The sequence below is a fragment of the Candoia aspera genome, chromosome 13 (genome assembly GCF_035149785.1).
Source record: "Candoia aspera isolate rCanAsp1 chromosome 13, rCanAsp1.hap2, whole genome shotgun sequence".
NCBI lineage: Eukaryota > Metazoa > Chordata > Lepidosauria > Squamata > Boidae > Candoia > Candoia aspera.
In genome coordinates, this window is record NC_086165.1 from 13,533,024 (window position 1) to 14,109,739 (window position 576,716).

Genomic DNA, 576,716 nt, shown 5'->3' on the forward strand with positions numbered 1-576,716 from the left:
CAGCATATTTGTACACTGCTTTTACACCCCTGACCCCACAAGTTAGTGCACATTAAAGGATTTTACAACTGCACTGTAAGGACAAGGCATAAGCTAACTGGAAGGAAGTTCCAAAGATATGAGGATTGCCTCTAAGAAAGCCCTCTTTTCTCAAGAATAAATTGAAAATCTTGCAGCTGCATTTATCACCATCAACAATCAGTATCCACACTAGCTTGCTGGGACTAAACAAAGAACCTGAGGATTAATTGAAGTTGCTACATTTTATCAGCCACCAGGGCTATCAGTGGAAGGATTCTGTGGGCACTAAATGGCTCTTAAGCCCTACTTTCCAAGGCTAGCTGGTGGCTCTCAATAGCCCTCTTCCCATGCCACAAAAAACTTAGTTATCTCCTCTCACAGCTAATTTTGTGTGCCAGCACCACACAATCACAATGTTATCTGGAGACCATATTTTTTCCTCCCAGATGTTCCAAAGGAGGCTGGGAAGGTATCATTCCCCTTTCTACTTTCTGCCTTTATTTTCTTTTTTCCCTCCAGAGAACGAGACAAGCATTGTAGCTCATACAGCATCTCTCTACACAGAAAATCCTAGAGTGTAAGCTCTTAACTCAGTTGACATATATATTGATCTTGAAACTGCAGTACCTCAAAGAGCATAGGAAGAGCCCTTACCCAACTTAGAACCATTCAGGTTATTACAGTTTATGTCAGTTATTCTCAATTTTGGCCACTTTCAGTTCACTGAATGTCACCTCCCACAGTTCTCAGCAATGGTCATGCTGGTTGGGAAATTCTGGAGGTTGATGTCCACCTGTCTGGAAGCAGTTGAGTTTGGAAAATACTGGCCTGTACTAATTGGCAGCTGCTTGCCAGGTTTCAGGCTCAAATCTTTTCCACCTCTACCCAGAGATGCCAAGAATTAAACCTGGGTCTTGGCGATGCGTGGCAGTTGCTCTGATACTAAGTTCCATCCCCTTTCCATGTTGATCATTATAGGTGGGAAACCTGGATATTATAATCCAAAAAGATCTGAAGGTCACCTGGTTGGAAAAAGCTGGTCTCACTGTTCAGCTGAGTAGCTCTCCAATCTTTCAGTCCATGGTCTTTGCAAAACCTACTTTTCCAAAAGTTGGTGAAAAGGGAACATTGAATCTTCAGCAGACAAGCCATGTGCTATGTAACTGATATCCTCAAATAATTAGTCCCCCTGCCCTATATAAGCAGGACATGTTTTAAAGATCTTCTATGGAAATCCTTCACCTTATTCAACATATTCAACATTTTGTGAACTGTGAGTTACTAAATAAATTAATAACAAACGTTACTTGTTTGTTGCCCTTGCTGTACAATTAGCTCTTTAAGAATCTATCTTTTTGCTGCTGAAATTGGGCACCGAGAGATGTTGCTGTGGATGAACTGAAGTCACTTTCAGTTCTAGCTGGTTATAATTGTTACTGTGGATTTTAATGACTTTTAATTTATGCATAAGCTACTTGGAATGGACTTTAAGCAATACAGCTAGATAAAAAAATGTATAACAGTAGTGTCGTGGTAATATACTATAAAAACCTAATATGCTTGGATCTTCTGGCTCAGAGCACAGGCTCCATCCCATTTTGTACTCTCTATTAAGATTTAGGCAGCAGTTCCTAATTATATGCTAAAAGAACTGAACCAAGTCACAATTTACCTCCTGGAGGCATGGAGGTGATACTTCTGGTTACGAGAACTGCAACACAAGGACTTGGAGTGACACAAAGTGAAGCAACAGAGACACTTTCCTCCACTTTTAGAAAGGGGGTGTGGTGTCAATGCCACTTCACAGAAGAAAGGATACTTCACTGAAACATCATATAAGCAAAACCACCCCTTCCGAAGCTTTGCAGAGCTTATTTCCAGGTTACCCTTCCCCAATCTGATGCTTCCTGGACTTCTCTTCCCATAATATCCAGCCAATGTAGCCAAAAGTTATTTCCCCAGGTATTATGGAAGTCTGGAATGAAGGCATCAAACAGAGTAAATCTGTACTAGAGGATATGTCCAATTGAATTTAATGGGACTTTCATCTAAATAAAGGCTTCCACTGTTAAAATAACTCATCTCCATCGATCCTATGTACATGAATTTGGTTCTTTTTGACCTCACCAATGCCCTTGAATCCAGACTTCCCACAAATACTTTCAGGTTCTCCAAATTCCTCTCAAAACCTTTCATAACCCCCCCATCTGGACACTGTTTCAAGGCTAAAATGCATCTTCTCTTAATTATTGATTTGTTTATTGCAGACACATTGGCAGAATGAGAATAGCCTCTTGCCTGCCAGATTCTTGCCTGCAACCATAGAAGGGGTTGGCGAGGTCTCAGGTTTTGGCACTGAAGCAGGGGTGAACAGCTACAAGGTCCCACCACAGCCCTTTGGCTCATGCACGTCAGTGACCAGGAAAGCCCACAGATGAATTTGCTCTATCTCTTCCTTTTGTCATCTGCAGAAAGCTAAAGATGACCCCATATGCCACGGGGAGGAGTTCTCTGGAACTGAAAGGGGCTTCTCTCTTCCCATACTGGCCATTTCTCTTTAACAATATCACTTCTTAATGCGTCAAGCAGAGGCTTTGGGAACTTGGCACGCCTGATCAAAACACAATTATGCGATCAAATGCTGAAGCTGCTGTCATTCTCGCACAGGGAGAGATTAGATCCTACACATTAGTGTGATGGTTAATGATTTTAAAAAGCTGCTGTTGGGGAAAAGCACAGACACACAAATGCACTTGCCTGTGCGCACGTGTGCACGTGCGTGCACACACACACACACAAATGACTTGGGGAGCTCCCCTTATTGTTTCTGGGGGTGATAATAAACTTGTAACTTTATCTTCTCAATTTTGGACTTTACAAAATTCATAGGTAGTGTGTATATATACATACACATATAAATATTTTATATTTATTATCTTATTTATGTTTTTAAACTGTGACTGAGGCTTAGATGTTTTTACTATCCTTTTTATTGTAAACTGCCCAGAGTCCCCCATTGCGGGAGAGGGGCGGTAATATAAATCTAATAAATAAATAAAATAAAAATAAATATCAACAGAGCAGTAATAATTCATTCTGCCCATGGTGCTTTGTTTCACACCTTTGGTTTTTCATTTGTTTGTTTGTTTTATGTAGTAGAGCAAATCCACTCTACCATGGCAAATCATGACATTTTCTACAGTGGTGGCAGTCACCTCTTCTGATTCTTCTCTGCATTATTAAGTTACCATACATGTGGTAATACCAGCTGTAGGTGGGCTGAGTCCTCGGCCTTTTGACTTCTCTGTCCTGGAATAAATGGACAGCTGTGGATCAGGACCCACAGCAGTAATATATTTTCAAAACACATGGGCAGTATATTTACTAGATGAGGCTGAACTGGGCCATCCAGACTGGCTAACCAAGCCTTTCCCAACCTGACATTTTCCAGATATGTTGACTGACTTTCAACCCCATCACCCCCAGTTTACAAGGCCTGGGACCAACCATTCAATCCGAGCAATCTTTTGCTTTTGAAACTTGTTGGTGAGACTGAGTGCCTATTCACCACCCGCTCTACTACCCTTTGACCCATATGCTCATTAGCTGCTGATTTGGTAACCTGACCTTTTGGCCTGTTTTAGTGTTTGTCACTCGCTCCTGGCTGCTGGCTTGCTTCCTTCTGGCCTCCAGACTCAGGAGATACCCTCTTGACCTCTGGACTTAGTTTCTATTAGAACTTTGTGGGAAAGAACTATGGCTAAAGGGGAAAACTCATGGATGGCATGAAAAAATGTTCCAGGGGCAGTCCCTGGCATGGGTAGTTCGAACTATCAGGTCAGATACTTTGCTGGGAACAATCCCACTGGATTGTTTCCCTCAGACAGAAATCCCTCAGATTTCTATGCCTGAAATCTGGTATTGTACCACCAAGCAGTTTGGACAACACTGGGCAAACAGACTGGGATCATACATTGCACTAAGCCATGGTTTCCTTCTTTCTATTTTATTCAGTGCACATCACAAGTCCCTTGATTCATCCAGCGTGTGAAGCCAAAACAAAGTGAACCACGTTACAGTTTAATGCAATGACTGAAATGAACAAAAACCTAACCTGCTAAAATGTAGTTTCCTATATGCTAATCCTCAGTAGACTGAATATCCTTTCTCCATAATCAACACACCCTTAACTTTTCCCTCCATCTTTGGTCTCTGCCATCTTTTAAAGAAACAGGCATCAAATTGCCATTAGAGCTTATGCAAGGAACCTTGACAGAAGTGCTTTTTATTACACAAGCACAAGAAGAAAACCAGGCTTGAAGAACACCAGAAACCCAGCAACTCAGCTCTGGGCTACTTATATTCTTCACTATTTCACAGATCTGAAATAGAAGATCTGTTCTTATGGTTTATTGAATGCTAAGGCAAATCCATTAATGTGTGGGTCAAGACATCTTATTAAGTCAAAAACAAACAAACCACATGATGTCTTTGCGTCTAGTGTGAATCAAGCCCTCATATTATACTGATCATTCCAACCCAGAATGAAACCAGTAGAGAATTCTTTCTGCTCTGCCAAGAGAAATGGAGCTTATTCTTCTCCACTCCTCATTAATGAATGTCATGCCCTGGAAGTATAGATGATATATAAAGACATTATTTACACCCCACCCTTACTAGCCCTACAAAAGCAATGAAAATTAGTTTCTCAAGATCATTCAGGAAAACTTATTATGCTTTAATGCGGGGGATGGACAACCTGCAGCCCTAGGGCCATATGCAGCCATTGGCCTAATTTTAAAAATGACTGCAACTGATCAATTCAGACCTTTGGCAAGAGTGATATTTTTCCTTTCTTAGTAGCACATTGGGTAGGAAAAGGGAGCAGCAGAAGGAAAAGAGAGAGAACAGGGTAAAGGAGAGACAGGAAGAGGGAAGGGAAGGAAATCCAGTGCAGGCATGTTCCTGTCTATTCACATAAACAACCAATTCAGGGTGAAAGATGTGAATGTATGAATACAAGCTCTGTTTTCACTCCTGGCTGCTTTAAAAGCTTTTTGCATGCTTGATGTGAAGGTCTGGAAGAGGGTGATAAGAGTATTTAGCTAGACACACCACAATTTGCTTAACCTGGCTACTGAATTAACCAAAAGTTAGGAGTTCAAAAAATACATAAATACATCTTTGGTCCTCCCAGCATGTTAAGCAACAGCAACAGCCTCAACAACAACAATTAACAAGGGTTAACATTAACCAAGCTTAGCAAGCTGTACAAATCTGTTAGGGTTTCTTTCTTCTGATCTGGTTCAGTACATTGTCTGAGTACAGCCAGTCTGTGATCAAAGATCTTGCCCAAATACATTTTTAAAAAGAGAAGAGATAATGTGTGTTCCCCCACCTGAATTTTACTTTGTATGAGCTGAAAAATACTGCACAGGGAAAAAAAAAGACAAGAGATTCTATTCCTCTGGTTCTAGTCTCACTTACTACTGGTTCTGGTCCTACCACCCTTTGGCAAATTGTCCTGGCATTCTTCCTCAGCCTTCCCGAGTGATTGCAACTTCTGTCCATTCAAGCACCAAGTTTTGTGTGACACTCCACATGAAATGGATAGGGCCAAGGTACAATTTGGAAGATAGCTTCAGGAGTTCTAAGAGATTAAATGAGTGCTTAATATATCTTCGAGGAAGTATCTTCCTAATTCTTCAATGCTTGTTTTCATGTAGAATTCTCCCCCTCTTTTTCTATTTCTCTTCCTGAGGGTAGGGTACCTCTAGATCAACAAAGTTTCATGTGAATCAAACTTCAATCTTTTGTCTTTGCAAAACATGGCTTCACAAGTAAAGAACAGTTGTGCCGACTTCACCATGGACAGCAACAATTCTAAGATAAAACAGGATGACCCTAAAGGCAAGGGAAGCAAATCTAAATTTATTAGTACTTCACTGTGTGATTTGCAGTAGATCAGCAAGTTTTCTCTCTCACTTTCTCTGGGAAGATCTGCACTTTCTGCTTGACCCATTGCCAGTGTGCCACCTATTGCTTCCTGAGCACAGGAAAGGATGATGCCCTGGGCACCTTTGCTCATGGTTTCCAGCTTCAATTCAAAATAGGTGGTTTCTGACTGAAACCATTTTAAATCTTTGGGGGTATGTGGTCTTCAGTACTTAGTTCCCTAGTGGCATTTCCAGCTCCAGCTAACTGCACTGTCTAGCATGTGCCCTCCCTTCCAGGGGCTGATTGCTGTCCAGCCATTTCATCCTGTACTCATTAGCTCCTATGTTCTCTGCTGGTCAGTAGCTGCCATGTTTTTAAAATAATAATCTTGCAATTGATCAGTGACAGCCCATTATGTCCATGGATGAACCTCAGTCTTAGAATCTTATAGTCTAGTCAAACCTTACATTTCCATTTTTCAAGTGGATGACCTTCCAGTTTTGTCGGAGGAAAGAAATTGCAGTGTTCTCATGAAAGAGGTTCAGGATTCTTGCTTTTACCATAGATGGATCTTTGGTTGTCCATTCATTTCTCAGCAGATTGCAGCCTTTTTGGGTTCCTACACTTCAAAGTAAATAAATAAATAATCAAATAAATAAATACCCCAGGACAAACAAAAAATCATCAGACTGGTTTTCCAAGGAGGCTTTTAAAGATTAGGATGTGAAAGCAGCCAAGGAGGTTACAGAATGATAGGGAGAAGTATGATATAAAGAAAGAAATGAGTGCAGACACCTGTCTTAGCCACCTTACAGTAATACAGTAAATTTTAAAATGCCACCAAAAATAGTCCAACAAGTTCTAAAGTATCCTGAGAATTAAGAAGAAAAATGGAAGTCCTATTCATTGCAAAGTAATGTTTACATGGAATTGGGAAGCAGATTTTAGTGGACCTGACTGAATATTTTTGGTCACACTATATACTTAGATCAGTTGAAGTGGTGACATTAGTGCAATCTACTAATTTGGACATTATTAACGTTGGTTAGTTGTTTTGTGTGTGTGTGTATGTTACTGTGTTACGGTGTTATGCAAACCTATCCTATAGTGCAACAAATAGTGCAAACATAGATAATGGATTAATTTGTTATCTGTGTTGTTAAACGTTAATTGTGTTGTTTGACTGCAGCCATTCTTTGTGAATAAACCAACAGGCTACAGGGTAGAACTGTAAGAAAGAAGAGGGACAAAGATGAGATATGTCAGAAAGCTGATGAAAGGCCCAGTAGGGAACAACATCAAGAGATCACCTTCAGCTCCAGGTATTCCTTGCTACCTGGGAGATGACTGAAAACTACATTTCACTTTCCAGAAGTAAACCTCATTGAAGGATATATGCACAGTACACTTTTCACACCACTTATCAATGCTTCCTCAAAATTGCAGAAAATCCTAGGCCCACTAACAGAAATAGATAGTTCTGGGGAAACAACTGTTAAATCTGTTTAAGACACACTGTCTTTTGACTTTTTCTTGCTGGCAAAGAAAGCAATAACCAGTTCACTTTTACTACTGCTGTGTTGAAGTCTGTCTTTGACTTTCTAAGGGGTATGCTCCCACACCATGAAAGAGGCTTTATTTAATTCTCAGGTGGTTTAAGTATTTCTTTTGATTTTTTTTAAAAATTACTTTCTTCTTGGAGGTGGCAGAATGCGCTATTGCTGGTTTGTGAAAAAGCTCAACAGGAGTTCCCTTTTGAGTTCTCTTGAGATTTAATTGAAACCTGGGAAGACAGGGAAGCCCTGGATTTATGGAGAGAGGATTGTGCAATGAAAGACAGGATATCCACACATGTCACTTGGCCATCATATCACTGAAGAAATGCAAGAATTCTGTCCTTGGAATCTCTCTGAAATTCTCCTCTCTTTTGAAAGATATTTCAAAGCAAATTCTCTTTTATCAGATGGAATGAAAATGGCTGGAAAACAAAACAGGGCAATTTTTTCAGCACGGAACTGATTTCTCCCACTCTTGCATTGCCCTATCTGCTAAAGTCACACTGAGCATCTGTTGGGAACTGATTGAAAGCCAGGAACAGCTTCTTCTGTTTTCCTGCCTTCTCCTGCTGCTTTCAAATTAACCCTCCATAGCCCACGCATCATATTTGTCACCACAGCTTCTTAGGATGAGGGACATGTCTGAATCTTTTTCTCCCTCTCTTTTTGATGGTCCACACTTTTCTTAAACTCTTGGGCAAGGGATGCTTTGCCTGCAAAAGGTAATCACATTGCTATACATGGCATCTTCTCCTGAAGCACTTGAAGAGGAAAATGCAGACACCACATCAATAGCTTCCTGTGAGCTATTCCCAGGGCTTTCAAGAAGGGGGTGGGGGTGGAGAGAAAATGGGATCTGGAGCTTTGCTTTCAATCCCTTTCTTTTTTATGCTTGGCCAAGAGCAAGGGAATGAGACTCTTGTGGAGAGAAATATAATTGCTTTGATTCTCCTTAGTTGCTGAGGCTTCCATGCTCAGAATTGCAGTTGGTCATAGTGTGGAAGCAAGGAACCCATGGACTTTCTGGTATTTCTAATCAATGACTCCCAACATCAATCATCCTTGGCTATGGTGACTGAGGATCCTGGAAGTCTTGATTCACCAATTGATTCACTTGATTTATGCCCTTGCATAAATGATTCCATTAAGTTTTCATTTGGAGTCAGTGGTGGGATTAGCATAACAAGCTTTGCTTTGCTAACTACAGATCATTGAACAAGCCACAATTGGCGCTAAGTCATAATTCATTCTTTTTTAAAAATAAAACCCACAATGGCTGGGTTTGAACAACAGGCTAAGCTACAACTAAGCAAACCATGTCAGATATGGTTTCTCATATTGCTCTTAGGCAGCAAGAGTAGGGCCATCATACCTGGCTGAAAAAATCCAGACAACTGATAGAGAGAAGGAAAGGGTTAGAAATATCCATATTTCTTTGCTGCCATCTAGTGGTGGCCCAGATTTTTGAAGCCCAGAGCTGGTAGCCCTAAGCCAAAACACATGCGGTGCCATTTTCTCACTCTACTTGCTAGGATTCACTCTTGAATTCAGACTTTATTCAGACAAAGTACTTAACCAGACCAGTTCATGTCATGGCAGATGCACTAAGATAATGTGTTGAGCTAGATTAATTTTAAATGGAATTTGTTCTTTTATGGTTTTGTGGTATTTGGCAAGTCCAGCTTTCTTAGTTAAAGGTTCAGTATACTGTGTGAACCTAGCAAGTTAATGAATGAATTAGTTAATGAACTTAAAATGAACTTGTACTGTATGAACTTAAAATGCCACTTTATACTGTATATGTTATTGGTTAACGATAGTCAAGATGGCGTTTTGAATTTGTACAACATGGCAGCTGTGTTTATAAACAAATCATCTCATTTTAGCTAGCATGTTTTGCAAACTCAGCACCTATGGTTAGATTGTATGTAACATGAAACTAGACATTTTGATAATTGAAAGAACATACTGAAGCTATATTCACATTGCATGTGTAACCATGCATGTGTGCCATATTTCAGAGGAAGAAAAACCTGACATCTGATGTCAGTCATCATTTCTAACTTGGTGACCTCACACCTGTGTTCTGATGATTGGATTGTTATGGGTCCTGCTGAGGTGGTGGAATATGAATGCCTATGTATTAAACTGGGTAACAAGAACAAACTAGGGAACCTGCTGGTATACCAGCCACCCTGCTGTCCAGTAGGGTCCATGCCTGACCTGCTTGACATGGTTGCCAGGCAGGTTTTGGAGTCCCTTCCCCTGCTGGTATTAGGTGACTTCAATCTCCATCCTTTGGGTTCAGAAGGGATCAATGTTTCAAGGTCTTCATGGCCACCACAGGCCTGTACCAGGTAATCTGAAGCCAAATACATGTTAGGTGGGCATTCTTTGGACATTCCCTCTGCCTCAGAGCAGCTGTGCAGTGATCTGGATACTGACTGATTATCCAGTATTTCTTAAAAGTTCTGGCATGCATAGGACTCTTGCAACAAGAGATAGATTGATGGCTAGGAATGTAGTAGATATCCCCTTGACTTCCTAAATGAGCAATGCAGCAATATTTTTTTCAGGATACTACTGATGTAGTAGTGAGTTTTCACTGGTCATAGAATTCATGGAGACTGGATCTGCATTGGCTTCCCTGATAAAGGGAAAGTTATGAGGATCCAGTTGAAGAGCATATATGTAGCTCAGGGTTGAACTGTGGAATTCTTGGGCTTGGCTGCCTGCTTGCAGAAATTCCATTATCCAACTAGGTAATATCATCAGTGTGAGTGAGGGTGGGGTTTGTTGCCTGATTATATATGGTAGTTTGCCCTGCCAGTTTTGGTGGTTCCTTGATTGGAGTATTGTTTTCTGCCTGATTATTTGTCTGATGTTGATCCCTGCTTATCTGAGTCTTGGCTGCTGGAGTGGCTGTGTTCTAGTCTTTTTGTTTCCTCCCTAGGTTTTTCATTGTCTCTTTGGAATGGTATGTAAATGTGGTTGTGCGTAGCAGAGACCAGCAGAGCGCAGCCCCAAACACCAACTAGCAGTCAGAAGACACGACAAAAACTCTTTACTCTCACAACACATGGACCATCTCAACCACACTTTCAACTGGGAAATGATAAGCATTTTAGTTCAAGCCAAAAACAAAAATGCTGGGGAATTCCTGGAAGCCTGGCATATAGAAAATCAACCATCAATAGACACATAGAGATAAACCACTTTTAGCATTATGCATTTAGACCTATAGCCAGGCTTTCTTACATAAAGAACAGGGCTGTCAGACCTGGACTACAAAAAATCTAGATGACCAGGAAGGTGGTAGCAGAGACACAGCTCTGTCTCTTTGCTGCCATCTAGTGGTTACCTGGATTTTTGTAGCTCTACTTAATAGGTGAAATCTTTTTTGTTCAAGTGTGCAAATAGCACCCTGGTTTATATAGCACACTAAACCATAACATACTAAGCCATACTGTAGTTGTTTGTTTTTGTGAACTTAGTCGTTCATAGCATCAACTGTGGTAAGTGTGCTATGCTATCTCATCCTATTTTTTAATCAATACATGATGGCTAAGTAAACTATACTTTGCAATAGTATGCAAATTTAGCCACACCACAGAAACACAAACTGGGTTTATTTGTTATTCTAAGCCACCAGTTCTTAAATTCGGGTAATTACCCCAAGGGGGCAATTTGGGCATATCCTGGAGGTAAGGGAGCAATTTGTAATTGCTTGTTTGTGAGTTGAGGATCCAGTTTGGGACTGCTGCTGTGCTTGTGTAAGACACTTGTGTAAAACCACAGAGTCTGTTTTTTTGGTGAAGACAATGGCATTATTCAAAACTGGGAAAAAGGGTAATTTGGTCAAACAGTTTAAGAACCATTTCTCTAAGCCGTGGTTTGCCATGGCTTGCTCAGGCATGGTTTGCTGACTAAATCACAACTGTCAGGATCCTTACAACTTTCTAAAGCATAAAACATGGTTTATAAACCAAAGTGGCTGGTATCAGATAACCTGCTCAGTAAAAACCAAACAACCCCTGGTTAACATGAGACATTCAAGATCAGAGACTACATCTGTCACTTTGGGCTTAGTAAACAGGTTAACACTGGCTCTCCTCTCTAACCTTACCGACTTTTGACACAAGCTACAAATAGAATTACTGCTCTGGTAAGAAATGTAGAGACTCAAATTAATCATAAGGCTTAGCAGCCAGAAATAGTCTTATTGAAGCTCTTTGGTTTTCTAAGGTTTTCTAGGAAAGGAGTCTGAATTAAACTCCTCACCTGCTTCCCTAAAAGTGTTTATTTCTTTATAGGTCCTCAAGTGACCATTCACAAGGCTATTTAAAAAACTGCAAATGGACACAACGCTTACTACCATATAATAGCAACCAACACTAGCAGCTAATAAATCAGTTAAGGGCCCCTTCCAAAATCTTCACACCTTCCCCAAACATTGGTAAGCCTCTGTGTGTAAAAGTTCCAAACCAGATGGATTCATGTAATGTTCCAAGCCAGGGTGCAGTAAGAAAACCATAGTTGCTTGAGTTTTTGCTACAGAGTTATAAACTCTGTTTATAACATTTTAATATTTTGTGTAAACCTCATTAATTGAGTTTATTCAATATATCATGGTTAAACAACCAACATGTTGGCACAGAAAGGGATTCCTAGGCTAGATGCAGCCTTTGTTACAAGTTGCCACCCCTTGATGTCTACTAAATCTTGCTAAGGCATAAAAATAGTCCAGGGCATCTTTTCTGAGTAATTGGCAATCTTATTAAAGACAAAATTGGAATGCAGTCTTCCAAAGCTTAGAGATGTAGTGATGGCAAAGTTTTACTTGTTAAACATCAATTCCCATCACTGTTATTTATGCAAGAGGAGTGTAGGTATTTCAAAAGGTGGCCTTCAAAACACACATCCTATTAATATGTGAAATAAATAAAATATAGAAGGACATTTTAATACAAAGGTGGGTGTGAATGACATTTTAGGTTGTTGTCACAAAACAACTTGCTGACAAAATATCAAAAATTGGGAATCTTAGGAGTACAGTGCATGTTAACAAAGCCATTGGACTGAGATTGTCAAAAGGGAAGCATTCACATGCTACCCAAATTACACTGGTGGTGGAAGAGGGAAGTTATCAGAGAAGAGTGGGATTTCTCCCCCCAGCCCCATCCACCACTAATGACTTTTTGGTAGATGGAAAGATCAAGGTTAGCACTTCTGAGCTCTGTGAGTTGATGTATATTTAGTTACTTGGGAGTAAACCCCATTGACATCAATGGCTGAGTTTGAATTGATACAACTCTCCAACTTTCTAGATTTTCATGACACAGTGAAACACAGACTCAGAATATTGCCTGGTTTCAACAACTAGTTGTTTTGTGTTTCAGTATGTCCAGCTGATGCTGCCAATGTTGCTTACTTCTGAGTCTTCTTACAATATCATGGTAAGATGAAATAAAGAAAATTCTATATCAGAAAGCTTCAGTCCCTTATGAATAATCTTCTGGGGGGTGAGCTGGGGGGGAAAGTTATATATACACTCCTTCCATATACACATGTAGCTCTCAACATTCCTTGCATTCACAAATAAACAGGGTTTGGACATGATGCTAGACCGTAATTTGTTTATTTGGTTTTAGCTTAGCAGATGCAATTTCAGGCAATTGTGCCTTTTGCAATAAATCAAGTTCATACTAACCATGGAGCAGGAAACCTTTTGTGGGAAACATACAGATTTTGGGGGAATAAGAGGGGTGTAGTAGATGGGAGAATGAAACAAAATGGAAGGAACAGAGGTTTTCATTCTTTCCTGTATTTTGGAGTAAAAACATGCTTTTAAGCTCAATGGGACGCATAAAAATGCATTTTAGTGTATAAACTATTGTTTTCATGTTTCCTTCTTTAAATGATAGGAAACAATATTACCGACTTTCAGCAATACTGGTCAGAGATGAGCTTAAGACCTTGAGTTGCCCAATGCTGGCTTAACTTCATGTGTGAATCAGGTCAATTAAAAAGAAGAATCTCCTGTCCATAAGAGCTTAAGTATCATTCCTGTTAGGAAGAATTGCTTAGTTCCATTTGGGTTGATGACAGTTTGGTGCCAAGCAAAAACCTCTTCTCTAAAGTATTAACCTGTATTGTCTCCAGTGCTTTTGTTTTTTTAATTATTATTATTATTATTTGTTTTGAAACTAGTTGCTTTGTATCAGTTAGCAGCAAATTGATTGACTGATTATGTGCCATCAAGTTGCTGTTAATGCACAGTGACCAGACAGACAGATCTTTTTCAGGATGATCTGTCCCCAACCTGGCCCTTCAAATCTTCCAACAGAGCACCCATCACTGTTGTAATTGAGTCCATCCATTTTATTATTGGTCATCCTCTTCTTCTCTTTCCTTTCACCTTTCTGAGCATCATGGACTTCTCAAGGGAACTGGGTCTTTGCATAATTGTCCAAAATATGGTAATTTGAGCCTGGTCATTTGTGCCTTGAGTGGGAAATCAAACAATCCAGTGGGAACTGGACTGTTTGATTTCATGGTTATCCATGGTATTCTTGGGAGTCTTTTCCAACACCATAGTTAAAAAGCACCAATACTTTTTATCTTGCTTCTTCAACTCCAGCTTTGTCACAGAGAAAACTTGTGGAATGTTTTCTTCCTTGCCTGCACAGTTCTGATCTTTGTAGGTATAGACACATCATGGTATCGGAATATCTTTTCCAAGACCTTCACTGCTACGCTACCAAGTGCTAGCCTATGGTATATTTCTTGACTCCTGGTTCCTTTATTGTGGACAGTCAATCCTAAAAGGCAGAAGCTATCCATCATTTCATGAGCTTCATTGTCAATTCTAAGGCTGGTTTCTGTACTTCTTGTCATTAGTTTGGTCTTTTTAACATTTAATTTTAGTCCCATTTTTTTCACCCTGCTCCTTGATTTTTGTTACTGGAGCTTCCAGATCATTTGTATTTTCAGCTCTCCGAGTAGTGTTATCAGCATAGTGCAGGTTATTGATATTTCTTCCTCCAGTTTTAAAACTATGTTCATCTTCTTCCAATCAAGACTCTCTCAATATATATTCAGTATATTAGGTTGAATAAATAAGGATAACATATACATCCTTGTCTCACTCCTTTGCTGACCTGTTTTGCCATATTCTTTCTGGATTGTAGCTTTCTGTTCTGTGATTTTGCATGAGGACAATGAGATGTTCCAGGATTCCCATTTTCCTAAGGACATTTCACTGCTTGACATGGTTGACAAAATCAAAGGCTCTTCAATAATAATAGGGATGAGGAGGAGGAGGAGGAGGAGGAGGAAGAGGAGGAGGAGGAGGAGGAGGAGGAGGAGGAGGAGGAGGAGGAGGAGGAGGAGGAGGCAGCTTTCTCAAGTATCCAGCATGCATCATGTCTCAGCCTTTCTAAAACCAGCTTGAACATCAGGCATCTCCCTTTCCATGTAGGTTTCTAATTTGCACTGGATGCTCCTAAGCATTATTTTGCTCATATAGTACATGAAATTAAAGATATTGTACAATAGTTTGCATAGTGTGTAAGTCTTCTTTCTTTGGTATTGGTATGTAGATTGATCTCTTCCAATCTATTGGCCATGATGTTATTCTTCAGATTTGATGGCATAGTTTGGTTAGCACTTTTACTGATTCTTCTTCTGCTGATTGCCATATCTCTGTAGACATTCCATCAATTCCTGTAGCCTTCTGGCTTGGTTATGACTAGAGTGCTGATCTAACTATCTTCTAGTTTTTGTAAATGGGGAATATTTTCTCAGGTATCTTGGATATTGACAGTTCTACTATACAGAATGTCAGTATACTTTCATTTTTTCCCCATCTTCTTGTAATCAGTTACTATTAATCCATTGGCATCTTTAGCAAACAATTTGAGGTTGGAACCTCCTTCTGAGTTTGGAAACCTTTGTCCAGGCTTACCTTGTTTTTCTGTGTCTGTTTCCATCTTCAATGTCTTTACAGATGTTGTAATACTGCTTCTTGTGTTTTGTAAAATAATCTCTGGAATTCTTTTTGAGTTCCTTCCTGAGATCTTTGTCTTTCTTGGCTTGGGCTTCTCTTGTCTTCTTGGAACTTTCCACAGCTTGTTCTGACATCCAGTTTTCTTTCTTCTGTTTCTTGGTCTTTGGCAGTCTCTTTTCACTTTTGTCCTTAATAACTTCTTTGATTTCACTACACAGTTCCTCTGTGTAATGACCTTATCAGTGAGGTTCAGGACTGCAAAGCACTTCCTGATCATATTCTGGAAACTGAATGGCTTTGTTCTTCTGCTTTAGCTTGACTTGGACCTTGTACATGAGCAGTATATGAGCTGTCCCACAGTTAGCTGCTGGTTATGTCTTTGCTGTTATAATTGAGTTCTTCCACCTCCTTGTATGAATAATATAGTCAGCTTGATTTCAGTGTACTCTCTCTAGTGCTGTCAATGTATACAAGTGTTGTTTTGGTTGTCTGGAGAACGGTTAGCAATGAAGAAATCATTGGATTGGCTGAAACTGATAAGTCATTCTCCTGTTTCATTTCTGTTTCCCTGGCCATACAGTCCAACTACATTTTCTTCCGTACTATTTCCAACTTTGGTATTCCAGTCTCCAATCACAAGCAGCACATCTTTTGTCTGGATGTTCTGCCAATTTCAGATTGAACTTGACTATAAAACTCATCAGCCTCCTCTTCTTCTGCATCAGTGGTTGGAGCATAAACTTGGATAATTGTCCTATTAAAGGGCTGTCTGCAAAGTCTAATTGATATTATTCAGTCATTGACTGCATTGTACCTAAGTACTGTCTTTGCTAGATCATTCCTGACTATGAAATCAACACTATTTCTTCTGTTTTTTTGTGTCCTGATTAATAAACAATATGATATTCTGACTGAAAGTGCCCAATCCAATCTATTTCAATTTGCTGATGCCTAAGATGTCAATGTGTAGTCAATTCATTCCACTTTTACTGTATTGAGCTCAATATAGTAGAAGCAAAATTTTTCCTCTTACGCTTTTGACTTAGCTCTATACAGCATTTGATCATAGGTTGTATGAGAAGAATGGATATGAACTCCCATAATACATGCATGCTCTTATCATTTTGAATCGGAAGGGTCTGGAAGGAAGTGTAGAAATAAATGAATTTTCATTTTATTAACAGTAATAAAATAGGCAGCACTAGTATTTAATAATTAAGAGGTAATTGAGTGCTACTCCTCATGTTACCTAACTGATCTCAGCCATTCATAATTTGAGAAAGCCCCAAGATTTCCAAAAGTGGATATAGATATAATATAAATATTGATATAGGTATAGATACAGATATATATAAACTTAGTTTGCAAACTAGGCCATAATCCTACAGGATATAATACAGAGCAAATGAACACTGTGCCAAAATCTGCTTTGCAGGTTCTCAGAATTTTTATTTCCTGGCCCTCCTCATATAGTTGGATACAACTTCCATCATCCCACACCATTGGCCAGGCTGTTGTCTAAAGCAGATGGGAAACTATACAGTTTTTTTCTTCCTAGCATTTTCCTGTGGGTGCAGTGTCCACTTTTTGGATCAACCAAATGCTGGTCCATTGCAACAGGAATTGACCGACTGCCTGAACCTGATGTTGTGGGCTGAGAGAGGGACTGGCTCTAAGTCACCCAGCAGCTTTCATGCCTAAGGTAGGACTAGAACTCTCAGTCTCCTGGTTTCTAGCCTGAAGCCTTAACCACTAGACCAACAGTGCTTGTTTAATACTGAAAGCCTCTGTAGGCTTTCAATAGCCATCATAATTAACCCTATTATTTAATGTGTATCCCTCTTCCCGCTGAAGTGAACATTTGCAATAGTGAGTAAAACTGAACAATACAACACAAAAGAATGAAAACATAAAATGAATTTGAAAGACAATTAACAATTAAAAGCCATCCATCATGCATTTATCTAATCCACCCTCCTACCCCCCCTTCCAAAGCCAAGTAAGCAAGGCTGTTTATGTGACCATTACAGTAGACACCAGCTAGCAAAAGCTTTTATGGGATGGCAATATTAAGGATGATCACCCACTAATGCCTGCCAATCAAGCTGCTGTTAAAGACCCAGCTGACAGAGGCCACTTGGAAAGCTGGCCTCCATCTGCAGCAACTGGTCCTCAGACTCTGAGGGACCCAAATGAAGATGAAAGCCAAAATCACCCTTCTGTCTTTGTAAGTGTTTTAACCATTACTCAAGAATTTTTCTCCATTTCAGTTAATTATTATGGCTGCAACTCACCAGTTATGCTTGCTTTTGCTCTTTATAATGTCATTACAATTTCTCCAGCAGAAAATAATGCTCTAGTCTACATGGAATGCTGGATTCCATCTCTCGGAGTCTAGACTGGATGCACTCCTAGTAAATCACCAAGTGACAATCCAGCTGTGTTTATCACTCCATTCCGTGCTATTTTCCCACCCCAACCATTTCCTATACCAGGCAACGCCAATCTGGTGCCTCCTAAGTACTATGGGATGACAGCTACCAGAATTCCTAGTTAGCAATTCTAGCTAGGAATTCTGGGAGTGGCACTCCTATTCTATCCAGGGTGCACCATGTTGAGGAAGGAGTAGGTAAAGGTAAAGGTTTCCCTTGACGTAAAGTCCAGTCGTGTCCGACTCTAGGGGGCAGTGCTCATCTCCGTTTCAAAGCCTTGGAGCCGGCGTTGTCATAGACACTTCCGGGTCATGTGGCCAGCATGACGACTCGGAACGCCGTTACCTTCCCGCCGAAGCGGTACCAATTAATCTACTCACATTTGCATGTTTTCGAACTGCTTGGTGTGCAGGAGCTGGGACGAGCAACGGGAGCTCACCCCGCCGCGCGGTTTCGAACCGCCGACCTTCCGATCGACAGCTCAGCGGTTTTATCCTTCTGCTATAATCACCAGTGAAATCAACAGAGATAGCCATGTCAATTTCTCCAACTTAGCTTTTTGCTGAAATTGGTCTCATCATGCCCCACACTGGTGCCTTCCAGATATATTTAATTTCAAAACCTATAATTCCTATCAAGTGGGGTTATCTGGCTAAGGATTATGGGCTAAGGATTTGAAGTTCCTCACATCCAGAGGCCATTTTATTTTCTCTTCTTTTATTTATTTTCTATCCTGCCTTTGTATTTTTTTTTTTAATAAATAACTCGAGGCAGCAAACATACCTAATACTCCTTTCTCCCCCTATTCTCCCCACAACAGCCCTGTGAGGTGGGTTGGACTGAGAGAGAGAGACTGGCCCAAGGTTGCCCAGCCAGCTTTCATGCCCAAGGCGGGACTAGAACTCACAGTCTCCTGGTTTCTAGCCCATTGCCTTAATAAGAATAGTAAGAATAATAACCAAACATCAAGGGTTTCCATAGAGGGAGAAAATGTAGAAGCAGTGAAAGACTTTGTATTCCTAGGTGCGAAGATTACTGCAGATGCTGACTGCAGTCAGGAAATCAGAAGACGCTTAATCCTTGGGAGAAGAGCAATGACAAATCTCGATAAAATAGTTAAGACCAGAGACATCACACTGACAATGAAGGTCCGCATCGTTAAAGCAATGGTGTTCCCCGTAGTAACATATGGCTGCGAGAGCTGGACCATAAGGAAGGCTGAGAGAAGGAAGATCGATGCTTTTGAACTGTGGTGTTGGAGGAAAATTCTGAGAGTGCCTTGGACTGCAAGAAGATCAAACCAGTCCATCCTCCAGGAAATAAAGCCAGACTGCTCACTTGAGGGAATGGTATTAAAGGCAAAACTGAAATACTTTGACCACATAATGAGAAGACAGGACACCCTGGAGAAGATGCTGATGCTAGGAAGAGTGGAGGGCAAAAGGAAGAGGGGCCGACCAAGGGCAAGGTGGACGGATGATATTCTAGAGGTGACGGACTCGTCCCTGGGGGAGCTGGGGATGTTGACGACCGACAGGAAGCTCTGGCGTGGGCTGGTCCATGAAGTCACGAAGAGTTGGAAGCGACTAAACGAATAAACAACAACAAGGGTTTCCTCTGTGTTTCACATTTCTTTGGTTTCCTTGATTTTATATCAACTGTGACTGTCAAGTAGTTGGTGCTTTGCACACGTGGCAGATAGATTGCAAGCTTCCTAGGCCAAATCCATCCACTGCAGTATTATTAGTCTCACAGGACTTCTGGCAGGGATCCTTCTTAGCCATACTTGGAAGTGAAAGAATCCTATGTGGAAGATTTTACAGAAAAGCATATTGTCTGGAGAGATTACAGTGAGCAACCATGTGGTTATTTGGTTAGTTTAGTGGGTGAACTGACATTTCATAACCATAGTATATATGGCTAACTGTTTTGAATGAGCCATTCAATTATTCAGTTCAAAGATGCAATTCTAAGGCAATTTAATTGAACCCCCAAGTCAGATTTATGAATTGTATTGGCAAGGCAGATTGATTTGCCTCCAAACTGATTCAGATCATTTCTGCGGATGTCATAATTTCTTTTTAATTGATCTGGAAGTTCAGATCAATTCAACCGTTGGACTTGGCTACCTGAATCAAAGAGGATCCGTTTTCTGACTTAAAATGGAAGCTTCAGTCAAATCACAGATCTGATCCAAATATGATTTCTCCAGATTGGCACACTCCCATGCCAACCTGGCCAATAGTGGTGTATTAATCATGCTATAGGTCAACAACCATAGCTTTATTGGATGTGTGAACTCAGCCATCTTTACTTAAGGGTGTCCATCTTCTGAAAGACCACTGGTAAAAGAATTGTAAAGTATGGATTTCCTTGCAAAGCAGACCTTTCCTCAACTTAATTTTATAAAACTATTTTTCTGATGTAAGAATGAAATATGCTGCTGGTTATAATTTAGGGGGAGGGTTGTAGAAACCCTATCAAAAGAGTGGTTTTTAGCTATGCTTCCCAATGCAGTTCCACCTCCCCACCCCCACCCCCTGCCTTTCCCCTCTGAGGATGTAGGAATTCTTTTCCAGGGCTGCCAAAAATCAGAAATCTTTAGGAGAGAGAGGATACACCTGTAAAGTCCCTTGTCCTGCAGCTGAAGAGTACAGATCGGGTGGTTGGTCAGTCTTGTGTCTGTGTGCAAAGGAGCAGAAAGAAGAGACTATTAAAAGAGATGGAGGAGGAGGAGGAGTGGAGAAAGAAGCAGGATGGAACACACACACACACACACCATAGAGAGGCAAAGCAAATTAAACGGGGCTCTGATCTGCCTGGGTTTTTGCCTGCCCCCCAAAATGCACCCTGAATCTTAATTCACTCCAGTGTTCGGCACACACCACACACACATACACCCATCTCCCGATCTCTCTCCGAGATCAGCCCTTTTCAGTGCACACTCACTCCGTGATTTCCTCCTTTTTCATACCCCCTCTCGGTTTTTACACCCAATCGTTACTTGCAAAAAGCTGCCGTTAAAAGATACAAGGAGCGATTCTCCCCATCTCGCAATCTGCTTCCACCCGGGTTTTTATTTCTCAGCCTCTCCCCGGCACTACTGTTCTCCCCCCTCCCCTCAATACTTCTTCCCTCGCTGTTTTCTGACGATTCATTTCTTCTGTTCCGAAGCTGGACGATCTTGGTAAAAATAATACCCACTGCTGTTTTTTGTTTTTGTTTTTTTTTAAATCAGGGGCGAATACACTCCCGACTTTTTTTTCCCTGTTTGTCAGTTCTTCCTTATATACCAGGGATTGTTTTCTCTGATTGCAGAAATAAAAAAAAAGAAAAGAAAAGGGGAAAAGGGGGGGGGGCTACGAGGAAGGGGACGTCTGGTTAAAGGCATTAGGTCTAGCAACAGACGTGCATTCTTTCTCTCGTCGGTGGCCATCCCGACTGGGATTTTTTTTTCCCCATGTGCACCTGGCCGATCCTTTATGACATTTACTCGGAAGTAAATCCAGCTGAACCCAACGAGCTTGGCTGCTCCCACGTCAAGGCAATGTCCCTTTCGGGTTCCAGCTGTTCTATAGGCAGGGATATCAGCCCCCCCCCCCCCCCACGCGTCCGTAGCCCACGCGTGTTTCTGCGGAAGAGGAGGACGCGCCCGGTTTCGCGGATCGCTGCCTTCACTCGGAGTTTGCGTGTGTGACACAGAGAGTCCGCCTGTCTAGGATTGGCCTGAGAATCCTACTGAACTTCAGAAATAGCGACCAGAGGAGGAACTCTTCTAATCTCCGCGGCGCGAGGTCGGGAGCGAAATCCTAGGTGCCACAGCGCTGCAAAACGCGCAGACCAGAAGACGTGTCCTCGGAGTCACGAGTGCAAACGGCGAGCACGGCGACTGTATTAATCACAAACAGTCGTAAGCTCGTTGGTTCTGTGCCCCTTCACTTCTGCAGCACTGCTGGGCGTGGGAAGCCAGGACGGAACGGCGAGCAGGCCGTCTTCGCGACCCTCTCTCCCTCTGCCCGGCGGTTTTTCTGCAGGTGTTTCAGTTTTCATTCTGCCCAGTAGGTGGGACTTGGGGACTTGAAGCACCAATATATTCCACCCCCCACTCCGCACCGCGCGCCCTTGCTTCCTCCTCCTCCTCCTCCTCTTCCTCCGCTGTGCTGCTGCGAATCTTCTGTTGCAATCTTCACAAAGCGAGCGAGCCTACCGTGGATCAACAAGGCACCGGGACACGCGCTCACCCCCCCCCCCCACACCGCACACGCGCGCGCATCTCTCCACCAGCCGCTATGCCTCGCGCACCGCTCTTGTAAGAGGGAATTACAGCCTCTCCGCTTTGCTCAACGACGGGAGGATTTTTTCTTGCTCTGGTCGCTTGAGGGTGGTTTGATTTTTTTTGTTGAGGTTTCCCCCCCTCTCTCCCCCTCCCTTAAAACCTCTCTTTCCCCCCTCCTTCTACGTTGCTTCCTCCCCCCCTTCTTCTTTCCCCATTTCCCTTCACAATCTTTCCTCCTTTTTCTCCTCTTTTTTTTTTTTTTCAAATAAAGCCACACCAATCGAAGATGGATGTCTCGTTTTGTCCGACCAAATGTAGTTTTTGGAAGGTTTTCTGGCTCTGGAGCATTTGGGGGGACTACTTGGTTTCTGTCTTGGGTTGCCCTGCCAACTGCCTTTGCAACAAAACCGAGATCAATTGCAAAAAACCGGATGATGGCAACCTTTTCCCTCTGCTAGAGGGGCAAGATTCGGGCACCAGCAATGGAAATGCCAGTATCAACATTACGGATATCTCTAGGAATATCACTTCGATGTAAGTCCCTCTCTTCTCCTTCTGCTCGGTTCTTTCTCTCCCCCCACCCCCGTCCTCTCCTCTTCGTGTGTTCAGATATGAATGTGTGATGACTGTAAAGGAGAATGCAGGGGTGGGGTGGGGAAAAGAGAAGTGAAGATCTTGATTCTGGCTGGTGATGTATCAGACGCTCCTTCGCCACAGCTTATATCCTGTTACTCTATGTTGGTGAAGAAGGGTAGAATGGGATCTCTGCATTTCACTGAATGCAGATTTAGCATCCCTCCCCCTCCCCTCAAATTCTGGGACCCTCCCTCCCCGAAAAAAGCAACAGTTTGGGAAAAAAGCTTGAAAGGGCCGTAAAGTCGGGAAGGGGGTTGCGAGCAACCTTGGGGGCAATTGGAGGAGGGACACTCTGTGTGTGTATGTGTGTGTACGCGTGTGTGTGACAGAAAGGTTGTGGATCTGGCCAACAGATCTTTCAGTTGCCTTCAATCTCTAGCTTGCTTTAATTGTGTGTAAAGAAGAATATATGAGATATATATGCGCTCTCTCTCTCTCTCTCTCTCTCTCTCTCTCTGGGAGACTTGCCATGATAACAGGATGGAGTTTTTTTTCTTTTTCTTCCCCCCACCCCCTTCCCTTTATACTGAAGTCTCCCTGTCCTTGTTTGTGCTTTTAAAAAACAACCCTATTATCACTGCAGATATATAGGCACACACAGACAGACAGACACAAATTCATGTCTGTGTGTGCCTAAAATGACCTTTTGGAAATAGTTGCCCTACATAAAATCATCCCGACTCAAATTGTTATACACACACACACACACACTTAATTGCAACCCCGTCTGCTGTGCCAACTGGCTTCCACAGCCTGTCTTTCTCTCATAGTCTCTCTCTTTTTCCTTTAGCTGTGCATATTTTTATTTCGGAGTATCTGGGGTGAGGTGGGGGCTGTTGGAGGCAGAGATATTTTTAGTGGAATGCTTTGCTTGTTTATCTGGAAAATCAACTCCAAGTCCCTTCTTTTTCCTTGTTAGGAAATCCCAGTGGATAAAACACCATGTAAAATCTCATCCACAGTGGTGGTGATGGGGGTAGGAGGGGGAAGAACAATAATTCCCCTCCCTCCTTTTGCAAGTTTCATCAACCTAGATTAAAATTATGAATCATGCAAAACACCCCTCCACTTAGCTTTCTGCATTGGGCTAATACAGACACTCTTGTGTATAGACTTTTCTGAGGAGTGGATGGGCAAAAACTGCTTCATTCATTTACACAGACTGAAGTGGGGTTATGGGGGCTGGGAGGGGGGAGAGAACTGCATGATGCTCCTGTGTAAGTTACCCATGGGACTCCAACAGGAATGGGGTATGCAGGATGAGGAATGTGATTATTATTATTATTAGGCAGTCAAATGCAGGAAAGATAGGGATGACTAATGGGAAAGGGGGTGGTGGTTATACTTATTAATTAAATATCCCAGTGGCACAAGATACTTCATAGAAGGAGTCGGGGAGGGGGACAAAAGATGGATGACTTTAGGATGCTGTTCCTTTCCTTTTCTTTCCATCCTTCTAAGAGGATGTGCTTTTTAGTCCTAACTGAGCTTGGAAATAATTGCCCAAATGTGTGTGTGATATTTTTATGCTTGTTTCATGGAGAGAGCTTTATGGTGCACAGAAGTTGAGAAGGTGGCTTTTTAAAATACTGTAAGATGGGCTCTATATGTTTCTCCTGGGCTGATTTGATCCTAAAGTCATAAATTCACAAAAGTTACTAGACCCTAGAGAGGTGGATGGCATGGGGAAGAGAGAGAGAGAGAGAGAGAGAGGAATATTTCTCTGTTTCCAAATATTTTTCTGTATGACTGGCTGGAGACAATACTAACTTGCTAGAGATGATTGGGTGAGTGGTTGCTTTTAAGCCCATCCTGCCCCTAGTAACTTTCTTTTTATGGCTATTTTTCTTCCCACAAATCTTTTCCTCATGGCCCCAAGGAATCAGAGAAGCCAACTTTGGAAATAGTACTGCATTCAGTTCCCAGATGTATCCCTATTTTTATAGTGCAGGAAGGTTTCTAGATAACATCAGGAAAAGTAAAGAAAAGTGTGTGGATGTTCTCAGCCTGGTGATTCTGGCCTCTTCATCTTTCAGAGGCATCTTCTGAAAATTGAAGGGGAAAACCAATTTTCTCTTCTCCCATCTTGTTCTCCTGCAATTCACCACAATCTATAAATGAAGCAATGTCTTCCTAGTATTTTGTGTGTCTATATCATAATCTGAACTGCTGGGGGAGATATGATTATGTGAATCTTTTGTATCCAGGAAATAACTTGATTGCTTTGAAAACGCTGATCAAGCTGTTAGTCAAATAGGTGGAGGACCTTCTCAAAACTCAAAAATAAGCAAAGATGTTTTATATCTGCTTCAAAAGAACATATTTTAATTAATGTTTCTCCAGGAAAAGATTAGAGGTGGTTAGGTTTGCTGGAGATCTGAATCTGCTCATGATCCCACCTTGGGCTTTTGAAATAGCTAAGAAAAAGATACAGCAGATATTTCTTTGACTAGTATGATGCTGCAAAAATACACTTTTGCATTTTGGGGCTAAGACTCAAAGCAGAAAAGGAGCTGACTTTTCTTTAAAAGAGATTGGCCAATTATGTTAGAACCTATGAAAGGATAGATAGAACCTCTGGGGCTATCCACTATGGCAGCTAAATTGAGCTTCCATCTTCAAGGGCAGTATTCCATCAACTGCCAAATCCTCTGTCTTTGTTTCTGCCTTACATTTTCAGGAGGCATTTGTCTATTTGCCATTGGAAGCAGGGTGCTGGCTAAATGATCCTTTGCTTGAACAGCAGGGCTCTTTCAATAGCAAGTGTAAGCATGGAATGGAATAAATTTCTGTCCTATCCTGAATTGTGTAACATTGTTAATGGGTCTGCTACAAAAGGCTACAAGAGGCTCCAAAAGGGAAACCATGTGTCAACACCCCCCGCAAACAACCCCCCCTGACCCTGATGTTCTGCTGGATCATGTCAAATCAATGGGCTCCTAGCAGGCTTGTATAAAGCTCTGATGGAGTGATTTAGTCAAATTCCCCCACTGAAGCAGATCTACGAAGTGGAATCGCCTTTTACTCTCTGGATTGGAGTAACCACACCACTTCATTTCGGCTGCTTCTCTAGCCTTCGAGCCATCTGCTTGTGTGCAGCGGCCATTCACCTCACTGAGCGTAGTAATGCCATGACCAAATCTGCCTTGCCTTTTCTCATTGTCTTTCCTTGTGAAAAAGATTCCTGTTTTTCTATTCTATTCTCAGGGTGCTTGAAGATTTCCTTGGAATTTCTCTTGATGATGTTTTGAGCTGACTATCCTGATGTGTTTTCTGTGACATATTGTTTCATCCCTCTGTAGCATCCCTGGTTGTCCACATTCTCTGATTTAAAAAAAAAAGATCCATGAGAGGAATTCCTTCTGGGTGTCTTCCCTTGGGATTTAACTGAAAGATGGGAAGCCAGGTTGGCTGTAGGCTGCTGGAGAGATGATTGGACAAAAATAGACAGAACATTCTCTCTCTCATACTTAGGCCACATACAACAGCACATTCCACCCATGAGTATTTCATCGGAAGTTTTTCTCCTTTGGTAGAAATGTCTGAAGCCAATCCTCTTTTGCCAAATTGAACTGGTAGAACACAATTGTTATACAAAAAAAAAAAAACTTAACTAGTTGATAGGCAGAAGATCAGAGAGTGCCCTTTTCATGAGTTCTATATTGAAGCCCCTTGATTTGCACAGTGAATTGATACAGTCCAGAGGCTGAAAGTAGCCAGTAGTCAGTAGCTTCCCCACTGAAATGGAGTAACAAGCCTACCTTGTCAGATAAAGATGGCAGTTACACTAACTGGCTTATTGTGACACAACAGAGTATCTGTTTAAGCACCACCATGGCTTTTAATTTCATTAACTCTGTCCCTTTGAAGCAATCAGCCTCCTCTGAGAAGAAAGCTCTGAGGTCTTAGATGTATTCAAACAAGAAAAGAAAAAGGGAAAAAAATGATACTACCGCTGCTCTAAAGCATCTATCTGGACTCTGATGCATTATTATTATTATTTTATCTTATTTTGGAAGAATCTAAAGACGGAGGTTGAGCTTTGTCATCCCAAGCAGGGTAGTTTCCAAAGTTTCATTGTGAAGACTCAGTAAATAAGAAACAAATTGTTGTCTCACATCAGTCTACCAAAGATAGTCCACAGACAATTGCTCAGTGATGGATAATATTTAAGATGATAAAGATCCCTTGGTCCAGTGGTAAACCATATGCAGAAGCTAGGAAACCATTCTGCCAGATAGTGGTGACCAGGAATAGAATACAGCATCCACAGATAGCAGTTGGCTTCCCCACTTCGGAAAATATGATTTTTAAAAAATGTCAAAATCCTGCAGAGAAATATAGAAATCTCCTAAGATCCTCACATGATATTTCTTGTGAGAGTTTTGCAATTTCAGGGACCAAGGGGCAGGAGAAAAACAATATAAAACAAAGCAAAAAGGTGCCAATCTCTGATTTGGCCAATTCCAGCCTTGGAATATCCAGGATTGTAAGATTGAGTCTGTGATGCTCATTATTCTAGTGAATGCAAAGGCCAAGGTTCATCCTTTAAATGTGGGTCTGCACTATGTGCGTGTTGCTGTTGTTCTGAAATTTGGGGCCGGATTTTTAAAATGTACTTGAAGTAACAGATTGCAAATGGAATGGCTATACAAATGAAGACGTGTGAACGGGAATAGATGGAGAATAGATTGGGAATTGATTAATACCTATTTATGTTCAGTCTATGTAGTGTTTGTGTATAATGAATAATATATGGGTTTAGTTACATTATAAGGCACCTTTCTGTAGTCATTAATTTGGGTCATAACCCTGGCTAGTTTTGTCTTTTCCACTTCATCTTCCCAGAAATGAGGGAAAAAAATACATTTTGTATCATTCTTCTACCACCCTTCAACCTTGCTGTCTGTGAATTCTGGGAATTTTGTCCACCACTTCTGGAAGTAACCATGTCAGGAAGGATGACTTACTTTGACTTACAGCTGCTCTCTGAAGTTTGCCCCAAACCAACATTTTAAAATAAATAAACTGTTCAACCGATGGTGCCAGGAATTGAATCTTAGGCCATTTACATGCAACACCCTGTCCTTTTGACACTGAGTGATAGATTAAGGTTTTCCAAGCAAAGGGTTTATAGTGACTGATGGTGCTGCATCAGCACACTAGATGTAATAAAGGCATTTAATTTATATAGCTATTTAGAGGAGATCAAGTAGCAAACCAAATGTTATCGCGTAATCCTTACAAGAATCTCTATTACAGAAATGGAAGGAATGGGCACCTAGGACTAGAAAAATTGCAGCCCACCTCAAGCTACTTAAAGAGTTAATGGCAAAAGTGAAAGTTGAACAAACATTTTCCAGGCTGTCTCCTTTCTGTAATTTTTGGGGCATAGTGGGTAGATGCTGTGCTAGATCTCCACTCATCCATGAAGTTCTTTTAGGTGATATTCATCTTATATTTCCTCAGCTTCAGCAACTTTCCAGGACTGTTCTGAGGATGCATGCCATTTTGATCTCCCTGGAGAAAAGCTGAGCATTTGCTAACAAATGCAGGAGCCCTTTTGTACTGGTGCTGCAAAGCCTCCCCATTCAAAGAACATTTTGGAAGGGGTTTCTAGAGTAGGACTGGGCACTCTGCAACTCCAGGGCTGCACAAGGGTCCATGACTTCTTTTGTGGCCTTAGGGAAGCCCTCTGATTGTAATTGCTAGGAGAAAAATGCTACTTTCTATTCCTTTGAAACAGAAACTCATGAAAACGATGTTTTAAGTCCTGAAACAGGCATGTCACAATTTGAAATGCACACCCCCAAATATCTCCAAACTCTGCTTTACTTTCATGAGTGATGTGGCTCCATCCATGTTGTGGCCTCCAGTACCGCAACAATATTAAATGAGGCCTTGACAACCACTTTTCTAGAGTTTCCTGTGAGAGACAATGAGCAGTAAGTTGCCTCCAAAAATTCAGAAAAAGCTTAGGTCATATCTCCCTCCCACTCCATTTTCTCACATTGGGGGAAAAAAAATCTCTTAATCATACAGATGTGGTGGTTCAACCACTGTCCAGACTTCGTACATGACTGAATGTCACCTTCAGAACCAGGACTCTTTGTTAGCAGGGGATTACTCATGATTAAGGCCCTGATGAATGAAAACTCTGGAAGAATTGCTGTAATGGCCTAAAATTCAGAGTTAGAGAGGGCATTGAAATCTTAAGCCTAACAAACTAAGCTCTTACTGCCTAATTGCTGGAACACCTCACAGGGTGGTTGTGGGGAAAATAGGAGGAAGGAGTATTAGGTATGTTCCCCACCTTGAGTTATTTATAAAAATAATAAAGGTGGGATAAAAAAATCTAAAAAAACCCAAACCAATATCTGCCAGCTTGCACTCTGTTGGCTATACTTAACCAGCTGCCTCTTATGATGTTGGACTTGTACTTGACCTTGGACTTCATTGGGCTTCATTTCTGCCAACAAGGTACAGCTTTATGACCAGCATGAGAATCCTCCTCTTTTTATAACCTGCTGATTCCTCTTTTGTTGACGGAAGCAACATTTCTGTGCTGAAGACCATTGCTCGCTCGGACAGTGGAAAAAGATGACGAAACAGAAGAAGCTTCTGAAAACTGTAGATAACATGAACCAATGGACCCAATGAAAGAATGTCAAGTGATAAATGAGAGGAATTGCATTCCAGTAAGCAGTTCTTCCTTCTGGCTTGGTCTATGCTGACTGGCAGTGGTTTGACTTCAATTTTCAGTCCAAGAGTCTTTCCTTGGCTTATCTGAGGGTGCTGAAGAACTGATCCTGGGACATTTTGCACAGAAACCATGTGCTGTACCACTGACCCGTAGCTGTAATACTTCCAGCTTAGCATACTAGGTGAGCGACAGAACCATGTAATTTTTTTCCAATGGTCCCTGTTCCCCATGCTAGCAACATTTCTCTTACCCAGAGATCAGAGGCTCTTGAGAGTCCATTGGAGTTGAGTGGCTAATAAATTCAAATAAATAATAAGTAATAATAATAATACCCAGTTTCAGGCTACTACAGGGACCTTATTCAATCTTCATAGCTATTTCTCTGCCTATCATATGGCTGGTTATTAGTCAAACTTTGGGGCTTCAGATGGCCCTACTATCCTAGTGGGTTTGGAGCATCTTCTTTCATCTCCCCATCTCTGATAGGGCAATTGACAAATCTTTATAGACTTGTGCATCTGGATACTGTGCTGTTTTGGCTGGCAGCAGCTGCTGCAGAGCTGCTGATACGGTAGCAAAATCTAGATACTGCCTCATGAAGCAAATAACTTCTGAATGTTGGGCTGCCTTGCACCAAACTGCTGTGTCAGTGCGACTTCAGACTTCTTGTAACCCAATGCACTTCTTAAATGCCTGTTGAGGAATTGAACAAAAGCCTCAATTAATTAATGTTCTGATTTGGGTGGCTTTTTCCCTCTCTCCTTCCTTTCTGCATGCTCCTACTGGTTGTAGCAACGCAGTCAAAGCAGTCATTTTGCGGCTGTTATTTGTTTGCTTGTTTTTGTAGGGGAAAACCAATGCTGCTGGCTGCTTTGAATTTGACCCCCCCCCCAAATGGTTGGAAGAACTTGAGTCAGTGGGAGAAGATGTAGGTTGGAAGAATATTACTTAGTGCTGACCCAGCAGCTTTTAGGAGTGAGTGGCTTAGGCTGAACTAAGATAGTGAAGGTGCACTAATAAATGGGTAGTTTTCTGTGTTTTCTGTTTTGTGTTTTATGGAGAATAGACAACAATGCCAATTTCTAGGCATTACATGGATGGTTATTTCAAAATATCTGGGCATTATGAGATATACTGTACTTTTTTTTTTAATCCACTCAATCGTGTCCAATTTTCGGAGACTGCCTGGACAAGTCCCTGCACTTTTCTTGGCAGGTTTTTCAGAAGTGGTTGCCATTGCCTCCTTCCTAGGGCTGAGAGAGAGTTACTGACCCAAGGTTACCCAGTTGGCTTCATGCCTAAGATGGGACTAGAACTCACAGTCTCCTAGTTTCTAGACTGGTGCCTTAACTTCTACACCAAAATGGCTCTCTGTGAGATATACTAATGCACAATATAAAAAATTAAAACTTCCATGAGTCCAAAACATGCACCCAAGGGTGATGCTTGCTCACCATCTGATTGTATGTTTATTTGGTCTAGCTTTATGTGGTTATTTCCCACATGCATGGAGGTAGGTGGGTGACCCCTTATTCGAATACACCCTTAGCCTAAATCTTGGAGAACCCTTTGGTCCAGTACACCTTCTTTCAGCCTTTTCTATCACTTGAAGCTGTTTGTAGAAGGGATGGCATAAACAAGTCCTTGTTGCAGTAATAGCATAATCCTGATATGTATTTTCTCTAGCATTGTATTTTCTCTAGCATCGGACTCTGTAACAGTCTGAGCATTGATACTTCTCCTGTATTCCTTTAGAATATATGATTGCTTGACTCAGTCACTCCCAACCCAGCAAAGCAATCATACTCAGATGTAGCTCTGTATGAGTTGCTGGGCCATGCTCCTTTCTAGAAAAGAGAGACTCTGGCAAAGCATAAGGATAATTTTTTTCTTTGGGTAGGAGATTTGATTTGTTAATTGAACATTATTGCTTTACTGTCTTTTTTCCTCCTTATTTGTTTATTTGGTGATTTCAGTGTTGACTCCTGGCAACTGTCTGGACAAGTCAGTGGTTTTCTTGGCAATATTTCAGAAGTGGTTTGCCATTGCCTGCTTCCTAGGGCTGAGAGAGAGTGACTGGCCCAAGGTCACCCAGCTGGCTTCGTGCCCAAGGCGGGACTAGAATTCATAGTCTCCTGGTTTCTAGCCCAGGGCCTTAACCGCTACACCAAACTGGCTCTCTCCTTAATGTTTTTAGAAGTAGTTAATGTAACAGTTACTTTGTAATTCCTATTTTTTTTTCACTACTTTAATATCACTGGATAGTCTGTTTATTTTATGGGTGGGTTTACTTGTTTGTTTTGGGGGGACTTCCTTACGTAATTAACCACTCAGAACCTTCGGGGATGGGCTGCATACAAGTTAATTAATGAATTAAACGTTGGAAGATTCCGAAGTTCTACTTTTTTTGCTACCTAAAACCAAATGATTTGGGCCCTGGAATGTCCTTTCAGTTCTTGAAGGGATTTTACCCCTTTCCCCAGGAAGTCTGGATAGATCCCTTTTGAAATGTTAGCTGTATTTCTTTGGAAAAAAACAGCCAGAGATTCCTTACTATGGGTGGAATAAGAGGAGGTTAAGCAGCTGCTTGGCGGGTCTCTAGGCCTGCTATTCTGCTGAGTGTCTAGAGATGTTAGTCTATTCCCAAAATGCTGCAAACACATCTGCTTTTATGTCTCAAGGGATGAGGTCCTGACCAGGAGCCATTAAGCTTTGTTTGCTTTGCTCTTTCCCCCTTTGGGAATCTCCAGAGCAGAGCCATTATCTGTTATCGTGTAGTTAGGCACCATCCCTGTCTGAACAGCTGCTTGAAGGAATAGCATACTACTGAGCACCAGCTAACTAAATTCTTGCAGGGATTTGTTGTGTCCTCTTTCTCTCACTCTTCCCCCCATCACCTTGTAAAAAAACTTGGTAAAGCTTCTAAAAAGTCCTAGACTTTTCCAGTATCACCATACCGAGTTGTTACTGGGTATCTGTTGATCACTGCATTGTGAATCACAGCCACAAATTACAGCTCCATTTCTTTGCAGTTCTCGTTTATTGAGTGAGATACAAAGACTGTTTTAATCTGACTAGTCTGATGCACTTAAGACAGAAGCTTTCAAGCTATATGTCATGACCCTTTCAAATGACTCCTTGTTGTAGGACAAGAAGATAGCCCAGGATGAGCCTGCCAGGTGTAGACACTGAAGTTGGATGCCATGGATCTGAGCCATTTTCAGCAGTGAGCCTCACAATAGACTTAAATCAAGAGATTAAGGCACCACTGAATCCTAGAAAGCATTGATGCATGTGTGTGTGCAAGTCCCAGAGGATGGCATGTATGCTTAAAGCAAAGGGCGTCTTGTGAATATGGGCTGCTTGAGAATGTTCTTGCCATCTGATGAAGTTACATGGAATCAATCCCAAGAGGTTTATGTAATAATCCTTTCATTCCAATTATTCTGTACTTGAAACAACTTTTCTTATTTGTTTGTTTGTTGATTGATTGATTGATTTATCAAACTTATATGGCCGCCCAACTCACACAAGGTGACTCTGGGCAGTGTACAATAACACCAACTATAAAAGCCAATTAAAGCATTTAAATAATTAACATAAGTAAAATCAAGATTGTGAGAGGGTTAATGAAGATGTCATAAGTAGTGCAACCAACAAGCAGGCTCTCTGCTGCCAGGGGATCCATAGGCCTGATGAACAAACCATGTTTTGAGGGCTTTCTGAAAGGCCGTGAGGTTTGGGGCTAACCTCACCTCAGGGAGGATGATGTTGCAGAAGGCAGGTGCCACAGCAGAAAAGGCTTGACTCCTGGGTCCCATCAGATGGAACTCCTTAGCAGATGGGACCTGCAACATGCATCTCTTCCTGGACCTGATGGGATGTGTAGAAGTAATTGGGGAGAGGCAGTCTCTCAGATAACCTGGCCTCATGACATGTAGGGATTTAAAGGCCAAAATCAGCACCTTGAATTGTACTTGGAAGCAAACTGTCAACCAATACAGCTCACAGAACAGAGGTGTAACGTCTGTCCTTCTAGGAACACCCATTACTCCCCATGCTGCTGCATTTTACACCAGCTGAAGCTTCCAGATACTGTTCATGTAGAGTGAGTTACAGTAGTCTATTCAGGAGATGACCAGGGTGTGAGTAACTGTGAGTAGAACCTCACGACACAGGAATGCGTGCAACTGGTGCACAACACAAAGTTGCGCAAAGGTCCTCCTGGCCACAACTGCCACCTGCTCCTTAAGCAGCAGTCATGAGTGCAGAAGGAGTCCCAGATTGCACACAGAGTCTGTTTGATGCAGTGCAATCCCATCCAGTACCAAAGATGGTGAAGTCCCAGAATTAGAAGGCCCTAAAACTTAAAGACACTCAGGCTTTCCAGGGTTCAGTTGAAGCCTGTTGTTCCCCATCTAGACCCTCACAGCCTCCAGGCACTGAGACAGGACTTCAACAGCATCACTTAGTTCTCCAGGGGCAGAGAGGTACAGTTGAGTATCATCACCATACTGATGATACCTCACACCATGGCAATAGTTGATCTCCTCCGGTGGTTTCATGTAGATGTTAAACAGGAGTGGAGAGGGCACTGAACCCTGTGGCACCACCCACACAGTAGGGGCCAAGGGTGGGATCTCTTACTCCCGATCAACACTGACTGGTATCGGCCCTGTAGGAAGGAAGTGAACCAGCAGAATACAGTGCTACCCACTCCCAATCCTCAAAGCCAGTCCAGAAGGATACCATGGTTGATGGTATTGAAAGCCACTGAGAGGTCAAGTAGAGTTAGGATGGATGCACTACTCCCATCCTGCTCTCTCCAGAGATCATCCAAAAGCATGACCAAAGCTGTTTTCTGTCCCTTGTCCAGGCCTGAATCCTGACTGAAAGGGGTCCAACTATTCCAATTCATCCAGGATCCATTGAAGCTGCAGTGCAACCACTTTCTCCACAACCTTCCTTAAAAAAAGGAGGGTGGACACTTGTTGAAAGTTGTCCAGTATGGTGGGATCCAGCAATGGCTTCTTGAGGAGGGAGTGGACCAAAGCCTTCTTAAGAGGCAAAAAGGGACAACCCCTTCTCTTAAGGATGAACCCACTACCACTAGAACCCACCTGTCACCCCCTGGGCAGCCTTGGCCAACAGGAGGGTCATGGGTCTAAAAAGCAGGTGGCTGAGCTCACAGTCATACGGGCTCTGTCCATTTCCTCAGGCCCAACAGGTTCAAATTGTTCCCAGGTAACAAGACAAGACTGCTCCAGGCGTCTCCACAGGACCAAGTCTAGAGTCTAAATGGGAATGAATTTGAACAATTTTGTCTGACAGATGCTCTGAAAATTCCTCTGTGCAGCTGCATAGGTAGATCTCTGGGTCCCCCAGCCCAAAAGGGCTTGGGTCACCTGAAACAAGGCCACTGAGTGGCAATCTGTGGATGTAATAAGGGCAGAGAAGTATTGATGCTTTGCTGTCCTTACTGCCACAACATAGGCCTTAATAGAGGATCTTATGTGTGTTCAGTCAAGTTCATCCTCTGTTGACCCCCAGCAGTGCTCTAGATGGTCTCTTCTCCCTTTTAATCTCCCTCAGCTCCTCCGTTAACCATGGAGAGTGACGGGATCCATGGAGAGGAGAGGTTGTATGTTACTGTCTTTCTGCAGGTCAGGAGTTAGAAGCACAGTATGTGTGGACACCAGGGAATACATCACCCACAAAAAGAACATCTGCACACTTCTAAATTAATATTTTGTAATTCAAAATGGCCCAAATCTCCAATGGTTGCCAGATATCATGAGATTTTAAAAATCTCATGTGGAACTTCACAAGGTGTTTAGCATTTTCACATGAGATTTCAGGATGACATTTTAGAATGGGAGAACCAGAGACCTGAAAAAGTTGCCACTCCCTATTGTATATCTTGGTTCCCTGTGCTCAGATTTATTGTTTTGACCATTGGATAGATCTTGGACTCTACTGTCATAAACTCACTCCAGGCTGTTTCTTAATTCTTGGCTTAGATTACTGGACTGATCTTGGGCTCTACCTTGCATTGCTTTCTGATTATATGTGAATGGATATGGAATTCTATAATAACCAAGTTATGACTCTGACCCTGATCTCTGGTTGTTCCTACAATATACAGAAGGCTCTATATCTGTGGGAACCTAGGGTTCCTTTCCAGAAATGGCCTATAAATGTTGGATGTGTTCCTTGAAAGACAGCTGCTTTCACAGCAAATCTTCTGCACCTTTGCCAACATATTTTGAGAAAAGCCATATTACTGTGTACTCCAAAATCATACAGATCAATGGAGCAAAATCATGAATACCACAGGTATAGATTCCTGGGCTGAATTTAGTTGGACTTGGAAAACCATAGAGAGCTGTTACCCATTAATTGGAAGCCAAAACACTTTTGGAATATCTCCAAGAAAGGTGTTACCCATTAATTGAAACCTGGCGGAAATCAGGTCTATATACCCATAGTGAATGTGAACAGACTTCCTCAGTAGCACAATATATGGTTACAGGAATCCCCAGGCTTAATTCCTAGAATATTCAAAGAGGGCTGGAAAAAATTCTAGTCTGAAATTCTGAAGGGCTATCTGGACAATCTGAGCTAGTATGACTTGCTCTTCTCCTTGATATATTAGCTTTCAAAATGCATAGCATCTTCAAGCATGATGTCCCTGGAATGAAACAGAGTAATAGGAGAAGAATCACAGTGTTGTTTACTGAGGATGCTTCCCATAGGCTGCTTTCTCTGCTGATCATGACTGGGACGCTGACTTTTTTCCTCCTTTACAAAGGCACCCTGCAAGTTAAAATGGGCAATTTACGTTTTCTTCTGCTTTTCCTTCCCATCCCAAATTAAGCAGGTGGTGACTGTCCAGAGGGCCCTTTCAGCAGTGGCATTTTAACTCTGGCATCTGCTTGCTACATGGGAAAACTCTTACTTGTTAATCTGTTCTTTTTTTTTAAAAAAAAGTAGCAAAACTTAGTTTCCCCCATGTCTAAGCAATAGTTAAAAAAAAAAGACAGGCAAGTAAAATTCACAAATATCATCAATTTTAGTAGACTTCTAGGAAAGAGTTGCAGAAGTTATGGAGAAATCCTGTTAATAGCCTTTCTTCACATGTGCCTTAATGGAATTAATCAGTTTAATTCAAATTGGGTGTGATTTGAAGATTCAGCTTAAATAAGTTTGGATATCCTAATTGTATCATTTTCCAAATCAGTTCTAATCCAGTCAGACTTGAACTGATTCCTAAAATCAAACACCCCAATCAAATTGGACCCATCTGACACTTCCTTTTTTTGTTAGGTTTTCCTTATAAATGTTGGAAAGCATTTCTTCTTACTTGCAGCAAGCTTTAAAGAATTGATAGAGCTGGTTAGTTTTACTGGCTTATTCTGATGCTGTAGGGACAGCTAATTTGCGGAATCTGTTTTCCTACTGCTGCCAGTGGATGCATGGATGGCTGTGCAACAGGGTCTAGAGAAAACTTTTGTCCCAGAGTTATGTCACAGGTGAATGACCTGTGGGCTACATGTGGCCCCAGCACCCCATTAGTGGTGTCCCATTTCATTCCTTAAATCTCCAACTGCCCAAACAACCAACTCCCAATTTAATGCATTAAATTCATTGAAAAAGAATGGCCACAGCATCACATTACCATAATATAACATTTATTTTTGATATCTGATGGCCTTGTGTATTTGCTTAAAATATCATGGTCTTCAGTGCCCATTTATTGGTTTTGAGAACTGAGTAACAAACTTGCCTTTGGATGGGTACCCTTTTAAGGTATTTGCGTTTGCTGGTGTAGTTTTAAAGGGCAAAATTGCGGAAAATAGGACACATCTTTTACTGACATGTCAGGATCACTAACATCTGATGGGACATATGCTGAGATCTTTTTTTTTTTTTTGTCAGGGGGAGGATGAATACATGATATTCACCTCCTAAATTGAGGGAATAAGGATTTACCTTTTAGGTGAAATAATCAATCTAGTACCTTATCAATTTACTAAAGACCCTCCTCATCATTTTTACTATTGTGTGATTTTTGGGTTTGAGGCTGGACTATACCGATTGATACGACTGAAAATTTCTGGGTTGGAGTTCATATTGGTGGATACAAGGGCTTAGTGTCTTGCCATTGATGCCTCATCTACTGTATGTGATTTGTTTTTGCATAATAGAACCCATCAGTTAACTCTATGAGACAGTTCATGACTAATTTGGATGTTGAACCTGGCTTCCCCCAATTTGTATGACTCTTTTGTCCTGACCTGTCTGGGGGAGGGGGGAACGATTGCTTATCTTCCACCTCTAGATGTCTTGGATTACACTTACTATTACCCCTACTCTTTGACTGAGCTCATTTCCATTGGTGATACAGACTGACTCATCTGGAGGGTATGAGAACAGACCAATGGTGGTAAGTTCCAGAAAAAAGAAGCCAGAGTGAAGAAAAGATGTGCAACAGAGAACAATAATAGTAAGACCATCATCCACCTCCAGCAAGAAAGTAAATGACCTCTGCCATCAATAAGCAAAGTTTGAAAGGTATTCTCATGCATTTTGAGTGAAAAAACTGGAGAGGAGGAACACTTTTGAGATGTTGCATGGCAGATTTCAGCACAGCAGCAATATGTAAATACCAGCAAATTAATCATATAATGAATAAGTGTCATGAGTAAGGATGGCGAGTCGAATTTCTTGGTTTTCTGTAGACAGTTCCAAATGTCTCTCCTTAAATTCTTGTTCCTCCCTCTTTCGATGGGAGTAAAAGTTTGTTAGGATTGATGTCCTAGCGGCCAGGAACCATGCTGAGACAAGGAACAGGTCTCTAGTGTTTTATTGCTGCTACATAACAGGAAAATCCTAACAAACTGAAGAAGCGTGGGAAAAACCCAGACAGATAAACCCCAAAGGTTAAGGCGGTCCCGATCTGTGTCTCTTGGAATGGCTACCTAATTCCTCAGTGCTACGCATGAGCTTTACAGCCTGGATGGGAGCCCCCTGCTCGCCATCCTTACTCATGACAATAAGTTTACTTTCCCTGCCCACTAAGAAGAATACTCTGGGCTGATTACAGTTACCAGATTTTAAAAAAAGAACTTTAAAAAAATGTAATGTATCAAATTTAAATTTAAAGTGAAATGTGTTCCGCAGGAACAGCTGCTTTGGCAGTGAATAAGATCTCCTTGGGTTGGAGATGATAAGGGAGAAGTTAGAAGCAGCACCTAAAGCTTGTCTTTAGATTAGCATCCAACTCAGGGATGAGGAAGGTGTAGTACTCCAGATTTTGACTACCAATCCCAGCAACTCCTGCCATCATGGCCAATGGTGAGCATTGCTGGGAGTTGTTCAGCAGTAACTTGGAAGAGAGAATGCAACTCACCTTTCCATGGTGAATGTAACTCAGTCAATGGCTGAGATAATGCTGACCATGAAGGTTTGGAAGAGTTCTGATATTCAGCTCATCTTCTCACTCCCACTGAAAACAACAACCAATGGGAGTGTAGTAGATGAGGTGCTTAAAGTGAAAAGTGACAGAGCTTCTGTGGCTCTTTGAGTTAGAAACTATAATCGAAGAGTCCTTTGCTTGCATTTCAGTTGCTTTGGTTAAAAAAAATGGGTTTTGGACTTCCTTTAATACCAAAAATATTTGTGAACTGGTTCTGGAGTTCAGCCTCCATCCAGCAGTCATGCTATTCTCCCTCTCCTTTGAGAAAAGGAAAGAGGTTGCTTGCATTGCTGCTGTGGTAACATTTGGCATAATTAGGGCAAATCACACATTCTTTGACCTCTGTCTAATGCCACAGCAGAGTATGTGGGGGAGAGTAAGCATGTATAGAGATGAGCCATCTGCTCATCTCCCGTTCTCAGCTTTTACTCTCAAACAAGTGTCAAGAATTTGATGAATGTCACTGTGTGTCATCTGTGGCAAATGCTTGCATGAGCACACTGCTGCCTATGCTTTTTGACATATGCCATCCATCTGACATATCACCAGGGTTGGCAAGATGTTCTCTAGGGGACCCCACATACACTCCTAAGCACTTTATTCAAAATTCACTCCATTCTCCCCTCCTTAGAATTTCCCTTTTTCTCCACCTCCTTCCCCAGCAGTGGATTCTCTGTTCTTTCTCTTCTTACCACCTTAACTAGTACTGGCATATTTTCATCCGTGACATTGTAACTTCTAAGACAACAGCTGCCATTGTGCCCAGCATTTTGTGTCTCTCTGGAGGATTGAAAGGACAGCAGAATCAGGTTTCTGCTGATTTTTTTTTTTTTTTAAATTGTGCGATGCTGAATTTAGTAGCTCTGTAAATTGAAGTCCCTAGGACCTCTGCCTAGTTGTCTGACCCTAGCAATATTGCAAGATTAGGAAAGCACCAGGCTTTTCTTAGCATGGTAAGAGTTTCACTCCAAAAATAGGTGTTGCTAGGACCCATTTAGGGAGGGCTTAAGGAGGAAAAAAAACTTAAGCCTCTGGAGGGCTTAAGGCATATCATTGGTCTGTTATCCTCATCCCACAGTGAAAAGAAATGCAAAGAAACATCAGCATTGTTGACCTACCCTCTGGAGAGGCTGTGGCAGGCCTCAGAAGGTTTCTGGACATAAAATATGTAATCCCTGGGCTGGACTTTTTGCATGCTTAGACTAGATGAAGGGCCAATGTTCTACACCCTGAGCATCTTATTCGTTCCATTTGTAAACAATTCCCAATTCCCTTAAACCCAACTCATGATTCTCCCATTTTGCACTCCTATCCATGCATCCCTGGACCATAAGGAAGGCTGAGCGAAGGAAGATCGATGCTTTTGAACTGTGGTGTTGGAGGAAAATTCTGAGAGTGCCTTGGACTGCAAGAAGATCCAACCAGTCCATCCTCCAGGAAATAAAGCCAGACTGCTCACTTGAGGGAATGGTATTAAAGGCAAAACTGAAATACTTTGGCCACATAATGAGAAGACAGGACACCCTGGAGAAGATGCTGATGCTAGGGAGAGTGGAGGGCAAAAGGAAGAGGGGCCGACCAAGTGCAAGGTGGATGGATGATATTCTAGAGGTGACGGACCCGTCCCTGGGGGAGCTGGGGGTGTTGACAGCCGACAGGAAGCTCTGGCGTGGGCTGGTCCGTGAAGTCACGAAGAGTCGGAAGCGACTAAACGAATAAACAACAAAATCCATGCATCCAAAATACATGTGGCAGGATGGTGAGCTTGTAGGGATTGCATTCACCTAATCATTGCTTGGCTCAAACTAACCAATAGCTGAACTGTAAGAACGCCAGCCGGTCAACACTCACTCTGTCTGTTTCCACTTGCTGGTTTCTAATAGCTATCCCTAATCTGATGCCCTTTAGATATAGCTGTAACATTTCTAGCAATAAGGCCAAAAGAAAAGAATCTCCACTTTTTGAAGGACTGGGCAGTCCTTTCAAGGAAAACAAGTTTCTGTCCAAGCTACACAAGAGCACAGTTTAGTATGACTGAATATTGGCATGATGAATAGGAAGTGATTTGCGGGGATGGGGTGCGGGAAGAGTATCTGTTATTTCCTCCTGGCTTTTGAATCCATTCCTGTTTTCTGGAAAGTTTCCCCATGAGCCCAGTGATGTTCTGAAGGACTGTCAGATCCCCAGCGCCTCACAAAACCAGTAGAAGAAACTTCTGGTTTTCCAGTCCTACTTTATTCATTTTCTTAGGATTCCAATATTCACCAGCTAGAATCTCGTACAAAAGGGAATAGACTTGGATTTCAAAAAGCAGCAAGGTTCTGAGCATGGAAATCTGTCTTAAGTCTGAAAACTGTATTGAGATCCAAATCCATTGATACTAAAATCCTCTTCTGGGTTTCACAAAATTCACCCTTCCTTTCAGTATATTAATGTCAAGGGGAAGAAGTGCTTATGGCATGAAGTAATTGGGAGTCAGAAATTCTTGTCAACCCATTTCAAATTGTCCAGAGGTTTGCATGAAGATTTCAACCTACCATTTGCCTGCTCCCAGGAATAAAGTTGGGTCCAATAAACAGTGAAATTCTTTGCTTTATGACATCTCTTTGTAAAAAGCTGGCTTTAAGAAAAACTAGAGGAGTCAGATCTAATTTTAGAAGAGGGGAGGATAATGGTGGAGAGAATGGAAGGCTCTTAGTGAACCATAACTGAAGGTTGCTTCTCTCTCTGCATCTTAAGTAACAAGGACATTCCCGCCAACTCTCTTTCCTGTATCTAAAAATAAAACTTGCAAGTGAAGGTTTATGTAAATAACTCTACTTCCAAGAAAGGAGTGTGTGCCAAGAATTTAGGAACAGCTGAGAGGTACCTGATTCTCTTTTACAAATGACCCATGCGTAAACTCCTTTTCAGAGATACAAGAGAGAGTTAGATGAGCAGTTTCATCAGAGCTGCCTATGGGTATCCTGGGACTTTGGAAAGGTTGAAAGGTATTGTTCAGGGCGATGGGATGGCTGTGCACTGGAAAGTACTTCTGGAGGTGAGCTCAGTAGATTCAGAGGCTAACCCAATAACGAGAGCTATAATTCAATCACTTTGTATGCTGAAGGCCCTGGGTTCAATTCTTGCCTTTTCCAAAAGAGTCTCATTGTCAAACATGATGGAAAAGTTTTCCCTGAAATTCCAGAGAGCTACTAAAGTACTGGCTTGGATGTTGTCTCTGCTAGAAGAAAAGAGTTTCCTGTGTTTTTCACAAAAACATGGATTGTCCAAAGTTGAGGTGGCAATTTAGAAATTGACAAAAATAAATAAAATAAAATAAAATCAAGGCTGGTATAAAATTTCACATACATCTGAATCTCTAGAAAGGCTAGGGGTAGGTCATCTCAGTGTCTGCTCAGTTTGCCCTCCAGCTCTCCTTTGTAATCAGCAATTTCAAAACTGCTCTCACACTTTCTTCATAGTTCTTTGAAAGGTGGAAGGTCCCCTGTGCAAGCACCGAGTCATGTCTGACCCTTTGGGGGGACGCCGCTTTCACAACATTTTCCTGGCAAACTATAGAGCGGGGTGGTTTGCCATTGCCTTCCCCAGTCATCCCCTTCCCCAGCAAGCTGGTACTCATTTTACTGACCTCGGAAGGATGGAAGGCTGAGTCGACCTGAGCCGGCTACCTGAGAATCCAGCTTCTGCTGGGATCGAACTCAGGTCGCGGGGAGAGTTTTTGGCTGCAATACTGCCGCCTACCACTCTGCGCCACGCGAGGCTCTTCATAGTTCTTTAGTTTTAAACAAAATTTGGATGGGCCAGCCTTTTGAACAGAGGATACCAGGAACTGGTAGCCTTTCAGATTTTGCTGAATAACAGCTCCAAACATCTCAAAGGCCAAGGAGTTTTAGTCTGTAATATGGAGAATGTCTTTAAATTGGCATCAGAAAGATAACTTCTCTTGTTTTTTTTGGCCAGAGGTTGTTTCTTTTAATCTATGAATTTGCTTTTGGAATTTGTTTTTAACAGAGAATTTTGATGAAGCTCTTGCAAGTGGAGTGTGGTGTTTTTGCACTTACATTGTTATGGAGTGGCTGAGCGTCTTGCCTTTTATGAGACAATTATCTCTCTAGCTGGATTCCCACACTTCAATTCAATCCCAGGGGAAAGAACTCCACTCAGGCCTCTTTTTAAATAGTGGTCACTGCTAAGAAAGAGTCCTGCCCTGGAGAAAATATTTGAGAATTTGTCTTTCCTCTGAAGAAGTGTGTTTGTTTGTTTGTTTGTTTATGTATTTGTTTATTTTCTATCCTGCCTTTATTTTTTTATAAATAACTCAGGCAGTGAACATACCTAATACCCCTACAGTATTTTCCCCACAACAACAACCCTGTGAGGTGAGTTGGGCCGAGAGAGAAGGACTGGCCCAAGCCAGCTTTCATGCCTAAGGAGGGAGTAGAACTCACAGTCTCTCGGTTTCTAGCCCATTGCCTTAACCACTAGACCAAACAGAAGAATTGTCTCCAAGCCTCTTCTGGCTGATGCTATTCTGTTTCCCAGCAAATCCTGATGATTAAGAATATGATACGGTGATGTTATTTCAGCCTGTGCTAGGTAAGATTGTTTGGGGAGAAAATAGAAGCTACTGATCTTGTAAAGCAGGGTAACACTGATGGAAGGAACCTCTCTTTCCCATCAAGCCATTGTAAATTCAAGTCAAAATTTCTCAGTGGAGTACTTTAGACCTGACTTGGATATAACTTAGAGTTATGGAAGTGAAAGGGACAGCTCCTTCTGGGGGGCAAGACAGGAGACATAGTAGTGTTGCAGAATGCTTAAGGCAATGGGAGGAGGGAGCCTATGCTCAGCAGGAGCAGATCATTTGTACAATAAGCTTGAGTACAACATGGTTGTGTAGTTTGTGGCTCAGTGTGTTTTCTGAACCTAGTTTATATTTTATTGGCTTGTGCAATCCTAGCCAAGTGTGCTGATTTGGTAAACCACAACTAGGTAACTGTGAGTTAGTGTTGTATGTAAACATATCCAACACTGCTGGGCTGGCGGGCATGCTCGGGATGCTGAGGACAGTCATAAAATGGCTGCTATGCTGGAAGTTATGAGATTTTTCTCTGCTATTCCCCTTAGACTTCAAGAATGTTCATTACTAACTCCCTACTTTGTTTCTTTGCCCTCTGGGCCAATAGGCACACTTCTAAACAAAGCCCTCTCTGTAGCTCCTTGCCATGTTAATCTTCCAAGCATGCTCATGTGGGACCCAAAAGCATTTCTGTAATTAAAGATGATGCTGAAGGCTAGTGCTTAGCTTTCTAGTGTACTGTTTTTTAAAATTAAAAGTATCTAAAAATAATTAAGGTAAAGAGTATGATAGGTGCCAAGAGAGGTATCCATGGACACATTGCACTAGAGAGTGGGCTAATCAAATCATTGTGGCAGCAGAGTCCTGGAGAGAAGTGGGCTTACACTCCTACCAATCTTGGCATGCTCCTAAAGTTCTTTTCTACTATTGGCTACTAGGCATAAGAGTTGTTGCAGCATGCACTCCTCCAAACCTCCTGCTGTTGGCAGTGCTAGCTCATGTAGGAAAAGGTCTTACGTGATATTCCCATCTCCCATTATCTGCTCACACTGTGGAAATTGGAGTGATTTTAGCAGCAATATGGCTTGGGTTGGCCTTTTGACTCTTTATAGCAGCAGAAAGTGGCTCAATCTATCATTAGCCTGGATTTATGAGAATGGTGCAAGGTGAGGAGAGAACAAGTGATTGAAAGAAAGGCACAGGGATCTCTGAAATTTCGATGTGGTGACCTGCACAAATCTGAAGATGAGCTGTGCAAGATTTATGGGAAACCAAACATTTTCCCCCCTGAACTGTAGCCTTGCAGAGAGATCACACACCACCATCCATGGGCAGTCTTATTCCAGACTTGCAATGTGTGAGAACCATGGGGCTGCTTGGTGGTCTGTAGATATGATTTACCAGTTACAGTAGAATATAATATATCTTGCTGACTGGAACTTAACCTTCAACACTGCTAGGTTGCTCATTTGGGACGTTCCAGGTCTGATTCTTTGGAGATTTTAGATACAAAGAACCCAAACTGAAATCTGGGAAAGACTTCAGTTTTGGAAATACCTTCCTGGGGAACCAATTTCATCCAATTGGGCTTGAACTGAGTGTTGACTTTTGAAGACTGAAGAATTCCAAGCAATGATTTGTATCATTGCCACCATTCAGTTCAGTTGGCCTTGCTTTTGTTGCTTTCCACCGCAACCTTGCATGGGGCATTTGTTTGGCATCTGAAAAATATATAGGTATCCTCCTGGGTTGGGGAAAATTGATATGAAAAAGCTGGCAGTGGAAATGCTGCTTCTTAATTTTCTCTCTCTGTCTCTGCCTCTCTCTGACCACCAGATGTCAGGCAGGATTTCAGTGAAGCTTATAGCTAGTACATGGGGAAAATGAAATTAGGGTTCAGAAGAAGAAGAAGAAAGTAGAATCCGGGAAGGTGTGAATTGGATCTTGCCCTTCCTGGAAATAGGAACTGCTGGAAAATATCAATGCTGCGTTCTTAAAATTAGTGTCCTGGAGACCTCCAAGTGCCCGAATCTCACGGCAATAAGTTGTCTGTACTCTATATAATACCTCTAGTTAATGAAATGAGACAGCAGAGACACATAGCACATTAACCTGATTACTGAATTAACCTATTTTCCAGCTTTACTTCATATATTGAATTGTAAACAGTCTAAAAAGGCTGGCTTTGTCAAGTGTGCATTCTAAACAAGCAAACAAGCCACACTTAAAATCAAGCAACCTTTGTACATCAGGTTAAAGCAGTTACTAGGTCTTTAGCTGCCCTGGTTAAGCATGTTATGCAAACACAACTAATATAAAGGTGAGAAGAGGTAGATTTGGACTTACCATGTGATTAAGAGGATTAAAAAGGAGCCAGTGTAATGAACTGGTTAAGTGTTGGGCTGCCACTCAGGAGACCCAGGTTCAAATCTACCTTCAACCACTAAAGCTTACTGGATGACTTTCGGTCAGGTACTTTCAGCCCAACCTCTCACAGGGTTGTTGTGGGGAAAAATGGGAGAAGTGATGCTATGTATGATGCCATATTTCCTGAAGGAAAGGTAGGACATCAGTCTATCAAAGAAATGATAAGTTGTATGAATATTGCATATTGAAAAGCTAGCACATTTTAGAAAGTGTAAGCTTCTGGAGAAATACCAGTCTTGGCTTATAAGGGAATCTCCAACATCAGAAAGCTCTTGGAGCCTAGGACCATAAGCCTGGGAAACTACTGGTAAAATATTTAACATTTCACGGTGAGCATATGCCTGATCAAGTATCTATGTTTTTGTCAATGTAGGTAATCAGCGTAAGAATATTTTGCAAGTATTTACAACATGTGATAGTTCAGGTGATGATTCTGTTGTAGAATATATTAGCTGGAGTGTTACTGCTTGGAAATTGAAGATTAGAGTAGGAAAAACATTGTTTTCAATCTTTCATTGAAGTTGACATAGGATTTATTTTTCCAGCCTATGGAGCAGGTAGGTTCTACAAAGAAGGTAACTTTCTAGAAGACAAAATTGCTTAGGAAAGAGGGCTTTCCATTTTAAGAAATACAAACAGAAGAAGAAATGGTCAGTGGATCCTTCATTAGGCACAGATGTAATTGTTTATTTACCTCATTCTGTACAGTGTTGGAGGAATTGACTGATTGTTGTCCTGGTGCTCTCTGAGCTTGGCTGTTTGCTTGCAGATGTTTCATTGCCCACCTAGGCAACATCTTCAGTGCTAGAGGGGAGTGTGGTTTGCTCCCTGTTATATACAGTAGCTTGTTATGTACAGAATTGACTGATTATGTGCCGTCAAGTTGTTTTTGACTCCAGCCACCACATAGATAGAGGAATAGAAGATGCTAAACAACTGACTACTTGCTAGATGTCCACCAAGGAACCTCAATATATTCTTTTATTAAGTCAGAGGGATGCAGCTTCATACTGAACAGGGAATGAAGGGAAGGCCTACCTCTTTCTCTTTGATGGAGAAAGGAGGAGGTGGTGGGGTTTTTTGGGCAAAGTGCAGTTTCAACCACACGAGGGCAGCACAGTGCACAAGAAGTACACATATTGGGAAGAAAGATTGGATGAATCACCCAGAACCATCTGGAGAATGAAGTATGGGGGAAGAGAGATAAAGTATTGGGACACTGAAGCAAAAAGGGGATGCATCTTTCTCTCTGCAGGTGGAGCAGTGGCTGAGGAAGGGACTGGATTTTGGCACAGAAAAGCTTTCCACTTAAGAGTGAAGAGTGGAGGCTTCAGGCGCCCCCTTTCTCTAAACAGCTGTGATGAATTGGAGCTTCCATGCTTGTGTGTACCTCATGTGTAGGGAAAATAGTTATCTGTAGGCTTGTATAGGTGGGCACGCAATTTGCTAGTGAGGAAGGAAAAAAATCAGCATGGAACAACTCACTGAGTGTGATGAATTCACTCATGCTAGATACGTAGCAGCTTCTTGTCACAGGAATAAACAAAAAAATGGACATCTGCTGGAAAGCCTGAAGTCTTGCCTTGCCAGTTTATGCCCATTTGAATGAATGCAATGCCTGACCATCATTTTAACTAAACAAGGGCAACTCTATTCTATTTAACATTTTTTTTGTTCATAAAACAAAGATTTTTCTCCTTTTTCTAGAAAGGGTAGCTGAACAGAAGAGAGCCAGTTTGATCTAGTGGTTAAGGCAATGGGCTAGAAACCAGGAGACTGAGAGTTCTAGTCCTGCCTTAGGCATGAAAGCCGGCTGGGTGACCTTGGGCCAGTCCCTCTCTCTCAGTCTAACTCACTCCACAGGGTTGTTGTTGTGGGGAAAATAGGAGGAGGAAGGAGTATTAGGTATGTTCCTTGCCTTGAGTTATTTATAAAAGTAATAAAGGCAGGATAACAAACAAACAAACATTATTACTGAAGGTGTCATGAGTACAGATGGTGAGCAGGAGGGGGCCCCTGTCCAGGCGGGAAAATGCATGAGTAGTTTAGAGGCTTTGAACTGTCCTTCAAAGAAACTCAGAGCAGACCTGCCTTGAGTTTTGGGGTTTATCTGTCTGGGTTTCCCATGCTCCTTCAGTTTGGTAGGATTTTCTGTCTATTAGAGCAGTTAATAAACACTAGAGACTAATTTCTTGTCTCAGCATGGTTTTTTGCTTAAGTCAGAACAGAAGAGAATATATATTATCATATATGAAGATTTCCCTATCGAAGTTGTTTCAACCTAGCCATCATTGCTCTTTCCTATACCTCTTTAAAGATCCAGTTTGGTTTAATGGTTTAAGGCACTGGGCTAGAAATGGGAAGACTGTGAGTTCTAATTATGCCTCGGGCACAAAGCCACCTGGGTGACCTTGGGCCAGTCCCTCTCTCTCAGCCCTAGGAAGGAAGCAAGGGCAAGCCACTTCCAAAAATCTTGCCAAGAAAACTCAGTGAATTTGGCCAGGCAGTTGCTAGGAGTTGAGACTAATTTGAAGGCACAACAAACATTTTTCAGCTCTGTTGTATATATTTCTAGGTCTGTACAGTATTCCAAGGATAGAAATCACACTATATGTTACCACCCAATAGAAATATTATATTTTTAGAATATAACCACAGTGATTAATCTTCATCAACTACTATAATCGCAAGGCCTTTTCTTAGCAAATCACTGCTGTCTTTGAACTTATCTTTTCCCCAGCGAATGCGGGGGGGGGGGGGGGTCTGTATCTTTTTAGTATTTATTTAAAATATTTTTCAAATATTTCAGTAGTATTCAGCAAACAAATCTCTTCCTTTGCATGCAAAATGTCAGTTGCTTCTCCTCTTCACACCCACCCTTGCTTGCTGTTCAGAAGATGCAAATTTGAGGTCATAAGGAATGTGCAGCTGTGACTAAGAAGCTTGTTAAGTGCAAAAACTGACTCACCCGTGCCCCCTTTATTTCTGAGTGATTCAACTAGGGAAGTGACTCAGCTGTTCTGAGTGGAGCTTTGATGTGAAGAGTGGAAGTTGGTTTGTAGTTCACTAGATAGGTAGACTGAGAGACAAACTCCAAGTAATAATGATAGTAGGTTCCAGATTTTTTCCAGTCATGCAGAAAATGTATGTGCTAGTAGAAGAAAGGGCCAGTCTTGAATATGGATTAAATAACATGGACGTAAAGATCTACTTTTTAAAAGGTGGCCTCATTGATGGCCTCATTTCCAAAGACTGTTGTCAAGACCCACAGGCCTGAAAGACAATTCATGAGCTTTTCTCATTGTATGCTTCCTAGTCTAGTTGTTCTGAATTTAAAGATTTTTGCTCATACAGTTGCTAAAGTAGTAGTAGTAATAATGGTGACAACATTCCTGAAAGCTAGATTCAACAGTATTAGTGTAATTTTTAGTCACAAGGATTATTCCACTATGTTTTTTTTTTTTTTAAAGATGGAAAGAAAGGTGATATTATAATGATCCAGAATCAGGATGATTATGACAGTATAATATTGTGACATTTATTGGATAGATCTGACTCAAGCGATAACATTCCTCCAAGAATAACATGTCTAACATTGGGGCTCATGGAATCTACAAAATGTCATGACATTTGAATTTAGAATTATAAATACCTCCTAGTTTTACCTGCCCCCCCCCATCCTTTTAGGTTCAAAAAGGAATCTTGCCAATAATTGGGCCCCTGTTGTTTCTGACAGTAGGTCAGTGAAAGAACTACTGTCCTGATTTGTAGACTATTTTTTTTAAACAAAAGCATGATTCCAATATGTATTTGATATAACACAAGTGTACATGAAACTATGAAATGCTGATTATGATGAACATTTTACATCTGCGTACTAACATTCATCAACACAATGTGTTTATTACAGAAGATCTGGCTTTTTTTAACAAGAATTTTCTTCTGTCAACTGAAGTGGCCTCCCAGAGGGTGAAGGAGTTAACTAACAGGGGTGTTACAATCACTAGATCTAATTCAAAATTTCAAAATTTTAAATTGAATTGGAAAATGAATTTGTCTGGAACTTTCAAATTGCCTTGGAAAAAAGTGTGTTTGTGTATGTGCAAAAGGCTGTTGAATCACTGAATTGGCTCCTTATCACTTTGAATTATTGAACCTACACACAATCCTAGTTCCTAATCTTTTTATAGGTACAATTTTTTTAAAAAAGCAATTCAATTATTCAATGGAAAGTGTGAATGCATGGTGGCAATGTATAGATATGTTCATTTCTGTGGAAAAGGATCATGTAAGATTTTTTTTTTTAATGTCTATACTGGAAATCTAAATCTGATAGAAATGTGCATCAGGTTGCTTTTCTCAGTTTTACAGTTTGTAAAAAATAGGTATTTTTCCCACAAGAGATCCACTGATAAGAACACAAACTTCAAATACAACAATTCACATTCAATATCCTTAAATTGAAATATACCCTACAGGCAGTTTTTATGAATATGATGTGCTAATGCTAGTTCTCAACAGAAATGGGTAAAAACTCATATCATAGGGAGGCTGATGAACAAAGCAGACAGAGGTATCTGCCAAATGTTCTTTTGTTATATAAAGAGTTGTGAACATCACAGTAAACCATACTCTTATATTCAATCATGAATCTAATGCTTTGCATAATAGTGTTTAGAGGCATTGGTTTCTCCTCTAAGTATCCCGATTTGTCAGGCTGAGTCTTTCATTTCTTTTAAACAGTTTGAAATATAAATGAGATGCTGGGCAGAAATGATTTGAGAGTTAAATATGGCTTTTGGCAGGGAAGCATTTAGGACTGTTTGCCCCTAAAGGTCTTCAACCATGTGGGTAGAGCATGGATTGTAAAAATACGCATAAGGTGGTCTTGTTCTTGTTAATCTACCAGATGGAAATATGTGTCTTGGTGCTACCACAGGCTGTGAAATGTGTCAATGTAATCCATGTCATTCTGGTGTCTATGTAAGAAATATATGTGAGAGAACAAGAATAGGAAGGATATGTCCCTGTTAGTGCAACGCTGCAGATGTGAGATATTTGGAGCATGAAACAGAGGCACAGGGAATACATAAACAGTGCCAGTGACTAAAAAAAAATCACTTGGAGTTTTTAACATGGAAAGTAAAGTCCAGGAGGGTTGAATTAGATTATTTTCACACTTTTTGCTTTATTACGATTGTCACCCCCCTCCCCTTGTGAAAATAAAATTTAGAGGAAGCTGTTGATGAAGAAAAGCAGGTTGGCTTCTAGCTTTTTCAGATGATGCCTATAAAGGGTTTTCAGAGGTATATAAGGTTTCTGATCAATAAAAATGTAGAGAGTGAAGTTTGGAGTTTGCTAATGTGTCTTCCTTTTAAACCATACATGGTAGATAAAACTTCGTTGGCTTAAACATTTTAGATAGTGACATCCTATTTAAAAAAATCGGGCATAATACCCATACATTTATATTGTAGAGCATTTATTTAGTGTTGTACATGCTGATAATCTTGTATTGTTATTTAGTTACCTTGGCCTGCTTGTATAGGTTGTAATTCTAGCCAACTCACTAGAGTTAGTTCTTCTGGAAGTTTCAGTAAAATAAGCAGCAGAGAAACCTACTCTTGAATCCAGTGTTGTTTGTTTGATCAGTAGAAAAAACACAACTGGAGCAATGAAGATGGGGTAATAATTATCCCCACAAACAGAAAACTGTGTCTGATAGAACTGGAGACCATGGAGCAACTATTTGTTGTACATATACTTTGAGGGTAGGTGCATCTGGTGGTAACTCTGGAATTACTCTGAATCACCAGCCTCATAGATTGCAATTCTGTATTTCTGCTCTCTTTAATCAGTATGCCAGCTACAAATGTCATCTGGAGCAATCTCTACAGTGTAAGAAAGCGGTCCAGTTCTTTTTGACTATTCCAGTTGTCCAGCTACACTCCCCTCTATAGTATCTTGTTAGTACAGTTGTCCAATGGAGAAGGGATTTGGTGTCCTTTTGAATATTGTATCTGTGCCCTCCAAGGAACAAAGCCCCAGTGCTGTATTCAAGCAACTTCTGTAGAATCTTTTTTTGGAGAGTGAAGATTGACAGCAGTAGCTGATGTGAAGGTAAAGTCCCATGTAAGTATAGGTTGAAGCATTTAACTCTTCAAACCAAGTCCATCACTACTCTATTTATGCATAACTCACAACTGCAGCTATGACTGAGCATGAGGCAGGAGTTTCAGGGCAGTCTCCTGCCCTTTTCATGACATGTAATATAACCAAGCCAATCAATTGCCCCTTGGAACAGGATCCCCTTTGCAACAATATTTTTATTTATTTATTATTCAAATTTAATTACCACCCATCTCCCCCAAAAGAGGGACTCTGGGCAGTTTACAATAAAATCAAACTACAGCCATAAACATTAAAATCAAACACATTACAATGATAAAATGCAATAAATAAATATAAAATCCAAGAGGCTATAAAATTCCAAGCTGGTGGGAGGGGCTCTAGGATGCGAGCCGCCCCCCAAAATGGTTACCCACTTTCCTGCCCCAAGCAAGAACAATATCACCTCAGAGAGCTACATGGGCTCCCACCTTGCTGTAAAAGTGCTATTACCAATTATTTGTATTTATGGTGACAAACACCTTGGAACCTTCATTCATTCCCATCTGTAAATAAGTCTCTGCTAGGTCTGTTCTGCTGAAATGTTGTCCACCAACAAAGTTAGCAAAATGTCCTTAAATCTAGAGTATTGCTTGACCTAGTGAGTTAATGATAACTTTAAAATCACCATATATTCTGGCAGTTCCATTCTTTATAGCTACTGGAACTGCAGAGGTACCCCAATCAACTTTTGAAAGAATTCCCTTAGCTTTCATCCAAATCAGTTCAGTTTCTATATTGTTCCATAGAAAATGGAGCTGGATGTGCTTCGTGAAACATGGGTATGGCTTTTTTGTGTAACCATATTTTACCTTTGACATGCCTGACTGTGCCAATGCCATCTTTGAACACAGGTACATTATCCAGTATCTCTTTTAGCTTATTCTCAGTGGTTTCCATGAAAGGAAATATAGTGTGCAGGCTGTTGATGGAACTCTAATCCAACAGCAGCTTCCTTAACCAGTAAAAACCCAGAGTGCTGGTCCATCTGATTCCCAACATATAAGTCCAATATACCTTGCTAGTTACAGTATTTTATATTACAGATATTACTCCAATGGGAATGACCTTCTCTGTGTTATAGGTTTTCTAACTGCATTTTTACTTTAGTTTAGCATCTCTTAAATGCTGCTTTGATTCACAGTGAAAAAACTCACGATAGCAGAAGCACTATCCAACTGAATTAATACAGCTTTGCCATTCATTTCAGGTATGAGCTGTATTGCTGGTCTCATTTGTTCCTGTAAGCTACCATGTTTTATGTGAACCTCTGCCAGAATAAGATATCCAAATACCATATCTTCTTCAAAGTTGGCACCTCTCCTCATGGACTGCTATATCTGATAGTTTGGAGTTAGGGAACAGTTGCAAGTTTGGTATGTGGGAGGTGTGATTTCTGAACTAGCCTATTTTTTTCTTCCCCCCTCCCTTTTATCCCTTTTCTCTTTCCTTCTCCCAATTGCACAGCCCCTCCCTCCCTCTTAGGGATATCTGTTTGGAAATGAAGACTTGGCTTTTGTATTGATTCCTGCACAGATGGATGCCAAGCTGCCTCTGTAGGGAGTTCTAAAGACATACTTGGCACAGTGGAGTTACTTTCCATCTTCCTTTGTGTCCTCCTCCCAACTTGCCACTTTTGCCTCTCAGAGGAGAATTTCCTAAATGGAGGTCTTCTCCAGTTCCCTTATATTGGCAGAGTCTGACATACTGTATCTCTCTGTCTTTAGAAGGAAAGTGTGTTGGATCTAAAACAAAGCTCATCATACTTTGGAAAATTACAAATGTCCCAGTTTTGAATGACTCATTCTGAGTTTTAATGGCATCACTAATTCTGATGAGTTTCAAACCAGAAACTTGGCATCTGTAACAAAGGAGGTAGGGGACCAGCAGTCTTCCAGATGTTGCTTGAGCTATAACTTCCTAGTCACTCTGATAGATGGGGAGGGATGTTGAGAACTATAGTGCAGAAACATCAGGAGGGTTGCAAATTCCCATCTCTGTTCCACACAGGTTATATAATCATCTGTAGACTTGGCCTAATTTGTACAAAATACAAAGTCATAATGTGATTTCTTTGGGTTTGACTTACCATGCACATTCAGCCATTGTAGTTTGCAAACTATGACTTGTGGCTCACTCTACTGAGTCCAGCCAACTATAGCATATTCAATAAATAATTGTAAATTAAAACATGGCTTCCTGCAATCTGTGAACCACATCTTAGAGTAAGACTGAAGATGATCTAAATTCCTTTCTGCAAACTCTGGCTAGTAATTTTAATTCTAGAAGAGGCCAGGAAATGAGATGAACGGTTGGCTCATTCACAGTGAAAACAGAAAGAATTTCTTTCCCTTAAAACGTTTTGAATGTTTTTCAGTGTCTTCATTCTCATTGTCTGGGCTTATGTATTCCATTAAGAAGTTCTACTGTGTCTTTATTTTGTCTTTTGTTTAAAAATGGTAGGTGACTGGAGACAGCTATAAAACTGTGCTATACATTGTTGAATCCAAAAACGTGCTTCATGATATAGGATAGACTTAGACTATCAAGAAAGCACATCCTGATGCTCACTCCTATCAGAATAAACCATGATATTATAAAGCCAGAAGCAACCATCTGAACAGAACTCTAGAGGCCCAACACTGGCGAAGTGTCTTCCATCTGTCCCAAGTCGCTGGCCAATGCCAATGGCCCTTAAAAGAAGTTTGGTTTTGAAAGAGCATTTGGTAGAATAAATGTGTTTCTGCAAAGATTGAATTAATACCTTAAAATATTAATAGACAGCAAACAACCTCTAGTGGTTTACAAATAACACTTTTTTCCTTTCTTCTGGAATGTGCTTTAAAATAACAACAGCAACAACTAGTTCAAAACAATAGGTCACTGTCAAGACTAAATGGTGGCTGAAAAAAAATGTCCTGTTGCTGTTTGAATGATTAAAATACTGGCCCACAACCTGTGCCACAGCCCAATTCTTTGCCCCAAGCTGTATTGTCTATACTCTTTATGTGATCTTTCTAAAGAATAAGCTGAAATTGGTTCTCCTTGTGCTGGATAAAAGGATGAACTAGCTTAACTTCTCAGACATCTGAAGTAACTATCTTATTTCACTTCATGATAGCCTAGCCATTGCCCAGGCCATTTGGGCTGCAGTAAATCCACACCCAGAGAATGTATTTTGCTATTCACATACAGGAAACTGTTGGTTTTATGATTCAGCTGATGCAAAACTTGAAGAAAAAAGGAACATATACCTTCTTAAGAATTACAGTTTTGTTTTAGGTGACCCAGATGTTGTTGGGAAGAGCTTTTTGCTTCAACCACACTGAAGGTTGGGAAGAGATTCTTGAGATTGTTCTTAATACTTCCATCCTGGTCACTGATACCCAATGTTATTTATTCAAGCTTTAATTCAAGAAGGAAATAGTCTAAGGGAGTTGGTTGGTCTTTCTCATTTTCTGAAATAGATTCCCTTTGCCCCATTAATTTAGTGAACTTAATGGGCTTTTCCCTTTCTCAGTCTTATAGCGACAAAGAAGCAAGTGACCAACACCAAAGGATGGCTGAGCTTTAGTGAAATTTTGGATGAAGCTTGCTGGAACTTGTAAAAATGAAGTGTATCCCACAATTACTCAGTTTCACTGTTTTGATTAGTATTGATTCCATTCCTTTCTAGTAATCAGTATGTTATTCTTGGGAAGAAAATGAGGAAAAAAGGAGAACAGGTTTCCTTCAATATGGCATTGAGCTCTCAAACATTCTGTGTAGGGATCGTTAAGCACTGACTGGGTCAGTGGGATTATGGCACTGTCCCCCAGTCTGGGTCAATGCTTGGCTGTATATTCTGAGCTTTGTAATCCCAGGATCTCTGGAAAATTCCAAGTTGGGGAAAGTAGCACTTCAGTCTTGCTCTTTTTGCAGCTGGGTCTTTTATGTCATGAAAATTCGAAATCCTCTATTCTTAGGGTGAGAATGGAGGAAGGTAAATATTGGGATTAGTGCAAAACTCTTAAAAAGTTGTGCTTATTTTCATTCCAGTACTTTGAAATAACTAGGCCTTCTCTACCAATTGTGTTGGGGACAGCAGGCATGGGGAAGGGAAAGAGAGGGAAGGTACACATCGATGACTGATATAGTACAATTCAACCCATCTTGGTGTTACATATATTGTTCCCTATTTTTCAGAAGTACAAAAGTTTATATCCAGCATTAGTGTCCTTGAAAACAGGTCACTTACATATTTATAGCATTTAAGTGAGATGTTTATATGTGTGTACCCACATGCGCACAGGCTGAGTATAATTGAGTGTTGTAAGGAAACTGATTGTTCCATAAGATTCCCTGTAGCAAAGCCAATTTAATTCTTTCCAAGTTAATTGTTTGCTCCCTACTTAGTTTTAGTTCCTGAACAAACAACCCCCCCCCCTTTGCTCCCAAACCTCACGTAATGTCCTTGATTATTGGAAGAAAAGAAGATGAATCATCTCTGCCCATCCTTTTTCTACCTTCTTGGGACACTAAAATGCAATTGCAAGCATCAACTGCTCTTTTCTCAAGCCTTAAGACAAATTGCTGTACTGTAGGTCATCCAAACAGGTGGAAGGGATTCTGTACAACCACCCTATCCAGTTCCAAAGACATATTGAAAATTAACAGGGCTTCTGTGGTTTTATGTGTTATGCTTCTTCAAACTCAGGGCTGACCTGGTGCCTCTATTCCACATCTGAGAATTTAGCCTTAATTGCAGCAACTGCAGCTGGGTCATGTGTCACCTCTGTGCTGGGACTAGTGATGGATGATGTTTCCTCCCATGTTTCTCATAATAGTAACTATTGCAGATTAGGGTGTTAACTTGGGATGTCTCACAATCTTGCTGCACTCAATAGCTGTTATCCTTTCCTACTGATCAAGGGGAAGGAGGGAGGGAGGGAGGGAGGGAGGGAAGGAAGGAAGGAAGGCCTCTGCCTTGTCCAGGCAGTTAAGATGGCATCTTTAACTCACTCTGCTCATTCCAGATCTTTCTCTCTTACTGAATTCAGCCTTTCTTCTTTTTACTGTCTGCCTATGACCAACAGACAGCAATGTTGCTACGCCAGTCTGAAGGTGGACATTAATTGCATCACTAAGAAAAGTGGACCAAGGACAGCACAGTTCCACTAGAGTTTCACATGTGCAAATGTGTATCTCCAGAGGCAATTTTAAATGGAATTGTGTTAATCTGTATAGTAATGTGATGCAGTTCACCAAAACAGAGGTGACTGGGAGCAGGTGACACATAGTATGCTGATTCATTCTGCTGTCCAAGTGCCAGGTGTTGATAAGACACTTAAAAATCCCTGCTCTGCTTTTTAAAATTTTATCTTTAAATTGGATTTCGACTAGGTAGTCCTTTCAAGGAAGGAATGGACCACCTCTGGCTCTAGCATTATGATTGTGTTCCTGTCTTGGTGCCAGAACTAAACAAAGCCTGTTTGTACATGGTCTTTCACCTCTGACAATAGCAGGACACTGTTTTCTCTCACAGACATGGAAAATCATCTCATCACAGCAGAGATGATTCAAAGAGAAAGTAGGAAAGACCTGCTGCTATCTGAATTTTACATAGCATTGTAATCACCCAACTATAAATGTATTGAGTGGAAGTTGTATTTAAAGTTTCATGGGTGCTTTACAAGCAATGTCTGGAGGAAACATCACCCTGAAACAAAATCTTGGACATTTAGTTTGCATATTGCAATACAGTGCATGCAAAAATAAATAAATAATCAATCCCACAATGATATTCTTGGCCTATCGTTTACCTTGAAGACTTGACCTTCTCAGTTTGAGAAGTGTTCAGGACAAACACTCCAAACAAGTTGAGCAATCTTCTAAAGCTGAAGTAGCTTTTTTTTAAAATGCAACCTTTATTTTACTCATTAGAAAAAAAGAAGAGGAAAAGAAAAGAAAAAGATAGTAGCAGTAGATACACATCCAGTCACCAGTATCACTGAACGTGCTATGCCTGTTTGTGGTGATAGATGTTAACCCATGCTCATAAGAAAGCCACAACAGCACCTGGTTTTGTAAATATAACTAGACAACCCGTGATCTGTTGGGTCATTGTTTCAGAGATAGTTCCTTACCTAAACACTAAAACAAAATGGGAGCGGGAGTGACTTCTGTCTTCCTGCTGGCTTCCCCATTGAGTTTCCTTGTCAGAAATCTCCCTCCCTCTTCCTTCTGCACCTGCACACCCTCCACCAGTCCCTCTGCACTCATGCTGTGCCACCCACTCACGCACCCCTGAACGCTCTCCCCAACTTGCTCTGTACCCTTGCTGACCTGCACCATGCCTCTCGTGCAACTCTGTGCACCATCCCCAACCCTCACTGCGCCTCTTGTGCACCTTCTTGTCCCCTCCCCCACCTCGCAGCAGCAGTCCCTTATCTGACTGCTGGCCTTGGACTTGCAACTTGCCAGCTTCCCCACTGACTTTGCTTCTGGGAACTGGCAGGGAGCATCAGCAATCAGAATCAAGTTTAGACTTCCTACTGGCTTCCCCATTGACTTGTGGGAAGCTGTCAGGGAATGTTGGAAATGATGATCATGTGACCATGGCTGACCATGGTGGTGTTGAAGCGATGGTAGCTTTGCCAAATTTCAGGATGGGATTTTGGACACATTCTGTAAATGCAGCCCATTTGAGGCACCTTGGTTGAAAACTTGTTTCCCTGTGATGCACCGTTTGCCCAATTGAAGGTTACAAACAGACAAACAGACATGAGAGTTTTACTAGTATATACATGCAGATTTGTATCTTGGCAAAAACCATCTAGTGGGATAAGTTGTTATTGGTATTAGCTGATTAAGCAGGCCTGATTTTGCACTGTTGTTTGTATATCTTGTAATTCTGGCAGACTCAGTGGAGTTATTCCGCCCAGAAGTTTAAATGAAGCAAGCGACAGAAAAATGTGCTTCTGAATCCAGTGTTGTTTGCTGATCAGTAGAAAAGACACAACATATATGACTTAGGATGAAGCTTGACTCCAGCTACTCACTGATTGTACACATTTGTTTGCTTGTTTTGGGGTTCTTCTACTTGAAATTATTCAGCAGTGCCATCTTCTAGCCAAACAAAATGGGTAAACTGAGACACTGTATTGACTGTTGTGCTTATATATTAGGATTTCCTGCTTTGTAAAGCCACCAATTCTACATTTCTGTTCAGAGGAGAAAAGAAGAAATTAGGTCTGCTAGCAAGATGTTTTTTTAAAAGTCCCAATTGCTTTTTCTTTGGCTTCCTTGATCCTCTGGTGCTTTATTCTTTGTTGTGTTACGGAATCAGAAATATTTGCTCTACTTTATTTTTGCTTCTAATATAAGTCTCAGTTCTTTTACCCTCTCCTTCTCTTCCTTAGCCTTTGGTCTATCTACATGGCATACTTAAGTTGGTTTCATCTCATTTCCATTTCCTCATCAGTCTGAGAGTTTTGCTTAAAAATCTTACATTGACATTGTTTTTACAATTACAGCATCTCTGGGTATACAGATTTCCAATGTCTGTCTCTCTCACACACTTTCTCTCTCACTTGGGGGATCGGAGAATTGCAGTACAAATGATAGAATTGCAATACAATTTTTTTTTAAAAAATATTTTTTTAAACGTAGTTAGTATTCCCTCTTATATTTGAAAATCTTCCAGAAGGAACTTGCCTCAAGCTACTGTTTCTGGAAAGATTGAACTATAGTACCTTTTGTCCTAAACAGGAACTTCTCTGTGGTAACTCTGGGGGTTTGGAATGCTCCTAGCAATCTTATAAGCAAGCTACAAATGTCATTATCCTGCAGAAATGTTTGCTATGGGTTCTGTAGGCTGGCAGTGGAAGAATAGCTAATTTCTTCTTTTTTAATTTTTTTAATAGTGTGCATTGAGTAGGGGGGTTATTCCTCCTGTGTTAGCTTGTATGCTGAATGCAAAAAACAAGATGGAATGCTCCATTGCAACACTAGCCTTGCTCAATCACCCACATTTAATGCCTAGTCACCTATGATGATTTCTTTTTAATCCGTTCAATCATGTCCGATTCTTGGAGACTGCCTGGGCAAGTTCCTGCAGTCTTCTTGGCAAGGTTTTCTGGAAATGGTTTGCCCTTCCTAGGGCTGAAAGAAAGTGACTGGCCCAAGGTCCCCCAGCTGTCTTTGTGCCTAAGACAGGACTAGAACTCATGGTTTCCCAGTGTCTAGCTTGATGCCTTAACCACTACACCAAATCCTTAAATACAAGAATTACAAGAAACTGGTAACAATTTTTCTCTGAAGAACTTTCAGTGATGAAAGCTTTTTTTGTTTATTTTAATTCAAATATTGGGCATTAGTTTTAATGGAACTTCTTTTATGTTTGTGTTATGAATTGTTTATGAATTGTCTTATGAACCTAGACTATAAAACATTCTGAATACATATTTTAAGGGGGAAATTGATAATGGGAACTCTGTTTTCTTGACTGCTCATGCTTGTATGAACTTGCACATGCCTGGGTTGGTTATTGGAGATCCTGTTCTCTGATTTGCCTTTTTATGTTTGATGAGATTGATAGACTACATTCGTTATAGGTTTGTATGTCTAATTTAATGTTTTAACTTTATGCTATTCTGATGCAACTTAACATATACTTTTAGCTTGAAAATATTTGTGTAGTAAATCAAATATACAGTTTCAAGTGCTGGAACCCAAAGTTGCTTAAAAATATAGAACTGCATGACATTATATATTTGGTTAAATAAATATTGCATTTAGTTTTCTCTTGTAAGTGGGCAAAATATGTGACAAAAACAATATAGTAAAATATATATTTAGATTAAAATAGTTAACCATAGTTAAATGGGTGACAGTGAAGTGAGAAATTCACTCTTGGTTTAAAAACAACAAATGGAAACGAGAAGCTAAATTAAAATGAGTCTTATGATCAAGGTTGTACCTTTGTGTTAATCTGGAAATGGAGTTCTATGTGTGCTTAAATTTTTCCTTAAATCTGAGCACTTCATACATTTCTGGGTACAGGGCACCAAATGTTAACTGCGTGTTCTCTAAAATGAATTCCGCTATCTTGTTCCAATAATTCATGCTGCTTGTTTCCTGAGGCTGATATTCTTCAGGTTATCAGTAGCTGCCACATTTGCAGATTTTTCCTAGGATCCAATTATATTCATACCTTAACTTATACTTGTGTTGTTTATTCGTTTAGTCGCTTCTGACTCTTCGTGACTTCATGGACCAGCCCACGCCAGAGCTTCCTGTCGGTCGTCGACACCCCCAGCTCCCCCAGGGACGAGTCCGTCACCTCTAGAATATCATCCATCCACCTTGCCCTTGGTCGACCCCTCTTCCTTTTGCCCTCCACTCTCCCCAGCATCAGCATCTTCTCCAGGGTGTCCTGTCTTCTCATGATGTGGCCAAAGTATTTCAGTTTGGTCTTTAATATCGTTCCCTCAAGTGAGCAGTCTGGCTTAATTTCCTGGAGGATGGACTGGTTTGATCTTCTTGCAGTCCAAGGCACTCTCAGAATTCTCCTCCAACACCACAGTTCAAAAGCATCTATTTTCCTTCTCTCAGTCTTCCTTATGGTCCAGCTCTCGTAGCCATATGTTACTACGGGGAACACCATTGCTTTAACTATGCGGGCCTTTGTTGTCAGTGTGATGTCTCTGCTCTTAACTATTTTATCGAGATTTGTCATTGCTCTTCTCCCAAGGATTAAGCGTCTTCTGATTTCCTGACTGCAGTCAGCATCTGCAGTAATCTTTGCACGTAGAAATACAAAGTCTTTCACTGCTTCTACATTTTCTCCCTCTATTTCTCCCTATCAATCAAGCTGGTTGCCATAATCTTGGTTTTTTTGAGGTTTAGCTGCAAGCCAGCTTTTGCACTTTCCTCTTTCACCTTCGTCATAAGGCTCCTCAGTTCCTCTTCGCTTTCAGCCATCAAAGTGGTATCATCTGCATATCTGAGATTGTTAATGTTTCTTCCAGCGATTTTAACTCCAGCCTTGGATTCCTCAAGCCCAGCATGTCGCATGATGTGTTCTGCATACAAGTTGAATAGGTAGGGTGAGAGTATACAGCCCTGCCGTACTCCTTTCCCAATCTTAAACCAGTCCGTTGTTCCGTGGTCTGTTCTTACTGTCGCTACCTGGTTGTTATACAGATTCTTCAGGAGGCAGACAAGATGACTTGGTATCCCCATACCACTAAGAACTTGCCACAATTTGTTATGGTCCACACAGTCAAAGGCTTTAGAATAGTCAATAAAACAGAAATAGATGTTTTTCTGAAACTCCCTGGCTTTTTCCATTATCCAGCGGATATTGGCAATTTGGTCTCTAGTTCCTCTGCCTTTTCTAAACCCAGCTTGTACATCTGGCAATTCTCGCTCCATGAATTGCTGAAGTCTACCTTGCAGGATCTTGAGCATTACCTTACTGGCATGTGAAATGAGTGCCACTGTTTGATAGTTTGAACATTCTTTAGTGTTCCCCTTTTTTGGTATGGGGATATAAGTTGATTTTTTCCAATCTGATGGCCATTCTTGTGTTTTCCAAATTTCCTGGCATATAGCATGCATTACCTTGACAGCATCATCTTGCAAGATTTTGAACAGTTCAGCTGGGATGCCGTCATCTCCTGCTGCCTTGTTATTAGCAATGCTTCTTAAGGCCCACTCAACCTCACTCTTCAGGATGTCTGGCTCTAGCTCACTGACCACACCATCAAAGCTATCCCTGATATTGTTATCCTTCCTATAAAGGTCTTCTGTATATTCTTGCCACCTTTTCTTGATCTCTTCTTCTTCTGTTAGGTCCTTGCCATCTTTGTTTTTGATCATACCCATTTTGGCCTGGAATTTACCTCCAATGTTTCTAATTTTCTGGAAGAGGTCTCTTGTCCTTCCTATTCTATTGTCTTCTTCCACTTCCGCGCATTGCTTGTTTAAAAATAATTCCTTATCTCTTCTGGCTAACCTCTGGAATTTTGCATTTAATTGGGCATATCTCCCCCTATCACTGTTGCCTTTTGCTTTCCTTCTTTCTTGGGCTACTTCTAGTGTCTCAGCAGACAGCCATTTTGCCTTCTTGGTTTTCTCTTTCTTTGGGATGTATTTTGTTGCCGCCTCCTGAACAATGCTGCCAACTTCTGTCCAGAGTTCTTCCGGGACCCTATCTACTAAGTACAGTCCCTTAAATCTATTCTTCACCTCCACTGCATATTCCTTAGGAATATTAGTGAGCTCATATCTAGCTGATCTGTGGGTCTTCCCTAATCTCTTTAGTCTGATCCTAAATTGTGCAAGAAGAAGTTTGTGATCGGAACTACAGTCAGCTCCAGGTCTTGTTTTTGCCGACTGTACAGATGTCCGCCACCTTTGGCTGCAAAGGATGTAGTCAATCTGATTTCGGTGTTGTCCATCTGGTGAAGTCCATGTATAAAGCCGTCTCTTAGGTTGTTGGAAGAGAGTGTTTGTTATGCAGGGTGAATTGTCTTGGCAAAATTCTATCAGCCTATGTCCTGCTTCGTTTTGTTCTCCCAGGCCATACTTACCTGTAATTCCAGGTGTCATTTGACTGCCCACCTTAACATTCCAGTCTCCTGTGATGAAAATAACATCTCTTTTAGGCGTGTTGTCCAGTAGGTGCTGCAGATCCTCATAGAACTGCTCTACTTCAGCTTCTTCAGCATTTGTGGTTGGGGCGTATATTTGGATCACTGTGATGTTAGATGGCTTGCCCTGAATTCGAATTGAGATCATTCTGTCATTTTTTGGATTGTATCCAAGCACTGCTTTCGCCGCTTTACTATTAATTATGAAGGCTACTCCATTTCTTCTGTGGTCCTCTTGTCCACAGTAGTAGATCTGGTGGTCATTTGATGTGAAGTGGCCCATTCCAGTCCATTTCAGTTCACTGACGCCCAAAATGTCTATCTTTAATCTTGACATCTCACCAATAACCACATCCAATTTGCCCTGGCTCATAGATCTTACATTCCAGGTTCCAATGGTGTGTTGATCCTTAGAACATCGGATTCGCCGTTCACCACCAGCACCGTCGGCTGCTAGCCGTCCTTTTGGCTTTGAGCTAGCTGCGTCATCATGTCTGGGGCTAGTTGAACTCATCCTCTGTTCCTCCCCAGTAGCATTTTGACCATCTTCTGACCTGGGGGTCTCATCTTCTGATGGTATACCGACATATCTCTAGTTGTACTGATCCATTTAGTTTTCACGGCAAGAATACTGGGGTGGGTTGCCATTACCTTCCCCAGGGATCGCATTTAGTCTGACCTCTCTGTCATGACCTTCCCGTCTTGGGTGGCCCTTCACGGTTTAGCTCATGGCATCATTGAGGTGCTCAAGCTCCAGCACCACGACAAGGTAACAATCCTTTGCTGAAATAACTTATACTAGGTAAAGGTAAAGGTTTCCCTTGACGTAAAGTCCAGTCGAATCCGACTCTAGGGGGCGGTGCTCATCTCCGTTTCTAAGCCTTGGAGCCGGCGTTGTCATAGACACTTCCGGGTCATGTGGCCAGCATGACGACTCGGAACGCCGTTACCTTCCCGCCGAAGCGGTACCTATTGATCTACTCACATTTGCATGTTTTCGAACTGCTAGGTGAGCAGGAGCTGGGATTAACAACGGGAGCTCACCCCGCCGCGCGGTTTCGAACCGCCGACCTTCCGATCGACAGCTCAGCGGTTTAACCCGCAGCGCCACCGCGTCCCCTTAACTTATACTAGGGATGTATAAATTGTCATATATTTGTTCTGTGTCAATTTGTCATGTATTCAATCATAGTTCTGTTCTATCCAATTATTGTATCATTATGGAAACTTTTATTTAATAAATTAAAAAAAAATCACACTTTATATGTGGCTGTATAAGAGCTTCAGAATTTGGAGAAATACATACATTGGAGGCTATGTTCCACTTTGTATATTAATCCAGAAAGTATGAATTGCATCAATTCACATTGAATTGTGGACCAAATGCATTTAATCAACTCACCACTATCACTGGTGGGAAAGTTTGGGTGTAAATTGAATTTTACAAGGGTACATAGGTTGTTTGTATGGTTAAGTGTGGCAAATATGTTAGGAATACCTGATAAGTTGCCTTTACTGTTACAGGCCAGTTTGATTGCTAACACTCTCTTTTTGTCACTTGTGGGAAAGCTAGGTAGGAACATTGAATTGAGCTTGGCTTATTTTGCAAAGCTAAACAAGATTGGACCTGGTTAGTTCTTGCTCCTTTTTTGGAAGGCTTTAAAGATGTGGTTTTGTCAATGGCCTGGGGACTCCAGGCCGCTTCAGAGCCAATCAAGTGGCTGATATGAATGGGTTTGCTGCTGCCAAGGGGGTGTCTATTGTGTTTTTATGGTTTTTAATTCTGTAAGCTGCCTGGAGTCAAATTAAACTTGTTTAATTTATTAAATTTGTAAATAAATAAGTAAGTAAGTAAATAAATGGGAGATTTTCGTTGACAATGACCACAATGAACATGGCAACGATACTCTTCATTCTTGTGCTCATGGCTGTGGTTAAAGAAACCAGGATAGTCCAACTATCAGGATGGTTTGGTGCAATGGGCAGATCAGTTACTCAGGTTTACTTCTCTAAGAAGCCAGAATCATAAATAAGAAGGAATCATACTGTATGACTCTGTCTCACTAGGAGAGGAGCAGTTATAATGTGTAGCTGTCTAGCTTTGTTAAACATACCTGTTGGCAGGAAAAGCCAAAAAGGAGTGATAAAATAATGTGCAACAACATGCTGCTTGTTTCCAAATAAAGCAGAGTTCATTACAATCCTGGATAAATGCAGGTCATTCCTCCCCCCAAATCCCTTTATTTATTATCATTATGGAACAGATCACATCTCAAAATACTAATCCTTTTCAAGATGGCTCCCAACTAAAATAAAAATAGCATAAACAAAATCATAACGTACAATTGTCACATATCTCCTTTAGATCATTCTACAAAACATTGATGTTGACTAATAATGTGTGGGAGAAGAAAGTTCAGCAGGAACAGATATGTAATACCTTTGTTTTTCATTTATTTTATTCACTTACCGACACTATCACCCTCCTTGACCAGGGTGACATAAAAAAGCTTGTGCTAAAAGTTTTGGTTTGCACACAAACCATCCTTGGCGTAACCTTCGGCAATAATCTCCTGCAGGAATGGTTAAGGGGTCCAAAGAGGTTTCCTTAGGAATAAAAGAGACTGTGTAACTGTGTTCCTTAATAGTTTGATTCTCTAAAGTGCTATTTGTAGTTGAAGCCACAATGAGACTTTAGGCTAAAAAAAACTTTTCTTGCTGATTGCTGATACAACATCTGAAACAAGTTCCCAGACTTGCAGTGTCTTGTCCCTATAACTCTTCCCAAGTCCCCTCTGGGAACTTGCTTCCTCAGCCATGCTTATATCACTGCTGATTCCTAAACCTCAATCTCTATTCAATTCTCTTCCCCATTTATGGCTTTCCTGAATTCATTCAAGGTCCTGGATTTTTCTGAAACTTGTCTATGAGCTACTAAGCAAAGTCCTTTCAACTCAGCAAGAACATAATAAGCTACAGCTCCAAGCAAAAAAGGGAAGGCAGAGTTATAAACTTATAGAATTGCAGAGGGAGGGATTATGTGCTTGCCCTCATAACCTCCCCCACACTTAATGTATAGCATTTTTTAAGTTGGAAAGCTGCACATTTTGGAATCTTCTGCTAAGAACTGCAGGTGGACAGGGGAAGTTGGAGGACTGGCATGGCCAGCATAAAACCCCATCTGTCCCCAGTCCCCAAATTGATGTTGCCTTCTTTCCATTGGTAAGTTGATTTCCCCATCTCCCTTCTCCAGCTTATCAAGTCTTAAAGCCATTAAGCTTAACCTTAAATTACTGTCTGAAAATCAGTTGCGGCTGAGGATGGAGCTGCACAGAAAACTGGGTTGAGGGCATTGCAGATTGCATACCCATGTGATAGCTGTATATTTATGAACAACAGAGGACCTGCAAAGGGCTGCAGTCTCATCTATTACCCTCCATGCTGGTCTCTCTAATGGTGGCTGCTGGTACATGGACTGTAATTACTATTCCTTGTGCTTCAATGACTATCAGACCATCCTAGGAATTGCTACCTGCTCAGGTCATTTTTCTGTTCCAATTTATACTGAAGGAGATAATGCAAGGGTCCCTAACCTTTGGTGTAATCAGCTGTTGAGATAATCTGGCACTGGGCACAGTTCTTGTGTTTCCTGCTGTTCATTTCCCTTGTCATGGAACTGCAAGCCATGTTTCTCAGATAGTATGGACTAGAACAAATCAGTATCAGAGATCCCAATACAGTATCTATTGCCCATCTTATGTTATTTCCAGCTTGACTGTATTTTGTCAACACCTGATAGCAATATACAACTTCAGGGCAAGCAAACATATAGGCAATATTATTTGGAAACAATAGTACAATTTTTTTTTGCAACTGAATGCATCAGATAAGTGGAAGTGGGGTATGCCATTTTTATACGTATAAAAGTCCAGGCAATAAAAGAAATGTTATCATGGATTGAAAAAAGGACATCCTGGCATTTTCTACTTCAAATTTAGAACTTATCAGGTAATTCATGACTGAACAAGGCTGCCATGAGTTTTGATCAGGATTGCAATGAAAGTATGGCATTTTGCAGTTGAGGAAGTCTCTGCAAGCTCCTTTCACTACCTTCTTCTGCTTCCTTGTATTTTCACCTAATTTCTAAGATTGATTCCCCCATTTTACAGATGCTGCTTCTCTCTGGGTATGGGGGAGAAATTTGGATAAAAAGTGTATTGCCATTTTGCAGGTGGTTGATTTGATTCTCTCTGCTCTGTATGCTGGCTGGTTTCATACAGTATATCACTTTAAGCTGCAAAGTCCTTTATGGCTTGAGTTGTTGGAAGCCAGCCATTTTTGTAAACCATAGTTTATGGTTATGTGAACCAGGCCTCTGTAACTTTAAATAAACCATGGTTAAAGCAAGCTATGGCTTAATATGATGCATCAATCCTCTCACTATAATTGACAGTTTTTATATCTGCCCATAGCAGGTGGCAACTTTCATCTAGTTTCAGTATTCACAGGAAGCTTTAGATGGGCATCTGCCTCCAAATTTAGTGCAGATGTTTCTATTCTATCAAAGAAAAGGTTACCATCTTGTCTCCCACAGTGGCCAGCAGAATATCTTTTGGGAAGTCCCAATACAGATCAAATGTGCTGTTATACGCCTTCTGCTCATGCTTCCCAGCAATCAGTTTTCAAAGGGACAATTCCTCAGAGAGGTAGTGTAGAGTGGAACTGTGCAGAACTTTGAAGAGGTACTTTGCTTTATTGGAACTTCAACTGAAACCTCCTATTTGAAGAAAAGTAGCTCCGTGCTTCTAAACATCACTAAGAAAAGCAGCCACCTTGCTTTGATCCATGGGATACCCAGAAACGCCTATCACTGAATCAAAGTGATAGGCTGAATAGAATCAGCTCCACCTTATCTATGCAAGGTGAAGTGCCATGTTGAGGTAGAGAGATTCATCTCCACAAAGCACCATGCTAAGGGATATTGCAGCCAATTTACCTGCATAGCCCCAAATGAAGAGTCATCCTACCTAGTAGCCATTTACTTTCTGTGAATTTGTCTAAGGGCACCCAAGTTAGGTGCCACTGCTATATTTTGAATAAATGAATTGCATAGTTTAGCTCCTCAGTTGTGTGGAAAAATACTTCCATAATTCTCCCTGCATCATCCAGTATTATAAAAAAGAATGAAATCATCAATGTCATTTATTTGTTTCCATCTTTCTCCAACTGGATAACCGGATAATCTTGTGCAAATCAAATACACTGGATAAACTGACATCAATGTGAAAAAAAGTTGTTACAAAGGGATTGTAATGGTATATTCAGTACCTGAGAGATATTTCTCTTATGGGTCCTGGACCTTTCTCTCTTATCAGTCAAAAGAATGACCACTTTGCCCATTTGCTCCTTTCCCTTTCAATAAATTTGGTTAAAGAAGCCTCTGTAAGAATCCTGCTTTTAAGTGTAATGAGCTATCAAGAGTTGCTGTTTTGTTTTTTGTTTTGTTTTGTTTTCCCAGTTGTTAATCTGATTTTTCAGCAGCTTCACTGGTTATCCTCACTTCTGATATGAGAAAAGGGAGAGATATCCCTTTAGTGGATATACAGTATCTCATGTATCTTAATTACTTAAGTGCTATTGAATTGTGTTTGCCTCCTGGTAAATGTATGGATAAATCTTGACTTGTCTTTAGTAATAACTCATAGGACTTTCAACAATGTGCGAGGAATCTCTTTAATCCTATCCACCACCTTGTAATCTTGCCCTTTTCTACTTTTTTGAACCTTATCAAGGGTAATCAGATTCTTATAGTCCATCATCCACTTACATCACATGTCTGAAGAACACTTCCAGGGAACAGTTACTGTTTGTTTGGTACAGGTCTGATTAATTGGTTCTTCTTCGTATTTCTTCATCCAAATATCTCTTAGTAACCAACTCCAAATCCATAATTCAAAGGGGTGAATTTCCTGTTCCTTGCTTTTTCACAACCAACTACTAGAAAGATCATTACTTTTAACTATTCTGATCTTTGTTGTCACAGAAATTTTTTTATCCTTGATGTTTTTATCTGAGTTTATGATTGCCTTCCTCCCTCAGATTAATCTCCTCTTTAGTTCTCTAGCAAACTGTCCATATTTACATGATGTTTTAGTTTAGGATTAATTAAGTGTTAGGAAGCTATAGATGTGACAAGCTCCTGGACATAATGAAAATACATTAGTTCTCCTGTTGGGTATCTCATATCTTGATGCCATTTTATATTTTATATTTCATATTTATATTTATATTTTATATACCATATCTTGTTTTTATTGTATTTTAATCCTTTTTTAGCTTTATTGTAAACCGCCCAGAGTCCCTCTTTGGGGGAGATGGGCAGTGACGAAATTTGATAGGTAGGTAGGTAGGTAGGTAGGTAGGTAGATAGATAGATAGATAGATAGATAAGAAAAGCACAAACACTCCCTGGCTCACAATTCCATCTGTGGGGATTGTGCTGGTGTTTTCTCTCCCTTCAGACAGACTCCAAAACATAGCTCCCTTCCATAATCTGCCTAAAAAGTCAGCTGAATTGGGTTAAGACAAGAGCCATTCATTACCACTGCAGGACTTATTTGTCTTTCACCCTCCCTCCCACCTTTTGCAAAGAGACAGGACATGCTTTGTAGCTGATTAAAATGTCCTCAAAATGCACCTCCCCCCCAATACCATTGCACAAAAGCCTCCATATGGCAAGTTTCCTAGATTTTTATCATAGCAATAGAGCTACCAAAAATTACTGATTTACGGAACTCCCTGGCTTCTGGTTTTGTAATCGAATCCATATTTAACACACTGTTTAAGAAGACATTTGGCAGATGTGCAAAATGGCTGAATTTTATATTAGCAAGCATCACAGGTCCTGTTGTGTTTCTATAACAGCACTATATGCCTCTGAGCACTCTGCCCAGATTGGGGCTTTGGTGTTGGCCCTTAAAAGTCATATTGAGGTCTGGGCCTTTTATAGGCCTAATAGAATCCAGAAAACATGGAGAACTCTAGACCAGATGTTGCCATCCTGAGGCCAGCCCCCCATCGTGTGCTTTGGCCATCCCAAAAAATGTTAAATGTGGACCCCAATCAAAAAGTTTTTGTTCCTAGAGAGCCCTTGATGGCTTCTCGGTTGATCTCTATTTGAAATGTTTGGGCTTCGACCTTGGAATGGAACTAAAAAAGAGAAAAAATGTCCACGTATCAGATTTGGTGTGTAGGAATGTCCATGTACAGTGTGACTGGCTATACTTACCTTGCTCTGTCACTAATAGCGTGCAGTCCAGGAATGGGGTGTTTGCCTTTACTGATTGAATATAATGGAATAGCAACAAAGATGTAGGGTCTAATGTCAAAAGTTCTATTTTATATTTCAACCACATATGGAAGATTTTTTTTTTAAAAAATACCCACTTTTTAAGATCCTCTCCATGGGAACAATTTTCTGATAATACTGTGACTACCAGCACTTGGTCTGTGTAGCACATCACTTTGATGAGTCATTAAGCAAGGTCAGTCACTCAGTTTCATATTCAGGACTTAATTGGCTGGAGGACAGAGTTTTACCTTTATGTTTTGATTCAAAGGATGATCCCTAGTAGAACTTCTATCTTTCAAACCTTGAACAAACCTCAGAATGAATGCTTTGGAGATGTCCTTTGAATAGAAAGTTCCTCCAATGATGGGAAAGTGGACTATGATAGGCAAAATTGCTTTACCAGGTATAAAGGTTCAGTTGGCTTTGGTGTTGCTGAGTCAACAATCTGTTATCTTCATAGAAGAGAAACTTAGCTAGCAAAACAGACTTGAATCTACCCAAAGTCCTATTTCCTGTGGCTCTACTTAAGATTATGTAGATATCTTCAAGGGGACTTTGCTTTGTTAGAAGTTCAAGTGGAGCACCTCATCAGTATCAACCAGTGAAGGAAAATGGCACTCCTTCTATCAGTGTTATTTTGCTTAATACAAATGCTTCTATATACTGTAAGCCATTGTGAAATGGAGATAGATTCATCCTGCTTTGGCAAACATAAAAAACACCTCATCAAGGAGATAATTTGCAATCCATGCATCCCTGCTTACTTTACCAGAGTTATCTGCTCTGTTTTGTCTGTTTTATCTATTGCTCCCTTTACCTTGAGGTCCTTTTTCTGACTCCTATTTCTGACATCTCCTGCAAAGCTCAGTAATAGGACCAATATATCCCACAGGTAAGATCATCCTTGCTATATGATGTCCTTAAACCTTTTATCATGTTCTATAACATTGAAGGTAGTTATGCTTCCCACTTGTTCTAGTAGAAGATTTATTTGGCTTATTTAAAATTGATTACAGTATTACATGTTTAGAAAGGGTGTAATGCCCCTACTGGGAGCAACTGTGACTAAATCCCCAGTGGAAACAGGCCATAGCTTATTGAAAGAGGGCATGTTTTGGATATAAAGAATCCCAGGTTCAATCCTAGTAACTCTAATTTGATATGCCTAGCAGTACAGTCACATTTTTCTAAGTTTTTCTGTTTGTAATATAGTTTTCCGGGTCTTTTTGATTTGTTTTTTGTGAGTGAGGGTAAATCAAAATGTAGAAATCTAGTCCCCCTTCAGATAATTTGAATGATAGTTTGCAGGATCCCTGACAGTTGGCAGTTCAAACTATCTAGTGGACAACAAGCTGTCTACATTTGGTGTAAATGATGCTGAGTTAAATGGTTCACTGACCTGATTCAGTGACTGGATTTATAGTTTGGGGTAAGCTATGAAAACCACAGCACACTTGTGCATGCCATGCACCAAACCAAAACTAGCAAACAATATTATGGTTTACATATGAGATTATAACCAGTATGCAATGTCATAGATCTTAAGGGGAAAGGTTTTTTATCAATATGTACTAGGAAAACTTCAACAGCTTGAGCAAAGCACTCCCAAAGCTATTTTGTGAAACAATACATGCATCTTGCTTCTAACCATATCCCTCACCCATATCCCATGACCATATCCCTCACAGCTTCTCTAGCATCACTCACCCCAAGCTTTGGTTGGTGCTGTAGAAAACACAGAGCTCATCTCCTCCAGCACTGCTTGCCTCCATAGAAACCACTCACCAAAAAATTGGCAAGCACTGCAGTGAAGTAGGATAAGCCATGCCAAAGAGCCTCTCCTACTTCTCATACATGTTCTCATCAAAGCCCAAAGAGGTTTCTGCCCATGGAAAATAGGCATGGGGCTTTGGGGCTTTGGCAGATGATAGATACAATATAGAGATGATGGTTCAAGGTCATTTGAAGCATTTGGATGAAACAAACCACATTATTTCCACAGGGCTGTTTTCCTCATCAAGATTAATCTAAGCCAATTTGCACAGGACTGCTTTGCATTATATGATGTTTTCTACTACCTTAGTCTTTATTGTAGGAATTCTTGCAAGTTCAACAGGCTGCTAAATCTTTTTTTTTTTTCCTCTGCCTCTGAATTATTGTTCCTCTCTCAGAAATAATAACAAGAAAGATAAATATTCTGGTAGATATGATACAATCTAATGACCTTTATTTCTTCTTGCTGTGTTACTCATTAGCTATCTTTCTGTTAACGCAGTCAGTGCTATGCTAGAACAAGTTTTTGCTCATTTGAGGATAAAAAAATGCAGGTGAGCAATACAGTGGGACAGGGAAGTCAAAATGTAATTCAGATGTGACAAAAGCAGCTATCTACATGACTTGTTTTTAACTTATACCGCCTTTGCTTTTTTATGTTGGAGACAGCAAATAATCTTGACATCTTTATAGACCTAGAATTTCTGAAGCTGACTCCCACATTTATAATATTTCTATGAGTAGCAAAAGAACAAAAACGATGAAATGTAGAACTAAGTTTGCTTCAGATTCCCCTGTACAGTAGATGCATATATCACTGTATGTATGTGTGCATTTATTTATTTAATTTTTTATCCTGCTTTTATTATTTTTATAAATATGGTACAATTATACACTGCTACTGTTATTTTAAAATCCTCTTGCTTGCCACCTTTCTTAAGTACAAGAAATTGGGTCATCCCTTTCACTGAAGCACTTCTGAGGTGTGGGAATTACATTTCTGAATTTTGGAAAACTAGGTCATCCATACCTTAGGACTAGGACAGCTTGTCCATAGGAACCTGCCTTAGAATCAAATAAATTGACTTTCCTGGGCAGTGCAACTCCCCCAATCCTGCATGGAAATTTTTTTAACCTATAAATTGGAGACACTTTAGAATTAGCATGACAACTTTTATCTGAAAATCATGTAGTTTTTCACTGAGCGATGTCATTTCCTCAAAAAGATACAGCCCTCTTCTGCACAAATGACACCCCCTTTGCTGGAATCCAAATCCTTTAATAGCAAAAGATGAGGTTAATTGTTTATGCAGGTCTATTACCTTAATAGAGCCAGTGTGGTGTAGTGGTTAAGGCTTCAGGCTAGAGTCCAGGAGACTGTGAGTTCTAATCCTGCCTTGGCCACAAAGCCGGCTGGGTGACCTTGGGCCAGTCATTCTCTCTCAGCTCTAGGAAGCAGGCAATGGCAATCCACTTCTGAAATCTTGCCAAGAAAACTGCAGGCAGTTGCCAAGAATCAGACACAATTGAACGGAGAAAAAAAATTACCATAATAAAGATTTGATTGATGTTAACTGGGAATGGCATGAGAGTTCATCGAAACCAGGTCTAGAATGAATCTCAAGGAATGCATTTGTAATGGGCAGAAAGAATAATCTTGAGGAACAGGAGGAAGAGCCGCAACCAAGACAATAATCAGATAAAAGATAAAGAGAGGGAGGAAGTGATTTCAGTGTTGCAAGATTCTCTTACTGTAAACTTATACAGTAATAAAAGTAGAATTAGCATGTATAACTTTGGTTTCCTAGTCTGATCTAATGTACCTTGAAGCACTGACAGAGTTTGAGGACTTGGGTTCAACTCATTTCCTAAAATTCTTTTCCATTCCTAAGTTCTCAACATCTGGAGGTTCAGAGAGTAAGCTCTTCCCACTTCCATAATTCCTTTCCTCCCCTCCCAAGAGCAAGTAAGCCTAGCTTCAATGAAGCAGTGATGATCTTTCAGGCTGAGTGGCTGAGGTCTAGTTTTCTTTTGTTTTGATGTTTTGCCAGCAGTTGTGGCTGCCATCTTTGTGGTGTACTTCTTGGCAACTGAACTGGGCTGACTGGGCTCTTGTATGTGAAGCCTAGCTTCCTTCACCTTCTTCATGAAAGTGGCAAAAGTAGAACAAGATGCTAAAATGTATTTTTTTTCTGCCCTCTTCCTCTCTTTTCTCCATCATCCAATACTAGAAATACTGGGAATAAGACAGGAATGAGCAATCTGTGACCTATGACTTATGTACATTGTTGATGTACATTTTTAGTACTGGATCTTTGTTATATCATTTCCCTCACATTATCTCCTGGTCTTGTCATTGAATTTTGGCATGATACTATATCTGGCCATATAATATAATATATATGGTTGCAATCCCCATACCCTCTCTCAAACTTCAAATCCTGGATTTATCCCAGGTTTAATTCTGTCTTTTTGCATCATCACCCCCCAACCTTGGTTCCCCCAACAACATATATGGCCGTAGGTCACCAAACGTTTGCTCAATCTTGGTTTAAGCTCTTGAGCAGTATTCAGAGTCTTTAAGCCATTCCTCAAGCCACCTGTCAGTTTGCATTATGTTCCTAGTCAATCACAAGTAGACATGATTACAAGAAAGATGTCTAGATATTTTTTTAAAATGCTATTCTAATGATTCAGGGATAACATTAGATAATTTGTTATTTATGTTGCATTTCCCCAGAAATATTGTGGGGATGTATGTTGGAATTATTTATTTATTTTTGCTTATCATCATAGGAAGCAACTGTAAGAGGAAAGAAGTAAAGGCTAATTGTTACTGGAGGAGTATGGAACGCCTGGAATTTTTTTTGAAGAGCACCACTATTTGCAGTTCTTTAAGTTCTCTCCATTTAAACTTTGGAGTTCAATCTAATTTATGGAGAACCAAGATCAGAGAAATGGGTTTCTTTACCAAGCTTTCAGGGCAACTGAGGTATATACTAAATTTCAAATTATCACAAGGGAATAATTTGGCCTTTGCGTGGATGTGTGTGTGTGGGGAAACAATCTGAAAAGTAGTGGGTACAAGGGCAAAAATTAAATTTGGAATCAATTTATTTTAATTTTAATTTAATTACAATTAAATTTAACTTGATGCTGTCCCATTATATATTAATACATTCCCTTCTATCATCTTAAAATGTGTCTAATTTGGTGATTACTTCTGAAGAACTCTAGAGGCTTCATTGAAGAGCTACTGGGAATCTCTCATATGATTCTGGAGTCTCAAGTTATGTACCTCCAGACTACACATTAGATCTGGCTAGAGATTTCAATATTTCTTCAAACGTTGTGAGGCCATTTTTGCTTGCTCTGAGAGTTGGGTAGGTACACTATAATAGCCCTGTTATGAATCCTGGGATCTTTTTTTTTGGACAGGGGGTGTCCTTTGAGTCAGCAATGAGTCTTGACAACTGCCTGGACTAGTCTCTGCAGTTTTCTTGGCATGGTTTCAAAAGAGGCTTACTATTGCCTTCATCCTAGGGCTGAGAGAGAGTGACTGGCCCAAGGTCACCCACCTGGCTTTGTATCTAAGGCAGGATTAGAACTCACATCATCCTGGTTTCTAGCCTGGTGCCTTAACCACTACACCAAAAGCCCATTTATGGGCTTTCCATAAATAGTGGGATATAAAACAGAAAACCTTGAAGCCTATCAGGCTGCAATGCTCTGTTCACATTGCCATGACTGCTGTCTGTTTGCTTACTGCCCCCTCCCAATGATCATCACAGCGAAAGCTGTGTTGTACAAATAAGTGTGAAGGACAGGAGTGGAAGAAAAGGTCAGGATATTGATGGAGTCAAAATACTGGTGTAGTATAAGCAAGTATTTTTAGATGCTATAATTGCAGCAAAGTAGTGTCATTTTTTTCTTGTCGGAGTTTGCGTATCGAATACATTTTGGCTTGTGATAATGATAACGATTGCTACACTTTAATATTTATAGAAACTGATGCTTCCTCCTTGAGACTGGCAAGTGTGTCAAGCTCTGTCTCACCTTCACAGATCAAACCCATGGCAAATTGTCATGTGTCACTCTTTATTTGAAAAAGTTTAAACCATTGCGATTGTACATTTTGGCTGGTGACTTCAGGAAAAAAAGTTTTTGTCCCTGGGGGGTTGGTTTTGAGATCTTGCAGAAACTTCCCGGTATCTCAGTTGATTCTTTGTGATCCATTAGCTTTCGTCAGTTTGAAAATTCCAAACCTGGGAGGCAAATATGATGATCCTCCTTAGACCAGTGATCATTTGATGTTTACCCAGAAGATCTGATGTGAAAGTACAGTTGTGTCTGAACACAGTTCCAATATTGCATGTGATCAGCAACTCTAATAGGGAAAGTTCAAAATGTTACGATGGTCTGAATCACAATGTATTTCCATTACTGACCTTCACACGGCATTTGCGGTTTGGCAGAGGAGATTGCAATGTCTAACCCTTTTGTCCTCCAGGCTTCCAACCTCTGAAAACTTGCAGAGTGTTTTGTGTCTTAATACACAGGGGCACACATTGACCTAGTAAGGAAAAACCTCTCTGCAGTGGAGAAAAGACAAAGGATACAAATTCATATACATTGTCATTACTTAAGCTTTAGTAAACACCTATTCTGACTTAAATAGTCAAGACACCCCAGCAGAGCAGTGAAGATTAGGAGCAGGTGCCCTATGTGCTTGCTCCCCAGGCTAACAGCTGATGGAGATAGTTTTAGCATATATAGCTTTTAACATCTGGGATTCTTCTTGTGATCTATATAGGAAAAGAAGTGGTTCTGGGGATTTGGAAGTATTTTCCAAATTTCATAGCAGCTCTAAGGTGGGTGGATGGCTGCATTTCTGCTTTGTACTTAGCTGAAGCATCTATGTGTCCATACACTTTGCATGAATAGCTCTGGGCATGTCAACACAATCAATGAATCTCTAATATGCTCTGTCTCCAAGGGTTCTTAGTGTGGGGTGGTGAAGTGTAAAGTTTCTTGCTGTCTTTCGGGCCTTACTGCCTTATGTCAGAAGATGTCATCCCATGCTAGATATTAGGGAGTCTGCCTCATTCAGTTTTCTCTTTCTTCTCCGTGTCACATAAGCTGTATTGATAGATTAATCTTATATTGTTGTGATTAACAGCCCTGCAATTTTTTCTACTGTTCAGTCTAATCTGTCTTGACAGCTGTATCATTAGTTTATATTCGTTGCAATCCCATTCACTATATTGGCTTTATGGAGTTCTTACGTGGGTATTTTTATGCTACCACAGCATCTCTGCACAAGCTCTGAGCCCATCCCAACAAGCAATTCTCTGTAACAATTCTCTGGCTTTGCTTCTGGGGTGCATGAAACGCTGAACAGTAGTACTGACATTAAGGAGAGATGGCGTGTAAGTAGAGAGTCATAATGAGAGTGGGAATAAAGCCCTTTGTGTGAGAACTCTGCTGAATTTTTATGGATAATTTTTGGGGAAGTTGGGGTTTGTGGAAAGGGGGACAAACGTATTCCAAAAAACCTCCTCAAGTTGGTATTCTTATGTATGTGAACCGTTTTATAATCTGTTGCTCTGCTTAGTATTGCTTTGGCATATTTTTATAAAACTTAGAAAGGCTTACAACGATCTTATACCTCAGGTTTATGCAGACTGGTGTTCTCCAGAGCTATTGGGTCTATAATTCCCAGAATCCCTAATTAACGTATCTGGAAGACACCAGATTGGAGAATGTTAATGTAACTGTTGGGTTGAAGATTTCTAATGCTAACAGAATATGTCTTTTGGAACTTGACAATTGAATCAACACCTTATCCCACACTATACAGTGATTTTACAGATATTCCTCTAAGTAGGTTGATAGCTTCCCTTCTTATATATTTCACTGGCCAACCAGATGACTTCTACGACCAGTACTTTTGTTCATCAGGGCTCAAATGTTAAGTCTGATGTAGCCAAATTTTCCATGATAGCTTGAGAATTTGCCTACGATTAACAGCCTGCAAATTTCTTTTTGACTATTTTAGCTGTCAGTCTTACTGCTTAACCGGAGTACAGCAGTATATGTTAGGAATGTTAATTGGGTTAATGTCTATTTTTTAAAAAGTTTTTTTAATGGGTACTTTTTTTGACTGTGCACACTGATCTGTTTTATTTATTGCTTGTATTTTATCTGTGCAATTGATCAGTGTCCTTATGAAGAACTGAACTATTTATATAGTGATTTTATATAGAATATTCAGAATACGGTCAGTGTTTTCATCCATGTTCTGATTATGATGGGCCTAAAAATAGAGGAACCTGAAAATAGAGATTTTTCTAACTCAATTGAATTAAAGTTCTGTCTGATCGATTACATTGATCTGGACCTTTGCCCATGGATTAGATATTTTCAATGTTTTAATGTGTCACCAACTGTGAATTATTTTAGTTATTATGTCGGGGAAGGAAGTCACTTGCTTCCTTGCAAACGTAATGTGCAGCAGCCCTGTTTTTAGACCAGAAAACATGTTTGTAAGTTTGGAGAAGATTCAGCATTAGATTAAAGGTAGATAAGAGATCTGAAGTACAGTGCAGGTGGTGAGACTAGGTGTTTATTGCAAAACCGTACAAATTCTTTGAAAGAATTGTTTCACAATACTGTATATAAGAGTGCATATAAAATACCTCTTTTTGAATTATTAAAGCAACCATGTCTCTTTCCAGGCTTGTACATCTGGAGCCAGTTTGGTGTAGTGGTTAAAGGCACCAGGTTGGAGACTGTGAGACAGTGAGTTCCACCTTAGGCACAAATCCAGCTGGGTGACCTTGGGCCAGTCCTTCTCTCTCAGCCCTGGAAAACCTTTACAATGGCCATTTCTTATTTCTCTGTTTAGCTTGATAATGATTCCAAAGGGTTTCCAGGGTCTTCACATCAACCGGTCTTTTTGTCTGGCAGCATTAAGGGTTGAACCTGAAGCATTTGTCATGTGAAACATCTGCTTTAGGCCCTGAGCAATTGTTCCTCCCTGTGAAAAAAGGTGTTCAAAGTGCTTCTACCTATTTAGAAAGTCTGCCTGACTTTACCCTCAAGAAATAGTCATGCTTTGCAGCACCTGTCCTAGTTTTCTGGGAGCTGATTCATCCCAGGATTAAGATTTTTACCCACGGTCCTTCCTGCCCTTTGCAATGTTGTATTGCCCCATGGTCTGAGAGGGCAACATATATTTACTTACAGAACCAGAAGGGGTTAATCTGTCCAAGAAATGGCCAGCAGCTGCAACCCTATTCCCAAAATGGAATAAAAAACATGGTTGGCCTTCTGTCTGGGATATGAATCCATATTCATTTTACTACAGTTTTCAATATTTATGTCAAATAGATGCTTAAACATTGCCCCAGAATGGGGGGAGACTTCAATAAATCAGTCTAAATATATGGATGCAAATTTAGAAATAATTATGGCATTTTATGGAATTCATCTCATCATAGAGAAGATATGAACTGTGGGCTTGCTGAAATTTTTCTTTTCACGAAGGCCTTGAAAGTTGGAATGGGAATAAGGGGCATTTCTTGAAATACATGAATTCTTTCAGTTAAAAACCAGCAGGTGATGGGACATATTAGCTATTTCTAAGCAGCATGCTCTTTAGCAGTTCAAGTGTTGATATGACGGTGGTGTGCATAATGTTCTTGTCTGAACTTAGTCCCTCAAAATGCCTTCTAGCATGAGGCATATAAATTCCTAATTTATGTACCTGTGCTTTCTGCTGTCCCTGTCGCTATGAATGTCGCTATGGCATGTTGTTGAGGTTCTCAGGGTTTGTGCAAAGGTGACTGAAATAGTTGCCACAAATGCAGATAATTAGAATGATGAATTGGAGGGTGGGTGGAAGGTAGAGCTTAATTTCTAAACCACATGCAGGAGCTGCTAAAATCTACTAGGAAATTGGACTATTGAGTGACTTCCTTCACATATTTCAGATAGATTTTGGCAGGAGGAACTATCTGTATTGGCTTGGCAGCTACTCTTTGACTCAAATTGAGTCAGTGGTATGAACAAGCATTATGGATAGAACGTCATTGTGGGGATGATGGGAGACATAGCTTAGCAGTAGAGCACCTGTTGCACTGAGCTGCCAGTCAATATAGATATTACTAGGCTGGATAGAGCAATTTCCCTGCTCAGTATAAACAGCTTTCTTTGCTCCTGTGAATACCCAGTTTCAAGGAGTGATGTTGGATGGTAGAGAACCTGTTTTTTTAACAAAAGATCCCAGTTCAAAGTATCAGTGTAGCAGGCAATGGCAAACAGCAGAAAACGGCTGCTGGTCAAAGCAAACAGCCCTGGGCTAGAAGGACAATTCATGTGATTTGGTATTAAGTGGCTGTTCTCATCTATCAGACTATTCCGCTCTATGAGCTTCACAAAATTGATGCACTTTTGCATTTGGTCTGCTGTATGATGGAGCAAATGACAGTAATTTGCAGGAGAGGTAGATGGGATACTTTGCCAGAGCCAAATCCAGTGTCCTTCTTCATTCCTCTCCTGTCATGGCACACTTAATATCTCACTTGTGACACCTCTGATGAAGTCTGATTTTCCATGAAAGAAGGCTTGGTCTATGTATACAACTGACTATGCCATTGTGTTTTGGGGAGCTCTTTGTACAGCAAGTGGCAGCATCTAATAGACCTTGGCTCTCAAAAAAAGGCTGAGCAGGATCGGACCGGGTTATATTTGAATGGAAATGCCAGGGTTGTAGCTAGAATGGGAAGACATCCCAGAAGAAGGCAATGACAAGCCATTTATTTACTGTTGCCAGGAAAACTAGCTCAACCCAAGTCAGTTTTGACTTTAACCTCTGTATTTTAACCAACATTTTTGGATGAATGATAAACTGGATGTTTCTGTGGCATACTGGGGGCACACATAAAAAATAGATGGGTCTGAGGCAAAAATGAAGTGTAATTTAATGTTGATGTAGTTAAAAAGGAGGGGCTCTGAAGGGCACTGATTTTCACCCCCTTCTTTTAAAACTTCAAGCTTTTCTCCTAGTGTCCTAATTTTCTGCCAATTTATTCTGCCGGGCATATAAACTTAGTCTTAGCTGATTTTTTTTAAGATGGTTCCCAGCTGTAAGAATTCATAAGTGCTTGATATTATCCTTTGGGAACATCTAATTTAAAGAAGGTACCATTACTGCTCACCTTTAGACAGAGCAGTCTTCCTAAGGAGATGGTGGATTGTATTATTTGTTTGGAGGTATTGAGGTAAAGTCTGGGAGGCCTATCTCTGAAGGATATGTTAAGTTCCTCCATTGAGCAGGAGGCTGAAATAGATGACTTCCAAGTTTCCTTTTAAACCCTGTAATACTGTTGATTTTGGCCTACTGTTGCTATTTTGACAGTGATTGTTTTTATTTTAAGATAATAAAGGAGAATCTCTCTCTCTCTCTCAAATCCATTTGTATTATATTTTATACAAAGGCAGGATAGGATAACTGGAAGAATTTGTTTCTCAGCCTGTGTGCATGCAAAAGTAAAAAAAAGAAATCGTATCCCCAGAATTTATGCTGAGTGAAGATTTATCTATTAATTCCTGTTAGGCCCTCTGTGTCATAAACAGTGTACTGAGAAGGATAAATGACTAGGAGAATGCAACAGGGAAGGAATAATGTCTTCAGGGATAGAGAAGTGATCTTCAACTTTAGGAGTTCAAATTTTATTGCAGTGTGGTTTTTATGAGCCTGGATGATTTGCCAAACTGCTTGGGAGTCATTAGAACTGTTGTTTATTCACACCTGGAAACCCAAGTTTGGTAACAAATTAGTTAGAATGTTATACAGTATTTAAATTGTGAGAATTTCAGGTTCATGTCTTTAGGCTTAGGTCTTTAGTACCCAGGAAGTTTATTGGTTCCAATGAGGTGGGACATTCATTGGATTAATCTAACTTAATCAAAAAGCCGAAGTAAGGAGAAAGGAGGTATGTGGATAACCTGGACTTGGGTAGTTTGTCTTTCAAAGCATTGTAGAAGCCTGTTGTGTGAACCAGTCATCATATTATATGAATATAGTAATTGTGTTATGTCAACCTGCTTTATACGGTAATTCTGTTGTATAAAGCTAACTACAAAGGTTTTAGATGGGTGGGAGAAAAAGTGCAATAAATATGAATACCTATGCATGTTGCTTGTGAGCTTCCTGGTTCTGGGGCCATCTAAATAGTTATGGTTGAAATGACAGGCCATCCTGGAAAGATCCAGATGCCTGATCCAGCTGGAATCTTTTTGTATTCTCATTGTTGTAGTCATATTGATAAACGGAAATTTTGAAATAGGAGTTTGAAACAAGGGATTGCTGGTTTTGCTATCAAGGCCTGTGGGAGAGGTATAATCCCCACCCCCACCCCCACCCCCACTATCCAGCTATGTACTATTATGAAGGCTTAATAAATAAGAGCTGCTGGAACAATGGAACATATTTTGGGCCCAAGATATTGCAGAATGTTTTTGCGTGGCATGAACTAAATGCTGCAGCTTGTTTTGAGACAAATACATCCATCATCCTGGCACTCCATGATAGCTCAGGGGCACCAGAATCCATTGTATATAGAAGAGGCATGCTGCTGCCTAAAAGCAGAGGTCATCAGTGGCACTACCTGAATTGCAGTGGGAATCTTGAACAGGGCATACAGTCTGGCTTCCCATTTTCCCCTGAGGATATTCTTCCCCATCAGCATGCAGAAGATACAGCCAGTAACAAAGGCTGCAGATGTTTATTGCTGCTACAGAAAAGAGATTTGGCTCAGTGGTAAAGTAAACACTTTGCATACAAAAAAATCCCAGATTCAGACCTAGTATCTCCAGGTACGGAAGGAAAGATCAGCCTCTAAAACTGTTGAAAGCTATGGTTTGCAAGTGCAGACTTCCCATGGGGAAACTGTGCCATCCATAACCATTTCTGGTATTGTTGATTTCTGACAACCTGGCAAGGACTGATCCAAGCTGAGGTCCAACAGCACCTATTGGTCCCTCAACTCTGACAACAATGCTAAATTCTCACATCAATGGTCTGACACTGTATGCCAACTTTCTATGTCATATGTTGAAGAGCTGATACATGAGACTGGGAGGAGAAGCTTTCAGATAACTTCCCTTGGGAATTAATGGAAGTGTGGGAAATCAAGAAAGCTATATAATGCTGGAGAGAAGATGGTGCAGCAAATGATAGGTCAGCCACACAACCCCTTCAACCACCTTGTAACTAATCAATGCAAGAACACCATATTCCACCCATCAGATTTCACCAAAATTCTGTTTTCTTTTAGAAAGCATTTTGAAAGCAAATTTTCTTTCAAGAACATTAATGAGGACTGTAGAAGAAATGTTCAGATGCCAGCCCTTCAAGGTAGATCAGACTAGGAATCCAATGTCATGTAGGTCAGTACTATTTTAATTGTAAAGCTATAGTAACAGAATCTTGCAAGTCTGAATGTGCTTCCCCCCTCCCTCCCTTTATCTTTGTGAGAACTAGGGAGGGTTTTGTCTGAGACATTTACTCAGGTTACAGTTCTGGCCCAGACTCAGATTTCTTTTATCTGACTGTTGTATTGGTAGCGGCTCTTCCGCCTGTCCCTCAAGTCCATTCCCTCTTCCTCCTATATCAGGATATTATAGCTGTGTGTCACTAATTAGAAATACTGATTAATTCCATTCAGTTACAGTATCCTATGGCCAGTTTATGACATATTGGAATAAAACTTCCTGGAAACTGCCTAATGTGGGCAGGAGATTAGGAGCAATATGACTTGACCACTCAGGAGATTGCAAAGATGGACAACTGTGGCCCTAGACCAGATTGCTAAAAGCCCTCTGCAATGATACCCTTTCCCAGCTGGGTGCCTTCTGAGTGTGTTGGGACCACAACTCCCAGAACTCCTTACCTGGTAGGACCATTGGAGATGCAGTCCCATCTCCATCATCTGGAGATCATCAGATAGGTGAAGTCTGGTCTATACAAGAATATTTGTACTTTGTCCATGGAGGCAGGGAAAAGGGAGGAGCAAGAAGGGTATAAGAGAGGCATGGGAGAGAAAGAGGAAAAGGATGGCTTTTGGTGCTTCCCACTTCTGGATTACGTTTCCTTACCCAAAAAAAAAAAAAATTAACAACAAAAGAAGGTTTCCTCATCACCAAGATGGGGGTTTCTTTCTTTTCTTTTGGACCTTTCTGGAGCTTTGCTTCTTAGTACTGCAGCTGGTGATGTAATGTGCACATTCTGCAGGTGGAACAGGTTCTGGATTTTTTTAAAATAAAGAGAATCCAGGTACTCCATGTTTATTCCCCAAAGTGGATTGAAGGATTAAAAATCCCAAAGAATTCTTTCTTTGTGTAGCTTTGCACAGCAGTTGAACACAGCTGGTAGGTTGGATTAAAATGATGGCTAGACTCCCACCAATCCATGGAGGGCCTGAGCTTGGAAATGCTGCTGCTCTGTATTAACAGAAATTACTGATAAATGCTTGACCTGATCTTGCACATGGGGAGCAAGATTGGCTCCTGGCAACTGCAAGCAGCTGAGCAAGCTGCCCTTTGGGCCCCAGAGAACATGAACCCTCTTAGTGAGGTGTGAAACAGCATCGTCTTTCATTAGTGAAATGAGCTTCCTTATTTTTTTTTCCCTTCTGATTTTTTGAATTCCTCAGGCAGTTCCCAATCTCTGTTCAGTCCTCCTAAAATAACAGACTTTGCAAGTTTGGCATTTCAGTGAAATGTGGGGGAGGGTTGGGTAGGAGCTTTAGAATTGGCTAGTCTTTTCTTCTCTGCCTTGGCTGTGTTTCTTGTGGTGCCTGCTGTTGCCACGACAACTCTGGATGTGTCCTTTAGTTCAGTGATATCATCAGGCATCCCAACAACTGAGGGACTGTGCTCTAAGGCAACATCAGCTATTGTGTGGGTCTCACAGCTCCTGTTCTTCTCCCTTGGTTGCTCTTGCCCCGCTCTCATTTTTGGCTTGCAGTTTCTACTGCTTTCTCTCTGACCTCACAACTTCCCTGCCAAGCATACATGCAACTTCAGAAAGCCCTGAGCAGAAATGCCATGTCAAGGGAAGGCAAAGGTCAGATTGGGCATAGCTGAATCCCAGCTGTAGGAAGTACTTTTCAAGGCCAGTGGAGTTGGAAAGTGGAGTTTTGAAGAGCAGAAGTGGCAGTCATATCAGCAAGTGCAGCATGTGACCAACCTTGAACAGGGAATGGAGGCTTTGTCAAGTCCCTAATAATTCCTTTAAATCAGGGGGGACTTGTCAGCCCTACAAGGCAGACCAGACCAAGAAACCATTGCCATGTAGTTCAGTACTAATTTTATTGCAACAGCTGTAGAAGCAGAATCTTGCAAGACTGAATGTGCTTCCCCCTTCCTCCCTTTATCTTTGTGTGAACTAGGGAGGGCCTTGTCTCAGATATTTCCTCAAATTACTTTCTTGGCCTGGCTCAGCCCCTTTTTATTCTGACCATTGCCTTGGTAGCGGCTCTTCCTCCTGTCCCTCAAGGCCATTCCCTTTGCCCTCTAGAGGGCTTGGAACAGGGGCAAGGGGGATTTGTTACTGCAATTTCTGTCAGGTATTGGAAGATCTTAGTTGCTTCAGACATCACCCAAAATCTGTTGCAAAGGGACGGAAAAACACCTTCCTTCTCCCCATGACTTACGTTGCAGGGAAAGAGACAAAATTGGTTCCACAGGCCAACCCAAATTTATGGATCTCTAGTTTTGCAGAAGAGAAACAGTTTGATGTGGTTAAAGGTGCTGGGCTAGAAACCAGGAGACTATGAGTCTAATCCTCTTTTACTGTAGGTACAAAGCCAGCTGGATGACTTTAGGCCAGTCACTCTTCTTCAGCCCTAAGAAGAAAACAATGGTAAACCACTTCTGAAAAATGTTGCCAAGAAAACTGCAGGGACCTGTCCATGTAACTGCCAGGAGTCAAGACTGACTGAAAAGTGTGCATGCAGCTTGGCCAAACCAGGTGCCTGCTCTCATAGCTAACCTAATTACAGCTTTTGACTTGTTTGCAAGTTGGGAGGGTGAGGTTATGTAAGATTTGTGATATCATTGCATTGGAACCAAATTATCATCATGGATAAAGTTAGGCACATTTTGTTGGAATATACAACAGTTCCATGAATCTTGGCTGGTCTTCCTTCCTTGCTTTTCTTTCTTTCTTTCTTTCTTTCTTTCTCTCTTTCTTTCTTTCTTTCTTTCTTTCTTTCTTTCTTTCTTTCTTTCTTTCTTTCTTTCTTTCTTTCTTTCTTTCTTTCTTTCTTTCTTTCTTTCTTTCTTTCTTTCTTTCTTTCTTTCTTTCTTTCTTTCTTTCTTTCTTTCTTTCTTTCTTTCTTTCTTTCTTTCTTTCTTTCTTTCTTTCTTTCTTTCTTTCTTTCTTTCTTTCTTTCTTGCAATTAATTCATTCTGTGCATGCCACCAAAAGCAAACTGTGTCTTAGGAACCACATGTTGTTTTTATCTACTCATACAGAAATAAAACACTTGGTTCCTCGCAATAACCTCTGAATTCCTCAACTGCTCAAGGCTATATTTTTTGCACTAGTCAGCATTAGGGTTTCTTAGAGGAAAATTCAAAATGCTTGCTTTTCTCCAAGAAATTGAGATGGGGAAAGCTCTTGGAGGGTAAAGCACCATGGGTGTGTGGTGGAAATTGAAACTGAACAGTGATTAGTGAGGTTTTATAACTATAACAGATAAGAGATTCATTATAGTGATAAGCAAGTCAGCATCTAGCAACTATTTCCTATCAAGTCAAAGATAATGTGCTTTGCGTGAGCATGCCTGGGAAGGAAATGACTTCAGATTAGCAATCTTATACAAAACAAGGCAGAATGATAGACAAAGAGAGGACACAGAGTAAATCCTTAACTCTTTATCTAAAATCTACTTTCCCTTTATGACTAATAGGTAATGAGATATGAAGAGTCAGTGCCATTAGATTTGGACCTTCAACAGTCCACTCCTGATATAACTATGTATCATCTTAACCACCAGCATACTTCAGATCTTAGGAATGACATCATTGGTTGAGAGAACTTTGTGACTGCAGCCTAAATTCTCAAGTTAAGGGCAGTATCTTTTTAAAAAACTGACCGACTATGTGTCCTCAAGTCAGTGCTGACTCTTTATGATCTCGTGGATAGATTTTTTTCCAGGGTAATCTGTCCCCAACTTTCAGGTCTTCCAATAGTGCACCCATTGCTGCTGTAACTGAGTCCATCCACCTTGCTGCTAGTTGTCCTTTTCTTCTCTCTCCTACCACCTTTCCCAGCATTATAGACTTCTCCAGAGAGCTAGGTCTTCACATAGTGTCCAAAGTATGATGATTTAAGCCTGGTCATTTGTGTCTCAAGTGAAAACTCTGGGTTGATTTATTTGTTGATCCATTTGTTTGTTCCTTTTCTATCCATGGTATTCTCAGGAGTTTTCTTCAATACTAAAGTTCATAAGCACCAATACTCTTTCAATCTTGCTTCTTCAAAGTCAAATTTCCATGGTGTCACAGAAAAAACCATTGCCTGAATAATACTGATTTTTCTTATTTAAAAATAGGATATGTAAAATGAAATCCAGTTTGTGTAGATATGGGGTTCATTTTCCAAGAACAACGTAGCTTTTATGTTTCTGATGAAAAATAGAATGGTATTTTTTGTAGGCATGCCTACATTTTGTGTATAATCTCACCCACTATTCAAGAAGCTCAAGTAAGCATGTTTTTCCATCCTTGCAGTGTCATTGGGGGAGGGGGGAGGGCTAAGTTAAACCTTTTGTTGTTTATTCGTTTAGTCGCTTCTGACTCTTCGTGACTTCATGGACCAGCCCACGCCAGAGCTTCCTGTCGGTCGTCAACACCCCCAGCTCCCCCAGGGATGAGTCCGTCACCTCTAGAATATCATCCATCCATCTTGCCCTTGGTCGGCCCCTCTTCCTTTTGCCTTCCACTCTCCCTAGCATCAGCATCTTCCCCAGGGTGTCCTGTCTTCTCATTATGTGGCCAAAGTATTTCAGTTTGGCTTTAATATCATTCCCTCAAGTGAGCAGTCTGGCTTTATTTCTTGGAGGATGGACTGGTTTGATCTTCTTGCAGTCCAAGGCACTCTCAGAATTTTCCTCCAACACCACAGTTCAAAAGCATCGATCTTCCTTCTCTCAGCCTTCCTTATGGTCCAGCTCTCGCAGCCATATGTTACTACGGGGAACACCATTGCTTTAACTATGCGGGCCTTTGTTGTCAGTGTGATGTCTCTGCTCTTAACTATTTTATCGAGATTTGTCATTGCTCTTCTCCCAAGGATTAAGCGTCTTCTGATTTCCTGACTGCAGTCAGCATCTGCAGTAATCTTTGCACCTAGGAATACAAAGTCTTTCACTGCTTCTACATTTTCTCCCTCTATTTGCCAGTTATCAATCAAGCTGGTTGCCATAATCTTGGTTTTTTTGAGGTTTAGCTGCAAGCCAGCTTTTGCACTTTCCTCTTTCACCTTCATCATAAGGCTCCTCAGTTCCTCTTCACTTTCAGCCATCAAAGTGGTATCATCTGCATATCTGAGATTGAAGTTAAACCTAATAATTGTTATTTGTCTAAACCAACATGGTGAGTTTTCTGGCTAAATGGAGATTTGAATCTAACTTTTTTTCTATTTCCTATCCAAAATTCAATTCCCTAAATTGCAAGGGTGCACAAGATGCTAAGCTGATAACCAGTACCATGCTTGAGTGAAGCTGGAAAAATGCCAAGATATGATCAAAGTTCAAAAAAGTACTTTAATTTCTTGTGTTTCAGTTGGAATACTTAGCAGGCCCTTTCTACTTTGGGAAAGAAACAGCAAAGTATCTGTGCTATATTTAGGATGCATATTTAATAGGAATGTTTATGAGTGAAAATGGCAAAATGCTTTGAAGAGAGATGCTTAGCAAGGAGAACAACTACAAGGCTGATAGATGCCAAGGGCGTTGCTGGAATTCCTATCACAGAGGAATTGCTTGCTGGCAGTTCTATTTATTTCCCCCCCCCTGGAATGTTAGAAGATAATTATTAATTATCTTATACAACATTTAGTACGTATGAGACATTGGTCATCAATTAAATACCATAATAATGGAATCCTTGGAAATAAATCTACCTGGCTGCACCCATGCTAATAATTTTAGGATTAAACTATAGAAAGAGAGAGGGGAAAAAAAAAACTAGATTTCATAAAGCATTATTTCTTATTACTTACTGTAGATGAAATTTTCATTTTTTTCAGGTGACCAGGCTGCATTTATTTGGCAGTACAAAGCCTAATTAGAGTGGTCTTAATAAAGACAAGCCTCTTTTTGGTACTGAAGTTTCCAAGGCAACATTAGCAAATGGTAGGAATCCAAATGTCATCTCTTTGAGTTGCTGTTAGCATCACGAGTTGTAACTGACAGTCCTCTGGATTTGCATATCTACCTCTGGCACTTAACAGATAACAAGTATGTTTGTTCCCAGATCAAGCAGACAGATGGTTTGCAGTGAAGGTGATGAGCATGCCCTCTTTCTGCAGGTCTGCTTAAAGATTCATAAAATAATAACTACCAGCATAAACACTGCATTGCAATGGAAGAATTCCAGGATTTGTTTTTGTTTGTTTGTTGGTGGCGTTTAGATAGATCTGAATATGTAACTAGGTGATGCATTAAAATAAAGTATTTGATCATTAGATGCCACCAAGAACTTCTAAGGAAGTTTAATCAGCCATATCTTTCTCTGCCTCCTTTAAGAAAAACAAAAAGAACACAACATCCCAGGAAGTTATATCTGCTAAAGAGCTAGGAATTTAAAAGATTTTATGCCCCACTACCATATATTTGAGATGATAAAGAGAAGAAGTGCATCTACCAATATAGCATGGCTGGAGTCTATGCTGTAGTACTGAGATGCCAAGCTGGTCTGAAACCGTATCACGAAAAAAGACTGAATGCCAAGGAGAATCCAGAAAGGGAAACGTCAGATAGTTTGGACCAGCATTCCACAAGAAATAGCTAGCATTGTCAGTATAGTCCAGATACTACAATGATTACCCATGTTCTATCTTATCTAGCATTCTGATGAAGTAAAATAGCTTCTTCTCTGTTGTGCCTCTGAATCAGCTGCACTGAAACACTATGTACACTACTTGGCTCCCAATAACTCTGGGCAGCTCAGAACAATCAAACAAAGAAATTAAAATAGAATCAATAAAAGATAAAAGTTGGCAAGTGCAACAGACCAGTACAATATGTATTAAACCTGTATTAAATAGCCTGGGTACGACTATCCTTCATCACCTTGCTTTCTCAAGCTATCTAAAACCAGGCTGTCATGTTCGCCGTTTCAATGTCTTTGATGCATCGTAACGTTTCGCATGTCATTAATTGGATGCGTGTTTCATCTTTCTGGGGAGGATGGGAACGGTTATCTTTTGGCTTTGCTTTGGAATGTATTTGTATTATCTACTGCGCTCAAGGTTACTTTCCCAGGCTAGCAACTCTGACGTTTGCTAGCACCTGTGCCGGGCGGGGCTGTTACGAGGGAGGCGGGATACGTTTGCACCAAGGGTTTAAGTTTGTATTTGGCGCGCTTTTGCTCATTCTCAGCTTTCTCTGTATTTGTCTTTAGTACTCTAATAAATCAGATTTCATTTAGCAGCCTCTTGTGAGTCTGAGTATTTGGGGCTAGGGCAATCATTACATAAAGCTGAGAATCTAAGTTCCTAACTCCGCTGGCCCCCGTCCAGGAAAGACAAGCGTCTAACCCTGTGAGGGAGAGAGCCCGCGATGACTGAACCCGACATCATGATGATGGAGGAAGGGGAACCGGACTCGACCGTGAGGCAGTCCGGCCGACCGTCCCAAGGTGGGGAGCTGTCAGCCATCCGAGAGGAGGCGAGCTCCGAGTCGGAGAGCGAAGCCGGGGGGCTGAAAACGGCCCCAGAGACCACCGTAAATTCTCCGGGCGAGCTGCTCACCTGGGATGAGACCCAAGGAGATGCCACGGCAGCGGGGGGTCCCTCCTGGAGGCAGAGATACCCATTATCCCCCAACGTGGTGCAGGTGCAGCCAACGGAGGGCTCACCCACTCCGGATCGGATCCGAGTGTTGGAGTCCAAAATGGATTCGTTGGAGGCTATATTGAAACAGCTGAGCTTGGATGTGACCTCGTTGCGAGAGGTCCGGGAAGAATCAAGCCAAAGGCATTCAACCCCCTCTTCCCAGGGGCTGTCCCCGGAACGGCGACGGGTGGTGCGGAGGCGCGAAGGGGACCAGTCGGTCCAGATGGAAATCGCAGCATCGCCAGGGCGATCGCCCCGGGGCCCCGTGCCGCCCCGAGCCAGGGAAACACAAGCCGCGGCAGCACCGGTGGTGGGGCGCAGCGCGGCGGGAGGCGGCATGCGAGACTTCCCTGTCAAGTTTGATGGGGACCCGACCAAACTCTCATTCTTCCTGACGAACGCGAAAGCCTATATGGAAGAATGGGGGGCGTTTTTCCAATCGGAAAAGGCAAGGATCATCACCATTGCCACCAAACTGAAGGGGAGGGCGGCAGACTGGTATGTCCAGATGTGCCAGTCGGAGGCGCCTGAACTGGAAAGTCTCGAGGAGTTCCTCGGGGCGTTGAAGCAACACTTCGAGGACCCCTTAGCAAAGGAGAGAGCAAAGCGAGCCCTGAAGGAACTCAAGCAGGGGTTCAGATCAGTGGCCGATTATGCTTTGGAGTTTAAAGCGCTAGCTGGGAAGGTGGATGACTGGTCCCAAGCAACCATTATCGAGCTCTTCAAGGATGGCTTGAATACAGAAGTGCTACGCTGGTCCCTGGGGAGGGACGACCCATACACGCTGTATGAGTGGATCCTGCTGGCGGGGAGGGCTGAACATGCCCAGGAGATCTTTGCCCAGCGGAAGACCGCCAAGTCGGGGCGGGAGGTGAAGCCCAGCCGCCCATCGACCACCGGGGGGAAACCGGGACAACGACCCTGGGACGAGGAGCGGGAGAAGCGATACGCAAAAGGCTTGTGTCTGAGATGTGGTAAGGAGGGGCATCGAGTGGCAGCATGCCCGAAGGCGAAGGTAGAGGAACGGCCCGGAAAACCGCCAGCAAAGTCCCCTGCATTGCCGAGGAAACAGAAAGCTGCGGTGGCTGAAACCGAGGGAGACGATGTGATGTTCTTCGAAATTGAGGGGGAGACCGAAATCCCGCAGCCGGCGGGAAACGCCAGCCACCTGCTCTAAAGGGCGCCGCTGGGCAGGTGGTAGAGGACGGGCGCAAGCCTCCATCGGTGAGTGGCACTTACCGCATACTCATGGTGAAATTGAAATTGGGCTCCCAATCCAAGACTGTGGAAGTATGGGCCATGATTGATTCGGGGTGTTCCCGGTGTCTTATGCACCCCGACGTGGTGGCGGCTTTGGAGCTCCCCACGTTCCCTTTACAGCGACCCATCGCTTTTACTCAATTGGATGGGTCCGTGGCAGGGGGCAAACCGGTCACCCATTTTACAGGGCGTGTAGCCTTGCAACTGGGCAGTCACCAGGAAGGGTTGTCTTTTGTCGTGGCTCCTGTTGGGGGACCATTGGTGGTGTTGGGGGTACCCTGGTTGGTGCAGCAAAACCCCCAAATAAACTGGGTCTACCGAACTATCACGTTTAGGGATGGGTTTTATCAAGCGGCAGAGGGGAAGGGTGCCCCAGAGGAGATGGTGGGGGTTGCGGCAGCTGCGACTCCGCCTTACCCGGCCTCTCCTCTGGAAGGCTTGCCGGCCGAGTACTGGATGTTTGCTGATGTATTCGGTGAAAAGGAAGCCGATCAGTTGCCCCCCCATCGAAAGACGGACTGTGCCATAGAACTGTTGCCCAACACCCAATTGCCTAAACCAAAAATTTATTCCATGACGCAGAAGGAACTGACTCTGTTGAGGGAATTTGTGGACAAAAATCTGGCGCGCGGATTTATTGAGCCGGCGAATTCACCCGTGGGGGCGCCGGTTCTTTTTCGCCCAAAAAAGGACGGGACATTGAGACTTTGTACGGATTTCCGCGGATTAAATGCCGTCTCAATTTCCAACAAATATCCCTTGCCATTGATAAAGGACATGTTGTCACATCTGGCCAAGGGCAAGATCTTCTCTAAGCTTGATTTAAGAGAAGCCTACTATCGTGTACGAATCAAGGAGGGGGATGAGTGGAAAACTGCATTCAATTGCCCGTTGGGAGCTTTCCAGTATAAGGTGTTGCCGTTTGGGTTGGCTGGGGCCCCTGGGGTATTTATGCAATTAATCAATGAAGTTTTGCATGAACATCTGTTCAAAGGTGTACTAGTGTATTTGGATGATGTGTTGATTTATACTGAAACCATGAAAGAGCATGTAGCTCTGGTAAAGCAAGTATTGTGTAAACTCAGATCTGCTGAATTGTATGCCAAGCTGTCGAAATGTGCCTTTCATCAAACCCAAATTGACTACTTGGGGTATAGAATTTCAGCTAAAGGCATAGAAATGGACCCTGCCAAGGTGCAGGCTATCATGGACTGGGAGAGTCCCCGCACCCGCAGGCAACTTCAAAGTTTCCTGGGGTTCAGCAACTACTACAGATTGTTCATAAGGGGGTTCGCTGAGATTGCCTTGCCCCTAACTGAGCTGCTGCGAACCAAAGGGGTGGGAGATACTAGGAGAGTCAAGAATCCCGGAGCGCTGTTGAGGTGGACGCCTGCTTGTCAGACGGCGTTTGAGCAGCTGAAAGCAGCTTTCGTCAAGGAGCCCATTTTACAGCATCCTGATCCCTCAAAGCCGTTTGTTGTACAGGCAGATGCCTCCGATTATTCTATTGGGGCATTGTTGATGCAAAAGGACGAGGCAGGATGCCTCAAGCCCTGTGCCTACTTATCCCGCAAATTTTCCGAGACTGAGAGGCGTTGGCATGTTTGGGAGAAGGAGGCATTTGCCGTAAAAGCTGCATTGGAAGCTTGGCGGCATCTGTTGGAAGGGGCAAATCATCCCTTTGAAGTATGGACTGACCATAAAAACTTGGAGGCTCTTAGTACCCCTCGAAAACTGAGCCCCAAACAGGTTCGTTGGGCTCAATTTTTCAATCGATTCAATTTTCAGTTCAAATTTATTCCAGGGAAAAAGAACTTCTTGGCTGATGCCTTGTCAAGGCAACCTCAGGACTCTGGGGCAGCGCCAGATGTGGTAAGCACCCTATGGACGGCGCCCCAATTGGGCATGCAGGCTGTGACGCGAAGCCAAACGCGCGCGCAGCAGCCGCCCACCACAAGCGCTGTTCAGCCAAGTGCTTTGTCAATTCCCTCCCAGTTGCAACAAAAGTTTCTCAAAGAACTAAAAACGGATACTTGGTTGCTTGCGAATAAAGACAATGTTACTTTTGACAGAGGCTTCGCTTGGAAATCCGACCGCCTCTACGTTCCTGAAAGCCTCAGAAAAGATGTGTTACTACGTTCACACGATGACAAACTCGCAGGTCATTTCGGGTTTGTAAAAACCTTGCACCTCGTTCGGAGGCAATTCTGGTGGCCCACATTACGTAAAGATGTTAAAGACTACATTGCCTCCTGCACTGTTTGTGCAATGTCCAAGCGCAAGGCGGGCAAGCCCCAAGGACTGCTGCAACCAGTGGCAGCCCCTTCTTCCCCTTGGGAGGAAATCTCCATGGACTTTATTGTCGAGCTACCGCCCAGCCAACGCAAAACGGTCATTTGGGTGGTCAAAGACTATTTCTCCAAACAGGCTCACTTCATTCCTTGCGTGTCCATTCCGTCGGCACGTCAATTGGCTCGCTTATTCCTTGTACACGTGTACAGGTTACACGGATGTCCCTCCCGCTTGATTTCGGACAGAGGTACACAATTTACCTCGCAATTTTGGCGGGCGTTTCTCAAGCTGTTAGGCACGAAGCAAGCCCTGTCCACGGCTTGGCATCCTCAGACGGACGGGGCCACTGAGGCGGTTAACTCTACTTTAGAACAGTACCTTCGAGCTTTTGTGAATTGTCAGCAGGACAATTGGGTAGACCTCCTACCGTTTGCTGAAGTGGCTTACAACAATGCAGTGCATCAAAGCACTGGCCAAACCCCATTTCGGGTAGCTCAGGGTAAAGACTTTGTACCTATCTCTGATCTACCGCAACCTCCAACAGCTGCAGTCACTCCAGATGATTGGACAACACAACTGGCTGACTCCTGGCCAATGATTCAAAAGGCATTGGCTGATGCTCAAGCGGATTATAAATTGTATGCTGATCGGAAGCGGGCTCCCCAACCTGCATTCCAAGTTGGGGACTCGGTGTACCTTTCTACCAAGTTTATCAAGTCATCACAGCCTTCAAAGAAACTTGCGCCTAAGTTTGTGGGTCCTTTCCCGATTATCGCTCAGATTAACCCTGTGACTTTTAAACTTGACTTGCCTCATAACCTTAAACGCTTACACCCTGTTTTTCATTGCAGCTTACTCAAACCGACTATTCCTTCTGACCGCTGGCATCGTCAACCTCCACCTCCCACCCCCATCATGATTGATGGTCAGCAACACTTCGAAGTTAAAGAAATTCTGGACTCTAGACGCCTTCGCAATACTTTGCAATATTTAGTTCGTTGGAAACATTTCCCTCATCCAGAGTGGGTCGCTGCACCAGATGTAGCTTCCCCTGTTTTGGTGGCCCGCTTCCACTCTGCTTATCCCACAAAACCGGGTCCCTAAGTGTATTGTTAGGGAGGCGGTATGTCATGTTCGCCGTTTCAATGTCTTTGATGCATCGTAACGTTTCGCATGTCATTAATTGGATGCGTGTTTCATCTTTCTGGGGAGGATGGGAACGGTTATCTTTTGGCTTTGCTTTGGAATGTATTTGTATTATCTACTGCGCTCAAGGTTACTTTCCCAGGCTAGCAACTCTGACGTTTGCTAGCACCTGTGCCGGGCGGGGCTGTTACGAGGGAGGCGGGATACGTTTGCACCAAGGGTTTAAGTTTGTATTTGGCGCGCTTTTGCTCATTCTCAGCTTTCTCTGTATTTGTCTTTAGTACTCTAATAAATCAGATTTCATTTAGCAGCCTCTTGTGAGTCTGAGTATTTGGGGCTAGGGCAATCATTACACAGGCTTTTCATTACATTTTGTGGCAATATATCCTTAAGTCAGCTTTAACTGGATTCTTTTAAGATGTGTTAATTTCTGCTTGTCCATCATTTTTATTACTATCAATCCATTTTTTTTTAAAAAAGTCTCATTTGAATTGTGTCTGATTTCTGGTGATTGCTGGACACATACGGAGAATTTTTTGGGGTGGTGGTGGTGGTATTATGAAAGTATTTGCCATTGCCTTGCTTCACCCACTTTTTTCCCCAAATCCCCAGGCTAGAATACAGTCTTTGGATTTCCTGATGGTTTCTCATCCAAATGCTAACCAGATCCAAGTCTGCTTAACTTGAAATCAATCAAGGTCAGCTAGGTTCTGCCCCACAGCCAAGAATCAATGTAATTGGAAGCCACAATTTCTAATGTCATACTGGAAGAGCAAGAAAGTGCTCGAAATGACAGCTTTTAGTTCAATTTCTCTCTTTTTATCATAATATTATATATTCTTTAAACTTAAATGACCAAGATCCAGCTTGAATTGAAAAGCAGATGCAATTCCAGGTTACCTGAGGGACCATCTCACCCCATTACATTGACCCATACCACCCAGTCAGGCACGGAAGACACGTTGTGGACCCCGTCCATGAGAGAGTGTCGATTGGTGGGCCCCAGGAAGAGAAGCTTCTCTGCCATGGCCCCTGCCCTATGGAACACTCTTCCCCCAGAGGTGAGGCAGGTCCCCTCTCTCCTGGCCTTCCAGAAAGGGCTGAAGACCTGGCTCTGCCATCTTGCGTGGGGTGTGAAGAGGGGTTACCTGTTGGTATTTGTTTTGTTTCTGCCTGGAGTAAGACTCACCATGGTAACAAATCACTTTGGCAGAGTCAGAAGGTCAGACTTAATTGTCTTCGGGTTGGGGTGTGGAAAAGGATGACCAAATATTGAAAAGCTGCTGTTTGAGGAACTTGCCTGGGGGGAACTTGCCTGGACTTGCTACCAGAAGGTTTCAGTTTCTGTTTTGCAGCTCTCTTCCAGTCCAGCTCAGCACGTGTGCTTGAGCTGGTAAATATGTAAGATGTTTTTGTGTCTATCCAGGGCTCTGGATATGGAAACTGTTTATGTTTTATGCTTTCTTTAAATACACTTATTTTTATATAAATGCCTGGTGTGTTTTTTCTGATCTCTAGGGCCAAATGCTTACCAGCACTCTGCAACATTACCAACTCTGGGGGTGGTTAGCACCCTGAAGATGCTCCTGTAAATTAAGAACATTTTAACACCTCTCTCTTGGATTATATTTTTGTTGAAGAATATTGTTTTATTGTATTTTAGTGATTATTTATTCTCTAAATAAATAAAGACCCTAAAGAGGCCCCTGTGTATTTATGAATTTAAATTAAGAACTTTTAATATCACCATCCTGGATTTTATATTATTTTATATTTTATATTTTATACTGAGGTACTGTTTTTATTGTATTTTAATCTGTATTTATTTTAGTTTTATTGTAAACTGCCCAGAGTCCCTCTTTTGAGGGAGATGGGTGGTGATGAGATTTGAAATACAAATAACATAAATAAATTCAAGCTCTTTCAAACTGAGGATGGCCCTGAAATATTAGGGACTTGTTGGCTGATTTCTTTCTCTTGTTCATGGCTTCTGTATTTACCCCCAACTCCAGAAACCCTAGAACGATGTCATATTTCAGGGCACTGTGTGCCAATAAAAAACTGCCAAGAAAGTAAAAAGAATAAGCATCAAATCCACAAACTCTTTAAAGTATTCTTCCCTCAAAGTGACTAATTAGCTCATCTGTAGAACGAGGTCTTCATTCTTTTCTTTTTCATCACTCCTTTGTATTTATATGTTTCCTCTACATTGTGCAAAATGCAATTAATCTATCACATTCTTTGTTCATTATTCTATATGCTACTGTGAACTTCTTTTCTTGCTGTAGCTGTTTAGATGCCAAAGGGGTATCATTGTTGCACAAAAAGGAGATGACAGCACACTTTCAGTTTCCAGCTAAAGTCTTTTTAAAATGAAACTCAAAAAGGGGTGACACCCCCACCGGAAAGGAAGAAAGAAAAAAGAATAATAGCTGCAGGAGTGGCCTAACACAATTGCCTGAGAGGTAGAACAGAATGGAAAATTGGAGTGGGGTAAGGAATACCTTACTAAAGGGCATGGTTGAATCTGGAACTCTCTATATGAGAAGTTTACTCCGCCACATGTTTTACCAGGTGCCACATGTCTTTTCTCTTCATTAAAAAAAAATCCACCAAAGCCATTTACTTTTTCTCACGGGGAAAGTGCTCCAATTGCTTGATTGTATTAATGTTGTGCTGTGTTGAAGAGACGTTTGGAATTTAAGGCCACAATTTCAACCGGGGATTAAGGGCCGAAGGCTCTTTCTTATCCTCCCAGCTCGTCTCACCAGCCCAGATTATAGTGTCCCCTGTGCATCCTGCTGACTAAGAACAAACTGTCTTTGTTTGGGTTGGGTTGTTTGGGTTAATGGCATGTTTTGGCATCTCATTCTGGCACCCACCTTGGGAATGTTGGCTCATTTTATCTGCAGATGGATTTCAACCCAAATCAGAGCAGGGTCAGATTGTTGGCACTCAGAAGTCTACTCAGCGTGACCATCAGATGCATTCTTAGCAGCTCTTTGCCTTACAGGAAGTCTTGGATAGGACTGAGTGCAGGAACAGAGGGGAGGACTACCATCTCTCCATTGACAGGAGTTAAACAGAGCCAGGAAGGATTTGGAAATCCTTGGGATCTGCTCAGACCCTCTACCCCACAAATGGTTGCTGGAGGGAAGTTGTTATACCTTACTGATGCTGGCATGAGTACAATGTTGGGCTTGCGTACATTTGTAGTGGGGGCATGGGAGTCAACTGAGGCTGACCTAACTCTACATTGGAAGAGAGACAAGGAAACACAAGAAGATGAAATGCTGAATTTGCAATGAGGGCATTGAATCTGTTTTTTTCATTTATTTATTTTTTTAAAATCCTGCCTTTATTATTTTTTTAAATAACTCAAGGTGGCAAACATACCTAATACTCCTTTCTCCTCCTATTTTCCCCACAACAACAACCCTTGGAGGTGGGTTGGGCTGAGAGAGAGGGACTGGCCCAAGGTCACCCAGCCAGCTTTCATGCCCAAGGTGGGACGAACTCACTGTCCCCTGGTCTCTGGCCTGTTGCCTTAACCACTAGACAAAACTAGCTTTCTTTTTCTTTTTCACTTATTATTCTTTTCTCCCCCCCCCTTTTTTTAAGAGAAAGAGCATGTAAATGCGAGTTTTGAAGGCTGATTTCCTTCATAGTTTTTATATATAGGTCAGAGGAAAAGAAGGAGGTGGGAGAGAAAATAGGGGGAACATAGATAACTTTGAAGCCTGTTTGGTATCCCATGCATAGTCTGTTCCATGTGTATCTGCTTTGCAGAGGCTGTGAATTTTAAAGACCTAATTCTACTCAAAGATTTGGGATTTACAGCAGAAACGCTGCTAGAGATGAGATTGAAACTGAGCAAAATCTAAATTCCTATCTTTTGTGGTACTAAAGGAGGGAGGGAAGGAATAGTACTACCCATTTAGTGTTTTTGCACAATGATTGCAGGTGCATAATGCAGGATTTAGGGAATTTGCAGATGGCCTTATTCTTGCTTTGACTACATGGGGTCCTTTTCTTCAATTTCCAGAGTTACCCCTGAAAGGGACAGGATAGGTTAGAATTACCTTTTCCTTTCTGAGTGCATGATAGTCTGTTCTGAATTATCCTGAACTGCAGATTGGATTTGGAGCACTCTCTTAGCAACTCCCTTTTTGGGAAATGCCTATAGCTCAGGGATTAAGCTATCCTGAATGGGGTTTCTGGGAATCGATCACAACTCTCACTCCAGGTTGGAAAAGGTGAATGTACATTCATCTTTAGTGTCATAGCCTGATGAAGGATGCTGATGCTCCTCCCTGCCATTTCACCAAAACTATTTCATCTCTTGGGCAACCCAGGAACACAGAATCCACAACACACAAGTTTCAGAGTTCATGTTAAATGGGTTTATGACTATTGTCTCTAGTCCAGAATGAAGCACGGTTGAGAAAGTTCTTGCCACTAACAGACTGCAAGAGATACTTTGACCATCGAGCTAAGTATAGATCAATCCCTCTTTTTTTCCTTGTAGTTTTGCATTTCTTTGGTGGAAATCATGGGGATCTTCAGAAGCTGGGTCTCTGTGATCTTCTCCCATCTCATGCTCCATGTCCTCAAATCCTTGTCTTATCTCCTTCTGAAATAAAATCTCCAAATCTGGAAACAGGCAGTGATTTGCAAGTACAGAGTGAACTGTGTCATGAATGTTATGTTTTGCTGTATGATCATTACCCTGACGAATCACAATTACACCTATGGTTATGCTGATAATTATCAAGCTGGTTCATAGGGGGCGGGGGGGAAATGTGGATTTTTTTAAAAGAAAACCAGTGACCTTAAATTATCCTTTAAGTAAATAAACTTCCTCAAATTAAAAATATGATTTATTTTCTCTTTCTGTGGAGTCCTTGGGGCTCTCTGAGCTTGGTTGTTGGCTTGCAGATGTTTCATTACCCAACTGGGTAACATCATCAGTGTGAGGGAGTGTGGGGTTTGCTCCCCATTGATATACAGTAGCTTCTCCTGCCAGTTTTGGTGGGGTCTGGTTTTCTCCTTGGTAGTTCCTTGATCAGGGCATTGTTTTCTGCTTGATTGTTTGCCTGGTTTTTGTTTCCTTCTTAGCTTTTTTATTGTCTCTTTTGAATGGTGTGCACATATGGTTTATTTTTATGTGTATATTGATGGCTGATGTGTCTGAATGCCAGGCTTCCAGGAATTCCCTAGCAATTTTGGATTTGGCTTGGTCTAGGATGCTCACAGTTTCCCAGTTGAAGCTATGGTTGAGTCTGTCCATGTGTTGTGAGATTAAGCAGTTTTCATCATGTCTTCTGACTGTTAGTTTGTGTTTGTGGATGTGCCCTGCTAGTCTTCTGCCTGTCTGTCCTACATAGTGGCTGTTAGAGTCCTTACCCTGTATGTTATAGATGGCTCCTGTTTTTTCTGCTTGGGCTACTGGGTCTTTTGGTCTACATAAGATGTTTTGGAGGGTTTTAGTTGGTTTGTGTGCTACGGTGATGCCATGCGGTTGTAACAGGCAGAACTAGAACTCTCAGTCTCCTGGTTTCTAGCCCAGCACCTTAACCACTAGACCAAAGACAAGTGAGCCCAGAATTAGGATTTTATGTGAAATAGAATATATTCCACTGTGGTACCTTAGTTTTTCCACCTCTGTTCTATCTTCTAACTTCTCTTCAAATCAGAAAAGCCCATATTGGAAGATATAGTTGCCCCTAAATATAGACACTACTTTCTGCAAGACTGGATGTTTCCTCTCTGCAACCTTGAAAAATGAGGGGAAAGGGGCAATGGTGAAAGCTCATACTGGGCATCTCAGGGGTGAAACAAATAGACTTCCAGAAAGGTTTGGATTGCATTCATGCCAAGTTAGAAATGGGAGAGCAGTATGAGTGGGGAGTTAGGATTATTTGTCCCAATATGGACTGCTCTTAATTTACTATTTGTTCCCTGTGGGTGTTGTCATGTTCACCATTTCAATGTGCTTAGTACATCGTAACGTTTCGCATGTCATTAACCTGATGCGTGTTTCATCTGTGAAGGGAGGACAGTTCCTGCTAGGAGAATGCTTATCTCTTGGCTGCGGGCTCGGAATGTATTTGGGTTATCTCATGTGTTCAAGGTTGCTTTCCCAGGCTAGAAGGGATGACGGTTAACAGCACCTGGGATGGGTGGTGGTGATGCTGCTGGTAGGGAGGTGGGGTTACATTTGCAGCGAGGGTTTTTAGTTTGTATTTGGTGCACTTTCTGTCATTCTCAGCTTTCTCTGTATTTGTCTCAAGTATCCTAATAAATCAGATTTCATTTAGCCACTTCTTGTGAGTCTGAGTATTTGGACTAGGCAACCATTACATAAAGCTGAGAATCTCAAAATTCGAAATTCCGCTGGCCCCTTTCCAAGAAAAGACAAGTTTGTCCGACCCTGTGAGGGAGAGTGCTGGCGATGAACGATCCTGACATACTGCTAGTGGAAAGTGAGGAGTCGAGTGAAGGGGAACCGGACTCTACCGTGATGCGCCCCGACCGGCCTCCCCAACTGGGTGAGCTCTCAGCAATTTGAGAGGAGGCGAGTTCAGGGTCGGAAGGCGAAGCAGTGGGCATGAAAACCGCGCCGGAGACCACCGTAACCACCCTGGGCGAATTGGTCACCTGGGATGAAACCCGGGGCGACGTTTTGGTGGTGGTGGGCCCATCCTGGAGGCAGAGGTACCCGCTATCCCCTACAGTAATCCAAGTGCTGCCAAAAGGGGACTCCCCCACTCCGTACCGTATCCGAGTGCTGGAGTCGAAAATGGACTCGTTAGAACTTATCCTGAAACAGATGAGTCTGGACCTGAGTTCGCTGAAGGAAACACGGGAGGGGTCAAGCCAGCGGCATTCAACCCCTTCATCCCATGGGCAGTCCCCTGAGCAGAGAAGGACAGCCTGTCCAAGAGAAAGGGACCAGGCTGTCCGAGTGGAATTAGCGTCGCCGCCTGTAGTGTCACCGCCTGTCCCTGAGCGGCGGCAGGCAAGAGATGTCGGACCCACCGAAAGCTCAGTGGGGGGGCGCAGCCCATTGGCGGGCGGAATGAGGGACTTCCCTGTCAAGTTCGATGGGGACCCGACAAAACTCTCGTTCTTCCTAACAAATGCCAAGGCATACATGGAGGAGTGGGGGTCACTCTTTCATTCAGAAAAAGCGAAAATTATCACCATTGCTACCAAACTTAAAGGGAGGGCGGCAGACTGGTATGTACAGATGTGCCAGTCGGAAGTGCCCGAACTGGAAAAATTCAACGAGTTCCTCTGGGCTCTACGGCAGCACTTCGAGGATCCCTTAGCGAAAGAGCGGGCGAAGCGTGCCCTGAGAGAACTCAAGCAGGGTTCAAGATCAGTGGCTGATTATGCGCTGGAGTTTAAGGCGCTGGCGGGGAAGGGGGACGACTGGTCTCAAGCAACCATCATCGAGCTGTTCAAGGATGGCCTGAATACAGAAGTGCTATGTTGGTCCTTAGGAAGGGATGACCCGTACAGTTTGTACGAATGGATCCAGCTCGCTGGGAGGGCTGAACATGCACATGAGGTGTTCGCCCAGAGGAGAACCGCGAAGTCGGGGCGAGATGGGAAACCTAGTCGCCCGCTGGGCGCCGGGGGAAGAACCGGTCAAAGATCCTGGGAAGAGGAGAAGGAGAGGCGTTATGCGAAGGGGCAGTGCCTGCGATGCGGTAAAGAGGGACATCATGCGGCGGCGTGCCCGAGGGCGAAGGGTGATGAACAACCGGGGAAGTCGACGGCGAAGTCTCCTTCCCTGCCGAGGAAAATGAAAGCAGCGGTGGCCGAGAGTGCGGTGGACAGTGTACCGTTCTATGAAGTCGAGGGGGAACCGGAATTCTTGCAGCCGGCGGGAAACACCAGCCACCTGCTTTAAAGGGCGCCGCAGGGCAGGTGGTGGAAGAAGGGCGCGAACCTACGTCGGTGAGTGGCAGTTATCGCATTCTCACGGTGAAGTTAAAGTTGGGCTCCCGATCTAAGACAATAGAAGTGTGGGCCATGATTGACTCGGGGTGTTCACAGTGTTTGATGCACCCCGATGTGGTAGCAGCCCTGGAGCTACCCACCTTTCTGTTGCAGCGACCCATTGCTTTTACGCAATTGGATGGGTCCATGGCTGGTGGCAAACCAGTCACGCATTTCATTGGGCCTTACAAATGGGTAGCCATCGGGAAGGGTTGTCGTTTGTGGTGGCTCCGGTGGGAGGTCCCCTAGTGGTTTTGGGAGTACCCTGGTTGGTCCAGCAAAATCCTCAAATAAACTGGGTTTATCGAACTGTCACCTTTAAGAACGGATTTTATCAAGCACCGGAGGGAAGGGAATCCCCAGAGGAGGTGGTGGGGGTAGCGGCAGCTGTGACTCTGCATTGCCTGGCCCCTCCTCTGGAGGGCCTGCCAGTGGACTACCAGATGTTTGCTGATGTGTTTGGAGAGAAAGAAGTGGATCAACTGCCCCCTCATCGGAAAACGGACTGTGCCATTGAATTGGTGCCTAACACCCAATTACCTAAGCCAAAAATCTACTCAATGACGCAAAAGGAATTAATTTTGCTTCGAGAATTTGTGGACAAAAACTTGGCTCGTGGGTTCATCGAACCAGCCAACTCTCCGGTGGGAGCACCGGTCCTCTTCCACCCAAAGAAGGATGGGACATTAAGACTCTACTGATTTCCGGGGGCTAAATGCAGTCTCAATATCCAATAAATATCCCTTGCCTTTGATAAAAGATATGTTGTCAAATCTGGCCAAAGGGAAAATCTTCTCCAAACTTGATTTGAGAGAAGCCTACTATCATGTAAGGATCAAAGAGGGGGATGAGTGGAAAACGGCATTCAATTGCCCATTGGGAGTGTTTCAGTATAAGGTTTTGCCTTTTGGTTTGGCTGGGCCCCCTGGGGTGTTTATGCAATTGATCCATGAGGTACTCCATGAACATCTATTTAAAGGGGTACTGGTGTATCTGGATGATGTATTGATTTATACTGAAACTATGGAAGAACATGTATCTTTGATTAAACAGGTGCTTCGCAAGCTCAGAAAAGCTGAGTTGTATGCCAAACTGCCTAAATGTGCCTTCCACCAAACACAAATTGATTATTTGGGGTATAGGATCTCAGATAAGGGTATTGAAATGGATCCTGCCAAGATCCAGGTTATCGTAGACTGGGAACAACCCCGCACCCGCAGGCAACTTCAAAGTTTCCTGGGGTTCAGCAATTACTACAGATTGTTCATAAGGGGGTTCACTGAGATTGCCTTGCCACTAACTGAATTACTTCGAACAAAAGGACTGGGGGATACTCGGAGAGTAAAAAATCCAGGTGCGCTGCTGCGGTGGACGCCGGCTTGCCAGGCGGCGTTCGATCGGTTAAAGGCGTCCTTTACCCAGGAGCCAATCTTGCAACACCCTGACCCCTCCAAACCTTTTGTGGTTCAGGCTGATGCCTCTGATTATTCCATTGGCACATTGTTGATGCAAGCTGATGGGGCAGGGTGCTTAAAACCATGTGCCTACCTGTCCCGTAAATTCTCTGAGACTGAAAGACGTTGGCATGTATGGGAGAAGGAGGCGTTCGCAGTGAAAGCGGCTTTAGAATCTTGGCGACACTTACTGGAGGGGGCTAATCACCCGTTCGAGGTGTGGACGGACCATAAGAACCTAGAAGCCCTCAGCACCCCCCGCAAGCTGAGCCCGAAACAAGTCTGTTGGGCTTAGTTCTTCAATTGATTTAATTTTCAATTGAAGTTTATCCCGGGGAAAAAGAATTTCTTGGCGGACGCCTTGTCCCGGCAACCTCAGGACTCCTGTGCAGCTCCAGAAGTGGTCAGCACTCTGTGGACAACGCCACAACTGGGAATGCAGGCTGTGACGCACAGCCAAACCCGTGCACAGCAGCCAGCCGCCGGGAATTCGGGGCCGCCAAGCACTTTGTCAATTCCCTCTCAGTTGCAACAAAAGTTTCTAAAAGAACTAAAGACTGATACTTGGTTGCTGGCCAATAGAGACAATGTTACCTTTGACTGGGGTTTCGCTTGGAAATCTAACCGTCTCTATATCCCTGAGAATTTGCGAAAAGACGTTTTGCTCCGTTCACATGATGACAAGGTTGCGGGACATTTTGGTTTTGTAAAAACCTTGCACCTCGTCCGGCGGCAGTTTTGGTGGCCCACCTTGCGCAAAGATGTAAAGGAATATGTCACCTCTTGTCCTGTGTGTGCTATGTCAAAGCGTAAAGTTGGCAAACCTCAGGGACTCTTGCAACCAGTGGCTAGTCCAACTTGTCCTTGGGATGAGGTTTCTATGGATTTTATTGTGGAGTTACCTCCTAGCCAGCGCAAAACAGTGATTTGGGTTGTAAAAGACTATTTTTCTAAACAAGCCCATTTTATTCCATGCGTATCAATTCCTTCCGCTCGCCAGTTGGCCCGCCTCTTCCTTGTACACGTGTACAGGCTACATGGATGTCCCTCTCGCTTGATTTCGGACAGGGGCACACAGTTCACCTCTCAATTCTGGCGGGCGTTCCTCAAACTGTTAGGGACTAAGCAAGCCCTGTCCACGGCGTGGCATCCGCAGACGGACGGAGCCACGGAGGCGCTCAACTCCACGTTGGAGCAATACCTGCAGGCTTTTGTGAATTATCAACAAGACAACTGGGTTGACCTCCTCCCTTTTGCTGAGGTGGCCTACAACAATGCAGTTCATCAAAGCACCGGCCAAACCCCTTTTCGTATTGTCCATGGCAGGGACTTTGTCCCCATCCCTGATCTGCCACAGCCCTCCGTCGGACCGGCCTTGCCGGCCGATTGGTCAACGCAACTAGCGGAATCCTGGCCGGTCATCCAGAAGGCATTAGCTGATGCACAGTCGGATTACAAACACTATGCTGACCAGAAGCGTGCACCTCACCCTGCCTTTCAAGTGGGGGACATGGTATATCTGTCTACTAAGTTTATCAAGTCTTCTCAACCTTCAAAGAAATTGGCACCTAAGTTCGTGGGTCCTTTCCCCATTATCGCTCAGATCAACCCTGTGACTTTTAAACTTGATTTGCCGCATAACCTGAAACGCTTACATCCTGTTTTTCATTGCAGTTTGCTCAAACCAGTTACCCGTTCTGACAGATGGCATGATCAACCTCCGATTCCGCCCCCCATCATGATTGACAGACAACAACACTTGAAGTTAAAGAAATTTTAGATTCTAGACGCATTCGCAATACACTACAATATTTAGTTCGCTGGAAGCATTTCCCTCATCCTGAGTGGGTAGCTGCCCATGACGTGGCTTCTCCTATCCTTGTTACACGATTCCATTCCGCATACCCATCGAAACCGGGTCCCTAATTTTTTTGGGGGGGCGGTATGTCATGTTCACCATTTCAATGCGCTTAGTACATCGTAATGTTTCGCATGTCATTAACCTGATGCGTGTTTCATCTGTGAAGGGAGGACAGTTCCTGCTAGGAGAATGCTTATCTCTTGGCTGTGGGCTCGGAATGTATTTGGGTTATCTCATGTGTTCAAGGTTGCTTTCCCAGGCTAGAAGGGATGACGGTTAACAGCACCTGGGATGGATGGTGGTGATGCTGCTGGTAGGGAGGCATGGTTACATTTGCAGCGAGGGTTTTTAGTTTGTATTTGGCGTGCTTTCTGTCATTCTCAGCTTTCTCTGTATTTGTCTCAAGTATCCTAATAAATCAGATTTCATTTAGCCACTTCTTGTGAGTCTGAGTATTTGGACTAGGCAACCATTACAGGTGTGCAGAACAGCCCTCCTTGGCATTTCACACTGAGGAAATGTTTGGAAAGGGATTGCTAGTTTGGAGCATCAGATTGGAATAAGTGGCCTGTTGCCATCCTGATCTGATAGTATTTGCCAAGTGCTGCTCATTGGTTCTTTGTCACAGCCTTTACCTTTGATTCCTGGTCCCTAGGCTACATAAACCTCTGGTTTTTTTTTAACTTTCACCAAGAAAAATGCATCAGAAAAGAGAAAGGGAAGCCAGCTCAGCAGAAACAGTAACATATGGGCCACATTAACCTGTGTAAAACAAGCATTTCAGCTGTCAGGTTTATAACACAAGGAGGAAATCTGGTATAAACAAGTTGTTATAGCAGGGGAAAAAGGTGTCTGGCTTGGTGTCTTTTCTTTTGATCCTCTGATGCCGAAGTTGTTAGAAAGAAGTAACAACTGCAGCAAGGTTGTCTTAGATGAGGCATATAATTAAATGACTCTTTAGCTACAATTTCATCTTGTGAGCACAGATGTTACAAGTTTCAGTAAGGAAGAGCTTGGAGTTTGTCCTTGTTGTGTTAATTAAAAATGTGTGTGAGCTCTGGGGATAGGGTTACCATACCTGTGGGGTTTAAATGGTGTGGGAGAGGCTGCGGATGATGTGTACAGCATTCAGTCTCTGTGTTGCAACCCTTTGACAATATAGTTGTTTTATGTTGGCATTAAAAATAAACAGCTATGCATTGCCTATCCAGTATGCAATTCTATCACTGGTTTATTGACTCCTTCGGTACTGTGGCTGGGAAGTTGTGGAGACAGAATTTTACCAGCATCCTTCTTATAAGGAATGTATGTGTTTAGCTAACTGTGTAAGCTGTAATTGTCAAGGAAAATAATAGCTTCCTTGTCTCAAGAGCTTCAGGGTTCTCCTGGGGGATAAGGATGCCTAAGGATAAGTTGGAATATGAGGGAGGCTGACAAGTACATGATAGATATAAGTTGGGAGATGGCACGAATGGAAGATAAGGGAAGGAAATACAAACCAGAACCAGCAGAAACCAGTAGAAGATAATACAAGAATGCAAGCATGTGCACATGGGGGATATCTTGTCCGAAAGTAACCGGACAGGTAATTGTACTGTTAAAATCTCCTCCCATAATTAGATCATTCTACTCGCAAAGGAGGGGCCAAGGTGGAATTGTACACCTGAAGGAGGGGAGAAATCCCTAAATGGTGATGGGTGTAGATGTAGTGTATAATTAACATAGATAACACAAATGTATGCATGCCTATGTACCCTGTGAAAGAAATTGCCCAATAATCATTTTATGCTTGTAACTGTATCTTATGGATAATGGTATAAAAGATGCTGTCTACTAACACAAAGGGCTCTCCTTTTCAGAGGAGAGACCCCCTTGTTACTTGAGCGCTCAAATAAAAGGGTTATCCTATTTCTCACTTGGTGTGTTTATTGGGACCCATACCAGGTTTAAAGGACTCGGGTCCTAAGCCATGATTTGCGGCCCTTCAAAGGCTTAAAAAAAGCAGAAGAGAAGTGCATTCTTGATTTCATCATTGGCAGAAAAAACAGAACTTAAAGTTGGGGCAGGCTTCTTCTGGACAAGTCGGGGCTGGGAATTTCACCTCTGGCTTTATAAATAGAACAGTGTACATGCATTCTCATCAGCTTTACCAACATGTTTAGTTTGTTGTGGTTTGAACAAAAACTCACTTTTTTAGGTTTGGACTGTGGTATAGTGTCTGTCTGTCTGTCTGTCTGTCTCAGTTCATATACATCCAAAGGAAAATCCCACGGGCTTGGCAACCACCCTATCCCAGGGCCTGGGAGAAAGGCTCTGTGGTTTTCCTGATTTCCATTCTTTTGTTTCTCCATGAATTTGTTCTTCTGGAACTTCTGTCCCTAAATTTCAATTTAATGAAAGCCTCCTAACATCAACTTTGTTTTGCTTCCTGCTTAGCTGTTAGTTCTTTCAATTTATTTGCCCCCGACCCTTAAATTACTCTTTAAAGTTCCCAGATATTGGGAATTCTAGTTGAATAACTACTGAAATGCAAGAACTATTCAGCTTTCAAATGGAAGATACTTTCAGATAGAGAACCAATCCTTTTTACTGTGACTACTTTGGAAAGCCAAGGGAAGAGAAATGGGGGTATAATCTCTCTCTCTCTCTCCTTCTCTCTTTTGGGGGGGTGGTTATTTCTGTGTGGGTTAATATTTTCATTTCAAAAAGCAAAAATGAGGGACAAGGTTGTAAAAGAAATTTGTGCACACAGGATTGAGGCATTTCTCTTGTAAGGGCCACCAGCATAATTATTATGGTATTTTGGATGGAGATTTGAGGCACTGAGCCTGAGAGGGGAGGGTTTCAAAAACCCTCTCCAATGAATTCCTGGCTGAGACATCTGTCAACCTCCTCTCTGTGAAGGCAGAAACAATTGAAACAAATACTTGAAACAATTACATAGGTACACAGGATTCCAGGAATTTCTGATACGTACAATTTACTGTAGAAAAGCAAAGAAGCCATTATGAAAGAATTCCAGTAACTTGCTTAGCATCAAATGTGAGTTCTATTTATAATAGTCAATTAAATTTATTGTAGATTCTCCCCCCCCCCCCAATGTACATAGACACATCTTCCTCTTTTGGGTTAGAGAGTTTCCAGCTGTTCCTTGTTTTTGTAACAGCCTGATGTAGTATCAGGTTGTGTATTTTTGACCACATATAAACTAACTTTCACAACCCCCTGAGTCACTGAATGGCATCACCTTTCCATTGGATTCTCCATTTGTTTAAATGTTATTTGTTCCATTTTTAAAAAAAAATCTGACGCTACTTTAAAACCTAGTGCAAATGAAGCCAACTAATACATATATAGGATATATATAGTAACCATGGGGAAAATATATACAACTCATGTGACTTAAGGACACAGGATCCAAGTTGACACAATTCTGATTATTTTCTTTTTAACAAAAAGAAATCAGCAGGCAAAACATCTTTGTGGAGAAAAAGTGCAGTGCAGAATCAGCTTGTCCACAAATAATGGGAGAATGGATTTATATGGCGGGGTGGGTGGGTGAGTGAGAGACTTTTCTGTCCCCAGTACAGTCTTGTTACATTTTAGTGACTAATACATTTATTATGGTCATAACTTTAGTCCATGAAACTTCATGCCATTAGAAATAAGTTAATACTTAAGAAGCAGGTATCTCTTTGTGCCTTTTTATCGGTATGTGCATGTCTATGAATTAAAGGCTTCTCAACAATAGTTTAATTGCAAAGGCAGGAGTTAAATTAATACCTAGGGATCTCTCTCTCTCTCTTTCATGATGTTGTTTGTAAAAGAAATTGCTTGTGAACACCACACAAGGTGTGTTATCAATTATTAGCTCAGTCAGTTGGAAAGCTTCACATCCCCCCATAATATCTTGTATGGGTGGCTTGGTTTGCCCCTTTAAATGCTGCCTGACAATTTGGGAGCTGCTCTCTTAGCTGCTCCTGCATTTCTGTTGGCTGCAGTTTCTTGAAGCATCATGCAGGAGGTGCAACACAGCTGAAGTGGGCTTCAAAGGAAAGCCATTGAGCTAATCAGCTTCCTAAGCACCAAGCTGCCTAAGTTCCTATGAGTTCTTTTCGTCTGACAATTGCTGGAAGTAATGGGGAGAGGCAAAGAGATGGGTCCTTTGTGGCAGATATTTTGAGAAATAGGCTCCTGTCTGCATCCCTCTTCCTTTTGTTCCCTTCCTTTGAATTCATTTATTCATCTTTTTTTTTTTTAAATCAACATGCTAAACATACTGAATCATTGAAGGCAAGTGCTTTTGATTGGATCACTAGGTGTAATATGCCTGGGTAACAAATCAATTTTCTTGTTACCCTGCAAGATAATAGTGCCTGGCACACTGCTCATCTTTCAATTATGTTGTGTTTGCATGCCACTTAAGAGTTGGAATTCAGCATGCCTGAAACCCAAATGCAGCAAGGATACTTGAGTAAAAGAAATATATTCTCCTCTGCAGGATGCCTAGCCAAGGAAGATGGAAAATGCAATTATTATGAATTCCAGTACATTTTGTAGCCTCCTTTAATATGTTGATTCCTCAAACTTGAGGGCTTTGGCAACCAATCACAAGTACCTAATCTTTTATGACCAGGAGAGACCCATTCCTTCACTGGGCACTCCTGAGGCTATTGGCTAAAAAGAGGTACGGGTAATCCTCACTTAACAATCACAATTGGGACTGGCAACTCCATTGCTAAGCGATGTGGTCATTAAGTGAGACATCATGTGACCATGACTTACGATTTTACTGCTGGTTTCTCCATTTATTCTACTTGTCGGAAGCTGGCTGTGAAGCATGGAAATGGCAATCACATGACCGCAGGATGCTGTGACAGTCATAAGTGCAAGGCCCCACCGTAAAGTTACTTTTTCAGCACTATCGTAACTTTGAACAGTTGCTAAATGGGACAATCGTTAAGCGAGGACTACTTGTATTACACTTTTCTGACTGAAAGAGGGTCAGATGACACAAGCATCCAATTCAGTGTCACGTGTTTCTATTAGATTCTCCCAGACTAATTTGTGGTTTATCTCTTGGATAACGTGTTCAAGTTATCCATTATCCAGTAGAGTAGAAAATATATGTAGCTCAGGGTTGAACTGTTGGTTTCGTGTGTTCTGTGAACTTGGTTGTTTACCTGTAGATGTTCCATTATCATTCCAACAGCCAGCAAACTCCATTCTCCCATGTACTGATGATGTTTCCTATCATATGCAGGAAAACAACCAAGTTCAGAGTACCCAGTACTATCTAGTATTTAAGTTGATACTGCAACTTCCTCTCACTTTTCATAAAATTCCTCATAGGACCCCAGTGTTTTGTTGAAAGTGTTGCTGAAAATATGTATTAGATTATCTGGATGCATGGGTTCCCATGGCATTCCTCTGAATGTGAAAAATGGACATCTCTCTTATTTTCAGTTGAACTCTGATGAGTATATCTGTGTTTGGTTATATTATTTGCACACAGTTATGTACCACAAGTTCAGGGTTCTAGGTCTAACATCTCTGATTGTATAGAAAATTATTTTCTGATAATATACTGTATGAGATTGTTTTAATAGTAGCCCTGACTCCTGGGCTTCTCTGATCATTCACTAAGTGCTCTTGCCTATGGGCAGAGTTCCTTGTCAATGGAAAATATATTTTTTTATGTTGTTCCTTTTTAAAAAACTTTACGAATGGAAATAGAATCCTGGCATTCCCATCTTTTGCTCGTTGTAATAGAGGAGGAAGGAAAAAAAATTAGAGTTAACCTCATTCACATTTTATGAACAAATATTTGGATCAGATCGTTGGTGTCAGATAGCACGTATCTCCACATCTTGTAACAGACTTCCTAGTTCAAAAATAATATGCTTATGCCTATTAGAACAAAGTTGCAATTAAAATATAATGCATTACCAAAAGCTGTGCACAGAAGGAAAATGGATTTTCATGGCGTTTATCTTAAATGTCACACTGGAGCAGAGTTGTGACTCTATGTGCTGTACAGACACAAATGATAGGGACAGGTTTGTCCATTACTACATATACTGCCTCTGAATGTACTGTTTGTGAAAGAGGTTCAGCTTAGGACGGCATTACACAATCTCATTTGTAGCATTCATGCCCATTTAATTGATAGAAAAACTGAATGAGAGCTGACATGACAAAATCTGGGTAATATTTGCCATTTGGATGTTTTTTTGTTTAAACACATCCTTAGCTTACGTTTTAGGATAGTCAGCCCTTGAGTGTGTGGAAATGAAATGATGCCCATACGGGGAGAGCTCTTTTTGTAGAAATTTTGCTTGCATGGCTTTTCCTCGTTGTATTGTTAAACATAACACTGCAGTCTCTCTGCAGATGCCAGCCCAGCTTTAATATCTACTCATAGGTTGCACTGAAATGACAGATGTGTTTCAGCTGTCCTTCTTTTATGGCATGTCTGTGAGAGTACCCTGGGCTCAAGGAGGCTGATATAATCAAGACACATTTAAAATAATAGTTGTCATTACATGAACATTCCAAGAAGACACCTTCACTCTTAGCATAATCGAACAGACAAATTGGATGTTTAAATACGTTATTGCTGAATGTCTCCTATAGAAGTACTTTTCCACTTTGTGAAAAGAGGTGGGGAAGTGGGGCTGCAAAAATGTGACTGACAGTGAGGCAGTCTTGTGCGTATGGATGCACAATAAACCTGCAATATTTTTAATCACACTGAATTCCAACAGTGAATCCATATGTGAAGTTGACGCACAGGTAGGCATCTTGCATACAAAGTATGTGTACAACCATATACATCTGGGAAAGTTGTGTAAAGAGATTAAGATACTGGGGTTAATTAAGCTTTATTAGCCAAAGTTACGTTGTGAAATGGTATGTCCAAAATCCAGATTTATTTTCTCTCTCTCTCTCTCTCTCTCTCTCTCTCTCTCTTTCTTTTTTTCTTTCTAGTAAATTTTATTAAGTCTCAAGAGAAGAATAGAAACTACAGAAAAACAAAAAAACTACAAAGAAAGAAAAAAAACTAAAAAGGTGTGGAAACCCAAGAGATTTTTTTTTTTTTCAGATTTACAAAAAGATGTGGCTTCTGACCTTTAGCAGCAAGGATATACAAAAATTTCCATAATCAATCTCTTACTCTATATTAAACCAAAACACCACATTATTTCTATAAATCATTCCACTTTAACTCATAATAAAAATTACTAAGTACAGTTACTTCTCCCCTTATATTAAAATAAAGAAAGTTCATATAAACCTCCTAAACATCTTTCTCCCCTCCAAAAGATAGCACCTATTTAATTATTCCCTTCCTACCACTATTCTATACACTTCTGTCTACTATAAGAATCGAATTAAACAGCATGTAAGTTGTCTGCTATTATACTTAATAATACAACAATTTTAATAATCCCAATCTAAATAAATGCAAAAAACAAAGACAATTCAAAACAGTAAATCCAACTCTCTAAAAGCAAATAGCATCAATCAAATCCTTAAAGCTAACCAGATAAACATTCTTGAAACCTTATCCGACTTCAAAATAAACCAGAGTAGTTACATATCCCCACAATGTGCACAGAGCTTTTCTCTTGAAAAAATCAAACAGCCCAACTGCCCCCCTCAAAGATTCCAGGTTCTTTTCATGGCATTCCACCAGGAGATCAATTTTACTTATGTCTTGCAGATCACTCTCTCCCTTAGATTTCTCCAGCTTCACTATCCAATCTTCATTCAGCATCTTGATAAAAATCCCAATCTCACTCTTAAAAAAGACCTTTCTATTGCTCTTAAATTCCTCAATTTCATCCACCACATCCCCAACCTGATGGCACATTTTAGATCTCATATTTTCCACAATGTCCTGGATATCTTGCATAAAAGCTTGATAGAAGTCAGAAGAAATCTGTTTAAAATCTTGGTGGAAGTCAGAAAGAATCTGTTTGAAATCCTCCAAGTCTCATACACTAGATTATGGCGCCCCCTAGGAGCTTAACCAGTGAAAGTTGAAAATGTGGAAGAGTTCTGAAGTGTTTACATAAAGTGAAACTGAGATAGACAGTTCTCAAGGGAAAGTGAAAACAGAAAGGTGAAGGTTTAAATCAGCTGATTCATCATGTAGGAAAATGCTAATATCTTCAAATTTAATACAAAAATAATAACAGGGAGACAATTGTTTACTCTCAATCCTCCAAAACATTAAAAAAAAATTAAAAAGTAATCCCAAAAATAACATTAAGCACCAAGGGAACCAGCTTCTCCTCACTGTAGAAAGCCTTTCTTGGAGTACATATACTTAAAAAAAATACAAATTGGTGATTTAGAGATGGGGTGGCCAGTCTTAGTGTTCCTTTAAGGCTACACGTGGCTTGGAAAGTGATGAAATCCCTGCCTCCTGGCTGCTCTTACCAGTTGAGCGCAAAACACTTTGCAATCTGGCTGAAAACAGCCATCTGGAGGAGATGGGATGATTTCAGTTATTCTCCTTGACCTGGAAAACATTTCTGGGCTTCAGGAAAACCTGTCTGTTACTGCATTGTCAGCTCCACCCACTGAACCTGCGCGGACAGCTGTTCAGTCCACCATTCTCACTGGAAGCCCAAAATCCAGATTTTCTTAACCATTAGTTTTGTAAAAAAATCACTAAGAAATGGAGGGCAGAGTACAGTAATTAGTGAGTACACACAACAGTGACATGGATTTGGGAAATAATTATTCAAACAGTCTTGACCTAGAACATGAATGTTTCAGTTAACACAAATGAGGCTTCAGTTAGAACACTAACCAAGCTGTCTGACAATTCTCCAAACCCACAAAGCCATCATTTAAAAAAAAAAAAAAAACTAAAGTGAGTGAGATGGAGGGAGGGAGAGGTGACTGAGACTTATGAAGCCGTAGGGGATAGAGAGCCTAGATCAGAAAGAATGCAATCTATCTCTCTCACAGCACAAAATTTGCACATGAACACTGAACCTGATTGATGCATGATTTAGAAAAGACAAAATGACAGTGTAATCAAGAACACAAACTTGGTTGTATTCCAAAGGGAGTTGGCAGATCCTTGGGGCATGAAGCCATCAAAGGTTACCATCCCTAAAGGTTGTTCAGCCATCATCTCTCTGACAAATGACATTTTTTGGTGAATAGTATCATGTCCTTAAACTCATCTGACTAAGGACTCTGGAAATGGATCCTAAGGCTTATGTATACTTTTAGAGCTGAAAATATTTCTTGTGGCTATCATGCTTTAACCCAACTGCATCACAAATAGCTTTCTACAACTTTATGCCTTCCATGCACTTGTACTTTCAACCCCCCACATTCTTAGGTTCAGGAAGAAATTCTCTGGTTGAGGGAAGCTGCTACAAAGAATTGCTGATTTCATGGACTATGGACCTGTCTAGGAGATAACACAACTTGTGGGGCACTTTTCTGAGTACCCTACCTTTCAGAGCAAAAGAAAATAGCCTTCTTTGTGACAAGAGATAACCCTTGTTCTCAGCCTTTTTATTTGGCCTATGAGAGTTGTAAGGTCTGAAAATGATGCCACCTGAGGAACAGGAATAGGTTCCTTCTGGCTTCATTGGAGGAGTGTTCTGTTTGGCAGGTGGAGCTGTCTGAAAATTTCACACACTTACTTTAAAAGGTCTTCATTTAAAGAAGTAAGCAAAGAAGTCATGTCATGGTAAACCAGTGATTTGGCACTGATTTTTAGCAGCAGCAGAATCTTGAAGGGAGGCTTCTCTGGAGAAGGTGAAAGGGAAAAGAAAATAAGAAAAAGAAAGAAAAAAGGCCTGCAGGTTAGACAGCAATAGAAGACGGGGCTTTTCTAGGGTCTCAAAGGCACCCTCTTCTCTGAGATTTTTGCCTAAGAAAGTTTTAGGTGCCTAGTCAAGTGAAAGGTGAAAGGTCCCCTGTGCAAGCACCGAGTCATGTCTGACCCTTTGGGGGGACGCTGCTTTCATGACATTTTCCTGGCAGACTATAGAGCGGGGTGGTTTGCCATTGCCTTCCCCAGTCGTCACCTTCCCCAGCAAGCTGGGTGCTCATTTTCCTGACCTCAGAAGGATGTAAGGTTGAGTCGACCTGAGCCGGCTACCCGAGAATCCAGCTTCCGCTGGGATCGAACTCAGGTTGTGGGGAGAGTTTTGGTTGCAATACTGCCGTCTACCACTCTGTGCCATGTGAGGCTCTAGTCAAGGCATTTGAAATGTTTCCTGATTGTGAAGACTAATGCTAGATATTTTACTGCTATGCTGAAATTGTATGTCTAAATTATCCAAGACATTATTTACTGGGTTTAGTGTTAGAGTTTTTCATTTTAGTTTGCTCCTCCTGTTATTCTAGTCTATTGTGACTTTGTTTTACATTAATTTGTTGTGGCAGGTCTGTATTTTTATACTGTGTGCCTTTAATTGGAAACTGCCTTGGGCAATATTTTTAAAAAAACATGGTACAAATACCTTAAATGTATTCAATAAAAAAGAACAACCATAATTTAAGTACCCCAGAAAGCCAATGCCACTGAAGTAGTGTGCCCACTGAAATGCAGAGCTTCCAAAACAACCAGTCCCAGATTCAAATAGGCCCCAAGCTATCATATAGCAGTCCTGATTGGCTGTTCAGCTCCTTGGAAGGTACAGTGCTGATCTGAGTAGAGTCTGTCTTCATTTTCTTCTGGGCAGCACCTTTTTTTAATTAAAAGAAGGTTTTACAAGGATTAAAAAAAAAACTACAGAAACATAGAAGAAGAAATAGAAAAAGAAAGATTATAAAAGGGTAAAAGAAAAAGTGAAGAATAACAAAAAAGCAAGAAAAACAAAGTTATCTAAAGAAGCGACTTCGAATCTTCTTTGCAGCAGTTACTAACAGAGTACTTACTATCTCCCCCCTCCCATATTGCATATCATAGTTCCCTTCTTCCCAATAAACAAATCTTTTTAATAAATCCTGAAATCAGCAGTTCTTTTTCATCCATTTTCAACAAGAAGTCCATAAATGTTCCCAGTCTTTCATAAAAGTAGTTGTAGCTCTCTCCTTAATCAAACAAGTCAGTTTAGCCATTTCTGCAGACTCAGCCACCTTCACAATCTATTCCTCCATTATTGCTATTTCTGTAGTCTTCCGTCTTTGTGCATATAATAGCCTTGCTGTGGTTACCATATATAAAACCAATCGTCAATGAGCCTTTTCTAGTAAGTGTCCATTAAGTCCTAATAAGAAAAGTTCTGGTTTCATCTGAATGTTAATTTTTAAAACTCTCTGCATCACCATATGTATTTTGTCCAGTATGCTTTTTCCTAAGTCTACCATGCATGACAAAATGTCCCTTCACAGTTTTAGAAATTAGGAAACATGACATTTATTGGGATATCTGTAGAGGAAATCAAAGATATTAAAAGCAGGATGGGTGAATTAAGGAGTTGAAAAGCTAGCTTAGGTTTCCCTTTTCCTAAGAATGAATATGAACAATATGGGAGGGCTTTTGCTAAAAAAAAAAAAAAGCCAAAATAATTTCTATTTTTTTCCTGTATAAATTTTATTAAAAGTTTTAAAAAGAAAATAAAAACTAATACAAAGTAAAGAAAGAAAGGAAAAAAGAAAGATACAAAATTACAAAAAAAAAGATAAAAAGAAATAAAAAGAAGCTTCCAATTTCCTTTGCAGCAAATAGGTATGATTACAAAATTATCTCTCACTCTATTGTTATTAAAAAAACACACACACACTCTTTTTTCTATTATCCAATATTTTCTAATCATCAAAGCCACAAATCAAAAGTTCATTTTTTTCTGTTTCATGGAAAGTCAATTTAGCCACCTCTACAAGATCCACCATCTTTACCAGCTATTCATTGTGGGTAGTGTTGAATCTTTCCACTTTTTTGGATATAATAATCTTGCTGCAGTTGTCATATATAAAAACATGATGAATTCTATACATCCTTAGGTAGTATCCTCTTTCCAAGTCTCTGGCATCTTTTCTCCCTGTAAAATAGAATTCATCACGTTTTGTAAGGGTTCTAAAAGTTTGTCCTTAAAGCACTTATAATACAAGCTCGATAATCCATCTGGCCCAGGCACCTTTCCTGGTTTACTCTTTTTGTTAGCTTCTGAAACTTCCCTTATTGTTCTAGGTCCATTCATAATTTGTCTTTGTTCTTTTGTAATCCTCAGTAAGTTTTGTTTTCCAAGATATTCATCTACTTTCTCCAAAGGACACAAAATTACAAAAGCCAAAATATTTTCCATCAATCAATACCTCAATCAATATTTTCCATCAATCAAGCATACCTCAGTTGATTTGGGAGCTGTGAAGGTTAGCTGAATAGGAAGAAAGAGGAAAATAAGTTTTCTGTTGTAAACTGGAGAAGGGAAGGAGGCTAAAAAATAAACGTATTTATTTTGTATTATACTTTTTGTATACCACTACAATAACTAGGATTCTGACTGGGGTAGAATACAAAAAAAAAAAAAATACTGTAAAGTAAAATTACCATCTTCTAAGGACACTTTTTTGTCTTTTTTCTGTCAGTAGGTTAGCTTGGGCAATAAGGACTCTTGATTAATTAATAACAACTAAATTGATTTACTAGCCAGGTTTTAGTTTACTGAATTTGTTAAGCATAAATAAGGAAAGAAAGAAGAGCCTTTGGTTTTTAAAAAGAACTATGCATAGGGAAGGAAACAGTATTTTTGAAGAAACAAAAATATTCTTGTTTTTAGATGGTTATCTACTTCAGATAGGAGGCCTTCACGTGGAAGAGGCATCCTCTCTCCTCTCTCTGCCTCTTAAAGATACTGCAGGAGGTAACCGAAACAATACATCTGCTGAATATAGCAGTGAATCAAAGGCACTTCCACTAAGTTTTGCTCTGTTACTCTAACCAATTAATAAACTACGCATTGAATCCTACCTGTACTTAGCTTATGTGCAAAGCAATGTTGAATGGTTTAAAATGGCATCTATTTAGCATGATCAATAAAAGTAATAGTTTGGGTAACTTTCCTTCTTGGGAATTCTTTCTTCTATCATTACTCTTCTATCAAGGTTTGCTTGCTGTGTTGGTGAATCCTTCTCAGCTTGCCAGATCCAGGCATCATAAAGTTAATGCAGAGCCGGTTGGGATCATAACAAAAGCCACCAACTATAGCGGTTGTTCATGCTTTTTCCATCACTGGCTCCACCACATGGTCAATTGTTTCTCCGAAAGCTAATGCATTGTATTTCTGTGCTAAAGTCATCTTCTTTCCTCCCCACCCCATTCTCTCCCTATAGATACATAGAGCATTGGAGGAATTTGCAGACTTTGCATGCTGTAGACATGGAGCTGTATACAGGACTCCAGAGACTGTGAGTATTGTGTATTGTTTGATGAGTATCTTTGTCTCAGTTTGAGAGAACAAGCAAACCAGGTCAGTTCCTCTACACTATCTTCAGAAATCATAGGTAAAGTATGTTTCTGGTATGAATATTTTTACCAACTAACGGGTAAGACCAAATGTTCTCTTCTGAGTTTGTGGTTCCATCTGCAGGGATAAACTTGGAGTTTGGGGGGGGGGGTTCTCTGAATTGCAAAATGTGCATTCACCCTTTGGTCTCCTTCTGCCATTTTCTGAAATAAAATGGCACCATGGGCTTCATGAAGAAAGAGCTGAGCCTTTGCTGAGGTGGCATCTTCTCACACCAAACAACCCAACATTAATAGGAGAGCCATCATATTTGGTTCTGGAACTGCAGATCCATAGCGGCTCTCCAAAGATGAAACCTACAGGTTACCGGGCCTAACTGAAGCTGGGATTAGGTGACCAAAGACATCCATAGGATCCCAGTCCATTTCATGTAGCTGGTAATTCTGATAACTCATTCTGTGGAGAACTTGTAGCTTTGGTTATAGGCTTCAGTGCTTGGGCTGCTCTTCTTGCAAACCAGCTTGCTTTGTTGTTTTACAGTGGACCATTGGCCTGCCAAACTAGCTTCAAATCACCTGCCCTATAATGCACATGGAACTTTATAAATCACCCTAAAACATAGGTGGGGAATACATGGTCCATACTGAGCAGGCTGCTGAGGCTCATCCTGTTGTGAATTTCTGGTTTAGCAATTTCAAATCCCTACCCTGAGAGCTTCCATTCTAAATGCTTCTCAGGTATTTAAAGCTGTAAAATGCCTTCTGTCAAGGAAACAAAACCTAGAGTAACTCAGTTGCATCTGATCACAAGTCAGCACAAAGGCAATTTTGCTAAGTTGTTGTGAAACTTAGCTCTGAGAACCAAATGTTCTCTGTAGAAATTACTCATGTAAGCATCTTAAATTGCTTCTTCAAAATTTGTCTAAATTTAGTGTTGGAATTGTGTTTGTGTGTGCATTTCTGCTAGCAAAGGATTTTTAAAACAAAATCACAGGAAAAAGGTACAGACGTATTCCCTTACAGGAGGAGAAGATAAAACTTATTATCCAATCCTCTTACAAAGTATATCCATCGTGTCAGGAACAACCAGGAGCACATTATGGCTTATTAGGCATTCTGGCAGACAGTTTTACTTGAAAATGGCAACTAGGAGAATGGACTTGCTTGATAGGGCACAAGACCATTGAAAAAGGTGAGCGTGGTGCAAAACCCAATGTTTAAATTTGGACTTTTAGCTGGATGTTTTTTACCTGCTAAAGCTAATAACTGTGTCAATCTTATTTGATTTGTGACTTTTTAATTTGATTGTTGCTGCTCTGGTTACTTTTCCTTTTTTTTAATTATCATTATTATTGTCCACATTGAAGAATTATAAAGAGAGCGGACAGATCAAGTTCCCTGTTCATTGACAGAAAGATGAAGCAGAAATCCAGTGGAAAAATGAAACAGCAACATTTAAATAAGCATGTACTTTAAAAAAAAAGAAAAGAAAAGAAGGGAACATACTGTATTTTTTTTTTTCTTATTACTGCCCCTGTTGAAATTAGTCTTCAAGGATTTTAGGCTTGCAGAGTAAAATACATAAATACTGTATATAAAGTAATGTATGTATTTTCATTTATAAATCAAGTTATGAGTTACTATAAGCTTTAAGAAACTGATGGAGAGATGGAGTGTAGCGCTTGAATGCTGGGCACGGAATGCTATTCATTTTCCATCAAGATGTTCAGTCACTGCATGCAATGTGTGGCTGCTTGGGAACTGGCTGTTGCTCAATGGCAGAGTGTTTCCTTTGCCTAGAGAAGTCCTGCTAGAGACATGCAAGTCAGGTAAAAAAACAGTCTGAATCATGGATTTCATTTAGATCTGTAACCTGATTCAGACCTCCAAACTGATTCAGAAAATTTGTTCAATTTGGACTCCAGTGTGAATCATCCTGTTGATTCAATTTGATTCTGACTTCCAAACTGATTAAGGGAAAAAGATTCCAAATGGTTCAAATGGATTTAGATGTCTTTGGCTTGAGTCAACAGTTCAAATCAACTTGCTGCATTCAGTTCAGAAACCTGATTTAATTTAGAGAATCAGTGTTGTTTCCATTTTCACACCCATCTTTTCCCTGGGTTTAATCCTTAACAGCTCCTGTTATGGCACAGATGGCTAGTCTGCTATCTGGTGTAGACTAGAGATAGTCACTTGATGGAATGGCAAATGCCACTGTTCTAGAAACTCCTAGAATCCATACAAGGGCAAATGGCAAATGGCAAGGGATGCTGTAGGGCAAATGGCAAGGGATGCTGGGAGTCACAATTGAGCAACATCTGGAATGTCCCAGGTTAGCAACTCAAGGTGTAGACCACTCTGAGGGTTAATGAACTAATGATCTGACTTTGGTATATGCTTCATTTGCTTGAGACTAAGGCTGACAGAAAGCATTGAACTAATACCTTAGGCAGATTAAGTGTTTCATTTTGTCTTAGAAATCTTTAAACAGCTATGCGAAGTTAGATATTTTACCCCCCACATTTGGAATTGTGGAAAATGATACATACTGAGGCTAAATTAATCATGGGGCAGCCTTCTGCTTCATCTTACCCTCCTCCTCCTCCTCCTCCTCCTCCTCATATACATATACATATATCAATTGAAGTGAATATTTGTAGCTCAGGGTTGACCTGTGGAGTCCCTGGTGCTCTCTGAGCCTTGTTGTTTTCTTGCAGAGATTTCATTGCCCAGTCTGGCAATGAAACGTCTGCAAGGAAACAACAAGGCTCAGAGAGCACCAAGGACTCCACATATATATGTATGTATGTATGTATGTATGTATAGTGTGAAAGTGGTAGAATTGTTTTGTAAATATATACATTCATGAAAGCATATTACATTAAGGAAAATGACTAAAAAAAACTGAGTATCTTAGGCAGAATTGCCAAAAAAACAAAAACAAAAACAAATAAAACAAAACAAAACACCAACAGTAGGCATGTTTGCAGAAATGTGCACTAAATGCTTATGAATTTTAGTGGAAAAGTCATTCAAAAAAGAAACTCAAGTTCAATGAATTGTAGTTGACATTTCTGCTTCCTCCCACCCAAAGAAGGTACTGAGAAAAAAATGGTCTTGACAGATTCACTCCCCAATGAAGGGGGATATTTTAAAGGTCTCTAGATTCAGGCTGGCAGTACAGTGTTCCAATTATCTCTTCTGATTCAATGTTATGTGAGATATCTGAATGCCTGACTTTCACTGATGCTTTCTTTATTGGTTGCTTTTACTGTCATTTACATCTCTTTGCAGGACAATCACGAACTCAGGGCTCCGGAGCATCCAGCTGCGAGCATTTGATAAGAATCCTCACTTACATTACATGTAAGTAGATTGGTTCCTCCTCCACCCCACCCCCTCACGTCCCACAGTTACTTTTTGGAAAAGTTTTCAGTTGCTTGAGACAGAGAGTTGAAATATGGAAAAGCAGGGTGAAATGACAAAGCAGCGAAAGGAAAAGCGAAAGGGCATTATGGCAACTGAGAGCATTACATGGCACTTTTCCTGCTGGGCAGATGGTGCATGGAGGTATCTAATAATCACAGCTACTTTGGGCAGATGGCAGATGTAAGTATCTAATAATCAAAGCTACTTTGATTGCAGTGTCAATGGGCGGTTCCTCATTACCACACTTTAGGAGGCTGGTGTGAAGTTTCTCTATCAGCTTGGGGTTTAAGAGAATGTTGGGGAGGGAGGCAGAAGGTACAGCCTTGCCCCACACTCTGAAACAGTTCTGCTCATCCATGCATAATGCATGGGGAGATACAAGGCAGATTTTTTCCGGATTATAGCCTCTCCTTTGCACCTCAGATCTGTGGGTAACAGCTGGGCCTCTGAGTTATTGACTCATTAAAAAGGGAAGTGCGAGAGAGGCCAAGGTACAATATGTTTATTTGTCTGGTAGCTTCTTGGTGGATGTTATTGACAAAGTAAGATCAAGCTGGAAGGTGGATGAGTAATGGGCAGACCGGGGACTCTAAAGCTTTACAAAGAATCTGAAGTTTCAGCTCTTTCAGCCTAGGAGTCTGATGCCCAAGGGAACCATTTAAAAAAGACATTTAGCTGGGCAGAATGATTACCATTTCAAATATCACTTGGTTGAGATTTTCAGTGAAGGTACTCCCTGGGGGGGTAAAAATGTTGGTCGGTATATTCAGACTTGGGTATTGCTGCTTCCTCCTAGCTGCTCTGTCTTCCTTCTCCCTGTGTAAATCACATGAGTGACCAGCCAGTGAGGGAGAGTAATGATGGGAATCTGGCTGAGGTGAGGATTCATTAAAGTCTACTGGGGACCCTTGAGAAAAAAATCCATGTAAAGGAACAGAATTGTTTTCTTGAGGATCACTGAAAATTTGGGGGTGTTTTTGACACTCCACTGCCCAAAATGTGGGGGGGGGCAGTTAAAAATCATTGCCTCAGATCTACCCTACATCAGTGTTCAGCTTATATAATTCATGTGTTTGCAGATACATCCTTTTGCCAGGAATACTTTTAGATGCCTAGTTAGAAAAAATCTGGACAGTTTGTTACTGTTTTGAAAGTAGTCAGATACTTAAATTTGTTGTAATCCCTCTAGTTCACAACATAGATAGAGTGGCTTAGAATAATTTTTTAAAACAAAAAATATTTTTATGTATTTATTTATTACTCAAATTTAGTCACTGCCCCTCTCCCCCAAAAGAAGGACTCTGGGCGGTTATATTATACTTATTATTATACTTATTATACTTATACTTATTCCTCCACAGAGAACTTAAAAAAAAAAAAACCCTGCCAATTGCACTACCTAATCAATGGACTATAGGATAACATCTTTATCTTCCATATCTTCCATATGTGATCCCCCTTGTGTCGATGAATAATTATTCATTTCACTACCAATTTAAACCTCAGTTGCCTTTGTACCTTTCCTTGTTCTGCCTCTGTCCAGAAAGACAGAAAATATCCTTGCTTAATCATATTTAAGCCATTTCCAGTCCAAAGTGGCCAATCAGAGGCATCTGAGGACCTTTCAGTATTATTATGAAGGCATAAGCTCTTCTCTGTTGTTTCCCTTAAGCCACTGGTCTTTATGAGGATCAGAGCTCCATTGAACCTATCTGATGGTTTGCATTTTCTTCATAGCATTGTCCACCTGCCTATAACTGGTTGATCTTTCAGGTCACTGTTCCTATCCACCTTGTTTTCTCTTCCTTAAGGCCTTGGTTTCCCTCCTAGCAATATTAAATAAAATGAAGGGAGTAATTGAAAGGAAATATCAGAGCATTGAATTTCAGCACATGACAACTCCAGCTTTTGCAGTCTGTCACAACTTTTTTCCCCTAGTTCCTTGTTGACAAGTGGTTACACTTCCCAGATGGTGCACCAAACCACATCTCCCACTGCTGGGCAGAAACAAATGATTTAGCTATGGAAGGGGCAGGACTTTAAGTTTGCATAATATCCTTAGTTTTGCACAAACAGAAACAATCTATACACAACTGTAAAATAATAAGTAATGTATTGAATATCTGAGATAAAGACTCAGTCTAGATCTCTCCCCTCTCATATTATTATAAAATGTTTATTTTTATGAAGAGGAAGGTACCAAGAAATTTGATCATTTAACTCCTAACAATTAATTCAGATTACAGGACTACAATTATTAATAATACAAGAAAAATCCTTTGAAACTGTTACTCCACAATGGTCCAGTTTATCTGATTGGTATCAGTATCTTCAAATACATATCATAGTCTCAAAAGAATTGCAGAAATAAGGTGGGATACTGAGAGATTTGACTGAATTTAAAAATCTTATAATACATAACTCAGACCATTTGCTGGGCCATATTTATAGACTGCTGGTGAAATGTCACTCAGAATTAAAACAGGTCAAAGACTGTAATGGGGTGTGGGGATGACCTTGGGAGACAGGAGGGAGAGCTGCAGATAGGGCAACTGACATGTAAAAGATGTCTCAGCCCACAGAAGGGAGTGGGGTGGGAAAAGTTTCAGAAGGGACCCTCCCTAGCGTTCTGGAGAGTAAAAGGAAAAGAGGGGATTTCAGTTTTGCAAGATGCTGTTAATGTAACCTTACAAAAAAGATAGTACTAGTACTCCTGGTTGTGCTTCTGGGCTACCTTGTGGGTTTAACAAAGACTGTATGATTAAATGGATGCAGAATGTGAATGCAGAAGTAATAGAGATACAACAATGAGAGTTTCAATAGAAGAACATTATACCAAGAGAAAATTGGTATAAGATGTTTTATTGCTGGTATATTACACAAATTTTTGATTGTTTAAATTGGAGATTTCATTTTTTTAAAAAATGGCTGGAAATGTAGTGACCAGGTGGGATCATCTTTTTCGTATTTGTGGCAATGCTGTAAAACTGTACAGTAGAGGAGCATGGCACAGTATGTAGAGGCTGTTTGCAGAACATGAGCTCAGACCATTAGCAAAACATGCTCTCAATCCAGGAAAACAAAAAAGCGTGAGAAAGAAACTTAAAGTAACTCTCTTTGGTATAAGAGGGAGGGAAGGCAAAAGTCTGTTAGGCTTTCAAGATTCTGTTATGACAGAATCATAATATGACAGATATAATATATTTAAGTAACGACAACTAATTAATGATATTTTAGAAAGCTATAACCTTCATGACATCTTAAAATCCCTGATTCATTTATCTGTATTATATTCTTTTTTTTTTCTTGTTCTCTTTTGTACTTGTTTATATATTTTCTTCAAAGTGTCCAATTAAAAAAGAAGAAAGGGGAAAGAGGTGATTTATCCTGTGCTGAAATCTGCCTTGAGATTCCTCTAAAGTGTTCCTTTTGGTGAAATCAGCTCTGTTTTTCTACTTTATTCTCAGGTTACTTGAATGTTTCTTTAGAATTTATCTTGGTGGTGTTTGTTTTTGGGTAGATGCTTCTGCTGGTAGTGTTGAAAAAGGAATGATGGGAAGTGTCCTCTCCTGATGTCTCCCCTTTGGACTGAATGGTAGCATGGGAAGTTAGAGTCTGCAGATCACTGGAGAGGATTGTTCAGCTAAGTAAAGACGTGGGTGTAACGAATAACAAAGCTTTTGGGTACAGTGCAAGGATACCACGCTCCTCTCATGCAAATTTCACCCCAAATCTTTCTCCTTTCAAAACAAATGAGAATGCAAATTTTCTTTCACTAGATAGATTGAGAACTCATAGGAAAATATGCAGGTGAAGCTTTCAGCATAGCAGTAGGGGGAAAAAAAAGAGAACTAGTGAAGCAGGAGATTTACTGGTTTGTGGTCCCACTTGCCCCAGGCAACCAAAAATAAGGCTACTATGTCTGGGCTGCAAAACACCAGATAGCCACTTCATTTTCCCCTCTTTTATTACCTCTGCTGATGAATGTTTTCCATTAAACTTAGTTGGTCCTCTGCTGCAAAAAACAGTCATAAGCAGTCTACAGGATTGGTCTGCAGGGCTGCCAACTTTGCTTTCTCCCACAATGCCTTTGCAATGATGCTATGAGTTAACATATAGGCATCTTATGAAATTCTTATGCATTTATGATATCCTTAAACAACACTTTGGTAAGGAGGAGCTTTATGAGCCAAATGAAGTCACGGGGTCCAGACAGAGGCTCCCTGTTGGCCATTTACATTCTAGGATGTTACAAGAATCAGCTGTAGCTGTAAATGGGATTGAAAACAGGGGAGTTCCTGCCATAAAGCAGAAGCCGGATTATGAAGGGATGAATTACGTAGTTTTGTATTAACAAAAATCAGACATGAGGTTCAAATGACAGCAGGTTAACACACTTCACATAAAACATGTTTTTTTTTTATTTTTTGCAAAAGTCAAACGGTTAAAAAAAAAGTACAGGCAGGCATTGCAAGAGAGGAAAATGCCTCCCACCCAACCAATAGATACACATAGTTGTTCTCTGCAGGAAGCTTGTTCATGACGCACTAACCTTCATGGGGGCTCATCTGAACATATTTTCTCTACTGTTCTTAAATACAGTTTGGATTACTGCAGTTCTCCAAGTGCGGGTTGCCAACCCCAGGGGGTTGTGAGCAAACTGGGGAGGGGGAGTTCAGTTGATTGGGTTTGTGCAAGCAACGTGGGTAAGAAAGCTTCAAGTCTGTTTCCAGGGATGACTAAATCCGTGGGTCTAGCCATCTGTCAAAACCATCTGCCAGTCACAAGAGCACTGTGTGGTAGTGTAGCGGCAGTCTTTTGAATATCTGTAGAAAGTAATTTTATCCATTAATTTAAATATCTAGCCTTTCCAGATAGGGGGGAAAAGAGATGGTGAGAGATAAATTAAAGAGAGAACTTAAAGATAATCAAGCCATTGATAGCACTGATCAAAGTAAGCCTTAGCCAAGAGAATATGATGAAAGTTATTTTATGTTTTAATAAGTGGTGTATTTATGTCTTGCCCAAACCTAACCCAATGGAATCATTAGTTTTATTCAGGAAGGGGAGGGGGTTTGCCCAAATTCTTTTATCATTTTAGGCAGTTTTGGTATGGCAAAGTTAGAGGTGCCCTGGACTATTGTATTCTCCAAGTGTTTTCCTCCAAGTAAGTGGAGACTTCAGTTGAGCAAGTTGCTGTAATGTGCGCTCCTTGAAATATCAGGGTGAACAGTTTTTTGGTTTGGTTGTCTTTTAAACAGAAACACATTGACCAGTGAGTTGTACCTCTCCTTTGTACACAGGAAGGTAGCACCTTTGCTGAATATGCAGCTTTCACAAGTAACTCTGATGGGGATCAAAGACAAACTTACGTACAGCACATTCTGTCCAACTGCTCTCTTGAAACAATTTTATTTGTCCAAGCATGTTGGTTCATTTTTTAAAGGTCATGTTATTGTTTTCAGTGGCTAATGGCTTGTTGTTTTATCCTTTTCATTTTTATAAAATTGGTGTTTTATTGTAGGAACGGCTGTAAATTTAATAATGATGCACCACCCTAGAATCCTGTGGGTGGAGGGTGATGTATATATAAAACGATTAAATAACTAAATAAGTAACAGTCAAAGCCAAAACCCTTTATAATCTGATATTAGTTGGCTATTGTTGGTTATTATTCTTCCTCTGAAACTGTATGTGTGGACACACAAACAATAATGTAACATTCCAGCTTAAGACAATGAAAACACTTCCCCATTAAATGCTAGTCCAAACAACAGATATCTGTTTGGTATCATTTAAAGACAGAGACAGTGGGAAAAACTTTATGACAGTAGTCTTACAAGAAAGAAAGTTATGTCCATATTCTATAAGGTAACAACCATAGATTTTCTGTCCAGTTTTTATTTAAATTATTAACCAAGGAATTAGACAGAATAGAATAATCTCTAAGTAGATCTAGCATGACATTGACTGGATTTATACTGATCCATGCATCCTGAGCAGATTGCATGGGTCATTGTGTTAACCTGTGAATCACTGTTTTGATCATGTCTTAATTAAAGAGTTTTCTCTCCTTCTTCCCTTTTCCTTCTAAATGTTATCCATTATGCAATCTGGCAATCTCATTGTTCAGTCAGAGGATTGACACTGTGGACATCTGGAAGCTCACATGGGATCATACATGGAAAACCAGAAGGGAGACTTTGTGGCACTAGGCAGCTCTTGTTCTTCTCTCCTCCATCCTAGCCAGATGCTCTCCAGCATAGACCTCAGCTTGCCTGAGGGCCTGACATTTCCATAGCTGCCACTCATAGGAAGTGAGGAAAAAAGAATAGCAGAGAAGTAGTTTGCTTGCTATTTTCTGGGTTTGATTTTTGGAGGTCTTTCTCTAGATAGGTTGGCTTCCCTCATACCTGCAAAGCCCCATCTGCCTTCACCACCATTGTAGATTAACGTTAGCTTCACTATTTGACTTTCAACCGTACCAGCAAAATGATAATACAGAAAGATAAAGATGGAGAATGTGCTGGAGAAGTAAGGAGGAGATAAACCCAATGATAAATATTGGCGAGATTATGAAGGATAAGGATATTTGTATGACAACAAAAATAATTATTGGGTCTCCCAGTAATGTGGTATGACTGTGAAACTTGGGCTTTAGGAAAGAATGACAGAGACATTATTGATACTTCATAATTATAGAATTGATCATGTTTAGGGTACCATGGACTGCTAGTACAATTAGTTCTAGATGACTGCTGCCTCCAGACAAAGATGAGCAAGCAGAAACTCACACTTTAGGTAAGATGTGAGTGGGCTAGGAAAAAATAGGGTTGGCAAGGTTAAGAGAAGTGTAGAAGAGAAAGACAATGGCTAAATGGATGGATAGGATCAGAGGGCTTACTGATGTGTCCTTTGAAGAACTATGGATGTTGCCAAGGGCAGATTGAGAGCACAGGCATGTGTCCATACAGTGATGATGGGTCATACCCACTTCAGTGGCACTTAATTAAAGGAACTGATTTCTTCCATAGCCAGGTCTTGCTTTTCATTCTAAAATGAGAGAATTCTATGATGGCAACAATATTTCTCTTGTAAATCCACATTTTCCCTGTTTGGGTGAGAATAAAATATTTGCCAGGTTGGGTGAAAATAAAATAAAAGCTGAAATTAAATTCAGGAGGTTACCTTAAAGTTTTGGGATTCTAAGAGTTTGAGGTAGAGAGACGTGAGAAAGATTCATAGCATTCTTGAAGGTCCCACTAATCCTTTGAGAGTACAAGTGTGAATTAATGCGATCTTGTAACTGTTCTGCTGCTAGTTTTTTCCAGTCCATTGATAATATTGAAACACGATAAATGGAGGACCTAAAGGATATGGAACCTAAAGCATATGGGAGTGAGGATTCAACCTAAAGCATGTGGGAGTGAGGATGCTACCATCCATCTATAATGGAAACTTAACTGGAGAGAAAGTTAAGTTTGTATTAACAAACTAGATTTGATTAGATTATTCTGGGTGATCCCCCTCCACAAATACACAGAAGCTTCTGAGCCACATTTGGTTGTTGTATGTGAAATTCCTACTCAATTCAGACAGTCAGTTTAGCTAATGAGGTTTGCAAGAGCCCGTTTTCAAACAGAATTCTGTTTCTGTTTCTCCCCACCCCCTTTTTGTCTTCCCTCCAGCACACCCATTCTCTCTTACTCTCTGCCATCTCTATTTCTGTCCCTTTCTCCTTGCACTTTCCAAGCTTGTGGCCTCCAGCTGTGCCTTCGCAAGCTCATCATTGACTCCAATTTCATGATCCTAGTTGTGAATAGGTGGTTATTTAACTTCACCTTCTTTTTTTATCCAAGAAAGGAAGGTCTCCAGCCACTGAGGAGATACACAGCATTTAAGTTGCTTTGAATGCTTAAATGCCCCAGAAATACTTAAGAGCTGATGCAAACATTATGCAAAATGAGATGGTAATATTGTTCTTGTTACAGAGCTTTAGCCTTTTATTATCTGATCTTCTATAGTAAGCAAAAAGTGGTTTTGAGGTCATATGGTAGCAAAACATTATGATGTACTATCTGAACAAACCCAGTAGCCCTCCTTAATAGTGTAAAAATACTTGACTTTATGATCAAATTAATGGGGCTAACAGAATGAAGCTTTGTACGAGAGCAGTATGCTGTAATATGCTCTACTGGACATATTTATCTGTTGATTTTATTTATACCTGCCTTTTAACTTGAGCAAAAAACTTGATACAGCTTGGTGTTTAGACTGCTCTATCATGGAACAAATGTTACTGTGCTGTACAAGAAGATGCCACTCTACGCTATAGCACAACTTGGGATGCCTGGGAAATACATGTGGAAGCACAACACTGGGGCTTTCTGAAGGTACCTGATTGAGATTGGGAAAGGTTGCCATAGCCAGACCCATAAAAAGTTCCATATTCTCTCCAGGTAGATTTTCCACATGGGATATCTGGAGGTTGGTCACCTAAGAAATGAGACTCTATCTACGCACACTTGTGTTAGACCATCAGACTGGTCTATCTCTTTTGTTTTTAAGTGGGCCATCAGGTTATGGAATGTTGTTCTACATTCAAAAGTCCATATGGAGAAGGAAAACATCCAGCAGAGTGGGCAAAGCACTATGCTTGAACATTTCTTCCAAATGATCTGGTTTTCTACCACTTCCATCACATGTAGGCAGCTTCCTATATTCTACAATGTTCTCCACATGATGCTGAATTACATTTTTCAGCATATATCATCATTGCCTTATGAATTAAAGTTGCTGGAAATGGTGATGCAGCAGTTCCTGGAGAGTTGCAGCTTTCCTGTAGCTGCTCTGTTCTTACAGTATCAACCTTCACATGGTTAACTTCCCTACAAGGGAAGCCACTTAGAGTCTGCCATGACTGAAGCAGCATATAAACCTAAAAAAGCAAGCAAGTAAATAAACAAACAGCCAGCCCACCAGCTCTTTGAAGTCTCTGTGAAATAATGCAAGGTATCATGACAGCTGCCCAGAAATAATGCAGTGTGCTTTAATTTTCAGCTAAACAAAAGGCTTCTGAAGCTGCTTTCATATTTGGATGACAAAATTGTGTCTTCTCCAGCATATATTTTCTCATGAGCAGACATTTCTGGGATACCCATAAACTGGAGCAGAAAAAGAACCTCCAACTCATGGTCCCCAGTGGCTATATCACCTCTATTCTTGGGTAAAACATATATCCAGCCTATTTAGCAACCCCCCTTGAGTCCTGCTATGTGAGTGGGTGAATGGAATGTTCCTGGTAGGGATAAGCAAACAACTCCAGGAGTGTACACCAGGAATATATACACCCAGGAGGGTCACCCAAGGTAATTCCAGCTGCTCAGCTAAAGTGTGCAGGCACTTATATTGGGCAACAGCAATATAGCAAGATGCTGGATGCAGGCTATCACTTTAGTGACAATGGCAAAGGCATTGTTTCATATTGGACAATAGAAGAAAATGGTAAACCATTTGGTATAGATTATGCAAGTTTATACTCCAATCACTGGAGCAGAAGAGGAGTTTGACACGTTTTATGGTCAAGTTCGATCTGAAATTGACAGAAAATGGAAGCAAAAAGTGCTGCTTGTGGTGGAGACTCAAATGCCAAATTTGGAAATAGGAAGGAGGAGAAATGTAGTTGGACTGTATGGCCTGGGAAACAGAAATGAAGCAGAATAATGACTTTCTAGTTTTTGCCAATCCAGTTATTTCTTCATTGCTAGCATTGTCTTAAAACAAACAAAATGGCATCTATATACATGGACATCACCAGGTGGAATACACAGAAATTAAATTAACTATATTACTGGTCAAAGGAGTTGGAAGAGCTCAGTTGTAACAGCAAATACATGACCAGGGGCTGACTATGAAACAGATCATGAATTGCTCATGTGCAAATTCCAAATCAAGCTAAAGTGGTAAAGCAAAGCTAACTAGTTTCCACTACTTGATCTTGATCACATATCCACCATATTCAAAGAAAACATCAGGAATTGCTTTTAAATCCTGGACCTCATTGGTAGACAATCAGTGGAACTATAGAATGAAATCAAATAACTTGATAAGGACTGATATGAAAAGAGATTGCCAATGACCAAGAAACAGAGGAAAATAAACTGGATATCAAAACAGTGGAAATTTCAAAGAAGAGAAGAAAAGCCAAGCCAAGCCAAGAAAGACAAAGATCTCAGGAAAGAACTTAAGAAAGAACTCCAGATATCTTTTAGAAGAGACAAGAAGCAGTATTACAACATCTGTAAAGGCACTGAAGATGGAAACAGACAAGGAAAAACAAGGAAAAGATCCAAAAGATCTCTGAATTTCAGAGGGAAATTCTGATTTCAAATTGATATGCTAAAAGACAACTATGGACAGATAGTAACTGATTCAAAGAAGATCCAACAAAGATGGAAGCAGTCTACTGAAATTCTGTACAGCAGAGATGTCAAAATCCAAGATACCAAAGAAGATATTATGTATTTATAGGAACCTCTAATGGTGGAAGATGAAGTTAGATCAGCACTTGAATCATTACCAAGTTGGAAGGCCACAGGAATTGATGGAATATCTACAAAAATATGGCAAGCAACAGATGAATCAGTAAAGGTTCTAACCAAAGTATGCTGAAAAGTCTGGAGAAAACACACTGGCCAGCAGACAGGAAGATGTCAGACTACATACCAATATCAAAGAAAGGAGCCTGACAAAGTGTGCAAACTATCTGTGAGATTTTTATTTTAAGGCCTAATTTCAGAAACTCACAGCACAAGCCACGATGGGCATGCAAAGTTCTTTATTAGGTCTTTACCTCAGACTGTCAAAGCCACAACTGGGTCCCCTTCCTCTCACCTGCCTCTTTTGTCTTCCTGCCTTTTCTTTGTCCCACCCCTTCCTCTGCGTTGACAGCTTGCATGATGGTGGCCTCTCAGTCTCTCAGTTGTGAATGGGGTTGCTGCCATCTGCTCTCTTCTTATCCCTTGCCCCTTCATTGCTTGTAGTCTCTCCTCTATCCTTCCTTCCCTTTGATGTGTAAGGTTAGAGCACCCAGGTGCAATTAACCATTGCTCCTGGGTTCTCCCTTCAGCAAAGGATCGTTACCTTGTCGTGGTGCTGGAGCTTGAGCACCTCAATGATGCCATGAGCTAAACCGTGAAGGGCCACCCAAGACGGGAAGGTCATGACAGAGAGGTCAGACTAAATGCGATCCCTGGGGAAGGTAATGGCAACCCACCTCAGTATTCTTGCCGTGAAAACTAAATGGATCAGTACAACCAGAGATATGTCGGTATACCATCGGAAGATGAGACCCCCAGGTCGGAAGATGGTCAAAATGCTACTGGGGAGGAACAGAGGATGAGCTCAACTAGCCCCAGACGTGATGACGCAGCTAGCTCAAAGCCGAAAGGACGGCTAGCGGCCGACGGTGCTGGTGGTGAACGGCGAATCCAATGTTCTAAGGATCAACACACCATCGGAACCTGGAATGTAAGATCTATGAGCCAGGGCAAATTGGATGTGGTTATTGGTGAGATGTCAAGATTAAAGATAGACATTCTGGGCGTCAGTGAACTGAAATGGACTGGAATGGGCCACTTCACATCAAATGACCACCAGATCTACTACTGCGGACAAGAGGACCACAGAAGAAATGGAGTAGCCTTCATAATTAATAGTAAAGTGGCTAAAGCAGTGCTTGGATACAACCCAAAAAACGACAGAATGATCTCAATTCGAATTCAGGGCAAGCCATCTAACATCACAGTGATCCAAATATACGCCCCAACCACAAATGCTGAAGAAGCTGAAGTAGAGCAGTTCTATGAGGATCTGCAGCACCTACTGGACAACACGCCTAAAAGAGATGTTATTTTCATCACGGGAGACTGGAATGCTAAGGTGGGCAGTCAAATGACACCTCGAATTACAGGTAAGTATGGCCTGGGAGAACAAAACGAAGCAGGACACAGGCTGATAGAATTTTGCCAAGACAATTCACTCTGCATAACAAACACTCTGTTCCAACAACCTAAGAGACGGCTTTATACATGGACTTCACCAGATGGACAACACCGAAATCAGATTGATTACATCCTTTGCAGCCAAAGGTGGCGGACATCTGTACAGTCGGTAAAAACAAGGCCTGGAGCTGACTGTAGTTCAGATCACGAACTTCTTCTTGCACAATTTAGGATCAGACTAAAGAGATTAGGGAAGACCCACAGATCAGCTAGATATGAGCTCACTAATATTCCTAAGGAATATGCAGTGGAGGTGAAGAATAGATTTAAGGGACTGGACTTAGTAGATAGGGTCCCGGAAGAACTCTGGACAGAAGTTTGCAGCATTGTTCAGGAGGCGGCAACAAAATACATCCCAAAGAAAGAGAAAACCAAGAAGGCAAAATGGCTGTCTGCTGAGACACTAGAAATAGCCCAAGAAAGAAGGAAAGCAAAAGGCAACAGTGATAGGGGGAGATATGCCCAATTAAATGCAAAATTCCAGAGGTTAGCCAGAAGAGATAAGGAATTATTTTTAAACAAGCAATGCGTGGAAGTGGAAGAAGACAATAGAATAGGAAGGACAAGAGACCTCTTCCAGAAAATTAGAAACATTGGAGGTAAATTCCAGGCAAAAATGGGTATGATCAAAAACAAAGATGGCAAGGACCTAACGGAAGAAGAAGAGATCAAGAAAAGGTGGCAAGAATATACAGAAAACCTGTATAGGAAGGATAACAATATCGGGGATAGCTTTGACAGTGTGGTCGGTGAGCTAGAGCCAGACATCCTGAAGAGTGAGGTTGAGTGGGCCTTAAGAAGCATTGCTAATAACAAGGCAACAGGAGACGACGGCATCCCAGCTGAACTGTTCAAAATCTTGCAAGATGATGCTGTCAAGGTAATGCATGCTATATGCCAGCAAATTTGGAAAACACAAGAATGGCCATCAGACTGGAAAAAATCAACTTATATCCCCATACCAAAAAAGGGAAACACTAAAGAATGTTCAAACTATCGAACAGTGGCACTCATTTCACATGCCAGTAAGGTAGTGCTCAAGATCCTGCAAGGTAGGCTTCAGCAGTTCATGGAGCGAGAATTGCCAGATGTACAAGCTGGCTTTAGAAAAGGCAGAGGAACTAGAGACCAAATTGCCAATATCTGCTGGATAATGGAAAAAGCCAGGGAGTTTCAGAAAAACATCTATTTCTGTTTTATTGACTATTCTAAAGCCTTTGACTGTGTGGACCATAACAAATTGTGGCGAGTTCTTAGTGGTATGGGGATACCAAGTCATCTTGTATGCCTCCTGAAGAATCTGTATAACGACCAAGTAGCAACAGTAAGAACAGACCACGGAACAACAGACTGGTTTAAGATTGGGAAAGGAGTACGGCAGGGCTGTATACTCTCACCCTACCTATTCAACTTGTATGCAGAACACATCATGCGACAAGCTGGCCTTGAGGAATCCAAGGCTGGAGTTAAAATCTCTGGAAGAAACATTAACAATCTCAGATATGCAGATGATACCACTTTGATGGCTGAAAGTGAAGAGGAACTGAGGAGCCTTATGATGAAGGTGAAAGAAGAAAGTGCAAAAGCTGGTTTGCAGCTAAACCTCAAAAAAACCAAGATTATGGCAACCAGCTTGATTGATAACTGGCACATAGAGGGAGAAAATGTAGAAGCAGTGAAAGACTTTGTATTCCTAGGCGCAAAGATTACTGCAGATGCTGACTGCAGTCAGGAAATCAGAAGACGCTTAATCCTTGGAAGAAGAGCAATGACAAATCTCGATAAAATAGTTAAGAGCAGAGACATCACACTGACAACAAAGGCCCGCATAGTTAAAGCAATGGTGTTCCCTGTAGTAACATATGGCTGCGAGAGCTGGACCATAAGGAAGGCTGAGCGAAGGAAGATCGATGCTTTTGAACTGTGGTGTTGGAGGAAAATTCTGAGAGTGCCTTGGACTGCAAGAAGATCCAACCAGTCCATCCTCCAGGAAATAAAGCCAGACTGCTCACTTGAGGGAATGATATTAAAGGCAAAACTGAAATACTTTGGCCACATCATGAGAAGACAGGACACCCTGGAGAAGATGCTGATGCTAGGGAGAGTGGAAGGCAAAAGGAAGAGGGGCCGACCAAGGGCAAGATGGATGGATGATATTCTAGAGGTGACGGACTCGTCCCTGGGGGAGCTGGGGGTGTTGACGACCGACAGGAAGCTCTGGCGTGGGCTGGTCCATGAAGTCACGAAGAGTCGGAAGCGACTAAACGAATAAACAACAACAACCTGGGTTCTCCATCCTTACATGCCACCTCCCTGTGGAAAGATGGCCTCCCCCCTGTTTTGTCCCCTGGATACAGAGACACCTGGCCAAAAAAAAAAAAAAAGCTAATTAGGAGGTACATATGACAAAGCATTATGTTTAAGCTATGTAGGTTTATTGGGATATTGCTTATGGAATGCCCTGACTAGGTGGGGCGCTCGGACATGGTGGCTCTCCACCCACTCATTTTCTGTGTCTGGTAGGTGTTTCCAGCATACTAAGTATTGTAAGCCCCCCCGACATAGTTTGGAGTCTAGAATTTCTTGTATCTCGAAGTGCTGTTCACCATCAATCAGTGTGGGGGTGGTTTAGGGTGCCATCACGTTGATGTTCGTACTGGTTTAAGAAGACAGCAATGGAAGACTGGGTGAATATTGTGCAATGTTTTTGGAAATTGGAGTTGCACTGTGACATTGTTTATAAGTCACGTGATTGGAAACGGGCCGACATTCTTTGGGCCGAGTTTCTTCGACGGCTGATTCGATTTCAAGTATTTAGTAGAAAGATAAACCATGTCTCCCACTTTTAGGAGCCACTTGGTGGACCTCTTTCTATCAGCGTATTTTTTGTAATCGGCCTTGGCATCGTCAAGCGCCTTGACAATTATAGGCCAGCTGTCCCTGAGTTGTGCAATCCAATCATCCAAGGAGAGTATTTAGGTGTGGAGTTGTGGGAGTTCCGGGATGGGCATGAAGTCTTGTCCGGTGGCAACCTGAAATGGCATAAATCCCATGCTCTCATGTACTGCATTATTATATGCTACCTTGGTGAACGGGAGTAAATTGACCCAATTGTCTTGCAGGTGGCTGACGTAGCAGTGCAAGTATTGTTCGAGGATTTGATTCCTCTGTTCACTCGTCCCATCAGTTTCTGGGTGGTGAGCGGAGCTTAGGCCTTGGTCGACACCAATTAACTTGAGAAATTGCTTCCAGAACCTGGAAGGAAATTGAGTTTTTTAGATCTCTTATGATATATTCGGGAGTACCGTGAAGGTGATAGATGTGGTGAATAAACATCCTGGCCAATTGACTGGCTGTGGGAAGTGTGGCACATGGGACAAAGTGAGACTGTTTTGTAAAAAGGTCACCACCCATATGACTATCTTCCATTTGCTCTCAGGGAGTTCAACAATGAAATCCATGATGATTTGTTTCTGTGGGCAGCTTGGACTCACCACATTTTGTAAAAGGCCTCTAGGCTTGCCTCCGATATCTTTAGCTATGGCACAGATGGGGCAAGCTGCTGTGTATTCCTCCACATCTTTCCTCAAGGTCGGCCACCAAAATTGTCATCTAACTAAATGAAGGGTTTTCACAAATCCAAAATGTCCTGCCACTTTGGCATCATGGCAACACTCCAGGTTGTTCCTTCATAGGATCTCTGGGATGTACAATTTCTCACCCTTCCACCACAGTCCCATCCTTTCCATGAGGAAAGTTTTATTGGAAGTCAGCCAGCTTTATTGGAAGTCAGCTTGTTGAGAGTCGAGTTGGATCTTGGCTCTCAAGTCTTTGTCCACCTTTGCTGCTGCTGTTTGGCTCTGTGTAGTAACTGCCAGCCCAAATTGGGTATTTGGGATGATGGAGTCAACTACCTCCTTCCATAAGCTGTTGTGTTGGGGTAAGCAAGAGAGGGCATCCGCCAAGAAGTTCCTGCCTCATGGTAAGTATTTCAGTGTGAAGTTAAAGCATTGGAAAAATTGTGCCCATCGTATCTGCTTGGGGTTCAATTTCCGCAGAGATTTTAGAGCTTCTAGGTTCTTGTGGTCTGTCCAAACCTCGAATGGGTGAGAAGCCCCTTCTAATAGGTGCTGCCATGTCACCAGTGCCCACCGGACTGCGAATGCCTTTGAGTTCCCTCGTTCCTTTGTTTTCAGGAGGTTGGTCAGTGGTAAAGCCACCTGTGCAAACTGTGGGATGAATTGTCAGTAAAAGTTTGTGAATCCCAAGAAGCTCTGTAGTTGTCTCCTGGTTCGAGGAGGTTCCCAGGTGATAATGTCTCTGACTTTAGCCGGGGCCATCCCAACTCCATTGCGGGAGATTCTGTATCCCAAGTAATTCAACTGCTTCTTATGAAATTCACACTTCCATAACTTGACATATAAGTAGTTATTTAGCAGTCGTGTTAAGACTTCATTGACAAGTGCCACATGCCCTCCATTGTTTCAGAATAGATGACGATGTCATCCAAATAAACGAGGACACCCCAGTATAAAAAGTCATGTAGAATCTCGTTTATGAGATGCATGAAGACGCCTGACACCCCCTGTAGTCCAAACAGCATCACAAGATATTCAAATTATCCTAGCTGTCAGTTGAAGGTGGTCTTCCACTCAGCACCCTCTCTTATACGCACAGGGTAATATGCCTCCCATAGGTCAAGTTTGGTGAAAATCTTGCCCTTTGAAAGGTGGGTCAACATATCCATCATCAGGGGAAGAGGGTATTTGTTCAAAGTGCAGACTGCGTTTAAGCCTCGATAGTCTGTGCAGAGCCATAAGGACCTGTCCTTTTTAGTCCTGAATGAAGCCCCATTGTAAGTTTTTATTGATGAACTTGCGAAGGACTTCAAGCTCTTTGGTGGTCATGGGGTATAGTTTTGCCTTGGGTAGTTCTGCCCACGGGATAAGTTCTATGGTGCAATCTGATTTTCGGTGGGGTGGTAGCTGGTCTGACTCAGTTTTGCCAAAGTCATCCTTCAAGTGACTGTATTGTCTGAGAACACGGGGTCCCTCATTTGCAGTTTCCTTCTTAACTGATTCCTCAAATGCTCCTGTGAGCTCAGATTGTGTGTTCAGTGGCCCTACAGATAATTGGTTATGGCCCCCATTGGCAAAATAGATTTGTCCTGACCTCCAGTCTATTCTCGGATTGCGTTCTCAGAGCCAGGCAAGCCCTAGGATCATGGGGTGGTGGGAGATTGGGGTTGTAAGGAATCTCATTCTTTATGCTTCCCCACCTGCATAAGTATTGGCTCGGTACAATATTTGACAGGGCCCCCTTTCATATCCCCCCATCCAGCTGGGTGAAGATTACAGGGTTGTCTAACTTATCCACCCGTAGCTTTAGTCTGGCTACCATCGTAGGGTGTAGTAAGTTGCACGTGCACCCCGAGTGTAGTAGTCTGGCTATTGGGATGGGGTCCCCACCAATTAGTGTTTTCAAACATGCATGCACCAGCACTACTGGGTACTTCCCACTTATCATGGGGTCCTTGCACCCATCTTTCCATGCCTGCCCTTTGACGCTGTTTAGAGCATGCTCACATTGTTTCCTGACGGGGAGTTCATCTTTGGTAGAGGCTTCGGAGTCCTCATATGACTCATGCCATCCCCTCTCAGAAGCTGCCACTGCCAGTGTCCTGAGTTTCTTATCTGGGGCCTTCGGGTTGCTTGCATTGATTTGTTCCCTTGTCTTATGGTTTGCATGCTGGCTCTGGCTCTGGCTCTGATTGTAGTCAGTGGGTCCTCAAAACCTTCAGTGCCTTCATGAAATTCTGAAGGCTTTGGAGTTCAGGAGCTGCTGCCTCATGTAGTCCCTCCAGCCATTCAGCTGCCTCTGCCCTGAGGCACCCCGATACATAGTGCCCTTTGGCATCCTCTGAGCAAAATGTTCCTTCAAATTCACTCATAAACCCTTTGACATGTGTTAGAAAACATGCAAGTTGCTTGGGGTCTCCAGTGAATTTGATGTTGAGGCCTCTGTCCCCAAAAAACTCCTCCCTCATTCTTGGGCTGCTCAGCCCCCCCCCCCCCCATGATTGGTGGTTCTAATTGCCAAGTACCTGGGGTGACTCCTCCCCAGTCTGTGGGCCTCCTTGCTGTGTCTGGCCTTATTCTGTTTTCTCCTGTAGAGGGCTCCTATCTCCCTTGTAGCTCAGGGTCAGCTGTTGCTGTTCCATTTTGAATGTCTGGTGTTCTGACTGCAGCCGGCACACTCTCTTCACATGCTTCATGTGCCTCCCTTGGGGTCGGGTTCACTGCTTCTTCAGGGCCTTGGGCCATCTCCCCCCAGATGGGTAATCCTCCTTTTCTAAGCGTCTCTACTCTAGATGCCTGGCTGGGTCGCACCCCTCTCCCTATTGCTGCCATGCCATTCGCTTCAGCTCCATTCCTTAATTCAAATCTCCTGCCTTCGGTTAGCTCCGCCCTCTCCTGCATTTCCTTTGCTCACACATTCCCTTGCCCAAAGAATGGGGCCCTCAACTCTTGTGTACTCTGCCATCCAGGGCTCGAGGTCCATGGGTCCCAGGGGTTTGTTGCCAACCCTCTCTCTAGCCACGGGCCCCCACATCTTGCCTGCAATTGCTCCTTGTGCCACTCCCTCTCCCATTGCTACTGGATTCCACATTCTGGCCTCAAACTTCTGGATCAGGCATTCTACTGCCCCACATAGGGCCGCCATATCTTCTTCCAGCCTCATCACTCTGCTCTCCGATCCCACTGGTAAGCCTCTCATTTTGGGGTTGGGGTTTTCTGCTCTTCCTTCCTCTATGCTCACCCGCAATGTAGTTTCTGGGGTATGCAGGTTGCTTGGGAACCATGTTTCACTCAGTGGGGTGTGTGGAGCTTCTAATCATCTCAGGGTTTCCTCTGGGTAGGCCTCTGCAGTTCTGTAGTTTGGCCTCCTCCGTTCTGCCCCTGTTTGAGGTGATGGGCCTTCCGGGGTATCTGCAGTATCTCCCCATGTTGTTGCCTCATGTGGGTCAGCGCTGAGGCATTCCCTTCTCTCCAGTAAGGCCTCCATGCTGTCAGTTGTGGCTTTCTGTGAGGTTTTTATTTTAAGGCCTAATTTCAAGCCACGATGGATATGCGAAGTTCTTTGTTAGGTCTTTACCTCAGACTGTCAAAGCCACAACTGGCTCCCCTTCCTCCCGCCTGCCTCCTTTGTCTTCCCACCTTTTCTTTGTCCCACCCCTTCCTCTGCGTTGACAGCTTGCATGATGGTGGCCTCTCAATCTCTCAGTTGTGAATGGGGTTGCTGCCATCTGTTCTCTTCTTATCCCTTGCCCCTTCATTGCTTGTAGTCTCTCCTCTATCCTTCCTTCCCTTTGATGTGTAAGGTTAGAGCACCCAGGTGCAATTAACCATTGCCCCTGGGTTCTCCATCCTTACACTATCATACAATATCCTTAATTTCACATGCTAGTAAAATAATGTTTAAGATCATCCAGTGTAGTTCCTACATGGAAAAGGACATGCCAGATGTTCAAGCTGGTTTTAGGAAAGGCTGAGGAACAAGAGACATTATACCTTATGCACTCTGGATAATTGAAAAAGCCAACAAGTACCAAAACGAAGTCAATATGTTCTTCACTGATTATAGAAAGGCCTTTAATTGTGTTGACCATGTCAAGCTTTGGAATATACTTAGGAAAATGGAAACCCTAGAACATCTCAATGTTCTCATGTGAAACCTCTATACAGTTAGTAGTAGTACTAAGCCCTGGAAAAAATACTCAGATGGTGTGTGTACATGGATAGCCAAGAGAATGAGCAAATGAATAATATAACTCATCAGAATTTTCACTCAAGGCACAAATGACCAAGCTCTAATTATTATATTTTGGACCCATCTCTCTTGAGGCATCTATAATGCTGGTAAATGTGAAAGGGAAGAGAAGATGATGACCAGCAGCAAGGTGGATGGACTCAATTATAATGGTGATAAGTATACCATTGGAAGACTTGAAGGGCCGTGCTGGGAACAGATCATTCTGGAGAAAATCTGTCTAAGTGGTTGCTAAGAGTCAGCACCAACTTGATGGCACATAATCAATCCCTCAATTAGCAACCTCTGAATCCTGCCTACTCCTTTCCCTTCTGGCACTTTTTTAGAATTTTAGAACTAGTGCCCCTTGTCACTGTCATGACAGATTATCAAGTAATAGAACTATGATTGCTTCTAAAAGCTGTGCTGGACTGGCCTTGTGTTTGGTGTATGACTGTACTTGGCTGAGGATATTCTTGTGCACCTTTTATTTATGGTATGTTCATGAAAACAAATTAAGGCCTTGTAATTATGTACTGAGGCACATGCTTAGAAAAGAAAGCTCTAGCAGTCAGGACTCCATTTAAAATATTAATAATGGCTTTATCAATCTACCTTTGGAGATTTCATATTGTGCTATGTGAGGTTTATTTGTTGTTGTTGCTGGGTTGGGGATTTTAAATGTAATTGTCTACCAAAGATTTGTGAGTGTCTGACGGGACACGTGAATCATGTACTTCAGCTGATGCATTACTGTAGGTATGAAAAAAGCCTGTAGCTCAAAGCAAAACAAGGCACCGTTGAGACTAGTCTTCATCTGTTGCATCTACTTTGTTGCAGAATGGCAGCACAGAATAGTTTACAAAGCAACAAAAGAGTTGGGGTGGTTTGTTCATGTCTTGACCATGAACATGGAGGGAGTAAGACATGTAGGAGAGAGGCAGCTCATTGAGGAAAGATGAAACGTTTCTCAGCCTGCTTACTAGAAGTCTGCACTCAAACACTCTTTGAGATTGGGAAAATACTATCTGCCGACTGAACAGCAACATGATGTTCTGTTTTGAGCATCTGTACATTTTGAGATCTTAACCTTGGCTTCTCCACTCAGACCTTCTTAATCAAAATACTTAGAGAGCTGCTGCTTTTTAAGCTAAAAGTAAGTGGTCAAGAGACAGTAACTAAAGAAGCAAATGAAATAATCCAATTTTCATGACATTCCAAGGGGAAAAGACAGTAAACAGTCACAAGATCAAACTGGGCTTATTGCCCAACATGTCTGAGAACTGTTTCTTCATCAGGGACAATGTTTGCTGCTTAGGGTTTGTTTGTTTGCTTGTTGCTGTTGTTTTAAATGATGACTTCTTGATGTTCACCTTTGCCAGAGCAGTTAAATTAGATTATTGTGATCTACATCATGGTAGGCATTTCTTTGGCAGCCTTTAATGGTATATTAAAAAAAAAAAAAGTGGTCCAGGGCTACAGAAGATTGGGAAATTATATGAGATCCCTGAAGTAGACTTCTCATGTTGGCTAGCTGAAGAGGGATTTGTTGGGAGTGTAGATGTTAATCCTAAAAGTATAAATATGGAATTTTGCCTTCCTATGTAAAGCATTCAAGGAATTTGGCTGCTGTTTGGGGAAGTGACAAAATTATTTTAATTATTTTCTCTCTTTTTTTGCTGTGGAACTTACGTTTTAATTCCCTCTCTGGCATCTATCAATTTCAGATGAACATTTCTCTTTCTTTTGGGGGCAGTGACTTAAAACTGCAACCCCATAAGTCCTGTGATTCTGGGTAATGCTGCCTTGACATGCATTTGTGCTTGTTTTTAACCAAAGGAGTCACTGAATCATAAAGTTGAAGGGTCTAGTCAGTCTAATCCTCTGCTCAGTTCAGAAATCCAGATTAAACCATCCCTGCCAGATGTCTATCCAAACTCTGTTTGAATACATCCAGCTGAGTATATCTCTTGGTCATTGGTTCCAGTGTCAAACTGTTCTTACAGTTAAGATTTTTTTTCCTTAACATTCATCTAGAATCTGCTTTCTTGTAACTGGACATCATTATTGTATGACTGACATTCTGAGATAATGTATAGTAAGTTATGGCATTCTTTTCTGTGGATAATTTGAAGGTTCAGTTCACACAACAAAGTCAATATGGTTCTTGAATTAACCCAGTTTGGACTCTGCAGAATATACTGAATTAAAAACTAACAACATAGGCTTTGCACAATATGTATATTAAGCTACAAAAAAGCATGACCAAGAACTAATTTAATTTAGCCTGTTGTACAAATGCAGCTGCTAGGTCTTTTACTAGCCTAGTTAAGTTAAAGAGTGTTATATAGCATATCCTCCTTCAAATATAGAGTGGGGAAAATAGCCCCAAATAGCTTACATTTCCTATTACTATTTTAAAACCAGCCTCTTTACTTCCATGCTGAACATACTGGCACTCACACTGCATCGCTAAATTAATATATGTGCTGTTTATTCAAAAACACACACTCTCTTTCTTCACTTGCAAATGCCAAGAGAGGTTTATTTTTGCAACATCATTAAACCAATAGTGTGTAGTACACACACACACACGTGTGTGTGTGTGTGTGTGTGTGCAGTTTCTAATGTATATTTTGCCTGCAGGCACCTTGTAGAATTTGGCTTTTTAATTATGGCTTTATTTTATTTTTAAACTTGCCCTGAATTAGAGTGGCTGCTGACAAACATCAGTTCATTGTTTCCAATATTTTGTAAGTGCTGGAGCAGTTTGAAATGTTGATGTTCTCTGACTGCTGGGAATCAGGTGACCCATAATTCCCTTGACCTGTGTGGGCATTTGAGGACAATTGGTGTGAAGAAAGTTGTTCCACTTAACAAGGCTTTCATAATGGCACCCGCCTCTCAGCAGTGCTTTCTCAGTTTGACTCTCTAAATGGCTTTGAGAATTGCAGCTCTTGTCCAGGAAGAATTGGGAGGTGTTTATATCTGGCCCATATTCAGCAAAATTTATGTGGTGGCTGATACCATGTGGGGCTGAACTGTGGAGGGCTTGGAACAAAGCATAAATTGAATCTTGAGAAACACAATTCAGTTTGTTTGGAGTTGGTGGCTCCTGGGGTACCATCACAGGCCTCTTTCCAACAGAGCTAATAGTAATATCTGTCTAACAGTGAAAGAGTTGAATATCTGGTTTCTCTCTGGTGTCGTCTCTTATCTCTCATGGATGATGCACTCTACACGGGGCTGCCCTTGAAGAGTATCTGGAGATTTCAGCTGGCACAGAATGCGGCAGCATGGGCAGTTATGTGTGTTTCTTGTACAACACATGTTACACTTCTGCTTCACGAGCTGCATTGGTTACCAGTCTGTTTCTGGGTCCAATTCAAGGTGCTGGTGTTGACCTTTAAAGCCATTCATGGCATGGGACTGGGTTATATAAGGGACCACCTCTTCCATTTTCATCTGCCCATCCCACTAGATCCAGCAGAGTAGGTATGTTATGGGTTCTGTTGTCTAGAGAGCTACATTTGGCAGGCCCTAGGCAGCAGGCCTTTTCTGCTATGGCGCCCACGTTGTGGAACCTTCTCCCCCAGAGATGAGGTCACTCATCACTCTTGAGCTTTTGAAGGTCCCTCAAGACCTGGCTATGCCAGCAGGCCTGAGGACCCCAGGGGACAGGTGATCTAGTGAGGTGGCTCCATAATTAACATCCCTTTGTCTATAATTTTCTTTTTCTGCCTTAGTTCTGTTTTTATAGTTTTTAATGTTTTTAAATTATTATTATATAATGATTTTTTATATATCTACTGTTTTACTGAATTTTTGTACACCACCCAGAGTCACTTGTGTGAGATGGGTGGCCATATACATTTGATTGATTGATAGATAAACAAACAAACAGACAAACAAACATGAAGCTAATTAATAGAAGAAACAACTGTATATGTACAACAGTATTAATGTAAGTTCACGCTGTCCATGAGCTAAGATCAAGCTGAAATGCTTCTTAAATCATGAGTCCTATTCATTCAAAAAGAGTTAAATGTAGCCTTTCCATCTGCTGTGCTAGAAGACAGATTTACTAGAACCTCTTAGCAAGACTGTAGCTGCTCAGGGCAATTGGATATGTTCTGCTATATTGCTAATTTTATTGGGATTTATGAAGTAAGCATACTCTTCCCCTTTTATCAAACTTTTCAAGTCTCTGAGATAAATTATTCCTCAGGGAGTTACTTGTTGACCAGCAGCCTCCTGCTATTTATAGCATAGCAAATGTTTGCATGGGAGCATATAGAGAGCAGCAAAACATAATGAGGGGCTGCCCGCTAAATTGGTAAGCTATCTCCCTTTCCAGTTGTATTCCATAATCTCCTTTTGCTTTCATGATACTGCTTGTTTTATTATATATTGCACTAAGGTGTAGATATTCTGTTCTTGTGGGCTATTTTAAGTTTCTGGCCTTTGGCTGTAATAAAGAATGCATTTAGTGTAAGATCAACATTTATAATTTAAAAAAAATACCAGTTATAAAAGTTGCATGATTACTGTTGTTTGAATACATGCTATCCTTTCTTGTTCTAAGGAAGTAATTAATAATCTATGGCCACTGAGTCTCTGCACTTCACTTCTGACCTGCATTGCTGAAAACTGAGAAGTTCCCTATCACTTTGAGTTGGGAAATATATGAAGCTTCAAAATAAGTAGAACGTAATTAAACATATACACACACACTCCATCTGCCTTCTCGCTTCATCTCTCTCAAAATAGCCTCACCCCAAACCCAACCCTGTGTACGTAAGTGATGTGGCTCCACCAGCTTTACAGTTCTGGACCTCTGCTTCCAAATGTTATGTGTAGCCTTTGACCTTCCAAGGACAAGGGCCCTAACTTGAGCCCTGTGGACACCAATGTGCCTACAGACACTTCCTTGGGTCCCACTAGTTTCTCGCAGCCCTTTATTTTATTTTATTTTTTTCAGATTCTTTTAATTTGAAAGAGAGAAAAGCCACTGCTACAAAACAAAATGCCATTCTTAAGTCATAAAAGAGAATTGGAAATGGTAAAAAGGGTCTTGGGAAACTAGAGGGAGTGATGGAGAACAACCTCATCTATTTGCCTTCTGATATATGGACTAACCCATCATGGCAGTACTTTTATGCAAGTGGTCATAACTGGCTCTCGAAGTTCAAAATGTGCCAACTCTCCCCAAGAAATTGGGAACACCACTTCTAAGGTCAACTTTGAAAGAACATATAATGAAACAAGGAAGGAGGCACCGAAAGTAAGCATTATACTTTTTTTCTGAAATTAGAAGCCTCCCAAGGTGACATCAAAGCACAAAATAGCCTTCTCCCAACTGATATACTCCAGAAAAAAGAGTCTGCAACTCCCATGATGTCCCAGCAAGACCACTGATAAAAGTAGCATGGGACCAACTGTCCAACACATCTAGAGGACACTAGATTGAGGAAGGCTACATGGAAATTTGACAGTGTGCATGACAGGAACATTAATTTGTATCTTGTACAGGCCTAGGCAGGATTTTAATATACTATATCTGTTATGCAACTGTTTTTATTACATGTCTAACATTTTAGTAGGAAACTGTAAGGATTATCTGCCCATTATTAAACACACACACACCACATTTGTGTCTCCATGTGTGTATCTGTGTATGTGTGTGATGTTAAAAGCTAAATCAGAGAATAATGCAGCACAACACAGGTCAGGTGGGAATACTGAGAATCACATTAACACCTCTCCACATCAAAGGCTCTGTTATTGCAGGAATAAAATGTGCCTCCTGCATTGTCATTCTGGCTGTGTCAGCAGCATGGTCTGTGAACAGGATCTGTCAGCAGTGATGTCAGGGGAAGGTAAGATGCTAGACCAGAACAGCTCATTTCTACAGTGTGCTGGTGCATAAAGATACAAAGGCAGGGACCAGGATCTATGGACAGAATACACCATTAGGAGACCGTGAAGCTTCACCATGGTGACTTCACTCAAAAGTGATTTGATCTAATTGCTTTTTCAGATCAGGTGACTTGAATTATTTCAAAGAGTTCTGAGATTCAGAAGACTTTCTATAGTTACAGAATCTCAAATATTGAGACTTTCCTTCTATATAAGCAGAGAACTGAGGTGCATATAGTTTAGTGGTGTGATGAGTTTTCTGATATGACATGAGTAGTTGGTCAATGAATTGGACTACTCCCACAAAGCCTGCTTGTCAGAGAACTTGGAGAAGAACTGCTCTGCTCTCTTGTGTCACACTTTTCTGTTAGATTTTGTTTAAGTAGGTTTCCTTAGAGAAGAAGAAAGAAACTCAGCTTTATTTTACTGCTTGTGTATTTTATCTTTTAATCTTTTATCCTTACCCTTCTGTAACCCTCGGTTAATTTATCTGACCCTGTTGGTATCTATCTTCAGTCTAGCTACAGATCTTCAGCCCTTTCAATCTCCTCTTTCATTTCTTTTTTGTTCCTCTTTCATTCTCTGCACTTCTCCCCCAGAAAAAATAAATCTCACAAAATCCAATTTTTTTCCCCCTGCTGCTTGTTGTCTCTGTCTTGTCTTGTATTGAGAAAGTGAGTTGTTTTTATTGTAAGACTGGGTCTGAGATAGTATGTTTCAGTTATTTGTTATATTTCTCCCCTGTTTCCCTCCCCCTTGACCAGCCCACAATGGGTAACAACAGGAAGCCAAACAGCATCAATAAAATCACAATAATAAAATATACTGAAACACCAGAGCACATTATATCATCCATTTTTTAAAAATCCATTCAATCGTGTCTGATTCTCAGAGACCACCTGGACAAGTCCCTGCAGTTTCCTTGGCAAGGTTTTTCAGAAGTGGTTTGCCCTTGCCTCCTTCCTAGGGCTGAGAGAGTGTGACTGGCCCAAGGTCACCCAGGTGGCTTTGTGCCTAAGGTGGGACTAGAACTCATGGTCTCCCAGTTTCTTGCCTGATGCCTTAACCATTACACCAAGCTGGCTCTGTATATCATCCATAAATAGCAGTAATACACAGGCCATAAAAATCCCTTAATTCTCATCATTAAAAAAATCCAGGCAGTGATCTTAAACATACAGAGCCTAAATTGGAGAAAATTTGAATGTAAAAAGTAACTTTTCAGCTGCTTCTTTAAAACTAAAGAGGCATCAGTCTGAATTTCCTTCAGGGTAGAGCATATTACATTGAGAGAGAATCTGCCTATGGAGCCTCCTTTAGTTTCTTTGTGAAAAGTGGCATATAAATCAAAGGTAGAAGGTAGATCGATCAATCGATCAATTGATAGATAGGTAGATAGATAATGATGGACAGATTAGATCTCTCAAAGAAAAATTGGTTTGAATCAAATCTTGTCATATTCAACCCTTGGATCTCTTATTTGAAGCAAAGCTAACCATCTTTGAATACTGACATTGAATCAGAACTTGGCTGATTCACAAAACCCTAGATACCATCCACAGGAGAAACATAAAGAGATTGGCAATCACTACATTTTCCCCCATGGTGCAGTGGTTTTAGTGGCCATTCTTGTGCACAGTGCCATCCTGAACATTCCCTCTGCGTTTCCCCCCCCAACATTCTGTTTGGGGCGAAATAAATTATTTCTGTTTTTTTTTTTTTAATTTTCAAAGGAGAAGGATTTTTTGTTGAAATCATGGTTTGAACACAAAATTTTTCTTGTGTTTTTCTTAATTAAGAGGTAGCTAGGCAGGCTCCTGTCACATATGCCTTCATTATCTCACCAGGAGTCTGCAGTATCCTGGGTCTCTCATGCTTCAATTACATCCCAAATGAACTCTTCTATATTATTTTCTTTTTCCCCCAGATCAGGAGCTAGCTGGTATTTCCTCTAGTTACCTAGCTGGCCATGATGTACTGCCGCAATAAATGAATGAATGAATGAATGAATGAATGAATGAATGAATAGGTTTTGTATGAGTGAGAAAAAGTTTGAATCCAGGAAACAGGCATCATCTGAATGACCTATGTCAGGGTGTTCTGCTGACTAATTTGGGGAATTGTCCCATCAAACCCTTCTGAAAGGGCATGCATAGGATCAATCTAGAGAAGAAATCCTCCTTTTTATAAGCAAAACTGGCAGAATGTGGAAGAAGAAGAAATAAAATGAGAGAAACAATAACCAGAGAGCAAAGATTGAGACAGTTGAAGTATAAGGATTAAAAGTAAAAAGTTAGCTTAATGTTTAAAGACATAATTCTCAACAGGGAGAAGCATGGGAAGAATGCAAAGCTAAATATGCTCCCTCCGTATGAGGGAGATGGGCGGTGACAAAAATATGACAGATAAATAAATAAATACATAAATAAATAGGGCCTGCAAAGAGCTGAAAGGCTGAACATAGAGGCATGGGATATAATTAATTGGCATTTTCCCCAAGTCCCCTCCTTTCCTCCCCCTGACATTGGATCAGATGTGATATTGAAATGTTCCCAATTATTTTGCTTGGATGAGTTTTGTGACCCTGATGGTATTAATTATTCTTAAAGGTCAACAGCCCACATGTGAATCCCCCGTCTGTTCTCTGGTGTAATCAGTTAATTAATTTAAAATTATTTGGCAAGGCCCAGTAGATGAGTTTTGCTAAGAGTTTGTTCAGTGGCTCACACACCCCCACCCCACCCCATCGGTTTCATTCTTGCCACCTCTCTAACACTGCAGTGAGGTCTTCATGACAATCTAGCTGGGTTCTACTGTAGATCTTAAAGGATGTTTCAGTGTAGACTAGCATGTGACACAAAGAAGCTTAATCTAGGCAGCCTTCCTTTGAAAATACAAGTTTAACAAAGAACATTGGTACAAAAGTGGCCTAAGGTCACCCAACTGGTTTTGTGCCTAAGAAAGGACTAGAACTCATGGTCTCCCTGTTTCTAGCCTGGTGCCTTAACCACTGCACCAAGCTGGCTCTCATCCTCAGTTCTTAGAGATGGTATATAAACCAACTAAAACATATTTTAAAAAGATAAAGCAATATAAAAACTGAAATAAAAACAACACTATAATACCTGATCAGCAACAAAAATAGCAAGAAATACAGCACGATAATAAAATACAGGTAGTCCTTGATTAATGACCAGAATTGGGACTGGAATTTTGGTTGCTAAGCAGTGTAGTCATTAAGCAAATCTGGACCTGATTTTACAAACTTTTTTTCAGCATTTAAGCAAATCATATGGTTATTAAGCGAATCACGTGGTTCCTCAGTGATTTTGCTTGCTGGAAGCCAGCTGGGAAGGTCAAAAATGGTGATCAAGGAACCATGGGGATGCTGTGATGGTCATAAATGCGAACCAGTTGCCAAGTGCCTGAATTGCAATCACATGACCGCGAAGAGACTGCGGAGGTCATAAGTGTGTGGACTGGTCACAAGCCAGTTTTTTCAGCACTGCTGTAAGTCCAAACCATCACTAAACAAATGGTTAAGTGAGGACTATCTGTAAACAATGAAAGGATGGCATTATAAACAGTGTTTTTTTAATAGAATAAAATAATCCTTGAGAGAATAAAAAAGTTTTAACTTGGTTCTGAAAGTTACATAATATAGACTCCAGGGGAGTGTCTCAGAAAAGGCATGTCCAATGTGAGTGCCTTAACCAAAACCAGCTTTCTCATGGCAACCAGCCTGGTCACTTTGGTGGGTTCATGTAATGAAAGACAGATTCATGGGAGGGAAATGTATAGCTTTCTAGATATCGCTGAACTAGAATTACCAGTAACCTCAGCTAATTACAGTTGTATAGCCAAAGATGATAATGCTGGGAACAGCATCTGGAATGCTGAAGGTACTTAATCTCTGCTTAAGTAAATGTGGTTGGGGCTGCTTCTCTAAATAGTCTGGCATCTACAGCCTTATAGGTTAATACCAGCCTTTTAAATTAGAAACGCCATCCAATGTAGATGCAGGAAAAGCCCCTTTCTCTCAAAATAGAGTTGGATAGATGGATTCAGTGTCCCACAGCAAGGTCCATGGGCTCTTCCATATTCCTTGCAAGTATCTCACAAATGCTGTCGTTTATGTTATAGAGTGCTTATTAGGTACTTTCTCTCTGAGACCTGAAGTGGTGCCCCCTTTTTTTTGTGAAGACATTTGCTCCCCCAAGTAGTAACTTCCCATATTAACTATCTATCGGGGAGAAAAAACGTAATCATTTGTGAGAATTGTGGATGATATAAATTCTTTTTCACTTGCTTATACCCTTAAACCCTGCCTTTCTGTGAGATTTTGTCATGTAAAATAAACATCTACAATAATGCAAAAAATCTACAAACAAATCAACAGCAGAACAATGAAACAATGACCACAAACATGCATCAAGATGGCAAAATACATCTTCAAAGGCCTTAAGCAAAGCAAAGCAAAACAAACCCAAATTTCGATTGGAATAAGATGGTCCTAAAAACCCACTTAGAATCAGGGAAGGAATCAGTGTTTCAGAAGAGCAAGAAAGATTAGGATGTTACTGAAAGATGTTCTCATCTCAAAACAGTTATTTTTATGTATGTGTGGGAGGAATTATTCGGGTGGAGGGGTTACTGAGGAGTACTGAAAAAAAAGGAGGGGGAATACTGGCCTTTCCCATGTGCAGAATGTGCCATCTTCCATATTAATTCTTGCCTTTCCCAAAAGGAGAAAAAAAAATGTTGAGTTTGGTTCCCAGCCACCAAAAGTCTGCCTTCCTTGAGGACCAATTATAACTAGATAATAGAACATGTGCTTTGAATGCAGAAAACCCCAAATTTGGCTTTTAGTGGTCCCTAGGAACATCTGGCAAATATTTCTGCTGTATCTAGGAGACCTATTGCCAGTCAACATAGACAACGCCAAACTAGACAAAATAAATTTTTTGGTTCTACCTTGACTTTCTACATTCCTCTACAACTGACTTTTCCCAGAAGCTGTTTCCAGCTGGTTGGACATCAACATAAGTCTATTGGATATTAAAAAGTACCCCCCCCCATTTTTTGGGTGTGTGTGTGCATGTGTGTGTGTGTCACATAGATGGTCAGGACTCCTATCAGCTCAGATGACAAAGTGTAAAATAAGGGTCTTAAGTTACAAGGGGAAAATTCTAGCTGAACGTTAGGGAAAAAGTCTTAATGATAAGAGCAGTGGAATGTAATTACCCAGAGAGATGGATGGACATCAATTCAAGGATGCTTTAATTTGCACTGAAAAAGGGGAACTTGATGGCCCCTTCCAACTCTAGAATTTAATGATTCTTACTTCCCTAAGAGGCCAGAGGATTATGGCTGTTAAAGTCCACCACATCTAGGTTGTCAAACTCTATTCTGGAAACATTTAGCAAGCATATCTGTGACAGCCCATGGAATTGCTACTGCTCCCTCTCTTCTCTTCCTTAAAACTTTTGTGTCTCATGGGAGAATCTGGAATGATGAGAATTGTTTGTGTTACAACCTCCCATCTCCTTCAAGCCCAAGGAAATAGGCAATTGAAAAAAGCAAAGCAAGCCCATTAAACTTCACTCCTCTTGCTGGCATTAGAAGCTGGCACCTTCTGGCCCCTATCAGCACAAATCTCCCATACAATTGCTGTGCACTGGAACAGGAAAAAGGCATATAGTTGTATTCCAGAACTGATAGATCTAAATTTATCATGGCATAGGTGGAGGAGGCTGGGAGGGAGAGGCTCATATGAAAATCTCTGTGCAGGCAGCCCGTCTGTCCAGGCACAGAGCTACTGAATCAAGCATCTTCTGGAGCTTGCTTGATGGATTTGACCACTATGTTACATTTTTGAACAGTGGTTGGCTCATCCTTGAACATAAATCACTTAATCGTTTCCAGTGGCAGGTGTGCATTCCATGTACTCGAAAGAATCTTTACAAAGCACCATTTCCTTGTCCCTCCTTTATAGAGCATGTAAAACAACAAGTTTAGCTGACATGCACAAGTTTTAACAGTGAGGGTCACACTTGCCCTTTGAGTGGTATGCTGAGATTATGCTTCAGAAGAGTGTGCAAGGCCAAGATGAAGTAAAATAAATACAAATAATAGAATTTCTCTCCATTGATTTAATATATTCCCCTGCCTTCCCCACCCCCTGCTTGCCACTTTATTATTTTTTATAACAAGATTACAAAAAATAAAGAATACAAAAACACAAAAATAAACAATGAAAGAAGCAATGAAATACTAAAAGACAATAAGTGACCCCAAAACAAAAATGAAGCACCAGAAACAATAAATAGAAGAGAAAAACAACAACACATAACCCTAAATTTAAAAGAAAAAAAACCCAGAAAAATTCAAAAGTACAATACTAAATATCTATCTAGCTATCTAGCTATCTATCAACATATAATACCAAATATTTAACACACACACACACACACATGTAGAAATCACTAGTTTACTGTCAGGGCCAGCCCAAGAACAACAATGAGTCAGTGTATTCCAAACTCCAGTTCTTTATTTGCTCTCACTGTATAGACAGAATCTTGCCAGACTAAAGCTACACTAACTAACCTAAAGGGAAATAACTGGGGAGACTCTAGGTTGGGGCCACCCTGAACTTTTTTACTTTCCCACCAACGCTATCTAGACTGTGAGTCCTCTTATCTCCTTGGAATGCACTTCCTCCTTCCTGACAATCAGCAGCAGCGCTAAAATCTACCACACCTACAAAAGATACCTTATAATACTAATAAGGCAGGGGAAATGAGTATTTCTACTAACTTCCCCTGCCGCCTCCTCCTCCTCCTCCTCCTCCTCCTCCTCTTCCTCCTTATTTTAAATAATGATTTGGATGGGATGCAACCAAAGCTTTAAGAAGACACAGACAGTACCAGAGTTTCAGGTTGCATACTGCACATTAACTTGAATTTATTTCTTTAAATTTGTAAGAAAGCCAACTCCATTGTGACTCTGGGCAGTATGCAATATACACAATTTAAAATATAACAATCCACACCATACCAAAAAAAAAAAAGGTCTAGAGAAATCCACCACCTTCTCATACATAAAACAACTCTCAAGGGGCCTACCACCCAGTCTAGTCCAAGGCCAGGGAAAAGAGCCAGGTCTTAACAGCTCATCTAAATAAGATTATGGTGAAGGCTGTCCAAAGGAACAATTATGTATTAATTGCTGGAATGGAAAAGGTGAAAGGGCAGATGAGTACCAAATGTTCCAGAACTGTAGAGAAAAACAAATGAATTATAGTGTGCTAAGCCTTTGAATAGATTATTGCATCAACTCCCAGAAAAATAAATAAGAAGCAATCCCCAAAACTGGAGAACATCCCCAAAACTTAATCCCACTCATTTATGTAATACCATGGTATTATCAGGCACTGTAATGGAATGTGAGAATTACCTTGGAAGATGGGTGGTGGGGGGAGAGATGCTGCCTGGGGAATGATTTGATAAAAGAGGGGGGAGTACACAACTGAGCAACAAGCAGAGAAAGAAATTTAGGAAGGACCCGCCCTAACTGGGTTGGTGGGAGGATTGTACATTTGGACTTTCAAGATTCTGTTAATGTAGCCTAACAATAAAGTAGAAGTAGCTTATCTGGTCATGTTTCCTGTCTGGCTTACCTGGGAGAGCTGACAGTCACCCTCTGTGCCTCCCTCACCTGGCTGCCAAAAATAATACTTCTAAATGCAGAAAGATTGCTTACTTTGACTTAAGAAATTCAATTGTGAAGTTATAGTTTAACTAGTGAAAGAAAAGGTGAAAGGTCCCCTGTGCAAGCACCGAGTCATGTCTACCATGCAGAAAAATTACCCCGCATTTTGTCTGTAAGTTTTCATTTAATTTGATGGAAGAGGAGGTTAGCCTCATTGAATGATGTGTGAATGTATGGTCTTTCATTATAAACTACTTTCTCTGGCAATCTGCAGGTTTCCTGGCCTCCATGAAATCCAAGCACTTGTAATAAATAATAAGACAACATGAAGAAACTTCTCCTTTCAGACTGGAACATCTGAGCAGAACATGTGAGCTTCAGAGGAATAGAAAACAACAGCAGTAGCAACCAGTAATAATCCCGTAACCTCCTAAACACAGAAATTTGAAAGAAATTCTCAACCATCCAATGCATAATTTTGAAAACCAGACGCCTTTTTAGTCAGGAGAAAATGTTTGAGAAATTACAGGGCAGATTTCCGTACAGCATTAGCAGAATTCTGGAGGGAGCCTATATTTAGGATTTTATTTATTTATTTTCCAAATTTATATAGCCACCCGTCTCACAAACAAGTAACTCTGGGCAGCATACATAGAGCTAAAAACAACCAATGCATACATTAAAAGATATTTAAAAACAACTAAAACAAGGAATAAAAGATGAAGGGATGTTAAAAATAAGGGAGCCACCTCACTATTTCTCCATATATTTACCAGCATAAATCAGCATCTCAGACTGGGTTAAGAAGCCAATGGAAAATCAGTGGAGAAATTGGCATACGTTTCCAGCTTACTTTAAAATGCCAGTCCATCTTTACCCTTCTCTGACCTCTTCCAAACATAAATGAGCTTGCTTTCTCTTGGGAATGCAGTGCAATTGTGATTTCTATAAATATAGCTACTTATTACGCATTCTCTCCATTATTTCTTTATACAGAACAAACTTAAAAGCAAAAGTAAAGCAGTATTAAGGAACAGGTCATGCTTATACAGTAATAATTAATTTATTACTTCAGGTTGTGCACCAGTTACGCCCTTTCCTGGATCGAGATGCCCTCTGGGCAGTCACTCATGCCCCGGTCATCTCCCATATAGACTACTGCAATGCGCTCTACATAGGGCTACCCTTGAAGAGTATCTGGAAGCTTCAGTTGGTCCAAATTGCGGCTGCGCAAACAATGATGAGTGCTCCTAGATCAGCACAGCTACTGCGTGAGCTGCATTGGGTTCCAGTTTGCTTCTGGGTCCAATTCAAGGTGTTGGTTATCACCTTTAAAGCCCTACATGGCATGGGGCCAGGCTATCTGAGGGACCGTCTCATCCCTATAACATCAACCTGTCCCACGCGATCATGCAGACAGGGCATGTTGCGGACCCCATCAGTAAGAGAATTCCATCTGGCGGGGTCCAGGAGGCGGGCCTTCTCTGCAGTGGCGCCTGCCCTGTGGAACATTCTACCCCCCAAGGTGAGGCAGGCCCCTTCGCTCCCGACCTTCCGGAAGGGCTTGAAGACCTGGTTCTGCCACCTCGCCTGGGATGGGAAGGGCAATAGCTCTTCCTTGGGGTGGCTGGTGATGTAGAGTTCTCCCTACAGAATGGAAATCTCCCACCTGGATTCTGTATTTATATTTTTATTATTTTAATATTGTAACTGTTGACCTGGTGATTTTATGATGTGAGGTTTTAAGGTGAATTTTATTGTAAACCGCCCAGAGTCCCCCTTTCAGGGGGAGATGGGGGGTGATAGAAATGTGAATAATAAATAAATAAATAATTTAAGTCCTTCTTGTGTACATCCTATCATAACTTTTAATTATTGCTATCAATGTGTCTCTGTGCCCTGTTTTGTTTACAGTACAAATTCAGTAGAAACATCTAAGCTGGAGTGTTTTATCAAACCCAGGATGTAGTGGTGCAGGCCAGGTCATGCAACTATTGGCTGATCTGCTATGGTGTCATGAAACAGTGAGGAGGAGTTAAACTGTGTGATAAATGACCACAAAATACACACAGATATTCCAGCTTCTCAGTCAAATTTGCAAAGCCACATTGACTTAGAAAAATTCCCAAAAAGATTTTAGCAATTGGAAAACATAAGTGTGTAGGATAAAGGCTGAAAATGGAAATTGGAATTTGGTAGGAAAAGAATCTTGAAAATAGAGAAAATAAGGGACCTTTTTACACTGTATAAATGAAATATGAAACATGATTACACAGGGTTTACACAGAGGATTGGATCCCCCCAACTATCTTTTTCTTTGACAAACTAATTGCAGCCCCCTATTAATTTATATTGGGTGATCCTTCCTTCCTTTAAGGTATCTGGACCACATTTCCTAAAGGGTCCAGGGTGGAGGTGTATAACTTTACCTTTTAATGAGTTAGAATTCTATCTATCTATCTATCTATCTATCTATCTATCTATCTATCTATCTATCTATCTATCTATCAAATTTATTCCCCGCCCATCTCACTCAGAGAGCAACTGAGAATGCCCCTCCCCTGCTCTTATTTCACAAAACACATCTTCTCCATAATTTGTCTATTCATACTTATGAGACTATGCAATGGCTTCAGTGCTGTTACTCAAACCTATTTTAAGAGCCTTTTCTCTGCCCACTCAGCCCTTGTTTCAAGAACATCTAAAAACTGACATAACTTGTTCCCAGGGAAGATCAAACTGCTTCTGTGCATCATTGCCCCCACTTCATAGCATCTAAAAAAAAATTGGACTCTGTGGGCCTGAAGACAATTTGAAAAAGAAAAGGGGGAAAAATTCAAAGGAAGAATGGATGGTGGTGGCAGAGATTCAGTTCACAAAGCAGATGAAAGTAAGTGAGAAGAAAGTATAGCTCTGGGATCACACAAAATACTTAACGCTAACCAATGGTTTATATGCTACAATGGCTGGATTCACACAGCCCAATAATCTAGAACCAAGCTGTTTTATGCTTTTGTTTGTTCTGAAAGCCCAGCATGGACTTATTCATGTGACATTCTCAATCAAAAATCAGTCAACCACATATTAGCGTGGTATATTAGAGAGTAAGGAAGATGACCTTGATGGAGACCTTGATGGAGATATGCATGAACTGTTACCTAGGCAAGAGGGGCTGAAATATTTTTAATATCCAAAACAATGAGAAAACATTTGGAAGTGGCTCAGGCAGACACCTCCCAAATTCACTGGGGTATAAGGAGGAGGAGGAGGTACAGCACAATCAGACCTGCAAGATTTTGTTATATCCAATTTCAGTAAAAGTAATGTTATATCCATTAGTCTTCATGTGGAGTTGCTTTCCTAGTTGTGGTCTGCCTTTTGGGGCTGACAGCTGTGCAGACCCAGTCATTGCCGTTAGTTCAGTGCGGTTTACTATTTGTTGTTTATTCGTTTAGTCGCTTCCGACTCTTCGTGACTTCATGGACCAGCCCACGCCAGAGCTTCCTGTCAGTCGTCAACACCCCCAGCTCCCCCAGGGGCAAGTCCGTCACCTCTAGAATATCATCCATCCACCTTGCCCTTGATCGGCCCCTCTTCCTTTTGCCTTCCACTCTCCCTAGCACCAGCATCTTCTCCAGGCTGTCCTGTCTTCTCATTATGTGGCCAAAGTATTTCAGTTTGGCTTTTAATATCGTTCCCTCAAGTGAGCAGTCTGGTTTAATTTCCTGGAGGATGGACTGGTTTGATCTTCTTGCAGAACGAAAATATGGGCAAGTGACCTTGTGCAAACATAGCCTTGGCATTAGGAGAGGAGGAAGTCAATGGGGTCTTAAGGCAGGAGGGACTTAAGTTGGCAATAGGAAGGGAAAAAGAAGGCCACTAGGTCTGTGAGCAGGAACTAGGAAGAAAGAATATCAAGTGCAGTATGCGTGGTATCTCACAAATGGGGAAAAATAGTACAGGTGAACAAAAGAGCCAAAACTCCATAGCTCATTTAAACCCAATGGCTTTAAAATATGCTTTTGGGGAAAATGTGATATGATTTGATGTTGTCAGAATGAACATCTGGCATTCTCAGGCAGCTGTTAGGCTAAGTGCCCACCTGTCCACCCATGCCCACAACTTCAGCTAGATAGTGTTGAGAATGACAGTTGGGAAGGTATCCAACTATTTTGATTTTCCCAAAATGTTCCTGACTGTCCTATGCAGCATCTCTCGAGGGCTATGTAGGGAAACTAACACTGTAAATAGTTTTCCAAACCCATCTGTTGCTGCTAAGGAAGGTAGTGGGTGGCTGAGGAAGTAACAAATTGTATTCTCAATGATACACAGGAGGGATCTCCACTCCTGAGCACCCTTCCATGATCACTTTCTAGCCTACTCCCAGGTTAGATCTTGATTATTCTAGAGTATACTATTAAATGATGCAGTGAAAGTTTAATGAAAGAACAAACTGGGCACCTTAATTCTTACAGAGTTTCCTTTTTTCCCCTTTTCTTTATGTTTATTAAGAGCTTTTCCATACAGTAAAAGACAATTTGAAAAAAAGAAAAAGAAAGAAAAAGAGAAACAACCCCCCCCCCCCCAAAGTGCAAGAAACGAAAAGAGGAAAGTAAAGAACTAAAGTTAAGAAATATAATGACTTCCGGCCTTCTTTTCAACAGATAGTTTGTTGTTTATTCGTTTAGTCGCTTCCGACTCTTCGTGACTTCATGGACCAGCCCACGCCAGAGCTTCCTGTCGGTCGTCAACACCCCCAGCTTCCTCAGGGACGAGTCCATCACCTCTAGAATATCATCCATCCATCTTGCCCTTGGTCGGCCCCTCTTCCTTTTGCCTTCCACTCTCCCTAGCATCAGCATCTTCTCCAGGGTGTCCTGTCTTCTCATTATGTGGCCAAAGTATTTCAGTTTGGCCTTTAATATCATTCCCTCAAGTGAGCAGTCTGGCTTTATTTCCTGGAGGATGGACTGGTTTGATCTTCTTGCAGTCCAAGGCACTCTCAGAATTTTCCTCCAACACCACAGTTCAAAAGCATCGATCTTCCTTCGCTCAGCCTTCCTTATGGTCCAGCTCTCGCAACCATATGTTACTACGGGGAACACCATTGCTTTAACTATGCGGACCTTTGTTGTCAGTGTGATGTCTCTGCTCTTAACTATTTTATCGAGATTTGTCATTGCTCTTCTTCCAAGGATTAAGCGTCTTCTGATTTCCTGACTGCAGTCAGCATCTGCAGTAATCTTCGCACCTAGGAATACAAAGTCTTTCACTGCTTCTACATTTTCTCCCTCTATTTGCCAGTTATCAATCAAGCTGGTTGCCATAATCTTGGTTTTTTTGAGGTTTAGCTGCAAACCAGCTTTTGCACTTTCTTCTTTCACCTTCATCATAAGGCTCCTCAGTTCCTCTTTGCTTTCAGCCATCAAAGTGGTATCATCTGCATATCTGAGATTGTTAATGTTTCTTCCAGAGATTTTAACTCCAGCCTTGGATTCCTCAAGGCCAGCTTGTCGCATGATGTGTTCTGCGTACAAGTTGAATAGGTAGGGTGAGAGGATACAGCCCTGCCGTACTCCTTTCCCAATCTTAAACCAGTCTGTTGTTCCGTGGTCTGTTCTTACTGTTGCTACTTGGTCGTTATACAGATTCTTCAGGAGGCATACAAGATGACTTGGTATCCCCATACCACTAAGAACTTGCCACAATTTGTTATGGTCCACACAGTCAAAGGCTTTAGAATAGTCAATAAAACAGAAATAGATGTTTTTCTGAAACTCCCTGGCTTTTTCCATTATCCAGCGGATATTGGCAATTTGGTCTCTAGTTCCTCTGCCTTTTCTAAACCCAGCTTGTACATCTGGCAATTCTCGCTCCATGAACTGCTGAAGTCTACCTTGCAGGATCTTGAGCATTACCTTACTGGCATGTGAAATGAGTGCCACTGTTCGATAGTTTGAACATTCTTTAGTGTTTCCCTTTTTTGGTATGGGGATATAAGTTGATTTTTTCCAGTCTGATGGCCATTCTTGTGTTTTCCAAATTTGCTGGCATATAGCATGCATTACCTTGACAGCATCATCTTGCAAGATTTTGAATAATTCAGCTGGGATGCCGTCGTCTCCTGTTGCCTTGTTATTAGCAATGCTTCTTAAGGCCCACTCAACCTCACTCTTCAGGATGTCTGGCTCTAGCTCACTGACCACCCCGTCAAAGCTATCCCCGATATTGTTATCCTTCCTATACAGGTCTTCTGTATATTCTTGCCACCTTTTCTTGATCTCTTCTTCTTCTGTTAGGTCCTTGCCATCTTTGTTTTTGATCATACCCATTTTGGCCTGGAATTTACCTCCAATGTTTCTAATTTTCTGGAAGAGGTCTCTTGTCCTTCCTATTCTATTGTCTTCTTCCACTTCCGCGCATTGCTTGTTTAAAAATAATTCCTTATCTCTTCTGGCTAACCTCTGGAATTTTGCATTTAATTGGGCATATCTCCCCCTATCACTGTTGCCTTTTGCTTTCCTTCTTTCTTGGGCTACTTCTAGTGTCTCAGCAGACAGCCATTTTGCCTTCTTGGTTTTCTCTTTCTTTGGGATGTATTTTGTTGCCGCCTCCTGAACAATGCTGCCAACTTCTGTCCAGAGTTCTTCCGGGACCCTATCTACTAAGTCCAGTCCCTTAAATCTATTCTTCACCTCCACTGCATATTCCTTAGGAATATTAGTGAGCTCATATCTAGCTGATCTGTGGGTCTTCCGTAATCTCTTTAGTCTGATCCTAAATTGTGCAAGAAGAAGTTCGTGATCTGAACTACAGTCAGCTCCAGGCCTTGTTTTTACTGACTGTACAGATGTCCGCCACCTTTGGCTACAAAGGATGTAATCAATCTGATTTCGGTGTTGTCCATCTGGTGAAGTCCATGTATAAAGCCGTCTCTTAGGTTGTTGGAAGAGAGTGTTTGTTATGCAGAGTGAGTTGTCTTGGCAAAATTCTATCAGCCTATGTCCTGCTTCATTTTGTTCTCCCAGGCCATACTTACCTGTAATTCGAGGTGTCATTTGACTGCCCACCTTAGCATTCCAGTCTCCTGTGATGAAAATAACATCTCTTTTAGGCGTGTTGTCCAGTAGGTGCTGCAGATCCTCATAGAACTGCTCTACTTCAGCTTCTTCAGCATTTGTGGTTGGGGCGTATATTTGGATCACTGTGATGTTAGATGGCTTGCCCTGAATTCGAATTGATATCATTCTGTCGTTTTTTGGGTTGTATCCAAGCACTGCTTTAGCCACTTTACTATTAATTATGAAGGCTACTCCATTTCTTCTGTGGTCCTCTTGTCCACAGTAGTAGATCTGGTGGTCATTTGATGTGAAGTGGCCCATTCCAGTCCATTTCAGTTCACTGACGCCCAGAATGTCTATCTTTAATCTTGACATCTCACCAATAACCACATCCAATTTGCCCTGGCTCATAGATCTTACATTCCAGGTTCCAATGGTGTGTTGATCCTTAGAACATCGGATTCGCCGTTCACCACCAGCACCGTCGGCCGCTAGCCGTCCTTTCGGCTTTGAGCTAGCTGCGTCATCACGTCTGGGGCTAGTTGAGCTCATCCTCTGTTCCTCCCCAGTAGCATTTTGACCATCTTCCGACCTGGGGGTCTCACCTTCCGATGGTATACCGACATATCTCTGGTTGTACTGATCCATTTAGTTTTCACGGCAAGAATACTGGGGTGGGTTGCCATTACCTTCCCCAGGGATCGCATTTAGTCTGACCTCTCTGTCATGACCTTCCCGTCTTGGGTGGCCCTTCACGGTTTAGCTCATGGCATCATTGAGGTGCTCAAGCTCCAGCACCACGACAAGGTAACGATCCTTTGCTGAAGCAACAGATAGTTACAATTGTATAATTTCTCCTCCCTCTTACATATGATATAAATCCCTTCAGCCCCTCATTTAGTCCAAGTCTAGCTTAATCTTCAAATGCATAAATCAACATTTCTTTCAAGGCCATATAAGGTTTCCAGTCTTTCAAAACAGTTTTTGTTGTTGTTTCTTTTTTCTCTCTGACCAAACAGGTCAGTTTTGCCATTTCTGCAAATTCTAACATTTTCACAGTCCGTTCCTCCACTGTGGGGATTTTCTTGTTCTTCCATTGTTGTGCATACAACAATCTTGCTGCAGTTACCATATATATCCATCTAATTCTTACAGAGTTTTCAAGGACCCATGTACCTTTAAAATCACGAACACCTTCCCCATGAGGGGAGCCCATTGGGCAGTCAGCCCTAGGCATGTTATGCAAAGCCTGATGCAACCTTTTAGCCAACAAAAATGGTCACTCCTTTTTATGCCATTGTAGTTTCTCCAGAACCTGATTCTGTGGATCCACATCTCAAGCAAAAATGGCTTACAAATGTCATAAGTTTACTTTTTCTTTCTCTTCCGCTTATTTCCATATTTACAGAACAGGATAATCTATACCTTCTGACACTCGGAGAATCCCAGGCAGGATCTTTGTGAGGAAATGAGAGGGAGGGAGAGAGGGTGCCTCTCAGCCATGAAACACCACTTGTTCCATCAGTTTAATAATGAATCTGGTTCTGCTAATCATTCACTTTTTCCTGTTTGTGAATGTGGGGAGCATAGAAGCCCTAACAGGCTTTGCTCGCCAAAGCCTTTCTGCAGGCATTGTCTTGGCTGAAGCCTGCAGAGTCCTTGTGCTGATTTCTCCAAGTTTTCACTTTAGGCTAGTTTTTGCAGAGACTAATCCACAGCAAGGGCTGATGTGCTTCTGCCACTGCTGCTTCTGAGATGTCTTGGTATAATGTTCAGCATTGGTCATGGGAAAGAAGGCAACACAGTCTGTCTAAATGAGGGAAGTCACCCATCAAACAAGACATGGCAGGTCATGGTGGGGAGAGGGGCATTAGATTGAGTATGTGAAGTCAATTTTGCCTTTCCAGATGGAGTTGAGGGTACCATAACCTTGGAGAACCATTGAGGTTTGCCTTTTGTGGGAAAGGCCAGGCAGCTGTTGCTGGCATATAAAGTAGAAAAGGATGATTTTAGTATTTTTGGCAATTTGTCTCAAATATTAAAAAGCTTTTGCCTAAATTTATTTCATTAAGCCCTCATCAAACCCTCTCGTTTGGGGGAAGCATTTGGTCCAGTGGTGCAGTTTCTATGCCCCCACTGCTGAGTGGAGATGTTTTCTCTTGCAGGACTAGGTTATCTTGGGAATCAACTTGCTGAGAGCTGCATGAAGGATGGGGCTGAAACAAAAAGTAGTTATGGATAGTAGATGTCTTTCTGATACCCCTCCAAGCATCTTTCTGCAGGAAAGGGATGGATAGCTGTTACCAGAAGCTTAATGCGATCTCTGGCAAAATGGTTTTGAAATTAGGCTAACAGCCACATGAGAGGCTACAGGTTGCCCATCTATGCCATACTGTATTGAAGATTAAACTGAAATAAAAGTAGATACACTTTTTGATAAACCCTGCATCACTTTCTCTTCCCTCTCTTTCCCCTGTGTCAAATTTTAGTTTGTAACTCTTTGGGAGCATGGACCTCTCATATCCACACACTCTACAGCCTTATGTAGATTGGTACTGCTTTACAGATAAATACATCCCTAGCTAATCTGTCTTTACAACAGCTAGGCTAGAATTTTATTTTCTATGGGGTAGACAGATGTGAGAAATCGGCAACCTGCTAACTGATATCTTGCTAACAATGACATGCATGCAAAATAAGTTAGTAAGCTCTTGGGGGATGGGGCTTGATATACGGCAGTTTGTTAAAGAATTTCTGTAGATTACATGGACAAAGGATGGACAAATTGTCACATTTTTAGAAACCTTTAATGAGCATCTGTAGGAGTAGCTCAGATCCCTGGAAAAATCAAGGAAGTGCTTTCCTGCACCAGAATCCTGCTGGATGGACACATTCTGTACTCTTAGCTGTACTCTCCCTGGTTCATTGAATGGATGGGGAAGTGTACAGAAGGAATCTCTGTATAACTGAGGATCAAAATATATAAGTGGTTGGAAATGCATTCATGTTTTTAGTCTGAGAAGCTGTCATGATGGGTTCAGAGTTACAGCCCTGAGAAACCAGGTGTTCAACCTTTCTTCCATGATGTTTTTTCTGATTGGAATCCATCCCCCAATGTTTCAGTTAGTGCCCCTATCAAAACACCCCTGGGAAGTAATTTCACTCAGCAAAACAGCACAAGGGAAGACGAGTTCACCCCACTTCCTTGGCACTACGGCTCTATTCCATCCCATTCCCATCTAAAGCTGTTTTTAAATAAGGTATTTGGTATTCTGATCAGAGGTTTTCTGTACCCCTTGGTTTTGCCTGGAACATGTGGACCTCTGAGGATGTAAGGTGAAATATACAAGGTACCTGTGACTTACATGGAGTTGGTTGCTTTACAAGTTAAATCACTCCATAGTGAGAGAGTTAATCTCTAAGCTGATCTGAATTTTGTCAGATGGGATTCACTTGACTTGTGGCTATGCGTGGCACACCCCAAGTAAGCTAGGAAGCATGATGCTGACCTGTAAATATACAGTAAATATACACTCGGGGGACCCTGGGCGGTTCACAATAAAACAGTATAAAATTCAATAAGATCAGAATATGTGAAGTATGCGAAGAAGGTTCTGCGTGCTTTCCCAAATTGTTAGGGTGCTTTTCAAGCAACTGCATGTGTGTTTGTGGCTTGTATATGCCAGAATAGGCACAGTTATACCTCATGTCACACATGGGGGAGCATTGAAAATATGGTTCAGTATTTGAAATAATGAGCTGGAGCAATGCTTTTCATTGAGGGCAAAATAATAGTCAGTTAAAATCTAATTCTAAGAGTTACATCCATTAATTAAGCCCTTGGCTTCAGTGGATAAGATGGAATGAAAGAAAAACAAACTACGCTGAGATAGTATGTGGTTTTCTCAATTCTCTCAGGGACTTTAAAAAAGCCCTGTAGATTTTTGTAAGGGAAGAGATGGGATGAAACATATACTATATGTCACGAGGACTGCTTGCAATTTCCAATAGAAAACAGCACATCTTAACACTTTCCCTAACATCTCTATCCCAGTGAAGGAAAAGCCATCTGTGTCCTTTTTCCTCAGGTCAAGTGATGTCACCCTTTATTTAGTAATAAGCTCTGTGTGGCACAGAACAAGCCAACTCCCCCCACCCACCATCAACTCTGCAATGGGCTACCAGGAGGCAGTTGAAGAAGTTCATGTTATACTTCTAGTTTATTCCAAGCGTATTCTCTATCATTGGCAGCTCTGATTTCCAGATGAACATTTTTTTAAAAGCTGGCAACATGTTATTAAAATGCACCAAAAGCCTTGCCTGTGCAGAAACAAACAAACAAAAAGTGTCAACTCTGAAATGAAAGGGAACCATGGATGAGAAGGCACGTTTGAAGAGGGTGGGGAAGGATTTTTGTAGTTACTGTTCAAACAAACCCACCATCTCTAGGAGGAGTGGATGCAAAGGGTCCCTTTCTAGCAGGCACGTCCTACTGCCATGGCCTTGGACTGATCACAATAATATAGTTTGCGGCTTAATTACAGAGGCTCTTGTTGGTAAGTGTCATTAATGAGGCATCTGGCTTAATTTAGCTGAATAAAAATGCCTCTTAATAGTAGAGCCTTTTTTGCCGGGGCTTAATTGAGGGAAAAACAAACATGCCATTTCCCTTCACATTAGATTCCAATGGCTCTGGATTTCTGAGGAGGAGAAAACTCCTTTGGAAAATCTCAGAAGCTTTAAATAAAATACAAACATACATTCCCATGAGCTGGAGCAGAGAGCGTGTTCCAGCATGCCAGCTTGGCCAGTGGCTCCTGTTTGTTTTCTACAGAAGTAAATTATGATATGGTCTGGTAGATGGTTTTGTTTAGTTTGTTTTCTAAAAACAGAATGACGCTTCATTCTTCCAGCTCTGTCTCTGTCTGCCTAGCTAGCTGCACACACATGCATGTATAGTATGTGTTTGTGTGTGTGTATGTATGTATATATTTACACACATATATACATGTATGTATGTGTGTGTATATACACACACGCACACACACATATATATATGCACATGCACACACATACAAACATATACAGGGATCTACTACAATAGGCAGGATCTGAGGTGCAGAGAGGCCTCAGAGTCAGTCCAACACATAGTGGCAGGGTATAAGATGCAGCAAGGAACAGCATACACTGAATGGCACAACCAAGTAGCTGGCATTGTGTACAGGAACATCTGCACAGTGTATGGGCTAGACCTTCCCAAGTCCAGATGGGAGGTTGTGGAGAATAACAGGGCTAAGATCCTGTGGGACTTCCAGATCCAGACAAACAGGCAAGTACTGGCCAATCAACCAGACATTGTGGGAGTAGATAAGGACCAGAAGACAGCAGTGGTGATAGATGTAGTGGTGCCAAGTGTCGACAACATCAGGAAGAAGGAGTATGAGAAGCTGGAGAAGTACCAGGGCCTGAAAGAGGAACTAGAGAGGATGTGGAAAGTGAAGGCCAAAGTAGTCCCAGTAGTGGTGGGAGCACTTGTGGCTGTGACTCCTAAGCTGAGAGAGGGGCTCCAACAGATCCCAGAAGCAACATCAGAGCATTCTGTCCAGAAGACTGCAATGCCAGGAACAGCTAAGATACTGTGCAGAACCCTCAAACTCTCAGGCCTTTGGTAGAGGACCTGAGGTTGGGGACCCACAGGAGTGAGAAGGGAATTTTTTTAATATATGTTGTAAATGGGAAATGTGAAGCTTAAGTCCACAAAATTTGGATCCCTTGGGAGTCATTCAGAAGTATAAATGTGCCCTTAGACACCCCCATTGGTGTCTCCATGCCACACCTGATCTTTCACTTTTATAAAAGAATGAAGGAGAGAGCTGGCATACTTCAAAGCAAAGCATCAGCTCTTTGTTTTCCATATATCTCTAGGTCCCGCTAAGCTTTTTTTAAACAAAGAAACAAACAAGATGGGCAGCCCATTGATTTGTTTGGAAGTGTGCCCACCTGCTCAGTAAAAGGACAAAGGTAACTACGAATAGTACAGTGCTTTTTTAATGGTGGGGGTTTGGGAGGAATGATAAATAACATTAGGTTCAAATGGTGCACTGTAACTGTTATGATCCCAGGCAGTCATTCTACAAATGGGCAAGCCCCTTTCAGCCATTTTGGGACAGCAAATGAGTGCTTCACTCCAACTTTACCTGGAAGCAGCGAATAGGAAGATTCTTTGAACAGCCATAGTTCATCTGTGCTGCCTCGGATGCTGAAATTGCCCAGGATCACCCCTGGGATCCTGGGCAACTGAACTTCTCAGAAGCACTCTACATAAGGAATATTATTGAATCTTCCCTCCATCAATGGTAGGGTATTGAACCTTGCTAGCATGAATGCTGCTCTGTATGATACAGAAGTAATCCTGTGGAGGTATTTATGAGTCTCAAAAAGGCTATAAAAGAGATTCTTGAGGCAGTAGAGGAGTTTCAGCTCTGTCATTCTGGACATCTAAATCAAGGGCTCTTTGACTTCTTGCAAGTGCTGTCAGGGCCAAGTAATGTTAGGAATGGAGTGAGAGGTGACAGAAGAAGGTATCTTGGCATATATTCCAAGAGGAAGTAAACTTAACTGTGAAAATAGGTTGAGTTAGCAGCTCGCCCCCAATGCTTTGACTTACTAATCAGTATTTCAGGCAGCCCCTTCTGAAACAAACTGTTACAGAAGGTGAAGAAAGGCACTTGAGGCACAACACGGCACTCACTAAAATTCTGGTAAATTTTCATTGGATGACTTCGAAGTGCAGAGTATTAGGGGAAGTACAGGACTGAGTGCCAAACAGCAAAAAGCTTACCACTTTAGCAACCAGTGATACAATGGTAGCTGGAACTAAAAAGTTTCTGTTGCAGCTAGTATATCTAATTATTGCTTTAGTGGACTTTTGAGCCTGGGCTATAAGTTCAGGGATTTGACACATGCAGGAAGTGGAGGACTGGAAGTAGACATCTAGATATTTAAAGATCTTGACCTGCTTGATTGGAAAGCCATTGATATTCCATTGATATTGATAGTATCTCTTTGTTAAAAGCAGCATCTTTGTTTTGGAATAGTTTATTTCCAACCCCATGATGTGGCCACATTTATCTAATACCAGGAGGCTGCAACAAAAGCCTACTTGTGAGAAAGAGGAGATAGCAGTATCATCCATCAGCATGTTTGCTCAGGGGCTGCTATTGAATCAGTTGCTCATGTTTTACTCCACTGCCAATGCCCAACTCTCAGACTCTTCAGTTAAGATCTCCAGTAATGTGGCAAAAGTTCTGTTCAATCTCTATCAGCATTAGGCCATTCTTGGATTAACCCATGCACTTGTGGTGGCCATTTGTCTACTTTAAACAGTTTCAGATTACCATCACCAAGCTCCCATTGTTGTTTGCTTTTATTGTGGATTGTATTGCTGTCCCCTTTGGTCGTTGACTGTAAACCAATGAAGTATTAGTACTGAACTTCCCAGGCTATCTATCTAGGCATCCTGGAGAGTACAAGTCTCAGAGCATCTTACCTTAGGGATGCTGATATGAGCTTTCCAAGCATAAAAGTTCTGACTGCTCTAGTTTCAGTGTTCTCCAGGCTGACTGGGAATATTGGGCACATCTGAAGAGCACCAGGTAAGGAAAGCTGGTTCATAAAGTGTCTGAGTTCACAAATGCTCTAGAAGGTGCATGTTTCATGAAATATACCTACAGAGTAATTCAGTTTATGTTCTGATCTAGTGGATGATCCAGAGACATGGAACTTGATTATTAATGTAATTGAGAGCAGAGTATTTTTTTGGCTTACTTAGTAATCCCTTATTTACTATTTTCCCCTAATGTTTTCTAACTGGGTAATGTAAAACTAATGTAGATACATATTTATAATGATATAGGTGTGCATTATGACCTGCAAAAGTTTATATAAAAGTCTCTTAAATTTTGTGTAAAAACATATTCAAACACATACATATACATGCTTCTAAATTTTAATCTAAGAATGCCCAGTCTCCAGATCATATTTGACAAACTGAAGAGCTAAAAACTTGCTTTGTAGTTCTTGTAAATGTTGCATCAAATAGATTAATTTGTTTCTAGGTAATTTCTATAACAGTATTAATTTTTTGCATTTCCTAGATGGCTTTAACAGAAGATAACGTTCAGTATTTGTTGTCTTACTCATAATATGGGTGTAGAATTTTAAATATCCAGGACAATGTACTTTTTTGGTATTCCCCATCTATTTTGGAATTTAGCACTAAAATTTCCTTGTTATTAGACATCAATTTGGAGGGCTGATGGAAACTGAAATTCAACATGTGGAAGGCACCAGCTTGCCTATTTGAGGCCTCAAGATGTTGATATTCAGGAAATGAGTTGCAACCCAACTTAAGTTGGATTGGGCTTCCAGCATCATTTCTTTTACTTATAAGGTTGCAAAACCCAGATACCTGATTTTGCACCCATCCTGGGAATCAGCTCTTAGTTTTGTTCTATCCTCTTCAATCCATTACCGTGCTTCTGATGTAGATAACTTGCCAATGGCAAACCAATAAGTTTATGTACATTTCCTTTGTTTGTGGCTCCAATGAAGGGAGAAAACTTTGAAAAAAGCCAAGATTAAAAGCAGAGGTGTCAATTTAGTTAGGCAGAAGAACCTATTCTTAGCTCCTACTGTATTCTAGTTTAAACTATAGAAACAGGCTCATGCTATTTTTGAGTCTGTTGTTACCATCTCAGGGTTTTTGTTTCTTTCTCCTTTTCTGGAGTCCCATTTTTCTCTTGACATTTCTGCTGAATGTAGAAAATCATGACCTTTATGAGAGCCAGTTTGGTCTAGTGGTTAAGGTGCTGGGCTAGAAAGCAGGAGGCTGTGAGTTCTAGTCCTGCCTTAGGCATGAAAGCCGGCTGGGTGACCTTGGGCCAGTCACTCTCTCTCAGCCCAACCCACCTCACAGGGTTGCTGTTGTGGGGAAAATAGGAGGAGGAAGGAGTATTTGGTATGTTTGCCACCTTGAGTTATTTATAAAAATAATAAAGGCGGGATAAAAAAATTAAATCAATCAATCAATAAAGGATACTTTCAGTGAGATGAATATTCACTCCCATTCCACCTTTCTGACTTGGATTTGCCCTTCTTTTGTTTTTCTATCATCTGCTTTCTCACTCTTCTATGTAGAGAGAGGGTGCAGGGATTTTACACTCAGTCCTCTCCTTCCTCCATCCAAGCCAAAATATAACTTGCATTCTGGCTTACTTCTACCCCTTTTAGGTGGGACTCAACTCTCAGAAATTGGATGAGTTTTGTACTCATGTCAGGAGGAGGAAGTTTGCATTTTTTCCACTACTGATACTTTAAGGAATGAAAACTTCTTTGAAAAGCAGAAAGAAATTGGTGAAAGGCTCATGAGTGCAGTATAATTCAGTTCTTGCCCTGAATTATTGATAAGGTGGTCAAGGTCTTGCTCATTATATATAACTGACTCTTCAGCCTTCCTTGCTTTCCACTATCCTTTTCAGTTTCAAGGGAGAGACTCCCAAGAGGAATCCAAGGAAGGACTCTTCCCATGGGACTTTTTCAATAATAGTGCTAATGTCCCCATTAAAGGAGGACTCCTGCATTTGCAAAATTGTTGGACAATTTCTCCTTCACTTGGAGAAATGGTTCATCCTCTTTCTCTGGTGAAGACTTCTGAAATGGCATTTGTGCCCAACCCTACACTGTACCCAGAGAATAGCTTCAGTTCTCTTTGGTGAACATTGTCTTTGCATAGCGCACTTGGCAGAGTAGCCTAAGCAGACCTCAGACTACGTAGCACCCATTCCCTGAATGGTTTGAAATCTATATCAGCCTCCCTCAACCTAATGTGGGCAATAATTTCCAGCCTTGTTCATCTGTTGGAAATATGGATGTTATAAGGCTCTACTCAGAGTGCTCACCTCCCTCCAAAGTAAGATAGCTGGCTGTGAGGCTTCAGCTATCTAAAGGTGGCTGATCAGAGAATCCTTTTTCCAGATGCATTGGAATATACCTCAGACTTTCCCTCCCATCAGAAAAAAAGAAAAAGAGAGAAATTACAGTAGAGTGGAGTGGGGTATAGTTAGGAAATATTTCAAACTTTTTGGATTCATACTGAACTCAGTTATGTTTAATCAGGGTTTGATTAAGCCACAGTTTGGTGAATTTACACATGCATTATACATTGGATTGACTTTGCAGACCACAATGGTAGCACCTTAAACTAAGCACACCACCTGATGACTTAGTGTGCTATGGGAACCTAATCTAAAAGTGAATGCTTGGGAAAATGGGACAGAGACAGTCAGGTGGACCTGCTTGACCCATCTTCCCGTAGTAACTTCCATGGCAGGTTCACTCGTTAGTTTGAAGAGACAGGGGCTGTTTCTGCTTCCCATCCTCTCAGCCTTGCACTCAGATCTGTGCAAGCTGAGATTGAGATGTAGCTTCCTCCATGATGCATCTACTAGATGTTCTCCCAAATTCTGAATATGAAGGGTATTTGACTACCAAAGGCTTCAGCCCCCTCTGGGTCTCCTAAGTATATACAGTATCGACAGCCTTGAGCTGGGCCAGCTGCCTGCAGCTGGTGGCTTTGTGTGTGGAACATGTGCAGAGAATTAAATGGTGACCTTGTTGTGGGCTGTGATGGCCTTGGCTTCCCAGAGCTTGCTTCGTGACTATCTTTCTCCTAGCTCCCAGCATTTCCTTTAGCAGACTGTGCACTTAATGAGCCTCTGGCCTTGTTGCTCACGATTCATGCACCTTGCCATTTGTGGCAGCAAACAAGGTCACAACAAGAGGGCTTTATACTGTGCAGAGAAGCTTGGGAAAGAGTGGTGCTCAGGTGGAAGGAAGGGGAAGAATCCTGTGGCTAGTGTACTCTCAGGAAGCATGTGTGAGAGACACAAAGAGAGTGAGTGAATAGTGGAAATATGGATGGTTTCAGGAGAAATGGAGTGTGTTATAAAATGGCAGTGCAATACTAATAAAGGGTTTAGGTTGTGAAGCTGTCCATGTATATGTAAGAGAAAGGAAGCGGATTCAAGCAGCATAGTAAGCCATCGTTTGTTGAATAAACCACCGTTGGCTTCAGATAATGTGCTAAGTTGCTGATCATGGTTTACCAACCATTGTGGTTGGGTTCACATACTGTAGTATGTTTCCCTAAAGCACATTATGATTTCACATTCTTACCTTATGCCAGAAACACTACAGATGAATCATATAAAGTATGCTCAACAGAGCTACATTATAATTTTGCACAGTATGTGTGCCAAATAAATTTTTTGCTATTCTTTTGAATTTTATTTAAATCATGATACAGAAGCACTCTTTCACTGAAGTATTACTGCTTTGGAGGGGTAAAACAACTTTGGGTGAAGGATATAATATAAAGGAAAATTTCAAGGGTAAGCATGGGCGTGAATGTGAGATTCAGCCAAATATTGAATGGAGTCCATTAGGGTTTACTTTTCTCTGGTTAACAACAATAATTTTGTGACAGACCCATTGGAAAAAAACTGTATGCCATGGAACCTTGCACATTGGAAGAAATAACAGTAGAAGGACCTGGTAAATGCATGCTAAAAATATCTACATGGGAGAGATATGAACATTTGTTTTACAAAAAAAAGTTTTCTCCATGAGTTTGTATCAGATCATAGCAGAATTAACATGTTGCAGAAATTTGTGAATGAAAATGGGTGGGGTTTCCTTTGAGGATATTTCTAAAGAAATCTATAAAAAAGGCTAGCTGCTTAGAGTACTGTCCCCCATTTTTTAAATATTGTCTAGCATCCATCCTTACACCACATACTTGTAGCCTTAAAATAATTATACGATGGAGTCTTTATACAGTGGTCAACAAAACTAAAGGTGTTTAAACTGACCGCACTGTGCAAATGAAACATTCTTTATTGCAATTTTTCCCTTTCTTTCCTCTTCTCTTTTTTTTGTTTTTTTTGTTTTAACAATGTTCCTTATTTTCTCCTGAGTCCCAAAATGCCTTGGAAAAAGAGTGAAGGGGTGGGGCAGTTGCGGATGCTGGCCTGTAAATGCTTCCTGGAGTAAATAGATTTCACACTTTAGGGGAGGGGGGTGTGCCTTTCCCAGCTGGAGAGGGGACTTTATGAAGTTGATCTCAGGTTGCCATGGCAACAGTCTCTTTCAGTGTGAATAACACAAAGATGCAAGAAACAAATTTAGGCCTCCCTTTCTCTTTTGTTCTCTTGGTTTTAAAATTCCCTACTCTGCTTTCATAAAGTTGGCCTTGCTAGTATCTTCCTAGCTTTTGATTTATAACCTACCACCTATATCATTATGACCTCCTCTCGTCTTAAGTTACTAAGGCTTGCCTTGGACTACACACACTGAAGAGTGAGAATCAGAAAGCCAAAGATCCTACTAATATGTTAGGGTTATATAAAGACAGCCAACACACTTGGTTACGTTGTATGCTTTTTTCTACCATTGTATGTCTTTAATTCCTGATTGTTAAATTGGAGAGTACATTGTTGTGGTAATGTACATAATTTGCATCATGTTATGCTATTTTCATAATGATGTCACTGTAATTGATGCAAAATATGTCATTCAAATGTCAAAATTATGTCATTAGGCAAATGACATAAAAACCTGCATGCAAAGTCCATTGTATTGAAGTGTCTGGTAAACTGGTCTGGTTTCACTATGTATTACATTTATATTATATTATATTATTAATTTATTACATTAGTTTTCCTCATGGCATTGCAGTTCCTGGTTGGATTCACAAATTTTGTTAAGCCATGACTTGGTTAACCATGATTTGTCAATCACAATTGACTAGAATCACATATTGCCCTAAGCCATAATTGAGCCATTTGACACCTAATGCTAACACACAAGCATATTACATAGTGACTTAATCACTGACCTGCACTATGATGTAGGAACTTAATTATATTTGAATTGTTGCAACAACCTTGAAGAATGTTTTAGTATTATTGTCTCCTTATAAAAGTTGAAAGAACAAGGGATAAGAGAGAGAGGCTTCTTTAAAATCGTAATTTCTCAGATTACATCCAGATATTTTATATACGTCAGGCATTTAGCCATTGACATAACTAAATATTATTGATAATAGTAATAATCAGTCAACTATTATTACTATATATTGCTCAACTAGTCAACTATTATTACTATATATTGCTCACATATTTACACTGAATTAGGAACAATGAAACTTACATGAATTGCCCACATTATTTGGAGTAATAAAAACTTTGGAATGAAATAGGTAAAAAAAAGGCATAAAGTAATACATAGTTGCTAATCTGGATAATTTCTACAGGTTGCTGAATTCTCATGTATGTATAAGCAGAATTTGGATTATTCTAGACATAGAACTTTCCTTTAAGAATGGCTGGAATACATGCTATTTTGATTAATATTTGCTTACTTATTGGTTCTACTTTCCTTTAAAATTAGATTTTAATTAATCCTGGAAACAGCAGCCACATATTCTTCCTAATTTAATAAGAATCACTATCCATGCTCAGAGTTTTACATTCTGTCAGTTTTCCCTCAACTTTCTTGTTCTGATTTTGGGTTCTGAATGGAGAGGGAATTCTGGTTTAATTCCAAACTTGTAACATCTTCAGTTCTAACAATGTTGTTTTTTGTTTCAACCTGCAATACCTGCTGGCAGAGGGGAATGAAGTTGCAAAGTAGAGGGGATGATTGATTGACTGTAAATTCTTTCTCTTTTTGTCCTCAGAAATCTCTCAGGTAACCGGCTGACCACTCTATCGTGGTTACTCTTCAAGACACTGAGGCTTACCGAACTGTAAGTTTCCATTCAGGAGGAGCTACCTGCAAGGGAGAGAGGAGAATCAGAAGTAATGGCAGCTGAGAGGGCTGCATATGATGTTAAAAAAGGGGCTGCTATGAAATATGCTGGTGACATGTCACCGCCTTTTCTGGAATATCTCTTAAAGTTTGCCTATTTGCAACAATAGCTAATCCTGCACATGCAAATACATTATAGAGCAGCATTTCCCAACTTTGGCAACTTCTAGGTGGACTTCAACTCTTAGAATTCTCATAAATGGCCAGGCTGGCTTTGGACTTCTGGCATTTGAAGTCCACCCACCTGGAAATTGCCATGGTTGGGAAATGCTCCTGTAGAGTAATATCAGGGGATATGGGATATCAGGATGAGCCTGAGTTCCCAGGGACACAGGTGTACCCCTCCAAAGCTTTAAGTTGCCAAGAGACCCTCCCTGCTGAATTGTACTAATTTTCAAGATGACAACAGGAGTGGGTTATTCAATGGGACGCCCATGGAATTATCTGACACTCAGTTCAGGACAGCTCATCAGTCTGAACCAATTTGGAGCTCTTTCTCTACACATGAATTTTGGTAACCTAAAGCAGATCAAATTGGGTTTGCATTGGAGATTTGGACATCTGAATCCATTTAAAAGTTCATATCAGATTGATTCAACTGGAGCAACTGAATTAAATCAGACCTGATTCACATACCTCTGTTAAGTACATAGGGAGTAATCATATTAACTGTATGAAACAGAGAACCCGTGCAGTATAGTGGTTAAAATGCTGGCCTGGGACTGGGAAGACCTGGGCTGAAGGCTGCCTTCAGCAATGGAAGCTGGCTAGCTGACTTTGGAGCAATCCTTCTGTCAGCCCAATCTACTCTGCAGGACTATATATTTCTCAAGCACCTGCAAGAAAGATGGGAAATCAATATATTAAACTGCAACGTTAAATTAAAATGCAGAATTAAATTTTGTTGTGGTCCTGGCTACTTTCACTTGTTTCAATGGTCATGCCTTTGCTCTGGCCACACTCATTTTTTGGAATATGGTTCCCATATTCCGAATATATATATAATTTTTATTAAAACTTTTTAAAAAGGAGATAAAAACTAATACAAACTAATATAAAGTAAAGAAGAAAAGAGAAAAATAAAACAAGCAAAGAGAAAGCAAAAAGTGCAAGAAAAGAAAAAAAAGTTAAAGAAAAATAGAAAGAAAAAAGATACAAAGCAGTGGCTTCCGATATTCTTCACAGCAGTTATAACTATATTTTAACCTCTGCCTCTAAAGTTACATCATAATATTCTTCTTTCTATGATCTATCCTGTCTAATCATCAAAACCATAAATCACAAGTTCATTTTATTCATTTTTACACAAAAAGTCCATACGAGGATTCCAGTCACCAATTAACGTACAGTCGTGTCTTTTTTCTAATCCAAGAAGTTAGTTTATCCCTCTCAGCAAGATTTGTCAATTTCACTAATCATTCCTCCGAAGCGGGTAGTGTTGAATTTTTCCATCTCTGTGCATATACAGTAATAATCTTGACTCAGTAATCATATATTGGAATAATGTTACATGACTTTTTTCTAACTGTGTATCCATTAGTTCTAAAAGGAAGGGTTCTGGCTTCAACTGAATATTAATCTTTAAAATCCTCTGTATCAAAGTATGTATTTGAATCCAATTTTTTAAAGCTTTTTTACATGTCCACCAAGCATGATAATATGTCCCCTCATGTTGCTTACATTTCCAACATACATTTGAAGTGCTGTTATACATTCTAGATAATTTTTCTGGCATCATATAACAACAATACATCATTTTATAAAAATTCTCCTTGAGATCATAACACAATGTAAATTTCAACCCTTTTAACCACCTATTTTCCCATTGATCCTATCTGATTTATAGCCAACATTCTTATCCCACCTTAACATACATTCTTTAACCTGTTCTTCCTCTGTTTCAAATTTCAAAAAAAAGTTTATACATTTTAGCAATTGCATGTTCATCATCACTGCACAATTGTACTTCAAATTCTGTCTTACTTTGTTCCATACCATAAGTATTTTTGCCCATTTTGAATCTTTCTGATAACTGTAAACGGGAAAACCATTGACAGCTATATCCTTCTGCTATTAATTGCTCTTCTGATTTAATTTTAAATTCCTCTTGATGGTTTTACAATAGTATGTCAACCATTTCTCTTTGTCTGCTATTTCTATTCTATGATATGTTTCTTGAGCTGAGATCCATAAAGGTCTTTTCAGGCACAACCTGGGTTTATATCTATTCCATATTATCAATATGGTACATCTAATAAAATGATTTTTGAAATTCACATTAATTTTATTGTACCATAAATATCCATGACATCCAAACCTCAGGTCATGACCTTCTAGCTCTAAAAATCTCGTTTCTCAGCAACATCCATTCTTTCATCCAGACCAAACAATAAGCAGCAAAATAAATTTCAAATCCAGTAAACCCATCCTCTTCTTTCTTTTGCATCTTGTAACACTTTATATTTAACTTGTGTTTTTCCCTTGCCATATCAATTTAGATGTATCTTTCTGCCATTGTTTAAATGGTACATCAGTTGTCACAACAGATATTATCTGAAACAAAAACATAATTTTTGGCAAAACATTCATTTTTATCACAGAGATTCCACCCAACAGTGACATTTTTAATTTCTCCCATCTTAACATACCCTTAATTTTGTTCCATGTCTTAATATGATTGTTTTAAAATAGCATACAATTCATATTTGTCATAGATAAATAGGCATCCTCTTGTGAACTTAAAATACAGGATTTTCATATTCAACAGCTTCTGGATGCTTAATATTTCATGTCACCCTACCCAATGTCAGTCTTTAAGAGTGGAGAAAGAAATGCTATGTCACAGGAGAGATTTGTGGCCAGTAGATGTGTTGGAATAGGACTGTAACTTACTAATTATACAAATGAATATCTAATAAATTGTATACTAGGAAAACCTTGACAGGTTTTTGTGTAAGTTACATAGTTCCTCCTTCAGATCCCATGTATATGAATCTGAGAAGGATTTACAGGATGTCACACATTCCTGGCTGTACCCTAGAAAATTTTGTTTTTCTTTGTTGTCAAACAGCCAAAGAAAGATGCATTGACTACAGATCCATTACAGGTTCAAGTTATAATATTGATATTAACCTATGAGACTGTAAATGGTGCAGTGTCATTCATAGCTTTGTTCAGTCTTTGTGATTATTCTCAAAAACTTTCTTGGAGATTCTCAGTCTTGGTTGGTTAAAATGTCTGTGCATCATGAATATGAGTTAGAGGTTGAGTTCAGACTTTGCAAGTCATGGGTTGCTTAATATTGGTTTGCTGAAGAAATAATAGTTGGCTGGATTTGCAGAACATTATGGTTTAGAAAGTACTTGTTCTAAGTATTCACAAATAAGTGAACCACATGATAGCTTAGTGCAATATTTGAATCCAGTCTTATTATCAACCAGGAAAAAGGCCTTGTCTGTTATGGTGGCTTGATCTAGGTGAAAAATGGAATGTTTCAGAACATCCGATTCCTGAAACAGTAGGCTTTGCAGATATCATGGCTGATTAAATGAATCCCTAATATTTGTATATGTGATCACTATGTGTTTTCAATGGATGCTGAATTAGTCAATCAGCCTTTGTTGATTAATTGATGGTATCATAATTGGTTACTGAAATCGATACAAAAGCAGATATCGACAAACCTGTTGTCTTTTAAAACAAAACCTCTTCTGTTGGAATTTTACTAAATTACCACTTACAAAAATATACGTTGGCACATTTTGTTGTATTAATACAAAGCTAAATGTTTAGTTTGATAGGTTTGCAAAAAATGGGATGAATCATCAATTTATATTATGTGGCCCACACAATAGCTTGGGTCATGCATAAATCTCAGCCATAATGAGTTTTCTTTTGTTTTGGTGACTTATGTGATATGCAAACCCATCCATGACATTTTGGTGTCATGGTCTTACCTAATATTTTAGGTTGTGTTTCAGGTTTATAGTAGGTGGGGTGCAAATTGGAAGGGGAGAGGATTTTAAAGATATTTTTCCCCATGGGATTTGGAGTAAGTTTGGAGATTTTGAAAAAAAATGTTAAGTATATTTTGGGGCTTACTCTACAGGTTGGGGCTTACTCTACTTTTTTTTAAAGAAAGGAAACTCTCACCTCAGAATAGCAGAAACCATACACTCAGCTTTTAGCATCTGTGGACAAACATGGTCAGACAACACTGGTTGCTACTTCCATTTGAATATTATGTATGAACTAAATCACTGCACTTGGTTTGCAAACTGGTTATAAGAAACCCTAGTCTAACATTATAGATACAGTTAGGTAATATATGACCCAGTCTTCCTCTTCACCAAGAAAAAAAATAAATATTGCAGGCAAAATATTTTTTTTTTGGCAAAACATAATTTTGGCAAAACATATTTGCCAACAAACATATTGTTGGCAAAACAACAAACATATTGTTGGCAAAACATAATTTTGTTTTTATTTATTTATTTATCGCATTTTTATCACCACCCATCTCCCCCCAGACGGGGAGATGGGCGGTGATAATGCCTTTTATAAATGCCTTTTACTACTCAGGCCACAGCAATGTTGTAGTTGGTTTGCTGGAAACTTAAACTCAGAGCACTGAATGTTGGGAAGGCATTGAGTGGAATCTTATAATACGAGATACCAAAATTCTGCACTTTGTGCCATAACCTTGGCTTTGTTTCTGACACAAGCCAGACAAAACAGATTTTTTTGGCCTTCTTTGCTGCAACAACTGAAACAGTATTCCTACCATTGTCGAGTGATAGTTTAGCATCTCCTTCAGGACCTAGGAAGTCCTCCAGGGCCTAGCAAGTTCGTAGCCTTCTGAATTATAGATAAAGCATTCAGCCCTGCTCAAGAAGAATAAGTGGACATGAAATCAATGGAGTGCTGCCCTGGTAACCTGTTTGGTGAGTTTTAGCAATAGTTGTGCATCAGAAATAAAAGCATATATGTTATGTAGGATTCATCCCAGAAGATCATGGGAATATCCCATTCATCCTTACCTGAGATCAATAAAACTGTAAGTGAGAAATGACTTATAGAAGAAAAAAGAGTAATCCCCAAGGAAAGTCAGCATGTAATCTTCAATGTAACCTCAGCATATTTTATTAGTATTTTTCCCTGCTGTCAAATTGTTAAATGAAGAAATGAGCAATAGCCACATTGCACAAATAAAGCAACACCCATTCTCAGGGAGGGAATCCGGCTAAAATGCTGACTTTGGAATTGATCCTTTGTGCTAATGGTACCATGAACATTTTCTTGTCCTACTTCAGTTAATAGTTTGAAAGAGACAATTGGTTTGTGGCATTGGATGGCTCTGCCATTTCAGATTGGAGTTTAGGTGGACCCAGGGCTTACTGAACATAGATATTAGGCCTGTGTGAGAGGGTGCCAAAGCACAGCACATGCACAGAAGCCCTGTCCAGCTACTGGAATTGTCAGAGCAGCTGATGGGAAAATAAAATAGTATGTCAGCTTTGCTTTGCTTTTTAGAAGCAAGGTCTATATTAGTTTGGAAAGCAGCCTTGAGAGGATGCTTTGAAGCTTTGACAACCATAATATACCTCTTCCTTTGTATAGGTTCTCTCTAATCATCACCCAAAATTTCTGGCTTACTAAGGCTTGTATTAAATGTTCTTCCATTGCATAAGAAGGTTTGTTTTTCTACCTTATTCTGAAGGTGCTTTAATTTTGTTTGTTTGTTTGTTTTAGAAATTGGTGATTTCTGGTGTACTGTAATTACCTTGGTTTTGCCCGCATATCCCCCATAGGCAGTTTAGACACTCCAAAGTACCTTATAGAAAATATGTCTACCATTGGAGACATGACTTCTACTGTATGTCCATCTTTTTCACTGTGGTATGAAAATGATTCAAACTTGCAAGCGTGGGTAAAGCCAAGAAAAAGCCAAGATAGATATATCTGCCCCATTATACTACCCTGCTGCGGGTTAAACCGCTGAGCTGTCAATCGGAAGGTCGGCGGTTCGAAACCGCGCGGCGGGGTGAGCTCCCGTTGCTCGTCCCAGCTCCTGCACACCAAGCAGTTCGAAAACATGCAAATGTGAGTAGATTAATTGGTACCGCTTCGGCGGGAAGGTAACGGCGTTCCGTGAGTCATGCTGGCCACATGACCCGGAAGTGTCCTATGGACAACGCCGGCTCCAAGGCTTAGAAACGGAGATGAGCACCGCCCCCTAGAGTCGGACACGACTGGACTTTACGTCAAGGGAAACCTTTACCTTTACCTTTAAGGTTAGTCCACTTAATTGGAGGGGTGAAAATATATATTCCATGGTGAAGTAATACCCAATGTTCTGCCGAAACATCTGCTTTGTAATTTCTCATATATTTTCTTAAGATTGTCTACTTTACTGTCAAAAGTGCCTTCTTGCTGGAGATATTAAGAGTGCAATTGTTTTCTGTTGCACATCTTTCCATCACTCTGAACACTTGCTCACCACTCACACTTCCCAATCGGAGTAAGACCCATGAGTTCTTCACTGTAGTCTTCCCCTTGGTGGAAGCTGGGGAAGGCAGGAATAATTGGAGAGAGGTTTCTACAATGAAAGATAAGACATTCAGAGAAAGCTTTTGGCTACCTCATCTTTAAATAAGTGAAGGAACATCCAGCCAATAATAAACAAATAATAAAAGCAAATATACTTTTACCAGACTGAAAAAGTGGTGAAAATATCAGGAGTAGTGATCTTTTAAACCTTTATTCAACCAATGCCATGCTCAAACAAAAAGTCATGGAACTTTGTTTTTATGCATGACAATTGTGAGATTATTATATGCTCAAAAGTGGAAAGGGTTGACACTACTCACAATGGAGGAATGGTTGGTGAAGATTCTTGCAGAGTGCTGGAAAGCATTTGGCCCAGAGAGATCAGAAAAATCACACACCAGGCATTTCTATAAAGATAAATTTACATAAAGCACAAAAACATATTTACAGGCTTGAGCATTCACACATGCTCTCAGAGAGGAGCGAGCTGCTTACTCGGCTGCAAGGCTAAAACCTAAACAAAAGTCCTGCAAGCTGCCTTCCCCTCAGGCAATGCAACTATTAACACCTAAACTGAGGACAATTAAATTCGACCTCTTCACCTGGCCAATGCTTAAGGAAGTACTTAATTACCATGGTAGCCAAGAGCAGAAAAAAAATGCCAACAAAGATGATGGAACTTGATGAGATAGCCAAATTGGCATCTTTGATCAGAAAAAAGACATCATCTATGTTGATTGTTGACTGGAAACCCCTTATAGACTTCTTGCATGAAACAGAAAAAAAATGTACTTACGATATATGTTTTGATGATTAAAAAAAAAACTAGATAATAGAAAAAAGTGAGCTTTTCTTTTTATAACCATAGAGTAAGAGAGAACGTTGCAGTTATACTTGTATTTGTTGTAAATAAAATCAGAAGCTTCTTCTTTCTATTTCTTTTTATCTTTTTTCTTGCACCTTTGTCCTTGCCTTGGTCTTCTTTTCCCTTTTTTCTTTCTTTTCTCTAGATTAGTTTTTGTTAATTTTCCTCTTCTATTGAAAGCTTTTAATAAAATTTATATTAAAAAATGCCATGCTCCAACAAAGTAAATACTCTGCCCATGTTCTGGTAAGACCAAATCATAGCCCTATGGTCTCTTGGAAGTCTTTAACCCACCTTGGAACCACATTGTAAAACAAGTCTCTCCCCTCCAAGCTTGTCCCATCTCCATGCTTATTCTTCACTACTCTCATTTTGTCCTTCTGTTTTCCTTCCATCCTGCCTACTTCTGGGGAATCTTGTAGGAATCTCACATGATGCTGGCAACATTTTCAACCTGAATGTACAAATTAAAATGCCATCTTAAACTCACTTGCCCTTTCCAGGAATAAACTGTGCTGAATCACATCTCCTCAGGAGGAAATTTCCAGTCTGGGTCCAGCTCCAGCTTCCATGGCTCTTAAGCAGATGGCCACAACCAAAAGAAATTAACTTTGAAAGGGTGCTAAGAATAGAACTAAATTGCATCCTCCTACATGGAAACTCTTTTGAAGATGTAGCTTTTGTAGTTTCTTCTTTATTACTTTAGTCAAACTAGTGCTGAGCAAAGAAATTCTGCCTCCTCCTCCTCCTCACGTATCAGGTCTCATTCAATTTGATGAAGAAGAATTTGTTTTTGGACTTCTTTCTAATTTTTTAGCAACTTTGGTAGAATTCACACAGTTGAAGTACAATGTTCTTTATCCCACTTACTGGGGGTGTGCAGAGCTTGAAAGTATGGTGATGCAAGGAAAGAAGCCATGCCTCAAAGTAAAATAATCCTAAATAGTGGAATGGCCTAGCCACCTTCCTTTGCTTCATCCATAGAAAGTAACTGCTGTGTATGTTGAACGTTTGTCTCCTGAGAAGAGGCTGCCAGTAGAGGTGGTCAGCCTTTTCTCAATGCTTTGTGAAGTACAGAATGTCATCTCTACAGCACAAATGAAATGCTGAGGTGAAGAAGATCATTCCTGCTATACCAACTGCAGTGCTAAGCCAAGCACATCCACTTTGCACTCTTTTTATTTACTCATGAGGTGGCCAAGGGATATGTGTTTAAAAACAAACAAACTCAACACTAGTCAAGTCCCAAAGGAACAGAACACTAGTACACTATTAACATGTGATATGTCCAGTAAAATGCTGGGAGTTAATTTGCACAAAAGCCCCCTTAAGTATTGCCATTAGGCTGCATTGTACTATCAATACTGCTAGGCCAAACCAGTGAAAAAGTTCCTCTTCTCCAGAATACAGCTTTTACATTATTCATAGGGGAGTCTCATGCATTAAGAATGATCTGGAAGGCTGTCTTTTATTACTCACAGTTCTGCTCCTGAAGGGCTGCAACAGTAGCTCTCACTAGCAGCCCAGTTTCAGGGAAACATATTTATAACAGCTTTATTTTTCACTTTGGAATTGTCTGTGGTGCTAAGCCAATGCATATATTCATGGAGGTAGGAAGAAGGGAAGTGAACTCTTGCAAGGATGATTGCTCCAGGACAGAACATATACTTTGCAAGCAAAGGATCTAGCCTCCAGATGCTGGAATTCCTCCATTTAGACCAGTATTTCTCAAACTTGGCAACTTTAAGATGTGTGGACTTCAGCTCCCAGAATTCCCCAGCCAGCCATGTTGAGTTGACGTCCACACATCTTAAAGTTGCCAAGTTTGAGAAAACTGATTTAGACTAAGATATTTTCTTGCCTTACTGCTACAGCTTCCTCATTCTCCTTCATATTACATTTAATTCCACCTTTCTTGAACTCAAAGGGGTATACAAAGTGGCTCTCCCACATTCTAATCCCACAACAATCCTCTAAGATAGATTGGAGTAAAGAATAGTAGGTTGCCCAAGTCAGCCAATGAGATTTGTGGAAAAATAGGGACCGGATCCTGGTCTCCCTAGTCCCAGTTCAACACCTCGGCTACTATACTGCACTGGCCGTAATAAAATAACAGTCTTCTGGATTCAAGAGCTGAAAATACCAGGGCCTTGTTTACTGCCACTTTCAGGTGAGAAACAGCAAAATAGTAAGGTAAGGTCTAAAATAGTGTAATGTAATTAAATAGAAAATGCCTTAATACACCCAAAAAACAGAAAGTTCAGCCTCTTCTTGCCTCCACTATAAAGCTCAGTATATGGTTCCCAACCACCAATAATATACTTACCTTGTCTTTCATCTTGGCATAATAACCATCCATGGTCCAGTTGGTCCAGCTGTATTTCATAGCAAAGAAAGGGAAACGTGGAAGGTGTTAACAAGCTGATAAAGCAAATGAGCCCCCATGGCCTTTTTTTTTTTTTTGGCTTACTGTTTTAATAGTCTTCTCAATATCATTTTTAATTTTATTTCTGCTTCTATTTCAAAAATTCACCAATATCCAAATACTTTGATTTGGCTTCAATATGCCCACAATAGATCTATCAGCTTTATCATTTTGTATGGAAACTGGAAGCACTTGAGGGAAAGTAAACATACTTGCAGGCACAAAGCAATACTGCTAGGTGTTGAAAAAAAAACAATAATAAAAATTATCAGCATATAAAATGTGTCTTTTAAACAGAGTACATTAAAAATCAGCATCCCCAGCTGGGTCAATGAGGTTGAACGGTACACAAAGCTAGCTGCTTCATTCAATTAAATTGCATGATGGGTTGTAAGTTGCCTCATCTCCCCGAGCAGCAGGAGCTCATAGTCAATGCATTAAGACAGGGGTATTATGGATAGAGCCTTGAATTTATTGAGCATGTCTGGGCAAGGAGAAGAGGAGACAAGCTAAATGAAAACTCATGATCCCTGCATGACCTTATGAATGTCAAGGTGTCCAGAACAAGAAATGGAAGATACATATCCAAAGAAAAAAGCTGTTACTTTAATTTAGTAACAGTACTTTAGTAATCATGATCTCTTTTTTCTCTTCCCCAATGCTGCTTTGTTATCTCCACACTAAGCTAGTAATGGCTGTGGGGTTTTCCACATAATTCAATATATTAATTAACTGAAATTTAGTTGATTAATCTATGGAGAGTTTTAGCACTGTCCTATCCATATCTGTCATATGGTGAGGTTTCTTCTCTTTTAGGTTGGTGCTAAATGAATCAGTTTTTTACATTATCACCATCATGATTATGTCTGGACTGGGATACAGATCTACTTTCTGCCCATCTCCCAATTTGGGTACTTTGCCTTCTTTTCACTTTTCCTTTCTCACAGTTTCAACATTCTCTTTCTACACAGGGAGTTGGAAAATAATATTTTTAACTGCAGCTGTGATATCCGTTGGATCCAGCTGTGGCAGGAGAAAGGGGAAGCCAATTTGCAGAAGCAGGACTTGTACTGCATGAGCATGGAGACCAGCCACATATCAATACAGGAGCTGAATATCAGCCAGTGCGGTAAGGAAGGGTATATAATTGGGCACCTGTTGATCATTGAGCATTGTTAACCTTCCTTCTACTTCTGATGTTCAGGCTTTGAGTCATTGCTCATGTAGACCAAATAGCACCATTACCAATGCATGGAGGATCAGCAGGCTCAAAAGAACTTCATAGCTGCAGGCGTATCTCCTGTGTGCACGTGCACAGTTGTAATTACTGTGGCTGGGAATTAAAAAAAACAACAACAACCTGTAGCATGTGAGTTTGCTGAGGCTCATGCAATACTGATTATGTCTGGTGAACTGGGGAGAATGGCAAACAAGAGTGGGATGCAGTGATTTGATCTCGCTGTTGAATACAAGCCTGCCAAACACCACTACTACTACTATTACTTGCTAATTACTATTAAGTGGTATGAATCAGTGAACCAGAGAATTAGAAAATTTGTGTGCATAGAGAATTATTAATTTTTCAAAAGGCTGGAAAAAAATCTGCCCTGGAATAGTTAGAGAAATCCTTTCCCCATGTATCTAATTGATTATTGTATACATCAACCAACTTTTGATCCATTTTTCATTTCACAAACATTCACCCCTAATTGGGTCCAGTTCTATTTAATTTTTTATGTTCTTTGAATCTATCAACCTCACATAAATATGATTTTTTTTAATACAGATTTTATAATACCTTTTATTATTTTTTATTTTTGAGCTAAGAACTTCACTGGGCTATTTGGACAGTGTCAGAGCAGGTTCATAAGTGAATTTGGAACTGCACATTTCTCTAGGAAGTATGGTTCAGATCAATTTCTTCACAAAGATCAAATTTCTCATAACTTTCTGTCTAACGTGCACATGTGCACACAGATGCACTGATACACATTGTTGCCACCTTTCATTTTTTAGTAGCTGTTGCAGCTTTTCTCTGGACCTCTGATCACTGTTTTTTTGTTTGTTTGTTTTATCACCTTGTGTGTCAGCGAAACCTGTTTATTAGGAAACTTTTGAGATTTTAAACAGCTGCATCTTCATGGCTCTCTTCTGTGCATTCCATAATTGGATATGGGTTTGTTTCTTTTTTTAAAAAAAATAGAACAGATGGAAAAGATAAGAGCCAGAGCATCAGTGAGATGCATGGCTACCAGTTTCATTTATGTGCCTCTGAGTAAAAGTCCTCAGCCACATAGCTCTTGAATAACGTACAGTATAAGGAGAAGTGCATCTGGAATTATTCCCATCCAGATTTGTCCCCAGATCTTGGAATTCTAAATTTCCTGGTCTTGCTTTCAAAGTGGAACTAATGTACCATGGATCCACCCATGCCCAGATGTTTTTCAAATATCCAAATACTGTATCTCTTGCCTCAGTTTATACACTTATGCACAAAAAAAAAAAAAAAAACCTGAGTAAGATACCCATAAATATTATTCCTTCCTTCTTATAAAGGTTCAGACTACATTTTGGCACTCATGTCTCTCTTTGTGTGTTTAATTAATATTAATCCTGGGGAGATTTTTATCAGGATCTCAGCATACCAAGGAAAGTTTTAACTCTTCTGACTCCAAGCAGAATACTCATGAAATTATGACTGAACTATGTACTTTTGTGTTATAGATGAAAGGATATACATATTAGGTGCTAAATGCTTGAGAACATGCACATGTGTGCATTTATATGACTGTGAAGGCTGGAGCTAGCAAGAAAGGAAACAAGGACCTGGGGATCCCACATGATCATTATGTGAACCCAGGACATGTGCCATCCACAGTCCAGCATGGAAAGCAAGTTACAAGCAGTCTGTTACAAGGAAAGGATGAAGAAATTAGCAAGGCTTCAATTTTTGTATCAAGGGCCATTTCAAAGAAGATAGACTACCTAGAATAGATTGGGGTTGACTGCAGGGGTAACAATTTATTATGAATATGTCCTACTGTTTTCTCTCTATTGGTTTTATAGTTTTTTGATATGGTAGACTAGTAAATAAAGTTGTTGTTGTTAACTCAGTATTTAAACTTGACCCATACAAATGTATATGGCTACATTCTTAGACTCTATAGAAGCTGATCTTTGTTACTAGGAATATTTAGTATCAGCAGTAAAAACAACTTATCTACTCAAGCCAAGCCCTTGACTTTCCCATGGGAGCTGTTGAGTGAAGTTTGAGTTCCTAAAAAGAGAAACTTATTGCAGTAGCCTTAGTGTTACCCTTGACAATGATGAAGTTCCAAGCAAGTGTAGGTCTGACAGGACCAGGTTAATTCTCATCATTGCACATGGAAGACAGAGAACAGCATACTGAATGAAACTGCATAGGTTCAAGTCAAATGAAATGAGTTTTCATTTGTTTTATTTTGTTTTGCCTTGATTTTGTGGGGAACAAAGCAATCCCATCTGAGAGGGATTGTTTGCAAGAATAGGCATTCTCAAAGCATAAAAATAGGTGATGATAGTAAAGAAGCCTCTGTTGCCAAGGAAACTGTTTCAATTCAAGCATCTGAATTCCAGGGATACCCTCTTTTCTTCCTGTATCAATTTAAATCAAGAGAAAAACATATCTCCATGCTATCTTATACTCACATCTATTTGGCTTTATATCGCTGACCAGAATTCCAGTACAGTTTCCCCACCAGAGAGCCATTTAATTGGATTTATGAGAATTTGCTTTCACATGTTCTTTCAAAGAAGATAATTTTGGGGAAAAAATTCTCATAAAGCCTTAGAATTGGGAGGGGCCATTTAGGCCATGGAGTCCAACTCTTTATTCAGTGCAGGAATCCAAATCAACATAATCTCAACAGAAGGCTATCAAGTCTTTGTTTGAACACATCCAGTAAAAGGGGCTCACCACTTACTTATGAGAAACCAGGGTGGTTGCACACAGCTTGGAGAGTTGTGGAGTGAAAGACAGAATACTCATGTACACCTTATGCCACTTAAGGTAAGTACAAGAATCATGCAATCCATCAATAACAATATGACCAAAACTTTTTTTTATTTTGAAAATAACCCACAAAGTCAAGTAATTTCTTTTGTATCAGACCAAAGGGAAATGATTAAAAATATGCAAAAGAATATTTCACCATAGGACTAATCAAGTGTAGTTATGGATTCTTCACATCCATTATAGATTAGGAGAACCCACTGATTTTCTTTTGACCACCCAAATCCTGAAGATGGAATAATTCGTATGATACATAATTCACACAGCTGAGAAGGGCAGATCAAAGTCAGTAATAGGAACAAGTATATTTCTTAATCTTCTCCGTCCCCAAAATAAATGTCTAGAAATCATATAGGTTTAAACACCATCCCACGTTGTTACTAAACAGTCATGCATGCTCCCTGCCAACCGCACAATGCCTTTTTACTGAATTCTGGAAGACAACTGAAATAGCTGTAAACTCCAGAGAATTGTAAGACAGCTGGAAATTCCTCAGCACACTACAGGAATAATCTTCAAGGGTTAGAACATTTTTAGAGAGCAAGAGTAAGCTGGGAAAACATTGTTTGCCATGACCTGGTCTGGATTTATGAACATTAATTTCCTGAGCAAGGTAATAAATTCCCTTCCTGCCTGCCCCTGCGGTTCTCCTCAAGGCAACAGGAAGACAAGTTCTCCTTGCTTAGATACTTCCACCCTAACTGGAGTTCTTCTTGCTTGTTTGAGTAATCCAGTGTGAAATGGATTCCCAGCATTTTCCACCCAAGCTTTTGTCTTCATGATTGGGTGGAGGCTGGCTTACTCAACTATTCTCTCTACTGCTCATAGTCAAGCTGTGATGGATGCTGTTTATGTAGTCAAAATGGCACCACCCACATGGAAGAAGGGAGGTGTCAGTTGATTTGGGGACTTCAAAGGCTTTTAGGAAAAAATAACAGCTATTTAGGAAGGAAACAGGTAAAAGGGGGATGGAGGTGATTCTAAAACAGTTTAATAGGAACTGAGCATGTCAAGTCACTATGGAAACTTGATTGATTTTGGGCTTGTGTGTGTGTGTGTGAAAACTGAAAAGATATTCAGGACAGAAAGTGGACTGGTGTGCTAGACTCTTGAATGGGTTGCACGCTTTCTAAAATACATTGTTGAAGTTCCTCTCTGTGTGTATATGTGTCTGCCTATCTATTAGGAAAGTGTGGGGCTTCAAAGGTAAGTTTCATTTGGATGAAGTTGGAAATAAAATGTCTCCTCAAGCAAAACTGCTTAGGGGAACAGCTCCCTGCTTGTAAGTAGTGGGGTGAAGAGGCTGTGGTGTTTTGCTTTGGCCATGTAAAGTGGGGAATCTATGTACCTTACAAAGAATGGAAACAGTGTTAACAGGTGGAATTTGTATTTCCCTAGATGGAGAATTTACAGAAACCCACTTCTCTTTTCCAGAAAGCTTCAGGAAAGCCCTTGGTGCAGCCCACCACCACATAGTCCCTGAGAAAACCCAATTTACATTCACTCTATCAAGAATTTAATCTAGTACAGATGTGACTCTAAGATGAGCCACATGTTTTGCTGCTTCTTTGCCCTCTTTTTTTTTTCCAGGCCTCTAATCATTTTGTCTGATGAAGAGTTATTGGTAATTCAAAAGCTTGCACATTTTGTAATAGTTCCCAGAAGACTAGCCTAGTTGGTTTGCTTTAGTTAATATTGATTTATTTATCTATTCAAATTTATTATACAACAAAGCATTTTGTGTACCTTAAAGACGAATAAGTAATACTTCATTTAGCCAAATGCCATTTAAGTTTTGCATCTATGGATATTTATATATATATATATATATATATATATATATATATATATATATATATATATATATTTATTTATCAAGGCCAATGTTGCTATTATTGCTTTCTGTGGAAGATTCTGTATCATTCTAACTATCAGCTTCTTGTTCTTATTAGTCCTTATATGCAAAAAGTTTTTATCCCAACATTTGGACAGATCTGTCCAGATGAACTCCAGCTGTGCATTTTACTTGAAAAGCAAAGCCCAATAGCATCCATTCTCATTCCAAAATAATAGTTAAGAGGGAAGGCAACATTAGTACATTTCATTGTACATGCAAACATAGTGTGCTGCAATATGCCCGGCATATCTTACATAAACAAGGATTTCCAGTACAAGGGCAGTACAAAAATAAATCTTCTCCCTGAGACAAGTTGATGCTGTAGAAGTACAGGAAGTACAGAATACTCTATCTCCCCCCAGGGTCTCAATTTTCAACATTCTAAGTCAGATTAGGTTTCATCCAGTTTAGGAAAAAGAGGCTTGTAGTTTATGATGATCTGCTTTGGTTGAACATTCCTTAACATAACCATATTGATGTTGGTTGGGTTCCTCCAGATTTGCCTGAAATCAGTGTCAACCATGTGAATCTGACTGTCTGTGAAGGTGAAAATGCTGTTATCACATGCAATGGGTCTGGTTCTCCTTTGCCAGATGTTGACTGGATTGTAGTCAACCTGCGCTCTATCAACACTCATCAGGTAAGAAGCTAAAGTTGAATGCTTCTCCTGGTTTTTTTTTTTTTTCAAAAATAGTTCAAAACAATTATTCTGCATACCTGGAGCATCAGATCACAGATTTTTCTTCAATCATTTAATTTCAGGCAGCTTTTGGTATTGATAAAAAGTTTAATGTTGTGCTTTAGGGCAGCTTTCTGCAGTCTGGGTGCTCCTCAGATATGTGAATTTCAGCTCCCAAATTCCTGGCTAGCATGGCCATGATTGAGAATTTGGGGAGTTGAATCTCATCTATTTGCACAAGGCTATTCTGGGACATTAAGTTGATGTGGGATAAATTGTTTTTGTGTTGCATTAATTATCTTTCTGGTGGTGATTTTCAGACCAATGCCAACTGGACCAATGTTCATTCAATCAACCTAACCCTGGTGAATGTAACCAGTGAAGACAATGGGTTCCTGCTCACATGCATAGCTGAGAATGTGGTAGGAATGTCTAATGCCAGCGTACTTCTCACTGTATACTGTAAGTCAATGGGGAGAAGAAGAGATGGGTTCAAGGATGGGAAATCCAGTTGATGGGAGGCTTTTGTGCACTTTTCCTGAGTAAGAACTTAGCAGGAGAAATCTTCCTTGAAAATAAATAAATAAATAAATAAATAAATAAATATATATATATATATATATATATATATATATAGACTTCTGTGATGTGACTTGGGACCTTTCTTCCAAGCATTTGAGATTTTTTCAGGATTTATTAGGATGAAAAAATGGAAGAGTAATACTAGTATTTAGTATGGCCTCTGCTTCTACCTATGGGGACGCGTTGGCGCTGCGGGTTAAACCGCTGAGCTGTCGATCGGAAGGTCGGCGGTTCGAAACCGCGCGGCGGGGTGAGCTCCCGTTGCTCGTCCCAGCTCCTGCACACCAAGCAGTTCGAAAACATGCAAATGTGAGTAGATTAATTGGTACCGCTTCGGCGGGAAGGTAACGGCGTTCCGTGTCGTCATGCTGGCCACATGACCCGGAAGTGTCCTATGGACAACGCCGGCTCCAAGGCTTTGAAACGGAGATGAGCACCGCCCCCTAGAGTCGGACACGACTGGACTTTACGTCAAGGGAAACCTTTACCTTTTACCTGCTTCTACCAGCAAAGAGCATAGACTGTGGTGGATAATCAGTGGCCCTTAGATGTTGTGGAGCTACACAATTCCCAGCATCATCAATCAGCATCCAACATTATTGATTCTGCCAGTTGGGACTTCTCGGAGTTGTAGTTAAGCAACATCTGGAGGACCTCAGATTCTTCACCCCAACTTAGACCCAATACAACTTCACTTGGCATGTCAACCAAATTCCCAATGCAGCTGTCAGCCTGAAAAAAGAGTTGCTCACTTCTAATAGTAATGTCCTGCTGATTTTTGGCAGCAAGTAAAAATTAAAAAGATGCATTAAGTTGCCAATAGACTTCAAACGCACAAACGGTTTCACTTTTCTTTCTTTAAGCTTCTCTTGTGGCATACTAACTAGTCCACTGTGGCTCTCAGTCTGAGTATTTGACAGTCAGGAGATTTATATTCTGGTGAATGCTCTGACATTTGAATGAGATGACTCATATCCTTGGAAATCTTTGCTAATATGCATGTACTTGCTTGCCCTTCTGGATCACTTGAGTGGCAGAAAATGGCTTGCCTCTACAGCATACCCATGGATTCATGTACAGTCTGTTTGTATACACAGCAGTATAGAAACAGATTCCTACCCATGTGTGAGAGCCAGTTTGGTGTAGTGGTTAAGGCACCCAGGCTAGAAACGGGGAGACTGTGAGTTCTAGTCCCACCTTAGGCACAAAGCCAGCTGGGTGACCTTGGGCCAGTCCCTCTCAGTCCTAGGAAGAAGGCAATAGCAAGCCACTTCTGAAACTCTGGCCAAGACAATTGCAGTGACTTGTCCAGGCAGTCTCCAAGAATCGGACATGATTGAATGGATTAAAACAAAAACAAAACCCATATGTAAAAAGATAGCAATAATGAAATATTGAGAAATGTCTGAATGGTCCCACAGTATTGATAGTTCTATCAAATGACTTAAAGTTGCATCACATATCCTCACTTGGCTGCATACACCAAGCTCTACTGGAATATTTCAGGGATGGGCATCCTTGGTGTGAGGCCACTGTTTGCTTACATCTTTTTTTAGGCTGCAAGAGCTGCTAGAAACAGGGCAGTGTTAGCAGTTTTCCCATGCTTTAAAAATGCAGTAATTTTTGTACTTATTTCTGCACAAATCCTGCAAAAGAGAGAGAGAGAGAGAGGAATCTCTGTGTTTTGCCATTTAATGTAACCCAATACTGAGGCGGAGGAGGAAATATACCATATAGGCCATGGCTTGTCCACCTTTGGAGTGTATTGGCATGTTATAATTTAAAGAGTTTGGAGCCTTTGACTCCAGGTTTATTTTCTTTATTTCCTGTTCCTTTCCTCATGAGAAATGGAAGGTACTATGCATAGACAGTATACAGTACGACTATATACTTTAAGTACGTTAACTTCATGAGTCACCAAAATGGGAAAAGCTCTCCATGATGTTCATGTAAAGTTTATAATGTCCCAGATCAGCAGGTACTATGGCATTTTATAGGACCCTGAATCCATTTAATCCAAAATAATAGATACAGTATGTCTTCATATTCATATATATTTTTGTATTCCCTATAGTTTATTTTTAACAATGTGCAGGCTCTTCTGCTAAGGCATTGCAATTGTACACCATGAAAGATTAAATGAAGTAGCTTTTATTTTTTTGAAAGATGAAATTTGTCTAATATATTTTGCAAAATTTCTTCTAATTTTAGGCCACTGAGCAGTAACACACTCCACAGAGCATTGACTTTTCAGCTTTTACCCCTGAGTATTTGAAATATTACTCAGGTTCCTCAGAAGACTTTGAAGAACCTGGTAAATGTTTCCAGTACTCTGAGATGAAGGCTGAAAAGTGCATGTAGTAATACTTTCAAGGACATTCAAGGACAAGCAAGGACTAGAAGCTTGCTTTCAGCAAAGTAACTTGTTATGCTTATTTCTTTGCCAGTAGTTCTTTAAGTCTACACAATAGATTGTGCTAAATATTCTTCTTCAGTCACAAGAATATGTGGAAAGCTGTACAAGGATGGGGAATTCTCCCTTACCATTTTGCTTCTTAGGTTATTAAGCATAGTTTGAAGCTAGTTTTCTTCATCCTTGGTCATGTAGAGAGTTTGGGCAATAACTCTCATCAGCTATAATGCTCAGAGGCCAATGATCATAGCTGATGTGAGTTGAGATCCACAACATCATGTTGGGGAAAACTAGTTTCAGAGGATATTAGGTAGTGTTGTCCCACTTTATTGTGTCATCAAATTTCATTGCAGGATAGGGAACAATGGCATGCAGCCAGAAAGAGTTCTGTTTCATAATATATGAAGGCCACAGTTTTCTCAGCCTATATTATAAGAAGATGAACTGTTTGCCAGTCAGGGAAGTTTAGACTCAAAGCCCCCCTAACTTTGTGTCCAAAATGCTCTTCCTTCCTTCTTGGCTTCATTTCCATATTGAAAAAGTAAGGAAAATCTATATTTTAATATTTTGGGGATGAGACTTTACATGATTTTAAAATGCAGACTGAATGTTTGAGTCTTTGAGAGGTGAACCCACTTCTGCTTCCATCAGAGTTTAGAGAAAGCTTGGTCCATCTGTGATTTTTCCCCCTAAAGTTTGTGGGTGACCATTAATGTTTGTTTACATGTCTCTTCTGCTATTTAGCTCCTCCCCGTATCCTCAGCCTACTGGAACCCATCCGGCATATGGAACATTGCATCGAGTTTTCAGTGCATGGGAACCCTCCACCCCAAATTCATTGGCTGTACAATGGCCAGTTTCTTAGGCAGACTGCCTTCATCCACATGGAAGTCTACCAGGGTGGGGATGTCACAGATGGCTGTTTGCTGTTCAACCATCCAACTCATTACAATAATGGCAACTACACCATCGTGGCTACCAACTACCTGGGAACAGCCAACCAGACTGTCAGAGGACATTTTCTGGAGAAACCATTTCCAAGTGAGAGATTGACAGTTTATAGCAGGGGTGGGAAAGCTTTCTGTAGCCTTTTTTCCCCCCTTCTAAAAGGGGGGGGAGTCCATGTGCTTTTTTTAAAAATGCAAACTTTTAACTATGACATCTGCATACCCAAAAGTCAGCATGGTACAGTGGGGAAACCAAGGTTCAAGTCCAGCCTCAGCCATGGAAGCTCAACTGGGAACTCGGGACTATCATTGTCCAAAGCCCAACCCATCACAGATGGTTCTTCAAATGGGGATAAACATATGGAGGGAATGCAGTGCACACCAGTCTGAACTCTTGTTGAAAAGTTGGGGTATGAATCTAACAAATGGATTAATTTGGGGCTATTCTCTCTCCTTCATTACAAGGGTAATGGTGAGAATAAAAGGGGTGAGTGCTTGTATGTCATACCTTGCCTGAGACATAAATGCAAAAATAAAGGAGGTATAATAATATGAGGATCCAATTAGACAATATACAATATTCATATTGTGCTGCTCCACTTGTTTTTTTTTTAAATTTACCATATTTGTATAACTCTAGGTGCACATCAAATTTATTTTACAGTACATAATAAATAAATTTTGTTTACATAACTCTAGGTGCTTCATCCAAACCACTACATGCAATGTGGAGATGCCTCATTTCTTCTCTATGGGATGGACATTTTTTTTTTCCTAAACAGGAAGACTGAGCTCAACATGTGGTAGTTTGAGAGGGACTGAGTGTTGACTCTAGGCCAGTTATTGTCTCTCAGCCTAACCCACCTCTCTGAATGATGGCTGCTGTGAAGATAAAATTCAGCTCCTAGAAGAAAGGTGGGACATACATCTAACAAAATAATAAATAATATTGGGAGAACAACAGAAGTGGAACAGTACAATGTGAATATTTCATTTAATTCCGTTTAGCCTTAAGTGCACTTCATAGTAAATAATTTACCATATTTCCGTTATTGTGGACGATTTTCTCAGCTTTTCTCCAAGTTGTGGGTGGGGGGGGTTCCTCTTTGTTTGAATGGTGATGGTGCTTCCAATGTTCCTTCTTTCCCTAATAAACCTCATGAACACATGAGTCAGCTACAGTTAGGGCTTCACATGCTTCAAACAGTTGTTCTTGGTTTCCAAACCTCTTGGAGAAGCCCCCACTTGCAAACTAGATGTAAACAGCATATCCCAAACCCAAACCTGTCCCCCTGCCTCAAAACAAAAACTTAAATTACTGGATCAGATCTGCTTTGAATGGAACCACTTCAGATACTAATAGGTGCACGTACAAAAGATATCCAGGATATTTGATTTGATCTGACAATTCTAACTGAACCACTGCTTTGATTCAGAAAGTTGATTAAGAGTTTGATTGGATCACGTGAGAGCTAAATTTCCAAAATGAAACTCCGCATACGCTTGATTAACTGATAGAATTCATCACCGTAACCTGAGACAAAGGCTCTCCTTGTAGTTGACCTTTAAAAAGAGTTTTGGTAATGAATGGAAGACAGACCTAGCAGAGCTATTTGATATAGTAATTAAATGGAATTTCCATATTCAGAAGGGTAATATTTTTGAGTAGTGGATCCTCGGGATACATAAACAGGAAAAGTTATCAGAGATAACTCAGTTTTTCAGAGATGATCTGGCTGGCTGTTGTGGAAATTAGGCCAAACTAAGCAATCTTTTGCCCAATTGTCCAGAATTGCTCTTACATGTAGGAACAACTGTAAAACAAACAGACACACACACATACTTGCCCTGCTTATAAGGGCATGGATAACGTTCTATAATTAATACTTTTTCTCTTTTTCAACAAATAACGTTACGTGTCTGCAGTTTAGCCGAAATAACAGCAGGATTTATGTAGTGCCTTCCACTTTTTATCTTAAGAAATAGAATTACTTTTTTCAGGCATTTAGACATGCTTGTTACCATCTGGTCTGCTGTCATGAGAATGCAGAGCACCTATTAGTTACCTCACACAATGAAATATGACATTTTGCTATATAGGGAAAGCACAGTGCCAGTGATACCCTGATTTATTATTTATGCTTTGCTATACATGGAACATTCTCTATTAATGATATATAGAGCCCATTAAAAAACCAAATCTTATGATTGAAGAAATTATTTAGATAGGGAAAAAATGTGTTTGGAATTTCTAGGCAGATAAGCTTCTGGCTGAGATCCAGTTCACACAAATAGCAAGTGATGCTTTGAAACCATTTCTGGACTGTGCTATCCCAAACAGTAGGTGGGAACAGTTGCAAGATGTAGAGTGGCAGGAAATAGAGATTTGCGGGGAGTACGAGCAAACAAAAATCTGGTACAAGCAAAGAGAAAAAATAATTCTTCTTTCACCATTAACTGGGCATGCTGACTCCAAGAAGACACCAGGGTTATTTACAATGTGGTCAGTGTGTTAAGGGAGAGAGAAAACACAATTCAGTTATCTGCTAAAGTTGCAAGTTAGTATAAAAGATTACCAGAGAATGTTATGAAATAAAATGATAAAGTTACCTTTTGCTGGATATATCCCAAGCAAATATATAAGGCAACTGGCTCCAAATACCAGGCAAGATGGGTTTCAGGGCATGAGCCTGTATCACAAGATTATAAGCCCTGTGCACTTTATGGACCTTAACTGTTAGGCCTATGGGATGCCAGCTACAGTACAAAAAACTTTACAGATCCTTAAATCTTAATCCTTCAGCAAAGGATCGTTACCTTGTCGTGGTGCTGGAGCTTGAGCACCTCAATGATGCCATGAGCTAAACCGTGAAGGGCCACCCAAGACGGGAAGGTCATGACAGAGAGGTCAGACTAAATGCGATCCCTGGGGAAGGTAATGGCAACCCACCTCAGTATTCTTGCCGCGAAAACTAAATGGATCAGTACAACCAGAGATATGTCGGTATACCATCGGAAGGTGAGACCCCCAGGTCGGAAGATGGTCAAAATGCTACTGGGGAGGAACAGAGGATGAGCTCAACTAGCCCCAGACGTGATGACGCAGCTAGCTCAAAGCCGAAAGGACGGCTAGCGGCCGACGGTGCTGGTGGTGAACGGCGAATCCGATGTTCTAAGGATCAACACACCATCGGAACCTGGAATGTAAGATCTATGAGCCAGGGCAAATTGGATGTGGTTATTGGTGAGATGTCAAGATTAAAGATAGACATTCTGGGCGTCAGTGAACTGAAATGGACTGGAATGGGCCACTTCACATCAAATGACCACCAGATCTACTACTGCGGACAAGAGGACCACAGAAGAAATGGAGTAGCCTTCATAATTAATAGTAAAGTGGCTAAAGCAGTGCTTGGATACAACCCAAAAAACGACAGAATGATCTCAATTCGAATTCAGGGCAAGCCATCTAACATCACAGTGATCCAAATATACGCCCCAACCACAAATGCTGAAGAAGCTGAAGTAGAGCAGTTCTATGAGGATCTGCAGCACCTACTGGACAACACGCCTAAAAGAGATGTTATTTTCATCACAGGAGACTGGAATGCTAAGGTGGGCAGTCAAATGACACCTCGAATTACAGGTAAGTATGGCCTGGGAGAACAAAACGAAGCAGGACACAGGCTGATAGAATTTTGCCAAGACAATTCACTCTGCATAACAAACACTCTCTTCCAACAACCTAAGAGACGGCTTTATACATGGACTTCACCAGATGGACAACACCGAAATCAGATTGATTACATCCTTTGCAGCCAAAGGTGGCGGACATCTGTACAGTCGGTAAAAACAAGGCCTGGAGCTGACTGTAGTTCAGATCACGAACTTCTTCTTGCACAATTTAGGATCAGACTAAAGAGATTAGGGAAGACCCACAGATCAGCTAGATATGAGCTCACTAATATTCCTAAGGAATATGCAGTGGAGGTGAAGAATCGATTTAAGGGACTGGACTTAGTAGATAGGGTCCCGGAAGAACTCTGGACAGAAGTTGGCAGCATTGTTCAGGAGGCGGCAACAAAATACATCCCAAAGAAAGAGAAAACCAAGAAGGCAAAATGGCTGTCTGCTGAGACACTAGAAGTAGCCCAAGAAAGAAGGAAAGCAAAAGGCAACAGTGATAGGGGGAGATATGCCCAATTAAATGCAAAATTCCAGAGGTTAGCCAGAAGAGATAAGGAATTATTTTTAAACAAGCAATGCGCGGAAGTGGAAGAAGACAATAGAATAGGAAGGACAAGAGACCTCTTCCAGAAAATTAGAAACATTGGAGGTAAATTCCAGGCAAAAATGGGTATGATCAAAAACAAAGATGGCAAGGACCTAACAGAAGAAGAAGAGATCAAGAAAAGGTGGCAAGAATATACAGAAAACCTGTATAGGAAGGATAACAATATCGGGGATAGCTTTGACAGTGTGGTCGGTGAGCTAGAGCCAGACATCCTGAAGAGTGAGGTTGAGTGGGCCTTAAGAAGCATTGCTAATAACAAGGCAACAGGAGACGACGGCATCCCAGCTGAACTGTTCAAAATCTTGCAAGATGATGCTGTCAAGGTAATGTATGCTATATGCCAGCAAATTTGGAAAACACAAGAATGGCCATCAGACTGGAAAAAATCAACTTATATCCCCATACCAAAAAAGGGAAACACGAAAGAATGTTCAAACTATCGAACAGTGGCACTCATTTCACATGCCAGTAAGGTAATGCTCAAGATCCTGCAAGGTAGACTTCAGCAGTTCATGGAGCGAGAATTGCCAGATGTACAAGCTGGGTTTAGAAAAGGCAGAGGAACTAGAGACCAAATTGCCAATATCCGCTGGATAATGGAAAAAGCCAGGGAGTTTCAGAAAAACATCTATTTCTGTTTTATTGACTATTCTAAAGCCTTTGACTGTGTGGACCATAACAAATTGTGGCAAGTTCTTAGTGGTATGGGGATACCAAGTCATCTTGTCTGCCTCCTGAAGAATCTGTATAACGACCAAGTAGCAACAGTAAGAACAGACCACGGAACAACAGACTGGTTTAAGATTGGGAAAGGAGTACGGCAGGGCTGTATACTCTCACCCTACCTATTCAACTTGTATGCAGAACACATCATGCGACAAGCTGGCCTTGAGGAATCCAAGGCTGGAGTTAAAATCTCTGGAAGAAACATTAACAATCTCAGATATGCAGATGATACCACTTTGATGGCTGAAAGTGAAGAGGAACTGAGGAGCCTTATGATGAAGGTGAAAGAAGAAAGTGCAAAAGCTGGTTTGCAGCTAAACCTAAAAAAAACCAAGATTATGGCAACCAGCTTGATTGATAACTGGCAAATAGAGGGAGAAAATGTAGAAGCAGTGAAAGACTTTGTATTCCTAGGTGCAAAGATTACTGCAGATGCTGACTGCAGTCAGGAAATCAGAAGACGCTTAATCCTTGGAAGAAGAGCAATGACAAATCTCGATAAAATAGTTAAGAGCAGAGACATCACACTGACAACAAAGGCCCGCATAGTTAAAGCAATGGTGTTCCCTGTAGTAACATATGGCTGTGAGAGCTGGACCATAAGGAAGGCTGAGAGAAGGAAGATAGATGCTTTTGAACTGTGGTGTTGGAGGAAAATTCTGAGAGTGCCTTGGACTGCAAGAAGATCCAACCAGTCCATCCTCCAGGAAATCAAGCCAGACTGCTCACTTGAGGGAATGATATTAAAGGCAAAACTGAAATACTTTGGCCACATCATGAGAAGACAGGACACCCTGGAGAAGATGCTGATGCTAGGGAGAGTGGAAGGCAAAAGGAAGAGGGGCCGACCAAGGGCAAGATGGATGGATGATATTCTAGAGGTGACGGACTCGTCCCTGGGGGAGCTGGGGATGTTGACGACCGACAGGAAGGTCTGGCGTGGGCTGGTCCATGAAGTCACGAAGAGTCGGAAGCGACTAAACGAATAAACAACAACAAATCTTAATCAAATTAACCCTAAAGGAATGGAAAACAGACCAAGGTTAGACTTCAGAAGCCAACAGGTTGCTCTGATGTATCAACAAGATGTAAGGGACAAGGAACTGATGTCACTAGGCCAAAATGATTGACCAAAGAACCCACCCAGAGTTCTTGGGAGTCAAGCGGTGTACACAGTTAATCAATCAATCAATCAATCAATCCCAGCAATGATTTAAGCTAAGCATTAGAACCGAATGCAAAATCGAGTCAAAGAGCTTTATGAAATTGACCAGCAACAGGGTCACCTGGCTGGTGAGTTTGTATTATAAGAGGCCAAGGCTGAAGTAAACAAATGAACATAGTCATGTTCATTAGCAAATCCATCAAAACTGAGTTTTCTAAAGCCAGGAATTTTCAATACTACTCCAACACTCAAAGGATATATCACATATTTTGTATTGTATATATTTCAATGTCGCCATTGCTCTCTACCTCTAGTCTAAAGTGGCCAGTCCAGTTATAGTTTGACCACCTCACTCTTCTTGCAAGATATTAGACTGAATAATTTGAATGTGAGCATTTCATCTTAGCAGTGGGAGCACATGCTTTGTACCTCTGACATCTATATTAAAAATAGAAGATAACAGAGATGAGGGACAGTCAATCACAACAGGCAATTACTAGGTAGAAGGATAAATACTTTAACCTGGTATAAGCCAGTTTTCAACCTTTTAAATAGGCCTTCTACACTTGGGGAAATTAACTTATCTTTGAGATCTGGGAATGTGGAACCATGAGTTCTCTTTCATCTCTTCACTCCCATCCTTACATCCTTTAAAGCAGAGTTGCTATTAACTGTTGGCTTGTTTTGAGTACTCCCTCTTGCTGCCTGTTTCCAACTATCAGATATCCAATTTGCTGCAATTCTAGAGTGCAATAGAAGAAGCAAGAGCGGGATAGAAATAATGCAGCCCCATTATGCAGGCCGCAGGACCATCACTCCCTCTCTAGTCATATTGGGCTGGCTGTGTCATTACAACCCAGTGCTATGTAGTCAAACCTTTGCCCTAATCAATCTGAATTACACAAAATTGGGAGCAGGGGTCACAGTTAAGGTGCATAGAGTTCAAAATAATTCATAATTTATCCACCAAACAGGACTCAACTGGTGCCACACACTGTAAACCTAATTTCCTTGGCTGCAGACCATTATTCATGTTTTCCCTAGACTGCTATTTTTTGCAAACATTTTTTAAACAAGAGAATATGGAGAAACAACTACTGTATTCATCTATTTTAATACAGTCCGCTTTGATAGAAAGCAATTTGTATCAGCAGGAATTCTTTCCTATCACTTTTTATTCAGTCTTTCTAATTGGAGCTGCTAGAGATTGAAGCTGGAAACTTCAGCAACTAAAGCAGCTGTTCTGTCACTGAATCATAGTTATTTTCCAACTTGAGAGCATGCAAATCTTAGGGAGTAATAACTGGGATGGTAATTACAGTAGAGGCCTTTCTCCTGATTCCCCTTGCCAGATGAGAAATTGGTCTGCTAACCTCAGCTTTGTATCTCTGTTTTCAGTGGGTCATGCAATTGTTTTACTTGAGCTAATGCTAGACAAAGATAGATAGATAGAGATATTTATTCTTCAAATTTTGCCACCATCCATCTCCCCCGAGAAGAGGGACTCTGGGTGATGCTTTTTAAAATATATTGTTTATTGCATGATGTTTTAATTATTTAACGCATGCTACCCTGATATGTACCTATTAAGATGTATACTAACACAGCAGATAATACTGGGCAGGATTGCTCTCCATAAGTCTCTCCAAAGAAGGAAGAAATACGTTTTTGCCCTGAATTTTAAAAGCAAGTTTAAATTTCCCTCTCCCACAAAGTAACCAAATAAACAATTCACTGTCCCAAGACAAGATCTGTTGTGACTTATACATCATCAGAAAATGCTGGTCTGGGAAATGGTGTTTCTGTATAGCCAAATTCCTCTGTGTTAACTGTATTTTCAGTTCCTTGTAAGGTCTGCTGACAATCCTCCCAAAGGGCTCTCCTGGGTGCCCTTAATGTTGTGTTCCCGAAGCCACTTTTCCCTGAGAGAGAGAGTGCAAGCTAAGTCATTTCAGACCTCTCCATCCCAAAAGGCATGTTAAGTCCTTTAAGTTTAGGTTTGCTCTGATATTGGGTGGCTGTGAAACTGGCTTTCTTTTCTGGGCCATGTAGAAGCTGAGCATTACTGAGAGTCATTCCTAGAATATACCAGGGATTCTGTCAGAGTATTGAGCTCATGGAAATTTTTACCTGAAGATCTTGGACCTCCAGAGCCAAGAGCTGACACAAAGTCAGGGCATGAATGCATGGAACAACTTCCCAAGTACTATAAGTAGTTCAGAAGTAATGCTCATGTATGGTGGGCAAAAAGGATCTGACTCAGGCTATCTGGAAGTAGATGGACAGCTTCTGCCAGCCATGGTCAAGATTATTGATGTAGATATTGCTGAACAACATGATTCAAAGTTGTGATTCAATAACTGCATCTGAATCTCCATTCTCCCCACCCCCACCCTGGTAGCTTCTCATGCAGTGATCCTGCAGCAGACAATGAGAAAAATGCATAACATCCAATGAGATGCAGTCTGGCCTGGTAAGAATGTTGCATGAATCTGTCCCCTGGGTCCTTAAAGGACCTGGTTTGAGATGTATGAATGCAGGCTGCATATGAGAACTTTTCTGTTTTCCAAAGCACAAAAGTAAAGAGGTTCTTGGTAACCAGTGCTATTTTAGATCTGTCTGCTCAGAAGGAAGTTCCATTGAGTTTAATTAGACTTACTTTCAGGAAAGTGGGGATAGGGTTAGAGCTAGGTTTTACCCAAATGTCTATGCAAAAAACAGAAGTTATGTTTCTTTCTGTGTCTGGATAGATGGACTATTACCATTTTTGTAGGCTGGTTTCAGGCATAGGCATCTGCACAGGGAGACAAGGTGGCAAGTGATGAAACATAGACTGTGACATTGTGATGCAAACATGACTTCTACTTGCACCTGGCATTACAATAGAAGTATGAAAGACCATGGTTTACAGCATGATTTTGGGAGATATGTTTCATTATCTTTTTCATCATTGCACTTTGTATCAGATGCCTATGATCAAAAGGGTGTTGAAAATGACAGGGGACTAAGTTTGCATAGAATAAACCTGGAGCACAGACACCACATGTATTTGTTTGATATATTTGCATTATATTGTTCCTTCAAGAAACTGAAAGTTAATGTAACCTAACCTACCTCTCAGGAAGATTGTGAGGATAAATGGAATGACTGACTGAAAGTCATCTACTAAGCTTTGTGGATGAGTAGAGATTTAAACCTGAGTCTTTCTGGTCTGGAGACCAACTGCCTACCCACGATTCCACTCCACATCTAACTGATTGGCTTGGAATACTACTCATGGACTGAAACACAACTTTTAGCCATCGGAATTTTACTGTATTTTATTATATTTTATTCTTATTGTATACTTATTATGAGATTTATAGTGATACTGAATTTTAATTCTGTTTTTGTGAACCACCCAGAGTCCCTCCTTTGGTGGGGAGATGGGTGGTAATAAAAATTTGATAAATAAACAAACAAACAAACAGATAAATAATAGATACATTGAGTGTAGCTACTAGCATACAATTTTAAAAAGGAAATATATTGCCAAAGAGGTAATCAAAGAGGATGACTTTTGTATATGGTAGACTTTAGCACAGTTAGTATAATTTAAATAAAATTCTAGTTCACTGCTCCATAGTGGGGAAGACTGTCCCTGATTGTTTAGATATTAATGATTGACAACTAAACTGGGCCTTTTGACTCCCATTATTATTTATTTTTTTTAAACCAGACTTGAACCAGTCAGCCTTCTAAAACAGAAGACAGTCTATAGAGGAATGTTCTCTATAATGTCCTCTGTAAACTAGGGCATGTGGCTACTACCCCCCCCCCCCTGCAACTCTTGATATGCCTGATCAGTTTCAAAAGATCAGGTGAAAGACTGTATGTGTGTAAACATTCTGTTAAATCTGAGAAGGGGAAGTCACCCAGTGGCTTACTGTTTACTAATAGCATCGCTACTGTTCTCCAATGATGCCGATAACCATGTTGTTTCTCTCTCTCTCCCTTTTGTCTTTATCTCCCTTTGTGTTTTACAGGCATTTCAGATCTCTTTGTCACATGTAAGTTTTTCCTTGCCTGTTTGATCCGACTACAAATCCTCTGTATTACTAAGACCTTTAACCAAGGATTTTGTATTGGCAGAGCAGTAAGAACATATTTTAAGCAGGGATTGAAGGGCAGAGCGTCACTGAGACCAATCAGGAAAAAGCTGGGCATATTAATTTTACTTAGTTATATGCCACCTATTTCTCAGTGGCTCTGGATGGCTTACCAAAACATTTTTTTTTAAGTGTAAAGGCAGCAAGTTTGCTAACACTAAGTACGCTTAACATGTGAGCTGTGTGGGTACCTGCCTTGACAAAGCATTCCACAGAGGCCTCAGGGCTTCCAATCAAAGCATTGTGGGAACTGTGTTGAAATACTTGCCCCCTTTAATTTGATGAAGAGATCTCTACCCATGTTACATGTGAACATAGATCAAAGAGAAATGGCTGCTTGTCTTCAACTTTTGGAAATCTGGTGCTGCTTCCCTTCCATGGGGTGATTCAGTCAAAGCTGGAGCAAAGTGACACACCCCTTCAAAACCTCTCTATGCATATGTCTGCACACAATCATGGCTGGAGTCATATGACATGCTAAATCATGCTTTGCTTAACTGTGGCTTGCTAAACAAACCACAAAGTACTGGTTCTGCATTGCATACTAAGTTGTAAACCAGCCACAGTGACTAAAATAAGGCAAAGTCAGAACGAACCAAACCACCTTTTGGCATGGTGTGATATTTTAATCTAGCTCCTATGGATAACATTATTTTTAACTTCAGACTGATGGGATATAGCTTTATTCCTGAAGCTTGCATCCACCAGGTGTTAAACCAACCCACATAATAAAGTCTAATTGAACTGGAGAATACCAAGATGGGAAAAATGTTTGGAATTCATGGGTGTTGAACAAAGAAAACCAGGATGTTCACACATAGCCCTAGGCCACTCATCACTAAACAAGAACAAGAGTGCCACACTTCACTCATGAGAATTTCAGTGACGTTCTGTTTTGCTTTGAAATATATACATATACATATACATATGCATATACCACATTTTCTTTCATCAAATTGAATGGGAATGCAGAAGCATTTTTCTCAACATCACTACAATTTTCTGATTTGCTAAGAGGAAGCTCCTCAGATTATGGCTGCTTATATAACTAAAACAGTAACAGCCTTTCTTGGATTTAGTGGAAGTAAAAATGAAAGAGTTGTGGGCAGTGAGGGGAAAACTCAGAAACAGCCCTATGAAGATCGTATGTGTTCTCATTGATCATGAAAGGGGAAACTAGATGAATAAAGGGAACAGAATATTGAGAAAAGGCGTGGTTGGCTGGTCCCCTGACCAGGATCACTCCATACTGTGATATTTTACTGTAGGTTTCACAGACTAGCTGTATCATTTTTGAAGAAAACGTGACAGCCTCTGAGAACTGGATGTGTACCTTTTTGCAAACAAAATAGCATGAAGTGTATATTGTCCTCTGATTAAGGTTACAATTTTTTTTAAAAAATGGGTAGAAAAAGAGAGAGGGCTTCCTTTCTTTTATTTTGTTTCTTCTTTCATGCAATAGAAGTTGGGATTTCCTTCAATATATTAATACAGAAAAAAGAACTTTTCCCAGTGACAGACAACCGAAAATTAGAACTTCCATCAGACTTGGGGATGGCCACCAATTCATGGGATTAGGATTGGACTAATTTATGGAAGAGTATAAATCTGATCAAGAGCAGTTTGCCAGCTATAGGATGGAGTCTACGTGACCAAAGGCAGTTATCACCAAGAGAAGCCCATCTTGGTCATGTTCTTCCAAGTCTAACTTTAGTTTTTTATAAGTTGACTGACAGAATTTGGATGCCTATGATAGACTGTACCTCTGAGATGGGGAATCTGTACCCCTCCAGATAATGTTGAATTAAACCTCCTGTGTCTTTGCACCAATGGGTATACTACAAGGGGTGCTGGGACTGGTAATCTAGAAACATCTGCAGGACCATTAATTGAGATAAATGTGATGGCAGAGGGGTAAGAGTGTGCCAGACAACAACAGCCACCACCTAGAAATTGAGTCTGTTTTAAAAGCTTCCTGAATACTCCAAGTCATTAACACAACTTGGAGTAGTGAGCAGAGAGAAAAATGAAAAAAAAAAGACAAAAAGGAATTGAAGTCTAGCCATAAGTACAGGATGCTTCAACTGGATGTGTGAAAGAAAAAAAAGTTATAAGATGATACTGGGGTAGGGGTGGGAAGGAATAAACAGGGATTTTCCTAAGAGTAAAGCATGCATTACATACATACATGTGTGAAGTAAAATATCTATCATTTAAGTACATGTTTCTCTGAACTGTGAAATAAACCTTTTCTTCTTTTGTTCCTTTGGTTTCAGATGAGTACAGTCCAAGTCCCTCCTCTCTCATCACAGTGACGCATAAGCCAGAGGAAGACACATTTGGGGTAAGATGCTTGTGACTTGGTGGTGGAGAATAATTTTATCTTAACTGCAGGTTTATATTTTGGGGATCTCTGTGGGAATGCAGTTTTGCACCTTTTCTACCCAGAAGGGTTACATGGACCACATTTATTGGGTTCCCTTAAGATGGTAAGTCAAAGCCCAACTAACCCAGTCATATCATCAACTATCCTGGCTAGGATTATGGTTTACTAGCTGTTTACGTATTGAAAGTTGCCCCAGAAATGTGCTGCTGGGCAGGACAAAGTCATTTGTATGATTGCAGAATCAAACAAATATCATCCCGTCATTCTCCTTCAGCTCCTCTTTAGAATTTGCTCCTAGGAACCTGAGGTTGTCTGACAGTCCCTCAAGTAAGACATGCCTTTTTGGGTTGCAAAGAGTCCTTCCTTTCCCTCTGATTCTAAGAAGGAAACTAAGTACCTTCCCATTTCTCAGGGGCATGGGTATCACAGAAAGCCAATGAAATGGGAAGGAACTAAAGGAACTAAAATAAATGCCAGCAAGTAGAATCCTATTCAATATACACACACTGCCCCTGAAATAAGAACTCAGTAAAGATCAGTCTGGCAGCTTTCAGATGAGCTTGATTGCGGCGTTGGGTGTTCAGGTTACTTTATTACTAACTTATTAAAATTTTAAACACCATCAACTCCCAATCTTTTGGAATGTTACAATGCCTTTATGTTCAGGCTGTTGTTGCTGGAACAACATATCGTCAATAGCTTGTTGGTTCTTCTGTGCTTTGATCTATTGATTTAGTTTGATTTCTGACAATGACAATAATTCAGACTGGGGATATATCCTCCTAGGTGTTGTTGAACTGCAGTTCCCAACATACCCCACCACTGGACGTAGTTTCTGATCCCCATGCTAAAGCTGTCCTGTTGTAAAGGACTGTTTTTGCAGTCCAGATCTGCTACCCTGCCCTTGATCCTCTTCCCCTCTCCCATTTAGTGCCTATATTATTTGTTTGTTTGGATGGGAATTGAGCCCTGAAATGGCTTCATTGTTGTTTCATTGTTGCCTGGTAAGCATAATCTCTGGGTGTGAATGTTGTTTGCCATGGATGCAGAGGGAATATGCAGTTAAGTGCATAGGGATAATATGTACAGTAAAGGTGTGCAAAATGGTTTCGTGGAAAGATAGGATGTGATTTTTCAAGTGGGTGGATGAACTGGCATTTCTATGCTAAATCTGAATGCAATTGCTGCGTTCACATAATCATCTATCACTGAACTTGTAGGCCATATGGTGGCTTAATATGATGGCCTGATTCACCTTACTTTGGAAGACTATCATTAGGTTCCTACAACACACTGGATTGCAACCTACCAAAGCTTATTTTAGCTTAGTGTAGTATATAAATCTAACTATTGAGCATTTGTGTGCATTCAGCTTGTAGAACAGGGCAACTCAATGTGCTAGCACCCAATAAGATTCCTTCCATACCTGATTTGTATTAAGCACTTCTTCCCATTCTTAGGGCCATTTTATAAACAAGCAAACACTAACGTTCAAGCACTCCCTGGGGTATTACCACTTTGGAGAGTGGAGAGATGCTGGGGGGAAAAATAATTGAAAAACACAATACTGGTGCAGAGAAAGATGTCATAACATGTTTTTGCTATTGTGCTTATGTGCACTGCATGCAGGTTCTGTATCTTATGGAGAACAGTCTTGCAATTCCCCTTCCCCCTGGCCTGTTTTGGCTCCCCAACTTTCCGCTTGTAGAAAACAAAGCAGAAAACTTAGTTTTCACTTGTAGAAAAAACAACTAGGCAGATCTGATAAAGCACAACATGTATAAAATATGAGGATAATTCCAGACTGGAGAAAGTACTAGCCTGCAAGCAAGCAAACATCTCTTTATTTTATGCATTGTGTATTTCATTTTTAAAGGAAGTAGGGTTTACAATCAAAGCAAAGTTGCACAGAACAGGAAGAATATTTTCCCAAATAGTGAGGGAAGATCTTTTAAGAGAAAGCTTTCAGTACGCTCAAAAATGAAGGATAAATTAACTGTCAATATGTTTACATATAGATTCTGAGCTGCCTCCAGCAAAGCTAATATTCAGCCTCTTTTCTTTTGCTTCCCCCCTGCCTTATTTGTGGATTCCATTGCTATCCTTCCTCGCTCTTCAGACTTTTCATAGATACACAAATTCTGTTGTTGGCCTTGAATGTTGTCTGTGGGTTATTTTTCTCATTACATGGCAGAAAGCCTGGGCCTCCCACCTAGAGAATGCTTGATTGGGGCTGCAGCAAATCTTGTCTGTTTGCTGAGTATGTCAGCATGATAGGCCTCTTAGTGAAAATGAGTTGATCTCACTCACACATTACTTTGTTTGTAGTTGTTAGCGTACTCACCCTTACAAAATCTGGAACGTGTGAAATGTCCTCATGCGGTTAACATCATGTCCCCTAAGAATTCACATATGAAACTAATAGCATTCTTACACAAACCCCTTCTTATCTCAAGAATTACTAGAATTATTATCCAATACAAACAAGATTTCAACATCTCAGGAAGGCCTGGTTGTGATTGTTAAAAACAAATATGTTTGTTAAGGCACAGACACTTGTGCTCTATGGTTTTCCTCCATCAGATGAATCCAATTCTAGTTCATAAAATCTGTTTTATAGTGGTGGCTCTTTAAGGTGTCAAGTTGCTCAGTTGCTTTAAATATAGCTGCCCTTCTGGATAAAGCTATCATAAAATGTCCTTCTTTAGCCGCTACAAGTATACTGATTATAATGCATTTTCTCTACTAGTACTTCCCATTTCTGACTGTGGTGCTTTGGTGCCTTAAAACGTCTGCCAACTAAATTTATTACTCTGTAAAGTATCATAAGCCCTTTGGCATTTTGAGGGCTGTTGGTTTAAATATAGAATGTTTTGATTTAAAGTGCCTTCAGATTCTCCATCCTCCTTTATTTTGATGCAGAAGGAAAGTCCACCAAGGTGTATAAATGGAAATGAAAATTTGTTCACAGCAATGATTGATGCCAGGATTCAGATTAACTCCACATCTCTGACCACTATTGGTTCCAATCAATCCCTTCTGTTGAGCAATAAGGAAACCGCCCTTCCATTTTATTTATTTATTTATTTATTTATTTATTTATTTTAGGTTCCCTTCACTATATATTATGTCTATATTATGTGATAGTTTTTGTAAATAAACATTTCTTATCTCATCAGTGTAAGAGAATTCTTTAGCTACTTTTGTGCTTTGTTTATGCCTAACTGAAGCAGGGCTCTGTCTTATCAGGCTGATATTATAAGTTGGCAATAGCTGTAATCCTGAACATAGTTACTTGTGGATAAGTACTGCAATGGGATTTAATTCTGTGTTGACAAGTATATGACCTAATCCCTTATAAGTAGGTATTTGTGCCTTAAGGAGAGCCAGATTGGTGTATGGTTAAGGCACCAGGCTAGAAACTGAGTTCTAGTCTTGCCTTAGGCACAAAGCCAGCTGGGTGACCTTGGGCCAGTCCCTCTCTCAGCCCTAGGAAGGAGGCAGTGGCAAATCACTCCCAAAAAACCTTGCCAAAAAAACTGCAGAGACTAGTCCAGGCAGTTGCCAGGAGTCAACAATGACTTGGAGGAATGAATGAATGAATAAATAAATAAATAAAGTCTTAGACTTTATATCTGAGGCATGGTTGTTGCGGTAGGAGCACTGGCACAACCACACTAGCCATTTCTCTACATAAACCTCTTTCATGTAAATAATATTTTAAGGGAGGCTTTCATTCATTCATTCATTCATTCATTCATTCATTCATTCATTCACTCTATATGGCTGCCCATCTCACTATAGTGACTCTGGGAGGCTAACAGCATTTAAAATCAAAATAAAAATAATGTAAAACATCAATACATATAATAGCAACTGAGATAAAACTGATTTGCCACAAGTCAGCAACTTCCCAGGCTCCAACTAACAGTCTGAATCCCAAGCCTGGGAACACATCCAGATCCACATCCAAGGGGTTCTCCTACTTTGGGCAGGGGTTTGGAGTAGAAAACGCCCAAGGTCCCTTCCAATCCTATTACTCTATGACTCTATGATTCATCTTCAAGGCTTTGCAAAAAACCAACAGGACTGAGGTCATTCTAATCACATGGGGTATAGTGTTATAAAGGGCAGATGCCAGCCTTTCTAAAGAAGAAGTAGTCTCTGACCCTAATAGTTTAAAATCTTTGGAGCAAATACCAGCTATAGGATGCTTTTATTTCCATGTGGCAGCAGAATTGCTAGAGACCCCATTAACAGTGCAGAAAACCAGCTATTGCAATTGATCATTTTAGAGCTTTAGCCTTTTAAGTTATTGTCATTAATTTACATACTATTCTATTTTTATACCCTATTATTATAATTCATATAGTTGCAACTTTAATATTAAATATAGATTGCCTGTAGATCTTTGTGATACACTGATATTATAATTCATGTCAGCTTTTTAAAATTTACTTTCAGTTATGAATCTATAGTTTTGCCCAAATTATATAAATCTCCACTATATTCACTTTTGTCTTTAAAACCTAAAACTTACCATTTTGGTTATAGGATTGTTATACTGTGAGCCTGTTAGAGTCAGTCTGGAGTTGGGCAGCACCCAAACTTAAATAAATAAATAAATAAATAAATAAATAAATAAATAAATAAATAAATAAATAAATACATACATACATACATACATACATACATACATACATACATACATACATAATGGTATTGCCATTTTAATTTGTACTATTGATCTAAATTTTAGTCTTTTCTTGTAATATATAATTTTGATTATTACCACAATGGGATGGCTGTAATTTTATTCTTGAATGGTATATTGGTTGATTACCAAAATAAAGAGACTTGACAACTTGATCGAACAGCAGAGGACACAGTTATAATTGAGCTCAAATACTGGAATGATATGAACCAGTTGAGTTCGAGAGCAGTAATATGTTTAGCCTAAAAATGTCCAGTGATTGAACAGTACTCTATATGTGTGCCCAACCTTTCTAGTCCTTAACTCAGAAGTATATGTTATTAATTTAATGGGGGGAAAAGTTGAACTGATGTTCTGCTATGGCCTTATCCTTTTCTGATGGTTTATTTTTCTATATATTTTTCTTGGGTTTATCTCTCTCTCTCTGTATGATATATGCACATAAACACACTTCCTCTTCATTTTAATCTATAAGAGAAACTTATAATGTTATGTTGTTTTTACTTTATTTGAAATAAGACAGTTCAATTATTTAAATTGTTTTGTTATTTGCAGAATTCTGGTCAGTGACTGTAAAAAAAAGGCTACTACTACTAACAGAAATATATAAATTTGAATGCAAGTGATTTTGAGAATTCAATGAGCCTCTAACATCCAGAATGTCCTTTATAGGTATCGATCGCTGTGGGACTTGCAGCTTTTGCCTGTGTCCTCCTGGTGGTCCTATTTATTATGATCAACAAATATGGTCGGCGGTCAAAGTTTGGAATGAAAGGTACAAATCAATCCCTTTCCCCCTCCTTTGATGAACTTGATGCTGGGAGAGGTAGGTGGGAATTGTTTTCACAGGGTTTCTAGGTATGCTTTGGTTCAGGGTTTGCAAATATCTTCATATGGGGAAGACGATTGTGCAGTGGAAAGAGGTATACTTTAAAGCCAGCAGACCAAAATCAGGAAGGCCCAAAGTACTGTTCTGTATTACAAAGAACAGAATTCAGAAAAAGGAGAACAACTTCTGGGCCATTATGACTGGGGGTCACGAATGCTAATTATTGGTTTGTTATGTGCACCGTGCTGGGCTTTGGTTTGTCAACTCACTTAGTAGTGAATAATACCTGCTTCATTGACAAAATGAAAGTGGCAGTAGCTCCAGTCTCAAATACTAAAGGGAAATTTCAGGGAAGAGTGATTAATGATTAACACCATAACGAATGTGGTTTGGGTTCAAAGTCAATGCTGAATTGAGCCCTGGGGGTCCCTCTTTCTGTTCTAGGATTATGTGGCCATCACCAAGGGAAAGCTTTTGACTTACACTTTTGTTACACAAAACCCAGATGCCCAGTCAGCTGATATCCCAGGAAACTACCACTGCACTCCACAAGCACACTATTACAGATGCCACAGAAATGGGGAAGCTCTCAGGTGCTGCCAAACTTTTCTTTAAAACTCTTTAAGAGACTCCCAGAGAGAGAGAAACTGCAGTGCCCCAATTAAGGCTAGCATCACCATGAACAGAGTTGAGGGAAGGCTTATATACCCACCCTTTTCTTCCCATGCTTTATCTCTCCCTGCATCTGGAGAGTTGAGTGAAAAAGAAAATGGCAACAGAGTTGAAGTTCCTAGAATAGCCTCATAAAAACTTCATTTCTGAGCTTTTCCTTATTTGCATAATGTTGATCCAGAGTGATTAATTATCTCCAAACCACCCTTGGAAATTTGGGTCTAAAACTCATCCCTTCTAAACACAGTGCTGACTGGATTCAGTTATTTGCATGACACACCGCCCTCTCCCCTGCCCTTCCAACCCAGCAATCCTGTTGTGCAAACAGAACTTTTAAGTACCCAAGTCCAGAGAATAAATTGAGTTGCAAGGACATTGCTAGTTGCACAAAGTGCCAAACACGATGAGCATTCAGATGTTGGCATTCTGTATGCAGGCAGTCAACCAACATCGCTAACTGAAGTCCGTGATAAAGGGATAATGGTTATGACCCTCTTCCCCACTCATGCTTCTTTTGAATACCTAAGTAGTAGATTTTTTCAAGCACAATATATGTACTCACATAAGGAATGATTTAATATTTGCTGTGGGTGATTATTGAAACTATTTAGAAAGGTGTGAGCATTCCTAATGTCATAATTACACTGTGCTCCTTGGAAGAATGTGTAAGAGGTGTAGCAGTTAGCTGGAATTCATTCTCTTTTGGCCACACTTCTCTGTCAAGTTGTAGCCTCCACTACTTCTATCATAAATCATAGACATAAACTTCCCTCTGCAGAGTTAATTCTTTTTCTTTTTTAGAGGCTTTTTATCAGTAAGGCTGTTAAGCAGAATCTGCAGTACATGAAGGTGTCTCAAACCCAGGATGGCTGCATTTTCCTTCTTTGATTTATCTAGTCAATATCTCTCTATAAGTACAAGGCAAGTTGAAACTCTTCCTGTTTATTTATGTAGTTATTCCTTTCTACTTTCCCCTGCCACCTCTCCTGTTCAGGCTTTTGATTCAGGCCGTTTCTCCTGAAAGATGATGGTGAGATTTTAAAGTTGAAATAAAGGCCTCACATTCCCCAATTGTGGTTGCCTGCGTGATTGGTTTAATTGCATGGCATTCCTTCTTCATTAGTACTGAGTTAATGCTCATCTGAGTCATTTGTTAGCTTAACAGCACACATTTCAATTTGCTAAGCTGAGTCAAGCAAACAATAGTGCTTCTTCCTCTGCAGGGTATTACGTGGGGAACTACCTATCTGAAATACCTTCATCCGGATTATTAATCAGAATGTGCATCAGTTAACATATTTTTGCTTGTGTTTCCAGGCACAATTCAAAGAACTTTTTAAGTTTTAAGTAGCACTTAAAAGTTCACCATTGCAAGGTTATTGGGTATTGGGAGGTGGGCAGGGGAAGGACTGAGAGTTGGTAAAGCAAGGATGGATCCCCCTTGCCAAGTTTGGAAGGAATTCTCGAATGGGAATGGGATTTAAATAGGGATATTGCACGGTCCCTCTTTCATTTGAAGTATAATTTTGCTTCTCTGCTACTGGAAGAGCAATGGAATCCTATGTGTAGTCTGGTAGCTGCTATTCCTCCCTCTGAATCAAGAGTCCTTGTTGATGATAATTACTAAAATCTAAAGTACTGTTTTCTATGTTTTGAGATGGGGAATGAATGAAAGCTATAATTTAAGATGAAACCTGCAATGTAATGTAGGCATATTACAGTCTGAAAAGCCCCAAGAAAACTTATGAGATTTCACCCATTTCACTGTCCCATCCATATGAGAGAGGCGGCCCCATGAACTGTGCCCCTGTCCCCCAAGTGTTATGTGCAGCTCGTGGCCACCAATACTTTGCCCATCCATCCTGCGTGTACACTGGCATGCAAGAACCCAGGAACAATACATTTAATTTGCCCACCCACCTGAAGGATGATGATGATGATGATGATGATGATGATGATATTTTTTTCATTTTTTTCCTCATTATTTACCAGCTCAGCTTAGGTTAACTTGAAAGGTCTGAGATCTATAAGAATATCTTCCCTTGTATCCTTTAAACTATCTGCTGAGATGCTAATCTAAGACCCTTACGGTTTTACAGAGGAGTATTGTGGTGATACCCTGGTGTAACACACAAACTCCCTCAAACTCTGCTGGCATTTGCTTAGTGCCAAAATGGTTGAACCCTTTAGACCAGAACTGCATGGAGGATGTTGCCTTCCAACATGCCTTTTGTGGCCAACAAAATGTGTGGAAGCAATATTTGGGTCCCTTTTTGCATTTGGGGTGTTTGGCAATTTTAAGGGGAAGAAGGGTGTCTTTAGCTCTGCAGGTGCCTAAACCATATTTTCCACCCATTGAAAGCATTAAATTTAACACATGCACCCTGACACACATGCCCAAAAATAGATCTGTGGCCCTTGAGCTAACCAAAATTGTTCCACCTTACTTAAAGTCCCCATTCAGCTAAGGCTGTGATGGTAGAAGATATTAAGTTACTACTTACCTCTAATGCATTTTATGGTTTGGTTAGCATCAGAAGATTGCTTTGAAATGAAACAGCCAACTGGGAACCTCAATGTGAGGGCAAGTCAGATTTTTTTCTTTTTTAACCAAGGCCAAAAATATATTTATTTTTGTTTTGTTTTAACTGAAATAAAATGGAAGAAGACAAAGAGATACTGTATGGCCTTTTTAAAAATCATTGTGAATTTAGCTTGCTAAAGCTATTAAGCAGTAAATGATAAAAAGTTAATTTAAGAAAAAAAGTAATCCATCAAATTGAGTTCCGCACACTCTCATTCAAATGGCCTTAAAACCATTCTGCTCCTCAGATGAAAGTAAGGGGATAGTAAAACAACTGTATGGAAAAGGAAGAAGGATGGCAGGGAGGAGGAGGAGGAGGAGGAGGAGGAGGAGGAGGAGGAGGAGGAGGAGGAGGAGGAGGAGGAGGAAAGAAAATCAATGATTGCTTACAATCCATTCTCTGATGCTTTAGAGACTGCATTATCATTGGCTCATTTGCTATATGCTTCCATCAGCTTTGATCAGAGCAGCTATATGAATGTGAATGTCAAAAGTACTTGCAAAGACATTCCACTACAATTTAGAATCAGTTAATAGGCACTTAAAACTAAGTGGCATCCTATCTGATTATGATTGTGGGGTCCTTAACACTTTCCCCCATAAATATAGAGTAACAGTCCTCCAAGTTTATGGCCCAACAATACCAGCATTTTTTTATTTTAAGGGGAGCAGCTCCTGTGATTTATTTTTATGTATAAGATTTATAAACTGCTACTCTCCAAGGCTCTGGGTGGGGTGGGGCAGAACATAGGACATTTGCTTCTGGTCACAGAATGACATTTACACACACATGCACGTGCATATACAAGACAGAATATAGAAGAAAATACACACACACACACACACAAAGAGAGACTGTAGAAGAATGAATTATTCAAAACTTGTATAAATTAGCACTCCCCACCTGAAAAAAACAGTAGGGGAGTATGCATATTGAGATTATCTGCTGATTACAAGAGACACTGCTGCATGCATCTTTTTTTCTTCTTCCCTGAAGTGTGTTTTATACATACTTGCAAATTGGTCATTTGATTATAGGCTCTGAGCTACAGACCCAGAGGTTTTCTAGTAAAAGCTACAGAGTCTCTGGCAAGGCATGATGTCTGTTTTTTGCTATGCTGTTTAGATTTAACTCTAAATACCCTCATTCTTATTTCCCTTGCATTGCTAAGGCAAGGAGTGACAATCTGTACCCCCAAGCCCCATTTTCTGGTTCCTATAATCCACACTAATCACTACAGATAGAGGCAGAAACTTTATTTCCATCATTGACCAATGAAAATACATCGTATTAAACAAACAAAGCAAAAATATCCCCTAACATCAATTACTGTTGGCAACCGTTTATGGGCCAAGCTCACACATAATGTAGCAGAATGTTATTTATTTGTTTATTTATTTATTTTCTATCCTGCCCTTATTATTTTTATAAATAACTCAATGTCCATACTCATAACACTCAAGGCAGCAAACATATCTAATACTCCTTCCTCTTCCTATTTTCCACACAACAACAACCCTGAGAGGAGAGTTGGGCTGAGAGAGAGGGACTGGCCCAAGGTCACCCAGTCGGCTTTCGTGCCTCAGGCGGGACTAGAACTCTCCTACCACGCCTGATTGGCTCTTGGGCTGAGAGGGAGGGACTGGCCCAAGGTCACCCAGCCGGCTTTCATGCCTAAGGATGGACTAGAACTCTCAGTCTCCTGGTTTCTAGCCTGTTGCCTTAACCACTAGACCAAACTGAATTTTGCTACTTTTAGAGAAATACATTTGTCTTTGTTGTTTAACAGATAATGCAAATAAAAATTATCAGAGTGCTCTGGGAATTTAAATAAAACGGGGGGGGGGGTAATAAACTGGTGGTGAATGTCCCTGTAGAACTGACAGTACAAAAGAACATGGGCCCTGGCTGCCACGGCACCCATGTCAGAGGTAATATTGGTTTTCATATGGGGTTTTCCTATATTTCCCTTCCAAAACAGCTGTGGGGAAGGCATTAAATCGGACTAGAGATAGGGGTCTCCTGGATTTGGGAACTGTAATATGATATAAATGCAAAGCAGGTTTAGGCATTAAGATTTGGTTATTAGCACACATTATATTATATTATATTATATTATATTATATTATATTATATTATATTATATTATATTATATTATATTATATTATATTATATTATATTATATTATATTATATTATATTATATTATATTATATTATATTATATTATATTATATTATATTATATTATATTATATTAATCTACAGGCCAAGAAAACACCGTGAAAGCAGCGTTCCCCCAGGAGTCAGAAAATGACTTGGGGACCTTTCTTCTTCTTTCTTCTACAGTATTACCAGTAGGTGGTTTGTTACCATTTTGGAGCAGGAAACATACAGAAGCTATAGAATAGGCTCAACAAGGTTTTACACAGTCAATGTTTCTGCTCTCCCAAAGCTAAGAAAACAACTGAAAAATCTGAAGTCTAGTAGGCAAAAGTCTTCCAGAAATTCATTCAGAGATCCATTGGCTTTAAACTGTAATCATTCCCTTAGCAGACACACATTGCCAGAAAATGGTATAATTCGAACTTTAGTCCCTAGCTCAAAATGAAAAAAAATAAAATAAAATGCTTAGCATGCACAACACTGTTTTTAGTTCTTATCTGATCTTTTATTTTTCTCTCTCTCACTACACTGAAGTAGTGAGAAGTTTTTTTTTTTTTTTCTTTTAATGGCATCAGTGCTTTAGGGCATTCTGAACTTGTTAAGGTTTTGACCTTTCTGGGTGTGTATCTCTTCTTCTTTATTGGGTTTTAAAACCCTCTGGATCTACTCTTCTTTTGTTCGTTGCTGGTTCTTCTCACCTGCCTTTGAACCTGAAGTGATTTCTACAAGAGTCACAGCAATAAGTATTTTATCCCTTGACAAATCGAGTGTGTGTGTGTGTGTGTGTGTGTGCGCACAGGCATACATACATAAACATATATACATATATACAAACACACACCATAAAAGTTGTCTACTTCCCATTCATCCATGAAAGAAAACACAATCTGAGGTTGTAAAAAGCAATCACCAGGCTGAACCTGTGTGCAAGTTCTCTCAGTAGCAGCCTACCAGAAAGAAAAAAAAAATGCACAGAAGAACCATATGATTTCCCAATAAGAGGACATACCTGTAGTCTTCTCATAAAGCTTAGGAACTGTGACTCAGTACACAGGCTCTAACATAGCTGTGATATCCATCTGTGAACAGCAAGTCCTTTTCTCTCTCTTACTAAATGGCTTGGTTCCTGTGATTCTTGTCTCTGTAACCCTGAGTGGTGTGTTTAGAGAATGTGTCTTATTTGTTCGGTTTGAATGTTGTCTGACAAATCAAGGAGCAGAACAACAAGCTTATCTTGAGCATTTGGGAGCTGTCTCTCCCAAAAAAGAGCTGGGCAGAAGGCACCGCTAGCACTAATAACTTACATGCAACAAAACCTTTACATTTATTTTATTTATTCCTTCAATTTATATAGCTGCCCATCTTACTTTTACATGACTCTAGGCAGCTTACAATAAAACAAATTAAAAAAAAACAAAAACAAAATACATAATACATAATAGAAAACAAAGAACAAAAATAAAAACAAAAACACATAGCAGCTGGGCATGATCTAATCTATCATCCATATAACCAGGAGATGGGCTCTAACCCACACCCAGGGTCCTAGGCTGAAGCACAAAGCCAAATTGTCAAAGTCTTACAAAAGGCCAACAGGGTCAGGGCCAACCTAATATCAGGGAGAATGATGTTCTAAAGGGCAGGGGCCACAGTAGAAAAGGCTCTTCTTCTGACCCTCCCTGACAGTACCCGGAGCATGTCCTTCCTACCAGCTCAGGTACGATGATGGGTTGAAACAATTACCCTTGTTGTTTCATACTTTCCTGAAACCTTAGGAAGGCCTAGATCTGGACTGGGATCAGATTCTGCTTTCTACCTTCTCTGAAGTAGTCCTCTGAAATGGCCTCATAATTTCATGTATATATTCTGCCTAAGATTCTTCAGTTCATCTTCACCCCCATTTTTGCTCTTGCTGTCTTGGGTTTAATACTGGAGGGTCCCCTGTTGGACAATACTGCAACATTGGGTGTCTTCCAGACTTAGAAAGCTCCTCAAATTCTTCTTGGTCCCAGGTTGCATTGGTATTTTTCACTGTTTTTGCTGAGCAGAAATTTTGATTTCAGGCTTGGGTCCAGTGATTAGATTTAACTTAACTTTAATTTCTTGGGTATCTTATGTTGCCTGTTAGCACTGGAAATAAACAGCTAGACAGTTACAAAATCTCCTAGAACAAGGCTCATATAAGGCTTTGAAAAATCTATAACCAATGTAAGGTACTGGTTTGATTCTGAATGCCTAATTAATGTCAGAAGGAATGGTAAAAGCGATCCAATTTTTTTCCAGTAGAAATATATTTTAGCACTTTTTTTCCCATCATTAAAACAAAGGATATCTTAGTAGCCTCCCTGTTTATCCAGGATTTTTTTTTTTTTTTTGGTTCTTAATGTTATTCGCAGTGAAGTGGCCTGCAATATGATAACATGCAACTGATAGAAATTATTTGCTGGATTTTACATTTATGTATTTAAATGTTTTAAATCTACCCGAATCTCAAACATAAGCCAGTTGGAGATTTCTGCCTCTTTGCCCAAGAGAGTGTTTGTAGGAAAAAGCAAACTAGAAGCAGTAAGGTTGTGAGGACGATGGGTTGATGAGGAACATTAGCAGATTAGCACTATCCCAGTCCAGAGATTCTGCAGCTGTTTGCAGAGCCTGCAGGACAGGGAGGGAAAGGCTGTGTCAGGGTGAAGCAGCAATTTTGCTCATGGCAAATTTGGAAGGGATGGTGTCGCATGGCATTTGTGGCTTGCTTTTCATTTGCCATTGGCATTTCGGTTTTAACTTTCTTAAAACCCCACATTACCTAACTTTTCATTTATCGAAGTATGACCCCTGGAGTTTCTGGGTACCTAAACAAATATCCCATCCTATTTTCATCCTCCCCTAGTTTGCCTTCTCAATTTAATGATAACCTGTCCCAGACTTTGCTATGAAAATAATCCAAAAACACAGTTGCTACGTAACTGTGAATCTAGAAAGTTTCCAAATCCCAATCTATGAATAGCTGCCCTTCAGTTTCTGGATGAATTTAGGAAGCTGCATCATACTAACTGGCTTTATACATTACATCACACAATCAGCAAAGCCAACCTTCCTTGACCAAAAGCAATAGTTAAGAAGTGTGTGTATGTCTGTATGCTTGTGTGTATGTATGTATATAGTGAAATTTCATCTATCTATGCAAACTATGTGACCCTTCTGCATGGATTTATTTTTTTGTGTCCCAGAACAAGGATAATTCTTTGGGAAAGTTCCATTTAAAACAGTGCATTTGTGAACATCCCCAAATTTATGCTAATTTTAAGTGCAAAATTGCATACAAAAATGTGTTAAGTCTACTTAACTAAAGACATGTGTATACTAAAGAAAATGAATAAATGAAAGCATATTATGGGATTGTTAAATCCCCAAGGGTATATTATGGATAGATTTATAAAGTATGCATAAATATGCATTCACTGAAAAAGCATGGCAAAATAGCTGTAGTTGGACATTGTGGCTGTTGGATTGTATAGTTTGCCTTTTCTTCAGGAGCTCAAGGCAACATATAAAACATTAATTCCCTTTCCTATTTTCTTTCCCATAGGAACCACTCTTTGTAGTATGTTGGGTCAAGAAAGAATTACTGGCCCAAAGTCACCCAGTGACCTTCTAAGACTGAGGCTGAACTTGAGCCTGGCTCTCCAGTCCTAACCCAACACATTCATCACTATCAAGCAGTAGCTGTTATTGATTGACTAGCACCCAGGTCATTGCCCAAATCTTTTTATATTTTCTCACATGCTTCCCTTTTGTATTTACTAAAGTGAGGACAGGCATACAAGCAAAGAAATGTAGAACTTTTAAGACATTGGATTTTATTTGTACCTTTTTTATTTTTAGAAAGTAGGCAATTCTTCTTGAAAAACAGCCAGTTTGGTGTAGTAGTTAAGGCACCAGGCTAGAAGGTGGGAGGCTATGAGTTCTAGTCCCACCTTAGGCACAAAGCCAGCTGGGTGACCTTGGGCCAGTCACCTTCTCTCAGCCCTAGGATGAAGGCAAAGTCAAACCACTTCTGAAAAACCTTGCCAAAAAACCTGCAGGGACATGTCCAGGCAGCCACCAGGAGTCACCAATGACTTGAAGGCATACACACACACAGTTCTTGGAGCATGGGTGGCAGGCAAGAATGATAGAGAACAAGATGCAAGAAACCAGTCAGCTATCAGCCCAGAGTGCAAGACACTGAATAACAGTCCTAAATTATAGGAAGGCAAATTCTGGTTGAATGTGAAGAAAAGCTTCCGACAGTCAAGGCTTTTGACAGAGGAACCAATTATGCAGAGAAAGGGTAGTTTCCTTTTCACTGGATGTGTTCAAGAGAGTCTGGACAGCCCTTTGTCCAATATTCTTTAACTTGGATTCCTGCACTGATTGGCAGTTAGCCTCAAAGGGCCCTTTCCACTCTGCAATTATTAGTCAGTGACTTCAACTTCAAAGAGTCAAGAAAAATTGCCAACATGTTAGAAAGAACACCCCTTCACTCACAGCCAATTCTACCAGCTCTTCCAGCCATTCTTGCAGTTATGAATAATTTTTGCAATGACAGGAAATCATTAAAACTTCACGGATTTAACTTGCCCAGAAACAGTCATTCTTCATCTATGAAGCAAGTTCCATATTTTGCAAGTGGCTTCTCAAACAACTACAGCAAAGGAAGTTTTGACTGGGTTGAAAGCAGAATCTGGTTCCTTTTGTCGGTTCCTTCTGGCTCTGTCCAAGAGCCACTGAGGAGATGTGGGGGCCAGATTTTACCCAGCTGATGACCAAAGGAGTAGTTGCTGCTCTTGCTCTTCTCTTTCTTTATTAGAAGTACAAGTCTTACAAAGTTAGTCAACACGTATTGCTTAAGCAGCTCTTTTTACACAGACAGGCCTCCTTGGAGCCAAATGCTATTTTGGTATTCCCTGTGGATGTGTCTTGAGTTACGCTGACACACGTCAAAAGAGAGATTGCATTGTGCTTCTTTAACAAAAGAAAAGGAAGGAAGAAGAGATTACATGGTCTCCTGGGCAATTCTTGAAAATGTCATGCTTGCGTTTTGACAGGTGATGTGCCTATCTCCTGGAAGTGGGTCATGGAAGTAATGTGGACAAGAATGGGGATGAAATGTCTCAGTTCTCTTAGCACGGGCTCTTGATTCTGGTATCCCTGATGCAAGCCATCCCCTTATGGCAGGGAATGTAGAAAACCTTCCCTGTCTAAATGCCATTTATGTCATTGAGTTCAGTTATTTTGATGGGAGACCCTCTGACTGTGCTACCTTTAATCAGGATGCAAAGTAACCCGTGAAATAGATTTATTCCTGCCTAATTGGACCCTGGGTTCAATAAAAGAAAGAGGGTCCATCTGTTTTTTGCCCTAGTTAAAAAAATGAATGCAGAAAACCAAACATACCTAATTTTGCCTTTGACCTTCTTGAAGATTCTGCCAAAAGTAATAATGGTCAAGATGTAGGAATTACGATAATTGTGTCCCTGATAATGGTTTCACCTCACTGTGAGCCATTTTTTATTGTTGCTTGCATATGTTCCTAGCAGAGGAAGTATCAGCCCTTCAGTAGGCTGATAAGTAAGCCAGGTCAAGGAGCAGGCACAGCAGGGATTCCAGAAATGCTTTTTATTGTAGTTTGGTAAAATAACAGCATCTTGAAAGCCCATCCACATTTTTATCTGTCTTACATCAAACAAAATCAGTGTGGGGTTATTTGAATTTTTTTCTCACACTTTCCTCTTTTTGCAGACTTTGTAAACTTTTCTGCAAGTCCCTTGTTAACAGCTTGTTCATTCCTTTCCTATCCCTAGGGTCAACCCTTCATTCTTTAATAGAAAGACACCAGCCCTAGTCAACAACTAGTTTTCCTGGAGGGTTATTTTATTGGCAAGGATAGACCTACACCTTATCTCCCTTTCCTGTAATGCTAGCACATTCAGTTATAAATACAATATTCTTTAGATCTTTTCCATGAATAAAAAATGATGTTGCATGGAACGCAGAGGGCATTTCTTTAAAAAAAAAGCAGATTTATATTGGGCATTTTGAATTTTTGACTTTTAGATCAGGGTTGAGCCAAAAATAGAACTGGAAAGTCTTTCTCTGTTTCTGTCTCTCTCTCTCTCTCTCTCTGTCTCTCATTACTGGTAGCTAGATAAGGATGTCTGATGGGCAGTTATTTAAAAGTAGATTATACCCTAGATTATACTTCTAGAATGAAGAAAACATAAGGGAATTGTGAGTGGATTTTTGTGTGAGGGAGCTCTTAGCTCAGTCCTCAAGACAAATTCCTGGGTTCAGAATACTTTAATAGTTAGTTCTATATATTTTTCACCAGGTTCCAGTTTGTGAATCTCTGGATTCTAGGGAAAACAAACAAACAGCAAAGTAGATGTTATAAACTTGAAACCTTTTCATCCCTTAAAGGAGATATTGTATGTTATCTTTCAGAGCTTGTTGACATAGCTGTAGTATCTTACAGTGTGCAGGTAGTCCTCACTTACTGACAGTAATCAGGACTAGGAACTCCATCACTAAGCAACACGGTTGTGAGGCAGAACATCATGTGATCCCACTGACTTGCGATGGCAATTCCAGCAGTCCTGGTTAGGTGAATCCCATGCCTCCCAGGGTCACGTGATCACCATTTGTGACCTCCTGCTGGCTTCCCCATTGACTTTGTTTGTCAGAAGCCAGCAGTGAAGGTTGAAAATGGCAATCATGTGACCATGAGAGGTTTTGACGTTGTAATTGCAAGCTGGTTGCCAAGCACCTGAATCGCAATCATGTGACCGCAGAGACACTACAATGGCCACAGCTACATGGACCTGTCTTAAGTACAGGACATTGCAGATCTTCTGGTCCAACCACCTGCCCAGTGTAGCAATCCAGTACTATAGCATCCCGGACAAAGTCTCAGTTCAAACACCTCCAGCTAAAAAGAGTCCACCTCCTGCCAAGGCTCTGTGTTCCAACTTTAAACAGCTCTTACCACTCAGATTTTTTTTTTCCTGAAATCCACAGCAATTTTTCCTCTTTAAAATGTACTGTTTCTTGTTCCAGTTTTGGAACAACTCTAAACAATTCTGCCTGTTCTACATGACAGCCCTTAAGATACTTGAGAACAGTTATCATGTTTCCCACAATCTTCTCTTCTTCATGCTAAATATATCCAGTGGTTTCAGCTGTTCCTCACATGTTTTACCCAATAGCAAATCTTCATAGAGCAGAGATGGGGTAAGGAAAAACAAAGCCACTGCTGTTTCCCCTCCCCAGTTCAGAATCTCTGCCATTTTACTACAAAAGTGATTCTGGATTAAGCTGATATGGCAAAACTTGCTTGCTACATTGAAGAGAATATCTGACAGGGTTCAACATCTGCCTCTCATACACAAGCCAACAGAACCAAGACAGCTGCTAAAATTAGGGGCAAAACTGAAATTATTCCTTTTGCCTTGTTGCTGACAAGACAATTTACATCTAATTTTCTAAAAGCACTTGTGACATCTGCAATTTTCCAGATGCATAATGAAAACCTGTAAGGCAGGGCATCTCAATGGCTTTTCAAGAGCCAGCCCCTTGAATCCAGCAGTTCTTCTATCTGCTGACAGGGCTTAATAATCATTGCTCTAAGTGAAGTCATCATGGCAAGACCAGATGAGGCTGTTGTCATTAAATGGAACAATTTCTTCTCCATATGAAGGCATGACAAAGAGATTGCTTGGAGCTGGGGTACCCTTAGTGAATCTTGTCATGTTAAACTGCTCAAGTCAGTTTGAATGAGGACAAATATTGGGCAGCATCTCTTTAAGCAACTTTGGACCTTAATTTTGCTGAATTAGCAAATGGGGTTACAAGATAAATAGAATGGTGTCTTTCTTTTCTCTATGTGTCAAAGCCAAGCCTTAATCTCCAGCTCCCTGCAGAACCAGATGCTGATGTATATCAGCAAAACAAATGGGGGCTGGCTACAAGTCTTTATTAGCCCTCTGTGAGTCAGGCAGAATCTAATTTGAAACATTTATTTGTTTCAGAAAATCATTCCAATTCAATGTGGTCATTGAGACTAAATAGTTAAATTGGGCTGATTCAATTTGAATTTCTGAACTCATTCAGAAAAAGCCATTCCCCCCAAATATTTAGAGACATGATTTGATTCAACAGTTTGATTTGTCTTTTTGATTCAGAAAGTTGATTCAAATCTGAAAATTGATTGAATCTCCTTAAAATGGGTTCAAATGGAACCTTTGAATCAAATATTTGCACAGGTTTGCACATGTGTTTCTGAAGGATATATCAAAGTTCTTCTTTCCTCTGGAGAAGCATGCTTCATAAGCCAGGAACGTATCTGGGCTTTTCAGAACCTATTGAAAGCAATTGTGCAGGAAGAAGCTCAGAAAATCCATCAATTTCAGCAACTTTTGGCACAGTCTGAAAACTCTGCATAACTAGAGAGCAGGCTATAATATAATATATTATTATATTTTGGGGGAGATGGGTGGTCATTAAATTTGAATAATAAATAAATAAATAAATAAATATGTGATTTGCTTGCTTTTGGTTGTGTGAACCCAGCCACTGTGATGTGTTAGCCATAATTTATGGCATAGTGCAGTGTGTGAACCTAGTGAACCATAGCTAAGCGAAGCATGATGTAGTGAGGAATGTCTTCCATTACCACCATAAACCACCAGCCAGCTGGCCCCTACTGTCTTCTTTGCCTTCCCTATAGATTTCCTCCCAGTCTGAACTTCCTTTGGGCAAGGCTACAAACACATTGGGCGTACAATTGTGTTCACGTGTGATATTGTATCTGCTTGTGGTATCTGCAATGCTTAAAGTCCTTTTCTCACAATGAGGGCCTTCCTATCAGCTCTTCAATATCCTTCTGTCTCAGTTATAGTTCTGTTCATTGAACAGAGAGATTAAATATGACATAATGGCTCTGAAGGGAAAAGCTGGGAAAACAGGACTCTCAATCTAATGTCTGCATGTGCATGCGCCTGAGAACTTACTTTTCTGCATTTAATTTATGTCAATTAACATGTAAGTTGTTTACACGCTTTGTGGGGTGGGAGAGATGTGGCAGCACTTAACGTTTTATTGGCAACATGGCAAGGGAAAGAACTTGCAAGGGCATGGCTGCTCAGATGGAAGTATCTAGGGATCTGTAGATTGTTCCTGTTCCATTTGGCTCTTGGTTTTGTATTTAATGTGGATTTCCTTCTGCTTTCCCATCTTGTGATTTCATTTGCACCAATTCTCCCTGAAGTGACTCTTTTCAGTTATTAATGCATTATAAACATAGATTTACTATACATGACATTCTGGAAAGGAAATGGAGAGTGCTGATACATTACTTCATTTGCAGCAAAACTTCTTTTCTTGCTCTAGTTTAAAGCATATGCACATGTGTTATATTAGTACCAGTAAGAAAGAAAGGGTCAAATTAAAAACTGCACCAAATGTAAAATGGAAGTTGGATTGAGCAAAACGGAAGATTGGGAAGTTGCTAGCATATTGATAGCCCAATAACTGGAATAAATTTTTATGGGGATTGTCTTAATGAGCATCCTTAGGAATGACTGTTTTATGAGTAATCTAACAATTGCCCCTTTATTCTAGCAACAAACAAATCAGTTTATTTCCAATCCATGTCACTTTCACTTGTGTTCTCACATACGACTTTATCTGAGCTGATTTTTTAAAAAATTGTTCCCTTAAATGCAAATTTTAATTGTTTTTCCCTCAAAATATACAAGCATTATCATATTTTTCCATAAGTATGTGTTTTTACATTCCTTGGACTAAAAATTGCATCATGTCGCAACACCTAGCTGAACCTGACTGATTCCAGAAAGTGAAGCAGGATCAGATCTGATTAGTACTTGGATGGGGGACTGCCAGAAAATCTAGACTGGAAAATTTAAAAAAAATCCCAGAAGAATGCCGTGGCAAAGAACTCCTCCAGTCTTGTCAAGAAAATACATGGAAATGCCCATGGAGATATCAAAACCCAAGTTCAACTTTACCTACCATTTTTACCTTGAGAAAAATGGACACCAGTGGGAAAAAAAAGCTCCAATCAATAAATCTGTCAGATCAGTTCGTGTTAGAATTTGCAAGCAGGAGATGCTTCCTGCATCTTCGCTTAAGTGCCTTTACTTGCTAGATGAGTGATAAATGGGCAGAATAGTGATTGTGATGAGATGTAAAAAAGGATCTCAATAAATCTTGGAGAGCATGCAGGAGTCTCTCTGTGAAAATGGTGATCGCAATAGTGTTGGAATCTTGCATGTATGGCCCCAACACATGGGGTGGTTGTAGGTGTTTGGGATAAACAGTATAAGACAGCAGTAGGAGATTGGCTATTACTGAAAACAGACCTCCATGTTTGCCTGCCAAATATCTATGTGTTCAGCATAATTGTATATGTGAACATTTGATTCACCTTGTCATAAACAACCAGAAAATCATTAACATAGTTCATGTCACTTTCAGACTTTCAGATATGCTAGCCCTCCCTAAGTAAACACTAAACTTCATTTTTTCTCTCTTTAAACTGTGTTTTCCCCTACTTTCAATTCCATGACTATATGTTTAACGAAGAGATTATTTTGGAAATCCTACCATTAAGTTGCAAATAATGGCCAGCACAGAGATATTGAGTCAACAGTGAACTTTAATCAAGGAGAGCAGCTGAGTCCTCAATCAGGAAGATCAAATGAGCAGTACAAAAGGCTACAGAATCTCTAGGATCAATTTATGGTTTTCTTTGTTGAAGCTTGCCCACCCTTGTATTTCTGCCTTTAGAATAAATGCATAGCTTGGAAGAAGAAAGTACATGCTTAGAATGGCAACACAATTTCCAGTAGCTGAATACAGAGGCTGGCAAAAACTATCCTTGCTGCCTTCCTTTTCACTAAAAGAAGAATTTAAATTTCACTGCCCACCTCCAGCACTGTTCTGAAACAACTTGGAATTAATTTGGTTTTGCTGGAATGATTTCTGTTTCAGAAACTTGCTCTGTCTCTTTATGTCTTGTTCGTTTCATTATACTTCTTGCAAGAAATAGCTTTCACTTAGCAAATGCACTCAAGTTTGAGACTACAGCCCCTATCTGCCCTAACCAGCATGGCCGATGGTCAGAGATTAGGGGAGTTGTTAAGACATGTGCAAAGCTACCAGGCTAGAAAAATTTGCTCCACAATCTTCAAAAGGGCAGGTGAGACTCCTTTTGACAAATTGAATACACCAACAGTTTGAAAGTGTTCCTCTTTTCTGTCAAGAGTTGACCCTTCATTTTTGGACATTTATTACCTTAACCATATACCGATTACATACTATAGATAGGAAAAACTTCCTCTCATCCCACCCCAGCCACAACAAAAAAATCAATTTAAAAGTAATTTCAGAGTTAGTTGAGAAGTTTGGGAAATGAATGGACACTGTGCCAGCCTGCCAGCCTGTACACATCTTCTCCATCCTTTTTTTTTTTTTTTTTGTGGTTAGTTGGTTTGCAAGTAAGATCATGGAAGTGGGAGACAGATACAATGTGCTCTGCTGTTATGACATTGACTACAACACATTATGAGTAAAGGAGTACTGATAGTTTTGAAGTCTTCTGAGAGAGAACCATCAGATTAAAAGCTCTTGAGCAGACTTCTATTCCTAATGTCTCCTCTCTGCCAAGAAGGATGGATGTGAAGTTTGACTTGCAAGAATCATTTTTGTGATCTCAGTGACACTTATATTAAGTAAGTTTGAAATTTCTAGATCCTTTTTCTGTTTCTGAAATCTTAGAGGGAGATTCCTTCAGCTTTGTATCAGCTTAAGTCATTGCACCCTTAATTCCATTGCACCCTTAAATCAAATGTATTAAGTCAACACCTCCATATCAGACTGATTTTCTTTTTTTTTAGGATTAATGTAGCCCATATTCCTCAAAATCTTCTTAACTATGCCTCTATCTCTCTTCACTGATGATATCATGATGTTCCTCTCTTCTGAGATTCAGGCGATCAATGTTTCAATTGTCTTATTCCTCTTTATATTGCTGCTCACATATCCCCTGTTGCTGCACTGTGTCACTGTGAATTTCCTAATCTCTTTAAAATATGTTCTTTTCTTTCTGCTCATTTGGCTTATCCTTCAGTTTGTTCTTTAATTTGCATTACCATAATGTACCTACGTCTCATTTTCTGCTTTTTATTTATTTTATTACTTTTCTTTTTGGCTGCTCCAGTATTTTCTCTGCTCAGAAACAGGATCATTTACTCCTTTATTACTTTCTCTTCATTGGTTATCCCATTTTCCCCATATCTAATTTAAATTTTTGTTATTAAATTTTAGTGCATTCACTCTTTAGCTCTACTGTTATTATTTTTCCCCCTTTTAATATGTGCTTCATTCCTCTACTTGGACTTCAGCTCTTTTTAGACCAACTGTTTCCACTGTTTCAACTCAGTAATTTCACTTTTCTTTAGCTAGTTTCCATTTGAGCAATTTTCTACTTACTGAGATCTACCTTCTGACTTTTAAGAAATCTCTTAAGGTGTATTTGCTTTGATTGGCAGTTTCCTGATTATTTTATTCTTACTGAACTTATATTCTTCTTCCATTTTGTACTGTCATGCTTTCCATTTTATCTATTAGATCTGAGGTCCCCAGTGTGGTGGGCATGGGAGGCTTGGAATCATTTTTTAAAAAATGATAGGTGCGTAGAATCTGATTCTATGCTCAGAAGTGTTCCCAGCTGTTAAAAAAAAAAAAGACAAAAGACAAAAATAAGCAGGCAGTGTTAAGGAGCTTTTCAGAGACCCAGGGGTAGTGGGGGCTGGCAAGGAAAGACCTTAGCTTGCATTCTAGGAAGTGGGTGAATGGTGGCCATTTTGCGAGAATGACAGTGACATAATCTCAAGTATTACCCGAAATGTTGGGGGAATCCCTTTATTACATTTTAAGATTTTAAGCCTCCATCTTGCCATAACTTTGCAATTTCCCTAACTGTGCATAGTTCTTGTTAATTGTCACTAGTAATTTTTGGGTGGTGGTGGGTCAAACTGAGATGTTATTTTAAAACAGGTGTTATTTTGTTTTATGGTTTTATTGTACATGGATGTAAGCCACTTAGAATCTTTTGAGGAAGCAGAATACAAACAAATGCGCAAAAACAAACAAACAAACAAACAAACAAATAAATAATGAAGTCAATGGAAGTGATGACTGGGAAAAGTTTTTTCATATATTCCCTTGAGCCAGAAACAGGATTGCCTAATGAAAAATAATTTTTTTCACATATATTCCAGTGCCATTTTGTAACTAACTCTACCCATGGATATTTTCCCAAGATTTTCTTTTACTTCAGGGGAAACTAAGCTAAGCTAAGCTAAGCTAAAAACTCAACACTCAACACTCAACACTAAACTCAGTTTATTTTCAAACTGTTTATTTTAACTCAATAGTTTAAAAAACAAGAAAAAAAATTAGCATTGCACTAGAAACCTTGTCAAAGACCCACCCTCTCAAATATGGGATCACCCCTGTACTCTCACTACAAACTTATTATGTATCTTTTTATTTTTCTGATAGCCAGCTGCCAAGGTTTGATTAATAGATGCTTGCATTTGCATGACAGATTTTGTTACAGGATTACTGAACACTGGAGTCCTAGCTGGCAATTGTGTTGACAGATTCCACAGAGTTGCTTTAAAGGTGCAAAGTTCTGATGGGGATTGGATGTCTCTGATAGCTTGCTCATCTAAGGAAATCACTGCTAGGGAATGGTGGCCACCAAATTACAGAACAGCATATGCAAATCTGCTTCAGACTTCTTCCAGTTGTTTTTTTAACATGTCTATCTGAGTGGCATTCATTCTTTTCAGTTATGTTTATTCCTCTATAAACACTCTTGAATATCACTGGAAGATAAAGAGATACATAAGCAAAATGTATTTTTATTAATATTATATGCAGTAACTCTCTGTTCCAAGCCAATTTGAGTTAATCTTTAAAAAGTCTTTTCCATTTTATAGTGATATCTTAAGTTATTTCTGGTTTCTTTTATTCCAATCATTTTTAAAGCAGCATATTCAAGTGTTGGATTTTTTTGTGTGTATTTTTGTGAAAAACCCACTGTTCATTAGTAAATTGATATAATATAATAGCAATGATTTAAACATAAGATGCTTGGCTTCTGTTCTGATATTAAAGTAACTAGCACAGCAGAAATAATTACATTTTAAAGCCAAATGTTTGGTTTCCTCTTTGATTTAAAAGAGTAACAGAAATACAAGGCCTAGATATCAGTAGTGTAATATTCGATAGATGCAAAAAAAAAAAAATGATGTCAAATTGTTTCAATAGAAGGATAGTTTCCACATTATGGGGAATAATAATTATACCTTATTCTGCATTGGCCAGAATTGAGTCATCTGGAAGATTCAGAGAAACTGGAACAGGTTCATAGATGGATAGAAAAAGATTAAAAAGACTAGAAATGAAGCCTTGTGAAGAGAGAGAAGATTGACCTGTTCTCTGTCCTTCAATTCATTTAAACAATGGATTTAAATAGCAGGATTAAATAATGGATTTAAATAGCAGGAAGGCAAATTCTGAAAGAATGTTAGGGAAAGAAACTTTCCAACATTAAGAATGGTTTGACAGTGAAATTAAAAGGTATCCTTTCCTTCATTGGATGTGTTCAAGTCAAGACATCCTTCTGTGAGGAACGCTTTAATTTAGATTCCTGAATTGAGCAGGGGATTTATGCCACTCAGTAGCATAATTGGTCCTTTCCATTCTTCTATATCTAAAAGCAAAACATTTGACTTTACTACATTCAAATTTTATTCACTGTACTTTTGTGAAAGAAAAAAATCCATCCACTTGTGAAAAGGTGAAAAAACATCCTCTTACCTTACTTGCTTGTTCTTCTTTCTGTTTTCCATGATATGTTTAAACATCTTTTTATTACTATGGTTTCCTCCCTTTGCGATGGATCAGAAGAAAGGTTTCCAATTCATGCAATATTTGTATATAAGATGGCATAGTCAACAGTGAGAATAACAATATCAAACTTTGTTGGGGGTCCTGATGACCAAACTCTTAGCATATGCACTTCTTTTGTAGGTGTGATTGAGGAATTCAGTCATTTTGCATTCAGATAGACTCCTTGTCCTAATGTGTGGAACAAAGCTGACTATCTCAGATGTACAAATTGTGGAGTAATCCCATGATGCTGGCTTTGTTTGAGAGCTGAGCCAATTTATTTTTGGCTCAGCAGTCATGTATTTCAAATTGTATTAAAACTAGCCTTTGTCTGAAATCCAGTGTCTTTGACAAGCTTGTGGGCAATCCATTTTCTCATTTGCAGGGATGCCTGTCTCATCCTGTCTTCTGGTTTCAGGTCTTTCAAGGGGAAAGGCAGTTTGATGTTGCTTCAACATAGAAACTGTTGAATTAATTTTATCTTTCTTTTTGCATATGACCAGTCAAATACACACAACATGCAAGTGTGCAAGCAATGAATTGTATTGATCTTTTTATATACAAGAAAGTGAGGTTGAGAGGATTATGTTGCCACATGTCATGTGACAGTCGAGATCAGGGTAATGCTGGTTGCACCTTCTTCTCAGACTTGAGGGATCAGCAGATATGAAGACAATCGTTCAAACTAGTTTTGAGGCTTTGAGTTATGGAGCTGCTGGCAGTCTGGAAATGCCCTCAGATCTTGTGATGATTGGGTAGAGAGACTGCCAATCAAAGAATGGACATCACTGGACATCTCTTCTTGGGTTATATTCCAGCAGGTGGAGAAAACTGGAGAAAGAGATTTGAGAGGTAAAGTGGAAGGGCAATGCAAGCCTGGGAATCTCTCTCTCCTCCCTATCATGAAACCAAGGCTAGAAATAATTTTAGGGCTGGAGCAAGGTAGTATTGACTAGGTATAGATAAGTTTTAGAAATAAGTGAAGCTGTCCCCCCCCCTATTATTTTTTAGCTATTTAATAGTCCCCTTATCTTTCCAGTTTCCACCTAGTTATTTTACCTTACAGGCTCTACCTAGAGTGGAAATGGGATATAGTGGGGGCTGCAGAAGAAGTTTTCTGAAGAAGGCAGGTGTGAGATGGAACTGTAATGTGTGTGATGACATAATGTCTGTCTTCACCAAATATTTGCCTCATTGTCTAACGGATGATAGTAGCTCCAAAATTATTGTATAGAACTGGACAAGTTTTTGGTAGGTGAAGACAACAACCTGTTGTTGTTGTTGTTGTTGTTAATCTGTGATTGCATTCTGAAGTATTTTGACCCTTTAGACTTGTGCTGTTTCATCTTTATTTTCTGAGTACCACTATATGGATAAGCTGCAAGGTCTACTAATTGGATTTATTCTGCCCTTAGCTTCCAGAAATGTCTCACTACTTGGTGGCATTATGCAGCATGATAGGTTTCCCTTTTCATGACCTTGTCATTTGTCCTGAGAATTAATAAATTATCTTTAACATAAACAGTGAGCTGTTTGGGTATGCAGACATATCCTTCACAGAGTATTGTTCTTCCATACCGTGTGAATATTTTACCCTTTGCAAATTGTATATGTTGAGCCTCCCAGCCACCACCACCACCTTAGTGCCTTCACATAAAATGGTTGTGTCCATCTTCCCTGATGTGTATTACTTTATCTGTCACCCTATTGACTATGCTCATGGATGTACATTTTTATATATATATATATATATATATATATATATATATATATATATATATATATAATTAGCTTCTTTCTCTCCATCCTTCTAGAATGTGGTCTTTCAAGCAGTATCTTTACTGCCACTTATATAAATACATCCTTGACTGGACAACAAATCTGCATGTGTTTATAGCAACATTATGCAGATATCAAGAACTGAAAGCCAAGTTTTCACAAAGATGCAGTAAGATAAAAATATTCAATTTAGTTTCTGTGGTTTTGTAAGAAAGTGAGGAATTATAGAATCCATTGCATAAAATTTGCCAGCCACTTACTAATTTCAGTGTGAGAGCTGTAAGTACTTACTTAACTTCCCAAACATTTTTTTTTTACCTATTCACAAGGACAATGTTTTTCTATATTCATCAACATAGCAATCTAGCTACAGAGGGATGTGGTGCCACAAATCTATCCTTGCACATGAAGTTTACAGCTCCTCCAGATCACTTTTCTGTCAAGAAGGTCAGTTCCCTGCATGATTTAAGAACCTGATTTTCAGAAACCACTCTAAGCCAGCAGGACAATTAAAAGAGCTTTGCCAGAAGAGGTTAAACCCAGTGTGGTAGCAAAGTGAGAACCAGGAAAACTTCAGTTTGAATCACTGTTTTTATTTGGATTTGCAGTCTGATTCAATTTGGACTTCCAGTTCAATTCAGGAAATCAATCTGATTCTATTCAGACTTCTGAAATCAATCTGGGGGGGGGGGGAAGAAGAAGTATGGATTCAAGCAGTCATACAAATCATCCAGACTGATGGAAATGCATCCAACTGATAATTCAGACTGACTTGCCCATTCAAAACTCTGACTGGATTTGAAGATTGGATTGAATTGCCTTCAGATCAAATCTATGAGCTGAATGTTGTCAGGATTATTATGGCATAACACAACAAACCTAAAAGAAACAAAACCCTGATCAGAATCTACAAGCAAGTGAATTACACATACAGTTGCTGCCATTGAGTTCTACTTCTATTGACCTTATAAACAACTGATGTAGCAGACTCACAAGAAATCATCAGAGAATTGCTAAGTTTGCAATCAAAAAAAATATGGGACATGAGGAAAACGAAATAGTTAGAGGAAACAAGAAAATTCAGGTACTGGCTGTTGAATGTACTGTTCTGATAATGACCTTCTGGGCTGGAAACTTTTCTTAAAATGAACAAGAAAATGTTGTACTGGAATGGCTGCTACGAGAGTGACAAGAACCAGAGGAAGGCATCTAGTTCCTCCAGAGGCACAATAAATAGCCATACTACTTTTTCTTTCCCTTTTCAGCTTTATGTGATGGTCCTTATTCAACCTTGACCGTTCCCCCAAAAAACTGAGCAGGGTTACACCCAATTTGTATTTCTATGGGAAACTGCCAGGAAATCCCAGGGTGGTAGACTAGACTTCGAAGTCAAAAAACAAACTGCAAGAAGGCAGTGAAAAACAGTTCCTGGATGCTCTCCAGAAAAGTACATGACTTCTCCCTGTTGTCATGAGGAGTCAAGATCAACTCAAGAGGGTCTTTATTTTTACCTATCTTGATAGTATTTGCTGCTGCTGCTGCAGTTTATGGTAACTTCTAAAGTTCTGTCCATGTTTGTGACAACTTACTTGGAAAAAGCCCTTTCCCTTCCCAGTTATGAAACTGGGAGAAACATTTTGCTGTTGAAAATGGAGCCACTCTTAACTGCCTTTAACTAGTGAGATTAAAAGCTTGCTAAATCTGCATTGTGTTGTTGGCAGAGGATTGCAGTAATCACAATAATCTTCAGGAATGTGGTTTTATTTTTTTATTTATTCTGTTTAAGCACCTCCTGACTCCAGACCAACCCTGGGCATCTTACAAAACAGCAAACCCAAATAAAAGTACAACAGAGAATAAACAATAGACAAGATGGAATCCAGCCACTCAATTCAAAAGCATATACAAAAAACACATAAAACAAGGGGCTCTATCCTCCCAAACCCAAGGCTTAGGAGAAGAGATAGGTCTTCAAGGCCTTCTGGAATGGCAACAGGGTAGTCAAATCAAATCAAATCAAATCTGTATTACAGTCATAGACCAGCATAAGGAGGGTGGGGTAGAGTCAATTAAAAAGCATAGAAGATTTTTTTTAGACTCACTCTGATTGAGTCCCCCCAAAAAATTATGGAAAGCTAAAAGATATAAAACAGAAAGTATGTATAAAAGAAGAGTCTAAACGAATCTAAAAGGATGGGTAGGAGTATTAGATGGGTGGAAGGGAGCATCAAGATTACTATGTGCAAGTTCTACATTTTATTTATTTATTTGTATTTATTTAAAAAAATTGTATAATAAAAGACAAATCAAAATAAAAAAGGAAATAAAGAAAAACAAAAAAGTGCAAGAAAAGAAAAAGAAAACTAAAGTTAAGAAATATATAAATGACTTCCCACCTTCTTTTCAACAGATAATTACAATCTTATTGTCCCTCTTCCCTCTTAAATATTTTACAAATTCCCCTCACCCCCTCATTTAGTCCACATCTTTCTTAATTTTGAAATCCATAAATCAATTCATTTTTTCTACTTTCAGCAAAATGTCCATATAAGTTTTCCAGTCTCTCAGAAAAGTTTCTGTTGTTTGTTCTCTGACCAAACAGATCAGTTTCACCATTTCTGCAAATTCTGACGTTTTCACAATCCATTCCTCCACTGCAGGAATTTCATTATTCTTCCATGGTTGTGCACCCAATAATCTTGCTGCAGTTACCATGTAGAAATCAAAATCAAATCTATTACAGTCATAGACCAGCATAAGGAGGGTGGGGTACAGTCAATCAAATAACATAGAAGATACATCAGAGTCTAAAAAAAAGTTAGAAGAGAGTATAAAATATATGTGTTGAAACAGAAAGTAAATATTAAAAACAAGAGTCTAAAGAATCTAAAAGGAGGAACTTTAGGTGGGTGTAGGGGAGCATAAAGGTTAGTACGTGGAAGACTATATCTACCAAATTACGGAGCACTCTGGTATGGCGAACTAGCTGCTCAAAAAGTCTAGTCTATGGCACAGGTCATCATCTGACAAATTATAAGCCCTGCTGCGCAGAGCCTGGCAACACGGTATGTTGCAGCAGGGTTGGTATCTGAAAGCAGCAGGGAGGTGTAGAATTGTCCTGTGCACCCTGAATATTTATGCAGTAATGGCGAGATGAGGCTAGCACGAATGTCTCTGTAATACAGGCCCTGGAGAAGCACACGTTCTGCTGCTGCTGTGTGACCAGAGTCACAGGGGCATTGTCTCTCTGGCTAAGGAATCTTCCTGTACCGGCCTTCAGGGACAGCTGAGGAGACAGCGTGATATCACACCAGAGTAAAGGCCCTCTGGTGTTAGGTACTTCGAGTTTAGTTAAGTATGCCATAGAGGTGGCAGGGTACCTGTTGGGTTCACTGGCAATAAAGGTTGGGATCTTGGCTAGATCCAGTTGGCACTCTGTTTAATGAGTGCTGTTGCCTGATCATATCCCATGCTGAGTAGAAGTCCTGGAGAGAAGCCCAAGGATGAGATTTTAGTTGCCACTACCTGTTCCCATGTGGATTGAAATCATCCCTCATAGTTGATGGGGCAAGGCCAAGGGGGAAAAAGGATAGTCTGAGCCAGTAGTTGAGTATGGTCACCCACACCCTGGTCTCCACTTTCATGAGGCCTGTTTCCAGTCTCAGGGTGGCATTAGAGACACATTTTGGTACTTGAAGGGCTGATCTTAGAAATTTGGATTGTACAAGTTCTAATGGTGCAAAATTGGAGAAGGGGCCCAGCTGGGCACCATAAAGAATTTGTGCTACTGGCTGGGCTTTGAATTATTTGAGTGCTGCAGGTATGTAGTGGCCACTTTTTGTCTTAAGGAATTTAAGGATGGCAGATGAGCTCCTCTGTGCATTTTCAGCAGTGTAGTTCCTATGGCCTTTCCTACTGCTGGTAGAATGAAGGACTACCCCCAGATATTTGAAACAGGAGACCTGCTCAATCTTGTGGCCATCTATGCTCCAGAGTGGCTCTTGGGCCTTTTGGCAAATGTCATGATTTTAGTTTTCTGGTAACTGAGTTCTAGCTGGTCTTCCTTGCAGTACTGTGTTATTGCTCTCAGTGCTCTTTTAAGGCCAATGGGTGTTCTTGAAACACTATTGCTGCATCGTCTTCATAGACTAGAACAGAGATGTGTCTTTCAGCAAGTTTTGGGGAGTGAAAGTTCATGTTGTGGAGATGGACCACCATGGAGTTGATACAGAAATTGAATGAGTGGGGACAATATGCAGCCTTGCTTGACATCTTTCTCAGTTAACAGGGTAGGAACCACATGAATCTTAGGAAACATTGTCCTATAAAAATAGGGGCTTAACATCACATCTTCTTTCTTGAATCCTATAGGTGGTATTGCAGTTGGGAGAGTTGGTTTATAAATTTTCCAACCCAGTAGTTTGGGACTGTTTACTTATCTGGGAGTAAGTTCAGTGCTTGCGAAGGCATGCATAGGAGTGTATTGTTATGCTGTTTGGCTCAATTTATAAAAATATATTGTTATTTTTATTTACTTTTCATTGCTTGGAAGATGCTTATGCTGTGCCGTGGGTAGGCAATATACAGCCCTCAGCCTAAATTCTGCAGACCAGCTTTCTAGAAAGATATCCGCCCCATCTCTGGTTGGAAAGAGAGAAAAATGGGTGTCAGAAAGAAAAAGAAACAACCGTAGAAAATCAGAAAGAGCAGATGCTTTCCAGAATTTAATTTTGGAAAACAGTATGGGGGGAAAATGCTATTTTATTTGTTTCCCCCTCTCAAATCTTCATCCTTTGCATGACTGCAGCATTGGTCCCATGGGAATGCCACCGGGAAAACTGGAAGGTGTGATAGAGAGGATTCTCCCAGCCTGTGCTTATTAATTCATGCTACAGATTAATCTCTGTTCTGATTACTTCTTGATTAATTTCTTCAAAGTTGGCCAGACCACCTCTCTATTTAATCTGCTTTGTAACAACCCTCTGAGTGCAGCACTTGAAGTAAACATTGGAAGGGGGCAAACATTACAGACAGCTGCTATGCTATACATACCCCCTTTTTCCTCGTTGACCCAGCTTTCCTTTCAGCTTTGCTTTCCATTGTCTTCCACTGCACATTCTCCAAAGAGGCTTTTTAGCACTCACTTTGCTTTTTCCCAGAATAAACTAGCTTTATGCTGTGTCTGTAACACATTGCTCAGCTTCAGTTGTTAAAGCCTGATGCTTATTGATGAGCTCCTAATAATTACCAAGACAACAGAAGGAGGAGGGAGAATTTTTAAAAGCCAGCTTTGTTTGAAAATATGTGGTAAGGGTTTCCTTGTGTTGCAGCTTGTAAGCCTGCTTTCCAATCTCTTCCAGAGAGTGGGTAGCCATCATTACTATTGGATGCAGGTGTTTGGTAACAGTCTAAAAATGGATTTTGCCAGTGTACTCAAGCCTTGTTTTCAATGACTTCCTGTTCTCCTAAACTTCACAGCTAGTCTAAAATACTCCTTGGGGTCATTCCTGATGTTCCAGCATCCCTCTTTGAAATTTGAAAATACAAGTAGAAGAAAGCCATAAAATGATGAAATATAGTTGCTGTAGTCTATTTTGGCTCTAGGAATTTGCTAGCCTTTGGGTAAGTTCATATACAGAGGCTTACATTATAGGAATTGAGAATTCTCCAATGTCTCACCTCTTTAGGATCCTGGAGCAAAGCTAAGAGAGTGTCACTGCACTGTGGGCATACAATATTTCTCTGTCTCCAAGGGGAAAAAATATTTTGCACAATATTTCAGGTTTATGTTATTCAAAAGTGTTCTATTTATATTTTAAAATGCTTGCTACCTTCTGAAGCTACTTCTGATTAAAGGACAGAAGCAAAAATCTCAGAAAGATCAAGGAGACAGAGAGGAATCAAAAGGGAGAAAGAATTGGTTACAAACTAAAGGCTGAATTAAGAAAACCCATTCAAATGGGTTAGACAAAAGGGACAGGCAGATAGATACAAAGGTAAAATATATAAAGGTAGAATATTAAGATAGGTAAAAGTAAACTTCCCTACCCCTTTTTCCTGCTTCCATCTTCTGAAGGGAAAATTTGTCTTCTGAGCAAATTCTTTAATCTTCTTGGCAGAAGTTGCCATCCAACAGATGTTACAGTAACCAAAGCTTCCCATTGCTTCTACTTCATGCTTCTTTGAAAGATCTACAGTTGTCTTTTGGAAGGTATGGGCAATAGTAGACCCCAGTTACAACATTGTTTTTACTCTTCCATTTATTTTAATCCAGATGCTCTCTACAGAATGGCCAAGTTATTTGATTTGGATTTCTGGGCATTTGTAGATAACTTTTACATATTTATTTATTTATTTATTTATCTATCTATCTAATTTATCCCCGCCCATCTCCTCCTGTCAGAGGCCTCTGGGCGGTTTACAACAAATGATTAAAACCATCAGAATAATAAAATACTATAAAAATACTATAAATAGAAATAAAAATAAAGAATAAAAATCCAAGCGATGAAAGATCTAAAACAGTCCAAGTGTGGGAGGAGTGGTCTATAACAACCATCCCCATGTAACTCTATTCCCCTCTCTACCCAAAGCAAGGTGGCAGAACCAGGTCTTCAGACTCCGCCGAAAGGCCAGGAGCGATGGGGCCAATCTCACCTCCGGGGGCAGCATGTTCCACAGGGTGGGAGCTACTGCGGAGAAGGCCTGCTTCTGGACCCCGCCAGAAGAAATTCTTTTACAGACGGGGTCCATAGCATGCCCTCTCCGCATGATCAGGTGGGACGAGTTGATGTAATGGGGAAGAGGCGGTCCCACAGGTAACCTGGTCCCATGCCATGTAGGGCTTTAAAGGTGATAAGCAACACCTTGAATTGGACCCAGAAGCAAACTGGTTCCCAATGCAGCTCGCGCAGCAGTGGTGTTACATATGCCCTTCTGGGGGCACCAAAAACAGCTCGTGCAGCTGCATTCTGGACCAGCTGAAGCTTCCGGATTCTTTTCAAGGGTAGCCCCATGTAGAGCACATTGCAATAGTCTACCTGAGAAATAACAAGGGCATGAGTGACTGTTCAAAGGGCCTCCAGGTCCAGGAAGGGGTGTAACTGGTGCACAGCACGTAGCTGCACAAAGGCTCTCCTGACCACAGCTGCTACCTGCTCTTCGAGCAGGAGCCGTGAGTCCAGGAGGACCCCCAAGTTACGCAGTGCGACCCCATCCAGAACCAGAGATGTTAACGTCCCAGATACAGAAGAACCATTAACCCACAGCTACTCGGTCTTACCAGGGTTCAGTCGAAGCCTGTTGTTCCCCATCCAGGCATATGGTGCAGTTTCTCTCTCTTTTTTAATGCTTGTGTTGTTTTTGAATGAGAGTGAGATAGAAAAGAAGTAAGACAGGCTGGCAAACAGGACATCTGAAACAAAACAGGGAAATTATGGAAGCAGAGTTAGAATCTGTCTGCCATCCAGGCAATGATCTACTGTAGGTTGACATTTCTATAGCCACATTAATTGGAGTCAGCATGGATTGACTGGGGTGGTAAGGGTGGGTAAATCTTTGTTGCCCCAGTTCAACAAACCTCTGATCAAACATGCATTCCCCAAATGGCTGCATTCCCGCCACCCTACCCCTGCTTCCTTTTTTAATGGATAGATAAATAAAAAATATTTTGTTGACAAAAGATATTTCATTGTCTATAGTTTTCTTCTTTTCTTCCAGGCTTTTTTTCTCCCTTCACATCTCAGTCTAGTCCACAGCTCTGGAATTTGTTAGTGGTCTCCCACTTAAGCAATACACAAATCCAAGCCTGTGTAACTTCTTGAGAATGTCCAGCTGCTAGAATTTGGGCATTTTGATTAAATGCCATCAAATTGGTGCTGACTCTTAGAGACCATATAGATAGATTTTCTCCAGGAGGATCTGCCCCTAACCTGGTCCTTCAGGTCTTCCAGTGGTGCACCCATCATCTCTATAGAGTCCATCCACCTTGCTGCTTGTCATCCTCTTCTTTTCTTTCCTTCCACCTTTCCCAGCACTATAGAGTTCTTCAGAGAACTAGGCCTTCACTGGACAAGCATATTAATCTGTGTATTTATGTACATTTATAACTCTAAATCAGGTTCAGGTGGTCAGGAGCAGACCCATATTGACACAGGAAAGGCACAAACACCATCTTTCCATTCATACATAAATTATTTGCAGCCTCTGAAAGGAGGCTTCTTTGGACACTGAAGAGTTTTTCTCCAACCTTTACATCTATTATTGAACACTTTACCAATAGAAGTAGGAATGCGCTGGCAAGAAACTTTTAGTATTGAAACCTTTCCAGCTGCTCTAGGGTGGTGGTGTTTTGTTTTGTTTCATTTTAAAACTTGCATCAGACTGTTTTCTGCTGATTTTAAAAGCCAGCATGCTCCTGGTTCTTCAGGGGAAAAGTAGAAGACAAAAACATTGGGTCTTAAAGTATGTTATCAACAATTCAGGCCAGACCCCAGCATTCCAGTATTTTAAACTCATGCTGCATCAGCTTCCTGCCCTCACACTTGCTGGAAGTTGACAAGCAGAATAAGTCTGTTTTGCTAACATTGCCAAATATGTTGGTTGTTTTTCCCTGTTCCGATTTTGTCCCATTCAATTTTCATATCAATTCAGAAACTTTTTTTTTGAAGTGCATAGAAGTGTATGTGCACAGTTTTTCCCAACAGCTTCATGTTTTATTTGTTAGTGTAAATATTTAGATAAAGATAGCTGTAGGGGAACTAATTTCTGGGGAAGACCTACAGAAACAGATGGGTTTTAAAAAGATGCCTGAAATACATAATTGTTGGAAATTGTTGAATTGTACCGAATAGGACAGAAGCCCATCTCCCTTTCACTACCATGTGGTAAACTGCAAGCCTTTGAACAGGTAGGATTTCTCCCAAAGATCTTAGTGCCTGGGGTGGCTAATGCAATAGAGAATGTCTTTAGGGTGCTGAACCTGGTGCTGAATTGTTTTGAGTTTGAATATTAATTGCAACGTTTTGAATTTGGCTTATTAGCAGATGGACAGCCCGTATGGATCTTTTAGCACGGATATAATAAGTGTAGTAAGTCACCTTTGCCACTTTTGTAATCCATTTGCTTTAGTGTATAATATCTTGCATCAACGTTTCTCTAAGCTAAACATGTTTGTGCACATGTTTTGGTGGGAAAGTTTCATTGCACATTGAGTGTTGTGTGTAAATTGAAGGAGAATTCTGTCCCAATTCATGTATTAGAGTGGGTTTTGTTTTGATTTTATTTCAGTTGGGTTTAATTAAAATGGGAGTTATATATCGAACTTCAATGTGATTTGATAATTTTTAGGCTTAGAGTGATGGGAAAATCTGTCCCAAAACAGAAACTATAGTTTATCAACCACAATAGTTGAGGTCACAATCCACATTGCACTAAGCCAAAACAAATCACAGTTGGACTCAGTGTGATGTGTAAAACAGAGTCTTGATTTGTTTTAACTCTTTATTGTTGACACTACCAGCTTTCCCCACCTGGATGGCCTCCAGATTGAACTTCAGCAATGACCATGCTGGCTGGGGAATTCTGGTAGTTGGAAATCCACAAACCTGAGGACCCCCAGTTTGCAGAAGGCTGGTTTACACCAATGGGCAATGGCTCTCCAGAAATCCAGGCCAAAGCAATTTCTAGCACTGCCCTGATTATTGAACTAGGGATTTAGTGCAAACCATCACCAGTGAGTCCCAGTAGATCTACTGAAAAGGTTATGCATTAGAAACAAGGTATTTTTCATTCCAACAGTGTTCTCCTAGCTAAGACCCCACACTTTCCTGGGATTTTTCCTAATTTATATCTCCATGTAATACATTGTGCTTTGTGGTTTGCTTTGATACACTGAGTTTTCCAAATCTGAGCAATGGAATACAGCAAACAAGTCAATACGATGGAACCACATGTATGCCTAGGAAAAGGTTGATCAACAGCTTTTAGAAATTGGACATAAAGTCAGATACTTGCAGCATTACCACTCTTTGTGTTGGGGATCCCAGCTCTCTTGGCATTCTTCTGTGTCATATAGAGCTGGACACAGCTCTCCTCAGGCTACTCCAGTGATGATTTTAAATTGCCCTTCAGATTCACTGTGCCAGTTTATTGCTACAGGAATGAATCACTTGAAGTGATTGAAGTGGGGATATGATGTTCTCCTGCCCACAAGGATGCATGTGACACTGGAATATTACTCAAAGTACAGTACATAGAAGGAACAGGCTAAGGCAAGCTGTACAAGAGAAGTGTATGCTGCCAAGTGTAGGAAGGGTGTAGGGAATGGGATTTCAGTCATCCCCCCCTCCCCCCGTATCTTCAATAGATCATTCTTCTTTGTACCAACATTGCTTGAGCTCATGTATGCAACACATTTGTGTTTGTGTGTGTGTGTGTACACATACACACACATGCCTTCATGCATGTAATTATTTGGACAACAGAGAGAGCAAAAACACTAGGCATGGGTGGATTGGCAATGTGCAGGATCACTTGTGGGTTGGCTGGGAGCTCACTCTGGCCCTCAAGAGGCTTTCCATTTGTCCCTTACTCAGCGAGGATGATGACTCCAAGGGAAGTCACTGGCTATACATTGGTTTTCATGAACCAAAAAGCAAGGTTATCCCTACTGATGCCATTGTTTGTGAACCCTGATTCCATAGCATCCAGATCTGGGGATGGCACTGCAATCAGTGGATTTCTCTTTGAAACTATTTCACTATCAAATCCCATGGTTAGATGTTTTCCCATCCTTCTACTTAGAAACAGAGAATGAGAAACTCCAAACTTCATCTACAGCTAACCAGCCAGTTCTTGAGACTAAAGATGCAAGGATCTAGACTGGATGTGGTCAAATGGTCACCTGCTCCATTTAAGAGCTTATGTGGCTATGACTCAGTGCTGAAGCATTTCTGCTCTTTTTCTTCCAAAAGTCAGGTGGTTTCACAAATTGCAGTCTGCTTCCCAGTTGTTAGTGGCCTGACTAACAAGTCTTCTGAATCCTTGTTACCACCTCTTTCATCACAAGCCACTATTCTCCTTTCCTACAGTTTAGGCATAGCTAATCATTAGGCAGAGTGAGGCAGCTGATAGATAGTATGAAGGGAGCAGTGACAAGCCATTGGCCATTCACTAGTTTTGCAGGGGTGTGTTCCATGCATCCTGCTCAGGAAGAATGCACTCCAGTGGGAACTACACTCTGCTCCATTTTTTTCTGCTTTTAGGACAGACATCAAGACTTTCCCCTTTAACAAGATGTTCTCAGCTTTTTTGATAGTGATTTTAAGTGTCGTTATTGTTGTTAGCTGCCCTCCTGCTGTGATCAGAAAGCAGACGGATAAATGGTTGGGTGGATGGACAGAAAGGAACCTGTCCAGATACAGGAAAATCCCACTTAAGCATGATAATTTTCTCCTGTGTTGCTCCCAAGCTATTTAAACTGTTTTTAATAAGATCTCTTTTTTAAAAAAGAGAGTTGGTTTGGTGTAGTGGTTAAAGCACCAAGCTAGAAACCAGAAGACTGTGCATTCTAGTCCAGCCTTAGGCACAAAGCCATCTGGGTGACCTTGGGCCAGTCACTCTCTCTCAGCCCTGGGAAGAAGGAAAGGGAAACCACTTCCAAAATATTGCAGAGAAATCTGCAGGGACTTGTCCAGGCAGCTGCCAGGAGTCAACACTCTCTCAAAGGCACACACAGTGTTAAAAAAAAAAAAAAAAAGTTAGCCTCCTTGAATGACCTCTGGGCAAAAGGCAGGATATAAATCATATCAATTTTCAGGCTCCTCAGACCAGGATTGGGCTATAAATCACTAACCCCTGACTTTACACATCCAGGTTAGGTTGGGTTATTAGGCTCAAACTTGACAGAAGTGTGTCAGATGTTTGACATGATGCAATATATAAGAATCTTTATTGCCATGTAAATAGAAGTAATATTAAATAGTTTCTTTCCCTTTCTTGACATGAGAGTACTGTTCCCTCTTACGCTTATGGCAGTTTAAACTTGCTCCTTCTTCCCATCTCTCCCGTGATTCACCCTATGCTTCGTGGTCTTGAAGCTTAACAGTTGTTTGTTGTTGACATCTTTGTCTTGAGAAGTGCTGCTCTCATGGGAACAAATATGTGATATGGGTGGGAAGGTTTTGCATCAAGCTACAGAACTTCTCAGTCCAGCCTTTGGGAAGATTATTTAGGCTTTTTTTTTTCTTCGCAAATGCTCTTTTATTAAAATAAGAAGTAGGAGACAGCAGGATGAACAGACCTGTCCATCTTTAACTGATCCTTGTCTTTCAGCAGTCCTTGATGACTGAGAGACCATCTTTCTTTCTTTCTTTCTTTCTTTCTTTCTTTCTTTCTTTCTTTCTTTCTTTCTTTCTTTCTTTCTTTCTTTCTTTCTTTTTCTTTCTTATCTATCTATCTATCTATCTATCTATCTATCTATCTATCTATCTATCTATCTATCTGTCCACCCATCTCAGTTTTATGTGACTCTAGGTGGCTTACAATAATCATGTTGTCTTTCCTTGTGAGATGCATTCAACTGGTCTAAATGAACAGAACTATTTCATTCAGTGTTGATGCAGTTTCTGGACCCAGTTGGCTAGAATTCTACTGTGCTTCCCTTTTCAGCCAGAGAGGGTGACGGGAAGAGTAGAGATATAATTGTGAATTTAAATGATGCATGCAATTCCTTGCTGGATATGCAATGGAACTGAACAGCGGTCTGAAATTGAGTCAGTCCAAGATATTTTGTTCTTGAAGCAAAAGATAAATGATGTCTTCATACAAGTGAAACCTGAGTTTACTGGACCTCAATACAATGGACTTGGCATGCAAATTTCTGTGGCAATTGATGCCATTTGCATAATGACATCAGCATGCAAATGACTTAAAATGATGCAAATGCCATAGTTTGCATCCCCTCGATTGGTGTGTTAAATTGAATTTTCATTGTATTCCACATGCAGAAGGTGACTGGACTTTATCTCTCAATGTTGTGGAAGATTCATTCTCTGCACATTAGGGCAGCAGGCACCTAGTAAAGCTGCATCCTTGCCATTACAATTCCCTCACCCGTATTGAATGCCCCACTTTGCCTAACTATAGGACTGGTCTGGGAATTCTTTTAAATATAGAAATAAAATACAGTTTATCTAGGAGAGGGGCATGAATGAATTATCCTTTGACATCACATATATTATCATGGATGTTTGGAAAAATGGAGCATTATCTGTAAATTAATATATTCATATTTATTCTGCCTTCTGATCAATTGTTCTCCAAGGCAGTTTACAATAGATTAGAGGAAGTTAAGAATGAAACACAAAGCCTCTGGATCATAAACATCAGAATTATATTCCATGAATGCTTTGAGCAAGCCATATCACTTTTGATGGAACCTGAAAGAAATAAAAGTATCTGCTTGTCTAGTAAATGTGTCTAAGTAACATACTCTTCCAGTGGGAGATTACAGCAGAAACAACCCTGCCTTGACAATCGGCTACTTCATTTTCAAAGGCAGAGTCACCAGCTATAGAATCTCTTGATGATCTTTGTGCATTGCCAGTTTGAATTTGCACAACGGAGAAAAGAAAATCTGACTTCTTTACACATGCATTGTCTCTGAAACCAGATTGGCAGAAACAAAGCCTAATGACATCCAGATATATGTGTCTGTCCTCTGTATAATACTCAGATCAGCTGGATGCTTGTTGTGCTATAGTATCTGTTGTTCAGCTGAACATCTTTTGTTCTGCATGCAGAACACATCTGTTTCAGCCTCTGGCATCGTTTGGGAAATGGAACAAATACTGCAGTCCTATACACTCTAATATGGAAGTAAGTCCTGCTAAACTCCATCTGGCAAACTCCTGAGTAGGTGCTGATCATGATGCAGAAGATTTGTGCTTCATTCTCTGCCCCCATCTTGCCCGGACCAACTGACCAACTGACCAAGCTCACCATAATGCATTTAATGACAAGCTGCTGAATCTTGTCACCCTTTCATTTTTCCACAATGCAATCTGCTGCTGCTGCTGTATTGAGGGCATTATGGAAATTAATACAATGCCTAGATTCTATTAGTTGGCTATCTAAGCCACTAACAAGGACAAGTACAGGGAAAATAGTAAGCAAAAGTGGTTCCAGAAAAGGAGGGAGGTCTGTTGTTCAGCTTTCTGCAGTAACAAAGACAGCAGTTGATTAATTGTTTTCTCTTTCCAAAATGATGACTTGGTTTGGTTGATTGCTAGTGTTACACTTTTGGTTATTGGGTTCTTTTCATAATTTGAGAAAAATAATAGCAAAATTAGCTGTACCTAAAATTGGAAAATATTTTTGTAGGGATAAAAATATTAGAAGATAGGGTGAGGCTACATATTGATTTCTTTCTATGCAGTATAACACATTAAATGTTCTATCTTTCCTTGCTTGCAACAGAATCCATGGGTGGTGTTAAGCCATTCTGTCATTTGTTTGGTGTTAGCTTAGCATGCAAATCTACTCATTTGTGCCTTATTTACCAAAACCTGGTTAAATTAACATCATGGCGTAATATTATATGTGAACTGAATCTCTGCATGCGTGTGAGAGAGCAAAATAGGGAACAATGGGATATATGGTATATATGTGACTGCCATCAAAAGCCTTTCCCTTCTCTTACTTTTACCTTCCATAAGTTTTATTCGAAACAAGACTCTTAGAGAAACTAAGAACAGGCTTCCATGATCAGTCACCCCCTAGCTGGCATGGAGTTCTCTGTGTTACAATCCCAAAGCATCTGGTAGATGCCAGGTTTGGAGAAGCATGATTCGGAACAATTATTCCACATTATTCTTCCTTGGTACAATACAATCTCCGATTCCCCCAAACCCAAACCATAGGAAACCATCCTTATTGTGTCCCTTTAACATGGGCAAGACACAGAGGAGAATAGGAAGGTTTGATTGTTGGATTTTTCTTCCTGTACGCAACTAGGGTCAACACTCTCTAAAACTGGACAATTAAAAAAATACATATTTGGAAGGATGGATTTTTTTTTCAAACTTCAATTCAAATCCTAGCTAGATCTTGGAATTTATTTTTTAATATTTGTATTAAATCTGGTTCATGTCTTTCAAAATTAGATACATTTGATATTTTAATGAAGAAATGTCTTCCATTTTTTCCATACTATTCTCTAATGTTCATGGCATTAAATTTGTAACTTTTATAAGGGAGAGGAAGCACTCTAGAACAGCTCTATAAATTAGCTATACCCTGCTCATAGCTAATGCCAAGTCTGTTTTGAAGATCAAGGGAAGTCAAGTCTGTTTTGAAGATCAAGGGAAGTCATTGCAATCTAGGCCATGGGGTCACCAGTGAATATAATTAAATCATATAGAAAGTAGCTTTTGAGAGTTCTCCTGACTTCTCTAACTCTGCTCAAAGCCTCTACCCTTTCTCTGCTGCATCATGCAATTTTTCCTGCTTAGAATTCCAGATGATTCTCTGGAGACAAGGAAGGATGTTGAAATGTGTCATAATTGTCTCTCTTTACATCTGGCAGTTTGTATAAGCTTCAGTTTAATGACCACTTAGTTTGGAGCTGATCTGTTACTAGTTATGAACACACACACAGTATATAGATTTGGGCAATAACATTTTATGTTCTCTTTGCAAATATTGAGTGACAGAATCTCTACTGAAACTGTATAGTACAAGGGTAACCAATATGGTGTCGATGGACACCAAGGTCCCCACAAAATGGCTTCTGTGGTGTAACGTATTAACTTCTGTAGTGTTTTAATTTTAAAAATGTGGACAGCTGCATCCTGCAAAACAAATTGCCTCCAATATAAACTTTGAATGATTATTTAGAAAGATGTCTCTATGTCCCCGTTTGCATTCTTAGAAAATTAAAATGATAGGTAGATACAGCTCAATGCTTTGTTTAGAAGGATGCCCACCAGCATAGAAAAAAAGGAAGGAAGGAAGGAAGGAAGGAAGGAAGGAAGGAAGGAAGGAAGGAAGGAAGGGGGGTCAAGAGGGGAGGGATTAAGAATCTTCCAAGATCTTCACAAGTTAGTGGAGGGGAAAGTCACTTGTTTTCTTCTGGTAAATGGGTGTTTTGGGATTGGTCACATACCCATTATGGCAGCCATCTTTTGAATGGTAAGCCCTATCCATAGCAACCATTTTGTGGGACCACTCACAATATGCTCTCAAAATGCTTTATGCCAACTAGCCCAAATATACTGTATCTAGAAGCTTAAAGTTCATCTGCATAATTTTTCAAAGATGAGTTTTATTTCACTGAGTATACTGTATGTACATAGTATATGTATATGTATACACACACACACACACATATACCATATTTATGGAAGGTGAAGGGATATATACATCATATACATATACATATACATACAAATATACATAGAGAGAGAGAGAAGGAGATAATGCAGAATTTCATGTCTATCTGAATTTACAACTCACAGCATGTTGAGGTCTGTTATGCATTTTTCTTAATTTTTGGAACTTAATATAAATTGCCCAAAGGCTTTTTTTTTTTAGTGAAAATCATCCTGTTCTCATTCTTTAACATATATAGTCACCTGATGAAGGCTTTTAAAATATATTTACTCCAATGTAAGTTCTTTTTTTATGTTGCCTACCATTGCTTGCTTTTAACTTAAGTGGCGTACCATTTTTTCAGATGTTTTACTTCTCATCAGAGAAAGGTGAATGGTAGCAGATTGTGATTCTATCATTTATTCCACTGAGAATTTTAATGGAAGTAGAATACTCAGATTTGATTCCAGCAGAGTTTATGGCAGAATTCTTTTATAGGCCTATTCATATATGCCTTTTGCTGAAGGTGTTAGGGATGGAAACTGATTCAATATATATAATACATACGCTCTGCTATTGAGCTATGCCCCATCCAATGGTCTTTCATCTATTAATTTGCTCCTGCGTTAGATCTTTGTATCAGATTTTCCCATGTCAAAGCTGATTCTTTGTGAATATCAGTTCTGAGAATGAAAACGATAGGAACGTATTTGGGCATTTGTCTGTTTTTCTAAAAGACATTGCTGAAAGTTTTCCAGTATAGGAACCTTTAATGCTCAAGGAAATGGTTCATTTTAGCAGGTAGCTGGAATGCGAGCACAGCATCCTTTCAGTATTTCAGAGTCTCAGACTTCTCATGGTCTGAGCGCCTGCTCTGCTGTTCATCTGCCTCTGGCAGCTTTAACTCACCAAAGATGACTTAGCGTGGGAAGGCTGCAGGAGGATTGAACCCTAATCAGATCAGACTGCACTTGGGCTGGGGAAGTGATTGCCAATTTAATGCTGCTGCTGCTTTTGCACCATATTATATTAGAACAAAAGATATGTACACACTGACATGCATAGTTATATGCAAGCATACATGCATTTATTTAGTGGGGGGTGTTTCCAGTTTGTGGACAATTTCCAATAATCCTACTATACTCTTAAGAATGGAGTTCTGCTGGATCAAGCCAAAGATCCATGTAGTCCAGAATCCTGTTTGCCTGTAGTGGTCAAACAGCTGCAAATGGCAGAGCTGTTAATCGTCATCCTCTCCTGCTGCTCCTCCTCTGGATCTGGAATTCAGGAACCTGACCCCCAACTGTAGTGGGAGGAGGCCCACTGCTCCCCCCAGACCCCCCATTTTTTCTTCTGTGCACTTCTTCCTCATGGCAGCAGTCACAACATCTGTCCACACCACCCATCCTCAAACTCCATTTATGTTTGGAGCAGACTTATACGTGCACTTGGTTACTTCAGATCATATAGCTTCTGCACTTATCACTGTGAAGGCAACACCTCCCTTTTATAAATCTGACTTCATTGCAAATTGCTTTGCAAATTGTGAAGAGTGGAGGACAAAGAATGCATAGAACATTAGAATACTTTTGAAAGCAGAATTGAAGCCTTCTTCTGTCGTTACATGCTGGCATGAGATGCAATGTTGCTATTTCATGTGATGTGGTGTATATATAACATGATATAAAATAGTCATGTGATGGATTTTTTTTTAATGCAGAAGTATAACTCGTCAGACATAGTTAACAGTAGAACATTTCTCATTTCTGTATGATATAATGATTGGAAAAGTGAGGGATAAATCAAGCCATCTCCTCAAGTCTCAGCTCTTCAAGGTCTTCCTGGCAGTTAGAAATACTGCACATCCTTCTTATGTGGGGTAGCAAGCTCTCCAGAGGCTATTGCTTCAAAACACTAGTAGAGTTTGAAATTGTGACTCCACGTTGGAAAGGGAAGATGTCAGCAGGTGGGATCTCTTCATTCACTGCCATTCCTAAGAAATGTCCTGATTCATAATGATAGAGGTTCCCCACCTCTGCTGGGGAATCTCAAATGTATTACTTTGCTTTACACATCCTCTGACTAATTATGTTGCCAAGAAGGTTTACTGGAAGCTATTTTGTGAGAATTATATGCAAATGTTGAAAAAACAAAGAGGGGGGATTATTTCATTATGTGGAAATGCAGACAATTTCTAACTTGCTGCAGCAAAAGAGAGATAAATAAAGAAGAAGCTGGGTTTCTTAGATAAATAGGCACTAGATAAATAGGCACTACATGTAAACACTTGGACAGATACTGTAGATAATGTTGCAGCTGAATGGTTGCTTAGGCCTGTAAATAGACAAGAGTAATGAGGGTCGGCAGGAACAGAGAAGACACACTTGAACACCATGCTTTGATTCTTCTTTGATATAAAAGATGATCTTCATTAACTTCAGCTTTCTCACTTCCTTTGTGGGGAATTGAAAACCAATAGCTTCTCTGTGTCTTTTTGTTATCTGCTGGGTGGGTGGCAATTTTCATAACCATACTTTTTGCCAGGAGTCATTAAATGTTTTAAAGGATTCTAAAGTATCCTTTAAAGGTGTGTGTGTGTGTGTGTGTGTGTGTGTGTAGGTCTATATAAAGAGCCACTGAGGGAGCCAGTGCAATGTAGTGGGGTGAAGGTGCTGGACTAGAAATGGAGGGAGACCCAAATTCTAGTCCTCCCTGACCATGGCAAAAGGTGGCTTGGTAACTTAGCACCACTTACTTTCTCAGCCATAGACTGGGAAGTAAAAAAAATCTATCTACTAACTTGCACTGGACCTACGTGGTAAATTATGGTCCATAACCTTCAATGAAGAAGCCTTCCTTCTGTAGTAGATTGATTTGGGCTGGTTATATCTGGCATATTATCAAGTCTGGCATATTACCAAGTCTGTAAAATAGTTTTTGCTTTGTTTTGTTTTGTTGCTTCATAGAAAGTACTAAGAGCCATCCAGCTAGAGACTGAGATCTTCTTTGGATGTATGTGCCTGTATGGGTAGATAGGACTAATTAAATCAGATTTGTGATGCAAAGGAAGGAGAATTAACACATTTGTCTGTGCCAATTTCCTATGCAATAATCCCTCCTCCTCTCTCTCTCTCCCCCCACCCCCAAGCTGTTATTTGCCTCATTGTAAAAAATCAAAGGGAATTTATGGAAGGAAGTTGGGATACACCAAACAGTTTAGAGGAAAGGTTAATCTTGCTAAATCACAATCCCAGGTAAATTTGATTTAGCCCTATTTCTTCCCATTGTTTTGAGTTTCCAAAGAGATCACACAAAGAGAGACTGGCTTTACAAAAAATTCTATTTAATAAATAAAAGGAGCTGCTCATAAGAAGGAAAGAACATCATTCATACTTTATTCATTTTGTTTATTTTATTGCACCCTTTTATATTGCCGGCTACCAAAGTCTTTTGGTGGTTTACAATGGAAACATAAAAACCAAGTTCAGGAATATTAAAATGAATTAATACCTTCAAGAATTAAAAGCTGCTTCAGAGTTATGTTTCAAAGTCCTTTTTAAAAGCAATTAATCCTGCCAACTCAGTAAAGAAAGCATCAATAGAGAAGCTCAAACCCTGAGTTGCTGAGAGACAAACAACTCTAGACAACTTCCTCAAATGGCTTCACTGTGTATTCTAGTGTGCGGGCTGACTGTGGACAAAAGCCTTCTCTTCAGTAGGGGCTTTTAAAGGTAAAAAGCTTTTTTTCTATCTTTCCAGAAATTAATTGGCAGGTACCATAATACCTTCAACATAGGTGCACTATAATCTCAGAACAGCCAATTTGCTGAAGTCTGTACTAACTGAAGTTTCCAGATCCGACACTAAAGTAGCCACATGAGAATTGCCATTTCTGATTGCTCTAACATGGCAGAACCAAATCTACCGCAGATTATTGCCTTCCGGTAACATTGGCCAGCTATACTGTATATGAATTGACCAAACCTTAATTCATTTACAAAGTAAACTTGAAATGATATTTTTTTTCAAACTTCATACTTGTTTTATTGCATTAATAGGTAGGTGAGCATAGAAAGTCTAAACTGTAATTAAACCACATCACTATATAAATTTATATTGATTTTGCATCTGTCTAATGCTAGTGAGCCCATGGCGGGCCTGCACAATTTATGCCGGAAAAGAATGTTTGTGCTCTGTGCGCTTTTCCTATTTCATTTAAGCAGCTTTCCAAACTCTTTGTTGTCTGCATTTTATCACGAATAGCACATTTCAGACCATTAGGGTTATATGTTTTGTTTTGCTTTGTTGGTGTAAGAACTTTGAATAATTGGACCTAGTTAAATAAAAGTAACATTTATTCAAGAAAAACAGAACATAAATTCAAGGTGATAAAAATAACTGGAGCATGGATTCCATAGACTTCCTGGTTGGGTTTTGGTTATTTTTAATCCCTATCTGCCTTCTCCTGATATCATTCTATGCCCAGAATTCTTCATTTTGTGTCCCTGTTGATCATCATAAAAAGAGTTTATGGCTTGTTGTGTAGGTATATGAACCCAGGAACCAAGCTCTCCACTTATCAATAGGCATGACCTCTTATGCCCAAAGAGATAAGATAATTTCACATAATCCTGGCATCCTCCCCACCCCTGCCCAACAAAAAGAAGAGTCAGCAAAGAACTACACGATCTTCTAAATAGATAGGTTGGATGATCCAAAACACCATCTGGTTACTGGCTTTCATATTCCAAATACCAGTCATTTGGTTGCTATTCAAATAAGTCAATACTGTGGGACTCCTCCAGATTCCTTGGAAGCTATCCAGAAATGAACAAAATGCTTGTAATACAGTTTGTTCTGATGATGCTAAGAGGCAGGTGTTGCCTTCACACCTTCCACTTTAAACAGATTTCAATCAGGAAAGAGATGAGCTGCATGGCCTCCACCACAGATGCCAAGGTGATTTGTCATTGTCAGGAAAAACATGGTGTCTTACTCCAGTGGATGTGTCCCATGGATTCTGTATGACTTAGCTCACCCCATTTCCTTGGTCCTTTTCTGTTCTTGGAATGTGCTTTCAAAACAAACCTTCCTCTTCCCAAGGTACCCACTTCTCTTACTTACAAAACCCAGAGACTCCTCAAGTTCCTTAAGCAGTGACAAATAAACTTGGCTACTGATTCACATGGGAAGAAATGACACAATCAGAATTAGCCCTGAAGACACTGCATGGGACTGTGAAGCACTGGGCAGGAAGACTGAAAAACAAAAAACAGCTGGCTAGCAGCTGATACCAATGAGAATAGTTTGGATTCTGATAATGGGATGCTCTTCTGAGATGAGGGACTCTTGGCAGGAGATGAGAAGTGGAAAGAATATGTCTGGAAAGTGCCTTGCAAGACTGATCTGGTGGGCTTTAACCTGAATGTTTTGGAGGGGGAGGGGGAGGGGGAGGAGGAGGAGGAGGAGGAGGAGGAGGAGGAGGAGGAGGAGGAGGAGGGGGGGGGGACTGGAAAATAGTGCTACACCAAGTGCTGGGAACAGGATTTTTAAAAGATGCAAGATAGGAAAGTGCCAAGTAAACTTAGGAGTCGGTTAGGTTACACGATCTAAGGATTACCATGGAAAATGTGTGTAATACCCAGGAAGTGTACCAGCAAGAAGTAAATATTTACCAAAAAAAGAGAACAGTTTAAATGCAAAAGGAAGTTAAGCTCATAAGGAAAGCTAAAAGCAATAAAAAGGGCTTTTCTGGCTGTGTCCGTAGTAAATGGAAGAAAAGGGAAGGGATAGATTTAGGAAAAGATGTTAGGATAGTAGCAGATAATGAGGTGCTAACAGAAGAGAATATACGTAGCTCAGGTGGAATTGTGGAGTCCTTGGTGCTCTCTGAGCTTGGTTATTTGCTTGCAGACATTTCATGACCCAACTAGGTAACTTCATCAGTGATGTACCTTGATTTCAAAAGATCGTTCAACGAAGTATCCTATGAGATTTTAGTAGAGAAGCTGGCAAAATGTGGGCTGGACAATGCTGTTAGAGTGCATGTCAATGGTTCCACATCAAAATGGAAAGAAGTGTCAAGTGGCATACCAAAATGATTTCAACGCTCTATGCTGTTAAACACATATATAAATAATTTGATTGAGGGGATCAGAAAATACTATTATTAAATTTGCAGATGACATAGCAATAGGAGGATAACAATCACCATAGAAGACAACTTCAGAAAAATCTTGAAAAGATGGACAATGAACAGAAACAATTAAGATAAATTTTAAGAGGGACAAATGCAAAATCCTACCTTTGGGTAGGAAAAGTCAAATACATGAATAGAAGGTGGAGAAGGAGATTATATTGGGCAGCAGCACATGCAAAAAGGATTTCGGTGTCTTTGAGGATCACAAGTTGAACATAAGTCAGTGTGACTTATACAGCTTCAAAAAATATTTTTTAAAAATCAGCCTAGGTTCCATCAACCGAAATAGGCTGTGAGGTTCAAAAGGAGTCATGATTTCTCTCTACTCTGCATTTGTCAGACCACACCTAGAATATTATGAACAATTCTGGGCACCACATTTTAGGAAAGACACTGACAAATTGAAACATGTCAAGAGAAGGGCAACAAAGATGATAAGGGGTTTTGGGAAAATGACAAAGGGAGCTTTGGAGGTATTGGGTATTTTTAGATTGGAAAACAGAAGACTTCAGGTAGATATGTCAAGTAACTGAAGGGCTGTCATCTGGAGGACTGGAAAACATTGATCAGAGTTGTACCAGAAGAGGGACAAGAAACAAATTGCAATGAAGTAGATTTTGTTTGGACATCAGGAAAGATGTCCTAATGGTAAGAGCTACTCAGCAGTGGAACAGGCTACCTCAAGAGATGGCAGGATCTCCTTTTCTAGATGTATTTGAAAAGAGGATGTTGTAGTAGAGGATTCCTGCAGAGAACGGGGTGAACTAGATGATCTTTAAAGTATCATCCAACTCTTATTTTCTACGATTGCATGACAATAATTCCTGCATATTTGACTTTCATATAAAATTATTATTATTATTATTATTATTATTATTATTATTATTATTATTATTATTATTATATTTCCCAAATTCAGTCAGCAAGAAGGAACATAATGTTCTTGCCTGCAGATTAACTAGTTTCTGATACTGCTCTCTTCCTTGTATGTTCTGTCACTGTGTGCTGGCTTTGTTCTGATTCTGTTGGGGATGAAATGGGCAGCTGACAGTAGGACCAGATTTTTTTAGGTCTGACAGCTTCTAGACAGGATCCCCCAGCAGAAAAGTGATCTGGAGTGGGTCAGTTACACTTTGGCATTAGAACCATTGCGTGACTTTGAGAGCTTTTAAGCAGTGGAACAGCCTGCCTCCTGGAGTCATGGTTTTGTTGATCATCTCTTCTTCTGATTGTCATCTGCTCTTTCAGACACTCTTGTCCATCTGACCTGTAATAAACTACAAGTTATCTCTGCAAAATCTTTCTGATCTCTAAAGCCAGCTGTACGCAAGAGATGGATACACATTTGTGCTGTCAGTAAGATATTGACAGAAGCTGTTCATACCTTCAGTCAGCAAGATAAGCAGACCAAGGGATGACTTGGTTTCATGGTTCTTTAAGTACCTCTGGGTCCCATTTTAAAAAGCTATTCTGCTGATGATCCTGAAATGTCTATTTGTATCCTAACCCTTGTCTACCTTACCCATAGTTTTAGTCACATACCTCATCAAAGTAACTAAAACTGCCTTAGGAATTGAAACTATACCCTTTTCTTCTCTGTGCATTTCCTCTGGCATCCAGCAAACAAGTCATGATGAGTCTGATAGCACCATTTCCAACTAACAACTTTTTTATTAAAAGGCATGTGCTCTCATGAGCTGTGGCTCACTTCATCAGATGCATTGAGTGGCTAGAGTGATGTAGGATTTAAACTGGGATGAGGTGCAGGGGAGTGGGAGAAGGAAAAGAAGTCAAGTCAGTTATGTAGATGCAGGTACATGCAAGACAGATCTTATCAGTTAACAATTGTAATCTGTTAAAAACCCATTGTGTTGAGGATTTCTGAGATTGCCATAAACCTTTTGATGTATGTGAGTTCAGCAATCTATCTCTCCATGGTACTGTTTTTCTAAAACAGTCACACTGAGGTCTGCCAGAGAGTGTCCTGGGAGGTTGAAAAGCTCTGATATTACTTTGTCCTTGTTTTGAGTCCTGATGTCAAACCTGTGTCCATTAATTCTGTTACACAAAGTTTGTCTCCTCTGTCCTATATAGAATCCAGAGGGATATTACTGAAAGATGATGGCATATATCACATTAGAGGAAGAACATGTGAAGGTGCCTCTAATCTTGTATACGTTGGGACCGGTGATGGTGGCTAAAATTGTGTTGTTAGAGAGACTGCTATGGAGTTCAGTTTTCTTAGGAAGTCTGGGGTATCTCTTATGTAGTTGACAGTGCTGGTGGTATATGGTCTGACCTCCATTTTATTGCTTCACTTACATGCATAAATCCATTTCATCCCATTTTCATCTCTGTACATAACCAACTCTCTTACTAAAGTCAAACATAAAACATTTAACATTTGAATATTGTTTTTCATAAAATATGAGTTTCTAATTATTTAAAAAACAAATATATGCATTTCCACACACATTTATATAGAAGTTGCTGGACAGGTCCTAAACTATACATTATCAAAAGAATTTGGGGCATAACGTTTCATCAGTAATGGCATCATGGTGAAATTCAGAGAACAGCAACATCTGAAAATTGAGATTTGATGCATTGATTGATGCATTAGGCTTGGAACCATCAGCTAGAACAATTCTAATAAGACTTTCCAAGATTAGATTTCTGCAACATCCATAAGAACCTCTTACACTTCTTAAAATGCCATGCAAACTGATTATGAAAAGTAGATAACATTATATTACTGATAACATTATTAAATTGTTAAATTGTTATTAAATTGTTTGCTTTTAGAATTACATGGAGATATATTATTTAGGACAAGGGTGGACAACCTGCCCCTCTGGCCTGCATGAGGCTCTTCAACTCATTTTCTTGTGCCCTCAGCCTAATTCTCATGTGCCCTCAGCCTAATTAAGAAGTCCTTTCTAGGCAAGTAATTCAAACACAAATCTTTCCTCAGTAGTGTTTTGTGTGATGTGCAAAAGAAAGAAACCTGGAGATCAGAAAGAAAGGTTATTAAAAAGCTGTCAGCAAAATAAGAAGCCAAGAAATATAAAAAAAAGGGGACAGAAGGGTAGATCTGTGTATGTCTACCATTCGTGGGTGCTGTCCCCCCTTCCATGATTATTCTGGCAGCTACACAACCATCACAGCAGCAACAGTAACAACCACATTGTTCTCCCCACTCAGTTGAGGAACTATTCCCATTTTGTCCAAACTGAGACAAAGAATGATTGAAATACATCCCAGGCACGCAGACCGTTGCATGTCCAGATCCAATAAGAAATTCATCTCCTGGTGCAAGGAGACCTGGGAAGCGTTTGGCAAGACTGGGGGGTGGGGCGGGGAGAGCAAAACAAGGATCTAAGCTCTAAGCAACAATAACAAGCTAAAGAAGGCCTGAGCTGTCCATGGTTTGGCTTCTCCCAATAGGTGGCACTTTTTTTTTTTTTTTTAATGAAAATTGCATTGGTGATCCCTGCTGACGCTCCCTGGTCTAGGCACCTGCCAGAGCAAGTGCATGCCAAATTGTTTTAGAAAGCCCAACCCCTTGGAGGAATCAATAATTCTCTATTCTGGAATCTTGCCTCCCGACTGATGTATCTGAATTACAGATTAACTGGCAGCAGTGGCACAGTGGAATTCATTTAAATGAATAGCTCTCTAATTTATTAAAGAGGTTATATAGGCTGCAGGTATCAGCAGTATATCAAATTTGTGGAGTAGCAGCTGATTCCTTCTTTGATCCTCTGAGCTTCTTAGCCTTTACTCCTTTGCACATTTTGGTTCTTTTCAGATTATATAGGGTAGGGTGGCAGATGCTGTGGTGTGGCATGTTTGGAAAGGCATGTAAGCACCTGGTGAGGATGCCAGCAATGTAGAGAGCTCAGTGTTCATTCTCAGATTAACAATTAGCTCTGTGACAGCATTTAGTTTCTAAATCTGTCCATAAGAGACAGCAGTGCTGTCCTTTTTCCTTTCAGCTGGAAAGGGGTTGACAAAGGCAGCACAAGCCTTCTTCCTTTGTGAAGCCAGGGACCAATTCTACAAATCTGGTCACCCCCTCTGTCAACTTAAGGATTTCACCAGGTTTTCTGCAGCAAGTTGAAAGCCAAATTCCAAACATGAATGAGGGTCTCTTTGAAAGGACATTTCAGGAGTTGAAAGAAATAAAATGGGTCCCTTAAGAGAACCAGTGTGGACATGATTAAAATGCTAGGTTAGGGCTAGAGAAGGTCAGGTCCAAGTTTACCCTCAGCCATGAAAACTCCATGATTTTGTGTCAGTCATTCTCAGCCCAACCCACCTTCTAGGATTGCTTTGTAATAAAATGGAGATTTCCATGTAAGCTGACTTGGGCTCTTGGAGGAAAAAACAATACATTCTTTGAAAAATAAGAATATTTGCAAGAGCACATTCATTTTGGCCTTCCAACTCCACCATCTTTCAAAAGTGGGGGAAAAAAGAACACAAAAGGGCTAAAGTTGAACTCCATTTTTGGTACTGCTATTTTCAGTCATAGTTTTTGAATAAGCCAGTGTTGGCTGAGTTCATATGACATATGAAGCCAGTTTTGATACAGGGGTGTTCAGAAGTGAGGTAGAAATATGCCTGCTTTTCAGTCATGAGGTGCATGCTTTAAAAAAAAAAAACTTGGTCAAAGAAATGTGGGTCCTTTGTACAAAACTGTGTAAGATTGGCAGATGGGCTTTTGTATTTGCCTACAAAATCCTTGTGATAGTTCACAGTTAGGTACATAAACTGTAATTTAACTGCGTTTGCTTAAGATTTGACTAATCTCCAATCCTGCATCAGGTTTCCTTTTTGAAATAAATTAGGCTTATGGAGATGTGGAAAGATCATGTTTCTCCCAAACTATACAGTACATAAAAGTTAGTTTTCAGCTGGAGTACATTGGAAATACTCTGAGAAAACTGACTGTTTTAGATACAGGACAAGCAGAAGGGGAAACTGCTTTTAAACTGCAGTCTTCAAATCCTGCAAGTTTCCTTAATTTGATGAAATCGTATGATTCCTATGTCTTGCAGTGCAGAAACACACAGAGACATGCCTTTTACGTATGAATTTTCTTTTGTAATGTTAATGGAAGAATTACACAAAAATGGCGAGTTGAAAATGAAAGGCTGCTAATGACCGTCTAGGGTGTTTTCAGAGTCTTGTAAATCAATGAACGTTCAGGGAGAAGCATGCCCTGCTGGGTTCTGCAAATTTCCAGTTACAGTTGGAAAGGGTGAAACTGTGTGTTACAAGAGTCTCTTCTCTAAAGGAGAATGTGCCGATGTCAGTATTAAATGATGAGGCTTTCAAGATAGCCTTGTCAGGTTAATTGATCTTGAGTCATTGCCTTTCCTGTCACAGCTGTCTGTCTTCTCATCCACAATCCATCACTCTGACAACCTGTCAGGAGTGTGGGACTGGGCTCCGTTTTGCCTTCATTCAATAACATTATGAAATTGATACTGACACTTCCATTGGCACTAATTTCTGAAGCCGTTGAGTCGGAGGACAAGTGATTTACTTCCATGGCAGTTGCAAGTTCCAAGTAGCTTGAGAAGACTTAAAAACTAGCACTTTGGAAGCCCAGCAGAGTTGAAGGATCAGGAAAGGCTGAGTTTCAGTTCAAGGGAAAATGGCCTCAACGTAAGGCAATATTCTTAGTCAATGGGCAAGCAGTAATTCTCTTCATCCCCCCCCTCACACCTCACCAAAGTTTTATTGATTTTGAATAGTCTTAATCTTGATTAAGTTTGGAATCAGCTTGGAAATAACACTCTCTTTTGAATTTTTGAGGAAAAAGTTCTTTTTTTTTCCTTCTGATACTTTTCTTCTGATTTGTAGTGGTGGTGATTATGTACTAATGATCTGCCTCATGCACACACTCACAGAGAGTTTTATCTTCCCCTGGATTCCATAAGCATGCCCCTTTCTAAACGATCTGCCCCAGTGTAGATAGAAATGCATCATTGCAAACTGTTCAGTACTGCCTTGTGTGTTAAGCAGCTTCACTAAATCTTCTCAGTGCAAAATATTTTTGTTTAATTTTGCTCAGACTGGCCATTAGATTTTCTTGGTAGACCTGCTCAGAGTTGAAGGTTGGTGGCATCTGGAGGGCACTTACTTTGCATAAAGTTTATTTCCCCCAAATCAACCATTTTGCAACAAAAATTGGAAATGTAAACTTGGGGTACTGGGATCCACTTGAAGCCCACAAATTCATGGCACCTGCCTCTAGAACAGCATCTCTTCAGAGATCCAAGCAGCTTTGACTCTGCTCTCTTTTAGGTGAGCCTTAAAGTCCTGGGTCTTTCTCCAGGTGCAGACCATAGTGTGTTGATTTTATTATGATGAGGTTTGTTTCTCTTTTTGGCTTTTTTTATGTTTTGAGTATTAAAAATGTTTTATGTTTTTAATTTATATGCCACCCAGAGTTGTTCTGAGATAGATAGATGATAGAGACAGACAGACAGATACATGCATTGTAGTAATGCCAGTAAAATGTTATGAAAGCTCACTTTGGAAGCCCTAGGCATTATACACTGGCTTTTTATTGACAATTCACAAAAATTGGCTATAGGGACACAGATCCCAAACTTACCACTTTGTGTATCCTAGTGACTATACTATCAAGAATGTAATTTTAATCCTGTTTATAAATTGGAGCCATAGGTGATAAGCAATGGCACTAAAATAAATCTCTGGCTTTTTAAATGAATATGCGTGAAACCTGAGCAAATGAAAGTAGACAAATATGGGCACTACTAAGAATTGCTTTTGTGTTAAAATGCAACAAAACCTGGATCAGCTTAGTAGGATTAACCAGCCAGAGAATCTTATTTTATTGCTCTGGATTTGCTCAGCTATTAGCCAACCTTCTGCTGCAGTTCTGTGATATTCTTTGTCAGATGAAAAGAGGAAGAAAAAAAGGCATTTAACAACAATAGCCTCCTTTGAGAAGGCTCACTCAGGTCAGTTAAACACTTAGCAGCTGTTCCTGCATAAAATGTTATTCTTGGTTAGGGTTAACCCTGATTATTTTAAATGTGTACCTGTGTGGCTTAGTATGCTATGCAAAACCAGTCTGTTTGGTTAGCTATAGTTCAATGCATTTTGTGAACCAGACAATGGGTTAATTCAATAACCAGGTTAAGTCTGTTGTGTGAATGCAATCAGGATATAGGGAGAAAAAAGTCAATGTACTGCCACACCAGCATGAACCAAACAGGTATATGCCTGATGTACAAAAAGGAGTGCGTGCTGCAGTATATAAAATACACCTTATGACCAGAAGAGATTAGAAAGCTGATATGGTGTTATTCCAATTGATTTTGCTGTGTATTTATACTTGAAGGTAAAGAGCAGACACAGTGGAAATCAATTGGACTCTGTGCTGTATCTCCACTCCCTCTGCGGTACTGTTTGAATGAAACACTTATATCATTTTTATGGCATGTCTCTGATAGAGATGAGTGATCCAGGAGATTAATAGGCACCACCAAGACCTTTACACAGCGACCTCCCGGCTCTGCCATCATAAAGCTTGCGGTTCTGGAGTTCAAGGTGCCCTCTAGGGAGGCTTGGCTGCAAGCAAAACAAGAGCTAAATTCCTGATGGCAGAAGAAAGATGGGAAGCAAGCCAAGGAGTTCATTCTTGGCTACTTCAACTTCTTGGGAGAGAAAAGAAAATGAAGGCCAAGAGGTGATGCTCTTCAGTGGCACAACTTCCAATTCTAAAAAGTCTAACAGGGTTGCTTTGGGGACAAACTGAGAAGTGGTGCTATTGAATTCATATCTCACCTTTCTTTCAGAAGCACAAGGTGGCTCACTTGGGATTGCTTCTCATGTTACTTTCACAATAAAAATCCTGCAAGCTAGGTTGCTGAGAGATGGTGACTGGTCCAAATTCATTCAGAGAGCTCCATGGGTGACTGAGGATTTGAACCTGAGTTACATCAGTTCCAGTCCAATGCCTTAAAGCATTGTACTATATTATTTTTTTCCTGAGCTTGCATTATAGAACTTCAGCTTCTAATATTAGAGCAAATCATGCTTAAGGTCCCATGCCAAAAGTGAAGAATAGAGAAAAATGTTTTTTTAGCCAATTGATTGTTAATATCTGTGTGCTGCAATGAATTTTAAAGCATGTTCCAGTTTTTGACATGCCATAATAATGCAACATTTATATGCCAGAACCAATCCAGATCCTGTGTGCAAAGCACACCCATGTAAATCTGATAATAAGTAAAACCCATTCAGCTTACTTCTCACATAGGCACAATGATGCTAAAATGATGGCATGTGCACTCTGACTGACGGACAGAAGCTCTGCTGTTTGAGGAACTGGGTTTGCATCCCATGTCATTTGTCCTTCTTTGTTCCCCATCCCCCTACATACAGAAATCACTGTATATACTGTATGCAGTATATACAGTAATTTCTCACTGAGTTGGTGTAAGATTGCAAACTTTATTTTCTTAGCAGTCAGAAGATCTTCAGGGAATTGATCTGGTTACTTTAAACTAGGGTCATGCAGAAAAACTCTCCCTATTTTTCCCCCCCATTTAATCTGTTAAAAGGTGTCACCAGGCAAAATTCAAAATAAATTCCCAAGAACTTTAATCATAAAGTTGTTGTGGTTTTTTTTTTTTTTTTGAATGGAGCCAGTTTTTCAAGGAAAGCAAACTATTGAGAAAGGCAGATTTCAACCTTTCAGTCTGAATGGTTTATTTGATCAAGCAGGAGTAGCGGTCCGGACAACTCACTAGCCCTCATTCACCTTATTTCATTTGTAAAATAGTAGAGTTTGATCTCCTGCACAGGAATGTTGTGCGAATGCAGAGAGGAAAGAATAAGAGCACAGGAGAAAAAGAGCATATACGTACTTGAGTGGCTATCCCAGGAAGATACATCAGAAAATGCGCAAAAGCAACCTCTTTTGGCAGAACATTGAATCTGGTCAGTGTCCTTTTGTGTTGAGAAGGAAGGATGAAAAAGCCACTGGCTGAGTGCCTCCCACTCCAGTCCCCAGCTTTCAGATAAGCAAGTGCAGGCTTGGCTCCCAGCCCAAATCTGCCAATAAAAATTAAGAAATTGATTTCCCTTTGTTTGCCTGACAGGATGAAGGCTCTTTTTATGAGACAGTAAATGCAATCCATCTCTGAGCACAGCCAGATTTTTAATTGTATTTGTTGTGCTTTCACTTAGTCTGTTTTATGAGTTGCAGTTTCTATCCTTCCTGGCTCAGAAAGCTCACCCTGAGGAATGAATGAGCGCTTGATGCTGGATTCTGCAAAGGGCTAGGGATTTAACAAGTGCAGTTGATAGAGCCAAGTTGTTTTTTTTTTTTAATTGATCACCATTTGCTTTGAAACCAGTTAATACATGAGCTAGCCAACTGCATGAAGAACTAAGAAACTTCATTTAAAATAAAATAAAATAAAATAAAATAAAATAAAATAAAATAAAATAAAATAAAATAAAATAAAATAAAATAAATAACTGAGCTAATGTGGAATCCCTACTATGAATGCTATGGGATCACAACAAAGATTCACATCTTATTTATTATTACATTTATGTCAAATCTTTTCACTGGGAAGTCAAGACAATGAAGAATGTGATCGTCACAAAAAGAACCCTGAGACAAGGGTTGGACTAAGAGATATTGTCTGACTTTCAGTGCCGCAGACAGCATGATATTCAAATGGGAATTTCAACCTGAGTGTCACAGATTCCAGTCCAGCCTCTTAACCCAGGAGTTTGTAGCAACATTTTGGCAACTGGGAGGCCATGCTTGCCTTCTTTTAGTTTCCGATGGTTGAGAACTGCAATGTGCAATATGGTAATGCAATGATATCATACAGTGGGGATAGAGCCAGTATTTTGAATTTTAGTGTTTTATGCAAGGTGTACAAAGATTTAAAAAGTTTTGTAGATTTGTTAAGCTGGCTTGATAGATTACACAGACTTTACTACTGTTTCTGGCTATGATCCAGCAGTAAATTGTAACTCTCTTCAGTGATATGCTGCCAAATGTTGGGGATCGCACTTCTGGGGGCTGCAGGAACTGCATATCATTTAAAAAAAAAAAAATCAGATTATGGACATTTAGTGGCCTGAAAGCCATGGTTTGGTTAAGGAGTAAAAGATGATAGAGACTGAGGCAGGAAGATTGTCAGAACACTGAGGGATATGCATGCACACATACACGCATACACACACACACACATACACACGTGTGTGTGTGAAAGGGGTAGGACTGATGTGGCTTTCAGAAACATCTGTTCCCAAGACATTTCCAGCTGTGTGAATCACCTGGATTCATAGTCGGAAGCTGTCAGAAACTGACACTGAGCGTGATCCTTCCCACTCAAGAACAGATCAGCTTTATTGGCTGTAGACTCTTGGGCAATAAAAAAAATAATCCAACAAAGCTTTCCATTCATTTCTATTTTCTACCAGTTCTTCGGACTTCCAGATGCACCTAAATCTGCAGCTCACATAGGAAGTCTTGTGGGATTGTGCTTTTGGCCCATTTGGGACAATTTGTGAGCCCAATGTCCCTGGGAAGTATTCAGGCAAGGCACCAAGACAAGAGATCTCCCCTGTTGCTTTTCTCCAGCATCTAGCACTCAGAGGTATACTATCTCTGAACTGGGTACATCACACTTAACACAGCTTCGTAGAAAAGTAGATCTTTCAAGAAAAAAAAAAGATGCAATTGATTTTGGAGTGTACTCAATGTTAACTTGGTTTTAAAATATCCTTCATTTCTGAGGTAGCTAGGGGCAATGTGAATGCTCCCTTCCAAGTTTCTAGTTAGTCTTACCTTTTTCTAGGATATTTCATTCCATTTCTCACCCTAATCCATTAACTTTAGCACCTGTCCAACAATCTACAGTATTTTCAGTGGATTGCTTTGAGTTTCTCTCTCTCTCTCTCTCTCTCTGTGTGTGTGTGTGTAAGGGAGATTGTGTCTCCTTCTCTCTCTTACCATTGGATCCTTCCTGCAAAACACTTGGATATTCAGATGTTTGAATAAACCATACTTATAGTTTATACAAAGGTTCGCATTGTTAAAGCAATGGTGTTCCCCGTAGTAACATATGGCTGCAAGAGCTGGACCATAAGGAAGGCTGAGAGAAGGAAGATCGATGATTTGGAACTGTGGTGTTGGAGGAAAATTCTGAGAGTGCCTTGGACTGCCAGAAGATCAAACCAGTCCATCCTCCAGGAAATAAAGCCAGACTGCTCACTTGAGGGAATGATATTCAAGGCAAAACTGAAATACTTTGGCCACACAATGAGAAGACAGGACACCCTGGAGAAGATGCTGATGCTAGGGAGAGTGGAAGGCAAAAGGAAGAGGGGCCGACCAAGGGCAAGGTGGATAGATGATATTCTAGAGGTGACGGACTCGTCCCTGGGGGAGCTGGGGGTGTTAACGACCGACAGGAAGCTCTGGCGTGGGCTGGTCCATGAAGTCATGAAGAGTCGGAAGCGACTGAATGAATAAACAACAACAACATAGTTTATACATTTAGAGTTCACACAAGCTGCTAAACTGGCTCTCTACAATGTATTAAGAACTACTGAACCCCATTTTTGCCTAGTCTGGCATGTTGTAAAAACCAGCCTAATTGTTTCTGAATTTATGTCCATGCCTACAAATTAGCATAGACCAATATTCTGCTATCCTCCATTCCTCTGGTCCTCAGAAAGGAGGTGGGAAGCAGGAGAACATTTGTCCCTCTCTAATGGAAATCTGAGTAGTAGAAAATATTGGGAGTACCATTATGGTTGCCTTATGTTGGGACAAATATTATGAAACACAAAGGATCTTATTCCATGAGAAGGTCAATACTGCTTCTATTTACTTGTGGCATCCTTGCTCACAACCACCATCATCTTGCTAGTCTTTAACGAAATCTTGTTTAGTTTTGAAACAGCGTGTTTTCCTTTTGCTTGCTGAGAAAACAGAAGGCTTGTAAGTCTCATAAAGATTATTGGTGCAGTCTTAACAATGCGTAGCCACTTCCTGGGCTGTCTCATCTATCACTAACATTGGCAATGGCAACTATAGTAAAAGGGACAAAAAAAGAAAAAGAGAGAAAGAGAGAAAGAGAGATGCAGATTTGTCAAACTCAGTTTACAATGAAGATTGGTGGCAGGGGGAAGAGTGAGGAGAAAGTAATGACTTTCTTCTGAATACAATATCTATCATGGCTGTGAGAAATCAGGCTGATTTCATAGTAAATTTATTAGGAAGGTTTTGAAGGAACCAACAGTATTTGAAAAGCCCTGAAGAAAACATGTTTCCTCCGATACCTCCCCACCCTGACTTTTTAAAAACTTTTTTCAACAATAGACTTGGGAGCTTCCCTTTTGTTGCTGACTCGTGTTCCATAAAAAAGGAATTGTGCAATTTGGAATAGATGAGCTGACATACAAGAGAAATCCCTATTACCCACCCACCCCGGTCCATAGCTCAGGTAAAAGGCAGCACTTTAGAATGCATTTGAAGATGGAATGCATTGGCTCTTCCTCATCTCACCATTAGCCTCAAGACAGTAGAAGAGAAATTACCCTAGGCATCATTTTTCTCTCTTCCGTTTTAATAAATTGAAGCTCTTTGATTAAAATGCCAAGGAGGGTGCTGATCTCTGTCCCCTTTCTCCTCCTCCTCCTCCTCCTCCTCCTGAGATTCTGGGGCTTCCTTACACACCTGACTTCTTGCAGGCAGACAGTAGAGGGCCCCGCAGCTCTCTGGGAAACCTTGGAGCTGAGGGATGTAAGTGCATGTCTTGATTCCCATGTGCCAGTTAAATCCTAGGCATCATAAGGGCAGGAGTAGACATGGGGTTTTTTTTTGGGGGGGGGGGTCTTGCAGCCACCTTTCTGTCCTGCATGAGGACAACAGGGGATGTTACTGATAACTGGGACATCACTGGAATAAACAACTTTTTGGGGGAGGGAATTTTGGCACAGGAGGTTATGCAGTGAAATGGGTGCCTACAGAGATTTTATCCTTTCACTATTACTCCCCTCCTCCAGATAATTCAGCCCATTTACAGGAATAAGAGGTAAAAGAGCCCAAAGGCCAGAAATCATTTCTGAAATATTAGCCCCATCCTTTTTAGATATTGCATTGCATATGTGGATCTGGGACCCAGATTTTCTCTATGGTGTTTTAAACCAGATTTGAGGCAGGCTTAGGATGTTTGGAGGCATCTATTCCTCAAAGCAAAATTTAAAGATACAGTGACAATAAATGCTGTAAGAGGAGAGCCACTTTAGTTTAGGCTAACCAGAAATCAGGGAAGCTCTGGCAGCATCTTTCTAGACTAACAAATGATATTACAAGGTATGAGCTTCATGCATCTGATGATGTGAGCTGTAGTTCACAAAAGCTTATCCCTTTTAATAAAAGTCATTACTCTGAAAAGATGCTACCAGACTTCTTCTAATTTGTGACAATACATAATGTGTGTGTGTGTGTGTGTGTGTGTTATGCATGTGGTCCTACAAGGAAGCTTGTCGGCTTAGACCAATCTTCCCAAAGCTGTTTTGAGGTTTTCACTCCCCAGCATGGCCAAAGACAAGGGTAGGTAGAGTAGTGTAGAAATCCACCAGAGATGGGTAAAAGCTGGGTGAAAGCTGATTTAGGCTAAAGTAGCAATGATGAATGGGATGGGAAAGAAGCCAGGAGGATCCATGGGTAGCATCTAAGAACTGGAGAAACCCAATACATTTGTTCATCTACTGTAAGGTGGTTAATTTGGGGGCAGGGGTAAGATACTGTTTGTTTTTATGTTGCTTGTATGCTGCCCAATCCTGTAGGCTCTAGGCAGCTAACATACCCCTCCAAAACCCTGATATACATTAAAAAAATAAAAAAATAAACACCAATAAATGCATGTACATACACATATTGTCATTGCTGTGGCAAGGGCCTCATACTCTAGACATATTTGTTAGAAGAACTTGCTTTGCAGATAACAGCTAATATGTTCCTGTGGATTTAGGGGTAAAAAACCTATAGTACATAAATGCTTTATGCAATAGACTTGGAATTGTGTGTTGAGTTGTGGAAAATTCATTACCAGAATGCAGTGTTCATAATGAATGTAACGTCTAATCTGATCCCAAGATGTAACTTTTTTTTTTTATACCAATAGTTAATCACGGGATGAGTGTTATTGTTGCCTAATAACTTTTCATTACTGCAAGGACAGAATTATGCTTTGTATACAAAAAAATTCAAGTTTTATCAGAAACCTTGGATAGCCACTATCAATCAGTGCTGATGACACTGGGCTAAATATGTATATATTTTTCTGTTTTCTAGGTCCTGTGGCTGTAATCAGTGGAGAAGAGGATTCTGCCAGCCCTCTTCATCACATAAACCATGGCATCACCACACCTTCATCACTGGATACTGGCCCAGACACAGTGGTGATTGGTATGACCCGGATTCCTGTCATCGAAAACCCACAATACTTCCGACAAGGCCACAACTGCCATAAACCAGACACATGTAAGTGTGTTATTCTACTTTTTGCTTTATTTTCTCTTTCTGTGACAAGATGGAGATAGGGAAATAAAGCCAATAGGAGAAAGAGACCTGGCTGGAGAGGAAAGATAATAGTCTTTGTATGGTCCAGAAACCAGAAGAAAATCTTTTATCCTAAAATTATAACATTCATGGATTTTTTATGTAAGGTGACGTGCTTGGTTCACCATCTAATAATCAGTTATTGTAGATACATCATTATCCTTGTAGAAGCTCATCCCAAAAGAACATTACAAGGAAGAGTCCCATTACCACCTTTGATGGAACCCTGAGTATAGGTTATAACAGCAGATTGCAAGGCAAACTCCGTACATGAAGCAGTGAGAGATCTCCAAATTTACTGAGCAAAATAAATAAATCAAGCAAGAAAGCAAGAAAGCTTTCTGTCCTGAACATCCCCGTGCTTATAGCACCAGGTAGGTCATATTAAACTGCACAAACCATCCAGGGCTCATGACAAACCCATTTCCTCTGTTATATCTTTACAAAATATGAGCAGACGAACCACTCGGCCCACTGAAATCAGGGAGGAGTGGAGAATCGTGTTAGGCCACCAGTGAAATCATTTGGAAAAAAATGGATCTTGCAAGATAGGCTGCAATAGGGGAAGATTCTGTTCTTAAAAAAATTAGAGCTGCATGAGAGAGATCTGTAAGGATTCAGTGTTCAGTGTAGAACTATGCCCACGTTATATTTTCTTTTTATACGCCTAATGTTTCTGTTTCGCGAAGTCGGCCTTCTTGCTATTCTGGGGCACTATATTTAATTTTGGAATATTTTGTTTCTCCCTAAATGGGACTAAATGGCATGATCTCGTTTACAAAGGATTTTCTTATTAAGCCAGCTGACTCCCATTACTGACTTTTTAAACCCCAGTGGTTCAGTTCTTGCTCCTGCCTTGATTCTCATAGGATAATGGCTTTTTATTGACAGTGAACCAGTTGGTTCAAAATAAAGACCATCATGGGTGTTAACTCATCCTTACAAGTTAATCAGGACTTCTCATCCCCACAGCAATGTAAAACATCACAGCACATGTAATCACATTGCAGGTTTCCCAAAGGGGCTCCAGACCAAACTATTATAAACCAGACCATATGAAAAGCTTCACCTCCTCTTTCCCATCCATCCCATATGCTTCATATTCATGTGCTTCCCATTGTCTGTGTTCCCTGTTTCTAATCATGACTGTGGGTAAAGAAATTGTAACGGGGCCATGCTGATAGACATGGGGAAATTCTCTGAGAGTTTTCTAGGAGTCTCCACTATTGATGAATTCCAAGTTCCACGTTTGCCTCTCTGTTAGATGTGGAAGAGTATGTCTTGGAAAGCCATTTTTATTTTTAGAAATTCTGCTGGCCTCAGTCAGAATTTCTAAAGTAAGGCTGAAAGTTATACACCTCTCTCTATTCAGAAGTAAATCAAATGGAAAGTAATGGGATTTTCTGCCAGGTAAGTGTGTATAGGGTTGCATACCTGGTTGATTTAATTCATAGACAAAATTATAATCAGCACTGTACTAAAGACTGATCAGTTAGATCTTTCAAATGTAAATTAGCAATTATAATAGGGTAATCCATTGTCTTAGATTTGCATATGTTCAGTGTTCATCCCTCCCCCCAGATGATGCTGTTTGAATGCCCCCTTTTTTTTCTGAATTAATCTCATGAATCATTCCATCCAACTGAAGATCTCATTGTGAAGGGAGAGATTTCACAATGCTTATGTGGCCAATGAAATGTGGCTGTATGGTGACATCCCCTGAAGACAAGAGTGAGCAATTTAAACAAAAGGGAAAGTTTTCATGGAGAGAATGTTGAAACGTCTTGAATAAGTACCTACATTTTAACTTGGCACTGTTTAAACCATTATGAATAATAAGCTGCCATTGGGATTCAGCTCTGGTTATAAAAGAGGGGTCAGTTTTGGAATTTGGAATTTGGAGTTCTGAGGTTATTTGAAGTCGAGAACAAAAGAAGGAGGGGAATAATGCAAAGGCTTAATCTGGAGCAAACATATCAGACTGAGGCAACAATGGGCTTCATCCACTTAACTGAACTTTTATTATGGCATATTTGTGTTCAGTGTGTTTGCACACCATGAATATGTGGAGGGGGGAGGCAGATTTTAATTAGATATTAATCAAACCTGGGTAGAAACTGCAGCTTTCCTTTGTTTTCCAAGATGGGACTTTCCCTCCCTTTTATCTTTTGTATTCCCAGAATGCACTTATAGAGTGTTTTCTGAACCATCATGGCATTTTGTCATGTTGTAGTCTATGGCATTTATAAAGACCTGCCAGGTGCCTTTCTTCCAACAGTGACACTGGTTGATTAGTGGATTACTGTTGCAGTGTAAACCCCTCTATAGACCCAGCTAAAGTTTCTGGAATAATAATAATAGTAATAGTAATAATAATAGAATGCTAGCAATCCAGTAAATTGTGGCGTATGTGTTTGACTCAACTATTTCATCAGGTTAACTCTGAAGTCAAAAGGAAATAAGCCCCAATTTAGAATTTGAATTTGTTGAAAAATCCAATGATTCAACATCAAAATTCTTTGAGTTGTAGGGGATATTGCTTATACCAGCTTGAGGTCCATGATATATATTAAAAAGGTGACACGCGTATACAACATTGCAAATAATTCTGCCAAAGCACTGATAGTCCTACATATCAGCTGTGGGCTGCAAAACCCTTTCTGCTGCCACATTTGATTGTCCAGATGTTTTCAGCCCATATCAGGTAGCCATATCATATGGACCTAAGTTGGAAAAACCATGTCAGCTTTCCTTTTGGATTCTTAATAAGGCTATTTTATGATTGAGAAGCCTAGGGCAAGCTATTCCTTTGAGTTTCGCCCTTCTTTTCACTGCAACTTATGGATGTGCAGCACTTTGGAACTGCAGCAGAAATGGTGCTCTAGAGTACTATGGGCCTCATTAAAGGAATTGCATCAATATGCAGTCCTAGGTGAATATGTGTGTGAGGTAAGGAGGCCCCGACAGGATACAAGAGTGGGCACAGATGCATGCTTGCCAACACCTTCCTTCAAATGGCTATTTTCCCAGGAACCATGTGGCAACTGTAAGAGCCCAGGAGAGGATCCATCTCCTTTAGCAAGGCCACAGTCTTGTGTGTATATGCCCCCTCCAAAGCATATCTCTGCATCAGATCCAGAGCATCGCATCTCTCTAATTAGCAGGATTTTTTTTTCTTGGTTGTTTTTTGTCCATTTAAATCAATAGTCCAATAAAGATGAGGGTGTGGGGAAACCTCAGCTACCTAAATAGCATTTGGATGTATATTTTAACTGATTAGTTGTATTCCCTTGAATGGGAAGTATTGATTCATTTGTTAATTTCAAATACTGAACCATATTTTAAATGGGGTCCTTCTATATGTCTGGTTCAGGGCAATTGTTCCCCTTCCATCAATTGCTTATGGGTGAGAAAATTACGTCTTGTTGCTGCTTCTCTACCTCCTCCGCTTCATATGACAGGTTAAATGATCAAGGACAGTATTTGATTTACATGGATTCATAAAGAATGCATTAATGCATAACAAATGAAACGTGTGACTGCATCATGATATGGTTGGCACTGGAAACCTTGGACGACTTCTAGTGAGGCATCTGAAATAAAAAAGAAGAATGGCATTTCCCCTTTTCCCTTGATTTGATCTGTACCCCAATAATTTTACAGACATATATTTATTTGATATTTTGATTGCCAAACAGCTTCATTACCAAGGTCACTAACCTGAAATAAATTCACTAACCATTTTTTTTAAAAAAATAATGTAGTAGAGCTGTAAAAGTGTCTTCTACTGTACGTGACAAAAATGAAAGGCTTTGGCTACACAACCCATTGCTAACCAAAGTTATCCATGATGACTTGGACACAAATTTCATTGAGTTCAAGGACACTTAGTTCTGAGTTACATACACTTCAGATTGCTGTCAAGCTGGGTGATAGATTGCTGTTTATGCAGCCTTGGAGGCTAGGTTGCTGTGTCTCATTATACCTGGTTAGCTTATTATTCTGGTTATTCAGGCAAAATATCTAGAACAGAAGGTAGGTTGTTTTTTTGTTTTTTTCCCCCTGTCTCTAGGAAATTTCCCTGGTGCTTAGCTTAGTTTGATGGGCTTTGCTTGTACATCTGGATCTGGTATAGAGTTCAGGGCATGGTACAGATTTTAACAAACATAAAAGCCTATCATGTCCCAAATTCACCTATCTCCACAGCTAATAGTTACTCACCATTTTTTTGGTGGTAGTCCTTCCAGGTTGTCTACTTCAGAACACATTCATGGAGAAGAATCAAGGAACAGACCTAGGATCTTCTGCATGCAGGACATTCCAACTGTAGGTTCTTTTACTATAGCATGTTACAATTACAGCTACAGCATTTACAGAATAAATCTACGTGTCTACTCAAACATACATCCAACTATTTTAAAAGAGAATTAACCCCCCCCTCTCCAGAATTGCAGGTTTAATTATTAACCAGTTAGATCAATTTATATATCTATTATTTACAGAATTTGCTGCCCAGTTTTCTTTTCACACATAGATACTTCATATATAACATGCACAAATATTATGTATGGGGTTTTTGTTTTTAGACCGCAGATCAAGAGCACTGTTATTAAAATCTACAAAATATGTTTTTCAAGGATGTGTTTGTTGTTTCAAAAATTAACAGTAAGTACTGGCTTGGTTATAGGGACAGCAGATATCTATCTATTCATCTGTATTGCACCATATGCATATTTATCCAGATTTAATTTAATTGTTTTATTGATCAAGATTCAACCACCCAGATTTTGGTTTGTCAGCAGCAATACAAAAGAAGTAGCAGATAATAGTGAAGGGCAAAGCTACCTCTTTGTTATTTAAGCTAATAGAAGCTAAGGAAGGAAAAAAGGGAAAGACTATTACAAATTGAGTTCAACTTCTGGAGACTTCATGCATCTGTCTATTTTAGTTTTTGGCAACAGCAGAGAAGTACTTTGCTGCTGCCATCTTCTGTTTTTTTTTTTATCAACTTTCCACTCTAGCCTTCACATTTCTTGGTAGACTTCCATCCAAGTATGAACCTAGTTCAATTCTGCTTAGGTTTTTTGAAGTCAAGGCCAGCTAGAAAGATGAATGCTATTTTTTCTGAGTTTATCTTTCCTTTCATTCTTCCTTTGTGTGTGTTGCCAACCAGTTTTATAATGTATACTGTCATATTGTATTGTAGTTTTGAATTGCTGCAAGCCATGCATACAGGTCCATGGGCATTTGCAGGCAGGGACATAAATTCTCAGACAAATAAATCTAGTTAACTAGTTAAGACAACCTTTCATTGGGTGAAGGACATGCCAGTGCAGGTAACTAAGCTAAAAAGAGAAGTAGTGAGAACTTTATATCTTTAATGCACTATTAATAGTACACTGGTGTGATATAGATTTTGCCACTTTCTATACTAACAAACATCACTTATCCCTTTGCAGGGAAAAGAGGAGGGGGAAATGATAGATCTTTATTTGGAACTGCTTGCTTCAGTTGAGGGGAATGGCTGATGGAATGCAGAAAATAATTTTTGGCTGCCTCCCTTGGTTGGACCAGCTTATCTGCTAATGAACATGCCATTTTTTCCTTGTTAATGAAAGTTTTGCAAAGAGCCAGACAAAAGTGGGCTCTTCTTGAAGGTATTGCCTGCTTTTGGTTTGGGGTGGTGATTCTGAACTTTTTCCAAGTGTTTAATTTAATTACTGCAATAGGGTTCTGAGTTGTGTTTAGGTGAGTTTTGAGGACTGTCAAGAAAGGATGCAAAAGGATGTTTGATGTGCAGGTTGGATTCATAGGACAAAGTCAGCGGGGAGGTGCCACTTATCATAAAGCTCAAAAAGGTTCAGTTGTGACTCTTCAAAGTCACATATACACACAAATTCTGATCCAATCTATGTGGATTGCATGGATCTATTTATTTTGTATCACTCCATTCACTGTGACTCCTACCTGGCTCTTAAAAAAACCCAGCAAAAATATTGTAACTCCTAGCTACCAAATATTTGCCAACCTATTTATCCATTATGGCGGGCAACCATTGGTGGTTTTTGAGCTCCATACAGTGATCCCAAGAAAGGCTGCAGGATAGTTGTGAATATTTCTGTTTGGCTCTGTGTTTGATTTACTTATTTATTTCCTGGTGACAGAGATTGAGGCTGCTCTGAGGAGGGCAGAATGGGCTAATAGGAATCTGTCTCAGAGCCTCTGATTTTTTTAATATGTGCAGCATACAAAATAGAATTTGCATTGCTTGCTTCTCTCAAGGCCAAACACAAGTGTGGGATGAATGTGGGACCTGATCTAAAGTAGCTAAAGATGACAAACGTTGCTCCCAAACTTCATAGAACTTTGCTCACAAAACACAGGAACATCCATCACCTTAGGAAAGGAAGATTACAGTTTTTGAAACATGAATTATGTATGTGCTTTGATTCATGGAAGAGAAATAAATGAAATGATGTTTCAGGGACCCAAGGAAGTGTTCCACTGGACTTAAAAACTAATCTGAGAATCCTTATTTTATACAATTTAATACAATCTCCTAAAAGCAAAGGAAACTGCTTGATGGCAAGTTAGACAGTTCATTTGCTTATCCAATGTTATCTGTACCAAAATCTGCTGCTTGTGGATTGCACAATCTCTCCTGAAAGCTAGCAGTAAAATCCAAGGGCATTTTGTTGAAAAGAGTTCTGCTGGATCAGTTCAAAGATTTATCTTTGAATAATGAAGCACCATTGAATCTCATCATCACTGATGAGATTCAGCAGCAAAATGGCTACATTTCATTAGTACATTTTTGTGTCCTGTGCACTAATGGTGATTAAGGGTGAAAATGGGAGCACTTCCTTTCCCAAAGTTCATCTTCTACTATTCTGCATCTTCAGTCCCCAGAGCTACAAAATACATTGAAGCATTTTGACCAGACCAATTTCCAGGATCACTGATGGCCTCAGCCAACCAGAACTTAGCCAACCCAGATCTATTTCTTTATGTTAGCTATATTCACTACAATCCTGTAAAGCAACATTAAGGTGAGATATGGTTGTGGGTCATGCACCCACACAAATAAGTGACAGCTCTTTTATTACAATGGGGAGCCTATTGTTTAAAATCAGCTATTGCATCCTGTTGAAGAATGAGGCTAAGGTTCTAAGCTTGAACATGTTTCTGAGTGTCAGTGACTCACAAAGCATGGTGTGTGGCTGCCTCCTTTGTTGTCATTCAACCCTTAGCAACAATGTAAGGTTCACTGTATGGGTGGAGCAGACATCCACCCAAACAGCCATTTTCATTATCTCATTTATTCCATGTTGCCCTGGTGTAATTGCATATTCCAACTTAGTAATTATACATATTCACACTAATTGAGTAATTAAATATAATTACAGAAAACTGTAAATACAAGCTAATCCACTCCCCTCTTTAAATTACTTCAGAGGAAAAGAAATCCTCCACAAAACAATTTGCTTTGTAAAATACTTTGGTAGATGGTTTGGGATGGACAGATCAGTTTATTCCCAGCCTGTGGTTGTTTCTTGTATATATTCCTAAATCCATTCTATCAAGTTTCTTCACTGGTCTTGCTTTTTAAAAATTAAGCCTGAGTCTTTTTGTACTGAAATCCCCCTATTGTACACATTTATGCATGCCACCTTTGTTAATCTAAACAGTTTAATGCACATTTTTCCTAATTGGGACACCGTTTTTAAGTGGAGAACTACATTACAAATTGAACAAAATGTGCAATCAAAAGGCTTGTTTTTTTCTAATATGTATATTTCTCAGGACTTGTGAATTAGATTTGTTGGCTTTAAAATTCTGAGCAAATGAAATTTTCTCCCCTCCGTATTATGTGTGTGGCTTAGAGTGGTAGGTGGCAGAATTGCAACGGAAACTCTCCCCATGACACAAGTTTGATCCCAGCGGAAGCTGGATTCTCTCTCGGGTAGCTGGCTCAGGTCGACTCAGCCTTCCATCCTTCCTAGGTTGGTCAAACGAGGACCCAGCTTGCTGGGGAAGGTGACGACTGGGGAAGGCAATGGCAAACCACCCCGCTATAGTCTGCCAAGAAAGCGTTACAAAAGCGGCATCCCCCCGAAGGGTCAGACATGACTCAGTGCTTGCACAGGGGACCTTTCACCTTTCACCTGTATTATGTATCAGAGTTGTACTGGAATTATTTTTAACTCCTGAAACCCAAAGGTAATTAAACTAGTTCATAAAGGTAGCTAAAGTAAGAGGTATGCATGGTGACTTTTTGTTCTCTGCCATTATCCACTTTCAGTGGCCAGACTGACTTGCAAATGGGAGGAAGAAGGCTTTAATTCTGACATATTAACAGGCCAAGTTTCCTCTCACAAACATTGATGGACTAGCATTTCAGAAAGTTAAGCAGATAAAACATTTCCCTGCAGGATCAAAGAAACACTGTAAAGGTGAGCATACCTTTACAGTGTTTCTTTGATCCTATGGAGAAATGTTTTATCAGCGTAACTTTCTGAAATGCTGGTATTGCTGGCCAACCTCTGAAGTTCCAGTCCACCTGGCAGAAGTTACTGCTAACATATAGCTTCATAATTGGTGCTTTGGACACCCATGTGAGACTTCCAATCTTACTTTCCACTATGATTGAGACATAGGATCATTCCAGGGCATTGTGGGGAACTTGAATGGCAGCTGTTCTGCAGGGTTTATGCAGTTTTACCATATACCACTAGCAGAGGCTCCTGGATGCATGTTGGGGATAAGAAAAGGACAATTAAGGGGAAATTCTCTTGTGGGAAACCACCAGCATAGGGCTCAATAATCAACTAGCCCTGTCACCTGAACTTACTTAGCATAGTGATTGTTATCTGATCATAGTTGGTGTGCCACCTAGAATAAGTCTTCATTTAGATCATTGTCGCTCACCTACTTATATTCTGGACAGACTCCAAGATGGGAATATATTGGATCTGTCATAAATTCAGTCAAAGGTATTATTGAAAACACATTATGTTAGCTGTCATAATACTGTTGTGCTTTGTGAAAAATAATGTAGCGTCATCAGAAAAGTTGTAAAAAGGAAGGTATCAAAATCATGATGCAGCCGTATTGTAAGTTTCCTATATTGTGTGTGTGGTAGTGGTGGTGGTGGATTTATATATTTATCCTTCTTTGGATAAATGGTTTGTTTTACTAAATGATATACTACACTCTGTGTGCGTATGTGTAGTGCAGCTGGATAGTATAGTGGTTAGAGCGCCACCCTTTGACATGGGAGACTGGGGTTCAAATCCCAGCTGGTACCTGCCGTACGAGTAGGCGGCCTTGGGCAAAGACGCCCTAATGCTTCACCTGCCTACCATGGATATGAGAGTGACACAAACTAGAAGAGTCAGGCTAGCTCGGACATTGCCCGGATCAACAAGGTCTGCACAGATGTTGGGGAACCAGTACAATCTGATATGTGGGCTACTGGAACAAACCATACATGGACAAGACAAGAGAACGCTTCGACATAGTAAAGAGAAAGCTGCTCTCACAACTTGAGATAGACCAACTACACATTACATCCTGCACTCAAGAAGACCTGGAAGAACAACCGGAGGTACAGCTAAAGCTGGAATGTCACTACCACCCCCTCTATTACAGAGCACAGCAGCTGATATGAGGCATAAGATCATGGATAAAATAGCTACAGTCAACCCTCAAGACCAATTACCAAGGCTCAGTGGAGAAGTGTCATCAGATAGTATGCTAGAAGATGCCAACAGAGCCCTCACGACAATCCCTACTGTCACCATAACTCAAACCAATGAACTGGTATATACTACAGCCACTGTAATCCTGGAGATGCTTGGCTACACAAACAAGAAGAACAGCAGTACATACCCCCCTGGAAAATGAGATTGGAGACTAAGATCAAGGCAACTCGGAGAGAAGTTAGTCAGCTGGTGGAACTACAGAAGGGTGTGCAGATTAAGGATAACACTTGGCTGCTGGAAAAATACAAGGGCCTGACTCCATCTGAAGCCCTAGAGACTGCTAAACAAAGACTCACAGCACTGGCTAGCAGGCTAAGGAGATACAGCAGAGAAACAGAGGCCAAGAAGATAAATGCCCTGTCCGCCAAAGAACCATCCAAGGTGTACTCCCAACTGCAGTGCAACAGCACAGTAACAGCAGAGCCACCAACAGGAGAAACTGAACAGTACTGGCAGAACATATGGGAGAAAGAGAAGATACATAATACCAGTGCAAAGTGGCTGCAGGACCTGAGAGCAGACCACAGCAATCTCCCAGAACAGGAACAGTCACCATCACAGTAACAGACTCTTCCTTTGACTTTTTGTGATTTTCCAGCTACACAGACTTCTGAAAGATTCAGGGACTTTTGAAGCCAGCAGTAAAGTAAACCAGACTGACACTGAGCATTAACTCCCTGTGTTTCCAGTACTGATTTCTCCAAGGCCCCAAGAGTGATGGCCACCTCCTTATCTCATCTCATCTCATCTCATCTCATCTCATCTCATCTCATCTCATCTCATCTCATCTCATCTCATCATATTTTATCTTATTCTGTTTTATTTATTTTATTGACAAATTCTCTCATGAAATACTGAGATGTGTAAAGTCCAAAAGACAAGTGCATTCAGATTACCTTACTAGATTGTCTGAGAGATCTAGATCAAGATGAATCACTTCACTTTTGGAACAAATTAATCCACATACAGTACATTTCCACACTTCCTTCTTTCTGTCTTTGTCAGAATTACACCTTATTATTGTTGTCTTTCTTCAGCAAAGGATCGTTACCTTGTCGTGGTGCTGGAGCTTGAGCACCTCAATGATGCCATGAGCTAAACCGTGAAGGGCCACCCAAGACGGGAAGGTCATGACAGAGAGGTCAGACTAAATGCGATCCCTGGGGAAGGTAATGGCAACCCACCCCAGTATTCTTGCCGTGAAAACTAAATGGATCAGTACAAGCAGAGATATGTCGGTATACCATCGGAAGATGAGACCCCCAGGTCGGAAGATGGTCAAAATGCTACTGGGGAGGAACAGAGGATGAGCTCAACTAGCCCCAGACGTGATGACGCAGCTAGCTCAAAGCCGAAAGGACAGCTAGCGGCCGACGGTGCTGGTGGTGAACGGCGAATCCGATGTTCTAAGGATCAACACACCATTGGAACCTGGAATGTAAGATCTATGAGCCAGGGCAAATTGGATGTGGTTATTGGTGAGATGTCAAGATTAAAGATAGACATTCTGGGCGTCAGTGAACTGCAATGGACTGGAATGGGCCACTTCACATCACATGACCACCAGATCTACTACTGCGGACAAGAGGACCACAGAAGAAATGGAGTAGCCTTCATAATTAATAGTAAAGTGGCTAAAGCAGTGCTTGGATACAACCCAAAAAACGACAGAATGATCTCAATTCGAATTCAGGGCAAGCCATCTAACATCACAGTGATCCAAATATACGCCCCAACCACAGATGCTGAAGAAGCTGAAGTAGAGCAGTTCTACGAGGATCTGCAGCACCTACTGGACAACACACCTAAAAGAGATGTTATTTTCATCATGGGAGACTGGAATGCTAAGGTGGGCAGTCAAATGACACCTGGAATTACAGGTAAGCATGGCCTGGGAGAACAAAACGAAGTAGGACATAGGCTGATAGAATTTTGCCAAGACAACTCAATGTGCATAACAAACACTCTCTTCCAGCAACCTAAGAGACGGCTTTATACATGGACTTCACCAGATGGACAACACCAAAATCAGATTGACTACATCCTTTGCAGCCAAAGGTGGTGGACATCTATACAGTCGATAAAAACAAGACCTGGAGCTGACTGTAGTTCAGGTCACAAACTTCTTCTTGCACAATTTAGGATCAGACTAAAGAGATTAGGGAAGACCCACAGATCAGCTAGATATGAGCTCACTAATATCTCTAAGGAATATGCAGTGGAGGTGAAGAATCGATTTAAGGGACTGGACTTAGTAGATAGGGTCCCGGAAGAACTCTGGACAGAAGTTCGCAACATTGTTCAGGAGGCAGCAACAAAATACATCCCAAAGAAAGAGAAAACCAAGAAGGCAAAATGGCTGTCTGCTGAGACACTAGAAGTAGCCCAAGAAAGAAGGAAAGCAAAAGGCAACAGTGATAGAGGGAGATATGCCCAATTAGATGCAAAATTCCAGAGGTTAGCCAGAAGAGATAAGGAATTATTTTTAAACAAAAAATGCATGGAAGTGGAAGAAGACAATAGAATAGGAAGGACAAGAGACCTCTTCCAGAAAATTAGAAACATTGGAGGTAAATTCCAGGCAAAAATGGGTATGATCAAAAACAAAGATGGCAAGGACCTAACAGAAGAAGAAGAGATTAAGAAAAGGTGGCAAGAATATACAGAAGACCTGTATAGGAAGGATAACAATATCAGGGATAGCTTTGACGGTGTGGTCAGTGAGCTAGAGCCAGACATCCTGAAGAGTGAGGTTGAATGGGCCTTAAGAAGCATTGCTAATAACAAGGCAGCAGGAGACGACGTCATCCCAGCTGAACTGTTCAAAATCTTGCAAGACGATGCTGTCAAGGTAATGCATGCTATATGCCAGCAAATTTGGAAAACACAAGAATGGCCATCAGATTGGAAAAAATCAACTTATATCCCCATACCAAAAAAGGGAAACACTAAAGAATGTTCAAACTATCGAACAGTGGTGCTCATTTCACATGCCACTAAGGTAATGCTCAAGATCCTGCAAGGTAGACTTCAGCAATTCATGGAGTGAGAATTGCCAGATGTACAAGCTGGGTCTAGAAAAGGCAGAGGAACTAGGGACCAAATTGCCAATATCCACTGGATAATGGAAAAAGCCAGGGAGTTTCAGAAAAACATCTATTTCTGTTTTATTGACTATTCTAAAGCCTTTGACTGTATGGACCATAACAAATTGTGGCAAGCTCTTAGTGGTATGGGGATACCAAGTCATCTTGTATGCCTCCTGAAGAATCTGTATAACGACCAAGTAGCAACAGTAAGAACAGACCACGGAACAACAGACTGGTTTAAGATTGGGAAAGGAGTACGGCAGGGCTGTATACTCTCACCCTACCTATTCAACTTGTACGCAGAACACATCATGCGAGGAATCCAAGGCTGGAGTTAAAATCACTGAAAGAAACATTAACAATCTCAGATATGCAGATGATACCACTTTGATGGCTGAAAGTGAAGAGGAACTGAGGAGCCTTATGATGAAGATGAAAGAAGAAAGTGCAAAAGCTGGCTTGCAGCTAAACCTCAAAAAAACCAAGATTATGGCAACCAGCTTGATTGATAACTGGCAAATAGAGGGAGAAAATGTAGAAGCAGTGAAAGACTTTGTATTTCTAGGTGTGAAGATTACTGCAGATGCTGACTGCAGTCAGGAAATCAGAAGACGATTAATCCTTGGGAGAAGAGCAATGACAAATCTCGATAAAATAGTTAAGAGCAGAGACATCACACTGACAACAATGGTCCGCATAGTTAAAGCAATGGTGTTCCCCGTAGTAACATATGGCTGTGAGAGCTGGACCATAAGGAAGGCTGAGAGAAGGAAGATCGATGCTTTGGAACTGTGGTGTTGGAGGGAAATTCTGAGAGTGCCTTGGACTGCAAGAAGATCAAACCAGTCCATCCTCCAGGAAATAAAGCCAGACTACTCACTTGAGGGAATGATATTACAGGCAAAACTGAAATACTGTGGCCACATAATGAGAAGACAGGACACCCTGGAGAAGATGCTGATGCTAGGGAGAGTGGAGGGCAAAAGGAAGAGGGGCCGACCAGGGGCAAGGTGGATGGATGATATTCTAGAGGTGACAGACTCGTTCCTGGGGGAGCTGGGGGTGTTGACGACCAACAGGAAGCTCTGGTGTGGGCTGGTCCATGAAGTCACGAAGAGTCAGAAGCGACTAAACGAATAAACAACAAACAATTGTTGTCTTTGTTTATCAGTGAACTGCTTACCTAGAGAAATTGTAATTCTAAGAAGGAAGTTTAATAACAACAGTTTAGCACCTCTGCCGTATTTTTGGAAGATAGAAAAAGGAAGTGATGGTAAGTAAATTGGATTAGTACTAGTACACATTTCTAAGATAGGCAGGAGCTGGTGTATATTTCTGGGCCATACAATTCTAGAGTTTTTTCGTCTCTTCTTCATTTCCTCTGCTATTTCTTTCTACTTTGCTGTTTCCCTCTTACTGCTTTTTAACAAAATTATGGTCAGGAACCCTAACTTGAAGATTCTGTTCTGTAAGTCCCAGTTTCCTATTCCATGGCAGATGCTCCAGGGTCTCAGAACAGATGGATTGGTATGAAAATGTTTTTCAGAAGGTACTAATAGGTGTCAGAGTCAGGCTGGAAAAGTGATTTGAGCTTTGTTGGTATTGGGGAGATTGCTTCATCCAAGGTTTACCTGCTTGATAAGCAAAGGGAATCATGGAGATGGAGGTGAATGGGGGGAAAGAGAAAAATCCTCATATGCAAGACTAATAAAGAAATTACTACCATCCTACATTATGAATTGGATGAATTTTTAATAGCCAAGAATGAGGTTGATTTATAATGTACCAGTCCTAGCCTCCGGAACCCATTGCAAGTTAATAAATAACTGACAGCCCCCTTGTATTAAAAGTATCAGTCATCCTACATCACTGCCATGTAATTTATGGGAGATTGTCAAGAGCTGGATAGCACATCCATACAGAGAGCAGAAGTGCTACCTGAGTGAGGGGAAAGCAAGAGGAATATAATTTTCTTCTTTATATATTCATGCTTCTTAGGGCCAGATGAAGGCTGAAATTTAATGGCTGATGTGGAAGGTGCTTCAAAGAAGATCATATGCCCTGAATAATTGTAGGTTATATGCTTGCAATTCCTTGAAGTAATCATGACAGGTGGTTCGTTGTCCCAGTGTCTCATGGAGTTTCCACTGATCTCTGTTGGGCAATTGAACTAGGTCTTTGGCCTGATCCAGCATAACTCTTAAATCTGTATCTGATGTTCATTGGCATGTATTGGGGATGGTGGTGAGGTGATAATATTGATACTAGTACCACCAGGAATTTAAGATGCGATCTGGTCTTATGTAGGGTGATTTGGTCCTACACACTCAGTCTTTCACATTGGCCTGTTTATGGATCTGACAACTGCCTTGCTGCATTACAACCACATTAGTTCAGCAAAATAGACTCATGTGGCCTTATCAAATTTGGGCACACTCCAGGCATGAGGACTTCGACGCCCAGGATTCCCAGCAGTGACCATGCTAGTTGAAGAATTCTGAGAGTTGAGTGCCACATATTTGGAGGACATATCTGAAAGCTTTCTTCAATGGATTGAACAGAAGCTCTTTAGATAAACACATTTTATGTCATTTCCCTTCTTATTTCCTTGAGAAGATGTGCAACAGCAACTCCATGAGACCGTCAAGTTACTGGACAAAGTATATGTTCTGAATTATACATTTTATCTTAGCCTGAAGGGGAGAATTAACACATGGCCTCCATATTTTTATAAATAATGTTCTCTTAATAGATTTGAGCCTTATGAATAATATAGAGGCTTACAGTATATCTAAGTGACAACAATGCTCTTCTAACACATTGGATCTCCAATATCAAGGACTAAGAATGATCTTCTCTAGCTATTCTTCTGCTGAGGGCATATGCATGCTGCAGCAAAGGAAAAATCTGTTGCTTGTGGAGATATGGATACACAAGGGGGAGAAAGACCATTAATGTGCTACTCAATCATCTTGTGTGCTGGCTTTATCATAGGCAAAAGAGTTATTCACACTTTGATCATGGTTTTCCTCTTTCCTCCTGCCTTGTTTTGGTCATTTAAACTGTGTGCAGTTCCAGGCAACTGTGTATGTCCTGTTACACCCAAAGTGTTAATTTGATTTAATAATTTAGGGTATTAATTAAAGCAATCAAAACCATTGTCACTTGTTTCTGCATAAATTCCTACTGTATGAGTCATGGTGGTATTGGACCCAGGGCTAGAAATTTTGGAAAACATTTTTTTTCCCCTTCCTCAAAAAGGATTGTTCAAATACTCAAAATGGATTCATTAATATTTTGTTCAAATAATCACTGTTATACATAATTGTTTTTCTCAGCAATTGCTACATTCTCATTCCTAAATTTCTCATGGAGTTTCTTAGAATCAAACCTCTGGACCAAATAAACATTTTGAATCAGATTCTTGATTCAGACTGAATCACTGAGTCAAATTAGAGGTTTATTCCATGGCATTTGGCACCTTGCAAAAAACAAAACAAAACTTTTTTTTTTAGATTCAGTGATTCACATCAATTTGATCTGATGATCTGAATCAACAAGAGAAATAGCATACAAGTAGATCTGCACAGCTCTGCTCATCCCCATTTGAATGAATGGAACATGTTTTCTTTTTAAATCTTTCAGAGAACTAGAAGGCACACACAAAAAAGCATCCTATTCTGAGCAGTTCTGGTAGTTCAACTTATTTTTCTCTCCACTCACCTTATTTAGAATTGTACTCTAAGGCTGTAAACTGGCTTGCCACTAAGTAGGCACATGTAGTATTGTCCTGTTGTTACCCCAACTGTTTCTGAGATTGAGATTCTTGACCTCACCCGTGCACATATGCACTTGTCCCTTTGTCAGTTAGGAAAGAGAATCTTACCAGATGGTTCCAGGAGCACATATTAAATAGTTTTAAAAGGGGAGGATGGCCCTGTTGTTCATCCAGTTGTCCTTGCCTTAAGTGCCAGAACCATAGTTAGCATTTGTTTCCTATTGCACCCAGCTTATTTTGACAGCAAAATAAAGGATTTCAATATTGCATTGCATTAAGGCTGTGGTGTCAACACAGCTTATTGCTTTTATATATGTAGATAGAGCAGGAATTTTTTGTCTTCTAAGTTACAATTAAGAGATGGAGACAGACATGTCCAACTCCCATACATGTCTTCTTGGTCTCTGATTAATCCATAAAGTCAAGTGTGACTTGGTTGTACATTTTTTTTAACAGCATTCATGTGGTATGTCATGTTGCAACTGTGGGATGGGGGAGCTTAGCTAAGAAAAGAGAGTACAAAGTGTGCTTTAGGGTTTCAGATGATGTACTTGGCGTGGGCTGGTCCATGAAGTCACAAAGAGTCGGAAGCGACTAAACGAATAAACAACAACAACAACTTAAATAAGCACTGCAAAATGGCAACATACAAAAGGGTTGTTTTTGAGAACAACTGTATAATCTTTATCCTGCCAAGCAGGATTTCTGGCCCAAAGTCTGTCCTGACAGCATTGAATTTGCATGTTCCTGAAAATTGCAATGCTGCAATCCTAGCCTAGGAAAATCTCTGATCCTCCAAATGTAGTTAACTGCATTCTTCACCAATGTAATTTGTTTGGTTTGGCTCAGTGGGAGATATTAACCTAGCTATTACAATTTGTAAACTTAGTGCATTGTGTGAACCTAGGCAATTTTGGGTTATCCAGAAAACCATGGTGAGCAAAATTGTGCTTCCCGCAGTGTGTGTCTATCTTACCTATGAAGGAATAGCTCACTTATCTGCATGCATTCAGACTATTTACCTGTAAGCCAAAGTGCTTAGGACTATTTAGGGCTTTCAGATCTTCAGAACACCACTTCTTTTTGATGGTTTTTCAAGCAAAGCACCACTCTGAAGACATCCACAGTATTTCCCACCCACCCTCCAATGCTATTTTTCTTAACAGCATCTTAATTGAGTGACTGAGGCAGGAAATTAATGTGAGCCAGTAACAAGGCTGGTTTAAGACAAAATGGTTCCCTCCCTCCCTCCCTGGTGGCCATGATTGCACGTGACAAAAGGAGAATAGTTAATAGAGTGCAAGGCAGACTGTGTTCTTCAATACCTTGAAACTTCCCTGTGCCTCTAGCATCTGCTGCCTGAAACAGCTGGCTCGCTCAGCTCTGATTAGTAGTTGCACTTTGAGAAGGAACTGGGGACAGTATTTCTGAGGTGAATAGTTAGCAAATCCAAACCCATGTGGAACTTTTGATTTTCTTCCCTTCCTTCCTTCCTTCCTTCCTCCCTTACTGTCTGCTCTCTAATTGCTGCATTTAAATAATTCTCCTTCCTCTTCTTGCTCAAAGTACAGACACATAGTATGTCCACCATGGGCCATAATGGCTTCATTCAATTGTTGAGGGTCATGTTTTATGTATTGCTGATTTTCTTGTCAATCAATGCAAACTTAATTAGAAGAAGGAGGAGGAGGAGGAGGAGGAGAAAGCAAGAAGCAAGTTGTGGGAAATTTAGGGTCCCAGGGAAGGTTGAAACTCAGTCATTGTGTAAGGACTGCTGGATATTCTATGGTTCTTCAGAATGACATATGCTATGTAACATTATGCTTGGCATCTGAAAACCAGATAAGTTACTTCTAAGAAAGGATGGGTCTGATTATTATAATAATTAGGAATTTTTATTTAGAAAATGTAGTTATCTATCTAGAAAATTTATATGGTTGCTCATCTCAAACAAATTATTCTGGCTGGCTAACAAATACTACATGCAAAACCATGTTAATGAAAATTGGTATAAAACATACAGAATACAGTATGAATGATCATAACCAAGGTGCCTCCACTAATGGCTTGGCTCTAATACCTGAGGAAACAGCCAGATCATTATGGACTTCTAGAAGGCCAATGAGGTTGGAGCCTTCCAGATGGACAAGCATTCAACCACTTGGGCATATTGTAGTGAACACTCCCAAACCCTAATTCAGCTTTGCTTCCCCACCCTTCCTATTACTGCCCCCTTTCTCCTAACCAAATTTCACACAATGATGGAATCTCAAGGCCAGAGAACCAGTTGGATGATTTATATGAATGAAGCCAAGTCCTCCAGTCTCTAGCAGGAAATGATGTTCTGTCTATGAATCTCATTTATAGTTTGCTCTCATGTAGATTTTTATCTCAAGTGCTTTCTATCCAGTTTATAAAGACATAAGAAGATCTTGCTGATTAACATATCCCTACACCTGTGTGCTCGATAGCTGTTAAATATAAGGTTCTACACATGTCTGAAGACACAGGATTTGAAATCCAGACTTTAAGCACTACAAGCTGTCTGCCCAGATGAATTACTCTTGTCAGATTTGCTTCCTTCTCTATTTATTTTTGTTGTTGTTCTAGTTCACTTCAAATACTTTTCCCTCTGGTTTGTGAAGAAATTATGGATTTTGGTAAAAGAATTATCACAAAAATGAGACAAAATAATCATGTTAACTTATGCCTTGTCTGCCATTGTGAACAAACAAACACATTTTTGTTTTCATTGGAGCTCTTTGCTGCTTGTCAGTAAAATATCTTGGCTTTGGGATTTGGTAGCATGAACATCACAGCAGTTATAGATGGGGGCAAAGCCAATTCCACTTGAACACAATTATACTCATAGTCAATCTTTGTCTATCTCCTCTTCAAACACATGCACAGCTCCTCTCTCACACACCCCCCCAAGACACTCGGAAGAACCTTCTTGATTTTAATTTTGTTTACCACATTTGTATACTTCCTTCCCATCAAATATACTCAAGGAAAAATGCAAAATAAAGGTCAAAATCAAATCATGATAACGGGAATAACAGCAAACAAAGTTGGCAGCAGGAAACAACTTCAAAGCCAACAACTTTTCACTTTAAAGGCAGTGATGCTACACAGTCAGAACTGCATGAAACTAAAATGTCTTCACTTGACAGTTAAAGCATTAAGACCATGCGGTATAATCGGCAAACAGATTCCATTCCCCGATATCCATCTCCATTTCAAACGTAGTGCCTTGGAATGTGAATCCATTGATGCTAAAATAAATTGGGGGTAAGCCTTTATTTTTTCTTCCTATGAAGGGCCTGTTATACTGGTAGTGATGTATAGTTAGTTCTGTGCCCAAGGTAGATGAGGTTAGAGCCAATGGTCGTAGATCTATTTTCTCTCTGTTCTTCTGGTCTCTTAATTTTTCTGACATTCCTGCTCCTTCTCTCAACCTCACTTTCCCCTCTCTCTGCCTTTTCTACACTTATAGTATCCTCTAATATCACACAGCCATCACTGAAACGATATAAACCCTGAGCTTGTTACTGCTACATCAGCATAGCAATGGTTGGTTGATGCCAGGAGCTGTTATATGTACCCATGGGGAACTGGCCATAGACAGATTACACTTGCCAAATATTTAAACTGGTTGCTTTCAGAGGGCTTTTAAGTTAGTCCAAAGGGTATATCTGACTCAAAGATGACAACCAATCTTCTTCTGAGCTAAGTAAATTGGCAGGTTCAAAAGGAAGAAGGCAACTGCGCCTGCCCATTTATTGCTTTGTACAGTAGCATGTAACATCACACTATGAACTGCACTTGAACATTGATTGGAGGATCAGTTCATCTGGAGTTCCATGAGGACCAATTGTGTTAGAACGTTGTTTGAGATGTTGATTGTTACCACTCCTACTCACCAGTGAAACGCAATCAGGTATTTGCTGCTCAATTTCATCTACTTCACAAAGTTACAAATGCTACCTGTGGGGAGCACGTTCTAAAAGGAATGTTTTCATAGCCAAAGCAAATGGTAATATTTAACTGGCAAAATTCCCTGGAAAACATCTAAAGCTATATTTTATAGCATCTGATTATCTTTCCATCTATTATTATGAGTGGTTCTCCAAAGTTTTGAACAGCAACTATTCCCCAGCACTTCAACCTAGGAAAATTTCCAAAAATTAAGGATTGAACTTTGGAGTGGATTTTCTTGTATTGTCAGAAGATGTCCTCAGGCATTGGTTTCTAACTTGTTTCCATAATGTGCAGAAACAACAATAAGTAACAGTATGGTGGAGAACTTAGTGTTAAGTATTAAGCTTGAGATAGAAACCTCTATTGTATAAGAAATAATTTAAGGCATTTTGCAGTTTACCAATGCTACACTCAGCTCTAGATATAAAATTTAAGCAACCTTATGTTTGTCAATATTAAATTTTAGAAAACAGTTAATATTGACACAAACTTTTTTTCCCTTTTTCTTTTAAGGTTTAAGTTATCTTGATAATCAGAATCTTAATAATCTCTAGTCAATACTATACAAAGACTGCTGTACCCAAATAATATAATGTACTACTTGTGTTTTATAATAATACAATAAAACTATATAGAAGATGTCCTCAGCCAGTGAGGTGGATGCCCTCACCAGATGGTTTGTTGCAGACATGTGAAAAGTGTATCTTTCTCATAATGTTCCATTCATAGAACAGTAGCCTTTCCACATATCTATTCTATTTATTGGTTAAGGATATCCCCCCGCCCCCCCGGAACAGGTTACTTTCTATTCTATTGGGAGATGGTTCTTGAACTGAACAACAAATTTGAGCATGGAGAATAATTTCAGAAGATTTTTATAAATAATTCATACTGCAACTGGCTAAGTGCAATGATTGATGTATCCTCTGCTGAATGTTTCCTGAAGAAACATTACATCCTCCCTCATTTATTTGATGATCTCAAGGGCAAATTGATCAAAGGAGCAGCAGCACCAGTTGCATAGGGTACAATCCCATGAGTGTCCATTAGAGAGCTTCTGCCCAGTAGTAATGAACTACTGATTAACAAACAACACTACTATTGGGTTTGGTTTATTTTTTCAAAGCAGCAAGCTGTTGCCTGATGAGGAGACTGTATTTAACTTCTGGTTTGTTAGTGTCTTGCTGTCCAACAACCTCCACATAGCTCATCCCAAACAGTGCCCTGCTTGTCCATCCATCCTTCTCTTGGAGTTTGTATAAGGCATCAGAGTTTGGTCAAGACTTTGATTTAATTTGGAAAAGGAGTAGGAACGAGAGGAAAAAAAGATGAAGATGGTGTCTGGAGAACTGATCCCTAAATTTTGCTGCTGAAGTCAGGTTGTACATATTATCCTTTTAACCAAACAAAGGTAGAAATACCCTTTCCCAAGTATAATTTTATCATTTTTGGCTAATGAAGACATTTCCTCCTACCTACAGTACCTCATCTTACATATTCTTGTTTCCTTTTTACCTGCACTGTTTCCCTCTTTTGGTCTCCTGCTTCAGATATAGCAGCTTTGGTGACTTCGTTTGCATGTGGTTGCTTAATCCATTTATTCTGAAGCAAAATGCCATAGCAATACCTTGGCTGCTGCCAATCTGATGCCATCAACTGGTATTCCATTATGTAGACCTCTGCGCCAGATGTGTCTGCTTCTCTAGCTTAGTGTTTGTGGGACAGCAGGTAACACTGCCTGCTAAAGCCTTCTGCTCACTTATCTAACTTCATCATTTCATTCTATTCCAAGAACTAAAGTGACCAAGTAATTAGCAGAACATAGCTGGCAAAGTGAAGACTATTTGACCCTAAAGCTAAGCTTTTCCCAGTGGTTCTGATTAATGAAATCACACTGTGGACAGTTAGTCTCAAGTTAAGAGTATTTATTTCCATAGCTCCTCTTGTTAGAGTGCCGGCTGTGGTATCCTTACTGGGAAATGATGGCAAAGATTCAGTAGCACCAGTTTCTGACACAAGTATGCTTCTTAATGCCATTTCCCAATGTTCTGAGTTCCAAAACGTATCACAGAGTCAGAATGGCAATGATGGTATTGCTTTCTGCAGACTTTCAAGTTTGAAGGTAGGGACTCCTATGACATGGATGTATCTGCAAAATGTAGGAATTCCGTTGGCATAACATTTCCAACTGCCAAAGCTGCATTACCTGAGCCAACAGATATTACCCTCTGGAGGTATGGCTGAGTCAAGGTATTTTGCTGCCTACGATTAACACTATGCCAAGGTCTGTTCTGCACTTTCCCTTTAAAAGTTTGGTATTTGTCTCTTATTTTCAGAATACTTGAACATTTCTTTACTTCAGTAGCATTTTAGATCTCACTTTATTGTGGCAAGGTTCCAGCTGATCCTGCAAGTCTTCCTTCTGGGGATGTGTCTTTCCATCACCAGTGCCAAATGGCCCAGGTTGCTTGATGTAAAATGAGATATTCCTCCCTGATAGCTATCTTTGGGATTGAATGAAACTGCGTTAGAAGTCAAAGAGGCTGCTACCATTGGGCAAATGATCATGCAGTGAGAAACAGGGCACACTTATATTTAACTAAGTATACTTTTGGCCCCTTTATAATAAAGAAAAGGGCAGCCCAACCTTAAGAATGTTGGCAAAATATTCTTTGAAAAACAACAAGAAAGCAATTCCTTTTCCATCAAATTCCCTGACAATAAAGTGGAAAAGGAATTTTAAGCAAAGCAATGAGGCTGCCCTACATGGTATCCTGAGTAGAGAAATTAACAGAGCTACATAATAGCCCTGGCAATGCCCTTTATCACTTTGTCAGTTTGCATCATTTCAGGGCAAGCACCACATAGGGAGGAGCTCTTATTCTGCCTAATCATCATCATTTTCCTGACATGGTTTCCCTGTTTGTTACCCATTCTAAAGAAAGAAAAGAATCGGGTAGACATGAACAAATCAACACATAATATTAACAAATGAATTGAGGAACCTCTAATCTCAGACCAAAATGTTAGACTATTCATGGCCCATTTCACAGAAAATGCATGAATTGGCCCTTTTGGAACACCTCAAGCCTGACTGTTCCTCCTGTTATAGGAATGCTGCATACATCTTCCAGCCTTTTTTGGCCCTTCCCACGCTCTGTGTAATGGTAAGGGATTAGATTGTTCCTCAATACTGGGAGCTGAATAGGAATTTTTGTATGTCTCCTTATTGCCTTTTTTCATCTTTAGATGCTGCCAGTTTCCAGTTTGCAAATGCTGACCAATGGTTTAGGGTGAAGCAAAGCAGGCAGGCCTGTTACCTAATGCTGATGAATCATCATCAGGATGCTGATGATTAGGAGACCATCTGCCTATGTAAGGGACTCACTTCCAAGAACTAGGAATTAATTCCCCAAACACGTACTAGGGAACAGAAGCATCCACAGAAGCTAAAGCTTTTGATGATGAAAGCGGCATCTTGCCATTGTGACACAAGTTCTGCTCCTTTCACATGTGCGTGCAACATCACAATGTATGTAGAAAATGAGTAGAGCCTGCACTGTGAAGTTGCAGTGCTGCTTTCATCATTTGTGCCCTGTTGACCACCCTTGGATCCCTCTGCTGGGGGCTATTAGCTATCCAGTTGCCATGGGACATCCAACCTCTTTTTAATTTAGTTATTTATTATTTGCTTGTTTTTGATGCAGAATTGTTGTGAATTTAGTTCATAATGTAAGTCTTTCACCCATCTTGCTCATGCTGCCCTTCCAGTGCTGAGAAAAGGTTGCATTTGCACAGTCTTAACCAAGTTAATTAAAAAAACTAATAACCACAGATGGATAACCTGCTAAGATTTGCCATTGTTTACCATAGTTTGGGTTTTGTAGTTTGATCTGTTGTGAAAATCAAATCCATCTGGTTATGTTACAATCCGACGTACTGTATAGCTCGAGAAAAAAAAAAAATTCATTAACCAGGCAAATGTATTGTGGGAGTGCAGTCTATGAATAGGCAAGACTGCTGTTTCTGTCCTAACAGCCGGGAGCCACGCTGAGACAGGAATAGGTCTCTCGTGTTTTATTACTGCTACATTAGACAGAAAATCCTAACAAACTGAAGAAGCATGAGAAAAACCCAGACAGATAAACCTCAAAAGTTAAGGCGGGTCTGATCTGTGTCTCTTTGAATGGCTGCTTAACTCCTCAGTACTACGCATGCGTTTTCCCCCCTGGATAGGGGCCACCTCCTGCTCACCATCAGAACTCATGACAGTTTCTATGATTTGTCTTCTGAATGGCTAAATACAACTTTTGAGTGCAAGAGTCAAGGGCAGTGGGTATTGGGTATTGGAAGTTTCATAGTCAAACTGGCCAAAATTTAGAATCAGGAACATACATTTTTTATTACTAACACCAACTGCAATTAAAAATCCAACAAACAAGAGGTTGTTACAGAAGAGAAAAATGGTTATGCAAGCAGCTCTCAGCTGGGTTGAACAATGTTGGTGGTTATCTGCAGAGGGAGGGAGCAAGAGATGAATCTCATCGCAAGATACGCAGGGAAGAAAGCTATTACTGTTAGAGATATGTGTAAATCCAGCCTGGTTTAGATGGAAACAAATAAGAAAGTTGCTGGTGGTTTGGCCAAAAGGGCAGTCTTCCAGATAAAAAATGAACTAGGGAAGAATAAAATTAAAGCCAACAAGAGGAATGCTAGAGTGAAGGAAGATATGCAAGAATTCCTGTAACCCGGGATAATATTGGGAGCCTGGGAGCAAGTGTTTTCCTTTCAGCTGCCAGTTTTGTATTCTTGTGAAGGTTTGGAAGGTGAGGGCCAGAGGAGCTGCCAAGATGTATATTTCCTGTAGATCCCTCACATAGGCTGTAAAATAATAAAAACAGAGATTGGAGAGGAGCACTAGGGATAAGAGGGAGGGAAAAGATATAGCAGTGATGATGGAGTAGCCAAGGCCTGGGGTGTCCTGGGAGACATCTTTCTTGAAATTACACACAGACAGAACATCAACACTTCCCAAGGTATTTGGGGGACTTAAGACTGTCTGTGACCTTTGAATAGTATTTTAGAAGTCACTGAAATGCTTGGAGCCCAAAGAGAGAAGTATGCAAAGCTAAAGCCAACAAACAAAAAGTCCAGTATCATTAACATGATTACACACCAGAATTTCATGATTTCCCCCCTTCCTTTGCATTAAAAATTAGAGTTCAGTGGCAATTTTTTCAAGGGGTCAGGGGATTGTACCCAGGTTAGGAGGAGGCTCATAATGTCTTAAGCCTCCAGGTTGTATTGCCCGGCTTGACAAGGTTGGTTACTTAGGTGAGAGTTTTTTTCAGGATCAAAGTAAAATATGCCATTCATGCTACTGGGATTTTTTCCATCCATGGTTGATGAGTACAAAGTATGGGTAGTATGCAAAAGAGGTTCCATATATGCATTTTGGATAGATTTTATCTTCAGTGAATATTAATATATTGGTTGAAATTGATGGAATTTCAGATATGGAGTTGCCATTCCACCTGGGCTTAGTGTTGGATCATTTGAATGTGTTTCCCAAAGATTGGATTAAGGTTAAGATGGGAGATAAGGAAGGCACTTGCAGATACAGGTACATATCTAACAAGAGACCCATCTGTTGACTGGAGATTAGTTAGAGGTTAGGAAGCACAAAATGCAGTTTTCATTTGACTAACCAACAGATATTTTGCAGATTCCCACCCCCCAAAAAAATTCTCCATAATTTATGCATCCACCTTAGTCATTGGCTCTTGATGTATAGAGGATTAGTTATTGATACATTTTATAGCCCATATTTTCATCTTTTTTAGCAGTCTCAAAAGTGTGGAATGTTCACAACCACTCCAACTGCTCAGTTAAGAGAGAAAAAGAGAAAAAAAAAACATGTGTAAGTCCTGGGACAGAGGTATATATCATCATTTTAGAAAGAGAGTCAACAAGGAAGAAAAGAAGCAGACCTAGCAAATAGCTAGTTAACTGTTAAATAATGTGTGGAAGTAAAATGTGAAAAATATGACTACATATGAGCAAAGTTACAAAAGTGGAAACATAGAGTCATAGCATGAGCACATATTAGTGAATGGGGCTTTTTAGTATTTGATGTTCCCTGATTAAATGTTTGGATTAAAAAAAACTATTTTGGAATGATACATTTAAAAAGCATATATTAGAAGCAATGCATTTTTAAAATGGAATTTTAAGGATAGATTTAGAAGGATACACAAGGGAAGAAAAACACACAAGCTTTGCATATCTGAGAAAAATTACAAAGAGGGGGGGGGTGAATTTTCCAACTCTACAACAGGCTGGAGTCTTGTAAGACTTCTGATATCTTCAAGTATGCATTTGATGTATGGGGAAACACTCTCAATGGAACCAGGAGACTTCATATTTTTATTCATGCTTTGTGGGTATGGAGTTTCAAATCATCCAGCTGCATAATCACTGCTATGTACTGTAGGTTCTTTCAGATCTTACAGTGAATGTCCAATGTTTGGCCATGAATGATGCAACTTTCTCTCCTCGTATATATTCCTTTAATATTAGCACATAGCTATTCTTTGGGGGTGTTATTTCATACTGAGGTCACACTTCAGCATGTTGGGTAGGAGCAAGGTTTGCCTGTATTCTCTCTGGCCAAATGTACTATTGCCTATGTATTGGGATATCTAGCCCTTTGACTTTGATCTATTCTTACACAGAGCTGGCTTAGTTCAACTAAAAACAGTCTTAGATTGATCTAACTAACTTGGCTATGCTTCCTGAGCCTCTGAGGTGGTCTCTGTGCATTTGGGAAAAAAATGTTCCTCATGTTCTCTTAGAAGAGCATCTTGGGGTCACAATAGCCACCAGGGAACCACTGCTAGCTTGGCACAGCTGTAGCTCAGCTTAATGCAACTCTTTATTCATTCCTTTCTCCTGAGATTATTTTCCTTCACTCTACTTAAATGATTCCCACCCACCCCTGCCCTACTTCCCATTTGCTCTGGGTGCATAGAGTAGTAGAAGGGGAAGTGTTCCAGAGATTTTGGATCTGTGCTCTTTTCAATTTATCAGACTACAGTGTTTTGTACTTTGGAATGGCTCCATGCCTAAAAGAGGTCCAGAGAAAACAAAATGTGCAATCCTGGAGAAATGTATCATATTGTATAGGGACATAGCAAGACTTGAATCAGAGTAGGAAAGATGGCCTATTAGTAGACATTTAATGATTTCAACCTGGAACTTTAAAGGCTTGAGGAGCTTTCCTTTGGAAATCTCAGAGAAATCCTATGGACTTCTGTATGCTTCCTCCTCCTACTTTTCCAGTTTACATAGTTCTTATTAATTTAAACAAGCACCTGTACCAGTCAAGCAAGGTCTAGAAACATGCTTCAAACACACCTTCAGCAGGCCTATAGAATGTGTTGAGTTACATGTGTGGATGAATTATTTTAGCCTGAACCTCAGTGAGCATTTTCAGATGTTTTCTCAGCAGAGTCATTTCTCACATTTAGGACTCATCTCCCCAACTGTGGGACAAAGATACTCCAGTAAATTATTTTTAATATGACATGACCTCAGGACACTGCTGTCTTCTCATCCTTAGTCAAAAGCTGAGGAAGCTTAAACTTGTCTTCTAGTTTTAAAATAGTGTTTTCCTTCTTAACACGTTTTTTGGTGTGGACGTGATCTAGGTCCTTCATTGACAATGTGGTGGATGATGCAGTGCCCAGCTCCTATTGGTCACTTTAGGCAGCTGCAGGCATGTCCCCTCCCCTCCCCACCAGTTCCAGTTTTCAGGGCTATTTTCCCCTTGGCATCTGGAGAAGCCAGTTATTTCAACAAAGGCTCTCTCTTGTACCTGCCAGGTCTCTAAGCCAATCCCTAGTTCACATACCAGGATCAACCCAAATAGCAGCTGACTAATGGAATTTCTCTTTCTCTGCCACTTCAGGGAACATCTCTCCCACTGCATACTGTCAGCTGTTAATATTAAATGTTAAATATTGAACTGAACTATCAATATTTACCTGACAAGCTTCCAATCACAGGAGAATCTGGAATAGATATCTCCGTATCCCCTAGATCTCTATTGGATCAGAGACCTGGCAGATAAATAAAGAGTTGTCTGTGTAACCCCAACCCTGCTCCTTCTGCAATCAAAACCTAGGCAAATAAAGAGCCATCTCACCTTACTTCTCCTGCAACCCCTAGAAAGAAAAGTGCAGAGAGATGGTTGATAGCATTTTACCTGCCAGTTGTCTGATTCCATGGAGCTGGTCCATGGGATCAGAGACCTGGCAAACAAAAGGCCATCTTGACATGACTTCTGGTCCTTGGCTGCAAAGGTTAGAAGAAGTGGCAGAAGAAGCTAGGAGTCAGCTTGCCAGTGCCTGTCTGCCAGCCTGTAGATGATGGGCCCTGGGTAGGATATTGTGATGGTATATGGGAATGACCTTGGGAGACAGGAGCAAGACCCGCAGCCTAGGCAACAATTTGATAAGAGGCAGCTCAGTCCACAGGTGGGGGAAAAGATGAGAAGTGTTTCAGAAGGGACCCTCCCTAGTTTTCCAGAGACTAAAAAGAGAAGAGGGGAGAAAAACGTTCAGTCTTGCAAGATTCCATTTAATGTAACCTTACAATAAAGATAGTGCTGATACTTCTTGTCTGGACTACCTCGAAGGGCTCACAGATATTGTAGTGAAGTGAAGGATTCCTTTCATTTATTTATTTAAATAATGTATATGGTCGCCCATCTCACAACGGTGATTCAGAGTGCTTAGAAGGATTAAAACAACAGCTACAATCAATGACTCATGACACACAAGGTAAACAATACATCCCAGTCATAAAAGACACATCAGCAGCAGGGCTCACTTCTGCTTCACCCCCCCCCCCCCCCATTGCCTCTCAGTTCTGAGCAAATCTGAAAAAGTACTAAACCCATGTTAAAAATATCTGGGTTTTTTTTAACATGGTTAAACTGGCATGGGTGGGGGTGGAGGTGAATTGCAATGGGTAGGAGCTCTTCCAGTGAACCTAGCAACACCCCCCTCCTTCCTTAGCTGTTAGTGGGGCTACTTTTAAACTTGAATTTAGCACTCTTCAACTTGGATTTTTGAATCTTTCCTGAAAAAGTGTCTTTGCACATGCATAAATGTCTCTCAAATCAGGTCACCTTCAAATTGAATCAATCTGAAGTTGTCTGATTCAATTGAGGAAATCCATTCAAAGATAATTCACTTTGAATATTCAAATCCAATAAACACACAGGCCAAGCATTGTCCTTATACAAATAAGTAGAAAACAGCCCCTTTAGGCAAACTGCTTAGGATATAGCCCTTCGCTATATAACTTATTTCTACATAGCTTTTACATGGGAGATCATACTAAAAAGGAGACCCTCCAAATTGCAGCCTATTGTACACCACAGAGTTTGATCCCCAGGGGCTGCAGCAGAGTTGAAGCATTTTGGTTCATTGGGTTTCTTTAAACCCAATGAACCTCTTTAAAAGGTTTTGAGGTAGTGTCAGGCCCAGCCCAAGAACTTCAGAGAATCAGTCCAGCCAAACTTCAGTTCTTTATTTGCACACACCTTACAGACAGAATCTTGTCAGACTGAAGCTACTGTTCCTAACCTCAGGGGAAATAACCTGGGAAGGCTCTAGGGCGGGGGTATTATGAACCTCTTAGTCTTCCCACATTCCATTTCTGGACTGTGTCTCCTTTTATCTTGTCCTCCTCCTTGGAATGTGCTCCCTCCTTCCTGAGAACCAGAATCATTACTGGAATCCACCACAGGTAGCTTACCTTGGCAGTATCAACAATACCAGTTGGTAGCTAATTTTATTCCTGCAATGTCCTAGTGGCACTGATTCCAGGGTTTTACATGGAAGAGGTACAACTATCAAGATGATTTTGCAGCAGTTTCCCTACAATGCTGACTCAAGGATTAGCCACTGAATACTCTTTAAAAGAATACATCTATTGTCCTCTAGGACAGGAGCATCCTCCCTCTACCCCACAGAAATAATTCCAATGTCTTTTTGTCTGAAGGGGGGAAATGGCCACAGGTGACTAATAATTTGTACCTTAGAAGCCATAACCAAGAGCAGAAAAGAGATCTTTGCCACCTAATTCAAATTAAATACTCCTTGGAGCTCTATTTAGAATGTAAAACAGTGCTCTAATTAGAACTTTAAAGAATGGCTGTTTTCTGTTTTGTTAACCAATATTCTAGAAGCAGTTGTAAAAAACTGACAAGTCTATTTATTTATTTATTTATTTATCTATTTAATTAATTAATAACCTGCTTTTTCTCTGACAGCTCAAGGTGGAAATTAGGGACATCTCCTAATTTCATCCCCCTATAAGGAAGGCTGGGCTATGAGAAAGCAATTGGGCTAAACTCACCCAGTAAGCTCTGTGATTAAGTTGGGATTTGATCTGCCCAATCTTAGCACTGCCTCTTGTACATAATTGAAGGCCTTGTTTAGGAATATATAAGAACACACAAAACTGTTTCATTCTTAGTCAGGCCACTGGTTCTACCTTCAACTAACTGCTAGAGGTCTCCAGGTTTTTCGATCTAATCATTTCCATATCTGGGAAGTGGATCTGAGTTCTTTGGAATGAGAAGCAGATTCTATACCCCTGAGATATGACCCTATCCTCATTAGATGGCTACATTTGGGATGGATTTAAAGAACCTCAGACCTGAGCCAGTGTGTACTCGCTGGCTATTGGATGTAAGGAGGGCAAGGAGAAGGTGAAGATATGTATTTCTTATTCTGTGGTTGTTACTGCTTCAGCTATTGCTGCTCTCACAAGCCAAGAGGAACATCTGAAACCTTCTACTTGTGTGGTTCCTCTACCTTACAACCAAAGTCTGCAAAAAATTCGTGAGCACTTGACCTCTGAATGCTGTTGAATTACATCTCCCAGCTTCCCACACTGTGGGCCATGCTGTTTGAACTTTCTGGGAGTTGTAGTGTAGGAATATTGAGAGAACTGTGTGTTCCAAAGCCTCGATATATCCAAATCATGAGGGATGAGCTGCAGGGGTAATGGCAGTCATAGATCTGTGCATATATGAAATGAATTAAGTAAACTTTGCCTGATAGGTGACAAAGGAGCATGGAAGACCACTGGAAAACTAAATGGGGGCCAAATGTGTGTGGGGAGATGGCAGAGGAAAAAAAGTAGTATTGGTGGTGAAAAGGTAAGGCAAGGGCAATAGTGAACAAAAGCCTCTCTGTGCCAAGCAGCATCATTTCACCAGTCCTTCCTCTCTAGCTACTGCCTTGTCATCATGGGAGGTTTATATCATGACACACAGACCAATTGTAACTCACCCTGAGCCCTTTGTCTTCATCAGCAAATGTCAAAGCCTCCCCATATTCATGCTTTACTATACTTCATGACTGCCAAGAATATCATCACTCACCAGTGGGTGAAGGAAGCAAATTCCTTGTCCAACACGTTTGCCCATTTTCTTGGTCCAAATTTTCATGATGGATGGTTTGGATAGCTTTGGGCTTCACAGCTTTCTAATGGTATAGAACATACCAGTATAGAATATTCCTTCCACTGCCCCAGTTTCTGAAACCATTTTTGGCATAAACCATGATTCCCAAACACTGTAGTTTTGCAGATTACAGGACAACCTATAATATATAGGTGTAGTATTATATAGTATATACCTTTATAATATTGAGAATCCCCTTCTTAGATTACAATTTTTAAAAGTTATATGTGACTGTGTAAGGAATGGAATCTGATCAGGATAACAGCAGCTATGATGGTTACACAATTCAAATCACTTTTTGGATTACAAAATAAGGAGATCTGATCATGCCCCCCCTCCTGGTCTTATTTTGAGCTTAGACTTTCAAGTGCCATCTGTATTTGGTACTGAAGGGGCAATATTCAGCCAGTTGCAATCCATATTCCAAAGCCTTTTGAGATTTACTGATTCCATATTCCAGGTTCCTGCTGACGTTGTTTGTGTCACTTAGATATAGAGACAGGCCTATATCTAGATCTACTATATGTATGGATGTATGTATTTATATACACATACATATACTCATACTCATCCGTATACGTATACGTATACACATACATATATATGAAATACCCCCAAACAAACACCATCCTGGTTTCTGATCCATATGAAATATACCTGGGGTTTAGGATAAGGAGCCTTCTAAGAAATATATAGGAAGATGTGTAAGAGCATTTTCACAAGTGACATTTAAATGGGCTTTGAACATCTTGTTCCATGTGTATATTTGAAAATTATTCCTAGGGCTAAAAGCAAAAGAGAAAGACTGGATCATTAATATGATCCATATAATTCAGCATTTTGTTTCCAATATGGAATACCTGAAACATACGGTACATAGAGTATCAGGGAAAGCTCTGGCATTTTTATTGGATGTGATATTTAAAGATATATTGCTTTGGCACAGGAAGATTTTATTTAGCTAACCTTCCCCAACTTGGGAGCCTCTAGAAATGCAGACTTAGGTATAACCATTGCAGAGAATTCTGAAAGTTGAAATGCATGCATCTAGAGGATGCTTAGGTTGAATTTAGCCAGTGTGATTAATTACCACTGGAAATGTATGGATATCCCATTCCAATGGTTGTCCAATCCAGTTTCTCTTAAGTGTAACTTTTTTCTAACGTTGTCAACATTCATTTATGCTTGGTACAAATTTTGGGAGTTGTAATCCAATTTATCTAGATCACACATGTTTGGAATAGGCTGCATAAGTCCATTCAGTCTGATTTCCATATTGACCTGAAGCATTTTAGAATGCCCCAAATTGCAGTTTAATATTTAAACATGCATTTTTGTACATATTTTAATTTGGTGGAGGTTAGTAAATAACATCATTGTAACAGTATAGCATTACTATAAAGGGATAATTATGACCCTAGCACTGCCCCCATAAAGTATGAATCAGATCAGTGTACTTATATAATACAGAGCCTTCTTGGGATTTTGCAAGCTGTTCTTTAAGCATTTTACATTTTTTTTAATGATGCAAAAGAGAAACAGAGAGATTGAAAGACTGAAGACTTGTGAAAATGCTCCACAAATAGATTCTGCAGTTTCCCATGACAAAGGGAAGTTAGCCCATTGACTGAAGGATTGACAGATGTTTCACTGAGAGTTTCATGAGACTATGATATAGGGTCTACCAACTTCACCCTTAGCTATTTTAGAGGAATCACATTTCACTATCTTTTCAAAGATTGGTAGAGTCTATTGCCATATGAAATCCTTACCCTACATTTTCCCACCAGTTCTCATTTAGATTGATGAAAGAGAATTTGCTTTTGCTATTTCAAAGGAAAAGATGATCTTGAAGAAATTCTCAAGGGTGGTGTTCTTGCACTACTTTGAACCCATACTGTTCTTTCTTTACAAGCTAGCCAAGAGCTATATATGTAATTCTGACTTTTTTTTTAAACAAAATGAAACAAAGCAAAGCAAAACAATTTCTTCAGAAATCTTTGCCATCTCCCTTGTTTCTCATGCTTCCATTAAATCCCAAGGGAAAATATGAGAAGGGAACTCTTCCTATGGGCTTTTTCAGATGAGAAGCATAGGCAGACAGTGGGAAACTGCATCACATTAAAAAAAAATCACCAGATATTTTTCTCAACTGAAGAGAGATCTATAATATGGAGAATATTATAACAATATTTTATTATAACATAGGTGTCACACTTTTCATTTAGGTGACCAATTCAAGTGCCATAGATCTTTTAATGGCCATTTTATATTTCTTTCCACCTGCTAAAACATCCAGAATTCCAAGATTCAGTACAGGTAGAAAACTAGAGAGCCAGGTCCCAAAGGAAGGCAGATATACAACTATAGTGCACAGGTGTTATCGGAATGAGTTACAAATTGGGTATATTCCAGAAAATCTTAAATAATCTTTAGGAAGTAGGCACTGTATCGGTTTAGGCAGAACAAAAACACCCAAGTTCGCATAAGGCAAACCAGACTGATTTCTGTTTGGTACAATGTTGAAAGCTGGTATATTGTGGTGGTTAAAAATATGGGTTTTAAGCTACAAGGTCCTGGATAAAATCCCTGCTTAGGCCTTGAGCCTCTTGCTGAAGTAAAGGCTATCCTCCAAATTCACAGTTGTGGCCTTCCATCTGTGTTCTAGAAAGATAATACAAGCAATAATTTTCTGATTTAGACAACCTAGAAATCTAGCAGGAGACTGAAAATGAAACTCTTCATGAAAATAGTAGAAGAAAGGTAACAAGCAATGTCATATGTCCAGTCGTACAAATCAAGGACTGAAAGATGGTCTGCATTAAAACATTGGTGGCTTTAAACTGCTGTTTTCCACTCCGCCTTCTATTCAATACAGACAAGGCTAGAAACAGTCACCTATCTCTTACAAAACTGATACCCATGCACACAATTTATTCTCAGGAATTAGAAGTAAATTAGAATATCCTATATAATTTGACTAGGTAGAGGAGATTTCTAGTTCACTTAGAATATGTAAGTGAATATTACAATTGAATTATATTTCACTATTACACAGTGGTTAAGTGTTTGGATCATCTTCTATTTGTTCTCCTGGAACAATCATTCAGCATTATCTTCTATTTATTTTAGACATTTGAATCCAGTTTTAAAATGCACATGTTTAAAATGCACAAGGCTGCGCCTAAAAAAAGAAAGAAAAGGAATAGCCAAGTAACATGGCAGCAGCAATCTAATCCAAGATCCAGCAGGAAAAATAAAATCAATCATATGAAGCCTATCAGAATGCAGAGGTTTTAAAATCCCATCTAAACAATACAATAACTAAGGTTGATTCCTTCTTTCCTCCTCTTTAAATTCAGCCATGCATAAGAGGTCTGGGAACTCTTTCAGTAGGTTACAGATCAATATAGCAGGGTATCTGTACAGTGTGGGAAAAATATGTTTATTCAGCACTGTCTCCGATGCTCTGGTTCCTCCTAATTTGTCATCAGGTCCCCAATTTGATGTGGAGAGTCCAACTTTGTTCTCATGGGCAGGGCTCAAGGTTGATCAGACCAATGCTGACTTTTAGGCACTGTGCCTCCACTTCTGTGCTCTTCTTGTCTGTTTCTGGGTTTGTGGAGACAATCTTGGGGGGTGAAGAGGAGGGAAGGGAATGAGATCAGTCAAGTGTCTTGCTTCTTATAATTCATGACCATCTCAGTGAACATATTTTCCAGAGTACTGGACTTAGAATGTTAGCCATATCCACCACCTTTGTTATACTAAGGGCAGTAAAACTATTCCATCTTGTTCTGAGCTGATGCTACTAGAAAGGTGGTGGGACATATCAAGGGCTTGGTAGTCTTTCTCAAGAGAAAGTTCCATTCTTATGGGAAGGCTTTATCCCTGCCATGTACCACTTGAATCTTTATTGGAGAAGTAAAACTAAACTAAGTGAAATCATAATAGAGATGAAATTCAAACCCAATTCTCCCCATTTTGCAGCTTATTTTTTAGCCACTATATTATATCAGCTTTCACTAACCCATATGTGAAGTGAACAATAAAGGAGGGAAAACAGATATCTACATCACTTTGCTTTAAATCTGTGCAGGTGAAGTTTTCGTTAAGAACAGCAACAACAGAAATTCCATAACGCTTTCAGAAAGTGCCAGGTCTTGAGCAGGCTGAATTTTATATTGAAAATGAAATGATATCAGTTTATATGTAGCATGAATATAACCCACCTGCAACCAGTCTGATGGTTTATTCTGTTTTAGTTTGTTTTCCAGATAATTATATGTATGTTGCTATTTCTCTATTCCTTTCTAGTCTGAATATTTGTTTTGTGATAAGAAGATTATTTTTTTTCCTTTCTCCCACTCTTTATTATCTCTTCTGCTTTTTGTTTTGTTTTGTTTTGTTTCCTTCATTCCCAAACCCCATTCCCTGTTTTAGGTTTCAGAGAAATTATGTTGAATCCAATAACCCTTCCTGGACATTCTAATCCTCTTAACCATCATGGCATTTATGTTGAGGATGTCAGTGTTTATTTCAGCAAAGGACGTCATGGCTTTTAAAAAGAACAAAAACAAAACTCACACACTATCAACAGTGCAAAAAAAAACAAAAACAAAAACAAAAAAAAGGTGAAAGACAAAAAAAAGTTAAATCAAAAAACCTCCTTGAAAGGTTCCTTGTTTCAATGTCAAGTTTGTTGGCTGTGCCCTTTGAGAGTTATGGGACACTCCACAAAAGCATGGTCTGTACACAGATCAAAGCCACCACCGTGTGGGATTGGACCTCAGTCTGCATCATGCTGAAAAAACCAAGGGGGTGTATTTTTTTCTCCTGTCACCAGATCAAAGGAATGTTCTTCTCTTCTGCTGGTCCCTGTGTTCTTTTCCTCCATTGGTTACAGTGTTGCTGCAAGGCACAACAGGAGCAAAGCAGAGCAACAGATTATTTTTTGTTGTTTTTGTTTAAGGAAAAAAAAAAGAACATCAAAGGATTCATCATAACAGTTGCACTTCGCTTTTTTATAAGAATAAATAAGACCCAAGCAACTCTAGCTGTCCAGCAATTCTAGCTGTGGTCTTTTCTGCCTGGAATCCTTGTGACATCATAGCATTCAATTAAGACCACCCACTCTCTCTCACTTGCCGTAGTCAGGTTATGGGAGAATGGTCCAAAGCAAGAAGAGATGAGACTACAGAAGATATTTTAACAGAGTGAAGACCCTTGGTAAGAAAAATGAAGGCAGCCTCCTTTGCCCCCACTTCTTTCCCCATCCCTCTATCCCATCTAGTCGTAAGCTATTGTACCAGAACCTATATGGAAAGCAATCATGGGAAAACTGGGCTACTCTACCCCAAAAAGATGATATTGGTGGCTTTGTTTTGAATACAAATTTTGTAGGAGGATCTTCTGTTTGTGTGTGTGTGTGTGTGTGTGTTTTGTGTGTTCGACCTGCTCTTCAGCTATGTCAGTGTTCCATTTTTGTACACCAGCCTCTTCCCTGCTGCTTGTATAATGGCTTTATCTGGGAATGGGAGAGGTGTGTGTGAGTGTGTGTGAGTGTGTGTATGGCATGGTGGGGAGGTAAGGTGCTTCTGGACTTCACACCTGGATGGATGAGGAGTGGTGTTGCAGATCTCAACAAGTCTAGGGACAAAAATGCAGAAGAAATCCACTTTTTTTTTTCTTCCCCTATCACAGATCTGCAAACCAACAGTCTTTTCTGGCTCATTTTCCCTCTTCCATCACTTTCCATTTCTTTCTCGCCAAGTTAGAGATGTATTATAATTCAGTCATGCACACTGAATGTATGGTTTGCTCAAGGCATACAAACTAAGCAAAGGGAGATTGGAATAAGACTCTCGTTACATGTTCTCTGGCATAAATACAACTATTGATTCTGGACTCTCTCATATATATATATATATATATATATATATATATATATATATATATATATATTCTTTTCTTCTTTCTCGCATCTTAACTCCATCTCAAAACCTCTGCAATGAAAGCAGGGGGAATGCCAGCCTTGATCTCCACCCTGAAGAGATATCTGTTTGTTCGTTTTTCCATTTTCTGATGAGCAGTTGCAATCTGGAATGGTCAATATTAGATAGCCTCCTTCAAAGTCTTGGTCAAATGTACTTATAGGAATATATGCAAATGCAAAACTTGGGATAACCAATTTGTTTCCTGTGGATAATAACACATCCTCAGGTAACTCCTTGGTACTCCGGGGTACTCCCTGCTCCCACATTATTATTATTAATTATTAATTATTTCATTGAAAATAAATAAATGTGAAGCTAGTATGCTGTAAGATAAAGTACTAGATTCCAGCAAAATGTTTATCTGCCTCAGCATCCTGTCTGAGTCTAATAACCATCTTAGAACATAAAAATGGTTTATTGTTGAAGCTTAATTCTTTATTTGGAAGAATACCTATCTCCCAGAAAGAAATAGGGAACAGCTTGGGGTAGGATTAAGGATTGTGATTGGGAGCAACCTTACAATTTTGTCTTTTGATGAATTGATGTTTAGTGACTGCCATGCTCATAATTTAGGAATAAGAAAGTTCCCCATGATAGCCATTTTTTTAAATATCTCCCAGCATCCTCTCAAAATTACAAATGTTCCCACTGGCTCTGAAAACTGTGAAACTATTATCTAGGACAAGTGGTAAGACAGGCTAGACCAAAAATATTTGTTCAGATTTTTAGCTTGTTGCAGAGAATTATTTGAGCCATCAGATCTGCCAAATGTTTCTGCAGTGCTATATAACTTCCAAAATTGCTTATCCTAATCAATTACTCCTTCGGGGTAAGGGGAATGAAGATTGAGGCATTAGGACTGAAGAACTTTAAGAGTAGGCATATTGAGGAGGCCTTTTGTTTTTGTGCCGTGTTGTTTCATGAACATTTCTGGAAATGGCTGGAACATCTTCTGCAAATTACAGAAGAGGTTTATTCATAAAACTATCATTTTATTTATTTTCTTGCTGGTTTGCTAAAATAATCAATCAAGTGCCAAAACCATAGATAGCTTTAATAACATGGAAAGTAGCCAAACAAATTCACCTGATTCTCAAGCTTGAAATAGCGAATCATTTAAATAAGAACTGAAAACAAAAATTGTAATGTCGCTATAGGTTTGCTTTTGTCAAAGCAGGGAATGTTGGAAATTAGCATAAGTATCTGATCACTAGCTGGGGTTGCATATATATGAGATTTGTCTTGCTAGTCTTCAGCTTAGGTCTAAAGTTAATTCAAGGCCCAATTCCCTATCCTGGTCTTGATTGTATTGGTAAGGACTGCCATTACAACCGACTGCAATCAAGTTTGAGCTACTTGTTTTCTGGACTTTTGATAGGTGTGCCCTACTTTTTCTTCTGAATGAAAACTGGAAGCACATGTTACTCCTACATTTCAAAAAGTTTTATTTTACTGTGTGTCATGTTAAATTCTATGCACCTCCAAAGCAGCCTACTTACACAGCTGGGTTTTGTTATCTTTATGTATAGCCCACTGTTGTGTGCATTTAACAATTTTCTCATGGCACAGTGTCGAGAAGTGACCTGAGGAACTGAGGAGCTTGTGGTAATTCCTTAATTCTGAAAAGGGGTGGAATGAATAAAAACCAGGCCTTGGGTACTCACAACTAGTGGCTTTAAGCTGCGAGTCTTAAGAAAAAAAAAAGAGAGAGAGAGAGAGAGATGGTTTTCAGTTTTAATTATTGTAATCATTACCTCATTATCCAATAAGATCCCTCCATTTCAAATCATTTTTCTCCTCTTTCCATGTTCATCATCCTGTGCTATGAAAATGGGAATTTTCCCTTTCACAGACACTCTAGAGGTCTTTGATGTCTAGTTTCTTAATAAACACTTTATTTTCTAATTAAACTGCTGCACTGACTCTTTTCTTTGGAAGACAAAAGAATCAATAAATTTTCCAATAATGTGTCATTTATTTTCTTGGGGCTGTTTGTTGGTAATCCAAATGTCTGTGTTTTTGGAAGAATGAAATTCCTTGAGATAGAGCACTTCTCTACCATTTGTCTGGTTCGTACTGGACATGCATCTATTTTTCATTTTACAGCTGGAAGCTAGGTTTGTGAGCAAATTTTACCGAAAATCCTTGCATCTGAACTGCATGAGTGAAGCATAGCAGTAATCAACCAGCAGTGGATTTGATCATACCACTAAACTAATGAGTAATTTATGAAAATAGAAAAAGCTAATTTATTACCAAGTGTATGAAGATTCTAATCAGTGTTAGTTGGAGATTGTCCTTGTTGGACAGGAAAAGGGAGCCCCCTGGAGGGCATTACTGAGTCTCATAGAACAATGGAAGTATGCAGAGTGCTAATAACCTAACACCTAACACCTTGATGGGGATATGCACTAAGTATAATTTATTTAATAACAGTTTCAATATGGAATCATCTGGGTTCACACAACTTGCTAAACCAAAAGCAAAAAAAACATATTATAGTTTGGCGTGCATTCTGTGAATGAAGATTCAGTGTCCTCTCACTAGGTAGGAATGGTCACTACCTCTTGAACTATTTCTCTTACTAAAAAACAAACAAAAAAGACAGCCAATATTTTCAAATAGAATAACCTCCTCTTAGATTAGAGAGATTGTGGCAGACTATTTTTAAAAGTCATGATAAGGATAGTAAATGGGCCAGTTCCTTGAAGATTATGATGACTTAAGTAATTTCTTTCCATTATCAAGACCTTCTTCAGATATCTTTTGGATCCCACAGAGCCTCTGAAAAGACTCTTGCACAAATGGAACAAACTTGGTTCAGACATTCTGACAAGGGGAGTGTTAATTGGTCAATTATGAAATAAATTCTCTCTAGAGAAATTCAGAGCCATTTGGGTGTAATGGTTAAGGCACTGGGCTAGACATGGTTCTAGTCCCACCTTAGGCACAAAGCCAGCTGGGTGACCTTGGGCCAGTCCCTCTCTCTCAGCCCTAGAAAGAAGTCAGTGGCAAACCTCTTCTGAAAAATCTTGCCAAGAAAACTGCAGGGACTTGTCCAGGCAGTTTCCAAGAATCAGACATGATTGAACAGATCTTGCAGTTGATCACATATGCCCTTCATTAAAACACTGTATTAATGGTGACATATTTGAGGCATCATAGAGTGTTTACTTTGGTAGACCAGATAGGTTTAGGGAAAGCAGAACTGGAGAGATTAAGTGAAGTAGAATATATGACAGTAGAAGTCAGATGATGCATAATGCCTGCATTTTAACAGACAACTTGGAATTAACTTGGAATTTGTGGATGCAGAGAATCACGAGAATGTCAGATTTCACTTTTAAAAGAACGATGTGACCTATTCAGGCTATCTTCTGAAGCAGCAAGAGGAGTAAGAACTTGTCATGCAGGAAATCCAGTATGCAGTAGAAAGTGATGGAAGGAACCAGAATTGATGATCAGGGCAGCTCAGTACAATATACATAAGCCCATACAGAATATCTATAGAGGTATAGAATTCTGAGGCTTTCACAGACTTCTGTTGAGTGATACATTGCTCCTTTCATTCTAACTGCCTGTACAGTTTGAATCTCTGCAGCTATGCAAATCTGTCTGATTTTCTTTCCTAGCATTCAGATCACAAATGTGGTTTTTGTTAATGCACCCTATTCACTGATTACAATATTTTGTGCAGGAATCTAGATTGTACTGCCCAAAATTTTACTTCTTAATTACCCCACCAGTGTTCAGTGTGACTTGTTCCCCTTCTGCCTTGAACTTCCACATCAGGAACAGTTTGGCTTTCATTATCAGATATCAAAGACAAGAGACCTGTTGTAGTCTAATTCTAATGGGCTCGCACTATGGTCAGGGAATTTCCAAGTTCATTTCTCAATACTGTCAGTGACCCGACCCCTGTTACAACATGGAGCCAATAATAATGGCTAACCTTACAAGGTAGTTGAAATTATAATTGTGTAATACTTTGAGTATGCAGGAAAAGCACTAAGTAAATGCTAATTATCTTCATCAACAATAAGGATGCAAGCTTCTCTAGGCATCTGGTTGAATCCTCTTAAAGGCAAAGAAGTGGACTGCATGAATCTTTGGTCTGAGTACAAAGAAGCTATTAGGCAAAGATAATGCATAAGTCAGCAGTCTCAACACACTGAACTGAGGCATCCCGCAATACAGCATTTTTACATAATATATGTTGCACCTACTTTAATACGTGGAACTACAACAATCATGTTGAACTGTGGGAATTTCCTGTCCTTAAGCAAGTCTGGGAAATATCTGACCTTTGATGAGAGTTGAATTCATAATCCTTAATCAATCCAACAAACAGAGGAAATGGATAATATAAAGGCCTGTGGATGCCCTACTCTAAGGGGTCATTGCATATGTTGTTGTGAGATCCATGTTGTGCTACAGTCAAGGTCTCTTATCTTCTAGTTAACTAATTGCAAGGTTTACATAAAACATGTCATGGTTTGTTTAATCACTGTTTATTAAATAAACAACCATAGATTAGGCTTATACAACAGTTAAGTCATATGCTATTGTTTGTAGACTACAGCCTCACAGCCAAAACCAACCAAGCACACAACAGCTTTGTTTAATGTGTGAACCTAGGCAATAAATGAACATGAAGCCATACCACCAGAAGGATGCATGAGCCCCAGTTTTAACCAGCTTAATCTAAACTCTCTTCATTTTATTTATTTATTTTTCACATTTCTATCACCGCCCATCTCCCCCTAAAAGGGGGACCCTTTCCTTTGCAATTGCTCAGGTTTTACCCAACAAGGAAAGCCCACAAAATAGCTCTAAATTTTTCTTTAGCTGAAATGGGCTAATAGTTTTGGGAAGTTTCCTTAAAGAAAATATGTGCTACTCTTATTGGAAACTCGCCGCTCTTATAGAAACTCTGATGTGTTCCTTTCTTTTCCTTGTCATTTTTTCAGGGATTTGGAGTGCAAAGGAAGCTCATCTTCAATATTTTGCTTGTATTAATTTCAGTTACCAACTCTAGCTTCTAATCTGTTAGTGGGTCTAGAAATTATCATTTCTGATATCACCAGAAGTTTTCACATCAGAAATGATAATTTTTGTAAGAGATGAATTTTCGGGGTAAATGGGATTACCACTTTATAAACTGATGAAATAATATATTTTTTTTCCCAGTTTGTTTTTGCTTAGTAAAACAACCACCTCCTGGAGCTATGTGTAACTATATATACAACTGTTTATTAAGGATTTTTTGAATGGTTTTATCGGTGAATCTTCTCTGTGACTTTGTTAAGAGTGCTGAAAAATGTCCCTTGAACTCTCTGTCAGTAAAGAGGGCACTCCCATGATGAGTGCTTATAGATAAAAGTAAACATGTTTCACCTACAGTCTGCGACTCTTTGCTTCCTTGGAACTAGTTCTGTCTGCCTGGAAAGTCCTCATCTGTTGGCTAGACGAGGATCTGTCACTTGCACAGTCTCCTCCTTGTTCTGGCTGCCAGCCTTCCACTTTTCATGAGGTTGGACAAGGACTTCAGAGAGAAAGAAGAATTGCTTGAATGGAGTAGTAGATTTGCTACAGTGGTTTTGCTAGGGCTGTCCTGGAAGGCAGGAAAAAAAAGCAGGAAATTCTGACATGCTAATGCCCTATCTAAGGTATGAGTAAGGAAAGACATCACACTTGGGAAGGGAGTTTGTTGTTTCATTTCCATAGGTGACTTGACTTTCCAACTGCATATCTTATCAAGATCTGATGTAGATCTTTTGGTTCTGATGCCTGATAAATACGTTGGTGGTAATAAATAGCTGAGTAACTTTATCCTTACAGCCAGAGAGGGCTGCAAATGAATTCAAATGCTTTGGATTTGCATTGATGCTAAAATCCCATTTTTTAATCAGGTCCTATAGACAACTCCTGCTTGGAAGGAGTCCATATTTCATTACTTCTAGTTAAAATCCAGTGTAATGCACCTCCCCTCTCAATCTTGCACTGGTCTCATTTATTTTTCTTTTAAAATGTTGTTTTACACCCTTTTACAATGAAATTGCCCATGGTGGCTGAGAACATGTTAAAATCCCAGTGCGACAGTGCAATAGCATGCTATCTTCCATGACTTCATCTTTTAGAAATCAGGAAACAGGAAAGGTTAAAGTTCCAAGGAACTTTGGAAGTCCTAAGCTATCACAGCCCTTCGAAGTTTTATCCATGTCAACAGAATATCTTCTCATTTTGAGTTGCACTATTGCTACCATCTTCAGCTGTTTCAGATTAAGCTCAGGCATTAGAAAGGGATAAGGATGCTACCACCAGTAATAAAGCCTTAAATGCAGGCTTGAAGAGGATGTGAGGTGGAATGTATGATCAGGAATAATGAAGAAAAAGATGTCTCCCTTTTGTAAGTTTCTCTGTGTTTGTTTAATAGAGCATTTCCAGAAGTAGCTGGTAATCTATGCTGATGCTTTTCATACCCTGACATTTACTGATGTTTCAAGAAAGTGATTATTTGATTCAAAGATTTAATGAACCATAGGAACAATTACTACCATATTTTGGAGAGGAAATGCATCTTCTAGGGATCAGCTTGTGTCAAGAAGCAATGGGAAGATTTTCTGAGTTTTGTGGTGGACTAGTAGTAATTAGCACAGTTGTAACTGTGAATGTTCTTTCTTCATATTTTCATCTCACACTCCCCCACTCTTAAAACATGCACCTCTTCTGCCCAGTGTCCAGATAATTAAGGAATGTTGTGTTCATTCCTGTATGAACTGACCTGATCTACACCTCTTGGAATAATGTGCAGACTGGAACATAATTATCCATTTAGCATATACTTCCTGGCTCCCCAGGTTAAAAAAAAGATATCAAAATAAGTTTAATCAATGTATGTTTTGAGAGAAAATAATGCATTCACTTCCATGCATGATTAAATGCAAATTTAACTCCAGGGAATGCGGATGGAAATATTTTTGAATGTTTGAATAGGAACAGGGTATAAATAAGCCAAGAGCGTGAATAGTAGAATGTGAACGCTAGTGAAAGCAGCTAAAGGGCCACAGAAAAAGTACACACATCAAAGACCTGTGGGGAGATATGGATCATAAGTATTTCCTTGCAAATATTGGAAGCCTCAGAGCCAAAATTAGGGAGTTGTAATGTTTGATTTTAGAGGAGATGACAGTTCTAGTAAAAAAATAATGAAAACTTGGTGGGAACAAGTTGGATACAATAGAACCAGTAGAATATTGTTATTTCTGGATACAATCCCTTTAGGAATGGCAAGGAAAAGCTTATTGGAAGAGGTGTTATCCTATATTTCAAAGAAAGCATAGTTTCAGAGAAACCAGAAAACCTCAAAAGGAACAGATTCCTCCAAAGAATTGCTGTGGGTGATAATATATGACCCGAAAAATGTTTTAGGATTATGGTTGTATTATTATGTCCCTGGTCAAGAGCTGAAAAGAATTAGGGATCCAAAGGTAGAAGAAGTGTGACACTAATAGATGACTTCAATAATTTTCTCATAAATTCGATAAATGCATGTTCTGATCAAGACAAAGAGGTAACCTATTTAGACCTCCTACAGTACATGACTGCAACAGGAAAATTAAATCGGAAAGCAGCCAGGATGGAGGAAACCCTGGATTTTAATCTAAGTGGTATCCAGATCCTTGTGAAAGATGTTAGTTTTCATCTCACTAACTGAAAACATGGTGCCATGAAATTTAATGTATATATTAAAGGCAATTGCAAATCGCAGTCACATTTTCTAAACTGGGAGAACTGAGTAGAAAGGAATTTGAAAGGGGAAGTGAAGAAATGGAGAGGCTAAAATCACTCAAATATTCCAAACCACCATGATAATAAAAGCTCAAGCAGGCTATATAGCATAGGTCAGGACAGATAATATTTAATCCCATGTTATTAATGAACAATGTGAAGGAAATGAGGGAGAGAGGGGGAGAGAGAGAGAGGAACAACTTCCTTTAGGAAGTGAGAGTTTTGCCTAAATGAGAACAAATGAACAAAAAAGTAAACACACACTAAAGAAATGCAGTCAAACAATGAGGGATGCAAAATAGGGGGATATAATATATTGATTCACAGGATTTTAATGATTAATATACAGTTGATGACCAGAGGTCTTTCTTTTGGGACTGATGGACAAACAGTTGGAAAAAAGCCTTGGAACTTTGTATATGATAACTGCAGCAAGATTATTGTATGCCAAAGATGGAAAGATTTGGCAATACCTACAATGGAAGAATGATTGGCAAAAATGATGGAACTCACTGAGATGGCCAAATTGACTTCTTTGATCAGAGAAAAGACAATATCTATGTTTACTGCTGACTGGAAACCCCTTATGAACTTTTTGCAGAAAACAGAAAAAAAATGAACTTCTGATTTATGGTTTTGATGATTAGACAGGATAGATTACAGAAAGAAGAGAGACATAACTTTAGAGAAAGAGCTAAAATTTATAATTGTACTTATAACTACCGTAAAGAAGATCAGAAGGCACCTGTTTGTATCATGTTTCTTCCTTTTCAATTTTTCTTTTTTCTTTCTTTCTTGCCCTTTGAGCTCTTTCTTTGATTTAGTTCTTCTTATTTTTCTTATTTCTTATTAGTTTGTACTAGCCTTTATCTTCTTTTTTTAAAAAAAAAAACTTTTAATAAAATTATTTTAAAAAAAACAAAATCAGGGGATGTGAAAGATATATTGCTACTACCATTAAGACTAAAACATGAAGTCAGAAGCATGATACCAGAATTAAAGAAAAACTAAAAGAAAAGGAGGTTACAGAAAAGGTGAGTGTTTGTGTGAATTTTTATGGAAGAAGGTGTAGAATGGGTATCAGTGCCTCGATTGCTGTTTTCAAGAACAGGGTCTGATAAACTACAGGAAGTAACAGCAACAACTGATTAAGTTTTAAGTTTATTATATATATATATATATATATATATATATATATATATATATATAAATATATAATATTATATAAATGAACTGCCAGTTCCAAATGTTTTCTGAGAGTTCTGAAAGACCTCAGTCATGAAGTTGCTGATTTTCTAACCACAATTCTGTAAAATATACCCACGGGTATACGCTGCACCAGGAGAGTAGAAAGCAAGCAACATAATAACACATTGAGAAAAGTGATCCAGACAGAACACAAGAAATTATAAGTTCTTTGATTATTACGGATTCCATATACAATTGTGAAAAGTATTATAAAAGCAAAATTATCAAGGCTACAGAAGAACAAGTCTTGCTGAAGAGGAATCAGCATGGTTTCTGAAAAGGTAAGTCCTTTGGTATAATTTCTAGTAATGTAATCAGTATCTCTCAGCAACTGCTGAGGAACATGAGTTGTAAACTCGTGCCATGCATATGCTCTGCTTGTGAAATTCCCATGGGCCTCTGATTAGTCACTGAGAGCACAGAATTCATGATTAGCTAGGTTTTTGACCTAACTTGACTCCATATGGTAATTGTTGTCCCCATGTGTTACATATCATAATGTTTAGCCTTCTGAGTAGAAATGATGAGAGTGGTATTCCAAGTCCTTTGGCAGGCTTTGGATATTGGAAAACTAACATAGAACTGATCGTGTCTAATGGATCTGCAGAAAGATTGTTCAAGGTGTTTGTAAGTGTTCAGTCGGCTGTCTTACAGTTCTATTACTTCACTCCATTTCTACAAGCATTGCCCGTCCGTGCTAGGAATGGTGGGCTCTCTCATGGAGATTCACAGTGAATAACTGCCCAGAAAGAAATCTCAGTGGTGGTCTTCTTATATGCTCTCCATAGAGGTTCACCTGGAATCCTTAAAAGCAAAGTAAGACAAAACAAACAAAAGCAAACTAACATAAAATATCACAGAATACCAAATTATTCTCCGTTATGACTTTCAAAGTTTTCCTTGTGAATACTTCTAATCTAAACCATCACTATCAACTCAAGAACTATTTACAAATAGCACCTTTATTTCATATCTTATTATAACAAGCAGGCAGTTCTGTACCATCGTTGTTTTTTTTTAACTGATGAAAAGTAACAAAAAAAACGTGGTGGTATTGTTCTGTTCAAAGGTATAACAAATGGGTTAAACTTTCTACTATCTCTATATTTCAAAGTTTAGCACTTGTAATGATTCCCTGCTTCCAATGTTCTGTTATCACTATTCATACCACTATCAATATATGAATCACCAGCTCTTTAGATTTTCTTATTAACTTAAATGAATATTCCCAAAAAAAACTAATTGTGAGTTTATTTTGATTTCCTGATCGACTACTTTACACATTTCTTATACTAAACCCCAGAAGTTTCTAATTTTGGGGCATATCCACAACAGATGAAACTATGTGACTTTCTCATTAATTATTCCAGCAGAACTTAGATTTATTTTTACATGCCAATTTCACCAGAGATATGTATCATCTATAAATTATTTCAATATAATTTCCTCTACTTTGGGCAGAAAATGAAAATACAGTCTTGGAAACCCAGATCTTATTCCAGTCTCCTTCCTAAATGATAGTTTGTAAGTCATTTCCCAAAACTGATTTTAATCCATCTAATGACAAGATCTCGTACTCTAATAAAGTAACATATAATGTAGTTGTTAACCCTTATGTTTACTTACAGATATCTTGAATGTTGAACTTATTAAGCTACCTCTTAATACCTTGGCCATTATGTTAGAAGAAAAAGGAACCCATTTGGAATAAATTAAACCAGGAGGATTGATATCTGAACAATTTTGTTGTTTTCCAGCTCTTTTAATGATGTGCATTAAAAGTAATGCATTCATTACTGCTGTGGTGGTTTTTAAATATATTTCTGCTACCTAGCTTTGGAGGGCTTTAAGTATTAGCAAGCTGTACTGGGATAATTTGTTTTGAAAGATGTTGTTGTTTCTGAAATTATTATTATTATTATTATTATTATTATTATTATTATTATTTGAACTACAAAGGCATCTCATGGTAGTTTTAAAAAGATAAAATTCACAATAAAACTATATAAAAAAAGACAATATAAGGGAAAAAAAAACTATATAGTAAAAGAAGTGGGGGAAAATGAAAAAAAAACCATTTGTCCAGTTGTTTCCATAGAAAAGGTGTCATTCTTAAGAAGTTTAAAAATGGTATTTAAAACATACAGTCATAGGCACTTCACAAATTTCAGATGAGAGAGCTCTTGGGTAGAGTGCTTCCAATAGCTTAAATGGAAACCTCTTTACATGTTTGGAGACCCAACTGGACCTCTTCAGGAGCAAAATTAGCTATTAATTAGGAAGGGGGTATGACATTAGTGTTGGGCATAAAAGGCCTTTTGAATTCTAAACCTAGTACAAACTTTCCTGATTCATTCTTCTTCATTCCATACACAAACCAAAATAATCATCATTCATAGCTGCACTTCTCTGAATTTTGAGATGCAGTTCCCCAGCCAAAAATTACAGAGCAATCTGCATATATTAGAAGAAAGTACACACAACATGCACATATTAGTGAAAATAATGTTTGAAAATGTATTACATTAGGGAAAAAAACTACTTGCAAAAATGCATACATGAGAAATAATATGTCCAAAAATGTTTGTGTTAGGCTAAGTATGCATAGTTATGTCCCTCACCTGCCAGAAGGGAAAAAGTAATATAGCCAGATACATCACCAACTCAATGGATAGTAATGGATAGAGGAACAAAATGACATTGTTATTCTTTACTATTACTTATTCTTCCTTCAAGGAGCAAGGAGTCATATCTTTTGACATGTTTTGGCATTTTCCCTCCATGCTGAATATTTTGGCTTGTTTGCAGGTGGCCCCTCTCATTCACAAAATATTTGGCATGTGGACTGCCTATTGTCAGAAAGAAAAGTAGTGACATGACTTTCATTGAAGAACTGAATGGCTCTAGTAATGTGCAGAAAAAGTAGTTTTCTATCATTTTTCATTCAACTAGGTGAAAGTTAATTTGCTTTCAAGTCTTCTTTCAAAGGGAAAAAAAATCATCTGGATAAAGTTCTAGGGGGTGGAGTATGGTGTTCTCACACTTATTTAGTGACATGGTAGCCAAGGGGTGTGTATGAATGTCCTATTTTTCACTGTACAAACACCTCTCCAGCATTCTGCAACTTCCCAGTTTTTCCATACTTCCATTCAGAAAGAGACTCACTTCATGGTCCTTTAAACAGACTGGGAGACTTCAGAGCAACAGAAAGATGTGTTGAGAAAACAACACTTGAAGTAGCACATTCTCTGTTACCTCCAACAAGACAATAAGCTCACAAAAGTTCACAGAGCAAGATTTGAAACCACCTTTTCAAACTTCCTGAAAATAAGGTAGAAAAAGAAAAGGCTCCTTTGCAAAGGAATAAAACATCTGGGAAACTACAAGGCACACCATTAAATTGCTTTGACAGTCAAGCCATTGGGGAGATCCTCTACTGCTAGGTGAAAGCCTGCTGGTTCTTTGAGCAGTTTGCCAACTCCTATCTTAATAAGCTGTTGTATTTCTTCTTGACCATTTACATGGATGCATCTAAAACATCAGGGGAGACCGGCAGTTCCAAATTCTGGCAAACTACCACAGGGAATATTATTTCAGAGAAATTTATTCAAGTTCTGGACCTTTTTGCAAAACAAAACTGCCATGTGTGGCATGTTTATATGCACTGACACTCAAGAACTATGATAAATAAGGTTGGTGTTTTTTCATCCTGTTGTGTTTTAAAACACTGAGTCAAATCTAAATGAATGTTGAAAGAACTGTTATTAGATCACCTTAGTGACCCATAGCCAGCCCTTAGGCTTGTAAATCCATTATTTGTGAGCTGTGTTTTGTGCATGTACAATAATTCATGCTTTTCCAAATGATTATTTTAATATTTAACTAACTAGTAGCAAACCGTATGGTTGTCAAATCAGCATTGCTTAAATATTGAAATAATAGACGGCAAAAAGGGTTTTATTACATCTGCACGTGACAACTGGCAAACACTAAACATGCAGCATTAGGAAACAAGCTCAGTTGAGAAATTCTAAAATTGATTTTGCATCCTCTATGAATTTGGAATAAGTCATGAATGCAAGGGTTTTTGTTTGTTTGCTTTTAGCATTCATTTTGGTTTAATACATATGACAGTGCCAAGCAAGACAGGATCTGTTTTCAAACAGACTGTCAGTTGACTGATTTAAGAGATTAAAAACAATAATCAAAACATAGGGTTCATTGTATATTTCTCAAGCTGGGAGATAATAGAGAAACATATTGCACACCAACAATATGGATTGCTGAGAGCACATTATATCACTGTGCATATATTAGTGCCATCTTGTGTTAGTAGTCAGTTGGACTTGTTCTTAGTTTGGAAGGAAAGTAGTTTGGTGGTAGAAAGATGGTAAGTCACTGGTTGAATATCTATTTTGCAATTTAGAGGATCCCAGGTCAGTCCTCAGGGAAATATTCCTGCCTGAAATTTTGGAGATTGACTGCCAGTCAGTAAGAACAATCCTGGGATAGATGGATTAATTATCTGATTCATTGCAAGGCAATCTTTATTTCCTGCTGTTGTAGAGAAGGGATGTTGCTCATTGGTAGATCATCTGCTTTGTTTGCAAAAGACCTCAGTTTCAGTACTTGGCATCTCCAAGGACTCTTTGGAGACCAGACAAGGTCAGCCAGAAGATGTAGTCCAAAAAATTGATCGGGCCAGGACAAAGAAGAGGGCATCTCTTCATTTCAATTAAAATAAATGTCATGAATTAAATTCAGTTAATATGATTGCTTCCCATCTATATTTTCCCCTTCACTGTGTTGAAGAATCACAATTTGGTAGCAAGTTTTGGAGAAGCCCAAGTATTGTAGGAGAAAACACATGTCGTCTTATGGTCTCAATTTAAGCATTCCTGAATTAGTGCAATGTGTGATCCTAATCATACATTATTCTACTTTCAGCAAGTAAAAAGTACAATCCAGTAATTTATTCATTAGATGGGACTGCTGAAAAAACATCTTACTTCCCTCAACCTCTCTGTTTTTTACTAGCTATTCTCACAGCTTAGATGAGCTGCTATGCCCTTTTGTTATTTTAGCCATTGCTTTAGATCTTGCGCTGGAAAGAAGCTATCCCAGTCAAATGATGCAGTGCTGATTGGAGCCCTGTGTACATTCTTGATACTGGTGATAAATAATGAATGTGTTTATCCCCAAACTGCATTTGCTTACTACAACTATCAATCAATTAATTGACCAAGAAGCAGAAACTTAGGAGCTCTTGCTTGACATTTCCCCATCCAAAATTAATTTGGATTATAAAGTAATGTTTGAAGTGATTTCTCATAAACAGAGGAAGAATATGGATGGCTATCCAGTTCAGAAGACAGCACCAATCTTCTTTCCTAAAGAATGAAAACACTGGATTCTGCTAAGAGCTTGGTAAATCTGTAAGAAATATATACTTATGCAAACCAATAGTTTTAGAATGTGAGTCTTAGAAGTCCTATATTTGGGGGGGGGGGGAGAGAGAAACTTATCAAATATTCTCCCTCAATATAAACCAGGTTGTCCTAAAATCCAGGTTGATAATTTCCCTTCTATTGTGCAACACATCTTAATGTTGGCATGTTTTAGGATATTATGCCAGTTTATTGGAATCAAGACAAGCTTTAATAGTTGCTACCCTCTTCAGTGGTTACTACCTTGCCTTGATTAATAATCTATTGTACATACAGCCATTCTGTTGTTAGGGCAAGAAGTATTTTACAAAGTTTATGCAAAATGCTTGAAGGAACTGTCACACTTCCCAATCTGAAGATCTAGAATTCATTAAATTAGAGAAACAACTTGTTTTGCAAATCCTTTAAGTGGAATGAGGGTTTCTACTTCCTTCATGGAGACTCCTGAGACCTGGTCTATTAGGGAATCTGTCATTCTGAAAATGGACCTCCAGGTAAACTGCCACTCACCTCTATGGATGGTCAGTGGCAAAAGGTGTAAGTTCACTCTAAAGCCAGGTAAAAGAGTTCCCTCCTCAGAAAGACAACATTTCACCCAGTAGGAACTTCACCGAGCTTCTTTAATGGCTTGAAGTTGAGTTTCGGATGGGATTCTTGGAGGTCAGAGATAAAAAGCTTTGTGCTCCAGGCTCCTAATTGCTAGAACATCTGTTTATCAATTTTCTATCTGGTGCCTTTGCCCAACAAGCAGCCAATTTCCTTTGAGTTCCTCTCAGGGCTTGGATCTTCATTTCTGTTGAAAGGGTGAGCTTTGTCCTAAGGAAGACGGTAATCTGATCTTGAATCATGGATGCCTGATGGAAGTGTCAGGCCTAGTCAGAAAGGGCTGAGGCAATTTCACCATTGTGGCTGATATGGAGATAAGAGAACTGTTAAGATGGACAGCTGGCTGATTCTGTTTTCACAGACAGCCCAAGAGAGCTGCCACTCTGAAAAGCCCACTTTTATATCTTTGATTTCAGGAAGGCAACTCTGCTTGACAAATAGTCTGAAATGTCAAAAAAATAAATGTTAAAGAGTCAGAGGGAGGGCTGTTCCCGAAAGACCTGTCTGGCCGCAGCTGAAGGAGATTCTGGGCAGCCAGAATCACTCAGCAGGCACCTCCTTGCAAGTTCTGACTTGGTTTTTGGTATTTTTTTGTCTAAAGAGAGATTTTTCTGTTTTTGTTTTTTTTAAAGGGGAGCCCATGAATCATTAATAGTTCCAAAGATGAAACTTGACATCAGAATTGGAGAAAAAGCTGAGGGTCTTAACATGGCTGCATTTCATTATTTATACTGCTAGAATTGAATGGCAAGAAGCATTACCCGCTGCCTCCCATCCTCTTAACCTTTTCTCTTTTTGCAAGCTCTCTCTCTCTCCCCCCCTTCTCAGTGATAATGTGCTGTGATGTAGGATCCATTTCCTGCAGATAATTGTAATTTCTCCCTCCCCCTTTTTTTAAAAAAAAATCAGTTAATCAATGACTTTCTGCTGCCTATAGTTTATTCCCTGGCATAATTGTAGCCAATTGTATTCTTTTATAGCAAGGTTTGTGCAATATCTGAGGTAAAAAAATGAATTTGCCTATAATAGCCTAACAATGGCAGGTTAAAAGAATTAGTAGATGTGTGATTTGGGGGGGGGGGTTGCATTTAGATTTGCAAGAATCAGTTCTCTTAATTAAAGGAGGAGGATGTGGAAGACACTCTGAATGGAACTTATTTATTTGTTTATTTATTTTCTATCCCGCCTTTATTATTTTATAAATAACTCAAGGTGGCAAACATGCCAAATACTCCTTCCCCCTCCTATTTTCCCCACCACAACAACCCTGTGAGGTGGGTTGGGCTGAGAGAGAGGGACTGGCCCAAGGTCACCCAGCCGGCTTTCAGGCCTGAGGTGGGACTAGAACTCTCATACCACACTTGATTAGCTCTTGGGCTGAGAGAGAGGGACTAGCCCAAGGTCACCCAGCCGGCTTTCAGGCCTGAGGTGGGACTAGAACTCTCATACCACACTTGATTGGCTCTTGGGCTGAGAGAGAGGGACTGGCCCAAGGTCACCCAGCCAGCTTTCAGGCCTGAGGTGGGACTAGAACTCTCAGTCTCCTGGTTTCTAGCCCAGCACCTTAACCACTAGACCAAACTTCTTGGTCTTCACCCCATTCTTTGAAAGTTCATGCTTTGTCCAGTTACTTCCTTGAAGCAATTGATAAAAACCCAGTAGTTACATTACAAACCCAGTAATAAGATTTGATTTGATATGATTTGATTTGATATCTCTAGGGGGAACACTTGCCCATGGTGAGTGGGATTAAGGAATCAGTGGACAGGGCTAGAACCCAGGGTAGAAGGAATCACCATTCTCTCTTTTAACATTATTATTATTATTTTTTAAGGGCAGATTGCCCACCTGGGGCATACATTAGATATTACAGAAATTTTGTCCAAAACTACTTCCAATTTGGAGAATTTACTTGCAGAAATCACTGAACTGCACTAGGAATAGGAGGGTCTGGGAGGAGGATTGGCATGACCTGGAAGGGAACAGAACATTGCAGGTAATGTTCCCAAACTGGTGAATTTTGTGCATTCATCTTCTATACCATTTATCTTGTCACAGTCTCAGTTTTATCAGATACCCCTTTCCATACAAATCCTTCTCTGTTGATGAGTGCTTTTTTCACACTGTGTACTCAGAGGAATTTGCTAGACAGTGTGCCATCCTTCAGCAAAATCCTGTGGACAAAATCCCCAACTTTGCAGGCCCAAATCCAGAGATATGCTTAGGAAAAACACACACTCACATAGTATCTTCCCATTTATTTATTTATTTTGCATTGATGTAATTAAAATAATAAAGTCAAATGGGACAAATAGGATAAATGTCTCCAGGACTGTTGATGTCTATACATTTTTACCGAACTAGCTCTAAATATAGATGTTTGTTTATCCTTTTCAGCCTTAATTATCAGTGTTAAATAAATAAATAAATCCTGCCATCCAAGTCAAGTAATAGCATTGTATATTACCCACTGCTTATTCAAAGGTTTAACAAGCCTGGCTAATTACAGTTGTTCTAGGATTTGCTTAGCTAATGGAGCATGCCTTTGCTTTTCTCTAGCATTATTTTTTTTAAAAAAACGTATTAATCTCCAGTTGAAAAAAGATGGGTGCAAGGGAATAGATAGCTTTGAACTATGGAAGGGATTTTAGATCATTTCTGATCAGCATCTCTTTTCAAGCCATCCTGATGATGAACAAATATTCCCATTTACTTTCAAATGTGCAATATCCATATGACGTTGACAACCTTCCATTGGGGAGCTGAACTCTGCTATTATTCTGCATGTTAGACACCTCCAGATGTGTGTCCATTCTATCTCTTTCTCTCCCCCCCCCCATATATATCAATTCATGCACACTTCAGCATATGTCTACATCAGTTTAATATCCAGGGGAACCCATAGTTCACACAGAAATATTTCACACATGGTAACTTTAAAAGATGGTTAAACATGACTCTGATTATGAAGACCCAACAGAAATCTTCTATAGTAGCATCATACTTATTAAGCTCTGACTAGTTCCCTTATTTGATTATGTATATCACAACTTTTTTTTAATCTGTGGGTCTGCATATGAAAAATAGAGATGGAATCTAGACCAGATTGAGGTTTTTTGAATTGATGCTTGTAACCTCGAAGGAAATGCCTCAAACTATACACTCAGTGCACATACAGTCTATTTAGTTTGTCAACAAAAAAATGACAAGAGATTATTGAGCAGGTTACAGAAATTTCAGAACAAGGTTTGAAAATAATAACAATATGTAGGTGGAACTAGAGAAAAATCTGTATGTGGGCTGTTGTTACATGAGAATTTTGGCTGAACATTTGATAGCTAGGAAGAGGTCAAGAGTGAAAACTCCTCCAAATGCTTTTAAAGGTCCTGTGTTGGTCATAATTTGTTTTAAAAAAATGCTTTTTTACAGAGAATAACAAATAGCTCCAGTCCAAATTTATCCCTACATTTAGTCTAATCACTGAGGATGACTGATTACAGACTAAGAATCTCTAAGGATAGAACTGATTCTATTTGAAAAAAGGTAGAAAAAAGAATGAGAGTGGAAATACAAATGGTTTTATTTTATTTATTTATTTATCAATCAATTTTTTCACCGCCCATCTCCTCCGACCAGATCATTACAAAAAAGGTACCATCAGCTGAATCCAGAGGGAGATTGGCTGTTCACCCATTGCCTCAAATGACCATGTACTTTGCTTGGTTTTGGTCTGGAATGTTGTAGAAACCTATCAGGGTTTTTTTGCAAATCCTCCAGTGTAAATATAGCAAATTGTGATTTATTCAATAAGCCATGATTAAGAAAGCCATGGCTTAATGTGAAGCATGAACTGGGCCACAGTCATGTTAAGAGAATATTGAACAAGATTAATTTAAATCTTATGAGTCTGTTCTACGTATGACTGGTTCTAGTACATGTCATTACTCAGCCAATTAACATCATCATTGTGAGAGAGAGTGGGGTTTGATGGTTGTTTATATATAGCAGCTTGTCCTGCCAATCTTAGCCCCACCATTACATAGCCAGATAATGAAATGTCTGCAAGAAAACAACTCCACGTTAGGCAACACCAAGAAGCCAACAGTTCAAGCCTGAGCTACATATATCCCCTTCTATTGGAACTTCCTCATGAACCTTTTGATGAATCAATTATGCAAACATACTTTACATTCTTTACATTATATCCTCATCATTAAAAGCATTCATCCAATTCCTGTAGCTATCTGAAAGGAAAAAAATGCTGAATTTAAAATGAAATTCCCACCCTTTGGGCGGGGGAAATCATCTTTCTCCAACAATGTATTCTTGACAAATCTGAAACGATCCTCTTATTCTACCTTGTCTTTCTTTTGGGTAAATACAGTATAGAAATGGGAACTCTCTGATTCAGTTGTCATGTCAGGAAAAATAAGATGTTCAAATTCTGTTCTGGCCCACTGCAGGTACCAATACATGCCCTGATTTTTATTATTCTTATAGGTATTTAGCACACCAAAGAGAAGGGTTGAGAATAGCCCATTCTTCTTTCAAGTAGGGAGAACTGTAAATGAGGGCTCATTTAATGGTACCATACATATAAGTCCTCAAGGGGTATATACTATAGAATGCTGCCTGCAATTCTTTGTGTAAAGGGTAGGAAATTAATCCCTTTGTTTCTCAAAATGTAACCCCAAAACATATTTTGATGCATGTTTTAAACCTGGAACTGCTTGGAAGATTCAGGAAGATTATGAGCTAATGGATAAATTATGTTCTAACCTATGTGTGAATTCATAAGAAACAGCCTATGTCTTTCTCTGTAAGCATTGACAAAACTGAGTTTTGCAAGCATCCCTAAGTCTAGCTAGTTTTCTCCATGTGGGAGGGCACATAAAGGAATGTTCTTTTAGATTATCTTTTTCTGAAGTGGCCCATTCCAGACTCTCAAAATACTAGCAAGTTATTAAACCCGTTCATATTGCCTTTCCATCTTGTGGAATGGCTGAAACATCTGAGCTAATGCTCTGCAAGGTCATCCAGAAACATGCAGCATGGGGAGCATCAGGCAGGAACCCCTTGTCCTCTGATTCCAAATCATTCAAGTGCCCAAGTCTATTCACAAAGATCCATCAAACCCTTTAATTTAACAGGGAGCAGCTGCTGACTCGGTATAGCTCATACCTTTGTAATTTTGCTCCCCCCTTCAGATACTTTCTGTTCTTTCCCAGTCCAATTTTTATTCTAATAACTATTGTCAAAGCAGCCAAGCCACAGTAATCTTAGATCCTGGGGTTGAAGAGTGTCAGAAGGTTTGTTTCTCCCCCACCCACATTACTCAGCCTTTGGGGGCTCCCTTCAGTCTGATATGTTGGAGAGATGAAAGGGAGGAGGGTGTGCAGATGATATTGGGGGGGGGGGGGAGAGAAAAACCAAGCAAAGCTGAGAGAGAACTGAGTTGAAGGCCCCCTTGGGACTTTAGAAAAACAGAAGACTGAAACAGCCCCTTGTCAAACCACAGGGTAAGAGAGAGAAATTCCAGCTGTAAATGAGAGCAGGAGGCAAGTAGGGCTGCTACAAAGTGAAGTGGACTTCTGGGGAGAGAGAGATGGAAGCTGGAAATGAGCTAAATGAGGCCATAACATTATAATGGAAACATAACATACATTGAGAAGCCTCTTTCAGCACCTCTTGTCAACACAATGTATGGGCTGACTTCTGGAGCTTTCTGTCCAACAAGATGGACTGTACAATGGTGACAACATTTAGCAGTCCTGTTCTTCTTGGGGGTGCAAAAGGAAAAGTCATGAAGACAGATAAGCAGATAAAGTTGACAAAATAAACTCCCCTGAGAGTAAACTTCAGCATTAGTGATTATGAGTACCACTTTAACACCGCTTCCTGCTCTCATCCCAGCCAAAAATTGCAAGAGATCAACATTTCTTTATATTTTTGGTACTTCTCTATCTGAACAAAACCAGAACTTGTGGAGAAAGTTTTGACAATATTAGTTAAACAAAAACTTTAAAAAAAAATTAACCAGGGCATTTAAAGTCCCTCCCCTCAAACTGTTACTATAATTCCAGGGAAATTACTGACCATGTTTAATTTTAGACATAATTTTTTTGCACCTTCATACAGCTATCAGTGTCTATTTAAATAATGTTTGTGTGTTTGCATGTGTGTATATATGAATATCCATATCCATGACTTGTGGTTCAACAGGGTTTGTTCCTCTCTTACATAGTTTAATTCTTTTGTTCTTTCATAGCTGATTTTTTTAAATTATTTAAATGATTCAATTATTTTACACATATAAAGCAGAACTACAATTTAATATAATGGAGTAATAAATTTAAAACCTTGCTAATCAAGCAGCAGCACCCCGATTAATCACTTAATGGTGAATAGGGAATCAGGCATAATCTGATTTGAATACTGATTGGAGTTGGATTTGGATTTGCAATTGATATTGCAATCTGATTTGATTTTGACTTATGTAAGCAAATCAGTTCACTTCAAATATCCAAATCACATAGATTAAATGGGGAGGGGGATATTCTGCACAAGGACAGAAGGAACTAAGATCATCCAAATCAGCTTGGAGCATCTGATTCAATGATTCAAATTGACATGGCCATCAATTTGGAAACTTGGTTCTTTCTGCGATTTGTTAAAATTACCATAGAATCTCCAAACCAAATTTTCACACACTCCTGACATGCAACAGTTTTTAAAGTCCATAATTTTATTATCCATGGTGGGGGGGAGGGAGAGAGGGAGACAGAGAGACACAGAGAGAGGAGATAATCTTTACAGACATCTTCTGCCTTTATTGTGTAGAGTCAGTGCTCTGGTACCAAATGGAGCTTTGATCAGCCCTCTGGTGCCAATTTAGTACCAAACAGGAAGCATTCTCTTCCCCCACGATATAGCTCGAAAATAAGAAAAGTGAGTTTCCCTTGTAGCTACTACATTTCACTTAGCAATAATCATACCTCAGGTAAAGCTCATGTCAGGCCTAGCCCAAGAATGACATAGAATCAATCTAGTCAAGTTCAGTTCTTTATTTGCTTATACCATACAGACAGACTCTTGCCCACTCTACTCTAACCTAAAGAGTAAATGTCCTAGAACCTCCCAGGAAATTACCTGGGAGGTTCTAGGACATGGCTACTCTGAATCTCCTTCTCTTCTTATGTCCAGCTCTGGGCTGTGTTGTCTTCTGTCTTGCCCCCCTCCTTGGAATGTGCTCCCTCCTTCCTGAGAACCACCCATGCTACTGTAGTCCATCACAGCTGATTAGCTGCAATATTATCATTGCAGAGTAACTACTACATTGGGTTTTCACTTCCTCACTATCTTGGGATTAGTTTGCCTTTAGAAGAGGCATTCCACTTTCACTCAGAAGTGAATGCCTCCTTCAAAGTGGCAGCTGCTACAATAACAATCATCTGAAAGTTAACTAAGTATGTCTTCCTACTCCCACAGATCTATTTTTAAAGCTGCAGTCCTATGCATGCTTATATTTGGGCAGGTCCCATGAAGCTAGGTGAGGTTTAATTCTGCAAAGACATATATAAGATTTCACTGTTAGACACAGAGATATTGAATTGATCGGTTAATCAAACAATTCAACTCTTTAATGAACCAACTGAAATGCATTTCTATTCAAAGACAAGAAATATGTCACTCATGATTGATTGAAAGTCTTTTTTACCTTTGCTTGAAGACAAAGAGAAGATTTGGAATTGTTTCTTGGTAGGGGAAAGCTATGTCACCACCAGGACTAAAAGATCTAGGCTGCAAACATCCAGATAAGCACTAGATGGTAGAAAAGAGATGCAGAAAACTCTTTATTCTCGTGATCATCTTTATTTTTCAAACTTGAACTGGCAACTTTTGGATGACTCTATGTACTTTCATATACTTTTATTTTATTTTATTTTATTTTATTTATTTTTCAAATTTCTATCACCACCCATCTCTCCCGAAAAGGGTACTCTGGGTTGTTTACAATAAGACCATTCCCTTATTTATCACCTTTTTAAAGCTCCAGATTCTTTTAAAATCTAAGAAAGAAAGAGAGACTACCACCACATCTGTTGCCTCCTATCTAAGTACTCATGCTGTTCACATAACTTTCTTTACTTTACATTTTGGGATTTTCTCTCCCCTCCCAAACAGACAGATAGGTGATGTTTCAAATAGCTAAAGTTTATTGGTGAGAGCACAGGCAGAAATCTTCCATGTCCTGATTGCAGTCTTCTGGGAAATAACTAACTTGTCATTTCAGGTCTTTTGTATGCATTCTGTGTGTTGAAAAACATGCATGTATAAAGTCTTAATATGGGCAAATTCCAGCCACATTTTGCAAAGGTTCTAAGGCCCATATCTTATAAAAGCCATTGGTGGTAACAATGCTGATGGCATTTCCAATTTGTGAAGGGAGTCCTCAGCACTTCTGAGCTGTGAGCTTGCTCTTAAAAGCTCTCAAACCTTTCATCACTGAGCTTGATTAAGAATATCCATCTGCAATAGGATGCAACCAAGTGTCTGATTACTCCATTGTTAAAGCAGCATAGCCTGAAACATGACTACCCCATGGGGGTCCCAGTGGGGATCTCTCCCCCATTGTATCCATCCAGTCCAGTCCTTTCTGAATCTGAAAAGAGAAGAGGAAAGGAAGAGAAAAAAATAAAGATTGCAGAGGGGATATGTCAAACTCAGCATTTTCCAATCAAAAGTCACTGAGGGCAGGCTGGGGGCAGCTGGATTTTGGGGTTGGGGGATTTGAAAGTGGCTGGTGGGAGGAGAAGCAAATCTCAGCCTGCAGATTTTGCTGCAAAGTGCAACTGTATCTCCTTTTAGCATCTTCCATTCTCAGGGAGAGTGGATGGAATGACAATTGCAGATGATGTAAAACAAACCAATCTTTTCTCTCCTCTCCAGTTGGAGCAGCCTCTCTCTCCTTTCTCTCCCCCTTTCCCATTAGCCATCACTGTTGCTCCTGCCAGGCACACACAGCTGGGGGGAGCCGCCAGGTTCCCAAAGGTGCTTTCCTCTGCTCAGATAAATTTGCTTCCAAATAATGTATAATTAAATGTGTGGTATTGAATTAATGATGCAGCTGAAGTGCTTTGGCAGCACGGATTAAGGCAGGGGAAGGGGGGTGGGTGGGTGGAAAAATCAAGTATGCTCACCATAAAGTTTCTTTTTCTCTCTCTTGATCACTTTTGCTCCCACTCCTGCCAAGCATCCAATTCTCTTTAGCCTTTCTTTTCCACTATGATCTGGGACATGTTAGCAGAGTGTCCATTGCATACCAGCTATAAGATTCCATAGCGGTGCTTTTCAGCACTTAGGAAACTGAATGGTGATGAATTTGTACAATACAACAGAAGTGAACTCCTTTACTCTCAGGAGAAAGTGAAGCCCACTGGGAAAAAAATAGAATTTTCAAACTTATATCAGCTGACTTCTCATTTTTTTAAGTCTCGACTAGAGTTTGACTCATTTTGCTCAGGTCCCAGTGTACAAAGCCCTTCAGCTACACTGCCCTTGCTAATCTGATTGTTGTAAAGATTTCCCATGGCTGGGTTTGCTGGAAATTCACTGAAAGCAAGGCTGCTTCTGATAGATGAAATGGATGAGCTTCTAGCAGATGTGTTTATAATGGGATTAACACAGTGTGTAGTTTCCTTCCCTTCCTTGTAGTATTTGACGTTTCAACCAAAAGGAAGAAATCTAGTTGCCATGACTCAACCTACAGATAATTCCACCTGGATGACTGAGAATCTTCATCGAATCAAGTTTTAAGGTTTCAGAGCAAGCATGGGAAGTCAGGCACAGTCCTGTCTTTGAAAGCACCCAAGTTCAGATCATAATATGGAAAGAAGAAGAGTGAAGTTGAATACAAAGTTTTGGAAGTCTTGGACCCCTCATGGAGGTGGTGGGCAGTGAACGTTCCCCAATAGCTGGTTTCTTGGGTCATGCTGGCTGGAGCTGATGAGTACAGTCTTCCAAGATATCAGGATGCCACTAATTTTTGGAAAACTGCTTGTGAATAAATACCTTCTTGGGATGCTGAAAGTGGTACAGAGAAGAATTAGTCTATGTGAAGTCTTTAAGGGGCACTTGGCTTTGATCTGCCCTAACAAGGTGACCCTTTGATGCTGTTCTGCAGACAAAATGATTCCCATTCAAGGCATTGCAGAAGAGTCAACAGCACTGAAGTAATAGTATGTAGGAGTGACCTTGGCAGACAGGAGGAAGAGCTGCAGATTAGACAATGGGCAGACAAGTGGCAGCTGAGTCTGTAGAAGGAACGGGGGGCATGGGAAATATCTCAGATGAGACCTTCCCTAGTTTCTTGGACTGTAAAGGCGAGAGGAGAGAGGCGTACTTTCAGACTTGCAAGACTGATGTCCGCTTTGCGAGGTAGTTCAGGCAAGAAGCACACCCAGAAGTACTAGTTGTAACCTTATTGTGAGGTTACATTAACAGAATCTGTGGTGATGGACAACTCTGAACTAGACAAACCAGTAATCTAACTTCATATAAGGGATGCGGTAGCTTGACAATCCACTGAATGTTTGTTGTCAATGAGGGGAAAATCATTACTTGGGTTCATCCACCATGTTAAGCCATAGATTAATGTATAAGCCATCACAATCCAATTAACATATGACACCCAATCATAAAACATGGTTTACATAAAACATGGTTTATCCTTAGCTGGGTTCACTTCTCATGCTAAGGTATGGTTGACATGACACTAAGTCATAAAACATGGCTTATGAACCATACTTGCTGGATCCATAAATCATACTAAAGCAAAACTGAACAGCTCATATTTTGATAGCAACATAGTACCCATGGACTCCATGATTATGTGCTGCCATTGGATGGTGCCCAGTGATTGTCAAAATCAAATGTATATTTTTTAGAAAATAAAAATGGTGAGCATGACAATTGGAATCCTCAAATACAATTGTGTTTAGCCCTTAGCACATTAGACTGTCAACAACACTGTCACATTAGCCATGGCCCTTTTACTTATAATGGATTCCTAGTGTAACACAGCATCCTGATCAAATTATGTACAAGCATGCTTCATGAACATCACCATTCTGAAATTTGATAACATATGGAACTTAATCAGATTTTAATTGGAAGGTCCAGTCTTGTGGTCAGCTTTAAGTGAATGAAATCATCAGAGAATTGTTCCCTGTCCAGTTTTCCCATCATGGTTTTTGTAACTGGCCCATGTATTTGAGAGCCAGTTTGGTCTAGTGGTTAAGGTGCTGGGCTAGAAACCAGGAGACTGAGAGTTCTAGTCCCGCCTTAGGCATGAAAACTGGCTAGGTGACCTTGGGCCAGTCACACAATCTCAGCCCAACTCGCCTCACAGGAGGAATATTTGGTATGTTCGCCACCTTGAGTTATTTATAAAAATAATAAAGGCAGGATAAATAAATAAATAAATTTAATGCCTCTCTCAAAAGGACTGCTTCATCTGGACAATAGCTGCACAGGCTTTCTAATTGTGTGTCCATGTGATCCTCCTATGTTTTCAGCTAACATATTTCATCTCTCCATCAGAATAGTTAGATACTGTAGCTGACATCTGAATTGCTAATAATGTGAAATCATCTGTATGATTCTGATATATCTTCCGTGGCAGTTATATATTTTAATTACACATGTTGCTGTGAATATTTGTGGATTTTCCATTTGATGTTCATAATTCCTGGGGGTTCACTCCGCATTAGATTTATTGTTACAATTATTTAACAGAGAGATCAGTGAATAATTTTAAGAATAAATAAAACAGTGCCTTCATTCTTTTAAAAAATGCTTTTAAGAAAAATGTTAACCAAATACAAGAAGTAAAAATGAAAGAAAGAAATGGAAAAAAAAATACATGTATCAAGAAGATCTGGTTGTGTGGGGAGAATAAGCAGGTTGTCTTCATCTCTGGATACAAACTTTTTATAAAGGATAGGAAAGGATAAACTAGGACTGGTTGTTGCTCATAGAACAACAAAAATATAGTGTTAAACAAACTCAGAATCTCAAAGGGGCAGACACCTTCATAGAAAGTAAGTTCTAAATTACTTTAGAAATAATTTAATACTGCAGGCTTGCTAACATTCCCATGACCATTTGCTAGTGAAACTCAGACAATCAGGCACTGTATAATGCCTCCAATATCTGAGCCATATATCATTGAATACCAGCTACCGGGAATGTATAACTTGGGGGATGTTATAGCCACCATATAATGTTTGTAGATTTCACAAGGGCATCTGGCTGGCTGCTGTAAGACGAGAATTCTGGGTGAAGCAGATCTTTCCTCCAAGGCATGTCCCAAGAAGATCTCCTTAAAGTTACTCATATTACCACTGGGTACATATGTACAATCTCAACAGCACTGTTCCAGTAAGGTGGGGGTATCGGTTTTATTATGCAGTCTTATGCTGGGTGAAACTGCCATATGCTAAACATCTCTTTAGTTTTAAAACTATTACAGTGAAGATGACTATATGGGAACATTTGTAGGTCCCAAGATAGTGCAGCATACAAAAAGTAGGCATAGATCTTGTCTGACACCTGGATTTTCATTGTAAATCCTTCGCATAGGCTCTCCACTGCTCAAGTGTAATTGACTAGGTTTAAACACAAGGAAGAAATGATGGGTTGAGTAGAGAAGCATATTATCATATTGGGGAGGCAGATAAATTAGATTTTTAATAGATTTTATTATCTTGCTTTAGAGTTATTTACGGGTGTCTCTCCCCCAACAAAATTCATCTTAGCTAAGAAATAAGAGAGTGACTGAAAGGAAATATTAGAATCTCTTTGTTCTAGGAGTGAAAGGTGTATGAATATTATGGAGATCAGTTCAAATTCAGGAAGGGTAAACAGCTTAACCCACTATCTATAGAGAATGATCCGTGTTACTGTCCATTTTGGGACTGATAGTTCATTGTACGTGGGTTTGGGAATAAACATTTTGCATATCTACTTTCTGATGACTAAATTTTGGCTTTGGTTCCTCAGTTGTGAGTCACTTGAAGTCAAGAGAAGGATGTCCTCACCCACTTCCTCCTTTTCCATTCTTCTTTCTTGGGATTGTTAGAAATAGCTTTAAAACTAGATGGGACTGTAGTTAGCAAGGACCAATAAATTTTTGTGGAGTTATATGGTAGTGTCCTTGACAAGAAAATCAATAGTTGAGAGGAGACTGGAGCAGAACAGTTTGCCATTAGTATATGGGATGGTGAGTATTTATGATTTTGAATATTCAAAACAGGCATTACTTCCACACCTCCCCCCAACATTACTGGCTACAGTTCATTTTACCATCTTGGAATTTTACCTTGTAGACCAGATCCAAGTAATACAAAACAGGATGGTACTATTTTGGACCAGAATACTTGGATATAACTCCAAGTAGAAAAAGCACTGTCCTGTCAGAGAGAATGATACAGAGAAGCCATACTATTCTAGACACCTTATTCAATACTTGTGGCAGATCCAACAAAACAGTATCATGTGCAGGATGCCTGTCATGAGCTCTTCTGTCACAAACAAGAGGTCACTGGTAGCATGCCACATGGTGTGCCATCCAACCTCTCCACTTTGCTGTGACACCAGGATAGGATGCTAGCAATTGTGGCTGAATTTAAAAAGTAGAAACATGTAATGGGATATTAATATGATGTTTGATATTATATGAGATGCCCATCTAAGAAATTGGGAAACATGGAGATCCAGTGACATCCTTGTCAGAGGATGAGGTCATGTCTTAACAGGGATCCTCTACTGATGTATTTTTGACCTGATTATTGTCTCAGAGAGGAAGAAGTCTTCATTTTTCAGAGATGTACTGGAGTTATAGAATTGGGAGATGGAAGGGACCATTTAGGTCACCAAATCCAATGCTTGGCTTAACATAGGTATACTGTACAAATCAAAGTTGTATATCCTTTACCTGAACAATCTAGTCAAATGGAGCTCACCATCTTCCTCAATAATTGGTTCTGCCCTTTATTGTTAGGAAGTTGCCTCCTCTCCCCAAACATATATTGGTTACATTGCCATTCCAACTGACATTCCAACTGTGTAGCCACTAGCTTACCTTTTTTCCTTTTGTGGTTGTACTTGCAACCTGTTGTCCAGAATTATTTCAAGTGTAGTCTTATGGGCTGTTGTCAGTGTCAATTCATGATCTGTGGAGGAGCTGGGGAGTACAGAAGGTACAGGCAGAGTTGGCAGTTTGCAGATACCTTGTTAGAAAGAATGATTTTAGCTGAAATAGTTGTTCTTCTTTTGCTGCCCCATTTGCATATTTTAAAGGTTTTTTTTTTTAAAGAACTGTAGAATTAATTAGAGAGCCAGTGTGGTGTAGTGATTAGGGCACCAAGGCTAGAAACCAGGAGACTGTGAGTTCTGGTCTTGCCTTAGGCACAAAACCCAGTGGGTGACCTTGGGCCAGTCACACACTCTCAGCCCTAGGAAGGAGGCAATGGCAAACCACTTCTGAAAAACCTTGCCCAGAAAACTGCAGCGACTAGTCCAGGCAGTTGCCAGGAATCAACACTGACTTGAAGCCATAAATAAAAAATAAAAAGAATTAATTTAGGAAAGTTACTGCTGCTCTGGGCAATAGTATATACTGAGTGTGGTACTCTCAAATGTTACACTTCTTCAGTTGATCTATATTTCAGAAAAGGAGTTCTCATATACTGACTGTGTTCTCATGACACAGTGCAAAACAGGCAATCATATTTTAACCTAACATGTTATGCAAGGTCAGAAAATTAAGGTAATGCCAACCATGGTTTAGTTAACCATGGATAAACATGTGTAAAAATAGCCACAATAAAAACTGCAAACCCATGATGCAGTGCAATGGTGAGCAAAATATAGATTCATGAAAACATCTGGACAATTTGCTAAATATACTGTCTACTGCTTCAAAATCAGCAGTGAAACACAGATTATCTAAGAAGATTTCAAACATGCTTCATTCCAGCTGGCACATAATAGCTAAATATTATTTGTAATGTCATTATTAGGGACTTTTTGTTTTTTTGAAGGCCCATTATGAATGAAAAGGTCAATGGGAATTCTCTGAAGAAGAATTTCTTATGAGAACCATTGTTTACGCAAACTGGGAACATCATTCTTCTCAAAGAAGCAAAGATGTCTAGACTTGCTGGATTTTATGCCAGCCCATAATCTTCTAATTAGCAGGCTTAATTGTTTAAGAGCCATTTAAATGTTTTGTGTTTCCAAAGCTTTGAGATAGATAGATGGATCACTGAGTGTGTGTGTATATGCATTTGTTTGTTTTGCTTTTCTCAAATGAAGCTTTGTTCATTTTGATTCAATTGCTGTTTTGTTTTTGTTTTCTTAATTTTTTGTTACTATTGCTTTTCTGGACATTTATAGCAAGCTGACCTTTTCTTGTTCTGTTCTATTTTCTTTACATAAGGACATTATTTGTTGTATCTTGTGATTAAGACAAATTCAGCCCATTTCTCAGATGCAATGAAGCCTCCAGACATGAAAAATCCATGTGGATGTGATGTATGTTGGTGTGTGTGCATTTCCTTTAACGAAAACTGCACCAAAAGAATGTTTCTCAATCATCTGGCAGACTCAGATAAATTGTAAATTGTATGTATGAATAACGGCTACATTTTTAGAAGACTAACACTGAGTTTGTACATTACACTAGCCATAGGGCCACTTGTTTGTGGTTTAGCAGGTTCAGCAACCCCAGCCCATTGTGGTGTTTCAGCCTTGATTTAGGGCAGAAGCCCATGACTCTTCCCAGATCAAGGGGTTTTGATTTGCATGCTGAGGGTTGCACACCTGAAAAAATAGGGGGGTCAATGCCAGTCGAATGAGATTTGATTTCATTGTGCTTATGATTAAAATTAAATATAGTTAACATAATTAGCCTATGTTCATGTGTTTCATATCTTGTGATGGCCATATTTTAATAAGTTTTGGTAACAAGTTTTGAAAGTTGCCACAGAACCCTATAACCAGTGGAAAATTATATTTTGTTTTAACCTCCTGATACATACACATACACATGTCTGTGTGTGGTGCTACCTTTTCCTTCCATACCTAGCTGCACTACCCCTCTGTAGTCCTATAGACCCTTAACATGGGACCAAATGGACCATGCCAGAATCCAGGCATGAGGCATTTCATGGCTACCTCCCACCCCAGTTACAAGCAGGCCTTTAGTCTCATGCTTGAACCTTCTTCCTCCTTTTCCCCATATCTTAGATTGTCAAACAAGAATGAGCAAAATCCTTTCAATGCTGCTTGAGTCCTACGGCCATGCAGCACTTTGGGCTTGAAAGCAAAAAAGCATTCTGGAGTCTGCATATTAACTTAGTATGCATTTAATAACTTAGTTAAAAGGTAAAGGTAAAGGTTTCCCTCGACGTAAAGTCCAGTCGTGTCCGACTCTAGGGGGCGGTGCTCATCTCCGTTTCTAAGCCTTGGAGCCGGCGTTGTCATAGACACTTCCGGGTCATGTGGCCAGCATGACGACTCGGAACGCCATTACCTTCCCGCCAAAGCGGTACCTATTGATCTACTCACATTTGCATGTTTTTGAACTGCTAGGTTGGCAGGAGCTGGGACGAGCAACGGGAGCTCACCCCGCCGCGCGGTTTCGAACCGCCGACCTTCCGATCGGCAAGCTCAGCAGCACAGCGGTTTAATCCGCAGCGCCACCACGTCCCACACAACTTAGTTACCTATTTACAAATATTTGTATGCCACCTACTCATACAGCTCTAGGTGGCTTACAATATCCACACAAGAAAACACCCATAAAAGCATTCCAATATCTTGACTAGTTGGCTCCAGAATTCCCACACTGGCTTCTGAAACTTAATAGGCTTTTTGTTATGTTTCCCTATTATTATCATCACTAATATTATTTTTAGAGAGCCAGTTTGGTATAGTGGTTAAGGCTAGAAATTGGGAGACTGAGTTCTCATGCCACCTTAGCACAAAGCCAGCTGGGTGACCTTAGGCCAGCCACTCTCTCTCAGCCCTAGGAAGGAGGCAATGGCAAATGACATCTGAAAAACCTTGCCAAGAATACTTCAGGCACTTGTCCAGGTGGTCATCAGGAGGCAAGACTGTCTCGAAGGCACATTCTCTCTCTCTCCACGCACACGTACACACACACCATTTTCCTTTCTTCCTCTTTGCTTTTTAATTTCACTTTTAAACTTAATTTTGCTGTTTGTTTTATCTGTTTTATCTAATTTCTGATTGGTTTTCTTTGCGGGGATGTCTGTGACAGTATACTTAATACATGAATTTCAATATTAACTTAAAAACAATACCTGCTGATGCCTTTCATTTAAAATCTCCCACCCCAAATACCTAGGGAAGAGGATGGCATCTTAAATATAAAAGGTGGGGGGGGGGCTAATCTAACCTTGCGGGCAAGCTATTCTGAAGAGAGGGAAGTGCCACTGAAAATACACATTTCTGGGATCCCACACTCCTGATTTCTCTAGAAAACCATATTTTCTAGAGAAATCAGGAGAAATCAGAAAACTCCTGATTTCTCTAGAAAACCATATTTTCTTGGCTAGATGATTCTTCGAGAAGTTGGTCCTGAAGGTAACAAGGGCCCAAGCCATACAAGGCTTTATGGGTAACAAGCAGTGCCTTGAACTGGACTTTGAAGCCTAATGGTAAACAGTGAAGATCCTGCAGATACAGTAGATGTTATTGCCCTGAACCAGCTGATATTGGACAGCAACCCTGCAGCTGCACTTCCTGGGTCATTTTAAAGGCAGCCCATGTAGAGCAGATTATGGTAACCCAACTGAAAGAAGACAAGAGCGTGAGTTTGTAAACCACCCAGAGTCATTGTATATGAGAATTGGGTGGTAAAGAAATGTGACAAATAGTCTTCACTACCTTGTGGTCCAGGAATGGGCATAATTGGTAGAGCTGCGAGAGTCATCCAACATCTGTCCTGTCTTATTCCAGAAGGAGCTGTGAGTCTAAGACTAGTCCCAAGACAACATTTCAAGTGCAAAACCATCTAGAGCAATAGGTGAAAAAGCCATAGAATGAGAGGGGTCTGTATCGATAATTACTGTGTCTAGGTAAGATTCAGTCTCAGACTATTCCACCCTATCAAGTTTCTCACAGCCTCCAGGCATTGGGTCAGGACTTCCACTCAGAGATCTAGAGCTGGATATGACCAGCATATGATACCAAACTCCAGGCTGATAGATGGTCTTTCCCAACAGTCCCATGTACATGCCTGCAATTCCTTAAAGCAGCTGCATTTTCCCCCAGGACTGTGCAGTTACCATCCACAGTTGGAATGTGATCCTGGGAAAAGGACCTCCTATAGATTTAAGGAATTTCTGAAGTGTGCTATGTGCACATCCCTGATGCTCCAAAGCACCTTCAGGTCTGAAGCTCTGCACAGTCCTACTTATGTACCTGTTTAAGCAATAGCTATCAAGGTGTATAGTGTGATATAAATAACATACAGCTGCTGCTATTAAACACTTGATAGATTGATGGGCAAGCGAATAATATTATAACCTTGACGCACCAAGGACTTTGCCTGTAGGACACTGTTCCCTGCAGATACATTTTGAAGAAATTTAATGGGAGTGAACATCTAGTGATAAACTTACCATTACCAACCCTCTATTTTGTCTTCCATGGGAATCCAGTGATCCATCTGATGAAATGGACTGCACTTCATCAGTGCTTATGTTGTAGTAAATCTGTTAGTCTTTAAGGTTTGGTTAGTTATTGTTAAAAATAAATCATTTTTAGCCTCCTAAAATGATGGCTTTGATTGATCAACTTTTTAAAAAATCCCCTTTACTATACAGTAGCTGCTTATAAAAACGTAAGATGTTTAGCCTCATCTTACGAGGTATACCCTTCAAGCAGTACAGCCCTCTTCCAAAGGGATATTGACACAACTTAAGCAACAATCACCTAAACATTAAAATATCTTTTTTTTAAAAAAAATAAACTTATTTTTGTGGGCCAAATATACACAGATTTAATTAATTAATTCATCAGCCTAGCAAGCTGTATACAATGAGGAGACTGTGCTATATCAAGGAGTAAATCTTATTTAATTCAGTGGAATTTGCTTTAGGAAAGCATGCAGAATTTGCTTTAGGATTGCAATGTCCATCAATTAAGACTTTAGCCCTATATATTTAATCTGGAAATAAGAGGTGATGTTACTTAGATTGGCTGCAGTAACTCTTCATATCAATGCTTGAAAGTGACTGAAACTTCAGGGGGGGGGGGGAGAAAAACAGGGCATAATGTGATGTGCAATTCACACAAAAAAACCTTCTCATAAAACTCCTTCATTGGGCCTCTTGTTACCCCCTGCCCCATTTTTTTTTTACAAGCATACTGAAACTAAAGTGATTCCCAGACCAGTTTTAACCCTATCAGAAATGGATGTTATTAATGTAATTTGGAAGGGAGAAAAAACACCCTTTCAAATTACTTCTATTCCAGATATTTTTCATGCATTGTACTTTCATAACAGCCCATAGTGGTTGCAGGTACCTTAGCCAGTAATAGGTATATTCCTATTTGGAAATTATGTTTGGCAGATTAAGCTATTTTCTCTCCCCATATTGGAAAATAGTTTCCCTTCCGACAAGCTCATTTCCAAAATCTGGACTCTGTTGCATTGCCAACGAACTATCTGGGAGGTAGTGAGATTATAACACCTCCTCCTATGAAATTGTGCTTCACAGTCTGCCAGCTTTTCTCCATCTGCCTTCATGGTAGTGGCGATTGTAATAGGAAATTATATTTGAATAGCCTTTGTTTCTTTAACCCTGGAATGCTAATTCCTGCCTGGTGCAGCTGCTGTGGCCCAGGAAAATGCTGTATTGCCATTGACCTTGGAAAATATGTCCCAAATGTTTTTGACCTAGAATGTAATTCCCCCCAACAAAAAGACCCCTTATTTATTTCAGGAGGAAATAGATCTCATTGATTTCATTGCATACATGTTTTTTAAAAAATGTAACCACAATGTGGACAAATATTATATGGGCAAATTCATATTTCCAGATTGTCTGAAGCATAATCTTCCACTGCAAAAATAAATAAACAAATAAAAAGGGTGGGGGGGGGCAGAATTTTGGAAAGAGAACCATCAGTCAAATGGCAGAAAAAAAGGAAACATGACACCCACCCTCCCCTTGAGCAAAGAGATAACCTGCAAAGCTTCTGAAGGCAGACAGGACTTCTTAACAAGGTAAAATGTCCTTAAATTCTGCTGCCTTCTCAAAGATTATGGATTAATTATGGGTGAACTGCTCACATTTTGAAAACTGAGAACCTGTTCTATGGTGAACAAGAAGAACAAACTGCTAACCATTCTTTGCATTAACATTAATTCATGCTTTCCTCCCCTCCTGCCCCTTGCCACTTGCAGATGTACAGCATATTAAGAGAAGAGACATCATCCTGAAGAGAGAGCTGGGTGAAGGTGCTTTTGGAAAGGTGTTCCTGGCTGAGTGCTATAACCTCAGTCCCACCAAGGACAAGATGCTAGTAGCCGTGAAGGTAAAATATGAGGGCAAACATCTATGCTCATCTGCCAAATACGGCAGCTCACATCAGACTTGGAAGTTCTTGCTGTGGTTGCCTTTGAAGGCAATTTCACTGCATCAGCCACTGCAGAGTTCTTGTGGCTAGTTTTCTGAGAAGGGTAGACCACTCATATGGTGCTAGGTAGAGGAATTCTGTATTTTATTCCTAGCAGTTCTCATTCAGGTTGATAAAAGAGAATTTGCTTTCAAAAAAGGAGAGGATTTCAGGGGAACTCTCATGAATGGAATGTTGTGGTCCTCTACTTAGTGATGTGATGGATATTTGTGTCTTGCATTTCACTTCATAATTTTCTCTCAATTGGTTGGTAGCTTCCTAATGTCAAATATTCCATTAAATTTCAACAGAAAACATAAGAAGGAAATTGTTCCTTGGGTTTTCAGTAGCAGTGCTATTGTTACTGCTGGGGAGAAGTACTTCCCTTGATAAATGATTACAGAAGTTCTCTTTCCCCTGGAAAAAAAATTGGAGAAATCACCCACCCAATTTCTTAGCCAACAAATTCAACAGAAATTTTCAAGTGGTAATTGGCACCCAGTTCTAGTTTAATCTAACTATATGTCATGCATCACTTGTCGGTTTTGAAGGCACTGAATAGAACAATATGATTGAATTCATTCCAAGCCCATCAGTCAACCTGGATTGTTGAATTCATTGGGGAGAATGAATTACTTAAGACAGTGAGCATTTTTGGATCTCACACTTGCTGGATTCTCACATCAAACTAAGGCATATTGTGATTTAATAATGGTTTGTTAAACAAGTCATAGTGGCCTGGGACATACACATTGCTAAGTCCTGATTCAGGGTAGGCAATGATGTTGCAGACAGGGTGAACTTAAAAAAAAAATCATCAAGTCTTCCAGTTTAGCAGAGGGTATGGTCATGACACAATGAAGTCATTAGATAGGGTAGGATAGAAATCTTCCCTCTTAAGCCAAAATAGGAGTCTTAAGACCAATGGAAGCTTAACATATTTATTTCAACCCTCGTTCATCAACCTCTCAAATAATTACTGATTTGTTACTGCATGTCAGGGGCACAAACCTGAATGGTTCCCATGGCTCCAAAAATGGGGATGAGAGTCATGCCTTCAATGATGTCACACCAAGCCAAATTCAAGTAAACTGCTTTATAACTAAGTACACAGTGTGAAACCAATCACCATGACTCTGACGCAAAATAAAAGAGCTCATGTGTTTCTGGTTAATTGTTCCTTTTTGAATTCTCCAACTAGAAGGAAGAAGTAAACACAGGTTAGCTGGATATCAGATCAAGAACCTTTGGGTTGTTTCCTAACATGCCAACATTTGAAACTACAAATCAGACATTGTGCCATGGAATGATCTCCTGGTCGTACCTCAGCCTTCCTCCAATTCATGTTAAGCTAGAGAAGTGGAGAATTCTATCTTATCATAATGCCCATATATTGTATAGCCAATGAGTTGGATAACAATCCACCATTAGCAAGATTTTTTTTAAAAAATAAAGGAAATATATTTGCAACAAATGACTTGGGAGGTTTTGTCCTAAGCTTAAAAAAATAAACAAATGGTTTTAGTCTAGCTATAGTAGTAGAAAATGTGCCTGTTTGTCTGGATGGGGTCAAGATAAAGCAGATGGGCAAAAGAAAAGAGTTCTATTGCTCTCAGTGCTTAATGTTAACATCAGGAAGATAGTAGAGAGCTAAAAGTAATCAAAAGCCTAGGATGAGGACAGATGTTTTTCTGTCTGTACAGCATACAGTCATCTATCTAAATATTTTTGTTCAGCTTCTCCACTGATAGAAAAAAAAAAAAGAAATACAATGAAATTATGTGATGCCTTGAATAGGTGTGGGATAGATGGGTAAGATATAAAATCATTTTTAAAAAAACGAAGCAAAAAAAATCCCATTTCAGAAGAGAAAACCAACTTTCAAGTGCAGTTTCTTAGCACTGCATGTTAAACTTTGAGGCACGTTGACAGTTTGACATGACTGAATTTTTTTTTGGATCCCTCCATAATAGATCAAGATTTTTAAGATATATTAAATAAATTGATTCAACTGGAAAATTCCTCCACCCCCAAGCCTTAAAATGCTTTGTGAAGTTCCTTTCAGGCTGTATTCCTATAGCAAATGTCTGTGGAATAAAAAGTGAGCGAAAGATTCATTTTCTTTTCTTAAATGATCATTCTGAAGAAATAATGATAGCAAATATTATTGATATTATTACTAGTTCTTTATTTACTTCCTTTTTTTTTAGCCCAAAATGGATTCCTCTGGCAGATTATATAATAGCAAATATGCAGAAGAACCTATTTTAAAGCAATGGAAATATATTTTGATTGAGTTGAAAGAGAAATTCAAACAAACAGCAACTAAGGTCCTAAACAATATACCTTAAATGCTTAAAATGTGTATGGCAAATTTAAATACCCAACTGAACAAAAAGAGCAAAATGATTGCTATCTAGACACCAGTATAAGTGGATGATCCACATTTTAGCTAAACTCAACAATAAACCGCCCAGAGAAAATGCTCAGACTTACATTATAATCAATGCCCTTGAACACTTTTATGAAAGAAGAATGTTTCTGTTGGTTTCCAGAGCCAGGAGAAGCAGAAAGCTTCTTTCTGGGGTATGGAAAACAGGGCACTCCCACCAGTACTTTTTCATGATAAAAATCCCTGCCTAAGGAAGCCCATCATGGAAGAAGTAATCATTCTGTCCCAATGGTTACATTTGGAATGTTTGCAGCATGTCATCAGCACTCTGACAAAATAGCTGCCTTGTTGGGCATGACACATTCCCAAAGCAAATTTACTGGAAAGCAGAGTGCTGAGATTTGTCCCCCACACACATTTCCTGTATGCTCCCAGGGTCCTCTCAACAGTGGCAAGTGTCCTTTATTTCTGAGCAAATAGATACATTTCCAAATTAAGCAATGACCTATGGGTCGCCCATAGGTCCCTAGAGATAGGGTCAATGGGGGACCCATAGGAATTCCTGCAAACAAAGAAACTTGAACCCAGTGCTTTTGTTTGCAGCATGCAAATTATCTTATATATTAAAAAAAAAAAGTTAAGTGAAGCTGGAAGCCTGGCAGGTGGCTTGTCAGGAGCCCACAGATACATTGGTATGCATGTGCATCTCATTGCTTGCCCCTGTTCCAGGCAATAGGAATGTAAAGGTCTCCAATTTGTGTTGAGCTCTGTTGGATTCTTTTAGCTTATCAGAAAAGTTGGAAGAAAGCAGGTGTTCTTTTTAAGCTCCCTGAATCTGTGACATTGATGATTTAAAAGGTTAGAATCAGTTGGAGACGTACCATTTGAAACTGCAGATGGAAACTCATATGAGTGAATTTTTCCACATTTAAAAAAGAACATGTAAGACATCGAAATACAGAGAATCAAGGACAACTTTTCTTGCCTTTTATTCTCTGTTAAACTGTACAGATAATACTTTATTATAAAACAACAGCAGCATGCTATTGTTTTAATATTCAGTAGCTTCAATTCTGGTTCAATGACTGACAATTGTTGTGCACATTCTATGGAGGGGTAAAATGATAAATAAATATAATTGTACACTCCCAGTTCATTGGATAGGGATGATAAAATCTGAAAATCCTTGCCATTGGATAGCAAAACAGGTATGGAGCCTCAATTCTGACTTCAGCATTCATAACTCATTTTGGGAACAAATTGTTTCATCTTTGGTTCAAAACCCTCATGAGGAAATATACAGAATTCAGGCACACCCACTCCAGTAACAATTCTATGCATGCACTAGACAAAATTACCTAATCGTAGCAAACCAGAATTTGGTCGAGAAGCCACTTTCAATACAAATGGGAGATCCATTCTCGCAGGAAATTATTATGAAGCACAAAGAATAAAAACAAGATTTTGGAAATTACGAAGAGTGAAATGCCTTGCTTCTATTACCATAGTTTTTTTTAAGCATCCACAACTCCCACCTCCCCATACAAAAAGCTTTACAGCAAGCACATCCATCTTCAGAATAAAGGCAGCAAAATCAGCTTCTCCAAAATAAAAAGCTGAACTGGTTCAGAAGAGTCATAATAATGAGATATGGAGTCTTTGCCTTCTAGGTCATAAGATTTGGGTTCTGACTGGGCTAGAAATAAGTGGAAGCTATTACCTTTGAGGTTATTTACTGCTCTCTCTCTCTCTCTCTCTCTCTTTCTGTCTCTCTCTCCCAACTGTTGCAAAACAGGCAAGCAAAAAACCTAGAGTTGAGAGAAATTTCAAGAGGGATGAGTTGTGAGATGGTATCCAGAGAAATTATTTCATAATTGCTGGCATTGTTTGTGCTTCTATACTGCACTATATTGTCCTTCTATACTGTACTTCTCATTTCCTTCTCAACCTTTTACTTGGGCACTAGCTTTCTTAGACATATCATCTAATAAATGCCATGAGGCATCTGATTCTACTCTAGCTATGAAAAAGCTAACGAAAAAATTCCACTCATTTTCCTTAGTATGTTTCCTATAAGATATCATAAAAGGTGGCTCATCTTGGAGAGTTCTTCCTCAACACTTGTTCCAGGTTGTTGAATATTTTTTTTAAGTAAAAAAAACTGATCCCAGTCTTGGGAGATACAAGAATCAATCCAACTAAAAAATGTCATTCTCTTATCACATTATTTTGTGTTCCCTCACCATCTCTTGGGTGCATTGCCTGAGAACACATACCTCCCAAATGTCATGGAAATTGCATGTCCCCTGGGCAAAGAGCTTTTGCTCCATGTTAAAAGGGCAAGGCAACATTCCACTGCTTAAGGCAAGATAGGGAAATTGCAGCCTGCATGCTGTATGTTGCATGTGATCCTGTATCCCGTTTTTGGTCCTCCCCTTGCTGATAAAGTTAAGCAGCAAAATGATTATGTTTTGGCCCCACGATTACAATCTCTTTGGGGGGAAGGATTAGGGATGAGGATAGAAGTGGCTTGCCTCCTCGAGGCTGTATATTCTGGAATGACTCTTAATGCAGGATGGGTTCATATTAAATTATTTCTCAAAAACAAAAGCTCACAACAACCTGAAGAATATTGAAATGTGTGGGACCACATTCCAATTCTCATTTTCCTAAGCAAATCTTCCATACTGCTTTGATCTTTCACATGAATTGGCAGCAGAGAAACTTGATGCCAGGACATTTTATATCCCAGAATGCAGTATCATCTTGGGATCAGGACCTCTGGGAACTATAATTTCCTAGGACTCTTAATTAAACTCCTCAAAGGTATTCTGTCATTGATGCTTCTGTTGAGCAAATAGCTGTCTATATTAATTCACCATAGCATGCTTCCAAGCAATAAAGAACTTGGGATGTAGTAACATTGTACTTGATGCTTAGCAAAGCAATACAGAAGAACAGTTTGACCAAAACAAAGCAGTGGAGGGTCTGACGACTCATTAAAGACAAATGCATTCATTGTCCAATAAGCTTTGATCATGTAGAATTCACTGCACCAAGTATTTGGCTTATAATTCCAAGGTATTTTGTTGTCTTGCTTTGGTTAACTAATCTGTATACCCCTCCAGAAAATAGCCAAGGGATCATCTGTGCAACATAGGACCACCCAGAATCACTTAGTGGTAGGGCTCAAGGTTTTCATGCAAAAGCTGCCGGTTCATTTCTTTCCTCTCCAGTTCTCAGAAAGAGCATAGCAAAGTGATACAGCCTGTACCTTGAATGGGAAAGGTATCAAGTTCCCTCTTGGCCATCTCCAAATAGCAATGAATACCTTAAAGCACCTGCCAGTCAATCTCAGCCAATGGTGTGACTGAATACAAGCCAGCTTCCCATATTACTAAGTATTCATCTGTATTTGCTCAATGAATAGTGGTTAGCTTCACATAATCTAAGATCTGGTTAGCAACACAGGAATAGGAAGGGGCATTACTTCCTATGCCTAAACAAATAAAACATATATGATGTCATATGACATGCTAAAACATTGGCTGGGTTCCTACAACATACTGAATCACTAGATAGTCTCCTCCAAGCTCACTTGCTAGCAACTTTGTGAACATATCCATGCAGGTTTCTTGGCAACAATTTAGAAGTAGCTTGCCATTATTTTGGGGAATTATTTTTTTTTAAACTTTACCCTATGGCCTTGGTAATTCCTGATAGTTTCCCTCAATTATTAAATAGGGCTGACCCTTTCCATTCCAGATAATATAGGCCAGTTGCTGCTACCTAACCTCAGTTAAGTCTAATCCAGCACATTGTGCAAACCAATTCTAATTTGTTTTTTAATCTATCTCTGTCTAGAATGATGTGGGAGAGTTACAGTATAGACAATAAGTTGAGAAGAAGTTGTAAGCTGGGAAAGCAAGTTATTTTTTCTGGATTTCACCATCTTGCCTGTCCGTGCTTCCTTTTTCTTTCTTTCTTTTTTTTTTTAGGCTCTCAAGGACCCAACTTTGGCTGCCCGAAAGGATTTCCAGAGGGAGGCAGAACTGCTCACCAACCTGCAGCATGACCATATTGTAAAGTTTTATGGTGTCTGTGGTGACGGAGATCCACTCATCATGGTCTTTGAATACATGAAACATGGGGACTTGAATAAGTTTCTAAGGTAAAGGCTAAATGTACTACTGAGTTGTAGAGAAGAAAGACTGGAAATTGATATGAGGGATAGGGAATTACTATAAACCTCTTGACTTCATCTTCCCACTTTCCTTCCAAGATTTAGCAATAGTGAAATTGCTATTCTCTTCCTTGAACCCTCCATAGGACTATAATATAAACGTGGAACTGACTTAACACAAATAGTGGTATCCTTTGCCCTTACAGACATGCAAAGAAAATCTGTGGCACTGTCACACTGAGCCATAGGCAGCGGTATGTGACTAATTAGGAATTAGGAGTTAAGCCAGAGAAACTGACCAGAAGGATCAAACCAGGGACCATAACCAAGGAGAACTCAACTCTCATTGAGGGAACATTCCAGGCAGAGACTTGTACAACTTTCACTCACCAAGAAATCCTATGACAAACTGGATAGGTGGGGCTACTTTACTGAAAATAATTTACCGTCAAGAAGTTTCTCCAAGCTTTAGTTTCGGCAGCATCAATTTATGGCAGCTCTTCACTAAATCTGAGATTCTCAGTCCTAGCGCTTATTCCTCCTTCCTGCTTAGTCCTCTATCCTTCCTCAGCCACTTCAAGACATGTGGATCTGCATAAGGATTTTAGTATGCACTGGCTTGATACTCTCCTATACTTTGGCCTTGGTTAGTAATTAATTTGCCAGGAAAGCTTGGCTGCCACTGGACTTGATGATTTGTCTTTTCCCATTCAACAAAAATCCCAGCCACTCTATCTTACAAGCACTTTGTTCTTGAATTTTTCATCAGCATGGAACAGCCAATAACTGAACACAAGAAGGGGTGGGGATGCTGTTCTTCTGTAATGTTGAAAACAAATGCTGATATTCCAGAATCCATCCAATGGTACTTCGATTTTTCAGTAATGATTATTTGTATTTCCTAGTATTTAGGTAATTAGACTTTTGGGGTATGTATGTGTGTATGTTTCCTCCCCTGCTACATTTGTTAAGTAGGATTATAAAGTAATTGTGTTAATAATTTAGATACCAGCTTCAGATCTAGGTTTGTGGTTTTGCCAAGGCAATTATTTTGTTGTCAAAGCTGACACATGACTGGGGTGGAAAAAAAGTAAACCTCTTTCCTCTAGACTTCATTTATTTTAGCTGGCATCCAGAGGACAAGAAATATTGGGAAACTTCCAGAGGCACAGCCTTGCCCTCTTATAAGGGATACAGGCATTTTGGAACTCTGCAAAATCTGAAACCTGCAGACTACAGTAGCATGAAGAGTTGTCACTCTTGACGTATCTTCTGTCATGCACTGCCTACCGCTGAGTAAAGCACAGACACTGTTTCGGTTGAAGCAGGTTCTGTTTTATTCATCACGTAGTGTCAGTTGTGGAAAAAAGCCGAGAGTGAAGGGAGCGTGTCGGTGCGGGGTTTAAATACCCCACGCCGGTCAGCGCCCCCTCTCCTTAGGTTACGTCACCCACCCTTTGTCCTGCATCCTTTCGTGCCGGTAGGTGTAGGGTTGCGGGGCCCCTGCGGGTGCCCCGGGATCGCCCATCATCGGTCTCCTCCTTCAGCCGATGATTGCTGTCCGCTGGGCGATCTCCGTGGCGCTCCTGCTAATAGCTTGGGTGTGCCTCGTGATCCGCCTTGTCTTTGTCTTCTTTTCCTTCTCTTTGTGTCGTGATGGCTTTGCGTGCTATGCTTATTTTGTGTCCCTTCCTTCTGCTTCCTTGTCTTTGTCATGTGTGCCGATGTGCTGATGTCTTCAGCTCATCGGCACTCATGACATCTTCTTTGTTTCAATTTCCCCTATAGTCCTGTGCTCTAAATGTGGGCAACTTTGAGAGATTAAATGCATTTTCCAAGTCAGTCTGACAAGCTAGCAAAAAGCCAACAGCTTTGTTCCAGTAGATTTAACAAAGGGATATTGACATATTCCCCCATGCAAGCAAGGTCAACGAGGCCATTTGTTCCAGGAACAAGATTTCTTTCCCCCACATGTGAGAATCGAAGGCGCTGAGTGAGATCACAATGGGGCAAATGTTTTAAGTCCCTCCAATCCTTTCCTCCGATATATACAAAGAGTCAACTTGGGACATCAGGACTTGCCATTTGTCTGAAGGAGACACTAAATGGGTTTCTTTCCCAGTGAAAATGTCGATGACTCTTTTGTGCATGTATAGCACCATGCAAAGTGAATTATCCATTTGATAAGATAGTTACATCTGCTAAAGTAGCATCATCCATCTAGCCTGAGCACTGTCGTCAAAAGCTTGTTCAAATAAAATGTTTTTTCAGTGTTTCCATAAGATTCTAGGTGAATGGCTAGTTTCTAGAAAACATGAAGGCTAATGCTTTCTGTATGCTATTTTCTGAATGTTCAGGCCCAGGTAGGGACTGATATTTTTTTTTCACTTGACTCATTGAAGGAAACAGAAATAGACTAGAGAGATCGTCTAACATATCCACATACTTTCATTTCATATTAAATGATAAGTTGTGTAACCATGGTTTGCTGAATAAGCTTCAGTGGCTGAGTTAAACCATAAACAATGGTTTATACCTAAGGTTTTGTTTCAGTACCAAAACCAAACAAACATGATGCAATACATGACCCCTGCCACTGTCCTGTTTAGCAAGTAAGCCTCCAAAACTGCCATTGATTCTGAGAAGACAATCTCAAGTCCTAGCCGACTGTTGGCTAGGAAAGGACAGAAGTATAAAAATCTCTTTCAAATAAAACTGAAAACCCAGTAAGAAGAGGAAATGTTGAGTTTTCTAACAGAAAAGCTTCCACTGCAATACATAAACTGAAAAAAATCCTCAGTCATATGATTAGTGCTTTGTTTTCTTTCAAAAGTGAGTTTTCCCCATGCCTATCAGAACAAACCCTTAAACTATGAAGATACCAATGCATCAAGTGGCATCATTTCTAATTTACGTCATCTGCAGGGCATGGAATTGTGCATGGCAGGGAATGGCTTTCTCTTCTGGGGTAGCCATTCTTATACCTACAGTGGGAGTGTCTCTGATGGCAGAGATATGCTAGAGCCAAGGGTGGCCCCATCATAAAACACAAAAAGGCCTGCCATTAATTGCACTGTCTGGGGTGATAATAGCTGCTTTTGATATGGGAGCTCCCATTTGAAATGGTTTGTCAGGATGAAGTATCAGTATATCTTCTCAAAGGAGCAGGGCAGCCAGCAATATGGACAGTTCTATGTTTCTGCAGGTGTAAATTCTGAAGCTGTAAAGCTATCAATAAAGATTGTAGTGAGCAAAACAACCACACAACAGACAGTGGCTGTGTCTGAAAACTAGCCACTGTTTTATATAATTTACTGTGAATTCTATGGAAAACATTTGAGAGTTTTGTGGGAAAAGCTTGGGATTCATTTACTGTTATCATTATAATGACCCTCATTGTATTTTTGTGATATTTTTCTATAATTCACATGTTCTTTTAAGGATAGGAGTATGTAATAGAGGCCTTCTGCTCAGAAACCTTTTGGGTCTGGCCAACACATTCAGCAAAATTAGGTGATCATGTGGTGGTAGAGCTCCAAAATGCCAAATTATGGCTTACTTGGATCTCTAAATTCAGTATTCTAACTTTTCTATAGTTAAAAAAATGCAGAAAAGTAGAAAACATTATTTTTGAAATATGCCAATGTTTTACAAACCTCCTTCAGTACATTATATGATTCCTAACATAAATCGTCCAGGATCTTTGTTTAAAAAATGCAAATCACACTATTTTTTCTGAGACAAGTGAACATAAATTCTCATGATTGGCTCTGTTTTAAAAATATAACTCCAGCTCCAGGTTTTAGGTGGGTCAGAAATAAACAGCTAGGATGAGGGAGGAAAGGCATGGCAGAGACTCTCATTTTATTATATCCACACTAGATGTGACTTTGGTATATAATCACTGAAAACTGGAGTTTGGAATGGGATTGCAGGAATGATTTTGAGGGAGCATTGAAAGGAAAAGAATGATATAATTTTCTCTGATGATCTTGTTTTCTAAAGCTTCAGGAATTATTTATATAGGATGCATTGAACAACATGATTTCTCTAGCCCAAGAGAAGATGGCATTTTGAAGAATTCCACCCCTTTATTTATCTGATGTGTAAACCTGGCTTCAGTAACATAATACCAATATATTCCAGAGTTCTTCCTAGATTTATTTTCAACAAGAAAAGAAGCTAATCTTACAGCAGAGTTTCCCAGTTTCCTGTGGTCACTCTAATAAATATTCAAACTAGCATCCATGTCAGTTTTACATTCACATATTTGTTCTATCCCATTTGTTCTATCCCTGTATTGGGATAAGTGCTTTGAGCCAAAAATGACATCAGAACATTTGGAAGTAACAAAACAAAAAACAAAAACCCAGTAGCTAAGTAAATTCAGGTCTTGATATTTATCAGGGAAATTGGAAATAGATTGGTTCATATCAGAATTCATAAGGGATGGGGTCTTCACACTTCCTTGTTCTCATGCACCTTTAACATATGGCTTCTCAAATATGGAATTTTCCTTATAACATTTTTATTTATTTATAAACCAAAGGGATAAGCTGCCCAACTCATAAGAAGTCTGGTCAGAATACTAGTTAACAGCACATCCAGCACAATAAAAGTAAAAAGGCAATAGTCTACAGATTAATACAATCAGCACATTAATAGAATTCCCACCAAAGCACAAATATCAGCCTGTCACCAGGGGAAAGAGCCAGCTCTTTGAGGCACAGTTAAAGGATGGTTGGGTTGGGGTAACTTGAACATCTGGGGGATACTATTCCAAATGGAAAGCAACAGAGAAGGCATGCTACCTGGCTTCCATCAGATGATGCTGTTTTAGGGATGGGACCTGGAGCATGACTGCTTTGCCAGTTCTTATTAGATGGGCAGAAACAAGGGGAGAAAGGCAGCCCATCCATAATATAACTTTTCCCAACCTGGACACCCCCCACGTTTATGCGCTTCAACTCTCTGAATTCTCCTGCCAGCATGCTGCTGAATTGCAGTTATGCAGTCTCTGAATCCTGGGGGAGAGAGACTTGTACTTAGCCCAGAGACTAGTCACTTGTAAGCATGTTGGCTTAACATATCCCCATGTTTTACTTTTTTAAGGAGGAGCCACGTAAAAAAGTGCAACACTTTCACCAAAAATATTTGACCAGAAATACAATATTTTTCTCCCTATAACTCTTATACTACCCCCTGGAAGGTAGGCTAGCCGCTTCTGTGGTTGCCTTCCAGAAGTTGTCTAATATGAAGCTCCTCCAGAGGGCATCTGGAGACCAAGGGGATATTCCCACCTGTATTTGTGTTTGCTTTTTGACTGTTGCTCCCTGCTGTTTTATATTGATTTTTACCTTAGGCATTTTAATTTATTTGTATGGTATGATTTTATTATTGTAGCTGTTGGGAGTATTAGACAGATTCAATGGCATACAAACCTAATTGTATATCATATCATTCATATCATATTCATCAACACTGAGAAGGTGTAATCAAGACACTATGCAAGCCAGGAGGAGCTTAGGTCTCAGAAGAGAAAAAGCTAGCAGTCTGATCCTGAAATTTTCAATTTGCTGGCTAGGCTGCTGCTGTTGACAAAGGTAAAATGCTGGGAGCTGTTTTAAAGAAAAAGGAAATGAGCCACAAAAGAGACATTGCTCCATGGTGGCAGAAAATCACAGCCACACTGTTCTTTCAACACATATTAATGACCTCTAGAGTACTACTTCCAGCTGGCTGGATGCTGCTATGGATGATAAGCCCACCAATTGATCAAATGGCAAAGCTGTAATTCCAGCACACGGTGGGAAGGCCTTCTTCACATGCTGTGGTTCAGGGTCCAATTCATGAGGAACAAAAGCAGACTGCTTCTTCATGCAACATGCAATTAACTCATGGCCTTCATAAAAGTCATTTTGGTGATTACTGCCTGCATTTTGAAGGGATAATGAAAAGAGGCCAAATACTGTTGTGAACATAATCGGTTTCTTAATACAATTTTGGCAGTAGAGACAAATTATGCTACTGAGCTGTGACTGTATTTTCATCATTCAGGCTGTCCATTGTTCTAAAATTTTGGTGGATACCTTCTCTTTCTACTTTGTCTTGCAAAATAGACTTAGTTTGGAATTCATTCATTATTTCTCAGGATTTTTTTTTCAGAAAAAAATCAGGAAAAGTTGTTTTTTCCCTGAGAGATCTTTGCATTTATGCCACATGCACATTTTCCCCAAATATCCATATTTGCAAGCTTCAGATTACACCCTAATTAAATATTAGCCAATATTTCTCAAAAGGCATTTTGTATATATACACTGTTCGTATATATATTTTTTCTCATTCTCCTTTCACCCCCCCCTCCCAATGAAAGCCACTTTAAAGGTAAGATTCTTGGTTTTGATACATCACAAGGCTACAGATTGGCAGCCCTGAGGCCAGAGGTGTCTCACCTGTACTGATCCAGGCTACTAATGGAGGCCACCAGGAATTTTCTACCTGCAGGTTGGGGGAAATGAACAGAACAGAAACTTCATGATTAAAACAAAAAGAAAAACCAACCAACAAACAAACTCTGGGGGTTATAGTTTGCCAGGTTCCTTGAATCTTAACTAAAATGTTTTAGGGTACAAGCAGCCTAGCTGTCTTTCACAAAGAAAGAATCTGATGCATCTTATTACAGAATGTCCTGGATGCTTCCAACAAATCAGGAGCAGAGTTTGAAGACGACTGCTCTAAAAAGAAATGCTATTGATTGTTCTGTAATTTGCTGTGTGGGATTTGACCCTGTCTTGTCTTCTACAGGGCACATGGACCAGATGCAATGATCCTTGTGGATGGGCAGCCCCGCCAAGTCAAAGGGGAATTGGGACTTTCTCAAATGCTGCACATTGCTAGCCAAATTGCCTCGGGAATGGTTTATCTTGCCTCCCAGCACTTTGTACACAGAGACCTGGCCACGAGGAACTGCTTGGTTGGAGCTAATCTGTTGGTGAAGATTGGAGACTTTGGGATGTCAAGAGATGTCTACAGCACTGATTATTACAGGGTAAGGTGGACTTGAGGTGATCAGTTGGAGAGGGTGGCACAGATAGAGGTTGGAGAAAAGGAATTGAGTTACAGCTTTGGTCCATCATTACTCACTCAGAATCCCTGTGATTGGTATATGGGATGGTTTTGTCCATAGCAATCAGCCATAGGAGTTCAGTGGAATGCCCACATTCTGATGTAGTATACCTCGGAATTTTATCTAGTGGGTCCAAACAGCAAAGGAAGGGTGCTACCTTCAGGAATTATGTACAAAGTTACAGAAGTAGGAGTGATGTCCACTGTTAAAAACCCAAGTTCTGGCCTAGATGGTCCAATCTTGAAAAGAAAAATGAAACACTGAGATGTTCAAATTCTTCTAAAATAATTAAATGTTAAGTACTGGATACTGGTTACCAGTTCAGTGACTGGACCATTCTGAGAATAGAGATCCCACAAAAACCCTGGGGTTCATGGTATAGTTTTTTATATTTTAGATGTAAACAAATTGAAGATTAAATAATATTTTTTTCCCTATTATTGCATCTGAAGGAGCTTATCAAAATCCTTCCAAAGGGACTCCTTCATGTCTTGCCCATAACAGCAGAATAAAAGCCTCCTTGAATGTAGAAGGTGGTATGTCAGGCAGAAAGGTTCAGGAAAATCAACTCTTTGGCATGTTGTTGTTCTCCCTATGTCCATGGACGTTTTAATTGAGCAGCCTTGGAGCATAGTAGGACTGAACAAAAATGCATGTTCATTCGTGAGCAGCAAATCAGAAAGGACATTTTGGCAAGTTTTAAGATGGGATGGCATTTGGTGGCTGCTTAGTCCTCACAGTGCCTAGATGCCATGTGATTCTGGGACATTTGGGGGCAGAACAGGGTGTTACTGTGTTCAGATGATTCCAAGGAAAGAAAACATCACCATTGTTAATGAGGTGATGGCATACTTCTGCCAATTATTAGCAGATGCATCTGAATAAAGCTGGCCGAGCCAAGCAAGAGGCAGAGTTCCACAAATGTGATTGAGTATAAATAAGCTCGATTATATCTACAACAACAATAAAGCAAAGCAGATCAAGCAATGCTTCAAAATACAGAATCTACTATATCTAAGAGACCAAAACTAAGAAGCAAAAGACCCTAGTTTGATGTGCTCCCTAGACAGCATGGACCCAGAGCTAATTAGTTGAGCAACACTTGTTGACTTAAAATTGAAGGACCATTGAACTCTTAGTTGCTGCTTTTTCTTCTCCCCCCTCCTCTTCTGTTGCCATTATTCAACATACCCATTCAATAAATCCATTAAAGCCCCTCCCTCAAATATCAGAAGCCATTTTTCATTCAGAAGTCATTCCACATTTGTATTTCCTTTTTGTTTTCCCCATATCTGTAAACTAAAAGCTCAACCATGTAAAGTATTGCTATTTAATCCTGCTCTATGTTTAAACTGCCCTTCAGTTGTAGATGATTTCCATAATGAGGTAAACAATGTAAAGCACAGTGGAAGCCATTATTTTTGCACAATGCTCCAGAACACACTTAGGTTTTGGGAATCTGGTGGCTCAGAAATTAGTATTGAGGACAAAGCAGGCCAAAACTATTTTACCCACAAGAATTGGGGAAAGACTGGTTAATGACAATATCACCTTGGCAAAAAGCACTGGACATCACTGCAGTCAGTAAGATATTCATGCGCCAAACGATGCATTCATCAGTTGAAATGGAAGCTCTAGACAATCTCATGCTTTAGGTTAAGATTTTCACATAAGCACATCATAGACTGCATAAATTATGCCTGGGGTTATTTCTTTGGCACATCTGCAAAACTGCAGAAGCCTTTCCTGACTGTTGTAATTGAAGGTCTAGTGAGGAGTGTCTCAACCAAAAAAAAAAAAAAGTGGGGGGGATGCTTTGAACACATGTGAAGATACATAATTGACCTATAAGAAGCATCCCTTAAAAAAATAAACAAACAAAGCATAATGATAGAAGCAGCCCTAATTTTCTAGAAAAGTCATACAGTGATTCCTCTCTTTTTCTTCACTGTTCCAACCACATTTGCAATGCCCTCATTTATCCACATTTCACTCCAGGCACGCAAACCTTCTTTCTCCATTCCTCCACATGCCTTCGACATCCTCTCCCTCCCCTTTTCTCTCCCCCCGCCCAAAACACGCATAATTTTGGAACAAGCTGCACATTGCTTTCTCTTTCATTTCTCTAGGTCTTTCATTAAAGAAAAGACATTGATAAATTAAAGAGAATCCAGTGGAGGGCAACAAAGATGATTAAAGGATTGGAGGCCACGACCTGCAGAGGGAGATTAGGGAAACTTAATACATGGGGCTTATGGAAAAAGCAACAGGAAGGGTGACTGATAACTGTGCATAAAATATGGGAATAGAAATAATAGGCAATTTATGCCCGATCGTGGTGCTCTCTAACTGGTGCAGACACAGCTTAGACAAGGAAATAATTTGTTGGGGGTAAAGGATTGGATGCTAATATTTGAAATTTTCCAAAGGACATCAGATAAACTCATCAGATAAACTTGGGATCAGGGACAAGAGAGATTCTCTTTACAGTAAATGAGCTGACAATCACAGCAATTTAACCCCCTTCTTACAAAACGGATCTATACTGAAGGATGAGGAGAAATGAAATTCTGATTGTATAATATTATCTTTCCATCCAGCAGCAGGGAGCAGCTGCTCTAAGCACTGACTGGAGACTGTGGTCTTCATAAAAACTAAAAGGCAGGGACTTCTTAAGCCCTGACTTGAAGTAGAAATGTATTTCTACTTAATTTTTGTCATTGTGTCAAACAGAGCCATACTGATCTAGGTCATAATTGGATATTTGGAGATAGTAAATTAAATCAGAGTAGATCACAAATTAAGAGGCCATTTTGAGATTAACCCACATGAAGGGGTTATTAAAAGTAAGGTCCAAACAAACTCCATGGCCAAAAGCACACCAATACTAATATAGAAGCAATTTGGTAAGCAAAGTCTCTACCTTATGAAATGGAGGTTTTTAAAGCTGAATGCTCAGCTCCTTGCTGTTTAAGGTTCTGTTGGGATGTTCAACTCCTAAGTAATTCTTCAAATATCAGAAGACCTTTACTCAACTGGAATTCTTCCTTTGGCTTTAAAAAAAAAAAAAAAAAACTATCTGGCTGGCTATCACATAAGTTTATTCACAACTTTGGCTACCTATGCTAAATTAGAATAGCATTGGTTCAGTTTCCCTTTCAGAATCATACGGCAACTCTGCATTCTGAAATCATCCATTTCCCTAAGATATTAGGAGCCCCATAGGCATCTTCCACATTTCCAGGACCAGCTTGTTTCCTGTTATCAGGATGTTCCCATTCTTCCTTTAAAGAAGAATCCACCAGCTGGGAAGTATTTTTTTCTTAACATTGTTGGGGATTTCTGAGTTTTTCTTGGGGGAGCAGGGTGTTATGAAATGCCCCTTCATTTCAAGTTTTTAATATCTTTTTTTTGAGGCATATAAGTAATAGTAACCAATCCGAAATCCCACATAGAATATCTTGCAAAAAAAAATATCTGGTAGGTCAGGTCAGTATAGCCAAGAATCAAACTGAACTTTGGAAAGCATAGGGGAATAATACCCCTTTAGGTATTTTTTCCTGTACTTCCTGTACTTACAAAATCAACTTTGGGTTTTGATGAAAATGAACTGACAGGGTACCCCCAAATCATCTCCTGGGGCTTTGGAAACGACATGCATTTTTCAAATTCCCCACTCCTGCTTGTGACAAGGTACCCCTTGATAACACTTTGAGGAGTCTCTCCATCTCAAAGAAAGCATATTTGGTAATGCATTCGGATTTTCACTTTCTGGGTCGAAAACTGACACCAAACTTTCATTTCAGGCGATTTTAGCTAAATGCTATTGTAAATTCTCCTACTGATTTCCCTTGGAGATTGCAGCATTTTATCATTCTCTGGAGGGAAAGCTGTGTAGGATTCCATCAGCAGGTTAATATTGACACAACAGGTCTAAAGCTCTTTGCAGGCTAACAACTTCATTAAAATGTATCAGACCATCCTATCACACAGTGTGTGTGTATATTCATGCTTGTGTGTGCAGGTGCATACATTTTTGCATTTTCACTAAATTCAAAGTATGGGATGCCTGACTATCTTTTAGACTCAGGATTTACTTCTGGCTTTTTGTCTTCCTCTTTTCTTCATCTTCTTAATCAAAGGAGGAAAGAAAAAGCATCATCTGGTTGGAGCCAAAATAATATGCAAAGCATTTGCAAAAAGGTGAACTGCTTAATTTCCTGCTACACGTCTGCATACAACAAACAGACCTTTATGTAACAAAAGCCGTTGCAACATTCTGCTTCTCATAAGTCTCTCCATGTTCTGCTTAAGACAGATGTGTCCTTTCCAATGCAGATTGTGTAGGAATGCACTCAGCTGTTTATCCTGATTTGACAAGACAGAAGGGTTTTGTTTTATGGGTTTGGAAGATTATTTTTTTAAAAAAAATACAAAGAGATTGAAGATAAATTGGCAAGCGGGGGAGAAAAGTCAAAAGAAAGCTATCTTTTTCTTATTTATTCAGTTATTTTTTGCAACCTTCAAATTTCAAAGGCAGAAGCACTGTGTCAGGTTGCCTCTGATATGCCTTCCTGAGAGGCAGGGATCTGTGAAAGTTGGTGGGAGAGAGAGAGAGAGAGGGAGAGAGAGGGAACATCAGTTTGTTGTCATGGTTAAGGCATGCGCTAGAAACCGGACGACTGTAAGTTCCAGTCCCACCTTGGGCACGAAGGCATCTGGGTGACCTTGGGCCAGTCACTTTCTCTCAGCCCTAGGAAGCAGGCAATGGAAAACCACTTCTGAAAAACCTTGCCAAGAAAACTGCAGGGACTTGTCTTGGCAGTCTCTGAGAATTGCACATGATGATGAAATGTATATATATATACACATACACACACACACACACATATACATACACACACACACATTCCGTTCAATCATGTCCAATTCTGAGAGAGAATACTGCTTATACTCTAGCATTGTACGCTGCCTGCAAGTGTCTTTCTTTTTGCACCATTTAGTTTATTTTATATACAGTATATATATTATTTTATTTTTGCAATGTGTTCCTTTATCCATTCAGTTGATTACACTGCATGTTCAAGTGACTCAGAGGTGACAGACACCATTATTTAGGTAAGGTGCCCCATGTCCTCTTTCAACAGCAGCTCAGTCCATAAGCACGTAGCCTTCTTTCTTTAGCATGTAGGTGTTGATCTTAAATATGCCTTCATGGTATATTTAGTGCTTGGTTAGTAGGCCACTCATTTTGGAAACCTAGTAACAATGTACTGGAAAAATCGATTCTTCACCTGCCCTTCAGGAGTTCTATCATTCTGCTGTTTGATTGATGCTAATTAAATCAGCTTCTAGCCCTTTTCCCCTTGATTAAAACAGAAGAAATAATGGTCTGTGAAATGCTGGCCGTTTGCAGCTAAATAGAGTTGGTTGAAGAACTGCATACGAGTGCAACACTGTCATTAGAGCACCTGTCCGTGGCCTACCAGGAAGACGTGTATTAGGCGCCTTAAGACTTGGCACACTACAGCCTTTCCCACAACATGCAACAGAGGACAGAAACTGAGGCTGCCGAGGCCCATTGTGCAGGTCCAGAACCTGCTCTGATAATAACTGTTGAAAAATGATGGTGCCATTTCCTACCATTCTGAGGTGAGAAACATGAGTGTCTATGGGAGGGGGCAAATGACAACACAGCCATGGCAATATCATCACACAAATGCTGCAACTTATGTCCTTGCATCACATGTTGGAGCAAACGTATGCAATGGTGGCATTTGTGTGATGTCATCTTCATGTAATGTGTTTTACTGCCAACAACCCTGGTGATAAACATATGGAAGATGTAAACTTGACAGGTTAAAAACAAGAGTTATTATTATGGTTGGTCACACAGTCAGCCAGATGTTTAGACTGGAGATGATGATGATGATGATGATGGCGGCGGCGGCGGCCAAACTTAGCTCTGCTGTTTTCAGTGCTTTGGGTCACCAAAGTTTGTCTTTGCATCTTACCCAGGATAATTATCAACCCCAGAAAATTCATTGAACATGATTGTGGTCACCAGAGTTTGTCCACCTCTCATGTACATCTCATATTGTGCTTTAGCTTCCACAAGAGCAAATACACAACAGTGTTTTTAAGGTAAACCCATGGGTCAATATTTGCTCTGCTGGTCCAATGGGGAATCCAAATCCAGTAATGGAAATGTAAAAGAAATTCACAGCAACTGACTTCTATGCGAGCAAATTTGCAAGTTCCACTAGGATAAAATTTTCATGGCTACAGAAACTACAATCAAAAATAAGGACTATAAGTTGCAGCTACCTAGATTTCATTTAGATGTAAGGAAGAACTTCCCGATGCTAGGATCTATAGAACAGTGGAACAGTCTACTTAAGGAGATTGTGAGTTCTCCACCTCTGGAGATTTCTAAGAAGCTGGACAGCCATATCTTGAGAGGTGGTTTAATTGGTTTTCTTGTAGATTATACAGTGGTGAACTAGATAATGCTTGTGGTTCTGTCCAACTCTACAATTCTATCATTCTATGTATGACAGCACTGAGTTTTTCTCTAATCAAAAATCCATATGAAGCAACTTGTTTTGTGAAGAATGTGTCTGAAAAAGAGTATTTCTGAAAGTTATATAGAGAATGATTTAAAAAAAAAAGTTTGCAGCAGGGAAATTTACTGGCATTATAGAAACTTACAGAAAGCAAAAAAGGTTAATCTATATTAAGAATTACATATACAAAGAGGCCTTTCTCACAGAAACGCCTTTTGCATAGCAAAGTTGTAAATGAAAAAGGGTGCAGATTATTTTATGGGTCTCTTTAAAATCTCACTGGAGTACTATATAATACAGTACTGTCTTACACACAAGGCTGTGGTATTGGAGTGAAGCTGTACTGATCCAGACATCCCTAAATGATATTATGCATATCTGAAATGGCCTCATGGCTGTCTTAGAAATCTCAGTACAAGTCTTTTCAACAGAAACCGCTGCAGTAACATTTCTGCATTTCAGCCTCCCCACTTCTCTCTCATTTGTTCCAGCATTGGGGGGGGGGACTGGGGGGGAGCTATTAACAATCCATTCCCTCTCTTCCTCTTTGAAACATGAAGAGCCCTTCATAGCAAAGTATTGTGAGCGCAGAGGAATTAATCAGGGCAATTAGGCTGTGTTAAATTGCATGGCATTATCTCAGGGATGGTAATTATCCTAATTTCTCTGAATTCACCAACCTGCAGCACCTGGTCTTCAAACTTCCCTTCTCCTCGTCACCTTCTCACCAGTTTCCATCTGGATGGATGATGTCTTTGGATGTTCTATTTCTTAATTTCATCACCAGTCATCAAAATGATGATAGCAGAGAAGAACTCAGACCAAGTAGGCTGCCAGTGGTGGGAACCCAGGTGAAGACAAGGGTGTCTGTGGCAGTGTTAATGGGTACCATCTGATTCTTTCCTAAAGTGCATCTATAAATGGGTCTAGGTTTGAGGAAAGACACAGCTGTAAATAAAGTGTGTCCAATCTATAACCTCATTTACCATATCTCATTTACCATTCAAGAGCTATAGTCACAGTTCTAGACAAAAACTAGCCACATTAGGCTAGAGCATGGTCAAGAACCAATCCAGGATTTGGACAAAAGGTTAGACAGGAAGTATTGGCCAATTCTGGAAGAGGTCAAGTTATCAGATGTTGATTTCAAAGCACAATGAACTCTAGTTCTTTGTTCTGGTGCTTGAATAAACCCAGACAAGGGTTCTTATCTCAACATCTCCTGGTCTCCACTGGGCACAGTTGGTGCTGCTCAAATAGGATTACCAATGTACTGGACAACAGAAATGTAGCATTTCACCATCACTTTGTTCCCATGCACATCACTTGGAGATCTCATGGATTTAGTCGCTGCTTCAGAATCCAGAACTGAATGAACAGAGTTGGAGGAAGTCCCCTCACCCCCAGCTCTTCCAGATTGATCTCTCCAAACTCTTTAATTTTCATCCAGCTCCTTCTCCTTCTTGTAAGAGGAGTCTTCAGTGAGATGTGGAGAGACTATTATGACTATATGAGCTTCTGCTTGGTTAATAGGTTTTGGTTGCAAAATCTGATATGGGTCATGTACAGGAACTAACTTTTATGTAGCTAACATATAAAACTTGCAGCAAAATATTTTAACTGTTAGCAGAAGTAACCTTCTAGCAATTCTTGTTTTCCTGCATATCATTTGTCATTGGTCCATTTTTCCATTTCTCTTTTCATAACTGCCATCTAATGTTCTAATGGCACTAAGTTTACTTAGTCCTCAGTTATTTTGCAGGGTGGGGGGTAGGAGTTATAGGGACTTTTCTACCTTAAAATTATTTTTTCCAAAACATCTGCAAGCCTTGAGGTTCCTGTTAGCACCTAATTTTTTATACCTCCCATTTTCACTCTGGTTGGCCCTCATGATCTAAGTTTGCTCTTATAAGTGTGGTGACTGAGATATGTTCCTTTCCACATGCACTTTCCACATGCAAAGTGCCCGAATTTGCCCATGTGAAAGGTGCATAATGATTGTTCGATTCCCATTAATATCTTTAAGATTCCAAAGAGGGCATTTCTAGTGGACTGCATGGCTGATATCTGACAGTAGCATTTTTATCAAACCACCATTATGATTAGATTCTCTCATGAAGTGTGCTTAGAGTATAATTGGCAAGCAGTGATGCACAAAATTGCACATGCATAGAAAACAGGAATTTTGACACACTGACTCTTCCTTCTCGCCTTCTACTTTTCAAAAACATAAATAAAATGTACCCATCACCTCAGCTGGGAACATTTTGCAATGTGCTGTGCAAACAAGTTCATCATCAGACTTCTGAAATGCCCTAAGTTTGCTGAGGTAACACGCCATTCTCTCCCCACTGCAGCACTCCCATTTATGCCTGTCACAAACTTGAACTGGGTACCTCAGCAGAAATTTAGATGAGGAAGCTTCGTGATCGGCATATGCTTAGGCTTCAAAGTACATTCCAGGAACAAAAGATAAAACAAGGTGTACACAATTGACAATTTTCTGGCAGAATGAAGCTCCTGGATTGGGATGTACTAGCCTAAAAGCAAAGGCCTTGACTTTCTGTTTCTCTTGATGGCCAGCCTCACACTTTTAGCCCCACAGAACCACACCTATATTCAGGCACAATTGACAGTAGTAGCCTTTCAAAATTCTCCATCCAAATTTGGGGTAGGGCAATTGGGCGGGCAATTTCTTCAAATTTCTCCAAGAGAAGGAAGAATTTTCCAATCAGGCAGCATTGGGCTTCAGGGTTTAGTGACCACAGTCTAGACAACAGATTTTCTGATGTTTCGCTGGCAACTGTGGCTGGTGTCTTCAGAGGCAAGGTGGTCTGCTAGGCAGGCTACAGGCAATTGAGCAGGGACTGACTGGGCTCCTCTCTTTACAACCAGGTGTCTGGTCTTCTGATTGCTCTTTAGCTAAGCTTGTTTCCAATTGGTGCAGGTCTCAGAGACCAGCCCTCACCAACCTGTAGCAGACCACCTGGCCTCTATTGTCTAGACCATAGTCACTAAACCCTGAAGCCCAACACTGCCCAACAGATATCAGCTGTGAAAGCCTACACCAATTTTCCAGTCATCTCTTAAGGCCAGGCCTTCCCCTTAGCCATGGCAGGAACATTGCAACAGAAAAAGACCACAGTTACATTATGATGCCTTCTCCTGGGGTTACAAGTCAGTGTGGCAAGCCAGGGAGGCTGCTGGCTGGTGGAGAGAGGATTATGTAATGAAGAGCAGGACATTTACACACATGCAAATCCCTTGGCTACTGGTAATTAAATAGTTGGAAGAATGAGAATTCCTTTGTCATTTGGAATGAAATCAGAAAGCAAGTTCTCTTTCCTCATACTGGTATTAAAAATGCAGGCAATTGTTTTTCTGCACAGCATTTGCAGAACTACCAGTTCAGCCACAAAGTTTGTGGGGTAACCTTGAGCCAGTTGCACTCTCCTGGCTTAATCTATTGCCCAAGCTTATTGAGAGGATAAAAGGAGAGGAAAGAACTTTATAGAGGGTATAAATGCAACAAATAATAAGCATTTAAAAACCATAGTCTCAGTGCTGAGGGTAAGGGAACAATTACTGACCTAAACATATTATTTCCCCAACTCCCTAATTCTTTTCAATTGCTCAAATATTGCAAAACCTTAAACTTTGGATTGATTTGCTACAGAACAATTTGCTGACTCCTACAGGATCAGGGTGGCGGGGGCGGGGGCGGGGGGGACCCCTCTCCCTCTGCTTCTTTTCTTCCTCACCTTCCTGTTCAAGGAAAATGTATGAGATCACTGAGTTTTATATAGTCAAAAGCTATCCTTGTTTCTTCCTATTTACTCAAAGTGAGTTGTAAATCAAACACTGGATTGCCATCTCCCTAAGTTATTTGCATGGGGACAAGGGGGAGCTGGGGGAGAAATCAGTCTTCCATCCCAGCGTGTTAGATTACATTAGCATTATTCTTTATTACATTGGTGTTCTTCCACCCTGGCTTTCAAGTTTGTGATTGCTTTTCTTGCTTGGGATTTGTTTGTACATAATGTCCTATTACTGGTTGTGAGATTTTTCTTATCAGTCAGTCTGTAACTGGAATACAAGGAAAGACATTTGAAAAGTAATCATTTTTTTAAATGACATGCCATTCTCAGAATCAATTTTCTTGCATGCAGTTCCAAAATTGGAAAGGACTGCCCCCCAATAATAATAATAATAATAATAATAATAATAATAATATGGCTATTATCTTTGGGCAGCTACTTGGACCCTCCCAAAATAGTCCCAAGTAATAACCTCAACTGATTCCTGCCCTGAGGTTTACCTGTTGTTGTTGTTACCTAAACAAGAAATCAAGTCAGCACCAGAAAGCACCAGATTTTCCTTTCAATTTCCTTTCTCTTCTATTGGATCCTTTCAATTTTCCACAACATCTTCAGCTGGTAGTGATGTAAAAGAAGTCCAACACAGCTTTCAATGGGAGAAGATTTATGAGAATCACCAAAACAGACTTTACAGCTGCAGTGAAGGCTGCACTGAACAGGCTTTTCTCGTGTCCTTTATTTATGAGAGATGGGTTTGAAAACAAATTGATTATTGAAATTTGCATTCAGAAAGGGGTAGTTACATTTTAAAGAAGCTGATGCTGAGAACATTTATATGACAAAGGATGTCAGTAGTGAAAGTTGCCTTTCAAAAAGATTCCTCAGGGAATTTTCATTAACAATGTTGTGGGGAAAGTTGTATGTTTTTCCCCCTTTTGTTAGGGAAAGCTTCCAGCAAACAGGGGAAAGAACAGGAAATTGTCATCTGAAGTTCTTAGATTTTTGAGTTCTGAAATACTTGATTTATTTACTTCTAACGTGGGACCAATCATTACAAATCCTCCCATTCCTTTTTGTTATTTCCAGATTTAGTACATTACTTTCTTTTGTATCTTTCCTCAGTGTTGCACATGCGTGTATTGATACAGTACTGCCAAAGAAGCAATCTCAATATGATTGTATATACTGTTGCTCAAAAATGTGTGTGTGTGTGTGTGTGTGATGTTTTACTGATGTGAAAACATGCATTAGAGAAAAACGTGGTGCAATCTTTTGGAGGAGATATTATATCAAGGATTCACAAGGAAAACATGCAAAGAAATGGAAACGTTGGAAGGGGTGGTCTATGCACATGATCAAATCCCAGAAGTTTAGAAGTTAAACTAGAATCCATGAAATAATAAAGGGTCAGAGCAGGGGAAAATTGTGCAAATAAAGCATAAATATGAACAAATGCAGTGACCAGTAGGAAAATTTTATTTTTATAGTGGCAAATAACTGCAAAGTTTTCAGATGCCTTTTCCTGGTATGAAGAGGACTGTTTCAGTGGGAAACTGCATCCTGACCACAGATAATATCATGCTAGTCAATACACTCACAAAATGCATATTATTAGCCTAACAGCCTGTGCTTTCATATGTTCATAGCAGATGATGATCTAGAAGGAAGGGTAAAAAAGATCAAATCCATTTGTAAAGGTTTCCTTACAGCTGGTCACCTGGAGGAAAAATCTTGCCATAGGCAACTATATACAAACCTGAAAAATGCATTAAGCTGTTGGAATGTTGCAGCCAGACATATGATGGAGTTAAAGACACACCCTTTCCCTTCTTGTCCCCTACTTCATCCCTTCACATGCCCCTCATCCTCCCTCCCTGCTTTTCTTCTCTGTTGTTTATTTCCCCCCTCTCCAATTTCCCCTTGTCTTCACCCATTCACTGTCAGGAAGTGCCGCATCCGAAGGGGTATTACAGCACAACGTGGCAGCAGCAGAGACTAACAGCAATGGCAGCTACAACAGTGAGTGGATTTTGACTCTGGGGTTGATAGTTATTTGATGAGAACAAAGTGACTGGAAGTGGGGCTAGATTAACAGTGAGGCTCAGCATGCTACAGATTAGGTCCTTGGATAGGCTGAGAATCCAACAGACTGCATTTATTTAGAAATGCTGCTATGATCTGTTCCCCCCTCCACCTCCTTTAAAGAGAATGATGCTATCATCTCCAAAACATTACCCATACCATGTTGCTCAGTGTAAAGGACTTCATCTAGAAAAATGACTAGATACATGTCAGGATTCTATGTAATTACACATCTCTCTTTCTCTCATCTCAGCTCAGGCTTTTTCTCTTCCTGGGCTTCTCCATTCCAGTTCTTTTGTGCCTTTTCTAGTCCTTCTTTTTCTGACATTGACTGAGCTACACAACCAGATATTTCCCTATAGGCATTAGGGAAGGCATCAGAAGCTAAAGGTAAAAGAACAACTTGCACAGTTTGGTTCAATTCTTGACATCTCCAGGTAAATAAAAATATAAAATCAAGGTAAACATACAAACCAGGTAGGAATTGGGAAGACAGACCTATGCATAGGAGCCCTGCCAGCCAAAATAAACAGGTCTATCCTGCTGAAAGGCAGGTTTCTTTTGTTCTTATCCAAACTCTGACTGTTCTGTGGTCTTTAGTCCGGTCCTTCCCAGTTTGACCTTGACTAAATGTAATTTTTTGTTTCAAGGCCCTGCTTATTTAAGGACCCCTCCACAATACAGCCACATTCCTGGTGCTTTGAGTTATCAAATGTCCACCTCTCTTAAAATATCTCTATCTCTATCATCTATATCTACAGTATATCTATATCTATAACTATATCTACATATCATCTATATCTGTTTTTTCCTCAAGTCTATAAAATCCCTAAGTACTGTACATCTTGTACAATTTATTTAAAAATATAGCAATCAAATAATGTTAACATACTGGGATGATGGCAATTAAAATAATTAAGCTGCAGTGGAGGAGGAATGGAAAACTCTCTGAACTATCTATCCATTCTTGTGGGCAAATCACTGAAACTGTACTGCCACATTCTCAGAGACTGAGATCTTAATGTTTTGGATCAGAGATGTTCAATTTCCAATAACTCAAAAGGAACACTGAGTTTCTCAAGACATGCTGAGGGCCACAATGGAAAAGTACAATTTCTTTGAGCCAAAATTGTCTGTGTGATTGGAGGTTTTGCACAACTCAAGGCACCTGTTTTTCCACCTGACATCCCTCCCCAAACTTCTTTCTCAAAAACCTGAAGAGGTTGAATTGTTTGGCTCCACTCAGCCTAGAAGAACTTTGGGAGTCAAAAAAAAAGAAGCATTGATAGGAATGATTTCTAGACTATGCTTTTTGCACGCCTGTTTTAGGCAGATCTGCAGACATATTTCAGAGCAAGGATTGGTTGATATGGCTGTAGGACAGATCCATGTGTCATGCTAGGCCATAGTGTGGTTTGCTTGAATTACTCCTGATATATAAATCCATATGATAAGCCACAGTTTATGGTTTTGGGTTTTTTTTTTAATAAGTATTTTATTAAATTTAAAACAAAAATAAAAGCCACAGGAAAAAAAAACCACAAAAAGAAAAAAAGAAAAGAAACAAAAAAAGTGGGAAACGCAAAGAAAAAGAATTTTAAAGATTTCATACAAAGGTGACTTCCAACTTCCAACGGCAAGAATATACAGCAATTTCCATAGTCAAACAGTACTCTTAATCAAACCAAGATCACATTATTTCGATACATCCTTCCATTGACACATGCAAATCACTAATACAATTGCTCTTTCCCCTTATATATAAAAAAGAAAGTGTGTGTGTGTGTGTGTGTATTTCTAAATCAACTTCCCCCCCTCTTAAAACAACATCCATTTAATTATTTCCTTCCTACCACTATTCTATATATTTCTGTCCACTATAATAAAAATCAAATTATAAAAACATATAAGTTATCTGCTTTTATAATTAATAATGCTACAACAGTCTTAACCCTATTAAGTTTAAAAGCCAAAACAGAATATTATTATATCTTATCAATATTTTTCTTAATTTTTTACCCCTCCTCGAAATATACCAGGGCATTTACACATCTCCCTATTACACATAAGGCTTTTTTTTTTACAGAAATCAAACAGCCCCACTGCTACCCTCAAGAACTCTTCTCAGCAAGGAAAAAAAATCCCACAAAACATATTCTCTCCTTTCCCATAATTCTGTCCTGTTCAGATTATGCAACCAGGCAGAGCAATATCAAAAATACTCTTTATTAAATAACTATTTACAATAAGTAAGTCCTTGAAGTACGAAGAGCTGGGTTCAACAAGCTCAACTAAGCCACAACAAGGCAGCAGGACAGAACTTCCTAAAGGAACTGGGAGGCTGGAAGAGACTGGAACACAAGGTGTTGCTGAAGCTGAGAACACAGATCTTGAACTGGAACAGTACTTGAGTTGCTTGGGCACTGGAACACTAGGTGGGGCTGGTGACTCACGCCAGACTGGAAGCTGGTAACTTGAGTCTCGAAGCAGGACTACGGACTGGCAATGAGGCTAGACTCAACTAGAAACTCTGGGCAAGGTTGGAGACTTGGAGCAGGACTGGAACTCGGAGCAAGGCTGGACTCGGCTGGAAGCCCAGGATTGGGCTGGATTCTGTGGACTGGAGGCTTGAAGCAAGTCTGCGAACTCAGAGCAAGGCTGGACTCGGCTGGAAGCCCAGGACTGGGCTGGATTCTGTGGACTGGAGGCTTGAAGCAAGGCTGGAAACTTGAAGCAAGACTAGACAGGAATACGGGTTCACAACAAGATAAGTGCGAAACTCCAGAGCAAGGCTGAGCACCTGTAGCATGTTTGGACTACACCGTGGGACTGAAAATCAAAGGCACAAAGAATCTGCACAGAAGATTGCAGAGCTTCAAGGCTCAGTGCAAAGCTGAGATTGCTGGGCACAGTGAATCCTTGATGGCAGTAGAGGCAGGATTCAAGTCCTCTTCAGAGCGGAGCAAAGGCACTGATTCCTCTTTGGCAACAGACGCTGTCTCCAGTGCAGGTAGGGACTCTTCTGCTGAAGCTGCAGGCTTGAAGGATCCAGCAGCTCGCTCTTCGCATGGCTGCCTTTTATCCCGATTCTTCATGTGCCTAGACCCTTCTGCAGCCAAAGCCTTTCTCCTTTGCGTGCTTTTCTGCCCATCGTTGGTGCATGCTGATTGGAGGATTCAAATCCTCCCCTGAATCCTGGCCAATCAGCACCTTGGACTCTTCCTGTGCTGCTGGCTCGTCTTTGAGTTTCGTTTTCCCAGTTTCAGTACAGTAAGTTTCTATTTCCTCCTCTGATTCAGAAGGAGTTTCACTTTCTGAGTCAGAGGCAGGCTTGACTCTGACAAATACTGATTCAGATAGTCATAATATCTCCCCAGCAAAGCAGCTCCCTGTACAAACTTAAACTCAGACTGTTGCTTTAACCCCCTCAGCACCAAACTGTAATCTTCCCCTGACATTACTTTAATCTCACTAACAGAGAAATCCCCATCTTTTCCAAAATCTTCATCATCCATCATAACATTTTCAACCAGATGACACGCTTTAGTAACTATCTCTTCTCCAATAGCCCAAACACTTTGCAGAATAGCTTGACAGCACTCTGAGAGAAGTTCTTTAAAAGTCTGCTTAAGCTCACAAGAGAACTCTGCAAAGTCTTCTTTAAATTCTCCCATGCTTCGGACAGTAGATTATGGTGCCTCCTAGTTACTCAACTCTCACAGAAAGGAGTTAATGAGTTAATTAAAAACTTCCATCTAAAATTGGCAAGAGAAAGTATACTAGCAAACAAATCCCAAAGAAAATGAACAGAAAACTGAAGATTTAAAACAGCAAACCCAACGTGTAGGAAAATATTCCATCCTTCAAATTCAGTACCAAAAATAGTAAGAGGAAGGCAATTATGTATTCTCAATCCTTGTTACACTTTAAATGGGAAAACAAGCCAAAAATAAATAAAAATAAAAATATAATCCAGAAATAATGATAGGCACCAAGAGATTCCGATTCTTCTTACTGTAGAAAGCTTCTCTTAGGGTACATAACTTAAAAAAAATAAATTGGGTGTTTTAGAAATGGGAAGGCAGGACTTACTGTCCCTTTAAGGGCTGCAACGTGGCTCGGAAAAAATGAAATCCCAGCCTCCCGGTGAAGTCTTGCAGGTTGATCGTGCATGCTGTCCACAATCTCCTGGCTGCAACTCACCATCTGGAGGACAATTGGTCAATTCCAAGCATTTTCCTTGCCTGGAAAAACACTCTGGGCTACAGGAGAAACCAGCCTGTGCCCCCCAAAAAACTGCCACGATGCCAGTTCTGCCCATGGAGCTTGCAGGCACAGCTGCTCAGTCCACCATATCCCACGGAAGTCCCACAGCTTATGGTTTTGTGATGTAAATGGAACTAGCCAGTAAACCATATTAAAACAAATGTTGGTTGCTTGGTACACTATGACTTTTCTTAGTTATTGTTCAGTTTTATCTACATCTACTAATTTTGAGAAACTCAAAATGTTTATATTTTATGTCTACATTTCCCACACTTTTAAAATCAAACTTATACATTTATTTCAACATGTTCCCTCTAATACAGGGTTTCCCAAACTGTGAAACTCCCTTGGGAAGGTGCAGACAGAGTCCAGGGGAGGTGTGAAGAACCTGTTAGTTACATTGTTGCAATAAATCCACCTTTCCCCTAGTTTCATTGTATTACTTTAATTGTTCCTTTGTGTTCATTTTGGTGTTTGGATTTTTAGGGGAGGTGTGTACATTAAGATTTCACTAAAGGGACAGTGTGATGGCAAAACATTTAGGAACCCCTGCTCTAATATAATGTACTTTTGAGCAATGATGATGATGGTGATTACAAGCTGCATCTCAGGTTCTCAGTGAATTTCATTGTGGGCATACAGTGGATTGAGGTAAATTTGTTGCAAAATTTGGACCAAGTGACTTCCTCCTCCATTTCTTATTCATACTGGGAAGAAATGCTTGAAGAGCACTTTTCTTGTATTGCGCAGGGAACAAATAACTGAGTGGAGTAAAATGTGCCACCCCTTCTGTTTGGGGTCAGTTATGCCCACCCTCTTGAAATTCTGATATAGCCGCTAAGCCAAAAAGTACAATGGGAAAACCACAGGGCCAGGTTGCAAAGATGTGTTTCCGAGAGGTACCCTTGGAGTACCTTAGCAGCTGTTTACTTGGCTTTCTCATTATTTGATTATCAATTCTTGCTGGCTAACTGGGATGCTGTGTCACTCAATAAATAAATACTTCAGCTTTTATTAATTCTTGTTTTGGAGATAAGATGCAAAATGTATGCTTTATCAGACTTCAATTCCTTTGCTGTCCTGCAAATAGCTGTCTACAGCAAAGCAGCAATTTTTAAGTCAAGGGACATGACTATTGGTGTGTATTTCACCCCCCAGGAGAAAATAATTGAGTCCTTGTGTATTTGCAAAGAGGTGACTGGAACAAAAATGTATAATGATTTCAGTTATAACTTTTGATTTAAAAAATGGGACGTGTCGAATGTATCTGGTCCTCTAACTTGCCACTCATCTGTATCAAGCAAGACACTTTTCTAGATTAAGTGCCTGTTTGCATTGTGGAGTGGTGTATCAAACCCTCCTTTGACAGCACCCAAGCTTGGAAAATGGACCGAGAACTGTTATTTTAAATGTCAGAGAGCTGTATGATACTCCCATGAATATTTTGTAACTAATTATCAGGTATTATTAGACTACAATCTGAAAATCATTGCAGCAATTGTTTTATATATTTTAAGTATTCTGAGGAAAGCAACATGAGTGGACTTAATGTGCAATAAAATATTACTCATCATCCCAACAACTGTTGGCTTAGAAAAGGCTGACCCCTACAAGAAGATCAATATGGGAGCTCGGGTAGATCAATATGGAAGGAATTATGGATTGGATCTGGGTTCAGATGTTCCCTCAGTCTGGAAGCTCACTTGGTGTTATTGGGATGATCTTCCCAATGGATTTGTTGAAGGATAAAATTTTGACCCCCTCCATGGGAGGGAGGGTCAAAAAAAGGCAAGATGGCATAATTGAAGCTGCAATGCAACCCTGACCCTTTTCTATTTGTGTATTGTGACACCTCTACTACCATCCTGTGTTTTTTGACCTCCCGTGCAGATGCCACTGAATTGGGGTGGGGGGGATCTTTCAATGCTACCTTAAATTATTGATTTAGTTTGGTAATTTTAGACTCAGTGGTCTTGAGAGGAATAAATGTGTTGCTGGGAAATGGCTATTACTTAATTTACTTTAAAATGAGATCACCCCACTCTACTGTGTTTGGGGGCCTTTCTGCTCATTCTACTGAGTGGAGCCCTGGACATCTGGCCCCAAATACCACTCCCATGAGTCCCTGGGAAAATGTGTAGAAAGTGAATCTGAAGATTATGTTTATGTTCATTGGCTGAATCAAGATACAGACAGACCACAAATTTCTGGCTAGTACATATCTGGGGGTGGGCACTAAGAATATATTTCAGAGTCAGTTTACCAAAAATGTTAGCCCGGCTCACACATGGACATACATGTTTCCCTGACATTTAATTAGTGAACATCTGATGACCAGGCTGTTGGCAGTTCAATAAAAGGCTGCTTTAGAATTAATTCAGAAAACATCTAGGATCTTCCAGAGGCAGAGCAACAATTATTCTCCTGCTTCCTCCCCACCAAAAAAAAAAAAAAAAACCCTAACATAGTCTACATCAACTTTTCTTTGATGCTGGGTGGTGCAATGGTTGGACCTTGGAGAAAAAAGAAAAGGGTCCTTTTTTCCTTTCCTGTCTCCATCACCCTGGAGGAAGAAACAATGGAATAGCTGGGTGAAATTTCAGTTTGGGGATATGATTCAAAGGCAATTCAATCAAACCGACTTTATGATCAAATTAAAGGTAAAGGTAAAGGTTTCCCTTGACATAAAGTCCAGTCGAATCCGACTCTAGGGGGCGGTGCTCATCTCCATTTCTAAGCCTTGGAGCCGGCGTTGTCATAGACACTTCCGGGTCATGTGGCCAGCATGACGACTCGGAACGCCGTTACCTTCCTGCCGAAGCGGTACCTATTGATCTACTCACATTGGCATGTTTTCGAACTGCTAGGTGAGCAGGAGCTGGGACGAGCAACGGGAGCTCACCCCGCCGCGCGGTTTCGAACCGCCGACCTTCTGATCGACAGCTCAGTGGTTTAACCCGCAGCGCCATCGTGTCCCTATGATCAAATTAGATGACTTCAAATAGATTTGGGTGATTTCGACAATTCTGCACACAGAGAAAAAAAATGTCTTTTCCCCCAGATTGATTCAGAAATCCAAATTGAAATCAACCCACTTTGTCATTGTGATTCAAATGTCTGAATCAAACCCAGCTGAAGCTGTTGAAGCCATTTCAGTTTGATTTGTGTTGATTCTCTGAATCAACAACTGAACTTAGATTTTTGCCTGATTCACATAGGTTACAAATACATAGTTTGCCTGCTTCAAAACTTTCTCCTGAATATCACTGTGGTTGTTCTTATTGCTGTCAGGAGGCAGTGGAAATTGTCATGGAGAGTAGAAACAGAGATGAGTGGAGATTATTTGTTTTTGCTCAGAGTCTGATTCAAGTGGTAGGAGAATTTCAAGGCCTTTACAACTTTTCTCTAGCTTTGAGATAGGCTTTATGAGTCCTAGAAGTTCATTTCCAGACCGGTTCCAAATCTGGAACAGTTAGTCTCATTCACAGGAAAAGTATATAGCTTCTCAGGTCTGAATGCATATGTAGATTGTTTCTGAAAGTCATAGAATTAAATCAGTGTCTGGGAAAATTTAATCCCTATCTGTGGGATTACTTTTGTGATCTAGCATGTCAGCCCACATGCTGTGGCCACTTTAGTGGTGAAACATACACGTGTGAATAAAAACTCAGATGCTAATCGTGACATTGGAATCCTTACTTCAGGTCTTAGCACTGAACATGTCAATACCATCATTACTATCAAGGGTATATTTTCCTTCTATTTTTTTCCTCTTTTTCCTTTTCTTTTAATGAAACTAAATGTCATAAGGACAGAACTGGAAGATTTACCAGTACCTCATTTCTGTAAACAGAATTCTGTAGACAGAATGAGGGGCTTATTCAAACCCCTATCCTTTTTCCGACAACATTCAGAACTCTTCCTTGGACTAAGGATGGGATAATAATTTGACTATTTGCCAGATAGTTAAACAACATGAATAACGAGTGCTGAAGTTACTTTTGTTCCAGACAGTGCCAGGCTGTACCAAATAAAACTAGTCCCTTCCAGCTTAGTTAACTAGGCTAAGTGTGTTACGTGAGCATAACTAGATGTACCATTTTGTGTTGCTCATACCTTTGAGCTGTATAAGATGGCATTAGCTTTTTTTTTTAAAGCTCTGCCCCTAGGTTTAATATTGATTGCAAAGGAGCCTGTTCCCTGATCCTCCAGAGAGATGTCATGGCCCTTGAAGGTTATTAAAATGTCCAAGTCAGGAAGTGTCGAGCATGTTAAGAACTTAATTACCACTTCTGTTGCTCTGCTTCAGTGTCTAGTTGAGGCTGTAGTGGTGCAGTCAGAAATATTCAGATATTTACCATGCAACTGTTTGTGGCATTTACAAGGTCACCAGCTACTGTTTCATTACAGCACTACAAGTTCACCCCTGATAGACTTTGGAAATATCGAATTACTACCAATATATAGATCTTACTTCCCATACTATGGAAGAATGAAAATAGCAGAGAGGCAAGGAACGAAAAGAAGTAAAATATGTGTTCAGTCCTGGGATCACAGTATCTAAAGGAACACTGCTTCTCCATATTGGTGAGAGAAATTTGAACAATAAATAAATAAATATTCTTACCCAAGTATAAGATCCTGTCTCAGGTAGGATTCCTTGCTGAGCTATGGCACCTGATCACTTCTCCAGTGAAGTTAATCTTTGTCTGGGTTTGCACACTATTTTGAATAATAAATTAACCAAACAAGCTGGGTTTACACAACATAAGCCACCAAAAAAAAAAAAAAAACTTTTTTGGAGGGGAGGGGTGCCTTCACATTACTCTTGAAACAACCGGGACAAGTCTATATAGTTTTCTTGGCAACATTTTCAGAAGTGGTTTGCCAATGCCTTCTTCCTACAACTGAGGTTAAAGCTAACCAAATTTTGGAAATTGTGCAAACCCCTCTAAATCTTGAACTGAGCAAATTAAGTGTTTTGAGGAAATGTAACCATTGACCATTGTGTTGACTGGATGACTGGCCCATAAGTCAACTGTTAAAGTCTATACTTTTCTTTATATTTTACAAAGGAAAAACACTGCAGAAGGAAGTCTACTCTGTAATATCTGTATGTTACACAATGAATCTGTTTCACTTTGCAATTAGAAGCAGCATCACTGTTTTTCTAGATAAAAATCTCAGATGCAGGAAGTAGGAAAGTGCAAATAGTAATAATGGTCCAATAATAATAGACAGGTTTGTTGGTTTGATGCAACTAAGCAGAATCATCTTCCAGCCCAGCTGAGAAATTGAGGAAATGTTTTGCTGACTGCCTCACACACATTGCCGTGGCTTCACCCATGCCACTAAATGGAATGGCAGTAGATAAGGCTGCTGCAGGGGTTTTGACCTAGAGTCATTTACTAAATCTATGACATTACAAGGATGTTTTTCTGGTTTGAATTTACTCCCATTTATGGGGTATCCTGTTCATAACTTCCATAGCATCACTCATTCCACCAGGCACAGCTGAAATTATCGTGTCTCCTCTCTCATTCACTTGCATTCTCCTGTCTCCTTCCAACCTCCATTTGTGGCTAACCCCTAATGGAGAGAAGGGCATCTGCAGACACATCTGGGAAAGTTTAGCTGGTTAAGTCATCTAGCTGACTGGGGGCTAATGAAGTCTTACGGCAAAAGCTTTCAGTACATCCCACTTGGTACATGATTTCAGCAAAATGCTTTCTTTGAGGGCTGGGTGGTTTAGGACCTCCAATTGCTTTCAGGAAGAGATGGATGTAGTGATGCAGATGTATCAGAGTGTGAGCTTTCAGATGCTTTCTTTCTCACTCTAATGGCCTTTGTGGCTCAGACTTCTATTGGTGTTTATCTTCTCATAATTCTGTTTCTTCATCCCTTCCACTTCCATAAACTGAAGCTCCATTATGAGCAATTAACATTAGCAGAATGCTAGCTCAGTGTTTCTTTCTGTCACAGAGATCCAAATATTACAATTAAACAGCTACAGCAAAATTCAACTTCTGGATCTCATTGCCTGGGCAATATGAGAAGAAAGATTCAATCAATAGCAGGCTGGTCCACCCATGGTCACATGCAGTTTCTCAACTCCTTTTCAGAACTTGCTGCTGAATTTAGGCTACATAATACCTGCTATTGGTTCTGTGATTGCTTTTTTTTAAGAACAGAAATAAACTGGCGTGTCAAACCTGATTAACACCATTTTGTTGGGGGTGGTTGCTTTTGTTTTTGTTTTTTTTGTTTTTGTTTTGCCTTTTAATTTTAAAAACATCTTGAAAACTCAGAAATGTGCTTCCAAAAAAAAATGGAGCTGTACCTCTTTGGACATGTCACCATATCACTGCCCCATCTCCCATTGCTGTCTGAACCAAACAAATCAAGCAGCTTGACTATGGTTGGCTAAATATGACTTATTCCTGGCACTAAGTTTCTAGGTCTCTGTGTGTGTGTGTGTGTGTGTGTGTGTGTGTGCGCGCGCGCTTTCAAGTCAGCCTTGACTCCTGGCAACTACATGGAGATGTCCATGTAGTTTTTCTTGCCAACATTTTTCCCAAGTGTTTTGCTATTGCCTTCTTTCTAAAGCTGAGAGAGTGTGTCTGGTTTAGTCACCCAACTGCTTCAGGCCTAAGGCAGGACTAAAATTCACAATCTTCCAGTTTCCAGGTCAATGGCTTTAACCACTACTCCAAACTGGCTCTCAGAACTAATTTTATTAGCCAAAACTGCTTGTATTTTAAGTGACGGCTTTTATCTTTAAATTTTCTTTTAGTTGAACAATCTGTTTTATACTTAACCCCCTGTTATTTATTTCACCTTTTAGTCTTATTTTCAAACCTACTATTTGCTTTGTGTTGATTAATGGCTGCAATAATTGATTTATTTTTGATTTGATCAGATTTGATTGAAACAAAAATATTTGCAAAACCACCATGGTCCCTGATTGTGAAAACTTTCCCCAGTTATAGTATATAGCCCCTAACTACCAGCAGATGTTATTCTAATTTTAATTTGATTGTAATTCAGTTAACAAAGCACATTTACTATTATTGTTCCTTGTGAGTTGTTATTTCCCATGATCAGAGGCAGGAGAAAGAAGTAGGACAAAGACTAATTAATTCAAATTGAAACTGAATTAAAATGACATTAAATGAATTAAATAAATTTAAGATGATGAATCTTGGCTGGATTTACATAACATGCTAAACTCAAGTCCCAATCAGATTATCATATTCTTGTATCATTTGATAAAGTGTCCAAATAAATAAATTATGCTATGGTTTTATCTAATGGCATGCTGGTACATAGCAGCTATGTCTTCACATAGCATGCTAAGACACTGGCTGGGTACCCATTGCATTTTAGCATAACCTAAAACATTATGTGAACTTGTCTACTATGTGTATTTAATAGTAGTCTTCTTCCAATTTAAACATTACAATTGGGAGGGGCAACATTTGGAGGTGTGCTGGAAATTACTGCAAAGGCTTTCAGGAACTGCTATGTTTAGGTTACATCTAAGATATAGGTAGCCTTGTCCTAGATGGGTAAATAATCTGACTCAATTTAAAGTAGTTTAAATTCACCGCTTCCTGCTTACTTCATGATTCCAATAAATTGGCTCGCATAGCTCAGCTTTAGAGCCAGCTTGGTCTAAAGTCACTCAGTGTTTCTTTGACATTTCCAAAATGATTACCTGCCTGCCATCCTTATTCAGGAATGAAAGCCCAGTCATCCCATGGGAACTAGTAGAAATGGCATTGCATAGAATATTGAAGTAGACCAGACAAAGCCCTTGGAAATATACAATTGAGGAACAATCCCATTTTGGTTTGCAAGAGATTGACTAAATGCCATTGAGTAAGCTTTGATGAGACTGGGGTGATTTAATGAGGGCAAGTTATCTATACATCATAATGAGACTTTCACCTTGTCAAACAGTAGGAAGGAGAGAGGGCTGGTGAAATTGGCAGAACAGTGTGCAACAAGTTCTTGAGGAAAAGTGCCATTGATTTTCTTGTGCATACAAACCAGACTTTCCTAGGCTCATGAAACTAAAAGTATTATTTAAAAAAAATAGGGATATTGCCCAAATCACTATCCAAATATCTCCTTGGTTTAGTATTTTAGATGATCTTCAGGAACAAATGGATGGCTGAATGAAACCACCATGCCTCTGAATACCAGATATGAGAAGGAGGTAAAATCCAGAGGAAAACCATGTTTAGATCTGGAACTATTTATCTACATTATTTATATACCACCCAAAAACATATTATCTAGCAATAGGAATTGGTTGGTGGATTATGTTAGTAAGACAAGTAGCATTGTTGCTGCTAGTAACAGCAGTATAAATTAACCCTGGTGAGAAAGAAAGGAAGGAAGGAAGGAAGGAAGGAAGGAAGGAAGGAAGGAAGGAAGGAAGGAAGGAAGGAAAGAGAAGATCCAAAATCATGTGAGATTACAGAATCTCATGAGATTTCAGTTGTTTTGCTGTTCATGTAAGATTACCCAATTCTTGGGATTTTTATTTTTTATTTTTTAACTTGTATTGCATGTAGGAGTGCCATTTGTGTCCTTGTGCACTTCCTGGCATTGTAGATTTTGTGTTTCTGATACCTAGCTTAAATAATGATGCTGATATCAGCAATAGACAGCATAATACACAGGTGCTTGGAGAAACATTCCTATGAAATATTCATATTTGGGTACCAGCAATGAAAAGAGCCTCTCCTGGTATTACTAGTGTACTTCATCCTTTGGGTAACCCATAGAAAGGTCTCAGAAATGAGCTATTTATCTACATAGACATATCTGTGCCATGCCATGTAGAAAATACTTGTCTATACCCATAATACACTGCCTTTAATCTCTATTTTAAGTGTCCAGACATATATGACTAGCTGCCTTTTAAAGTAGGACATTAGATGAAATGAAGCTTGAACTAATCAATCAAAGAAGATATTTATGTTCTTGTTTTGTCATTCTGAAGTGGTCATTGCTTTCAAGCTTTAACACTGTATGACTCTGTAGGTGTCAACTGAACAGTCTTCAGGACTTATCACCCTACAAAGACCAAAGTTAATGAGGCAGAAAATTTCCAAGGCTGTTGTTTGTATGGTGTTCCCCAGTCTTTCTTTTGACTTTCAATCCATGCTTTTTGTATCTAAAAGAAAAGAGATTTCAAAACAGTTAAGCCCAATAAAATTTGAATATTATTATAATGAATGCCAAGGCAGAACTGCTTTTAGGTAGCATCCAGAGGGCTGTATGCTTCTCTCTGGGTGCGTATGTGTACTGAATGGATGGTTTGTTTAATTCATCATCATACTAATCTCATTTAGAAACTGGCTGATACTAATATGATTCAGAATCAATCTGGGAGAAAGACAATCAGTATGAAGAAGACTGAGGATTGTGGTTTGAGAAGGACAAAGAGTTCAGCCTGAACAGTAATACAACAACATACATTTTGTGACTTCTAAAGAGCATTGCATTTTAGGGAGATGTTAGCAGACTGTGGAACAATACAGGGATTATTTATTTATTTATTTTCCATTGTGATTGCTCCCCTCTATATGCTTATTTAATTATTGATCCTGCAAGCCTGTTAAGCAGAAGTTCTCATCCTCATCTCTAAGGTGTAACAGTTCTAGGCAGGCAAATGGGAATGAAATGGGCATTGAGATTGGTGGACCTACTGTATGATGATGTCATAAAGGCCCTGATAGGTTCTTAAAGTAGAAGACAGGAGTTATATTTTTCTATGCAGTTTGTATAAGGGCTGATGAGGGTGATGGGTCTTCCAGGATCTTTAAAGGTCTGAACAGTTTGTTGCCTTATTTCTTAATATTCCTGATGTACCACTGTCAAAGTTTGGCAAATTTTTTGGACTCAAGTACCACACACAGTAGTAGTTGGAATTTGCACCTGCACCCATTTATGCACACACCTCATGGACATTGCATATGGACTGCAGATTGTGGGATTCCCATGCAGTAGAAGGAAGTAATACAGGAACAGTTATAAACTGTAGACATACACATTGTCCCAGGAAATTGCCAATTTACAAAAGAATCAAATAATTCTTTTATAAATTGGCAATTTATAAAAGAATATATAATTTACAACAAATTATAATGTTGTAAACAGCCCAGAGACCCCCTGGTGGGAGGAGATAGGCAGTGACAAATTTGATAAGTAAATAAATAAATAAAAATTCAGTGTTGATTGTTTCTGTATGCTATTGAGGAAGTACAGAGAATAATGGACAATCACAGCTTACTTAAGTAAATTCAAGGATATGTTCACATGCAGTTACTCTAAGGAAGTTGTCAGGCATAATTTCACACTAACTAAAAGTTTATGGATCAAACACTGTCTCTACTCGGGCTGCTGGCTATAGGAGGGAATTCCAAGACTTCTCAGCCAGGCTTTTACTGGGGTAGATGATCATTCTTCAGGCCTGGAGAATCAAATGACAATGGATCTCCTGACATCATGACCTTCTGGCTTCACTCAGCCTGAGCAAGGCCTATTTCACCCATAAAAAAAAACACTGAAATAATCTTTGGACCATACAGCACCACCTCCAAGCTTTGAACATCAGAGAACACTCCAGAAGTTTTGTAAATATGGCTGTAAAGCTTTCTGATCCTTCCTTCCTTCCTTCCTTCCTTCCTTCCTTCCTTCCTTCCTTCCTTCCTTCCTTCCTTCCTTCTTTCCTTCCTGAACAAATGGCATAATGAAGACATTAATTATCCTCCAAGTTATTACTGGCATTTCTAAACAGTGGATGTAGGAGGGAATCCTTGAGTTTGGTTGTATTGTGGAGCTGAAGTGATTTATCTCAGCCTCTTTTGAGGTTACAGTCTTTACTTCTAGCAATAACCCCTGCCAGTCTACACCTCTTCATTTGCATGGGTAATTGGCAGCTTCTTAATGGCTCATTAGGATTGCTCAGAACTGTGGGATAAAAACAAACCTAACAGAGCAGAGGCACAGAAAAGGAAATAATGGGGAAGGGCTGTGTCCCATCTTGTAAATTAACTCAATTAAATTTAAGCTGATTTCAGCATTATGGGCCATAATCCAAGCACAATGCAACTGAACCAAAAAAGGTTTTGTTTTTGTTTTTGTTGTTTTATTTTATTTTTAAGAGACAGGCCTTAGTTTAAAGCGTAGAATAATTCACAATATCTCTATTTTTAGCTTACATGCATGGCTTTCCTCCTCTTAATTATTGCATAGTTTCTGCTGATTTGGTATCCCTTTAGCTTATGGCCATTCAGCTAATTAATACATCTATCTATTATCTATCTATTTGGATCAATGGTGTTTTCTAGTTGTATTGTATTTTCCTTAAATGTATACATCTTGTCATTTCAGCCTGCACTAATAATTTTTACCTCCTTCCTGAAATCTATGAACTTGTAACATGTTATCATAAGTTTTAAGTAATGCAGAGAAAGAATATTTACTTTTTTACCAGTTCTCTTAGTTGGCAAAAGAGAATTTCCTTTTAAATTTCTTTCAAAACAGTGGAGAATTTAGGTAAAAATCTCATGAGTGGAGTGTGGTGGGTTGTTCTTGTTCTTGTTGTTTAGTTATTTAGTGATGAGATGGCCAGAAGAAACGTAGAAAGATCCTGTTTTTCATTCTAAACTCCTCTCTACTACAGCTTGCTTCTATTAATTTCATTCAGTCTGAAGTAAGACATCAAGAGGCAACTCCTCCTATGGAGCTTTTTCAGTAGCAGTGTTGCTGTCATCCATAAGAAGTTGTTGGCGCATAATTTTCTCAGTAAGCAATTGGGGGATTCTTTCCCCCCCCCACAAATTTGGCAGAATTTCAAAAGACCATTTGTGCCTACCTCTGATTTTAATACATGATAGTATTATCTTCAAGGAAGTACTGACTTGATTTCCCACTGCTTGTGCCTCTTGGCTGTTAAATTACTAGTATCTTAGATGAAGACTGATTATGCAAGGAAATTCAATGCTTGGTTTCTTTAAGAAAGCACATGAAAATAGAAGTGTCAATAGCCTAATGTCTTTGAACAAACCTATGATACAAACTTACTTGGGACACTTGCTGTGTATTGGGCTGAGAATATAGCTCTGCAGATCTTCAAAGAGGTGGATCAGTTTGTCAGATATCTGAGCAAAGGGCCTCTTTGAACTGCTTCCTTGAAGTGAAGCTTTTGCCTACGTTCTGTGGAATGGACTTGTTCCACAATTTGTAAGGTGGATCTCTCAAAGGTTATCTACTGAAATAACAAATATAGGCACATTCATTTAATATTTTGTAAGCTTACAACAAAACCAACTATATGAATGAAGATTAATATGTAATTAATTTTGTAGATAATTCTGTAGATAATGTCCAGTTGCACATATATTTTATATGTATATATTTTATTATATATATATGTGTGTGTGTGTGTGTGTGTATAGAGAGAGAGACATACTTACACATATACCTACACAGAGAGTGATAGACACACATGGATCCATTGCAATCTGTATTGATATGTGACATTGAAGGGAAATAGCTTTGGCTGCCTTAGTAGATGAACTTCATTGAAAGGCACCTTGGTTGGTTCAGCTTGGTTTCTCAGTGTTTTCAGTACCAATTACCACAGCATCCTTTAGATGCCCTTGCTGGGATGGACTGCACAAGGGACATTTGGGGACTGGCTCCATTAATTCTAGGCAGGTAGGTTTCAGAAGATGGTGCTGAGAATTCATGGCTGATGGAGTTTCCAAAGGCTTTCATTTTATCACTTGAACAGCTACAGGGAGTGAGAAGAAGAAACCATATAGGCATAGTGGTGAGCTTTTAGTTGGGATTTCTTAATTATGTTGATGGCATTCATCCCTATTTAAGTCTTGCATCATACTATGAACGAGTTCTGGAGCTACTCATGCAATATGTTGAACTGGTAACAGAAAAAATAAAAGTGAACCATCTAAAATAAAATTTAGCCTGAACAGAAGTTCATTTGGTTTGAAAGCCTTCCAGTTCAAGGATATTAGCCTAGATGGTGTTCTATTACTGCCACCTTTCCAAAGTATTGGGTATGGGGGCAGTTCCCCTTTTCACGGCTTGTTGATGAGGCCACTCACAGTGTGATGGCCACTACCATCTTAATGCCTTTAAGAGAGAAAGAAGGGTTTGGTTCCCAGTTCAGCACCTCCTGAGCAGCTATTTATGATGCCTGGCAGATCCCCCCAAGCCTCTGATCCTGGCTTTTGCCTGTTAATGCCAGATGTTGATGCCTGGCCTGGCCACAAACTGAAAGGGTTTTTAATAGAAGTGTGCTAATCTTTGGAAGAGAAGTGTGATAGTTTGAGCAATGTGTCCCTTCAAACTGCCCTCCCGAAGGTTCATGGTACCCTGTCTAACAGGTAGAGTGGCAACAAGGTTTCATCTTGCTCATCAAAGATAGCTCCAGAATATGCACAGAAACCATTTCTACACCTTCAGAAGCTGCCTCACTGCCTCATGGCTGGACACACTTCTGAGAGGCAAAGCAATTGATTAAGAAGAATTTACCATGATCTGTGCAAGCTTATCTTTTAAAACCAGCAAATTTACCTTTAGTACAGCATATGGTTGATCATTATAGACCAGAACTAACATCTGACTTGTTTTGTATTCTCATTTCTATTCCTAGCTCACATCTGTCCCTGGTACTGCAAGAACCTGCAACTCCTCACTCTCTCTATCTCTTTCAAACACACACACACAGACACACACACATACACACACCAGATTGATTGATTGACTAGTGCAAATGCTCAGCTTCCATGTATCAGAAACACATAATGATTCTCTCCAGAGCCAAGGACATGAAATGTAAATTGACTTTATAAAAGAGGGGAAAATAGAGGCAGTTCTCATACCGAGGCTTGCTTAACTCTGCAGTTTTCTTCCAGCGCCTTTGGCAATACACATTTTCTCTGGTCGCTGGAAATTTGTGCTCATTGGATTGGGCCATTTCTGCAAGGGTCCAAATGCACTGTGGTTGGGCAAGTGAATGGACCTGGCTTAATTTGTCTGCCTTTTTGGTTTTTGGTGGAGCATTTTAGGGGAAACCAGTGTCTCATTTTTTACTCCTTATATTTTCATACTTGAATTTTTATAGCAGAGCAGAGCTAAGGAAATTCTAGTTTAAATTTAACCATTGGCATGAACTCATGAGATGGCTTTCGGCTATTTTTTTGTCACATTCTCCCTCATTCTCCTCATTCTTTCTCTTTCTCTCAAACCCACTATTTGAGATAATAAATTTGGTCCAACATCTTGAAGATGATCCCTGTTCCTCTTGGTTGGGCTAATGGATGAGCTGTATAGGCTCGTGGCACTGTTTCCAGTTTCCAAACAGGAATGTCTCTGGGATCAATGGAGACATCATGCTCCAGTCTTTCACATGTGTCTGAGGAGTGGTTCACTGACAATCATCCCACAAATCTTATCTCCCTCAGTTGTGAGACACAAGGGCACAATTACAAAAGTCTCACCTTCTGTTCTTTGCATGATCAGACCCATTTTCTGCTTCCTCCTAAGAATGGGTGAATCTTGCCCACAGTATTTTGTGCTGGGTAACAAACTGATTTGCAATTTCTTTTTTATTACCTGTTGCAAAATGAATGAATGAATGAATGAACAAATGAATGACTGCTTTTTGCATAGAAGGAATTAACTCTTTCCTACACCTTTTTGGCCATTTTATAAATTAATGCTACTTCAATTGTTTTGGGTGGTAGTAGTGGTATTTATTTAATAATTAATCAATTTACATAGCCACTTGCCTCACAGTTGTGACTTTGGGTTATACACATAGGGTTGAAACCAAACAATACACAATAAGAAAAATAAGAAAAGTAATGGCAGTCAAAAACAAACTCAACCCCAATCATAGAAAAGGCAAACTCACAGTGAAGGGCTCACTTAATCTCTCTACCCCATGCCCATTTTTTTTTTTTCCTGGGGGTTGGTTGCTTCTAGTATATTTTATTTCTACAGTATATTTTCTACAGTATATTTACACAAGACTAAGCTGTCCAGTTTTTTTCCTCATCTTGAACCTAGATTTAATATGCTTTTCATTGTTCCAGATGGATGTGTTTTATGCTGCTTTTCAAATATGCTTTCTCCTAATATTTCTTTCCTTGCTAGTTCCGGCATGCTGCCATATGCCTGACATTTCTTACTCAACTTTTTGTCTTTTAGTGTTATATTAATATCATGAAAAGATTACAGGTTTCTATCTGTCAGATCAGTTCTTCTCCTGTAATTCTACAATATTTAATTCAAATGTTATCTGCGTAAATCTTTCTCTTTTTAATGGTCTGTAAAGGAATAAACTGCAATAATCCTACATAAACCTGGGAGTAGTTCTTGTTGATCTCTGCGGGACTTATATATGAGTAAGGATATTTAAGTGTATGCTGTCATTTTATTATCTGAAGTTGCTATGTTTTTCTCCTATAGTATGCCACATTTCTCCTATATTATTTTACCTGGAAGTGAATCCTACTGATTTCCGTAGGAATTCCATAGCCATGAATAGGATTGAACTGTAAAGATGATTGCAATCCTGGATAATCCCAATCCATTGGGGGAGATGGGAGGTGATATAAATTTAATAAATAAATACATAAATAAATTTGGGAGTAAGCCGCATAAGGTCAATGGGATTTTTAAAAACAGAATAGCTATAAATAGGATTGCATGTTTCTAGTAAATATCATTTCAGCCCCCTGTTTCATTTATTTATTTTTATGTATTTATCTAATTTATCCCTACCCATCTCCTCCCATCAGGGGCTCTGGGTGGTTTACAACAATCGATTAAAAACCATAACCCTAAATACACAAAATAAAATACAGTAATAAATAATATAAATAGAGGTAAAAATAAAGAATCCAAGTGGTGAAGAATCTAAAACAGTCCAAGTGTGGACTGTTCATGCTGTCTTTTAGCTACACCTATCTTTAGAATTTCTTGCACTGAAGGAAAATGTATTCTCTTTTCACTTCTAAATGATAGCATCTCAGCATAGAGCATACTTCTTAAATAAGCTAGTGCAACACTCATTCTATGTATTTTATGCCTTACATTTAAGATCTAGTAAGTTCTATCTAAGGTCCTTATTCACATCACTTCCTAAACTATTTTCTCATGCAGGATTTATGTAAGAAATTTCTTTTAAAAGAAAAGAGATTTCAGTGAAATTTTGGTAGAAAATGGTGCTTTTTCTTAGTTATTTGATCACTAAGTGGCCAAGGAGTGTTTACAAATGTCCAGAACATTTTTAATGTAATCCTCTCTACAGCTGTCTTCAGCCTCCTTGGCTTCCCACCTTTCCATTAAATCCCAAGGAAGGGAACTCCTCCCTTGGGTCTTTTCCAGCTTGGGAAGGGTGGGCAGCCAGGGAGACTTCAGAAGAAAAGAAATATGAGTCTGCAATGGTATGTGGGAAAGACCTTGGGAGACTGAGCAAAGAATCACTGCCAAGGAAATGGTCAGATAAGAGACAGCATAGCCCACAGATGGATAGTGGGTGGAGCAACTGCTCAGAAGAGACCCTCCCTAGTTTCTCCGGCTATAAAGGAGACATAGGGGGAGGATTGTACTTTCAGACTTTCCTATCTGGTTTACCCCACGAGGTTGACAGAGTCAAAGAACACACTAATAGTAGCACCACCTGCCATCTCCAAGAAGAAAGTAAGCTCAAGGAAATAAAAATGTAAGGAAATAAAAATATAATTTGAAGAAATCTCAACCACCCTGGAAACACAAGTCTGTTTTGTGAGAGAGAAAATGTTTGAGAAATCACAAGGCCAATGTTAGCACAGCATTAACAGAGCATTTAATAAAATATTTGCATGACTCTAAACAATAATCTTTTGCTAACTTGAATGTACAGGTGATCCATTCTGTTTCTTCTTTAATTTTTGTCCCCAACAAACAACAATGTATCAGTCTGCTATATTGAAAGATGTATCATTAGCCTGAATGCTGAGATTTTTAGTCACTTCATTAAAAAAAAATACTTGGATGGTAATAGTTTACAACATTTGTACTGCTTTTCTGTACTGAAGTAAACTTTACTTTTTCTCTTTTCACAATTTAGATTAACCACAGATAGAGAGATAGAGAGATAGAGAGATAGAGAGATAGAGAGATATATCTATAGATATATAAATATAAATAAAACAGGCCATTTCAATTAGACTGAATAAGAAGTACCCTGATCCACTCAGAAGCAATGAGTGTTATTGAAATGATTACTAATTTCACAACAAGAAGACTTCGAGTATTAGATAACCTATGAAGTCCCAAGATAATTAATGCATGCTAGAAGGAAGGTGATCAATCCCATTGCTCTTCCACTCAACATCCCAAGCTCAGTGGGTGATTCACTACCCAAAATGAAAGATAGAGATGGGATCATTTTGAAGGAGCTGAGGTGATTAGATTTAGTTTAGTTACCTCTTTCTGAAAGAAGATGGATATCCTTCTAATCTCTGCCACCAAAAAGAAATAGGTTTTCATCCCACCCACCCTCTTATAGGAAATAAATTTAGGGAAAGGAAATCTCAATTCAGCTTCCTAGGATCGGTTTATACAATAGTATTTCAAAGTGTATAATATTTAGAATCATATGATGCAGCTGCCCTCTGTATGAAATGGCTGAAATACAATTAAAAAAGAAAAACAAGAAATGCATATTTCTCAAAACCTATAAAAACTTCAGGAAAAAAATGAAGTTACAAATTACCAAATTAAATGAATTGTCCTTATACTGTAGTTTTTTTCTTCAGGCTAAGCTCACTGGTGACAAGATACATGACCTGGATCTTATTTATTTGATTTCTATATCTTCCAGAAAACAAACAACAACAACAAATCCACAAATCCAACCCCCCAGAAACTAATTCCCTAGACAAAACCCTTTTTTCCCAAAATGGAATACCTTTAATCTCCCCACAAATGTCCTTATTGCCAATGTCTACCTTTTTCAACTCTCTGTGATATGGCCTCCATCTCAGATTGTGATTAGTTTTCTGATTTTTTTAGCTCCATTTTTGTTTATGTTCATCGAACCATGTTAATCTTCATTAACCTCAAGTGAGTTGAAGCAGTAAATTTACAACAAAATGCGAGAACCTGCCATCTCTGAGTGGTCTGTGAACGTGCCACATTTTCCATTTGTTCTAGATGTTGGGTCAAGTTGATTTATAAACTGAACACCTACTAGAGGGGCATTGGTCAGCAAGAGGTCTCTGAAAAAGTTGATTATGTTGGGCTTTGTCTTCCTGAAACATAGCTTGATAAGTTTTATTTATTTAGAAATATACTGTATAAGGGTGTCCAACTCTGCAATGACTCAGTAAAACAGTCATAAAATATAATTTTTAAAATGACAAATGCTAGAAGAAAGACCAGGTTTTTTTTAAAAAAAAAAACAGACATGTGACCTATCATTTACTCTAACCTAAGGCCTGGGGAAACAGCCAGGTTTTTAAGGTTCTTTTAATCAGGATAGGGGCCAAACAAATATCAGGGGAGATGATGATCCATTGGACAGGTGCTGTGATAGAGGAGGCACACAGCACATATTTCGTTTTGAGGAAAAATAAGCAGGTAGGGAACCATTTGTGCAACTGTTCAGTGGTTGAAGAATCAGGGCATCTTAGTGTCATGTAGAAAGAAACTATGTTCTTTTTCTGCCAGTTCTCATTCAGCCTGAAGGCAGAGAATATGGTTGAAATTATCATGGATGGTGCATAGTGTGTGTGTACGTGTGTGTTTCATTTTACAACTCTCTCTGTCCAGGTGTCTGCAGTCTCCCTGGCTTGCCACACTTCTGTTCAATCTCAAAGGAAAGCATCAGCCTGCAATGTGGCTTTTTCAGATTGGGAACTGTGGCCAATCTGGAAGGCTTCAGGGTGATAGAAAGGGGAATCACAGAAAACACAGTATTGACAGTGTCACTCTCTGGACATCAGGTCAGGAACAAAACAGAGAAACTGAAAATAAATTCTCAAAAACAAAAGCGTCTCACATAGGGAAAAATAATGCAGAACTGAAAGGTGGATTTTGATATAGCATTAATGTGTGGAGGTGGGGAGTGGGTTTTGTTCCTCATCCATCTGCTCATTATACTGAGAATTATAATCATCCACAAACCATACATGAGTTCTCCTAATTAAGTATATGATGCCCTGTTCTGTCTGAAATGTTGATGCTTGTAGGATTCATCTGCAAACAAAATTATTCTAAAATGTGAAAAGTAGACCATGGCTATAGAGAGACATATATAATACAGTAACTAAAGAAGGTTACAAATATTGTTCCAGTTCTCTCTATGGAATTAATCAGCTATGTATATAATGTGCTTTCAAAGACACGCTATATACATCACTTCCTACCTGCTATTGGATACAGCCCTGCCCAGAATTTGTGCCTAATCTAGTACTGTCTTCAACAGAACTGCATACTTGTTTCCTTCTGTGTTCTCAGGCAGCTCTTAATTAATCAATGCATCGGTTCATTGTAAAGCTTAATGTAAAACTTCAAACTTAATTGTAAAACTCAGAACTTCATCAGCAACGTTGTATAGGCAGAAGCTAGCCATGACAGAGAAAAATAGACACCTTTAAGGAGAAGGGAAAAAAAAAAAAACACTCAGCCAAGAAGCATGGGCTCCTTTGGTAAGGCCACGTTACCTTGGATATTTCTGTTTGATTCTGCAATATTCCTTCAAATTACTGCTTGAAATTCAGTAGTCCCCCCCCCCCCCGCTCAGCCTCGCTCTCCAGTATTTCTTGTCTAATGAATCCACCTGGTGCACAGAAATAACTGAAAGGAAGAAAAACTAGTTGCAAAAATGTTCCCCTTTTCCAACAGTCCCCTGGGGTTAGGGATTGATGCAGATGTTTCAAGAGCTGTGTAAGCATCGATGCTTCTGAGGCATACAGCAAATCTTTAATCTTGCTGGTTATACTATAATCATTGCAGTGCACATAAAAGCCAACTCATCTCCCAAGGGCTGCAGCTGCACGTCACTCGTCTACGTGCATGAGAGCTTCATATGGGTTGACACTAGTTTATGAATTTTACTTTTAAAAAAAACCTGCCTGAAAAAGGGAAGAGCAAAAATTGAAATATCTTGGATAGAAATGGATGAATTTATACTCTCCTCTCTGGAGAAAGTTGTATCTGTAGAAGCTACATCCAATGGGACCAATGTGAATTAAAATACATTGCAACCTACCTTTAAATGTTCATCTAAAATGATTTTCTCATTTGGTTTCCTGTACCTGGAAAGCTAGCCCAGAGAACTCTCTCCCCTGCATTTTCTATGGGCACTGGCACAGAAATGATCACTACTCTGGATCAAAATTTTCCTGTTTGTGATCAGCTAGCATTTCATGATGAAAGTTCCTAGCTGAGGCAAGGTTATCTGGAAGGTGCTGGGATTGTATGCAAATGGATTATTTTCTGGATCATCTAAAGAGGTTTGTTTTTATGTTTGTCAATGCAGGTTGGAGGACACACCATGCTCCCCATCCGTTGGATGCCACCTGAAAGCATCATGTACCGGAAATTCACAACAGAGAGCGATGTCTGGAGTTTTGGGGTAATTCTCTGGGAGATCTTCACATATGGAAAGCAGCCCTGGTTCCAGCTGTCAAATACAGAGGTATCGTGCATGTAGATTTTAGCTAAAAGGAAGATTAACATGACCAATCCATGCTGTCACTTTTAGTTGGTCAGCAGTCAAAGGAAGCCTACCTTGTCCACTCTGATTGAAAATGGTTCTTTGGGATTTTAGGGGATTTTGGGGATTGCTTAAATCCTCCCAAGTGATTAAAGAATTTTGAGAAACTAGACCATTTAAAAAATTAGAAGTGGGCATTTTTGCTGGAGGAATGTTCTGTACTCCTGTGCCTAATGTATTGATCCCTCAAAGTTTTGATGTAGCCTGGCACCACTATTTAAAATATTGCACACACACACAGACCCATGGCAGAGTGTCCATGAACAACTTGAGTAGAAGGAGAATGCAGCCCCAAATTCAACAATACAGATCTGAAGAGATTCTGGGAGTATGCCACTTGGCAGAACTCAAGATGTTGTGTTTGTTTAGAATATTTAGATTTAGAATATTTTGTTAGAAAATGTATATTTTCCTTCTGAAATGTGACATGCAGAGATGCTCTTGAAATTCTGTTGTTGCAAAGGAGGGCAACAGAGACAATCAAGGGGTTGAAAACCAAGCACAACAGGCAGTGATTGAGGTGAAGAGAAGAGAAGATGGAATGATGGGGAGATACGGTAGCATTCATGGAGTTCTTGAAAGGATGTGAGACAGAGGTCCAATATCTGTTTTATACCTTCTCAGAGGACATGGAATAATGTATTTAAGTGATAGAAAGGTAGATCTGATTGAACATTAAGAAACATTTCCTAACGATCAGCAATTTTAAAGTGGCACTAGTTCCCAAAGAAGTGGTAGCCTCTTCTCCACCGGATATATTGAAGTGAGCTGAACAGCCATCTGTCAGGGATGCTTTCATTTGGATTGCTTTATTGAGCAAGGGCTGGATTCAGTGCCTAAAGAGTTTCTGCCAGTCATATGACTACAGTGTTCAAACCATGGTATGTGGAGAGGGGGGTAAGGGAATAATCCCCCTGGCATGTTTTGGAAAGAACTACTTTGCACAGCTCCACTGTTCCATTTTTCTGTTATTCACTTCAACAGCTGGTCAAAGATGGAAATTGTTACGGTATGCGTCATGAGGTCTGGGTCCTTCTTCTTTGCTTCCATCACAGTGTGAAAGTAATTCAAAGGGAAGTGAGTTTTGTGTCCCTTTCATTTCTAAAATGAGGCCAAGTTGACCTCAGAATGGAGAACCAAGTGAGGACAATGTCCTGCATCATGGCTGTATGTCATCTGCTAAAATTGTCTGCTTCCAACCCTTTCATTGGTGGGGTAGGCAGTGAGAAAAAGAAGTTTTGATATCCATAGTGCAGCAACCTTTGGACCAAATATAACCTTTAACCCAGCAGTTAATCAATCTACCACAATCTATTTATTTTATATTTATTTTATTTATTATAGAATTAGAATCCACCCATTTTTTGGTTTCTGCAGAATGCTAAGTTAGTTAAAATCTTAAAATTTCTAAGAATATTTTTAAAACCATAATTAAATATAGCTAATTTCTGAATAGCACAGGAAAGATACCAAAGATTTTAAACCCACAGTGTCAGGGTAGATAAGGCACTTAAAATTGGTCTAAAACTAAAAGAAATTCTACTTTTCTGATACAGAACAGCTACCTTCTAAGTTTTTCCAACATTTCACAAGAGTAAAGGCAGACAAGCCTTTTGGGTCCCAGGATGTGTATAATGGGTTTTGGGAGGCCAAAGGCTACAGTAAGTGAAATAAGGATGGAGTATATAAGATCAACACTGAGCATGTGAGCAGGGATAAGATTCCTTGGATTCCCACCCCACCTTTTTTCATATTGGGTAAGGGGCACTTTTTTTGGTTGATTTAATTACATTAAGGCTATTTTATGTTTACATTCAAAATGGTAGGAAATTGAAATTCATGGTTTGGTCTGAAAGGTTCCAGAAAAGTAACAGTGGCTTAGGGCTGTATGGAGTCATGGAGTGTAAATGGGCCATTTCTGTGCCAGACCTTTGGGCTGTTGACCACACTAGCTTCAAAATGCTGAAAGTTGCCATTCCTTGTGTTCGAGTGTGACCAGAAATGGAAACAAGAGAAAGACTGTGCAGATAGGACATAGTTTGAGTTGTGATATTGTGATAGTTTTAATTAAGGTTTATGGAAGAAAGAACAGCTGGAGTGTAGGACATAAAATCTGGTAACACACATTGCATTGAGCCATAATGTTTATTGTTTCCTTTACCAGTTGTAATTGAGGCTTAATGTGATGCATGGTTTGTTTGAGGTTCCTTGAGATATTCCTGATTTGATTTTTCTCCTAGGCTTCTAACCAATGCATACATGCGTAAGGAAAGACACAAGAGCAAATAAACCAGAAATTAGCCCACAAAGCCCTGATTATTGTCCTTGTCTATAAGAAAAATGATGATTTAAATAAACCATGGCTTAGTGTAGGAGTGCACAACTTTTTCTCCAAAACTGAAAGTATACATTGCATTGTGCAAGTATGGATTTTTGAAGACTATTCAAGGACTTGTTGGCACAGATCATATTTGGGGCAGTTATGACAGAAATCTAGAAATGCATTCTCTAGCTCATGCAGATGGGAGGGGGCAGTTTGGTTAAAAAAATAAAAGTAATAGATAAGTAAATGTATAAGGGAGACATTATGTAAAATTAATCTTCTATATTACCCATTGCAGGTTATTGAGTGTATCACCCAAGGACGTGTCTTGGAGAGACCCCGGGTCTGCCCCAAGGAAGTTTATGACATCATGCTGGGATGTTGGCAGCGGGAACCTCAGCAGCGGCTGAACATTAAGGAAATCTACAAGATCCTTCATGCTCTGGGCAAAGCCACACCAATCTACTTGGACATCCTTGGCTAGCAGCAACCATGTTTCAAACTTGTTGCTGCATCTTTTTTCTCCCTGCCCTACCTCTCCCTTGACCTCAAGCCAACATATTCATATAAACTCAAGTGCCTGCTACACATACAACACTGAAAAAAAAAAAAAAAAAACAGAAAGAGACAAGTTAAATGGAAACATGGAAAGCCTCAATTGTATGTAAGGCAGTTGGGGCTATATACAGAATGAGAGAGAGAGAGAGAGAGAGAGAGAGATCCTTTGCTCCAGTAGCTGCTGCTACTAAAAAATGTAATGTCCCAGAAGCAGAAGGAAAATGTGTGAGAGACTGAAAAATAATTTCTACAGTATTACAAAGAATATGAGGAAAAAACAATATTTAACTTAAGGTATGGAATTACAAATCCTACAGTGTCCTCTAGATTCTGGCTATTGGGTAGAGTTCAATCTACTTGGAAACACTGAACAACAGAAAAAGAAAGCGGAAGAAAGTGTGCCTAAGCTGGCACCAAACTGGCAATGCTTCTGTTATTCCAGGATGATTGTCCCCTGGAGCAACTTCCTTTTAAGAGATTTTATCTAATGTCCTAATGCCAACCCCCCACCCCCACCTCGCTTCAATTCTGCTTTCACAGTTTTGGAACAACAGTTGTCTCCAACCTATCCCATTCTACTCCAAGTTTCTGATTCTCTCATATGTATAAATGTTTCAGTTTGGGAATATATACTGTACCATTCAAAAACGTTGTGCTTCAGCTACTGGTCAGATGAACAAAGAAGCATCACAGAAACATCCACCTGGCTGCAAGGAAACAAGAATGGATATAGTATTTTTACCATGTTGTTTTCATATTTTCCTTCCTTTTCAAATGAGAGTCCTGGAAATGATGTCAAGGACCCAAATGAATGTCCGCAACAGCCATACATGAAGAAAGCTTATGAAATGGACATCTTGGAGACAAAATTCCAGCAATTCTCCCTGGAATAATTCTAGATATGCAAACACAGATATACCAGTTACAATTATAATCTTGACCCAGCTGTCAGTTCCAACAGAGTTGGCTTGGAAGCCATGATCTCAGTGGAGGTGGTCCCAAAAATCCATTTTCCCCCCATATATATAAAATTTCATGGTGATTTTTGCTGCACTTTTCCCCCTTCTTCTTGTAAAGAATATTTTACAGTTCTGACCTTATCCAACTTCTCATCAATCCTGTGTCGGGTAGGTAATCTGTCCCCACTTTGGACATGTTGGTGGCAAGGAAAGAGAGAGGTATGTCTGAAGGCCCCACAGAGAGATTATGATGAAGCACAAAGTAGAACCCAAATATGCCCTATGTTTACTTCCTCTACTGTGACCTGGGTCAATCTGTATCTCTTACAACTTCAGTGAGGAATGGATTTTCCTCACTGTTGTAGCTCAGAATCCAGCTGAAATATTAACTGAAGGGGGCTGGGTCCCTCTGATCAACCTATTATGATTCTGCCTTACCCATCCCCACCATGTTTCTTCCTCCCCCCAACCTTTCTGCCTTGGCTTGCCAACTGACTTTTACCCAACAAACTTACCCCCTCCCCCCCCACAAAAAAAAGAGGTTGGGATCTGTTCAGCAGCTAAAAAGGCATAAACAACTGCACCTCCCCTCTACCTCTTTTCCTTTCTGGTTGATGTTCCTCTCACACTAGCAACCTCCTGAAAAGACTGGTGATTCTTTCTCTCAAGATACTGTGAGTGGAATATCTCCATAGGCAGCTTGGCAGGAAAGGTAGAGAAGAAGGTAAGGAAGGGGCTTTTAGGAGATGGCAAGCTGTAATGGACATCCTTGTAGCTCAACAAAAGCAAATTTGGGATGAAAGCAGAGAATAATAAAAAGGTCTCCCTGACCATCCCATGTTTTGTGGGTGTTCGAAGCTAATGGAGAGTGATAGAGCCTTTGGCTTATGCAGTTGGAGACACATGAAATATTCTTTGTTTACTTTGTTCATGTCAGATTAGGAGGAAAACATTTCTTCTCAATAGAATGTGGCTGTGGCCAAGCTAATTTTTTGAGACAGGTCCCCCACAAGGACTAAATGAACAGTGGGAGACTCAGGGTATCAAGGGACATTGTTCAGTTCACATTGCTAAGTGAAACGAATATACTTTGCACTTTCTGGATGATGGTGCGGAGCAGAACACCATTATTCTTCTGATTCTGCACTTCTCTGGAATTTGTGATGCTGTTCTTGACCCAAAATATGCGTGCAAACGAAAAAGGAAAGAAAAAAAGCATGCATTGGGGAAGGTTGTGTACAAAAATATGTATATCAGGGAAATAAAGCATACAAAATGAATATCCTAGGGAATTTGCATACAAAAAAAATGCCTTTGGGGGGAGGTGAACCTGCAGAAATGACATGGAATATTGATGGAATGGACTTTTAATGGAATACATGAAAAAAATGATCTGATCTTTACATTCCTGGGAGAAATATGTCCAATGGAGAAAAGTACTGCCAGGAGAAACCTCTTCTCCAGCCTCTTGACAAAGCTATCTGGTTAGCTGACCCAATGTTTGTGCCTCAGTGGAGATTTAGATGTGGCAGAAGCTTGCACTCATAATGATATGGAATGTTTTCTTTTGAAATGAGACGGTTCTGGGGAAAGGGAGTGGGGAGAACAGTATAGAACAGAGGATACTGTGGGTTTTGTTACTATAAAGGACTGCAAAAATTGGCTTAGGATGGAATCATAACAAGTTGCAGCACCCAGTTCACTTGGTTGATCTCCAAAAAGTTAAGCACAGTTGGATTAGATTAGTAATTGGATGGGAGATCACCAGGAAATGTTAGGGGTTTGTGTCCGTGAAGTCACCAGGAACTGAACTTAACCCCAGACAGTTTTTCTATACATTGCAGACATAAACATGTATTTAACAATCTGTCCCTCTCTATAGGGAATTATATTCACTGCATATCTAAAAAGTGGGATGTGGGGGTGAGATTCCTTTGTGAAGTTGTTATTGCACTCTCACCAAAATACAGTTCTCAGGATTCTTTAGGAGAAGCTGCGACATTTTTTAAAAAATAGTATTAAAATATCTAGGTTTGTAGTGGGTTTATGTCCTTATTTTGTCTGATAGCTTTGACAACAACTTTGATGGATTAGCCTTTCCCAAGTTGTGCACATTGCATAATTTAACTGAGAATGCATTTGGATATTATTTGTTCCTGGACCAAAGGGGATCTAGATGATGACCCCCATTATATAATGATTTTGGCAATTAAAGTTACAAAGGAGCTGTGCACATCTGGGAGGAGACCAAGAAATCCTTGAGAAAAACAATGTGCGGCCTTTATTTATCTTCCTTGCAGAATATTTTGTCTGCAATGCCTGTATGTTTGACCAGCTTTAATGAATGGAGTCATTGGCTGAGTCTGAAAAGGCTTGGGTTTATGAAATCTTCCAGGCCACCACCGCTATCATCATCATCATCATCATCATCACCACCACCACCACCACCACCACCACCACCACCACACTACTAATGTTCATAATATTATGGAGAGCAAGAGAATTAAATGGGCAGAAATATCTAAGGATCCTGCAGTCTCAAATTTGTGGAGGAGGAGGAGGAGGAGGAGGAGGAGGAGAAGGAGAAGGAGAAGGAGAAGATTATGAGTAGATGGACTTTACATTCATTTGGCATGGTATCAAAAAGGGAAAGGATCAAGAATATGATTAGTGCTTACCCTTTGCCAGTTTCTTATAAGGATATAAGAAGAAGTTTAGACGTGGGCATCTAAAACAAAGATGTGTGATTTATGCAGCCGGTGGGACCTTAAGTAAGGTCCATCCTTGAGTCTCCCTGAGTGGCTTTTCTTTCTCTTCAGGAGATAGGAGGAAGTGGCACATGGGGAAAGGCAACACCTTCTTCCTTTCTGGGAAGTGGTGTAGCCACTGTCTGAGCCATGGCTGGAGAATTTAGTGGTGGGGTTGTGGGGAGAGAGAGGAGGATTCCTTTTTCCTCAACCATTCCATTGATAGACAACCCACTAGGACTGAGTTCAGCTCTCCACCTTTAAACTAAGGTCTAGATTGAGGGAAAACACTGTTTCTGGTTTGGGGGAACCACCTGGAGCTGTAACCCATTCATTTTTCATGAATATATTTATACACTGATGAACATATGTTTTCTAAAGATCATTGTGGAACGAAATGAAGTTGCAGCCTCTCCTTCCCTCCAGGAATCCTTATCACAATGCTCTTTCTCAGGTGCTATTAGCAGTGATGAAATGGTAAATTTGATAAAGAGCCACTGGTGAGAAGGATAAAGTTAGAGCCTCTCCCTGGTTCAGCCAGCCATCTTGATCAAGATTGCTGTTTCTCAGCAACTAATGGCAGTGGACAAAGAACAATCTTGATAAGGTTCATTGGGGAAAAGGACAGGGTTAAAAGTCTCTTCTCTGCTTGCCTCTCACCAGTCATCTTTATCAAGATGGATGTTTTCTTGCTGTTAATAGTATTGAGGAGGTTTGTTCCCTGCTCGATAGCTGGTTGGCAAGGAAAATGGGTGGGGCTCCATAGTGTAGGGATTGTGTGTGTGTGGGTGTGCATGTGTGCATGCATACATGCACGTGCCCACTTTCCTGAAGTCACCATCTCTTCAAAAATTCTATAGATTTCCCATCTGTTGTCCTCATCTTTAAAATCTCAGTCCCACTATTATGCCATCTGTCATCACTTGTCTAGAGCTTTATTTCAAATTGGAACAGTCCATCTTCAAATATTGCTTGGGATGTAAAGGTGATAATATGTGCAGTGCATGAAATGGAACTGACGGCAACATATTTTGGATATGTGGGAGGCAAAAGGCAGTGTTTTAAAGGAAAAAAAAAGTGTAGCCCAATGGGAGGGAGGCTGCTCCGTATTAAGAGAAAAGAAGCTCCCAAGGTGGAGATTGCCCTTCCAGGAACAGTTGTGACCATAAATAATAAAAGCAAAAATAAATCACCAATAAGATCTTGTTTTGAAGAAAGAATGGTTAAGGGTTCCATGCCATCAGCCATTAGCATATGTCTTGTATTTCACGTAAGTTGTGAAATCTTAGTTAGTTAGAAGGAGGCTTATGGATGTTTTGTTGGGAACTCTCCAAAGTGGCTTAATTCATCTTAATCATTTTCCAAATAAAAATGTTTAAATGCTGTTTGGCCTGCTGCAAAGTCTCTGGCAACTTTCCCACCACCAACTCCACCCCACAACTAAGGTGTTTAAACACTTCTTGGTGAAGTTTCTGGCCGCAATGAAACTTGTATAAATTTCTGGGAAAGCAAACAGTAGGCATCTCAGTAAGAGTACGAAAAGTGGTCTCTGACTTCCAGAGCTTGTATGATGAGCCAAGTCCTGAGTAAGTAGAAAACTGCCATCCACTGAATGAGATTCACTTGATGCTCTGCCATTTGGCAGTTCCAAAAGTCTTGCAAACTTGAATAACCCATATCTCTCAAGAATAAGTAGTTTTCAGCTGAGTTTCCTTTACCAGCCAGTTTTTGTTCTTAAATGCAATCCAGATTTTCCCCATTTCATCTCCCTTTCCCCTTCCCATTTTGCAACTGAAAAAGGAAGACAAATGTTACTTGCTAAAGAATTACTCTGTCTGCAAGGGTCACCATTTCCCCCCCTCCCCGACAAATCTGAGTGAAAATTTGGATCCAGTCTCAGAGCAAGAATGATCCATTTTGAAACCTCAGTGCAGTCTCCCATGGATGCCTAATTTTTCTTCGCACAGTTCAGAATAATGCAGATTGGGCGCAGGGGGGAACCCCAATTATCTTCTCTGCCTTATGAAAGGTACAGTGACAAGCTTTAAGCCTCTCCATCCCTAGCATCTTTGATCCAAATCTCTGATTTCTTTGCAGCAGGGAAAGAACTATCTTGGTCACTGGGGTGAGACAAAATTAAATGCCCATTTGCTCCATACCGAAGCACCAAGCACCGAGTGTCAGCAGGAAGGAGGAGGGGCAGGAGAGAACCCATGAGAACAAACAAGACATTAGCCTTCTCAACATGGTGTTCAATGGAGTTTCTCAAAACCTCTGAGCAAACATGAAAGAGAAGAAAGACAAGACGTGGAAGCAGTAATCAAAGAGGAGGAGATTTCATTCTGAGAGGAAAACAGAAGAGGAAAGGCAGGGCGTCAACTTTTCTAGCACAAAGTACAAACTGCAGTAATGAATTTTGAGTGATTTGGATTGTTTAAAGGCTGGAGTCTGGATAAGGCTTAGCAGGGAACAAACAAAAGCTACCACCACGTCTTGCTCAATATCCGTTCCATCATCTTCCTTCCCTCCCTTCCTCTTCCCTCCCTTTTCTGTTTGCTGTGACCCAGATATTGTGGTTGGACTTGTCCTATTGCCAGTTGCAGAAAACCAACCCCTAAACTCCAGGCATGACAAAAGAGTAACTGAGGTCTTCAATTTTAAATGCAGGATGCTATCAAATGAATGTCCTTGCCATTTCTTTATGTTTAGTCTCATCAGCATTTAAGGGCAGATTTACTACAGCTAGTTTTGGTTTGGTTTGGTTTTAATAATGAAGCATTTTACACCTCATTCTGCACTAAGCATGGGGGGGGGCAGTTCCCTTGTGTCTGAAGTAGATTGCCACTTTGTGCTGATTGTTGGGGCATTCCAATGTTCTTTTGTCAATGGTGTCTCTTCTGTAGTAGGATCCATATATAAGGAGCCATAATTCCCTTGGTTGCAAATACCAAATGCTTCAAGAGAAGCAGCAGACCCATGTAATGTATTGCTGGGTAGAATGAATGGAGCTTGAAAGTTAAGGACCAGCTATTTCAATAACTTTGGTTCTGGGCCCATGAAAAGGAATGCAAACTGCCTCAGAACCTCACTTTGAGCATCAGAGAAAAGACACTGATACCAGTGATACGCTGCACCCTGCAAAGCCTCATGATGGGATTCATCCACTTTAAGCAGCCACTCCTTTTTGAGACAGGTTGCTTCTGCAAAGGTGCTGTACATGGAGAGAAACTCAGAAAAAGATCAGAGAGGTCTGTCATGGCTGTTCTGATCCAAATGGAAGAGCTGCTGTGCAACCTCTTTTGATGGACCTATTCAATGAAATTAACTAGAAATCCAATTGCAATCAGCTCTTTTCACAGCCCTAGTGGCTGTCAGGGCCCTACCTGGGCCATACCAGATAGATGGTGGCACCCAGTGGGGTGCACTGCATTCTCCATGCTGCCATGGTACCAGCTGGTGAGCTTTTTCCACATCTCTGCCAAACTTCTCAGGTCTCTGCTGTCCTCCCCACTGACTGGACAGGAGGTAATGATTCTTCTAGTGGTGTGTGAATCATGTCAAATTTATTTGTTTGTATGTGTGTGTGTGTGTGTGTGTGTGTGTGTGTATGTATGTATGTATGTATGTATGTATATATATATATATATATATATCAGGAATGTTGATTGTAATAGTAAAATCTAATACAAATTAAAGAAGAAATAATAGAAGGAGTAAAAAGTGCAAGGAAAAGGAAAAAAGGGAAAAGTAAGAATAAAATAAAGAAAAACAATGCCTAAAGAAGTGGCTTCCAACCTTCATCACAAGAAGCATAAACAAATTTAGTGACTCTTCACCCCCTCTAAGGTTACAAACATTTATCTCTTTAACTATAAACAAATCCAAAAAGCATCATCTTTTCAGTCCTAGTGTCAACAGAAAGTCCATAAAGGGTAATATACCAAACTAGGGGGGGGGGGGGAAGTCTTAGCTCTGAACCCACAAACTCTGGATAGGGAACAGCTATGCTGAGTGTAGAATAGGCCATTTCGAGGGTTTGGGAAGGGTTTTGAGCTCAAGACAGAATGTTTCTGAAACAAATCTGTTTCAGGTGAAGCTTGAGTCACTTCCAGAATGATAGGGACAGTCTGTTCCACAGTCAAAACAGTTTTACACGCAAGCTGGAGCTTTCAAATTCATTTACTATATGATTTGGAAATATGTGTAACACTTTCACACTCTTCCTATATTGAAAAAAAAGAAGAAGCTGTAAAACTAGGAGTGGGCCACCTTTTTGTGGCTGGGAGCAGAACTTAATCGTTTTTGGGGACTGAGGACCCCAGAAGGTGAAGTGATGATAAACAAGGGTAGGGTGTGGATTTTATTAGATTGGGTAGGTTTTCTTTTGGGTAGCTTAACTACTGTATGTTAAATCCATTTTTCGCTGTGTTCTTATAAGGCATGTGTAAAACATTTTGAATTTGACATGTTTCAAAGTTCCAACCTTACTAGAAGGGTTTTGGTAGTGTTCTGACCATTCTGGAGGATATGTTTTGATGTCAGGTCATTTCCAGAATAGTGAGAAAAGCATCAGAACCGTTCCAAGAAGCTCAGAATGGTTGTTTTCAATTCAGAACAGAACATTTTGAGTTCAAAATCTGTTGGATCTGAAACATTTTGCACACCATCACATCCATGATCTGCTGAACCACAAACCAGCCAGCCACATTTTAGCTTAAATAGTTGTGCAAGTGCCATCTCTGGAGAGAGTAAATCATTTAATATTCTGTGCAAACGTAAGGCTTTGGGACAATTCAGTAAACCAGAGTTAAGCCAACCATGGTAAACATGTCATGCCAACACTGGCACAAAGATCAGTTGGTGGGAATGAGAATACACTGAAGGTAGAACTTCTGAAATTGGCTTTCCATGATTATTTGATTCCTTGGACCAGATGGATTCTGCTGGTAGCCCAACAAATCAGGAATTGGTACCTCACCCACAGGGCCTTCTTTGAGCTTTGAGGCACTGCTTTCTGTATGCGTCAGGCAAATTGAAACCACCCGTCCATGGCGCCCTTGAATTTGTAAATGTTCTTTCAATCTTTTCCATACCTACATCCAACAGAGATCTGTTTCCCTGACACAAGAAGCAGCAGTCTTGCTGTCTTCTGTTTCCATAATGTCAGACTAATGCAGGGCTAGAAAACATACAGCAGAGAACAATTTCATGTTACCTCCAGGAGCCAGGCTGGGTTATCTAATAGATCATTCTCATTCTCATCTTCGCCACCCTGTTGGCCCCAATTTTAAAGCCTTCTTTGTCCGATCAGACATCCATTCCACTGTTCTTGATTCCTCTCACTTTTTTCATGAACTTCTGCCTGGAGAGGGAGAATGGAGAAGCACAAATAGCATCTGACTGAGAAATGGCTATCCTAGCCTAAGATAAGTAAGATTTTCTGATGCAAAAGCATAACCAAGCACATTAATCTATGTCCTGAGCAGAAAATCTGCAGAAGGCTGGAGTACCCTTGTTGTTTTATGCATTTTCACAACACACCAGTCAAGTGATACAGCTTTGACTGGGCTGTGTGGTTACAGGGAAGTGCGTGTGTGTGTGTGGGGGGGTACTTGAATGTCCCTTCTCCATAATAAAACTTTTTCATCACCTGTATAAAACTAGTACATCACTGCATATGTACAACTAGTACTTCAGTTGAGTTTTCTGACATGTTCTGTATATATAACTTGCATCTATACTCCATTCTTAAGTTGTTTATTGAATGTAGCCATTTGGGGGTTCATGCAATACACTGAAGCATGAACTGATCAGCTGGGCTGACATGCATAAAAAGCAAGTAGAAAGAAAAAGAAAAGAAAAAAAATCAACAACCAAGGTTACAAAAAAAAAAAAAAGGAAGGTTAATATAAAGACTGCTATGCCTTTAACAGACCTGGTTTAAATTTGTTCTGTGAACTAAGGCACTGAGTTTTACTTTTTTTTTTTTAATATGAGACAGCATTATATGCCTAACTGGACTCTGAAATGGTATGATATAGTGAAAGCATCTCAATCCCTCCTTTAATTAGAGCATGTACTGTATTTTATCAGGAATGTTTGAATCCTAGTAAGTGACTCAGGAAGGTTAAAAATGTAGATTGGTGGAGTTCCCCTCTCCCCAAGAAACAACGTCATTGGATTTTCCTACAAAAGCTCTGTTTGTGTTTTTTCTTCTGGCATGGCTGTGAACTCAGGCTTTCCCCCCTGTAGCCATATACTGTACATACATGCATGCATAGATATTCATACATCTATGTATGCATATGTATATAACTATGGCCTGAAAAACAGAAAGCTAGACCTTTTCCCCTGTTCCTATACACAAGCTGATCTCATTGAATCCTAGATCAGTGTATTTTTTTCCCCTTCATTGTTTTTTTGTCCACTGAAGTCAGTGGCCCAGTAAGCTGAAGTATGTGGAAAATCAAAAATACTGGAATAGATTTTGACATTTCAACTGTTATTTCCTTGAGTGAAATCTGTCAATCCATCTGATTATTCACATACAAAATCATACTTTAGACAGTCCCCTCTACTTGACTATGATTATGTGCCATCAAGCTGGTGTTACAACTACATAGATAGTGAGCACATAAATAGACCTCCAGGATGATCTGTCCCAAATCTGGCCCTTCAGGTCTTCTAAAGGTGAACCCATTGCCACAGGAATTGAGTCCATCCACCCTTCTTCCCTTTCCTTCCACCTCTTCCAGAATTATAGGCTTATTGAGAGAGATACTGTAGGTCTTAGCATAACATATAATTTGGTCATTTGTGTCCCAAGTGAAAACTCTGGATTGATTTATTTTATCATCTATTTCTGTGGTTTTTTGGTTATCTATGGTGTTCTTAGGAGTCTTCTCAAACACCAAAGTTCAAACAGGTCAATATTTCTATCCTCCTCCTTCAGTTTTAATTTCTATTTCTTCAAGTCCAATTTTCACTTCCCTAGAGTATTATGGGGAAAACCACTGTGTGTACAATTCTGATCTTTGTAGGTATACACACATCAGAATATCTTTTCCAAGGTATTTGTTGCTACCCTACCAAGTCCTAGTCTTTAGCATACCTCTTGACTGGTGGTTCCTTTACTGTTGATGATTGCTTTTAAAAGGCAGAAGCTATCTACCACTTCAGTATCTTCACTGTCATTTCTAAGGCTGGTTGCTGTACCTGTTGTCATGAGTTTGGTCTTCTTTATATTTAATCTTAGTTCCATTTTTTTTCACTGCACTCCTTGACTTTCATTACTAGGGCTTCCAAATCATTTGCATTTTTAGCTACTGTATCATAGTAGTGTGGTCAGCATAGTACAGGTTATTGACGTTCCTTCCTTCAATTTTAAAACCATGTCCACCTTCTTCTAGTCTAACCTCCCTCAATATATATTCAGCATATACAGTAGGTTAAATAAATAAGGGCAGAATATACAACCTTATTTCATTCCTTTACCAGTCTGTTTCACCATGTTCTGTCTGGACTGGGGCTTTCTGCACTGTGTATAGGTTTCTCATAAGGACAATGAGATGTTCTGGGATCTCCATGTTCCTAAGATATACCACAGCTTGACATAGTTGATGCAATCAAAGGCCTTTCTCTAATTAATTAAACACATATTGACTTTTTGGTATCCTCTGGGTTTCTCATTTATCTGCCATGCATCAGCAACAATGTATCTTGCTCCATGGCCTTTTTAAGACCCAGCTTCAATATCTGGCATCTCTCTTTCCATGCAGGTCTCTAATCTTTATTGCATAATCTTAAACATTATTTTGCTGAAATGTGAAATTAAGGATTGTTCAATAGTTTGCACACTCTGTTGAGTCTCCCTTCTTTGGTATTGGGTAAGTAGATGCTCACCCCTAAAAAAGCCAGCCAGATATACCTTACATACACAAAACTAGCTCCAATGCTGAATTTACAGGTAAAGTTATTGCTTCCTTCTTCTTCACTGATGTCTCTTTCACATCCCCTTTCAGGGTGTTATTGTGCCCCATGATCAGACTTTTCAAACTAAGCCCAAAGTCTTAGTAAGAGGTGAATTTCAAGACCACAAACAGTTTGGATTTCAAACTGTGAGAAAATTATTGCTGAATGAATCTACACACAAAGCAGAACACTTTCATTTCCTACAGTCAGGATGGAATTGGCTGTTATATTAAAACTTCAGAAGGAGCACTACCCTGGAGTAATTTCACAATTGTCAGGCAGAGTTGACATCTAGATTAACCCCTGTGCAGTGAACATTACAGCAAAGCTCATTGAGATACTTGGAAAATGTAGAGGGACATGATCCTTTATAAATCCCACCTGGAGGAAGTGCAGCCCATCTTTCAATCCCTCCAGGATGAAAGGCTGTAGTAAGTTGCCCCTGATATGTGCAGAGTGGACCTTATCAACTAAGGTTTTGCTGAGCAAGGCTTTTTGCTCCATGAAATGCAAGCATTTCCTCCTGTTCCTTTATTATGTATTTAATTCCCTCTCCTATTCCCCTTAAGGTGTTTTTATGTCAGAGAAATGAAATACTCTTTGCTGGTGGGAAAGGCTTCTGCTTGTTTATGTATCAAGAATCAAGATGGGCATCTCTAAAAAGAGCAAGTCAGCTTTTTGATTGGTAATTTAATTCACTCTCTGAGTAGCTGTGGATGACTTGATCTCCAAAACCTGAAGCTTGCCATAAAACCTGTTAATTTAATTCCAGTGACCTGACAGCCTACCTCCCCATATAATGCCACTCACATTACACTTGCAGTTGCACACCTGCAGTTTTGTGATGGAACGATGTTTTGTCCATACTTATTTCATGCATGCATGCTGTCATATGGGTGTAATAGTACCCAATAGTCTTCCATTCAGAATAACTATTCATGATCTCTCTAAGTTATATCTCAAACATTACTGTTTAGCACAAAGGCATTAAGATTAGGGCTTTGCTTATTCAAACACCGCTTTTTGAAATGTGTGTTTCCCAAAAGAAAGTTCTAAAATGTTGCTTACTTTATTCTTGGTAAAAAAAAAAAATGTATCGGTTTTAACCTTCTGAACTGAAGTTTCCACACCATTTTACAAGAGTGGGTGTTTTCTCCTGACCAGAATGACTATAACTAATCAGGAATCACATGGTAAATATATTATCAGGCCCAGCCCAAGAATGACCAAGAATCAGTCCAGCCAAACTGGGAAAGCTCTAGGGCAGGGCTATTCTGAATCTCTTGGTTTTTCCACAACTGCTCCCTGGACTATGTTCCCTTTTATCTCTTTCCCCTTCTTGGAATGTGCTCCCTCCTTCCTGAGAACCAGCGGCACTTCCAAAATCCACCACTGATGGTTTGATGTTGCATAGTCAATCAGATGTATCTACTGTATATGCTGTAGGCTTTGCTTCCTCAACCAACCAACTGGGACTCCTAGATAGTGAACTAGTTTATTCAACCTAGTATCTCCTGAATAATATTGTTTGTCCCTTTTAAAATGGTAGTTGAAAATTTGTCAAAAGAGGGATTCCTTTTTTTTCTTCTAGAGAAAAAGACCCATTTCCTTTTCACTTAGTCATCACTGATATCTTCAATTAATACAACTGCACAACATCTTGTGCTTGTGGTCACTTCATTTCCCCACAGATATAATGCTGATATTCTTGAGACTGCTGCTTGTTCAGAAAGGTATCTTAAAAGCTAACATATGACTGTCGCAGTAGCAATTAAACTTTACCTTGCCATTTGTCAGATTTCTTCCACTAATATTTCTTGAGGGAAGTATTTGAGATGTTTTGTTAAACAAGGTATATTACACCTGTTTCTGTATAATGCTAAACCATTTGCCATGGTTCACAAATCACACTGAGTTCACATGCTGGGCTAAGCCACTGCAACTTAATCTGAATGCTGAATGCTGTATGAACTCAGATGTATGATCTGTCTGAAGCTGAGATCAAAGCCCCAGAAATTCAATAAGCTATCCACACATGAACTTTGAAATCATACTCTTATCCATCCTTCCAATACAGTCTCTCTTCTTCATCTGAAGTTAACAAAAATCTTTCACTTGTGAGATTACCCAGGGAGCTCTGTTTGAGATTTGAGAACTACAGTAGATTCATCCAGATCTTAGTTTAGGATCCCACCCATTAAACCATACTGACTGCCATGCTTTGTTAACCAGCAAGCTGATTTAAGAAAAACTGCAAATAAGATTTCTATGTGACTGGTGCTTGAAAGCTGAGAAGTGGGGCAAGAAAATGTTGGATTATGATAAGGGAGAACCAGGTTCATCTCCATTCAGCCATGGAAAATTACTAGATGACTCTGGATCAGTCATTGTCTTTCAGCCCAATCTACTCCACAGACTTGTTATTATGGGGACTAAATTGGAAGATATCTAACAGCAAATACAATAAAACAATAAGAGGAAGAAGGCCATTGAAAATTGTTCCTGCCCTGTACTTCTGGCATCATTTCACCTTCAAGCACAGAGGAACAAAGGTTTTTACAGACACTAAATGTGCAGATTGTTCTAGAGATTTTAGAAAGCTGTTCATTCCAAACAGATGAAAGACCCAACAAATGTTAACAGATGCTTTTCAAAGATAATTGCTAATGAACTTTCTGTAGAGGTCTGTGTCTATGAACATTCAGCATATCAGATTTCCTCTGTACTTGAATTGTTGATCGATACTATAAAATATTGTATGCACCAGCTTTAGAAATAAGTTGTTTGTTTTGTTTTGCTTTGTTTTCTTTTCATTACAACCAATGGCTGCCTATATGTTCTGGGCAAGTGCAATCGTTGCCATAAAATCTGCTATTGTGTTAACATAAAAACATAAGCAGTGGCCTATTGGATTGGATCCCTAGCATACCTAGTCCAGCAGTCTGTTCTCACCATGGCCGACCAAGTGCACAAGGAAGCCCACTAGTCTCCAAGCAGATGGCCTTTAGAGGCAGTCACACAGCCATCAAGGTTAATAGGTCCAACCCTTTTCTGAAGCCAGCCAAGCTGGCAGCCAGCACCACATCCCATGGTAAACCAAGTTTTTTGGTTCAAAATCTGTTCTAGCCCCACAATGTTTCCAGGAAATTTCAGAGGAATCTCCAGAATACTTACAAAAAGCTCTACGATATACTGCCTCAAAGTTAGTTGTTCAGTTGGATTTGCTGTACTTAATGTCACATTTCTAAAACTCCCTCCAATGAGAAAGTTTATATGATCAACAACATCTGGAAATGGGGAGACAAGGGGGATGGGATTTGGTATGGAGTACATATGTGTGTTATACATACTGTACATGTAGAGAGAAAACTGAGTGGACTATGCCATTTCTAAAACTGAAATGTTCAAATGCCATTATAAAATGTATACAGTAATCGTTTAATTATTCATTAGATTTATATCCCACCTCTTTTCCAGGAGCTTAAGATGGCTTATGGAGTACTTCCTCTTTCTTCTCACACAGCATTCTGGGAGGTAGCTTGGGCTGAGAGAGTGTGATGGGACCTAAGCCACTCAATCAGCTTCTATAGCCAAATGGGGTCTCAATACCTGGGTCTTCCCAGTTCAGCACTTTAACCACTACACCATGCTAAACAACCAGAGAAACTGTTTGGATTTTTTTTTTTTTCACAGCAGAGAGAAGCCTTTAATCTGTGATTTGTGTGTGTGTGGGGGGGTGGGGGTGGCAGTCATTTCCAGGGTGAGAATACTGGAAGACTGGAGAAGTCTTGTAAATAATATGAGGCTTAAAGTTGAATAATATCAAGTTGAATTTGGCATGTTTGTTGATAGTGGATGCTGCCACCACCCAGAATCCACCCTTCTCTGCAACTTTGATGTTCCAGAAGGGAAGAAAAAGGCAGCTAACATTTTAAAAGAATCATGCTATGGGAATAAGTAATAGCAGAAGAACAAAACTGTTTTCCATGGAAGATCACTAAAATGCCTTTAGTTCATTTTTCTACTTGTCATTGCTTGTACATCAGGAGCTACAATATATTTTCCCCAACTGAAGTGTCCTCCAGTTACACTGGGATTACAGAATCCCAAAACTCCCAAAGGCCATATTGGCTGGGAATTTGAGACTCAATACATCTGGAGACCACCAATTTAAGGACCGTTGAAGTCCAAACAGGGGCGGCCCAAGGTATTTTGCAATCTAAGGCAAAAAACAAGTTGGCACTCTCTCTCCAAGTCACAGATCAACTGGATTGGTTGATTCTTGGAAGAAACCCAATGGGAAAAGCATTCCCTTACTCTTCAAAGTAGCATGATAACTAAATGATATAGGACATTCTGTGTAATGCATATAGCTCTGTTATCTAACAGCTGTGATGGGACATTGGGAAGGGATGATTGCCAGTGTTACCTTCTGCAGCATCTGATTCCTAAGATTCTTGCTTCACTATGCTTTTTGCCTTGCTTCAAAGTTTCAAAGTTGCAAGTTTCAAAGTTGGGTGGTTTGTCTTAAGTGCAAATAATAGAACTTGAAATAATGCATGCCATGATCTAGCAGGGCATGAAGATCCAACTAGTTGAGAACCTGGAAAAACGTTTCTTTGATAAAAAGAGCTAGATATGTTTATGTTTCTTTTTAAAAATAATACCTTCTTTTTCTGTCATCCTTTCCTTGAGGCTTTTCCACTGTTTTTATTTTTTAATGTTTTTTTCCATCTCCGTGATCAACAGGAAAATCTGTTATTCCTAGTTCATTTTATTTACTGTATTCTGTTTTGTTTATTGGAAGATATGCAGTAACTTGGCTTGCAGCTAAACCTCAAAAAAACCAAGATTATGGCAACCAGCTTGATTGATAACTGGCAAATAGAGGGAGAAAATGTAGAAGCAGTGAAAGACTTTGTATTTCTAGGTGCAAAGATTACTGCAGATGCTGACTGCAGTCAGGAAATCAGAAGACGCTTAATCCTTGGGAGAAGAGCAATGACAAATCTCGATAAAATAATTAAGAGCAGAGACATCACACTGACAACAAAGGTCCGCATAGTTAAAGCAATGGTGTTCCCCGTAGTAACATATGGCTGCGAGAGCTGGACCATAAGGAAGGCTGAGAGAAGGAAGATTGATGCTTTTGAACTGTGGTGTTGGAGGAAAATTCTGAGAGTGTCTTGGACTGCAAGAAGATCAAACCAGTCCATCCTCCAGGAAATAAAGCCAGACTGCTCATTTGAGGGAATGGTATTAAAGGCAAAACTGAAATACTTTGGCCACATAATGAGAAGACAGGACACCCTGGAGAAGATGCTGATGCTAGGGAGAGTGGAGGGCAAAAGGAAGAGGGGCCGACCAAGGGCAAGGTGGATGGATGATATTCTAGAGGTGACGGACTCGTCCCTGGGGGAGCTGGGGGTGTTGACGACCGACAGGAAGCTCTGGCGTGGGCTGGTCCATGAAGTCACGAAGAGTCGGAAGCGACTAAACGAATAAACAACAACAAAAATGCAGTATCTTTCCTCCTATATCTACAGTAGGTATAATCAGAATATATCGCTTTCATTCCAACATCTGTTGTTTATATCCAGGAGCTCTGTAATGTATTTCAAATCCTCTACAGAGTTTTTGTTGTTGTTGTTTTTTAATCCACTGCCAATTTTCAGATTCTTGGTTGTACTAAAGCCGATCTAGTTGTCCATAAACTGATTTTTCCTTCCTGTCTTGAGCTTTTCTTTCTTCTTAAATAATTCTTTTCCACTTAAGCTGCTGTCTTATTCATTCTTTCCCCTTGCTATTGTTAATAGTAATGAGAAATGTTAGTTCTGGTATTTATGTGTTGGTTTTTCACCTTGTTCTATGCTTGCCAAGAGCAGTACTACACTTCCTGTCTTATTCTTTCCATCCTGCTGTGTTACTTTGGTTGCATGCATCTCTCAGTTTCCTCGACATCTTTATCTGAATATTTCAACATCTAAATAAATGAAATGCAGATGTTGCAAATTATATGTTCTTTCCATCTCTTGAGCCATTCTTATATAAAAAAAATCTATGTATAATATGCAAAATCAACTACGGCCTTCATGTTTTTTTTTTTTTAAATGTATCTTTTTAGGGGTTTGCAGATCCAAATCAACTGTAATTGTCAAATTAATTTAGATTGCTATTTGATCTGATTTGACAGTTTCAATTTGATTCAATGCTTTGGTTCAGAATGTCAACTTGTGTCAATTTGAGTCAACAATTCAATCTGAATCATCAATCCAGTTCAGAAAGTCAATTCAATCCAGAGATTCAATCAAATTGCTTTTAAAACAAATCATATATTTTCACAGCCCTACTAATTAGTGCAAGCAACCTTTCTAATCTACTCTCCATTATAGATGCTTATTATCTCTCAGCCAATCTACCTGACAATGTTTGTAGTAAGGAAAAAAATGGAGTGATATGTAGTTTGCTTTTGGAGGAAAGGTGGGATATAAATCTGACAAAAATAAAAAATAGATAGAAAGACAGAAAAGCAAGCACTTTCATGTGTTAGAAGTTAATTAGCAATAGTAGATAAATTTATTACATAAAGTTTTTATGTCTGCACATCTACTTTCAAGATATTTTTCTCTTGATTTTTTGAATGCAACAAGTTTAAAGAGATAAATAGATAACTATTTTTTTCCATGTGTAAATACAAATGTGCATATCATGTACAATGCATTGGAAATAGCCATATCATCTCTAAATAAAAGGTGTATCCAACAATCTTCCTATTTTAGCAAAATAGCACCACTGCTTGCTTTTTACCCATTTGAATTATTTATTTAATGAACCGATAATGTTATAGTATATAAGTCCCTTGTTTTATCCTTCTGAGCACCCCATATTATACTGCCAAAATGTGATGGTGAAATGGCCAATATTTGATAATGCATATGAACTACTGTGTTGAAGTTTTAAAGAGCCACACACACATACTTATCCAGTTTAACATTGATTAAAATAGATGTCACTTTAGCATCTTATTCCATAAAGAAAAACCAACCATTTCTCTGAGATTATGGGTTATGGAAAATCAAGTCAGTTCATTGGGAGTGCCCCTAAAGCATGGCAAATCCTCCATATATCAACTCAACAGCTGTCTAAGGTCAACAAAGATATTTATGGGGGGGAAATGACCAGATTGTTTGGATGACCTGTTTCCACCCACCTGTTCACAACAACTGTGGGTGATTTCTGGATCCATGGTGGGGAAGTTTCCAGCACCAGAGAGATTAATTCCAGGCAGCATTATTGAGGAGACAGGAGAAATGGCATTGGTTTTTTCGGGGAGGGAGAGGAATGTAATTGAAACAAACATTATCAGAAGCAGGCTGTCATGCACCTTCTGGGTGTAATAGTTGAACCTTTTGTGTCACACAGGTTTGTTCCAATCTCAGGTTTCAAACAGAGCAAGTTCTGGGTGACAATTTAATTGGTTGTTGGCATTTTCAGCACCACGGACAGTAGCATATCTCTTTAAATGGGACTGCAATCATTGCTTGTATGATGTCTGCAAAGATTGTAACCTTTGCTGTGATCAGCCTGCCAATTTTGAAGTCCTCTAGATATGATGGACAACTTTCATTATCTGAGTCTGTATGAAATTGGAGTTCCAGTCTGACACATCTAGATTAGAGGACTTCTTTAGATGATTCAGGGTGGGAGACTGCTTCATCTGACACAAAAGAAGAGATACTTTTGACAAAAGAGGTCAGTATACATGCTAGACCCATTCTGCCTGAAAAGATTGTATGGTTGTTGTTTTTTAGACCAGCTGTCAAATAAGCAGACTTCTCAGTAAGTGCAGTGGGCTGCTGGTATTTGTTTTTTTATTGAATAATTCTATAGACAGGATGCTGGGAGCATTTAAAATTCAAGTTTTAATGTATCAATATAAACAAAACAAACAAAAACTACTGTAGTTTAAAATCAATATAACTGCATTTCTCAAACTGTCTTTTAACCAGAGGCCAAAACAGTTGCTAAAGATTTTGGTGGCATGCTCATTTAAAAACAAAAGCCTAACAATATATAAAGGGGTTCTTATTGTCCTAAACATAGTATTATATAGACCACTTTTCTGGTTCCAGAAGAGAGCAGAGGTGAAATATTATTGGCATTAGAGTTCTGAAAGGATCACAGTTCCATTATACCAGACTTTCATAACCTGGTGCCTTCCAGATGTATCAGATACAGTATCCAGGAATTCAGAGAAAGATTTCTCACATCATGTTGGGGAAGGTTTTACTGTGATGACTGGCAAACAGTAATGTAGGCATTAAGAGTATTAGTAGTAGTAGTATTAGTATTAGTATTAGTATTAAAATGTGTTATGGCCACCCATTCAAGGAGACTCTGAGTAGAAGATAATGCATGGTTTAGAAAGAAGGCTGCCATAGCATAGGACTTGTCTTCTTTGTTGCCAAGATAAAATCAATTGATCCAATTATGACATATTTTCCTCACTTAGAAAGCTGTTTAGGGTCCAAACAAGACATGCAGCTTTTTTATCATATATGGTGCCTGCTCATATGTAGTGCTAGGCTAGAATCTCCTCCTTTTTAATACCAATTTTCAGTCAATTTGATGGGAGAGAGGCTGCTTGAGAAAGTCTTGCAAAATAGAAGATAGACTTGAATACATTTTCATGAATAAACAGTGATGTTCTTGCCATTGTTTAGTGATGGATGGCCAAGAAGTTGTCTGAATGTCCTGTCTTTCAATGGATAACCTTCTCCCTAGCTGCCTGCAGTCTCCCTGGTTTCTTCTGCTTCTGTTCTGTTCTCAATGAAGTTCTTAGAAGGAAACTGCTCCCATGGGCCTTTTTCAGCAGTGAGGTTCATAAACTGATGATTTTTTTTCCCTACCCTAGAGGAATCATCCACTCATTTTCTCTCCATACATCTAATGGAAAGTTTTGAAAATATAGTTCTTTACCATCAATACAGGTGCAAAGAGAAAAAAAGTTAAGATGTTCTCCACAGTTACATCCCTGCAGTCCAGAAGCCTGGATATTTGTTTGTATGAAGCACTTGTTTTTGGTATTGGACTAGGGGAGGAATTCTAATGATACAACTGGATACATGGTAATGGAAGGAATTCCCTGTGCATCTTTTTAATGTTTATCTCAGACCCTTTCCTCTATTTTTTGTGGATGTGTACGGGGTGCATGGATGATTAAGGAAGAACCCCAAGAACCACTGCATGTTGTTTGGTACTAAGAGAAAGCAGTTGGAGAAGAATCCAGGTGCAAGTGAGTGAATGGTGCTCCCTTGAATCCCAGATCAACTTGAAACTCAACAGCCTTTTTCATCTGATACCCTGCAAACATGCTAGGCTTCAGCAAACTTGATGCATAGCCAGCATGTTTGATGGACTTGTGGGAACTGTGATTCAGCATAACTGGATCACATCAGGCACAAAGAGGCTATTCTACAGTATGTTTTTCCATCATTATCATGAGCCAAAAGACAGACAGCCAACTGGCAGAGATTGCTTTTATTCCCATTTTTTTCAATTGGTAAAGCCTGGGAAACAATCAATTGCCAAAGTCAAACATAACATAATGCCCTGCATTAGATTTGTGCTGTCTTGAAGCTTTTGCTTACAGTATTTGCTAACCCATGGCCAGTGAAATATCTCTGCTTGTTCTTTTGGCACAACCTGTCATGTTGCTCTGGAACTTTGATAATCTCTCTTGTAGTATATAATACATTCCTTTGTGAACATATTTTTAGGAATATGTTTTGCTGTTAAAGGAAGCAAACACCAGTTAATTACCATGAGGAGGATTAGGTGGCATTTCGAAAATGCTTATTTCAATGACTATATATATATTTATATATATACACAGAAGGGACGTGGTGGCGCTGCGGGTTGAGCCGCTGAGCTGCTGAGCTTGCCGATTGGAAGGTCGGAAAGTCGGCGGTTCGAATCCGCATGACGGGGTGAGCTCCCGTTGCTAGTCCCAGCTCCTGCCAAACCTAGCAGTTCAAAAACATGCCAATGTGAGTAGATTAATAGGTACCGCTTCGGCGGGCAGGTAACGGCGTTCCGTGTAGTCATGCCGGCCACATGACCACAGAGGAAGTGTCTACGGACAAACGCTGGCTCTTCGGCTTTGAAACGGAGATGAGCACCGCCCCCTAGAGTCGGACATGACTGGACTTAATGTCAAGGGAAACCTTTACCTTTACTATATACACAGAGAGAGAGGGAGAAAGAGAGGTGGAGAAAGTGGCCTTGAGGGTTTAATGTGTCATCCACCTGGGGCAAGTAAAATGCTTGAAGAGTCTTGTGGGAAATAACAAAGCGAGTATGTACAAATAAGTCTTGAGAGACCATCATGGCCTTTCCCTATTTAGATATTGAAATGTGCAGCTGTATTTTAAAAAGTCTGCTCTTGTAATTTGGCACAGTACATCTTTTAAAGGGAAATGAACTTGGAAAATAACCTGAATGCCAGGAGTTAGTCCATTTGTGTTTTGTTTTGTTTTGTTTTGTTTTGTTTTGTAGAACAAGAGTTCAGCTGAGAGAAGTAAACAATGTTTGAGTTCATAAACCATGCTAATCCTTATATGTGGCTTTTTGGCTTAGATGGTTCTCACAGAGCTCTTCCTGTAGCAGTTGTAAACCATAGCCTATAAGTTAGCGTAATCAACTTAGCACAGTTCCTTAGCATAACCAATGAGCCTAGCAAATTGTGGCTTTTCAATAATCAGTAATTAAGCACCTTAATTACTCATGAGTATATTGTATTTTGGGGGGCAGAGGGCCACATTTGACTTCTGAGTCACCAAGTGGCCAGTAGGTTCCTTCATTTAAAAAGAAAATAAAAGATGGTAAATGAGTGATAGGTCTAAAACTAAAACAAAAATATGAATGTAAAATAATTTAAACATAAAGCAAATACAGAGAAACATCCATGTTATAATTATCATTTAAATCACATTAAATGATCCATAATTATCATTTAGATCACATTACAATGATATATCAGTGGGTGTAATTTTGAGGGTCTTTGAAGACTAAAATTAAAAAAGCCCACATGTGATTTCAGACTCTCAGGTTTAGTGCAATGTATGAAGAACCAAGCACATGAGCTGAAACCATGACTGGATAGTTATCTGCTACATATTTAGAGTTCACTCCATCTGCAACAAAGCCAATTTGTGGTTCTCGATCAATCCCAACATTGTTTTATTTTATTCCCGGTTCTCTGGTGGTGGCACATCTGTGTGTGATTTCATTCTGCAATTTATATTTCACTGCATCAAGAAAGCATGATACTCATTCTCCCTTGAGAAAAGTCTTTTTTTCAAAATTCTTGTTAAAGTGGAGGTAATTTCTTGCATGAGCAAGCCTTCTTTAAGTGCTATTTTACATATCTTATTTCTTGAAGAGCAAAAATTGAAGAATTTTCTAGCAGAGTACATTATGCACATTGATTTTGTTGCTAGTGGGCATTGATTGTTCTTCTCCCTGAGCTCAGAAGGAGGCAGCACTTGAAAGACTGTTCATCCCCCTCCTGGATAACAGCACATTTGGGGAAAGTTGGTTTAGATAGGACACTTCTCCTTTTCCTTAGAATTTCTATACTAATATTACACAGGGGAAGCAACCTATGTTTATGGGTTTTTTGTTTGGAATGGTTTTAACCTGAATGGCTACTGACTTGCTTCTTCCCAGAAAGCAAGTAAGTAACTTGTAAAGACAAATAAATCTCTACAACTCACTTTCTCATCAGCTGAGAAAGGGGCAGCTTTTATCTGTCAGGAATCAAACGATCACACTTAAAGTATACTTTATCAGAACAATGGAATGGAAGTTGAATTTTATTCAGTTCTAGAAAGGTGGTGGGCGCTGTTTCCACATAATGATGCATACTAGAACTGTGCTAAAATGTGTCTTGCTTGAAAGCTCGGTTGTCCCGGGAAAGACATTTCTGCTTTTCTGCGTACTCAGGATAATGGGGGATTTTTTGCAATTTTCTGCCATTTTTGGCAATGTCTTAAAATGTATCACTGTTGTTTTTTTAATCATATCTTTCTGTGATTCTGAAGCTTTTCTGGATGTCCACATTTCCCAGTGTGGAAAAATCTATTGGGGGAAATTCTCTCCTGATGTCTTCTCTTGGGATTGAAAGGAAGGGTATAAAGCCAAGAAAGCTGTAGACCGAAAGAGAGAGAATTGTAGAATATTCATACGCACACCGCATGTGCATGTGCACACACACACACACACACACACTTTGGCTACCACATAACTTTCTAAGTACAAGAGTACTTATTTTCCACCCGAGAGGATGGAATTTCAATACAATTCTTCTCCTTTGAAAGACATCTTGAAAGCGCAAGATCTTTCATGAAAGTGAATGAGAACTGATAGGAAAGAAATTTTGGACTCTAGATTATGCCTGGCACAACAGTGTCTTTGGGATCCAGGTCATTACACCTGTGGTTAACTAGAAATAGGCATCATATAGTGCTGTGTTCAGCACTTAAATGCAAAATGGTGCTGGTCAATTTTCTGCATAGAGCACTGAAGCTAAAAATAGTAAAGAGGTTATGCATTCTTTGCTCTGAAAACTTCCAGACTTCGAAATCAAGACTGGTTGAATATCTTTATTTTCTTCTGCTGAGATAGATATAGCATCTATGCTTACGGATTTATTATCAAGAATGGATTGGCTACCCATATCAGAGGCAGAAGCTTCTCACTTTCACTACACTTCTGTCTCCAACTTCTGTCCATTACTTCTGTCCATTCATTTAGGTCTCAAAAAAAAAAAAAAATGCACACACCCTTAGTCGCTGGGAAAAAAAAATAAAATAAAATGTGCAGTACGTAACAGTGGCAGCGTCTGTTAGGGATTCAGAGGTTTGCTCCGGGCAGCTGTCTTTTTGTCCCCCAGAATGACTTGGTGCAATGTCATGACTTGGAACACAATAGCAACTTCACTTCATAGATAAACTTCTATTTTCAGCTAGTCCCATTATTGCACTGCACTGCTGCTGCCAGAAATGTAAGTTTCCGGCAGAAATGGACAACGAAAACAATCATCAAACTTATAAACTGTGAATCAACATTTGGATAATGGATAAATTGGGGGACCATGGTTTGGTTCAACTCTCACTTCCAAAGGGAGAAACTAAATAATGTTTAGATGAAAATTAAAGCCAATGTCTCCTATTATGACATGCAAACATTGAGGATTAATCTACCAGTTATCTGAATAGTTCCATTTCTGATTTTTTTTAGTCCTATCTTGGATTCTGTTTCTTGGTTATGCTGGAGTATGACAGAATGTCAAGTGCTGGCTTTTAACAAGAGACATGGGAGAAGAACCCTCCCTTGTTCTTTTCCTAAAGTATTCATATAGCATCAAAGTGAAATTAAGTGATAGAACAGTCAGAAGGATAGAGCAAGAATACCACATTGCTTTAATTTCAGGATAAATATTCTAAGGAAAACAAGATGGTCACCTAGGTGGACTTCCTCCAGCCTGCATGGAGATGATCCAAAGGATCCAGAATAGAAAACAGTTGCTTAAACTAAAACCTTGGTGCAGTCACTGAGACAAAATCATTGACTTTCACTTAAGACTTCTTAATTTCAACACCATTTAGGCACAATGAACTCACTGGATTGGGACTAGAGCAGGCAGCTATAAAAAGCAGTTTTTAAATCCTTTTGATAAGATATTTTGGGAAGATAAAGAAATTGCTTTAGTCTCTCTGATGAAAGAGGATGCACATACTTCTAGGACAGCTAGTTTGCATACTGTCACTTTTCTTCCAAAGCCCATATATGGTCATGTATGGCTTCATGACTTCATAGATCCTTCTTTATATCATACTGTTCATTGTAGACTATGCTTCTTCATTGTAGACTATGCTTCTTTTCCCAGTAGGAAAAAGGTTCAGGTTTTCTAGTAGGGAAAAGATGACACAACTCCCCCAAGGACAAAAACAGTTCAGGTTGCAACAAACTGTCATATCTATCATTATGCCTTTCATCAAATAAGAAGCATGACTTGAAGGAAAGACTGTTGGATTAATCCACTTGGTTCAGCTTTGGGCCAAGCAAATGATCTTCATTTGGATTCTCTTTATGGTCCACAGAAGTACTCACTCTCCTTGACAAAACAAATTTACTTCTAAATCAGGATCTTTTGTCTTTCTTGAACAATGCAACTTGCAAAATCATGGATCGAGCCATTGATCTGTGGCTTGAAAATCTGAGGGATGGCAATGATCAAACAGCAATCCATAAACCATCTAACCAGGAAAAACTGAATTGAAATTGTTGACCCAGTAAGTTTATCCATTTTAATGATTCAAATTAATTTGGATAATTGATCTAATCTACACATTCAAATTATGTAGTCAAATAAATTCACATTTCCAGATTAGTTGGGGTGGTGGTGGTGGTGGTGGAGGCCATTCCTGCATAGCCACAGAAACATCCAAATCATCTAAATCAAGCTGGAGGCATCTTATTTGATTTGACTTTCAGATTTGATTTGGAAAGTCAGTTTGATTCAGAGAGTAAATCAAATTGCCTTTGAATCAAGTCTCTGCACAGCCTTAATATGTGTGTGTGTGTGTGTGTCAGACAGAGAGAGAGAGAAAGAGAGAAAGAGAGGAGGAGAAGAGTGCATGGCTTGCTGGTTATTCATTTTGAGGGTGATGACAATGTTACCATTCCTAGAACTTTACTTACACTTCAGATAAGCTGCAGACAATTGGTAGCTCACTAGTGGAGTACCAGCTTTAGTTATAGATTCAACGCCTGGATTTTCCAAGTATGAGAGTTTGCAGCAGGTCTTTGCAGGCAACTGTTCAGTTAGATAGTCAACAGTCTGACATTATATAAGACAGACACTTAAGAGCCAGTGCGGAGTGGTTAAGATGATGGATTAGCACCAGGGGAACCTAGCTTCAACTTTCAGCCATGGACGCTTGCCGGGTGACTTTGCCCCATTCACTCTGTCTCAGCCCAACCTACCCTACAAGATTGTTGATGTGGGGAAAATAGGAAGATGGGGTGCCATGTATGCCACCTCTTACAAGTACAGAAATAATACGGTTTTTATTAAACTTCCTCCCACCACTTAGCATGGCAGTAGAGGTGACCACCTTACCCAGTACATTTACCACTTATCAATTGTCCTCTTGGTAGATCAAGTCTCTGCTTTGCTCTCAGCTCTCTCCTCCTCACTCTGCACTGGAGTACTGGGTTATTATGTGTGAGGAAAAGTTGTTTATATTGTTAGCCTGTCTCAGAGAAACCTTTCTCCTATAAAGAGGGGGAACATTATACTTCAAGTGTTAAAGAACGTATTTTAAAAGCTGACTTTTATTGGTTTCTTTTAACCTTCTTCTCTTCCAACTCTTCCCCTGCCTCTACCACCCATCCCTTGGAGCAAAAAGAGAAAGTATTTTTAAAAATGAATAATAATTTATGTTTAGTATAAAGAACAATTTAATGGCATCACCAAAGGTCATTTTCCCCACCATTAGCATCACACTGGTTTGTGCTCCCACCTGATTTCCTTATCCACCTGCATACATAACTCACTGCTAAGGAAATGCATCCTATACAATGGAGGAGAAAACAGGAATAGCATCTGACTTCAAAGGACAAAGATCTAAGGCTGTCACACTCACTGCTGCCAATACCAAACAAATATCCCTCCTTTAAAAGAAGAGACTGCTGCCATTGCAAGGCAAACTCATTCCTGGACATTTGTTTTTTAAAAAAGCCTTTTCTACATATATATGTTTTGTACATGGGCCAAAATGTATGTCATTTGACCCTTGCGTTTACTGTCCACATCCGCCGATGCACATATATCCCTCTCAAGTATAAATATATTGTATGTTAGAGCTGTAAATAATTCTTGGTCATGTGTCTCCTGTCTTCTCATAGTATCATATCCTCATTGTTATGTTTAACAGTGTCATCTATTGATTGATAAAACCTATGTGTAAAACTGTAACCTCCTGGTGTCGTTTATGTAGGTCCCTCTTCTCAAATAAAGTTCAAAAAACATTGATGAGCACTGTGGATGGTGTCTTTGTTCATCTTATTCTTGATGCTCATCCACCAGCAATGTCTGAAGGCAAACTGGAAAACAATAAAATAGTGTCATACAAACATTATAAGCAGTGCCATCATATGGGATTGGTATTCCCAGGCGACCGCCAAAATGACCCTCCCAGATCTTTCCTCAAATTGTCTTCCTGACAAGACTTCTGAGACTAATGAGACTTAGCCACTTTTGCCAAGCAGACAAACTGTGATGGGAATCACATTTATTTGTGAAATAATTCCTCACATCTGCAATCACTTCTCAGTTTTTGTTATTGTAAAACCTTTATCTCAGCTGTGGTACTTTTAAAATGCAAGTGTATACTAAATGCAGCAAAACAAATATAAATTATTAATATAATATTTCATGCAAATTTGCACCTTTCTTTCATAGTTGCTAATACACACAGGGAGAAATATCATAAATGAAACAGTTTTAGCACAATATAGTATATTAAAGAAGAGACACTTTATTTCTACCAAACATTGCATTGTAGGACCGTTTTTCTCTTCTCTCCAACCCCTATGATGTGTAAGAAGGAATAATAACTGGGTTGCCATATTGACATTCAGTTGTTCTATCTACAAACACTTGTCCAATAATGTAGAACAATCCTGGGATGTGATTGTCCCAAAATAAATTATATTTTATGTTTATGGGGTGGAGAATTCATTTCTATGGGGATACCCAGGTGAGATGGTTCCACTCAAAATGTCCATACTGTTGTGAAGCCCATTGTCTCAAATACAGTACCCACAGTGGTGAGTCACACTTCTTCAGCCACTAGAGGAACATTCTTAGAATAATAACCATCTTACCATTCTTCATTATTTCTCTTCTTACAAATACCATCAAGCAGTATTTCTTTTCCTTCTGGGCATTTGAATTGCTACTAATGCTAGAGCGGTCATGATTTGAAAGACAACACATCTTACAAAAGGATAAAAAAGCAGCAGAACAAAGGGAGGAAAGCCACCTGTCTGGAGACTTCATGAAGCATCAGATAGTATACCTTCCATGGTCTTAAGAGCTGATAACTTACCAGAAACATCCTCTTTTGTACCTCACATCTTCCAAACATCAGTACATCAAAGAGGTAGCTTGCCCTCTCTGTGGTGCTGAAGGTAATTTAGGAAGATAATTACCAAGCATTCAATAAGAAGGCTGCTTTTTGCATTGTCCTTTCTGCTTTAAGGTACATGTGGTGGTACTTCTGGTTCTATTCTGAGAATGCCAAATTATTACTTTAAATGTTACACAGCTGAGAAAGAGTAATATGGAAATTATTTCAGATCTACATCAGTAAAGCCTTAGATGTACAAAGGGAAGACCAACCACCCCTGAAATATACCCCGCATGTGACCCACTGAGCCATTCCTTATATATCCTTGTTAAAATACATCCATGTTTATATTCTAATGTGGGCAGGAAGGAGGAAGAAGATAAACTAAGCACTTATAGATGAAAAGTTACAGAAGAAAAAGAAATAAATTTCAAAGCCAAGTCATGTCAAAGCGGGATGAGAAGCTTGCTAAAGACACAATATTGGGAGGGCAAAAAAAACACACACACACACACAAAAAACACCTGTAGGAAGAGGGGAATGCATAGAACTGGAGCAAACTCTTCTAATGGTTTTGCAAGTTATTCCAGCAGACAGATTTCACTGTGAGGGGTGATAACTGAAATTAGTGACCCACCTCTCTTTTTCCCATCTAGGAAGGGTGCAATTAAGAGAATGCCTCACAAGAGGGGATGAGGCTCTTGTTTAGAAATGTCTGGGGATTAGGATAGGCTTCTGTTAAGAGAAGGTTAATCATTTCCTGCAGTGATTCCTAACTCTGACAGCTGCAGATTGGCACAGTGGAAATAAGAAGGAACAGCCATTTTCACTTCTTAGTTATATTGCCCTTAAAAAAAAAAGTCTATTACACATAAAAAGCAATATATTTCCACCAGATCCTGAGGTGACCTATATTTTATTTGTGTGTACATTGTGGGTCATCTCATATGATCCAACCATTCCTTTTTAATGGGCTTTCTGAAGTCAGAGATTCCTCTTCCTCCCTCTGAAAGAGCAGAGCTAAAAAAACAACAGGGAGGTGAGAGGAATCCAAAATCATATTCTTGTTTGCAATATGATGTAGGAGGAGGTAAATCTAAGATATCTTATGATTTGTCCCATAGGTTAAAGGACTACAACTTTAAAAATGTTATATTATACCTTTAAAAAAAATTAAAACACACAAACATGCACATGTATTTTACTTTTTAAAAAAAAAATATTGAACAGTAATCTACACAAAAATAAAAAGAATTAAAGACTATAGAAGGCTGCAGGGACAAAGGCAGATTAACTAATTAAATAGAAAAATAGGCACTATTAACAAAAAAGGACCAGAAATTGTTCATAATTTCCAATTATCATTAAAAAAATTACACCTGTTGTGATTAACATAATGAATATATTCTGCCTTAGTAAAACTGTGATTATTGCCTTTGCAAGTTCATTATTCTAAGTTTTATCAGTATTTTTTTTTCCTAATAAAGCAGTTGAGAAAGCTTTTTAAATCCACAAACCAATTTTTAAATGTTCAAGGACACATTTTAAGAAGAACCAACTCCAGTTCTCTGGATATATTGGGAGAGGACTCGTATTTTACAATAGTTGGCTGACACTTCCCCCAGTAATACACACACAAACATCTCTGCTAGAGATTGATAGCACTATGAGACACTTGGGGGAAATCTGGGCGCTCCTTTTACTAGGATCAGGTTTCAGATAATAAGCTGTGTTTGAAATCTTTCAGAGCTATTTTTTCAATACCGGTTCTAGAAAGCAAACAAAATCAAAATGGTTTCATTGATCCAGGGCTCAAATAGACGTACAAAAAGAGATCCAACAGGGAGAAAGATCAAACTCTTTTTTTCTAATTATATATCACAGAATTTCTTTTTCTGTACATTGTATTTCAAGCCCTTTCCTCTACATCTATAGTGATCTCTCACAGTTTTAGTGTAGCCTGAGGTGCAATCTGAGATTCCAGTCCCAGGAACTGAAACAATACCCCCCCCCCCAATTTAGTATGAGAATGTGGGGCCCCAAATAAACTGCTGAATTTGGCATATTCTGGATTCTAGCAGCTACTTTAAATGTGCCTATTCTTGATGCTGTTGAAACTAACGGCTGCACCTTTTCTTTGAAGAAACAATTGTTCTACTAATCAATACCTATTGTTTAGCATAAATTGCACCATCACATTTTTTTTAAAAAATGGATTCAGAGGGACCTATCATATTATTTACCATGAAAATCTATAGCAACCAGTTGCCATTTTACTTTCCAAGTGCAGCTATAAAGGTGATTTGTGAAGTAACATTAATACATCACTCTCAGTGTCAGACTCCAGCTGCCAAGAATTTGACTGACATTTCTTTCTTATTTATATCAGCCTAGATAATAGCAGGCTTAATGGTATAAATTCTTTGGATTGGAATTTTACAGCTCCTATTTGGATATTTATTGATCATAAAATAAGGGAGGCAAATCTCAGGAAGCCAAAAGAAAGAGAACTAGTATGCATGAATGTCTTTGACAGGCCACTGGCATGCAATGCTTTGAGCCAGAAGGACTGCATCCCTGCTGGACCCCAGTTGCAGGTAGTTCCTTCTATCTGATTAGAAAAGAGAGTCAATATGTTATAGCAGTTGAGGTGGTGAACTGGCACCAGAGACCCCTCAGTTCACGGTGACCTTGGGCCAGTCTCTCTCATTCAGTCCAAGAATCATGGTGCTAAACTAGGAGTGGGGAGCCCAGGTTCTAATCCACTGTTAGGCATTGAATCTCACTGGATGACTTGGAACCAGTCACTTGTTTTCTTCCCAACCTACCTCTGAAGGAGATAGTTGTGAGGAAAAATAATGGGAGGAGGGAGTGCAAAGTATGCTGCTTTGAGCTTCTGAACAAAAGGCAGGCTTTAAATCAGACCAAAGAACAAAGAGAACCCTTTTGAAAGATTAGATGAGTTTGTTCTTTGGAAGACCCAAAACTAGACTGAGTTAGAGTAGCCCATGTTTCAGCCAGGAACATCACCATCAAATGATATTCAGTTTTGACTGGCAATATATATTGGAGGATGGAAATCTATCATAGGAAGAATATTATAGATATGTTTATTTTTTCCAGTCTTCAGTTTTGCTCACCTCTGTTTTGTTATCTTTTTAAGCCTGTGCAAAACAGTTGCTCTTCACCACATTAAGAGAACTTTGCATCATGGAGGTGACAGATTCTCATCATAAGACATTTCACATCATTCTGAAACTTCTTCTGGCAGTTCCAGTAACTTATTTCCCAAGTTAAAAAAAAAAAAAAAGACTTTTTCTGGGCTAGGTACTGTATATTATTTTGCCCTCAGCATTATTACAGGGAAGTTATTCCATGATCCCATATGAGCAACGTGCTTGCCCATGCAGAACCAAAATTAATGAAACAATCCAACATGTGTTAATTCACTGTAGTATTTACAGAGACATTCCTAACTGCTGTATCTTATCTCTGTTTTGTCAATACCCTGGAAGAACTCACAACTTTTGCATGATTTTATCAAATTTAAAGCTCTCTGCAACTTGGGCTGTAACAAAATATTGTTCAGTAGCTGTGAAAATGAGGCGCCATAATTATATTATATTGATGTCATAATTATAACTCATGTTTGTTGGCTGACTTTTGGTAATATTCAATGTTTTGCTTTATTTTATTGTCTTTAGTACTATTTTCTGTTTCTAGCCTTTGACTGTATTTATGTATGTATGTACCGTAAGTATGTATTACAGTATGTACAGTCTGTATTTCCAGTAGTCAGAAGAGGCCTCTGCTTGCTAGAAAATTCTTTTAGCCACCGGAAGTGGTAGATGAGGCCTCAGGGTAATATGAAATAAAGCAATACAGCCACTTTGCTTCACTTTTAGAAGTACAGGCATGTTAGTTTGCAAACCAGCTTTGAAGAGATGCTTTAAATAAAGCCTCAAAGTGCAGCACCCCTTTGAAAGCTATGCACAGCCCTCATCTGGTTCTCCCCTGGTTCTTTCTCATTCTTGGATTGAACTGTATGTGAATCCTCTGCTTACTTTTAGAAAAGAAGGATAACTTTGGTCTATTTTTGGGGGGGGGGGAGGAAGCCCACATCTGTAAATTAACCAATTTAACTCACATTTCCTGGACTTACTGTATTTGTGGATCAGAACACAATTATGCTTTGGACTACACACTTCTAAGACTGTTGGGTTGAAATCCTTACCTAAAGAAACAAATCCTATAAAAAAAATCCCCAAGTGTTTTAAAAACTTGCATTAAAAAAAGTGTAAATTAAGAAAAGTAACATATTGAACAATGTTTATTACTGACAGTCTTGGGGGGAAAGTGTATATATTGTGGGGAATAAATATCAAATATGCATGTTTAGAAAAGGATGTTCAAAGATAAGTGAGGATTTCTATTGTTTTCATCCATGATTGTAGAAGCTGAACAATAGGCATGATTGAATAGATTCAAAACTTATACACCCCAAAAATACTTTGATGAATCTCCTCAATTCTTACATGAAGGCAAATGAATGAAATTTAACTCTATAAATAAGCACTGTCTCTTCTCTTGTGTTGTCAAATGAACATGTGATAGAAAGCTTAAAGGCATTTTGTGCACTTTATTGTCTCTGCAGACCAGCATTTGTCTAAGTCCCTTAGGGCAAAATTTCTTCTGAAGATATCAGATTGACTACAGCATCATCTTCCATGGACTAGAAATTAAGTAAAACATGACATTGTAAACAATCATTTCCATCCTGGCCCTCTCCAGATATTTTGGATTGCAGCTCAGATCAGCCCCAACATGGCTGATGATGAAGGACTGTGGAAGATGCAGTCCAAAATATCTAGAGGGAAAGAGGCTGCAGAAGGCCAAGCAGATCTGCTGTAAGAACATGGTATTATACAAATGCAGGCAAAATCAACTGAAAGTGAGCATACTTGATCTAAATACATAGGAATTTTTAATCCAAGGACAACAGTATAAAGAGAGCAATTATTAACCCTGGCAAAAGTCTTTGTAGTCTTTTCACTGAGACTGATAAAAGATCCAGCCTGTTACCTCTTTGAGGCTGAATTCTTATGTTTAACTTTTGAATGAATATGTAAGGTTGCCCATTTAGATTCTGTTTTGTTAATGAGAGGATTATTTTACTTCGTTCTTTCTCGCTCTGCTAAACAGGTTATTTTTATGCTGCATTTCTTAAAATAATTCCTGTTTGGATCTTATGACCATGTTTTAAACCTGGGAGCCTTGTTTCAAGAAAAGATAAACAAAGCTCTTTGGATGTGCAACACAGAAAGCACAGCTCTGTTGGATGACTTTGTCATCTGCCTTCAGGCTGGCTTTACATCTCCTTGATATTTAACTCTGCTGGTAACAGCTGAGTCAGCAGCTGCAGAAGCATCTAATGAGGCTGGTTCTGAAAGTGCTAAGAAATAAGCCACAGCCAGGAAATTCAGGGGAACAAAAGTGGGACCATTGAGCCTAGATGATCCAACCATAGCCAGTTACCTTCTGATTGATCCTTTCACATTTGGGTGAACGCACATATATAATCTGCTCTGGATTATGGCTTGAAAAATGACTGATATCAAATTCATTTGTTCTTTTTTTTGGTAGTCTAGGCAAAAATAAGAGACACACTGAATTTATCAAATTGTGGATGAGGTAAGCTTTATTGCAGGTCAACCTGGCATTAAGCAGCAGCAGTCAGAATCCAGAGCCACCGAAACTTCACAAACCAGGTCCTGGGGCTGAGCACAGGTGGCCAGAATGGGATACTGGCATTAAACACCAGGGCCGTCTTCCCAGAGAGCAGCCCGCCACCTGTTTCCCACCGTACCTACCCATACGCACCATCACTGCAATGCTCTCCCCTACCATCTCCCCCCTCTCCCTATCTGGCTCTCCTTCCCACTCCCAGCCTTCAATCCCCAAGGCACTGGGAGACATCCAGTCCTATACAGCCAACCTAAACTGACCTAGACAAACAGGCTCTCATCAGGTTCTGGCACTTCTATTGCACACTCAGCACCTCCACCTGAGCAGGCCCTTCATCAAAATATGCCAAATTATTCCTCCAATCTTTGCCAGGAGTGAATAACATTTCCACATCCCTATTTTCCATCTTAAGGTTACAAAGGTTACAAAGTGGTGGGAAATTTTCAAGACTGGGGAGCAAGATGAATGTAAATATGTGTGTACAGTAAGCATACCCATAGCTACCATCCAGGCACAACCCATTTCTGTTTTTATCTGCCCTGTGCTTTCCTCTCACCCTTCTTCTGCCTAAATTTCCACTCCAAATGTTCTTTTAATTCACTGCTTTTTTTCTCCCAAAATATTTCATCTTCTGACTTTTACATCATCATAGCACAGTGGCTGTATGGATATACAAGCAAGACATGAGAGTAACACGTTTTTGTTTTTGTTTTTAAAGGCAAGGCCTTGCTTGTAGGATAGTGATGCAGGAGAGAAGAGGGGGAGGTAAGCAAGGGAAAAATAGAAGCCAAAGTCAGAAAAGCACATTCCCAATAAATATTGAAGGAAGAAAACTGAAAAACCCAACTAGTGGTTAAAAGCTAAAATTTCCAAGTTTAAGAGACATCAGGTACTGGGCAGAAAAAAAGATGCCAAGAATGCAAAGCAAGAAGGGGCCAGCAAAAGAGGAGAAGGTGGTATCAATAAAGATTTCTGGAAGGCCCCAAGAGGGTGCAAAAAATGACAGGGTTCTTTTCAAGAGATCCCAGGAGAGTGAAGTCATTCCTCTTAGACATTCCCCCCAAATGCACTGCACAAACTGTTTCAGTCATGCTTCTTGCCACGGTAGCATGGATCTGCCCTTTATCATTGCTCCAAAATCAAGGAAGATACTTTAGAATTCAATTAGCCAAACAGTTGCCACAGCAACGGGTGCAGCAAACATGCCAACTTAAATGATTTATACTGGCAGAAACTACTTCAGATAGGAATAAATTTAATACAGCGCCTGGGAATGAAATGCTTTGTGCCATACAAAAATTGTATTTCTACTCCCTCCCTCTCTCCCCAGTGGTAGACTTCAAGGCTGTAATGCAATATAAATGGAGAACAAAACATAGATATTGAGTAGAAAGAGAATACAATGTAGGTGTAACGCCAGTTCAGATGTGGCAAGATCTAATGAACGTGTACCTCAGAAAGGGTTCTTAGTTGTGGCCCAAACATAGCTGAAAGTCAGAGCTGACTGTAGGTGTCAGACAAGTCCTTGCTTTAGTTAAAATAACGTTATTAGGGATGTGGGAAAAGAAAAAAAATCAAGGAGGCTGGGGTGGAATGAGATATTCTGGATGAGGCATGACTTCCTGATGGGAACAATCAACAGTGGAAAGACACTCCACTTGAGGTGGAATTAGGCTTGACCTAACTCATATCCCATAAGAAGAGAACATCTGTAGCACAAAGTTGAATTCTGGAGTTCCTGGTGCTGAGTAACCCTTTGGATGTAATTATCATGGTGCGTGTGTGTGTATATACACACATACACATACATACATACACACACACACAGTATATCATTGATTTAGTCTTTTGACCATATCAAGTATGAAAGAAAATATAATAAAAAACCATTATAAACATACATGTAAAAACAAGTAGATACAAGTAAAACTGTAATACAAATTCATATCAAATGTAGTAATTCAGTTGTGGATTCCTCCACTGGTTGAGAGATTGAACTAGATGATCTTTCAGATCCTTCCAAAGCTGTCCATTCTTTGATTCCATGTTGCCCTCCCTTGAATTTTGCTTTCTAGTTCTTGGCTCAGCCATTTCATTCAGGAATGCATGCAACAGTTGCAACTTTTTTTTTAAAGAAAGATAGGGATCTTTATTTAACATTTTCCTAACAGACAGGAAACAGATAAAGCCTTTGAGATGCTCTAATGGGAAGGAAAATAAGCTTTTAAAGATTTCCAGCCATTAGGATCGCCAGATTTTTGCAAATGATTGACAGTGGTATTTTTTCTGCTATACGTAACTGGGAAATGTCCTGCCCAACTTGTATTTGTAAAGCTCCTAGTATTGAGCATGCACTGGAGTGGGGATCTAGAGGACTACTGCATTTTTTCTTCAAGCACACATATATGTTATGCATACATACCCATCAGATGATTCCATTTTGAGATGAGCAATGTATTCAGAATGCAAAAAAGGGGTAAGAACGAGTAAGCCAAAGAAATTAAAGGGAGGAGATAAAAAAGGGAAGGCAGCAATTACATCTATTATAAACAATAACATTCACTATACCTTTCTGCTCTTTGTTATTCCTGCAAACCTTCCTTGCTTCCATGATATCCATACACTGCACTATGCATTGCCTTTTGTGTCAACCCTTCAAGGTTGTCCAGACAAGAAGCATAAATCATGAGTACTAACATTACTTTTATTGTAAGGTTACAGTAACAGAATCTTGCAAGTCTGAAAGCCCCCCTCCCCTCCTTTACTTTACTTTCCAGAAGACTAGGGAGAGTCCTTTCTGAGATGCTTCCCATGTCCCTTTTCCGTCTGTGGGCTGAGATACCTTTTCATGATGGTTGTCTAGTCTGTGGCTGTTTCTCCTGTTTCCCAAGGTCATTCCCACATACCATTATATCTTGTTCTTCTCTGATCTTTCTCTTTCTCAGGACCTTATCAACTCCATCCAGTCATGACATTCTTGTTCTCCCCCTTCCTCTGCACCCATTCATTCTTCTTTCATATACTTGTTTTGCAATTTGATTCTCACTCATTTTTTCTATTTGACCAAGCCACTTCAATGTCCTTCTCTTGTACAAGTCACTCATTTTTGTATTCAGTTTCATTCATTCAGCACCCATTAGTCCATGATCTTATACCTTCTTATTTTACCATACTTACTTCTGAAGTATCCCATTCCCATTGCCTTCAGTTAACTTTGCTGTTTCTCCTGCTATACCGAACTGCCATTTCCATATGAAAAAGTTATGGAAGCATGCTCCTTTACAAAGCTATTTTTGTGTCTTTCAACAACTATCCATTCACAACAGACCACAGACCACGCAGTACCTTTATACCACCATTCACACACCTTAACATTTGTTTCCCATTTTCAGTAAACATTCTATCAAGGAGCATACATTCACTAGTTTTTCATGTTTTTCTTTTCTTGGAGATTGCCTGGACAAATCCCTGTGGTTTTATTGGCAAGGTTTTTCAGAAGTGGTTTACCATTGCCTCCTTCCTTGGGCTGAAAGTGACTGGCCCAAGATCACCCAGATGGCTTCATGCCTGAGGTGGGACTAGAACTTACAGACTCCCAGTTTCCAGCCTAATGCCTTAACCACTACACCAAACTGGGTCTCAGTTTTTCACTATTGATATATAAAGTACAGTTGTTCACTCCATTTTGCACATCAAACGCAGGACACTGTTTTGACATTTTGAGTCATAACTCTGTTTCAGATTAAACCAAAACAACAGTTTGAATCAAAATGGTAATTTGAATCAATCCAGAGGTGATTTGTACAGTATTAGGAAATAGTTTTTGAGTAGGGTTGCGCATGCTTTGAAAATGGTTTGCAAGAAGCATTTCAGATCTCATGGGAGCACAGAACCTCCCTGTTATTGATTAAAACACATTGACTTTTGGAGGGTTCCTCACAAGCCTGAAAAAAAAAGATACTTTAAGAAACTGATTTATTAAAAGAGGAACAATTCAACAAGGACATTTAAGAAACTCATCATTTATCAATTTTATCTATTTATTTGTTCAATGTATATAGTCAGCCATCTCACATAAACTCTGGGCAGTTCACAAAGTTAGGAACACAAAAACAATTTTAAAAAATCAAAATCATAACCAAAAAAAAAAAACATTTTGAAAACCCATTGAAACAATAAAAAATGATAAAAAACATAAAAAAATAATCTGCAATAGGGCAATACAACAAGCTAACAATATACCCCCATCTAGCAGACTTCAAGCCACCACAAATCAACCAAAGTCCCTTCTAGCTAAGCACAAATTATCAGTGGAAATAGAAATGCAATGCTTTTGTGCAATCTTGGTGTCATAATTAAAGTTTTCTCAATGACATCAATAATCATTGTCTATTACATTGTCTATACTCAAAGGCATCATATATACATCAATGGCTTCTAAAATTCTCCAATAAATGCATGGGCAGAAAAACTGGGTGGACAACTGTTCCAGAAGAAGGCAGAACCTTCAATCATTTCTCAATGGTACCATTTTGCTAATGGTGACAAGAGCCACCACTTCTGAAAAAGCTACATCAGAGAAGGCTTTTTTGAAGGCCTTCCCTTGGGATTGGATAGAAGGGTGAGGAGCCAGGGAGGCTACAGACTCATCAGGGAACACTAAAAACACAGACAAGCTTCCCTGGTATCCCATTCTTCAGTTAAATCCCTAAGAATGGCTTCAAGCAGAAGCATGAAGCAGAAGCAGCCAAGGAAGCTGCAGAGGACTCATCAGCAAAACCATCTGCCACCTTGCAACCAATGAATAATCTGAAAGGCATCACACAAAGACATTCTAAAGCAGCTGATGAAAGTATAGGAAGCCTCTGCTAAGTGATTCTATGAAATGGCTATGGTTTGAGGAACAGGAGTAAAGAAAGCAGCCTAGCTCCATGGTAATCAACAACCAGTAGGTTTTCTCTCCTGTCTTTGCAGCATTGAAATGTCAAGCTCCCAACAGAAAGCTCAACTTTGCTCAGCAAATCCAAAATGTCTACCTTTTCTGGTTGGCATTTTATTGGTTTGGATATCATCTCAGCAAAACCTTTCATGCTTTTGAATCCAGCACGGCCAAGCACCCACCCACAATAATAACCTAGCAGATCCTGTTAATGAAACCATTTTTATTTGGGCAGGAAGTCAGCACAATTGCCTGGAGAGTACTAGAGTTGACAAGTGTAAATATATCTCCAAATACATGCGCTTGACATGTTGCCAAATTTGTTCAGCCAAAGATGGCACTTCAGCTCTGAAGTGCCCCCACAGGAGGAAAAACAGGAAAATATCTAGAAAGGTCAATGGGCAAAACATGGAGCTCAATCAAATGATTATGCAAACAAGCCTGAGTTGCTGAACATAAGCTAGCATTGCTCCAGCTGGGGAGGATTGTCATTGCAATCTTGTAGATGACTTTCTGTGCAGCTCTCTCACTTGTGTGCTCACTAATGATCAAGAAGGGGATCACTTAATCTACCAGATCTGGAGCTACTAATGGTAGAAAAGTAGGCTCTTCAGATATGCCATCGCTATTGGCAGTCCAAGAATATATCCTCATTGCTTGCAAAGGTTTGGGAAACACAGTGGGGAGATTCTGCTCTTAAACAAATACATAGATAGAATGATAACCTGCACATTTTATTTTGCACTCCTTTTCACTCAGTCTGAACAATACATGCCCAATCCAGGGAGTCTATATGCATGCATAACAATCTGTTGAAACAATCACAGCCCAACAGCTTTCCCCTTTCTTTTTAAAAAGGAAGAATTGATGCAGAAATATTAAGTTGCCAGAATAATTGGGAAGGACATTTTAAGAGATACTTTTCCGGGGGGCGGGGGGGTAGGCTTCTCTTTTGCAAATAGATTGCAAAATGAGGGTGATTTTTCTCCCTCATCTCCTCACTGTCCTGGTGGTTACAATTCTCCAGCACCAACAACTATCCCCTAGATAGTAAGGCATAGAATGTGAAATGAGCTTTGGGATCTTGAGGGCAACACTGCATTAATTTGGATGAAGTATGCTGGCTGGTGATCTGGCGGTCTCTGTTAACTGGATGCTGAAACTTAGAGAATTGTGAAGTCCCATGAACAAATAAGAACTATGGTGTCTGAAGAAAAAAAAAATGCCTCTTGAAGCTTAGTGCTTGCTGAATCCTTTTAGCTTTAAATGATTCCATGGTTCCATTCATATGAGAGTCCATCCCTCCAGTTCAGAAGTGACTAAGCACTTCAGTTTGGAAAAGATGTCGCTTACATTAAAGGCTCCAAATCATTCCCTTCTCTCAAGGAAGTCATCTTGAATGCCCTCTGAGGACTAAGACAGACTATAAATCAAATGAATAAAATAAAATAAACTGATTCTTAAATGAGCTTCTCCTGAATATTTTTTCCACTGATTATGGAGATCCAGCATGGATCATCATCTCCTCTGGTTCTGTAACCCTGGAGAGGGGTGAACTGAAAACCCTTCAAGGATCAGTCCAGGACCCAGGACACTGGTGGCTTCAGTTCTGCAGCTGGAATAAAACAAAGCCAACCTGCTCTAGTGAAATACCCAGATTAAAATACACCATGAGCTGTTCTCTCAATCCAACCTACCTACCTGTGTTGTTGGGCAGATAAAATTGGAGGTGGAAGTGCTATATGCATTGTCTTGAGTTCTGGAGGAAAATTGGGACATAAATCCCCATGGTTAATCTATGCTGAGAGATTCTGCTTCCTCTGGATCAAGGGGTTATGAATTGGGGGCCACAACTCAGCCTGTCTACTTTCTGAAGGATTATGAGGCCATCCTGGAATGAAAGTGTGTGCCCGTTTGTGGTTGTCCTTTTTAAACTGATTTTTAAGAGTAGGGAATGGGAGCAGGAAACCTGGAGGAGGCAAACTGTTTGCATTCTCACCCTGAGAGCCACCAGAAAATGTCCCAGATGGGTCAATTGCATCATTGAATTGGCCATCTTGCTGGTAGCTTTGACTGGTTGTAATGGTTGCCTAATCCCAAATACTCAGTCTCACAAGCCCGGGCTTAAAGATAACTGATTTATTAAAGGAATAGTATGCAAATACAGAGAAAGCTGAGAATGAGCCAAAGCACGCGAAATACAAACTAAATACCCTCGCTTCAAACCCAATACCGCCCCTCACCCCACCATAGTAACCACCCCCTCCCAGGTGTTGGCAACCATCACACATCGGCCTGGGAAAGTAACCTTGAATACATGTCATAACCCAAACATACATTCCTGCAGAACAGCAAGGAGATTACAGCCTGGCACGGCTGAAATTCCCCTCCCCGCAAATGACAGACACGGAACAGGAAAGTGACATGTGAAACATTACGATGTATTCAAACCATTGGAACGATGAACATGACACTGGTACTGTCTCTTTTCTGACTCTTCTCTTACCTGGACATGTCTCTTTGCTCCATCTCCCAAGGTCTTTCCCACATACCATGTCAGGCAGAAAAATAAAAAATCTAGAGAATGTATTTGCCAGATAAATTGATAGATGATAGATAGATAGATAGATAGATAGATAGATAGATAGATAGATAGATAGATAGATAGATAATTAGAGCACATTACAGCACATCCCCACCTCACCAAGTGACCAGGACTGATACCCCTGCTAGCCAAATCTGGCTATTTTAATTTCCTTTCCCCACACCCCCAACTTTCAGCCTACCTACATTATTTTCCAAATCTGTTCTCTAAAGCCTAACCATAAAAATATGCATGTAAATCTCTGTGCACATTTTCTCCAGTATATGAAAATGTCCGCTTCAGTATAAACCTACATTACGTATTCATGTCAGTGAGGGAAGTATGATAAGACAAGGCACTTTTCTACACTACAAAGACCTATTGAAATAATAAGGAAATGCATGCCAAAACATCTACGTCTTTAGTAACCGATTCTTAAATGAAACCTTTGTTCCATTAAGACCTGGGGCATTTCTACCAGAACAGCTGAAACTGCCTTCTTCATATCAAGGGTGAAGCTTTACAACAAAAGGATGTTAACCTTACTCTACTGTCTGCCCTTGGGCAGGCTTTGGTTTAATTTAAAATAAGACTTTGGTTTCCAAATCTGCAGTAACACAAAATTGTTTCCCCTTAGCCATTTCACTCAGCTTTATTTATTCTGATTGAGTCTTTTTATGTTGGCCCTGAATTGTTTATGAGACTCTTTCTTTCCTCTTTCATTTACCACCACTTATAAGCAAGCCTCTGTGAAGGGAAGTGAATGGTTAGCTTGGATAGACATGTGCTGGCTAGATATTTAAGAGGTTGATGTGTAGTGAAGGAGCAGGGATCTTTTCCTGTTCATCTGGTGGCTCTGAAAGAGAAGCAGATCTTCTCTTTAGAGAGCAGAGTCCTTCATCTTGAAATGGGCTATAATCAGAAGTAGGGGAATAAAGGCAGAGCTTACCAGAGGGATGATAAAGTAAGAAGCCTGAGGAAGTTGTGTCATTTTTGAATGTATCAGGCTTCTGTGGGCTGAACTATCCAGCTGATGGGACTTCTTTCTTTTTGGCAGATCACAAACTGTTTAGAGATAATCAGTGTAAATCGGCCCTCTCCCATAGACAACCAGACACTGTTCCCAGGTAAGTATAAGAAATTCTATGCAGGCAAAGAAATAGACCAATTGAGGAGTGATAGAACTCTTTTCTTTCTCCTATGCCCAGCATAGGAACTGACCACGAAGCTAGAAGATAGCCTTTTCTTCCGTATGCAGAATAAAAGTACTGCATGCCTCTCCCTCTGTACTCTATAGCCATTTTGGGGATATTGCCATCAAAAAGCTTTTGAGAGGCAAGTAAGTAAGTAAACAAACAAATATTTTTCAATTGTCCCTATCTCTTTTCCAAAGTGGCCTGGTATGCCCACATCCTACAGCACTGATTGCTCCATTTTGCATTATTGAACCTCTTGTGTTCAGACAGGGGGTTCTTAGAGGGCCTTTAGTACATTTCTCCCTCCTTCTATTTATAGACCTTTTAAAACTCAAGAAGCTTCCTTTGGAAATCTTTACTAAGATATTTAAAAATTCCCTTCTCACCCATATGGGTGATATGTGTCTTCCTCAACCTCTGTTCCTCTACCAGAGGCCTGGGAGTTTGAGGGTTCTGCACAGTATCTTAGCTGTTCCTAGCACTGCACTCTTCTGGACAGACAGCTCTGATGCTGTTCCTGGGATCTGTTGGAGCCCCTCTCCCAGTTTGGGGGTCACAGCCCCAAGTGTCCCTACCACCACTGGGACTGCTTTGGCCTTCACTTTCCACATCCTCTCTAGTTCCTCCTTCAGGCCCTTGGACTTCTCCAGTTTCTCATACTCCTTCCTGATGTTGCCGTCACTTGGCACTGCCATAACTACAGTATGACCACTGCTTTCTTCTGGTCCTTGTCTATTACCACAATGTCCAGTTGATTGGCCAGTACTTGTATGTCTGTCTGGATCTGGATGTCCCACAGGATCTTAGCCCTGTCATTCTCCACAACCTTCTGTGGAATCTTCCATCTGGACTTCAGATGGCCTAGCCCATACACTGTGCAGATGTTCCTACATACAATGCCAGTTACTTGGTTGTGCTGTTCAGTGTATGCTGTTCCTTCCTGCATCTTATACCCTGCCACTATGTGTTGGATGGTCTCTGAGGCCTCTCTGCACAGTCTGTACCTTGAGTCCTGTCTAGTGTGGTAGACCCCTGCTTCTATGGCTCTGGTGCTTAGTGTTTGTTCTTGTGCTGCTATGACCTCAGTGCTGTCTTTTAGTCTAGTCCTTTCCAGCCACTGGTAGGATTTCCCAATGTCAGCCACCTCAGCTATCTGTTGATGGTGCATCCCATGCAGGGTCTTGTCTTGCTATGGCACTTCCTCTGCTTGATCTTCCTTCCATGTCTGCTGCTGCCTCAGGCATGCTCTCAACAGGCCATCTTACTGATGTACTCCTGAATGCTCTGGGTCTCATCCAGGACAGTGGCTTTCACACTCACCATACCCTGCCCTCCCTCTTTCCACCTGGTATACAGTCTCTGGGTGTTGGACTTGGGGTGGAAGCCTCTGTACATTGTGAGGAGCTTCCAGGTCTTCACATCAGCAGCCTCCATGTCCTCCTTTGGCCAGCTCACTATACTGGCAGGGTACCTGATGTTTGGCAGGGTGTATGTGTTGATGGTGTGGATCTTATTATTCCCATTAAGCTAGCTCTTCAGGACCTGTCTTATGCTTTGGTGGTACTTAGTTGTTGCTGTCTTCCTTGCCTCCTCATTGTGGTTCCCATGTGTCTGTGGGATACCAAGGTACTTGTAGTTGGTCTGTATGTCTGCTATGTGGCCTGTTGGTAGTTCCACCCCATCAGTCTTAACTACCTTCCCTCTCTTCACTACCATCCGGTCACACTTATCCAGTCCAAATGACATTCCAGTGTCCTCACTGTAGATCCATGTCAGGTGGATCAGTGAGTCGATCTCTTGTTCACCCTTAGCATACAGTTTGATGTCATCCATGTAGAGGAGGTGGCTGATGGTAGTTCCACTCTTGAACTTGTATCCATATCCAGTTCTTGTGATGAGCTGGCTGAGGGGGTTCAAGCCCACGCAGAACATCAGTGGGGACAGTACATCACCTTGGTATATGCCACACTTGATGGCCACTTGTGCAAACTGTCTTGAGTTGACTTCCAGTGTTGTCTTCCACAGTCCCATTGAGTTCTTGAGGAAGGTCCTGAGTGTCCTGTTGACTTTGTGTAGTGCCAGGCATTCACAGATCCATGTTTGTGGCACTGAGTCATAGGCTTTTCTGTAGTCAATCCAGGCTGTGCTCAGACTGGTCTGTCTAGACCTTGAGTCTCAGGTGACTGCTCTACCTATGAGCAACTGGTGTTTGGAGCCTCTGGTGTTGTTCCCAATGCCCTTCTGAGCTGTGCTCATGTACTGGCCTATATGGTCCTGCAGCTTGGTGGCTATGACGCCTGATAGGACTCGCCATGTTGTGGGGAGGCAGGTTATTGGCCGGTAGCCAGATGGTGTTGTTCCCTTGCTGGGGTCTTTCGTGATCAGCACTGTCCTACCTTGTGTTAGCCAGTCTGGGTGAGAGCCTGCTGCTGCATCTGTGTTGCTAGTTTCTTTAGCCAGTAGGTGTGGATCATGTCTGGGCCAGGTGCTGTCCAGCTCTATGTTCTTGACCCGCTGTTGGATGTCTGCTACTGTGATAGTGGCTGGTTCCTGCTCTGGGCGATTTCTGTGGTCTGCTCTCAGGTCCTGCAGCCACTTTGCACTGGTGTTATGTGTCTTCTCTTTCTCCCATATGTTCTTCCAATACTGTTCAGTTTCTGCTGTTGGTGGCTCTGCTGTTACTGTGTTGTTGCACTGCAGTTGGTAATTTGGCGAACAGGCCATTTATCGTCTTGGCCTCTGCTTCTCTGGTGTATCTCCTTAGCCTGCTAGCCAGTGCTGTGAGCTTTTGTTTAGCAGTCTCTAGGGCTTCAGATGGAGGCAGGCCCTTGTTTTTTTTTTTAGCAGCTGAGTCTTATCCTTAATCTCCCCCGGCCTCTGTAGTTCCACCAGCTGACTAACTTCTCTCTGAGTTGATCTTAGCCTCCAACCTCATTTTCTAGGGGGGTGGTATGTACTCCTGTTCTTCTTGATCATGTAGCCAAGCATCTCCAGGATTATAGCAGCTGTAGCGTATACTAGTTCACTGGTTTGAGTTATAGTGGTAGTAGGGATTGTTGCAAGGGCTCTTTTGGCATCTTCTAGCATCTGAGCCTTGGTAATTGGTATCAAGAGTTGACTGTAGCTAGTTTATCCATGATCTTTTGCCTCATACCAGCTGCTGTGCTTTGCAGTGGAGGGGGTGGCAGTGATGTTCCAGCTTGTGATGTTCCAGCTTCAGGTGTTGGCTGCACTTTCAGTTGTTCTTCTGGGTCTTCCTGAGTTTGGGATATAATGTGTAGTTGGTCTAGCTCAAGTTGTGAGAACAGCTTCCTCTTCACTATGTTGAAGTGTTGGGTAACTAGCTGTTTCTCAGTTGGTGTGGATGCAGGTCTTCTGTCCATCCATAGTTCCCTCATGCGTTTCATATCTCCCCTCTCATTAGGTCTGCTGTTGTAGTAGCATTCCATCAATTCCAGGTTCTCTTGTCTCATCCATGTATGGTTTGTTCCAGTAGCCCACTCATCGTCAGATTGTCCTGGTTCGCCAACATCTGACACAGACCTTGTTAATCCAGGTGATGTCCAAGCAGGCATGACTCTCTTAGTTCATGTCACTCTCATATTTTTGAGGTAGGCAGGTGAAGCATTAGAGGGTCTTTGCCCAAGGACCCCTACTGGTAAAGTAGGTACAGCGGTGATTTGAACCCCAGTCTCCCACTCCAAAGGCGGCATTCTAGCCACTACGCTATCCAGCCGCATGCATATATATGGATAGCGTAGTGGTTAGAACGCCGCCTTTGGAGCGGGAGACTGGGGTTCAAATCCCGGCTGTACCTACCTTATATATATTTGTCTCCTTATATTGAAGGCACACACAATTCCTTTACATAAACCCTGAGAAATGTTAAGTTTCTTAAAAGAGAAGAAAAAGCACTTGAAAAACATATTAAGTTTGAAAAGAGAGAAAGAAAGAAAGGGATCCATGGAGATGTTCTCTAGCACTCTTGCATAAAACTCTATCTATAGCCAAGTGCACAAAAGTCACCCATGGTTCGGGGAATTTGGGAGAGGAAATGAGGGGGAAATCAGATTAAGTTTGGTCAGTTGCTTGAATCTATCTCAAAAAGGATGTTGCAGAGTTGAAAAAATTGCAGAAACATGTCAAAGAAAACTATCAGAGGATCAGAGCTATGAAGAAAGACTAAACATGTTGGGCCTTTTTTACTTCAGGAAAGCACACAGATACACACCAGAGAGCATTATAGCCACAGGCAAAACTAAAATAAAATAATGGCTAGAACAGAACAGAACAGTACAAAGGCAGGATAAATTGTAGTGTCAGCAAACCAGACATTCTCAGGGCAGGATGCAAGATAATGTTTTATCAAAAAGAAATGGTTCTGGATTTCTGTTTTCTGGTTTTGGGCAAGTCAGTGTGAACTTTACTGCTTTAACTACCATTGGCTGTCTGCATTCCTGAACTGCTGACTGCCAAAGATTTCTGCCATTCTCAAATCCAGACTGTAGAAATTATGTAATTTGGGATTGTACCAACTTCATAAACAGCTATATAAATCATGGAAGTGGCTATGCAAAGTCAATAGAGCCATGTGACGCCTGCATATTACCATACAAAACCACAACCATTTGTCTTTTACTGGCAGAAAACCTACTAGAAACACACAAAGATGCAAGCACTGCAGATGCTCAAAAGACTGCAAGCATGGAGTAACACAGTTCATGCAAATTCTTCTTGTGACTTTTTTTTTTTTATCAAAAGGCAACTTCTAAGTAGCTTTAACATTTACACAGCTTTCCCCATAACTGGTGAATAACAGAGAGGAATATACCTGGTTAAAAACTCTGCACCATTAAATAAGAATCAAGAAAGCAGCTGGCTCAGAATATGGCCACATGATAAAGAAGGTATCATTTACAATAATCTAATCATTCCTCTTCAGCAAAGGATCGTTACCTTGTCGTGGTGCTGGAGCTTGAGCACCTCAATGATGCCATGAGCTAAACCGTGAAGGGCCACCCAAGACGGGAAGGTCATGACAGAGAGGTCAGACTAAATGCGATCCCTGGGGAAGGTAATGGCAACCCACCCCAGTATTCTTGCCGTGAAAACTAAATGGATCAGTACAACCAGAGATATGTCGGTATACCATCGGAAGATGAGACCCCCAGGTCGGAAGATGGTCAAAATGCTACTGGGGAGGAACAGAGGATGAGCTCAACTAGCCCCAGACGTGATGACGCAGCTAGCTCAAAGCCGAAAGGATGGCTAGCGGCCGACGGTGCTGGTGGTGAACGGCGAATCCGATGTTCTAAGGATCAACACACCGTTGGAACCTGGAATGTAAGATCTATGAGCCAGGGCAAATTGGATGTGGTTATTGGTGAGATGTCAAGATTAAAGATAGACATTTTGGGCGTCAGTGAACTGAAATGGACTGGAATGGGCCACTTCACATCAAATGACCACCAGATCTACTACTGCGGACAAGAGGACCACAGAAGAAATGGAGTAGCCTTCATAATTAATAGTAAAGTGGCTAAAGCAGTGCTTGGATACAACCCAAAAAACGACAGAATGATCTCAATTCGAATTCAGGGCAAGCCATCTAACATCACAGTGATCCAAATATACGCCCCAACCACAAATGCTGAAGAAGCTGAAGTAGAGCAGTTCTATGAGGATCTGCAGCACCTACTGGACAACACGCCTAAAAGAGATGTTATTTTCATCACAGGAGACTGGAATGCTAAGGTGGGCAGTCAAATGACACCTCGAATTACAGGTAAGTATGGCCTGGGAGAACAAAACGAAGCAGGACACAGGCTGATAGAATTTTGCCAAGACAATTCACTCTGCATAACAAACACTCTCTTCCAACAACCTAAGAGACGGCTTTATACATGGACTTCACCAGATGGACAACACCGAAATCAGATTGACTACATCCTTTGCAGCCAAAGGTGGCGGACATCTGTACAGTCGGTAAAAACAAGGCCTGGAGCTGACTGTAGTTCAGATCACGAACTTCTTCTTGCACAATTTAGGATCAGACTAAAGAGATTAGGGAAGACCCACAGATCAGCTACATATGAGCTCACTAATATTCCTAAAGAATATGCAGTGGAGGTGAAGAATAGATTTAAGGGACTGGACTTAGTAGATAGGGTCCCGGAAGAACTCTGGACAGAAGTTGGCAGCATTGTTCAGGAGGCGGCAACAAAATACATCCCAAAGAAAGAGAAAACCAAGAAGGCAAAATGGCTGTCTGCTGAGACACTAGAAGTAGCCCAAGAAAGAAGGAAAGCAAAAGGCAACAGTGATAGGGGGAGATATGCCCAATTAAATGCAAAATTCCAGAGGTTAGCCAGAAGAGATAAGGAATTATTTTTAAACAAGCAATGCGCGGAAGTGGAAGAAGACAATAGAATAGGAAGGACAAGAGACCTCTTCCAGAAAATTAGAAACATTGGAGGTAAATTCCAGGCAAAAATGGGTATGATCAAAAACAAAGATGGCAAGGACCTAACAGAAGAAGAAGAGATCAAGAAAAGGTGGCAAGAATATACAGAAAACCTGTATAGGAAGGATAACAATATCGGGGATAGCTTTGACAGTGTGGTCGGTGAGCTAGAGCCAGACATCCTGAAGAGTGAGGTTGAATGGGCCTTAAGAAGCATTGCTAATAACAAGGCAACAGGAGACGACGGCATCCCAGCTGAACTGTTCAAAATCTTGCAAGATGATGCTGTCAAGGTAATGCATGCTATATGCCAGCAAATTTGGAAAACACAAGAATGGCCATCAGACTGGAAAAAATCAACTTATATCCCCATACCAAAAAATGGAAACACTAAAGAATGTTCAAACTATCGAACAGTGGCACTCATTTCACATGCCAGTAAGGTAATGCTCAAGATCCTGCAAGGTAGACTTCAGCAGTTCATGGAGCAAGAATTGCCAGATGTACAAGCTGGGTTTAGAAAAGGCAGAGGAACTAGAGACCAAATTGCCAATATCCGCTGGATAATGGAAAAAGCCAGGGAGTTTCAGAAAAACATCTATTTCTGTTTTATTGACTATTCTAAAGCCTTTGACTGTGTGGACCATAACAAATTGTGGCAAGTTCTTAGTGGTATGGGGATACCAAGTCATCTTGTATGCCTCCTGAAGAATCTGTATAACGACCAAGTAGCAACAGTAAGAACAGACCACGGAACAACAGACTGGTTTAAGATTGGGAAAGGAGTATGGCAGGGCTGTATACTCTCACCCTACCTATTCAACTTGTATGCAGAACACATCATGCGACAAGCTGGCCTTGAGGAATCCAAGGCTGGAGTTAAAATCTCTGGAAGAAACATTAACAATCTCAGATATGCAGATGATACCACTTTGATGGCTGAAAGTGAAGAGGAACTGAGGAGCCTTATGATGAAGGTGAAAGAAGAAAGTGCAAAAGCTGGTTTGCAGCTAAACCTCAAAAAAACCAAGATTATGGCAACCAGCTTGATTGATAACTGGCACATAGAGGGAGAAAATGTAGAAGCAGTGAAAGACTTTGTATTCCTAGGCGCAAAGATTACTGCAGATGCTGACTGCAGTCAGGAAATCAGAAGACGCTTAATCCTTGGAAGAAGAGCAATGACAAATCTCGATAAAATAGTTAAGAGCAGAGACATCACACTGACAACAAAGGCCCGCATAGTTAAAGCAATGGTGTTCCCTGTAGTAACATATGGCTGCGAGAGCTGGACCATAAGGAAGGCTGAGCGAAGGAAGATCGATGCTTTTGAACTGTGGTGTTGGAGGAAAATTCTGAGAGTGCCTTGGACTGCAAGAAGATCAAACCAGTCCATCCTCCAGGAAATAAAGCCAGACTGCTCACTTGAGGGAATGATATTAAAGGCAAAACTGAAATACTTTGGCCACATCATGAGAAGACAAGACACCCTGGAGAAGATGCTGATGCTAGGGAGAGTAGAAGGCAAAAGGAAGAGGGGCCGACCAAGGGCAAGATGGATGGATGATATTCTAGAGGTGACGGACTCGTCCCTGGGGGAGCTGGGGGTGTTGACGACCGACAGGAAGCTCTGGCGTGGGCTGGTCCATGAAGTCACGAAGAGTCGGAAGCGACTAAACGAATAAACAACAAATCATTCCTATTCTCCACACAGTTATAATCACTCTATAAATGGAGCATACTTGCATACATTCTCTTGTATCATCTGGGACTGTGGAGCTAAAGGAGATTGCAGACGTTGGGTCAGGTGGTGTCATGTCCCCCGTTGCGATGTATACATACATCACAACGGGGGACATGCCTTCCCGGGGAAGGGGAGGAAGGAGGAAGGAATCAGTGATAATCTCACAAACACTTAAAGACAAATACAAATAAAGGACAAAGGAGCCATACCTTTGTCCTGACCTGAAAAGCCATCACCCTATCTCCCTGACATCTCTGCATTACCACGGGGGACACACCTGCTCCGGACACAGGAAGAGGACAGAGGCAATCAGCGCTAATCCCCCCGATCGCCCATCGAGACTCCGGAATCGCACCCTGATCGCCCATCAAGACTCTGGATCAGGACTTTGGGACAATAGGGGGTGGGGAAGGATCAGGTCCGCACCGCGGGTATTTACCGGATACCTCGCATGCCATGTGCTCATTCCCGTCTTTTTTCGTGTATGCATTCTATTCCCAATAAACCAGAAATCCTTAGCCCTAACTAGTGAGTCTGTGTTTCTTTGGGAATAAGGCAACCATCACAGGTGGGAACTCAAGGCCAAAAAATGGTGGTATGTGCCATTTGTTGAAACAGCTTTGTAAAAGCAGGAAAATTACCAGGAAGGATACCTCTATTGCTGGACTACTGGCAATTTTATTTATTAGTCTATTTATAAAATTTATTCTCTGCTTTTCATTATGATCATCATTCTAAAGCTGGATATAATATAGATTTCAAAACATAAAGCCCCAACAGATGAAAACCTTAAAACCACAAGTACAGATTAAAGCATAAAACTAGTACAGATTAAACCCATAAAACCATCCCAACAGGTTAAAGCCAAACATACTAAAATATTGTGCAGAAGGAAAACAACAAATCAAGGAAGTCCAGGTAATAAAGTAAGCTTTCAGCCACATTTGTACAGGGAGAATTTGCTACACCAGGGCACCTTTAAAATATCAGATCTGGAGACAAAGACAGAATTTTGTCAACATTATGTCTTATTTCTGAGCCTGCAAAGATTGAAAACCAAAGAGAAATTCTGGACTAACTGCATTTCAGAAATACTTTGCCAAATGCAACAACAATGCAAGTTGAGTTTTCCTATCCCTGCGGACATCAGCTAGCAAAATGAAGAAATCATGGCCAAATGCACACCATGATGAGGTCACATCATAGATTTCTGTTACCAGATATTATCAGGGTTGAGAGTAGCAGGCAAAGATGTATTCTGTTACTTTCAGCAGTGGCAGCAAATGTTTAATGTTAAATTCCAGCCTAGTAAGGTAATATGCTCCCTCACCATCCCTCAAAGTGAGTTTGGGAATAGGACTTAATGAGGCTTTTACAACCAATGAGATATTTTGTTTTTAGTGCCTCCAAATTACCTCTCCAAAGCCTTCCCACCTTTTCCAAATAATGGATTTACTCAATTTTGCACATCAAAGTGCTACATCAAAGTTAGCATCTTCTCTTGTGTTGGTTCTTCTCTGGAGATAAAACAGGTGATGTTACAGGGCTGCTAAGCCTCTAAATATAATACTCCTTATCTTTTGCTCCAGAATAATCTTCAGTAAGGACAAAACACAAAAGAGATGACTCCTTACAAGTTGATCTCATATAGTAAGGCAGGCAACATTTTGTGGATGAGGGCCACACTGGGGTAGTGTTAAGATTTTGAGTCATTTGGGGGGGGGGGCTATTTGGAGGAGGGTTAACAAGCAACAACAACCTAGATCAGAAGGAGAAGGAGAAGGAGAAGGAGAAATCATGTTACCAAAAAGCATGGTAGCTTCTACATTTCTAAGGGAACTCTTGGAATTGCAAAATAGGAGTGGAGGGAACCAGCCATGATTGCCCATTCTGTAATAAAATAAATATAAGTAAGAATGAAGTGGGAAGAACATTGTTGAGCAGTGTGAAGAGTCTGGCTAGACCCTAGGGATTATTTATGTAATTCATTCATTGAGGTGAAAGGTCCTCTGTGCAAGCACCGTGTCATGTCTGACCCTTTGGAGGGACACCACTTTTGCGATGTTTTCTTGGCAGACTATCGCGGGGTGGTTTGCCATTGCCTAATTCATATCCCACCACAATTTTCTAACTCTCAAGAGTATACAAGATAGGGGGAAAATAATGTTTTAGAGTCTCATATTTGGCTATGGTCTTTATCATTGTGTTTTCAGCCATATATAAAAGGGTCTAAAATGTGGTGGGGATGAGGGCATGTCCTCAAATCCCACCTACAGATGGCTCTACAGAACCTTGAGCTCTAAATAATAAGCTACAGGGAGAGTTGTATGCATATTTGGCTGAAGGCTATTAGGAATCTCCTGTGATCAGGAATCCTACTTTATCAATGCACAAAGTCTTTTGGAGAAGCTTAGTCAGTATGCTCTGGGTTTTATGTACCCTCACCCCCAGCAACGTTTTAATCGCTGAGTGTGCAGTCTGAGTATCAATGGAAGCTTCTTGAAGATATCACATGTCATCTCTGCAAGGATAAACCAGATTAAGTTCACTGTATGTAACTTGCTACAGCTTCTTCCTGACTAACCAATCATCCAGAATGACTGGTTGACTTTTCACTAATAGGAACTATAGATTATAAGAGAATTGGTGACGTCTCTCCATGTTTGACCAAGATACCAAGAGAGCCAGTTTGGTCTAGTGGTTAAGGCAATGGGCTAGAAACAAAGAGACTGAGAGTTCTATTCCTGCCTTAGGCATGAAAGCCGGCTAGGTGACCTTGGGCCAGTCCCTCTCTCTCAGCCCAACCCAACTAACAGGGTTGTTGTGGGGAAAATAGGAGGAGGAAGGAGTATTTGGTATGTTTGCCACCTTGAGTTATTTATAAAAATAATAAAGGCAGGATAGAAAATAAATAAATACATAAATAATACCCATAGCGCCAGAAAGAAAACATTGTCTTGCTTTTTTTTTTTTTTTCCTACCAGTTCTCATTCAATCTGATAAAAGATATTTTGCTTTCAAAATGTCTTTCACAGAAGAAGAGAATTTCAATGAAATTCTCATGGTTGGAGCATGGTGTTCCTGCATATATCTTAGTTAAGAGGTGGCTAAGGAGTAGGTGCACATGTCCTACCTTTTACTTTACAATCCAGTAGTCAGCACCCTACTAGCTTTCTAGCCTTCCATTTAATCCCAACAGACAACATCAGGAGATACAGTAAGTCCTCCCCTGTGTCATTTTTGGTGGTGAAGTAACCATAACTGTAAGAGAAGTGTCACCCAATTTAACCCCCAAAATACAGCTCAGAAATAGAATGAAGAATGTCAAAAGTCGTTTATAGCCAATATAGGATACCCATCAAAACTAGCAAAGCAAAAAGTTCTTGCTTTTTCCTACTAAAATTGCACTCCCTAGAAATTTGCCTCAAATCATTTTTTTTTCTCAACAGTTGCATTCACACAGTAGCCTTAACCTTCTTAATGACTTAACGCATGGCTTTGAGTCACATATAAACTAACACAAAAGATTGAAAAAATATGCTAAGCCACAGGAAGAAGAAAAAAAATACTAATCAAACTTAAGATGTTTGAATGCAGTCTTGAGATCTTCCCCTGATTTGGCAAAGTATGTTGTGTGAATCCAACCCACCTATGAATTTCAGTTGTTAAAATCCACCCTCTGACATGGCACCGACTACCTTGGTTCTGATGCAGACAAGAAAAAAGTGAGAGAAGAGAAAATATACCAAGGGCTATAGATCATCCATATCTTGGGCTTTCCAATACATTGCATGTGAATGCATACCCCTCCCCTGCAAAACACACACACATTTAAAAAACCCCATAATCACTGGAGGTCACCACAGCTCCACCAAGTGCCTGCTGGCATCAGGTAGTTAAAAGTTTCTATTCCTTAAGGCAGGTTGTTGGACAGGGTTTGCTAGCAACTCCAGTTAAATGGTTAAGTCAGAAAGGATGGAGATAAAATTTTGTTCTTCAGAAAATGACTCTGACAGTGTCCAAGGAGTTGTGCAGTTCTTTGGATGTCTGCCCATAGAACTAGATAATGCCTTGCAGGAAAAAAAATAATAACTTGCATTTTTTCACACTAGTTGTCACTGCAATTTATTCCAAAGGAGAAGAAAATGTTAATGAGCTTCTCACAGTGGCATGCAGAAGGTGTATGTGCTTTAGGAGTGCATGAATCAGCTCTGATCAGATTCACATGGATTTGGTTCAGAAAATCAAATTGATTTGTTTTAACCCTTCAAGTTAAACAATAGAATCAGATCAATTCCATTTAGAAAGTCATTTCAATTTATTTTTAAAAGATCATCAAATCAATTCAGAAAAATCAATTGAGTTCCTTCCTGATCAAAATTCCAAATTGAAGCTTTGTACCACCATTGTACAAAACTCCCATCTTTCACTGCAGAATCATCTCTACAGCAGTCTCCAGCCACCTTGGCTTTCAACACAGCAATTAAATCTTATAAGGAAACTGCGTCTATAGGGCTTTTGTAGACTAAGAAACGTGGACAGGGAGGAGTCAGAATCAGAAAGGCCTGTCATAGAAAACATCACCACCAACAGTAGCCCTTCTGCCATCTCTGACAAGAAAGAAAGCTCAATTACTCTGCCCAAAGAAATCCTAAAGAAATACACAAAGTTGCTTACACTGGGGAAGAAAACACTTCTGAACATTGCAGAACAGCTTTCAGCACAGCATGAACCAGAACATAATTGAATGGTGGTGGTGAGGGGAATGAACCAAACCCGTTTCTAACCAAGTTCCCATCTAAGGAATCAGCCACCCTAACCAGGCTACCTCAGTGGATTGGCTGTCTTTATACACATCCGTTTTACTGAGTGCTTGGATGACCTTCCAAGTACAAAAAGCCTCAAATTAAATTATAACATTGCTGATAATCAACAGACCAAGGGATTAAACTGATTGGGGTTCTGCCAGGCCAGCTTGAGCTTTCATTACATTTTTAACCACCACCTCATCTTTCCCAGGGATGAAAGTTCTTTTTTTTTTCCTTCCCACTTTCTCTTCCTGCACTGTATTGCGACAACCTTCCCTTCCTCCCCCATTTAGCCAAAGTCAAAGCCACGCATTTCAATGCCCTTTAAAATTCTAATGCTTTCAAGGTCCGGAAACACTCAGGGTGGCGTTCCAGCTCTGGCTCTTGAACATCTGCAGTTCTCAAAGGGGGTAGTGGAGGTGGCGGGGAGTGGGGGGAGAAGTGAGCCATTTTTCATGAGAGTTCAGCTTGATGAATGCAAGATTACAGGCTGCCGGAAAAGACATAGTCTATCCTTCTGAAATGCAGCAAATAGCTTATTCTTCCACTGGCTTAAGAGTCCCCCCACATCCATCCACACAAACACACGAACACATTTTTTATGTACAACTTTCCTGACTGTTGACCTAAATGAGCACTTACCACAATCAGATAGCTTAGGACAACAGACTAATCCTGCTAATGAGATTACTGGCCGTGCTAAAGGCAGCATGCCTCAATGCTCTGCATTGTAATGTCCTCCACTCCACCCTGCATATTGAATATTGCCCTGATGCTACATTTTTCTTGGAAAATCTACACCATTGGTCTCTCACAAACCATAGAACCACCAAATATAAGAGTTGGAAATGAACTTGGAGGGAGTCTAACTCCCTGCCCAGGGCACGATCTACAGGAGCTCTGACAGCTATCCAGCCTAGTTTAAACACCTCCAGCAAGACAGAATCTACTACTTCTGATCCTAGGTGCTGGGGTTAGGAATCTACTTCCTTGTGATTTTTGTCCTGTTTGTACTCCATTGGTTCTTGTCCTGTTACCTGGAACAAATCTGAACAATTATACCCTTCAGATACTTTGGACTCTGATGTTATGTCACCCCACAATTTTCTGTTCTCCAGGCTAAATGTACCTAACACTTCCAACTGTTTTTCATAAGTTTTTCAGGCTTCTTATCATCCAGGTTGTTCTCCTCTCGAAATATTCAAATTTGTCAATGTCTTTCCTGAAATGCAGTGCCAGAATTGGGCACAATTTTAGATGTGGTCTGATCATCACAGAATGGAGAGGAGTTTTGACCTCTCTTGATCTTTCTGTTGATGCAGCCTACAGACTCAACCCCCAGCCAGTTAGGGCTACTTGTTCTTTGTTTGTTTGCAAACTGCTGCCAGTCTGGGGAATAATATTAAACAAGATGAACTGTAAGCTGATCTTACTATAATGCAACTTTCTATATCCTTCCAATAAAAAGGGACAGATGAATCTGCTTATGTCTACTCCAAAGCAATTTTTACATGTCTTCAGCCTTAAATCCATTCCTTCCCATTTCTATATCAGACTGCTTCTATACCAGACATTTTTGAAAAAGAGAAATTTACATTTATCTGGGTTCAAAATGTCCCTTAACATTCATACAGCACCCTGTTATATATATAAGCCTTTCTGTGCAAAACCTTTCCAGAAATCCCAACTGCATTAAAAAGTTCTGAAAAGTCACAATCCAAAGGGTAGCTTTGTTCTGATCTGCATATTAATCTGGGAAATGCAAATTAGAATGACTGATTTAAAAACGAGGCCTGATCAAGATGCTTCCCCTTCTCTGTTGCGAAGAGCTGTTGGGATTTAGAAGAAAGTTGGTTGCATGGCTCTGCTTAGGCTCTGTAACTTGGTACCAAAAGCATTTGTATTGTCCCTTCTTTCTTGACCTTTTCTGGACTAGAGAAACCCTTCTTCATATGTACCAGAGGCCCATAATTGTTTTCAGGATCAGGGCCCCACGGCCTTTTAACTGGCAGGCTGTGGTGGGGAAACTTCTCTAAAGTGGCTGAGACAAGGATGAGAACTGTAACTAATTAGATGTTAAATTTAATCAAATCATTATCAATGTTATTATTACTCAACTTGTATTTAATAGTTTTCTATGCCATTAAATACTACAAGGCAGTAGAAATTTCTAGAGTTGCCTTGAGGATCCTCCCCAAATCTTTCAGGGTCATAGGTTTTTACCCCAGATAATATAATTAAAGAAACCTCCTCCAATTTTGTGTCTTCCATATAAGTGAAAATAGTTTCCAAAATCCTGGAAGGTCTGGAATTCTGAGAATTCTAGTCCAAACACAGCAGGCTGAGTTAAACATCAGGTCGAGTTAAATTATAGCTAACTATCAGCCCTGTTTATCAAAAAGAATGTAGAAGTGCTATGAAGAGTAGAACTTCATTCTAAATATGCAAAAGCCTTTTATGATTTGAAGTAGGTATCAGTCACAGCTGAGAGATGTTTTTTAATTTTGAATCCATTTTAGATTTGTTTTATTTAATCTGTACATGTTATTGACTGCTTGATTTTATTTCCTTTTGTAATATTGCCTTCCTATCTGATATATCTGTTTTTTTAAACAAATGCACTCTTGTTTTGTTCTGTCTGTCTTCTCTCCCTCTCTCTTAGGGCTAAGGAAAGAAATAGGTAGTCCTCAACTTACAACCGTTCATTTGGTGACTGTTTGAAGTTACAACAGCACTGAAAAAGGTGATTTACAACTGGTCCTTGCACTTACAACTGTCACAGTGTCCCCGAGGTCATGTGATCAAAATTCAGGCTCTTGGCAATCAGCATATATTTATGATAGTGGCATCATCCTGGGGTCACGTGATCACCATTTGCGGCCTTCCCCGCTGGCTTCTGACAAGCAAAATGGGAAACCACATGATTCACTTAAAAACCACGGCGATTTGCTTAATGACCACTGAACAAAATGTTGTAACATTGGCCACCTGATGTCTTGCTTAATGACCCCACCACCTAACAATGAATGTTCCATTTCCTATCGTGGTTTTAAGTCAAGGAGTACCTGTAGAGTCTGGTTTTGGTTACCTGTCTCCTCTCTCCCCAGTGGTCATCAGGGGGCTTTGGTTTTCCTACTTCTTTGTACTTCTATGCCTTTCCTCATGCTTATGCCATGTACAAGGCATCATACATGACAACCCTTCATACCTCTACTGGTTGCCCAGATTTTTGCAACCCAGATCTGATGGTCTATTCACCCTGATGTCAGATTCCTCTGACCAAAAGGTTCACAGAACCCCTTATCAGAGCATCTTCCATTGCTTCCTTATCACTGGGTCAGACTCTCTGTTGCCAGATGGGAGGGGGTGTTGAGATGGAGTGTGAATTGCATTATTATGGCTAGAGATTTATGGTGGTACACATCAAGGCCAGTCAGTAGATCTACACCAGCAACACCACCTGGGTGAGAAGGGGGGTGACATACTCCCGTGGGAAGAAGGAAAAGAAAGCAATTAAGGGAATGTAGTTTTAAATGTATGTTTTAGCCGGAATTCTCCATTTGCAGCTTTACTCTTGTCCTGATCATTTTGCTTAATTAAAACAGTTAAAGGACCTAGGTCTCCTGACTGTCATTGTGTGAATGCTTGAATGAGCCAGGGCTGACACCTGACTTACTCCTTTATCTTAAACGGTATATGCAGTATCCTATTTATCAAAGTTAAATGTGTTGATGTATTTTAAATACTGTGTCATTAGTCCCAGTGGGTTTTTTTCTCTTTTAAACAAAAAGGTGAGATAACATTTTAAAACAAACAAGGAATCATAAATTATACAAGAGAAAACTCTTTGTTCCAGGAGCATCGACTGAAAGATGAGAAGGAGGATCTTAAGAAAGGATGTACAGATAAAAAAGGCATTGCAAGAAAAGAAGAAGATTCAAAGATACCTAAGCTACAGTAAGAAGAATATATAATTAACTTTAAAAAAAAACAAATGGCTTGCTTAATTGGTTTGCTGATTAAGCCTATGTTGGAAGTGCTCAATCGGTTGATTGTTTAGGTAAGCCTTGTTCCACACTGCACTTCACAAACCAGTATGCTCAGGTGCCTTTCTTTACAATCATGGTTTGTAAAACACTTTTTTCCAGCAATGCACCTAATAGAAACAATTCCAACCTATTGTTTAACCCTGCTAACAAGCAAGGATATTTATGTAGTTAGAGTACCTTTTGCTGTAACAACAAGACTAACTGTCCACATGCTTTATAAAGTTCTCAGCACTTTGTTGGATCACAGAAAGAAGTACAGGGAGAGGGAAAGAGAAAAAAATGCATGCAAAGAACATTTTGATAAAAATGTTGCTTTGAAATCAACCTGATGTCTCCACAAACAGACAGGAACAATTCAAGGACAAAAGTACTGGGACACAAACAAGTTTTGGTTTGATTTCTTTGGCTGCTTATATGTCCCAGTGACAGCTGAAACATCAAGATAAAAGCATATGGCCGAGAAGAAAGTATGTGCTCTTCATAAGTAGGATTGCAATCATTTAAAATGTAAAATATGTGAAAGTGGGAGAATATGAGACTAGTAGTAATGTTCTTCTATTGAGTACTATTTTTCCTGGAAAGGTGGGATACAAATGTGGAACATAAACAGAGCTGCATCCATTCACCCTCTCAGAGTGATTAAATTTCCAAGACCTTGGGGAGAGATTCGACTTTGAAGAATGAAAAATCTATGTACTCAAACTAACTACATTTCAGAAAGCCATCATCAGGAGTGAAAAAGCTAAAATTGAAATATACAAGGTGCAAAGACAAAGAAGAGATCATACATGGCTAATAAAGATAGTAGCAAATTGTGCTTTTCTCATTTGGATGTAGGTCCTTCTTTTCAGAAGAGAGAGAGAGAGAGAGAGAGAGAGAGAGAGAGAGAGAGAGAGAGAGAGAGAGAGAGAGAGAGAGAGAGAGAGAGAGAGAGAGTATTGACCAGTGAAGCTGTAATATCTTTGGCTAGGAAATAGATAAGTTATAAATATTGTACTAGTTAGGAGAGGACTCTAAATCCCTAAATACATTGTAAGATGTTATCTCACTGGACTTCAAGTGCCTTGTACCAGTAAAGAAGATATCAGCAGGTTCTCTTGTCACAAGATGTCACTTGAATACAAAATTGAAAGCAGCAGAGAGTAAACAAAAGTTAAGTTAGTGAAAAACATGTTGTTTATTCATTTAGTCGCTTCCAACTCTTCGTGACTTCATGGACCAGCCCAGGCCAGAGCTTCCTGTCGGTTGTCAATACCCCCGGCTCCCCCAGGGATGAATCCGTCACCTCTAGAATATCATCCATCCATCTTGCCCTTGGTCGGCCCCTCTTCCTTCTGCCTTCCACTCTCCCTAGCATCAGCATCTTCTCCAGGGTGTCCTGTCTTCTCATTATGTGGCCAAAGTATTTCAGTTTTGCCTTGAATATCATTCCCTCAAGTGAGCAGTCTGGCATTATTTCCTGGAGGATGGACTGGTTTGATCTTCTTGCAGTCCAAGGCACTCAGAAGTTTCCTCCAACACCACAGATCAAAAGCATCGATCTTCCTTCTCTCAGCCTTCCTTATGGTCCAGCTCTCGCAGCCATATGTTACTACGGGGAACACCATTGCTTTAACTATGCAGACCTTTGTTGTCAGTGTGATGTCTCTGCTCTTAACTATTTTATCGAGATTGGTCATTGCTCTTCTCCCAAGGATTAAACATCTTCTGATTTCCTGACTGCAGTCAGCATCTGCAGTAATCTTTGCACCTAGGAATACAAAGTATTTCACTGCCTCTATGTTTTCTCCCTCTATTTGCCAGTTATCAATCAAGCTGGTTGCCATAATCTTGTTTTTTCTTTTTGAGGTTTAGCTGCAAGCCAGCTTTTGCACTTTCTTCTTTCACCTTCATCATAAGGCTCCTCAGTTCCTCTTTGCTTTCAGCCATCAAAGTGGTATCATCTGCATATCTGAAATTGTTAATGTTTCTTCCAGCGATTTTAACTCCAGCCTTGGATTCCTCAAGCCCAGCATGTTGCATGATGTGTTCTGCGTAGAAGTTGAATAGGTAGGGTGAGAGGATACAGCCCTGCCGTACTCCTTTCCCAATCTTAAACCAGTCCGTTGTTCCGTGGTCTGTTCTTACTGTTGCTACTTGGTCGTTATACAGATTCTTCAGGAGGGAGACAAGATGACTTGGTATCCCCATACCACTAAGAACTTGCCACAATTTGTTATGGTCCACACAGTCAAAGGCTTCTAGTGTCTCAGCAGACAGCCATTTTGCCTTCTTGGTTTTCTCTTTCTTTGGGATGTATTTTGTTGCCGCCTCCTGAACAATGTTGCGAACTTCTGTCCATAGTTCTTCCAGGACCCTATCTACTAAGTCCAGTCCCTTAAATCGATTCTTCACCTCCACTGCATATTCCTTAGGAATATTAGTGAGCTCATATCTAGCTGATCTGTGGGTCTTCCCTAATCTCTTTAGTCTGATCCTAAATTGTGCAAGAAGAAGTTTGTGATCTGAACTACAGTCAGCTCCAGGTCTTGTTTTTACCAACTGTACAGATGTCCACCACCTTTGGCTGCAAAGGATGTAGTCAATCTGATTTTGGTGTTGTCCATCTGGTGAAGTCCATGTATAAAGCCGTCTCTTAGGTTGTTGGAAGAGAGTGTTTGTTATGCAGAGTGAGTTGTCTTGGCAAAATTCTATCAGCCTATGTCCTGCTTCGTTTTGTTCTCCCAGGCCATGCTTACCTGTAATTCCAGGTGTCATTTGACTGCCCACCTTAGCATTCCAGTCTCCTGTGATGAAAATAACATCTCTTTTAGGCGTGTTGTCCAGTAGGTGCTGCAGATCCTCATAGAACTGCTCTACTTCAGCTTCTTCAGCATCTGTGGTTGGGGTGTCTATTTGGATCACTGTGATGTTAGATGGCTTGCCCTGAATTCGAATTGGGATCATTCTGTCATTTTTTGGGTTGTATCCAAGCACTGCTTTAGCCACTTTACTATTAATTATAAAGGCTACTCCATTTCTTCTGTGGTCCTCTTGTCCACAGTAGTAGATCTGGTGGTCATCTGATGTGAAGTGGCCCATTCCAGTCCATTTCAGTTCACTGATGCCCAAAATGTCTATCTTTAATCTTGACATCTCACCAATAACCACATCCAATTTGCCCTGGCTCATAGATCTTACATTCCAGGTTCCAATGGTGTGTTGATCCTTAGAACATCGGATTCGCCGTTCACCACCAGTACCGTCGGCCGCTAGCCGTCCTTTCGGCTTTGAGCTAGCTGCGTCATCACGTCTGGGGCTAGTTGAGCTCATCCTCTGTTCCTCCCCAGTAGCATTTTGACCATCTTCCGACCTGGGGGTCTCATCTTCCGATGGTATACCGACATATCTCTGGTTGTACTGATCCATTTAGTTTTCACGGCAAGAATACTGGGGTGGGTTGCCATTACCTTCCCCAGGGATCGCATTTAGTCTGACCTCGAGGTGCTCAAGCTCCAGCACCACAACAAGGTAACGATCCTTTGCTGAAGAAAAATTAAATAAATAAATTATATTTATTGAAAAAATTAATATAATAATAAGAAACCCAAAGACAAAAACAGAAGAGTGCAAGTAAAGAAAAAGAAAACCAGTCTTTCAAGAAAGTTTTTGTTTGTTGGCAAACATTCTTGACAAGTTCAATTTTTAGCCAGCCCAGGGGTATCTGCAGGGTATGGTCAAAAAAGTCAAGATGGTAAAAGAACAAAAACAAAATGGTGGCCACAACAATGCAAGTGAAGTTCATGTGGTTTTTTACACCTTGCTATCATGACTTTCTGAAGCCTTGAGCCCTGACCCAGCCATATTCCGTTAGCACTCTCCAAATAGAGCATCTCATAGCTTAGGACCTCACTGAGTCTCAGTCTGGCCCCGAGTTTTCTTCTGACTGAAGGTTGGGTACAGAGTACTTCACTTGGTCATGGAGAAAAGCCTTGAATAAGCCACTTGGTTGGTTTCTCCCAACCCACTGAGAGAAAACCAGGGATGGGTTAGCAGCAGGGCTGAGCCTTCCTAGCCTTTCCGTGCTTGATTTGGCTAAAACAAGGACAGTTTGCAGCTTCCATTGGCCTCTCCGCTCTCCTCATCCTTTCTGAGTATTAGCCACTCCAAGGAAATTACTTCCTAAGGCACTTGGTTATGGGCACCTGGAGGGCAGAGGAGGACAGGCATCCCATGCATCATGACATTGTGCAAACTATAGAATCTGTGTCATTTACAACAGTGCCTCATGAGACACACATCATCTTCATAAATTGTGCAATCTGCCATGAGGGCCTGATAATCTGGTTCTGACACATGGATGCCAGACCTGCTTTTTCCTTTACAGCCATTTGCCCCAGAGACAGCAGGCAGACTTGCACATGCAACGGTTCTGGGTCTTTGGTGTTGTCATGGTGCTAAAAATCTGCCTTTTAGTTTGTTTGCAATAGATGACACATAAGGTGTGGAATTTGCACTGTTTAGGTCAGGCTGAGGTCAAACCTGGTGAAAAATGCGGTTGGGAGGTATGTTTACATCTACAGAAGGATGTATGGGGGATCCACCTCCCTTCCAGATGTGAAGGAGTGAAACCCCAGAAGTCCAGCTTCTTTGTCATAGTCCTTTTGCTCTAGAATACCCTACCCTCCTTTCCTGACCTCCTCCCATTACACCCTTGGAAGGATGTTTAAAAGCCTTTAGGGTAAAGGCTGCTCCTTGCACAGAAGCAGCTGCTGTAATGATTGCCTATCCTAACAGAGTCAGACTCACGAGCAGGTACTTAATGATATCTGATTTATTGAAAGAATAGTATACAAATACAGAAAAAGCTGAGAATGAATAAAAGCGCGCCAAATACAAACTAAAAACCCTCGGCTCAAAACGTAATCCCTCCCCTCGCCCGACCGTAGCAACACCCCCCCCCCCCAGGTGCTGGTAACCATTTTCCACTGATCCTGGGAAAGTAGCCTTGAACACATGAGATAACCCAAACACATTCCAAACCAGCAGCCAACAGATAACAACTCCCCGAAGTCCCGAGATCAAACACGTATCAGGGAAATGACATGCAAAACGTTACGATGTACCAGGAACATTGAAACGGTGAACACGACAGCTGCTGACTGATAGCTGGCAGTCTCGGCTGAGATGATGTTAGCCAATCTGGAGTTTTTGTTTTTTATTTTGTCAGTTGCAAGCCACCTAAAGCCTGAGATGGACTGGGCACCTTCCAAGTTCTAGGTTAAAATAAATAAATAATACTAAATAACTCCAATATGGTGGCCACCAGGTCAGGAAATATTATTCTAAGCCAAGAACAAGCAACCTTACTCTCAGCCTGCTAGATACTTTGGACTATCACCTCCACAAGATTCACTTGAGATGGCCAGTGAGAATGGATCGTGGCAGTTGCAGCCCAAAAGATATGGAGGTCTCTAAACTACGTGCCTTTATTCTAGTATATATTCAGGAAAGGAATTATTGCCATTTGGGATATATGTAAGTAGAGAAAGAGATCCATCTTTACAGCAACTCAGTCATAGTTGTGCAAATATTACAAGCTATGTTGATCAGGAGAAGGGCAAACCATCTCTTTATAAGATCACTGGCTTGGCTCACTTACTGACTCACTATTCATTTAGTGACTTTCTCTACATCTGACCTGCAACAGGCAGCATTCTGTGACTAACATGAGCCACACTCTCTCAGCTTTCCCTCTGTGGCTAAACCATAATGGGTTCCATCTCTTTTTCCACCATAATGTCCTGCAGCTGTATTAGGACTACAACCTGAATGCATCCAGACATAATTCATTCATGAGAACTGATATGTTGATATGTTGTGGATCTAGCGTAAAGTAAGTAAATAGCGTAAAGTAAGTAAGTAGCGTAAAGTAAGTAAGTAGCGTAAGTTAAGTATGTTGAGGTTTTCCTACTATTATACCTAATCATTTGGCCAGGTGAAGGGGTTGTATTTGATTGTCTCCTCTCACGTGCTTCATGCAAAAGGCTTGCTCCAAGGGAGCTAAGTCCTTTAAATATGTTTTGTTTTTGTTTAGCTTTCTGTAAATAAATTATTTTTATAGAAATGCTTGGTGTGTGACTTTTTTGACCTCTCCTGGGCTAAAGGCTTTCCCAGCATCTGCCAACAAAGTAAATAGCATAAAGTAAGTAACGTAAAGTAAGTAACGTAAGTAAATAGCGTAAATAGCGCAAGTCACGCAAATAGCGTAAGTCACGCAAATAGCGTAAGTTACGCAAATAGCGCAAGTCACGCAAGTGACGTAAGTTACGCAAATAGCGCAAGTCACGCAAATAGCGTAAGTCACGCAGATAGCGTAAGTTACGCAAATAGCGTAAGTCACGCAAATAGCGCAAGTCACGCAAGTGGCGTAAGTTACGCAAATAGCGTGAGTTACGCAAATAGCGCAAGTTACGCAAATAGCGCAAGTTACGCGAATAGCGTAAGTTACGCAGATGGCGTAAGTTACGCGAGTGGCGTAAGTTGCGCGAATAGCGTAAGTTACGCAAGTGATGCTAGGGAGAGTGGAGGGCAAAAGGAAGAGGGGCCGACCAAGGGCAAGGTGCATGGATGACGGACTCGTCCCTGGGGGAGCTGGGGCTGTTGACGACCGACAGGAAGCTCTGGCGTGGGCTGGTCCATGGAAGCGACTGAATGAATAAACAACAAAAATGCAATAAGATGTTTTTAAGAATATGCTAACATACTGCTTGTCAAATCCATTTTAATGCATTTTGATAGACTTTTGAATCAAGAGCTACCCCACCCTGTTTGGAAACTGATAGCTGGTGAACAGCCAATCTATGTTACTTTAGGAAGAGCAGATTTAGGTCATTACAACTGTATCAAGGTTTGTGAAATACTCTTGTTGTGGATGCTACTTCCAGCAATTTTCTTCCTGGAATGGAGACTGGATATATCTTGAACAATGGTGTACATGGCACAAATGGCAGCATTTGGAGGGAAGACAAGGTCCCGTAACCTTGGCTTGGGGCGTAATGTGAGGACCCCAGCATCCCTTCCCATTGCATGTGGTCTTGATGAACAACCTCATGGATTTATCAGCCCACAAACCTCCAGAACCACAAAGAAACCCACCCACTTTCCTGTCAATCAGCTGATGGTAGGAAATAGATGAGAGATCCCCTGCTGTCATTAATGAGAGAAGACTGAGCAAGTAGTCTCTGCTAACCCGTGGATACCCAATTGCGTACTTGACTGATAGAGGGCATACTTTTGGTTTCCCTTCGGTGATGTTGCCAAGAAAGCAGTGATTGGCATCTGGTCACTACAAAGAGGGCACTGAGGTAGATGGGAAATGCACAAATGTGGTCCACAGCCCAACAGTCTGCATAAGACTTTGTGCTAGTAAGGCTGCTTGCAATAGATATTAAGAAAAAATCAATGGAAAACCATGGGAGGGGGTGCTGCTCTGGTTTGTGCATGGGAGGGTGACACAGTCACATCTTAAATGCTAATACAGTGTAGCACTTAAAGTGCTGGGCTGAAGGCTGTGCCTATGTGGTGTTCTTGCATTGGTGATCCTGAGCAAAAAAAAAACAAAACCCCACTATTAATAAAGCTGAATTCCCAGCCCAGTATGTATAATGCTCAATATACACTGTGCGGGTTAGAAAACCTGCAGATCCTTGGAAATTTCTAAAGGCATCCCATGCCATTTTGGTGAGAAGACTGGTTATCTCAGAACTGCAATATCCAGGGAGAAATTGGGAATTTTTAGAAGCATCCTTCTCTGCCAAGTGAATGGCTCTGTCTTGCAATAAGATAGTAGGACCTGAATAGCACAGGTGTTCCCACCTGCTGTATCTTCAGCAACACCTTGGCACCAGGTGGTTGGGGTGTCTATTTGGATCACTGTGATGTTAGATGGCTTGCCCTGAATTCCGATGGTATACTGACATATCTCTGGTTGTACTGATCCATTTAGTTTTCACGGCAAGAATACTGGGGTGGGTTGCCATTACCTTCCCCAGGGATTGCATTTAGTCTGACCTCTCTGTCATGACCTTCCCGTCTTGGGTGGCCCTTCACGGTTTAGCTCATGGCATCACTGAGGTGCTCAAGCTCCAGCACCACGACAAGGTAACGATCCTTTGCTGAAGTAGTGAAAAAATAGCATTTCTTAAAAAAAACAATTCATTTCATTTCTAGCATGGAGACACAGTTGCCACCATGCAATAAATCACAAGTCAGATACTGAGACAGACATATTGTCCATGGCATTTCTTTGAAAAAAGGCTGTAGAAAGCTCGACTTGGGAAGATGGTTCTCCAGATTATACAGCCTAGGTTAACACTTTGAATGGGCTCCAGAAATCAAAATCATTTTGTTTCTACCTTTGGAGTAAGGGATTTGAGCGATTCATACACAAATTAGCTTCCATCTGGTTTCTGGATACAATTCGAAGTGCTGGTTTTAACCTTTCGTGCCCTGAATGGCTTAGTTCCCAGGTACCTCCAGAATCATCTCATACAAATGAATTGATCCATCCAATTTCCTTATGGGAAAAGTTGATAGTTCCTTATACTGGGGAAAGGAGAGGCACAGGATCTAAAATCACTGTTTTTCAGTAATGCCCCACCAATGTTGATTCTTCCAGATGTTGGCAATGGGAAACATTCTACGGCAAGATCTAGATGCTAGGACAGCCAAACTGCCAAAGGCTAAGCATAGATCCTGTATAGCAAGGTGCAGCAGAACATCAACCAAGAAAAGCCTGAAAGCTGGAAATGTCAGAACTGCACATCCTCCAGGCCTAACAAGCTGTAAGGATGAAACCACCCACCTATAATGCTAAGGCTTTCTGCCCTATGGAACAATATCCCTCCTGAGACCAGTCTGGCTCCCACCTTGATGGCTTTCCAAAGGCTAGTTAAGACCTCATTGCTTCAGAGGACCTTTGGAGAACAAAGGAATTCAATGGATGGATTAGATTATTTTTGTTAATATTATATTACAGTATTTATGATTACATGATTGTTACTTACTGTCCTGTTCTATTTTGCTTTTATGTTGACACTTAACTGCTAGGCATCCTTTTTGAATAAGGCAATATGCAAGAGGGAGAGAGAGAGAGATAATGCAGAGTATTTTAAAATATTTCAGAAATAAATTTGGGACACCAAAACCTAAGGACATAATCCAAAGAGGAATTCTCAGAGCCTTATTTCACAAAGCACATATTTCAGATTCAGAGAGCTCCCGTATCTCTTCTGCCAGTTCATTCTATGAATTACATCAGATTTCATTTTTCTCCAGCTGCTATATACACCCAGATTTCTTGGTCAGATCTGGTAGTGCAAGACCAGATTCCCAAAAAGGAGGGGAGGGGCATTCTTCCCTCTCTCTCTCCCCTCCCACATCCCAACCCAGTATGTTACTCCACCACAGATCCAAAAAGTAAATTCCTACCTGAAGAGTAGCTCATGCATAAGACTGATAAAATGTAAGGGCTGCAAGTAAGTGTATTATGCAATTTATCATGGAGATATCCCTGTGTTTAAACACATGTACTGGCTCAGAAGGGGGAAATGAAAAATAAAAGGTCTCTTAGAAAATGATTACCCTGTCAACTAAGTCAACAGCAATGATACTGTGATAGAAGCCAGCAGTTTTGTCACATTGTTTTATCACTATAATTACATCAGGAACACAGTAACTGTCTGGGAAAGATAAGATTAAGTGAGGCTGCTCTTGTTAAGGTGGCTCTTGTTAAATTTTCTGTTTACTGTTTTGGAATTTATAGAATGATTCCCTCCTTTGGACTTCACATCCAATTATTTTCCTTTCATTCGGAAGACCTCCCATTCTCTGATAGAGCAATCAAGAACCTTTTGGCTAGTCCTCCATTGCAGCTAAACTGGAACCAAATGATACAGAAAACAAAAGGAGGGACAAGCACTTTCTTCACCCTTAAGGGTCTTCTGCTGCTTCAACCTAGGGCCAGCCTATCAATGGGCAATTCCATTCCTATGTGCAGTATTGACTGTCAGAATTTCTAAGCATGGTATTCTTCAAGCATCCCAGCAATTGGGTAGAAATGAATGGGTATGAAAAAAGCTAAGAACTCTGATGAGAACAGACACTTGATTAGAGAATGTTGGAATGGAATACAGGAGGTTTTACTCCCAGCTTCTCTGAAGGTGCCAGATAGGAAAAGTTGCTCTAGAATATAATGGAAGTCTTTTTCAGAGAACTTTTCTGGAAAGCCAGCTAAATGTTGATATGCAAAAGGCTGCCATCACTGGTTTCCCCATTATTATTACTCCAATGGCAGAGAGAGCAAAAGTGAACTCAGGAGCAAGAGATAGAATTATGGGTTTTACAGACACTTGCAAATATTTCTGAAATGGACAAATGTTATGCCATCTCTGGAGAAGGCACAACTTATTTCCCTCTTTTTGGAAAGTCCCTAATAGGAAGAACATAAGCAGTGGTGGCAAAGCATAGGAAACAATTAGCCTTTTCATCCCAGGTTCTTTTTCAACCACTGTTTCTCCCTCAACTGCTCTAAAAAATTATTGTGGGCATATTAATGAGATCCCACATGGTAGTGTGGGTAGTCCCAGGCTCAAATCTCTATTCAACCATAAAGGTCCCTGGGTGACTTCAAAGCAGCCTTTCCCAGCCTCACCTAGCTCATAGGCTGCCATGAATGGATATCTATGTCACAGGAAGCTAGTGTGGCATGGTGGTTACAGGCTGGGCAAAACATTGAGGTGGCATTCAGCTTGAAGAAGATACAACTGAATCATCCCAACAAAGCAGTTCTGCAAAACTATAGAAGTGCTGTTCCTCCTTGGATTGGAGGAGCACTGCCACTTGGCATAAGCCACTTCTCTGGCCCTTCCGTTATGCTTGCCTTGAAGTGAACCAACCAGTCAAAGCTGATCCACTCTGCTTGGTGCTTCACAAGCCATGGAGAGCTTTGCTTCTGACTCCTTCTGTATTCAGGCAGGTTGCCTCACCTCCAAATGCCAAGGTGGATTACATAGACTTTGGCTAGGTCTAGCAGTTCTAGTCCATCCTCAGCATGGAAGCTCTTGTGGCCCACCATTCCCTCTCAGCCCAGTGTACTTCATAGGATGTAGATAAAGAAAGGCTGAATGTCTGCTAAGTCATTAAAGAAGGCAAAAATGTGAGTCAAATTAAAAAATAACAAATGAGTAAATATCCCCTTGCTTTGAATGCACATCACAGCAGCCACATTTAATTTATAACATGAGTCCAGACTCTGGGGGCCTTTGGTGTGGCACCCAGTTTCTGCTTCTAACCCCAAGTCTGACTGTCTTAGACAATACCCTTTGCCTCTCTCCACTGAGCTCCTGCCTAGTTTGGAAATATTACTTGTCTCTGTCCCTCTTTGATCTGCCTGCTGTGGCCCTCACCATTTTTCCTACACCTTTGAGGTATCAGCTGGCTGGAATTTCTTTGGGATAAGAGCCCTCTTGGGGTGTGTTCTCCCTTCCTGCTTTTCAGCTGCAGAAAGGATGAGACTCATCCTCCTGCCCAGAATGACAATACCAACCATAAAAGAAGAGACAGCCATGCCAATTGAATTAGTTTGGGCAAGAAGTATGGTGTACAGAACTTAGTGAAGGGATTTGGATGATCTGGGTATGGGATTCATACAGGACCCATTGTCCATTCAGAAGCTACTACTGATTCAGGCATCAGAATATCAGTACAGACTCACCCAAAACACATTAGTATTCTCTCTATTGCAAGCCAGTCAGTATGCAAACCTTGTATCATTATGCAGAAATGTTTTGTTCAATGCATCCATTCTTCTTCTCCTCCTCCCCAGGTCTGCCTGCTCTCTGCCAAGAAGAGTCAGCTGGAGATTAAAAATGGCAAAACCCTTGAAGAAGTATGGCCGCTTGGGAAATTACCAGCCAAGTTTCACAGAGTGTCAAAGCCCCTGGTAGAGAAACAGGCTCCTTTATATTTGTGCCTTGTTCAGCCCCTGTTTCTTTCACAAAATGCTACAGAATAAGCAGTCAGCCCATGTATTACAGTAATCAGATCAGGAATCTGATTCTTATTCTTCTTATGAATATTATTTGGAGGAGGTAACAAATAGTTTTGGATGGATTGCCAGCAGCCAAAACATTTCAGGCAGGTAAACACAAGTCAGCAGCTGAGCTCTGCATCATAGAAATACAACTACCTTAGCAAAATTCTCCCCCCCCCATTCATCATTTTAAGTGGGAACCTTGGAACTGGAATTCAGGTAAACCTTTGGACACAATTCTACTATATATTATGCTTGGATCTGACTCTTAGATTATATCAGAGAAATGGAAGTGCATAAGGAAAGAATCTGAGAATAGGAGGGACTCAACCAATCTGGACCTTAGTAAACAATCACTTGTTTACGTTCAGAGTGTCCTTTGAAATACATGCACCTTAGAGTAAGGAGGAGGGGCATAATCTGCAATCACAGGACTTCATTCTTGGTGGGGGAGTCCTCATAGCCCCAAATTCCCAAAGGTAAAGGTAAAGGTTTCCCTTGACATTAAGTCCAGTCGTGTCCGACTCTAGGGGGCAGTGTTCATCTCCATTTCAAAGCCAAAGAGCCGGGGTTTGTCCATAGACATTTCCTCTGTGGTCATGTGGCTGGCATGACTAAACAGAACACCGTTACCTGCCCGCTGAAGCGGTACCTATTGATCTACTCACGTTTGCATGTTTTCAAACTGCTAGGTTGGTAGGAGCTGGGACTAGAAACGGGAGCTCACCCCGTCATGCAGATTCGAACCTCCGACCTTCCAATCAGCAAGCTCAGCAGCTCAACGGTTCAACCCTCAGCACCACCGCGTCCCTTAAATTCCCAAAACTATCCCTAAATTACAATATACAGTGTGATATGATTAGCACAAACATTAAATTTTGTGATGAATAGTCTTATTGATTATAATCAGTGAGCGCCAAGTAAAAGATACAAAAGAGAGCCAGTTTGGTGTAGTGGTTAAGGCACCAGCCTAGAAACCTGGAGACCATGAGTTCTAGTTCCTCCTTAGGCATGAAGCCAGCTGGGTGACCTTGGACCAGTCCCTCTCTCTCAGCCCTAGGAAGCAGGCAGTGGCAAACCAATTCTGAAATCTTGCCAAAAAATCTGCAGGGACTTGTCCAGGCAGTCTCCAAGAATCAACATTGACTTGAAGGCATCCCCCTGCACAAAAAATATAAAATTATGAACAAAATCAATATTTATCTTTCCCCCTCCTCCTCCTTTGATGTTCTGTCCCCACACACTGGTCCCCAGCACATCATTTCAATCCCTCCTTGGTTGGAAGAAAGCTGTGCTTCACTATAACATAGATTATCACTACCATAAATAAGATCCTGGACCAGCAGTCCTAGAATGTCCAGAAGAACCTCTTTCTAGGAAAAAGATGGGCTGATCAGCAAGCATGGGATTGGCTTTTGCAAATCAGACCAGCCAAAAGGGGTACAAAGGCAGATCATCCATTCCCCCGCACCCAAAGTTTGTTTATTGCTGCTTCCTGAAGAGGCACTGAATGAAATATCTTCTTGTCTCCCATTCACTGCAACAGCACGGTTCAGGAAGATCTGTCATGTCATAGAGCTTTATCATGGTAATTACATCAGGAACAAGTTTACTGTGTGAAAAAGAAGTAAGATTACAAGAAACAATCCACTAAACAAGTAGCTGTTGCAGTGCCAGTGAAGATGATGAATATGTTCTTTGGGGCAGGCAGGGGCTAGAATTATTTTACAGTCCCAGCAAGGCTGCAGGAGGAGATGGGGGAAACCACTCTCCATTGCTTTCATCCCACAGAGCTTCTGCAACAGCTGGAAACTGAGCTCTATAAGTCTTATTTCAAGAAGATTGTTGCCTTCCAAAGGGCAAAATGAATTGAGTGATGACCTCCAGTTAGCCCCAGTCCACACAGATTTTTAAAAGCTATCAGCAGGCCTTCATGTTATTGCTTTCACGGTGTCTAAGACACCTAAGAAAATCTTCCCAGCACGCTTCATGGCTTCTTTTTTATTTATTTATTTTTGTATAATTTTATTAATTTTTAAAAAGAGGTATAAAAACTTACAAATTAATATAGATCAAAGGAAAGAGAAAGAGAGAAAGAAAGAAGAGAAAGGAAAAGCAAAGGTGGGGAAGTAAGAAAGGAAAAGAAATATAAAGAAGTAGCTTCCCGTTTTTTTTACAGCAGTTATAAGTATAAATTGACCTCTTACACTATAGTTACAACGTAACTCTCTTTTTTCTATAATCTCTTTTTTCTAATAATCAAACTCATAAATCATAAGTTCATTTTTTTCTGTTTCACGCACAAAGTCTATAAGGGGTTTCCAGTCAACAATAAACATAGATGATGTCTTTTCTCTGATCAAAGGTGTCAAGTTGGCCATCTCAGCAAGTCCCATCATCTCCAACCATTCCTCCAGTGTGGGTAGAGTCAAATCTTTCCACCTTTGTGCCTATAATAATCTCGCTGCAGTTATCATGTATAAAAACAAAGTTCCATTACTTATTTTTCCCAATTCATGGCTACTTTTTTTTTAAAAATCATACTGACTTGGATGTTTGAGGAATTCAGTTCTGACAAATTCTGATGCAAACTGAGCCTATCTTCTCTTCCTGAAAAATGCAGAGATCAAAACTGAATAATCCATTAACTTCCATGCTTCTCAGATTATGTTCTCTGATAAAAACATGTATCAAAGATAGAGAAGACAATAGGATGTGGGACTTTGAACACTAAAATAGTTTAGGAAGACTAACCTATCTTCTACGGCTTTTGTTCGTTCATTCATTCATTCATTCATTCATTCAATTTTGTATAGCTGCCCATCTCAAACCAATGACTCTGGGTAGTGAACAATCATAAAAACAATTAAAACAGTTAAAAATGAAATACAAATAGCAGCCAAGAGATATTATAATCTGCCTATGTCAATATAGCCAGGAAACGGGGTCTTTCACACACTTGGGACCCCAGGCCCGGGCACATAGCCAGGTCTTCAAGGCCTTCTGAAAGGTGAACAAGGTTGGGGCCATCCTAATCTCAGGAGGGAGGATGTTCCAGAAGGCAGAAAAGGAAGGAGAACTGAATGAGCTGTTTCATTTAGATTTGGCTGTTTTATTCCTAGATGAGCTAATAAGATCCACCATGAAAGCATATTTTAATTCATTTCTGCAAGAGATAAACCACCAATTAGGAAACCCTTCTACACTGTTTTGTAATTCCATATTTTAAAAAATCCACCTATGAAAAGCCAGCAGATTAAGAAGGTTTACATTATTATCTCACTCCTTTCTGTGTAGCTTATAAAATGCAGAGAATATTGTTGTTTGTAAAAAAAAGGCATATAAATTAAATGAACCCACTACCAACTTCAGTGTGAGAACTAAACTTGTTCAAGCTATATCTAATTGTTCAGCAATTTAAGGTACTAAGCACTTATTCAGTGTCCCCATTCAAGATTTGTTTGTCTTCTTTACTGGAAAATCATTTCAGTGCCATTTATTGCATTTTGGATAAAGCTTTTAGCACAGTTTTTTTTTCTCTCCCAAAAACATCTTATACAAATGAGTGAGTAGATTTCATATATAAAACTTTATCTTCCACATGGAAGTGGGCTGTTAGCTTCATATAGCACATTTGGCCTGGTTTCCTGTGGAGAGAGAAAAAAAGTTAAAACTTTGCAGAATCATTTTCTGAAAACGCCTTGTACAGGCTGGTTGCTGAGCTTTTTACAGAAACTATGGCCAGAAATGATGGGTATAAGTTACAGCTCCATGGATTTCATTTAAATATAAAGAAAAAAAAATGGTAAGATCTGTGCAACAGTGGGACAGTCTACCTATGGAGGATGTGGGTTTTCCATCTCTGGAGACTTTGAAGAAGATGCTAAGCAGCCAACACTCCTGAATGGTTTAATTAGTTTTCCTGCATCTTGCAGAGGATTCCAACTAGATGATCCTTATGATCTCTCCCAACTCCATGAGTCTACGGTTGTTGTTGCACAAGACAGTTCTGGCACTGAAAATGTTGCCTAGCAGGGCAATGAAACATCTGCAAGAAAACAACCAGGATCAGAGAGCACCAAGGACTCCTCAGTTCTTCTTAGCATTTGTTTCACTTAATTGCTGCAAACACAGCCACTTTTGGTCATTAACTTGTCCTTGTGAAACTTCTTGTGTGAAGATAATCTCTTCCATTGGAAAGAGAGAACAATCAGATCTCCTTGGAAAGCTCACAAATCAGAATTGTATGATAATAGATGGAGGGAAGAATATGAGTGTGATTCATTCAAGTCTTGGTTTTTCCAAATTTCATCCAATTTCCGTTTCAGTTTAAATAAATGTGTGTTTGTGTGTGTGTGTCTGTGTGTGTATAGTGCACATTTCCTCATATATGCATTTATTATTTTTTCCCTAACAGGCTTTTTTTTTTTGGCTTGTAATGCTCCCAAAGATATTTTGTAACCTCCCTCCATTATCTATCTATCTATCTATCTATCTATCTATCTATCTATCTATCTATCTATCTATCTCTATCCACAAAATTACACACACACACACACACACATATATACACACACATACATGTACACACATTAGGGCAAACTGTATACAAAACTTGCTAAAATAGAAACAAACACAAAGGAATGAAAAGGAACAGAACATTCTTTAAGGCACATAACAACATAAAACGCCTTATTTGAAATCTTAAGTGGTTTTCTTGAGTACTCTATAATCTAGAGTGCAAATGTGCATTTTCAAGGCCTATGTAGGTCTGAGATCAACAGTCTTTATGGACACATTTCCAATTCATGTCCAGTTCAGCTTGCTATAAAGCAGGAGAAAATATTATACCATTTCATCAATAAGAAGGCATCTTCAAGAGCAGCACAAAACTGTAAGAAATTGGATTAGACGTGTTCACTGGAAGTCCAAAATTTTCAAAGACACCTTTTCCCCATCAGCCACTAAGAATAAGCCTAATAATAAAAGATGTTATCAAACAAGATGGATGGATAGAATAAATGGGAAAAGAACTTGATACAAACAGGCACATACACACACAACAGACACACAAGTATTCTTCTTTTCTAGCACTCACCAGATGTACATGTGTGCATTTGCATACTGCTTAAATAGCACATAAAGAACATTGATCTGGTAAAGTCTATAAGGATATTGTAATGGTATGTGGGAATGACCTTGGGAGACAGGAGAAAGAGCTGCAGCCATGGGAATGGTCAGATAAGAGGCAGCTGTACCTGCAGAAGGAATGTAGGCATGGCAAACACCTCCCTAGTTTCTTGGACTGTAAAGGTGACAGGGGAGAGAAGGACTTTCAGATTTACAAGATTCTGTTAATGTAACATTAGATTTAGTACTCCTGGATGTGCTTTGTGTCTGGACTACCTTGCAAGGCTAACATATATAAAGATGTGTGTGTGTGTGTTTTTTTTTTCTACAGAGTTTTATTAGTACACAGTATGAGTCCATCACTGGCAAAGCCAGCTCTGAGCTGTACATTCTCTAAAAGAGAGGGAATGTGGCACTGTTTTTGGAGGACAGAAATATTTGTGTCCCTCTTGAAACAAACAGATGGCCACTGGTAGGACTGTTTTGAAATGTGTATTTCATAAGGGATGGCAAAAATTGTCAACAGGTCTTTTCCAGGGGAGGGGGATTTACTGTTAGCAGCACTGATGCTTAGTATCTTCTCATTGTTGCTTTTCTTGGTCCTGCCTGTGCTGGCAACATGAAGAAGAGGACTTACCTACTGATGTTCAGTGGCTTTGAAACTAAGTAGAAAAGAAGGCAAGCTTTGCTTCCTGCTTTTCTACATCCTCCTTTGTGTTCAATGGTACCCAGACCTTTGGGGCAAGGCATATTTGGAATCTGAGAGCATGCCTGTTGCCTCAAAAACAATTCCTATGGAGCAAAACAGCTCCTAAGGAGGGATATAGCCAGCTATAAATCAATTGTCACAATGCTGCTAACCTCACATGACCCCAGTTTAATGTTGCCCTTTTGCTGGGCAAGCAGACCCACTTTAAAGCTAAGCACTAGAATGCAATTCTCACAGACCAGCAGAGTCAAGGCCTTGAGTAGTATGTTCTGGAGAGGTAAAAGATATTGGTTCTATCTCTGACTTATGGCTGTCTTCTGGGTCCATAGTTTCCTCATCAACCCTTCTTGCTTCGTTGAGATCTATCTGTTCTTGCACTTGGAGGAATGCCCCAGCAGGATCCTGGTCAGTGACCCAGGTGCCATTTTGGTTTCCTCTGAATGTCATCGCTGCAGTTTACTTTGGGGCATTGAGTCATAGTTATAGTTTAATTTGGGACAGCTGTCACCCCAAAATAGAATGGCCTTGATGCTTTTATTTTGGTCAAAAATAGCATGTTGATCAAACAGACATTTTCAGTAGTAGGGGGCAGTGATGGATAAAACCACTAATGCAAAATGATTTCATTATGGAATGGGACTTAAAACCAATAAAGCTTATCCAAAACATGATTACAGAGTATTTGGGACTTTCTGAACCATTTTCACTACAATGATGAGTGTCCTTCAAGCACAGAAGAATTCATTTCTTCAACTGTAGATGAATTTAGACAAAGAGCTACATTCCCAAGTCACTGTAAGAAATTATCACCCTGTGTTTCTCTTGTTCTCCTTTAAAATGTTTCTTTGTGAGGCAAGAGGGAATATGAACCATTGATTTGGCCTCAGACTGCCATTTTTACTAAACAAGACTTCTGCTTCTTTTAGTAAGTGAGATGTTAGGACTAAAGACCTATTAGCATTGTGTAATCACCACTTTTCATCAGCTGGTCAAACCATGGACTGTTCAATATTTTCAATAAGGGACAATTTGGCACAGAGCTTTGATCTAGCTAGGTATGGCTCTAGCTAATAAAAGAAGCTACCCCTTCTTTAACAATTGATTCAAGCAATGACTGGACATACCTCTTCCATGGCTCTTACCTTTCTTTCTCCCCCCACATTTCAAAACCCAATGGAAAAGCGTGGCTGAATTGAAGCAAAGAACAAATCTGGGATATCAAAATGGAAGATCTGTAGTTTGCGGAGCCCCTTCCCCAAATAATCTTTTAATACTCTCGGATTGGTGGAAGCGCACAGCACTCTTCTCCCTGTGTTAGACTACAGTGACTCTTTGGGTGAGAAAAACATTGCTCATAGTTTATTTCATCAATGTCTTATGTAATGATAATCAATGATATCTAAATGTAATGGATATAATGATAAAATGCAACTGAAATCATCTGAGAACATCCATAACAAAGAAACGGTAAGTATCATATGTGCCCTCATGCAAAGGGACTTGAGTGATATCAGTCTTAAGAGACATCTAAACTGCTTTAAGTCTGGTGAGAACATTCCAGAGAATGAACATCCCCACACAGAGAAGGCCGCCTTCTCTATGGACCAAATTTATAGTCCTTCCTGAAAGTACAGAGGAAAGAAAATTTTCCTTTTGCAGCCTATTTGTAGGTCTGTTTGGGCTGAAAGCTAAGCAAAATCCACTTCTTCTATGAAATCTTCTTCAAAATATTTAGCTTCAATCCTGAGTAAAAGAAAAACCACTGTGAAGCAGTTTACTCATATAGTCATGATCAATGACCTTATAAAGATCCCCTTAAATGGCACAGATGGGTGTATTTTTGAGTTCTGACAAATTCTTCTTCAGGCAAGGTTTTATAAAAAGGAAGGTGATCGGAAGAACCAAGTTCCAGCAGACATGTGAGATACAGGTAGTCCTTGTTTAGTGACTGCCCTGTTTAGTGACCATTTGCAGTTATGGTGGTGCTGAAAAAGTAATTTTATGACCAATCCTCACATTTATGACCTTCACAGGTCTGTAAAGCAAAGGAAAGCTGAAGTAAGAACATAAGCATAGTTGTGGTTTTATTTAGTGACTGCTTTGCTTAATGATCAAATTGTCAGTCCCAGTTGTGATCGCTAAACGAGGACTACCTGTAAATAATCCAAGAGGGCTGCAGTTCAAAGTCAATCTCAAAACAGAGATGTAAGCTGAATGCATTAGGCAACATCAGATAATGCCTAATATTCAGAGAAAAAGAATAGTGACCCCTTCCTCTCCCCTGTCCCCCAATTTCAAAAACTTATGGCTATTTTTTTTCCTTAAAGATGTTTAGAAGTTCTACTACTTGAGCAGTTCCTCTTGAAAACTTTTTTTTAAAAAATAGAGAAACATATCACCAGTTTTCTTCAAGGGGAAGCAAAATTCTTCAACATTTTCTTGGGGAATAGGAAGTGCTCATCCATGGGAGAGACTCTTATTTTTCCAAATCTTTTTGGTAGACTCTTTGTCTCTCTTTCCATTTCCCTCTCTTTACCAATTTATTGCTTTCATGGAAATAAAGTTGCACTGATAACGGAGGGAGAAGAGGAACAGCATAAATAAAGCTTACAAAATAAAGACAGACAACCCCTCTGAAGGATGGTATTTCTTTCCAGAAGACAGATGACTCAATCACAGTTCAATTCATGCTGGGAACATCTCACAGAACACTTCAGCAGGAAGACAAGCTGAGCCCTAGGGAGAACAACAAACCCCATGATCCTTCTTTTCAAAGCATTATCTCTCTGCCTTCTAAGCTAAAGGTAAGATAACAGGTAACCTGTTAGTATTAGTAATTTTGTGCTGCCAAATATTCAGAGAACTTCCTGTGCATTATTGTGTACATCTGATAAGATCAGTGAGTGTTCATATCTCCATATCACATCTTCGTGCTGGAAAGAAATGGTTATATGACCTAGTGAGCCCATGGGAGATACGATCTATGAAATGAGGGCACCCTGGTTATTCATTCTCAAAGCTACCAATTCTGGAGCATGGCAGAAGAGAAAAACAGGGTACACCTTCCTCTATCAAGCTACATTATCAGTCAGTCAATCAATCAATAAAAACTGCTGGTTTGCATTAATAATGTTCCATCTTAGAACCAAATATTATTAGCCTGATGGGATTTCCTTGTAAATCTGCGATACTTTACTTTGTGTGTAATATTAATAATATACTACAGATAGGTGTATGTGTGTATCATAGATATATGTAACACATGCAGCTAGCCAACATCTGTATGTATGTGTACATGTGGTATTTTAGACCTGTTATTTATACAGGAAAGAGAAATAGAGATCAGACCTGTTGTGCACCTCTTTAAAACAGCTTTTTTTCCCCAGTTTTTTTCATTAGCTAAGACATTTATGGCTTATTTAATGAATCATATTAAAGATGAGCTGCTGAAAAATGACATACAGCAAACAGATACTTGGTTTGCAAAAAAGGGGGGGAAATCCAGATTTAGTTTATGGTATGTACATAAAAAGGCTAAACTCATACATGAGGTGTACTTCCCCTGCCTTCATATTGCCTGTCCAAGAAAACCAAACTGGACCAGATGGACAAAGAAACGATTTGGTATAAAACAGATTATCCTATGTTCTTCTGGAGTGACACAGCTGTACTGCCCAGCTACCAACTCTGGAAAGGCACTATAGCTCAGTGTTAGAGTAGATGGTTTGCATACTCACTTCCCAGAATCCCCAGTTTACAGATCCCAAGATACATGGCTGGCAAACACTGCTACTAGTTATAATGAATGCAACTGTGCTATAGGCTCCAATGATGACATCATAGAGTAGAAGGCCACTTGATGCATTTTCTGAATTAAAACAAGAAAGAAAGATGTCACTGCAAAGTCTTTTGGCTCAGCCATCTTATGTACTTGCCAAAACACAGACTTGCACATCACTCATCTCACCCAAATCCCCACCTAATGGGGCAAAATAGCATGGAAAATCTGGAGCCTGGAAGTAGAGAAAGTTTATACATTCCTCCCTCTCATCAAGAGACGCACACAGCTCTCTGTGCATAGGGGTGTAGCGTTTGGCATCCTATGCACTATGATAGCGCACACTGTCTTGAACTTGATTCAGATCCCATTAGGCTTAATAGAGGCAGACGATGGACTATCTCACCATAATTAATGGCTGCTTGAGTGATAATCTAAACGTGTTCACCATCTGTATCTTTAAAAAAAATGCAAAGGAGATGAAATTTAATCTGCCTCCACATTGATGTAAATAATGCCAAGCTGTGTTCTGCAAAGCAAGACCAGCTTCTTTTTTGTGGGGAGGGGCGGGGAGGAAGGGAAAGAAGCTATCAGAATCTTGCTCAGATTGTTGTCTTCTCATTAAAAGACTGCTAAATAAATACAGACAAGCCAGCCATAACAAAAAGAAAAAAAAATGTTTGGTTTGCAGGAGGCATTACAAAGATGTTGTTCACATTCCTAAAGTGTAATACTTCAGCTCCAGATTTTGGTTTTGCTTCTTTTCTTGGCAGGGAAATTACACCGCTCCTTGCTGTTATTCTGGCACCTTTTTCATAATTCATCAAATCCTCTGTCACAGGGGGAGTTAACCCTTGTGGGTACTTTGGAAGTATGGAAACAATGCTTGGCTAGGAGAAGGCTTGCCTCTTTATCAAGTGGCAGTCATGGTGGGAATGGCCACTCACAACATTGCCATTTATGAGAAGACAAACTAGAGATGCTGCTGTTTGCCAGGTTGACTAAACCACAGCTCTTATCTACCCCACCTTTCCATTGACTTTTTCCTTGGATATGCTTCCAAACCAGGGTTTCTCAGCCAGGGTTCCATGGAACCCTAGGGTTCTGCAAGAGGTCACTAGAGGTTCCCTGGGAGATCACTATTTAAAAAAATATTTCAAATTTGGGAGACTTCACATTCAAGAGGTAAGTTTCATTCTTTATTTTTAGTTTAAGAACACTATTAATGCATATATACAGGCATACCCATGAAACAAATAGAATAATTTTGTAACTTCTGGCTTACATTTGAGCCTGAATGTGCAGGGTTCCCCAAGGCCTGAAAACATTTTTCAAGGGTTCCTCCAGGGTCAAAAGGTTGAGAAAGGCTTTTCCAAACTGGCATTCATAAGGCAGGTCAAATACTGTAGATGAATCTGACTAAAGTAGCATCAAATCACAAGTCCATCCCTTTTTGCAGATGCATCATGATATTGCATGTGTGTGCAACCCCTTTTGCTCATGCATCGTGATATTGCATGCATTTCCAAAAGAGGCAGAGCTTGGGGCCTGATGGTGCTTTCATCGTTTTTGTCCAAAGCAACAGGAATTTCAGATGTTCGTGTTTCCAAACAAAATCCAACACTGCAGGCACCAATATTCCTCTTTTCTAAGAATTGTTGTTGGGGCCTATGCGGTACCTGGATACATTACTGGAAATAAGGATGATGCTGGAGTCTGCTATATATTTCTCAGCTGGTCAGCATCCCATTTGCAGCCTCCCTCAAGTTGAACCCTGGCAGCTACATGGACATGTCCATCTATGGTATCTCTGTAGTAAAATATGAAAGTGGTAGGTCAGTACATTCTGGAATGTTTTTCAACTTCCCAGTCTAAACCACAGCTGTTGGATTTCCTGGTTGCCTCCCTTTCAAGTATTAACTAGATCTGGCCCTGCTTAGTTAGTTCCAGATCAACCCAAAGTTGACATTCCCTGAGTGAGAAGAGCGTATGGATGTTGAAGGAAGCAAAATGCGTGTAATTAAATTGGGCATAAAGTAGCATGAGGGCTTTATACAACTCTATGAAGCATCCCAAGTATGTATGGTTGGTCTGTTGGGCTGATATCTGAAGATCTTGTTTAAGATTGGGGAAAGCAAAAGTAATGGATAAATTAATTGTATTTATTTATCAGATTTCTATAGCTGCCCATCTCACAAATGTGACTCTGTGTGGCATGCAATAGTCAGTCAGTTAAAACAATTAAAAGAACAGTTAAAAGCAGTTAGACACAAGTACAAATAAAAGCAAAATAAAAAATAAAACCAAAGGAGAATGGACCAGCATCCTACACACAGTGTAACCATCTTGCAGGCTCCCCAAGCCTGCTGAAAAAACCAAGTTCAGCTTCCTTCTAGGACATCGTGTCTCTTTGATCTGTATTCGTATTCACATAGAGATATATAAGCAATTTCCACATCCACAAATACTTTTGCATTCCCTAAGACATATTTTGTACAGTCTCCTCTACAGTAAGTATTTCTGTATACAATTTTCTCAAATGTGCACATCTTTATATGAATTTTTATACTGTCAGCTGTATCCCAAAGTTATGGGGAAAAAGGCATTCAGAATATTAATTCTGTTTCAATCTACATATTATTCCAGGAAGTTCAAATTAAGCCCATTCCCTTAAAAATGGAGATCAAATGAAAACCTCCCTTATTGCTACGTGTGATTTCTTTCTGAACCAGGAAATTAGAAATCCGCTTGTCAGGCTTAAATTTCTTCAAGGCCTAGTGGGAACAGCTCATCCCGTATATATATGCAGAACAATAAAATGTTTTGCTACAGGCAAGCCCACTCCTTGAAGCTTCTGTTCCAACATTTGACAAGACAAACTAAATAGGTTTCTGTTTGATTAAACAACGATGAAACATCTCCATGGATGTTGGTGGGGGGCATATGCACACTCGCAGCACCGTAACCAAACTGTGAAATCAATTTCTGTAATAAGGAACCTGCTGTTACACTGAACAATTAGTTACCGTTGGAACATATGCTGGCAGATGATGCTTCTGGACTGTCTGGAACCTATGAAGAATATGCGCTGGAGGGAGCTTCTACCTCTCTACAGTCAATGCTAATCAGAGCAGGACTCTGTTGTTCCCTGCAAAGTTGAGCTTTCTTTAGCCTTGTTTTATGGCAGAGTCTGAAGCAGGATTATGACAGCTCAGGTCCAAAAGATGTATTTGGGTGACTATTGCACTACTTTATGGTATTAACCAGTATGATTACATGTCTTCAGCATTAGTCCATTTCTGCACTGGTATTAACCTATAAAGCTCTAAACTGTCCTGACTCCCAGGAAACACTCTGAGACAGGGAACTGTTCTCTAATGTTTATTTGCTAATACATAACAGGAATCCTAACAAACTGAACAAGCGTGGGAAAAACCCAGCCATATAAACCCCACAGGTTAAGGCGGTCCCAATCTGTGCCTCTTGGAATGGCTCACCAATTCCTCAGTGCTACGCATGCGCTTAACAGTCTGGAAAGGAGCCCCCTGCTCGCCATCCTTACTCATGACATAAACCACTTGGAGCTATTCTTTCATGAAGAAACTTCTCTTCCCACTGTACAGTATATTTACATATCCCAGCTCCTAAGAGCTTCATCTAAGTGCCTTTTCCATGTGTCTCTCCGAAAGAAGGCCCATAGATATCTAAAAAGGTTAAGTGCCTTCTGAGTGGTCGCACCCCACTTGAGGAATGCCTTTCCTAGAGAGACTTATTGCTACATACTCTGTGGTCCTTCTAGCACTAGGTGAAGACCTTTTTCTTTTTCCTAAGCATGGAAAAAAAAAGAAAACAATCTATTCTAGCATAATAGTGTGTGGGTGTTTGAGAGAGAGAGGAGGAGGGAGGGAGGGAGGGAGGAAGGGAGGAAGGGTTATATTTGCTATATAACTTTAATGTAAAAAAAAAAAAAGTTCAGAAAGCTTATAGTACCATTGGGCTTTTAAGGGACTACAGACTTCTTTCCTAGTACTTCCTGGAATGGTTATGTAACCATACAAGCACACAGGTCATTCCAAGAAACTTTGGGAAAGATGCCTCCATTCTTCAAAAAGCCCAGCATGCTTGTATTAACAGCTAAAGAAAGATAAAATAAATCACTTGGCTTTCTTGTAAGTTTTTAGAATTTGATGGCAACACTTCTTTGTTCCCAGCACAAATTCCTCCCCAATTCCTGGAAAAGTTGAATGCTAGCTGAACTTAGTCCTGGCTACCATTCACACCTACCATGGATCTGACTTCAAATATCCAAATTTGTTCCCCTGCAGGATCTACGGTGGAATTCTTTAGAAGAGAATAGGAAAAAAAATCCTATTTCTAGCTAAGGATGTACTGGACTACAGCTTAATTTTGATGTTTTTTTTTTTTTAATTATGAAAATTGACCAGAAGTGCAGACTGCAGTTGAAATATGGTACGTTCTGACAAGAACTGACTAAAAAAGGGGGAGAGGGCAGTGACGTTGTAGGCATTCAAGAAAGCACTTGTTGAATTTCAACTTGTTTTAGATTACATCCTTCTGCTATATACACCCATCCCTCCAAAGAACCTTTCTCCAAATAGCCACATCTTCTGAAGTACATCTTTAAACAGGCCAAAGAGTTCAGAAACAGAAGTAGTAGTATGTATTTCAGCCAATGACTGTAACATTTTTTAATCTTGCCTATGTGTAATGAAAACATGATATTTAGAATTAAAGTTCCCCTTGAATGCCAGTTTGGCTGAATGTAGACATGTAGACTTTTTAAATTTATTTTAAAAAGAGCAATAAAATAAAGTTAGCATGGGAATAAGAGAAAATCCCTTCTGCTTGGCTGTTTTGGACTTCATTATTACAGCAGAAAATATTTTTTAAATGATCAAGATACCAATCAATTAAACATTTCACTATAGCATTTAGTTAAAATGGGAACATCTGGAGCTGAGAATCAATTGCCCAGAACTAGCAGCTTTGCTAATGAATATTAACTTTAAATTGTACTTCTTCTAAGGTGCCCCCCCACCCCCGCTTTCTCAAGGCCCTTCTTTGGGGACTATGGGAATGAGAGAAAGCTAAACATTTTAAAGTGCCATTAATTTTAATGTGAGTTAATCACATGTTTAAATTTCTTTAAGCGGAAATCCATGCGACTTACACCCACATCGTTTTGCACCTATATTATAGTTTTATATGTTACATCATGCTAAACTCAAATATGCTGATCGCTGAGCACCCCACAGACGATTGATGTCAGTTTCCACATTTTTGTAAACACATTTGCAGAAATGTACAAGAAACTTTTTTTTTTAATAAAGAACAATTTAAGCTAAACTCACTTAACTCATAAACTGATATCTGTGCCTTTCTGAATTTTGGGATGCAGTTTGTAAAGAAAAGCCATGGATGCCAAAATATGTACTTCTGTGGAAAATAGATAGTGCTAAGGAAAATCATGTGCAAAACTGAGTAATGTAGAAAATGTAGACAAAAAACATGTACACTTTAGGAGAACCGCATGAGAAGTTCAAACAAATCCTTAAGCCATCCCTTCTTTAAAAACATTCAAGTGGATGTAGAACATGGACACAATGAAGAAGCCTGGAAAAATAAGAAATCAGAGGAAGTCCGATGTGACACCCACCTAATGTTTAAATCTATGCTGCAAAACATTTTTTTTTACAAATTTCATGTTAGGCACCCTGGGTTAACTCTAATTCCTGCTGATAATACAGTTAGTTTCTCTTCCAATGCACAGCAACACAGTTACACAGGAACACAGACCTACAGGCTGGAGAAAGGTATATGCAGGTATATAATGGAATCATAATAAACCCCTTCGCATGGATCAATTCCACCCCACCAACTGTATAATTTTTCCAATATAATTTCTTCCTTACAATTTTCCACCCCTGTCATTATTCTCAGTTTTCACACTGGTGATGTATCCATGGAATAGGCTAGTCTTACATGTAGTTAAAGCAGATATAGTAGAGTTGTCATATTGAAGTTTCCACTGTGCTTAGGGAATGACAGAATATTCAAGAAAAAAACTGCATCTTGTAAGTGAATGCAGAACTTTTTCTGGACTGGGAACTGCATAAATGCCCCCATCATGTATTTATCTTTTTTTTTTCATTATGTCTTTATCATTAGTCATATGAACAATTACAATTAGGCACCCACTTTGTTAGGTTGCACCTAAGACTTTCAGGGGCTGAATGTAGCCCTAGTGGCCTTGACTGTGCACTTCATGGCTGAATCAGAGCTGTGATTTTCTGTTTTCCCAGTTTTCTTGGGAAAAGTATATTTCTGATCTTAAAGATGTTGAAGACTTTTTCTTAAATCATTACGTAAAAAGTCTTTTGTCATGGAATGTGCCAGACAGACAAATCAAAGAACTGTCTAAAACCCCAACCAAACTCTAACAGATATAATAATATCACAGTATTTGTTCATGGTACCTAGCAAAAATTGTATTTCCTGCCTTAATTGACTCCCCTGTGTTTCTTCATCCATCCAGAAGCTGCTGAAAAATATTCCAATTTTACTTAGGTGTGTAGACCCTGTGCCTTCGAGTCAGTCTTGACTCCTGGTGACTAGATTGGAAAAGACGCCTGAGAATACCATGGACAGCCAAGAAAACAAACAAAGGATCATTGAACAAATCAACCCAGAGTTCTCACTCAAGGCAAAAATGACCAGGCTCAAATTATCCTACTTCAGACACATTACACAAAGACCCAGCTCTCTAGAGAAGGCTCCAGTGCTGGGAAAGGTGGAAGGTACGAGAAGAAAAGGACGACCAGCAGCAAGGTGGAGGGACTCAGTTAAAGTGGCGATGACTGCACTGTTGGAACACTTGAAAGACCAGGTTAAGGACAGATCATCATGGAGAAAATCAATCTATGTGGTCGCTAGAAGTCAAAAATGACTTGATGACACATAATCAATCAATCAATCAATCAATCAATCAATCAATCAGTGTAGACCATGAGTATTACAAGACCAGACTTCAGTCTTTTGTTATCATGGGTGGCTCTCCAGATGTAGCTGAATGCCAACATCAGCCCATATGGTCAATGGCATTGGGGAATTTCAGGAGCAGTAGTTCAGAATGTCTGGAAGGCTATAGGTTTGCCATCCTCTGTCAATAATAAATGTGTTTGCTGTTAATGTATTGATTTAGTTTTATATGAATTATTATAATTATTATTTATTTTTATTGTTAAATTTATTATGGCTGCCCACTTCAATAGACTCTGGGTGACTTATAATGACCAAATATACAATTAAAACAGTTAAAACATGAAATAGAATGTAACCCTGACTAAAATAACTATAAAAACATGAAAGGGGCTCCACAAACACACTAGCCCCAGGCCTGGGAACAGGGCCAGGTCTTAAGGGCCTTCCATACATATTTCTGGGGGGATTCTGCTCATGGGGGGGGGCAGTGAGAGAGAAGGCATTCTTCCTTGGTCCTTCAAGATCGCAATGTTTAATCAAGGGGACCTGGAGCATACCCACTCTCCCAAACATACCATGTGGGCAAAAACAATTAGAGATATTGTTTGTTTGTTTATTTGTTTTGCTTTATACTCTTGCTCTTTATTAAAGTTCTCAGGCTGCCTAGTTTTATTTTTCATGACGGGGATGATAAAAATATCTCTCTCCCCACTATTCCACATGGTTCCCTAATTTTATTAAGCCTCTATTAAGTGAGGTGTGAAGGCATGGACTAGCCTTACTAACGTATTGTTCATCAAGACAGCAGTAGCTGATATATCTAGGGTATCATTTGTAATCACTCTAAGGCGTTGAAATGAAAATAGCAAGATGAAGAGAGCCGGGCTATTAACCGCTGTGATTTAATACATTCTAATCAATCTCATAGAGCTAATAGACTCTATGGTACTTTCCTTTAATAATCACAATGACATTTCTTCTGTTTCAGTTGGCAAAGTTTTGAAAATTCGCTGAAGAACCAATAGTTGTATGCCCGTTTTGAAATGAAAATCCTCGTTTTCCAATGAAATTGATGGCATTTGGGTTTCTATCTCATGAAAAATATGGTTTTAGTCATCTACCCGATTCTTTCGTTCCTCTACAAATTCATCAAGTTCCATAAATCTGTCATATCCTTCCATTCAACCTCCCAACTGCTGTTACCACTGTTGACCAAACAGTTTTATGGATTATTCCAAGTTTAGTAAAACAAGTTTTTAAATCATGTTCTTCCACCACAGTGAAATAGGAAAAATAAATAAATAGTGGTGAGGAGATATCTTGTGACTATTGTGATTTTTTTTGAAGCAAGAGAACACACTGCCAATTACATTTTCTCATTACTCACAAGACTTTACTGTGGTACTATTCTTCCTAAATCCATGGATTCTGACTGTGACCAATTTTATGGTATGTGGGAATGACCTTGGGGCACAGGGGAAGAGCCACAGCCAGGAGAAGGGTCGTATGAGAGGCAGCTGACCCCACAACATGAATGTGGCTGTGGCAAAGTCTCAGAAGGGACCCTCCCTAGTTTCTTGGGCTGTAAAGGCTATGGGGGAGAAGTGTACCTTCAAACTTGCAAGATTCTGTTCATGTAACCTTATAATGAAGTAGAATTAATTCATCTGGGTGTGCTTTCGGTCTGGACTACCTCGCAAGGCTGACACCAATATATTAACTAAACAATATCTGCAAGTTATAGACAAATTAGTCATACTATGTTCTTGCAACCATGGAACTTCTGACTTTCAGACTCTTGCTCCATCTAGCTGAAAGACTTGATAGACCATGTCTATCTACTCTTTGGCTTGGGCCTACAGTATCTCTTTGGCTAACCATTCCATGCCTGTCCATCTCCTTTCCAGCTGCTGGATCTCCCGTTTGCAAAGATTTTGGGACTAATGGCCATCTGTACACCCATTTGTGCCATACATAGAGAGGAGTTATTTTCAACTTCTCATAAGATTGGGTCCCAAGCTAGGACTGATGAAAGAATATACAGCATGCCTTAAATATTGGTTGCTCAAGAATGACAATTGAATAGGGCTATCACCCTCCCATCCATGCATGGTCAGCCATTAGAACCCTTCACAACACACTTCACTTGGTGACTGAATTAACCCATTTTCCAAATTCACATAATACACTAGACCATGAACTACCCAAATGGGTTTGCACAGCATGTTAAACCACACACATACAAACCAAATGCCAATTTTAACCAAGCTTATCACATTGTGTGAATGTAGGTCTAGATTTGCAGCTGTGCTGTTCAACATGCCACATTAACAGACCTACACTGTGAGAACAAATGCTGGTCTAGATAGACTTAATAATTGATCTAATTGGGTTCCATTTATATCCTTATTTTCTTGCTTTTCATAGAGAATAAATTCCTTTCAGCTCCTATATATACCAGGTTCTTCCTGCATTTCTGTGTCTCTAGGAAGACAATTGTTCTGATCACAATATGCAGTCTAGATTTTCTTTTCCTAGAGAGAAGAAAAATAAGCAAAGAAACATGGGATTGATTCTAACCCTAAAGTATAAGTGAAGACAGTTATTATGTTCCTAATCTGCTGTCATCATCGGGTGAAGAATGTTTCCAAAGTGACCTTTCATGGCAACTTGAAAGAATCACATATTCACCAACCCACTCCCAATAAAATATAAAGATAAAGAAAAGCTCCCAAAATAATGAGAAGATTCTTGGATGGCTGTGGTAATTTATAAAGGTCCATTAAATAACAAATGCTCTTCCACAGCTGTTGAAGAGCAGATCCAATATGTTCCAGCAATAGAGAAATGGCCTTTGAGGTCATCTTGACTCTTACATTAAAGCACAAAACAATCGTCTAATTAGGGCACCTTGTGTGAATTGCATCACAGCCATTTACACCAGCCATGCAAGGTAAACACATCTCAGCAACAGAAGATGGAGGAGAGGACATGAAAATAATCTACAATGCAAATTTAAAATAAATCTGGTAATATTATTTTGCTACTAGTTACACTGTTATTGTTAACACTGTGGTTAAGTTCAACCAATTCATGGATTACTGGAAGCATCACTGGGAATGCCATTCAGTGTGTACCTTTTAGACCAATTAGCTGCCATTCCTTGTGGAAACATCTTCTTTGTTCTCATGACCACCATGCACACCAATAGCTAAGACTACAGAATGTGTATGTGGAAGAGGCAAAACACTAATCAGGTTGCCTAGAGAGTTCCTGCTATGACCAGTTGCATTGGTAATAAAGAAAAGAAAAGAAAAGAAAAATGAAACAAAACCAAGAGAGCTATGCTACGTTATGGCCCCTGAAAAAGTTGGTGAAGTAGAGTGTCTCCTGATTATTTTTTATCTTATTTTTCCTATCCCCACCTCTTTTCCTTGTGCACTATACCTTCTAAGTCTTGCCTTTAATGTATTCTTCAAGTTGCTCTGACAGCCTTCTTGGTTAAGGACTAAGACTAAAATGCAAGCAATAATTAAATTAATTATGAATTAATTATATTAATCAAATAAATAAACTTCCCTGCCTTCAAACAGAGGAGCAGAAGAGAAGAGATTTTCAGAGATTCTCCAGGGTGCAGTGTGGCATTCTTGCAAAGTGTGTGTGTGTTGGGGTAGGTGGGTATCCTTCTTGGCTTCCCCTGCTTCTGTCCAATCTCAAAAGAATATTGCTCATTGAAGGACATTCTCCCAAAGGTCTTTCTCGTAAGTGCTTCTACTGGCACTGCTAAGGAGTCCTGTCCTTGAGAAATTAAGAATTTCTTCCCCTGGAGAAATGTTCCATCCAATTTTTCTGTCTATTGGAGAATTTCAAAAGATCACGTGTGCTTAGCTATGTTTTCCATGCTATTGATCAATTAATTAGATGTGCATATATTCACAGATGAATGGACACATTACCTAAGAAAATGCATCCTCTCTTAATTGTCCAAGGATGCCCAAGAATCTCCTTTTAAAAAGGCATTCTGCCTCCTGGGTGAAGGTCAGAATGCTTTCTGATCGCTGGTACTCCTATGGTCTCTGAGTGCTCTTTAGATGAGCATAAGATACATAATTATGAGCATAATTAGCCAATCACCAAGTAAAATCTCCATCATGTCTCAACCTGAAGACTTGAAAAATCAAACAATACATGACCAACTCAGGCTTGCCCTCCAAATGTTCAAAACATTATCTTTTGATATAATTTTAGACAAAGCTGATCTCAAGCTAGCATATCAAAGGTCGGTCTCTCTCACTCTCACTTAAAAAAAACAACAACCCCACAGAGAAATAATTACTCTGTTTGTTTTGTTTTAGTACACAGCTGTTGTTATTACCATGCATGATATATATGGAATCTGGAGCAATTTTTCTTAAGTCTGTGAACCGTGATTGCTGATTTCCCTTGCTGCCCATAGAGCTCCAGTGCATAATAAAAGAAATCATTCTAAAAAGGAAGGGTGGAAAGCATTTTGACATTTCTCTACAGATGTGATTTCAAATGTTCTGAATGGTATGACAACAGGGACAAAGGAAATTGGAAGATAGGCTTGTAATTCTGGTCAGATGCCCAGATTTTCTGCCATCCAAGACAGGGTATTGCAGCTGTTTGGGAAACCTGCCTTGTACAGCCTCCCTGGGTATTTGGCAATATAACTGAATGCTCTTATTAACCAGGACCAATCCTTCTTAGCTTCTGAGCCCAGATAGATTGTCAGAGGTGCTGCCAACCAGAGGCTCTGGGACCACAATCAGCCTTCAAAACTTCTGGCATGATCCCCAGACCCTGTTGGTAGGTGTCCACCAAATTATTATTTTTACTATGACTGAAGAGGATGATCATGATATTTATGAAGCACAACAACATTAAGTAGAGTTAATCAGTTCAATCTGAACTGATATTGAATTAAAATTAATCCAGTTTAATTTTTGACATGCTCCTTTCCCTCTGGCCACTCAGAACCAAGTACAACCCAGAAAATGTTACCTATCCCTGCCCTCTGACAAAAACATTAATGCTACAGAGGTACATTTAAATTTGTGGAGGAAAGGAGGTTTCAGTTCTTCAGAGGGAAGGATGGATCTGCTTGCTAGATGAAGCTCACTCTTCCAACATTGCACTGGAAACAACACAAGTGTTCCCATATTACAAGGGAACCTGGAATATTCCTTCTTTTGACATGCTGCAAGAAATGAATTGCTTAGGACAGAGTGCAGAGAAGCTCAGCAAAGATGGTGAGGGGTTTGGAGGAGAACTCCCATGAATGTAATTAGAAGACTTAGGTAATGTTTAGCCTAAAGAAGAGAAGGCTAAGGAGAGACATGATAGCAGTCTTCCAATACTTGATGGAAAGATGATGTGGATGTATTCTCCATAGTTCCCATGGTAGGACAAGAACCAGTGGGTAGAAGCTTTACAGCAAGAGATCCAGCACTAAATTAAGGAGGAATCTCCTGATCATGAGAGCTGTTAAGTAGTGGAATAGCCTGCTTCCTGAAGTCATGGATGCTCCATCACTTTTCAAGGTTTTCAAACAAATGTTGGACAACCATTTGTTTGGCATGGTCTGAAGATTCCTCCCCTGAGCAGGGGGTTCACCTAGAAGACTTCTAAGAACCCTTCCAACCCTATGACTCTATGATTTTCAGCTTTGCCGTTCCACCACATAAGGAGGTTGTTAGGAGATGCAATGAGCAATTCCACAGAGGGAGGAAAATCATGGAGAAGTAATTATGGTTGCAAACAATAGCCTTGAGCAGGATGGTACAATTCTCCCTTTATTGCGAACTTTGCTAATTCCCATCTTCTGATGCAGCGTGCAAAGGGAAATGCAAGTATTGACTAATATTTGCATTTCCTTGAATTCTGTAAACATTTCTGGTGGTACAGAATATGGATCGCCTGGGTACCACATTTTATTGGTGTTATTCCAGTTTTAAGGAAGCTTCGAAGATAAGACATCTAGATACAAAAGTTACAGTAAATAAACGGGGAAAACCATCTAGATTTCCATAGGACAAGAGGACACAAATGACAAGTTCACTGGTCCTCTGGCCTCAAATGACTTGTCTGGCCTTCCTATATATGGTGCTGTTACATCACAAAGAAGAACTGGAACATGAAGAGGGGGGGGTAATGTTTGATAGAATCTTAGTGAAATATGGTAGTGATGGTGGAATATGAAATATTTACTGTTGCCACTTAAAATCTGTACAGTGAAAAAGCCATGCTTTAGTCTTCTTCAGGCTCGACCTTACGTTGGAAAAAAAACCCAATATTTTATGCACAGAGCTGATTGCAATTACTTTATGAATGAGCAAAGTTAGGGAGGACGAGGGAATATCTGTTTGCACACACCTAGTCAGTAAGCTATATGTAAATGCCAGCATACCGTTTTGCATATGAAACAGTCAAGGGCAAGCAGTCCCAGCACTTTGCTATGCAACAAGGAAAGAGATAACTGTATTCTGAGCTAAGGATGTCATGGAACAGACTGAGGTAAAGTACAACTGGCCTGTTTAGTCAAATTAATGGTCTCAGAAACCTACACCTCAGAAAGTTCCCCAGTTTTAGCCCCATTTTTGTCCTAAATTTACAAGTCTCAAGTGAGCCATTGTCATGTTCCACGTTTCAATGATCTGTATACATCGTAACGGTTCACATGTCAAACCTTTCTGCTTACTATATTCACGTTACTTCATGCTGGGGGTTTTCCATTCCTGCCCTCCTCTTTGTTTCCCAACACTGGAATGTATGTTTGGGTTTGCAAGCCTGTTCAAGGTTATTTTCCCAGGCGCGTGTAACGGTTGCTTGCACCTGGGAGGGGGGTGCTGGCTGTCATGCATTCGGGGCGGGACTGGTTTGAACGCAAGGCTCTTAAGTTTGTATTTGGTGCGCTTTTGCTCATTCTCAGCTTTCTCTGTATTTGCATACTATTCCTTTAATAAATCAGTTATCTTTAAGCCCGAGCTTGTGAGACTGAGTATTTGGGATTAGGCAACCATTACAGCCATTCTCCAAGCTTCATCCATCTGAAACCTGGGGATAAACTGTATTATTGTATCTTCCAGAGGTGTCAAATTGGTCACAATGAGATGAAGTAGGGCAGGCAGAGGAAATGGTAGCACTAAGGCAATCTTTCTAGGCTCAGAGGTTCAGCAGGGTTGAACTTGGTTAGTATTTGGATGGGAGAGTTCTAGGGAACACTATATGCTAGGCAGAAAAATCTGCCCTAAAGAAGGCAAAACCAAGCTATTTCTATTGTACTGCCAAGAAAAAGACATGGATATGTCCTTGGGTTCCCTTGGAATCTGACTTCATTTGAAGAAATCTTTGTTTTTTCTGCTTTTTATATGTGGACAAGTATTTTTAAACACACCAAAATTCATGCAATTGTCATTGATGACCTTCAAGCTTGCAAAAGAATGTGGCAGGGAAAAAATATATGTATAATCAAGTGATAGAACTCTAAAAATTCCAGCTGAGTGTTCTTTTCAAAAGGGATTTATACAACCCATCATTGTAACTACATTTCAGGAAGCTGAAAAAAATCTGGAAAAGAATATTTCAGAAGCTTAAGCCTTTCTATTGCAATTCTATAGACCTCTTTTTCCCCATCCTGCTTTGTCCAATAGGATAACCAGATCTTGGTTGCAAAAATATGACTGACCCCTAAGCGCCAGGAGGGAGCTCCTTTTTGAAGGAGCTACAAAAAATATTTGTTACCATCTAGTGGCAACATGGATCTCTGCCGAGTCCAGCTCTAGTAACCCTGTCATTACAGTATCTTGCAAATCATTGTTGAAATATGGAGTCCTTCGGTGCTCTCTGAACTTGGTTGTTTGCCCAACTAGGTAACATCATCAGTGCGAGTGAGTGTGGGGTTTGCTCCCTGTTTATATATAGTGGCTTGCCCTGTCAGTGTTGGTGGGGTGTGATTTTCTCCTTGGTAGTTCCTTGATTAAGGTACTGTTCTCTGCTTGTTTGTCTGGTGTTAATCCCTGCTTATCTGGGTGTTGGCTGCTGGAGAGGGTGTGTTCTGGCCTTTTTCTTTCCTTTTTGCAAACCCCACACTTACTGGCACTGATGATGTTACCTAGTTGGGTAATGAAATGTCTACAAGCAAACAACCAAGCTGAGAGAGCACCAAGGACTCCACAGTTCAACCCTGAGCTACATACATATTCCATTGTTGAAATGCCATGTCCCAAAATCACATCCTATTCTATTAAGTTCAGTTTTTCAGCAGACATTTTCCTGTTATCCTCTGGGAAAATATGCTGTTCCTATTATTTTGTGTATATTTTCCTGCAAGTTATGTATTTTAAATCTGTCTTCACAACTGCCCAAATGCATATATTGTTTTCTAAGCAACTGCACTTTTTTAAAAAAATGGAATTTTCTCTGATAGAAAGCAGGGAATGAAAAAATGGTCTCAATTTACAGGAAAACTTAAGTTGGTTGCATGTTCAGAAAAAAAAAAAAACCAGCTCAGTCAAGGTGGTGGGATCTGATTGCTGGCTATGTTCAGAGATTCTGAAGAACATATCAAAGTTCAAATATTTATTACAAGCTTACTAAGAAGAAAATTGAAAATCTGAATTATGACATAAAATTAAAATTAGTTGGAGAAATCAACGGTTGCTGTGTCTTCACTGCAGCCCAACAACAGATTGCAACATTCCTTGTTATATCTTGATTTGCATCTGATAGCAATAGTTTGGTGCACAATTCATCTGCTTTGTCTAGGAATCATTGAAGATGGGTTTCAGATGGCATATTCGAGAGTCCTTGTAGTATGGACAGTCCTCTACTTATGAACAGGTTATGTTCCAAGAAGCTGTAAGTCCCTTATGTTCGTAAGTCCAACCAAATATAAAAACAATGTGCCATAATGCTGCCAAGTGTACGTATGCGGCGCACCACAAACTAACCTTTTCCCACCTTATCCTGCCTTTTGGGACCTTCTAGGTTAGAACTGCGGACAGGTTTGTTTGTATTGGCGAAAGTTCATAACTCAAAAGTTCATAAGTAGGGGACCATTTATAGTTGCAATAAGGAAGTACATGCTGAATTATCTATACCTTTCCAGGAAACCATACATATTTTAATCAACTCTTGCCTTGAGCAAGGAATTGGGCATGGCTCACCTGGACCATTCCATGGCTCAGTGATATATATTTTCCCTGCATAACTTCCCTTATGTACATTGTATTTAAACATAGGGGTAAGTAACTTCTCTTTCAAGCTGAACTTCATTCTTCATGATGAATTCAGAGACAACTACAATTCTCTCTCCCCCACATCTCTTTTACAGCCTGAGAAACTAGGCAGGGTCTCTTCTGAGCCCCTTGCCCTGCCCACTATCCAGCTGTGGACTATGCTGTCTCTTATCTGATCATTCCCTAGGCAAGATCTCTTTGCCTAGTCTCCCAAGGTCTTTCCCACATTTCTTTACACATCCCTTATCACCCACTTAGCTCTTTGAGATCAGTTAAGGTTAGCTAGCAACTTAGTCCAAATATTTTCATGTCAACTTTTCCCACTGGTTTTATATAACTTTCTCAAACGTATGCTGCTTTTAATTAACTTTTCTACCAAGAGCATTAGACAGCAGCAGATTCCTATCAGCCGTTGTTTATGCCACAGCAGTTTCTTCATGGATGAATCACAACATGTTGAAATATGAGAAATACCGATTTATTTTTGTACATCCCTAAATCACAGCAGAGCAGGGTTCTGATTCTGAAATGTAAAGATAGTTATGACTGTCATGAAAAGCCAGTGGCAGGCTTAGAGTTAACGCAAACATTTATGGACTTCCATTTCTGTATTAGCCACACCTCAGCAAATCTTATTTCATTAAATGATGGCTCTCTGCCTCCAGAACAAGGATAATTTCAGTGATTAACTTTAAATTGGGGATAATGCATTGACATGCATTAACATAATATCAAAACAATTCCTTACAATTATTATTTAACCTGGGTCAAATCATTTCAAAAACCCTCCCTTCTTCATTTTGTCTCTCTTTACAATTACTCCCCAGCAGACCATTATTAACAGACAGGGACAACACATGGAAACTATGGGTAATAAGTTAGAGAACTATACTATGAAAACCCTTACCAGAAGTGATTCTCACAAGCCAGCAAGGAGTAAGAGTGGACTAAAAAAACCCACTTGAATCCTTACTAATTTAACTGGTGCTTGTCTGAAGAGATATGTGAGATCTTTCTAGGTTCTTTGGAGGTAAGGTAGCGAGAAAGAAAGAGAAGTATTAATCACAATCTAGATTGGAGATGTTCAACTTGAGGCCACTGAGCACAGATATCCAGGGCTCAAAGGATCAAATGACAGCACATGCATCATTATACCAGCATGCAAGTGGCATGAATTATGTACCTGCATCAGGTGTCATGTTGTTACTAGATTTCATGTTCTATATGCTGCAATGTTGATGCCATTTATTTATTTATTAAATTTACGTCACCGACCATCTCCCCCAATTGGGGACTCTGGGCGGTTTACAATTTATATACCTTGCTTTATCTTTATCAAAAATACTCATGGCATATCTTACCATGTTATCAACAAGGGAGGCAATTATTTTTGAACAACAACAAGATTAGCAATAAAACTAAAATGCAGTTAAAAATACATTCCCGGGCAACTGCTGCTGTTTGTCTAAGAATATTCATTTGTTGTTAAGCATCCATGCAGTTTCAGAAAATAAAAATCAGCTAAAGCTGTCTTTTGAGCAGTATCTGTAATCCTCACTTGAAAAAATGGTACATGTTTTGCCCTGCTTTGCCACTGTGTAATCTTACAACATTTTTGAAAAAATAATATAAATATTTTGCAAAACAATAAGAAATAACTTGAGAAAAAGCAGAAAATGCTAAAATACTTCTGGTATAATATCAGTTCATTTCCTTCCAAAATAATTCTGAAACATTTCTTCCTCAAATCTAAGTATAATCCATTTCAGATTTTACAGTTATGCCCCAGAAGATTTCCCTCACCTGAATTTCGTAAGTTGGATAAAAAGACACACATAAAAATACATAGGGCAGAGAAATTTGTATCTACACAAACAGGCAGCTACTGTATTAGGAAACATTTATTACTTAAATGTGCATATTACACACAGGAAGGTAAATGCAAATGCTTGCATAGGCTTTTAAAAACAGTTTGCACATTGGCATGGAAAGAGGAATGAAACAAATTCATGCTTTGGAAGCATGCAAAGCAAAAATAGACCAAAATATACAGATTCATCCATCATCACACAACTCACCAGGAAAAGAACATTTTAAAGATGATCGCACACGGGGTTTTTTTCTTTTGTGTACTCTGCAAAACAATGTTACATCATGTAAAAAAAATAATAAAATGTGTGTCACAGCATTGTGTTGTAAGCCCTGTCTTTCATACACAGTGTCAGTGTCGGAAACAAGCTGCACGTCATGTGGTTTGAACGACAACATGTGTTTCATCATTTGCCCCACCCTTGTCTTCCCCAAGACACCTATGACATTATAAAAAAGTTCTTCTGATAACCTCAGTACACCTATATATGATTCCTATGACACACTGATAGGACCACAACCATAGACAGTGATCCTTGGGAAGTCTAGAATCCATGAAAGTCTGACCGTTCTACCAATTTAGACTGCTCGCCCTACTAGGTTAGATAGGGTGGGCTCCTTAAGGTCCCCTCCCTTAAATGTTGCCACCTGATGGGACCTCAGAGACGTGCCTTCTCAGTGGCCACCCCAGCCCTTTGAAACAGCCACCCACCTGAGATCAGAGCGATCCCTAGCCTTTTAGCATTCCAGAGGGCCATGAAGTCCTGACTTTTCCTCCAAACATTGGGCTAGGATGGGGGTTTTGCTGGAAGGATGTTTGGCTGGTGCCTGGGGTGGGGGGGAAGGTATTTTTGTTTTTAACCACATTTTTATTAATTGTTGTGAGCCACCTCAAGTTATTATATGAGACAAGCAGCCATATAAGTTCCGAAAACAAACAAACAGATTTCCCCCTCTCGCCTCTTATGATGTCAAGGCATCTCAGCTAATCAGTGCCAAAGGTCTCACCGCTACTACAACAAACAACAGCAACTTGTAGTACAATAACAATATCCATATTACAACAGAAGGAGGAGTGGTAAAGATCCCAAGAGCAGTCCTCCTCTGAAATCAGACAAGTAATTGCCCAAGCTGTATCCTCTGGAGGTACAGCTTATCCTCCTCCTTTTGGGGGTGGAGATAACTTAGATCAATGGTTGGTTATCCCTCTTCCCACTCCCCCCACCCCATATATCTTTTTGTGACCTTAAAGGATATTGTGTTTTTTGAGCAACTGGAGAAGAACTCATTTCTTCCACCACAATGGACTCCTGAGAACCATCTGATAATGGTTTCCAACCTCAAGACAAGCAGATGTTTGCTCAAGGCTGCAAAGATGAAAATGTAACAATATTGCTTGAAGGGAGGGAAGAATGTCACGAAGAGAAGTAAGATAAGACACATCCACTCTGTCAAAAAATTAAATAGTTGATGACTCAAGGAAAAGAACAATAGAAATAGATATAAATAGCATCTCTCTCATATAAAATTAGCCAGAGAGAAACTGGAACTAAGCCAAATGGTTGTTCAAGACACATCTAAGGGGGGAAAGAACATTAAACTGGTTACTTGGCCAATTCCAACCTATGGTAAAAATAGCCAGCTCCGCAGAATCTAAAAATGTCCCCTAGGAGCTAACTCTGCGCCAAAAATCTGCTTCGCAATTCCACAGATTTTTTTTTCTCCCTTGTAAAAGAGGCTTCTGTTTTTCTACTTCATCACCTAAGAGGTTGAGAAATTATTTTGAATTTCTCTTGGCACTATTTTGAACTTCCTTTCTTGGTGGAGTTGGTTGAGGATGAGTTATTTCAGATAGTGTTGTTTTCTGTTGCACATACTTCCCAATCTGAAAACGTCCAAGGGAGGAGGACATTCACCAAGGCCTTTTGGTCAACTTGTAACTAAATAAATACAAGAATACTGATGATAAAATTGATAGAGCTATTTGCAATTATAGACTAGCATCTCAAAATGATCGAACTGTCCAGAATAGATATAGAAATATAGAACGTATAGAGATTTACAAGGTATAAAAAGAAGCTCAATTCTTAGTGCAAATATTTTGTTCTTGGCTGCAATACAGAAATGGCCTACCATCACCTTCTTGTGGGGTATATTTTGATCTTCCAGTCTAGCCTAAAGCTGTGTAATTTCATGGTGGTCCTTCACCCAAATACCAACCATGTCTGACCCTCCTTTGCTTTCTGAAGTCAGCCAAGGTCAGCTGGCTGTTGTCCACCTAGCTGGCCAGAATGGTGAAGTCTCATGATGATTTCATAAAAACATTGCTGCAATGTTCTTGGTAACAATACAAAGTTGGTTTATTATAGCCTCCTTCCAGGATGTTTGTTTCTTCCCATTTTAGCCTGCAACCCTGGAATTTCCTGGAAGTCTCCCACACAAGTATAAACAGACCCAAATTGTTGTTTATCTTCCCTGTCTAGACATTGTCCAAACTGATGGTCATCCTAGAATCATGAGGCTATTAGCTTCTACATGAAAAAGGGTTCGCTACTGTCCCTTATGGAAGAATTAATTAAAGCCTTGAAAAGAAGATGTTGTGAGTTACAGTTGCTAACGAGGGCATGTTTTTCAATGGCACAGGCGTGCTTGTGAATATGAGGATGAGAACCTACATAGTCTCTGCCCAGTCATAGCAATGGTGCAGAACATGGCTGCCTTTCTGGGGATCTGTACATGCTTGTTAGAAGGAACAACACAATTTCTCTTCATCTGACCCATCGGGGAGTGGGGGGTGGGGAAGAGCAGCCCTATATACCACCTGCAAGAATGTCAAAGTTATCTTCTCCTTTAAAAGAGATTTGCAAAACAATCTTTCCTCAGGTGGAAACTGATAGGAAAAAGAAATGGAGAAGTTCTCCACACAGCATTACCTATGAACAGCACAAAGGAGAAGGAATAAGACAAACCACCAAGAAATATTCTTTCTTACTTCCCTCCCACTGTGTATAGAACCTATTGATAATCTTGCCCCCAGCACCTCCTTAATCCTGGAGGCAATCCTGCTAACAAAGGCTGGACATTGATATACACATACACCCATTTTAATAATGCTTGCATGTGCTTGCATGTCTCCATGGTGGCAGCAGATAACCAACCTTGGCTGATACCAGAAGCCACACAGGATTGATCTTGTAAAGTTCATGGAGAGGAGACCTAGGGCACTGTGAAGTTACACAACAACATCTCAAGGGGAAAAAAAAAAAGTGGGGCAAACCTCTTCTGTATCACTGCAAAGAAAACCGCATAGATGTAGTCACCAAGAGACAAACTCAAGCATATCTGGAAGTTGGTATATGTGCATGAGCATATAGTAGAGATACTGTAATTATAAAGAGCCTTCCTTCATTCTTGAAAATCACATGAATTTATTTATTCCTCCAAACTATCTCATTGTTCGGCTTTTCATCACAAAACTTACTTTCAGCCAGAGACCAGGCCAAGGCAATATTCAAACAAAGACTCTTGGATGTTAATGCCCAAACAGACATTGAGTCACTTTCACACAATAGGTCGTCAAAATGGCTGGCCAAGAATAAACTGTCCTTTCAAATAGAAAAATACCGGACAATGGGTCTGACTCAATACCATAGGGTAGCTCTTACGAGAGCAAGGTTTGAGCAACTAGATTCTATAGTCAAATACAGACGATTCCACCAAGTGCCTTACCTTGAGAGGACATGTGTTTGTGGAGCACCCAAAGTAGAAGACATTGCACATGCCCTATTTAACTGCCAACTATACGCCCCAGCAAGGGCTCAGTACCTTCAGACATTAATTGACAGAACCACATACTGGGATTGTAACAAAAGACTATATTACTTGCTCGAGGGCACAAATACATATGTGGTCAGTAGAACTGTTAAGTTTATAGTTAGGGCTGTCCAACTGAGAATGCAATTTATAGAATGCATTGGGGTGGCATGTAAAGGTGATGAATTCATTTAAACTCACATTCTTTCTGTATTTTATTACTTGTTTTATTAGATCTTGCATTTTTATCTTACAATTTTATCTCTATTTTACCCTACTGTATTTTATCGTATTTTATCTCACCAAAGTATTTTTTAAGTTAATTTTACTGTATTTTAGCTGTTTTATGGTATCATATTTTATATTTTATATCTTATAGTGACTGATACCCAAATTTCTGATATGGTCATTTGACTAATCAATAAAGTTATTCATTCTTATTTATTTATTTTCTATCCCACCATTATTGTCATGAGTACTGATGGTGAGCAGGAGGGGGCCTCTATCCAGGAGGGGAAACACATGAGGAGTTAAGCAGCCATTCAAAGAGACACAGATCAGACCCACCTTAACTTTGGGGTTTATCTGTCTGGGTTTTTCCCATGCTTCTTCAGTTTGTTAGGATTTTCTGTCTATGTAGCAGTAATAAAACACTAGAGACCTATTCCTTGTCTCAGCGTGGTTCCTGGCTGTTAGGACATCAATCCTAACAAACTCTCTACTCCCATTGAAAGAGGGAGGAACAAAAAAAAAAAAGGAAGAGACATTTGGGAAAATGTCTTCAGAAAACCAGGAAATTTGGCAGGCCATCCAACAACTGGCAGCAGCACTGCAACAACATCAACAACAAGTAGATGTCCAGATCAACACATTACAAGCAGCCATGCTACAGCAGTTACAACAATCAGCTCCGATTAACCCACAACCAGTGCCAGCAGCAGCAGCTCTGCCAGTAGTCTTGAGATCCCAGGGCAGTCTACCAGAGAAGTTTGGAGAAGAAGCAGGACAGCTGAAAACCTTTCTCACACAGTGCACAATGTTTTTCAACAGCAGACTGGCAGAGTTTCCCACAGACAGAACCAGAGTCACCTTCATTTTAAGTCTGCTAAAGGGCCCAGTAGCCAAATGGGCTATTCCCATGGTGGAGAACAATAACCCAATTCTCAACAACTACCAGAATTATCTGGCAGGGTTCCGAGCAGACTTTGATAACCCGATCAGAGAGGTCACTGCCAGCCGGGAAATTTGGAAGCTCAAGCAAGGCAACAAGAGAGTGGGAACCTACATTGCTGATTTCAAGCTGTTAGCAGGAGATCTGGACTGGAATGAGAGTGCCTTGAACGACCAATTCAAACAGGGGCTGGATGAAGAAATTAAAAATGAATTAATGCGCCAGGGAACACCAGCTACCCTAGAAGGTTTATATCAGCTGTCTGTGGTCTAGCCTTAGAAGAGCTCAGACAGATGCAGCTGGGGAGAAACAGGGGCCTCAGAGCACTTCCAGGATTTCCAGCTCTCTCAGCACCTTCTCTTTACTCAGGACCAGAGGAGCCGATGCAGATCAGGGTGAGCAGGAGGCTTATTTCCAAGGCTGAGAGACAGAGAAGGAGAGAGGGAGCCCTCTGTTTCTACTGCAGAGTCCAGGGGCACATGGTGAGAGCTTGCCCAGTGAGAAGCCAAGCAAATTCTGTAAGAGCCCCAGGGCAAGCAGCAGAACCAAGAGCCACCTCTGCCTCGACTTCCAATCAGGGAAACTCCATCAGTCTCCCTCCACAGAGCTCAGCAGGGAGACCATCAATCAATTAAGAAGGGCTCATTCCGAGGATTCCAGGCAATCCTTTTACTACTTACCAGTCATGATGCACGTAAACCCAGAGCACCAGGTCAAGCTAGAGGCCCTCATGGATTCCAGAGCTTCCACCAATTTTACTGATGTACAGACTGTACAAGACCTCAACATCCCGACCATAGAATTGCCACGTCCCATAGAAGTTGAGACCATTGACGGCCAGCCCCTCAAGGCAGGGCCGATTAGAAGTTTCACAGAACCTTTGCAGCTAACAACAGGAGACCACACTGAGTGGATCCAACTTTATGTTACTGCATCACTTAATGTGCCTGTAGTCCTGGGCACACCTTGGCTGAAGATCCACAACCCATTGTTGAACTGGACTACGGGAGCAATCTCCTTCCCAGCTAAGGAATGCCAGCACCACAAGATTCAAGCTGCTCTCCTCTCTCCAGCAACCAATGCAGTCACGGAAGCAGGGGGGGGGGGTCCAGTTGCCAGCCAAGTATGCAGATTTCACAGATGTTTTCAGCAAACAAGAGGCCACAGCACTACCCCCCCCCCCAATATGGACTGTGATTGCACCATTGAGTTGATACCAGGAGCCAAGATTCCAGCAAGGAAACAATACCCCATGTCCCCCAAGGAACTAGCCACCTTAAAGGATTACTTGGATTCTAATCCCCAAAATGGTTTCATCCGACCATCTACTTCCCCAGCGTCTGCTCCTACCTTCTTCGTACCAAAGAAGCTTGACCCGTTGGCACCGGCAAACCAGGAGGCACCCATGAGAGTGGTGCATGATTTCAGTTCCCTCAATAAAGTCATGGTCAAAGAAAATTACCCACTCCCACTAATATCTGATCTGCTGGATCGCTTACAGAAAGCACACATTTTTACTAGGTTGGACCTCAGGAATGTGTACAATCTGATACGGATGAAAGAGGGGCATGAATATCTGACTGCCTTCAATACCAGGTTTGGTAAATTTGAGTACCTTGTTTTGCCCTTTGGCTTGACTTATTCAGGAGCCATATTTTCCCAATTTATGAATCAAATTTTCTCTGATTTACTAAATAAGTATCTGGTCATTTATCTAGATGACATATTAATATTCTCTGAAGATGCTACAACTCGTGTAACCCATGTATGTAATGTCTTACAAAGTCTGAGAGAGAACAAGCTGTTCGCCAAGCTAGAGAAGTGTGCCTTCAATTTAACTGAATTACATTTCCTGGGCTATAAAATATCAACAGAAGGTGTATCCATGGATCCTTCTAAGGTCCAGGCAATTCTCTTTTGGTAACCCCCCAGAAATGTGAAAGAGGTACAAAAAATTCTAGGGTTCTGCAATTTTTACAGGAGATTCATAAATAAATTTAGTGACAGGGCTAAACCCCTCACACAGCTTTTGAAGAAAGGATCAAAATTCATTTGTGGGGAGAGGGAGCAAGCAGCCTTCCAAGAATTTAAGCAGCTCTTTGCATCCCAGCTGCTTTTAAAGCACTCTGATCCCACAAAGCAATTCAAACTGCATTCAGATGCTTCAGATATTGCTATTGGTGCAGTTTTATTGCAATATACAAACAAAAGAGAGAATACGTTGCTCCCTTGTGCATTTTTCTCCCGCAAAGTCTCACCAGCAGAGAGAAGCTATGATGTTTTTAACAAGGAGTTGCTAGCAATTAAAGCAGCATTTCAAGAGTGGAGGCACTGGCTAGAAGGTGCAACCTTTCCTGTGAAAGTTTGCACCAATCACAAGAATTTACAGTTTCTAAAAAACACCAGATCCCTCACCCCAAGCCAAATCAGATGGAGCCAGTTTTTCTCCCGTTTCAATTTTGTTATTTCCTATATTCCCAGGGTGCAGAACTGTCTGGCAGATGCCCTGTCTCGATCCATTCAGGCAGCCCCCACTACTCACCAGGAGGTACAGGCTACTATATTACAACCTCACAACTTTCAGCAGTCTATGAGGAGGAACCAGACAGAGGTTTTAGCAGCAGGCAGACAAGCAGAGGACCTATTTACAAGAGTCAGAGCTCAGCAGCAACAGGACCCATATGCCAGGGCCAGGATGGATGACCTCCAGAGGGGCCCGCAAGACACTGCCTCCCCCTTTAATGTGGAGGCGGGAATCCTCTGGCATAGCAGGCAATTATACATTCCCCCCTCATTGAGGGAAGAAGTACTGAGACTTTGCCATGACCATCAAACGGCAGGCCACGGAGGTGTTTTCAAGATTCTCCATAGAGCTCTGAGAGATTACTGGTGGCCTAAGATGACTGCAGACATAAAGGGTTACGTTGCTTCTTGTCATACCTATAGATGAGCCAAGCCTCTCCCAGGGAAGCCCACAGGACTCTTGCAACCCCTACCCACCCCCAGTAGGCCTTGGGATACAATCTCCATGGATTTCATCACTGATTTACCCCCGGTCCAGGGGCTGACTTCCATACTAGTGGTGGTGGATCTTTTCACTAAAATGGTGCATTTTATTCCATGCAAGGGCCTCCCATCTGCACAAGCCACAGTGCAGTTGTTCATGGACCATGTTTTTAGGTATAGAGGCATGGTAAATCACTTGGTGAGTGACAGAGGACCTCAGTTCACTTCCAGGTTCTGGAGGGCGCTTTTCCAGTCATTAGGGGTCCAGATCCACCTATCATCATTGCATCATCCGGCTAGTAACGGGCAAGCTGAGAAAATTAACCAATGGTTACAGCAGTATCTCAGGTGTTACACCACTTATCAGCAAGACAATTGGCCAGCCCTGCTCCCCATGGCAGAATTTACTTATAACAACTCTGTGCAATCCTCTACCAAGATGTCTCCTTTCCAAGCACTCTACGGGGTTAACCCTCAGGTGTTGCCCACCTCCTCCCAGCAGGGAACTGTTCCAGCCGTGGCTGATTTTCTTAAAGAGCAACAAGCTGCACAGGAGTTGTTAAAGGAGCAGCTGAACAGGGCAAAGAGTGCTTACAAGAGAGCTGTAGATGCTCACAGACAAGAGGGGCCAGCAATTTCAATAGGAGACAAAGTATGTCTCTCTACCAAGTTTTTGACCTCTACCAGGCCCTCCAAGAAGTTGGACTCTAAGTTTGTGGGCCCTTTCACTGTAGTACAGCAGATAAATCCAGTGGCTTATCTGGTTTTATAGTTTAAAGCTGCCAGCATCCATGAAAATCCATCCAGACTTTCACAGAGCCTTGCTAGCCAAGGACCCTCCCCAAAGTACCTTGCGATCGCAAATGCCCCCCCCCTCCAGTAATTGTGGAGGGGGAGGAGGAATACGAAGTCGAGGAAATTCTGGACTCTAAGAGGAGGGGAAGGGGCATCCAATATTTAATACACTGGAAAGGGTACCCTGAGGAAGAGCGCACGTGGAAGAATGCCAGAGATGTACATGCACCAACGCTGGTTCATCAATTCCATCAACTTTTCCCTCACAAAACCAAGCCTCGCACTCTACCAGAGATTCCTCACTTGACTGAGCAAGCAGAGGAATCCCAAGCAGAGGAGTTCATAAGTTGGCAACCTCCACCCCTGCCTGAGGCTCTGAGGCCAGAGCGAGAGGAAGAGTGGGAGCCACAGCCCTCCACCTCAGGCTTGCATTTCCCAAGGGGGAGGGGGGAAGAATCTTCTAATTATCTAGCTATTTTCCAGCAGCAGCCACCTGGGCCAGAAGCATTATCAGAACTGGAGAGCAGCACTGATTCGTCCTTGGAGTTTTCCTTTGAAGAATTTCCATTGTTGCCCAGTTCCCATGGGAGCTTAGAGGGGGAGATGGACTCTTATGAGACCTCTGGAAGGGAGGGAGCTGAAATGGAATGTGAATCTGGAGGGGAGGGTGATGTCATGAATACTGATGGTGAGCAAGAGGGGGCCTCTATCCAGGGGGGAAAACACATGCGTAGTACTGAGGAGTTAAGCAGCCATTCAAAGAGACACAGATCAGACCTGCCTTAACCTTTGGGGTTTATCTGTCTGGGTTTTTCCCTCACTTCTTCAGTTTGTTAGGATTTTCTGTCTATGTAGCAGTAATAAAACACTAGAGACCTATTCCTTGTCTCAGCGTGGTTCCTGGCTGTTAGGACAATTATTATTTTTATAAATAACTCAAGGCAGCGAACATACCAAATACTCCTTCCTTCTCCTATTTTCCCCACAACAACAACCCTGTGAGGTGAGTTGGGCTGAGAGAGAGGGACTGGCCCAAGGTCACCCAGTCGGCTTTCGTGCCTCAGGCAGGACTAGAACTCTCCTACCACACCTGATTGGCTCTTGGGCTGAGAGGGAGGGACTGGCCCAAGGTCACCCAGCCGGCTTTCATGCCTAAGTTGGGACTAGAACTCTCAGTCTCCTGGCTTCTAGCCAGTTGCCTTAACCACTAGACCAAACTGACTCTTAAACAGTATAGCATAATTCCCAAAGCATTTAAAAAAGAATTCTGGGGAAGTAATGGTGGCAGTTGCTAATAGACATTCTCCAAGCAGGCTCTACTACTGTTATGCTCTGTGATAGGGATGAAAACAGAATGATTTAAAAAAGAAAAAGAAAAAAAAGAAGAAAAGAGAAGAGGAAGAGGAAGAGAAAAAGAATCCATCACTTCATCACTGGAGGAAGATAGCCACCAAAGTTCAGGTACGTATTGTCATCAGTAAAATTATGACATTCCAGGGGAATCAATTCTTTTCTAAAAGTGGAAGAGCAATTCATTCATCACCCATCCATCAACATTTGTTTGAAGAAACTTGTCTAGTTTGCATTGCAAATTGGGAAGATTTGCATAAAATATAGCAGAAACACTACTTGAAAGAAAGAAAAAAGAAGTATTCAGAAAAAAATGCAAAAACGTGTATATTCCAAAACTGAGAAATGAAAGCCCATCCAAATTTTCAAAATTTTGCTAGTTTTTGCTGAATTCAAAAATTGAAATAGGCTCAGTTCAGTGTACAGTCAATAAAATGAGAAATGGGACAAGTCTGAGATGGACCGATCTCCCCCTCTTCTGGTGCATGAATCATAGCATTTGCTCAATCAGTGTATGAGCTGGTCCGTCAGAGGTTATGAGAAAGCTGCTTATCCACTATACCGTATAGATAATATCTGGTAAATGTACAAATTAAGAAGAATTTGGACAAGGGATAGTTGGGTGTTTTCTTCTCAGCTGACTCCCCATCAATATCTCAAATATTGCAAAGTTCTGCAGACAACTATTCTTGGAACTCAACTCTTAAAAGTACAAAGTCTTGGAGGGTAGGGATGACTGAGGTCAGAGGGGTCTCTCCCGTAACTGATTAGTACCATGAGTCACAGAAACACTAGTTGTTAAGGGATAAATCACCACAAATACTTTTATCAATTCCTTTAGCAAGGACACATCAGGCTACTGTAGTATGTTGAATTTTCTGAAGTATGTTCTGGGGTTTTGAATTCACTGTCTTCAGATTTGACCATGGGTTACACATCTGGCTGGGAGGAGAACCAGAGCTAGTGCAGTAGTTTAGATGCTGGACTGAGGTTGGAAGTCCCAGGTGCAAGTGCCCAATTGACCACAAAGGTCACGGGTTAGTTTTGGTCAGTCAGTCTCAGCCTCACCTACTTTTCAGGGCTGTTGATGTGAGGATGAAATTACCTCCTGAAGAACAGCTGGAACTTAAATGCAATTGTGTAATGGCTCTGTGGGCCTTCTCAGGGGAGCTTCGATTTAACTAAGCTTTGACCTAAGTATCCTTCTGAAGCTAAGTGTTGAACTGAAGAGGTGCTCTCTAAACCAGCAACTTTGCTTCTACCTGGAGACTAAAAGGGGATTCTGCAAAGGGTCAGTTCATACACAGAAGCCATGCCCCACTGGACCAAATGGCTAGCTGAGCTCAGTTTGCCTGCTTGGATATTTTGATTTAAGTAGAGTATTTCATTTTTCTGAGCTGAAACGTCGTAACCAGTTCCCATGCCATGCTGGTGTTGACGTGTGTTATTGCGCAGGAGGGGGCTGCTACTGTTCCTTGGTGCCAGGCAGTTCGCTGGATGATGTGAGTACAGAGGAATACATGTCTGGGTTATCTCGACTGGTCAAGGATGTTACCCAGAGACTGGCAATAACCTTTAGGAACACCTGCAAGGAGATGGAGTTGTACTGACTTTGGGGGGAGGGGCTTAGGATTGCTTGTGAATTAATCGGGAGAAATCCCGCACTTTTAGTATTCTCAGCTTTGCCTGTGTTTCTGCATACTATTCATTATTAAATTAGATATCCATAGAATACCTGTGTGAGTCTGATTACTATTTTGAATAGGCAATCATTACATGAGCTCAGATAAGCTGTAGTCATGGTGGGAGTGTAGTGTCAGAGTCCTGTCTCAATAGTCTTCCTCCTCATCTGAGAAGAACCTCAGCTCAAGATCCCAGACCTTGTACTTCTAACTTCTAGCAGCTATGCTGAGCCAGCAACAGGCCCTATAGGCCTGCCCTGGACCCAGCACATTCCATGCCAGGTGTCTTCTCCATCCAGAACTTGAGTGCATTACTGCCTCAAAAGTCAGGAGAAGAGAGGCATAGGAGTACTCATCTACTAAGTAGGAGTGTCTAGGGAAGGCTACCTGAGAGTAACCTGCAGAAGGAAACCAAGACTGACTAGGCCCACCTAATAGACAATGGATCAGAGGTTTTAGATGTTTAGGGAACAACTTGGGCACAAACTCTGCTGGAAAAATTGATGAAAGCCTCTGTGACTCCTAGTCTGACAAACATCTACCTCCAAAAACCTCCCTGGCATTAGACTTTGCCTTGTCTTCTGATTTCTCAATTCATTTATTTCTTTGAATATTGTTCTTCTGGAAAGCTTGCTTTTGTGCTCTGAAGTTGGGCTGTATTTACAACCACAAGTTCATAGTATTATAGAGTTGAAAGCACCTTTCAGGTATTTAGTCCAATCCCCTGCTCCATTACAGCATCTCTGACAGATGACCATTCAGCCTTTACTTGAAGATCTCCATTGAAGGAGAACTCATCAGTTCATATTACAGCCTGTTCCACTGGCTGGTAGCTCATGCAGTCAGGAAGTTCCCCCTGAGGTCTAGCCTGAACCTACTTGTAGTTTTAACCCATTGGTTTTGGTCCTGCCCTTTGGGGCAATAGAGAATGAGTCCACTCCTTCTTCTGTGTGATAGCACTTCAGATATTTGAAGACTACTGTCATATCTCCCTCAGTCATCTCTTTTGTAGGCTAAACTGTTCCTTTAACTGTTGTTCATAGGGCTTGGTTTCCAGATGGATTTATTATGGTAATAATCTAGATAATAAGCTGCTGCTCATGAGGCCAGGAATTTCTAATATATAAACTGGTGCTGGGGAGATCTTTAATGATGGAGCAACATCTGTGACAGTCTAATTTTGAATGCTCTGTGCCTTATAGCTATGTTTGCTGTGAATGCTCATGTTCCTTGACCTCTGCTAGACCTTTGTCATGCTTTTCTATTCCACTCCCTGAACATGATATTAGCCCTTGTGGACTTAAACTGTAGATTGGATTTCAGCTATGCTTTTTTCTACTGAAACTTCTGTAAATGTCCTGCACTGGGTTTAACCCTGAACTACTCTTTTTGTCCTGCTGTGTGAATCCTGGGATAGGAAAATACTATTGGTGCCAGATCTTCCTAGCAACAATCAGGACTGGAGAATAGCCAAGGGAAAAAAGTCTCTCTGAGTTCTGATTAATAAGATTTATTAGGAAAAAAGGCTGAAGTAAGAATACAAGAATTCCAAGAAGAATTCTGACAATTGGTTCCAAATGTGGAATCTATATAAGGGCAGTTGAAAGCCAATACATGCTGATTTTCTTTCTGTCATGAATTTGGTGCAACAGGAAGGATGCCAATCTCTTTTGAGGGAGTGGGACAGTCTACGCCTGAGTTTTGTTCACGTAACAGTTACTAGCCACATTATCAGTATGAAAATCCTTTCTTACGTTGGGATGAACCAAGGAAGATTGAATGGCCCAAATCATCTAGTGAATCTATGACCGAGTACACACTTGAACCTTGATCCCAGTCCAGTACCTTAATAGGATCAATGTTAGGACCTGGAGTGGCAACTGAAAGAGTTGCTTAAAACAGTATTAAATAAATATTTGAGAGTTCCTTCCTAGGCAAAACACTTGAGGATCTAATATTTTTATTTGAAAGTTTGTGCCCAGTTAGGGACCATTTCAATGAAGTTCCAAACATCCTTAAATCCTTAATTAATCCTTAAATTCCTGTAATTTCACCTGCAGGAAAATTCAAGGTGGAAACACCTAAGAACTTTGGAGGGGTACCAAAAGAATGTTGATAATGAGCTGAACCACAAATAACCTGCTATAGAACCATAATTCCCATCTCAGGATTATTTCTCAGTGTGGGCTACAGACCTGGCTTGAGGTCCACAACCTTCAATCACTTCCATGAGCAATTATCATTTCCCATCTCTTTATTTTGACCTTCAAATGCCTGTGGTTGGGAGCCTTCCAGCCATTCAGTAATTGACATGACTAACCCAGTTATACACAGTAATGCCATATCACAGCATATTGGCTAAGAGATCAAGCCAAATATGGGTCCTTCCAAGAAATAATCATGGGACGTGTACTTAATGCCAGGTTCTGGCATATGAACTATGCTGACTTTTGTACCTTGCAATGGACTGATTTAGCCTTTCCTGAAACTTCAGGAACAATACTCATAGACAGAAGAAAACTTTATAAAACATTCTCATTTGCATACATCCACGTATGTTAATGTATATCTTTTAAAATCATGCACATGCTCAAGATCTTAAGGCATTGAACCTCGGGCATTTAAGGAGAATCTGGCACCTCCAGAGTCTACAGACTTTCTGAAAAAGAGTGGCTTGTTTATCAAAGAAGAATTAAAGTATGTTTAGAATGTCCAACAGGGAAATTAAACTGAAAATGTTAATAGATATGGGGAATTAGAATTATACATAAAGTGCAATAAACATGAACAAGGAAAAAATGTATCAGGAGCCACTGTTCGTATTTGTGAGAGAGTTGGACTAGAAACCAAAACAATAGCATTTCCACCAATTTGTGTGTGCATTATTAGGCCTAGGAGTGACCTAAAAGCAGAACTCAGGATAGCTACTTGAAAATGATGGCAAAATATATGAAGGGGTGTGAGCTCAGAGGCTCCGGTAGAGAGGGCAGCATGAATGGATATGATGGGAACTGAAAAGCAGCAGGGAGAAGATGGCAAACGGTAGCCTTGAAAGTTGCAAGCAGCTTGAACTGGGGAAGGGAGGAGGCAGGAGGAAAGAAGGGCAACATGTTCTTCTCTCCATCCTCTCCTCTTTAGAGTGCTGGTCATGGGTTGTGGCAATTACCAGGCAGGTGGAAAACAGGACCAAGAGGGACTCAAGAGAGAAACCAAGAAACAACTAAAGATGGTCCACAAGCATTGGCAATTGGCCTCTGAAGGCTGGCAAGCCATCAGACACCAGCAGCACTAGGAGGAGCACATGGATGACTTCAAAGGTATGAGGGGGAGGATGGTTGCATGGCAAAGACCCTGTCATTAAAAGGGACAGAGACAAACCTATTGATGGGGCAACGAAAACCCCAAAGGGAAATCAGGGGAAGCTAATGACAAGAAGAGACCATCTGGTATAGTGGTTAAGGCACCAGGGTAGAAACCAGGAGACCATGAGTTCCAGCCCTGCTTTAATCACAAGACCAGCTGAGTGACCTTGGGCCAGTCACTCTCTCTCAGCCCTAGGAAGGAGGCAATGGAAAACCACTTCTGAAATCTTGCCAAGAAAACTGCAGGGACTTGTTCAGGCGGTCACCAGGAGTCAGAGCTGACTTGGAGACACTCCCTCCCCAAAGAAAAAGAAAAATGGCAAGAATAGTAACATCAGACCCCTGATGCCAGTCATTTGCAAGGAAAAACAGCCAAAGAAGAAACCAGTCCAGTGGCTGGAAGTAGTTGGCAAGGGACTTTGGGGAAGGAGAGAGTGGAGCACAATGTGAAAGAAATCAGTAAACGTGACAGAGGAATAAATAAATTGTTCATGGAAGCTAGATGAAGAAGTAGAAAGATGTAAAATAAGAATAGAGATAAGAATTTTGAACAAGGTACAGAATTGAAAGAACAGTGTAATATAAACTATAAAGAATGGATGAGAAATAAGAAACTAAGTGAAATGACAATAAAAAAACTAAAGTGAGAGAACAGAGTATCAAAATAAAATATTGTAATTTAGTAAGGTAAAAGATGAGTTATAGAAGACAGAGAAAATACATCCCCTGGAACAAATGAGAAACAGCACTGTTCATTAGGAAAGCAAATTTATTTTGGATTTGTTTTTGTGACATTCTCTTTCTCAGTGGGAGTTCACCTATGTCCTGTCTGCATCTGCACTATCCCTGAATCTACCATGCCAGCTCAAGTGGAACATAATATTGGATAAGGAAAAAAGTTAAGCTGTGGCTATCTACAGATATACACACAAGCCTATATGTAATGGTTGGCTCCCAGACAGATAAAAAACCGAGGGACAGTTGTACAAAAAAGATACCTGCAAGCTCCTTTTTTATCAGTGAAAAGTTCACTGGTTCACAGGAAGGCAGTTAGAAAGAAAATAAAGAAGTCTCTGCTGTAATATTCTTTGAAATGCTTTGGTTTTATATGGGAAGTAGTTCAGTTGCCAGAATTCTTGTAATCCATCCCTTTCTTCTCAAGATATATCACTAAAGAAACTCTGTGAGAATCATTCTTGGAAAAGAATCATTTTCAATGTTAGGCAGATGCTGAGAAGCCTGAAGACACACATACAGTAAAATCTGATTTCTTACCTAGCCTTCCCTTTCGGTTTAAAGTCTGAATTAAAAATAGCATAAGCCGTTACTTGGTAAGGACTTCCACAGCTCTGCTATAGGCAATATTGTCAATTTTATATTTCTTAATAGCAGGGGTAGAAGAATCCAAAGGAAACAATCTGGCCTATGAAAGATGTTTATAAAAATTCACCCACAGTCTTGTGCCTAGAAAGCCTTGCCTGAGTTCTATAGCGGAAGAACTTTTTGTACATCTTGGCCAGACTGGAATACAGCCTCTCCTTGCAGCTGAAGGTTGCCTTTAGCAAAATTGTGTGGGCAATATGTGCAGTTATGTAACAGAAGAGAACATACATTTGCAGTAGGTCCCTTCAAAGAATTATGCATTCTCTTAGTAGGTATTGTGTTGCGTTTTTTATCTGATGTTAGCCATCCAGAGTCTTTACAGAGTCTTTATAGGAGGCCGTATCAATCAAAGAAACAAATACAATTCCAGCAAAATGGAATTGATACAGCAACCTTCCCATTCCATATACAACATTGCCAATGAGATTATCAGTTTCTTCTTTCTTTCAGCCTGTTCCAAACGAGCTGCTCTGTTTGACTTCATCGGATACTGCCAACTGGCCTCACTATGTTTTGATACCACCAGTTTCGATATCATGTCCATTACATTATCTCTAATTATCTGGGATCATTCCATGAGGAATGAGACATAAATATTCTCTGAAATAGCAGAAACCTATGAACAACCTTATGACTTTTCAGAGGGTCTAATTCTTATCAAATTCCCACTGTCATTTCAAAAAGTGAATTATGTTCAAGTCAGTTCTGGCTAGTTACAGTCTTATAGAATAACTTACATTAGCTCTGACAACAGAATAACAATAGCAATCATTGATCCCTTTATTGAATGCATGGAGTCTTTCCTCTACCTTGTTATACAATACAAACAAGTGTAATACAAATACACGTGTAAGCTCACTTATTGCATAGGTATGATAACTACTTTTACTGGACAAATACAAAAACACATTTGTTGCCTTTAATTACTTCATGTCAACATGTAGGTTTATTTGCCAAGTGCTCTTCCTGAAAGAAGTTGGAAACTCAGAACAGTACTGAGGAATACAATAGTGCACAGATATTTTCTAATTCAGGTGAAAAGACATGGTCAGTTGCAATGTGAGAGTCAGACAACTCCAGCCTCTTCTATTTAATCAACTGAAGAGTAATCACCTTAAGATTCTGGATTTTATTATGCAGGATGTGTTTGTTAGAAATTCATAAATTGTTGAATGTAAGAGTAGGTGAGTATAAGAAGGGATTTACAATTAAACTTGCTGAAGGCTTGATACCTCTTCAGCCAAGGTGCTGTGGTCATATTCTGGAGTTAGTTTTTTATCATTCCATTGAGCTAATTTTTTTCCCCACTTATAGAGTCTTGAAGTGATGGAGGAGAGATCTTAGACACTGAGAGCCATTTTTAGTCACTCTACCTGCTTGTCTCTCAGTCTGTCATCTGAGAGGTTGTGTATCTATATTGTGCTCCTATTAGGAGAGTGGATGGGCTGATCTGTGGAAAGATCAGTGAGCTTAATCTCCTAATATTGCTTTAGCCTGCAATAGTCAGTTCCACCAGATTCAGATAGGGCAGGATCACTGTTCCTTAAAATCACCCCCTCTGTTGGGCATGGTGTTCCCTGTCATAGGTGCTATTATTACTGTACAGTATATTTCATCACAGCAGGACCCAAACCAAAAAGTCAGAGGCATTTTAAAAAAGATTTTAAAAGAGCATAGTTTTAAAAACCCTGCCACAATTCTATGACATTTATCAAACTTCATTCACTGGTAAAAGTTAAAGGTTTCGTTTCCCAACAAATGTCATTCCATTCTGGATGGGAGGAAAAAAACAAAACAAAAACAAAAACAGACCTTTGAGGTTTCCCAAAGCTAGACCAACAAGATGATACAATTCCATTTCCCTGTTCTCCCTACAGATACAAATATCAACACAGCTGGACTGCTTCCAAAAGCCCTTTGGTTCACAACTCCTACAGTATCCATAAATGGAATCTTACGGTAGAATTCTCCAGGAAGGATTATATCCAGGCATGCAATCAACTGAATTTTTCTCCTCATCCATTTGGCAAAGAAGGAATGAATGAATATTTTTGTTATGGTCGCTGACCAGAATTGCAAACAAAAACACATTAAAAATAAAGTAAAAACAAACCAAGATAAAATATTACAATTGGTGGTGGGCTCATCAGTGGATAATAAAAGAGTCTATCTACAGTAGTTAAAATTCATTTCTGAACATTCCTTTGCAAAGAAAGAAAAAGTTGTGGGTGCCTGGGAAATAATGAGTATCAATGTTTACTGCAAAAAGGACATTGCCTATGCATTTGAAAAGGATTTGTCTTGACAGTGCTGAAGCCAGATCTGTAGCCTGCCAGGTGGCAACAGACTAATCTTTTTAGTAGCTGGCTGCATGGCCTTGCCTCCACCCTCCCGCAGGGAAGTTTTGCAGCAATTGTCAGAGTATATTTTAAATGACAGGACACAAAGTTGTCATTACATGGTAAACCAGCCCAGTGGAAAATAGAATGAGATGGGTTATAAGGCAGGAAGATTTCCTCTGAGGTGCACCATTTTCTTGGATGAGTAGGAGAGATAAATGGAATCTAAATTCACCTTTGGCATTACTAGGGATGCTTATGAACACTCTGGGCAGAGCATAGGAGGAACTGGCTCAAATGCTTATGAATTTCCAAGGAGAGGCTCTTCACCAAACAGGAAGCTTTCAAGGGCACAGTCTAGCTTAATGGGAGCAAGACATGTCTGCAAAAACTCAATCAAGGTCGAAGATTTATCTGAAATCATCAGTACTGGATCAGAGTGAGAGCTATAAACTAAAAGACAGCACTGAGGCACTGATCATAGCACAAGAACAGGCACTAAGTATCAGATCCACAGAAGCAGGGGTCTAGCACACTAGACAGGACTCAAGGTGCAGACTGTGCAGAGAGGCCTCAGAGACAGTCCAACACATAGTGGCAGGGTGTAAGCAGTTGGGAAAGGAAGGTCTTGAACACAGACTCCACCACTAGGCTCAAGCATTTTATGTTATCTACTTTGGCCAATTTCAGTTTTCTAGTAGCTGTTAAACGAACCCTTTAATTGAGGATGACAGGGAAGGGATTGAGCATCTTCTGTGTGCCAAACATTTGCGGTGCCAGTGAATTCTTCCTCTATATGACAAAAGTAACTCTGCTCCTTAACACTTGTGTTTGTGAAAATTGCTGCCTAAGCCGCTACATCTGGCACTAAGGACCACTCCAGTTCCAGAAGGAATAACTTTCCTTGCTATTATAGATCCTTTAGGAATTTAGCCTCTTGTTTGCCTTGGATTACTCTACATACTGTTGACCTTTAGTTGCTCTTTATCTTCTTCTGTTTTTCTAAGCAAGGCAGAGGAACCGTCCAAGCATCACAATGCTCAGAGGGACTTGTATAATGAGGACAAGAAAATGGAGCTGTCCAGATGGTCATTAAATTAAGTGTGACATCACATACCAGAGAAGTGCTAGTGCACTTTTTTGCTGCCACATCACACAGCTGACTCATATTCCAGATATTTTTTTTCCAGAACCTATATATGTATCAAGCTACCAGATCAAGATTCAGTTGTTCTACCAAGCAGTTGTTCTACCAAGTAGAACAATTGAATCACTGGTTTATTTATAATGTGATTTTCACAAATATTTTTGTAATAAGTTAATAACATACCTTACCTAACTTTTTCTTGGGTGATCAGTTGACTTCTATGTTGATAATCTTAAAAACATTTAATGTAGCCAATTTTTCCACAATAAGATTTACTGGCATTTAGTAGTGGATTCATTTCTTTTTGATTATCTTAGCTGACAGTTTAACTATTTTCTATGACATGGTACTATAAATTATGAATATCAATTGGCTTGATGTTTATTTTAATGATACTATCTTTTTTAAAAAATGTGCAAGCTTAAAAAAAATTCCCTTCTCATCCCTATGGATGGTATGTGTCTTCCTCAATCTCAGGTCCTCTACAGAGGCCGGCAAGTTTGAGGGTTCTGCACAGTATCTTAGCTGTTTCTAGCACTGCACTCTTCTGGACAGGGAGCTCTGATGCTGTTCCTGGGATCTGTTGGAGCCACTCTCCCAGCTTAGGAGTCACTGATTGCTCCTACCACCACTGGGACCACTTTGGCCTTCACTTTCCACATCCTTTCTAGTTCCTCCTTCAGGCCTTGGTACTTCTCCAGCTTCTCATACTCCTTCCTGATGCTATTGTCATTTGGCACTGCTACATCTATCACCACCACTGTATTCCGGTCCTTGTCTACTACCACAATATCTGGTTGATTGGCCAGTACCTGTCTGTCTGTCTGGATCTGGAAGTCCCACAGGATCTTAGCCCTGTTCTTCTCAACCACCGCCCATCTGGACTTGGGAAGGTCTAGCCCATACACTGTGCAGATGTTCCTATACACAATGCCAGCTACTTGGTTGTGCCGTTCAGTGTATGCTGTTCCTGCCTGCATCTTACACCCTGCCACTATGTGTTGGACTGTCTCTGAGGCCTCTCTGCACAGTCTGCACCTTCAGTCCTGTCTAGTGTGGTAGACCCCTGCTTCTATGGATCTGGTGCTTAGTGCCTGTTCTTGTGCTGCTATGATCAGTGCCTCAGTGCTGTCTTTTAGTCCAGCCCTTTCCAGCCAGTGGTAGGATTTCCCAAGGTCAGCCACCTCAGCTATCTGTTGATGGTGCATCCCATGCAGGGTCTTGTCTTGCCATGGCACTTCCTCCACTTGACCTTCCTCCCATGTCTGCTGCTGCGTCAGGTGTTCTCTCAGCAGTTCATCTTTGGGTGCCATCTTACTGATGTACTCCTGGATGTTCTGGGTTTCACACACACATACTGCCCCCCCTCTTTCTGGCTGGTGTACAGTCTCTGGGTGTTAGACTTGGGGTGGAAACCTCTGTACATTGTGAGGAGCTTCTGGGTCTTCACATCAGCAGCCTCCATGTCCCACTTTTGCCAGCTCACTATACTGGCAGGGTACCTGATGTTTGATAGGGTGTATGTGTTGATGGTGTGGATCTTATTATTCCCATTAAGCTAGTTCTTCAGGACCTGTCTTATCCTCTGGTGGTAAGTGGATGTTGCTGTCTTCCTTGCCTCCTCATCGTGTATGTCTGCTATGTGGCCTGCTGGTAGTTCCACCCCATCAGTCTTAACTACCTTCCCTCTCTTCACTACTATCCAGTCACACTTCTCCAGTCCAAATGACATTCCAGTGTCCTCACTGTAGATCCATGTCAGGTGGATCAGTGAGTCGATCTCTTGTTCACCCTTAGCATACAGTTTGATGTCATCCATGTAGAGGAGGTGGCTGATGGTAGTTCCACTCTTGAACTTGTATCTGTATCCAGTCCTTGTGAGCTGGCTGAGGGGGTTCAAGCCTATGCAGCACAGCAGCAGGGACAGCGCATCACCTTGGTATATGCCACACTTGATGGCCACTTGTGCGAACTGTCTTGAGTTGACTTCCAGTGTTGTCTTCCACAGTCCCACTGAGTTCTTGAGGAAGGTCCTGAGTGTCCTGTTGACTTTGTGTAGTGCCAAGCATTCACAGATCCATGTGAGTGGCACTGAGTCATAGACTTTTCTGTAGTCAATCCAGGCTGTGCTCAGGTTGACCTGTCTAGATCTTGAGTCCTGGGCAACTGCTCTATCTATGAGAAGCTGGTGTTTTGAGCCTCTGGTGTTGTTCCCAATGGCCTTCAAAGCCATGCTCATACTGGGCCATATGATCCTGTAGCTTGGCAGCTATGATGCCTGATAGGACTTTTTATGTTTTGGGGAGGTGGGTTATTGGCCAGTAGTTGGATGGTGCTGTTCCCTTGTGGGGGTCTTTCATGATGCACACTGTCCTTCCTTGTCATAGTCAGTCTGGATGGGAGCCTGCCACTAGTTGCATCTTCATCTGTGTTGCTAGGCATTCATGCACTGCTGTTACTTTCTTTAGCCAGTAGGTGTGGATCATGTCTGGGCCAGGTGCTGTCCAGCTCTTAATGTTCTTGACCTGCTGTTCAATGTCTGCTACTGTGATGCTGACTGGTTTCTGTTCTGGAACATTGCTGTGATCTGCTCTCAGGTCCTACAGCCACTTTGTCCTAGTGTTATGTGTCTTCTCTTTCTGCCATATATTCTTCCAGACAGATTTAAAATCTGTCAATCTCAATCTTCAATCCTCTCATTTCATCTTATTCTTCATAGTTAACCAGTGGATCATATGCTGTCTTCTTGGAGAAGACTAAGCCAAAATCGGGAATGAGTAGTTCCACTATTTCTTTGTTACCCATTACTGTTTTGCCATCTTTGTTGAACACGGGGTATACTGATCATTTCTCATTTATTTTAAAAATACCCATTGAAGCCTTTTTCTTCTTAGGTTTCTCCACCAAGTTCAGTTCATTCTGGCTTTGGCTTTCTTGATGAATTCTCTACAGTTCTGAGCTACCCGTTCTGTTCTCTTCTTTGGTGACCTGTTCTTTTCAGTTCCTCTGTGTACTCTTCTCTGTTTTCAGATATTTATTAAGTGTGTTGTATAGCCATATTGAGTTCTTCTGCTATTTTCCATATTTTTCATCATTGGAATTGTTTGCAATTATGCTGTTGGTATCTCCTTTTTCCTAAACACAACTAAAAATACTTCCCTTTCATCTTGAATTTTTTTTCCCATTTACTTCTGTACCATAGAATCCTACATCTAAAAAAAAATCTAGCATATACGTTCAACTACATTCAGCTTTAGTTTCTCTTAAGACCAATAACTCCAGCACTACACAATCCCTTTCCTACAATATTCCTGCTACATCTACATTCTCAGCTAAATCTTAGTTAAGAATCCTCTTGTGCCTTCTTCTACCTCTGAAGAAGAGGAATCAGGAGTTTTCAGGAAGGACTATGCTTGGCAGAGTCTGTCTCCCAGCAGTTGCTGGAATAATTAAAGCTCTCCATCATGCAACTTTGAAAGAGCTTTTGGAATGCATTGCCAATAGTAGACATCATTGCTCCACTTATCTTAACCTGGATACTCTCTGCTGTGCCATCAAGTCCATTCACTAGTATATATGAGCAGTTACATAGTTATGTAGTGTGACTCCTTCCCTGTTTCTGTTACAGCACTTATGTGGCCTAGCTTTAAAATGATCTGACAGTTTGGGAGGCTAGTGTCTAGATTGTTCTGATTTTTCTCAACATGATATACACTGGATATGGGAACATAAGTGTTTGCCATTTTTTGTCTTTGACTGGCAAATAATGACGCACCCAATAGTTGCTCTTTTGAACTCAGCTAATGTTCCAGGAGACATAAAGGTGGGGAGGGAGGGAAGGCTGAAGTTGATTTCTCTTAGCTTTACTTGTACCTAATGACTGTAAAAGCACAGGATTGCAGCCTTTTGGTGCACAATCTAGCAAATGGCTTATTGAGCAAAGCCCAAGAATAGAGTACAACACACTCCTCCCATGGCCTTTAACATAGCCTTAAAATAAAACAATTTGCTCCCTGCAGCTTGGACAAGCTGTTCTGAGATTCCAACATGCTGTGTTATACAAGTGTTTCCTCTGGGGCTTCTAGGTACGAATCTCTGTCTTGTTGTCTTCCTCTGAACTTTCAAGATATGTGGTTTTCTCAGCAGGCCCACCAGGGTGATTGTAAGTTGCTTGCTTATTATCTGTATAGAGCTCTTGAAATCTTCTTTAAAATGCCCATGATTAAGTCAAGAACAAAGTGGGGGGTTGGGGACAACCTACCAGCAGGGATGGGGTGAAGAGACAAAGCATCACACTTTGTGTGTCTGCAGGCCACCTAGACTGAAGAGCAACTCAAGCCAATCCAGACATTTCCTACCCTCTCTTTTCCCTTCCTTTTATCTCCCTTGTCCACCTGCTTTCTACTACATGATTACTTGTGGGGAAGCACTTCCTTCTTCAACATTTCTCACTTTGCTTTGATTATTTTTATCCCATTATCCTAACTTACACATGCATACCTATTATGCCATTCCCTTTATTTACAGGGGCAGTTATTTGTGAATAGATAAAATGTCAGCCATCATGTTTGGGTATATGCAAACATGGCAGCCAACCCATGTGAAAGTCAACTTGCACAAGGTGTCCAGAAATGATAAAGTGATAAACATAAGGGGCTCTCTGTATATATACAGTAAATATATTTTAATAAGCAAATATCAAGCACCAATAAAGCTAAAGTTAGAATTAAAAAAATATATATTTGTATTCATATCACTACAAAAATGTTGCTGTATATACAGAGAAACTAATGTCCATTGCAAACAAACATGAGAATTAAGAGAATTATACTCATGAAAAGCCATGCATTTAAAAAAAAAAATCCATCTATAGTTGTAAAGCAAGGGAAAGGATGTGAAGCTACGCCTTAGACTGCAGAGTCAAATTTTATAGCTGTAGAGTCACCACCAAGAATATCCTGTCCCTGCTACCAATTTGAAACTAGTAATGATGAGCAGAGAATCTTGTCAAACCAAAGATTTATTAAGATAAATTACAGCTTTAAGGCAGTTACTTCAAACCAGGTTCCTAAATCCTCTGTTGATGTCACTAAATCATAGAGATGGAAGAGGGCATTTAGGTCAAGTCCAATCCCTACTAAATGCAAACATGTAATATTATTACTATCAAAACTAATACTGTCACGAGAGGTTTTCTTCCCCCTCTGTGCAGCAGGTCTGCTTCCCCCCCCCCTTTAAAAACCATTATGTGGGTGCTTTCAGATTCCTCTCCATTTTAGTGAGGAGTGTGTCTGTGTACAGTATGTGCAAGTACACACAATGGGGTGCTTTGGCTTACTTTACTGTTGCAAGGAGGTAAAGGGAGTGCATGATAGTTGTTGTTATTGTTATTATACTTCCATCACTCTGCAGTATCTTTGGCTGCCTGCACTTCCTGAACTGACAAGGTCCAAAAGGGTTATGCAGACCTACAGTAACATGGTCCATGGAAAACTTGATAAAGTTCCCTCAGAGTAAGCTATGAGGGCTTTTCTGCAACCTACAGGTTGGAAGCCTGTACTCCCCTGGTTATTGATGGTCAGAATAGTGGAAGTGGTTTAAGGACATTGTATCCTACTTGCAAGCTTTTCTGAGATATCTGATTGATTTGGTGGGAAACAGTTTGCTGAGATCAAGTGATCTGATTTAGCAAAAATCTTCCTATGCCTCTGAATTTATCAACCCATATGAGACACTGAAGTCCATCATTCCAACATTTCACCAGTTCTTGAAAGACTCTTATTGGTCTGGAAATCCTAGCTCAAGAAACAAGGGGAAAAAAAACACTTGATGAAACTAGAAATCATGACTCAAGGCATTTCTTCCTCAGAATGAGAAAGCCTTCTAAAAACCAGGATTTTTAATAGCACTGGTGGCAGAATGTTCATTTATAGCAACTTCAACCTGAGCAGCGCCTGAAGTATGAGAGTCTAAGCCTAGTTATCTTCGCCTCTAGGGAACATTCTGGTTGTATTTCTTCTAAAACTGATTTGTTTGTTCTTCTGGCAGTCCATGGTACAATTACCGCAACAATGGATGGAAACATTGGGACAGTCAGGCATATGGCGCAAGAGCGAACAGCATTTTGTTCTGTTATACATAGGGTCGCCATGAGTCGTAAATGACTTGATGGCAACTAACAACAACAACCACAACAACCTGAGCAGGATTTCATGGAGAAAAGAAAGGAGGCAGGAGAGAAGAAAGGAGAGGAGAAACCCCTGTGTTTATCACAGAGGTTTCTCCTCAGCAGGACCAGTTCTTTTCCTTATCTATCTAATGACAAGATCTGAAGGAACTAAGGGGCATTAAGGAAGCAGCTTGAAGGACTTCTTATGTCCTCCTGAAACCCAGGACAGGAAAAGCCACCAACCTCTCCCATAACTGGAACAAGTGGAAAACAGCAGATTCTAAATGAAAGGCAGTCATTGGGTCTGAGGATGCTCCAGTCCAAGTTCTACATAATGCTGGTCCTTTGTTTGCTCATAGTTTATTTCTAGGCCTGCACAAGGCATTTGCCCTTCAACTCAGTGCACATTAAAGAGGCAACACAGCTTGCCTCATCAAAATGCACAGCATCACGCCAACTTTCCTGGTTGTTCCAATAGCTAGAAGACATTTCAGCATACAGTTTGGGCAGAATCCTCTTCCCTCTATTGGATGGGGCCCCTGAGCAACGTGAGGTAAAGCAGCATGAGCGCCTCACTTTTAGAAGCAGGATGTGTTGCCTTGCAAAGCAGCTTTGAAGAGATAGCTTTGCTCAAAGACTCAGTGAAACAAAGAACTCCTTCAACATAAAAGGACTCCTTTAAAATAAATGTTTTTTTAAAAAAATCCACAGCCCTTGCATGTGTCTTATTTTCAATATATCTTTCCAAAACAGTTCATATTGTTAATGCAGCGTACAGTACACAACTCACCTTTTAGGCTGTGCCTTTACGTAAGTACAACTTTTTGTGCCCTAGGCAACCTAATTTAATCAATACTCTGATCATAGTAACTTTCTATGAGATACACTTTATTTTATAGTGGCGCTCCATTGTGTTTTTTTCTTTAGAAAATACTTTTTTTTCCACAAAACCTTTTCCCAAATATGCTAACTCATAGAGTCTCCTCTGATGAGGGACTAGGAGCATCAGCTCTTTGCAGTAACTATGGCTAGCTTTGCTGCCGTTCGATGTGGCATTTCCCCATAAAATATATCTGCCATGATTTTTTTTAAAATTTCTACCTGGGACTTTCTACCTGCATGCATTATATCAATTTATGATCCTTCCATGGACAGTTCCTTCCAAAAGCCAGGCATTTTGCAACAAAAATTGTTTGGATCCACTTAGACATAAAATCTTTCCTTGCCAGTTTGATCCTAAATTGGTTTTGGTCTGTTTTGTTTCTCTGAATCCAGTCACTGTGTGGCGTCTGGAGATAAGAACAGGATTCTTGGTGAGATGAGGTTTATTGTATGTGTACTTGACCCCTGTCCCTTGAGGCTGATTAAACCAGATGGAGGAGTGTAACTGACTGGATAATGGAGGTTGTACGTGCCTCATTAAGAGACAGCCTAGTGCTAATAGTTTTAAAATCTGCAAGGGTAGTTCATTGTACTGAAAAAACTTTCATTAGATCCTGAAAGTTGTTTTTTTTTTTTTAAAAAGAGCTATCAACTTTTGAAAATAATCACATTCTTGGAAAAGCCATTAGGTACAGTATAGCTATAGAGTTCTCAAAAGGACATAAACTATTTCCTATTTTATTTAGTTTGGGGACAACTTTAATTAGGCTGTGCCAGGTAAGGTAAAGGTAAAGGTTTCCCTTGACGTAAAGTCCAGTCGTGTCTGACTCTAGGGGGCGGAGCTCATCTCCGTTTCTAAGCCGTAAGAGCCGGCGTTGTCCATAGGACACTTCCTGGTCATGTGGCCAGCATGACGACACGGAACATCCTCCTGGACCACAAGACAAGGAGGAATTTTGCTGTTCCCCCACTCATTTTATTCTCACTACTGGTCCAAATCCATCAGTTAACTTAATAGCTGACTGGTAACATGAATTTGGGTCTTTCAGCTGCCTCTCCAGATCTCTGATGAGATGGATGGACTGATGGATGATGCATGGATGCATGGATGCATGAAAGGATGTATGAAAGGAAGCATCGAGAGATAAGCAGATATTCAAATTGAATGATTGCAGTGTGCAATTACAACTGTTGATTAAATAATCAGGTAAACAGGTTTATGTGGACGATATTTATAATATGGATACTTTATAGAAAATTGTAGAGGGCACATTTCATTGAAGCAAAGCAAAGAGCATTTATCTTGCCTAGGAGGAATTTGTCATCTCTGATGAGACTTGCTATAGTACAGGGTCACATAATGTAGAAGCAAAGGAATGTTCAGAAATGAATTTTAACTAGATAGAAAGGTAATCAATTAATTGTATAAATTTTGAGTCAGTAAGTGAATTAAAAAATGACTTGCAACACTGACAGTCTTTTTTTTTTTTTTTTACTATGCATGCCTAGTCAGAAGACCACTGGTTCATTAAGACTTCCTGCAGATAATGATGCAAATGGATTGTAGCTTCTTTCTGCTTCCTCCAAAACAGAAAAAGAATTGGATATGAGATGAAAGTGGCATTGATTAAATAGCTTTATTCAGTCCCTGTCTCCTGTCTTCATTGTACAATTATTAACATTCATTCTGCCTGAGACTCTTACACTAGTTCCACTTGATTTCCAGTGTGCTCGCTTGTATTCTTGTTAGGAAACAAAAAACCCTGAAGGTATAATGCAGTCTGATTACCTTATGCTTAGGGGCTTTGAGAAGACTTGCAACTATTCCTTGGAAGGATAAGTGTCTTGAAGTTTTGGACTTCATAAATGGGGAAACCACCACCATGAAACTTACTCTGGACAAACAGTGACAGGGGTGTGAATGCTCCTGGAAAGGGCAGGAGTTTGGATCAGGACCAGGACCATGGTATAAATGTAATTCTCTTAGGATTTGTTCTTCGAATAATGATGATAGTGACAATGATGATTTATTAGATGCATTATAGCCACCCACGCAAAAGACTCTGGGCAGCTGATAATTTCTTTGCTTCTATGTTCTGGAAAGGCACTTCTAAGCCAGCAAGCATCTTTCTTGTGACCTGGACATCAAGATCAACAGTGAAATTTTCTTTCTCACAGGAAAAGAAAAAGAAAACACTTGCATGGAACTTTCCTTCACTAGATGATAGATAGGTTCAGGAAGGTCTTTGGGCAGTGATGTTCTTAAGAGAGAGGGAAATACAAAGAGGAATGGCTAAAATAAATTGAAAACTACAAATTGTTTAAAACATTAAAACCAAAGAAACAAAGAAAGAAGAGTAAAGATAGCAAACATGACAAAACAGGATGGGAACAAAGAAAAACAACCCCCACAATCTAAAGGGGGCTTCAGTCACCCTTGCCAAAGGCCTGAGCTAAGAACCAGGTCTTCAGGCCTGTTTGAAAGACCAGTAGGATGGGGGCCATTCAAGTCTCATGGGGAATCTCTTTCCAGAGGGCAGGCACCACATCTGGTGTCCCAATAGATGGCACTGCTTAATAGAAGGAGCCCAGAGTGCACCAACACTGCCAGATTAGATCAGCCAGGCAGATACAATGGGAGACAGATGGTCCCTCAAATATCCTGTCTCTCTCTCTCTCTGATAGCAATATTTGTGCAACAACCAGGCTTTTTCCCTCATCATATCTGCCTTATTAATGGCAGGAGCATCTGAAGGGAATCCATCTTAAATTGATATGGTCATTAGCTCGCTGATAACATTACAAATATTCTGGAACTTTGCATCAAAAGCTAGAAAAATCAAGGAAGACTGTTTAGGAAGCCATGGAAATGACCTTGAAGAACACATCCAGTAGCTGTTAGGGCAACAGGTGCAGAAGAAGCAGCAACTAAGCCCAAGGAAGCAGGACAGCATTAGAAAAAGAGACTCAGGCTGTCTCTTTCCTAACTCTCAGTGGTATAAGAGGGAAGGAAGGGAAAACACAATCAGACTTGCATGATTCTGTCCTCCCTTGGAGTCAGTTTCCTGACCTGGTCTACCTTGTAGGGCTGACAGACTGTGATCAAGAATGAATGTGGATGTTCAGCAGTTTTTTAAAAAATGTAAACATATTGATGACGTGGAATAATATGACAAAAACTGCAGCTAACAGGGCTTCTTACTATAACTTGCTTCAGATCTCTTTGGGAGAAACAGAGGTTTTGTCCAAGCTATTTTATTTCTGTTGCTCCATATGAACGTCATCGCTTGGTGCTGATATTTATCAAGCATGTGCAAAGTAACTGTTGCTCATTTGATCTTGTTGAGAGTTAGCTACAGCTGACTTTTTTTTTTCCTTGTGTGTGCGTGTGTCTGTGTTAGAAAGGAAACCAATTAATTAATTAATTAATTTCTGGGTGTGTATAAAGCACTGAATCATAAAATGACCACCTGTGGTGGCTTCACAAAGCATGCTATGATTCAAAAAGAAATCCAAAACAAATGGTTAACTCTAACCAAGCTATACATGTTGTGGGAAATCAGCTGCTGGAGTTTTAACTAACCTGTTTTAGCATGATGAATGAACACAGCAAGCCATGTGATACGTTTCATTCTCTTCCTGATAATTCAAGAAAATACAGTGACAACCATCCCAAGGTTCTCCTGGCTGTTAGAAGCATTCATGGGGAACCCCAATGTCTTAATCTATTGTCCATTGGCCTTTAAAATTACAATAGTTTATCAAAAGAATTTCTAGGTCCCCATGGAATCTCTATACTTCCCCAGTTAAAGGCATCTGAGAAACATCCATCTCAAGTGGAACATAATTAATTTGATGTGAATTACACCTGGGATGTATTTAGTATTCTCCTGTTCTCAGCTCTCCAGCTAATGTAATGCTTTCCTTCCAAAATAGAAAATCAATGAAGAAAAATCATATACACACACTTCATTTATTCAGCTGAGAAACATACAATATTAAAGAAAATCTTTCCTTGTTTTATAATACCCTTGGTGATAGCATATTGAAATTCTTGGGGGGAAGAAGAAATGATTATATCAGAAGCATTGAACACTGAAATGCTGCAAAAAAGCAAAACAAAATAAAGCTTTGTGTGTGTGTAGAAATGGTTCACTCACATAACAGAGTATGTGAGGGATAAATAATTAACAAATAATATTCAATAGCCTTTCAATTGTGTCAGAGTGAATCATGTCATTGGACTCTAGAAAAAAAGGGTAGTTAACAAGAAAATAGAGAGACCATCCCGAAAAGTGACATCTGTAAAAATTTCAAAGAACCCTTTTAACTATAGAATGCATAAGAAGAAATAGCATTGCCAGTAGAACTACCTATCTTTCTTCTGTGGATTCCCAAATTGTATTGCATTGGCCATTTGCAGCAGGGAGATTCTGAGTAATATTGAACATGTCAGCAGTAATATTACCCCAAGGGATGGAATAAGTAAATAAGTAAGTAGCTTTTATTACAGTCTCAGAGTAGCAACATAAACGCCAATACCTAAAATGTATAAAGTGGGGGTGTAGAATATATAAGCACCTTGCAGTTGATAGGCACATCCACAGTCATCTTTCTGTGAGCTTTATTAGCTAGCCCACGGAATCCTTCTTTTCAGTTATAATAGGTTGTTTTATCTGATAAAAGGCAAGAACCATACACATCTTCTGAACATCTAGGCAGAGCCAATAAAAGAGGTAAAACCGTGTCTTTGTATCTCTCTCTCTATTTCTAAAAAGAATCTAATCATCTAATGCGACATGCGCAGGAATCCATATATAGATGTTTTAAGAGCTGAGCTTTCAAGGTCCTCTCCACAGACGGAGAATTCTACAGTTCTTTGTATTTAATTCATGAAGCAATCTGCAAACATCTCATCTGTGAATGAAACCTAAATATAATCCTGAATGGCCATTTCTTACATTTACTCTTTCACCCAAGAATATATTCAAAATGGAACTGGGCTATGAATTTGCATGGCATCCAAGGCCAGTAAGATCCTGCCTTTTAAAAAAATTAAGAGATTGTTTTCTTTTTGCTCATGCTTTCTACCCTAAAACATTTCCATGTATATTTATTCTTGCATAATCTAGAACAGCTTCTGGATGAAAAGTGTTGAATAGATGTTATATATTCATTGGTCATTGAAGTTTCCAATGTTGCTCATCAAGGTCAGAGAAAGGGGAAGTTCCCTTCTACTTTTAATGAGTAAGTCTCTATGAATGCTACATTCACTATCTTGTCTTTGATTTAATCAGCAATAAAATAAAATAATAAAATAAAGTCTGTGTGTGTCTGTGTGGCAACAGGGAATGTTCATTGAAGGGTAGTTTATCCACATGGTTCCCCAAGTCCATGAATCTTTAGCAGATCTCAGAAGGAAATGAAAGTTATCTAAGAAAAGATGAAGTTACCTTCAAATCAAGCCTTATTCCTGAAGATTACATGGCCCCAACCCTGGAATATTCTTGGCAACATATTGGTAACAATATAGAAGAGGATTGACATTGTCTTCTGGGATGGTTTTCAACTTCCTGGGACATTTTATTTATTTATTTATTAAAATAAATTTATATGGCCGCCCAATCCATGGCGACTCTGGATGGCTTGCAAAATTAAAATCCACAGCACAAAAAACTGATCAACCCCCTCCCTCAAGGCAGCTAGAAACATACTGACAGAACCACACCTTCAGGACTTTTCAGAAAAGTATCAAGGTGGGGGGCCAATCTGAACTTCACCTTAGTTTCTGAATTCAGAAAAGATCACCCAGATGCTGCCATCTGCTGAGGAAGCCATTATAACTGTTTACAAAAGAATGTGAGGGTGGCCTTGGAAGATGGGGGGAAGAGATGCCACCTAGGGAATGTTCAGATAAAAAAGAAAGGAGCCTGACACTGAGTAACAGCCAGAGGAAGAAATTTAGGAAGGTCCTGCCCTAATTACTCAGACAGTAGATAGGGAGGGCAGGAGATTTGTACTTTCAGACTTGCAAGATTCTGTTAACGTAGCCTTCCAATAAAGTGGAATTAGCTCATCTCATTGTGTTTCCTGTCTGGTTTACCTGGGAGGGCTGACAAGAATACAGTCTCCAGGGACTGTATCCTATCAGAAGTTAAGAGAGGGGATTATATTATTAAATTCTCTCCTATTGAAATTATCTTTGCTTGCAGAAAGCCTGTCACATGAAAGGGAAATTTCTATCTCATTTATGTGGAGTTTAGAGACCCAACAGGGTGAAACATGGCGAAGGGTCTTTATTTACATCAATAGGGGAAATGAGCTTTGTCACTGTTGCTCATTTCAAAAGACTATAGTTATTGCAAGCATCTGCTTAAGATGCCCCTTTGAGGGCAGAAACCTAGCATGTGTATGTTTCAAAGTTGTGGTGTGTGTTAGAGCCAAGCAATTATATACTAATAAACCAGTTGTGCTACCATTTTATACTTGAGTAAGCACATCTGCAGAAAGGCAGGCATGATGGCAACTACATTTTGGTATCCCAGAGGTATCAGGAATAATGAGTTGTTTCCTTTTAAATAGCTGCAAGTGATCTGGGTATCTTTAATGCAATTATTTCATTAGATAAGTTTCCAATTAGAACAGGAAAAAAAAAAACATTGGGGTTCATGGCACAGACAAAGCTGTTATAAAATGGTGCAGTTAAGCAAGTCAGTACTTCAACATTTCCATCAAGATTTGAGATAGAAAGTTCCCCGCACGACCAATTTCACTGGGGTATCTCTTCATTTGGAGAAGCAACCTGCCATTTTTGCACTCCATTTAACTCAGCCCAAACATTTCCTTTCCATCACCTGCCATTCAAATCTATGTAAAACTCACTCCATTTGAGCATTTGGCTGTGAATAAAATACATATTAATTCCCAAGTAATACATTTGTACTGTCAGATAGCATTCCCCTGGAATGCAATTTTCCATCGAATGAACTTTATTCGCTGCACAGCAAGGTAGATGCACCCACAACAATATCTTGTCAGATTTATTTGTTATCCCTGGCAGTGGGATTTCAGCAACACTGGATGTTTTTGTACTGATGGAGTCCAACCTACATGTGTGTCTTCCTATGCAACATTGTGCTACATAATGGGAACAGGGTGAGAAACAGCACAATTGTTTTAATTGTCCTTTGGCCTGATATGAGAAAAGCAATTATTACACAGGGGTCTTATATCCAAAAGGAGGAGATGGAACTTCCATACTCAGAGCCATTATAGCTTTAAGGATCAGAAAGAGTTAGGGTGGCTCTGATCTTCACACCTTCCTTGTCTACTCATTGGGGTATCTTGTATCTGATCTTGGAAACCAAACCTGGTCTAATCTAGTAGAACTTTGACTGGCTTGCTGTTGGTTTGATGCCCATTGTTTAAGGAAATTAAACATTAAGGAATTCCATTTAGAAAACACAACTTGTGGGAAAAAATGCATTGCAAAAGAAAGATTTTAGGACATACCTAAATGTAATGTCTCATGCCAATTCTTTTAGTAGGAAAATGGGATAGATCAGACATATGAATGAACCTGGAAGGATGTGATATGGACTACACAAGAACTGCCATGGATCACTGGTAGAGTGTGTATATTTTAGCAAGAAGGTTGTGGGTTCAATAGCCAGTATCTTCAAGTGGAACTGCAGAAATTTCTGCATGAGTACCTGGAAAGCATTGTTGGCAGTTCTGGGCTAGATAGACTAATGGTCCAATCCATTATAAGGAAGCTTCCACTGTTCCTATCTTCTGTGGTGGTAGAGCATCTGATGCTGGGAAGGATTCCATTCAGAAGCCATGAGGAGCCACTGTCAATCAATGTCACTGATACTGGGTAAGACAAATAATAAGATACTGGGTCTGATGTTGTATGAGGGGAAGAATTAAGGCTCCTCAATCTGTCACTATAGTTTTGTATTCTTTCTTAGAGAGCACCATTTTTATTTTTATTTTCCACCAAACTCTTAGCATGGTACTCGTCCTTCTTCTGCCTCTTCAGAAAAATAATTCGCTGTCCCAGGTAGCATCTTCTGATCTTACAATGTGATCTAGACCAAGGGAGCAATCTCATTTCCCCTTCTTCCCCCCACCCCCATCTCTTGCCTTACCAAACTCCCTCCTTCTGTTCTCCAGCTGCATGCTAGAACTCCAGGAGACTCTTCAGATTGTTTGAGTCAATTTATAGGCTCCAAAGAAACAGCAACAACAAGAAAAGTAACCTACAGACAACGATACCATGAGGAACAAGATTGATGGGCTAATAATCTGTGTCCATTTCTCTCCTAAAAACCATTCGCATCAGTTACACTGGCAGCTGTAATTGTGTTGTCTCCGAGCAAGGAAAAGAGTGACACCACCATTGTTCTAAAAAGTCAAGAGGTACCATCCTTAGATGTGACACGGTTCAATATGGAAAGGAGGGGAAAGATCTCCTCCTTGAAAAATATGTGTAAGGTGGGGAAAAGCTTGTGCCAATAAATACATGTTGTAATTAGTTGTACCTAAATAATTAGCAACAGAAAACACCACCAGGAAAGTAGTCGGAACTGTTCTTCCTATTCCTACCTAGGTAGATTGACCTCATTTAGCACCTATTATCAGGCATTTTCTGGGTGTCTTATTAAATTTTGTATTGCAAAGATATTCAGGACCTGTCATAGCTATATTTTGCTCATTTTACTACAGCAATGGCAGCGCAATAGCAATTTCTTAGGAGATTAATTAACTTGTCAAATAATTAAGCAGACAGCGCTGTAGTTGAGGTTTTGGTTTCATAATTGATTTATCACTTTTCTAGTTTTGAAGTCCCTCCAACTTTTTTTGGTGGAGAAATTAAATATCAAGTTATCTCGAATTTCAACTCCAAGATCTTACCCATTTCCTACATTTTTCTCCATCAGATCCTTCTTCTCCCCTTCCTCCTTTTCTTCCTCTTTCTTCTTTTAGTGGGATTTGAGAGAGAGCGTTTTCTGTAAGGAAAACAACAACAACTGCCATTTCTTTGGTATCTAAACAAAATGGATTTGACAGCCCAGTTGAAGATTTGACTCCTAAAATCCCTGGGAAAGTTATCCTTTAGACTAAACTGTAGTGAATCTGATAGTTGATGCTTGCTTTAACTTTTATGTATGTCAGCAATTAAGATTGAGTTGAGATGCCCTCTTGATGATGCACAATTGCCAGTCATTCACTACATTAGCAACCTCCTCAAAGGATATTTCAATACAGGTATTCCAGTTATGGAATTCTTCTCTGCCCAATTACAATTGGCACTGAATCTAGGCAGCTTTCAGTGTTAATTAAACACAACTACGCAGCCCGTCTTTTAATAGTATTTACCTAGTGTGCTTCTTGCATTCCTGTTCTGGTTAGATTTTAGGGTTTTTATATGTATAATGTTGCATGATTTTTTAAATTTTTTTTAGCATCTGGTAAATTTTAAGTGATTGAATCAATTTGCTTTATTGTGCTCCACTTTGGGATTTGTCCCAGAGATGAATGAATGATTGAGTGAGATTCTGTTGCTTGAGGAGGCAAAGTACAAGTCAACAGCTCCTGTATCCCACTTTTGGAACCTGCAGTTGAATCTATTCTGTCTTCCCCAACACCTGAGAGCATCAGTCCAGCTTAGGAAGGGCTGGGCAAAACAGCTAGGATATTCACTTCTGGCCTTCCATAGCCACTGCTGCTCTCTACTCCATGTTCTCAGCATTTGCTGTCTGGCCAATTTTGGCTGCAGAAACAGAGCCTTTTTCAGAAGAAAAGTCAGCTTCTGCAGCAAGCAGATGTACTGTAGTTCCTATGGGTTTCTTTCCCTTTCTTTTCCTAAAAGGCCAGGAAACAAATTCTGATCCCAGTAAGAAATGAAGAGACAGAGAGAGAGAGAAAGGGAGGGAGATGGTAATCAACCTGACTGTGTCTTTTCTTCTTTGGTCTGACCCTTATTTTTGCTGGTTTGATTATTCTTTATGGGGGATATCAAGCTCCAAGTTAGTCTTCCCTGCTGCTGTCTTGTATTCATACTGTTTCTTTCTCAGCTCAGACTCCAAACATCTTATTTGTAGTAGCTTGCTGTCAGAACTGAATTCTTTAAGAGAAAGAACATTTTAATTGGCCCTGATTAAGTGGCAAGAACCAAGCAGATTCCTTTAGCTCTCAACCACATGATTTCCTGAACATGGATACATGAAGCATTCCTTAAACTGTCAGAGAGAGAGGGAGAGAAAGAGAGAATTTACAGTATAGGGGTGAGTTAGTAGTCAGAAGTTGCCCTGTCAAGCACTTTGGATTAACTTACAGGCTTGAGCACCTCTTCCAGTTTTGGGAAGAAGCTTCTGTGCATGTATTGCACATATATGGAAGTATTTTCTGATGCGTCTAGTAGTCAACTGAAAAACTCTTCTAGCAATTGAACGTGCTAGTCAAGGCTGCAGAAGATACCTCAGATGGGTTGCAAAGCAAAGCACAATGGCAGCTTCAGTTTTAGAATCAGCTTTGCAAAACAGCTTCACAGGGATCTTGGCAGAAACCTCCAGAGAAATTACAGCCACAAAGCATCACATCCAAAGAATGGTAATGCAACATGTACTTTAAAAAGAGAGGTGCACAACCTGAAGCCCTGGAGCACATGTGGCTTTCAAAAGCCATGGGTGTCAGCTTCAGAACTCTTTCCAAAGTTGCCACTAATGTGTCATTTTCAGTGTGACAAGAAGGGAACTTTATTAAACACATGGGCAGTAATTAAATTAACAGGGAATGAAATTAAAAAATTAAATGTAGTTTTCTTCCCCAGTTTGACTTACTTTTTGGACTGTGATCACCCCCTCAAAACATTCCATTAAAAAGCACCGCTCTATATAAATTTGACTAATGAATAAACAAACAAACAAATAAACTCTTTGCAAGCTGTTCAATAAAAAGGAAAATAAAGGGGTAAGGTAACATTGCTCCACTGGTACTAACTCCCCACAGAGGGTGCCTTGCATGCTTAAATGGGCTATTGCAAAATGTCCATATTGCCATGAATTATCACAATTAAAACTTCTCAGGACAATCAGTTCACCTGAATGTCTAAGGCTGGAATCTTATACACAGTTTCCTGACAGTGAGGTCCACAAAACAGAGACTTACTTCGGAGTACATAGGTAAAGGTAAAGGTTTCCCTTGATGTAAAGTCCAGTCGTGTCCGACTCTAGGGGGCGGTGCTCATCTCCGTTTCAAAGCCTTGGAGCCGGCGTTGTCATAGACACTTCCGGGTCATGTGGCCAGCATGACGACTCGGAACGCCGTTACCTTCCCGCCGAAGCGGTACCTATTGATCTACTCACATTGGCATGTTTTCGAACTGCTAGGTGAGCAGGAGCTGGGATTAACAACGGGAGCTCACCCCGCCGCGCGGTTTCGAACCGCCGACCTTCTGATCGGCAGCTCAGCGGTTTAACCCGCAGCGCCACCGCGTCCCTACTCGGAGTACATATTTATGAGATTAATAAAATTTAATTCTAATGGACAAACAAAAATAAACTGTACTTAAGCAAAATATGTGAGAATAAAATTAATACCGTCAATTTCATACGAAGGCAACCACAATCAATGTGGGCCAAAGGCATAATAAAATAGGACCAATTTCATTTGCTTGTGAAATGCAAGGAAGGTATCTCCAATAAAAGAGTCCCAGAGAGTGGTGGCTACCACAGAGAAGGCCTGTTGTCTTGTCCATGTCCCATGTAGCTTACAAGAAAGCGGGTGGATCTCAACAGCCCCTCTCTAGATACCTAGATCGCATGGGCAGATTCCATTTCAGCAGGTTGATGCTGATGTATTCCAGAACTGTGCTATGTAGAGATGTGAAATGAACAACCACCAATTTGAACTGTGCCCAGGACCACACTGGTGAGCAATGAAACCACTTCACAATTACTGTTTTTTGTGCAGGTAGAATTGTATCACCAGCTGCCGTATTTTATACCAGCTGCAGGTTCTTGCTTATCTTCAAAGGAAGCCCCATATAGAATGCATGGGGAAAACTACTCCTTATTAAATCAGTTTTCCCCAACTAGACAAAATGGTTGGGCGTGATAGAAATTATACTCCAGTGTTTCTAATATGGGGAAAATCTTTTACACAAGCTTCTTCTTACCTGCACAGATGGCTGACAACAACTACAAAACCAGAATATATATCGAAATCACAATTAAAATAAAATAGCTGGCAGCCTAAATCTATTTTTAAAAGGTCAATCCCTTAAAATAACTTCTGCTGCAATTTCACTTGCATTTCATATAAATAAAAAGTCCAGTGTATCTGGATGGTAAATGTACATAGTTATCTAATATGTTGCTTAAAAAGTTAACCTAAAAACCATCAAACAAAACAAAACCCATTAAAAAAACAAATCAAAACTCCTAAAAATCCAATTTCATGAAATCAGCAAGATAAAATTAGCAGCACTGAGAATAAAAGCCAGTCCCATCATTAAACAACACACACACACCCATCTAACTGCAAATTAGATGCTTTTAAAAATAAACCAGCTTTATATTATTTCAAATACATCTTAAAATGACATTTATATAATATTCCCCAGCCTTCAGCAACTCATGAACCCTGCTTAGTAGGCAGGCAGAGTAATTGTAGAAAAAGCCTCTTGATTACTCATTCTTCACTGTGCAATTTCTGTGTGTCTTCTCAGAAGGCTGTGCCATTGGGTTCAACTCTGGCCAGGTCACTTGTCTCATGGCCCAGAGTTGCACCACCTGAAGTCCTAGAGCCAATGTGACTATCTCCCCCTGCTCCAAAAGTCTTTAGAGTGGCTTCCAAAGATTTCAAAAAAGGGTTTAAGATAAAGGGTCTTCCAAGGCGATTTCAATCCCTGGTCATTTTATGAGTGCATCTATATATTTTTTCTTGGCACAACATGAAATTGGTTTGTTTGTTTGTTATGTTTTATAGGGCTGCCCTTCTCACAAATGTGACTCTGGGTGGCTGACAAGGATTTAAAAATACAATATAAAATTATTTTTATTGATTTGTGCTTTCAAGTTACTGTTGACTCCTGGCAACTGCCTGGATGAGTCCCTGCAGTTTTCTTGGCAAGATTTTGGAAGTGGTTTGCCATTGCCTCCTTCCTAGGGCTGAGAGAGAGGGACTGGCCCAAGGTCTCCCAGTTGGCTTCATGTCTAAAGCAGGACTAGAACTCACAGTCTCCTGATTTCTAGCCTGATGCCTTAACCTCTACATCAAACTGGCTCTCAACAATATAAATACAATGTATAAAATATACAGTTCTTCATCAACTAAACACAAAGTGGCTCCCCAAAATATCATGTACCAGCAGCATGGGCTCAGTTATCCTCCTGGCCTGGAAAAACAGCCAGGTCTTCAAGGGTTCCTGAAAGATGACCAGAGTCAGGACCAGCAAAACATCAGGTGGTGTGGTATTCCAGAGGACAGGCACAGAGTTTGCCATTGCCAGGTAGTTTTTGTTCTGTGTTTTATTATTTTCTAGTCCTGGGACTTCCTGGTGATCTCCCATTCAACTGCTGTCTGGCCTTCACTTTCTGAGATCAGCCAGTCAGCTAAATAAAGTTTTTTCAAGTCAGGTTTGGTAGCTGGTGACTTCATGTCCATGTACAGTTTTCTTGACATCAGAATGGAATCATTTGCAATTGCCATCATAATGTCTTTTTTGAGCTTTTTTTTTTTTTTACTTCTCAATCTAAGTTAAAGTCCTTTATTTTGGTAATTGGCCAGCCTTATATAACATAAAGGTTGGGAATAAGATAAAAAAACCCAAAATGAAATAAAAGATCAATTGAATACAGCCAGCACAAGTGAAGGCTCCTTAGTTTAGGTAAACCACTTTGAACCCAGAGACTTTTATACAAAGTTTTCAGTGAAAAGACTCTTCCAAGTATGGCTGAAAACATACAAATTGGTGGGTCAATGATTATTGTTGTTACAAAACATAATTATTGTTATCATTGTTGTTTGTTATGGCCACCAACTCCTGTAGACTCTGGATGGCTAACAAAATCCAAATGCACAGTTAAAACAATTAAAATAAAACATAAAATAAAACAGAGAGTGCCTACAGACCTGGATTTCTTGAGGTCACCCATTCAAGAACTAACCAGGACATATCAAGCCTAGACAAGCTCATTGGACCAATTCTTGCCTTTCTCTTTCCCCTTCCCCACATTCTAACTCACTGGAGATCATGTCTCTTCATTTTAAATTTGATAGGTATGAAGAAATATAGACTGGGTCTTGAGAGTGGGGAAGGGGTGAGTAAATTGTTAAAGGGAGACTTTCAAAAAAAGATTACTCCATTCTGGAAAAAAATTCAAAATAACCCCACCTTGATTTGATTTTGTTTGGTATAAGATGGCGTGGCTTCCCAGATCCTGTTATCATATGCAACAATAATAAAGAACACTCCAGGAAACCCTGCCATGCCTCTTTCTTGACCTTGACTACCTCAAAGGGCTGACAATAGGGTGATTCAGAATGTCTTCACTTGTCATCATGGCCAGCAATGACACAGCTATTGATGGGGTTGAGGAAAGGGAGGAAGAATCAAAGGCAAGTCACAATTGCTGAAATCAGCATTCCAAGTAGGACATCATTGGGTTTTTTTCTTAGCAAGGTTCCTTTTTCTTCCTAATTTAAAAAAAAACCAGATGCTTGGGAAATAAAATTGCCCTCTCTGCTGCTCTTCTATTGCACTCAGCAGGACTGGTATTTACTCGTGAACCCCTGCATCAAAGATAAATGAATCGACTCCAGCACTTACTTATAAATAGTTTCCCATTAAATGCTAGACAGCAACAACTTAGAAAGACAATGGGCCCTGGGTGACCCTCCCTGCATACAACAGTTCATGGGCTTCACTCCAATTATCCCCAAAGATAATTGTAAAGATAACACCGTTTAAAATTATCTAATGTTTTATTCAATATTGCAGCGAGTTTCAATTACTCCCAATTATAATTCAACAGCTTTCTATTTAAAACAATTATTGTTCTTCACAATGTGTTTGAAGTTAAATAAAATGTCTGAAGTTATTCATCATTGGGTTGTTGTGTTGTGCTGTGTTGTGTTCTGTGATGTTGTGTTGTTTCATTTTATTTCATTTCTGTGGGTATGCAACTTGTTCCTTCAGGGTTTTCCTTTGTTTATCATTAAGTTAGCCCAAGCTTTCATTAACCCTACAGGACAAGTGCATGCTTGTCTGAAATAAAGATATTCCAAAACATTTGTGGATGATCAAAATCAGTTTCATTCATTAAAAATTAATCAGATTCAACAAAAGGGGTATAAGAAAGTGTTTCCATTGTGACTCTGCAGCTTCTTGCCTTTTTTAAAAAAAAAATGTTGGTACATTGTGATGGATAGACCCTGCTTGCTTTAAGTTAGACTGGGCTGCAACATCTAAGGAGGCAGAAGAAGAAGTCTTCCACACATACAGATGCCCAGGAATCTAGCCTTCTCTCCCCACTTCCTGTGAAATTTGGATCTGCTTTTCTTCCCAAAGGAGAAGGATCAAGATACAGCAAGCATTACCCATGGTAGGGGAGGATAGATCTACTGTACATAAACAAACAAAAGATGGGCGTCTGGTGCTGAATTTGGATACCCAATGGTCCAGTCTAAACAGCACCACTGACCACAAGCACATACAGTATCTGATTTTTTTTCAAAAGAGGCTAAAGAAAAGCTCTTGAAAAGGGGTTTAGCCATTTCTGAAGCAGCAATAAATTGCAGATGAGTAAAAATCACTGAATTTTTAATAATTATGGATAAAGAAGAAAAGGCAATGTCTGAAGCAGTGTATGGATGTAGGGGAACAAAGGATGGTTTGCAAGGAGAGATATAGTGAATGGTGTTGATGTAAGCTTGTTCCAGCTATGTTTCCTTTTCTTTTTCATATCTCAGGTGCCTATTATTTCTTACTCAATCTCCACAGCCTGCATCACATTGCTTACCTTGAAAGGGAATATCATGATGAGTATTTACATATGCACATAATAATCATAGGCGATTGCAGTGTATTTGTCAAATATAATTAGAGAGGTTTAACAGCTTACATCACCTCCATAGGATTGGAGGTCCTGATTCCCATTTGTCATACATGGTTTGAAGCACAGCAAAGAGGGGAAAGGAGAAGGCAAAGAGATTTCAGGGATCAGTAGAGGACTCCCAACTGAGGTTCTTAGTTTTAACAAGTGGCCTACTAAGCCAATCTTTGATCCATATGGAAGAGTTCTCAGGTTCCTCAGAGGTCCTTTTGAAAAACACTGTGTTCACTTCCATTTCTTTCCCCAATGGAAAAACACACAATATAGACTCTGCAATGCAATGCACTGAAGCCATGGTCCTAAAGGGTGATGAAATGCCTTCCAATCACATTAAGATAAAGTTATAATTGAAAGAGGAATCTTAACACAAAGTTCTCTTAGCCTTTTCTCATTTACCAACCTGGAAATTTAATTCCATGCATGACATATCAAGGATTAGAAGGAAGTAGCAGAGTTGATAATTTCAAGAACATTTCCTTCCTGCAACATACTGTATATTTAAATTCAGCAATGATTGTGGGCAAAGATGTTTTTCAGATTGTTCAAAACCAGGTATGACAAAAAATACTAGGATGAATGATCTGTCCTTTGGATAAAAAGATTTATTTCATCATGTAGTACTTTAAACATTGACAGACACCATTGTTACTGCACCTATCTAGTACAATGATTCTGGAAGACAAATCACATCATCACTTTCCTATTCTAGAATCCTTTTTCCATATAGGGCTTATGGAATTAATAACAGATCATCACATTGAACCAAACAGGCTGGTTTAGCCCAATAGGACTAAACTAATACCCACCCATACACAAAACTAGCCAAGATTAACACTAGCCAAGGTTAGAATATTGTGTACCTGTAGCAGCTAGGTCTTTAACTGAACTAGTTAACATTTTGTGTGAAGACAACATCTGAAAGCTGATCGACCTCAAGCTTTCTAATCAGTTTAAGACGCTATTGCCAAGCAAGAAGATAAATCCTTTAAGAGACAACCTTTGGAAGACTTTGTAAATCAAACATGCTTCTCATGAGTAAGTAGTTTAAAAAAATGTTTTGGGGAAAATATGGATCAAGTTAGTTCATACAACAGTATAAAATTATTACCTTGAAAATCCTTGCATCCATACCCAAGTATTATTGCTGTTGGTGTCTCTGGAGTTTTAAACCTACATCAGCTTTAGACAGCATGATCACTGGAAGAAGTCTTCTACTCAAGGTAGAAGGTAAGGTAGAAGATAACTTTGCTCAGTGATGTAGTTAAGATTTATGAAAAGGAAATCCACTGCAGATGGGTTAATAGTTAAGACAATGGAGATAGATCACACATCAAAGCAAGGTTGACAACATTGTCTAGTAATTTGGGGAGAAGGGGTTGTGAAGCTTAAATGAGGGCTGACACCAGTTTGCATGAATGCCCTGTCTCAAAATGCCTCAAACTATACTCTTATCCCCATTTTTGCTAATCATGCAAATTATCAGCATTTGACTGGAGAGCAGAGACTTCAACAAATAAGACAGAGAACATGAGAGAGCATGTGCATGTTCAAGGTGAGGCAGGCAGGTTACCTGCCCCTGTTGCAAGCAATGATATCTGGTTGGCTGTATTGTCTTTCCTGCTAGAAACTCTTCTTCACAAAGTTTGCCAGTCTTGCTCACCAGCTCACCAAATCCTGCAGAGCAAGAACAGCCTTTCTGCCAGTCCTAGAGCTACAGGGTATGTACAGTGAATGAAGCTAATGAAACGCTGAGTTTTGACAAATGCTTCAGATTAGTTTTGCTCTTTGGAGATTCTGTTCTCACACAAACCAAAATTCCACTTTATTTCTTCCTCCCCACTTCTAAGCTTAGAGATAGAGAGGTGGGAAGAGGGGCAGATCATAGGCCTTGTTCATAATAATATTATTGATAATGGAGAGGGTTTTGGTGATATCAAATTTTGGGTTGGAAACCCAGACCAGACAAAACATGACAATCCCTAATACCTCAAAACCTTTATATTTGCCCCAAATGCTATTTTAGAAACGGAAAAGATGAAATAAGTACATCTGAGAATGAATATTCATCCATGAAATGCTTTTTGTTAAAACTCGATTGAAAAGGTTTGCTTTTCTCCCTACTGAGGTTACCTTTTCTTGCTAGCTCACTCCCAGCAGCTCTTGGGGTCCCCACGCAGATCCAATATCTGTCTACACTGGAGCTGTTCCGAGGTTGCTTTGCTGCTGTGGTGATGTGATTAAAGAATTAACTACCTCACTATTAGTCCATTCGGCTCACTCCCATCAAAAGCAATTAATGTGGATTACATATATTTTGCAGGGAAAATATCTTTAATTTCAAATTTGGAATGACTCCAGGGAGGATTAACAAGCCCAGCTGAATAAAATAATATGCATAAATTAGGTTACATATGACTGATAAATTTACATCCAGAAAAGTGTTCCAAGAATCTTAGTGGCATAGCATGTCTTACATTGCACTAGCAAAGGCCTAATACCTTTGATCTACTTACTTAGATTCATCCCTCAGAACGTACTCATGTTCTGACATATATTTCTTCTTTATTATTGCCTAAGGAAAGGGCATGGGTTATGAAACAGGTTTTATAAATATATATATATTAGTATTATCTTTAAGCACTGGAATTATTCTATACTTTCAAAAGGATCAGTGAAAAAAAAATCCTAATTTATTAAACCTAGATTTGAAGGCATCCTAACAGCAACATGGTTTCTCATCGGCCTTTCATGATGGACTATAGTATGGAGACATTAGATGGAGTGGACAGTTAAAAATCTAATTTATAAAACAATAATAATAAAAAGGACTACAATGTCAAGGTACCGCATGGAGGGTCTTGTCTATTAAAACATGATCAACATCTCACATCTGCAGTCTGAATTGGTATAGTACATAGTACAGCCCACTTTATTCTGCTACTTGTTAATATCCTGCCTAAGAAATAATAATAATAATAATAATAATAATAATAATAATAATAATGAAGGTGATGTTGATGATAGTGGTGGTGGCGGCAGTGGTATCTACTGTGCTCGGTGCTACTCTCCACAGTAATGGAGAGTACTGTACCATAGGACACAACTGTGTCCAGAAACTAAACTCTCAAAAGAAATATTATCATGCTGTTAACAGCACATTGGTTGAAAATAATACGGAAGTGAGCAGAATGGTCTCTTAAGTCATCCTTCAGTAGCTGAGAAAAGTTTTCTGGGAGGACTGTCAAAATTCTAGGGAGCTGCAGTTCCTATATTTATACACTTGTTGAATGGTGCAGGTGGTGTTGTTGTTTATTCGTTTAGTCACTTCCAACTCTTCGTAACTTCATGGACCAGCCCACACTGGAGCTTCCTGTCAGTCGTCAACAACCCCAGCTCCCCCAGGGACAAGTCTGTCACCTCTAGAATATCATCCATCCACCTTGCCCTTGGTCGGCCCCTCTTCCTTTTGCCCTCCACTCTCCCTAGCATCAGCATCTTCTCCAGGGTGTCCTGTCTTCTCATTATGTGGCTAAAGTATTTCAGTTTTGCCTTTAATATCATTCCCTCAAGTGAGCAGTCTGGCTTTATTTCCTGGAGGATGGACTGGTTTGATCTTGCAGTCCAAGGCACTCTCAGAATTTTCCTCCAACACCACAGTTCAAGAGCATCTATCTTCCTTCTCTCAGCCTTCCTTATGGTCCAGCTCTTGCAGCCATATGTTACTACGGGGAACACCATTGCTTTAACTATGCGGACCTTTGTTGTCAGTGTGATGTCTCTGCTCTTAACTATTTTATCGAGATTTGTCATTGCTCTTCTCCCAAGGATTAAACGTCTCCTGCTGCCTTCTTATTAGCAATGCTTCTTAAGGCCCACTCAACCTCACTCTTCAGGATGTCTGGCTCTAGCTCACTGACCACACCATCAAAGCTATCCCCAATATTGTTATCCTTCCTATACAGGTCTTCTGTATATTCTTGCCACTTTTTCTTGATGTCTTCTTCTTCTGTTAGGTCCTTGCCATCTTTGTTTTTGATCATACCCATTTTGGCCTGGAATTTACCTCTGATGTTCCTAATTTTCTGGAAGAGGTCTCTTGTCCTTCCTACTCTATTGTCCACTTCCACACATTGCTTGTTTAAAAATAATTCCTTATCTCTTCTGGCTAACCTCTGGAATTTTGCATTTAATTGGGCATATCTCCCCCTATCACTGTTGCCCTTTGCTTTCCTTCTTTCTTGGGCTACTTCTAGTGTCTCAGCAGACAGCCATTTTGCCTTCTTGGTTTTCTCTTTCTTTGGGATGTATTTTGTTGCTGCCTCCTGAACAATGTTGCCAACTTCTGTCCAGAGTTCTTCCGGGACCCTATCTACTAAGTCCAGTCCCTTAAATCTATTCTTCACCTCCACTGCATATTCCTTAGGAATATTAGTGAGCTCATATCTAGCCAATCTATGGGTCTTCCCTAATCTCTTTAGTCTGATCCTAAATTGTGCAAGAAGAAGTTCATGATCGGAACTACAGTCAGCTCCAGGTCTTGTTTTTACCGACTGTATAGATGTCTGTCACCTTTGGCTGCAAAGGATGTAGTCAATCTGATTTCGGTGTTGTCCATCTGGTGAAGTCCATGTATAAAGTCGTCTCTTAGGTTGTTGGAAGAGAGTGTTTGTTATGCAGAGTGAGCTGTCTTGGCAAAATTCTATCAGCCTATGTCCTGCTTTGACTGCTCACCTTAGCATTCCAGTCTCCTGTGATGAAAATAACATCTTTTTTAGGCGTGTTGTCCAGTAGGTGCTGCAGATCCTCATAGAACTGCTCTACTTCAGCTTCTTCAGCATCTGTGGTTGGGGCGTATATTTGGATCACTGTGATGTTAGATGGCTTGCCCTGAATTCGAATTGAGATCATTCTATCGGTTTTTTGGATTGTATCCAAGCACTGCTTTAGCCACTTTACTATTAATTATGAAGGCTACTCCATTTCTTCTGTGGTCATCTTGTCCACAGTAGTAGATCTGGTGGTCATTTGATGTGAAGTGGCCCATTCCAGTCCATTTCAGTTCACTGACGCCCAAAATGTCTATCTTTAATCTTGACATCTCACCAACAACCACATCCAATTTGCCCTGGCTCATAGATCTTACATTCCAGGTTCCAATGGTGTGTTGATCCTTAGAACATTGGATTCTTTGTTCACCACCAGCACCGTCGGCCGCTAGCCGTCCTTTCGGCTTTGAGCTAACTGCGTCATCACGTCTGGGGCTAGTTGAACTCATCCTCTGTTCCTCCCCAGTAGCATTTTGACCATCTTCCGACCTGGGGGTCTCATCTTCCGATGGTATACCAACATATCTCTGGTTGTACTGATCCATTTAGTTTTCACGGCAAGAATACTGGGGTGGGTTGCCATTACCTTCCCCAGGGATTGCATTTAGTCTGACCTCTCTGTCATGACCTTCCCGTCTTGGGTGGCCCTTCACGGTTTAGCTCATGGCATCATTGAGGTGCTCAAGCTCCAGCACCACAAGGTAATGATTCTTTGCTGAAGGGTGCAGGTGGTATGTTATTCTTATTGTTTTAAATTTATTGGCCACCTAACTCCAGTGGACTCTTCTTCAGAATAGCATATGTTTTGTTTTTGTTTTTTTTATGTCCAGGTTTCTGTTGGAAAAGACTTCTTGGCTTCACTTATTTTAGGCTTCTTCTGAGGCAACTAGTCTATTTCACACAATGCAGCCTTCTTGTAGGGACAGACACACAGTGGGATGGACTGCAACTCTCAGATTCCTTGACTGTTAGCAATGCTAGCTAGGCCTCACTGGCACTGTCTGCCAAAGCACTTGGAAGACATCAGATTGACTATCATTAATCTATGTCCACCAAGACATTACCCTCCTGGAACCCCTATGTTTAATAGTTTTATCATGTCCATCTTCCCTCAAAAGTGTCTGGGTAATCCTGAACAGGGCAGTTGGATGGGAATCCATGCAATAAGAATGAAAAAGACCCTCATGGCTGAGTGGGCTTATATACTAGAGCTCACTTATATTCACTTTTTGTTTTATGCCAGTGTTATTCTAAGTATCTTTCCAGTTGCTTCACCTCCCACAGGTTATCTGAGAACCTGGGAGATGCACAGGATTGATGACAGGGCAGAGGCTATACAGAAGAATCTTGTTCAGCATGTTGGCTGTCTCTGTATTCCAGGAATCAATGAGACAGAACTGCCTGCAAACTATCAAAAAGCTCCCAAAGCACTCTCTAGAAACCTTCAGAGTCCATCTAAGAGTCTGTTTTCCCTGTGAACTCTTTGGCCATCCACTCCAGATCTTCCCTACCTCCAGGCCTCTTCACACTGATCTTTGGAGGTTACTGCTGCGGCTGATATTTCTGTCACTGGCCTCTGCAGGAACACCATACCTGCCACCTCAAACTCAGACACTCCAGTTGGTGAAACTCTCTCCCACAGTCAGCCAATCAATAATGATGGCTGCCATATTGTTATCCTGCCCTCCAGCAGCTGCAGCTGCCAACACAGTTCACTTTTTGTTTCTTCTGATGCTAAGGATGACATTCCAACTCAGTCTCTCAGACAGGTTTGGGGACATTGTCTCCATTCCATTGCCCGTTGCCTCAGCCTGCTTCCTTTTTCTTCCAACATCACTCACCTTCATCATAAACTCTAATACTCAACACTTTTTCCACCACTGTTCTTCCCAAACAGTTCTTCTTCCCTTCTATCATCTTACCATTTTATCTATCATCTCCACAATCCTATCAGAATTCCCCTGTAAAACCATCACTTAAATAACAACAAAACCTCACACCAGCTGAAAGGACCATGGAACCTGGGTACTTCTTCAGATGAATGGGCAAGCAAATCTATTCATCCTATAGCACCCATAGAGCTCTCATTTGGTACATCATCCTGAATTGAAAGTAGGCATTTTTCATTAGTGCATCTGTGAGACCACATATTTTGGAATCATCTCTTCAAAGTTTCTTTTTCTAGATAGTCATGGAAATGAGTACAGCTGCACTGCATCCTTACAGCGTTCTTCTGGTTTACACCTGATGTATATTCAGTTTCATGTAATATTAAAAATTCATACTTGAGTATTCCTCTTTTTTTGTTTTTCCACCTATCATTCTCTGAATCCCTCTTTGTGGCTTGTAAACCTGAAGACAGACCATCCCTTTTGTATAAGCTTATATGTCATTCTGGCACTCCTTCCTAATGAAGTGCAAAATACAAATACTTCAGAGAAATGAATAGCCTGGATCTGAGATAGATTGTTTGATACTCCTTAAGGTTTCTCCTTGAAAGAAAGAAAAAAAATCTACAACTTCCTCCAGACATTTTATTCCTGAGCTATTCAGACACTCAAGACAACTTTTTTTTTTCCATCTAAATATGTTGCCTTCTTATTCTATTTTGTTGCTTCTTGTTCTGATGATTCTAAGAACTACAGGCTGCATGATGATGCAGTTGATGATACTATCTACAACTAATTGAGTAAAAAAAAAAAATAATTACATTGCTTAATCTATTCCCTCTGTGCTCTCTTCATTCTTATATAAGCACACAAACACAAACACATGCACATAAACACTGAAAGACATATGCACACACGCACACAAACACACACACACAAACTCACTTGCTCCATACCATTCACAGATTTTTGTCACCTGCAGAAGCCAATTACTGCTATATTCTGCGTGTCTATTCAATGGGCATTACAACTGTAATTACTTTTGCTTCGCTTCCTGCTCATTTCACAGGTGACGGAACTGGGGCATTAAAAGAGTAGACATTTGCATGCCCAGAAACTATTGTCTTGCATACAAATTGTACCCCAAGCCAGGTATCTGGCTGTCTGGAATTGGGTGGTTTCAGAACAGTAGCAACAGGGCCTGGAAATAAACAGAGGGCAAAGTTTGTACTAAAGAATTCTCTTGCCCCATTGGTTAGAATTAGAGCTATGCACAACTGAAATGGAAATCCTACCCACAAAGAAACCATGTGAGTGAATTCATCAAATTTCACTCAGGGAAGGAGAAACTCTCCAGCAGTTTTGTACTACTATCATTAGTAATGATAGTTGCACTTCTACCACCCAGAAAACTCCATAGAAAAAGTTCCTTCTTGAGCTGTTCCCCTGGGATTGAACGGTGCTGCCAGAAACCAAGGAGGCTACAGACTACAGAGTAATGATTGTCCAATAAAAAGTAACATTCAAGCACACAGTTTGGCCATGAAGTAACTGAATAAATACAAGAACATTGCCTCCCATGCGTAAGAAATTTCACTGAGATTTTGTTCTGGTTTGAAGAAATCTCAGACGCAAAATTATTTTCATTAAATTGAATGAGAACTGGTAAAAAAAAAATAAGACAGTTTTCTACAAGGCACTAATTTATTCAGTTCCATTTCTAGAGCTGCCATCTTCCTGGAGCAGGCAAGAACCTTGAATGTGGTCCCATTAATCACTGCAGTTTTCATTTTATCCCCCTATGTTGAAGTTACTACTCTACATAGTTGTTGTTTTTTTTACCATTTCTGTTGCTACTGTTGTTTCTGTTGGCAGTCTTTTTCATGAAACAACAAACTGGCCATAGAACTGAGCCCCCGTGGCTCAAACTAGCATTATCAGATACTAGGAATTGTTTTCCAGGTGTGATGCATGCCTCTGTGTACACAGGCATAATCTAGTTTGTTAGCCTGCAGAGGGCTTCAATTCAGATATTGCCTCGGGCTAAAAATGAAGATGGACAGGGAAAAGGAGTGAGAGAAAGATATTTACAGGAAGTCATCACATTGTTTCAACATAGTGCTAAAATGTCAACAAAGTTTTCTGCATAGAAATAGTATAGTTGAGTTAAAGAGAAAGATATGGGTGGACTGAAGTTTGTACATTCCAAGATTAAAAATAGAAGGCTTGTGATGATGACATATTTTCTAAAAATGGAATGGAACTTCTGAGAAGGAAATGTCTGTGTTGATTCAAAAGCTCCAATTAACGGTTGGAATTTCTGGTTCTCTTCTGTTTGGTAAAATTGGGGAAGCCCCTTTGTTCTCTGTGGATATAGTGGAGAATGTCAGGCACAAGTGAGCCTCAATGAAAAGCTCAGTAGTGTGGATTGGTGTCTGCACTGAGAATGGTGTGCTCTACATTTGAATTGGGCTTGCCCATTAAATTCTCTACATAAAAGTTGGGTGGCCCAATGATTCTCTAAGCCTTACCCAGAAGGATTTTTGTGTGGACCAAAGTTGGGTAGACTGAGCCAGGAGATCATCTTGATCTCTCTGGAGGAAAGGGACAGTGTAGATGCAATCAATATAAAGTACTGTTTAGCTTCTCTGAAAGACAGCTTGCGTATCCATTTCTTTCATATCGCATGTCATTGCTTTAATGCATTGCCATAGGATAGGGCAGATAGGCTTTTTAAACACAATCAACCCACAGTCTACTTAAACTGAGTAGGATCAATTTATGACATTTTGGTGCCTGAAGCAGAGCAACAGATGGTGTCCTAGTCCCATCACCCAAGTCAAGGTGCATACATCAAAAAGTCAGCCAAACTGTTTTGGCCCCTGAGATTTTTAAAAAGAAAATTCCACAAGTACCTCTCCCCACATCCAGAAGAAAACATTAGCTAATAAGTTTAGTACCAGTTGACATTTGTTTCTTGACACTCAGAATCTGCTGCCTTGAAGCAACCACATCACACTTCCTAATGATAGAGGTGGCCCTAAATGGAGAACGTTCAGAATGAAAACAGCAGCAAATGTGGGTGGATCCTGGAGAACTGAAATCATAAAGCTAGTTAGCAAACAATTACTTAAGCAGTACTACCGCCAAAACCTGAGAGTTCCCACAACACTCAGGAAAGTATTGCACACTCAGGATGTTATTGCATGACCCATCTCTTTGTATGTGTTGCTTCCTCAAGAGCTACAATTTTTGTCTGGTGCTGGAATTTTTGTGCAGTCAGACAGCCTCCATGGGCTTTTGAAGTTCATTAATTAGCATCTTTTTTCCTTAAATGCTTGGATAATATTCCAAGCCATTTCCCCAAGCCCTCATTTTAATAAAACTGGTACTTATGAATATTTCAATATTATAAAGCCCTTGGTCACAGGAAGATGAAGAATACATTTTAAAAAATGGCAACTCAGGGATGGCTAAACCAGCAAGGCCACCTGTTCCCTCTGGGATTGGTAGCATTTCTCAGATAAAATATTGCCTATGAGGCAGTTGCTCTTTTTTTGAATGTTTCTCAGATATGAACCTGGGGAAAAGAGGCTGCCGGGATTAGCAGAGTGGCTTTGGGGAGAAGGGAGACTTCCATGAATGCTTGTTGAGAAGAGTATTCCCCAAAATGTATGACTCACAAAGGACAAGGAGATTCAATAATTAAGGCATATGCAGTGGCATAACTACAGTGAAATGTTAGGGATGCAGCTCCACTGGGGCCTACAAAAGTTCTCCTCAGAGAAGGCCTACAAATTACTCATTCTAAAGTGAAACTACACTATGACATCTTAATTCCTCCATCCATTCCTCCATCCATCCATCCCCATCCCCATCTCCAGGAGTAACTCATGGAGAAAGACAGTAGGCAGACTTTTTGAGGTCAGTTAATCCTTCCTTTCAGAACTCTAAAAGTTTCTGAAACTTACATAGGTACAGTGGTTCCAATTCTTATTTAAAAGGAGAAAAAAATAAAACAAGTGACCTCTAGGAGAGAAGACTTTCTTGTGGCACCTACTTTCATTTAAGGACATTTTTATTTAACTTGCATTAAAAAAAAAAAAAAGCTTTGGTCCCTTGGTTTAAAATTCTGTGTTTTAAAATTTAGATATTATTGTTTTGCTGTTTTTCTACCATAATTCTTTTTGAGCAGGCCTTGTTGCTATGTTATGGCTAAACTCTGGGGGCTATAGAGCGGAGTATATCATCAAGGTGGTGACGGGTTGGGGATGCTATGACGGGAACCAGAGGGTGGGCCTGTTGAGGTTTTCCTACTAATAGATTAAGCTGCTATTGTACCTAATCATTTTGGCCAGTGAAGAGGTTGTATTTGATTGTCTCCTCTCACGTGCTTCATGCAAAATAGCCTGGGGGGAGGAAACCTGCCCGGACTTGTTCTTACTTCTTTTTTTTTCTCTGCCGGCAATGTAGCCAAGCAAGGCTTGCTCCAAAGGGAGCTAAGTCCTTTAAATGTTTTGCTTTTGTTTTTGCTTTCTGTAAATAAATTATTTTTATAGAAATGCTTGGTGTGTGACTTTTTTGACCTCTCCTGGGCTAAAGGCTTTCCCAGCATCTGCTAACAGGGCCATCTTCGGGGAAGATGCCCCCGGTGTTTGTTACTGGTGGCATGTTCCAGCCCTCCAAGTTCAGACCCGGGCCCTGGACAGCAGATCCTTGAGGGCCCTGGTCTCCTGCTGCTGCTGCTTAACACCAGGTCAGTTAACAACAAAGGCCCCCTCATAGGCGATTTGATCGCAGAGGAGGGGGCAGACCTGGAGTGTATCACTGAAACCTGGCTGGGCTCAGAAGGTGGGGTAGCCCTCTCGGAAATGTGCCCAGCTGGGTTTCCGGTGTGGCACCAGCAGAGATACCAGGGAAGGGGAGGAGGGGTGGCTGTTGTCATCCGAGAGTCTCTTGTGGCCTTCAGGGGCCCTGCCCCACAAGTTGACAGGTGTGAGACCCTGTTCTTCAAGTTGGGTTCCCGAGAACAGTTGGGAGTATTGCTACTGTACCAGCCCCCCTGCTGCATAGCAACCTCCCTGCCTGAGCTGCTGGAGGCCATCTTGGGTTTGGTGGTGGAGCTCCCCAAACTTATGGTTCTGTGGGACTTCAATCTGCCTTCCCTGGGGCGTGCCTTGGAGGCAGCTCGGGAGTTCATGGCTACCATGGCAGCCATGGGCCTGTTCCAGATCATTCAGGACCCAACTTGCAGTGGCAACGTGATCTGAGGGGAGAGCTACATCTATCCCCATTGTCATGGTCAGATCATACCCTGGTGGCCCTGAGATTCTCTTATGCCTCTCCCCTCCACAGGGAGGCAGGACCCATTCGATTGGTCCACCCCCGGCAACTGATGGACCCAGTGAGGTTTCAGATGGAGCTGGGGGAGGTGCCCAGGGATCTGCTGCATGGTCCAGCAGAGGCCCTGGCTGCTGCCTGGAACAGGGAAGTGGCCAGGGCCTTGGACAGGATCGCGCCTGTGCAGCCTCTCTTGCCCCATCCAACCCGACACTCCCCGTGGTTCACAGAGGAGCTGAGAGTTTTGAAGAGGCTTAAGAGACGCCTAGAGTGCCACTGGAGGAAAACAAAGACCGAATCCGACCAAACACAAGCTAGGGCCGCTATTGAGGCCTACCTTGTGGCAGTAAGAGCGGCAAAATGGCAGTATTTCTCCGCTCTTATTGCATCCACAGATTGCCATCTGATGGCCCTGTGTAAGATCACACATACCCTTTTGGGGAAGGTGGGCCCAGGGCCATGCGGAAGAGTTTTCTGAGCATCTGCAGGATAAAATCACTCGGATCCGATCTAAGTTGGACTCTATGCATGAAGTAGGGTCTGTGGAGATACTGAGGGAACGTTTTAGCCTTGTTATCTGGGAGCAGTTTGATCCGGTTGGACCCGAGGAAGTGGACAGGATCCTCCAGATTGTGAATGCCACCACCTGTTATTTAGATCCTTGCTCCTCCTGGCTGGTGAAGGCAGCTCGGGAGGTGATGTGTGGTTGGGTCCAAGAGATGGTAAATACATCCTTGAGTGAGGGGGTGTTCCTGGTCGCCTTTAAGGAGGCACTGGTGCACCCCCTCCTCCAGAAGCCATCTCTGGACCCAACTGTGCTGGACAATTTTCATCCAGTCTCCCACCTCCCCTTTTTAGGGAAGGTGGTTGAGAAGGTGGTGGCATTACAATTCCAGAGGGTCCAGGAGGAAATGGATTATCTGGACCCCTTTCAGTCAGGTTTCAGGCCAGGATATGGGACAGAAACTGCATTGGTCACACTTATGGATGATCTCTGGAGGGAGCAGGATGGAGGCAGTGCATCTATCCTTGCTCTCCTTGACTTCTCAGTGGCTTTCAATACCATTGACCATGGTATCCTTTTGGGACAGCTCAGGGAGTTGGGGGTGGGCGGCGTAGTTCTGCGCTGGTTCACCTCCTTCCTCCAGGGCCAGTCCCAGTTGGTGGTGATAGGAAAGGAGAGATCCAACCCTCAACCCCTCCATTGTGGGGTGCTGCAGGGTTCAGTTCTCTCTCCTCTCTTGTTTAACATCTACATGAAACCACTGGGTGAGATCATCCGTCACCACGGGTTGAGGTATCATCAGTATGCTGATGATACCCAATTATACATCTCTATCCTGGGTGAGGTAAGTGATGCAGTGACTGCCCTTTCTTGGTGCCTGGGGGCTGTGCGGGTCTGGATGGGGAACAACAGGCTTCAACTGAACCCTGGTAAGACGGAGTGGCTGTGGATTGATGGGGCTTCATCTTCCAGGAAACTGTCATCTTTAGTTCTGGATGGGGTGGCACTGCCCCAGACAGACTCTGCATAATCTGGGGGTTCTCCTGGACTCATGACCCCTGCTCAAAGAGCAGGTGGCAGTCATGGCCAGGAGGGCCTTTGCGCAACTTCAGGTTGTGCGCCAGTTACGCCCGTTCCTGGATCATGAAGCCCTCCAAACAGTCCCTCACGCCCTGGTTATCTCCCATATAGACTACTGCAATGAGATCTACATGGGGCTACCCCTGAAGAGTATCAGGAAGCTTCAGCTGGTCCAAAATGCAGCTGCGCGGGCTATTTTTGGTGCACCTAGGTGGGCACATATAACACCGTCGCTGCGCAAGCTGCACTGGGTGCCAGTTTGCTTCCGGGTCCAATTCAAGGTGTTGGTTATTACCTTTAAAGTCCTACATGGCATGGGGCCAGGTTACCTGAGGGACCGTCTCATCCCCATTACATCGTCCCACCCCACCCGATCATCCAGAGAGGGCATGTTGCAGACCCTGTCCATAAGAGAATTTCATCTGGCGGGGTCCAGGAAGCGGGCCTTCTCTGTGGTGGCCCCTGCTCTCTGGAATATCTTGCCCCCAGAAGTGAGGCAGGCCCCTTCACTCCTGACCTTCCAGAAGGCCCTGAAGACCTGGTTTTGCCATCTCACCTGGGGCAGGAAAGTGAATAACCATTCTTGGGGATGGCTCGCACCCTAGAGTCCCTCCCACTAGCCTGGATTTTACATTTCTCTTGGATTGTATTTATTTATTGTATGTTATCATAATTGTTTTATGTGATTTTAATGTTTATGTTTTATGTGGGGTTTTATTGTAAACCGCCCAGAGTCCCTCTTCTGGGGGAGATGGGCGGTGGCTAAATCTGAGAAATAGATAGATAGATAGATAGATAGATAGATAGATAGATAGATAGATAGATAGATAGATAGAGTTTGCGAGCAAATAAGTAACCATTCTGCTTCAGCTCTCAGAATTTTCAGATACCTGCTAATATGAAGTTAAGCATTTTGGCATGGATGGCAAGTTAATTCACTGGGGTACGAATCTGAAACTTGTGGATTTTGCTGTCTGGCTGTAGAAATATATTTCAAATACTAAATCTGAATTCAATATATTATACCTTCAAATGCATGCCGTTTTCTTGGCAAGACTTTCAGAGGTGGTTTGCCATTGCTTCCTTCCTAGGGCTGAGAGAGTGCGACTGGCCCAAGGTCACCCAGCGGGCTTCGTGCCTAGGCAGGACTAGAACTCACGGTCTCCCAATTTTTATACTGTTGCCTGTAGCCTTAAACCACTACATCAAACTAGTTCTTATACATATATTCAACTTGTGTGTGTGTGTGTGTGTGTGTGTGTGTATCGAGACAGAGTGGTGAAATCAATTAAATTGTGAAGATTTCTGTGTCATCAGAATTTTACACACACCATATCCTTGGCTCCTCTTGTGGCTTAGGAACTATTACAACTGAAGAGGTTTTCTTTTCAACACATATATTGCTCAGCTTTCAGGGATGCTCTGAAAATCCTTAACTGGCAACAATATTCTATGCACCAACAAAAGTAAAACATTTACCCCCATGATAAATGCACACAACCCTCTGCCTGTATTTATTTATTCCCAATGCTGGAATTCTGGATTATCTTAATCCTTTTTCTCAAGTGGCACCAATTGGTGATTTATTATTTATTTTTAATCAATGTATTCATTGGCAGGTTTAATCCTCATAATAACTACCTTTCTCTGAGTAGATTACTACATTAGGAAAAACATGAAGACCAATAACAAAACTTATAAAATAAAAACAATGAAGGAATTCCTAATCAGTTCAGGAGGACAACGTATTTGCAGGTGTTTGCAACAAATAATAGATGTATGAGGTGGAGCTCAGGATTCTATCTAGAAGGGACCAAGTTGGGGAAGACTGTGCTTAGTGGGCTGCACACTGCATTCTGAGTAGTCTTGTCTTCATCAATGACAGAGATCTTTTGATGCAACCTTCTCTAATTCAGAACTTTCCAGGTGTCTTAGTGCAAGGGCTAGAAGGACCAAAGTCAGTCACAGAAAGCATGCCAGCATTGCAAGGTAGTCCAGGACAAGAAGCACACCCAGAAGTACTAGCTCTACTTTATTATAAGATCCAGAATCTTGAAAGTCCATTTCTCCCCTGTTGCCTTGACAACCCAAGAAACTAGGGAGGGTCTATTTTGAGATGTTTGCCCTGTCCACATTCCTGCTGTGGGCTCAGCTGCCTCTTATCTGACCATTCCCCTGGCTGTGGCTCTTTTCCTTGTCTCCCATGGTTATTCCCACATACCATTAGAAAGCCAGACAGGTCCATGAAACAACAGTGGAGATCTCTGTCTCTCACTCACTCTTGCACTCTCTCATTCTATCTCTCTCTCTCACACACACACAGGCATGCACACACCATTGAGAAACAACCCTCTCTGAGTCCATTAGGTTGCACAGGTAAAAGAAAGAAATAAAGTTTGAACCTTAGGACCGCTATCTACTGTATATGTCCTCAGGCTTATAGTGGGCAGTTGTTGATGTTCTACTTCCTTATGGCTTTTCTAGTAGTGTAATAACAAATCAGCTTATCAAAGAGATGACACACTGAATCTCTGGCTGATACCCTCAAGTCCGAATGGCCAGCTTAGTGAAGCCTGACAAATTTAATCTTCAAAATAAACTAATTGCAGGAGTTATAGCTCCACACATTTGGAGGGCACCAGTTTAGAAAAAGGGTGACATAATGGAAAAGTTGTTTCTGTGAAAGGTAGCTTGCATATCAACACCTACCTCCTGGCACACAGATCTGACACTCCCTTGCCTATGAGTGCTCCTGCAAAGGAAAATCACCAATAAGAGAAGCAATTTTTGATTCTGCAAAGCTTTCATTTATTATGCAAGTGTTGCTGACAGGTCCTCCAAATGGAAACAGTCATTTTATGGAGAATAAATACTGTGGGGGGTGGGGGTGGTTTTTGTTTTAATGCACCATGTTAAATATTCTCATCTCCCATATCTTATTTCTCTAATCCCCATGAAGATAATTGCCTAGGAAAGGAGACCCATTCTAGAATAGGCAGGGGACAATGACACATATTATTCATCTAGTAATTGCTTAATGGGTGAAAGACATCATTACCAGTTTGAAGAACAGCTTCAACCCTTCCTGGCCTGGGATAAAACCTCTTTTTTTCAGTGATTTCACCAGGCACCTGAAAAAAAATGGTTCTCTCCATCTATCCTTGCAATAATTGCATTTTTAATCACAGTGGACTGTTTAATTCTGAACATCCCACAGGTTGAGAAATCGAATGCGATTGTGGGGTTAATGTGGCCATTCACAGCTCAGATTCCTTGATGATAACAACTTCCAGATTGGCAAGAAATTACAAAAATCAGTTCCCTCCTTCACCCTCTGTCCCTAATGACTGTGCTCAAATAAGCCATAAAATGTTGGGGAATTGCAGGGGAAAGAGGGAATTCCTTCAGATTATCAGAGAAAATCAGACCAGATGAAAATCCTAATGTTAACTATTGTTAGCATTAGCTCCCCAGAACCCTTTCAAAAACTACTGCAAGAGTGTAATTCTTAATGGATCAGGCAAGAAATATATATACATATATACATATATATGGATAAATCCTAATAATTTAATTACATTAATGTAAAATATTTTGTGAGTCATGTTTTGAAGTGCAATTTCTCACCCCAATAAAGATAAGCACCCCAAACCCAAAAGAGCTAGAGATTTTGTGGTAAAAACCAACACATGGGATTGTATTTGGAAATGTTTTAGGAGGCAAAGGAGTGCCTTAAGCATTGGTGAGATATTATTGTCTCTAAATCCTCAACTGTCTCTAGGCAATCCTAAAAGCAGCCCCATCAACTTATATGATATTAAACAAGATCCCAATAACCATGTGTGGATGAACACCAGAAAGAAACTCAATGCACTTGATTATTGAGCATCAGGCACACCACAGGCTCTGGATGAAATGCAGATAAATACAGTCTTCCTTACCATATTGCCCCACCAACAGCAGCCTTCACCTTCCTAACAGTATGAAGTGCAACCCCAGCTGACTGTTAAAAAAAAAATCTTAACAGTCTAACTAAATTCTCTTCCATAGACGTCAAGCACATTTGTTTGCCTTAAGTCAGGGTAGCAACTCTGAAAAGCTAAGGGATCCCTTGTTCACTCTGAAGTGCAAACATGTGAAGACACGTGTTTTAAGCTTTGATGCGACAAACACACAAATTAATCATCCCACAGTATTCTGTCAAGGTCGGAGAGGTATGACTAGCTTTTACAGCTGTTGATACGGATGTAAACCAAAGCTCATGAATATATGATAAGGAAGAATATGTTAATCTGCTTTTCAACCCCCTCCCCTTTTTTCCCTTTCTGTCTTCTCGCCTTTCCTCTTCCAACTCCCAAAGAGATACTTCAATTCATGTGTGCCAAGTCACCATGGAGACCACATCCCAGTGATGTCAACGGTGTGACTCAAGCACAACACTGAAGCCTTGGAACTTAATTATTTATTAATTGGGAATGGGGCTGCCTGACTCTCTCTCTCTCTCCCCGATCATTCTTTCCCTCTTCCTAAACCTTAACAGGCTTCAGAGATCAAACATCTTGTTACGAAGGCTGGAAAAGCAGCAAGAAATAAAAATGAGCACACACGGGAGAAAGGTTTGCCTCTGCAATTACAAATAATTAATTAGAAACACTCTAAACAAGCCAACAAGCATGTAACCAGCAGCCGCCGCCTTCAGTTCAAGTGCCTAGAGGTCAGCAAGTTGTTAAATGTTACAAATAGCAACTAGATTAACAGATATTTCCAGACTGATTTCTAAATGAACTGTTAAATGAGAGATAGGCTTTTTTTTACCTTGCTCTGAAATAATTAAATAAGCATTAATGGTGGAAAGAAAGTTATGCATGTCTAAAGGTAGAAAACTTGAGGAATCCAATCTCTGTAAATCGCCAAATGAATTGATGGGAACTTCAGGTCCCAGACTAAAAGGTAAATGGAAGAGTTTAGCTATTCACTGTTTCCCAACCTATCCCTGTGATCTCATCTCAAGAGAAGTAATGAAAATATGTATCAAAATGTATTTCAGAATTCAAATTTCAAAAGAAAATATGTTTAGTAATGCTTGTCTAAAAACTACAACCTACATACTGTATATGGGCTGCATCAAATCAACTTTCCAAAGCAGAGTGGCAATTCAGATTGAATTGTCACACTAAATCATTGACTTGAACTGGATGCCTCTTTTTCCTCTCTCAGATAGATTCCAGATCAAATCAAAGCAATTCTCCAAACTGGTTTTATTCAGAGCTGATTGTGCACATCATTTTATCTCTCTCTCTACTTAGAGAGAGATATGGGAGATTAACACAGAAATGTAATGGGACAGAAAAAACACAGACAGACAATATAGTAGTAATGCATGCAAGAAAAACTGTAAATGGATCCATTCACTCATCCCTGTCAAAAGCTGTCTACATGCATTCCACCTATCATCTGCGTTTCCCAAATGGGTTAGACCACAGAGTTGTCTAATACTTGGATGACAGCCTAGCAGGCAATCCCAGGTCAAAATAGCTTCCTGGAAGAAGGCAATGGGAAACACTTTCATGCTCCAAAACCTCCATGCACATTGCTATGAAGTGACTAGGTGACAATTTTACCTTAACTTATTAAATTATAGAGAATAGTCTATCAATTTTTTTTAATTAATTCAATTAAGTTTGCATTCCAGTCATACATGCTCTGTCCCGTTCCCTTTTGGTAGTCCCATGTCCAGCACACTCCAAAAGGAAGTGGAGGTTCTGTCTTCCACATCCCACCCAAATGTTCTGGAGTGAACATCCTCTGGTGTAGTGGCTAGAGCACCATATCAGAAATGGAGGAGCCAAAGCTCAAATCTCCATTAATTCATAAACCTCCCTGGTGTGAATCTTCTCCCAACCCAACTCACCTCTCAAGGTTGTTGTGAGGAGAAGATTGGGAAGAATAAACTCTGTCCTTTGCATTAAACTCCTTGGAGAAATGATATGACAGAAAAGAAAGGTCTAAGTCTCTTGCATCATCTTGGGGTAGATAGATGAAGATATTGTACTTAAATTTCATCCCAGGCACAACAGATCCATTAAGTAAATCTAGAACTTACTCAGTCCTTAAACCCCTTCTTCAGCAGACAACTTGGCTCCTGATTAGATGATTTCATCTAGTTGTCCCATTCTTAGGCTGCTTTAAGACATTTTATTTTCTGAAGGAAGTACAAATAGGTCCTCTCCTCCTGCTAGGGTCCCCATTTAAATTTGGAGCACCACTCAAATAGGCTTACCTATGTCCTTCTTCTGTCCTAACTACTCCCTTCTGGTTTAGCCTGAAGCTGGTAACTTTACTCTGCTGTACTCCACTTTACAGGAGCTGATCCTCTATTTTACTTTGCTGTTAGTACTTTGTGTGTACTAGTGACATTCCTGGCTGTTTTAGATGTGGTTGCATTCACCCCAAAAGAGCCAAGCCAGGGACTGGGAGTTTCTTTGACCTTCAGCTATCATTGGAAGTGATGCTATGGCTGAAATGCCCCTTTGCACAATTATGGCCAAGGCACCTGCTGTAATAGTTCCTCAGCAAGTCAGATCTGGCAATGGTTATCTATGCCTTGGCTCTATCCTGATTTGATTTTTGCAATGGGCTACTTTTGAAAAGCATCTGGAAGTTGCAATTGGTGCAAAAGTAAAAGCTGCAGAGAAAAGGAAGGCAGTAGCTTCCCTGCGAAAAGGCGGTAGCTAGGCTATGAACTGGTGTAAGATAGTTAATATCAAAGATTCACACTGGTTTACTGGACATACTTTAAGTGGCTGATGTTACCTTTTCAGCCATAAAAGGTTTATGACCCAACTGTCTAAGGGATTTCCTTTCTCACTATGAAGTTGTCCAGCCACTCAGATCTGCCGGAGAGGCCCTTCTGAAGATACCCCTCCTTTCAAAGACTCACATAACCATCATTCAAGAGAAAAGCTTCACTCACACTATTGTCAAGTTGTGTAATGCATTTCCTTAGAGCCTGCATTTGGCCTGGCACTGTTAACATTTAGAAAATCTGTAAAAATGCAACTCTCCTGACAGGCTTTTAATTATGATTTAATTTTGATATCCTGTTTCAATTTATGCTTGTAAGCATTTTATTCAGTGTGTTGCAGTTTAAATCTTGCTTGTCACCTTGAGTACTTGACTGAGAAGAAATGCAGAATAGAAATCAAGCAAAAGGAGGAAGGAAGGAATTAGTTGCCAGTTAAAGTTGTCAGATGCCTATAATGCACTCAAAGCCATGTTATGTCTGAGATATAGTGGGACATTAATACGGTGGCCACACTAAACCACCAGGCACCACTGCATGCATTGGGCTGCAATAAATAAATGAATAAATCTCTCAGGAATTAGTACATAATGGACAGACCAGGCTACTGGGTCCCTGATGGTTTCTCAACTAGACGCTGACCTTTTTCCTGCCTAACACATACAGATTTCAAAAGGAAAGCTGAGGCAGTTCTAACAGTTTATGATACATTTCTAGCGCATGGTGGAATTCCATTTTTTTTCCTTTGCAAAGGACTCTATTTTATTAAAGGACACAGAAATGAAGTTTGAACTTCTCCAGATCAACATTAAACTCTGAAGTGCTATTGAACCAAGTAGGGAGGAAACAAAAACTATTCTACAATATGTCATCTGGCGGGGTAAAAAAAAATCAAAAGAAGCAGCAGAAAATAGGGGAAGATTGCTTTGACCCCAAATACAATTTCAAGCAAGACTACAATGGAGTGCAAGGCATTGAAGAGTCCAGAAAAACCCACAATAAAATATGAAGCGAATCTAACAAGCAATGAAAAGCAACAACTCTGAGCTCAAAAACAAGCATTAAATGTTAAATGTTCCATTTCTAACTTACAATAACAGCAGCTTTAGAGGGCTGTTTTACCAGCATGTTCTCAGGCACATTGGGAATGACTACACTCACCAAAAGGGCCAGAACAAATTTAGATTTTATTTTCATTTATGGCTCTCTTTTTAAATAGCACCTAAAGATGAGAAGTACCAATGGCAAGGAAATTGAAAAGAGATTAACCCCTATCTAGACTAAACCAAATAGGTGTCAGGGATTAACAGACCTCACAGTGTTTTTCAGACTTTTGTAGAACAGGTGTCCACAGTTCAGAGCCTTGGTAGAGCTGGGTCTACAACAGCCAGAGCTAATCTTCTCATGAAGACATATAATACATTAGCAGCAATTTCTATGCTAGGATTGTTGGAACTTATCTAGCACTATCCCAACATGAGAGGAATATTTTGTATATTTTGGGGAATTGCAAGATTTGCAGATGCGTGACAAACTGGCCGGGGTCAATGCAATGCACTAAACCCACATTACCAATAAAGAGTTGTGTTCGTACAACAAGCTATGTCCAACTAGATAAATCATACTGTGGCTTAACATCATGGCCTGGTTCACACATGTTAAGACAGTGACTGAGTCCCCCACAGCAAACTAACTCCCCAGCCCATTTTAGCCTAGACTAGGATATCATGCAAATGCAACTCTTAAGTCATAATGATTCTTCAGGGATGAACTTAGTGTGTTTAGTGGACAGAGAATGTTCACTGGCTTTTAGGTTGGAGAACTTAATGGGGTGAGGAAGGAAAAGAATAAAATGGTTGGATAGAAGTACTCCATGTTTCATTTCAGTACCAACATGTTCTCCCTATTTTAATTCTTTCTGCTTAGTTACAGACTGAGAAGGAAGGGGGAAAAAACAGTTGTCAACAAAAAACAAAGCTGAGAAGGAGATGAGCATCTGTGAGGCAGGGTGTCAAAAAATCACTGTGGCAGCCATTGCCATGTGAACAAAGCACCACCCTTTTTTACATGCAATGGCCCTTATGACTGTGGCCATCAACTTGATTTTCTTAACCCTTGCCTCACTGGATGCCCTAGAAGGAAGGATTTCTTTAAATCTCTATGCAAACTAAGATTTGTGATGGGTAAGAGCAGAAAACATTACCATTTTTTGTCTAGGACCATGAAATGCTTTGATCTGGTTGGATTGTTCAGCTATTAACATCACAAGAAGATATTGTTCAATGAGTGTGCTATATGTGTGCTTGACCTCCAAACACAGTCTTCTTTCTCTGTAGAAACTTTTGGAATCAGCCTGCAACAGGAACATGAAGTGCTTTTCTAAAAGCAGAAATTTGCACAATTGCAAATCAAGGCACTCTAATGTAAAGGAAGTGTAGAAAGATCAAGACCCCTTGTCCATCTTGGTAATGTAATACAGGAAACAAAACCTCTTGCCCCCATCTTCAAATGTCCAGAGGAAATTGCCCCCTTAGCTATTTTACTCCTCTTTTCATTTGATCTTATACAAAGAGGGGGGGGAAATGGAGAACAAAAAAGTCAACTCAGGATTAGAACTCAAGAATGCCAAGCAAACTCTTGGGAAGAATTCAATCAAACCTTTCTCTTGAATTCACATCTGCTAGCAGGCATTGACTGTTGGTTTCAAACTCAACAGTTTTTGTATTTTCCCCCCTATTTTGGAGGGTGGGGGAACAAGCCATAACGGTATGATTAACATAACTAACACTAAGTCACTAAGCATGTTGAGGCATAGTATAATGTGTGATTCATCCATTTTAGATGGCTCAGAGCAGATGAGTTAAAGTCATATTGCTGCTGAATTTGAAAAACTTGGGGTGCTATTCTGAACCCTAAGGAAATAGAATGGTTGCAGCAGACAGCAATGTCCCATTCACCTAAACTGCAGAGGCTTTCAGTAAAGACAAAGCTTTGGTAAAGATTCCCTTTCATATTGATCAATTATGAGCCATTAAGCTGGCACTGATTCTTAGCAACCACACAGATAGATTTTCTCCATGATGATTTGTCCTTAACCTGATTCTTCAGATCTTCCAACAGTGCACCTATCACCACTGTGACAGAGTCCATCCACCTTGCTGCTGGTTATCCTCTTCTTTTTCCTTCCACCTTTCTCCGCATCAGAGCTTTCTCCAGAGAGTTAGGTCTTTGCATAATATATCTAAAGTATGATAATTTGAGTCTGGTTATGTGCCTTCAGGGAGAACTCGGGGTTGATTTGTCCAGTAATCCATTTGTTTGTTTCCTTGGCTGTCCATGATATTCCGAGGAATGTTCTCCAGCAACATTCAAAAGCTTCAATATGCTTTCTAAATGGCTTTTTCAAAGTCCATCTTTTCATATACTCACCTAAAAACAACTCTTATTTACCACAGGTGAGCAGATATGGCTATTTCAAAGTCTGCTAACTCAGTTCGCAAAATTGAAGAACAAGTAGATCTTCCTGGTTCATAATGGATTCTTTATCACTTTTTATTATCACTGATACTTCCAAACTAACACAAACTTCACCCAGATCACTGTCAGGCTCTGGCAGCCATTGGGTGGGCCCTTTCCAATTGTGTCCAACCAAGTCAGCTTTGACTTGTTATTAAAATTACAATTCTTCTTTCATTCCTCTCTTGCTTCTTAAATGAAGACTAAGACTGCAAAACCCTGGCTGGAAACTTTACTGAAAGCCTCTGGCAAGTTGTCAAGGGGAAGGAGGAGGGGAAAGCTTATTACTTGCAAAAGAAGCCCTCCTAATTGGAAAATGTGATGAAGAGAAAATAGCAAATTCTCAGTAATCGCCTTCCAAAATGATAATGCGTGCAGTTTAATGAATATTAATGTATCGTATTTATGAAATGAGGAAGTTTTAAACATGCGGGAGAAAACTGTTCTTTGCACATGCAGCAGTCAAGCATAGAGTTGTATAGCTGCTGTCAGTCTCTGGCCAGGCAAATAAATTTATCCATTCTTGCTACTTTCTCCCCCGCTTACATACTCTAACAGATTCACACTATTGTCCTTCCTGAAGCTAAACATCTTGCTTCTCACAAAATTTAGCCTTTCCACTGAGTGTTGCCAGGTTGCCACCCATAATAATGGCAAACCAAGAACAAGAGTTAAGAGTTATAGGATATATGCCCATCCTACTAGGTTAGATGTGGGACGCGGTGGCGCTGCGGGTTAAACCGCTGAGCTGTCGATCGGAAGGTCGGCGGTTCGAAACCGCGCGGTGGGGTGAGCTCCCGTTGCTCGTCCCAGCTTCTGCACACCAAGCAGTTCGAAAACATGCAAATGTGAGTAGATTAATTGGTACCGCTTCGGCGGGAAGGTAACGGCGTTCCGTGAGTCATGCTGGCCACATGACCCGGAAGTGTCCTATGGACAACGCCGGCTCCAAGGCTTTGAAACGGAGATGAGCACCGCCCCCTAGAGTCGGACACGACTGGACTTTACGTCAAGGGAAACCTTTACCTTTACTACTAGGTTAGATAAGGTGTCTGCAGTCCAGGTCCCCCACTTAAATGTTGCCATCTGATGGGACCTTGGAGGAATGCCTTCTTGGGGGCTGTCCCAGCCCTTTGGAGTAGCCTTCCACTGAGATCCAAAGGATCCCTACCCTTTTAGCATTCCAGAAGGCCATGAAGACCTGGTTCTTTCTCCCAGCTATGATGGGAGTTGCTGCTTGGTCTGGTGCCTGGGGGGGAAGGGTACTTTTTTTCTTTTTAGATGTGTTTTTATGGATTGTTGTGAGCTGTCTAGAATCATTATATGAGATAGGTAGCCATATAAGTCCTGTAAGTAAGTAAATAAATAAATAAAGGAGGACTGTGCAGGAAGAGCTACAAGCACAGTAGAACGATCTGCAGAGAATGGATGAAGTTTACTACTGTAAGATGGACAACTCTCACTGGCAAGTTGCATAAAGAAAACATAAAGATATTCAAAGCCATCTCCATTTATCTTTCACAAAATTACTAGGGTGCTGTGAATCTTTGATGCAAGGATCTGATTTGAAACTTACCACTGAATTAATCTGACACTTCATATCCAAACAGGTACCATCATATTGACCAGAATATTTGATTGACAGTTATACCTGTGCACATACACACTTTTTTTCAGGTTGAATTGTTGAGCTCAAATGATCTGTTTAAAAGATTTGAATAACACTCCAGGATTGAATCAACCTGACTTTTAATCTTATCACAAACTAGATGCATCTCACAGCCCTCTAATAATTATTCTGTCTTTCCAGTATAATTTATATTTGGACAGAATCTGATTCTGATCTCTGTTATTATTTCTTATGATTTATACCAGGGGTCAGCAACATGACTCTGCTGGTCTTGTGCTTCATGGGGGCAGTCAGGTCACTGTCTGTGGCTGTTGCTGAACATCATGTCAGCTATGGCTGGAAGGACTTTATCCTGGATTCTTAGATCAGGGGTCCCCAACCCACAGGCCAGTACCGGTCCGTGGCCTGTTAGGAACCGGGCCACACAGCAGGAAGTGAGCGGTGGGCAAGCGAGCGAATTTACAGCCTGAATACTTACAGCCACTCCCCATTGCTTGCATTACCACCTGAGCTCTGCCTCCTGTCAGAGAAAACAAGCCCATTGGCTGCTATCTCCAAACTGCACAAAGAAAAAAGAATAAAAGGTTGGGAAAAAGAGGAAGTGCTTGAATCATCCCAAAACCATCCCCTCCCCCCTGGTCCATGGAAAAATTGTCTTCCATGAAACCTGTCCCTGGTTCCAAAAAAGTTGGGAACCACTGTCTTAGATGGCCTGTTCAGCTGTTTCCTAAGGATCCCTGATGTCAGCAGCCATAGCCAGCACAGTAAGAATATCTGTGCTCCAACACTGGTCTTCCCAAGCTTGTCAGGTCTCAGCTGATCAACCTCCCTGGAATTCTTCCCCTACAGCTTTTTAATTGTTTTAAGTACTTTGGCAGAAGCACCCCATAGAACTCCTCTCCTAAATTTGCCATCTGGAATTTTGTACATGTGGATACTTGCATAGCAATGGCAATATCAATCTTCTTATGTCTCCTGCAACTACAGCTAAAATGTAGAGATAAAGAGATAAAGAGAGGCATAGACCAATGATTGGACAGCAGAGGACAATCCTGTTGTCCTCTGCTGATAGGAGATAGCAGAGCTGTTGGGTGAATTGGAGCAAAGCAGATCACTGATCTCCACACATGCTAGAATACCTGCACAGTAACCCCATACTACTATGCTAGAACACCTTAATTGACTTAAACCTGCATTCAGCAATGGGCTGATAATGAGATGAAGGCTATCTCATGAAGAGACATCCTTGACAAATGGTTAGTGGGGCACTGTCATGCTATAGCAACCAGCATGTTTGAATGAGCCCTCAGGTTGCTATTGCCTTGCTCCAGCAAATTAATCTCTTTACTTCTCCAGTCCAGATTCCATCTTCATCTATCTACCAACTCAAATTCTTTTTCATCAACTATAAATTTAATAAATATGTAAAATAAATAAATCCTTACATTGAGATTGATAAATCTGTCATTTTCACTTTCTCCCACATTTATAGCTGCTGTTGTTTTTAAAAACTCAATTACTTTCCACCCTATTTAGGAAGACCTTTGAGAATGCTGGAAAAGTCTTATCAAAAGAGGAACTGTATGAAGTCACACTCTCCTGCACAAATAAAATCTGGCATGAAGATTGTAAGGCTGCCTGAGCCAGCCATGGACAGTAGTTCATAGAATCATAAAACTAGAAGAGGTTCAGCTTTAGAGGTCATCTAAGCTCCTATTCAGTGCAAGATCCATTACTGGGTTTCTGACAGATGATCCGTCAGCCAAGGAGAACTCACCATATCATGTGGCAACCTACTTCACTGGCTGACAACTCAAAGTCAGGAATTTCCTCCTGATGCCTAGCCTGAACCTCCTTTCTTGTTGTTTTAATCCATTGGTTCTTGTCCTGTCCTCCGGGGCAATAGAGAATAGGTCCCCTCATTCTTGTCTGACAACCCTTCAGATAGTTGTAATAGACAAGGTGCCTGG

General features: G+C 40.2%; 1 protein-coding gene across 3 annotated transcripts; it reads left to right on the forward strand.

The window, feature by feature from the left end:
• Nucleotides 1-22,516: 22,516 nt before the first annotated feature.
• On the forward strand, nt 22,517-406,209 carry NTRK3 (neurotrophic receptor tyrosine kinase 3). 3 transcript variants are annotated; one of them, XM_063314185.1, is made up of 17 exons: nt 22,517-22,764; nt 121,457-121,531; nt 124,887-124,958; nt 179,381-179,449; nt 190,322-190,479; nt 195,796-195,938; nt 196,298-196,439; nt 199,717-200,013; nt 202,261-202,263; nt 212,529-212,596; nt 218,025-218,127; nt 277,353-277,541; nt 351,365-351,495; nt 357,967-358,139; nt 364,956-365,199; nt 402,591-402,749; nt 405,449-406,209. In XM_063314185.1, the coding sequence occupies exons 1-17, from the start codon at nt 22,517-22,519 to the stop codon at nt 405,632-405,634; spliced, it is 2,460 nt and encodes an 819-aa protein (XP_063170255.1). In that variant the 3' UTR covers nt 405,635-406,209. The 3 variants fall into 3 exon arrangements, with proteins under 3 accessions (XP_063170255.1, XP_063170256.1, XP_063170253.1); XM_063314186.1 differs by lacking the exon at nt 202,261-202,263 and adding an exon at nt 206,238-206,240; XM_063314183.1 differs by lacking the exon at nt 202,261-202,263 and adding an exon at nt 210,130-210,153.
• Nucleotides 406,210-576,716: the final 170,507 nt, after the last annotated feature.

What these genes read in the sequence shown, in the direction of transcription:
- NTRK3 (XM_063314183.1), top strand. Translation starts at nt 22,517, where the DNA reads ATGGATGTCTCGTTTTGTCCGACCAAATGTAGTTTTTGGAAGGTTTTC. An exon ending in ACAGCACTGATTATTACAGG is followed by an intron (nt 365,200 to 402,590) that starts GTAAGGTGGACT and finishes TTGTCAATGCAG; the next exon opens with GTTGGAGGACACACCATGCT. An exon ending in TCCAGCTGTCAAATACAGAG is followed by an intron (nt 402,750 to 405,448) that starts GTATCGTGCATG and finishes TACCCATTGCAG; the next exon opens with GTTATTGAGTGTATCACCCA.